Raw genomic sequence first — 576716 nt, forward strand, 5'->3', positions numbered from 1 at the left:
GGAACATTGTGTTGTTTGTGTGTGAGGGCATGGGTGTGAATGTGGGAGACTATGTTATGTGTGTGTGAGTGTGTATGTTTGTGAGTGTGTGAGACTGTTGTGTGTGACTGTGTGACTATGGGAGACTGTTGTGTGTGTGAATGTGCATGTGTGTGGGAGACTGTGTTTTGTGTGTGTGTATGTGTGTGTGTGGGAGATTGTGTTGTGTGTGTGAGTGTGGGAGACTGCTGTGTGTGTGAGTGTGCATATGTTTGTTGAAAACCTGTTGCATGTGTGTAAGAGAGAGATGTGTGTGTGAGTGTGTATGTATGTGTGTGGGAGACATGTGTGGGAGAGAGATTGTGTGTATGTGTGTGAGTTGGGAGATTGTGTTGTGTGTGCGAGAGAAAGTATGTGTATGTGAGGGAGAGACACTGTGTGTGTGTGGGAGAGACTGTGTGTGTGTGTGTGTGTGTGTGTGTGTGAGTATGAGTGTGTGTGGGGGGTGTATGTGTGTGTGTGAGAGACAGTGTGTCAGGGTGTGTGAGTGTGAGGGTCTACCCCCTGAGGGGTCCTCTGCCTGCCGCCTGTAACCTAGGGAGATGCAGTGACTGAGAGTGGAGCCTCCGACCTCCGAGCTCCGCCCGGCCGCTGATCTCAGGCAGTGGGAAGGTGGGGCCAGCGTTTGAGAGCTGACTTGAAGCTGCTGAAGGTGCCTGGGCACAGTGTGGAGCAGATACAGTGTGGAGCAGTCAGCTGGACAGTGTTTCCCCCCTACACACACACACACACACACACACCCCACTGAGTTCTTGCTGGGTGTGCATATGTGAGTGCTTTCAGCTGACATAACCAGGACTCAGTGAGCAAGTGTGTGGACCCTGCGTCTGATCAGCATACTGTGTGTGTGTCTGTGTGTGTGTCTGTGTGTGTGTGTGTGTGTGTGTGTGTGGGGTGGGGGGGGCTCCCACTCTCTTACCCCTCCCTGGGGACCCTGTGCTGACTGGTGATCCTGGTCATGAGCTGGTACTGGGAATGGATGCTGTCCGTGGCAATTCTCGTTGAGCTGATGGGGGCCGAGGGCTCGCAGTTCAAAGCTGCCCGGCTTCATCGCTGGTCTACAGCCAGCCTGGGCTACCTGAAATCCAGCCTGTGCCAGCGGGTATCCTTCCTGTCGGACTCCGAGTGCAAGCGACTGGCAGAGATCCCGCAGACAGCTGTAACGGTCTATGCAGCAGAGCCTCGGGCTGGAGACAAACTGCTGGCCATCCTGCCGGACTCTGGTCTCAGCCTGGGATCTCCTCACGACGCCGTCATCACCCTCGACCCTAGTCCGGATCTCAGCTTTGGCCACCCGGTGACTGTCTTCTACATTGATTTCAACGTGAATGAGCGGAGATGTGGGATCCGGGAGGGACTGTATTTAGGTAAGTACGAAAGCGTTCCTCTCGTGTCCCCGCTGCATCGTTCAATTTCCTTCACTTCGCTGTACTTACTCATCCTTCCTGGACCCAGGGTCTGGAACTCCATCATTAAACCTGCCTCTCCTCCTCCAGGGCACTCATTCAGAAAGAAACCTCTGTATCCAGGCTCATGGATCCAAATGTCACCTTCAGTGGTTTAGTGTTAGTGTTCAGTGAAACACCCTGGGACATGTTTTTAGCACATTGAAGATGCTAGTTGAATGCAAGATGTTGTTGTGCATCAGTCCTGATGGATCAGCCCTGTTCCTATTGACCAGCTGGAGAGTAGAAGTTAACTGATTGCATGGTTGGAGGTTGATCTGGGATAACCAGAGAGGGATTAGAGTGTCCGGGCCACAGGGAGAGGAGAGGGCAGAGATGTTGCAGAAAGAACTGAAAGGCAGAGGAGGAGACAGTCGGATGGAAAAGCCAAAACTAAATCCAGAGAAAACAAAAGTTCTGATGGATTTAAACCCAAAACAAAATAGAAAAGTTAAAATAGTCAGAAACCCAGGCTGTTGTTACATTTTTAATGACATGGACATGTTGTGGTTGGGGGTTTGCTGTAACCAGATTTCTTGTAAAGAATTAGAGGTCAGAGGAAATAAAATGTAAACACCACAGAGGAGAAAGCAGAGTAGGAGAGAACTGGAATGAGAGACTGCGATTGTGTCCAGTGGAAGGAGCTGTGGACTGTTTGGGTTTGTGAGGAAATGTGTCTGATTGCACCTGACTATGCGGGACTGTGCCTGACCGATAGCTTGGGGCTGTGTCTAGATTCAGTGCCTGGTTTTTGCAGGAAGTTTGGTTGGGTATTAGGTTTAGATATGTTTTTGGAACTGGTATATTTTGGCAGTTCGCAGACTTGTAGTTCTTTGCCTATTTTTAGGTGCATTTGTGGATATTTTGTGTTTTTGCATCATTATTTCTGGCTGTTTTATTGTTACATCCTTGTTCCGGTAGTGTATTTGTTGTATATTGTTAGTAATTGCTGCATTTGACATACATTCCTGGGTTAATGTTATCCATTGGCTCTTGTTAAATAGAGTTCATTATAATTTAGATTGCTGATTATATTATTGCTCTATATTTTTGGTTATGTAAATATGTTGCTCGTTAGACAGTATAATTTTGCGCCTGATATTGATGCTTTGATCGAGTTACATGGAATCGAACAGATGCTGAGGACTCAGGTATCATTACCCATCTGTCCTGGGGCATTGACTCTCACTGAGGCACAGTGTCCCACAGGAGCAAACTACTCTCTAAAGGGATAGCCTAACAGCAAGGTAATGTAGTGGTTATATTAATGAACGTGTTACCCAAGGGCCTAGAAAGACATTCTGGGGACAGGAATTCAGATCCCACTGAAGTAATTGGGAAATTTAAATAAACAAATCTGGAATAAAAAATTAGCATCAGTAACGGTAACCATGTAACTGCACTGTCTGAAAAAAATCCCCATCTAGGGAAGGCAAACTGCACCCTTACCTCGTCTAGTTTACACGCGACCCCAGACCTACAGATGACTCTAAACTTTCTGCAAAGGCTAAGGAAGGCACTCAGTTCAAGGGCAGTTAGTGTTGGGCAACAAATGAATGTCCTGTGAATGACGAGGGAAAATTATGAGCTCAGAACTTGAGTGTTAGCTGTCTAACCTACCACATGGGGCACCACAGTTGAACCAGAAGCTGCCCACACACAACATTAGAGCGGCAGCCCCACACAATGTGATTAGAAGGGAATTCCTAGCTGAATTTCTCACTCCATTACTGTGAAATCCTGAGGTCAAATATGAGAATGCAATAAGAAATAAATATTACAGATATTGGAGATCTGAAGGTCTAACAGCATCTGAGGAGACAGAAACAGAATTGATGTTTCAAGTCTGCTCCTTCATCAGGTGAAGTGCACCTCTAAAACAAACTCTGTGAGCCGGCTTTAATTTACCTGGTGACAGAATGCTGCTGTGAAATGCCTTTAGACATTTTACTACTTTATTAAAGCAGTTATATAATAGTTAGTTGTTGTACAAATAGATCAGTATTGCTTTACTCTTGTGCTCCCTGTTCATATTTATGAAATCTAAAACATAATCAACGTTTAAACAGTCCATCTATCTATAAGTGACCCATTTAGTTTGGTTCTGATGACCATAATGAGCACCTGATGGAGGAGCAGCGCTCTGAAGGCTCGTGATTTTAAATAAATTTGTTGGACTGTAAGCTGACATCGTGAGACTTCTGATTTTGTCCAACCCTGTCCAACACCGACACCTCCACATCACGGTTCCAAGTCTTGTATGATTCTTCTTCAGAATCCCATCTGAGTGTCCCAAAGAGTCACTGAAGGTAAGCATGCAGGTGCAGCAGGTGGTAAAGAAGGCAAATGGGATGTTGGCCTTCATTGCGAGAGGTTTCGAGTACAGGAGCAGGGATGTGTTGTTACAGTTATACAGGGCCTTGGTGAGGCCACACCTGGAATATTGTGTGCAGTTTTGGGTATTCAAGAGGCGACTAGAGGTCACCTAAGGTTATGGGGAGAAAGCAGGATTTGCCTGTTGAGTGGACAAGCAGCCATGATCATGAAAAATGGCAGCACAGGCTCGAAGGGCTGAATGGCCTCCTCCTGCTCCTATCTTCTGTGTTTCTATATTGGACTTGACACATAACTCTGTTTCTCTTTGCACAGATGCTGCCGGACCTGCTGAGTTTCTGGAGCTATTTCAGTCTTTATGTGAGAAGGCAGTAACCATTTTAACAGCAGTTTGGTGGAACTCTCAAATAAGTGCAGCTCCATGTTGATTGTGAGTCAGTGCAGTACTGAGGGGCATCAGGAGTGTTGAAGGTACTGTCTTTCAGGTGAGATGTTAAACTGTGGCCCTGGCTGCACTTTCAAGTGAAGGATAGTCCAAAATAGAGGGCACAGGTTTAAGGTGAGAGGGAAAAGATTTAAAAGGGACCTAAGGGGTAGCTTTTTCACACAGAGGGTAGTGTGTGTATGGAATGAGCTGCTAGAGGAAGTGGTGGAGGCTGGTACAGTTACAACATTTAAAAGGCATCTGGATGGGTACATGAATAGGAAGGGTTTAGAAGGAAACAGGCCAAATGCTGGCAAATAGAACTAGATTAATTTGGCCAGAGATAATGGGAACTGCAGATGCTGGAGAATCCAAGATAATAAAGTGTGAAGCTGGATGAACACAGCAGGCCAAGCAGCATCTCAGGAGCACAAAAGCTGACGTTTCGGGCCTAGACCCTTCGTCAGAGAGGGGGATGGGGAGAGGGTTCTGGAATAAATAGGGAGAGAGGGAGAGGCGGACCGAAGATGGAGAGAAAAGAAGATAGGTGGAGAGGAGAGTAAGAGATTACAAGAGAGTTGCAGTGGGAGAGAGATTCCCTGACGTTGGTCCGGAGGGAGGAGGGTAACTTCTTCAGGTTAGGCATCCCTGGAAGAGGCTTTGCAGTGCGGTTAAAATTGTATCAGAGATAATGTGAACTGCAGATGCTGGAGAATCCAAGATAACAAACTGCTTGGCCTGCCATGTTCATCCAGCTTCACACTTCACAAGGTCATACAGATAGTGGATATTGCTTTAAAGGTTCTGTTCATCTGTTTCACAGTGTGCACACAATATGGTCACTGGAACAAAACTAAAGTGACCTCTTAGAGTCATAGAGTCACAGCACAGAAACAGACCCCTTGGTCCAACTCGTCCACAGCGATGAGATTTTCTAAATGAATCCCGTCCTCATTTGCCAGCATGTGGCCCATATCCCTCTAAACCTTTCTATTCATGTACCCATCCAGATGCCTTTTAAATGCTGTAATTGTATCAGACTCTACCACTTCCTCTGGCAGCTCATTCCACACATGCACCACCCACTGTGTGAAAAAGTTGCCCCTTAGGTCCCTTTTAAATCTTACCCCTCTCACCTTAAACCTAAACCCCCTAGTTTTGGACTCCCTGGTCCTGAGGAAAAGACCTTATCTATTCACCCTATCCATGTCCCTCATGATTCCATAAACCCCGATAAAGGTCACCCTTCAGCCTCCAACACTCCAGGGTAAATAGCCCCAGCCTATTCAGCCTGTCCCTATAGCCCAAACCCTCCAGCCCTGGCAACATCCTTGTAAATCTTTTCCTATTAGTAGATGGACTGTTTAAAGATTGGTTACATTTTAGATTTCATAAATATTGACAGGGAGCAAGAGTAAAGCAGTACTGATTAACCTGTACAACAATACATTCATATAATAGCTTTATTGCAGTAAAATAAATGAAGGTGCTTCACAATAGCATTCTGTCATCTGAGAACATGGCAACACATGTGAATTAAAGCCTGCTCAGAAATGTTGTTCTAAAGGAGCATTGTAAAAGTGGAAAGCGAATAGAGAATGGAAGTGTTTAGAGAGAGAATTACAGAGTTTAGAACCCAGCTGGCTAAAGCACAGCAATGGTGGTAGGATTAAGATGGGGGATGTGTATGAACTGGAGAGTTAGAAAAACCTCAGAGGGTTTTAGGCTGGAGATGACAGGGCAGGGAGGAACAAGGCTCTGGGGGGGTTTGGAAGCAAGGATGAGATTTTTAAAACTGAGGTATTGCTAGACCAGAAATCAATGTAGATCAGAGACCACAAGCAGCAATAGAATAAATCAGTAAAGGCCAGAACAAAGGCAAGAAGTATAGAAAGGTAATGTGCAAATGGAAGAAGAAAATTGAATCCAGAAGGCACTTTAATAAGGAAAGTGAATAAATGGGTAAATATTTATAACAGGATAGCGTAAAGGACAGACAATGGGGTGAATGGTCTCCTGTGCTGTGCTTAAGGTGAGCCATGATTAAAGGCCCTTTGATCTGCTCCCCAGGTAACTATGAATGCATGACCCTGGCCCTGAAAAGCCGCTGTGAGAACCTGCTGAAGAGGAGGACCAGTCGTAACGAACATCGCAATGATAAAGATCGAGTCAGGAAGAGGCTAAAAGCCCAGGTGGCCAGGGGCAGCCTGAAAAGGGAGGTGCACAACACTGGCAACGGCTGGCGGAGAGAGGAACGGCTTGTGGGACTGTGTGAGATACACTTTATACCTCTGGTGGTGGGACAGAGGGATGTGCACAAAGAACAGAGACTCCGCTGTGTAGGTTGGTGTCTTCCTTAACTATCACCTCCATCGTTTATAGTGCACAGTATCATGGGCAGCATGGACTTAGGGGCATAGATCTTCCTCTACACTGTCCCCCATCAAACTGTCCCAGGGACAGGGACAGCACGGGGTTAGATACAGAGTAAAGCTCCCTCTACACTGTCCCCCATCAAACTGTCCCAGGGACAGGAACAGCACGGGGTTAGATACAGAGTAAAGCTCTCTCTACACTGTCCCCCATCAAAGTCTCCCAGGACAGGGACAGCACGGGGTTAGATACAGAGTAAAGCTCTCTCTACACTGTCCCCCATCAAAGTCTCCCAGGGACAGGGACAGCACGGGGTTAGATACAGAGTAAAGCTCCCTCTACGCTGTCCCCCATCAAACACTCCCAGGACAGGGACAGCACGGGGTTAAATACAGAGTAAAGCTCTCTCGACACTGTCCCCCATCAAACACTCCCAGCACAGGGACAGCACAGGGTTAGATATAGAGTAAAGCTCCCTCTACACTGTCCCCATCAGACACTTCCAGGACAGGGACAGCACAGGGTTAGATACAGAGTAAAGCTCTCTCTACACTGTCTCCCATCAAACACTCACAGGGACAGGGACAACACAGGGTTAAATACAGAGTAAAGCTCCCTCTACACTGTCCCCATCAAATACTCCCAGGACAGGGACAGCACAGGGTTAGATACAGAGGAACGCCTCCTCTACACAGTCCTGATCAAACATTCCCATGACAGGGACAGCATGGGGTTAGATACAGAGTAAAGCTCCCTCTACACAATCCTGATCAAACATTCCCACGACCGGGACAGCATGGGGTTAGATACAGAGTAAAGCTCCCTCTACACAGTCCTGATCAAACATTCCCATGACAGGGACAGCATGGGGTTAGATATAGAGTAAAGCTCCCTCTACACACTCCTGATCAAACATTCACAGGTCAGGGACAGCATAATATTACATAGAGAGAAATGTTCCTCCTATTTTGAGATGTGCTGTCATGTATATAATGTACTGTCTCGTGACATCTTTTGCATTATCCTATCAATAAAAAGTTTCAGGGCAGTCTCACCAAAGACCCTCAGGCAGCACCTTCCAAACCCACGGCCACTTCCATCCAGAAGGACAAGGGCAGCAGGTACATGGGAACACCACCCCCTGCTGGTTACCCTCCGAGCCACTCACCATCCTGATTATGGAAATATATTGCCTTAAATATTACTGTGCATTATATTTCATATATATGTGTTACATTCTATTTATATTCCTTCAGTGTCGCTGGGTCAAAATCCGGGAGTTCTCTACTTAACAGTCCCTACACCCAAGGACTGCGTTAGTTCAAGAAGGCAGCTCACCACAACCTTGAAAAGGCATGGGCAATGAATGCTGGCCCAAACAGTGAAGCCCACATCCCCTGAATGATTTAAAAAAATAACTTTTAGAGGGTTTGTCTGCTAGGTTAGGACTGAAGTGAGGAAGATCTTCTTCACCCAAAGGGTTGTGAATCTGTGGACCCTTCCCAGTGATTCAGTTGAGGCTTCCTCATTGAATGTTTTGAAAGCTAAGTTAGATAATTTTTTGAACAGTAAAGGAATAAGGGCTATGGTGAGCGGGTGGTTAAGTGGAACTGAGACCGTGAAACGATCAGCCATGATCTTATTGAATGGTGCAGCAGGCTCAGGGGGCCAAAAGGCCTACTCCTGCTCCTTTTTAGAATTAGAATCCCTACAAGTGTGGAAACAGGCCCTTTGGTCCACACCAAACCTAGTGCATCCCACCCAGACCCATTCCCCCTATAACCCACCTAAGTTACACACCCCTGGACACTATGGGCAATTTAGCATGGCCAATCCACCTAGCCTGCACATCTTTGGATTGTGGGGGGTAACTGGAGCACCCAGAGGAAACCCATGCAGACATGGGGAGAATGTGCAAACTCCACACAGAGAGTCACCCGAGGGTGGAATTGAACCCGGGTCCCTGGTGCTGTGAGGCTGCAGTGCAACCCACTGAGCCACCGTGCCGCCCCTGTTTCTTTAGTTCTTATAAGTGCTGAATAGACTGTATCCTCCTTGCATAAAGAGTTTAGAATTTTACAGAATACAAGCATAAGTTGATTGGCATAAGAGCAAAAGGTGGCATGAAAATAATATTTTTACAGTGAGTGTTTAGACCATAAGATACAGAAGCAGAGTTAGGCAATTTGGCTCATTGAGTTTGCTCTACCATTCGATCATTGCTAATATATTTCTCCTGTCTTCTCATTGCGACCTTTGACCCCCTTACAAGTCAAGAACCTTTCTTTCCCTGTCTTAACTACACTCAATAACTTGGCCCCCGCAGTCCTCTGCAGCAATGAGTCCCACAGATTCACCCCCCTCTGGCTGAAGAAATTCCTCCCCATCTCGGTAATAAAGGGTCATCCCTTCACCCTGAGGCTGTGCTCCCAGGTGCTAGTCTCTGCTGTTAGTGGAAATGTCTTCTCCAAGCCCAGGCCTCTCAGTATTCTGTAAGTTTCAATCAGGTAAATGATCTGCAGCAAAATGTAGCTGATCTGATAAGCAAGTTTGCTGATGACACGAAGATCGGTGGAATTACTGATAGTGCCAATGATTGTGAAAGGACACAGGATACAGATAGATTGGTGAGTTGGGCACAGAAATGGCAGATGGAGTTTAATCCAGACAAATGCGAGGTGAAGTATTTTGGAGGATCAAATTTAGGTGTGAGTTATACAGTAAATGGCAGGACCCTTTGGAGCATTAACATACAAATGGATCTGGGCGTGTGGGTCCACAGTTCCCTAAAAGTGGCAACACAGGTTGCCAAGGTGATTAAGAAGGCACACGGCATGGTTGCCTTCGTTGGCGGGGATATGGACTACAAGAGTTGGCCAGCCATGTTGCAGCGATATAAAACCTTGTTGGGCTGCATTTGGAATATTGTGTACAGTTTTGGTCACCACATTATCAGAAGGATGTGGAAGCTTTGGAGAGAGTGCAGGGAAGATTCACCAGGATGTTGCCTGGTCTCAAGGCCATTGGCTATGGGGAAAGGTTAAAATGGCTAGGATTGTTTTCATTGGAAAGATGGCGGCTAAGAGGAGACCTGATAGATGTCTACAGAATTATGAGAGGCATAGACTGGGTGGATCATCAGAGGCTTTTTCCCAGGGTTGAAGTTTCAATTACAAGGGGGCACAGGTTCAAGGCGAGAGGGCAAAAGTTTGAGGGAGGTGAGCAAGGAAAGTTTTTCACACAGAGAGTGGTAGAATCCTGGAATACATTGCCAGAGGAGGTGGTGGAAGCAGGCACATTGGCGATGTTTAAGAGGCATCAGGATGGTTACATGAGTATGGAGGCAATAGAGAGATATGGACTGAATAAGGGAAGAAGGTTTGCTTTTTAGTTTAGTTAGGGCACGATGATTGGCACAGGCTTGGAGGGCTGAAGGGCCTGTTCCTGTGCTGTACTCACATTCTTCAATTCTATACTCCCTCATTCTTCTAAACTCCCTTGAATACAGACCCAGATTCCTCAACCGCTCTAAATATGACAAGTTCTTCAGCCCTGGGATCATTCTTGTAAACCTCCTCTGGACATGCCCAACATCAGAACACCCTTCCTTCGATACAGGACTCAAAACCGCTCACAATATTCCAAATACAGATTAACCACAGCCTTGCATTCCACCCCTTTCAAAATGAATGGTAACATTACATTTGCCTTCCTGGCTGCTCGTTGAACCTGCAAGCTAACCTCAGGAGAAACTTAAACTGGGGACTCCCAAGTCCCTCCAGACTTCTGAAGCCTTTCCCCATTTAGAAAATAGTCTACGCCTCTATTCTTCCAGCTAAAGTGCATAACCTCACACTTTCCCACATTGTATTCCACCTACTAATTTTTTTGCCCACTCTCCTAGCCTGCCCAGAGCCATCTGCAGCCTCTCTGTTCCTCAAACTACCTGTCCCTCCACCTATCTTTGAGATATCTGCAAACTCATCAAAAATACCCTCAGTTCCTTTGTCCATATCGTTAATGTATAATGTTACTTGTTGTGGTTCTAACACTGACTCCTGCAGAAATCCACTAGTCATCAGCTGCCATCCTGAAAAAGTTTCCTTTATCCCCACTTTTTGCCTTCTGCCAGTCAGCCAATCCTCTATCCATGGCAGTACCTTGCCCCTGACACCATGGGCTCTCATCTTATTTAGTGGGCTCCCGTTTAACATTGTCGAAGGCCTTCTGAGAATCCAAATAGATCACATCCATTGGTTCTCCTTTGACTGACTTGCTCATTATCTCTTCAAAGAATTCTTAACAGATTTGTTAAGCATGACCTCCCCTTCTTGAAGCTGTGCTGACTGAGCGCTATTTTACCGTGATCTGGAATGAACTCCCTGAGAATACAGGAAGACCAATTCCATGGAATGTTTGAAAAGGGAATTGGATAAACTTGTGAGGTAAATAAAAATTTAGAGTAACAGAAAAAAGACGAGCCAAACAGCTCCTACAAAGGGCTAGGATAAACCCGATGGGCCATAACAGATTGATAGACACTAAGGGAATTGATGGTGATGTTGAGGTTGAGGAGTTGTACAAGTCATTCCTATTTCTTATAGAAATTGGATGTATGTAAATAGCATTGCATCCAATCCCAATACTTTCCCAATGGGCACGTTCAAGTAAATTGCCTCAGAAATATTTTGGGGGTAGCCAGAATTTGATTCTAGAATGTCAGATTTCATTCTGGGATTAGATCAGTCCCTACACTGATGTCTGATCATATGATATGCTTTGAGGGACCTTTGCCTGGTCCCCCTCTATTAGCCTTGAGCTTGGTTTGAAGGAATTGTCTCCACATTAACACTGCCCTGACTCCTTCCAGAACAGAAGGGCTTTGCTGCCTGCCCTCAGCCTCTCAGCATCAGCAGCCCCAATCCTGCCGTCGCCAACTGTGAGCTAAATAAAAACACACGCCGGTGTCATCGACAACAGCTCTCTTCACAGAAATCCTGTCGAATGTACCAGACCTGTGACCATGGAGTGCTGCTCTCTGGTGAGATTTACACACACGTGTGTGTGTGTGTGTGTGTGAGTGTATGTGTGTGTGTGTACATATGTGTGTGAGTGAGAGACTGTGTGTGTGTGTGTGTGTTTGTGTGAGAGAGACAGTGTATGTGTGTGTGCGCGTGTGCTTGTGTGTGTGTGTACGTATGTGTGTGAGTGAGAGACTGTGTGTGTGTGTGTGTGTGTGTGTGTACGTAAGTGTGTGAGTGAGAGACTGTGTGTGTGTATGTGTGTTTGTGTGAGAGAGACAGTGTATGTGTGTGTGCGCGTGTGTGCTTGTGTGTGTACGTATGTGTGTGAGTGAGAGACTGTGTGTGTGTGTGTGTGTGTGTGTGTACGTATGTGTGTGAGTGAGAGACTGCGTGTGTGTGTGTGTGTGTGTGTATGTGCATGTGTGTTTGTGTGAGAGAGACAGTGTATGTGTGTGTGCTTGTGTGTGTGTGTGTACATATGTATGTGAGTGAGAGACTGTGTGTGTGTGTGTGTGTGTACGTATGTGTGTGTGTGAGAGACTGTATGTGCGTGTGTGAGAGTTTATTTGTGTGTCAGAGTGTGTGGGTGCGTGTGGATGTGTGAGTGAGTGAGAGAGAGAGAATAAGTGAGACAATGAGAGAAAGACAGAGTGTGAGAGGATGAGGGAGGAGTAAGGAGAAAGAGGAGATGACAGTGAAAGTGGAACTCAGAAATGGGAATGGAAAGAGAGAGTCAGAAATGGAAGGAATGGTCAGAGAAGAAGTGAAATTAGATAGACAGAGACATAGGATAGAGAGAGCGTGAGGGAGACATAAGAAAGGGTATATAAAGGCAGGGAGGATAAAGATAGACAAGGAAGAGTGAAGGCAAAGGGCAATTACAAGAACGATGAAGCAATGTGATAATGGTCAGAATAGTTTATTGGTGAAAAGGGCAAGAGGAAAGATGTTGTGAAATTTGAAAGGGTGCAAAAAAGATTGATAAGAATGTTGCCAGGACTGGAGGGTTTGAGTTATAGGGAGAGGCCGAATAGGCTGGGGGCTATTTTCTCTGATGTGTCGGGGGCTGAGGGGTGACCTTACAGAGGTTTATAAAATCATCAGGGGCGTGGTTTTTTTCCCAGGGTGGGCAAGTCCAAAACTAGAGGGCATAAGTTTAAGGTGAGAAGGGAAAGATTTAAAAGGGACCTGAGCAGCAACGTCTTCACACAGTGTGTATGAAATGAACTGCCAGGAGAAGTGGTGGAGGCTGGTACAATGACAACATTTAAAAAGCATCTGGACAGGTACATGAATATGAAGGGTTTAGAGGGATATGGGCAAAATGCTGGCAAATGGGACTAGATTAATTTAGGATGTCCGGTCAGCATGGACAAGTTGGACTGAAGGGTCTATTTCTGTGCTGTACATCAGTATGACTCGATAATGAGCATCAGTTTAACTGTGTGGGAGAATTTCAGGAATACATTTGGTTATTACTTATGGGTTTACCCCCTTAATCCTGCGATTACATTAATTTTCAGGCGGGTGGAAGGAACACCTCACATACCAAAGGCACATTTACAATGTGTTACACTTTTATCGAATGTTGAGGAGGAATGGCTTCCGAACAGAGAATATCAAAACCTTCTTTGCAGGAGACGGACAGATCTCGGGTAAGTACTCGTAAACTAGAGGCAGTACTGGCTGAAATAGCTGTATCCCTGGTAAACAGTCACATCATTGTTATGATTCACTGGGCTAGTGTATGAGAAATCAAATCCACTATTTCTGGAATCGCTGCAAATATGAAGATTTAATGAAAGTACTGAAAATCCCAATTTGCCTCTTGCAAACTGCTACCCAGAATGACAGTATAACTCACCAGATTCTAGTAATAATGAAAAAAAAATCAAAGAAAGAGCTGCGATGCTGGAATTCTGAAATACGAAAACAAAGTGCCGGAGAAACTCAGTGAGATCTGGACTCAAAATGGCAACCAATACTGTCAGAGATAATGGGAACTGCAGATGCTGGAGAATCCAAGATAACAAAGTGTGGAGCTGGATGAACACAGCAGGCCAAGCAGCATCTTAGGAGCACAAAAGCTGACGTTTCGGGCCTAGACCCTTCATCAGAGAGCTGCTGAGTTTCTCCAGCGCTGTTTTTTGTTTGTTTTTTTGATTAAAAAGATGTATTCTTTATTGTAGCACTCAACTTAAACAAGAGCAGCGATTATTCTGTTTATTGTAACTTAAACTTTACCCCTTTAAAACTCCCATACTCAAACACAAAGAGGAAGAAGTTCAAAACACAAACGTTATGAATGGGGGAGCAAAGTATTGTCAAGGCCACACAGTTCTGTATCACCAACCCAAAACACAAAACGTATGGTCCCAGCTCTTCCCCCCCACCCACTGCATCCCAAAACCAGTCCAGCCTGTCTCTGCCTCCCTAACCTGTTCTTCCTCTCACCCATCCCTTCCTCCCACCCCAAGCCGCACCTCCATTTCCTACCTACTAACCTCATCGCACCTCCTTGACCTGTCCGTCTTCTCTGGACTGACCTATCCCCTCCCTATCTCCCCACCTATACTCTCTCCACCTATCTTCTTTACTCTCCATCTTCGGTCCGCCTCCCCCTCTCTCCCTATTTATTCCAGAACCCTCACCCCATCCCCCTCTCTGATGAGGGGTCTAGGCCCGAAACGTCAGCTTTTGTGCTCCTGAGATGCTGCTTGGCCTGCTGTGTTCATCCAGCCTCACATTTTGTTATCTTGGAATTCTCCAGCATCTGCAGTTCCCATTATCTCTGACACAAAACGTATGATTGGTTTTACAAACCTTACAATTCTTCACTGATATCCCAACGTTGCCAATGGTACGGTATTGTGTCTCAATGGTTAGCAGGGCTACCTCACAACACTAGGGACCCGTGTTTGATTTCAGAGATAATGGGAACTGCAGATGCTGGAGAATCCAAGATAACAAAGTGTTTGGCCTGTTGTGTTCATCCAACTTCACACTTTATTATCTTGGATTCTCCAGCATGTGCAGTTCCCATTATCTCTGATACAATTTTAACCTCACTGCGAAGCCTCGTCCAGGGATGCCTAACCTGAAGAAGTTACCCTCCTCCCTCCGGACCAACCTCAGGGAATCTCTCTCCCACTGCAACTCTCTTGTAATCTCTTACTCTCCTCTCCACCTATCTTCTTTTCTCTCCATCTTCGGTCCGCCTCCCCCCTCTCCCTATTTATTCCAGAACCCTCACCCCATCCCCCTCTCTGACGAAGGGTCTAGGCCCGAAACATCAGCTTTTGTGCTCCTGATATGCTGCCGGGTTTGATTTCACCCTGTGTGGAATTAGTACGTTCTCCTTGTATCTGTGTCGGTTTCCTCCGGGTGCTCCAGTTTCCTCCCACAGTCCAAAGATGTGCAGGCTAGGTGGATTAGCCATGCAAAATGCAGGGTTACAGGGTCTATGTGGACTTAATGGGCTGAATGACCCATTTCTACACTGTAGGGATTCTATGATGCGTGCACATAGTGATCAGTCCTTAGTTCATTGGCTACTTAGTTGAACCTGGGTTATGTTTTGTAGGTTTTAGATTATTTCTCCAGTTTTTCAGAAGGTGGTTTTTCTGCTGTTTTGATGGGAAATTGCACAGCAACTTCACAGTGAAAGGGAAGCGGGTGAGATTGTTGTAGCTAACTTCTGGAGGTCTCTTATTTCACTCTCCTCAAAGAACAAAGAACAAATAACAAAGAAAATTACAGCCCAGGAACAGGCCCTTTGGCCCTCCAAGCCAGCACCGATCCATATCCTCTATCTAAACCTGTTGCCTATTTTCCAAGGATCTGTATCCCCCTGCTCCCTGCCCATTCATGTATCTGTCTAGATACATCTTAAATGGCGCTATTGTGTCCTCCTCTACCACCTCCGCTGGCAACATGTTCCAGGCACCCACCACCCTCTGTGTAAAGGACTTTCCACGCATATCTCCCTTAAACTTTTCCCCTCTCTCCTTGAAATTGTGACCCCTAGTAATTGAGTCCCCCACTCTGGGGGAAAAAGCCTCTTGCTATCCACCCTGTCTATACCTCTCATGATTTTGTAGCCCTCAATCAGGTCCCCCCTTGATCTCCGCCATTCTAATGTAAATAATCATAACCTACTCAACCTCTCTTCATAGCTAGCACCCTCCATACCAGACAACATCCTGGTGAACCTCCTCTGTCCCCTCTCCAAAGCATCCACATCCTTTTGTTAATGTGGCAACCAGAACTGTACACAATATCCCAAATGTGACCGAACCAAACTCCTATACGACTGTAACATGACCTGCCAACTCTTGTTCTCAATACCCCGTCCGATGAAGGAAAGCATGCCATATGCCTTCTTGACCACTCTATCGGCCTGCATTGCTACCTTCAGGGTACAATGGACCTGAACACCCAGATCCCTCTGTACATCAATTTTCCCCAAGGCTTTTCCATTTACTGTATAGTTCGCTCTTGAATTTGATCTTCCAAAATGCATCACCTCGCATTTCCCTGGATTGAACTCCATCTGCCATTTCTCCTCCCAACTCTCCAGTCTATCCATATTCTGCAGCATTCTCCGACAGTCCCCTTCACTATCTGCTACTCCACCAATCTTAGTGTCATCTGCATAGAGTCTATGTTAACCAGCAAACTGAAAAATCAGAGGAGTAACTGTGCTGAGTTCTGATCCCACAACAAATCATGGCAGTAAGCCTGGACTTGACGTCCCAAGAAAATAATATTGTTTCATATTTCTCAAAAGTACTAGTGTAGTGATAATGTCGCTGTGGTAGCAATCCAGAGTTCTGAGGACAAGAGAACTCACACCATGGCAGACAGTGAATTCAGTAAGATCTGGAATGAAGAGCTGGCCGAACGGTGATCATGTACACCTTGATGATTATCATAAAAGCCCATTGGTTCACTAATGTCCTTAGGGAAGGAAATCTGCCATCCTTACCTGGTCCAGTCTATATGTGTTTCCAGATGCACAACAATGCAAGTGAACCGTTATGACAATAAAGCAGTAACTGCATCCAATAGCAACAACATAACTAGATTCTCAGTTAATACAGGTGGATTTGGTTAAATATAAACCATTGAGGTGGATTTAACTTGGCAATCGAATCGGATTCCATAATAACTTGTCAAAGGCAATTGGATAAATATTTGAAGGAACATGAGGACAAGAAATTGAGGAAGATAAATCAGAAAAAGATTTCAATTTTTATCACACCCTTCATGACCTCAGGATGTGTTAAATACTTTCTAGCCAATGAGGTTATTCTTCAGTATAGTTACTGTTGTAATAGAGGAAGGGCATCAGTTGGTTTATTCAGAGAAAGATTCCACAAACAACGATGTGATATGATCTGATTTATTGTTGTAGTAATGTTGGTCGAAAGATAAATATTGTTTACTTTCATTGTTTAACATGGAGTGGCTGAGACTCTTGGTAATTTCATTGTTTTCATTCTGTGTAGTGGATGAGGAGACTGAGGACATCTATCCAGCCACAGAGAAGGCGATGATTCGTAGCCACATCTCCTATATCTGCCGTGCCATCAATTGTGCTGATTCTCTGGTTCTATATCTCAACAGCCCCACAAGGAATGATGGGACCATGTTGCTCTGGGATGTCAATAAGAATGGCATTGTATGTATTTAATCAAACGTCGATGCTCGAGTTGCCTGCAACATCATTCAGTATTCAAGTCCCAAACCAGGGAGTGAATTATTGAAACAAATACTCAATGTGCAAAACTGACGGAAAACTACACAGTCAGTGATGCCTTATTTTTACTTTGGATATACCACACAGGACATTCTGGTGTTTATCTTAACTTAAACCTTTTCCTGTCTTTCCCCAACACACTTGCTTAGAATAACAGAATAATCTTAGAATAATCGACTGTCTACAAAGAATAAAGAAAGTTACAGCACAGCAACAGTTCGAGTAGTTCGAGAGGGTTTAAACTAGTATGGCAGGGGGTGGGAATCTGAGCTGTATACCGGAGGTGAGAGTTGATGCAGGTGAGGCAGTAGCAAGAGGTAGACCAGCTAGTGGGAAGGATTTTCCTGGGAAGGAACCAAGGGATCAGTTAAAGTGTGTTTGCTTTAATGCAAGGAGTATCAGGAATAAAAGTGATGAACTTCGAGCATGGATCAGTACCTGGTGCTATGATGTTGTGGCCATAATAGAGACATGGGTTTCTCATGGGCAGGAATGGTTGCTGGATGTTCCAGGGTTTAGAACATTTAAAAAGAATAGGGAGGGGGGAAAAAGAGGAGGGGGTGTAGCACTACTAATCAGAGAGGGTATCACAGCTACAGAAGCTTCCATTGTCGAGGAAGATCTGCCTACTGAGTCAGTATGGGTGGAAATTAGGAACAGCAAGGGAGTAGTCACCTCGTTAGGGGTTTACTACAGGCCCCCCAATAGCAGCAGGGAGATTGAAGAAAGCATAGGTCGACAGATTTTGGAAAAGTGTGGACGTAGTAGGGTTGTTGTAATGGGTGACTTTAACTTTCCTAATATTGATTGGAACCTCCTTCGAACAGAAGATTTGAATGGAGCTGTTTTTGTAAGGTGTGTTCAGGAGGGTTTCCTAACTCAGTACGTTGACAGGCCGACGAGGGGAGAGGCCATTCTAGACTTGGTGCTCGGAAACGAGCCGGGGCAGGTATCAGATCTTGTGGTGGGAGAGCATTTTGGTGATAGTGACCATAACTGCCTCTCATTCTACATAGCTATGGAGAAGGAGAGGATTAGGCAAAATGGGAGGATATTTAATTGGGGAAGAGGAAACTATGACGCGATTAGACATGAGTTAGGAAGCATGGACTGGGAGCAATTGTTCCATGGTAAGGGAACTATAGACATGTGGAGACTGTTTAAGGAACAGTTGTTGCGAGTGATGAGTAAATATGTCCCTCTGAGACAGGCAAGAAGGGGTAAGATAAAGGAACCTTGGATGACGAGAGCGGTGGAGCTTCTTGTGAAAAGGAAGAAGGTAGCTTACATAAGGTGGAGGAAGCTAGGGTCAAGTTCAGCTAGAGAGGATTACAGGCAGGCAAGGAAGGAGCTCAAAAAAGGTCTGAGGAGAGCCAGGAGGGGGCACGAGAAAGGCTTGGCAGAACGGATTAGGGAGAACACAAAGGCATTTTACACTTAAGTGAGGAATAAGAGAATGGTCAAAGAAACAGTAGGGCCGATCAGGGATAGCATAGGGAACTTGTGTGTGGAGTCTGAGGAGGTAGGGGAAGCCCTAAATGAGTTTTTTGCTTCTGTCTTTACGAAAGAAACAAACTTTGTAGTGAATGAAACCTTTGAAGAGCAGGGGTGCATGCTGGAATGGATAGAGATAGAGGAAGCTGATGTGCTGAAAATTTTGTCAAACATTAAGATTGACAAGTCGCCAGGCCCGGACCAGATTTGTCCTCGGCTGCTTTGGGAAGTGAGAAATGCAATTGCTTCGCCACTTGCGAAGATCTTTGCATCCTTGCTCTCCACTGGAGTTGTACCTGAGGACTGGAGAGAGGCAAATGTAATTCCTCTCTTCAAGAAAGGAAATAGGGAAATCCCCGGCAATTACAGACCAGTAAGTCTCACGCCTGTCGTCTGCAAGGTGTTAGAAAGGATTCTGAGGGATAGGATTTATGACCACCTGGAAGAGCATGGCTTGATCAAATGCAGTCAACACGGCTTTGTGAGGGGCAGGTCATGCCTCTCAAACCTTATCGAGTTCTTTGAGGATGTGACTAGGGAAATTGATGAGGGTCGAGCTGTGGATGTGGTGTATATGGACTTCAGTAAGGCATTTGATAAGGTTCCCCATGGTAGGCTCATTCAGAAGGTCAGGAGGAATGGGATACAGGGGAACTTAGCTGCCTGGATACAGAATTGGCTGGCCAACAGAAGGCAGCGAGTGGTAGTAGAGGGAAAATATTCTGCCTGGAAGTCAGTGGTGAGTGGGGTTCCACAGGGCTCTGTCCTTGGGCCTCTACTGTTTGTAATTTTTATTAATGACTTGGATGAGGGGATTGAAGGATGGGTCAGCAAGTTTGCAGACGACACGAAGGTTGGAGGTGTCGTTGACAGTATAGAGGGCTGTTGTAGGCTGCAGCGGGACATTGACAGGATGCAGAGATGGGCTGAGAGGTGGCAGATGGAGTTCAACCTGGATAAATGCGAGGTGATGCATTTTGGAAGGTCGAATTTGAAAGCTGAGTACAGGATTAAGGATAGGATTCTTGGCAGTGTGGAGGAACAGAGGGATCTTGGTGTGCAGATACATAGATCCCTTAAAATGGCCAGCCAAGTGGACAGGGTTGTTAAGAAAGCATATGGTGTTTTAGCTTTCATTAACAGGGGGATTGAGTTTAAGAGTCGTGAGATCTTGTTGCAGCTCTATAAAACTTTGGTTAGACTGCACTTGGAATACTGCGTCCAGTTCTGGTCGCCCTATTATAGGAAAGATGTGGATGCTTTGGAGAGGGTTCAGAGGAGGTTTACCAGGATGCTGCCTGGGCTGGAGGGCTTATCTTATGAAGAGAGGTTGACTGAGCTCGGTCTCTTTTCATTGGAAAAAAGGAGGAGGAGAGGGGACCTAATTGAGGTATACAAGATAATGAGAGGCGTAGATAGAGTTGATGGCCAGAGACTATTTCCCAGGGCAGAAATGGCTAGCATGAGGGGTCATAGTTTTAATCTGGTTGGAGGAAAGTATAGAGGGATGTCAGAGGTGGGTTCTTTACACAGAGAGTTGTGAGAGCATGGAATGCGTTGCCAGCAGCAGTTGTGGAAGCAAGGTCATTGGGGTCATTTAAGAGACTGCTGGACATGCATATGGTCACAGAAATTTGAGGGTGCATACATGAGGATCAATGGCCAGCACAACAGTGCGGGCTGAAGGGCCTGTTCTGTGCTGTACTGTTCTACGTTCTAACAGGTCCTCTGGCCCTTCAAGCCAGATCCTCTATCTAAACCTGTTGCCTATTTTCCAAGGATCTGTATCCCTCCGCTCCCTACCCATTCATGCATCTGTCTAGATACATTTTAAATGACGCTATCATGTCCACCTCTACCACCTCTGGTAGCAACGTGTTCCAGGCACCCACCATCCTCTACATAAAGCACTTTCCACGCATATCTCCCTTAAACCTTTCCCCTCTCACCTTGAAATCGTGACCCCTAGTAATTGAGTCTCCCACTCCAGGAAAAAGCTTCTTGCTATCCACCCTGTCTGTACCTTACATGATTATGCAGACCTCAATCAGGTCCCCCCTCAACCTTCGGCTTTCTAAGGAAAATAATCCTAATCTACTCAACTTCTCTTCATAGCTAACGCCCCCCATACCAGGCAACATCCTGGTGAACCTCCTCTGTACCCTCTCCAAAGCATCGGCATCCTTTTGGTAATGTGGTGACCAGAATTGGACGCAGTGTTCCAAATGTAGTCCAAAGTCCTATAACATGACCTGCCAACTCTTGTACTCACTACCCTGTCTGACGAATGAGAGCATGCCGTATGCCTTCTTGACCACTCTATCAACCTGCGTTACCACCTTCAGGGTACAATGGACCTGAACATTCAGATCTCTCTGTACATCAATTTTCCCCAAGGCTTTTTCATTTACCGCATAGTTCACTCTTGAATTGGATCTTCCAAAATGCATTAGCTCGCATTTGCCTGGATGGAACTCCATCTGCCCTTTCTCCGCCCAACTCTCCAATCTACCTCTATTCTGCTGCATTCTCTGACAGTCCCCTTCACTATCTGCTACTCCACCAATCTTAGTGTCATCTGCAAATTATCTACCTTCCTCTTTAATGCATCCGCATGATTCAAGTAAACAATTTGCTATGGGCATGACTTCCATATTCTCACTCTCTTTTTTAATAGCTGAACCATAGAAAGCATCCTGTCTGGATGCAACAAAATGTGGTTTGGCAACTTGTCTTCCCAAAGCTGCAAGAAACTATAGAGAGTTATGAACACAGCCCAGTTCATCACACAAACCAGCCGTCCATCCACTGACTGCATCTATACTTGCCACTGCGTAAGGAAAGCAACGAACATACTCACAGACCCCTCCCATCCTGGTTATACTCTCTTCATGCAAATAGACTCAAGAACAGCTTCTTCCACACTGTTATAAGACTTGAATGGACCTTTCAAATGTTAAATCTGACCACTCTCTCTCTGTGGCTGTAACACTCAGTTCTGCTAATCTGATGCACTTTGAATGGTAATGATCTGCCTGTATGGCATGCAAAACAACACTTTTCACTGTATCTCAGTGAATGAGACAATAATAAATCAATCAATGTTTCTTCTATAGATAAAGAAATGTTCTCTACATTCCCAGTTTCGTTTCTGGTACTCTGAATAACAACTGCATGTTCCCACTCTCCACTTTCTATCTTGAAACCAGCTAGCAGTCAATTCTTTCCTCTATCTTTGCGTTCTCTGACCTTATTCAACAGTCTATTATTGGTCTGTTCTGGAGAATGCAGATAAATTATGTCTAGTGTATCACCAGTGTCTATTCTTGCTGTAACCTCCTCGAAAGATTCAGTAAGGTTGACCAAGCAAGCTTTCCCTTAGGATTGTAGGCTGACTACTCACCGTTATATTTCACATTTGGAGACAATATGTGAATCTGATCTTCCAGGTGACCAGTCTTGTAGACTTAAAAGATCCCAAGTCCACTATTTTAAACCATGATGTGGAAGTGCCAGTGTTGGACGGGGGTGGACAAAGTCAGAAGTCACATGACACCAGGTTACAGTCCAACAGGTTTATTTAAAATCACAAGTTTTCAGAGCATTACCCCTTTGTCAGGTGAAGCCCTGACTCCTAACTTCACATAATGAAGGGCCAGTGCTCTGAAAGTTTGTGATTTTAAATAAACTTGTTGGACTATGACTTGCTGTTGTGTGATTTCTGACTTTGTCCACTATTTTAAGGACATCAGGAGAGTTTGTTTTCCAGAATCCTGGCCAATACCCATTCCTTGATCCCAACAGGATATCTGGTCATTATCACATCAGTGTGGGTAGGATTTTGCCTTCTGCACAAATAAGCAATTATGTTTTATACCTTAGAATAGCACGCACCTCAAAAAGTACAATAGTGTGTGGGTGTTACTGCATTTAACGACTTGGGTCTTCCACACTGAGCCTCAGTACAGCTGGAGTTCGGATTTGTTGGTGGAATTTAAGGTGGGTCAGTACAGGTATAGCTCAGCTTGTTTCTTACAGTCCCACTTTTGCCAACTGAAAGACACAATGTGCGTAAAACTATTCCTTCTCCCTGTATCATTGCCCAGCCGTAACCCAAGGTAATCACTTCTTGGAATGAAAAGGTTTTGTTTAAGGGGAATTTGTTCTGTGTGAGGGCCACCAAAGGCACTCAAGTGGATGAAAGGACAATCATTAAGTGTTTATTTACCAATCTGAGAGACGAGTGGAGAGAGCTGAACAATGGTCCACCTAATGCATCTTTTCAGGGTCAGGATTAGGTGGATCACAAAAGATAGAAACCACAAGAGTTGAGTTCCAAGAGGCTGGACAGGCCACACTTTCATCTCATCTTAATTCCTGTGTTTTCTTTTTGTCCTGTCAAGTAATCCAGGAAATAGAAGGAAGCTTTTGGCAAATTCATTACAGTCTGGCAATCAGTTCTCATTTTTAAAAAAAAATTCTTAAGATAAATACCATGCCTGGAATGTAATTTATCAGTAATCTCCCTAAGTCATTAACTGTGGGCTGTGCAGGTGCATTACAGGATATTGATTTTCTGCCAGAGACAGCTTAACTTTACAAAGCATTGAGCTGAATCATTTCTACTTGGGGGTGAATGTTTTACTTAATCACCAATGTGCTGCCACTTGCATTATACTGTATTACATGACCTCTACTTAATAGCACATCTTACCAATTATCTTGTTCAGGTCGTCCTGCCTTAGTGACTTTGGAAATGAAAGAAATCCCATTTGGACCTCTCCTCACACCACCTCAGAATGTCTCAAAGCGTTATGCAGAAAATGGAGCATGTTTGATGTTTTGCACAACAAGATCCCACAAACAGTGATGTGATTGACCTATGGAGAGCAATAAGAGTCAAACATGAAGTTGTTGGACTGGAGTCACTTGGACTAGGTAAGGACAGCAGATTTCCTTCCTTAAAGGACAATAGTAAACCAGATGTGGCTTCATGGTCAGTTTAAATCTTTCAAAAACACAGGAAATAGGAGCAGAAATAGGCCATTCGGCCCTTTGAGTTTGCTGTTCTACTCAATAAGTTCATGGCACTGATCCAACTCAGAATGCTATTCCTACCTTCTTCCCACATTCTTTGATCTCTTTAGCCTAAGAACTGTATTTAACTCCATCTTGAAAACATTCAATGCTTTGGCCTCAACCCCTTTCTGTGGCGGAGAATTCCACAGGCTCCCCACTCTGTGGGTGAAGACATTTCTCCCCATTTCAGTCCAAAATGGCCCACCTTGTATCCTGACACTGTGACCCCTGATTCTGGACTCCCTGGTCATTGGGAACAGCTTTCCTGAGTTTGTCCTGTCCAGTCCTGTTGGAATTCTATAGGTTTCTACGAGATCTCCCCCCATTCTTCTAAACTCCAGTAAACCTTGGCTGAGGAAAGGTATCTGCCCAGGACACTAGACAGAGTTCACTTGTTCTCCTTCAAATCAAGTCATAGGCAACATTCTCTCTTGGCTGTGTGCACAGCTGCTCTGATGGTCCAGACATGGTGTTCTGTGTACGATGTTTTGTACATGGTCATCATCGTCAGCCACCAATCATGGCATTGATCTCTGGTTCCAGAGTCACTGCCTTATACAGCTCTCAGGGGCCTGCACAGCCAGGAAGAAAATTAGAGGGAATGCTAGTCCTAGGATCTTTTACACTGGTGTCATAGTTAGGCACCTTTGACCAAGACTGACTGCAATATGAATTCAGTTAAAATGTACAGAAATCACAAAGTGAGAGATTTAAACTGACCATGAAGCTGTTGGATTGTTACTAAACACCCATTTGGTTCATTAATGCCCTTTAGAGAAAGAAATCTGCCCTCTTTACCTGTACTGGTCCACGCATGACTCCAGTCCAGTAACATCATGCGTTAACTGCTCTCCATAGCGAGTCACTCAGTCCTGTCAGGAATTCCCGAGTTATAAGCAATATGTGTGTCAGTCACACACACATCACGAGATTGAATTTTAATGAAAAGTAAAGCATCCAGTCAAACTGTGAAAGTAGTATTTTCTGATCTGTAGGGTTGTGCTACTTCAGTGGTTGAGATGGTATACAGGTAAATGTGCTGGTTTGAATGGTTGAGTGACACTGCGCATTAATTACATTTTCAGGCTGATCAGAAGGAGAAGTATACAGTGGGAGAGTTGTTGATGGATCTGGAAGGGTGTAACGCACACAGGGTATTAATATTCGTTGATCAAAGCTACCCCGGAACACTGGCAAAGAAACTGCTTTCTTCCAAAAAACATCCAAATGTTATTCTGATCAGCAACAGCAGGGGATCGGAGTTCACCTGGGCCTCCTGCTTCACTGAATTCTGGGGAGAACTTCATCCCAACCAATGTCTCATTGATTACCTCTTCAAGGTCAGTTGAAGTTATTTGAGGACGTACGTAGTATCTAAAAGAAATATAAACCCTCGAGCTCTCTGACTTCATTCTGTCTGCTAATTGCCACTGCCCAAAGACTGACCTCTCCAATAGGGTAGGTAGTAAAATCCATCACAGGCTCAGGGCTAAATTTACAAATCTGTGTCATTAGCAGTCTCACAGTAAGTGACACAGAACTGGAGATTTTTTTTACAAACTAGCAGTAAGTATTAAATGCTTCTTCACCGCCGCTCGCACACCCACCCCACCCCACCCCACCTCCACACCGCCCCCCCAACATATTGGACATTCCTTCTATTTGTGCTGCTATGTTATAGCTTGATGGGAGGATAACTATCTCCACTGCACAATATCCTTACAATGAAGGGAAGTGGATACATTGCTTATTGCACTCTATTGGAACACAGCTCCCCTCTTCACAATGGGCAACAGCCTGCTCATTCTCTCTGCCCACACTGGGGAGCAGACCTCTCTCTGTTCCTCAGCGTAGCACACTGCCTCCCCAGGCTTCACTCACTCTACTGGGGAATACTTCCTCGTTCTCTCTCAACGTATCAAGGGCACAAGCACCTCTTGTCTTCTTAACCTTTTCCTATTCTTCAGATTTCATGGTGCACAAGATTGTGGCATCACTAGACAAGGTATAATGTGCTCAATTGACAAGGCTGGTGGGTGGGAACCAGCCACCTCTGATGTCAAGGGCCGCATAGACCTTCTGATGTATTTGTTTCTGATATATTTGAACAGTCAAAACAAACTGGGGGGAAAGTCAGCAAAGGAATTGGACCAAACCCTCAGTTATGTTTGTGAGAATAAAATAGTGAAATGCTGGCACAATAGTTTGTGACTGGGATTAGTGTATCATAGAATCCCTACAATGTGGAAGCCAGCCATTCAGTCACGCTGACCCTCTGAAGAGAAACCCATCCAGTCCCACCCGCCACCCTATAACCCTGCATTTCCCATGGCCAATCCACCTAACCTGCACATCTTTGGACTGTGGGAGGAAACCACAGCACCCAGCTGAAACTCACTCAGGCACAGGGAGAACATGCAAACTCCACGTGGTTGCACAAGAGAGGAATCAAACCTGGATCTCTGACACTGTGAGGCAGCAGTGCTAACCACTGTACCACCATGTCACCCTATCTAAATGGGAGAAGGCATCATAGTACAAGTGATAGGTTTTGTTTTGTTTCACAGGGAACTAGACATCAGTACTCCTATGATAGTCAATCTGCTGTTGAGTTATCATAGACTCATACAGTACAGAAGGTGCCCTTTGGTCCATCGAGTCTGCACTGACAGAAAACTCTAAACCTATACTAGGCCCACTTTCTGGCCTTAAATGTAATTACACTTCACACGCTCATCCAAGTACGTTTTAAAGGGTGTGAAGTTTCTTTCCTCAACTTCCCTCCCAGGTGGTGCATTCCAAATCCCCACCACCCACTGTATGAACAGGTTTTATCTTCAGCTTGGAAAAGGTCTTAATGCTTTGTGACTTTGTTTTTCCCAGAATGTTGCATGGTCTGCCTCTTTGACTCCTGGGGTCGTTGAGTCTACGCCTGGGCTCCTGAACAGCACAATCTACGGAGGACCTTGCTATGACAACCCACCTCTGACTCCAGAAGAGGTTAAGCGGGAGTACATGGGATGTCAAAATCTCCCCACGGCTGTGTGGTACCAGATGATCCAGCGCAAGGATCTCCTGCACTAATTGCTCCCATTCACTTCAACGTAGACTGTTCTCTTACAGGAAATGGAAGCACATCAAAGCGCAGATGTAAACACTACTATCTACTTATATGAGATTTTAAAGCCATCCTTGCTTTAACTACCTCTGCTGGGAGGTAACTGTTCTAAAAGACCAGATTTACTTTCAACAGATTGACCGGCAATTAGGTCCAGCTGTGCAGAATGGTGGCTATTCTGGCCTCTCGTTCATTCCTGATATTCATCATTCCATTATTGGTAGCCATATCTTCCCATCTCTGAAATTCCCTCCATCCTGTGATATCTCCACCTCTCCTCTCTCTTTAAACCACTCCTTAAACCTAGAACTTGAGCTGAGCTTTTGCTCTCCTGACCCAGCGTCATCTCGTTTGGCTTTGTGCCAATTTATCTGATTATGCTCTTGGTGAGTGCTTCGGTACATCTTCATACTGCTTGGCTCATCCTAGCCTCCCCAAAGGCTGACTTCTGAACGAGGGCAGCTTTATATAAATGCAAACAGCATTATAATATAGTTATTTTTAGGTTTAAACAGGAAAAATCCCATTGCTTTCCCCTGATGATTCTGTGCTAGTACAGCCCTCGGTGATATCAGGTTGAACTCCAGCACTGTACTGAATTAGCTGATTACTGGGGAAGGATCGCTACTCCTGACCTCAGTGAGGGAGGACACTAATCATTGTGGATCCTGACTTCTTCCCTGCATTCCACACTGTATACTTCAATGGGCGAAGGCCGAATCAATCTCCACTGTGATGGCTTCTATCGCCCCTCTCTGATGAGGCTTATAGTCAGATTCAAATGGGTACCTTAACAAAAACTCTGAGATCAGGGGACAAACCCTTGAACAAGAATCCTTTTGTCAGTAAGGATCTTTCAATATTCAGGATGTCCCACAGTGTTTCAGCTCTGAGTAACTCCAAAATTAACTTGGCCCAAAAAACACTGCAACACAGCTTTCTGTGTCATATTGCTCACACACTCCCACTTGTCTCCCGGTGATAAATGTGTTGTTCTAATGAGAGCTGTCTGTGCAGTTCTGGTGGAGGGTGTGGGGTGACCAGTCACTGCCTTTTCTGTTCAGGATTTTAAGGATACAGATCATGTGGGATCATCCTAATTGATCTGGTGATAGATTAAGAATGCTGACTGCGCTTCCCACTGCTGATGCTTGGCTCATATTTACATCTCGACCAACTCCCAAAACATTTATCTCATTGCTGTTTTCTATAAAGAGAATACACTTCAAAAGGTCTTCATTCTCTGAAAAATCTTCTAAAATAGTTGGAGGTTGAGAAGGGTCTATCTTGGTAGATACTGATTAAAAACTCCTCAATGCCTATTGGCTGTGGGCATCTCTCCTGTTCAAGACCCGTGTAAGCACTGAGCCACTGCATGGAGTAAAATGCTCTCTCTGCCATTATTGAGCTGTGCTAAGAGGGTGCAAGAATCACAGGTTTAGATTGTAGTGTAGTCTAGTTGCCTGGTTTGAATTTACCTCGCAATCTTCAGATAATCCAGTCAGGTTACACCTGGAACACTGTGTGCAGCCCTGGTTAATATCACAAAACCCAGGGCTTCAAGACATGGGATTGTAACAAAACCGACCGTCAGTGATACAGAAGCATTTTGGTAACACACCCCTCAGCCTCAGAAAATGCCAGAGTGGAGACTTTATAAAACGCGGCAGGATAAAGCAAGTAGGACAGAATTAATTCCCTGATCCACCTTGGTGGGAGGATATACTTTAGAGCAAAGAGGACATATCACCTCGTCATGTCGAGAGTGATCAAAAGCAAGATATAGTCAGCATAGAGCAGCACGGTGGCTCAGTGGTTAGCCCTGCTGCCTCACAGCGCCAGGGACCCGGGTTCGATTCCACCCTCGGGCGACTGTCTGTGTGGAGTTTGCACATTCTCCCCGTGTCTGTGTGGGTTTCCTCCCACAGTCCAAATAATTGCAGGCTAGGTGGATTGGCCATGCTGAATTACACACGGTGTTCAGGGATGTGTAGGTTAGGTGGGTTATAGGGTGATGGGTCTGGATGGGATGCTCCGAGGGTCAGTGTGGACTTGTTAGGCTGAAGGGCCTGTTTCCACACTGTAGGGATTCTATAATTTCAGAGTTGGACACTATACCAGGGAGTGATTAAAAATGGTATTCAGCTAGGATATGACAAAATGCCCCTCTTCATCCAGCACATGATGAAATTGCAATAATTGAATCCACTTCAGATTTAGTAAGAAACTTTAATTACTGATATATTTTTATCACCCATCTCAAGAATATTATGATTGGGAAGAACAAAAACTGTGCATACAAAGCTGTAAATGAACAGTAGCATTTGTGTGTCAGAGACTGTAAATAAATGCAGGATTATGTATGTCTATGATACTGGGCAGGAATCATACACAGGATTTGTTCACAATGCATTCAGATTGTCCTATTTATACTAACTGTAGATGCTATTCAATTGAGTTGTCAGTGTCTGTATATATTTGTAATAAAGTAACTTTTGTATAAAAATAACAGTAATAAGTATAATTTAAAAGTATAATTCTTTGAGGTGGTTCATCTCAGTGACTCCTTAGCTAACGCTCAATAATTAAGTTAGTAAAATGGATTCACTGCTGACTCTATACTGAGAAGCCCAAACACAGATTTGTTGACTATTTAAGATGAACATTACCACTCAGTCCACAAACATGACCCTAAGTTTTCAAATCTTCATCTCACAATGACAGTGGCATCCTGGACTTCCAATGTCTCTCAACACAAGCTTGAAGAATAATGCTTCATTTGCTACAGCCTCACCACTGGAATGAACATCAACAGATTATAAACCACCACTTTCAATTTTTCTTTGAAATTGTGTGACATAGAGTGCATGGGAAGACATTCTTCCCACTTCTAGGGAGTCTGCGATAAGGGAAGCATTCTTAAAATTAGTGTATTCAAAATTTATAGAAAAATAAGGAACCACTATTTCATGCAAAGTTTGCAACTGTCCCTCTCAGTTACTGACTCAATAAATCATTTTAAATAACAACAATGTATTTTTAACACCTTCCAAACCCACGACCACTTCCAACTAGAAGAACAAGAACAGCAGATACATGGGAACACCATCCCCTGCAAGTTCCCCTCTGAGCCACTCACCATCCTGACTTGGAAATATATCACCGTTCCTTCACTGTCACTGGGTCAGAATCCTGGAATTTCCTTCCTATCATCACGGCAGGTTTAATCTTGTTTTAAAATCTGACATTGGTTGCTTTTAGCATTTAAGTAAGATTTACCGTCTGTTGGATTTAAAACCTAAAGTTTTTCAGGGTAAACTAAGGAGAACAATGGGGTGCAGTTAGTCAATTAGGAAGCTATCTAAAACCAGTTCTTGAATAGCAGCAGAGCAGAACTAACTCATCAATATCACAAGCAGTATATATGGAAGCCTGTGTGCAGTTCATCTAGTGTGGAGTGTAGCTGGCACAGAATAGAAGCTTCAGGAGTTTGGTAGTGTTGGACTTTGGAGAAGTATGGAAGAAATATCTCTGCTTTTTCTTTCCAAACCCTTTTGGAATGTACCAATTCAGCTGCTGGGAACCATTGCACATTCCATTTGTAAAACAGATGAAAGTCAAGAATGACAGCATAGGAGTCTGGTAAATTGATTACCTGCTAAATGCTTACATCTAACTTTAGGTTGTAATGGTGCATAAACATATGAAACAGATCTGGAAGTAGGCTAGAAGAAGGTTCTGAGGAAGGGTCACTCGACCCAAATCGTTAACTCTGATTTCTCTCCACAGATTCTGCCAGACCTTTCCAGCAACTTCTGTTATTGTTGTTGTAGAAGTAGGCCATTTGGCCCTTCAAAATTGCCCCACCATTCAATAAGATCATGGCTGATCTGTCTGAGCTTTGAATTCCCATTCCCATCTGTCTTCAATAACATTTGATTCTCTTGCCTAGGAAGAATCTATCCACTTCTGCCTGATGTTGCACCTGCAGGCAGAGTTTCAAACTTGCACAGCCATCCGACGGAAACAATCTCTCCTTGGCTCTTTCCTAAAAGGGTGAACCTTCATTTTAGAACTATTTCAACAACTAACATAGTGAAACTGTGATACGCACTAACCATTAATTTCAAGAGAGGGGAGGGGATGGCCTAGTAGTATTATCGCCGGGCTGTTAATCCAGAGGCCTAGATAATGTTCTGCGGACCCAGGTTCGAATTCCGCTACAGCAGATGGTGGAATTTGAATTCAATAAAATATCTAGAATTAAGAATCTAATGATGACTGTGAATCCATTGTCGATTGTTGGAAAAACCCATCTGGTTCATTAATGTCCTTTAGGGAGGGGAACTGCCATCCTGACCTGGTCTGGCCTACATGTGACTCCAGACCCTCAGAAATGTGGTTGACTCTGAACTGCCCTCTGGGCAATTAGGGATGGACAATAAATACTGCCCTAGACAGTGATGCCCTCATCCTATGAATGAATGCAAGGATTATTGATTTACATTTCACAAATTAGCATACAGACAATGGGAGGAAGGCATTACATCCCTGTCCTTCTGAACTCAAACATGATCCACAGCTCGAACTTTTCTCTCTGGAGAGAAGGAGGAAGAGAGGTGACCTGATCGAGGTGTACAAGGTAATGAGAGGCATGGATAGAGTAGATAGCCAGAGACATTTCCCCAGGGCAGGACTGACTGCCACGAGGGGTCATAGTTTTAAGGTGTTAGGAGGAAGGTATAGAGGAGACGTCAGAGGGAGGTTCTTCACCCAGAGAGTTGTGAGTGCATGCAATACTTTGCCAGTGGTAGTCGTGGAAGCGGAGTCATTAGTGACATTTAAGCGACTGCTGGACATGCACATGGACAGCAGTGAATTGAGGGGAATGTATGTTAGGTTATTTTGTTTTTGGATTAGGATTATTCCACGGCACAACATCGTGGGCCGAAGGGCCAGTACTGTGCTGTACTTTTCTATGTTCTATACCCGTAGCAAGTGTCTAAAACTACAGGAATTGCAACTTAGAGTTATTGAACTGGAGACTTCATTGAAGATATTGTAATGCATCAAGGAGGGGGAGGGATATTTGGACACTTTGATTCAGAAGGTGTCACAGCCCTTAGCACAGGGTAGTCCAATAGCATTTGGAATAAGGATCTGGAGGGTGGGATCACGAGTGGGACAGATAATAGCTCAAAGAACATTGTAGCGAAGGAGTAACAAGTTTGAAGTGCTCATCAGTGTGGTCAACAGCAAGGTCCGCAAACTAGAGAACTGACCAGAGTGCCTTGGCTCAGGACTCATTTCAAGCAGGGTAAGTAAAAAGGAGTTGGAGATGGCATAGTGAGGGGAATGGACAATGTTCTGTTCAGCCACGAGCATGAGTGCAAACAGCTGTGTTGCCCAGCTGGTGACTATATTGAAGATTAGAATCTCAATGGAGAAGTATTAATGAGTCAAATGGGTTACAGTTTGTGGGGCATTGACATTAGTGCTGGAGAAAGTGGAGGCTTCACCTTTAGGGCAGTGTGCAACTAAGCCATACTGGAATCAGCTTCCTACTAAACTGTATTAAGTAGGAAGTAGGAACAAGGGATTATGATAATAAAGTGTGAAGCTGGATGAACACAGCAGGCCAAGCTGCATCTCAGGAGCACAAAAGCTGACGTTTCGGGCCTAGGCCCTTCATCAGATTCGGTTCGTGTAGCAAATCAAGGCAGGTGAGTAACATCATAATACGGGAAATGAAGGTCAAAGAATGGCAGGAAGTGACAGAGAATAACCAAAGAATATACAAACAATCAAGACGATATGTTACAAAGATAATAAAAGTCAAAACAAAAAGCCCCTATCTAAATGACTATAGCATTCATAATAGGACACACTAATTGACACTACAGATTAAAGTAAATACACATGATCTGCCAGCTATAATGTAGGTGTGGCTACAGGATGACAAAGATTGGGTCCTGAATATTGAGGGGTACATGATATCCAAGAAGATAGAAGGTTAGGTCAAGGTGGAGGAGTAGCTGAGTTAATCACGGATGGGGCATTTGTGTAATCAATAGATCCCACCCTGGTTTAGGAGTTCAGGGTGTAAAATTGGGCTGGATGGAGAGCAACAATAGTGGGGAAAGAAGTCATTAGTGGTCACAGTCTTCAGCCTCCCAGCAGTAATCACATGTAGGATAAAGCATATGGGAAGAAATATTGACTGTTTATGATAAAGGGGTGGTAGCAAACATGGTAAACTTTAATGGTAAACTTATATACTGGACAAATCAGATTGGCAATGTTAGCATGGATGAGAAATTCATAATGTTTGAGGGGCCTGGGTTCAAATCCCTTTATGGCAGGTGGTGGAATTTGAATTCAATAAAAAATCTGCAATTAAGAGTCTAACAATGACCATGAACCCATTGTCAATTGTTTGGGAAATACTTAATGCCGTTTAGGGAAGAAAACTACCATCCTTACTTGGTCTGGCTTACATGTGACTCCAGACTCACAGCAACACAGTTTACTTTTAATTGTCTTTAGGATGGGCAATAAATGCTAACTTAGCCAGTGACACCCTCATCCCATGAATGAATAAAAAACACAAATTCAGTCCTATTTTGTTCTCTCTTTAATGGCTCTAGTTACCACAGTGTCATGGTCATATTCCTGCAGTCCCTACTCTTGTCCGCATAACTCATAAGAAACTTGTAACTGTGGGCAATTGCAGGGGTGCTAAGGCTCCTAAATTGCAACCCCGAGTCCTCATACCTACCATACCCTGGTCACACCCTCCTGTCCCTAATCACTGACCAAATTTGAATAGGCCTATTCTGAAAGGATTGACCACCCTATGTGGCAATATCTAGAATAACATGCCCCTTCCCTGAAATGACATAATGTCTGCAGCTTGGACGGCACCTTGGATCTGAGGTTCCTCAAGCTGTAGTTACTCACTATAGAGGTGTTGTCTCTGATTCATCTTGGTATCCAAAATCTTCCACATGTTGCAACAGCAACACATCACCCAACTTCCCATCACTGTCATATCTGATTTAATTTACAAATGAATTACTCTAGATTCCTTGCACTTTTAGTAAAATAACTTAGTGTAATTTTAATAAAAAAAACAGTAACAAACTGAGACAAAACCAGTTATTATTATAAGAGAAGAAAAGCAACAGAGGCTGGAACACAAACTGAAAACGTCTCTACTTTGCAGACTAGAAATATTTACCAGTCCTACTCACCAAATAGTTTCTTTCCCTGCACTCTGGTCACACTGTGGTTCATGATGTCCTTCATGATTCTCACTGCAGTTCAGCCCCCTGATCCCCATCTTTTCTCCTCTCCCACCTTCCTTATTCTGGACATTTTAGCTCTTGAAATAAACTTTAGTTAAAACACCTCTGTCCCCATTGCATCAAATTCCCACTTTGAATCAAATTTCCAGCTTCACTCACGCAGCCTTTACTACACTCAGCTGAAGTGGCTTAGCTCAGTTGCCTGAATAGTGGGTTTGCAATGCAGTCTGATGCCAACAGCTTGAGCTATACTCCTGCACAGTGACACTTACCATGAATGACTGCCTCACTCAACCTCTCCCCTTCCTGAGGCATGGTGACTGTCAGGTTAAACCACCACCAGGTGTCTCTTTAATGAGAGAGTAGCCCCATGATTTGGCAAGATTCCACTTTTTTCAGAAATATAAAATAACATTCCAGTTATTATATAAATTAAGATGTAAAAAAGAGAGACACTTGGTGAAATTACATATATGAGGGTTGTAATACTGAACAAATTTGTGGAGCTACAAGCTATTTATTCATTCATAAAGTCAGGAGGTATGGGATACAGGGTGATTTGACTGTCTGGATTCAGAATTGGTTGGCTGACAGGAGGCAGAGAGTGGTTGTAGATGGTAAGTATTTTGCCTGGAGGTCAGTGCTGAGTGGTGTCCCGCAAGGCTCTGATTAGAGGTATAGATAGAGTGGACAGCCAGAGACTTTTTCCTAGGGTGGAGGTAGCTATTATGAGGGGACATAGCTTTAAAGTGAGTGGAGTTAGATATAGGGGAGACGTCAGAGGTAGGTTCTTCAGAGAGTGGTCGGGCCGTGGAATGCATTTTGTACACCTCTATCAAGTCACCTCTCATCCTTGGTCATCATTAGACACTTAATACCAGATTTTTTAAAATCTGAATTTAAATTCCACCATCTGCCTTGGCAGGATTCAAACCCAGGTAACCAGAACAAAATGTGGACTCCAGCAATAATACCATTAGGCCACTGCCTCCCGCTATGACGCATTGGTTAGTACCTTCATTGAGATTATAAGGGCAGCTGGTTTTCAGGCATTACTCACGGTGCTGCAAAATAATTTCTGAAGCATGGAGGCGCAGATGTAGAAAACAGTCACTACAGGTGTGCAGTGTGATGGAAATAAAGTGGTAAAATTGTTTATTACATTATGTTTTCAAACAATTCAGCCAAAAATTAAATAAATATAACTCAGACAGAACATTCCCAGACACACCAAACAGTTAACCCTGAAAGTGATTTCCCTGAAAAATATGGCTCGTGACTTGATACAGTCAACTGACAGATTTTGATCTTTGTTGTCTGTACAGCTAATTTCTCCTCCATTATTTCACTCAGCTTAAATTCAACACCACAATTGCAACAGTACTTCACCCAAGGGATGATTTCATACGGTTGTTTTCCTTAGAGCAGAGGGGGTCGAGAGGGGACATGATTGAGATGCATAAAATTGTGCTGGGTATAGACAGGAGAGACAGGAAGACACCCTTGCCCTTGTTGTGAGTATCAATGACTGGATGTATATATTTAAGGTGAGGGGCTGAAGGTTTAGAGAAGGTGTGAGGAAACACTTTTTCACCCAGAGAATGGTGAGAATCTGGAACTAACTGCATGTAAGGGTGGTAGAGGCAGAAACCCTCAGAACAATTAAGCAGTAGTTACACGTGCACTTGTGATGCCGAGGCACACAAGGTTATAGGCCGAGTGCTGGACAATGTGATTGGAATAATTAGGTGGATGGTTGTTGCTGCCTAGTGCAATATAATGGGCTGAAAGGCCTTTTCTGTGCTGAAGATCTCCATGACTGAGTGCGATTTCTAAATGAGATGGAGTTGTGTCAAAAATAAATTGCTGTCTCTGAGTAATTCAAAGTATGTGAAGCATTCAGAGATATACCTAGCCTCCCCCAAGTCTTCAAACCTCAGGGATTTTCCAAATTCAGTCTTCTTGCACATTCAATTATTTTAATCACACTATCGTAAACTAATAGATCTTCAACTGAGCCCAAAGTTTTAGATTCTGTCTAAATCTTCTCTTCCTCGCATTAAGACACCTTAAAATACACCTCTGACCTTTCAGACACCTGTTCTAATATTCCTTTGAGCATCTCAGTGTTAAATTAGATCAGATCCTGTGAAACACTTAGGAATATTTTTTAATCACATGCAAAATTGTTTTAAAAGATGCAGTCTGACTGCAGATCTTTCTCTGCTGAGAGGCAGTCTGTCAGAACTAAAGCATATCACTCTGTCCAATGCCAGGAAAACCTCAAAGGTAACTATAATACTATATTTATACTGAAATAAGCAAATACCTCCAACAAAATGGAGTCTTGTCCTCTAAGCTTACAAAACAAAGCCTATGAGAGAGACACTAGTGCTAGGGGATCAGTAACTGAATGATCCAGCGAGAACAGGTATGGCTACTGCAGACATTTGGCTTGGGTGAAAGTACAAAGCAGGTGATGTCTTATGAATATACCCCCTGCTTGATATTCCATTAACTTCAAACAGAAGGAACTATCAGATGGGGAGTGGAACAGGTGGTACTGTTCAACTACAGCTATTGACCCAGCTGTATTTCTGATGGATTCTGTCTCGGTTACTAACAGTTAGTTATTCACATCTGAAATTTTCTCTCCTCTTCTTCCAAAGGCTCTGACTCCTGCTGTGCTGTAAGCTCTGCTGGTACTCAGGCATCTCCTCAGCTAGAAATCTACTCAATTAATATCAGTTCAAAAGTGCAGTCACCATCTGGTCCGCCTCTAAGCACCTGCATCAATGTACTTTCTGTAAAGTGTTAAAGTATGGTAATCAAAAGGCGGAAATGCTGTCAGATATTGACCCCTTTATCTTAACTCAGGAGAAATGAGGTTCTTTTTCATCGTGTACTACCCTGGGTGAGATCAGCTAGATCAGCATGTACCAAGGAAATGATGAACGATTTCCTTGGTCTGTCTAGTTAAAACATAATAGTCAGACACTAAGAGGACGAAAATCAATGGAGACTATAAGGGAGCACAGGTAAAGCTTTGTAAGTGCAATTATGTGGATATGGCGCATCCTTTTCTTCCATCTGTCATTTATAAGCTTTGCTAAATGCTTCAAAAATTTAGCTTCCTTCCCAAATTACAAGCTCACCAAGGCACTTCATCACGATGCAAATTAAAATTCGAGCTGGCGGCTACAAAATCCAACGCAGTTGTTAGTTTAGGAACTCGCCTGTCATTTACTTTTACCCCCTTCAGAAAAACCCTAAAAATGAATCACTGGGATCTTCTTCCCGTCGAAGATGCTTAGAAACTCTTGTAACAATGTAAAACTGATTCCATGTTTCAAATGTAATGTTTTCAATGTGGCACACTGTGCTGACCAAGCATGGTCAATACATTGATGGCCTTATGTTGAGGAATAACAATGGTCAGGGCTCCTAGTCCAATGCAGGTTTGTCTTCAGTTCCCCTTATTGCTGGGCGCCTGCAGTTTCTCAGTGCTCTTGTCTTTGATTTCTGTGTCAGATGCTGAGTCAGTCGACTCGGCTTGCTGCTGTTCCATCCACATCCCGGCATAAACGCCGCCTTTAGCAAGCAACACATCGTGCCTGAAACAAATTAGAAATATATGATCACAAAATTGACTCAGGAATGTTTTTAAAGATATTGGATGCGGGCACTGTTGGCTATGTCAGGATTCACTACACAACCCTAATTGATTTAGAGAAGGTGGTGGTGACCTGCTTCCTTGAGCTACTTCTGTCCTTGTCGTGCAGATGTGCCAAGAGTGCCAACATTGAGTGAGTTCCAGGATTTATGCTCAGCAACAGTAAAGGAATGCCAAGACACACCCAAGTCAGGATGAAGAGCAATTAAAAGGAAACGTGCAAGTGACAGCATTCCCATACTTCTGCCTCTTTTGTCTTTCTAGATGATAGTAGTTATGGGTTTGGAAGGTGTTGTCAAAGGACTGTGAGCGAGTTGCTGCAGTGTGCCTTGTTGATAGTACAGGATCAAGTGTCAGCCATGGTTTGGTGGGAAGCACTCTCACCTCTGAGCAGAAGATCACGGGTTTGAGTCCCATTGCAGAGACAGTAACCAATTCCAAGCAAATGGTTTCAGTGCAGTACTGAGGGAATGCTATATTGTCAGAAAAGGGCAATGAGTTTCCCTTCTTGAGGCTGTGTGTCGGGGGGGGGCGCAGGCACATGGGGTGTCAGATAACATGTCCTCCCTGCCCCACACCTGAGAAAGCACGCCAGATCAAGCATTCATCAACCTCTTAAAAACTGACCTGAGAGCTTCCCAGCCTTGATGGTGATGTCCCAGCTTGCCTGAAGTTGCCAGCCAACAACAAGTAGGCAGTTTCTGGGTTCTGTTAGTGAACACCTACTCTTCAGGAGATCCAACGGTGAGAAGGTAGGACTTTTCCAATTCCTTCTCATGGCATGGAGGTTGAGGGGAGAGGAGAATCAGAAGGTTTGAGGTAAGGGCAAAGATGTGGCTTTCAGACAGTATCCCCTTGCTCCCTATTCTTGCCTCCAAATTGCAGTAAAAGGAGAAACTCCTGCCTCAGCAGATATGCACTATGTTTGCCCACTTGCAAAATCAGCCACTTTCCTTGCCTGTTGAGAAGTCAGGTCATTGGGAAGGTGCTAAGTTGTAGCCCTTAAGTAGTCATTAATTGACCACCTAAGTGTTTTAATTACTGACAAGTCAGGAACTCCCCAGATGGACTTTCTCACCCAGCACTTAATTGGTGAATTGGAGTGAAAAGGTGAATATCTCTCTAGGGTCAATTTGTCAAATTATTTCCCTTCCTCACCATCTCTGGGGACAGGGCAAAAGTATTAGTTAACTTAAGCCCCCATTGGTGTCTCAGGTATGATATAAAAATCTTTACGGCACTATTTCCAACACAGCAGAGGAATTCTCTCTAGTGCTCCTGCCAATATTATATCTCTGAAATACAGCTGATTTGGTCATTACCAATTGCTGTTTGTGAGAGCTAGCTGTGCTGTAATTCACTGTTGCACTCTATTACAACAGTGAGTACACTTTGGAAAATACTTCAATGGCTGTAAGGCAAGAGTCCTCATTCATGGCCCTCCACAATGGATGGAGGGGAGGAAAACTATTATCTAGGGAACTACTTCTGACTGAGCAGCTGTGGTCACCCAATTCTTGTGGGTTTACCATGAAAGTAGGGCTATAAAAACTATTAATTCATGACACAGAAATAAAGAAAAATGCAGACACTGGAAATCTAAAATAAAAAACGGAAAATGCTGGAAATACTCAATGGATCAGGCAGCACCTGGCAAGATTCTGTGTTTCCTATCATCAGAACTCTGACCAGTGTGTTGTAAACTCCTGACAAGTGGGGGATTTAATGGAAACACTCGGGTCCGAAGTCAGCGATAGCCTCAAAAGTGTATTTCGCCGTGGACTTTCTGACCCTGACAATGAAACCATATGGGAACTCTCCTAATGGTAAGAATGTGTTGGGAAATCACTATCTTCCCCACCCTGCCTTTCAGCCTGCTACCCCAAGCTTACCTTTAACAGCCCACAGTTACTTAGCCTGGAATTGGCTGGACCTTTGGGGTGGCACGGTGGCTCTGTGATTAGCCCTGCAGCCTCACAGCACCAGGGGCCCAGCTTCGATTCCAGCCTCGGGCAACTGTCTGTGTGGAGTTTGCACATTCTCCCCGTGTCTGCGTGGGTTTCCTCTGGGTGCTCCGGTTTCCTCCCACAGTCCAAAGATGTGCAGGCTTGGTGGATCGGCCATGCTAAATTTCCCGTGGTGTGCAGGGGTGTGTGGGTTATAGGGGGATGGGTCTGGGTCGGATGTTCCATGGGGCAGTGTGGACTTGTTGGGCCGAAAGGCCTGTCCCCACACTGTAGGGAATCTAAACTAATCTGTGACTTGAAACTGGTGGAGTCCCAAACGCTGTGTCATTTTTAAATTTCAGACTGTGGGGAATACAATCCCCAGCTTCTGAGAAGTGTAACCGGCTTTAAGATCAGGGAAAGAAAGAAGCAATGTCTGAATTAGATTAATCTGTAAATCTCATTCAGCAGACTGAGCTCCTGAGGAGTAGGGGAGATGGTAAAATATAGAATGAATTGCAAAGTGAAAGCAGAGGACTGAAGCGGTATCTATTCTGAGGTTTGGAAGTAAAATGCGTTGTGAAGTTTCAGTCAGTCTGTGAATAGCACTAACCCAAGTGTGAAGTTTACCTTCTGCACTGTGTGCTAAAGTAAACACTGAGCCCATTAACTGTAGCGAGAGCAAGGCTAACAATCTGTCAGATGAAACATGGCCTGGGACAGGAAGAAACTAAATCCTCAATTTCAGGAGTAGGCAGCTCTTTGAAGGAGGCAGGAAATGTAAAGCTCATTAAAACCTCTCAGCAGAGATAAAGAGCTGAAGAATTTCAGGCTGACTGAAAAATTCCATAGCAGTGTCTAAGGGTACAGCCTGTCTCCAAGACATTCAGATTGAGGGAACAGATTCACAATAGTAATGCTGGATTAATCATTTTTGATTTGAGTCGATAAAGGGAGAAAGACAGAACAAGACAAGGACAAATTTAGCTTAGCGGCATTACTGAGAGAACTGGATTTCAGATGTGTGGCTGTCAGGTGCTGCAAGCTTTGCACAAGGAGATAAAGTGAATCTTTAACAAGTATTACTGGAGTATCCTCAGAAAGCCTGCAACTTTGGTTATGCATTTACTGGTACAATTTTGACTTGTTGCCTAAGAAGGCAAACTATGAGCAATAATGAATCAGGGCTTAAATCCTGGTGTCTTCTTCCTGCATCCCTCTCAAAATGTTTGAGGCTGATGCAAGCAACTAGCTGTGTCCCAGAACACTGAGACTGAATGTTAAACTTTACCGTCCAGTGTGAGCATCCCATGAAGAAACTTAACCCCCATTGCTGACCTGTCAGCCACATTGTTTACAACACAAACAGACCCTTGTTTGGGTAAACGGTTAAAATTTAACAGCAGGAGTCAGTCTCAAAATGTTAATGACTTGAACACTCAATCAAGCCACTGGGATAGAATCATCATCAGCAATATTTTGCATTTCTGCAGTATCTTTAACAGAGATTTGGTGCTTCATGAGAGCATTGGCAATCAGAATACTACACTGAACCACATATAGGAACACCAAAGAAGGAGCAGGTTTTAAGGAGTGGCTCAAAAAAGGAGGTGAAAAAAGAAGCGGATAAGTTTAGGAAAGTAATTAGAGCTTCTGACCTTGGCACAGATCACTTAAGGCAAAGTGGCTAATGGAGAAGTGACAGCAGCCTTCATTCTTGTAAGGCTCATCAACTCTGTGTTAAGCACTGCCTGACATGGTTCAGGATCCCCTCTCTGGCAAGGTACTTTCTGCTGCATTTGACATGGAGGATGACAGTGCACTGACATCTTGCACAATTTACTGGCCTCTGTTTTCTCTGGGCCCTTTTCTTGGTCAGCTGAACTTTTTGTTTCTACTCGCCTCTCCTAAGCAGTCAGCCTCTAGAAGTCACAGCCACTAGTGATTGCCTCCAGTTGTCAGAGTCCGCCATCTTCATTGTCGCACCTGCAGAGGCCCTTATAGCGAGGTAGGAAGCCCCAAAAAGCTATGACCTACTTCTGAGGAATGGTCACCGGACCCCAAACGTTAACTCTGTGTTTTCCTTCACAGATGCTGCCAGACCTGTTGAGCTTTTCCAGCAACTTTGTTTTTGCTCCTGATTTACAGCATCCGCAGTTCTTTCGGTTTTTATGACCTAGTTATCAGTTTACTGCTCGGTGGTGCCTGGCTTTACAGGGGGTTATCCATCCCATGAACATACCTGAGCCAGCTGAGATTTTGCTGGTAGAGCAATGAGTGTATGTGGTGGAATTAGCACAGTCCAGGACCTCCGAGTCGGTGACCTCATCCTGCCAAGTGATACTGAGGAAACATCAGGGATAGTAAACATAGAAGCTTTTCAGCTTCACCCCTGCCTAGAATTTGTTCTCTAGATCTCATCACCATGGAGGAGTGAGCTGAAAACACAGAGGCTTGGTAAACTTGTAGTCTGGTGATCTCAGTCAGTTTGCTGCGATCCCACACTCTCTTGCTCATCTTGGACTTACCAGCTGCAGCTTTCGTAGTGCTCGAGTTAGTTTCAGGATCCAGCAGAATATTAGTGATCATGGAGCTTATATTTGTAAAACTATCAATAACCTCCATCATCTCATTGTTAATGCTGATAGATAGTGACATGGCAACAAGACTGTAACATGTATCTTCCTGATGCTGATGGTTAAACCAAACTCTTTACAGGTGTGAGAGTCCATCCATTTGCTGCTTGAAATTTCAATTTGGCACTATCAGTGTCTAGTTTCCACGAGGACTTGGTGCCTATCTTGGGTCTCAAGTGAACAAGACCGATCAGCTTTTCTGGAATGTGGACGTCTTTCGTCAATCACATCAAGGCATATGACCTCAGCAAAAAGAAGAATATGCCAATGGCTGTCAATATCAGAACGCAACCCTATTTGGACCCACTGTGGATCTCAGTTTTGATGTTGTCCTATCATTGCTGTCCTTACCCATCACTTTATCACGGAAACAGGACATCGCATTAAACAGTTTCACTGGTAGCCAATTGTCTCCAGCAGCTTCAAAAGATATGCCTGTACAAACAGTCAAATGACTTGGTGAGATCTGCCAGACTACAGAGATTATATCAATGTAGATCTTTCAGTTCTGAAGCCGCATGTCGATGTGGGCTGGATGTATGACAAAGGGAATGGCACAGGATACAAATCATTAAGACCAAAGTGTCTGTGCTAGTTGTATGAAGGAGCCATCCAAAGAGTTTTACTCCCTCGATCTTTCTTCGTTGTCATGGATTTCTTTTTCTTTTTCAAGTAATTACACAATTCCTCTTAACTTTATTGATTCAAGGGGCGTTAACACCTCTGGCTGGATCAACATTTGTTGCCAGAGATAATGGGAACTGCAGATGCTGGAGAATCCAAGATAATAAAGTGTGAAGCTGGATGAACACAACAAGCCAAGCAGCGTCTCAGGAGCACAAAAGCTGGCGTTTCGGGCCTAGACCCTTCATCAGAGACCTCTCTGATGAAGGGTCTAGGCACGAAATGTCAGCTTTTGTGCTCCTGGGATGCTGCTTGGCCTGCTGTGTTCATCCAGCTTCACACATGGTTAAAAGCCATTGTCCTCTGTGGCATAGTGATGTTTGATAGAGAAAAGTGTCTTCGGTAAATAGGGTGCCTACCTTCCTCTTTCCACTATGTGTCCGTTTTGAAGCACCAGGATCTGATCTGCATTAATCACTGTTGACAACCTGAAGGAAAAAATATGGAAAATATTCAAATGCTTTCCTGGCAACAGAGGCAGGTGATAACTGCACGACTTAAGACCCACTGATCTCATTCTTCCCTGTAAATCCTGCGATACCAACCCACATTGAGTTAGTTATGTACATGACTCATTTTTCAGTAAATGTTCTCAAATCCTTTCAAGTGACTATTAAATAATATTCACTCAAGTTAAAACAATCAGGAAATGCTGAGATTAACTTGCATTCCCATACAATCAAATTCCTGGCAGCAGGACTACAGTAAACAAACTTTATTTACCTTAACTCCAACTCACACAAATCATAAGGTTTTAGGTTCAAATCTTTATCTGCCCTGAATTCCAGCCAGGGCAATGGGCTCAACACTAGGAATGGGTAAGTGACTGGATCATAGAAAGGAAAATCAACAGTGCTGTTCCCAAATGCTTTCCAAATTTTCAAACAACAGTGTAGAGGAACATTCTACTTTCAGAGACGGAGAATAGATGTTTAAATGAGAATACAGTGGTCTGTCTTAACAGAACAAGGGGGGTGGGGGACAAAAAAAATCAACCAAGTAAAGAACTAAGGAAACAAGGGTCCGAAAAATATGTTCCTTCATAGGGAAAATTATAGTGGCACAATCAACTGAGAATATGAAAGGTAATCAAGAAAATCCTTTACTCATTCACAGGATGAGGCTGTCGCTGGCTCGGCAGCATTTATTGCCCATCCCTAATTGCCCAGAGGGCAGTTAAGCATCAATCACACTGCTGCTGGTCTGAAGTCACATGTATCCCAGACCAGGTAAGGATTGCAGTTTCCTTCCCTAAAGGACATTAGTGAACCAGATGGGTTTTTCTGACAATCAACAATGGATTCAAGGTCATCATTAGATTCTTAATTCCAGATATTTATTGAATTCTAATCCGACCGTCTACCGCGGTAAGATTCAAACCCGGATCATCAGAACCTTATCTGGGTCTTTGGATTACAGTCTACTGGTAGTACCGCTAGGCCATCGCGGCCCTGAGTCTTGATGGAGAATTAAGCAAAATAGTCATGAAAGAGATAGAGATATAAATTTTAAGACAGCAGACAATTCTGAACTTAATGCCAAGCATTTCCGAAAGCATATTCATAGCAAAAGGTGATAAAGTAATGAGTGGGGCAACTGAACTCTCCACAAGTGATAAAGTATCAAGTGACCAAAAGATAGGGATACGGTAGGTGGATGGGTCTGGATGGGATGCATTCAGAAGGTTAGTGTGAACTTGATGGGCTGAATGGCCTGTTTCCACACTGTTGCGATTGTATAAAGGTAGCAAGTATAGCAACTGAATTAAAATCAGAAAAAGCTGTAAATATCTGCCGAGGCAGGAAACATCTGTAGGACAGAAAAAGGATGACCACTTCAGCTCAATAACTCTTTAGTGGAATATCAAGTTTTATTTCTGATTTCCAGCATCAAAAGTATTTTGCTGTTACAGTACACTGTCATTTCAGAGAGGTGAATGTGGGCTATATTACCAGCAAGAAAGACAAAATGCTTAGAAACGAGCAGAGGCAGGAAGTACTGAAAGAAACAGGACGTGTTCATGGGTAGGGGAGGAAGTGGAAGAAAGGCAAGGCAGGGAGCTCAGATGGATTACAATGCAGGGAATTTGCATAAGAAAATAACTACCAAAATTGGTCCCATCCTTCCTCCTTTCTAATGATTCAGTGAGGATAGAACAGTCGTGCCTGAGAATTAACAATCCCAAAGATGGACCATCTGGACAAGCCAGGATAAAGGTTAGTGAGCCTAATGTCCTTAAAGCTAAATAATTAGAAAGCATCCTGAAAGATGGTTAATGGTAGAACTGACCCCGCAAAGTTGCTCATAAAGGTAAACAGGTCAATTTCTAGACAGTGTAATTTAAAATTAGAAGTACACGACTGGAACTATTTCATACAAACGGACTGCAGACATGCAGAATCATGAAAAGAAAATAGCATTAAGAGGATCCGAAAGATAACAATTAGTTTCACGAGAAGTAGGGGCCTTTGGGATCTGAAGGTACCCGCAGTGTTGAGCTCCCACTGAGAAGCATTTCTATTTGAGTGCAGCTTGAAGAAGCACTGCAGTGCTGACACGATGATATGTGATAAGGGCCACTGTTGAGAGCATCCAATGTACTTTCGTTAGGAAGTCATTGCATATGCAGTTCAGAAGGAGGCCAAACGGCCTCAGTGCTTTGAAAGACCTACTCACCACTTACCCCACTATCCTGCCCTTTCTCTTTTGAGGTGCAAATATTTTCATTTCCAAGTGGTTACTAAAATGTCTGTGAAAGTTAACACTAAATCAGGCAGTACATTGCAGATTAAAATAACTCATTCCCCATGCAACAGAAAATTTTCCTCTTGTCTGCTCTGGTTCTTGCTGAATATCTTTAATCCACACCTGCTGTTTACTAATCTTTCTGCCACTGGAAGCAGTTCCCATGTACTCTAAAACTCTTCATGATTTTGAACAACTGTATCAAACGTTCAAATAATCTTCTCTGCTGTATGGAGAGCAACACAGAAACACAGCAAAATGTTTGACACAGCAGGAGGTTCTTCAATCCAGCATGTACATCTTTTCCAGTCCCTTGAAGAGAATCATAGAATCCCTACAGTGTGGAAGCAGGCCATTTGGCTCATCGAGTCCGTATCAACCCTCCATCAGTATCCCACCCAGACCCACCCCTCAACCCTGCATTTCCCACGGGTAATCCACTTAGCGTGCACATCCCTGTACACAATGGGCAATTTAGAATGGCCAATCCACTGAACCTACACATCTTTGGACTGTGGGAGGAAGCCCACGCATTCATGGAGTGAATATGCAAACGCCACAAAGACAGAACAGGGCTGAAATTCAGCCCTGATCCCGGTGCTGTGAGGCAGCACAGCAGTGCTGGCCACGGAGCCACCCTTACTGCCCTCATCTCTGGGATCATTCAAGCACGTTGCCTATTCATCCTCTCTAAAAGTTTGAACAACCTTCTTAAAACACAGAGCCCAGAGTTAGACTTTTTAAAAAACTATCTGCAGCCTAACCAGTGAGTAAAGTCTTTATTTATTTCTAGATGAAAATCCCTGGATAACCTATCAAAACTGCTGCATTTCTCCCTTCACCGTCCTTGAACGCTCAGCAAGCCATTCCCTTCCTATTCATGTCTTCATCCAGGTGCATCTTGAATGCCATTAAGGTGTCAGCTACCTCCTCCTCTGGCAATGTGTTCCAGGCCCTCACCACCCTTTATGTGAAAAAACTTGCCCCATACATCTCTTTTAAGCAAGCCCCCCGTCCACCACCTCAACTTGAACCGTGTCACCTAGTAATTGAGCTGTCCACAGTGGGGAAAAAACCTCATACTTTCCATTCTATCCAGGCCATTCATAATCTTATAAACTTCTGTCAGATTGACCCTCTACCTCCTGTGTTACAGTGAAACTAAACCCAGTCTGTCCAAGCTTTCTTCACAGCTAAAATCCCCCATACCAGGCAACACTCTGGTAAACCTTTTCTGTACCCTCTCCAAAGCATCCACGTCATTCTGGTAGTGTGGTGATGAGAATTGTATACAATATTTCAAATATGGCCTAACTAAAGTTGTATAAATGAGTCATGGCGCCAGGGACCCCGGTTCGGTTCCACCCTCGGGTGACTGTGTGGAGTTTGCGCGTCCTCCGTGTCTTTGTGGGTATCCTCCCTGTGTCTTTGTGGGTTTCCTCCCACAGTCCGGAGGTGTGTGGGCTGGCTGAATTGGCCGTGCTGGTTTGCCCATGGTGTTCAGTGTGAATAGATTAGGTGGGTTTTCGGGGATGGCTCTGGGTGGGATGTTCTGGGGATCGGTGTGGACTTGCTGGGCCTGGGGGCCTGTTTCTGCGCTGTAGGGATTCTATGAAGCCAGTTTGCTGTGTCCAAACCACAGTATTGATTGCTCACCTTCCTACTTCAACAATACTGTGATACCCACATGGGCCTTTGAATGTTCATTGTGCAGAATCCCAGAACTAATGATGGTCTAGTTCCCTAATTAGACTTGGACGATGGACAGTCCTGACTGACTCCTGATTACGCTCAAAGATCTAACAATCTAGGAAGCCTCTGTATGCTAGCACTGGGCTTGCAGAATTAATTGTGGCTCACTCTATGGACTATAGCAGGACAGAATGCTTGACTTTGATTGCCTTAAGCAAATAAATATCTGTGCTCAAATGCCAGTGAATGCCTGATTAACTTTAACCAGACCAACTGGTTGGCACCCCAACCTGACAAATGAGGTCTGCTCCTTCTGGGCTTTGAAATACGGTCATTTGGTTGACACACATGCTATGTGTTTGCTGCACATACTGGAAGGGGAGGGCAATGTAGCAATGTACAATACAGCAACATGTTCTCTTGACTGATAAGTGCTGAGAACCATGAAAAGTTGACTGGCTTTGAGCTTGCACTAAAAAGGGAAACAGAAACATGAACTTTTATCATTTGGGTAAGGGGCAAAGCATCCAGGCAAGGCGAGGCAGGGATGCTGTGAGCAACAGGTAGGCATATAAAGTGAGTGTGTGCTAAGAAAGTAGGCAAGCAGTCCTGAGCGGGGTGTTTGTTCCTGCAGTGGCTATGCTAATGCACTCCTGGGTGGTCTGTCATCTTCGACCCTTGTTTATCTGCAGTCATCCAAAACTCTACTCCCCATGTCTTAATCCACAGCAAGTCTGTTCATCTATCATCCCTGCACTCACTAACTTGCCTTAGCAGCAATCAAACAAGATCTGGACTTTAAAGTTCTAATCCTTGCTTTCAAGTCTCTCCGTGTCCTAGCCCTTTCCTAACTTTATGATGTCCATCCAAACCATATCTCAGAGATATCTGAGCTCCCTCAACTTTAGCCTCTTGTATTTCACTAACTTTATGTTCTTAACATTGGTGGTCAAACCTACAGAAGCTTGGGTCCAAGAGCTAGAATCCCCTCCCACTCATCTTTGTGCCCCTCCTTTTCTCCGTTAAGTTATTACTGAGGAACAACATCTTTTACCAAGCTTTTGATTATCTGACCTAATACCTCCTTATGTGGCTTCCAGTATGTACAGCTAACACATAGCATGTGTGTCAACTAAATGACTATTTCAAAGTCGAGATGGAGCAGACCTCAGTCAAGACAGGCTGGAGTGTCAAGTATAGAGCCCAGGATCCATGCAAAACCATTTGATAAGGCAAAGATCTAACCGCCTATAACTGACTTCACTGTTTTGAAGAGAACACTCATTCATTAAAACCTTTTAACTAAATTTACATTCCTCCAACTAAATAAAGCTTACACAACAAACAGTTTAGTCAGGGCACAATCCCTTATTACTGCAGCTGCAATCTATTCATAATCCCATTTCAGTGTCTATAATGACTTGTGCATCCTTCACCAAGTCAGGGGAACAAAATGCAGTACTCCAGACGCAGTCTCAGATTTCGAAAAAGCACCTTAACTCCCCCATGGGAGACCTGCTCTTTCCAAGTCTAATGAGTAAATTTCATATTTTACTTGCCAAGGTTACCACAATTCCACTTCAGCGGAGACAGCTGATGGTTCAAACGGGTAACTGTTTCCATAAAACACATGCACATCTGTGTATATCTGAAATAGGTCCCGTCACCCTTTCCATCCCTGTGAAAATGGTAAGTGCTTTGTCTGGGTCAAAGACTTAAGATTAATGGACAGTTGTCATTTTTTTTGGTGAAAATCTGGGCTCAAGTCTGTTTTGTTTAAGGTGGCTCTTGAAAAATCTGAGTCCAAAAGTTCTGGATAGAGCCTTTGGTTTTCTGAAAGATTTGATTGTAGTCAAAACAAGATTCATGGACTTTTAGAATAGAAATGCAGCACTGTAATCTACAGCTCTGTGACGCACAATGTTGCAAACTGTAAGCAGAGAGCACTATATAACCAAACACAGGAATGCACCTTTGACAAAGCCAATAAAGGAGTGACCCAGTCATTTGACTATGCTTTTTGTTTTGGCTGGGGTGATGGGCAGAATTATTTCTGGCATGCAGGATATTTTTGCCAACCACTTGCTTTGGCTTTCCTCTCTTTTTTAGATGGTTGCTCATAGCATCGGATTTCCTGTTGGGCTCCTCAGTTCCCTTTCTCAGAATCAGACTTCAGGTTAATGTACTTACCGTTGAACTCTTTCAAAGGCATTTAAAGAGTTTACAGCTGAGGTAATTCACACCTTTAGCCTATTAGCAGATTTTCCCAGTGGGAGCAAGTTCCACAACGGGAGAAAAGAGTTTCCCAAGAAGCAGGGATAATGCAATGTCCTCACACAACAAAAAAGCAAACAGAAGTTATCCAGTGAATGACATTTGAAGCAATAGTACTGCCCTAATATTTCCAATGTTGATGCAAAACAATTGGCATCCATGTGTATTTAGTACAGCAATTCTTTACGGCAGTCCCTCAGCACTGAGAAAGCCTTGCTTCATCTCCGGGGCAGGGGTTGATGTTTGAAGTGCTCGGTGGCTTTGTGGACGCTTCTTCTCAAATTTGTAAATTTTAGGCCAAGTGATTGCAATGTGTCAGTGGGCAAATTGCATTTAAGATAATAAAATGTGAGGCTGGATGAACACAGCAGGCCCAGCAGCATCTCAGGAGCACAAAAGCTGACGTTTCGGGCCTAGACCCTTCATCAGAGAGGGGGATGGGGTGAGGGTTCTGGAATAAATAGGGAGCGAGGGGGAGGCGGACTGAAGATGGAGAGAAAAGAAGATAGGTGGAGAGGAGAGTATAGGTGGGGAGGTAAGGAGGGGATAGGTCAGTCCAGGGTAGACGGACAGGTCAAGGAGGTGAGATGAGGTTAGTAGGTAGGAGATGGAGGTGCAGCTTGGGGTGGGAGGAGGGGATGGGTGAGAGGAAGAACAGGTTAGGGAGGCAGAGACAGGTTGGACTGTCTTGGGATGCAGTGGGTGGAGGGGATGAGCTGGGCTGGTTGTGTGATGCAGTGGGGGGAGGGGACAAACTGGGCTGGTTTTGGGATGCGGTGGGGGAAGGGGAGATTTTGAAGCTGGTGAAGTCCACATTGATACCATTGGGCTGCAGGGCTCCCAAGCGGAATATGAGTTGCTGTTCCTGCAACCTTCGGGTGGCATCATTGTGGCACTGCAGGAGGCCCATGATGGACATGTCATCTAAAGAATGGGAGGGGGAGTGGAAATGGTTTGCGACTGGGAGGTGCAGTTGTTTATTGCGAACCGAGCGCAGGTGTTCTGCAAAGCGGTCCCCAAACCTCCGCTTGGTTTCCCCAATGTAGAGGATGCCACACCGGATACAATGGATGCAGTATACCACATTGGCAGATGTGCAGGTGAACCTCTGCTTAATATGGGAAGTCATCTTGGGGCCTGGGATAGGGGTGAGGGAGGAGGTGTGGGGGCAAGTGTAGCATTTCCTGCGGTTGCAGGGGAAGGTGCTGGGTGTGGTGGGGTTGGAGGGCAGTGTGGAGCGAACAAGGGAGTCACGGAGAGAGTGGTCTTTCCGGAAAGCAGACAAGGGTGGCGATGGAAAAAATGTCTTGGTGGTGGGGTCGGATTGTAGATGGCGGAGGTGTCGGAGGATGATGCGTTGTATCCGGAGGCTGGTGGGGTGGTGTGTGAGAACGAGGGGGATCCTCTTTGGGCGGTTGTGGCAGGGGCGGGGTGTGAGGGATGTGTTGCGGGAAATGCGGGAGACGCGGTCAAGGGCATTCTCGACCACTGTGGGGGGAAAGTTGCGATCCTTGAAGAACTTGGACATCTGGGATGTGCGGGAGTGGAATGCCTCATCGTGGGAGCAGATGCGGCGGAGGCAGAGGAATTGGGAATAGGGGATGGAATTTTTGCAGGAGGGTGGGTGGGAGGAGGTATATTCTAGTGCAGGAGGGTGGGTGGGAGGAGGTTTATTCTAGTGCAGGAGGGTGGGTGGGAGGAGGTGTATTCTAGTGCAGGAGGGTGGGTGGGAGGAGGTGTATTCTAGTGCAGGAGGGTGGGTGGGTGGGTGGCACCTCCATCTCCTACCTGCTAACCTGATCCCACCTCCTTGACCTGTCCGTCTTCCCTGGACTGACCTATCTCCTCCCTACCTCCCCACCTATACTCTCTTCTCCACCTATCTTCTTTACTCCATCTTCGGTCCGCCTTCCCCTCTCTCCTTCTTTATTCCAGAACCCTCACCCCATCACCCCCTCTGATGAAGGGTCTAGGCCCGAAACGTCAGCTTTTGTGCTCCTGAGATGCTGCTTGGCCTGCTGTGTTCATCCAGCTCCACACTTTGTTATCTTGGATTCTGTAGCATCTGCAGTTCCCATTATCTCTCACTCATTTAGGGAGTCTTGTTTTTGACATTCTGGCCCACTCATCACAACTGGACATGTGTGACCAATGTCTTGATATTTGGAATGTTGACCTGGAAGAGAACACTTATGTTGGTACACCATATCCTGCCAGTAGGTTTGCAGGATCTTGTGAATGCGGTACTGGTATAACGTTTCAGGGATTGGAGGTGCCTACTGTATATGGTACATACTTCTCATTCACAGTTGTAAACCGTGAGCTTGGTGCTAAGTGTGTGGTCTCAGATTTTGAACACTTAATTCTACAGGACTCTGAAGGTTGTACTGGATTGGTGTCAATGCTGCATTTCATTTTCAACAGTCGCTTGTATCAAGAGGTGCCTCTGGAGATACAAAAAGTGATCCGAGTTGTTCAGGGACTTGCCATATTATAGTACTTCAGTGGGGACTCCACCTGCACTGAAGGCCTTGTTGTTTCTCAGTGGTCAGATGGCTTCTTTGACCTCATGACGAGTTGGAGGTGTGCTGAGATGGCAACAGGTAGAATGGGACGGTGTTGACAGGAGTTGCACCAAAGTCCTGATGAAGGGTGAAAACCTGAACAATCAACTTTCCTACTCCTCTGTGGCTGCCTGGCCTGCCATGTTCCTCCAGATCCATACTGTATTGGCACCAAAGGCTGTATCTTGGTTGAGGAAGTCCTCAAAGTGCCCTCTCCAGTGTTGACTGCCCCTCAGTCTTCAATGAGTGATGCTTGCTTTGTGACGTTTATTACAGTACTCAGACAATAGATGGCATTGATTGTGTTGAGGAAGCAGTGTATGGTGTGGATGTTGGTGAGGTGCTGAGTCTCCTGCACTCTCTCTGCGATACTATCTATTCTTTAGGCCATGGGTTCTTTATTGCACCTTGGCCTTCGGGTGCCTGCAGGCTTGTTTCCTCTTGCTCAAGTTTTGGTGGAACTGCAAATTCAGGAATGCTCTGCGTCTGAGGTCTAGTTTCCTCGTTGAGAGGCTGAGTGTCTCCACACAGGTGTTGACAATGGTGGCTTTTAGGATAGACCAAGCGCTGCAGACACTGTGCAACCCTGGCACAGGGCAGCATGACACAAGAATGGGAGCTGCGTTGCTTGTTTTAACATGGGGTGGTCGTTGCATACCAACAAATACACAGTTCCAGTGGCGTGAAGTACAGGGAAAATCTGAGTTAACTAAAAACTAGGCTCTGCTGTAGGATGAAAGACTAATAATCTTCCACTGACCACTACAACAAGGAGTAGAAGGCAAAGCCAATGGGAGTGGCAACCAGCAGTATCTTGATGATAGAAAGGTATCCCCCAGGCAATTCACCAGCCCAAGTTCTTATGATGCCGGGTTAAGGATCAGTCAAGATGGCAGAGAGTGAGCTGGGGGAGGCTACTCTTATAGCTGGTGGTGACTGTCTCTGGATCCTCCTCTCTCCTGCTTATTTATTTCTGCAACAAAAGATGAGACATACTCTCTGGTCTTAGACAGTCTTTCAGATCTTCGCTGGCTCATTGTCACACAAATCCCACTGACCCATTCTCTGCTCTTAATTCTGTTTATTCCTTTGTTATCTCCAGATCTGACAATAGTATTATTTTCCTGGCCAGCTCACCCATCTTCCATCACGTCCATTTTCATTCAAACAGAACTCTGCTATCAGCATCACAACTTGTCTCAATCTGATCCAGGATGGCCAACTGTTATGAAACAAAACAAGGGTCACCAGGGGAAGGGCATGCTGCTGGCTTTGAGTGGCTGGGTTTTCAACAGTACAAGGGTTGGAAGGGAATTGTCTTTAAACCACAATATCAAGGATGAGATTTGTTTAAAATTTACTAAAATTTACAATTTATCTTGTTGAATTACTACATTATCCTCTGATATGACACGGTGTGGAGCTGGACGAACAGAGCTGACCAAGCAGCATCAGAGGAGCAGGAAAGTTTGACGTTTCGGGTCTGAAATTTCTGAAGAAGGGTCTCGACCTGAAACGTCAAACTTTCCTGCTCCTCTGATGCTGCTTGGCCTGCTATGTTCATCTAGCTTCACACCGTGTCACCTCAGATTCTCCAGCTCAGCAGTTCCTACTATTTCTGTAACTACATCATCCTCTGCTAGTCAACTCAATCAACTGTACTCCAACTTGAATCACTCAAACTCACCCTGGAGATTTTCAACATTAGAATTCAAGATTTAGGACAAAAGGCACAGTTAAAGGACACAGGACAAACTGTCTAAGTAAGGGGCATAGCCTTCAAATACAAGACAATTGGTGAACCTCTTCTGCTCACCCATCATCTTTCTGTTTATTTAATTCACTACAGACCAACAACTGAGTTTAGGATCCGTACATTTCATCTAATCACTGCCAAAGCACATCAATCAGTGTACTAGGAACATGTAAATAAACTTGCTCCCTCACTGGGTGCTGCACAAGAGAACAAACCAGAACGTTCAGCTTGGTCAGCTTGGAATCTATAACAGATGACAGACAGCACACTGGATTTATCTCTGAGCACTAGCTGTAAAATGGAAACAGATTGTAGATAAAGCAACAAACGTCTTCAAAGAAATATAATTGGTGCCCGTCCTCCCACTCTGTGCAGTGAACCCAGCCTAGAGTATCCAGGTCATGACCTCCCAGCATGCCTGATAATTACGCCTGATTCATCGAGGCTCAAACTTGGCCAAGTACAAGCAATTCTGTAGGAGTCCTGACAGAATATCACAAGAACAGGGAGCAAAATATACCAACTCTTTACAGAATCTGATGAGTCTTCATCTGTAACCAGATAGGTAGAGGAAAAGGGGAAACGTGCTACAGTTATTCACAGTGGTTTACTGAATAAGTCAGTGTGTAGCTAAGGCTGGAATCCACTGGAATGAGGAGTGCAGTGAATCAAACATACTGGTTTGTGCTGGGTGCCTTTTCTATCCCAGTGTAGTAACTTTGCTCTTAAATAAGTAGGCAAAGCTGTATTGTCACCGGACTATTAATGACCTGTGAGCATTTGTTCAAATCTTACTGCGGCAGATGGTGAAATTTGAATTAGATTGTGAAATTTGGATTAGATTATTAAATCTGGAATTAAAAGCTAGTGGAATGGCCACCAGGAAATCACTGTCAGCTGTTGTAAAAACCAACCTAGTTCACTTTTGTACTGAGGGAAGGAAATCTGCTGTCTTTACTGGGTCTGGCCTACATGTGACTTCAGATCTATAGCAAGGTGGTTAACTCTCTGCCCTCTGAAATGACCAAGCAAAAACACTCAGTTCAAGGGCATTTAGGGATGAACAACAAGCACTGGCACTTAGGTATCAAGAAAGTATGAAAATAGTACTTTATTAGCTGTAAAATGCAAGTTCTTTCTCTTTTTCTGTGCAGTCACACACAGCAACGGAGACCAACAATGAAACTCTTATTTTCTTTAATTACAATACACTAACTAAAGAAAGTTACTCACTGTCTTTTATGGATAGGCTATACTGAGCAAAACAGAAAGGATTTGCATTTATCCAGCAGCTTAATATCAATCCGTGAGATAGTCCAAAGGATCATATACACTGAATTATTTTTGAATTGCATTCTCTTATTGGACAAACAAAATAACAAGGAAACCATTGTGTTAAAGAATCATAGACTTATACAGTAGATGTGGAACTTTATCCATCACACAGCCACAAATTAAACACTTCTTCAAAGAACTTCAACAGATTCATGGTCCATGACCTATTACTTCCAATCTAGGCTTACTGCTCTTTCTGAAAATAATGTTCTGATGATAATTCAGGGTTACCTCCTCTGTAACTCTTAAGGATGTTCCCCATTATCATTATTAGACTAAATGCTTCCTTAATTTGAAGCTTCATATGTCAAAGTAACATTTGCCATCCTTCAACTGCTATTACATAGCTTCTGTGTGAGCAACAGTTTTGCTTTTCTCCTTTCTTACTTCCTTGAAGAGTTCTAGACCATATTTCATCTGGTCTCAGTGGGTGTAATATCACATATAGAGGCTGTGGGAAATTTTAATATGTGTGGGATTGCCAGAAAGATAAATACAAAAAGAAAGAAATTGAAGGTCATACTGACACAGTTATATTGCGCATTCAATGTGGGAGGAGGTTCACACAGAATATTAACACTGGCACTGACCATCTGGGTTGGATGTCTCGTTCTTTGCAATACTTATGTGGCTCCGAGTAATTTTTTATTTGATAACACTTCGATGAAGCACTGCAAGGCATTTTACTACATTCTAAGTATGATATAAGTGCAAGTTGATGGTCTTGTTCTCCTGAAATCTCTTATTCTCTTAATAGCTCTGTTGAAACCAGTTACCAACTATTTGTTTACACATACTACAAAATAAAGTTTTGATAGCATTCATCAGGATTCAAAAGCCCTATTGCAAGAAATGTAATAGATTGACAAGAAAAAAAAAGAAGGGCAATATTAGAGATTATTTTTATGTATTCTCAGTTCAGAATTTTACAAACCCTTTCCAATCAACAAATTTTGTTTTATTCATTAATGGGACATGGGGCATCAGTGGCTGGGCAGCATTTATTGCCCATCCCTAATTGGGCTGAGGGCAGTTCAGAGTCAACTATATTGCTGTGGGTCACATGCAGGCCAGACCTTTCCTTCCCTAAAGGATATTAGTGAACCAGATGGGTTTTTCTGGCAATCATCATTAGACTCTTAGTTCCAGACATTTACTGAATTCCAATTCCACCATTTGCAGTGGTAGGATCCAAAGCTGGTTTCCCCAGAACATTATGTGGGTCTCTGGATAAACAGTCCAGCAATAATACCACTGGGCCATTGCTTCCTCATCACCCTGTAATAGCAATAAACCTCTGGATAACCTCAGAATCTGGCTGTAGGCTGTTAGAATTTGTGACCTTAAACAGACAAGGCACATGAATCTATTCTGGCAGTGCAGCTCTGCTCTGTTTGACAACATGATACCCACCCTTATTTACAAAAAACAGGATCATGTGGAATTATGACTACTGCTAATGTGATTAAAGGTGTATAATATAATATTACGAATTGAGAAATTGGATTTTAAAAATAAAAGTAGAATAGAATTTGGTTCCAATTCTATGAAATTAATTTTATTTTAAAAGAGGTCAGAAAGTCTTTTGGAACAGTGAAGTAAATATACCATTTCCAAGAAAGCATGTAACTTCAGTTAGATGCCAGCAACATACATGGTGAGGCGATGGCCTAGTGGTATTATCACTGGACTGTTAATCCAGAGATTTGGATAATGTTCTGTGGGCCTGGGTTCGGATCCTGCCACGGCAGATGGTGGAACTGGAATTCAATAAATATCTAATGATGACCATGAGTCCATTGTCGATTGTTGGAAAAACCCATCTGGTTCACTAACGTCCTTTAGGGAAGGAAACTATCATCCTTACCTGTCTGGCCTACATGTGACTCCAGACCCACAGCAATGTGGTTGCTGTTGGGAATGAGATAGGTAAAATTCTGATAGGGATGGGCAATAAATGCTGCCTGGCCAGCAATGCCCTCATCCCATGAATGAATAAAGGAAAAAAAAATACGTCAAGTTAATTGATGAAGCTGATAGAGAAAATACAGCAGGGACAGCTAGAGTTTTAAGATATGTTCAGGATTGGCTTTTAGCTCAGACGAGAGCCTGAGCAGCAGGGTTTTATTTTGTGAAGGCTCTAAGCTGAAAGAGTTTGTGGAGAAGTTTTCAAGCTGTCGGAACTAAAAAGAGGTTTAGGTTATCAGAAGCCACTAGGCCATCAAAGCCAGAAAGAGTCAATTAGATAAGATCTTATGGTCTTAAATTAAACAGTTGAAACAGAAGAAGTAACACTACAATGGAACTGAGTATCTATACCGGATATTGTTCAGCAGCAGGTTGAAATATTATTTAGTTTATCTTAATACCTTTCCAACTTGTAACATATACATTTAGACAAATGTGAGGTGCTGCATTTTGGAAAGGTAAATCAGGCGAAGACTTCTTGTGGAATTCATTGCCACGGATTGCAGTGGAGGCCGGGACGTTAGATGCCTTCAAGGCAGAGATTGACAAATTCTTGATCTCAGAAGGAATCAAGGGTTACGGGGAGAGTGCAGGGAAGTGGAGTTGAAATGCCCATTAGCCATGATTTAAATGGCGGAGTGGACTTGATGGGCCGAATGGCCTTACTTCCACTCCTATGTCTTATGGTCTTAATGGTTAAGTTCCTGGGCAGTGCTACTGAACAAAGATACCTTGGAGTGCAGTTCATAGTTCCTTGAATGTGGAGATGCAGGTGGAATAGGACAGTGAAGAAGGCATCTGGTATGCCCGCATTTATTGGTCGGCATTGAGTATAGGAGTTGGGAGGTCATATTAAAGCTGTACACGACATTTATTAGGCCATTTTTGGAATACTGTGTGCAATTCTTGTCTCCCTGGTCTCGGAAGGATGTTGTGAAGCTTGAAAGGGTTCAGAAAAGATATATAAGGATATTGCTAGAGATGGATGGTTTGAACTACAGGGAGGGGCTGATAGGCTGGGGCTATTTTCCCTGGAGCGTCGGAGGCTGAGAGATGACCTTATAGAGGTTTATAAAACTATGAGGGGCTTGGACAGGGTAAACAGGCAAGGTCTTTTCCCCGGGCTGGTGGAGACCAAAACTAGAGGGGCATAGGTTTAAAGTGAGGGGGGAAAGATTTAAAAGGGACCTAAGGGGCAACGCTTTCACACAGAGGGTGGTGTGCGTATGGAATGAGCTGCCCAAGGAAGTGGTGGAGGCTGGTACAGTTAAAACATTTAAAAGGCATCTGGATGGGTACATGAATAGGAAGGGTTTAGGGTGATATGGGCCAAATGCTGGCAAACAGGACTAGATTTATTTGGGATATCTGGTTGGCACAGATGAGTTGGACCAAAGGGTCTGTTTCCATGCCGTACATCTCTATGATTCTATTTATATTTGTTTATTTCTGCTTTTGTTAAAGAACACTGGAAGCCTTGATTGAATTTGTTCAGTGATTAACCATCAGGGTAACAAACTGCAAAAATTATTCTTATTGTCCATAAAGCCCGGTTTTATTCTGGGATCTGAGGTCTCCAATAATAACATCAACTGGGGTTATAACACTAATTTGGACACTCCTCCTACTGTATTCAACCTTTTCACAACTGATATGTAATCTGTCATCAAATTGACACTGCTAAACATGGATTCACATATCTAGTGTCAGGAAAATATTTAACATTATCAGTCTTCATGACTAAAGTGCAGATTACTTGGCTATTTATTTCATAGCTGCCATGTTTCATTTTGTGATGACTAAGGCTGGTGGAATATACTGTCACTTTCTAATTCCACCTCTATACTGATCATAGCATACATTTAAATGGACTACCCTATTATTGATGTGGCCATTTATATCTTTTTCTACATTACATTAAGACACTAACTGCACAGAAGGAAGTCATCTGTTCTACTGTGTCTACAATGGTCTACACAACCACACTTTGGGTCCACAGTCACAGAGGTTACGGCAACAAAAGCAAAAATTTAAATACTGCTTAAATATTACGAGAGTTTCAAACTCAACCACCCTTTTAGGCTGACGGGCATTTCAACTAAGGGGGTGGCCATGGGCACCCGCATGGGCCCCAGCTATGCCTGCCTCTTTGTAGGTTACGTGGAACAGTCCTTCTTCTGCACCTACACAGGCCCCAAATCCCACCTCTTCCTCCGGTACATTGATGGCTGTATCGGCGCCACCTCTTGCTCCCCAGACGAGCTTGAACAGTTCATCCACTTCACCAACACCTTCCACCCCAACCTTCAGTTCACCTGGGCCATCTCCAGCTCATCCCTCACCTTCCTGGACCTCTCAGTCTCCATCTCAGGCAACCAGCTTGTAACTGATGTCCATTTCAAGCCCACCGACTCCCACAGCTACCTAGAATACAACTCCTCCCACCCACCCTCCTGCAAAAATTCCATCCCCTATTCCCAATTCCTCCGCCTCCGCCGCGCATCTGCTCCCACGATAAGACATTCCACTCCCGCACATCCCAGATGTCCAAGTTCTTCAAGGATCGCAACTTCCCCCCCACAGTGATCCAGAACGCCCTTAACCGCGTCTCCCGCATTTCCTGCAACACATCCCTCACACCCCACCCCCGCCACAACCACCCAAAGAGGATCCTCCTCGTTCTCACACACCACCCCACCAACCTCCGGATACAACGCATCATCCTCCGACACTTCCGCCATTTACAATCCGACCCCACCACCCAAGACATTTTTCCATCCCCACCCTTGTCTGCTTTCCGGAGAGACCACTCCCTCCGTGACTTCCTTGTTCGCTCCACACTGCCCTCCAACCCCACCACACCCGGCACCTTCCCCTGCAACCGCAGGAAATGCTACACTTGCCCCCACACCTCCTCCCTCACCCCTATCCCAGGCCCCAAGATGACATTCCACATTAAGCAGAGGTTCACCTGCACATCTGCCAATGTGGTATACTGCATCCACTGTACCCGGTGTGGCTTCCTCTACATTGGGGAAACCAAGCGGAGGCTTGGGGACCGCTTTGCAGAACACCTGCGCTCGGTTCGCAACAAACAACTGCACCTCCCAGTCGCAAACCATTTCCACTCCCCCTCCCATTCTTTAGATGACATGTCCATCATGGGCCTCCTGCAGTGCCACAATGATGCCACCCGAAGGTTGCAGGAACAGCAACTCATATTCCGCTTGGGAACCCTGCAGCCCAATGGTATCAATGTGGACTTCACCAGCTTCAAAATCTCCCATTCCCCCACCGCATCCCAAAACCAGCCCAGTTCGTCCCCTCCCCCCACTACACCACACAACTAGCCCAGCTCTTCACCTCCACCCACTGTATCCCAAAACCAGTCCAACCTGTCTCTGCCTCCCTAACCTGTTCTTCCTCTCACCCATCCCCTCCTCCCACCCCAAGCCGCACCCCCATCTCCTACCTACTAACCTCATCTCACCTCCTTGACCTGTCCGTCTTCCCTGGACTGACCTATCCCCTCCCTACATCCCCACCTATACTCTCCTCTCCACCTATCTTCTTTTCTCTCCATCTTCGGTCCGCCTCCCCCTCTCTCCCTATTTATTCCAGTTCCCTCCCCCCCATCCCCCTCTCTGATGAAGGGTCTAGGCCCGAAACGTCAGCTTTTGTGCTCCTGAGATGCTGCTTGGCCTGCTGCGTTCATCCAGCCTCACATTTTATTATCTTGGATTCTCCAGCATCTGCAGTTCCCATTATCTCTCCCCACCCTTTTAGGCAGTTAGTTCCATACTCCCGTCATTATTTGAGTGAAATAATTTATCCTCAAGTCTCCTCCGAGCCTCCCACCTCTTGCCTTAAATCTATGCCTCCTGCTTTTTCAGGTCTCTACTAATGCACCTCTCATAAGTTTATTCATTTCTGTAAGACCCTTTCTCAACCTTTGTTTAATGAGAACAACAACAGCTTGTCCAGTCTTTCATCATAGCGCAGACCCTCCAGTCCAGGCAACGTTCTGGTAAATCTCTGCAACCTCTCTAGGTTCAGAAGAAAAGATTTAGAACCCATGTTTTTACGAGATTCATGGGTTTTTACAGTGTAGAAGAGGCCTTTCAGCCCTTTGAGTCTGTACCAACATAACTACCATTAAAAGTGTGCTAATTCCACTTTCCTGCACTTCTCCCATATCCTTGAATGCTGTGATACTTCAAGTGCTCATCCAAATAGCATTCCAGTTTCCCACCACCTGCTGAGTGAAAATTATTTTTCCCGATCCCCTCTGGAACTCACACCACCTACCCTAAAACGATGCCCCCTCATGATTGCCCCCTTAGCCAATGGAAACAGCTGCTCTCTATTCACCCTGTCCACATTCCTCATAATCTTGTACTTCTTAATCATGTCTCCCATCAGTCTTCTCTGCTCGAAAGAAAATAATCCAAAATAATCTAATCTCTCCTTATGGCTCAATTTCTCCATCCCAGGCAACATCCTGGTGAGCTTCCTCTGTGCCCCCTCTAGTGCTATCACATCCTTCCTGTAGTGAGGTGTCTATAATTGCTCACAGTACTCCAGCTGCGGCCTGACCAACATTATGTACAACTCCAACACTATCTCTTTGCTCTCATACGCTATGCCACAAATGATGAAACCAAGTGTCCTATATGCTTTCTTAACAATCTATTCACTTGCTCTGCCGATTTTAGAGATCAGTAAATAATTACCCCAAGATCCCTTTGTTCCTCTAAGCTACCCAGTGTCCTGCCATTCATTAAATATTCCTTCATCTTGTTTCTTCTTCCGAAGTGCATCACCTCACAATTATCAGGGTAAATACCATCTGCCACTGGTCTGCTCATCTGACCAACCCATCGGAACAACAAAGAAAAAGAAAATTACAGCACAGGAACAGGCCCGTCGGCCCTCCAAGCCTGCGCCAATCGAGATCCTCTGTCTAAGCCTGTCATCTATTTTCTAACGGTCTGTGTCCATTTGCTCCCTGCCCATCCATGTACCTGTCCAAATATATCTTAAAAGACGCTAACGTGTCTGTGTCTACCACCTCCACTGGCAACGCATTCCAGGCACCCACCACCCTCTGTGTAAAGAACTTTCCACGCATATCTCCCTTAAAAACTTTCCTCCTCTCACTTTGAACTCATGACCCCGAGTAACTGAGTTCCCCACTCTGGGAGAAAGCTTCCTGCTATCCACCCTCTCTATATCCCTCATGATTTTGTAGACCTTAATCAGGTCCCCCCCTCAATCTCCGTCTTTCTAATGAAAATAATCCTAATCTACTCAACCTCTCTTCATAGCTAGCACCCTCCATACCAGGCAACATCCTGGTGAACCTCCTCTGCACCCTCTCCAAAGTATCCACATCCTTTTGGTAATGTGGCGACCAGAATTGTACACAGCACTCTAAATGCGGCTGAACCGAAGTCTTATACAACTGTAACATGACCTGCGAACTCTTGTACTCAGTACCCCGTCCGATGAAGGAAAGCATGCCATATGCCTTCTTGACCACCCTATCGACCTGCATTGTCACCAGCAGGGAACAATGGGCCTAAACACCCAGATCTCTCTGTGCATCAGTTTTCCCCAGGACTTTTCCATTTACTGCATAATTCGCTCTTGAATTACATCTTCCAAAGTGCATCACCTCACATTTGTCCAGATTGAACTCCACCTGCCATTTATCTGCCCAACTCTCCAGTCTATCTATATTCTGCTGTAATCTCTGACTATCCCTTCACTATCTGCTAATCCACCAAACTTAGTGTCATCTGCAAACTTGCTGATCAGACCACCTACACCTTCCTCCAAATCATTTACATATATCACAAACAACTGTGGTCCCAGCACAGATCCCTGTGGAACACCACTGGTCACAGATCTCCAATTTGAGAAACTCCCTTCTACTACTACCCTCTATCTCCTGTTGCCAAGCCAGTTTTTTATCCATCTGGCTAGCACACCCTGGACCCCATGTGACTTCACTTTCTCCATCAGCCTGCCATGGGGAACCTTATCAAACACCTTACTGGAAGTCCATGTATAACACATCTACAGCTTTTCCCTCATCAATCAACTTTGTCACGTCCTCAAAAGAATTCTATTAAGTTGGTAAGATGTGACCTTCCCTGCACAAAACCATGTTGCCTATCACTGATAAGCCCATTTTCTTCCAAATGGGAATAGATCCTATCCCTCAGTATCATCTCCAGCAGCTTCCCTACCACTGACGTCAGGCTCACCCGTCGATAATCACCTGGATTATCCTTGCTACCCTTCTTAAACAAGGGGACAACATTAGCCATTCTCCAGTCCTCTGGGACCTCACCCGTGTCTAAGGATGCTGCAATATCAAAATATCATTCTGTAACCTATAACCATCTTCTTCCGTATTAACCACCCAACTAATCTTGGTCTGGTTTACAAATCTGCTTATCTGCTGCCCACAAAGTCCTCTCTGTCATTTATGGATGTAACAAACAATAATGGTCCCAGTTCTGATGCTTGTGTTACACTGCCGGACCCTGGCATCCAGTCACTCAAACAGCTTTCTACCACTCCCCTATTTGTCACATTACTAAACCAGTTTCTGATCCATCTCACCAAGTTACCTCAATTCCAAGTGCTTCTCAATCAGTCTCTGATGTGGGACCTTGTCAAAATCTTTGCTAAAATCCATACTACATCAACTGAACTTGTGTCATCCACATATTAGATCACATTTTAAAAAAATAAAAAATAAAATTCCTGGTTTACTTAATTAAAAGCATATTCAACAATGATACAAAGCTGACTAACACAATTTACAACCTGAAAGTATAAATATTGACTTTCAAAGTAACCCCAAAGCACACACGCATATTAAAGAGAAAATAAAGAAACTTTCTCTGAGTAGATTAACTTGTTAAGGAAAATGCTCTGGCCAAAATAGTTGTTAATTCCCAGAGAATAAAATGATAAACCATGAAATGCTCTAGTCTGCTATAAATCTCACGTTCTTGCATTCCTAGATAGTTGTTACTAGACATATGTGGCTGTCCCTCTGAGATTTCTTTGAACATATTCAAGATAGCCAAAGAAAGTCTTCTAGAAGCCTTTAAGGGTGAATAATTGTTTTGGCTTTTCAGCCCTCATCTTGGGTCGTCAAAAAGGATTCTTCAAAAAGGTGGCAAAGTTCTCATCTCTTCACAGGCCACATACTAAGTGATTTCAAAACAATATAATAAGGGGGAAACAGTGGCTCAGTGGTTAACACTGCAGCCTCACAGCACCAGGGATCCGGGTTCAATTCCACCCTCTGGTGACTGTCTGTGTGGAGCTTGCACATTCTTCCCGTGTCTGCGTGGGTTTCCTCTGGGTGCTCCAGTTTCCTCCCACCATCCATAGATGTGCAGGCTAGGTGGATTGGCCATGCTCAATTGCCCATAGTGTTCAGGGAAGTGTAGATTAGCCATGGGAAATGCAGGTTACAAGGAATGGGTGGGGGATGGGTCTGGATGGGATGCTCTTTGCAGGGTCGGTGTGGACTTGTTGGGCCAAAAGGGCCTATTTTCACATTGTAGGGATTCTATGATCAAATAACTACTCTTTTGTAAACCATAAACACAGACATGTGACTTCAGTAGTTGCAAACAATCAGATCAGGACAGTAATTGTCTTCAACTTAAAATGTCCCACTGTGTTCCTTCAGTCCAGGTATCTATTCAGCAACTCAAATGAACAAATTTTAACTATCATTCAGACTGGAGTCCTCAAAAAAAATACCAATAATGGATGAGGCTTCATAACAGTATATGACAACAAAGTCTACTGTATGGAGGACGGTAGCATAGTGATAATGTTATTGTGAGGTTGTAGATTTGCTCGCAGAGCTGGTGTGTTTGATTGCAGACCTTTTGTCACCCTGCACGGTAACATTGTCACTGCGATTCTGGTGAAGCGTTGGTGTTTTGTCCTGCTTGTTACTTATATACCTCAGTTTTCTGGGCTGGTTGACATTACTTCCGCTTCTGTTTTTCAGTGGTTTGTATTCCAGATCCAGTTCAATGTGTTTGTTGATGGAGCTCCAGTTGGAATGCCAGGCCTCCAGGAATTCCTTGACATGTCTGTGTTTGGCTTGTGTTATTATGGAAGTGCTGTCCCAGTCAAATTCATGTCCTTCTTTATTCGTGTGTACTGAAACCGGTGGGAATTAGTCATGTCTATTGGTGACTAGTTGGTGTTCATGTATCCTTACTGTCAGTTTTCTTTCGGTTTGGCTGACGTAATGTTTTCCACGTTCCAGCCAGAACTCCATCAACAAACACATTGAACTAGACCCAATATACAAACCACTAAAAAACAGAACTGCAAGTGATGCCACCCACCCCAGCAATCTGAAGCACATAAATAACAAGTGGGACAGAAACCAACGATTCACCGGGGGTGCACTGATGATACTAGCTAGCAGGGTGACAAAATGTTTGCAACCAAACACACCGACTTGGCGAGCAAATCTACAACCTCATCCACAAGCCGAGTTACAAATCTTCTCAAAAGCTTCAAATTAATGTAGAATAAAAATACTGTCTCAGTCATGATGACTGTGCAATTACTGGATGTTGCTAAAAACAATCTACTTTTTAAAACTTTCTTCAGTGGTGAAAATCGGTTATCCTTACCCAATCCAATCTGTACATGACTCCAAGCCTAAAGCAATGTTGTTGATTCTTAATTTAAGCACCCCTCAGCGGTGACCAATAAATGCTGCCCATTGAACGACATTCTGATAGAAAGGAAAAGCTGAAGGGGGTGCTTGATAGCATAAAATCTGAGAGATTATTCAAGCTAGTTGGGGAATCTAGAATTTGGGGGCACATTCTTAGGATCAGGGCCAATTATTTAGAATTGTGAGGTGGAATCTTGGTCTCTCAGGGAATCAAAGGATATGGGAAGTGGGCAAGAAAGTGGAGCTAAATCTCATTAACTGCCATTATCACACAAACTGCGGAGTGTGCTTGGTGGGGCAATTGATGAACTGCTGCTCCTACTTCTTATGACTATAAAGCACTTTGATTTATTGTAAAAGCTGTATAAATTCAAGTTATTTGAACTGAAGTGATGCAGAAAAATGGGCTTTGAATTACAAGCCAAACTACGCATTTGCAATTCTTGCTGTGATTCTAATTTCCATTTCAACTGAAGCCTGTTAATTGAGACATCCCAGAAGAAATAAAGTGACGTCAATTATAAAATGCTGATAAAGATTCAATTACTCAGGAACCTAAAGCTGCCAAAGGATCACATAACAGGATGGACCCTATCTGTATTCTTATGGACTGCCATTAGCTGCAGAAATTTTGCTAAATAGCATTAAGTTCATCGTGTTGCTAGTTCTATTCTGAAACAGTAACTGAACTGCCCAGAACATCCTGTATAAATCTGGATTCCAATGTCTCCTTTCAGGGAAAAGTCTCCAGTGGAGTTTCATCTAAAGCCCCTACCAAGCCTTTCATTCAAGACAGTGTCATTATCTTTACACTTCCAATTCTTTGCAGCCTTCACTCTTGCTGTACACACGAAACTGCTGAGTGCAGCATGTGGCAGCACAGTGCTCCCACTAGCTGCAGCTGCTGCACTTCAAAAGGTCAATCGATTGAAAACATCTTTGTGCCAAAAATCATTAAAAATGTCTTTTATTATCTTTACTGTTTCACTTGAGCCCAATGGGAAGTGGTCACCAGCCGAACCCACTGCCAGAAGTCTTGTTGTTCCTCCCCAAATGGCATACATGCTCCTCATAAACAGACCCTACCCACATCAGAAACGTTTGGTGGGGGGGGGGGGGGGGGGGGGGGGGGGGGCGGGGAAGGCACTGTTTTTATAGCTCAATAAGGTTGAAGATCAAAGTTGTTGACTGACACACATTTAGTCAGAGATCAAAGAGCAGGATATGTATTTACAATTTGTCATCACACAGCAGGCCAGGGAGGATGCCACGGCAGGTTCCCAAGCCTTTGTTCATACCGCAATTATTTACTGAAAGGAAAATAAAACAGCATTAACCCTTAGAGGATAGCGAACAGCATCCATGTTCACACTACATGCTTAATAAAAGCATGGCACTTAGGGGAACACAGAACCTTCCATCTGTACGCACGCCTGTTTTTATCACCTGACGTTATAGAGTAGTCCAACTCTTGGAGCAGTCATAGACAGGATATGATTTTCTACTTTAACTTAGCTTACATTCTCCTAACTGCAAGTTATCAAGGTAAAGCATCTTTTTTAAAACTGTCCACCAACAGCTGTAATCTCCAAATGATAGGCTCTGTTGTGTGTTCAATGTCTTAGGTTAGCTCTTTTGTGCCATGTTTACAATGGTACTGTGCAGTACCACGTGTGTGCATGAGGTAGGGTTCTACATTAATGCCCGTTAAGGAAGGAAATCAATTGCCCTTACTCCGTCTGGCCTACATTTGACTATACGCTTACAGCAATGTAGCTGACTCTTCACTGCCCTCTGAAATACTCTAATAAACTGCTCAGATTAGAGATGAGAATTAGATATGGGAAACAAATACTTGCATTGCCAGTGACGCCCGTATCCCAGTTCAGAAACATTTAAAACTTCAGCTTAATACAAAATTTCCGTCTAGCAGTTTTACAATAGTGTTTTTAAGATACAGGCAGCAGTTTGTATTTTTTATAAGTGTGATTTGGTCAGGGAGAAGTCTGTAATGTCTGATGTTTGAAACATCTGTAACACACACGGTCAATTACAGCATAAAAGAACCGGCACTATTCATCAATTGCAACCATGTTGATTGGACCAATATGGGGTGTGGCATGACCGAGGCAGGCTGAGACAAACAATTCCATCTGGGTTTAACAGATGGAACATGAAGTCACTGATACAGGATCCGTATTAGAGGCAGAACACAGCCTAGTTTTGCTCCATTATAGAATCCTGAGATTTTCTGGGCTCTGGGATTAGACAGGCATATTGCAATGGTCATAGAATCAGAAAGTTTTACAGCTCACAATAAAGCCCTTCACGTAATCATGACCATGTCACTCATCAAGTCTATTTATTCTCACCTCCTCTACCAAAGGAAAAGTTTATTTCTCTCAACCTATCTACATCCCTCAAATTGCGCACATCATGTCCACCCTCAGCCTTCTCTGATTCAGGGAAAACAACCTCAGTCTATCTACGCTTGCTTCATAGCTGAATTACTCCGGCCCAGGTGCCATCCCTGAATTTTCTTTGCAGCCTTGGTACAGTAAAGTACTTCCTATAGTGTGGTGACCAGAAATACACACGAAACTCGAGCTGTGACCTAACTAACTTATATGGCTTATTATAGCTAACTTATACATCTTTACCTCTCTGCTCTTGTATCTAATGCCTCAGATAATAAGGACAAGTTGCAAGCATTCCATTGGCCAGTTTAACTAGCTTTTCAACTGACTTATTGCCTTCAAGGATCAAGGGATAGTTGCACCAACGTGTTCTGTACTTTCTAAGACTATCATTCATCTCATATATCTCTTGCCTTGTTCATCATCCCAAAATGCATTACCTTATATTTTGCCAGAATAAATTCCAATGGTTACTGCTTCGTCTATCTAACCAGCTGTCAATAATGCCCTGAAGTCTAAAACTTTCCTCCTCGCTATTTATTTCACCATCAATTACCACAATATCTGTGAACTTATTGACCAAACCTCCAGTGTTCTAGATTATTAATATGCACTATAAACACAAATAACCCAGCACCAAACACTGCAATATGGCACTGGAAATAGGCTTCCAGTCACAAAAACAACATTTGACTATGACCTTCTGCCCTCTGCCACGAAGCCAATTTTGGATCCAATTTGCCAAATTGTCCTGCATCCAATGGGTTCTCACCTGCTTGACCAGTTCCTATGTGAGAATTGTCAGAATTCTTACTGAAGGCCATGTAGACTACAAAACTACACTTCCTTCATCTGGACACCTAGTTACCTTTTTGAAAAACTCAAATCAAATCTGCCAGACATAATCACCTCCTGACAAAGTCATGCTGACTATCCATAATAAATCTTTGCCTCTCCAAGTGGAGTTTGATTCTGTCTCAGAATTTTTTTTCCAATGGTTCATCTACTACTAATGTTAGATTCACTGGTCTATTGTTCCCTGATTTATCTCCAGCAGCATTCTTGAACAGTGGTACTACACTAGCTGTCCTGCAAACCTCTGATACTTGTCCTGTGTCCAGTCAGGATTTGAAAATTAATCTCGCAGCCACCACAATCTCCTCCCTTGCCTACCCCAGCAGCCTAGGATACACCTCATCAGGTCTGGTGATATACTCAACCTAATGAAACTGCTAATACTGCCTCCCTCTCAAATGTAATTTGTTCAGGTATATCAAAGTCCCTCTCCCTGATTTCTTTACCTACATTATCCTTCTCTATTGTGAAAAAGATACGATGTACTCAGCTAAAACGTTACCTACATCTTCTGGCTCCATACATAGTTTGCTACTCCAGTCCCTAATCAGCCCTACTCTTTCCCTCTTGCTCCAAATATATTTACGAAATCCTCTCTGATGAAGGGTCTAGGCCTGAAAAGTCAGCTTTTGTGCTCCTGAGATGCTGCTTGGCCTGCTGTGTTCATCCAGCTCCACACTTTGTTATCTTGGATTCTCCAGCATCTGCAGTTCCCATTATCACATATTTACGAAATGTGTTTGGATTTTTCTTTATTTTACCCATCAGTGCTTTTTCATGCTCCACTCTTCACTTTCCAAGTATGTCCCTGCACTTTCAATGTGCCTCCAGGGTTTCTGGTGCTTTGAGCATTTGGTGCGTTCCATTGGCTTCCCTTCTACCCTGTATATTCCTCAACATCCTGAGTTCAATGGACATGTTGGTCCCATCCTTCACTTGTACAGGAACAATTTAATCCTGCACTCTCACTATTTCCTTTTGGAAAGACTCCCAGTGTTCTGCTGTAGAATTTGCTAAATGTAGTTGCTCCAAGTTCACTTTGACCAGATCTTGTCTTGTCATATTAAAATTGCAAACTTTCAGATACTGAAACAATCTGTGCACATGCAGCAAGACCAGAGCAGCATTCAAGTCTGGGCTGCTAAGTGATAGGTAGCATTCAAGCCATGTAAGTGCCAAGCAAAGATCATCTCTAATAAGGCAGAATCTAACATTTAACAGCATTACCATCGTAGAAGCCCCACTATGAATACTTCAGAGTAATTATCATTAACCAGAAAGCAAACTAGACACGCCACAAAGATACTTTGGATACAAGAACAGGTCTAACATTTGAAGGCAGAGGTCAAGAATGATCACGGGCTCACTTCTTGCCTAGAGAAGTGGAGATCCCTTAGGGACAGATAACAAACATTAGCCTGTCACTGGCTTCCACATCTCATTTAAGACATTAAAAAAAAGACTATGTAAGAAATAGAAGCAGTAACTGGCAATTCGGCCCCTCAAATTTGCTCTGCCACTCAATAAGTTCATAGCTGATTTCATTAAGCCTTTAGTTCCAATTTCCTGACATGCCTCTGCCCCTACTATCCCTTGATTCCCTTGTCAATCAAAAATTCATCTAGCTCTACATTTCCTGAGTGTCTACAGCTCGAGTTCTTTCATAACTTATCATTTGAATTAATACACTACAACATCTTGCCTGTTTTCTGACAGATTAAAGAAAATTAAGAGCCTTTCAATGACTAGGAGATAATTCTGCTACTGGTTTTGCAAATCCAACATCTCTCCTCTCTTACCTTGGACAGCTCCACCCTCCGTTCTTTTCAAAGGCATTCCTTTCAAAGGCTTAAATGGTAATTCAGAATAACGTATGTTCACTTAAGGCAAGTTGCACAACATTAGTGTTTAGTTCTAAATTCCAAGCAGCAGAAATCCTGAAGCAGTCTTATTATAACATTACCTGTGAGCCACAACAATCGTGGTCCTGTTGGCGCAGACTTTGGCCAGGGAGGCTTGAATGTTTCTTTCAGTTTGTGTGTCTAAAGCAGATGTAGCCTGTTTAAATGCAGTGAAGATGAATGATTAGAACACTGAAACAGGACAGTGGAAAGATTCACTGGCAGACTGTGAACAAATAGGTTCAGCCAATCCATCAGCAATTGAAAGCATACAGTGTAAAATATTGAGTGAACATTTGAACAGCTATGTTTTTTAAGCTTAGAAGCAACTGGATTCTTCAAACAGATAATAAAAAGCTCTACATTTAGCACAGTAGGTGCTCCCACATATTTCTATCAGTGACTACACTTCAAATGTCAGTCATTGACTGTAAAATGCTTTGGAACATACAGAGATTGGACATACAAGCCATTTTTCTTTGAGGAGATGGAACCAGTTATATTAGTTAGCATTAGGTCAGGAATGGAGGTTGTAAAAGCATCACTAAAACTTAGCAAATTTCAGCTTAAAGCTGGATTCTTTAACCATGTACAGACATGGTTCTGAGAGTTAAGGAAAAAAGCTTGATTATTTCTAGTGAAATGTGGTATCATGTCGATTTCAGACTTGTAATCAATAACTTTAATTTCCATTTCTCAGACTCAATGCAATTTCTGTGATTTCACTCCTTAAGTACCTCATCTAGAAGAACAATCTGAGGAGCCTTCAGGATTGTTCTGGCAATTGCCACTCTCTGCTTCTCTCCTCCACTCAGTTTCAGTCCTCTTTCCCCAACCTGGGTATCGTAACCTGAAGAACATGACATGTTACAAACAGCTAGAGATTATAATCATGCTCAGAATGTTTTTCTTTAATTTGTCCAGCTATAATTATTACACACTTCTACAGCAGGTGGAACTTTAGCCCAGACAATCTTCCTCAGAGGTGCGGACACTATCACTGCACCTTAAGAGCTCCTAAGGGTAAATCAGAATAACTCCAGAGGTTTTTAGGGAACAGGTAATGATCATTGGACTTTATCAGAGGCATGGTAACTGTCTGTACCTCTGGACCAGGAAGCCTGGGTTCAAGTCTCACCTGTTCCAGAGATATTAATAATATCTCTGAACAGGTTGATTTGAAAATATCTCACCTGTTCCAGAAACCCCATTATGTGGAACTGAAATTCAACAAATAAATATGGAATCTCAAGCTGTTCTCAGTGAGGGTGATTGTCATAAATGGTCAGTAAAAACACATCTGGTTCATTAAGGAAATCTGGCATCCTCACTTAGTCTGCTGAACATGTGACTCTAGACTCAGCAATGTGTCTGCCAAATCAAAGTGCCTAGGGCAATTAAAGATGATTAATAAATGCCCTGCTACATCCAATGAAAAAAATTAAAAAGCTATGCATCAGAAATGGTCTTCTTCATGCACAACTTTGTGGACAAAAATACACCCTAATGGGAGAGCTAATTTCCCTCTATTCAGAAATTTTACTTTTCTGCTTATGGGAATGGCGGCAACATAGAATAAGTGTAGGCCTTTTGGCATTTGGAATAATTTGTAAATATCTTTTACACTCCAGGTACGTCCTCGTCACAACTTTTGAAAGACAGTATCAGTTAGCCAAAAGAAAATGGTGTTCTCATTGAATGAAATAATAATTAACGTAAGGTAATTAAAATAATGTACCTGTACCAGCAGGCCAACAACTGCAGAAATATGAAGACATGGAGGGGATCTCCAAACTGACCTAGTAAACTTAGGGTTCCAAAGAATGTGTTTGAAAATCTTTGCTTGCTTCAACAGGTCCTTCTAGAAACTGTGACTGGATACTAAGTGTCTTTGCCACCACCAAACGAACAAGGACAGAATACACAGAACATAGAACATAGAACATTACAGCACAGTACACGCCCTTCGGCCCTCGATGTTGTGCCGACCTGTCATACCGATCTGAAGCTCATCTAACCTACACTATTCCATGTACGTCCATATGCTTATCCAATGACGACTTAAATGTACCTAAAGTTGGCGAATCTACTACCGTTGCAGGCAAAGCGTTCCATTCCGTTACTACTCTGAGTAAAGAAACTACCTCTGACATCTGTCCTATATCTTTCACCCCTCAATTTAAAGCTATGCACCCTCGTGCTCGCCGTCACCATCCTAGGAAAAAGGCTCTCCCTATCCACCCTATCTACCCTCTGATTATTTTATATGTTTCAATTAAGTCACCTCTCAACCTTCTTCTCTCTAATGAAAACAGCCTCAAGTCCCTCAGCCTTTCCTCGTAAGACCTTCCCTCCATACCAGGCAACATCCTAGTAAATCTCCTCTGCACCCTTTCCAAAGCTTCCACATCCTTCTTATAATGCGGTGACCAGAACTGTACACAATACTCCAAGTGCGGCCGCACCAGAGTTTTGTACAGCTTCACCATAACCTCTTGGTTCTGGAACTCGATCCCTCTATTAATAAAAGCTAAAACATTGTATGCCTTCTTAACAGCCCTGTCAACCTGGGTGGCAACTTTCAATGATCTGTGTACCTGGACACCGAGATCTCTCGGCTCATCTACACTACTAAGAATCTTACCATTAGCCCTGTACTTTGCCTTCTGGTTACTCCTACCAAAGTGCATCACCTCACACTTGTCTGCATTAAACTCCATTTGCCACCTCTCAGCCCAGCTCTGCAGCTTATCTATGTCTCTCTGCAACCTACAGCATCCTTCGTCACTATCCACAACACCACCGACCTTAGTGTCGTCTGCAAATTTACTAACCCATACTTCTACGCCCTCATCCAGGTCATTTATAAAAATGACAAACAGCAGTGGACCCAACACCGACCCTTGCGGTACACCACTAGTAACTAGTCTCCAGAATGAACATTTCCCTTCAACTACCACCCTCTGTCTTCTTTCAGCAAGCCAATTTCCGATACAAACTGCTATATCTCCCACAATTCCATTCCTCTGCATTTTGTACAATAGCCTACTGTGGAGAACCTTATTGAAAGCCTTACTGAAATCCACATACACCACATCAACCGGTTTACTCTCATCTAACTGTTTGGTCACCTTCTCAAAGAACTCAATAAGGTTTGTGAGGCACGACCTACCCTTCACAAAACTGTGCTGACTATCCCTAATCAATTTATTCTTTTCTAGATGATTATAAATCCTAGCCCTTATAACCTTTTCCAACAACTGAGGTAAGGCTCACTGGTCGATAATTACCAGGGTTGTCTCTACTCCCCTTCTTGAACAGGGGAACCACATTTGCTACCCTCCAGTTGTCTCGCACTATTCCTGTAGACAATGACGAGTTAAAGATCAATGCCAAAGGCTCAACAATCTCCTCCCTGGCTTCCCAGACGATCCTAGGATAAATCCCATCTGGCCCAGGGGACTTATCGATCTTCACCCTCTGTAGGATTTTTAATACCTCTTCCTTGTGAACCTCAATCCCACCTAGTCTAGTAGCCTGTATCTCAGTATTCTCCTCAACAACATTGTCGTTTTCTAGAGTGAATAGTGTTGAAAAAATATTCATTTAGTGCTTCCCCTATCTCCTCTGATTCCACACACAACTTACCACTACTATCCTTGATTGGCCCTAATCTTACTTTTGACGTTCTTTTATTCCTTAAATACCTATAGAAAGCCTTAGGGTCTACCCTGATCCTATCCGCCAACAACTTCTCATGTCTCCTCCTGGCTCTTCTGAGCTCTCTCTTTAGGTCTTTCCTGGCTACCTCGTAGCCCTCAAGTGCCCTAACTGAGCCTTCATATCTCATTCTAACATAAGCCTTCTTCTTCCTCTTGGCCAGAGATTCCACCTCCTTCATAAACCACGGCTCCCGCACTCTACAGCTTCCTCCCTGCCTGACAGGTATATACTTATCTAGGACACTCATACCTTCAGGGAAAGTAATTATCCGCTCATGAATATCAGCTGCTAGAGAGGCTTCCTCTACGTCCTCGTCACTTGCAGTCACTCTGCCATACCGAATGTTGTTTCTAATGTTGTCATTGAAGAGAACAGTGTCCTGAGGCACTACACCAATATGAGAACGAAGAGAGCTCTGCTTCACCTGGGACGGAAATTTAGAATCTTTTAGAAAAAGCATCAGCACAAGACAGAGTTCAAATCACATCACATAATTTATAAAAACCCCATAAAAACATAAGAACTAGGAGCAGGAATAGGCCATTTGGTTTTCCGAGCCTCTTCCCCCATTCAAAACAATCATGACTGATCTGTATCAGTCCCATCTGTCCATGCTATCCCTACATCTCTTCATTCCAATAATCTCTTGTGCAAACTCAATGCATGGAGTATCCAAAGCTCTCTTTGGTAAAAAGTTCCAAATATCTGAACTAGTCGGTGAAGAATTTCTCCACATCTCAGTCCTAAATGCTACAATCTCATTCTGAGATAGCGATTCCCTGTTCTAGAATGTTTCATCAGAAGAAGTGTCTTCTCAGCACCCAACCTCTTAAGTTCCTTCCATGTTTTAATGAAATTATTCATGTTTCTGAATTTGGAAATATAGTCCACTCAACTTCTCATAAAACAAGCGAGGTATCTGCTGTTCAAAGATTAATTGCACTCCTTCTAAAGCAACCACAGTCTTCCTTAGATGAGGAGACTAAATACATACACAATACTCCAGATGTGGTCTGCAGTAAGATTTCATTGAAATAAGTGGGCAAAGTGACAAACAATACTGGACTTAGTAATTCAGAACCCTAGTCTATTGTTCTGGAGACACAAGTTTGAATTGCACCATGATAGATGGTGAAAACTGAATTCTATAAAACAAGATCTGGAATTAAAAGCCATCCTCATGGTGACTATATACCTACTGTAAATTGTCGGTGAAAACATCTGGTTCACTAATGTTCTTTAGGGTAGGAAACCTGTCAGCCCTACCTAGTCTGGCCTACACGTGACTGCAGACCTACAACAATATGGTTGACTCTTAACTGTCTACTGCACGATTGGGAGCAGTAATAAATGCTCTGTTTTCCTAATATTCTTCTGAAGTTGTTAATTGTACATTCCTACATTATATTCCACAGGCCTTGTTCTTGCCTGCTCACTGAAACAGTCTTTATCCCTCTGCAGACTCTGCAACATCACACATTACACTTGGTCCAAACACTGAATCTTGTAGTGTCACACTAGTTACAACCGCCGTACCAAAAAAAATTCCCTGTTTAGTACTACTGTTTTCTGTTAATCAATCCTCAATCCATTAAATATATTGCTGTAGCACCATTTTATGCTCTAATTGTTTTGCAATAATCTCATTTATAATACATTATTGATGGCTATTTCAAAATCAGAATAGACTAACATTTTAAGATAATAAAATGTGAGGCTGGATGAACATAGCAGGCCAAGCAGCATCTCAGGAGCTCCTGAGATGCTGCTTGGCCTGCTGTGTTCATCCAGCCTCACATTTTATTATCTTGGAATTCGCCAGCATCTGCAGTTCCCATTATCTCTAGACTAACATTTTTTAAGGTTTTTAGAAATTTTCTTTCACAGATGTGGACACTGCTGACTCAACCAGCATTTATTATCAATCCTTAACTGGCCTCAGGAAGGTGGTGGTGAACCACCTTCTCGACTCCACAAGGTGTAAGTACATCCACAACAATATTACTGAGAGGATTTTGACCCAGCGACATGCAGGGGTGACATATTCTAAGTCAGGATGGTGAGTGACTTTGGTGGGAACTTGCAAGTTGTGGCATTACCATGCATTTGTTTTTGCAGCTGGTTCATTAATTTTCACTTATCTAACCTGCCAGTTATAATCTGAAAAAACTCAAAAGTTTTGCCAAATACGATTTCCCTTTCACAAGTCCCTGTTGTTTCTCCCTAATTATACTCCAATTCCCCAAGTGCTGTTACCATGTCCATAATAACAGATCCCAGGACTTTCTCTACAACAGCTGTCATGCCTAATGGCGTACAACCTCACATTTTCTCTAGCTCCTTTCTTCTGAATGCCGGAATTAGGCTTACTAACTTCCAGTCTGTGGACATGGTTGAGGATTCAGGGACTTCTGGAAGATGAAGCCTATGTAGGCCCTTATTTCAACAGAGTTGGCGTGTAAGAGTAGGAAAGTCTTACTGCAACCATACAAGGTACTGAGGAAACAACTTCTGGAGTATTGAGAGCAGTTCTGGTCCCCTTACTGAAGAAAAATATCATTTCATTTGATGCAGTTCAGAGCAAGTTCACTAGGATGATCCCTGGTATGGAGGGATTGTCTAATGAGCAGAGATTGAACAGGTTGGGACTCTACTCACTGGAGATTAAAAGGATGAGAAGTGATCTCATTGAAACACATCGGTTCTTAAGAAGCTTTACAGGTAAATGCCGAGAGGATGTTTTCCTTCATGGGAGAGTCTGGGAAACAGCATATGATGTGGATGAGATGGTAGGAGGCATGGTTAGTAGGTTTGTGGAAGGCACCAAAATTGGTGGTATAGCTGACAGTGAAGAAGGTTATCTAAGATTACAAAGAGATCTTGATCAATTCAGCTGATGGATTAAAGGAATGGCAGATGGTGTTTAATTTGGATAAATGTGAGGTATTGCACTTTGGTAAAACAAATAAGGGCTAGACTTGTACAGTTAATTATAGGGCCTTGGGTAATGTTGTCGAACAGAGAGACGTAGTGGTTCAAGCACACAGTTCTTTGAAAGTTGCATCACAGGTAGACAGGGTGGTGAAGAACGCATTTAGCACACTAGCTTTCATCACTCTGATCATTAAGTATAGGAGTTGGAACATCATGTTTAGGTTATACAGAACACTGATGAGGTCTCTTCTAGAATACTGTCTCCATTTCTGCTCACTCTGCTATAGGAAGGATATTATTAAATTGTACAGGGTTGAGTGATATTACCAAGATATTGATGGGAGTGGAAGGTTGAACTTAGAAGGAAAAGCTGGGACTTTTTTCACTGGAGTGAAGATTGATGGGTGACCTTAATGAGGTTTATAAAATCATGACGAGCATAGATTATGTGGTAGCAAAGGTCTTTTCCATGGGATGGGTGAGTTCAAAGCCAGCAGGCATATTTTCAAGATTAGAGAAGATAAGTACATAAGGAGATTCGTACATAAGGAGCAAGAGGGTAACAAGAGAAAGGGTTTGCCCACTCAAGGACAAAGGAGGAAAGTTATGTGAGGAGTCAGAATAAATGAGTGAGATTCTTACTAAGTACTTTGCAGCAGTATTCACCGAGGAGAGGGACATGACGGATGTTAAGGTTAGGGATAGATGTTTGATTACTCTAGGTCAAGTTGGCATAAGGAGGGAGGAAGTGTTGGGTGTTCTAAAAGGCATTAGGGTGGACAAGTTCCCAGGTCAGGATGGGATCTATCCCAGGTTCCTGAGGGAAGCAAGAGACAGCTGGTGCCTTAACAGATACCTTTGCAGCATCCTTGAGCACGGGTGAGGTTCCGGAGGAGTAGAGAATTGCTAATGTTGTCCTCTTGTTTAAGAAGGGTAGCAAGGATAATCCAGGTAATTATAGACCGGTGAGCCTGACGTCAGTGGTAGGGAACCTGCTGTAGAAAATACTGAGGGATAGGATCTATTTACATTTGGAAGAAGATGGGCTTATTAGTGATAGGCAGCATGGTTTTATGCAGGGAAAGTCATGTTTTACCAACTTGATAGAATTCTTTGAGTAAGTGACAAAATTGATGGATGAGGGAAGGGCTGTGGATGTCATATACATGGAATTCAGTAAGGCATTTGATAAGGTTCCCCAGGGTAGGCTGACAGAGAAAGTGAAGTCACATGGATCCAGGGTGAGGTCCACCTCAGGTGACCTCTCACCCACAGCCTCCAACCTCATTGTTCCCCAACCCTGCACCGAGCGCTTTTATCTCCTTCCCAAAATCCACAAACCTGCCTGCCCTGGTCAACCTATTGTCTCCACCTGCTCCTGCCCCACTGAACTCATCTCCACCTATCTGGACTCCATCTTCTCCCCCTTGGTAAAGGAACTCCCTACCTACATCCATGACACCACCCACACCCTCCACCTCCCCCAGAACTTCCAATTCCCTGGTCCCTAGCACCTCATTTTCACTATGGACGCCTGGTCCCTATACATCTGCATTCCCCATACAGGTGGCCTAAAGGCCCTCTGCTTCTTCCTGTCCTGCAGGCCCGAACAGTCCCCCTCCACCGACACCCTCATCCGCCTAGCCCAACTCGTCCTCAGCCTCAACAACTTCTCTTTCGATTCCTCCCACTTCCTACAGACAAAGGGGGTGGCCATGGGTACCTGCATGGGCCCAAGCTATGCCTGTCTCTTTGCAGGTTACGTGGAACAGTCCCTCTTCAGCAACTACACTGGCCCCAATCCCCACCTCTTCCTCCGTTACAATGATGACCGTATCGGCGGCGCCTCGTGCTCCCAAGAGGAGCTCAAACAGTTCATCCACTTGACCAACACCTTCCACCCCAACCTCAAGTTCACTTGGACCATCTCCAACACATGCCTCACTTTCCTGGACCTCTCTGTCTCCATCTCAGGCAACTACCTAGAAACTGATATCCACTTCAAGCCCACTGACTCCCACAGCTACCCAGAATACACCTTCTCCCACCCACCATCCTGTAAAAATTCCATCCCCTATTCCCAATTCCTTCACCTCCGCCGCATCTGCTCCCAGGACGAGGCATTCCATTCCCATACATCCCAGATGTCCTCGTTCTTCGAGGACAGCAAAACCACCCAGATCCCCCACCCCCGCAGTGGTCGAGAACGCCCTCGACCGTGTCTCCGCATTTCCCACAACTCATCCCTCACACCCTGTCCCCGCAATAACTGCCAAAAGAGAATCCCCCTCATCCTCACGTACCACCCCACCAACCTCTGGATACAATGCATCATCCTCTGACACTTCCGCCATCTACAATCTGACCCCACTACCAAAGACATTTTTCCATCCCCACCTTGTCTGCCTTCCGGAGAGACCACTCTCTCCGGGACCCCCTTGTCCTCTCCACACTCCCCTCCAACCCACCATACCCAGCACTTTCCCCTGCAACTGCAGAAAGTGCTACACTTGCCCCCATACCACCTCCCTCACCCACATCCCAGGCCCCAAGATGACTTTCCATATCAGGCAGATGTTCACCTGCACATCTGGCAATGTGGTATACTGCATCCGCTGTACCCGTTATGGCTCCTCTACATTGGGGAAACCAAGCGGAGGCTTGGGGACCGCTTTGCAGAACACCTCCGCTCGGTTCACAATAAACAACTGCACCTCCCAGTCGCGAACCATCTTAACTCCCCCTCCCATTCCTCAGACGACATGTCCATCATGGGCCTCCTGAAGTGCCACAACGACACCACCCGAAGGTTGCAGGAACAGCAACTCATATTCCGCTTGGGAACCCTGTAGCCCAATGGTATCAATGTGGATTTCACAAGCTTCAAAATCTCCCCTCCCGCCCCTGCATCCCAAAACCAGCCCAGCTCGTCCCCGCCTCCCTAACCTGTTCTTCCTCTCACCTATCCCGTCCTCCCACCGCAAGCCTCACCTCTATTTCCTACCTACTAACCTCATCCCGCACCCCCCTCGACCTGTCTGACCTCCTCGGACTGACCTATCTCCACCTATACTCACCTCTACAGGCTCCATCCCCACCCCTTTAAGTTGTCTGTCTCCTCTCCACCTTTCTTCTCCTCTATCCATCTTTGATCCGCCTTCCCCTCTCTCCCTATTTATTTCAGAACCCTCTCCCCATCCCCCTTTTTTGATGAAGGGTCTAGGCCCAAAACGTCAGCTTTTGTGCTCCTAAGATGCTGCCTGACCTGCTGTGTTCATCCAGCTCCACATTTTGTTATCTTGGAGCCCAGGGTGTACAAGCAAGTTGGATAGAGAACTGGATGGGCAACAGGAGACAGAGAGTTGCAGTGGAGGGCAGTTTCTCAAAAGGGACCAGTGGTGTTCCACAGGGATCCGTGTTGGGACCACTGTTGTTTGTGATATACATAAATGATCTGGAGGAAGGTATAGATGGTCTGATTAGCAAGTTTTCAGATGACACTAAGATTGTGGAGTAACAGGTAGTGAAGGGGACTGTCAGAGAATGCAGCAGAATATAGATAGATTGGAGAGTTGGGCAGAGAAATGGCAGATGGAGTTCAAACTCGGCAAATGTGAGCTGATGCATTCTGGAAGATCAAACTCAAGAGCAAATGGTAAATGGAAAAGCCCTGGGGAAAACTGATGCACAGAGAGATCTGGATGCTCAGATTCATTGCACCCCGAAGGTGACAACGCAGGTCAATAAGGTGGCCAAGAAGGCATATGGCATGCTTTCCTTCATTGGGCGGGGTACTGAGTACAAGAGTTGGCAGGTCATGTAACAGTCGTATAGGAGTTTGGTTCGACCACATTTGGAATACTGTCTACAGTTCTGGTCGCCACATTATCAAAAGGATGTGGATGCTTTGGAGAGGGTGCAGAGGAGGTTCACCAGGATGTTGCCTGGTGTGGAGGGCGCTAGCTATGAAGAAAGGTTGAGTAGATTAGGATTATTTACATTACAAAGACAGAAGTTGAGGAGGGGGACCTGATTGAGGTCTACAAAATAATGAGAGGTACAGACAGGGTGGATAGCAAGAAGCTTTCTCCCAGAGTGGGGGACTCAATTACTAGGGGTCATGAGTTCAAGATGAGAGGAGGAGAGTTTATGGGAGATATGTGTGGAAAGTTCTTTAAGCAGAGGGTGCCTGGAATGCGTTGCCAAGGGAAGTGGTAGAGGTGGGCACGATAGCGTCATTTAAGATATATGTAGACCGATACATGACTGGGCAGGGAGCAGAGGGATACAGATCCTTGGAAAATAGATGACAGGTTTAGATAGAGGATCTGGATTAGCGCAGGCTACGAGGGCCGAAGGGCCTGTTCCTGCGCTGTAATTTTCTTTGTTCTTTGAGAAAGATTTGAAAGGGACCTGAGGAGCAACATTTTCACAGATTGGGTGGTTCATGTGTGGAACGAACTGCTAAAAGAAGTGGTAGAAACAGGTAAAGATACAACATTTAGAAGATCTTTGGATAGGTACATGAATGGGAAAGCTTTAGAGGAACATGGGCCAAATGCAGGCAAGTGGGAGACTTAATCTGCATGGATGAATTGGACCGAAGAGTCTTTCTCCATGCTGCACGACTCTGACTCAGAATAAAGGAACCCCAATATATGACTGAAAATGAGGAGGAATTTCTGATGGGGTTAAGATTCTTTGGAGCTCCTTACCATGGAGCATGGTGGAGAGAGTGTCCTTGTGCACATTTAAGGCTAAGACAGATAGGTTCGTGATCAATAGGGGAGTTAAGGGTTATGAGGCAAGTGCAGGAAAGTGGACGTGAGGAATGTTCGATCAGCCATGATCCTACAGAATGCAGAACTGGTTTGAGGGGCTGAACTGCCTACTCCTGCTCCTGTTTCACATGGTCATGTGCTCATCTACTATCTATGTCATTTAGAGGATGCAAGCCATAAAGTCCAGTAATTTATTGACTTTTAAGTGTTTTATGGTCTCAGCTGATGGTCTTACTGAACACGTCATTAATACCATGGAATGCAACCTGACTGGAAAGATAATTTTAAAAAAAAATTTTCTCGCATGGTCATCATTCAATGAAACATAGTCATACGAAGCTACAGATTTAATTTTAACAACAGTTAAAAAGTCTAATCTGTTTTCCTGACACTATCCACTACTGATTTACATCCAGAGAAATTACACCTCCATTTCAAACATTTAAGTTCGACTGAGCCAATTCCCCACATTCCTTTCCTATGAACAGTGAAGCTTTCTTAAAAGAATCCTCGCAAAACTGAGAGCTCAAACTTTCTAGGTTTTGATAACCAGCAGATGTCTAACCAACATTCCTGGTTTGAAAATTTGACAAACTAGACTATTCTCCTGAGGTAACTGTACTTTCTCTAATCTTGTGTACTCCTTTCTGGGAGACAAACTATATTTCCTTCTGACCCCAGTCAGAACTCCTCCGAACTGCCTCAAACCTTTCTATCTCAATGTTTTCCAAGTCAAAATGTGTCCTTGATTATCCGGAATCAAAAACAAGAGTCTTCAAATTTTTTTAGTCATTCACAGGATGTGGCATCAATGGCCAGACAAGTATGTGTGACCCATCTCTAATCACCCAAAGGACAGCTGAGAGTGAACCATCATTATTGTGGGTCTGAAGTCACATGTAGGCCAGATCAGGTTAGGATGGCAATTTCCTTTCTTGAAGGACATCAGTGAACTAGATGGGTTTTTCTGACAATTAACAATGAATTCATGGTCATCAGACTCTTAATTTCAGATTTCTATTGAACTAACATTTCATCATCTGCCATGGCAGAATTTGAACCTGGGTCTCCACAACATTACCCAAATCTCAGGATTAATAGTTTAGTGATAGTAAAGGAGGCAATGGTCTACATGTGACTCCAGACTCACAATATAGTGGCTGACTCTTAATTGCCCTCTGGACAATGAGGGATGGGCAATGAGTGCTGGCCACCCACATCTGACAGTGATATTAAAAAATAACCCACTAAGCCATGACATTCTTTAAAATATATACTCCCTGTTACAAAGACTAAAGGGAAACTCGGAGGGGTTCCTGCTCTTGTGACACATACTGGATCAGATCACTGTTTCTTGAAGACTGACTGACCCAGTTACTTCTTTAAAAAGGAAACTCTTCACGTAAGCAACCAACTCCAAACGCCACTATTTGAAAATCCAAGCACTAAAAATGATATTAATACAAACACAGACACATTTAATCACAAATCCTATTAATTTCTTCTGTACAACAAAATAAATTAACATCCTGGGGTTACCACTGACTGAAACTCAACTGGACTCATCAAAAAAAAACACAGTGGCTACAAGAAAAGAAGGTAGGAATACTGAATAACTCACATCATGATTTGCCAAATCCTGTCCACCATTTACAAGGTACAAGTCAGGAATGTGCGGGAATACTCCTCCCTTGCCTGGATGGATGCAGCTCCAACGGTATTCAAGAAGTTTAACACAGTCCAGGACAAAGCAGCAATTTGATTGGCACCATATCCACAAGCATTTGCTCCCTCCACCCCCGACACTCAGTAGCAGCAGTGTGTACTATCTACAAGATGCACTGCAGAAATTCACCAAGACTCCTAGACAGCATCTTCCAAACCCACATCCACTTCCACCTGGAAACACAAAGGCAGCAGGAAGATTTTGACAGCACCACTTGCAAGTTTCTCTTCAAGGCATTCATCATTCTTTGAAATATATTGTTACTTCTTCAGTATTACTGGATCAAAATCACAGAAGTACCTCCCTAAGCTAACTTGTGAATTGCAAGCTCCAAATAGAGATCTTTAGTCTCAGAGCCCTTTCAGGTCCACTCTCCTTCACCATCTTTAAAGCACTGTCTACCTTCCAGCAACAGAAGTATGAGGAATGGTAGTTGCAGGATCACAAAGCCAAGGTGCAAGGACAAGGAGGGAATTCCATTGATTAACAGTTGTGTCAAATAGCTGGCTTTAGATTTTAAAATGGAGTGTTTCAGATGACAGAGATGAACAAATTTGGGCCAAAAATCCTATTTCTCCACTGTAAATTTCTTGCAAAATCCTTTGCTGTCTTAAAATAAGTTGAAAAACTAATTAAGATTAGAAATGTGTTTGCATTCGAATTGGTGCCTACAAAGTCCAGAAGAGGTGTGGAGCTGGTTAACATGGAGAAATCACTGGAAAAGTTCAATATGTTTAAAAAATAATTTTCAAAGAAGTGCAGAATCGTTTGCGGGGTCTTTATATCATATAGAGCTTATTGCCAAGTGTACATCAGGTATTTGCAGCTCGTCCTAAATAGCCATTTTGCACCCATCACCAAGATTACCATCAAGGAATCAGAGAATCTGATCAACTCCTCAAAATAGCCCTGCACCCCCTCCAGCTTTTTGCGGCTGTTCATAGCTCTTTGATCATCCCTTTGCAACAAGGATGCTTAAGGCACAGGAAAGGAGCTCTTGGTAATGAGTCACAGGTGAGGGAAGGACATGAAAAGCATGATAATTTAGGGAGTGATTCAGGACAACTATAATACTGGGTTGCAGCTGTCTAGAACAAGAGGGCTTTCTGAAGAAGATTTCCGAACTGGTGCAAGTAAAAAACTTATAAGTTACTTCTCATGCACGTATGTAGATTCTCCCAATTTGCTGAATTTTTAAACTTTCCCAACACCACTAACAACTGTTTGAAATCCAATTTTATAGGACACTCTTCATAATTCTATACATCCCAACCCCATTGTACAGTCAATAGCAATGAGGAAAGATATTGTCACATGTTCGAAAATCCAACAAACTGCAATCTCATAGTGACCAGGTAGTGTGCTCTTGTGTAGTCTAAGGGTCAGATATTGACTAGGAAACCAGGAAGAACTCGCTGCTCCTGTCCAAAGTAGTACTATGGTACATTTTATATTGATCTGAATGGCCTTATTTTAAGGTCTCATCTGAATGATAACAACTCTAACAGTGCAATCCTCCCTCAGTACTGCACTGGGACAGTCAGCCTGGATTTCGTGCTCAAGCCTTTGGACTGGGACTTTAACTTACAAACCAATGGTTCAGCGGCAAACATGCAACCCACTTAGCCAAGGCTGTCACCTTGGGCAGGCACCCGATACATTCTCCAGCCCAGCCCGCTGCAGAAAGGCTGATGGTATAAATCAGGAACAAATACAAAATTGCTGGAGAGGCTCAGCAGGTCTGGCAGCATCTGTGAAGGAAAAAAGCAGAGTTAACGTTTCGGGTCCTCAGAGGAAGGGTCACCGGACCTGAAACGTTACCTCTGCTTTTTTCCTTCACAGATGCTGCCAGACCTGCTGAGCTTCTCCAGTAATTTTGTTTTTGTGCACTATAAAATAGCATCAACAATGGTATAGAATACAACTTAAGATAACCAAGTGGGTTCTTCATGACAACTGTCAATCTCCAGATCTTTTCACTGAATTCAAATCCCACCATTTGCCATGATCCCAGAATATTACCTCGGTCTAGCAATAATATCATTAGGCCATCATCTTCCCTGCTTTATTATTAGCGGCACAGTGTGTAACAGCAGGGAGGTGATGTGCACCTTACGTAAGACACTTGTTAGACCTCAGCAGGAGTACTGTGCATAGCATGGGTACCACATTATAGGACAGATATGAATGCATTGGAGAGAGTACAGATGTGATTTTTAAGAGCAGTTCCAGGAATGAGAAACATCAGTTACGAAATAGATTAAAGAGGTTGGAACTATTTTCCTTGGAAGGAAGAAGGCTGGGAGGAGATCTAGCACAGTTTCTCAAAATCGTGAATGGGCAGGATAAAATAAGACAGGGAAAAACTACTCTTGTTTGCAACAGGAAAAAGAACAAGGTGTAGGTTTAAAGTGATGTGCAAAACAAGCAAGAGTGGTGTGATAAAATTGTTTTTACACAATGAGCAGTTAGGGTAGCACTGCCTGGAAGTACGGTGGAGGCAGGCTCAACAGAAGTTTTTAAGAAAGGCATTAGATAATTCATTTGATAAGAATGATGTGCAGGGATATGGGGAAAAGGCAGGAGACTGGCACAAAAGAATACCGCTGGTGCTAACATAATGGGCTGAAAGGCCTTCCCCTGCATCATAACAATTCTTATCTGACTGCTGGAAAGAATGGGTGTGAATTTTCCTGCACAAGAGCAGACTGCTGATGGGTGTGCAGCTGGTACAGGGTGCACTTCATTTTGGGAAAAACAGACACACTGGATCCAAAAGAATAACAATGGTCAGGTTTAGTTATATGAAAAAACTGTACATGAATATTTAATGAAATGTTAGCAATTCTTACAGATGTAGGCACAGGATGAAGAAGGGATACACTAGCCCAACTCAGTAAAATACATTTAATGTACTGCATAAAAGAATAAAGACTCACTTTAGGATTTGCCTTATTCACTACACTTTGTATGTTTAGGTACCCTCATTGTAAACTACTGTCTTTGTATTTCTCGTGGTCTTCCTCAGCCCACTCCTATCTAATATGGAACTACTTCCTTCTCTAAAACCCTCCCACACTCTCACTTTATGCATCTTATTCCTCCTTTCCACTTTGTACGAGTGCCTATGTCGCTGCATGTTTAGTTTAAACTCTCTCCAACTATGTAAAACAGTCCAAGTTGCAATACCAGAGTCATTTCAATGCCTGTGATTGTACTTTCAATGCAACTCAAATGTTCGCTGCTTACATCTTAACTCACACCAAGTCCTGTTCTATTACCCCTCTAATTGTTGACTTACAGACGCTAGCAGTCTGGTCTGGCAATACCTGCATTCTAAAATTCTCATCATTACGTTTAAATATTTCCTTTTTGTTTATTTTCATGAATGCAGATTCCTAGAGCCAAGACTCATTTTCCGAGTCTAACGTGATTAGTCTGCCACTCAGTCTTCAGAGATGACTGTAACCTGATGTTGCGTGAATTCGGACCTCAGTAAGGTGCAGCATTGTTTATGCCTGTCCACAAGTGCAAAGGGGTTTACAAAAAGGCCCAAGTGCTGGAGGTCAGCTGCACAAAGGCTTGGCTTGAATCCGGCCTCCAGAACTTCATTGCTTTCTCCAAGCATCCAGGAACGGTGTTCCCCTGTCTCTTGCATATCAGCCACTCATTTCACAACTCCAGGTGCCTATCTTTAGCAATATCAGACCTAAGCTCAGGAATTCGCTCCTCTGCACCTCTCTCTATACCTTCAAGCATTGTTAAAGCCTACCATAGTGAAAAGACCAGTCCCTTCCACCTTTGGTGTCATGTTAATTTTATCTGATGATTCTACGGCAAATCACTTTGTGACATTTTATGACATTAAGACGGCTGAGTGGTTAGCATTGCCAACCCACAGTGAGAGGGCCCCAGGTTCGATTCCACCCTCAGATAACTGTCTGTGTGGACTTTGCATGTTCACCCTGTGTCTGCATGGGTTTCCTCCCACAGTCTAAAGATGTGCAGGTTAGATGGATTTGCTACACTAAGTTTCCCCACAGTGTCCAGGGATGTGAAGGCTCGGAAAATTTGCTATGGTAAATATGTGGTAACATGGTTGGGGTGGGTCTGAGTGGGATGCTCTTCAGAGGCTCGGTGCAGACTTGATGGGCTGAAGTGGCCTCTATCTGCACTTTACAGGATTCTATGATTCCATGAAAAGCAATATGTAGAAAATACAAGTTATATATTAGATATTAAGCAGACTAAGCTTCTATTTCATGGAATTCAGAAAAACAGGAGATGACCTAACTGAAGCATATAAATTTTGTACGGGTGATACTGTAGAGGCTGAGAAAATATTTCCCCTGACTGGAGAATATATAACATGGGGTAACAGCCTCAGTAGAAAAGGTTGGTTGTTTAGGAATGAGATAAAAGAAATTTCTCACTTGAGAGTATGTGAATCATTTGAACTTGCAACCTCAGAGATCAGTAGTCATTGAGCATCTTCAAAACAAAGAGGTCAATGGATTTCTTGATACTAAAAGAAATTTTGGAATGTGGGGATAGTGAAGCCAAGGTAGAAGACCAGCCAAAATCTAACTGGATGGTATTGCAGGATAGAGAGGCCGAATGATCTACCCTAGCTTTTATTTCTTACATCACCCAGAACTGAGGGAATAACTCAGGAAACACTGCTTCTTTATCTCAAGGCTTCTGGTCCTATTGCTGCGAGCCTTACTGATAGGGAGTTAGAACTTCCTAAACCGACGTTCAATTTTCCTGAGTATGGCCAGCAACATTGGATATGCAGTAAGGAAACAGTTCGCATTTTTTTTAAAGCGGTTGATATCCAACAGGCATGTGCTCACAAAGTATACTGTTTATAGTAAATATATCTAAATGATGAGGAGATCAGTTGGTTTTGATTTCAATCAGCCAGGTGTGCACTGCCCAAGAAGAACAGATGTTTCTATGTGACGACTACTTTGTAGTTAATGAGATGGAGGAGAGTGGCGCAGATGGAGAGAAGGTTCAAATTTCAGCCTCTTCTGGGAGACAGATTTGCTGAATAGGAGTAATGGGGTTGAGTGGAAGGCGACAGCTCAGCTTATTTCTGACACTACAGGGAGCTGGCAAGTCATTGGTAATTGATAGCTCAGCAGGAAAAGTAACTCAGATCCTATGTGGTCCACTAGAGGATCGAAGTTAAAACAATAGGAGGGAAAATGGAGGGTTCGGGGATTCAGATAATGTTCTGTTTCTAACAGTGCCTCTCTCATTGCAGATTTGAAATAAAAATACTAAATTATAAAAGACCTGCAAATACAGGTCACCGGAAAATACTGTAAATCTCAAACAGGTATGATGGGTTGAATGGTCTCTTCTTGAGCTGCATCATTTTAAAAAGGGGAAAAAAAACAGGTTATGACTTTTTGATCACATGTCTTATCAGACTTAGTGAAGATTCAACTGTGAAATCTCATTATTAGCCTTTTCTCTCCACAAATATTCTCTTTATTAATGATTTAACTACTGAAAAATAAGTTTAAAAAGTATAAGGGAATTCATGAATTAAGCAACAGAGCATCAGCTTAATAAATACTGGCTGGCCTACAGGTGTACATGTTAGGAAGAATGTTAATTTTTGAGAGGTGTACAGGAACTTCAGGTGTGTGGAGAAATTGGAGATGATGGAATTGTTCTCCCCAGAAAACACTAAAGAAAGATTAAGAGTTTTAATAGAACAAGTTAATGAGAAACCGTTTCCACTTGCAAGAAGGTCAGTAACCAAACAACACAGATTTAAAGTGACTGGCAAAATAATCTAAGGGGAGACTATAGCATGGCAGTAAAGTCACTTCACTAGTAATTCAGAAGTACAAATTATTGTTTTGGAATAGGAATGGCATCTGGTGGAATTGAAAGCTAGCCTTGGTGGTCATGAAGCTATCATCGATTGTCATTAAAACCCATCTGTTTCAATAATGTTTCTGATGAAGGCTCTAGGCCCGAAATATCAGCTTTTGTGCTCCTAAGATGCTGCTTGGCCTGCTGTGTTCATCCAGCTCCACACTTTGTTATGTTGGATTCTCCAGCATCTGCAGTTCCCATTATCTCTGTTTCAATAATGTCCTTTAGGGAAGAAAATCTACTGTCCTAACCTGGTCTGACCGACTTGTGACTCCAGATGAACAGCAATGTGGCTGACTCTTAACTGCCCTCTGAACTGGCCTAGCAAGCCATTCAGTTCAAGGGGAATAGGGATGAGCAACAAATAATGGCTCAGCCAATGATGCCCACATTCCCTGAATAAACAATATATGAAAAAAAAGTTGTCAGACATGTGGTGCTGGTGGCTGGGGGAGAGAAAAAAAAAGAGAAAGGGGAGGGTTTCTTTTATGCAGTGAGTTGTTGCGAGTCTAAACGTGTGGCCTAAAAGGGAGATGGGAGCATGTACACAATAACTGTCAAAATAAAGCTTAAATATACTTTACAGGCTAATGGGAAACAGCAGGGGAGTGAGACTTGTTGGGTAGCTCTTTCAAATAGCTGACAGAGGCATTGGTGATGAATTTGGGGTGGCATGGTGGCTCAGTGGTTAGCACTGCAGCCTCACAGCACCAAGGACCCGGGTTCAATTCCAGCCTCGAGCGATAATCTGTGTGGAGTTTGCACATTCTTCCCGCGTCTGCATGGGTTTCCTCCGGGGGCTCTGGTTTCCTCCCACAGTCCAAAAATGTGCAGGCTAGGTGGATTGGCCATTCCAAATTCCCCATAGTATTTCAGGGGTGTGTAGATTATAGGTGGATGGGTCTGGGTGGGGTATATCAAGGGGCAGCGTGGACTCGTTGGGCCGAAGGGCCTGTTTCCACACTGTAGGGAATCTAATCATAACTTAATTTGTGTGATTTTACGAACTGACCTGCTGCATATTTTCAACATTTACAAGGAATTTGTCTCCAGCAGAAAATGGTTTTGTTTAAATAGAACTTAGTATTAAAGAAGCATACAAGGAAATGGAAAATTTCTGAGAATAAACATGGATTGGTGCATGCATGTGCCACATATACATGGCTACATACATTGCACATCTTGCCAACCATCCATATTAGATTTATGTGATACTATAAAATACTTGGAAGCATGATCGCTCTCCATACTTTTGTTATACTGGTTATTTGCCATTTAATTTGGAGATTCTAGTCCAGGTCACATTTATGAAACTGTTCATCAGAGAAAGGGCTCACTGGGAATTCAACTGTCTATCTCCATCTTGTAGAAAGCCCGTAACTAAATGACACAAAGACAGCTCCCACTGTTGACTGCAGTCCGGCTGGCATACAATCATGAAGTCACACAAAAGGAAAGCAATGAGAATGACCCTCCCTACTTGAGCTTCTCCATCTGGTTGGAAAGATCATGTAGACCATGTAGATAACGTCTCGCTGTGGGGTATGTGAAGGCATTTGATAATGAAGAGAACAGGGTGAAAAAATAGTAGACAGATTTAATTACTTGGAACAATTATATCATTTCTGTGGATTCTGATCATTTCAGCAATTAATAATTTCTAAACAGCTTCTTTTACAGATCAAAATATTTTTCTTGGATACGAAGGCCAGCAACAAGATCAGGATTAGAGCTTTGTTGATTCCTACTTCTCCTTCACTGCACTGGTATATGCTTCATCTCTTTCCAATATTCTGCAGCATCCTAATCCATTTGGTGTGGATCATTTCCTTGTTTTATTTTCCAAAGATCTCTTGGTTCTAATAAAATAAAGAACTGTGGATGCTGAAAATCCGATACAAAAATAGAAATTGCTGGTGAAACTCAGCAGGTATGGCAGCATCTATGGGAAGAAAGCAGAGTTAACATTTCACGTCTGATGAAAAATCAACAAACTTGAAACCTTATCTCTGCTTTCTTCCCACAGATCTGGTGGTTGTCTTGCACTGTCTTTGTGCTAAAATATCTTACGATAAAAACTGCTCTCAGTTCTATTAATTGTATTATAAGCTCCTAATAGTTCCTTTTCTATTCTTACAACCTCTAAAGTTAGGAGGCTTCATCCTAACTGATTACTGTCTAGCCTAGCATCACTGTCTACTTAGATACTTCATGACATAGTAGAACAGTGGAATCAATTATGTCAGACATACGGCAACCCCCATCCCCTCTCTCTTCCAAAATTCTTTGATCTCAAGCAATCAATGTGGCTTCAGCCTGAGAGATTTACCTTTGATCTTGTAATGCTTCCTGATCAGCAGCAATCTACTACTTTGAAGCATTAGGCTGGAAAGGTCATGGCATTTTTATGTGCCCCTTGGGCTTTACGAGTAAAGTGGCATTGTTTCAAATTGGCTCAGTTGATAGCCTTCTCACCTCTGAGTCAGTGGATTTCATTCGGCACTCAAGGACTTGAGCACAGAATCTTGCCGGACACTCCAGTTCATGGAGTGCTGCATTGCTGGAGGTGCTTTATTTTGGATGAAACAAGTATGAACGATCCCATGGCTTTATCTCAAAGAAGACCAATGAAGGGTCAAAGACAACAGGACAAACCAGTTTCCCTCGGTACAGAGTTCAAAAATCAGGGTTCGTAGATTCAAGTTAAGTAGCAGATGGATTAGAGGGAATGTGAGGAAAAACATTTTTACGTAGAGGGTGATGGATGTCTGTAATTTGCTGCCTGAGTTGTGGTGGAGACAGAGACCTTAAACTCTTAAAATGTATCTGGATCTGCAGCACAAGGGCTGTAAACTGCGGGGCTATTGGCTGCGTGCAGAAAGATGGGATTAGAAAGGGCATGGGGTGTCTTTAGGTCAGAATGGCGAACCTGAGCCAAATGGCCTCCTTCTGTGCTTTTTCATTCCTACAATTCTATGGAGTTCTCCCTGGGCTTCCTAGTGTCCACTTCTTAATCAACATTGCAAAAACAGATTATCTGGTCATTATCACACTGTTGTCTCTGGGAGCTTGGTAGATGCAATTTGGCTGCTGAGATTTCTACACTATGACAGTAGAGACATTTGAAAAAGTATTCCATTTACAATAAAAGATAGAACATACAGCAATCATGAAAAAGAGATCAAAGAATTGCAGTTGAAGGAAAATTGAACAGGTCTGGCAGTGTCAGTGGAAAGAAAGCAGAGTTAATGCTTCAGGTCCAGTTCTTCATCAAAAGAACCGCACCATGGAAGTTGCTACACAACAGTATGCTATTCTTTCCATCCACTTTTAATTGGTTTGGAGACTGAACGATGTCGAGCTCATGGAGAACTCAAAGTAAATTTTTTTTTAAAAATCACTGGTTACCGACAGTGATTTGCAACAGATCAACAGACAGTTGATGGGGCGGCACGGTGGCTCAGTGGTTAGCACTGCAGCCTCACAGCACCAGGGACCCGGGTTCAATTCCAGCCTCGAGCGACTGTCTGTGTGGAGTTTGCACATTCTCCCCGTGTCTGCGTGGGTTTCCTCCGGGTGCTCTGGTTTCCTCCCACAGTCCAAAAATGTGCAGGCTAGGTGGACTGGCCATGCTAAATTGTCCGTAGTATTCAGGGGTGTGTGGGTTAAAGGGGGATGCGTCTAGGTGGGATATATCAAGGGTCAGTGTGGACGTGTTAGACCGAAGGGCCTGTTTCCATACTGTAGGCAATCTAATCTGAAGGTTAGTAAGAAACTTGACTAGAACTAGGCTTTCCCCAAAGATTGCAAATGCTTTTTACACAGCTGTTTGTTCAATGAACAGCTGGAATTCTACCAGACTTTATGGCCCAGCACTGGGCAGTGGGAAAGCTGACAGAGCAGAATGGGAAGGGAGTAGTAGTGTCTGGTGTCTTCCCACTGCTACTTTTGTCAAGAGAAGGAAACCTAAATGATCATTGCTGATTTGAAGCTCAATTGGTCAAAAAGACGTATAACATACTTTCTTTTATTAGCTAAGGCACAGAATATCAGGGCAAAGAGGTTGGGCTAAAATGGCACAAAATGCTAGGTGGAGGGTAGCTGAACACTATCTAGCTCAGATTCTTAAATACAAAAACGATGTTTAGGAGGTTTCAAAATAATTTAAGGTTGTAAATAAGAACGGAGAATTTTAGTTAAGGAAAGAATAGGTTGGACTTAATTTCTTTGGCACAGAGGATGTCTAGAGGAGATTTAATTGAGGTGTATAAAGCTATAAGGGTCCAGAGAGATTGGATAGGAAACAGACAGGAGTACTAATTTAGGATGAGTTGGGCAGTTTCAAGAGTAATATTTTTATCAGAAGGTGGCATTTGTGCATCTGGAACTCACTGTTTGAAAGGGTGGTAGAGGCAGAACCCCTCACTATATTTAAAAAGCACTCAGGTATGCAATTAAGGTGCTGTAACCTACAAGTGATTTTTTGACTGTTGGACATGAAACAAATAGCTGTCTTTCTGTCATAACCTTTTCAGTCTTTGAGTGTGTGATGTACTCACTTTGGGAATAAACAATGGAAAAAGGGAATGTAACATTTTGAAATATTTATTCAGTTTCTCTTCATTGGATATGGAGTTGCTATTTAGGCCCATTTGTTTTCTTGAATGGAGTTTCTTGCTTGGCCATTTCAGAGGGCCAGTGACACCCATATTCCACGGAAGAATAATAAGCTTATCAGAATTAGAAAAAGGACCATAAAATGTTGTACCATGCTTGTCGATTTGTGCATTTTACAAAACCTATTACTTTTCTTTTTCTTGAGAAATAATCTATAGTTTGGTAGTACATATACTGAGAATTACTATAAAAAGATATACTGCTTAAAGCTTTCGTCTTGCATTCATCAAGGCAGATGGAAGAAAACCAAATTTCAAATTGGACAACAATTGATATTGCTTAACAAAAGGAAGTTAGTTGGTTGACTTATTACAATGGAGGGTATATCAGACAACAGTTATCCTTTAAACTGCTGTTCAAGTGAAAAGCCACAATGCTTGGGCATATTCTGCAGACTACATGTTTGAAAGGTGCTCAGTGCCCCATCAAAAGACCTAGCCGCCTGAAGGAGGGACAGCCACCACCCTGACCTCGCAATCAATCGTCCAATCTCATCATGAGTCAGCTGGCAATCCTGGACTTCTCCCTAGAATCAATGCTGGTAGCTGCCAGCAGTTACACCAGTGCTGGCTGCCAATGGAGAACTGTTGGACTCTATTTGATTGACAGTATTTATTTAGAGAAAGGTTTCATCCCAGTCATCCTTGAAGTCAGGGAAGGGTTCTTGCTGGGAATTTAACTGCACGATTCGACACTTTTTCGCTCTTGAATTACATCTTCCAAAATGCATCACCTCACATTTGCCCGGATTGAACTCCAGCTGCCATTTATCTGCCCTACTCTCCAGTCTATCTATATTCTGCTGTAATCTCTGACAGTCCCCTTCACTATCTGCTACTCCACCAATCTTAGTGTCATCTGAAAACTTGCTGATCAGACCACCTACACCTTCCTCCAAAAATTTTACATATATCACAAACAATAGTGGTCCCAGCACAGATCCCTGTGGAACACCACTGGTCACAGGTCTCCAATTTGCGAAACCCCCTTCCACTACTACTCTCTGTCTCCTGTTGCCAGCCAGTTTTTTATCCATCTAGCTAGCACACCCTGGACTCTAACTGCCAGGCAAGGCTGTTGCTTCAATTGAATACTATACTTTCCTTCACTTTCTTTCTCTAATTTAGCTCTAACTCATGTTAATAACTGTTTACAGCAGTTGATTAAAAGGAAGAGCAGTAATGGTGCTTTCGTCTTTTAACAACTTAAAGACCTTTTTCAAACTGTGCCACTGATTTTTCTATTTGGATTTGAAATTTGTCTGAAACATGCAAATATATTCCTGTTACAACCGACAATATTTTGTTGTGGGGGAGGAAGGGTTATTCTTCCAGCTCTTTCTGCAGATGTTTAATTGTTTGCTTATGTTAGGTTGTGTTTCATTAGCGTTTCATTTTTTTAAAATGTAAAATCTGGGTTTATTTATTAGGACTTGAAAGGCCAGCAGGAATGCGAACTTTAGTTGGTGCTGCGAAATACTAAGCCCTTTCCCCTTTGAAAGGCATTTTTGAACAAAAGGTTTACTATCTGGTGTCTGTTACTGTATCTGTAGACTTTAAAAGGAAACACACAACCACAAACAGTTTTAAATTTCCTAAAGACATCATGGTTTTAGGTTAGTCTGAATGGCGGTGTTTACATCTCTTGCAAAGGCCAGGAAAAATGATTGCACTAATTGGTCAAGTGACTGACATTTACCATTGCAAGCCTGTTCTTTCCCTGAAAACACTTGACTGAACTTTTCAGTTCAGGATGCTGCCTTCAATTAGAGGTTGATGCTGAGACAAGCTCCTCAAGTAAAGCGAATCCTTCTTTTATTAAGTTCCCGTTCCAGTCACTAAGAAGCACAAATGCACAAACCCTTTCCTAACGGATTGGCTCTCCTCTTATTAACCCTCTCGTTTGGGTGTGACAAAGATTTTTGTTTACATACAGCTAATGCGCATTTTAGTTAAAACTAGTTCAAAATTTAAGGATCCAATTACAAGAATTTCAACAGCGAAAGAATGAGGAGTTTTGTTACTAATCCTGAGGAAAAATAATAAAACATATCAAACTTTCCCACTTTTGCTGGATTAGCACACTGGAAATCAGAGAGATACAGACAACGAAGGAGATACCACCTCCCCTTTCTGGAGGTCTGAAAGGTTTTTCACAAGTTTGTTCAGTTCGTCACAAATCAATCATCATCAGGCTGATAAAATGTGAGGCTGGATGAACACAGCAGGCCAAGCAGCATCTCAGGAGCACAAAAGCTGACGTTTCGGGCCTAGACCCTTCATCAGAGAGGGGGATGGGGGGAGGGAACTGGAATAAATAGGGAGAGAGGGGGAGGCGGACCGAAGATGGAGAGTAAAGAAGATAGGTGGAGAAGGTGTGGGTGGGGAGGTAGGGAGGGGATAGGTCAGTCCAGGGAAGACGGACAGGTCAAGCAGGTGGGATGAGGTTAGTAGGTAGCTGGGGGTGCGGCTTGGGGTGGGAGGAAGGGATGGGTGAGAGGAAGAACCGGTTAGGGAGGCAGAGACAGGTTGGACTGGTTTTGGGATGCAGTGGGTGGGGGGGAAGAGCTGGGCTGGTTGTGTAGTGCAGTGGGGGGAGGGGATGAACTGGGCTGGTTTAGGGATGCAGTGGGGGAAGGGGAGATTTTGAAACTGGTGAAGTCCACATTGATACCATATGGCTGCAGGGTTCCCAGGCGGAATATGAGTTGCTGTTCCTGCAACCTTCGGGTGGCATCATTGTGGCAGTGCAGGAGGCCCATGATGGACATGTCATCAAGAGAATGGGAGGGGGAGTGGAAATGGTTTGCGACTGGGAGGTGCAGTTGTTTGTTGCGAACTGAGCGGAGGTGTTCTGCAAAGCGGTCCCCAAGCCTCCGCTTGGTTTCCCCAATGTAGAGAAAGCCGCACCGGGTACAGTGGATGCAGTATACCACATTGGCAGATGTGCAGGTGAACCTCTGCTTAATGTGGAATGTCATCTTGGGGCCTGGGATGGGGGTGAGGGAGGAGGTGTGGGGACAAGTGTAGCATTTCCTGCGGTTGCAGGGGAAGGTGCCGGGTGTGGTGGGGTTGGAGGGCAGTGTGGAGCGAACAAGGGAGTCACGGAGAGAGTGGTCTCTCCGGAAAGCAGACAGGGGTGGGGATGGAAAAATGTCTTGGGTGGTGGGGTCGGATTGTAAATGGCGGAAGTGTCGGAGGATAATGCGTTGTATCCGGAGGTTGGTAAGGTGGTGTGTGAGAACGAGGGGGATCCTCTTGGGGCGGTTGTGGCGGGGGCGGGGTGTGAGGGATGTGTCGCGGGAAATGCGGGAGACGCGGTCAAGGGCGTTCTCAATCACCGTGGGGGGGAAGTTGCGGTCCTTAAAGAACTTGGACATCTGGGATGTGCGGGAGTGGAATGTCTTATCGTGGGAGCAGATGCGGCGGAGGCGGAGGAATTGGGAATAGGGGATGGAATTTTTGCAGGAGGGTGGGTGGGAGGAGGTGTATTCTAGGTAGCTGTGGGAGTCGGTGGGCTTGAAATGGACATCAGTTACAAGCTGGTTGCCTGAGATGGAGACTGAGAGGTCCAGGAAGGTGAGGGATGTGCTGGAGATGGCCCAGGTGAACTGAAGGTTGGGGTGGAAGGTGTTGGTGAAGTGGATGAACTGTTCGAGCTCCTCTGGGGAGCAAGAGGCGGCGCCGATACAGTCATCAATGTACCGGAGGAAGAGGTGGGGTTTGGGGCCTGTGTAGGTGCGGAAGATGGACTGTTCCACGTAACCTACAAAGAGGCAGGCATAGCTGGGGCCCATGCGGGTGCCCATGGCCACCCCCTTAGTCTGTAGGAAGTGGGAGGAGTCAAAAGAGAAGTTGTTGAGTGTGAGGACGAGTTCCGCTAGGCGGATGAGAGTGTCGGTGGAGGGGGCCTGGTCGGGCCTGCGGGACAGGAAGAAGCGGAGGGCCTTGAGGCCATCTCCATGCGGAATGCAGGTGTACAGGGACTGGACGTCCATGGTGAATATGAGGTGTTGGGGGCCAGGGAATTGGAAGTCCTGGAGGAGGAGGAGGGCGTGGGTGGTGTCACGGACATAGGTGGGGAGTTCCTGGACCAAAGGGGAGAAAATGGAGTCCAGATAGGTGGAGATGAGTTCGGTGGGGCAGGAGCAGGCTGAGACGATGGGTCGACCAGGGCCTCACCTTCCTGGACCTCTCAGTCTCCATCTCAGGCAACCAGCTTGTAACTGATGTCCATTTCAAGCCCACCGACTCCCACAGCTACCTAGAATACACCTCCTCCCACCCACCCTCCTGCAAAAATTCCATCCCCTATTCCCAATTCCTCCGCCTCCGCCGCATCTGCTCCCACGATAAGACATTCCACTCCCGCACATCCCAGATGTCCAAGTTCTTTAAGGACCGCAACTTCCCCCCCACGGTGATTGAGAACGCCCTTGACCGCGTCTCCCGCATTTCCCGCGACACATCCCTCACACCCCGCCCCCGCCACAACCGCCCCAAGAGGATCCCCCTCGTTCTCACACACCACCCTACCAACCTCCGGATACAACGCATTATCCTCCGACACTTCCGCCATTTACAATCCGACCCCACCACCCAAGACATTTTTCCATCCCCACCCCTGTCTGCTTTCCGGAGAGACCACTCTCTCCGTGACTCCCTTGTTCGCTCCACACTGCCCTCCAACCCCACCACACCCGGCACCTTCCCCTGCAACCGCAGGAAATGCTACACTTGTCCCCACACCTCCTCCCTCACCCCCATCCCAGGCCCCAAGATGACATTCCACATTAAGCAGAGGTTCACCTGCACATCTGCCAATGTGGTATACTGCATCCACTGTACCCGGTGTGGCTTTCTCTACATTGGGGAAACCAAGCGGAGGCTTGGGGACCGCTTTGCAGAACACCTCCGCTCAGTTCGCAACAAACAACTGCACCTCCCAGTCGCAAACCATTTCCACTCCCCCTCCCATTCTCTTGATGACATGTCCATCATGGGCCTCCTGCACTGCCACAATGATGCCACCCGAAGGTTGCAGGAACAGCAACTCATATTCCGCCTGGGAACCCTGCAGCCATATGGTATCAATGTGGACTTCACCAGTTTCAAAATCTCCCCTTCCCCCACTGCATCCCTAAACCAGCCCAGTTCATCCCCTCCCCCCACTGCACCACACAACCAGCCCAGCTCTTCCCCCCCACCCACTGCATCCCAAAACCAGTCCAACCTGTCTCTGCCTCCCTAACCGGTTCTTCCTCTCACCCATCCCTTCCTCCCACCCCAAGCCGCACCCCCAGCTACCTACTAACCTCATCCCACCTGCTTGACCTGTCCGTCTTCCCTGGACTGACCTATCCCCTCCCTACCTCCCCACCCACACCTTCTCCACCTATCTTCTTTACTCTCCATCTTCGGTCCGCCTCCCCCTCTCTCCCTATTTATTCCAGTTCCCTCCCCCCATCCCCCTCTCTGATGAAGGGTCTAGGCCCGAAACGTCAGCTTTTGTGCTCCTGAGATGCTGCTTGGCCTGCTGTGTTCATCCAGCCTCACATTTTATTATCTTGGAATCTCCAGCATCTGCAGTTCCCATTATCTCATCATCAGGCTGAGACAGTTGATGACCTTTGATGATTACTGTTGACCTCTACAACTGGTCACAATTCCACAAACCAATCAGCAACTTGTTACCAGTCAAGTCTTACTTTATGCACACAACCTGGTGCCTTGCTGTCTTCCATTACATTTACCCACAATGCTCGTGAAACAATAGTGTAAACACAATTTACATTGTTTTTAAAAACTTACTTAAAATCAAAGATACAGCAAAGCCTTGGAGACAGAAAGGACTACAGATGCTAGATGTTAGAGTCGATAAAATGTGGATCTGGAGGAGCACAGAGGGTCAGACAGCATCCGAGGAGCAGGAAAGTCAACATTTTGGGTCTGGACCCTTCATCACTTAAAATGTGAAGGTGAGGGAGCACAGCAGGTTATCAACTACACCAAAGTCTTCCTTATTCCTTTTACCATTCAGTACACAATCAAATATTAAGCCAAATAAAAAAAGATGCAGCCTTTACAAAGCACACACAAACATATGTATGAAGTCTAAAACAGCATAAACATTTAGTACAAACAGACAAAAGAAATTCTTAGACCCTTTGAGATGTTGGGTTTTTACCTAGGACTATGGTTGTTTAATTGATATCTTGCACCCTAAATAATATCAAAATGTGTAGAAATCTTCAAGTTCACAGAATCACTGAATCTCTACAATGGGGAAGCAGGCCATTTGGCCCATCGAGTCTGCATCGACCCTCTCAGTGAATGGATGTTTTACTAATTTGTTTTAACACTGAGCACTGGCTGAGGGGAACAGGGAGAGAGGGTCTTTCAGGTGCAAATTTACTTTTCTTTCCCTCTGCCCAACAGAATTTGTCTGAAGTACATTTCAATTATGGATTCCTATTTCTGGCTCATTGTTCTTCCAAACTGAGTAATCTGCAGGTTACTCCATCGCCAATATGTGAACAGGTTTCAGTTGTTTCGATTTTCTGTTAACTTCAGTTCAAATTGGTTCTTATTTATTGATAGTTCCATGAGCTTGTTCAACTTGTGGTCATGTGATCACTGTAGCCAGTTGATATCAGTGCTTTCCCCTTTTAAAAACCATTTTTGTTCACGGAAGTTCCCAGGTATTTAAAACCAAATGATAGAAGTTGAAAATTGACAGTCTGTATTTTATCACTGTCATAACGTTATATTGACCAGAGAAGGCTATGTTTCAGCAGACGATACTAGAAACATACCATAGAAAGCATATTATCTGACTGCATAACTGCCAAGTAAGGCAAATGCTCTGCCAGGACAGAAAGAAACTACAGAAGGTTGTGTGCACAGCCCACACCATCAAGGAAGCAGCCAGCCTCCCATACATGAACTCCATTTATATAGCTCGCTCCTGTGGAACACTATCAATATCATCGAAGACCCATCCTACCCTGGTAAGGATCTCCTACAACCCCTTCCATCGGGAAGAAGATTCAGAAGCTTAAACACACCCACCAACAGGTTCAAGAACAGCTTCTTCCCTCCCGTTAATAGACTGATGAATGGACTCCCTGACTTAAAACAATGTTGATCTTGTTAGTGTTGATCTTGTTTCGTGCACATCCTGTGCAGTGTAACCTGTAGGACTCACTCTGTCCATCCTCCTTTAGCGGATATCTCAACTAGCTCATACTGGAAAAAGGGAGCTGGTTAGACTGTTCCTGGCTCCCTGGTGACTGCGTACAGATACAAATAGTTTGCTTCTGGTGCTCTATGCCTGGCAACTGTCTTACCCAGCACTGGCTGAATACCAACAAGATGCGATAAAGCCCTTACCTTAGTCACAATTCCTCACTTAAGGGCCTCAATTGGCAGCAGAACAGCAAGGTTATTCACAACGCTTCTCGCCCTCAAAATGTAACTGGGATAGAGGCAGGAAGGTGGCTTGATCTGCCCAATTAAATCCCCTGCCAACAAATTTGCTTGGGGATTAAATGCAGAGATAAAGGAAGATTGGATCAAGCAAGTTGCAGGTACTACCGTAAATTCAGACAATTCAAAGGGTTTCATTTCCTGTCAGCAAATTGCTGGAAGGTTTGCATATTAATAACAGCAAATGCTGTTCACCATTATTTTAGCAGCAAAATGTAGGCTCTCTTTTTCTTCCTCAAGGAGAGCGAGATGGAATCCCTCCCTTATTCATTGTTCAAAACTATAACAACAAACAACAGCCATGCACTAAATTCTGCATTGGTATGGTATCTTTAATCCAGGAAAGACCCAAAGTTGATTCGGAGAGGCACGAAGTGTTACCATTCAACACATCAATATTACAGAATCCCAGAACTGTTATAGTATAGAAGGAGGCATTCAAACTCTTGTGCCTGCACTGTTTCTATTAGCCAGTGCTAGTTCTGTCCCTTTTCCCCATATCCCTGTGCACTATTCAATCCAAATAATTATCCAAAGCCCTTTTCAATGTCTCAATCGAACCTGCCTTCACATTTCCGGGCACTGCATTCCGTATCTTAACTGCTCGCTACGTGAAAATTTGTTTTATCTCTCTGGAAGGATATCATGGCCTTAGAGAGGTGTGGATGATACTTACAAGAATGATGCCAGGGATGAGGTTATTTGGAGGGACTCATGAAGCCACTACTGTTGTTCCTTGAGCAGCAAGATTAAATGGAGCATTAACAGAGAACAAAGTGAGCAATCAGAGACTTACTAGAGGGTTTAATGGTCATAAAAAGAAATTGGCAGTAACTATTCCAAACAGACGGGCGGATAACCAGAGGTTAGAGAAGGAAAGTTAATTGGCAAAATAACCAAAGAATCAGTATCTTAGAGGTCGCCAGCACAAAAAAGGCCCTTCAGCCCATTGAGTTTGCACTTGTCAAAAACGACCACCAAACCATTCTAATCCCATTTTCCAGCACGTGACCCATAGCCTTGTATGCCTTGGCAGGAGTAAATTCTTTATTACGCAATGAGTTACTTTGCTCTAAAGTCCACTAACGGGTGTTTGAAGCAGATTCAGTCATAACCTTTAAATGTAAATGAAATGCCCTTTGAGGAAAATGATGCAAGCTGGTGGGATATAAATTGTCAAGTGAACTGATGTGACCTTTAACAAGTTAGCTGAAGTTTAGTGGATTGAACAGCTTCCTTCTGTGCTATATGATTCTACATTAAAGGAATCACGGATACAGCGTTGCTCAAATAGAATGCCTCAGGATATTTGATGTATCCAGTTTACCAAGGAGTGACATGACCGCCAGCAAGATGCTTTTGCTGGGAGGTGTGGCTTCAGTTAATTAAGTGCATGTTGTAAGGCACAAAAAGTCAGTCCCAATCAAAGAGAAAATGCCTCTGAGGTTTGGAAGCAGATTAAATGGTCCCAACATTAAAAACACAAAGTCACTCCAGTTGCACATGTCGGGGCCTTTTATCCAGAGGCTAAACAAATAAAGGAATTGAATGCAGAGTTCACCAACTTGGATCAGGACTTCCTGTGATTCCAAATGCATAAACATCTGTGGACAGAAACAGATTGGCACATGCATCCACAAGCTGCTGTTTAGTCCTTTTCTGCACATCAAACATTGATGCAGTTTACATTATCATCTACAAGCACACTAAGTAAACAAGAAAATCCCCAGCACATCTTTTCTTCAAGACCCCAACTATCAAATTAACACTTTGATTCCTGCATTCCATCCTGCCACACACACGGCTACTGGCGACTTTTGAGGCTGAACAGACCAAGGTAAATCTCTAAATTTGTTACTTGCATTTGTTTACTTTTGCTAATGTTAGGCAAAGATTTCAAAACATAGAAAATAGGAGTAAATGTAGGCTATTCAGCCCATCATGCCTGGTCTGCCAATCAGTATGATCACAGCTGATCCTCTATCTCAACACCATACTCCTGCTCTATACCCATGCCCCTTGAAGCCTTATATATAAATGCAGGGACAATTACAACATTTAAAAGACCCTTAGATCAGAACACGAATAGGAAAGGTTTGGAGGGATATGGGCCAGGAGGGCTTAATTTCGTTTGGAACTATGTTCGACATGGATTGGTTGGACCACAGAGTCTGTTTCCACGCTGCATAACTCAATGACTATGACACGATTAAACATGTTGAGGTGGGCCAAGCTGGTTTGTTGTTCCACAAATGTTTCGTTATCATGCTGCGTAACATCTTTAGTGCAGCCTCCGTTGAAGTGTCGGTGTGTTTTCCCACCTGGGCTTTCAAACTTTGGAGTCCATTGAGCTGGATTGCCTCGTTTCCATTTTCCTTCGTAGTGGAGTGTATGTGGGGTCGAGTTCTATGTGTTATTAATGGGTTTCTTCATGGAGTGCCAGGCTTCCAGGAATTCCCATGCCTGTCTCTGCTTCGCCTGTCCCAGGATCCTGGTGTTGTCCCAGTCGAAGTGGTGGTTCTCCTTATCCACGTGGATTGAAATGAGTGAGTATTGGTCGTGTTTTTTTGTAGCCAGTCACTGTTCGTGTACTCTTGTTGTTATCTTCCTTCCTGTTTGTCCGATGTTGTGTTTATCGCAGTCTCTGAAGGGGATCTTATAGATGATACTGGTCCTGTCCATCGCAGGGAGTGGTTCTTTAGCTTGGGTGAGCAGTAGTCATACGGTTGATGGGGGCTTGTGAGCCCCTCTGATGCCCAGCGGTCGTAGGAGTCTTGTGGTTAATTCCAATGTTCGGAGGCTGCACTGAGAAGGTTACCCAGCACGGTAACGAAATGTCTGCGGAACAACAAACCAGCTTGGGGAGCCAACCAACCTCAACATCTACAACCCGAGCTACAAATCTACTCCAAAACCTTAGAAACTATTAAACATATTTGGTGAAGCTACACATGAACAGAAGGAAGTTGAGTTTGTGTTGTAGGATTACAGATGATACTGCAATGCAGTGAGCAGATCGAAAAGCTACAGACTTTTGACTGATGCCCACAAAGTTATGCTGTGAGGGGCTACGTGGAGAATGAAGAGTTGAAATTTGTTATTAACTTGGCCATGGCTCAATGGATAGCATTGTCACCATTGAGACAAAAGGTCAGGAGTTCAATTTCCACAGATCTTGAGCACATAATTACAATGCAATACCAAGGGGTAACATTATCTTTCGATAAAATATCAAACTGAGGTCTCTTAGGTTGGTGTCAAAGATGATGTGGAATGTTTAAAAAAAAAGCAAAAGGCATGAAAGATCATTGGAGGATATGCAGGAATGTAGAGTTGAGGTTAAAATCAGATCAGCCACAACCTTATTGAATGGTGGAGCAGGCTCTAAGGGCCAAGTGGCCTGCTCTAGATACTTGCTCATATGTAAGATGGAGACAGTTTTCCATAATTTCCTGGCCATCAACCAATATAACTAAAACAGACTGTCTGGTCACCATCATGGTGCTAGTTGGAGGATCCTGGTATGCACAAATTGACTGGCATACTTCCCTACACTATAACAAAATTATACTTCAAAAGTACTTAGTTGCTTTTTTTGAGTGCGAGCAGCAGCGGAGGCAAGACGGACCCGGAAGACTGCAGCTAAGGTAAAGCAGTTTATTTTTAAAATTACTTACCGATAGCGGGCAGCGGTGTTTTTTTTTTCTCTTTCAGAGAAGGAGCGGGAGCACCAGAGGAAGTGACGAGGACCAGAGGGGCAGCCGGGAAGGAAAGCAGTGACCATATATATCAGCAAGGTGGCTGATATTGAACATAAGTTTGTTATTAATTTGTTATTATTACTTGAAGTAAGCTTTCTGCTTTAGTATTGAGTGGGTGTTCAGATAAGTGGGGTATGGATGCTAGGGCAGTTGCTTGCTCCTCCTGCAGAATGTGGCAGTTGGGAGATGTGGCACACGTCTCCGCTGGCTACATGTGCGGGAAGTGCACCCAGCTACAGCTCCTTGAAAACCGTGTTAGGGAAATGGAGCTGGAGCTGGATGAACTACGGATCATTCGGGAGGCAGAGGGGGTAATTGAGAGGAGTTATCGGGAGTTGGTCACTCCTAAGGCTCAGGATGAGGATAGATGGGTTACAGTTAGGGGGAGGAAAGGGGACAGACAGACAGTGCAGAGATCCCCTGTGGGCATTCCCCTCAGCAATAAGTATACCGTTTTGGATACTGCTGGGGGGATGACCTACCAGAGGAAAGCCATAGTAGTCAGTTCTCTGGCACTGAGCCTGACACTGTGGCAAAGAAGGGAAGGGGGCAGAATAGAAAAGTACTCGTGGTAGGGGACTCGATAGTTAGGGGAATCGACAGGAGATTTTGTGGGCAAGATCGGGATTCCCGGAAGGTATGTTGCCTCCCTGGTGCCAGGGTCCGGGACGTCTCCGATCGGGTGTATAAAGTTCTGAAAGGGGAGGGCGAACAGCCAGAAATCGTGTTACATATTGGCACAAATGATATAGCCAGAAATAGGTTTGAGGATATAAAAAGTGATTTCAGGGAGTTAGGATGGAAGCTGCAGAGCAGGACGAACAGAGTGGTGTTCTCTGGTTTACTACCAGTGCCACGAGATAGCGAGGTGAGGAACAGGGAGTGGGCGCAGCTGAACACGTGGCTACGCAGCTGGTGTAGGAGGGAGGGCTTCAGATATGTTGATAATTGGGATGCCTTCTGGGGAAGGTGGGACCTGTACAAGAAGGACGGGTTGCATCTGAACTGGAAGGGGACCAATGTCCTGGGTGGAAGGTTTGCTCGAGTAGTTCGAGAGGGTTTAAACTAGTATGGCAGGGGGGTGGGAACCTGAGCTGTATACCAGAGGTGAGCGTTGATGCAGGTGAGGCAGTAGCAAGAGGTAGACCAGCTAGTGGGAAGGATTTTCCTGGGAAGGAACCAAGGGATCGGTTAAAGTGTGTTTGCTTTAATGCAAGGAGTATCAGGAATAAAAGTGATGAACTTAGAGCATGGATCAGTACCTGGTGCTATGATGTTGTGGCCATAACAGAGACATGGGTTTCTCATGGGCAGGAATGGTTGCTGGATGTTCCAGGGTTTAGAACATTTAAAAAGAATAGGGATGGGGGAAAAAGAGGAGGGGGTGTAGCACTACTAATCAGAGAGTCACCTCGTTAGGGGTTTACTACAGGCCCCCCAATAGCAGCAGGGAGATTGAAGAAAACATAGGTCGACAGATTTTGGAAAAGTGTGCACGCAGTAGGGTTGTTGTAATGGGTGACTTTAACTTTCCTAATATTGATTGGAACCTCCTTCGAGCAGAAGATTTGAATGGAGCTGTTTTTGTAAGGTGTGTTCAGGAGGGTTTCCTAACGCAGTACGTTGACAGGCCGACGAGGGGAGAGGCCATTCTAGACTTGGTGCTCGGAAACGAGCCGGGGCAGGTATCAGATCTTGTGGTGGGAGAGCATTTTGGTGATAGTGACCAGAACTGCCTCACATTCTACATAGCTATGGAGAAGGAGAGGATGAGGCAGAATGGGAGGATATTTAATTGGGGAAGAGGAAACTATGATGCGATTAGACATGAGTTAGGAAGCATGGACTGGGAGCAGTTGTTCCATGGTAAGGGAACTATAGACATGTGGAGATGGTTTAAGGAACAGTTGTTGGGAGTGATGAGTAAATATGTCCCTCTGAGACAGGCAAGAAGGGGTAAGATTAAGGAACCTTGGATGACGAGGGCGGTGGAGCTTCTAGTGAAAAGGAAGAAGGTAGCTTACATAAGGTGGAGGAAGCTAGGGTCAAGTTCAGCTAGAGAGGATTACATGCAGGCAAGGAAGGAGCTCAAAAATGGTCTGAGGAGAGCCAGGAGGGGGCACGAGAAAGGCTTGGCAGAAGGAATCCGGGAAAACACAAAGGCATTTTACACTTATGTGAGGAATAAGAGAATGGTCAAAGAAAGAGTAGGGCCGATCAGGGATAGCATAGGGAACTTGTGTGTGGAGCCTGAGGAGGTAGGGGAAGCCCTAAATGAGTTTTTTGCTTCTGTCTTTACGAAAGAAACCAACTTTGTAGTGAATGAAACCTTTGAAGAGCAGGTGTGCATGCTGGAATGGATAGAGATAGAGGAAGCTGATGTGCTGAAAATTTTGTCAAACATTAAGATTGTCAAGTCGCCAGGCCCGGATCAGATTTGTCCTCGGCTGCTTTGGGAAGCGAGAAATGCAATTGCTTCGCCACTTGCGAAGATCTTTGCATCCTCGCTCTCCACTGGAGTCGTACCTGAGGACTGGAGAGAGGCAAATGTAATTCCTCTCTTCAAGAAAGGAAATCGGGAAATCCCCGGCAATTATAGACCGGTAAGTCTCACGTCTGTCGTCTGCAAGGTGTTAGAAAGGATTCTGAGGGATAAGATTTATGACCATCTGGAAGAGCATGGCTTGATCAAATACAGTCAACACGGCTTTGTGAGGGGTAGGTCATGCCTTACAAACCTTATCGAGTTTTTTGAGGATGTGACTAGAAAGGTTGATGAGGGTCGAGCTGTGGATGTGGTGTATATGGACTTCAGTAAGGCATTTGACAAGGTTCCCCATGGAAGGCTCATTCAGAAGGTCACGAGGAATGGGATACAGGGGAACTTAGCTGCTTGGATACAGAATTGGCTGGCCAACAGAAGACAGCGAGTGGTAGTAGAAGGAAAATATTCTGCCTGGAAGTCAGTGGTGAGTGGGGTTCCACAGGGCTCTGTCCTTGGGCCTCTACTGTTTGTAATTTTTATTAATGACTTGGACGAGGGAATTGAAGGATGGGTCAGCAAGTTTGCAGACGACACAAAGGTCGGAGGTGTCGTTGACAGTGTAGAGGGCTGTTGTAGGCTGCAGCGGGACATTGACAGGATGCAGAGATGGGCTGAGAGGTGGCAGATGGAGTTCAACCTGGATAAATGCGAGGTGATGCATTTTGGAAGGTCGAATTTGAAAGCTGAGTACAGGATTAAGGATAGGATTCTTGGCAGCGTGGAGGAACAGAGGGATCTTGGTGTGCAGATACATAGATCCCTTAAAATGGCCACCCAAGTGGACAGGGTTGTTAAGAAAGCATATGGTGTTTTGGCTTTCATTAACAGGGGGATTGAGTTTAAGAGTCGTGAGATCTTGTTGCAGCTCTATAAAACTTTGGTTAGACCGCACTTGGAATACTGCGTCCAGTTCTGGGCGCCCTATTATAGGAAAGATGTGGATGCTTTGGAGAGGGTTCAGAGGAGGTTTACCAGGATGCTGCCTGGACTGGAGGGCTTATCTTATGAAGAGAGGTTGACTGAGCTCGGTCTCTTTTCATTGGAGAAAAGGAGGAGGAGAGGGGACCTAATTGAGGTATACAAGATAATGAGAGGCATAGATAGAGTTGATAGCCAGAGACTATTTCCCAGGGCTGAAATGGCTAGCACGAGGGGTCATAGTTTTAAGCTGGTTGGTGGAAAGTATAGAGGGGATGTCAGAGGCAGGTTCTTTACGCAGAGAGTTGTGAGAGCATGGAATGCGTTGCCAGCAGCAGTTGTGGAAGCAAGGTCATTGGGGTCATTTAAGAGACTGCTGGACATGCATATGGTCACAGAAATTTGAGGGTGCATACATGAGGATCAATGGTCGGCACAACATTGTGGGCTGAAGGGCCTGTTCTGTGCTGTACTGTTCTATGTTCTATGTTCTATGGTTATAAAGGGGTTTGGGACATTTGAAGATATTTAAGGTGTTGGAGAAATCTCTTTTTAAGTGGGTCTTGGCCAATATATATAATGTAGACTACTCACAGAAGCATTACTGCAAAATAATTTAACCAAACTGTAGAAGGTGAAAATATCTTTACTTGCAATTTAATAATGATGATGAACCATGAGTACAGTTAAAACCCAAGTACTGGGGAAACTCAGAAGGTCTGGTAATATCGCTGGAGAGGCATGCACAAGTTGATTTTGAGTCCAAATGACTCTTTTTTGGTTCTGAAGGACAGTCATAATGGACCGGAACAATTAACTTTGCTTCTCTCTCAATAGATATACCAGACCTACTGTGTTTTTACAGTACTTTCTTTTTGACTGAAAATAGTTTTTTTTTATCTCCAGCATCTGCTATACTTTGCTTTTACTTGCATGATTACAACTGAGCATGGGTTTAGCAAAATAATATCCCATTCGTTTGCGTAAAGGTATTAAATTAAATAATTACATGTTGATTTCCAATCTCTAACAAACAGTAGGTCAAAAACCAGCCTCAAAGGCAGGTTGGAATGGAGGAAATCTATGGTCCTGGCTGCTGGCTTGTGAACGCGAGGCTCAGGTCTAGTGTTCCCTACACTCTGTCAGTCCATAGGCCAGTGTTGGACTGCGGTGGACAAGGTCAGAAATCACATTACACTGGGTTATAGTCAAACAGGTTTATTTGAAAACTGAAGATTTTGGAGCTTTGCTCCTTCTTCAGGTGTTAGTGATAGAGGTAGTATCTGATATAGAATTTATAAGTAAAACATAAAGAAGTGTCACACCACTGATGAGCTTGTACTAAACAAACCTAAGACGTCGCTAAATCTTCAACCAGTTGCAAGGTTTTCATTTGTAACATGTATATCGAAATTCCTCAATCCCTTCAAGTCATTGTCCTAAGAAAACTAAAGCTTTTATCAGTGTAAAGAAGTAGTGACATTTTAGGTCAGACAATGCATGTTCGGTGTGAGCCCTTGTCTGGAATCAGTTTGTGTTTTGGTTTGGAGTCAGACTGGTTTTATTTCTAAAGTAGGAATTTATAAAGTGTCACATTGTGTGTAAATTGTATATTTTTTTGAACAAAATAGAATATATCTGCAAATACAGATTTACCCCATAGATTCATGCGCGTGTGTCTGTGTCGGAGAGAGTGAGAGTGTATAGCACGTAGTGCGACATGAACTCAAGATCCCAGGTGAGGCTCTCCTCATGGGAACTGAACTTGGGTTTCCAACATATCTGGGGTACAGCGCTAGTCAGAGCTTCTGTGCAGCAAAGAAGTCTTGATCGAACCTGTGCATGGAAATATTGGCATATTGGGGAGCAAATCTGGTCTCCATAATTGTCCCGTGTGTCTGAGTGAGGAACTGGTTGTCAAAGATGATGGCATTGTGGTCGAGGATGAAATGGATGACTTGTAGGAAACCATGACGTTACAACAGATGAATGGACACTGCGTGACAATCGCCAGACAGGAATGTTCCTTCCCAGTGGGGGAGCACTTCAGTGGACAAGGACATTTGGCCTCAGATCCTCGAAGGAAGTCTCCAGCATACACAACACAGGGTCACCGAGCAGAGGCTGACAGCCAATTTCAGTATCCACAGGGACGGGATCTAAGGTTCATGTCTCACTACAAGTGACCTCACCACACTACACACTCTCATAGACACAGTCTCTCACACCCACACACCGTGGTGGAGTGGTGGACAGTGTGGAAGAATGTTGCAGGTTGCAGGGAGACTTGGATAAACTGCAGAATTTGGCCGAAAGGTGGCAAATGGAGTTTAATACAGATAAATGTGAGGTGAGTCACTTTGGGAGGAATAATAGGAAGGCAGAATACCGGGTCAACGGAAAGATTCTTGGGAGTATGGGTGTGCAGAGGGATCTTGGTGTCCATGTGCGTTGATCCCTGAAAGTTGCCACCCGGGTTGATAGTGCTGTTAAGAAGGCTTACATTGTGTTAGGTTTTATCGATAGAGGGATTGAGTTCCGGAGCCGTGACGTCACGCTGCAACTGTACAAAATACTTGTGCGGCCTCATTTGGAATATTGCATACAGTTCTGGTTGCCTCATTACAGGAAGGATGTGGAAACATTGGAAAAGGCAGAGAGGAGATTTACCAGGATGTTGCCTGGTCTGGAACGCAGGCCCTATGAAGAAAAGCTGAGGGACTTGGGTCTGTTCTCATTGGAGCGAAGGAGGCTCAGAGAGGATTTAATGGAGACATACAAGATGATCAGAGGATTAGATAGGGTGGACAGTGAGAGTCTTTTTCCGAGGATGATGACTTCAGGTTGTAGAAGGGGGCATAGCTGCAAATTGAGGGGTGATAGATTTAAGACAGATGTCAGAGGCAGGTTCTTTACTCAGAGTGGTAAGGGCGTGGAACGCCCTGCCTGCCAATGTCGTTAACTCAGACACATGAGGGGCATTTAAACAGTCCTTGGATAAGCATATGGATAATGATGGGAATAGTGTAGGGGGAGGGGCTTAGATTAGTTCTCAGGTCGGCGCAACATCGAGGGCTGAAGGGCCTGTTCTGCACTGTATTGTTCTATGTTCTCTCTCTCTCTCTCTCTCTCTCAACGGTAAACACACACCCTTTCTCTCTCTGCCCCGCGCACACACCCTCTCTCTCTCTCTCCCACACACAAACACCCTCTCTCTCTCTTCCCCCGGCATGCACACACCCTCCCTGTCTCTCTCTCCTCCCGCATGCACACACCCTCTCTCTCACTCTCCCACATGCACACACCCTCAATCTCTCTCTCTCCTGCATGCGCACACCCTTTCTCTCTCTCTCTCTCTCTCCCGCACGCGCACACCCTCGCTCCCCGACACGCGCACACCCTCTCACTCCCACACGCGCACACCCTCTCTCTCTCTCCCGCACGCACACACCCTCTCTCTCCCCCCCCCCGCATACACACCCTCTCTCTTCCCCCCCCACCGCGCACACACCCTCTCTCTTCCCCCCGCCGCGCACACCCTCTCTCTTCCCCCCCCCACCGCGCACACACCCTCTCTCTTCCCCCCCTGCACACACACCCTCTCTCTTCCCCCCGCCGCGCACACACCCTCTCTCTTCCCCCCGCCGCGCACACACCCTCTCTCTTCCCCCCGCCGCGCACACACCCTCTCCCTCTCTCCCCACCCCGCGCACACACACCCTCTCCCTCTCTCCCCACCCCGCGCACACACACCCTCTCCCTCTCTCCCCACCCCGCGCACACACACCCTCTCCCTCTCTCCCCACCCCGCGCACACACACCCTCTCCCTCCCCCACGCGCACACACCCTCTCTCTCTCTCTCGCTCTCCCCCGCGCGCACACACCCTCTCCCTCTCTCTCTCCCCACCCCGCGCACACACACCCTCTCTCTCTCTCTCTCCCCCACGCACACACACCCTCTCCCTCTCTCTCCCCCGCGCACACACACCCTCTCCCTCTCTCTCTCCCCACCCTGCGCACACACACCCTCTCTCTCTCTCTCTCTCCCCACCCTGCGCACACACACCCTCTCTCTCTCCCCCACGCACACACCCTCTCTCTCTCTCTCTCTCTCCCCCCCGCACACACACCCTCTCTCTCTCTCTCTCTCCTGCGCACACGAGCCCTCTCCCTCTTCCCTGTGCACATGAGCCCTCTCTCTCTCTTTCTGTCTCCCCCGTGCACACGTACCCTCCATCTCTCGCGCACACACTCTCTCTCTTCACGCCCTACACACACACACACCTCTCCCTCTGCCCACCCCGTGCACATGCCCCCCCTGCACACAGCCCTCTCTCTCCCCTGCACACACACCCTCTTGCTCTCTCTATCTCTCTTCATTTCTCTTCACCTCCCCCCGTGCACACATACACTCTCTCTCTCTTTCACACTCACACACACACACACAAGCACAAACTCACTCTCTCTCTCCCCCCTTGTCGCACACACACAGAAAACACATGGGGTGAATTTATATTTGCAGATGCATTCTATTTTGTTCAAAAAGCATACAATTTCTAGACCCTAGTGGTGTTTTATAAATTCCCAGTCCCTGTGGTGTTTTATAAATTCCTGCTTTCAAAAGAAAAACAGCCCTACTCCAACCAAAACATAGAATCGAGACTAGGTCTCACACCTAACATACATTGTCTGGCTAAAATGTCACTTCTTTGCACTGATAAACCCTTTCATTCTCAGTTCAGTAGCTTGAAAGGAATTCAGGGATTTGTATAGACCTATTAATCAATTAAAACCTTCTAACTGATAAACGATTTAATACATCCTCATAAGCGATGTGACCCTTTGATCATTTACTTATAAATTCTGTGTCGGATACTACCTTTTTCATTAACAGTTGAAGGAGGAGCAAAGCTCGGAAAGTTGCGTTTTCAAATTAACCTGTTGGACTATAACCTGGTGTCGTGTGACTTCTAATCTGTTGGCCACGTTGGCTCTGTTGATAACACTTAACTAATTCAGACTGCTGTGAGAATCCACCACATCTAGGCCAAGTTCAGGATACAGTAAATAAAGATAAACGTTTCCAATGGCTGAATGGATCATATATTTCAGGTGATACAGAAAAGAACTAGAAATGACACAAAGAAAAATCATTTTACACAATAAAACCCAAAAGAGCTGTGGATGATGTAAATCAGGAACAAAAACAGACGTTGCTGGAAAAGCTCAGCAGGTCTGAAAGCATCTGTGAAGGGTCATCAGAGTTAATGTTTCGGGTCTGGTGACCCTTCCTCGGAGCGTTCTGGATCTGTTCGGGGTTCTGGGCCTGAAACGTTAACTCTAATTTCTCTTCACAGATGCTGCCAGACCTGCTGAGCTTTTCCAGCAACTTCTGTTTTTGTTGCTTTTACACAATAACTGGTCAGGATTTCCTGAAATGATGTTGGCAGCAGATTAGTTGGACTAATTGGACAGCTGTGAAGAACTGATGCTACAGTCCCAGCAGCCAATTACTTTTCCTTTGTGCTGTTCTGAGACTCCATGGACATATATAGTCCAGTGTCGAGACAGTTTGGAGATGCTTTCTTTCAGATTTGCTTCAATAAGCTGCTGAGGAGGCATTGTTCATGTGCAGGAACGAAGAGCAACAGAGGAAAGTTTCACAAAATAACAAGAGATTACAAAGATACAGAATAGACGATTATAAAAATAACAGTATTAATGGATTTGGTTGTCATGGCCAAACAAAGAGATTAGGGATGAACTAAAGGAGCATATGAAAAAAAGCAAGCGGTCAAGATGGGAGAAGGATAACTGACAGCATGAAAAGGGTATTTTAAAAAGTTATGGAAGTAACAGATAAGTATTTTACTAATGCATCGGCAGAAAGAGAACCGTTGAAAGCATGATGCAACACCAATTAAGACCATATGATATAGGAATAATATTGGCCATTCGGCCCATCAAGACTGCTCCACCATTTGAACATTACTGCTATTTCTCAACCCCCTTCTCCTGCTTTCTCCCTGTAAGCTTTGACGCCCACCCTCCTACCATTCAAGAACCTAGGTCTGTCTTAAACACAATGATTTGACTACCACAACCCTCTGCAGCAATGAGTTCCATGGATTAGGCTGAGGAAATTTCCCATCATCTCAGTTCTAAAGGGCTGTCCCTTCACTTGGAGGCTGTGCTATATAGTCCTTGTCTCTCCTATTAATGGAAACATCTTTTCTGCAGTCCACCCTAGCCCATGCCTCTCGGTAGTTTGTAAGCTTTAATGAGACTTCCCCCCGCCCCGTATCCTTCAGAACTTCACAGACCTCAGTCCTCAAATGCTCCTTATACAACAGGCCTTTCATCTCTGCGATCATGCTTGTAAACCTCCTCTGGACCCCCTCCAAAACTACCATATCCTTCCTTAGGTATGGGGCCCAGAAGTGCTCACAATATTCCAAATGCAGTCTGACTAGAGCCTTATAAAGCCCCAGCAGTAAATCTCTGCTCTTGTATTCATGTCCTCTTGAAATGAACGCTAACATTGCATTTGGCTTCCTAACTGCCAACTGAACCTGTATGTTTGTAGAGCAATCAATTTCTCGTTGTTCAAAAATGACATAAGTATTTAAGGTGCATTAATCTTTACAAAAAGATGTACACTGTGGAAGTAGTGAAGTGAATGGATGCAAGATTAGCAAAATCATGAAAGATAATTTTTTTTTTGATAGGTTTAAGAGGAAAGGGACAGATGGGATAAGATTCTAGGATCCTGGAATGGCTGAGGAGGAGCTGCTTAGGCTCCTGTACTTCCATTTGAGTCTATGCTTCATGTGGACATTGATGGACTGGAGAGTGGCCAAAACAGCACCCGTTATTACAAAAGGAGACAGAGTTAATCCAGCTAATTACAACTTAACATCTGTGATTGATAAAATTATAGAGTGTTTAATTAAAAATGAAATTACCACCTGTCTAGTTAAAAGATCAAATAGTTAGACGTAGCCAGCACAGATTTCAAAAGAGATGCCTGTTTTCACTGGATATTATTATTCTGCCAGATAGAAATCTTTGAGGTTGGCAGATGGAGGAAGCCAGCGTATGGGGACTTCATTGAAGTTTGCACACAATATCATACAGGAGATTAGTACAGCAAATTAAGGGGTATAGAATTAGAAGGAAAATTGCAATAAATGTTGAGGTGGGAGGTTGTAATATGATATAGAGTACCATTTGGGTCAAATTTTCCAAAATAGTTGGAAGTGGCAGTTGTGAAGCAAATTTTCCTCAGTAATATTCTTTCAGCCCAATAAAAAATTAGAAAGCACTCCTAGGCCTGGTTCTTGGAGGTGAGTCAAGTGGATCAAACATCAGTAAGAAAACATGTAGGGACGTGCAATAGTTGTGTCACAAGGTTTACATTGGTTACAGAAAAGGGCAAGGAACAATCCAGAGTTAGAATAATTAACTCGGAGAAAGTCAACTTCAATGGGTTGAGAATAGATTTGGCCAAGATCGAGTGAAATTACAGGTTGGCATACAAAACGATTTCTGAACAACAGGCTGCCTTTAGAGACAAGATAGTTCAAACACAGACAAGGTATAATCACAAAGTAGTAAGGCAGGACAAAAATCTCCTGCATCCAGTTTTGGGTGTGACACAACAGGAGAGATGAAAAGGTACTAAACAGAATGTAAAAATGATTCATGAGAATAGTTTCATGAATGAGGAATTTCGGCTGCAGAGATAAATTAGAAAAAGAGTTTTGTTAAAGGCATTTAAAATCACGAGGGCAGTGTAGATTGGGTAAAACTATTCCCATTTCTGGAGACATTGGGAACTAGAGGGGACAGATTTAATATAACTGTCAAAACAATCAATGGTGGCACGAGGAAAACCGTTTTTACAGTGATGCATTAGGATCTGGAATATGCCGCCTGGAAGTGTATTGAAGGCAGTTTCGATCAAGGCATGCAAGACAGAATCTGATTATTGAAATTTGAACCTGGGAGGGCACATGAACCTGCAAAAGAGATGCAGAGACACAGAGAAGATGTAAGCAGAAAGCAGGGTTCAGGGCCTATCCTCACTTGGAAGAGAGAGGAGAGGGCTGACCTGCAAGGAAACATGCAGGGCAAAGTCAGGATATAAACACAGCACAGGGCTCGGAACCAACATTTGGCTGGAGAAAGAGCATAGAGGTACTGTTGCAGCTACAGCTCCAGAATACTGTACTTGGCAAAGAAGGATTGTCGCAACAAAGAATCCAGGGTGAGGGTGTATTTGTAAAGGGCTAGATTCATTGGAACCATCTGCTGAGTAATTTTATTCTCTACATTCCAGTATCCAGTTTAAAGTAAATTGTCTGCTAGTAAGCTTATGGCATGGAAGATTATCTTGGCTGCGTGGAATGCTCTTCCTTTCCTATGTAGGAGGTCATGTGCCTCAACTGGTCTAGATAATCACAGATGTGGGAAGTGTCTCCTTTGTAGCCAAGAGCTACACGGATAACACTGTAGATTAAGAGCAGGCAGGTGAAAAGGGAACAAGCAATCGTTAAACAGTCAAGGAAGATCAAAAGATAGTAGTGCTGGTGAGGGTGATGGTTCATTATAGGAATGTAGTAAGACTCACACAGCGTGGAAACAAACCCTCTGGTCCAAATTGTCCATGCCAACCAGATTTTCCAAGCTATATAGTCCCATTTGTTTGCATCTGGCCCATTTCGCTCTAAACCTTTTGTATTCAAGTACCTATCCAAATGTCTTTTAAATGTTGTAATTGTACCCAACTACACCATTTCCTCTGGCAGTTCATTCCACATACGCACCACCCTCTGTATGCAAGAGTTGTCCTTTAGGTCGTTTTTAAATCTTGTCCCTCTCACCTCAAACCTACGCCTTCTTGTTTTGGACTCCACTACCCTGGGGAAAGGACCGTGGCTATTCACCTTATCTATGCCTCTCATGATTTTATAAACCTCTGTAAGTTCATAAGGTCATCCCTATCTAATCTACCATCCTCTGAGAAAAAGAACAGGAAATGACATCACCAACGTAGGAAATGACATCACCAACCCAAGGAAACCTAACCAGATAAACAGAAAGCCGGACATAACACCAGCGCTTCGTCGGAGGCTCACTGATGATGTTACCTAGAATGGTGACGAAACGTCTGAAAACGAACCTTCCAGCTCAGCGAGCAAACTCACATCCAGTCATCCCTCAACCACCTACACTCCAGTGAAAGAAGTCCCAACCTATCAAATCCTGAGGGACAGAATTTGCATGTATTTGAAAAGCCAAGGACTGATTACAGATACTCAACATGGTTTTGTGTGTGGGAAATTGTGGGTGTCCAACTTGATTGAAGTTGTAATAAAGAAATTTGTTGACGGCAGAGCAGTGGACGTGATCTACATCGACTTTAGTGAGGTGTTCTACAAGGTGCTGCATGGTGGACTGGTTAGCAAGATTAGATCACATGGAATACACGGAGGACCAGCTTGAAGTTAGAAGACAGAAGGTGGTGTGGTGCAGGGTTACTTTATAGGCTGGAGGCCTGTGACCAGTGGTGTGCCGCAACCATCACTGCTGGGTCCGCTGCTTTTCGTCATTTATATATATGATTTATGTGAACATTGGAGATATAGTTAGTAAATTTGCAGATGACACCAAAGTTGGAGGTGTAGTGGACAGCAAAGAAGATTACCTCGAAGTACAAGGGGATCTTGATCAGATGGGCCAATGGGCCAAACAGTGACAGAAAGAGTTTAATTCAGGTAAATGTGAGATGCTGCATTTTGGAAAGGCAAATTAGGGCAGCACTGTACACTTAAGGATAAGGTTCTGGGGAGTGTTGTTGAACAAAGAGACCTTGGAGTGCAGGTTCATAGTTCCTTGAAAGTGGAGTCCCAGATAGACAGGATAGTAATGGCAGCATTTGATACACTTGCCTTCACTGGTCAGTGCACTGAGTATAGGAATTTGGAGGTCGTGTTGCGGCTAAAGAGGACATTGGTTAGGTCTCTTTTGGAATACTGCATGGAATTCTGGTCTCCAAACTATAGGAAGGATGTTGTGTAACTTGAAAGGGTCAGAAAAAATTTACAAGCATGTTGGCAGGATTGGTGGGTTTGATCTAGGGAGAGGCTGAATATGCTGGGCTATTTTCCTTGGAGCATCAGAAGCTGAGAGGTTATCTTATAGACATTTATAAAATCATGACGGGCATAGATAGGGTGGAATAGTCAAGGTCTTTTCCCTAGGGTTGGGGCGAGTCCAAAACTGGGCTGTATAGGGTTAAGGTCAGAGGGTAAATTTAAAAGGGACCTAAGGGGTAACTTTTTCACACAGAGTGCAGTGGACATATGGAATGAACTGTCAGAGGAAGTAGTAGAGACTGGTATAATTACAGCATTTATAAAGGCATCTGGGTGAAGATATGAATGGAAAGGGTTTAGAGTGATCTCGCAAGAAATTAAGGGCTATGGGGAGAGTGCGGGTAAGTGGAGTTGAAATGCCCATCAGCCATGATTAAATGGCAGAGTGGACTCGATGGGCCAAATGGCCTTACTTCCACTCCTGTGTCTTATGGTCAAATGCTGGAAATCAGATTAGACTAATTTACGGATGGCATGGCTGAGTTGGACAGAGCGGTTTGTTTCCATACAGTACAGCTCTGACATTGAACATCTGCTTATCACGCAAACTCTCCATTCCTGGGTAACATCCTTGTGAATCTTTTCCACACCCTTTCCAGTTTAATAACATCCTTCCTATAACAGGGCAACAGAATCGTAAGTAGTATGCCAGAAGTGGTCTCACTAAAATACTGTACAGCTGCAATATGCCATCACAACTCCTGTGCCCAATCCTCTTACCAATGAAGGCAAGCATGCTTGTTCACCACCCTATCTACCTGTGACAGTGCTTTTAGGAAATGCGTACCTGAACCCCGAGGGCTGTATGTTTGACTACACGCCCCAAGACCCTACCGTTAATTGTGCAAGTCCTGCCCTGGTTCATCTACTAAAATGCAGCACCTTGCATTTATCTAAATTAATCTCCATCTGCCACCCCTTAGCCTATTGGCCCAGCTGATCAAGATCCCATTGTACTCTTAAATGACCTTCACTGTCCACTATACCACCAATTTTAGTGTCATCTGCAAACTTGATAACCATGCGTCCTGTATTCTCATCCAAATTGTTTATGTATAAATGACAAACAATAGTAGACTCAGCACCGATCCTTGTGGAGCACTGCTGTTTCCAGGTCTCCAGTCTGAAAAATAACCCTCTATTATCATCCACTGTCTCCTATTGTCAAGCCACTTTTGTATCCAATTGGCTAGCTCTCCCGGGATCCCAAGTGATCAAACCTTACTAACCAGTCTATCATGCAGACCCTTGTTGAAAGCCTTGCGGAAGTCCATGCAGACAACGTCAACAGCTCTGCCCCCAATTATCGTCTAGATTACGTCCTCAAAAATCTCAATCAAGTTAGTGAGACATGATTTCCCACACTCAAAGCCACGTTGCCTATCCCTAATCTCTCTCCAAATGCACGTACATCCTGTATCTCAGAATCTCCTCCACAACTAATCTATCATTTACGACAGGCTCACCGGTCTATAGTTCTCTGGATTTTCCTTGCAGCCTTTCTTAAATAAAGGCACAACATTAGCCACCCTCCAATCTTCCGTCACCTCATCATGGCTGTTGATGATACAAATGTTCCTGCTATGAGCCCCACAATTTCTTCCCTGGCTTCCCACAATATCTCGGGATACACTTGATCACGTCCCAGGGATTTATCCACCTTTATGCATTTTAAGACTTCAGCACTTCCTCTTCTGTGATGTGGACTCCTTTCTATTTATTTCAGAGTTCCCTAGCTTCCATATCTTCCTCCACAGTAAATACTTATGTGAAATATTTGTTGGCTTCTCTCCCATCTGCAGTGGCTCCACACATAGGTGAACTTGTTGATCTATAAAGGTCCCTATTCTCTCCCTAGTTATTCTTGCTCTTAATGTACTAGTAGAACTCCAAACTGCCAAGCTTGTGAAACTACAAGTAGTTCAGGTGCAGAGGTGGGGCAAAAGAAGGGTGAAAGGAAAAACGTTATAGGCAAATTTATAGTTAAAGGATCAGACAGGGTTTCTATGACTGTAGATGCAAGTCCAGAATGTTATGATGCTTCCCTGGTGCCAGCATTTAGGACGTCACAGTGGGGCTTCAGGAGGTTCTTTTGGGGGATAGGGTGTGGATGGAGTGGGTGAAGAAAGGTCACGGTCCACATTGGCACCAAAAACACAGGTAGAAAGGCTGATGAAATCCCATAAGTATAACTTAGAAAGCTAGGTAAGAGACTGAAAAACAGGAGCTCTATGACAGTAATCTGGGAAATACCCCCAATGCCACTTGCTACGGAGTTTAAAAATACAAAGATCAGCAACTGAACAGATGCTCGAAAAAATGGCTTAGGAAAGAGGACATTATTCTTATGGGGTATTGTGACCTGTACCTGGAGCACACATTACACCTTAGCAACTGCAATATTCTTGCAGCAGGATTTGCTAGTGCTGTTGGGGGGGGTTTAAACTAGGTTGTCAGCGGAATAAGAATCTGACAGGGAATTCAGTTAGAATTTTTTTAAACAAAAATGCTGGTTCTCAGAAGTAGAAAAGTTGTAAATGAAAATGGAAAGCAACAGAAACGATTTCTTAAGATCAGCCAGTCAAACCACAGACATGTTAAAAAAGCAAAATTAATAGCATTCTGAATGCATGTAGGATTTGCAAGAAAATTTGTGAACTGATGGCGCGAGTAGATGTAAAAGAGTAGGATTCAATTGTTACTACCAGCTGGTGGCTGCAGACCGACCAAGATTAGGAACCAATACTAAAGAATATTCAACATATGAAGAGTAGGCAACAAAGGATGGACGTAGCTGACAAAAACGGACTTGATTGGTGTATTAACAAGACAGGATCTCGAATCGACAGAACTAGATATAGAATCTGCTGGTTCTCTTCACTCAAGCCGTGACTGTTTGTTTCCTTTTATTATATTTTTCTCTACATTTCTCTCCACCTTTTCCTGCTCCCATATTTCATGCTTGTTATCTTTTCTCTCCAACTTCTATTCTTTCACTCCATCTGTTTCTTTTAGCCTGTTTTTTCTCTGTGATCATTTCACCAAATCCAATCATTTTTCTCACTCCTCACTTCTTTGCCATTCTCACATATTTTCTCTCTATTTTGTTCTCTTACTCTGTTGTGGTAGTTCCCTACTGTGATAATTCTGCTTAAAGCCAACACATAGTTCGCTCCCTGGAGCAGGTGGACAGACACAAGGGCTCACTTAGGACACAGGTGGTTTCATTCTCAATGTTAGAGAACGATCAAAGCTCTTGACATTTCTCTAGAATAAAAGTATCTGCTTTTACCTTGGAGATGTCTTGGTCATCGATTTTAATGCAGCCTCCCTTGACATCATAAAATCGGAACAGCAGTCGGATGATGGTACTTTTCCCTGACCCAGAGGGGCCAACCTCGAGTAAAACATAAATAACGGATTGTTTGGCCAATGAATAATGCTCTGTGCTGAACAAAGTTTCGAGAAAGACATTCAATTACCTGGTTTCTTCTACTTGTGATTTAAAATATTTGTCTCATTAAATGCACACAAATGGCATATGCATTCTTCATCTCATTCACTCAAATGCACTAACTCAAAACAAAACAAACAAGTTTCATCTTGCCCCTTAATAGGAAATGAACTCTGTCAATGAAGGCAATAATAACAGGTCTAGCTGCGGCAGTGAAAGACTGATTTGGAGGGGATCGGGGAAGGCTCAATGCAGTGACTGGACAACTTGGTAGAGAGAAGAGCGCAAGTAGGGTAAAAGGTTTATACGAAGACAGGACAAACTTATAAACTGTTCTGGATGTGAGTTTGCTCGCTGAGCTGGAAGGTTAGTTTTCAGACGTTTCGTCACCATTCTAGATAACATCACCAGTGAGCCTCCGACGAAGCGCTGGTGTTATGTCCTACTTTCTATTTATCTGGTTAGGTTTCCTTGGGTTGGTGATGTCATTTCCTGTGTTGGTGATGTCATTTCCTGTTCTTTTTCTCAGGGGATGGTAGATTGGCTCCAAATCAATGTGTTTGTTGATGGAGTTCCGGTTGGAATGCCATGCTTCTAGGAATTCTCGTGCGTGTCTCTGTTTGGCTTGTCCTAGGATGGATGTGTTATCCCAATCAAAGTGGTGTCCTTCCTCATCTGTATGTAAGGATACGAGTGATAGTGGGTCATGGCGTTTTGTGGCTAGTTGATGTTCATGTATCCTGGTGGCTAGCTTTCTGCCAGTTTGTCCAATGTAGTGTTTGTCACAGTTCTTGCAAGGTATTTTGTAGATGACGTTCGTTTTATTTGTTGTCTGCATAGGGTCTTTTAAGTTCATTAGCTGCTGTTTTAGTGTGTTGGTGGGTTTGTGGGCTACCCTGATGCCAAGAGGTCCGAGTAGTCTGGCAGTCATTATAAACTGTGTGTTAGTGTACAGGAGAATACCTTGGGATCTGTGAGCAGTTCTTGCAAGAATCACTTTTTACATAAATTGATATTTTGGAATGAGAACTCCATCTTACTGTAGGCTTTTGCTTGACGTTCTTTCCTGGGATGCAGCCAATGCCATGGGGCTGCATTCATTGCTCATTCCTTAATAATGTAGTGGGTCTTCTCTTTCAGCCACATCAATAGAAGTGAGAATGATACATTCAATAGGTATTGCCCATGAAAATAAAGATCAGGGTCCTTGAGCTTGATTTGAATTAATCTTTCAATTTATCACTATGGAAGACATACATAATGTTCACAAAATACTTGTAAATCAAGTGGTGAAAGGGACAGAAAAACCTGACCTTATTTAAGGAAAGATGCTATTTCTTTGGAGATAGTTCAGAGAAGGTTCACGGGGATGATGTCTGGAATGAGGGATTGTTTTATGAGCAAAGGCCAAAAAGATTGGGATTTCACTCAGTGGAGTTTAGGAAAATGAAAGATAGTCTCATTTGGACGTACAGGATTTTTAAGGCACTTGGCAGGATAAATGCTGAGAGGATATTTCACCTCATGGGAGAGTCTAGGACCTGAGGACATTGTCTCAGGATAAAGGGGTCCAAGTTTCAGACTCAGATGAGGAGGCATTTCTTCTCTCAGAGGTGCAGTGTCTGTGGAACTTCTTACCACAGAGAGCAGTCAGGGTAGAGTCCTTGTGTATGTTTAAGGCTGAGACAGACAAATTCTTGATCAGTTGGGGAATCAAAAGTTATTGAAACACGAAGTTTTGAGATGCCTAAGCTGCATTATGATAGACAAGTCCCCAGGGCTAGATGTGATCAATCCTAAGTTACTCAAAGAGGCAAGGGAGGAAAATAGCTGGGTCATGGGCAGATATCTTCACATCCTCATTTGACCGCAGGTGAAGTTCCAGAGGACTGGAGATTAGCAAATGTTGCCCTTGTTTAAGAAAGGATGTAGGGATAATCCAGGCAACTATAGGGCAGTAAGCTTGATGTCTGTAGTGGAGAAGGCACTGATGAACATGACATATGAGCATTTGGAGGAAAATGGACTAGTTAGTGGCAGGAAGCATGGTTTTGTCCAGGAAAGTCATGTCTGACCAACCCAACTGAATTTTTTGAAGCAATAATGAGGATAATTGATGAGGGATGGGCTGTGGATGTAGTTTATATGGACTTTAGTAAGGCATTTGATAAAGTCCCACATGGCAGGTTGGTACAAAAATTAAAATCACAAGGGATTCTGGGTGGGCTGGCTAGATGGATAGAAAACTGGCTTTGTCATAGAAGACAGAGGGTAGTGGTGGAAGGATGTTTTTTATAATAGAGACCAGTAACTAGTCGGGTATAACAGGGGTGAGTCTTAGATCCTTTGTTGTTTGTAGTGTATGTAAATGATCAAGAGAAAATGTGGGTGGTCTGATATGCAAGTTTGCTGATGACATGGAGATTGGTGGGGTTGCTGACAGTGCCGATGATTGTGAAAGTATACAACAGGATATAGATAAATTGGAAACTAGATAGATTGGGCAGAGAAATGGCAGTTGGAGTTTAATCCAGACAAATGTGAGGTGATGCGTTTTGGAGGATCAAATTTATGTGTGAATTATGGTGTAAATGCAGAACCCTGAGGAACACTAACATTCAGACAGATCTGGGCGTACAGGTCCACAGTTCCTTCAAAGTGGCAACACAGGTAGTCAAGGTGATTAAGGAGGCATATGGCATGCTTGCCTTCATCGCCTGCAGCATAGACTACAAGTGTTGGCAAACATATTGCAGCTATATAAAACCTTCATTGGGCTGCATTTGAAGTATTGTGTGCAGTTTTGGTTACTACATTACCAGAAGGATGGGGAAGCTTTGGACAGAGTGGAGAAGGTTCACCAGGATGATGCCTGGTCTCTAGGGCATTGACTATGAGGTAGGGTTACAAAGACCAGGACTGTTTTCACTGGAAAGACAGTTGCTGAGAGGAGACCTCATAGAGCTGCACAAAATTATGAGGGGCATAGATAGGGTGGATAGTCAGAGGCTTTTTTCCAGGATTGAAGTTTCAATTACAAGGGGACACAGGTTCAAGGTCAGAGTGGGAAAGTTTCAGAGAGATGTGCAAGGAAAGTTTTTCACACAGCGTGCGTTAGGAGCCTGGAACGCACGACCAGAAGAGGTGGTGAAAGCAACACACTGAAGAAATTTAAGAGGCACCTAGATGGGTACATGAATAGGGAGGGAATAGAGGGATATAGATTAAAAAAAAAAGCAGGTTTGTTTTTACATTAATTAGGGCATTATGGATGGCACAGGCTTGGAGGGGCAAAGGGCCTGTTCCTGTGCTGTACTTTATCATTTGTTCATTTGTTATGGGAAAATCATCATAAAGTGGATATGAGGAATGTCAGATCAGGGATGAGTGGTCAAGCAAGCTAAAGAGGCTAAATGGCGTCCTCCTGCACGTATTTCTTGTGGTCTTAAACAGTACAATCAGCAGGAAGTGCGCTGAAATTACTTTTAGAACAAAAAGCTCACAAATCCCAGAGACCTGATGGATCTTATCCCAGGGTCTGAAAAGAAATGGCCGCAAAGAATAGCTGCATTGCTTTAATTTTCCAGAATTCCCAAAATTCTGGGAAGCTCCCATCAGTTTAGAAAATAGTAAACGTAACACTTCTATTCAAAAGAGGAGGGTGACATTAATCAAGAAATCATAGACCAGTTTGTCAAACATTTGTGAAAGGGAAAATGTTAGAATCTATTGTTAAGGAGGTTATTGCAGACCATTTAGAAAATCTTAAAGAAATAGTTTTGCGAAAAGAAAGTAATAAATGTAGTTCAGCGTTAGAGAGTTCTTTGAAGAATTAACAAGCAGCATCAATAAAAGAGAACAGAAGCAGAATTTGCTGGAAAGTCTCAACAGGTGTGGCAGCCTCCGTGGAGAGGAATCAGAGTTAACATTGCCTGTGCTTGGCCCATATCCGTGTATACAGTACACACTGACACAACTGAGTATTGGTGGTGGAAGGAGTACATGTTTGTGGACATAATGCCAATCAAGCGTGCTGCTTCATCCTGGATCATGTCCAGCCTTTTTTTTAAAAAAGTGTTGTTGCAGCTCCACCCATTCAGTCAAATACAAAGTATTCCATCATACTCCTGATCTGTGCCTCGTACATGATGGACAGGCTTTGGGGAGTCAGGAGGTAAGTTACTTGCCATGGCATTCCTAATCTCTGACCTGCTCTTGTAGTCAGTGTTTGTGTGACAAGTTGAGTTGAGTTTCTGGTCAAAGGTACCCCCGAGGACGTAGGCAGTTGGGGGTAATTCAGTGATGGTCACATCACTGAATGTCAATGGACAGAGGTTAGATTGTTTCTTTTTGGAAATAGTCACTGCCTGGCATTTGCGCAGAATGCACTTTACTTGCCATTTCTCAACCCGAGCCTGGGTATTGTCGCGATCTTGGTGCATTTGAACATGGATTCCTTGACGCTACACTTGGTCAAATCACTTGATGTCAAGTGCTATCACCCTCACCTCACCTCTGGAATTCAACTGTTTTGTGCATGCTTGAACCAAAACTGTAATGTGGTCAGGAGATGAGCGGCCCTGGCAGAACAGAGACTGGGTGTCACTGAGCAGGCGTTACTTGATACCATTATTGATGACACACCTTCCATCACTCTATATATACCCTAAAAGAATCACACAGTGATGGGGCAAGGAAACTGCAATGTTTCTCCTCAGAAAAACAGCCAACATAGTCAAAGACCCCCTACCCTAGTTATATTCTCTTCCACACTCTTCCATCAGGCAGAAGACATAAATTTGAAAACATGTGCTAACAGATTTCAGAACTGCTTCTTCTCCACTGTTATCAGACTTATGAACAGACCTCTCATATATTTATCTTTTGCCGCACCTTCTCTGTAGCTGCAGCACTATATTCTGCAATACAATACTTTTCACCGTATTTCAGTACGAATGACAATAATAAATCAAATCTATTTAAAAGTAGGGTGTTGCTCATTTAAAAACAGAGATAACAAGGTGTAGAGCTGAATGAACACAGCAGGCCAAGGAGCATCAGAGGAGCAGAAAGGCTGACATTTTGGGCCTAGATTCTTCTTCAGAAATGGGGGAGGGGAAGGGACTTCTGGGATGACTAGGGAGAGTGCGGGCAAAGCGGATAGAAGACAGATAGGTGGAGAGGAGACAGACAGGTCAAAGATGCAGGGATGGAGTCAGTAAAGGTGAGTGTAGGTGGGGAGGTATGGAGGAGATAGGTCAGTCCAGGGAGGTCATGGGGGCAGAATGAGGTTAGTAGGTAGGAGATGGGGGGGTGGGTTTGAGGTAGAAGGACTGGATGGGTGGGAGGAAGGACAGGTTAAGGAGGCAGGGATGAGCTGGGCTGGTTTTGGGGCTTGGTAGGGGGAGGGGAGATTTTGAAGCTTGTGAAGTCCACATTGATACCATTGGGCTGCAGAGTTCCCATGTGGAATATGAACTGCTGTTCCTGCAACCTTCGGGTGGCATCATTATGGCACTGCAGGAGGCTCAAGATGGACAGGTCGTCCGAGGAATGGGAGGGGGAGTTGAAGTGGTTCGCGGCTGGGAGGTGCTGTTGTTTAGTGTGAACCGAGTACAGGTGTTCTGCAAAGTGGTCCCCAAGCCTCTGCTTGGTTTCCCCGATGTAGAGGAGGCCATAAGGGGAACAGTGGATGCAGTATACCACATTAGCAGATGTGCAGGTGAACATCTGCTTGATGTGGAAAGTCTTGTTGGGGCCTGAGATGGGGGTGAGGGGGGAGGTATAGGGGCAAGTGTAGCACTTCCTGCAGTTGCAGGCAAGAGTGCCGGGTGTGGTGGGGCTGGAGGGGAGTGTGGAGCAAATAAGGGAGTCATGGAGAGAGTGGTCCCTCCAGAAGGCAGATAAGGGTGGGGAAGGAAATATATCTTTAGTGGTGGGGTCGGATTGCAGATGGCAGAAGTGTCGGAGGATGATGCATCGTATCCGGAGGTTGCTGGGATGGTAGGTGAGGAGGAGGGGGATTCTCCCCCTCCCATTCCTCAGAACGATGCCACCTGAAGGTTGCAGGAACAGCAACTCATATTTCGCTTGGGAACCCTGCAGCCCAATGGCATCAATGTGGATTTTGCAAGTTTCAAAATCTCCCCTCCCCCTACTGCATCCCAAAACCAGCCCAGCTCGTCCCTGCTTCCCTAACCTGTCCTTCCTCTCAGCTATCCCCTCCTTCCACCTCAAGCCACACCCCCCTCTCCTACCTACTAACCTCATCTGGTCCCCTTGACCTGTCTGTCCTCCTTGGCCTGACCTATCGCCTCCCTAACACCCCAACTACAGTCACCTTTACTGGCTCCATCCCTTTCTCTTTGACCCGTCTGTCTCCTCTCCATCTATCTTCTCCTCTATCCATCTTCTATCCACCTCCCCTTCTCTCCCTATTTATCTCAGAACCTCCTTCCCCTCCCCCATTTCTATAGAAAGGTCTAGGCCCGAAACATCAACTTTCTTGCTCCTTTGATGCTGCTTGGCCTGGTGTGTTCATCCAGGTCCACACCTCGTTACCTCAGATTCTCCAGCATCTGCACTTCCTACTATCTCTTAAAACAGAGGTGATATCTTCTTTTCTCAGGTTGTTCACATGTAGAATTCTTTTCCCCAGACAACAGTGGAACCAGCATCAATTTATTTTAATGCTAAGGTAGATAGACTCTTGATTGACAAAGGAGTCAGAAGGATTTAGGTAATAGATGGGAAAATAAAGTTGAGACTACAATCAGTTCAGCTGCAAACATATCAAATGGCAAAATAGTGCCAGGGGACCAAGTATCCTGCTTTTGTTCCTAATTTTTAGTTTCATATGCATCACTACCTGGATATCAGGTCGTCCTCCAGCTACACGAGGACACGACCCTCTACTCAGGTTAGATGAGGGCCTTCCACCTGGGTGAGAAATACGTTCATGACTTTTTGCCAAAATCTGACTTAATTTCACTGAAATGAAGGATATAAATTGAACAACGTTTGATGGCATATTGCTAACATATTGCAATAAACTTACTTACTAGAGCCATTGTGTGTCCAGGTGGAACAGTGAATGATATGCCATGCAAAATTTCCTTGCTGTAAGAGAAAAATATTAAAATACAACCATGATAACTGCAGTAGGAGACCATTTTCAATTGAGAATTACACTGATCAATTTGTCTGAAACTTCTTTGAGCTCCTGGATGAGAACCAAATGGGGTCTTCCTCATAAGCGAGTACTATGTTTGTGAATACCTACTACCCGAATAATGTTCTACAGGTATTCAAAAATCCAAGGAAACCAGTGAGCTTCAGCTCATTGAAACCTTACAGGCTGAAATAGAATACTGGGAAAACCTGTCATATTTAATTTTTAAAGCAATGTTTCTACTTGGCAGTCTATTCATTTTTACCTTTCTACAATGAAGTATTGGCTCAGAAAATTAGTAAGATAAAGTTACTGTCCCTCCCAAATTGTCCCACTCACCAATTACCCATTATTGTTGATCTTGCTGCCTGATTCTCAAATTAAGATTCTTGTATTTAAATCCCTTTAGCCTAGTTAATATATTTAAAGTGGGTACTTGGCATAATCTTCTAGAGTTCAAAGTTGAGACGAAACTAGTAAATGTTGGTTCTCCAGTTGTCATTATTTAGGTCAACTGTAGAAAGTATTTGACAAAGTTCCCTCAATGAAGCCTTTAAAGACCGAAATTTGTGCACATTAGTTACAGTGAAAACTAGCTTTACAGCAGGAAATGGAACATGGAAAGTACTAACTCTCTTACTAACAAGTTCATCTTTGCATCGCAAAGATTCAATCACATAAAACAACGTTTGATTTATTATTATCACATGTACCAAGGTACAGTGAAAAGTTTTGCTTTGCAGGCAGCTCATACTATACAAAGTGCATTAGAGTAATAGAACAAAATGGAACAAGGTAATAGATGTAAGGAAACAGCATTCTAGATGTGTTAAGCACATGTTTGCTTGGATTTAATTTAATGGAATTTAAAACAGGAGACAGTTTTGGTGTGATACTTATGGGTACAAATGGAAAGAATTTACTGAGTACGACAGAATTGGAGAGCAGTACTATGGAGATGGAATGAGTGAAACAGGACCTCGGTGGTGAGCAGGTACTGATCCTGCTGAATGAGGAAATTAGTCAGCAGTAATGCTCGGAGGATAGATTTCTAGACAGTGTGCATGTTGGCTTTCTAGAACAATATGTTGAGGAGGCAACTCAAGGTTGCGTTATTTTGGACTTTTTAAAAATTCATTTAGGTGATGTGGACTTTGCTGGCTGGGTGAGCCTTTATTGGCCATTCTTAATTGCCCTCAAGGTAATGGCGAGCTGCTTTTGTGAATCACAGCAATTACTTACACAGAAGCTTCAGTGTGACTTGGATAAGTAAGTGGACAAATAAATAGTAGATGAAGTAAAAGGTAAAGTCACCACAGACCGTAGGGCTGCTCTGTTATTAGAGTGACATGACTGGTGGTTGTCTAACCTGAGAGTTACCACATCTCAGGTGAGGGGGGAGGCTAAGGAGGAGAGTCTTTCATGGTGCAGGAATTGAGCTCATGTTGTTAGCGTCACTTTGCATTGCAAATCAGTTGTCCAGCCATCTAAGCTAACTGATCCCAGGCAGTTGTTGTGTATAAGTGTGAATTTATCCAAATTGATAGCAGGCAGGCAAATTTTTATCTGAATGACAATAAATTTGGGAAGGGGGTGGTACCGCAAGAGCTGGGAGCCCTCATGCACCAGTTGCTGAAAGTAAGCATGTAGATGCAGCAGGTAGCAAAGAAGGCAAATGATAATGTTGGCCTTCATAGTGAAAAGATTCAACTACAGGAACAGGGATACCTTGCTGCAACTGTACAGGGCACTGGTAAGATCACACCTTGAGTATTATGCGCAGTTTTGGTCTGCTTATCCAAGGAACAATATCCTGGCTATTGAGGGAGTATTGAGGTTGATCAGGCTGATTCCTGGGACAGCAGGACTGTTGTATGGGGAGAGGCTGGATTGGTTAGGACAAGGTTCATTAGGGTTTAGAAGAATGAGCATAGATTTCACAGAGACTTATTAAATTCTAACAAGACTAGACTGGGTAATGCAGGAAATATATTCTCGATGACTGGGCAGTCCAGAACCTGGAGTCACAGTTTCTGGATAAGGCCTTTTAGAACAGATGAGAAGAAATATCTTCATTCAGATAGTGGTAATCTGTGGAATTCTTTGCCATTGAATATGGTTGAGGCCAAAGCATTGAATGTTTTCAAGAAAAATGCAGGTAGCTTTCTTAGGAATAACGAAATCAAAGAATATGGGAACAGGGGATTGAGTTGAATCATCAGCTATAACCATAATGAATGGTGGACCAGGTTTGAAGGGCCTATTCTTGCTGCTGCATTCTATGATTTTATGTTCAGCAGAGCTTCAGTCAAACAAGGGAATGAAGGGTTATGCGAGCAATGCAGAAAATTGGTGCCAAAGTTTCTCAGATCAGCCATCATCTCACTGAGTGACAGAGCAAATTCGATGAGCCCAACGGCCTAATTCTGCTCCTATACCTTTGATCAATTGGCATTGACTACAGAGTCAAGTGATGAATTTCCCACCGCTGAATTCCTAGCCTCTGACTTGCTGTTGTAGCACATGGCATCTGCAGTTTAGCTTCTGGTCAAGGGTAACACCTAAAATGTTGATAACAGCAATTCAGTGATGGCAATGTTACTGAGTGTTAAAGGTAGGGTTAGATGCCATCTTGTTTGAGTTAACCACTTGCCACTTATGTGGCACAAATGTTACTTGCAGCTAGTCAACCCAAGTCTGAATGCTTTACAGATCTTGATACAGTTGAACACAAGCTGTTTCAGGGTCTAAGAAGCCACAATTGCTATTGAATGTTGAATTCATCTGTGAATATTCCCACTTTTGAACCTATGGAGGGAAGGAAATTGATAAAGCAGTGAAGATAGTTGGACTGAGGACACTACCCCAAGGAACTGCTGCTGTGATTTCCTGGGATTGAGGTGAGTGACCTTAAACAACCAAAATCACGTTTCTTGATGCACATTATTTACTTACCCATCAACATAGCTAAAATAAACTTCATCAAACTCCACCTTTCCAACTTTGAAAATAAGATCTGCTGCATTGATGTCATCAGTAATCTGCAAAACATAGAATGATCGTCTTCAGTGTGTTTATTTATACATACAAAGCTATTCTCTCTCTCCCTCCCCCCCCCCCCACTCTCTCTCTCTCTCTCTCTCTCACACTATGCCCTGATGTGGAGGTGTTTCAGGTCTGCACCCTTCTTCAGAAATGGGTGAGGGGAAGGGGATTCTGAAATAAATAGAGATAGAGGGGGAGGTGGATGGAAGGTGGATAAAGGAGCAGATAGGTGGAGAGGAGACAGACAGGTCAAGAAGGCGGGGATGGAGCCAGTAAAGGTGAGCGTAGGTGGAGAGTTAGGACGGGGGTTGGTCAGTTAAGGGAAGACGGCAGGTCAAGGAGGCAGGGATGAGGCTGGTAGGTGGAAGGTGGGAGTGGGGGTTAAGATGGGAGGAGTGGATACATGGGAGAAAGGACGGACAGGTCAGGGAGGCGGGGATGAGCTGGGCTGGTTTTGGGGTGCGGTCGAGGGCGGGGAGATTTTGAAGCTTGTGAAGTCCATATGGATACCACTGGGCTGCAGGGTTCCCAAGCGAAATGAGGTGCTGTTCTGCAACTTTCGGGTGGCATTATTGTGGCAATACAGGGAATATATGTCATCCATGGAAACCCATTTAGAACAGTTGACTCTTCTGTCCTTCTGGGGCAGGGCAGTTCCAGAGCTGGCTTCCTCCATGAGCACACCAACGGATCCAGGGCAATGTTAAATAGAATTGGTGTGCATGGGTCACCCTGTTTATGACCTCCTCCTCATTATTTATTTCTCCAGTCTTAGTTTTGTGTCCTTCGGTCACTATTGTATTGTTTGTATATGTAAGTCTTTGATTAATGTTATGAATTCATCTGGTAGCTTCATTCTGTTCGATGATTTCAAGTGTAGTTTCTGCCCAACTGAGTCAAATGCCTTTCCCAGATCGACAAAGACAACTGCAAGGTCCTTCTTGTCATTTTTTTGCATGCTTACTGATGTTCTCCAGCAGTGCAATATTTTCTTTGCAGCCGCGAGTCATCATTAAGAAACCCGACTACCTAGGGAGTATCTTGACTGTTTCACTCGGCCATCTCACCATGATGTTGGTGAACAGACATAGCAGCATTGGACCAATCGTGATTGGGTGCCAGTTGTCTCCGTCTTTCTGGTGTTATCACGACCGTTTGACCCTTTTTTTAATGACTCTGGTGTAGCATTTGACTTCAACAATAGAGAGAAGAATCGAGGCAGCCTTGTGTCACCCTCATTGTGGATGCTCTCATGCCCTTCAGCCTCATGACATCTGGTTCTGCTGCACTACATGCGTCAATGCCTTTGATGGCCTTGCGGACCTCTTCCTCCTTTATTGGCTTCATCAGTGAACCATCGTCAATTGCTCCGTACACTAAAGTCAGTGGAGTGGTGGACAGTGTGGAAGAATGTTGCAGGTTGCAGGGAGACTTGGATAAACTGCAGAATTGGGCTGGAAGGTGGCAAATGGAGTTTAATATGGATTAAATGTGAAGTGATTCACTTTGGCAGGAATAATAGGAAGGCAGAATACCAGGTCAATGGAAAGATTCTTGGTAGTGTGGCTGTGCAGAGGGATCTTGGTGCCCATGTACATAGATCCCTGAAAGTTGCCACCCAGGTTGATAGTGCTGTTAAGAAGGCTTACGGTGTGTTAGGTTTTATTGGTAGAGGGACTGAGTTCCGGAGCCATGATGTCATGCTGCAACTGTAGAAAATGCTAGTGTGGCCTTGTTTCGAATATTGCGTGCAGTTCTGGTCGCCCCATTACAGGAAGGATGTGGAAGCATTGGAAAAGGTGCAGAGGAGATTTACCAGGATGTTGCCTGGTCTAGAGCGTAGGCCCTATGAAGAAAGGCTGAGGGACTTGGGTCTGTTCTCAGTGGAGAGAAGGAGGCTCAGAGGGGATTTAATAGAGGCATACAAGATGTTCAGAGGATTAAATAGGGTGGACAGTGAGAGCCTTTTTCTGAGGATGATGACTTCAGCTTGTACAAGGGGACATAGCTACAAATTGAGGGGTGATAGATTTAAGACAGATGTCAGAGACAGGTTCTTTACTCAGAGAGTGGTAAGGGCGTGGAACACCCTGCCTGCCAGTGTAGTTAACTCAGCCACATTAGTGGCATTTAAACAGTCCTTGGATAAGCACATGGATAATGATGGGATAGTGTAGGGCAAGGGGCTTAGATTAGTTCACAGGTCGGCACAACATCGAGGGCCGAAAGGTCTGTTCTGTGCTGTATCGTTCTATGTTCTATGTTCTATGTGGCAAATCTGTTAAGGTTCAACTTATTTGTGATCAAACATAATGGGAACTGCAGATGCTGGAGAATCCAAGATAACAAAGTGTGGGGCTGGATGAACACAGCAGGCCAAGCAGCATCTTAGAAGCACAAAAGCTGACGTTTCGGGCCTAGACCCTTCATCAGAAAAGCTTTTTTGATTACGGGTCTAGGCCCGAAACGTCAGCTTTTGTGCTCCTAAGATGCTGCTTGGACTGCTGTGTTCATCCAGCTCCACACTTGGTAATCGAAGGTTCATCTTATTGTTTGGTTTGGAGAGCTTGTCTCTGAAGGTCTCTTCCAGTTCCTCTACAGATAGTGGGCATGAGAGTGCAGTTGGTGCCCCCATAACCTGTTCAGTGAGTTGCTGCCTGAATGTCTGGTGGAGCAGCTGGGTTGCTCTGAACACTGCTTTTCGCTGTACCTATCTCTTTTCCATTTCACTGCTAACCATTTCTTTTCTAAACTTCCTTTTCTCTTTCTTGCCACCAGGAGGCGCTTGTCTCTTTCCTCTGATCATCAGCAGTTCGGGGATACTTTCCATTAGCCTGATCTGCAAAGCCCAACATTCAGGGTCGTCCTCTGCTTCCAGGAATTCCTCTGCTTCAGTCAGCTGGTTATCCACATCCCTATGGATAAGGATGGGAGCCAGCAGTCTGGGGTTCTATCTGGTTGTCAAACTGTTCCCTCGGTGTTACTGACTTCCCCTTCTGGTTTGGTCTCTGGGTGCTGCTCCAAGGGAGCATCGGTTGCTTGCACCTCTGTCTGTGGATTCTGCAGGGTTCTTGTTTACCACAGATCTGCTTTGCAGTTTTTGTTTTAGAGATGCTTGCAATTTCCTTGTTAAATGTGCTTGCAGCCAGCAAATCTCAGTTCGAGCTCCCTGAGGAGTGCGACCTCTTCCTCAGACCATTTGTAGACTCTCCTCTCCAGCTTAGATGTTGTTTCAACCATTTGGAGGTGTATCTCATTTTGCCTGTGCCTCTCATGCTGACCAAGTCTGGATTTTGTTGTAAACTGAAGTTCACATTTGCAGCATTGGAAGGTACCAACTGGGCTTGGTTGCCTCGTCCCCTTATGTTTGCGGTAATGGCAAGAGATCAAGCGGTACTCGCCACTCTTATTGCAGCAGGAATACCTGGTCCTGATCTTATTGATCGGGTGCGCCTTGGTCTTATGTTGGTTAAACAAGCCAATGGAAGAGAGGAGGGTATTGCGTAACCTTGTGAACACTCGAAGAAGGAGCGAGACTCCGAAAGTTTGTGCCACTGCAGCCTGTACACAGTAGCATTTCTACTTCCTCAGGAGGCAAAGGAAATTCAGCATGTCGACAAGGACTCTTACTAATTTTTACAGATACACCATGGAAAGCATCCTATGTGGATGCACCACAACGTGGTTTGGCAACTGGTCTTCCCAAGACCTCACAAAAGCTAGTCATAAACACAGTACGTTGTGTATACAAACCAGTCTATCATGCAAGCCAGCCTTCTATCCGTCGACTCCACCTACACTTCCCACTGCCTTGGGAAAGCAACTAAGATAATCAAAAACTCCTCCCTCCCTAGTTATACTCTCCTCCACCCTCTTCCAGGCTGGAATCGAACCTACGTTCCTGGTGCTGCGGGGCAGCAGCGCTAAGCACTGAGCCACTTTGCCATTCCCATGAAGTCTCATGTCAGCCATGAACTGCAATGGATATGATGACCTGCTTCAGATTTGCTCAGGATCGTGGCAGAACCCTGGATGCTCCAGTTAGTAGAATCACAGAATCCTTACAGTGTGGAAAGAGGCCATTTGGCTCATTGAGTCCTCACTGACCCTCTGAAGAGTATCCTACCCAGACCCAGCTTTACTTTGGAGAAATGGCACACTTGATAACCAAGTGCATAACTTTAGCTGAATATCAGTTGAATGTCACCAAATCAATTGAATGATTTGGATGAAAGTGTAGGTGGTCTGATTATTAAATTTTCAGATTACATGAAAATTGGTGAAGTTGTGTATACTTAGGAAGGTTATCAAAGGTTACAGCAGGATACAGATCAGCTGGAAAGTTGAGCAGAGAGATGGCAGATAGAGTTTAATCTGGGCAAGTAGAAGGTGATGCTTTGGGAGGTCAAATGCAAAAGGAAAGTATTCAGTAAATGACAGAACCCTTAGAAGCACTGACAGACAGAAGGATTTTTGTGGCGTTAAGTCCACAGCTCCTTGGAAGTGGCAATACAAGGTGGTAAAGGCAGCATAATGTATGTTTGCCTTCATCGGTCAGGGCACTGAGTATGAAGGTTGGCAAGTCATGTTGAAACTGTAGAAAATAATTTTAGTCAGGTTACATTTGGAGTACTGCGTGCAGTTCTGATCATCACACCATAAGGAGGATGTGGAGGCTTCGGGGAGGATGTAAAAATGGTTGACCAGGCTGTTACCTAGACTGGAGTGTGTTATGTCTAAGGAGAGGTTCGGCAAACTTGGATTTTTTTTCACTAGAGTATCAGAAGTTGGTGAGGGTTGGGGGGTGGTGGTGGTCAAGCTGATATAAGTATATAAAATTATATGGCTTGGATAGGGTAGATAGTTGGGGTCTTTTTCTCAGGATGGATATGTCAAATATTAGAAGCCATAGGTTTAAAGTGAGAGGGGGGAAGTTTAATAGAGATGTCAGTTTTTTTTTTTACACAGATGGTGGTCATGCCTGGAATCTGCTGAGGTGGTAGCAGCAGGTAACTAAAACAACTTATAAGAGACATTTAGATAGACACATGAACATGCAGGGAATAGAGGGACTCCGATCATGTGTTAGGCAGATTGGATTAGTTAAGAATGGCAACATGGTCAGCACAGACCTGTTGGGCCAAATGGCCTGTTTCCTCTGCTGTGCTGTTCCATGTTCTATCAGAACTAGAAAAGGACAGAGAGAGACCAGAGGATCACAACTGGGCAAAGGCAGATTTTAATACACTGAGGTCTGCTTAAGCTCAGATGCAGTGATAAACATGTGCCAAATCAATGGCAGGGGTACAGAACAAGAGTATGGGAAAGATCAGAATTGGCCAGGGAGGGTGGTGAAGGAGAGAGAGGGTGGTCATATTGCAGACATTTAATTAGAAAATAAACATAAGAAAGCAAAGAGAGAGAGTAAGAAACATTGGCAAATAAAATCAAGACAAATCCACATCTCTTCCATAATTATATGAGCAACTGGATAACTAAAGAAAGAGTAGGGTCTAGTAGAGACTATTGGGCTAATCTGTGTGCAGAAACAAGCACATTGGTATGGTTCTTAAGTAATGAGCAATACTGAATAAAACACTTTTTTTTGAAGCTTTTCATTTTGGCTCACAATTCACAAGAAATATCAATTTGGGGTAAAGAAAAATATGCAAGCTACAGGAGAGGACAACAGTGATTGGTTGGGAAAAGTACTATGGAGAGGTTTTGCGATGGAGAATGCACCAACTAAGGATGATTGGCAGTTAGCTGACTAGTTAAAAACGCGTGCATTGTGTGTACATTTTCCAAATATTTTTGATCTGTCTGCAACACTGATTATAGCATCAGTTATTACATATCCCTAAAACTGTCTACAGGACTGTTAAGTGTCAACCACATTGCAGTGCATGTGGAGGCAAATGTAGTCCAGGCCAGTTCTGAAGAAGGGTCACTGGGCTCGAAACATTAACTCTATTTTCCCTTCACAAATAGTGTGGTTTATTTAGGAATTCTTCTGGTGATATGGTAGTGACCCACCTCTGAGACAGGAGACTCAGGTTGAAATCCCACCTGCCCCAGACATGTGTCAGTCAATATCTGAGCAGGCTGATTAACAAAACTATTACAAATATTGGTTTGCTCCCTTGAATTGGTGGTTTTGAAAACTGTCCTGAGTGCAAGACAAAAAGTTTCAACACATTTTTTTTAGCAACTCATATTCAGTAATACCAAACGACTTTTTCTTTAAAAATTCATTCACAGGATGACAGCCACACTGGCTAGGCAGCATTTATTTCCCATCTCAGGGGGCAGTTCAGAGTCAACCACATTGCTGTGGGTCTGGAGTCACATGTAACCCAGACCAAGTAAGAATGGCAGTTTATTTCCCTGAAGGACATTAGTGAACCAGCTGGGTTTTTCCAACAACTGGCAATGGATTCACAGTCATCATTAGACTCTTAATCCCAGATATTTCTGAATTCAAATTCCACCTGCTTCCGTGGTGGTATTAGAACCAGGTCCCCAGAACATTTGGGTCTCTGGATTAATAGTTCAGTGATAATACGACTAGGCCATTGCGTCCCCTCCACAATGGACCTCCTTTTGCTCTGGCAATTTCTATAATTGTAGCTCCAGCAATCCACACCTTACCTCTTGGTTAGATCTTGAGACTGCCCTTACTAATTTACAGTAATGTATTAATTTGGCGTAAGTATTAACTACAACAATTACAGTTGTAATTAATACTTAGTGTTTGTTTTCAAAAATGAGAGGAATGATACAGAGGTTGTAGCCAGGGAGGAGGAGTGTGAAGTATTTGATAGAATTCATATAATGAAAGAAGAACTGGATGTGAGTTTGCTCGCTGAGCTGGAAGGTTAGTTTTCAGACGTTTCGTCAACATTCTAGGTAACGTCATCAGTGAGCCTCCGATGTAGCGCTGGTGTTATGTCCCGCTTTCTATTTGTCTGTTTAGTAACCTAAACAGACAAATAGAAAGCGGGATACAACACCAGCGCTTCATCAGAGGCTCACTGATGATGTTACCTAGAATGGTGATGAAACGTCTGAAAACTAACCTTCCAGCTCAGCGAGCAAACTCACATTCAGAACCTCAACCTGAGCTACAAATCTTCTCAAAACTCGCTGAAAGAAGAACTGTTAAGACGTTTAAAAGCCTTTGAAAGTGCATAATTCTCCAGGTGCAGACAAAATGTTTCACAAAGAAGTTTAGAATACAAGACAAGAAACAGGGAAGGCTGACGGAAAACCTAACTGAAGTGTAGGGTTGGATACAGTGGACAGGAAAGCTTTACTCCTCTGGTGGAGCAATCCATTACCAAAGACTACTGATTTGGGGTAAAAGGTAGGAGATTTAAAGGAATTTAAGGAGAAATGGTTTCGCCAAGTGATATGGAGCTCACTGCCTAAACTTGGACCTGCACAAAGCTCTCTAACCTACAAGACTACTGGCCAAGAGTTAGAAAGTAGGATCAATCTATCTCGAGCTGGATAGTGACTTGTCGGTCAGTGTGGGCACAATGGGCCTCCTTTTGTCCTGGAAATTTCTATAATTGTACCCCCAACAATCCACACCTTACCTGTTTGCTGGATATTGAGACTGCCCTTACTAATACAGAATAAATGTCTTAGACACCATTTTTCAAGATGCTTTACTGAAGTATGGGACATAATGATGCTCAATTGAAAGGATAACAGGTGACTAAAGACTTGGTGAAACATGCAGGTTTAAGTACAATCTTAAATGTTAGAAGGGAGAATTACAGGCGACAACACTTGAAGGAATTCTGGAGTGAAAGTTTAGGTGGCAGAAAGCAACACCACCACATTAATGAGGTGAAGGGTGCTGCAGATGACAAAGGAGCCAAAACTGAAAAAGTAGAGACTAACTTCCCAAATGTCTAATTTTCCCAGAGCCCCACTTCCCCCACTCCGTCTCCATCTGTCCTTTGTTATTACTGCATCATTTGCTCATATGACAAATTGTTAATGATTTTAAAAAAGAGCAAGCTGCCTACCTCTTGTTCCTCATGGAACAGCTCAAACATATTCTCCATGTCTATGAATGAACTCTGGATCATCCTGGTGGATAGATGATAAAGAAGATTAGACATCTGCAATTAATGCTACAGGGAAACAGCAACATAATGGCACCGTCACTGGGCTAGTGATCCAGACACCTAATGGGGACACAAGTTTGAATCTCACTTTGACAGAAGGTGAAATCTGAATCAATGAAAATCTGGAATTAGAAACTAGCCTAATGGCGACCACTGCCAACTGTCCTTAAAAACTCATCTGGTTTATTAAAGTCCTTTAAGGAAGGAAATCTGCTATACTTACCTGGTCTGGCTTGCCTGTGACTCTAGACCCACAGGAATATGGCTGACTCTTAACTGTCCTCTCAGATTGCATTAGCCAGTCAGTTCAAGTGCAATTAGAAATAGCATTAAATGTTAGCCCAGATGCACAAATGACTCAAATGCTTACCTATGTCTCATGAACTAATTAAAAAATAAATTACAAAACCTCAAAGATCAAGGGAAAAAGAGATATGTAACCTTTGAGAGAAGTTACGGCCACATTCCTGCAAAAACCACTTCTCCAGAAGAGTCAAGGATCACTCGTAACAGTCGCAAAGAGACCACAAGAAACAGGAACAGGAACAGACGGTTCATCCCATCAAGACTTGGAAGAATTCAACACTGACTTCAGACACAATGAAATCTGGATGTGAGTTTGCTCGCTGAGCTGGAAGGTTAGTTTTCAGACGTTTCGTCACCATTCTAGGTAACATCATCAGTGAGCCTCCGACGAAGCACTGATGAGGTTACCTAGAATGGTGACGAAACGTCTGAAAACTAACCTTCCAGCTCAGCGAGCAAACTCACATCCAGAACCTCAACCTGAGCTACAAATCTTCTCAAAACTTGCTAACAATGAAATCTCTTCTACACTAAGTCCAGTCTATTCATATCTTAGGAAGAAGGTCACTTTAACTTCTGTGATTATCTGCATAGTGCCAATTTGCCTCATGAGCAAAACTGAATCACATAAATGAATAAAGTCCCAGGACTGTCCCCTAAGAAAGAAACATTTGCCTTTCTAGCCACAGTAAGGACAACTTTGAAACTACTGGAGTATAATAAAAATACCTCTGGTTCACTAATGATCTTTAAGGAATAAAATCTGTAACCTGCTTTTGTCAGATTCACATATGACTTCTGACTCAATGTGGTTGACTCTTAGTTGCCCTCTTAAATTGCCTAGTAAGCCACTTTGTTTCAACTTCACTATAGTGGTTGGTAAAACTAACTAAAGCAGGTTGGACCATATAACATTGACCTACATGTTGGAAGCAACAAAGTGTTTCCAACCTGCATGATATTGCCAAGTCCTTATTAACAAAGCTCTTATCCTTCATATTGACAATTTGAGACTTGTACCAAAATGATGGTCAGCTGTCCCACAGTCTAGGCAAACAACAGCTGGACGTAATCATACTCATCCAATAAAACTTTATAGCTAATAGCCTAGACACCTCAACAACTTCCCTCAATCTGTCCTGACCCACCTGCAGGAAAGATCCATCAGAGGTGATGAATCAGTTGCACAGAGAAAGGAAACAATTGGCCCGGCAGCATTCCACAGACTTAAAACCCAATGAAATCTCAGGTCATCTTCTCAAACATGAACAAGGAAACCTCATTAGCACTTACAGCTTCATTCTCATTTGATGATTGGTGCTCTTCCAAACTGAATGCCACTTGGAAGAAGCACTAAGTTGCAAGGCCTGTGGTGTACCCCGAATGGGGGACATTGATATCTATTGCCAAGAATGGTTTGGTAGCACCATTACTAATCAGCATCCTGAAGGATACATCTGCCGGACTGGGCTGACAACAAGTAGAGATGGAAAACAAAAGCTTCATCACTGACAAATCCAGGTTAATAGAAAACACGGAACTCATTTCTGTACTTCATAAGAAGCTACTGTTTATTTCAAAGGAATAAGTTTTATGACTGGCAAACAAAATCTAACCCATCATCTTATAATTCTCTAATTTAAACGTTACCCCTTCTTAAACCCTTACACATACATGTAGACAGATATGGACAAAGATGTTATGGGCGGAGGGAAAAAAGGTGCACAGTTTAATTGCACCAGGTCACAGGATGCATTGACTGTCCTGTATTTCGAATCCTTCTGATCTCCGATCCTTTCTGACTGCTTTCAATTCTTCACTGCAGGCACAGGGCAATTAGGACACAAATTGTGCAAGCTCTGTCACCAGTTAGAGGCAATAGCTAACAGGCAAATGGTGAGTGAAAATAGCTGGCTAATTCCAGTTCTTCGGTATTTCTCTTCAAGGAGAGAAAGGATGTTGCCTTTTTAGAGACAACTGTATCAGGCCTGAAATGTTAACTTTGTTTCTGTCTTCACAGATGCTGTAAGACTCAAGTTTCTTCAGCAATTTTTTTAAAAAATTCTGATTTCCAGCATCTGCAGTATTTTGCTTTTGTTTTAGCAATTGTGTGGTGTTTTACTGTGATCTTATTGGTAATGAGGATACCACAACAAGATCTCAGGACTCCAGATTTTCAATTGCATCATTATTGCCACATGTTGTGGCTTGACATATTAATGACAACACAGACACTTCTGTAAAAGCTTAGGACTGAAAGGAACTGAAACATTTGAGGATGTGTCATAATGATACAGGCTCAGCAGGTTGTGGATTCAATCAATGAAGAGATTAAGTGTGTAAGTGAGGCTACTATTATACCGTGTCCTGAAGCAGTATGAGTTACCATCCTTCACGGGGAGATCATCAATTAAAACCCTGCCTGCCTCTTCTGACATTTCAAGTTCATTGCAAAGATCCTAAACTATCTGAAGACGGCAGAAAATTCTCATGTCCTGACCAACATTCCCCAGGTATTCAATGCATGTGCAATGATAATGGGTGTTCAAGGTTTGATAAGGCCATAAGACACAAGGGGAGAAGTAATCCCATCAATTCTACTCCATATTCAATGAGATCATGGCATCTGATAATCTCACTCTCCTGCCATTTCCTTTACTGACTAAAAAAATCTGTCTGATAAAGCATTACAACAAAGTCAAATGGTCACCAGACTCGAAATGTTAACTCTGCTTTCTCTCCACAGATGCTGCCAGGCCTGCTGAGTTTCTCCTGTAATTTTTGTGTTTTTTGGAGGTTGGGGGAGAAATTGGACGAAGGCTGGTTACTGAAAATCATGAGATAACCATGAGGTTTCTCTTTTCCTTAAGGTAGTGACTGCCACTAGGGTATGGGTAAGTTCTACTTCCTCTCTTTAACTTGAGCACTACATCTGCTGATCCTTTTTTCTATAATGGTGCAGACATTCAGTGGTCCAATACTGGCCAGAGACTCCAAGGATAAGAACACAGAACAATACAGCACAAGAACAGGCCCTTCAGCCCACCAACACAGCACTGACACATGATGCCGTTCTAAACTAAACAACTTTAGATTCTACATAATCTGTATCCTTCCATTCCCTGTCCATTCATGTATCTGTCAAGATGCCTCTTCAATGTACTATTGTATCCAAATCCACTACCTCCTCTGGCAGTATATTCCAGGCACTTGCCATCCTCTGTGTATAAAAAAAATCTTGTCTCTCATATTTGCTTTAAATTTATTTTCTTTAACCTTAAATCTATTTCACCTAGGAATTGTCATATCTAACCTGGGGGAAAAAAGACTCTGGTTATCCATGCTTCTCCTTATTTTATAAATATCTATCAGATCGCCCCCTCAACTTTCGATGTTCAAGCGAAAATAAACAAAATTTGTCCGATCTCTCCTCATGGCTAATACCCTCCAATCCAGGCAACATCCTGGTAAACCATGTCCACATCCTCTCCAAAGCTTCCACATCCTTCTGGTAGTGTGGCAAACAGGACTGTACAAAATATTCCAAAGGTAGCCTCACTAAGATTCTATACAAGTTCATAAGATATAGGAGCAGAATTAGGCCATTCAGCCAATTGAAGTCGGCTCTGCCGTATTAACGTGGCTGATATGCTCCTCACCCCCATTTTCCTGCCTTCTCCCCATAACCCTTCAACCCATTTATTAAAAATCTGTTTAACTCCTCCTTAAATTTACTCACTGCCGCAACACCCACGGCATTTTACGGTAGCGAATTCCACAGATTCACAAACCTTTGGGAGAAGTTTCTCCTCAACTGTTTTGAATTTGCTGCCCCTTATCAGAAGACCATGATCCCTCATTCAAGAATGCCCCACAAGAGGCAACATTTGTTCTGCATCTATTTTACCTTTTATCATCTTGAATACCTCAATTTGCTCTCCCCTCAATCTTCTCAATTCCAGACAGTATAAGCCTAAACTGTTCAATCTCTCTTCTACAACAAGCCTCTCATCTTGGAGATCAATCTAGTGAACTTCCTCTGAAATGCCTCAATGCCACTACATCTTTCCTCAAATAAGGGGACCACAACATTGCACAATACTCCAGCTGCCGTCTCACTAATGCCTGTATAGTATAACATGGCTTGCCAATTTTTGTACACTGTGCCATAACTGATGAAGGCAAGCATGCCATACTGTGGATTTGTATATCTAGATCCCTGTGTACAGTGATGTTACTAAGGGTTCTGCCATTTACTATATACTTCCCAACTGCATTAGATTTTCCAAAATGAGCTCACATTTGTCAGTTTAAAATCCATCTGCCATTTCTCCATCCAAGTCTCCAGTCTATTAATATCCTGCTGTATCCTCTGGCAACCTTCGTCACCATGCATAGCTCCCCCAATCTTTCTGCTGTCTGCAAACTTACTAATCAGGCCACTTACATCTCCTCCAAATCATTTATATTTTACAAACAACAGGTGTCCCAGCTCTGATCCCTGCAAAACACCAGTGTTCACAGATTTCCAGTCACAAAATCACCCTTCCACTGCTGCTCCCTGTCTTCTATAAACAAACAAGTTCTGTATCCATCGTACCAGCTCACTGTGGATTCCACCTGGCTTTACCTCTTGTAATAGCCTGCCAAGAGGGACATTACCAAAGGTTTTGCTAAAGTCCATATGGGCAATATCAATCAAGTTTGTAATCATGGCCTTCCCCGGACAAAGCCATGCTGCCTATCATTAATTAGCCTACGTTTTTCCAAATGTGAGTAGATCCTATCCTTAAGGATCTTCTATAATTTCTCTACAACTGATGTAAGGCTCATTGGCCTGTAATTTCCCGGATTTTCATTGTTGCCTTTCTTAAAGCAAGGAACAACATTGGCTACTCTCTAGCGATTAAAGGAAATACAAAAGATTTCATACAAGAATATTTACTTGGAATATTGTGTCCAGTTCTGCCGCCCTATTATAGGAAAGACGTGGAGGCTTTGGAGAGGGTGCAAAGGAAGTTTACCAGGATGCTGCCTGGACTAGAGGGCTTGTCTTACGAGGAGAGGTTGACTGAGCTCGGAATTTTCTCTCTGGAGAGAAGGAGGAAGAGAGGTGACCTGATCGAGGTGTACAAGGTAATGAGAAACATTGATAGAGTTGATAGCCAGAGACTTTTCCCCAGGGCAGGATTGACTGTCACGAGGGGTCATAGTTTTAAGGTGTTAAGAGGAAGGTATAGAGGAGATGTCAGAGGGAGGTTCTTCACCCAGAGAGTTGAGCTATGGAATAGTTTACCCGTGGTAGTCGTGGAAGCGGAGTCATTAGTGACATTTAAGCAACTGCTGGACATGCACATGGACAGCAGTGAACTGAGGGGAATGTAGGTCAGATTATTTTATTTTTGGATTAGGATTATTCCACGGCACAACATCGTGGGCCGAAGGGCCTGTACTGTGCTGTACTTTTCTATGTTCTACGATCCCAACAATTTCTGCACTTGCCTCCCTCAGAATTCTGGGATAGATCCCATCAGGTCTTGGGACTTGTCTAACTTTATGCTTTTCAAAATACCCAACACCTGCTCCTTTTCTGTACTGATATTCCCTAGAACATCAACATAGCCCTCCTGAGACTTACCATCCATCATGTCCTTCTCCTTTAGCAATACTGATGCAAAGTATTCATTTAAGGATCTCACCCACTTCCTCCAACTCCATGCATAAATTCCCTCCTTCGTCCTTGACTGGACCTACCCTTTCCCTAGCTACACTCTTGCTCCTTATCCATGTATAAAATGTTAACTGTGATTTTGTCATTGCTTGACAGAAGGTGATAGCCTAGTGGCCTTATCACTAGACTAGTAATCCAGACCCCAAGGAGTGATTGGGAGCTAGGTTTGAATCTCACCATGACAGACGGTGGAATTTGAATTTAATAGTCTGGAATTAAGAGGCTAATGGTGACGATGAAACGATCGATTGTTGGGAAAAAAAAGCATATGATTCACTGATGTCCTTTAGGGAAGTAATATTCATAACTCCTCAGATACTGAAACAGTCCATGTTCAAATGCAACAAGACCTGGACAGTATCCAGGCTTGGGCTGACAGGTGGCAAGTAATAATTGGGCCACATAATGCCAGGCAATGACCATCTCCAATAAGAGACAAATCTAACCACCACCCTGTGACATTCAATGGTGTTACCATTACTAAATACCAACCTCTCAACATCCTGGAGGTTACCACTGACCAAAACTGAGCTGGACTCACCACATAAATACAGAAACGTGGAATTGAGGGATTTGGAATAAGAACACACAAAGCACTCTAAGAAGGGTTCAGTGAGGGAACACACAGCAGTAAGAAACTATTACACTGAAGGAAATGCAGTTGGTGAAGATTACAGCAAAGGAGGCAAGTAGTAATATCTGAGGTCACCAACCTGTAATATGTCCCAAACCAGCTGAGTGGAGTGTAAAGCTGAATAATATACGTCCCAAATAAGACAAAATCCCCAACCTATGCAGAAAAACAAGAAAATTCAATTAGGGTAGTGAGGACATTAGAGATATTTATAACACTGACACCAGAATGCAAGATGCCACTTACCTGAAGCTTTTTTTCTGTGACAAAGTAAGCACTAAGAAGTGACCCAGCAAGCAACCCAAGGCCAATGATGAAATTCTGTGTTTGGTTCAGAACGGCCAGGCTGGCACTTGTTTTCCATTCTGCTACCTAAATAAAATACCAAGACACCAAGCAGTAACAGATTGAGTTCGATGAACCAATGTGAATGAATGAAATGTATCAATCTAGACATAAGGTCAGTGGCCTGGAACAAGTGCTCTTTCTCTCTTCCAGATGTTGCCCTATCTGTTGAGTATTTCTAGTATTTTCAGTGTTGTATGAATACTGTCAATGCTCTAATTCACAAAACAAATAGTCTGGCACTTGGTTCTGGACATCAAAAAGCTGGTTTTATACCAGAGCACATCAGCACTTGCCCCAGTGTATATACTAGACCCCCCCAAACTCAATTCATGTAGGTATCTCAATCTCCAGTCAGGGTAGGGTTTGATCTCTGGTCCAACAAGTTGTTGCAAATACATACTTATATTACAGAACCATGAGGAAAAATCGGAAGCAATGGTACAGTTTTGACATTTCTTGGATCCAAAAGGTTTCAGTGAGGTTATACCAAGGGAAAATGTCAATAATTTAATGTGTGTTGTAAGCCATTTGTTGCTTACGGAAAAAAAAATCAACTGACTTTGTAGAAAGTAAGCAAAGCTATTTAGGAGGGAGATTATGGCCCTGAATGACTGGAAGGCCTATTCTGACAAGTCGAAGGGAACTTCCCCGTTAATAGTTGTCTTGTAAGCTTTTCTGGATTTAACTTTCAGTGTTACGGATTTAAGTCAGTTAGTAAGGAAGATATCCCAGAAGCTGAAAATCTCTCTCATGGAACTCTTTTCTCAATAAAAGTTCCTGGGAACCTGATAAAGTTTCCAAATACAAGTACCTCTGACTACCTTTTCAAACCTTGAATGCTAGACTGTGACCAATTTCCAAAACCCAGATCCCTCACTTTCCATCAGTCTATGGCTGTCAGCAATTCAATCTTTATTAACAAGAAACCCAGTGGATCATGAGAAGCCACCACATTTTATTCTTTGTTTCCTGAGCCTTGGCCATTTCAGTCGCTGAATCAGCACATTGATACATGTATGCCGCAACTGATGGGGTATTGATTACCAATGTACTTTTGCACCTCTCCCCACCCCATCACACTATAAACAACACTAGCTAATTGATTATACTCAAGACTCGAGTGATATTTGATCTACAAGATAGTCAAGAGTCATGGGAGGATGGATAGGAAAGTGAAGCTAAGGGTCTAAGTAGATCAACCATGACCTTTCAGAATGGCAGAACAAGTTTGATGGACTGAATGGCCTACTCCTTATGTCACTTATGTGACTGGACATCAAGAGTCAACGGACATAACAAGAAAATATGCTTCAAGAAGGTTTGCCTCTGTAAGCATGAATGAATCAAGCAAGGTTTGGTTTGGTTTGGTGCGGTACACTAATGGCAGCACACAGTATGAGCACCACAGAGCGGAACTCCATGCAAGGACTGGCACTGAACCAAGATGCCAAGAGTTGCGTGCATGGTCGTGGAGCTGAACAGAAGACCAAAATAAATCAACAAATACAGGAAATACTTTGCAGGTTGGCATCATCTAGGGAGAAAGAAATAGCATCAACATTTCAGTTCAATGGTCATCAGCAGACATGTTATGACGTTTCTGACTCCAAAGATGATGCCAGACCTGATGGGGGTATATCTAGAAATTCTTGTTTACATTTCAGAGTTTCAGAATTTGCTGTATTTTGCTTTCGAAAAAAAGGTGATGATCTTTTCTGCAGCATTGCCATGAATGGGATGTCCTTCTGGAGCTCTTACCTGATACTTCAGTATGGCATCATTGAAACGGTTCACCTCATAACTCTCAGCATTGTAATACTTTACCTGAAAGCAAAGGAAAAAGGTGTCAGTTTAGTCTGTTGTGGGTATTTTTCTCAGAAAAATGTCTTTGGAACTTTCTTCCTGAAAAAGGTCATGGAAACACAGTGTTTGAATATTTAAGACACAATTAATTGATTCTTGTTAAGTAGGGAGTGAAAGGTTACTGGTGAAAGCCAGGAATATGGAATAGCCAGACCAACTATGATAACAAATCGCAGAGCAGGCTCAGGAGGCCAAGTAGTCTACTTTTGCTCCTAACTGTTTTATTTGTAACACTGAGGAAAGGAAGTGCAGAACAAAAATTTGCTTGGATTTACACCGTGTCTTATCCATAGTTTAGAGGGCCCAACCACTTAAAATAATCAACTATAATTGCACGTGTACGGAAATGTAGATGTAGAAAAAGAATTAATCGACCACTTAAAAGGAATTTGGTGTTGTTTCAGGGACACTATTAACACAGACCTCGAAAAGTGGACTGTCATCTTTACCTGAATCTCCATTCAAAAGCAGCTCCATACTTGAGTACAGAATCAACCCCTTAGAAAAATTTCCACTACCTCAGGATGACCCAAAACATTTTACAGCCAATGAATTTGACAATTCAGTCACTATTGTGATATCATCATAGTTAATTTGTTACAAGTTCCATCAAACAACCAGATACTGATTAGATTATCTGTTTCAGTGGCATTGACTAAATGATGACGAGAACAGCAGAATTCCACTCCTCTTCAAAAATGGTCACCATGAGATCTTTTATGTCAACCCAACTGGACAAAATCCTATCTAAAAGCTTGCACCTCCAAGAGTGCAGTGGTCATACGTGCTCAAATCACTGGAGTAGGAGTGAAACCTTCAGCCTTCTGGCTCAGATTCAAGAGCTACTTGCTGGCCCACAACTTAGAATTATGGAATCGTACAGCACAGAGACAGGCCCTCTGGCCTAACTCGACCATGTCATAGAACATAGAACATTACAGCACAGTACAGGCCCTTTGGCCCTCAATGTTGTGCCGACCTGTCATACCGATCTTAAGCCCATCTAACCTACACTATTCCATGTACGTCCATATGCTTGTCCAATGACGACTTAAACGTATCTAAATTTGGCGAATCTACTACCGTTGCAGGCAAAGCGTTCCATTCCCTTACTACTCTCTGAGTAAAGAAACTACCTCTGACATCTGTCCTATATCTTTCACCCCTCAATTTAAAGCTGTGCCCCCTCGTGCTCGCCATCACCATCCTAGGAAAAAGGCTCTCCCTATCCACCCTATCTAACCATCTGATTATTTTATATGTTTCAATTAAGTCACCTCTCAACCTTCTTCTCTCTAATGAAAACAGCCTCAAGTCCCTCAGCCTTTCCTCGTAAGACCTTCCCTCCTTACCAGGCAACATCCTAGTAAATCTCCTCTGCACCCTTTCCAAAGCTTCCACATCCTTCTTATAATGCGGTGACCAGAACTGTACACAACACTCCAAGTGCAGCCGCACCAGAGTTTTGTACAGCTTCACCATAACCTCTTGGTTCCGGAACTCGATCCCTCTATTAATAAAAGCTAAAACACTGTACGCCTTCTTAACAGCCCTGTCAACCTGGGTGGCAACTTTCAATGATCTGTGTACCTGGACACAGAGATCTCTCTGCTCATCTACACTACTAAGAATCTTACCATTAGCCCAATACTTTGCCTTCCGGTTACTCCTAACAAAGTGCATCACCTCATACTTGTCTGCATTAAACTCCATTTGCCACCTCTCAGCCCAGCTCTGCAGCTTACCTATGTCTCTCTGCAACCTACAGCATCCTTCGTCACTATCCACAACTCCACCGACCTTAGTGTTGTCTGCAAATTTACTAACCCATCCTTCTACGCCCTCATCCAGGTCATTTATAAAAATGACAAACAGCAGTGGACCCAACACCGACCCTTGCAGTACACCACTAGTATCTGGTCTCCAGGATGAACATTTCCCATCAACTACCACCCTCTGTCTTCTTTCAGCCAGCCAACTTCCGATCAGGTTTTCTAAATTAAACTCGTCCCATTTACCTGCATTTGGTCTACGTCCCTCTAAACATTTCCTATCCACACACCTGTTCAAATGTCTTTAAAATGTAGTAATTGTAACCACTTTTACCACTGCCTCTGGCAGCTTGTTCCATTTACACACCACGCTCCGTGTGAAAAAGTTGCTCCTCGAGTCCCTTTTAAATCTTTCCCCTCACCTTAAATCTATGCCCTCTAGTTTTGGACTCCCCTACCCTGGGGAAACTTGAAAACTGCTCTTTAGTTAGTGCTTGGGGAGCTCAAGACCTACCTAAACTAATACAGTAGGCAGAGAGACTCTTAAAGAAGCAACTCATCTGCAAGGATAACAGCTAGACACATGGATGTCGGCAAAGCTTCAGAGTTTATTCAACTGTTGTCCCTTAACAAAAATATAAAAATGAAGAGAATTGATCCTCAGTTCACTTTGCACTGGCCATAGGCTAACAGGCAGAAATGAGTCTTTCCACTTTATCTGATCAGCACGATTCTGTATTCAAATATGCTTTGAAGTTAATTTGATCCCAGCAGCAAAGAAGAAAGTTTCAGAGGAAAGAATCAGGAAGAGGTAGGAAATGTTAAAACCTTTGATGGCCTTCCAGAATGCTGCAAGGCACAGGACTGTAGTTGAGAGCGAAAAGCACGGCTGCATCATCAACGTCTCATTGTGTTCTGTGGCCAACAGAGCAGAAAGTGCAGTCCTGTGATGTTAAACATGTCACTAATTCACTTCCCTCCAGCACCAAAGCAGTAATGAGATCAAAGGTAATTTAGGAAGGCCCTAATTCACTAAAGCCAGCTAGTGACACAAGAAAAGGCAACGTCCATCTGAACTTTTATGCTGAGATAGTTTCATTTGAGCAAAATTATAATAACATGGGAGAACTTTTTAAAAAAGGTCACACGCTCACAGAGATAGTCAATAATTAGACCACCTCAGAGTGCCCAAGAGGAGAAGCTATGGCTCAGTCGGTAGGAGTCTCATGACTCAAACAAGGCCTAAGTGCATTAAAAGAAAATCAGGACTGATATTCCAGTGCAGTTGTGTAAGAACACTGCAATACCCAGAGATGTCGTCTATCATGCGATATTACGCAGAAACCCTATCGGCCTATTCTGGTTAACATAGTGGCAAGGTAGAATTTTGACAAACAGATGCACTCACCGGGTGGTAAACTGAAATTTGGTAAACAAGGCTTTGTTGTGGTTTTATAACTAAAACCATGGCATTACAACCCTGCTTCCAAAATTTCCAGACTAAATGCAATCAATCCTCACCCAATTGTTCAAACCTCACAGTTTAAACAGGGACCCCAGGAGGAGTCAGAACGGATGCATGTTTCAAACGTCAGGACAGAAACCACAACTTCAATGGTAGGGGGCCTCAGTTTGGAAGGTTCCCTCCTCAGTGACCCCCTGTACTCTGCGGCAGCCATGGGGCTCATGCTGTGGCATTCTAAGGGCCCATAAAGCTATTTATCCCAGCAGGTGGGTGAAAGAAACTGACTAATGAAGCATTTAGGTGAAAATAACTAATGAAGTCTGACGCACAATAGCACAGCTTTGCTCAGAGACATGACCAAGGATCAGTAAGCTCAGGAAATGGGAGTGCTATAGCAGATGCCAATCCCCTCACTCTGACTGCCTCAACCACTTTCTCTGGAAGCCCAGTCCATTAACACACCACTCTCTGCGTAAGAAGTTGCCTCCCAGGTCCTTCTTAAATTTTTCTCCTCCCACCTTAAACCTATGTCCTGTAGTTTTCAATTTCTCACCCCTGGGAAAAAGATTATACATATTCATCCTATCTGTGCCCTTCATGATTTTATACATCTCAATAAGACCACCCTGTATGCTCCTACGTTTCAAGGAATAAAGTCCTATCCTGGCCAACCTGGTAACATCCTCGTAAATCTTCTTTGCATACTTTCCAGTAACACATTGGCTCCAAATCAAACTACCATCCTCTGAGAAAAAGAACAGGAAATGACATCACCAACGCAGGAAATGACATCACCAACCCAAGGAAACCTAAACAGATAAACAGAAAGCGGGACATAACACCAGCGCTTCGTCGGAGGCTCACTGATGATGTTACCTAGAATGGTGACAAAACGTCTGAAAACTAACCTTCCAGCTCAGCGAGCAAACTCACATCCACTTTCCAGTTTAAAAAGTCTTTCCTGTAACAGGGTGACCAAAACTGTGCATAATACTTCAAGTGCGGGCTCACCAACAACTTATACAACTGTAACATAACATCCCAACTTCTATACTCAATGCCTTGACCGATGAAGGCCAGTATGCTAAGTGCCTTCTTCGCCACCCTGTCCATCTGTGACACCACTATCAACGAACCATGTATTTGTACTCGTAGGTCCTTCTGTTCCACAACACTCCTCAGGATCTTACCATTTACTGTACAAATCCTACCTTGGTTTGACTTTCTGTATTGAACTGCATTTGCCAATTCTCAGTCCATTTCCTCATCTGATCAAGATCCCTCCGTAATTTTTGATAACCTTCCTCATTATCAACGATACCTCCTAATTTTGTATCATCCACAAACTTACTAAGCATGCCTTGTACATTCACATCTAGATCATTTATGTAAATAACAAATAACAAAAGTCCCAGTACCGACCCCTGTGGCACACCACTAGTTTCTCAGACCAGAAGTCTGTGACAATCTTCAACCATCATCCTCTGCTTCCTGCCATCGAACCAATTTTGAATCCAATTAGCTAGCTCTCCCTGAACCCCATGCAGCCGAGCCTTCATGGCTCACCTCCCATGTGGGAACTTGTCAAAGGCTTTACTAAAGTCCATATAGACAACATCCTCTGCTTTACCCTCATCCATCCTCTTGCTTGCCTCTTCAAAAAACTAAAAGATTGGTCAGACATGACTTCTTGCGCATAAATCCATGCTGACTATCCCTAATCAAACCTTGACTATCCAAATGTTGGTTGATCCTGTCCCCTAATATCCTCTTCAATAACTTACCTATTACCAATGTCAGGCTCATTTGCCAAAGTTCCCTGACTTGACTTTGCTTCCTTTCTTAAAGAATGGAACAACATTAGCACCCTCTAGTCTTGCAGAACTTCACCAGTGGATAAGATGAAGCAAAACTCTCTGCAAGGGTCTCTGCAATTCCTTCCCTAGCCTCCCACAACATCCGAGGGTGGACTTGATCAAGCCCAGGGATTTATCCATCTCAGGACGTTGGATGCCTTCAAGGTAGAGATCGACAAATTCTTGATCTCACAAGGAATCAAGGGCTACGGGGAGAGTGCAGAGAAATGGAGTTGAAATGCCCATCAGCCATGATTTAAATGGCGGAGTGGACTTGATGGGCCGAATGGCCTTACTTCCACTCCTATGTCTTATGGTCTAAATGTGTTCTAAGCCTGTAAACACCTCCTCTCTGGTAATATGTATGCAGTCCAAAACACACCCCACCTGTCTCCCTTACTTCTTTAGCATTCATGACTCTCTCCTCAGTAAACAATGAGGGGAAGAATTCTTTAAAAGTCCCTCCCACCTCCTGTGGTTCTACACACAGATGGCCATGCTGATTCTTAAGGGGACTTATTCTCACCCAAGCCACCCTTTTGCTCTTAATATAGCTATAGAGACTCTTGGGATTATCTTTAGCCTTATCTACCAAAATCTATCTCATACCCTCATTTTGCTCTTCTGATTTCCCTCAAGTGTGCTCCTAACACTTTTTACAGTCATCTCAGGGTTCACTTGAGCCCGATAGCTTAAACCCAATGTATGCCTTCTTCATTTTCCTGACCAGAGCCTCAACTTCCCTCATCAGCCATGGATCCCTAAACCTGTCAGCTTTTCCCTTCGCCCTAACAGGGGCATACTATTCCTGGGCTCTTCATATCACAGTTTTAGAAGGTCCTTGATGACCAGTGTGAGTGATCTAAAGTTCTGTGGACTTGTGAGGATCCAGCCTTTTCAGAAATCTAAATGGCTCTCATTCCAAATGGCTGGCTGATTTTGCAAATTGATAAAAATGCTGTCCCCAGCAAGCATGGTTATCAGTCATCTAGGTAAAAACAAATATGTGCTGCAGATTGCAAAATCCTGCAGATGGCACTAATATGTTCCTAGAAGCAGTTGGAGAAGATGGAAATTCTATGGCCTTGATTGTTACTGAAAATACAGGCTGTGAATACTTAATGGGGAACAGTGCACCATAAATGAACGCGATCCCAATTAAACCAATATGAGCAATTTGCCTGCCTGGCTGCTACTCAGGACAAAACTAATTCACACCATCTTTCATTATTAAAAAGAAAATAACTGCACTGTAACACATTTAATTGTAACAAACAACAGAGTAAAGGATATCTTACAAGCACTTTGCCTTTAAAAGCTATAGACTGCAAGAAGAAAGAACTGCTTTTAAAAACAGGGACTTCCTAGGAATGGCAACATAATTCATAGCAATGAATTAACTTGGTACCTTTTGTGAACTGTTCCTGTGGTTGTGGGTTTCTACAATGTAGAGAAGATCAGTAACTGTTTACAGGGAATTGCTTACAAGGCAAGTTGGTTGGTTTTCAGCTAACTGAACAGGCAGGAACTGTAAACGATCACAGAGGCACACACACAGAAAGAGAAAGGCAGGTGGTGCTGTTCTCCCCAACAGAAGGTGCGTGTTCTCTGCTGGTAAAAAAATGCTAAGTTTAATAAAATTTACCTTACCCTCAACAGTTCCTGTGAAATATGAATTGATAAATCAGAGACTTCTTCCAAGTGAATCAGTTACTCTGTACTTGTTTCAAACCAGTGTAAGTTTCCAGAGAAAGATAACTGAACACCAAGGTCCTGGCCAGCCAAAGAAGAATCATCTCAATGTTGGCAGGATGAGAAAAAGATTACTGAACTGATTTCTTAGTCTCTTCTACTTCTAATAATCCATTTTCCATTTGTTTGTGTGTGTGTGCGTGTGTGTGTCCAACTGAGTTTATAATGGGACTAGAGTTTTAATTCGTTGTATTATATGCAGATGGTTTGTATCAGTCAATTTGTACATTGAGTGAGGGAGAGCAAGGGGCTCTGGATGTCTCTTGCACTTTCAGCTTTGTAACAAACTTCAACTCAACCAGAGAGCTATTGTTAGACAGGATTTCCTTACATCAGATTGTTGGCGTCATTTTACCTCAAACGATCCCCCTCACTGTTTCAAAAAGCAACAATGTCTTGCACAGCTAAAAATGTATACCAATTGATTACTCCCGGTTGCAAAAGTTTCCTGTATTTCAGCTACGTAACACTTCAACTTCCTTTCGGTCTATAATTCCAAAATGGAAAAATGTGGTTCCTTACGAGGGTCATCCAATCTGTGAGGTCAGATGTCTTAATCCATGTGACAGGTAAGCATTGCCTGCCAAGAAAGCCTAAGCCTGTTGAGGTACTGTTACTCAGCCACATCGAGAAAGCGGATCCGTTGTTATGTAATTAGTATGGAGGTCATCACGCCACGCAGCATCTGTGAAGGAAAAAACAGAGTTAACGTCTCAGGTCCGGTGACCCTTCCTCAGAACCTGGAGGAAGGGTCCCCGGAATCGAAATGTTAACTCTGTTTTCTCCTTCACAGGTGCTGCCAGACCTGCTAAGCTTTTCCAACAACTTTGTTTTTGTTCCTGATTTACAGCAACCGCAGTTGTTTCAGTTTTTAATGGAGGGCATCACCTTCTACGAGCTAGAACTTTGTGTTTATCCCTTCTGTGGAACCACAGGTGGCTGGAGATAAAGTATTTGCTATTTCTGCTGGTCCTCCTCAACCCTCAAAAGGTCCATGGTAGCGCTGCATTAGTTGTTTCTATGTTGTTGTGAAGATTGACTGGAAAGTAGTGAAAGCACACTCTCAGAACAACTCTTTCAGTAAAAGCCTTTTACTTGGTAAATGAAGTAGTGGTTTTGGTTTAGTATGTAAACACTTCCCAGCTTATCATTTTCACAGCCCCATCAATCCTGCTGTGCCTTTGGCTTGATGACCCTGTTTCAGACAAACGAAAAAGCCCACACTCCAGGTGGTCGAGCAAGGGTGCAGGGTCAAAACTTGAGATAATTGCAGTGTCACGCAGACATGAATTCCTGGCTGTCCTAAAATGCTGATCAGCTAAATGTGGAAGTTAAGTGGTTCACGTCAGAGCCCGATATCCTTGCAATAGTGCCTGCTTCAAGTGTAACCTCATATGTACCCACGCCTACATCTTCCCTCTTCCAACTGACCACTACTCCATTGAATGTTCCTTCGGTGTCATACATACTGCTATCTCAATTCTGGGGACAGCTTTATCCCTTGTCTCTGAATATAAGTCTCTGCAGTGGTAACACGAACCCAAGCACAAATCCAAGCTGAAATTTCAGTTCAGTACTGAGGGAATGTTGCACTGTTGGATTTGCTGCTTTTCAGAAGAAACCTTTCAGATGGGAGCCACAGATCTCATGGCTTTATTTCGAACAAAAGCAGCTGAGTTCACCCAGTGTCCTGGCCAATACTTATCCTCTTTCATTGCTGAAAACAGATTATCTGGTGATTTGTCGAACAGCTGTTAGTGGAAACTTGCACTGTGCAAAGTTATTATGTTTTCCACATCATAGTAGTCAAACTTCAAATATATTACTTTGTCACTAAAGCACTGTGGGACATGCTGAAATCAAAAATCAGCAGGATTACAAGTTCTTCCTTCTCTTCGTGTAACTCCAGTGAGAGGAGTGAATTAGCCATAACTGGCAAAATAATCTGCTGCCTTTCCCCATGCTCCCTTGTCTTATTAACTGCTTAGCACAACACTCGCTTTCACCCCACATCACACATTCCACTCACCTCTCCCCACACCCCTTCTTTCTCCCCATAATCATCGTTCAGCATCTCCCATTCCCTCTAACAGCTGCCCAATGACAGAGGAGTAATAGCCTCATCAAATGAACATTACCGTCTCGAAGTTGAGCAAAGAATCGACAGCCTTAGACTTTGCTTCATTGTCCCTGGCGTTCATTTCTCTCCTGTACTTAGTTCTCCATTCAGTTATCACAATAGTGATGGCTGCAGGCCAAAGGAAATAGCACCAGTTAGCATAAAACCATGATATATCTTATGCTAGCAACAGCAAGAGCTTCCATTTAAAAATGAACGCGAGCAGTATAGCTCATCGAGTTAGTTACTTTGAGTACAAACACCCCAGCAAGGGACCAAACCGTCAGCAAATTCATATGGTATACTGTTACACTCCTGACAAAGTACAACTAATTGCTTTTTGAAATAAGGGCTTTCCAGGCTGGGCCAGCAGCAGTCTCCATGAAGGTGAATGCACAGTACGGTTTGGGAGGGATTTCCAAGATTTTCACAAAGCAACAGCAAAAGAAGGTGAGAAAGCAAGAACTGCAGATGCTGGAGTCAGAGATAACAAAGTGTGAAGCTGGAAGGACACAGCAGGTCGGGCAGTATCAGCGGAACAGGAAAGTTGATGTTTCGGTTCAGGACCCTTCTTCAGAAATGGGGAGGGGGGAGAGGAAGTCAGAAATAAATAGAGAGGAGGAGAGGGGCTGGGGGAGGTAGGTGGGATGGCGATAGGTGGATGCAAGTAGGGAGAGGTGGGGATTAGTCAGTGGGATGGGTGGGGCGGAAAGGTGGAGAGAAGATGGACAGATTGTGTCAGGTCAAGGAGGCAGGGATGAGAGGGAAGGTTGGTCATGGGAGATTTTGAAACTGGTAAAATCCACATTTAGGCCATTGGGCTGTAGGTTCCCGAGGCGGAATAGGAGGTGCTGTTTCCTGGTGGCATCATTGTGAGACATGAGGAGGCCCAGGGTGGACATGTCACCCAGAGAGTGGGATGGGGAGTTGAAATGTTTTGCAAGCAGAAGGTGTTGTTGTCTGTTGAGTACAGAGTGCAGAGGTTCTACAAAATAGTCTCCAAAGTCTCCACTTGGTCTCACCGATGTAGAGGAGACCGCATCGGGTGCAATGGATGCAGTAGACCAAGTTGACGGATGTGCAGGTGACCCCAGGTCTAATGTCAAAGGTTTATTTTTTGCCTTGAATGGAGGTGAGGGGGGAGGTGTTGAGGCAGATGTTGCACTTCCTACAGTGGTGGGGTTAGCGGGGATCGTGGAGCGACAAGGGAGTCGTGGAGAGAGTGGTCCCTACAAAAGGCAGATTGGGGTGGGGAAGGAAATACCTCTTTGGTTGAGGGGTCAGATTATTAGCAAAAGAAGGTGATATATGTTCAAGGTCTGTGGCTCTGTGAGGGGAACTTGCAAGTAGTCATGTTCCATGTCTCTGCTTCCCTATCCTTCTAAATGGTCATGACCTTGGGTTTGTTTGCTCATGTTCCCAAGAGAATTATTGTGTTCAGTTCTGCATACCAGCTTAGGAAGGATGTCAAAACTTTGGAGAAAGAAAGAACACTTTTACAGGAATGTACCAGGAATCTCAAACTTATTACATGGAGTGACTGAAGAAAGTGAAATTGTTATCCCTGGAGCAGAGAAGGTTAAAGGGAGATTTATGAGAATCACAAGTATATTGATAGAGTCATAAAGATAAGTGGCTTTCAGTGGTAGGAGATTTGTAATCACAGAACATAAGTTCAAGGTCATTGGTACAAGTGCGAGAGATGGCATACAAAATCATCCCATAACAAGCTACCGCAGTCTGGAATTAGCCCGAAGGAGTGATGGACATGGATTAATTTGTAACTTTTTCAAAGAAAATGTACAAGTATTTGAATGAAAAAGAATTATAGGGTGCTAAGATAAGAGTGGGGTAGAATGTAGCCACTAAAGAGCAGAACAGGCAAATCGGCCAAAAATGACTTCCATCACCCCTATCCTCGTGTTCATCATAAAGTTAAACATTTGGGAAGCAGAATTTATAACTCTATTGCCAGGAAGTAGTGCAATTGGATATTCTATGAGTATGCCACTATCACTAGAGCTCCGTTTTATCCTAATAACATAACTCAATCAGAAAATGGAGAGTTGTATCCAGCAATACTCTGGTTTTGAAGCCAGATCATGGAAATGTTAGTTTTTATAACATTTGCTCATCTAAACAACATTGAAGAGGAATGCATGATAAACAAATGGCTAAGAGTCATGCACTAGACTGTACAAAGAGCAAAGAAGCCTCCTACCAGATTGACCACTCTGCTGGAATTGCCAGGAATTACAGCATCAGCCCGTCATCCCCTGTACCTGTCTGGCTAGTATTAGGAGCCTCATTTGCCTACCTGTGGTTCGAGTACCTCTGAGATTCAGAGCATCACCACACTGCGCTGAACCACACAGACACGAGAATTAGGTGTATGAGTCAGCCATTTGGCTCCTCAAATTGTGAGGAGGATATCAGAAGTTTACAAAGATTACTTAACTGAACGGTCAAAGATTGAGCAAATTATGAAACACAATGTGGAGAAGTGGAAAATTATACTTTTTGGCAGTGACACTAAAAATGCATGTTATCTAATTGGTGAATGAGTGCAGAGCTCCAAAGAGCAAGAGGAGTGCCCTGGTGCACGAATTGTGAAATGTTAGTGTGCAAGTACAAACAGGTACTTAGAAAAGCTAGTCGAATCTTTGTGGCTGACATCTGTGAGATTAGTTGTGCATTCAGAAAGGTATGTTTAAAGGAATCTGGCACTGCAGTGGTAGTGTCCCTACTTCTGGGCCAGAAGATTGTGTTCAAGTCCCACCTGCTCCAAGTATGTGTCACGACACATAAGAACATGCTGGTTTTAAGAAAAAATTAAGAAAAGAATCTTTGTTTATTGAAAGACTAATTAAATATAAACTTAGGAGGTTATGCTTCAGTTTTATAGCCATGATATAGAGATGCCAGTGATGGACTGGGGTGGACAACGTCAACAATCAAGTGACACCAGGATTTAGTCCAATAGGTTTATTTGAAAACACAAGCTTTTCTAGTTCAGCTCCTTCCTCGGGTGCAGTGAGAGAGAGAGTACAAGACACAGAATTTATGAGAAGAAAGATTACAGGCCAAAAACTGGCTATCTCTTGTTGAATCTTTACTCAGTTAGGATGGAGACTACTGATTGAAATGCAAAATCCAGCTCCTTTCAAGACATTGTCTCAAGATAATTAAAGGTTTTATCAATGTGAACGAGAGGTGCCATCTCAGGTCAGACAATGCATTTTAGGTGAGAGATCTTGCATAGAATCTGTCTGTGTTTAAAACTGGGATCAGGTTTTTTCTGAGCAGAACAGAATGTGCCTGCAAATATATTAACATCTTGGATGAAATAGTTCATGTGTGTGTCTGCGTATGCATGCGTGTCTTTGCAAGAGAGTGTGTGCGCACATGCATGCTTGGGACTGCAAGTGTGAGTGCGTACGTACGTGAGAGCGGGTGTACATGAGAGTGCGAGTGTGTGTGACAGATAGGCACTGTGTAAGTGCGTGCGTGTGTGTGTGTGTGTGTGTGTGTGTGTGTGTGTGTGTGAGTGAGAGAGAGCACGAGTGTTTGTCTACATGTGCATATGTGGGAGAACATACATTGTGGTGGGATCACCTATAGTGCAACATGAACCCAAGATCATGACTGAGGCCATCCTCATGTGTGTGCAATTTGACTATCAGCCATTGCTCAGTGATTTTGCATTGTTGTGTATCTCGAAGTCCACCTTGGAGGATGCACACATGTGCTTCATATCCCACCATCTATTTATTTCTGAGTCCCCTTCCCCCTCCCCCATTTCTGAAGAAGGGTCCCAACTGGAAATGTCAACGTTCCGGTTCCTCTGATGATGCCTGGCCTGTCTTCCTCCAGCTCCACATTGTATTAACTTTGCATTGGTATTTACCCTAGGAGTAGGATATAGCGGATACTGAGATTTGTTTGGAGCCTACTAACATGCTAGGGCATGCTGAGATCAAGAAAGAAGGGGTGTTGCATCTCCTGAAGAGCATTAAGATGGATAAGTCCCAAGGGACTCAAGGCATCTTCTTCAGATTGCTGAGAGAAGCAAGAGAGGAGATTGCTGGGGCATTGACCAAGATAGCAAGTTTTGAGAAGATGTGTAGCTCAGGTTGAGGTTCTGGATGTGAGTTTGCTCGCTGAGCTGGAAGGTTCATTTTCAGACGTTTCATCACCATACTAGGTAACATCATCAGTGAGCCTCCGACGAAGCGCTGGTGTTATGTCCCGCTTTCTATTTATCCGGTTAGGTTTCCTTGGGTTGGTGATATCATTTCCTGTTCTTTTTCTCAGGGGATGGTAGATTGGCTCCAAATCAATCTACCATCCCCTAAGAAAAAGAACAGGAAATGACATCACCAACGCAGGAAATGACATCACCAACCCAAGGAAACCTAACCAGATAAATAGAAAGCGGGACATAACACCAGTGCTTTGTCAGAGGCTCTCTGTTGATGTTACCTAGAATGGTGACAAAACATCTGGGAACAAACCGGCAAGCTCAGTGAAGTAGCTTACATCTGGAACACAATAAAGACCCACTCTCTTGTGGACCGAGGGGAGGAGGGTGCTGTCTTGGAGGTGCAAGGAGGACGTCGGGTTGGCTGTGCACCCTTGTGACCAGTGGATCTTAATGCTGGCTTCAGCCTAACGCTGGTTCAGGGGAGCAGCCAACCTGCAACGATGGCTGCGGCAAGTGCTCGTGCCCCAGGTCAGGGGTCCGGAACACCATCCGTGTTTCCGTAAAGAAGGTGGATGAAGGTGCACCTGTGGACCGCACCTTCTTCGTGAAGAGGGTCCTGTTGGACTGTTGTGGGTTCGCTGCTGCGGACATTTACTGCCTGCAGGATTTCCCCGGAGGAGGTTTTTACGACGTGACCTTCAGGAGTGCCAAGCTTTGCGAGCGCTTCCTGGAGGTTTAAGGAGAAAGGAGGTGAGGGCCCCCTCTCTGTATTGACCGCTGTCCCGCTGTTTGTGATGCCAGCACAGAGGAGCCGTATGGTGACTGCACACATGTACAACCCGCATGTGCCAGCAGTTGATGTCCTGACCTTCCTCGGAAGGTATGTGAAGGTGGAAGAGGACCTAACTGACATCGTGGACCCCTTTGGCATCTGGACGAGTAAGAGGCAGGTCAAGGTGACGCTGAGGATGGGCACGGACGGGGATGTTGTACACCCACCATCCAGCTTCGCGATCGGCGGGAGCAGGGGCTACCTGACCTATGCAGGGCAACCTAAAGTCTGCCATGCCTGTGGTAGGTCAGGTCACGTGGCGGCCGACTGCAAAGCCACCATCTGCAGGGAGGAGGGACTCCTTGCAAAGGATTGCCCACGAGAGAGAAGCTGCAACCTTTGCGGGGAAGCGGGCCACCTCTATAGGGCATGCCCGCGGCGGGGGACCACCTACGCCCAGGTCGCCGGCAGGGGCAATGCAGGGCCAGCTCCCCCGGAGGAGAGGAAGGCACCGGGGCCCAGCAAGGACCCCACTAATGTGCAGGAGGGCCAGATCGTGCAGGAGGGCCCAGCCCCGCAGGATGGGCCCGAGGCCAGCAAAGCGCCCCTGCAGGCTCTGCTCCCCCTCACCCCCGACAACCTGGAGGCGGCGACAGGCGGCCCAGGGGAGTGGACGATGGTCCGGAAAGTGAGGAGGAAGGTGTGTCGATAGGCCCAGGAACCGCAACCATCAGGCGGGAAGAGGCAGCTACAGGGGGGCTATAAGAGCTCCTCTGACGAGGGGGATTCGGACAGGGCCCACCCGAAGCAGAAGTTAAAGATCTCGGGGGAGAAGGAAAGCAGCACCCCACTTCCAGGTGACGGGAGGCGTCCTGAGGCTCCCTCCGACATCCAGTCAAGTGCCACTGGGGCCCTGGAGGGCCCACCGGAACTTCCAGGCGGGAAGGAGGAAACAGCGCGTCCCCAGCCTGACCCAGAGCCAGACCCTCCTGCCTCCGCACCCCTGACGGGGGGATGCCACCCAGAAGGCAGCACGGACGGTTTCCTGAGCCCGGAGAGCGTCCAGCAGTTCGCCCGGGCAATGGGCATGAAGGGACAGATGGAGGGGCTGGACCTTGGACTTGGGGAGGGTACTGCGGTCACTGCCCACAATGGGGGTACGAGTTGCGAGCATTAATATGCGCAGCATCAAGTCCACCGCAAGATGTGTATCCACGTTGGCCTACCTGACCACCATCAAGGCGGACCTCCTGTTTCTGCAGGAGTGCGGGATACCGCACCTCGGCAGGTACGGGAAATGGTCCGGCGCCTGGACCTGTGGGCCTTCAATCTGGTCGGGGGGTAACGACTGTCGCTCCTCGGGCCTGGCTATTCTGCTGCGGGGGCGCAACTTCACCATCTCTCAAGTTCAGGAGGTGGTGGGGGGGGCGCATCCTAGTGGCTGACATCACCTACAGGAATGCTCCCCTGAGGCTGATCAACGTGTACGCCCCAGCGGTACGGAGTGAGCGGTTGGCCGTCCTGCAGTGGCTTCCACCCCTGCTGGCTACGTCCAGGCCGGTCATCCTAGGCGGAGACTTCAACTGCATCATCGATGCAGATGGAAGATCCGGCGTGGGGACAGCGGGTGGGGGTATTCAACTGGACGTCACGTCCAGATTCCTGATGGGCACGGTGAAGGACGCCAAGCTGCTCGACGTCTTCAGCACCCCTGCAGACGGAGCGCAGCAGAGGTACACCTGGTCGCGGCCAGACGGGTCTATCCGCTCAAGGAAAGACTTCCTGTTTGTGTCACGGACATTCTCGGTCAGGTCCACCGGTGTCGAGCCGGTGTTCTTCTCTGACCACTGCCTCCTGTTGGCCGACTCTCACTTACAGGACGACCAGCCGGCCGGCCAGGGGACGTGGAAGCTCAACACGACTCTGTTGACCCCAGAAAACGTCGAGGAGCTTAAGAGGGAGTACGCCGGTTGGAGAACTGTGAAACCCCTCTCTGAGTCTCCAGGCGACTGGTGGGAGACAGTGAAGGAGAACATCAAGAGGTTCTTTGTTCTCAAGGGTGTTCAGAAGGCAAGAGAGAGGTGGGGAAAGCTGTCGCAACTCCAGAAAAGGGTGCAGAACCTGCTCCTTCTGCAGTTGATGGGGGTCGATGTCACAGAGGACCTCCGCGAGGTGAGGGGCCAGCAAGCCTCGCTCTTCGCCGCGGAGGCCTCCCGGATAATCTTCCGGTCCAGGGTCCACTCCGTGGAGCAGGACGAGACGTGCTCGCGTTTCTTCTTTCAAAAGGTGCACAAAGAGAGCTCTGTGCTTAGCCGGCTGAAGGAGGACGACGGCTCGGTGACGTCGTCTCGGCCCGACGTTTTGAGGATCAGCAGATCCTTCTATGCCAGATTGTACGACACGAAGCCCACGGACAGCACGGCCTCCGAGTCGTTCCTGTCGTCTATCACGGAGGTCTTAGACGACGGCACGAGGGAGTGGCTGGACCGGCCGATATCCCTGGACGAGCTGGCCAGAGCCCTCAAGTCCTTGCAGAGGAATAGGACTCCCGGAAGCGACGGCTTACCAGTCGAGCTGTATTCCGCTCTGTGGGGCCTGGTCGGCCAGGACCTGCTGGAGGTGTACGATAGTGCGCTTCGGGCAGGGGAAATGTGCAAGTCCATGAGGAAGGGCATCATCACCCTCATTTACAAGAGGAAGGGGGAGAGGGAAGAAATTAAGAATTGGCGTCCCATTTCACTATTGAACGTGGACTACAAAATCCTGGCCAAGGTCATTGCCAACCGGGTCAGGTCTGTCCTGGAGTCGGTGATTCACCCTGACCAAACCTGTGTGCCGGGCAGGAAGATCGCTGAGAGCCTCGCGCTCATCAGGGATACGATCGCCTACGTACAGGACAGGCGGGTGGACATTTGCCTCGTCAGCCTGGACCAGGAGAAGGCCTTCGACAGGGTCTCTCATGCTTACATGAGGGACGTCCTCTCCAAATTGGGGTTCGGGGGGGGGGGCATCCGCAATTGGATCCGGCTGCTCTACGCCAACATCGTTAGCGCAGTCTCGATCAACGGGTGGGAATCAGACAGTTTTCCTGTTAGATCTGGAGTGAGGCAGGGCTGCCCGCTCTCTCCTGCCTTGTTCGTGTGCTGTGTGGAGCCCTTCGCCGCCTCCATCAGGAAGGACGTGAGCCTGAAGGGCGTGACTATCCCAGGCAGCGGAGGCCTTCAGGTCAAGACCTCCCTGTACATGGACGATGTCGCCGTCTTCTGCAATCGTCGGTCGGTGAGTAGGCTGTTGGACATCTGCGGCCAGTTTGAACTGGCCTCGGGTGCCAAAGTCAACAGGGGTAAGAGCGAGGTCATGTTCTTCGGGAACTGGGACGACCGCTCCTTCATCCCCTTCACCGTCAGGACAGACTACCTGAAGGTGCTGGGTGTTTGGTTTGGTGGAGCTGGGGCATGCACTAAGACTTGGGAGGAGCGTACCAAAACTGTACACAATAGTCCAAATGCAGCCCAACAAGGGTTTTATGTAGCTGCCACATGGTTTGCCAACTCTTTGTAACTCTATGCCCCGGCCAACGAAGGCAAGTATGCCATATGCCTTCGAAATCACTTTGGCTATCTGCATAGCCACTTTTAGGAACCTGCACACCCAGATCTGTCTGGATGTTAATTTTCCTAAGGGTTCTGCCATTTAGAGTACAATTCACTCCTAAATTTGATCCTCCAAAATACATCACCTTGCATTTATCTGGATTAAACCCCATCTGCCCTGTGATTACACTGATTTGGTGACCGAGATGTTTTTCTCCAGATTTTAGGGCCCAGAGTAAGTAAAGGTGGATTCCACCCGCTCCCGATCTTCAGTATATGTACACCAGGCTTTTCCTAGCTGAAATCAGTCCTGACGAGGACCCAAAACATGAATTCTGCTTTGTCTCCACAGATGCTGCCAGACCTGCTGAGTTTTCCTCAGCAATTTTTTTTCTTTTATTCCTGATTTCCAACATTTACAGTTTTTTTTGTTGATTCTCTTCAGTCTTAAAAATAGAAGGCTAAATCGTGACCTAATTAATGTATTTGAGATTATGACAGGTTTTGACCAAGAGCGCAGAGACAATGCTTCCTCTTGTAGGAAGAGCCAAGTAGAGGCCATCAACATAAGATAGTCACCAAGAAATCCAATTGGGAATTCCACATGAACTTCTTCATTGAGAAAGTATTAAAAATCAGAAATTCACTACCACAGGGAGTGGTTGAAGCAAAACTTCAGAGCAAGTTACACAAGCATATGAAGTGAAGGGAATAGCGGGTTAAATCAGTAGATCAAGATGAGGGAAGATGGGAGGAGGATCAAGTGGAGCATAAATGCCAGCATGGTTTAGTAGAATGGCCTGTTTCTGTGCCACACATCTTATGTAAGTTGAGGAAATACTGATTAAAAAAAAAGTTGCATCTTACTATAGAAGAAAGGCAAATAGGGGAGATATTGCTAAGCTCTGTAAGAGGTTGGCCTGGAGCAGTATTTCAAGTTAAATCAGACAAGGAGAAAAGAGCAGATTAAGCAAAAACAAATTAATTCCTTAATTGGTCATCAGGCAAAGCAGCTGAAGCAAATACTACACTTATACAAAGCAGATTTTGACTGGTCGATGGATAGGAAAGGTTTAGAGGAATATGGGCCAAAAACAGGCAAATGGGACTCGTTCAGTTTAGGAAACCTGATCAGCATAGATGGGTTGGACCAAAGGGCCAGTTTTCATGCTGTATGACTCCATGATTGTAGATGGTGTAATACTCAATTGGACACAAGGGTGTTCATACTGGTGGTGGTTACTAGGTTAAAACAAAAATAAGAAATGAAGTCACAGTGATTCTGATGGTGAGAAAGCACTCAGTTGTGTGTGACAATGCTTCTGGGTAGAAGAAAAAAAAGTGGATGCTGTAACTGTGAACCACAGTCCCCACTGTAGAACGTTTAAGATCAGGTGACTAGCTTCAGTTAGCCATACTTGTGGAAAAGTGATTTCAAGCTGCCTTCCATGTCACAGAGATCGTTCTCCATTAACTGGTGTCGCAATAACTAGAGGTATCAAACCATGGTAAATAAAATCGGTTCCTATGACGTTGGGGAGGGTGGTAAGAATCTTAGCAACAGTGAGTTCTAGTAGCCAAACACAATAGGATTAATCCAATCCAACAGCATCAGGTCCAAGATAATGAGAAAAGTAATGACCATTCAATAAGTTAATTTCATTTGTGTACAGGTAGCAACTTTGGATATTTAGTCAATCACCTTCCTTTGGTCCTGGTTTCTGAGACCACTCCAGACTATCTTAAAACTCAAGGTGCTAAATTAACAACCTAATTGGATACACATTTGGTCATTTTTTAAAAATCTATTAATGTCATAGTCGGTTAACATTAGGAATAAGGCACATGACATATTCGCACCCATTCAGGGAGTGTTTAATTCTAAAACCAAGAGCTGGAAGTGGAAAGTATTTCTTTACTCAGTACTGTCAAGCTTCAACATGGTAAACAACATGAGGGAAATAAAAACAAAATAAATTACTTCAATGGTAGAACATAAGAAGAAGCAGGAATAGGCCTTCAGGCTCATTGATCCTGCTCTGTCATTCAATAAGACCATGGATGATCTTTTCATAGACTCAGCTCCACTTACCCAGCCATTCGCCATAACCCTTGATTCGCCTACTATTCAAAAATCTATCTTTGCTTTAAAAACAAAGTAACCTCAGCTGCTTCACTGGACAGGGAATTCCACAGATTCATAACCCTTTGGCTGAGGAAGTTCCACATCAACTCAGTCCTAAATCTGCTCCTCCTTACTTTGAGGCTATGTTCCCCCTGTTTCTAGTTTCACCTGACAGTGGAAACAACCTCCCTCCTCCATCTTATCTATGCTCTTCATAATTTTATAAGATCCATTGTCATTCTAAATTCCAGGTGAGTACAGTCTGAGTCTACTCAATCTTTCTTCACAAGCCAACCATCTCAACTCCAGAATCAACTTAGTGAACCTCCTCTGCACCGCCTCCACTGCCAGTACATCCTTGCTCAACCAGGAATATAAAAAGATCTTAGCCAATGAAAAAGACTTGAGCACAAGACTTTAAATTTTGGGTGCAATGTAAATTATCAAGAGGCAATCAGATGAACATCCTGTATTCGGATTTAACAGCAGAGGTGTGGATGAATTGAAGCTCAATCAGGACATAATGTTGGCTCCAGAGTGGTCATGTCTAAAGGCAACAAAAGCTACAGGGTTGACTGCAGGGAAGCTGAGGCATAGGTGAAGGCAATGTTGCAGAAGTGGAGGTTTGGTTGGTCAAATTTGTCTCAAACTTAGTTCCCTAGCCACTGGCCCCACGTTCTCCTTGGACATCACCCTTAATTTTGCTGCATGTCTCTAAATTGCACAATTTCACTCAACACCCAAATGCTCACAGACCCACATGGGTGTTGTTGAACAAGAGAAATTTTAAAATTCCTGTTCTTGTTTTTAATTCCCTTTATGGCCTTTCCTCTGTCTTTAATTTCCATCAACCTTACAACCCAACAATATATCACAGCTCCTTCAATGCTACAACCCACTAACATATTACAGCTCCTCCAATATTGCACATCCCTGATTTCCATTGTTCCATCACTAGAGTCTGTGTTGCCAGGCAGACAGGCCTTGATCTCTGACATTCTCTTCCTGAGACATACTACTCCTCTTACCTTCAGATGCGTCTTAAAAGGTCCCATTACACTTTTGGTCATCAAACATTATATTCCTTTATGCAGGTCAGTGCGAGATTCTATTCCATAATGCTACCGTCAAACAACTGGAGGCTTTTCACCATGTTAACAGTGTTGTTGACTTTAGGAAGGTCATATTTGATCTCAAGCTGAGGTTTATTTTAATTCACTCATAGGTTGTGGATGCTGCTGGCTGGCCAACATTCAGTGCCTGTCCCTAGTTAATGTCAAAGGTGGTAATGAACTGCCTTCTTGAACTGTTCAGTCCATGTGCTGTAAATGCACCCAAGGTGCTATTAGGGAGGGAGTTCCAGGATTTTCACCGAGTAACATTGAAGAAATGGCGATATATTTCCAAATCAAGATGGTGAGTGGTTTGGAGGGCAAGTTATAGGTGATGATGTTCATATGATATAGCTGTCCATATCCGAGACTCTCCCACAAGGGGAAACATCTACCCTATCAAATCCCCGAAAAATTTTGTACGTTTCAATAAGCTTCTCATTCTTCTCAACTAGAGTACAAGCCCGACCAACTCAACCTCTCCTCAATAGTCCTTCCATACCCAAGATCAACTTTGTGAACCTTCCCTGGACTGAATTCAATGTTAGCATAAGGGGACCAAAACTGTTCACAGTATTCTGGGTGCAGTCTGACTAGTGCTTTGTTTAGTTTAGCAACTGTTCACCATTTTTATCGTCCACTCACTTTGAAATAAAGGTCAACTGTTCTTTTGCCTTTCACATTACCTCCTGAACTTTGATCATTTTTTTTTGTGGTTTGTACACAAGGACTCTAATTCCTTTGCACTGGAACCTTCTGCAATTTTTCTCCATTTAAATAATAATCAGCTCCTCTATTCTTCCTGCCAATGTGCATAACATCACATTTTCTCGCATTATATTCCATGTGCCAAAGTTTTGCACACCCATTTAAACTATCTACATATCCCTGTTACCTGCGTCATCTTTAGAAACTCACCAAGTGTTTCACATAAGGCAGCATTTCTTTGTCATGATTTTGGCTGACTGCTAACAACAGTCACTCTTACTCTGTATTGTGAGAACCAGGAGGCAGAGATACACAGATCTTCAACTTTTCATGTTTAGCAATTTCTAAGTTCTTGCAGCAACGAGAAAAGGATTAATGCACTCTGAGTTCTCATTTGCTACAATCAACGACGTAGGAAAGTGTCAGTTAACTGCCTTCAAAATGTTTCTTCTGACAATTAGTCCTTTGATAACAGACATTGCAACCACTGCAAAGTGTGGCCGGGCACAACCTCCTCAATTACCTACTGTCAGGAACAAGACACATTCTCTACTTTCAGCTCTTTTGTCAATAGAAAGGTGAAATAGCTCCCTTTCATGTTTCCTGCATCTCAGACATTAAAGACAAACAGCCGACCTTTCAAACAAAGAGAGTGACGTTCGATTACATGGAAAAGCCCTCGAGGTTACGCTTTGCGCTTCATCTGAGCAGACTCTCTACCAAGAACACAGGATTTAATTATCAGCAGAAAGCATTTTTTTTCCGCTCTGGGGACTGCCTGACTGATGCAAGATGAGACCACTTTAAAAGCCAAGAGACTTCATTATGCTGTCGACAAACATTCAGACACAAATCAAATCATCATTACATGACCTTTAATGAGGCAAGAACTCTATTATCATCTACAAACTTTTAAAAGAGGCAGAGCAATCTTCTTGTAGTATCTACACAGTCCTGCCAAACAATCCCAGGGTGGGTGCAACACATGTTGGGCTCGCATAGGGACAAGAATCTGTTTTTGCCCGAAGTGCTTCAATGCCAAACGTGGAAGGAAAGATTTTCCTGTGCTAATCTAATACGTTACATTTCTTACAGCAGATGCCCTGTCTTACTGAGCTAGATTGACAATTGTAGGTTTTGAGCTGCAGCAGATGGCATTAGCTTGGAAAGGCATCGTTAGCCATATAGTCACATTTAACTTAGCCTGTTTCTTACAGTTCAGCACTACATCGACAACCATTTAGATAGTTTTTAACTAAGAATTTATTAACTGGTCAGGACACTTACTTAGATACAGTGCCATACAAACAAAGACAATGAGACCAAACCAGGCATTGAAGTTCGTGGTGAAGTAAACAATGCCAATGATGATATCAGCAATCGTCGGGAAGATGCTGAAAACAATGTAGCTGCAAAATAAAGTTATTTTAATCACTTAATGAAGGACAATTGCATTCAATAAACTTTAAGCTTTTAAACGCAAACTATTCTTACAGCTTTTAAAAATTTGAGGAGGCACTTTATTGAACCTATGCTGTTTTTATAATCACAATTTTAAAAAAAGTTCCTTCATGTTATGAGGGTATTTCTGGCTATAGATTCCAGACTGCCCTCCAGAAGGTGGTGACGAGCTACCTTATTGAATATAACTTAGTGGCTTAATAGGTCATTTACAAATCAACTACATCTCTGTGCTTTCAGATGATGTACCTGAAGCGCAGCATATAGATGAGAAATGGGAGAGGAACAAGGATAGGTTCTTGGGGAACACAATTTGGAAGTGGTTTAGGAGTAGGAAGAGAAAGCATTGCTGGTGATTAGACCATGTGCAACTGCTCTATCAAGATCCCCAAATTTAAAGTGGTGTTTGCAACCTTACGTAGTCTTCCAAGCTGCAGTGAAATCATTCTGTTGAATCTATGCTATACACACTCAATGATTTGAATATACATTCCTTAACAGGGGCACTGAAACTGCACACAAAACTAACCATGGATTAACCAGTGTTTGAATTCAAGTGTCTGGAGGAGTTGGAGATTCCCAATCTCAAGAATTTAATTCTAGGTTCCAGGCTGATATGCTTACAACCAGCATACCCTAAGCCATACACTATGGATTGTCTGGACCTTATAAAACTCTCCCACTCCACAGTAACAATCCTCATTCTATCCACATTCGGGCTGGAATACAGATATTATGGACACGATTTCATGTTGCAGTCCAAAGCATGCCAATCCTACCATTATTTCAAGCTGTTCTTCAATAATAGAGCATGAAGACATCAACAACCAACATCTTGTTATAAATCATCACTACCCTCTTTGTTACTGTACTCTACAATTTGTTTATAAGATCTAAAACACTATTGACATTTTTAAAAATCTTCCTGCACTCAGACCTCAGAAGGCTAAGTATTCTTAGTTTTCATCCCTACTATTATCTACAACCTGCAGTGTCTTTTTATGGAGAGTACATTTTCATTCTTAAATCTTTCTCAAATCAAATTCTCAATTATTCATATTAAAAGGCATCTAACATACGTCATAACACCCACCAGAAATATTGCAAAGTAGGTCACATGTAATGGATTATACTGTGCTGTGATTGTTGAGTGGTGGAATGCACTCATTTTTACAAAACAAGATCTCAGAAACAGCAATGAAGTTATTAACTAGCTAATATATTTTTTGTGGCATTAGCCGTGGAGGGGGAAAAACTTGTTTAGATTCTATGGTTGACGTGGTCTTAATGGACTTTCAAAAGCTGTTTGAAGTAATGCCATACAAAATACTTGCCAGGAAAGTTGGAGCCATGGGATAAAAGGGACGGCAGCAGCATGCATACAAAGCTGATTGAGTAATATAGAAAAAGAATGGTGAAAGTTGTTTTATAGGCTGGAAGGTGACCTATAGCAGTGTCTTCAGGATTTGTGAAGAAAAGTCAGAGTTAACGTTTCAGGTCCAGCAATCTAGAGTTCTGAGGAAAGGTCACTGAACTCGAACCGTTAACTCTGATTTTTCTTCTCAGATGCTGCCAGACCTGCTGAGCTTTTCTAGTAACTTCTGTTTTTGGCCCTCTCTTCCAGCTTAGGAGTACATGAAAGATCCCATGGCATAATATCTAAGAGCAGATGAATTCTTCCAAGAGCCCAGGCAAATATTTATCCCTCAGCCAATTCTTAAAAACAGATTATCAGGTCAGTATCACATTGTTGTTTATGGGAACTTGCTGTGCATAAGTGATTCCTATTTTGCAATGAAGTATGCCATCAACTGGAAAATGCTATGGAGAATTCTGAAGTTGTAAAAGATGCATTTTTTTCCTTCACAGCACTGGAATGTCATCCTAGACTTAGGAAGTGTCATTGTAATAATCGAAGTACAGAAGTACTGAGTATAGAAAAGGATGAGAGTAGGGTGGTCTGAAGTAAAGTTTCAGGGACGCAAGCAAGTTTGTTTGAAGCGTGGCTACTTCAATGCCACGAGCATCCGGAATAAGGTGGGCGAACCTGCAGCATGGGTTAGTACCTGGGGCTTCGATGTTATGGCCATTTCGGAGACATGGATAGAACAGGGACAGGAATGGTTGTTGCAGGTTCCGGGATTTAGATGTTTCAGTAAGAACAGAGAAGATGGTAAAAAGGGGGGAGGTGTGGCATTGTTGGTCAAGGACAGTATTACAGTTGCAGAAAGGATGTGTGGGGACTCGTCAACTGAGGTAGTATGGGCTGAGGTTAGAAACAGGAAAGGAGAGGTCACCCTGTTGGGAGTTTTCTACAGGCCTCCAAATAGTTCCAGAGATGTAGAGGAAAGGATAGCAAAGATGATTCTCGATAGGAGTGAGAGAGACAGGGCAGTTGTCATGGGGGACTTCAACTTTCCAAATATTGACTGGGAACACTATAGTTCGAGTACTCTCGATGGGTCAGTTTTTGTCCAGTGTGTGCAGGAGGGCTTCCTGACACAGCATGTAGATAGGCCAACAAGGGGCGAAGCCACATTAGACTTGGTGCTGGGTAATGAGCCCGGCCAGGTGTTAGATTTGGAAGTAGGTGAGCACTTTGGTGATACTGATCACAATTCTGTTATGTTTACTTTTAGTGATGGAAAGGAACAGGTGTATACCACTGGGCAAGAGTTATAGCTGGGGGAAAGGCAATTACGATCAGATTAGGCAAGATTTAGGGAGCACAGGATGGGGAAGGAAACTGCAGGGGATGGGCACATTACAAATGTGGAGCTTATTCAAGGAAAAGCTCCTATGTGTCCTAGATAAGTATGTACCTGTCAGGCAGGGAAGAAGCTGTAGAGTGCGGGAGCCGTGGTTTACGAAGGAGGTGGAATCTCTGGTCAGGAGGAAGAAGAAGGCTTATGTTAGGATGAGATGTGAAGGATCAGTTAGGGCGCTTGAGGGCTACGAGGTAGCCAGGATAGACCTAAAGAGGGAGCTCAGAAGAACCAGGAGGAGACATGAGAAGTTGTTGGCGGATAGGATCAGGGTAAACCCTAAGGCTTTCTATGGGCATTTAAGGAATAAAAGAATGACGAAAGTAAGATTAGTGCCAATCACGGATAGTAGTGGTAAGTTGTGTGTTGAGTCAGAGGAGATAGGGGAAGCACTAAATGAATATTTTTCAACAGTATTCACTCTAGAAAACAACAATGTTGTCGAGGAGAATACTGAGATACAGGCTACTAGACTAGGTGGGATTGAGGTTCACAAGGAAGAGGTATTAGAAATCCTACAGAGGGTGAAGACAGTTAAGTCCCCTGGGCCAGATGGGATTTATCCTAGGATCCCCTGGGAAGCCAGGGAGGAGATTGCTGAGCCTTTGGCATTGATCTTTAATTCGTCATTGTCTACAGGAATAGTGCCAGGCGACTGGAGGATAGCAAATGTGGTTCCCTTGTTCAAGAAGGGGAGTAGAGACAACCCTGGTAATTATAGACCAGTGAGCCTTACCTCAGTTGTTGGTAAAGTATTGGATAAGGTTATAAGGGATAGGATTTATAATCATCTAGAAAAGAATAAATTGATTAGGGATAGTCAGCACGGTTTTGTGAAGGGAAGGTCGTGCCTCACAAACCTTATTGAGTTCTTTGAGAAGGTGACCAAACAGGTAGATGAGAGTAAACTGGTTGATGTGTTGTATATAGATTTCAGCAAGGTGTTCGATAAGGTTCCCCACAGTAGGCTATTGTACAAGATGCAGAGGAATAGAATTGTGGGAGATATAGCAGTTTGGATCGGAAATTAGCTTGCTGAAAGAAGACAGAGGGTGGTAGTTGATGGGAAATGTTCATCCTGGAGGCCAGTTACTAGTGGTGTACCACAAGGGTCGGTGTTGGGTCCACTGCTGTTTGTCATTTTTATAAATGACCTGGATGAGGGCGTAGAAGGATGGGTTAGTAAATTTGCAGACGACACTAAGGTCGGTGGAGTTGTGGATAGTGACAAAGGATGCTGTAGGTTGCAAAGAGACATAGATAAGCTGCAGATCTGGGCTGAGAGATGGCAAATGGTATTTAATGTAGACAGGTGGGAGGTGGTGCACTTCGGTAGGAGTAACCAGAAGGCTAAGTACTGGGCTAATGGTAAGATTCTTGGTAGTGTAGATGAGCAGCGAGATCTCTGTGTCCTCGTACACAGATCCTTGAAAGTTGCCACCCAGGTTGACAGGCTGTTAAGAAGGCATACAGTGTTTTAGCTTTTATTAATAGAGGGATCGAGTTCCGGAACCAAGAGGTTATGGTGAAGCTGTACAAAACTCTGGTGCGGCTGCACTTGGAGTGTTGTGTACAGTTCTGGTCACCGCATTATAAGAAGGATGTGGAAGCTTTGGAAAGGGTGCAGAGGAGATTTACTAGGATGTTGCCTGGTATGGAGGGAAGGTCTTACGAGGAAAGGCTGAGGGACTTGAGGCTGTTTTCATTAGAGAGAAGAAGGTTGAGAGGTGACTTAATTGAAACATATAAAATAATCAGAGGGTTAGATAGGGTGGATAGGGAGAGCCTTTTTCCTAGGATGGTGACAGCGAGCACGAGGGGGCATAGCTTTAAATTGAGGGGTGAAAGATATAGGACAGATGTCAGAGGTGGTTTCTTTACTCAGAGAGTAGTAACGGAATGGAACGCTTTGCCTGCAACGGTAGTAGATTTGCCAACTTTAGGTACATTTAAGGCGTCATTGGACAAGCATATGGACGTACATGGAATAGCATAGGTTAGATGGGCTTGAGATCGGTATGACAGGTCGGCACAACATCGAGGGCCGAAGGGCCTGTACTGTGCTGTAATGTTCTATGTACAGATGAAAATTATCCTCAGGGGGATACTTAAATGGAACCAAGCAAGCAAAATCCATCAAATGTGTTTGAAAAAAATTGCTGCTCTTATTATCACAAGTACCTCAGCAAGGAGTTGATGCTGCTGGTGCCACGGTCCACACTACGTAGGACTTCCCCAGTCTTTCTCCCCAGGTGCCAGCGAAGTGAAAGGGAATGCAGGTGAGCAAAGAGTCCAGTCTGTACCTGACGGTTAGTGTACTGCTGGACTCTGATCCATATGAAGGAGCGCATGTTGCTTACAAAACCTGAAGTGCCTGAACAGAGAGAAATCATACTGACCTATAAACTCTGTACTTGGTACTGCCTTTACCTTAAAAAACAAAATTACTGGGAAGCTATATATATTAAAGCAATATATTTCTTTACCATCAAAAAACGTTCCAAATTACTTTATAGCCAGTGGAATAATGTGATGTGTAGCTGCTAGTGTGATGTCAGAAATGTAAACCTTGGCACACAATTTAGGCTGACTGTTGCAGTTAGCACTGAAACAGTCCTCCACTGTCAACAGGGGCTGTCTCTGGATGAAGTGCTAAACTGAGAGTGCAACTGCCCCATTATCTTGAAGTTTCTCCTTGCTCCCTGGGCTATTATTCTTCAACTAATATCAATGTGACAGATCACACAGTTATTTCACATTGTTAGTAGGAGCCTTGCTATATGTTTTCTACATTCTAATGGTGAATGCACCTCAAATCAACTTCATTGGCCATAAAGCACTTGGGTTATCCTTTGGTAGTGAAAGAGAGTATAGAGATAGAAATATCTTTATTAAAAACTTCCAAGAGGCTTTGCCCTTCATTCCCCAACTTCACAAAAATCTTTCATCAGAAAATGGAACAGATCATCAAGGTCAGAGGAAAGGGAGTGGGAGTATTACAGTCTTCATTAAGGCGGGTAGGAGAGGAAACAATCAGTTCTTTCATATCTTCTTAGCTTCACTGTAAGAGTTGTTTGACCAGAATGCAAAGTTAACAGCTCTGAATTGTACATCACAACAGTCCATTTCTAGATGAGATCACTATCATGGTTCCCCCTTACTCAAAATAATATCCAGTACCATTTAACCATGGCTGATTTCAGACATGACTAGTATCCTTTCAAACCAGTTATACAAATGGGTGAGATTGGTATCAAACACCACATTCAAAAAGGGAAGCCTGTCATCAGAAAGGGGTCAACTTAATGTCTGCTCCATGTCTGCCTACAAATGCTCAATTACCCTACTGAGTTCAACACTTGGGTAATCAGAAAGGATCGCCCTGCCCTGTCTGCGTCATTGGGAGTCCGACTGATACCAGTTTGCTGCCATACCAATTATGTGGGGCAGTTTAATCTGTTAGTCAATACAGATAGAGTGATGTGGATGAATGCTTTTTTATATTAATTGTGAAGAGGTGAATGCCACTCGTAATACTTGCATTTGTTTCCATCCTTAGCTACGACTGAAAAATTGTAGGCAGCCAGATTGAACTTCTAATGATTCCCTTCAACTAAAGGGGGCATGTTTTCACACAGAGGGTGGTGCTTGTATGGAATGTGCTGATAGAGGAAATGGGGGAGGCTGGTGCAACTAAACATTTAAAAGGCATCTGGATGGGTACCTGAACACGAAGGGTTTAGAGGGATATGGGCCAAATGCTGGCAAATGGAACTAGATTAATTTAGGATATTTGGTCAGCATGGACAACTTGGACTGAAGGGTCTATTTCCATGCTGTATAACTCTATGATTCTGTGAAACTAAAGTCTCAGAGGCCAGACAGGTGACAAGAATGGAATTTCTTTCGGGAAGGACATTAAACAATCACTTAAATTTTTACAACAAACTGAAAGTTGTGTAATCGCATTTACTATGGCAGCTTTTTAATTTTCAGATTTATTTTTTGAACTGACTTCAAACGTGCAAACTGCTGTGATGGGATTGAACTGACTTCAACTGGATTACATAAATACTATCCAACTATATGAAATCAACCAACAACATCAGACATCTACTTCACATGAATCTCTTACCTGCACCACCTCCCTGCAGGAATTTGAGGATTACATAAATACCGACAGTCATTGCCACCGTCTTCCAGGGGGCTCCTCCACTCAGTTCATTCACTGTTCAAGAAAATAAAGAATACATTAGATTGCACTACCTGGACAAAAGCAATGTCAGCATTAGATTTGAAATCTGAGAGAGGTCCATTCTGTAGTCTAATAAAAACAGGTGTTCAATTTTCTCCAACATGCATGACTAGGATATAGTTCTTTCAAAAAAGTACCCAAAAGAACTGCAGATGCTGAAATCAGAAACAAAGCAGAAATTGTGTGAAAAGCTCAGCAGGTCTGGCAGCATCTGTGAGAGAAATCAAATTAATGTTTTGGCTCCAGGGACCCAACTTCAGATCATGAAGGGTAGCTGCGATATAAACTTGCAGTCATAAACTTGTGTGCCTCACTGTTTAAAATACACAATGATCTGCATGTTCTTATTTGTTACAAACCGCCTGTATTGTTTGCAAAACGAAGCCTTTTACTGTAATTAAGTACGTGACAATAAATCAAATCAAATCAAGATAAAGAGATACTTTCACTCAGACTGCCAGAATTTAGCTAAATAGCTAGCCAGAGAACAACAGGATAATGAAAAGGACTCTCACCCCAAATACTGAAATTCAGTCATGGTTGAAAGGAATCAGAACAACAGAATCTCAACCAACTGCAGAACTAGGATTCTTGAAATCAACTATTCAACCAACAACATCAACACTACCAGTACCTTCCATTGCAAAGGCTGCACCATTCAACTATCCCCCCTTTATGAGCAAGTTAGCAACAGATCTGTACATCTATGCTTAAAATTTTATCTTTTTGGACTGACTTCTTATTTTGAGCCCATGTGTTGCATTATTAACTATTTTTCTGTTTAGTAATTGATAAAATCGCCTCTTCGTTATCTCAAGAAAGATTGGTTAGAATGGTTCCTCTTTAAAGCAGTTTATATTGGGTTTCAGAGAAAAACATCCACAAGGGAAGGAATTAGTTTTTAAGATTTATCTTGTTGAGGTGGAGTGCAGCAGCAGTTACAAAAGGATGGGAGGCAGTTAATGTCTCATCATCCAGGAGCTTAATATCTGGAGTATCCCATCTGGAACCATGACTAATTGGGGACCCTCGCCCTGGATCTCGACATAACAATGGTTACTAAGATTCTAGATTTTAGTAAGGCTAACTTTAAGGAGATGGGGCAGAGGAGTGGTCAAATGCGTTATAGGTTAAAATACAGAAAGCATGTTAGAAGATATTCAAAAGCAACTAAGTTTAACAGGCTCAAGAAATAGCAACTTTAACAATCAAATAAGACAGCTATGATCAACAAAGGAGTGAGGGGTAAAACGATACAAAAGTAAAATGAACAATGCGGATGGAAAAGGCCAGGGCAGAAACAAAGAACGGTAAAGAAAGATTTTAAAAATTATGAGTTTTGCAAAACATACAAAAAGAACTTGAGGAATAGGATTATCGTAAGCATATTTTACAACTATATTTTCAAAGAGAAGGGTAATTCAAGTCAAGGTGGCCTCCGTAAAAACATAGGCAGGTAATATTCCAAATGAAAATAAGGAAATTGCAGGCTTGCCTAAATACTCATTTGATGTCAATCTTCAGAATAGCGGAAGACACCTAACATTCCAAGGAAACTCATCACAGCTCAAGGACTGTAACTCACTAAAGTTAACATAAACAAGGAAATAGCACTGTAGAAAACGAATGGCAGCAAAGTGACAAATATCCAGGACAAGATGTTTTCCCAGGACTTTAAAAGGACTTTCCAATTTTTGTGGATGCACCATAAAAAGCATCCTATCCAGATGCTCTTCTTAAGACTACAAGAAACTGGAGTCGATAACACATACCAGTTTGTCACACAAACCAGCCTCCCATCTACTAACTCCATGTCTACTTCCCACTGCCTCAGGAAAGCAACCAGCACAATCAAAGACCCCTCCCATCCTGGTCATACTCTCTTTTACCCTCTTCGGCTGGGCAGAAGATATAAAAGTTTGAACACACATATGAACAGATTCAAGAATAGCTTCTTCCCCATGTTATCAGACAATTGAACAGGCCTCTCAAATGTTAACTCTAATTATTCTCTCTACACCTTCTCAGCACAATATTCTGCACACTGTGTAGCATGCAAAAAAAAAAATTTCCCTGTATCTCAGTGCACGTGACAACAATAAATCAAACTCAAACTCTGGGGAAACTGCAGACTGAACACACTCATGAGTAGGTTCAGGAAGAGCTTCTTTCCGGCTTATCAAACTGTTGAATGGACTATAGCCTCAAATAATGTAATCTGCAGTGTAACCTGCCTGCCTCTAAGTCTCTTGATCTGTACATCCTTTGCTTGTTGTGATCTGCCTGTACCGCTTATAAACAAAGCTTTTCACTGTATTTTGGTACACGACAATAAATCAGATATAGATCATAGAAGCCCTACAGTGTGTAAACAGGCCCTTTGGCCCAACACATCCAGTGACACTCAAAGCAACCCACCCAGACCCATCCCCCTATAACCCACCTAATCTACGCATCCCTGAACACGACAGGCAATTTAGCATGGCCAATCTACCTAGCCTGCAAATCTTTGGATAGTGGGAAGAAACCAGAGCATTCGGAGGAAACCCACACAGACACGGGGAGAACACGCAAACTCCACACAGTCACCCGAGGGTGGAATTGAACCCGGGTTCCTGGCGGTGTGAGGCAGCAGTGCTAACCACTGAATCATCGTGTCGCCCTTCGAGTTTGGAAAGTTATTTCTAAGATATATCAGTTTAGGAATTTCCCCTTTATATCATAAAGCTATTTGAGAAAACTGACAGAAGAAACCAGGAAATTTTAGAACAGATAGTCTAATCTCAGTGGGTCCCTTAATAAAACAAGTCAGGCCACTGTGTTCGAGCACTTAGAGATTAAAGGTCAACATGAATTTATAAATGAGTCCAATGAACTTTTTAAAGAAGTTACTGTACAGTGGTAGGGAGGAAAATGTCTACTAATGTAGCTTTATGGGTTTCCAGAAGGCATTCCACTCGGTTCCAAGGTATTGTTGGTAAAATTGAAATTCATGGAATTGAAAGCAAATTATTGATCTGCTCAGAAGGTTGGTTAGGCAGTGGAATGGTAGAGATCAGAAGTTATATACACACACAAAAATTGGAAGGAAGACACCTGTCCTACAAGGAACTACTCCAGGATTCAACTATACTTGCAAATTAAATCATGTGCAACATAAGTCGGTCCAAATACACCAATGATACACCTTGGCAGCATAGTTAGTAATGCAGACAAAATTGCAAAGTGACACGGATGAAACTGTGACTTGGCAAATGTATTTGAATGTAGACATTATTTTGGACCATAATAAATCAAATTAGATTTGTTTTATATTGCGAAAATCCAGGAAATGTTGTGGTCCAGAGATGCAGGGCTCAAACATTTCCTACTGATTTCTCTTATACTTGCCTCAAACCTATTTAAATTCTAGCTTCTTTCAGTTCCGATGAAAGATTATAGACCTGAAATATGAACTTTGTTTCTCTCTCCACATATTCTACCAGCATTGCTTTTTCTGCTGTATTTTGCTTTGGTTAGATGACAATTTAATCTTAAAGTGCTGTTATTTTGTAATAGTTATCTTAGTGTTTAGGATTCTAGCCAGGAATTCAAAACAATTCATCTTTGTCAGAATCCATTCTCACCTCAATAAATATCAAGAAAGGAACTTCATCTTCCACGCTCCTATTGATGGGACTGCTAAGAATATTAGAATCAGGACCATGCAGTAGCACCCATGAGTTAGTGGAACTATTACACCACCCCCCAAGCCCAAGTTCTGAACCACCATCTGAGCCCCGGCCAGTCCTTAACTTAATTCCACTCTCTGAAGTCACTGCTGCCTTTTCAGTGCAGATGCAGATTGAGAAACAAAATAGCAGAAACACGTCCCATGTCAGTCTCCCATCCTCCGCCATCTCATTTTGGCAATCGTTTACACTGCCATACAAAAGGAGCCTTGTCTCAGCCAGTAAACCGGCTTGGCATTGCTTTTGTTAAAGAAACACTGCCCTTAATCTCAGCTGGTGAGAAAACCGACCTTGCCCCCTCATTCGGCACCCACCCCCAAATAAAAGGTCAATGAACATTTCAAAAGATGGCATTTAACTCTTCCTCTTTAATGTGGCGCCAACACATTTCTCGTCAGGAGGAACTCACAGGCTCTTTTGATATCCTTCGAGACTAGTTCAGGGAACGAGGAAGGGGGGTGGGGGAAGAAAAGAGAGCAAGCAGCAAGGATTTTGTTTAAAAGGCATTTTGACGACTTTGACAAAACAGAAAAAGCAAAGAAAGGGTCAGGCTTCTTTAGTCAGAGCGACTGTTATTTCAAGCAAATGAGAGATCCCACAACCAAAGCATTCAATGTTCCAACAACTGGATGGGGATGTCAATATGATTGGCACTCGTATGAAAAAGCAACAACAAATCATGTTCCAGATCAGCTTTCAGAAAGCTGCTCAAACTAGATTTCACACTGTTAGCAATATCTTCATTCACTTATCTCCTTCAATAAACTTTTAAAGAAATCTGCTAGCTCAATGCAGACCTGATATTTTCATATCTTTGAAGGCCATTAAGTTGGAAGAAAGATGAAAAATTACAAAGGGGTGAGAAGGTGCTATCTGTAACTCTGGACCCTTATAGGTTTAAGTTAGATCCCAAGTAATCTTTCCACATGAACCTTCAAAGAGAGGGCAAGAAAAATAACTCCAGTAAGGTCAGTGTCCCCTCCCTAAGTCACCCTTTATTTGCATGTGCACAGTACATGGACTCTGACCAGCTAGCTCAGAGCACATCCCTAGAGCGAGGAGATTCCTGTTTCTATCTGTCAGCTAGGACTGATTGGCCCTGGTTAACAGCCCTAATAGGGAACTCATACTCAAATGAGATCCACCTCGTCAACCATGTTCCAAACAGTACAAGATTCACTACTTCACAGGAATAACTCCAAATGGGGGACCACACTGCATATGCAAGTCCTGGCACTATAAGTAGGCTACTTGGTCAATCAAATCTGTTCTGACATGAGACGTCATGGCTGAGCTGATAAACCTCAATTCCACTTTTCCACTTTATTCTTCATCCATACAAATTAAAATCTAAATTCTAAAAACTAATTCTAAACATTTGTCTAAACTCCAAGGAGTATGAGACCCAACCTTATTACCCTCTCCATACTCAGGAATAATCTAGTGCAGCTTCCCTGGCCTGCCTCCACTCCCAGTATACCTTTCCTTAGATAAGGGGACCAAAGCAGTTCACAGTGTTTGGAGTGTGGTCTAAATTGTGACTTGTACAGGTTTAGCAAGGATTCCCTACTTTTATACTCCATTCCCCTTGAATAACAGAATTAAGACACAGAAAGCCATTTGGCCCCACGTGCCTGTATCGATTCTATTCCCTTGTGCCAATCTCCTTTCCTTCCCCCATATCCCTGCTCACCATTTCTAGCCACGTAACCAACCAATGTCCTCTTGAATGCCTTAAATGAACCCGCCTTCGCCACATATCCAGGCAGCATATTCCACACCGTAACTACTCACCATGAGAAAAACTGTGTTCTTAAATCATCCTTGATTCTTGTGTATCACTTTACATCAATGCCCTCTTATTTTGGTTGCTTTTACAACTGCAACAAGATCTGGACAATATCCACGATTGCGCTGCCAAGTAGCAAGTAACATACAAATGCCACATCACTTCCAATAGCGACAATCTAATCAGTGCCCTTTGGCATTCGACGATGTTACCATCACTACAAACATCCTTCAGTTACCACTGACTAGGAACTCATCAGGCCTACCCACATAAACAAGTAGCTACAACAGCAAGTCAGAGGCTAGGAATACAGTAGCAAGTAACTCACCTCCTGACTCCCCAAAGCCTATCCATTCAAAAGGCACAAATTAGGAGAGTGACAGACCACTTGCTTTCTGCCTGGATGAGTACAGTTCCAACAACATTCAAGAAGCTTCACACCGACCAGGATAAAGTAGTCCGCTTGACTGGCAACACATCCACAAGCATCCACTCCCTCCACACCCGATGGTCAGTAGCAGCAGCGTCTACTTTCTAGTCGGTGCACTGCATCTAATTCCAGTGATCCTCAATCAGCGCCTTGCAAATCCACAACCATTTCCATCTAGAAAGGCAAGAATAGCAGATACATGGGAACATCATCACCCACAAGTTCCCCCACAAGCCACTCACCATCCTGACTTGGAAACACATTGCTGTTCTTTCACTGTCACTGGGTCAAAATCCCCAAAGGCTTTGTGTCTACCCACAGCACATGGATTGGGGTGGTTCAAGAAGGCAGCTCACCACCACCTTCTAAAGGGCAGCTAGGGTTGGGCAATTAATTATGGCCAGTCAGTGATGCCCACGTCCCAGTGAACCAAAAGGGGAACAACGTCTCTCTATCTACTTTATCCAGCCCCCTATTCCTGATTTTGTACTCCCTACTTAATACGCTCTTTCAATATTCTTCTGACTGAAGTGCATCACCTTACTCTTCAGGAAATAAATGACAACAGGTAACTTGCTGTCGCTATTCCACACTGTCAGAAGTCACTTACCACCAGGTTATAGTCCAACAGGTTTATTTACAATGTCGAGATTTCAGAGTGCCACTCCATCATCAGGTGAAGTCACCGCAGTCCAACACTGGCACCTCCACATCATGTTACTCACAGGACATGGATGCCATCTTTTTGTGATTTATGCATGAGGATTCCCTAATCCCTTTGTTTTGGAGTCTTTCTCAGTTTAAATAATAGAGATTTTCTGTACATCCTGCTAAAGTGTACACCCTTCCAACTTCCCCCTGGCAGGGAGGAAGGTGAGAAGAGGTGTTCATGACAAGCATCATCGAACTCTTACGTGCTTCTGAGAAAGATCACTGCAGTCTGCTCAGTCCAGAACGGAGACTGGATCCACAGGTTTCAGGAAACATGACCCCTTACTAGGTATAACCACATCTCTTAGAAATGTCCCTGACAGCTTCTGGCAAAACAATAATGGAGTGGGCATTTGGGTGTTGATGTAAGTCAAAGATGGTATGTTGCCCAATCACTCAATTTCCACTCTCTAAATATAACCACAGAATCTTTTATGTCCACCTGAACTACAGGAATGGCCAGATGATTCCACCATTTAGGTTCTCCGTGAAGGTCGAAGATCGAATTGCTTCAGTACTCGCTCTCGTCACCATTTCAGAATACAACTCACCAATTGAGCCAAACCTGTTATGTAATTGTTCAGTGACATTTGGCTCCGATTAGTTACACTGCCACTTTCTATCAATTGAGGGAGCAGCTTAACTGCCCCAGGGAAGTTTCAATTTAAAGCATGCAGCTGAATGAAGATATCTTTCAAGACAACAATTGCAGCAGCCTCTTTGTACCTTCCTATTCAGAGGAACTTGACATTTTATTTAAAATATGACATTTCAACTCTAACAGTTGCACCAGACAGGCCTAGCTCCTCTACACCTTTATGGGCAGGTTTCACTCTACTCATATGGGTAAGGACTATTGTGTAGGGAAATTAGTAATTTGGTGTAATACTCTTTCGTAAGAACAAATTAATGTTGTAGTGTCCACAGTATGACACGTATTCCACAGAATGGCCTTCATTAGCATTATCAATGTTTTCTTTCATGCTTACTATTACAGATCTCAAAAAGCACATTACATTCTGAAAGTCCCAGGAAATTACAACTATGGATCAGCCCTGCTCAGTCAGTTTGAGTTTTCTTTAAATTCATTCATTCATGGGAGTGGGCGTCATGGGCTAGCTAGTATATGTTTCCTATCCCAGTCACCCGTGAGAAGGTGATGGTGAGCTGCCTCCTTGAATCAAGTTGTCCATCTTCAGTAGGCAGGGATACTATTCCTTGTCAAAGTGTTGAAGGAGCTGCCCCCATTCAGGCAAGTGGGGAGTATTTCATCATACTCCTGACTAGTACCTTGTAGATGGTGGACATGTTTTGGGGAGGCAGGAGGTGATTACCCAACTCCAGGATTTCCAGCCTCTGACCTGCTCTTGTAGTCATTGTACTTATGTAACTAGTTTAGTTCCATTTCTGATCATTGGTAACCCCCAAGATATTGATAGTAAGGAATTCAGAAATATTAACACCATTGAATGTCATGGGACAATGGTATGATTTTCTCTCTTGTTGGACATGGTAATTGCCTGGTATTTGTGAAACACAAATGACACTTGCTATTTGTCAATCCAAACCTGGATACAAGATGTCTTGCCGTATTTTGACACAAACTTCTTCAGCACCTGAGGAGCTACAAATGATGTTGAACATTGAGCAATCAGCAAACATCCTTACGTCTGTCTTGACATTGGAGGGAAAGCTTTTGATGAGACAGCTGAAGATGGTTGGACCTATGTCCTTATCCTATGAAACAGGGTACTTGTAATACAGTGGTAGTGTCCCTACTTCTGAGCCAGGAGGCCTGGGTTCAAGTCCCACCTGCTCAAGAGGTGTGTGATGACATCTCTGATCAGGTTGATTAGAAAACATCTATCCTAAGGAACATCCATATTTAAAACAGGTAGTCACTTCTATCAACTCAATAGCCATTAACCATATGCATTAACTTCAAGTCCAAACCACCCATTACAGCACTGCAAGTGTTAATTTATTTCAGGCATATATAGATTAGATTAGATTCCCTACAGTGTGGAAACAGGCCCTTCGGCCCAACAAGTCCACACCACCCCTTGCAGCATCCCACCCAGACCCATCCCCTTGTAACCCACCTAATCTACACATCCCTGAACACTATGGGCAATTTAGAATGGCCGATCCACCTAGCCTGCACACGTCTGGACTGTGGGAGGAAACCCACGCAGACACGGGGAGAATGTGCAAACTCCACACAGACAGTCACCTGAGGCTAGAATCGAACCTGGCTCCCTGGCGCTGTGAGGCTGCAGTGCTAACCACTGAGCCACCGTGCCACCTATAGGTATGGTTACACTTCTGCCCACAACTGATATCTGACCAAACTGTGACTGTTGTTCTTTTCTTATGCCTTTTGTTACTCCCAGAACCAAAGTCAAGGAAATTTGCCAAATTAAGGCGAAAGCACTTAAACCTAGTTAAATTGCACTGAATGACAGCAGCAGATACATAGGAACATCACCTCCTGCAAGTCCCCCTCGAAGCCACTCACCACCATGACTTGAAAATATTATCACCATTTTTTAAGTGTCGTTGGGTCAAAATGCTGGAATTCCCTCCCTAACAGCACTGTGGGCCTACCTATGATACAGGGACTACAGCAGTTCAAGAAGACAGCGCATTACCAACTTCTCAAGGTAGCCTGAGAAAGGCAATAAATGGTGGCCCATCCAACAATGCCAACATCCTATGAGTGAATTTTCAAAAAGCAGCCCCTTGGTCTAGACTAATGGATCCATTTTGGTCTTGATAGCTTCAGCAAATTCTGTAGGTTGTACCATCCCAAATGAAGAATGCTTTTTTTTGTACATTCATCGTATACAAGTTCTGTTCAAACATACAAAATATTTAAATTCTACTTTATCATAAGCACATCATAAATAGGAAGTGAATCTGTGCCATAAGTTCTGGGCTAATTCAGAAGTATCATACAAACTTGCAAAAAAATACAAGATGAAATCTTGCCGTTTATACGGACAATATTTTCATGAACCTATGAATGATGGTTTATCATCCGCTCTTTCAATCAGAATGATCTGGCTACAGAAATAATAGCTATTGTGGTCTTTACCAGCAGAATCAACTGGAAGATGCTAAGTCCAAAGTAGATGTGATGCATGTTAAACAATCCAATAATACTATTTAAAACAGGAGGCGGGGACTCTCCCCTGTGATCTATTCAACGTTTAACCATAAAATAATACGAAAAAGCTGTCAAAGATGTAAAATGCTTCGAAATGCCATGGTGTTGTGAAAGATGGTAGTTGTGTCACAATGTATTGTTTTACTTTTATTACTTCAGTGTTGCTTATTCTAGCAATATCCAGGCTCTACAGATCCATAAAATACAAAGGATAAAATTTCACTTCATTTTTTTTGGAAATCTCAGCATGTGGTCGTATGGGGATTAATTTCTGTTGTCGAGGAATAATGACAGTTTCTGGCTAACACATATTTATACTGAAAAGACCAATGTGACTAGCTAACACTGCCCTCTCCTGACTTGAGCTAGTAGTGACACTAGCCAGAATAATGTCCAACAAAATCTGCTCCTAAAGTGACAGAGCAAGGGTGAGTTAATTGCAATTCAAACAGAACTCCACAACAGGCAACCTGGGCCAGTTCATTTTCAATATCAATATAATCCTCCAAGCCTCTCTCCCTCACATTTTCAATTTCATTCTCCCTGGGCTATTCTCCTCAATTACTCCATGGAGGAAGTTCCACACACCATGCACTGAGTTAAAAGGGTTTCTCCTGAATTCCTTGTTACATTTTGTCACAAGCCCAAATAAGACCTTCAAATTTACATTACAATCTGTTTAGTTTATTGTTTTAAAGATGGTGAGCAATATTTGAAATCGCAGATATTTACCTCGACAGCAAAGCCGCAAGATGATATTCTTTTGGGAAAAAAAACAAAAACAGAAGGATACAAGGTTGATTGTGAACGTTCATGGTGTTATTAGAGATTTTGTGCTCTTAAATAGAGAAAACAATTGAGAGAAGGGAGAGTGAAGAAGCTCATAACAAACAGTAGTTTTGCCATTATGAGCAATCTCCAGGCAGTCAGTTCTCTCTCCATCATGTCTTCACAGATGCTGCCAGGCCTGCTGGAGCTTTTCCAGAAACTTCTATTTTTGTTCCAGCAGTCAGGGTTTAGGAGAAATCCTGAGATGGTTACAAGTTAGTGAGGTGATGACTCCTGAAGCAGAAAACAGTGTGGGGTATCAGACAGGAAGACATCCTAAAAGGCTGATAAGACTTCAGTTTAGAGTACCCATGCCGAGTAATAATTAAGCTGAGTTTGCAGCTTGTTTTAATGGTTTCTGGGAGAGACATTAACTGACAAAAATAGCTTTGAGCGAATATGTAACATTTGCTGGAAGGGAAACACATTAGAACTTGTTGCTCAGGTGACAAGGAGACAGCTGATTCTTCAGAGGTTTGATTAAGAGCATTGATGAGATAAAGGGAATGAATCTTTCTTTCTGATTTTGTGTCCCTTCTTGCATATAATAAAATTTGATGCTCTTTTGTTAAAAGTACATTGGTTGCCATTTGGTAGTTTCGTGACCGACCACCATGACAAACAAAAACAGTTGATCACTCGAGACAAGCCAGAATTCAGAATGGAACCTGGCTAGTATTACATTAGCTGGGGTGACAAGAACTCCAGAGATAAAATAATATCTAATACATGCACACAATTTATATATTAACCACACAGCCTTTACTCTAAACAGTCAGAATTAACAAGAGGAAGATATGGGTGAACAGATATATCGTGATGGCAGCTGCAGTCAAGGCAAATCCCAGCCTTGTCAGTTATCCAACCTCCAGTATTAATGAAATTGTGGGTCACCAAAACTCATTAAAAGTTTCACGTTTTTACAGCGGATTCCCATTCTTCACTTTAAGAATTGGATTTTATTGTCACATGTAATCAAGTACAAGGATACTGGAGTACAGTAAAAAAAAGTGTCCAAAGTCACTATTCTCCAGTGCCATCTTAACATACAAAAGGTTCCTAGGTTCAAAATCCTAGGTATAAAGTTGAAAATAAAGAAATCAAGTCAGAAGTTTAATGTCACAGTTCTTCTCAAGTGCTTAGCTGTGGATCTGGGTTCTTCCACCCCGATGCTGAGACCATCACAAGCACGAGGCCTCTGTTGCACTGCTGCTGCAGAACCATGTTGTCATTCTTCAGTGCCATCGTGCCTCCACCGATGACGTTGCAACCACCAGGCCATGCTGAGTCAATCTTGGCAATGCAGCCACCACTGAAGATGCCAGTTCCTCTCCAGAGAAGGTAAGCAAGGTTAAAAGTCAGAGAAAAAAAAACAGCAACAGAATAGAAAAGTCCACACTGGGCTTTGACTTGGGTCTGCGCTGGCTCAATTCATCACCACTGATGCAGTTCGAGGGCAAGAGGCATGTGAAAAGGAAAATGAATAAATGAGAGCAAAACAAAAAAGAAAAGAAACGGACACCTAGTCATGGACTCTCTTGGAAGCCAATCCGTCAGGTATTGCCTCAACAACAGCTCATGTGCTGGTTGTTCAAATGTTTTCCTTTACATTCCACTTGCTTCCTCAGGCCATACTTCTGAACCCATTCAAAGGTTATAATACCAACTCTGTCACGCAGTTAGCTTCACCAAAGTGGTGCTGTCCCAGTTTTCCCAGAGCTCCCATGTTTCTCCGATACATGAAGAAATTACTGCTTGTACCCTTCTTTTGGTCCCACTCTTAGCCGCACTGAACAATGAATGGTTCATTCAAAGCTTCTTCTGAGTCCTAAGCCAACACAGAATCATCAGCTTTCTGCTGGGTCCTCAACCGCTCAAATCCAACTGCCTGGAGATTGTTATTGGCAGCAACTTTTCACAACAGAACCTCTTTATGAAGTAACTCCTCAATCTACTCTTCTCTTAAGGATTTTGACCAGCTTCCTCAATTTTTCCTATTAATTAGCTTGTGTTATTATATGAACATATGTCTAACTCAAACTTCCTGTACATCAGCCGAAGGTCCATAATAAGAGACTCTGCTGTAAGGTAGAGCTTTGTTCCTTGTTCCAGTGGTTCGAAGTAAAAACCACAACCATAGGATGTAATGTAGTATATTGTGACAAGAAGACAGCAGTAGGCAGAGCATTTACTCTGCGTGTTTGAAGATTAGCATCTTAAAAGTCAGTGACTGCAGTTTCAGCGAGAAAAAGAAGGCAACGCTGATATGGGTATAGTTGCTTGGAAGAAGAACTATAGGGAGACTGACTACTGCATCTGTGGTGGCAAGGTAATAATGGGGCCTTGCAGGATGTGTGCAGTAGACCACCTTATGAAAACCAATTATACGTAGATTTGAAACAGGGCGAGAAGAAAATCCTTTAAATCCGACAAGTTTTTAAAGGTAGAAGTCGTGTTTTTCTTCAACATTATGCACAAAACAAAAAAGATATTTTTGTTCTATACCATTCTGCAAGGAAACGCCTCAGGTAGATTTTGATTCTTGATAGCATAAGTCAAGTGCTTGCGTATCAGTAACCCACCTTCCATTCCTTCCAAGTTTTAATCAGGCCTTGGTTCAATATTTCTCCCTAAAGACATCATCTCTGACAGCAGTGCACACCCTCAGTACTACAATGAACAGTTGAAATGAGGTGAAGTGAGAGTGACAGCCCTTGAGGCCATATTTGATCAAGTATCATGGAGCCCTATCAAAACTGCTATCAATGGGTATCGGGGGAAAACTCTCCAGTGGTAGAAGTCATTCCTGACACATAGGAAGATGGTCGAGGTTGAATAAGTCATGTCCTGACTGCCATAAGCCAGTGCACCATCTACAAGGTACAGGTCAGAAATGTGATGGAATACTTCGCACTGACCTGGATGAGTGGACCTCCAACTACACTCAAGAAGCTTGACACCACCCAGGACAAAGCAGCTCACTTGATTGGCACTACATCCACAAGCATCCACTTCCTTCACCACCAACACTCAGTGGTAGCAGTGTGTACTATCTACAAGATGCACCGCATAAATTCACCAAAGATCCTCAGAAAGCACCTTCCAAACCCACAGCCATTTCCATCTAGAAGGACAAGGGCAGTAGATATATGGGAACACCACCATTTCCAAGTTCCCCTCCAAGTGACTCACCAATCTGATTTGGAAATATATCACTGTTCCTTCGATGTCATTGGGTCAAAATCCTGGAATTCCCTCCCTAACGGCATTGTGGGTCAACCCACAGAAAATGGGCTGCAGTGGTTCAAGGAGGCAGCTCACTACCAGTATCTCAAGGGCAAGGAGGGACAGGAATTAAATGCTGGCTAACCAACAATGCCACATCCCACAAATGAATTTTTTAAAATATAACTCCACAGAACAGAGGGTTCAGAGGAGATTTACCAGGATGCTGCCTGGACTGGAGTGCTCATCTTACGAAGAGAGGTTGACTGAGCTCGGACTTTTCTCATTGGAGAAAAGGAGGAGGAGAGGGGACCTAATTGAGGTATACAAGATATTGAGAGGCATAGTTAGAGTTGATAGCCAGAGACTATTTCCCAGGGCAGAAATGGCTAACACGAGGGGTCATAGTTTTAAGCTGGTTGGAAGAAAGTATAGAGGGGATGTCAGAAGCGGGTTCTTTACACAGAGTTGAGAGAGCATGGAATGCGTTGCCAGCAGCAGTTGTGGAAGCAAGGTCATTGGGGACATTTGAGAGACTGCTGGACATGCATATGGTCACAGAAATTTGAGGGTGCATACATGAGGATCAATGGTCGGCACAACATTGTGGGCTGAAGGGCCTGTTCTGTGCTGTACTGTTCTATGTTCTAGAGGCCAGTATTCCTTCACCAAGTCACCCCTCATTTACACACGGAAAGTCCTTGACGCTGATCCAGCTCTGAAAGAATAGGACATCTGACATTACAGTTTATATGGGTCAGCCAGGGCTCCCTAATTGGATCAGATTAACAGCCCCAGTCGGGGAACTCATACTCTATGACGGTCACCAGACTGACCTTGTTATAATCACTACAGGGGCCATCTCAAAAACTTTTGGAAAATCCAAACATAATACATTTATTCCCTTTATCAATTATAAATTCTCCTAAATTGTTTTTAATAGGCCTACATTAATCTAAGCCAAATATTTCATTTATCACATACCTGTAGAAGCTTTTACATTCCATTCTCTTGTGCTTTGTTAGGTTGAATTCATTTTTTCTTATCAGTTTTTTGGCCTTGTCTTGCTGTATTTTAAGAGCTTCTTAAAACATCAAAATTATTTCTATTTCTGGCCATTTAAAGCTTTTTCTTTTAGTCTTGTACAATCCTTAATTTCCTTTGTCGGTCAAGACTGACTGATTTTTTTTTGTGTTTCTTGTAATTATAGATGGTGAACATACACTGGGAACAAAAACAGCAAGTTACTTGCTGCAGAGTTCCCAGCCTCTGACCGGCTTTTGTAGCCTCAGTTTTTATATGGTAGTCTAATTTAACTTATGGTTAATGGTAACCCCAGTGAAAGATTCAACGATGATAATGCCAATGAGTGGCATGGGACATTGGGTGGATTGTATCTTGCTTGAGAAAATCATCGCCTGTCACTAGTATGCTACAAATATACTACTAATCACTAGCCAGCCCATGGCTCAAGGGTGTTCGAGTCTTGCTACACATGGGTACAGGATGCTCTAGTATGGAGGGTCATGAATGGTGCTGAGCATTGTTCAGTACACAGCGAATGTCTGACCCTATGATAGAGGTTGTTGATGAAGCAGCTGAAGATTGTTAGGAAGGGTTCTTGTGGCACAGTGGTAACATCCCTACCTATAAACAAGGAAGCCCAGGTTAAATCCCACCAGCTCCAACAGTGAAACATAGTATGTCTGTACATGTTGATTAAAAATACCTATTCCAAGTGACCTGTGCAATCTTGTTCTGGAGCTGAGATGATTAACTTCCAATAGCCACAAGAATCTTCCTTTGCGACAGATAAGATTCCAACCAGCAAAGAGTTTTCCTCGGAGATAGGAAGAACTAGAGTGAGAGACAACACAACGTGGAGCTGGATGAACACAGCAGGTCAGGCAGCATCCGAGGAGCAGAAAAGTTGATGTTTTGGGTTGGGACCCTTCTTCGGAAATAACCTAACCCAAAAAGTCAACTTTCCCGTTCTTCTGATGCAGCCTGACCTGCTGTGTTCCTCCAGCTCCAAGTGAGTTTTCCTCGAATCCCACTGACTCCAGTTTTGCTAGAGTTTCTTGATACTCAGTCAAATGCTGCCAAGGGCGGTCATCCTTGCCTCACCTCTGGGTTTTCCAGGTTTTTTAACCAAGGCTGCAATGAGACCAGGAGCATCAGTGAGCAGGTTAGTGCTGAGGGAGTGCCACTTGATAGCGCTCTTGATGACATCTTCTATCACTTGACAGATGATAGCTGTGCTGTAGAGGTGCCAGCGTTGGACTGCAGTGGGCAGGGTCAGAAGTCACAGGTTATAGTCAGCTTGTGATTTCAAATAAACATGTTGGACTATAACCTGGTATCATGTGACTTCTGACTTTATTGATGATAAAGAATAGATTGACAGGATGGTAATTGGTTGGGTTGGAGTTGTCCTGCTTTCTGTCACCGAACACGTTTAGGCAATTTTCTACATTGACCGGTAGCTGCCAATACTGTAGCTGTATTGGAACAGCTTAGCGAGGGTGAAGTTAATTCTGGAAAAGATCACTTCAGTACTATTGCCAGAACATTGTCAAGGCCCATGGCTTTTGTAGTATCTAGTATCTTTAGTGTTTCTTGAAATCACTTAGAGTGAAATGATTTGACAAAAGACTAGCATAATTGATGCTATGGAACTCCAGAACAGACCAAGATAGAACTTCCACTTGGCACTTCTCATTTCAGGTGTACAGACACACTTCAGCTTGTCATATGGAGAATATTTCTAACTTCACAGCATATTCCCCACATTCAGTGTAAGCACAGAAGTTATTTTATCAGGGGAGCTCAAGAAACAAAAAAGTTTAAAGGCTTACCAATGTTTCTGTAGTAGATAGGCACAAAAACATTAATGACTCGTTCTGTTGCAAGGAGACACAAGCATAACAGGACCAGCATCTGCAGCAATAAACTTCCTTTCGGCCACATGTACGGCACAAGCAACTGCACCTTTTTACGGAAGTCTTTCCAAGTTGACTGACCGGTGCCATTCTGATTCAAGAGGGGCTAGAAAGAAAAGCAAAATAGGTCAGAGGCTGAGTATCGAAAAAGTTAAAATGAACACTCCAACTTTTGTTCAGACACAAATTTTATAAATAGTAGTTTTAATCTCCTTGTCCATGGAATAATGAGTCCAGGTGAGATGTAATGGTTCACACGATTGTTTCCTGAATGAGATGGCGGTTCTGTAAAAGGAGATATTGGGCAGAAAAAGTGTCTCTTTCCACTAGAGAGTTTAGAAAAGTGAAAGGTAATGATCTGTGCGCTTGTATGGTATGTGCTGAGAGGGTGTGTACTCTGGCTAGCAAGTTGAGGAGTTGGGGGTCATCATTTTGTAGTAAAGGGTAGGCATTTAAACCTGAGAATGAAGCAGGGATTTGTTCATGAACAGACTTGTGAATCTTTGGGATTTTCCACCCTAGACAGTTGTAGATATTCAGTATGTGTATATTCAAAAGCAGAGACAAATTTGCATATTCCACCCAACTAAAAGCAGGTATGTAGTTTCTGAGGGAAGGCCTTAACTGTTCATGTTATTGCAATACAGTCTCAACAAAACTTTACATAACTACAGCAGAATGTTTTTGCTCTTACATGCCAACATCTTTACTCGTTTGAAGATATTCTATTCTTCTCAAACTGGATAATTTCATGTTTAGCCACATTATGCAGCACCTGTAAATCAGGGGTCCCAGCATACATCCTGTGGAACACCACTTCCCAGCTCCTGCCACTCTGAAAATTTACCCTTCACTCCAACTCTCACTTGAAATCCGGTGGCCATGAATTCTTGTACCTTTTAAAAGAAGAAGAAGCCCATTCTAAACTAATCCCATCTGCCCGCTCATGGTCCATATCCCTCTATTCCTCACTTGTTCACACTTGTGTCTTAACGCCTCTTAAAAGTTGCTACCATATCTGCTTCTACCACCTCCCCTGGCAGCGCATTTCAGCTACATACCACTATCTGTGTAAGAAACTTGTCTCGCCTTTTCACTTTCCTTCCGTCACCTTAAGCCTAGTGGTTGACATTTCTACCCTGGGAAAAAGACTTGACTATCCCTCCCTATCCGTGCCTCTCATAATTTTATATACTTCAATCAGGTCACCCCTCAGCCTTCGGCGCTCCATTGAAAACCCCTCCTTATAGGGAATACACTCCAACTCAGGCAATATGACAGGTGATAGCCTAGTGGTATTATCACCGGACTGTTAGTCCAGAGGCCCAGGTAATGTTCTGGCAACACAGGTTCAAATCCTGCCATGGCAGATGATGAAATATGAATTCAAAAACAATCTGGAATTAAGAATATGATGGATGTGAAACCATTGTCAATTGTCAGGAAAAGCCCAGCTGGTTAACTAATGTCCTTTAGGGAGGGAAACTACCTGTTTGGCCTACATGCGACTCCAAACCCACTGCAATGTGGTTGATTCTTAACTGGCCTCTGGGCAATTTGGGATGGGCAATAAATGCTGGCTCAGCCTGCAATGCCCTCATCCCATGAATAAATAAAAAAAAACCTGGTAAACTTCTTTTGCACCGTCTCCAAAGCCTCCACATCATTCCAATGCTGTGGCAACCAGAACTGCACACAACACTCCAAATGCGGCCTAACTAAAAGTTTTATACAACTTCAATGTAACATGCCAACTTTCAAACTCAATGCCTCGACCAATGAAGGCAAGCATGCAGTATGCCTTCTTTACCACCTTTTACACTTGTGTTGCTAGTTTCAGGGAGCTATAGACTTGCACCCTATCCAGATCCCTCTGTATATCAATGCTCTTAAAAGCATGCTCCTGCCACTTACTATACTTTTGACCTCCCAAAATACAGCACATCACACTTGTCTGCATTAAGCTCCACCAGTTATTTCTCTGCCCAATTTTTTAACTGATCTATATCCCACTGTATCCTCTGACAACTTTCCTCACTATCTGCGACTCCACAAATGTATAGAATTTGCAAACTGACTTATTAGACAGCCTACATTTACATCCAAATCATTTAATATCTGGTACAAACAATACAGGTCCTGCTGGTCACAGACCTCCAGTCAGAAAAGCACAATATCCTCTGCATTCCATGAGGAAGTTAATTTTGTAATCAACTTACCAATTCAGCATGGATCCCATGTGGCTTGATAGTCTGAACTGGACTACCATGTGGGACCTTATCAAACGCTTTAGTAAAGTCCATGTAGGCAATTCTCACTGTCCTACCCTCAATCATCTTCAATCACTTACCCAAACAAAAAATCTCAATCAAGTTTGCATAACAAGACCTCCCTTGCATAAAGCCATGCTGATTATCCCTTATTAGTCTAGTCTTTTCCAAACATGACTAAATCTTCTAAGAATGTTCTCCCAATAATTTCCCTACCACTGATGTAAGGCTGACCCGGTACTTAGTTCCTGGATTATCCCTGTTGCCCCTCAGGCACAAAAGGGCCAACAATGGCTATTCTCCTAACTTTGGGGCCTTGCCCGTGGCTAAAGTGGATACAAAAATCTCTGACAAGGCCCCAGCAACCTCTTCCCTTGCCTCCCTCAGTATCCTGGCTTAGATCCCATCAGGCCCTGGGGGCTTATTTACTTTACGATTTTTCAAGGCACCCAATACTTCCTCATTCTTAATACTGGCATGCCCTAGAAACTTAACACAGCACTCCCTAATCTTCCTGTAGCCATATCAAAGTCCTATATACCCTCTTGCTCCTAAAACATGCATAAAATGCCTTGGGATTCTCCTTAATCCAACTTGACAAAGGACATTTCATGGCCCTTTTTAGCCCTCCTAATCCTTGTTTAGGTTCTTTTCTGCTTCCTTTACATTCCTCAAAGCCCTTGTCTGATTTCAGTTTCCTTAACTTTACATATACTTTCTTTTAATTTTTGACGAAACTTTTAGCATCTCATCATCCAGAGCTCCTGAATCTTGCTATATTTATTTTTCAACTTTACCAGAATGTGCTGGTTCTGAACTCTGATCACCTAGCCTTTAAAAGACTCCCAAATACCAGGAATGGAATTATCTTCAAACAGCATGCCCCACAATCTAACTTCTTCAGTTCCTACTTAATACTATTGTAATTAGCCTTCCCCCAATTTAGCACTTTCACCAGTCTTATCCTCATCCATATCCATAATTATTTTAAACTTACAGGATTATGATCACTGTTTCTAAAACGCTCCACTGTTGAAACTTTGATCACCTGGCCAGGCTCATTCCCTAATACAAGGACTACTACAGCCCCTTCTCTAGTTGGTCTATCGACACATTGTTTCAAGAAACCCTCTTGGAAGCATCTAACAAATTCTGTCCCTTGGCACTAAGGGAGTTCATATTGATACTGGGAAAGTTAAAACAATCCTGTTGTTTTAAACTATTTCCATGATTTGCCTACATATGTGTTCCTCTAACTAGCTTTTGGGAGGCCTAGAGAATAACACCATCATAGTTATTGCATTTTCTTATTCCTAACTTCTACCCCTATAGGCTTGCTGGATGAACCCTCCAAGATGTCTTCTCAATGCAGTTGTGATCAGCTCTAAATCAATAATGCAACTCCCCTACCGCCTTTACATCCCTCTCCATCATGTCTGAAACATCTAAACATTGGAACGTTGAGTTGCCAATCCTGTCCTTCCCTCAAACAAGTTCCTGTAATGGCAACAACATTGTAGTCCCATGTACTAATCCAGGTTTGAAATTCATCTACCGTACCAGTAATACTCCTTGCACTGAAATAAATACACTGGAACCACCAGTCCGACTGTGCTCATTAGCCTGGTCCTGTCCATTCTTCCCAAAAGACTTACTTGACTTAACTTCTACCTTCTCCTCAAATCACTGCACATGCTGACTGACTTCTCTGGTTCCTATTCCTCGCCACTCTAGTTTAAACCTTCCTGAGTGGTACTAGTAAACCTCCCTGCGAAGGTACTAGTGGCCCTCTAGTTTTGAGAAATCTGCCTTTCTTGTACAGATCCCTCCTGCCCTGGAAGAGATCCCATCAATCCAGATATCTGAAGCCCTCTCTCTGCATAATCATCCTATTTCCACTCTCACTAGTATGTAGCACAGGGAATAATTCCGAGATGACAACTCCAGAGGTCCTGTTGTTCAATGTCTGACCTAATTCCCTGAAGTCCCTTCGCAGGGCCTTGTCTCTCTTTTGCCTACGTCGCCAGTGCCAATGTAGGCCATGAACTCTAGTTGCTCTCCCTTCCCTTTCAGTTTGTTCTTGACTCTGGGACCAGGGAAGCAACACACCATCCTCGAGTCTCACTTGTGACCACAAATGCCTGTGCCCCATCATTACTGCTCACCTACACTTCGGCCCTCCCTGCTGTATAGCACAGCCAGTCATGGTGCCACTAATCTGGCTGTTGCTGATGCTTTCCCTTGAGAGGCCACCACTCAACAGTATGCAGAATAGTATACCTGTTTGAGAGGGGAATAGCCACAGGGGATTCCAGCACTGCCTGCCCACCCCTCCTGGCAGTCATTCATTTATCTGTCTTAACTTCTGGTGTGGCCACAACCCTAACCATAAAACTTTCTGCCTCCTGTACGTTCCTCACTTGAGACAAATTGCTACTCTAACTGATCCATATGGTCTGACAGAAGCTGTTGGTGGACATGGCTCCTGCAGACTTAGTTGCAAGATATATTTGACTTCTCTTCAATCTCTCACAACTCACAGGAGGAGCATTCCACTTCATTAATAGCATATTTACCTCTCCAGCAGCTTCTGAATTAAAGAAAAGGAAAGGCCTTACCTTGTAAGTAGGACTGATATTGTTGAGGACTAGGTTAAATCTAGCCATATCAAAGTTTTTTGCTTTGTCTTATTCCTCATCTCTTGCAATGTGTGGAATTCCTTTAATGGCAGCCAAACTATAGGTGATCAATCATTCTGTGGCATTTTTGACTGCCAATCTTGGATTCTAAATTGTATCAGAGATAATAGGAACTGCAGATGCTAGAGAATCCAAGATAACAAAGTGTGAAGCTGGATGAACACAGCAGGCGAAGCAGCATCTTTGGAGCAGAAAAGCTGATGTTTTGGGCCTAGGCCCTTCATGGGAAATGGGGGAGGGAGAAAGAGACCCTCTCCCCCATTTCCGATGAGGGGTCTAGACCCGAAGCGTCAGCTTTTTTTGCTCCTAAGATGCTGCTTGGCCTGCTGTGTCCATCCAGCTTCACACTTTGTTATCTTGGATTTCAAATTATCTGGGAAAGATTCATTTTCACCTCACTGAAGTTTGCCCTCCCTCAAAAGAATTATTTTTACTCTAGACTGTTCTTCCAACTTTTCCAGAGCTCACTGAAATTTTAAATGATATGAAGACCACTGTTTCCTAAATATGCCCTGACTAAAATTCATTTGGCAAAAACTAAAAGAACTGCATATGCTGTAAATCAGAAATTACTGGAAAAGTTCAGCAAGTCTGCCAGCATTGGTGGAGAGAAATCAGAATTAGTGTTTTCGGTTAAGTGATCCTTGCTCAGAACTGTTGCTAGATGTTGCTGAGCTTTTCCAGAAATTTCTGTTTTTGTTCCCAATTGATTTGACCCACCTCATTGCTCAGCAGTCCTTTTCTCACCTTTGAACTGATCAAATGCAGAAAATTCTTCCAAATATAATCTAGAAACTCTTGATTTTCCCTGAAATCTACATTACTACTATCCCCTTCTTTCATTAAAAGCTCCCTATTATAATTACTTAGTCATAGAGTCAGAAACGTGCAACACGGAAAAAGACTCTTTGGTCCAGCTCGTCCACGCTGATTAGGCATTCCAATCTGATCTAGTCCCACTGGCCCAGTATCTGGCCCATATCCCTCTAATCTCTTCCTATCCATGTACCCATCCAGGTGCCTTTTAAAATGTTATAACTGTACCAGCCTCCACCACTTCCTCTGGCAGCTCATTCCATACAAGCACCACCTTCTGTGTGAAAAAGTTACACCTCAGGTCCCTTTTAAATCTTTCCCCTCTCACCTTAAACCTATGCCCTCTGGTTTTGGACTCCCTACCCCGGGGAAAAGGCTTTGTCTATTTACCCTATCCATCCTCTTCATGATTTTATAAACCTCTGTAAGGCCTATGTTCACTTTGGTTTCTCTCTTTTAAAATAATTAAAAAAGCCTTTGCTGTCCATTTTCCTATCACTTCAAGTTTACCTTCAAAATTTATTTTCTCAATTCTTTGGTCATCTTTTGATGGTTTTTACAACTTCTAAATCCTTTCGAGAAGCACTAACTTTTGCCACAATGTAGGTTTTTCTTTCTTTCAAACTGATGCCAGCCTCAACTTCCATGCTTAACCATGTGTGGCATATCTCCTTCCTAGATGCCTTCTTTCTCACTGGAATAATGTCTTTGCTGTGTATGTTAACTACTTTCTTAAACATCTGCCGTTATTCCTTACCTGTCTTTGCTGCTATATCCCTTTCCCAGTACACTCCACCAACCTCTGCCATTATTCCTTTGTAATTACTCTTATTTAAATTTCGTAAAGTTGTTTCCAACCCACGTTCCTCCCTCTCAAGCGAATGCTAAATTTTACCATTTTTTGGTCACTGTTTCTGATCTTTTACTCTGACCTCATTTATTAAACCTGCCATATTACATATCACCACATCCAAAATAGCCTGATCCCTGACTGGGCAACACTGTGTTCTAGGAAACTGTCCTGAATATAAGGTGACTTCTTCATCAGTCAATCTGACTTTCCCAAACCACAAGATTCAAGTCACCCATGATTAGTGCACTGCCATTGTAACTTTTCTCATCATCTCCAAGATTTATTCTCTGCCCCACTGTGTAACTCCTCTATAACTGGGATAAGTTTGACCCTATTCTGCTTTGCATAGAATATTGTTGGATGAATGCTATGAGCAAAGTCATTAACATGGTAAGGTGGCAGTAGGGCTTCAGAATGCAGGGCTTGTCCGCTCCCTATACTATCATTTTAATTTATTTTCTTTCATTTTTCCCCTCTCTCTTTTCTCATTTTTTCCTCTTATTTTGTTTGCCTGTTGAAGTGCTCAGTTGCTGCAATAGCATCATCGTAAGTGAGCCCAGCAAGGACTCGAGTGGTCCCAGTGCGGACTTGTGGTAGTGGTGAGTTTGAGGTCCAGGCAGCTTCTGCATCAACAAGGCAGTTCGTGCACTGACTCATAGCTGCTGCGGCAGAGGCAAGTTTGGCTTCCTGGCTGTGTCTGTGCCCAGCTCAGATTCATGGAGGCGGTGGTGGAGGCAAGATTAGGCCCCAGCACAAGACCCAGCAGCATCAGAGACATGGGTCCAAAGTGAACTCACGGTGGCTGGGTCAAGTTTAGAACAGTCTAGTACCCAGCAGCATCGGAAGCGTCTGCATTGGCAAGGTCCAGTGAGGACTCAGTGGTGAGGGTGTCAGTGGAGGCAAGATGGCACCAAAGTCAGAACGCACGCCCGGCCACCAGGCCTTTGACCAGTGGTGGAACACTTAACAGGAAGGACTGTAGAGTTGAACACTCCCTTTATTTTTCTCGTTTTTTTTGTGTTACGATGGCACTAGACTGGCAACACTACACAAGCCCTTCATTGTACTTTGTGACAAAATGCACGTGACAAGAAATAAATCAAACCTATAAGTCAGCAATCTCATTATTTGCATAGGTGTACGCAAAGAAACTTTCATCTTTTGTCATTGCATGAACAAAATAAGTGAAGAAAGGTTTGTACGTTTATAGATAATTGTGACAATTTTACATCCTTAAAGAATTATGTTTAATGTTTTTTAACCAATTAGTCAAGTCAGGTATGCAGGCCTTTGTTGTGTAGGAGGCATTTTCTACCAAAACAAAATGAGAATACCACAGCCACACCTAGTCAGCAACTTCTATGAGAAAGGAATGCACTTGTTAAGTCTTTCCTATTTGCCATCTGATAATAGGCAAACCTGCTGAACAGGGTATTTGGTCATTAGTATGTAAAATCCTGCGCTTTTGAAATGTAGTACCAGCATTCCACGTAAGATCACAAGATATAGAAACAAAAATGGGCCATTCAGCCTAACAAATTAGAGGCACGGATAGGGTAAATAGGTTAGGCCATTTCCCCTGCAGGGAGGTGGGTGAGGTGGGGGGGGGGAAAGAGTCCAAAGTTAGAGGGCATAGTTTAAGGTGACAGGCGAGGGCGGGGGAAAGAGAGATTTAAAAGCCACCCAAACGGCAAGTATTTCACTAGGGAGGGTGGTGTATGTATATGATGAGCTGCCAGAGGAAGTGGTGAAGGCTGGTACAATTACAACACCTAAAAGGCACTCAGACGAGTATATGAATAGGAAGGGTTTAGAGGAATATGAGCTAAATGCTGATATATGGGACTAGATTTATTTAGGATATCCGATCAGCATGGACGAGTTGGACCGAAAGGTCTGTTTCCCTGCTGTACATCTCCACGACTCTGGGTCTGCTGCACCATTCAATGAATCATGGCTGGTCTGATCGTAGAGTTAGAGTCATACAATGTGGAAACAGAGCCTTTGCTCCAACCAGTCCACGCCAAAGAATTCCAAATTAAGCTAGTGCAACCTGCCTGCTCCTGGCACATATCCCTCCAAACCTTTCCTATCCATGTACTTATCCAAATACCTTTCAAACATTGTAATTGTACCCACATCCACCATTTCCTCAGGAAGTTCATTCCACATGCAAAACATCCTCTCTAAAAAGTTTGCCCCTCACGTACTTTTTAAATCTCTCTCCTCTCACCTTAAAAATGCTCCGCCTACTCTTGAAAACCCTTATCTAAGGAAAAGATACCTACCATTATTATCTTCAACTCCACTTTCCTGCCTGTCCCCTTAGCATTCAATTCCCTTACTGATTAAAAATCTCTCACAGTCTTAGGGACTTAACATTAAAGCATTCCACAGGTTTACTTGAAGAAACCGTCCTCATCTGTGTTAAATGCATGATGCCTTATTCTGAAACGACTCTCCTAAAAGGGAAACAACATCTCCACACCTACCCTGTCAAATTCCCTAAGAACCCTTAATGTTTCAATTAGGTTGCCTCTCAATCTTCTATAATAACAAGTATGGGCCCAATCGACTCAACTTCTCCACGTAAGACAGTATCTCCATAAATTGGGATCAATGCCAGTGTATCTTTGCTTACATAAAAGGGGCCCAAAACTGCTTAGTGTTCAAGCTGACTAGGGCCTTTTACAGTTTTAGCAAAACCTTGCTGCATTTATACTCCATCTCTTTGAAATAAAGGCCCCTTGGTGTGAATTTACTATGAAGCTCCCAAATTGGTCGCTTTACTCTGTTCTGCTGTTTTCCAATGTGGAACACTGTACACCAGAAGATTAAACTGAGCTCTCAAAATCAAAAAAAAACTGTTGTAGCACAGGTGGTCAGTCAGGTCAACGTTGGCTGTCCAATATGGGAAGTTTACCCATTGCCTTTCCATTATCCAATTTTAAACAGAAGCTGCAGGCAATTCAGCCCATCAAGTTCTTTCTACCATTCATCACAATCAGAGCCGATCCCCTATCTCAACTGCGTACTCCCACCCTCTTCCCACAACACCCCGACACCTTTAGCCTCTAGAAATATAATTAGTGACTTAGTCTCCACTGACTCTATGGTGAAGAGCTCCAAAGACTTGCTACTCTCAGTGAAGATCTCAGTCAGAAATGGTTAACTGTGTACCTTTACATCATGCCATCCAGTCTGTACAGCCATGTGAAAGAAAAGTTATGTTTTAGTGAGATCCCCTCTCACACTTATAAACTGTGGTTGGTGCACCCGTTGAGCTGGTTCGTTGGTTCGCTGATGTTCCATTAGCCTGCTAGGTAACATCATCAGTGCACCGTCCAATGAAACACTTGTGTTTTCCCGCCTGGTTTTTAAACTCTGGGGTCTGTTGGATTTGACTACCTCACTTCCACTTTTCCTTCGCAGTGGCGTATATATAGTGTCTAGGTGTGTGAGTTCATTGATGGCCTTGGAGGAGAACCAGGCCTCTAGGAATTCCCGTGCTTGTCTCTGTTTGGCTGGTCCTAGGATCCTGATGTTGTCCCAATTGAACTGGTAGTTCTCTTTACTCGTGTGAATGGAGAGGAGTGAATACTGGTCGTGTCTTTTTTGTTGCTAGTTGGTATTCACATACTCTTGTGGCCAATTTTCTTCCTGTCTGTCCAATGCAACGTTTGTTGCAGTCATTGCATGGGGTTTTGTATATTACATTAGTTCTGTTCATAGTGGGTAAGGGGTCTTTGGTTCAACTTAGCAGTTGGTGTAGAGTTGACATGGGTTTGTGTGCTACTCAGATGCCCAATGGTCGTAAGTGTCGTGGTCAGTTCGGATATGTTTTTGATGTATGGTAGCGTGATAAGTGTGTTAGGGCATGCAGCATCTTCCTGCTGTTGTTCGTGCGATAGGCATCGTTGGATCCAGTTGTTCGGGTATCCATTGTCCTTAAATACTTGGCAGAGGTATTCTCCTTTTTGGTGCAATTCTGGGTTACTACAGTGTGTTGTCGCCCGTTTAAATAGAGTTTTCACGCAACTTCTTTTGTGGATGTCAGGGTCGTTGCTGTTGAAAGTCACTACTTGGTTAGTGTGTGTGGCTTTCCTGTGTACCTTGTCAGAAATTCCCCGTTGGCCCTGTGTTCTAGCATGACATCCAGGAATGGGAGCTGTTCATTCTTTTCCTCTTCTCTGGTGAATTTGATGCCAGTGAGTGTTGTTTATTAATTGGCGTGTCTCCTTTAGTTTGAACCGTTTGATGATGAAAGTGTTGTCCATGTATCAGGTCCACAGTTTAGGTTGGATTTGCAGAAGGGCCACGCTTTCAAATCTCTGCATTACCACTTCTGCTATTAGTCTGGAGATAGGTGACCCCATGGGTGTCCCGTCATTCTGTTTGCAGATTTGGGCACTAAAAGGCAAGGTGAGTTGTGAGACATAGGCCCAGAAGTTTGTAAACTCCAATGAATAAAAGGCCCAAATCATTCAATCTCTCCTCATAAGATAAGCCTACTATCTCAGGAATCAATCTACGCAATTTCTCTTCTGTTTCAACTTTATTTACTCAACTCCTGTGCGGAACCTCATCAAAAGCCTTCTGAAAATCCAAATACACTACATCCAGTGATCCCTTAGTTTGTTACTAATGTTAATAGGTTGATCAAACCCTATTTCCCTTCCATAAATCTACGTTGATCGTGCCTCTACAGATCATTTTTTTAAAGAAAAAAAAGTGTCCATTATGACAGCCTTTCTAGGAGGTGAGAAGATAGTCTAGCAACAATACCACTAAGTTATTAATCCAGAAACTCAGCAGATGGTGAAAAATGAAGTTAATTAGAACAGAAGTTGGGAATTAAGAATCTGATGATAACGAAACCATTGTCAGTTATTTTTTAAAAAACCCGTTCGGTTCACTAATGCCCTTTGAAGCAGATGGGGGAAGGAGGGAATGGACTAATGGTATTATCACTAGACTGTTAATCCTGAGACCCAGATAAAGTTGTGGGGACCCAGGTTTGAATCTGGCAGACAGTGGAATTTGAATTCAATAAATTAAGAATCTAATGAAGATTGTGAATCCACTGTCGATTGTCAGGAAAAACCCATCTGGTTCACCAGTGTCCATTAAGGAAGGAAACTGCCATCCCCATCTGGTCTGGCCAATAGATGACTTCAGACCCAGTACAATGTGGTTGACTCTAAACTGCTCTCTGGGCAATTAAGGATGGACAATAAATGCTGCCTGGCCAGCAACACCCTCATCTCGTGTACAAATAAAAGGGAAAAAAACTCCTCCCTTGGCTTGGACTACATGTAACTCCAGACTCTTAATTGCCTTCTAGAGAATTAGGTACGGGCAATAACTGCTTTCTTAGCCAGCAAAGCCCTCATCCTGTGAATGAATATTAGAACAAAACTAAACATCTAAATCCCAGAACATTAAGCTGCCAGTCTTGTCCTTCTTTCAATCAATTCACTGTAATAGTTCCCTGGACTGACCTATCCCCTCCCTACCTCCCCACCTATACTCTCCTCTCCACCTATCTTCTTTTCTCTCCATCTTCAGTCCACCTCCCCCTCTCTCCCTATTTATTCCAGAACCCTCACCCCATCCCCCTCTCTGATGAAGGGTCTAGGCCGAAACGTTAGCTTTTGTGTTCCTGAGATGCTGCTTGGCCTGCTGTGTTCATCCAGCCTCACACTTTATTATCTTGGATTCTCCAGCATCTGCAGTTCCCATTATCTCTGTAATAGGTACAACATGATAATTGTATGTATTAATCCAAGTTTTAAATTCATCTGCCTTATTTGTTAAACTCCTCACATTAAAATAAATACAGCTCAGTTCCACCATGTTCAGGAATCTTCCCCAGTCTATTTTTACTGACCTTAGTCTCAGGTTCCTCCTCAGTCATTTTACTTGCTGATAGACTCTGGCTCCTGCTCCTCTGCCACAGTAGTTTAAACCCTCACAAGTGGCACCTGCAAACGTTCTTGTTACCACACAGCCTGCCATTTCACACCCCCTGTTGTTAGTCACTAACAGTCCCCATTAACGACTACTCACCCTCCCAGCCTGATCGTTAGCAACTCCTCTGTCTGTACAACTATCTTTCTCTCTCTCTTTGGGCTCTATCCTATCATTTACTCCCTACCCCACCCACCTCCCTATTTTCTACATATAAACTGACATTTTCCCAGCCACTATCAGTTCCGAGGAAGGGTCACCGAACCCGAAACATTCACTCTGTTTTCTCCTCCACAGATGTTGCCAGACCTGCTGAGCTTTTCCAGCAACTTTGTTTTTGTTCCTGATTTACAGCATCCACAGTTCTTTTGGTCCTTGCCAGGATACTGGTGCCTCTCCAGCTTGTCTTTCTTGTACAGGTGCCACCTGCCCTGGAAGATATCCCAATGACCCACTACATGAAGTCCTCCCTCCTACACCAACTCTTTAGCCATGTATTCCTAGCCTTATTGACACACAGCACAGGAAGTGATCCTGACGTTATAACCCTAGAGGTCCTGTTTTTCTATTTCCCACCTAACTCCAGGAACTCCCCTTGCAGGACCTCATCTCTTCTTCTGCCCATGTCGTTGGTACCAATAGGTGACAACTTCCAGCTGGTCACCCTCCCCCATCAGAAAATCCTGTGGCTGCTCAGAGTGATCTTGACCCTGGCATCAGGAAGGCAATGCACCATCCTGGAAATGCCTGTGCCCCGGCTATAAAGTATCCTATCACTATTCCATGCCTACACTTCAACCCTAGATAATAGAAATGTGAGGCTGGATGAACACAGCAGGCCCAGCAGCATCTCAGGGGCACAAAAGCTGATGTTTCGGGCCTAGACCCTTCATCAGAGCCAGCTATGGTGCCACTGATCTGGCTGTTGCTGCTTTCCCCTGAGAGGCCACGTCCACCAGCACTATCCAATGCAGTATATGTGTTTGATGGGGGAATGGTCACAAGGGACTCTTGCAATACCTGCACACATTTACTTGTCTACCTGGTATCCATCCAACTTTTCCCTGTCTGTATAGCCCTTACTGGTGGTGTGACCAGCTCACTAAACATTCTATCTACAACATTCTGACTCATGGATCCTCCATAACGAGTCCATTCACAGCTCCAGGCACGCAATGCAGCAAATGTAGGAGCTGAGGCTGAATTACTTGTATACAGAGCAACTATGGAGACTAGTAGTGTGCCTGATTTCCAACACATTGTAGGAGGAGCATTCCATGGGGCTGTTGTCTCCTGCCATTGAGAACCCTATCGGCTAAATCAACGAAGTACATACGAAAGCGAAGTATTCTTTCCACTACAACCTCTTCTCAATTTTCACAACTTTAAAATTACTCCAACCTATCATCTCAGGTCCATTTGCAATGAAACCCATTTGTCACAGTTTTGCCCAATCACTACAGACATGTCTTTGTAATAATATGTTTCCGTCTAGGCTGTTTGTAACGTCAAAAAGTCTATATCGTCAGTGAACTTTGATACGTAGCTTTCAATTGCAGTGTCTCATTATGAGGGCATCACAGTGGCTCAGTAGTTAGCACTGCTGCCTCACAGTGGCAGGGACCTGCATTCAATTCTGCCCCTGGGCAACTGTCTGTGTGGAGTTCGCACATTCCCCTTGTGTCTGCATGGGTTTTCACTAGGTGTTCCGATTTCCTCCCACAGCCCAAAGATGGGCAGGTTAGGTGGATTGACTATTCTAAATTGCCTGTAGTGTCCAGGGGTGTGCGAGTTAGATTGATTAGCCATAGGAAATGCATGGTTACATGGAAAAGGTAGGGGAATGGTTCTGGGTGGGATGGTCTTCAGAGTGGACTTGTTGGGCTAACTGGCCTGTTTCCACACTTTAGGTATACTATTATTTATTAAATGAAGTGAATAGTTCAAGTTGCAACTGTAGGGCACCACTAGTCAAATCTTAACACTAAACCGTCTGCCTCCTTCCAGATTGTTAATTTCCTGTAAATTTAATATACTGCAGTGCAATACCAAGGGTAGGCTCACAGGCATCAAGAACATTCCTTTCAAATGACATTTGAAGCATCCTCAGCTGCTTCGTCAATAAAACTTTCCTCCATCATACGGTCAGAAATGAGGATGTTCACCCTTGTGCAATCAATGTTCAGCACCACTCGCAGCCCACGTTCAAATGCAACAAGATCTGGACAATATCCAGGCTTTAGCTGACACGTGGCAAGTAACATCCCTGCTACACAAACATCTGGTAATGACCATCTCCTGCGAAAGACAATTTGACCACTGCCCCTTCACATTCAAAGGTGTTTTCACTCAAACTCCTATCAACATCACTGGCATTACCATTCACCAGAAACTTGACTGGTCTCACCATAAACACAGTGCAGTTCAGAGCTAGGAATTCTTCAGCGAGTGACTCACCCCCTGACTCCCCAAAGTCTGTCCACCATCTACAAGACACAAGTCAGGAATGTGACGGAATACCACTCACTTGCCTGGAAGAATGCAGCTCCAACAACACTCAAGAAGTTTGACACCACACAGAACAAAGTGCTGACTTGATTGACACCACATCCATAAACATCCACTCCCTCCACCAGCGACATTCATTAGCAGCAGTCTACAAAACGCATTGCAGAGATTCACCAGAGATCCTTAGACAACACATCCAAACCTATGGCCACTTCCTTCTAGAAGGTCAAGGGCAGCAGATACAGGGGAACACTGCAAGCTCCCCTCCTAGCCACTCACCATCTTGACTCAGAAATATAGCGCTATTCCTTCATTCTCACTATGTCAAAATCCTGGAATTCCCTCCCTAAGGGCATTGTGGGTCTACCTACAGCAGGTGGACAGCAGCAGTTCAAGGCGGCAGCATATCACTACTTCTCAAGGGAAACTAAGGACAGGTAATGCAATGATGTCCACAAAAAAAGGCTCTCTCTGCCTCCAAATTAAAAGCTGTAGTGGACTGGCTAGTTTATCGAAAAACATCTGAAGTTATCTTCATCTCTTTTATCCCTTAAAAATGTTCAGATGCTAGTATTTCCAAAACACCAAACAAATCCTTTCAAGTGTACAATGTGTTTTAAGATCCCTTTGTTAGAGGATGAATAACTTTTATATAACCACTTATCTCGAATAGCTCTACGCAATTCATAAGTAAATATTTTACAGTATCAGGTTATATGAACAATCTTTTTTCCCCACAATGGTTCAGTAGTCACACCCTTCCTTGTGGAGGTCACATTTTTAAGACCCATTTCAAATTCTTTGAATTCAAAATCCAGTTGATATTCCACTGCATCACTCCAGCTCAGCAGTGTTTGGAGATAATGCTGTGTCAAAAAGACTAAATTAAAGCCTTGTCTACCCTCTCAGGTGGGCATAAAAGGCCAATGGTACTGTGCAAAGATGATCAAGGAAGTTCTCTTTGGTGGCTTAGCCAATTTCAAATCAACTAACTAATAGATAAACAAGAAAGATTATCTGTAATTACCTCAATGATGGGCAGGTTAGGTGGATTGACTATTCTAAATTGCCTGTAGTATCCAGGAGTGTGCAAGTTAGGTTGATTAGCCATAGGAAATGCATGGTTACATGGAAAAGGTAGGGGAATGGTTCTGGGTGGGATGCTCTTCGGAGTGGACTTATTGGGTCAATTGGCCTGTTTCCAAGTTGTAGGTATTCTATTATTTATTAAATGAAGTGAATAGTTCAAGTTGCAACTGTAGGGCACCACTAGTCAAATCTTAACACGAAACCATCTGCCTCCTTCCAGACTGTTAATTTCCAATAAGTTTAATATACTGCAGTGCAATACCAAGGGTAGGCTCACAGGCATCAAGAATATTCCTTTTGAATGATATTTGAAGCATCCACAGTGGCTCAGTCATTAGCACTGCAGTCTCACAGCGCCAGGGACCTGGGTTCAATTCCCGCCTCAGGCGACTGTCTGTGTGGAGTTTGCATATTCTCCCCATGTCCAGGTGGGTTTCCTCTGGGTGCTCCGGTTTCTTCCCACAGTCCAAAGATGTGCAGGTTAGGTGGATTGGCCATGCTAAATTGTCCATAGTATTCAGGGGTGTGTGGGTTATAGGGGGATGGGTCTGGGTAGGATGCTTCAAGGGGCGGTGTGGACTTGTTGGGCCAAAGGGCCTGTTTCCACACTGTAGGGAATCTAATCTAATCATTGTTTAACAAATAATGGCATCTAATCCAAATATCTTGGGTTTTGGTTCAGTGGTCACACCCTTCCTTGTGAGGTCACATTTTTAAGACCCATTTCAAATTATTTGAATTCAAAGTCCAGTTGATATTCCACTGCAACACTCCAGCTCAGCAGTGTTTGGAGGTAGTCTTTTTGACACAGCATTAAACTAAAGCCCTGTCTACCCTCTCAGGTGGGCATAAAAGACCAATGGCACTGTGCAAAGATGATCAAGGAAGTTCTCTTTGGTGGCTTAGCCAATTTCAAATCAACTAACTAATAGATAAACAAGAAAGATTATCTGTAATTACCTCAATGATGGGCAGGTTAGGTGGATTGACTATTCTAAATTGCCTGTAGTATCCAGGAGTGTGCAAGTTAGGTTGATTAGCCATAGGAAATGCATGGTTACATGGAAAAGGTAGGGGAATGGTTCTGGGTGGGATGCTCTTCGGAGTGGACTTATTGGGTCAATTGGCCTGTTTCCAAGTTGTAGGTATTCTATTATTTATTAAATGAAGTGAATAGTTCAAGTTGCAACTGTAGGGCACCACTAGTCAAATCTTAACACGAAACCATCTGCCTCCTTCCAGACTGTTAATTTCCAATAAGTTTAATATACTGCAGTGCAATACCAAGGGTAGGCTCACAGGCATCAAGAATATTCCTTTTGAATGATATTTGAAGCATCCACAGTGGCTCAGTCATTAGCACTGCAGTCTCACAGCGCCAGGGACCTGGGTTCAATTCCCGCCTCAGGCGACTGTCTGTGTGGAGTTTGCATATTCTCCCCATGTCCAGGTGGGTTTCCTCTGGGTGCTCCGGTTTCTTCCCACAGTCCAAAGATGTGCAGGTTAGGTGGATTGGCCATGCTAAATTGTCCATAGTATTCAGGGGTGTGTGGGTTATAGGGGGATGGGTCTGGGTAGGATGCTTCAAGGGGCGGTGTGGACTTGTTGGGCCAAAGGGCCTGTTTCCACACTGTAGGGAATCTAATCTAATCATTGTTTAACAAATAATGGCATCTAATCCAAATATCTTGGGTTTTGGTTCAGTGGTCACACCCTTCCTTGTGAGGTCACATTTTTAAGACCCATTTCAAATTATTTGAATTCAAAGTCCAGTTGATATTCCACTGCAACACTCCAGCTCAGCAGTGTTTGGAGGTAGTCTTTTTGACACAGCATTAAACTAAAGCCCTGTCTACCCTCTCAGGTGGGCATAAAAGACCAATGGTACTGTGCAAAGATGATCAAGGAAGTTCTCTTTGGTGGCTTAGCCAATTTCAAATCAACTAACTAATAGATAAACAAGAAAGATTATCTGTAATTACCTCAATGATGGGCAGGTTAGGTGGATTGACTATTCTAAATTGCCTGTAGTATCCAGGAGTGTGCAAGTTAGGTTGATTAGCCATAGGAAATGCATGGTTACATGGAAAAGGTAGGGGAATGGTTCTGGGTGGGATGCTCTTCGGAGTGGACTTATTGGGTCAATTGGCCTGTTTCCAAGTTGTAGGTATTCTATTATTTATTAAATGAAGTGAATAGTTCAAGTTGCAACTGTAGGGCACCACTAGTCAAATCTTAACACGAAACCATCTGCCTCCTTCCAGACTGTTAATTTCCAATAAGTTTAATATACTGCAGTGCAATACCAAGGGTAGGCTCACAGGCATCAAGAATATTCCTTTTGAATGATATTTGAAGCATCCACAGTGGCTCAGTCATTAGCACTGCAGTCTCACAGCGCCAGGGACCTGGGTTCAATTCCCGCCTCAGGCGACTGTCTGTGTGGAGTTTGCATATTCTCCCCATGTCCAGGTGGGTTTCCTCTGGGTGCTCCGGTTTCTTCCCACAGTCCAAAGATGTGCAGGTTAGGTGGATTGGCCATGCTAAATTGTCCATAGTATTCAGGGGTGTGTGGGTTATAGGGGGATGGGTCTGGGTAGGATGCTTCAAGGGGCGGTGTGGACTTGTTGGGCCAAAGGGCCTGTTTCCACACTGTAGGGAATCTAATCTAATCATTGTTTAACAAATAATGGCATCTAATCCAAATATCTTGGGTTTTGGTTCAGTGGTCACACCCTTCCTTGTGAGGTCACATTTTTAAGACCCATTTCAAATTATTTGAATTCAAAGTCCAGTTGATATTCCACTGCAACACTCCAGCTCAGCAGTGTTTGGAGGTAGTCTTTTTGACACAGCATTAAACTAAAGCCCTGTCTACCCTCTCAGGTGGGCATAAAAGACCAATGGCACTGTGCAAAGATGATCAAGGAAGTTCTCTTTGGTGACTTAACCAATTTCAAATCAACTAACTAATAGATTAACAAGAAAGACTATCTGTAATTACCTCAATACTGTTTGTGGGGCTTTGCTTTGCTAAAACTACTTGCTGTGATTAGGTCCTGAGGTCACAAAAGGTGCTACATTAATCCAACTTTTTTTTATTACTATACCTGGCTGTATTCAACATCTCGTTCGTCCTCATTAATCATGAGCATATAAGGTCTTCGAGGCAAACCTGGTGCCTTCAGTCCAAGGGCAAAGAGCAGAAATGTACAGATATATCGCACCATCCACAAACTAAAGTGTACCTGTGAGACATAGATAAAATGTCAGCCAATAATCCACAGCAATTAGAAAGTGCAGTTCTGGAAATACAACAGGACTAGCAGCAACTGTGAAAGTATAAGTGAATAACGCAATGACTGAAACATGTGGGATCTTGGAATATGTACAGACAGGCAGACAATCAGGAAGAAATGCTAAACCCTACATAAAACACTAGTGCAGCTGGAGCAGTATGTTCAATCGTGGACACTCCACTTGAGGATTCAGGAGGCTTTGGACAGGGTATTACAATAGATTTACTAGAATGGTTTTAGGGAACAGGAATTACAAGTGTAAGACTGGGGCAGCTGGGTTTATTCTTCTTGGAGCAAAGTAGGCTCAGAGGAGATTAAAATCACCCATGATCACTGATATCCCCTTATCACAAGCATCTCTAATTTTCTGTTCAATGCCATTCTCAACAGCACCACTGTAGTCTGGGGGTCTATATTTGACATCTAGCAATGTTATTTGCCCCCTGGTATTTTCTCAACTCTACCTAAAGACTCCACACTGTCAGAGCTAATGTCCCCAGAACATTACTAGGGCCTCTGGATTAATAGTCTAGTGATAGTACCACTAGACCACTACCTCCCCTCTACTACTTTTTTAGGAAGAGAATCCTTGAACATTTTTAAGCAGGAGGTAGATAAATTCTTGACCAAAAAGTACAAAAAGTTGCTGGAAAAACTCAGCAGGTCTGGCAGCACCTGTGAAGAAAAAAAAATCAGAGTTAACATTTCGGGTCTAGTGACCCTTCTATAAATTCCTGATGAACGTGGGAGTGAAAGGTTATCATGGGCATGTGAGAATGTGAATTTGAGGTTACAATCAGATCAGGCATGATCTTATTCAGTGGCGGAGAGGTCTCAACGGACTGAATAGCTTGCTCCCAATTATGCTTGTTATGTACTAAATTTCGCCCCTTCTGCTGCAAATTGAGTAGTAGCTGAAAGTAGAAGGTACTTTTCCAAAAATTCATGTTGCGGCATATCAGAGACAGGTTTTTAAAAAAATGATGACAGCTGTTGCACGTCACTGACAAATTTCCCTCCAGAAACAAATCTTGCTACTGAGGCTCAAGGCACGGAACAGTGATACAAAATCTTGTGTCTACAGCTAATGAAAGATCACAGGCTATAGATGACAGCATTTTTTCTCTCCATATATACTACCTGAGATGACTATTTTCTGTTTGTACTGCTGATTCTTTTAGTACTTATAGTTACAGTCTAATTGAAAATGCCTCTCAACGCAGCATCTTGTCTGTCAATCAATCCTTCTTTCACAATATTATAATTACCCATAAAACCAACACCACCTCCTCCAAACCAAGAATTCCACCAGACCTTATCCTGGATAACAAAGCGTGAAGCTGGATGAGCACAGCAGGCCAAGCAGCATCTCAGGAGCACAAAAGCTGACGTTTCAGGCCTAGACCCTTCATCAGAGAGCATCTGATGAAGGGTCTAGGCCCGAAACGTCAGCTTTTGTGCTCCTGAGATGCTGCTTGGCTTGTTGTGTTCATCCAGCTTCACACTTTGTTATCTTGCATTCTCCAGCATCTGCAGTTCCCATTATCACAGGTCACTGGTGAGGCTACTTTTGATATTATGTGTACAATTCTGGTTGCTCTGTTATAGGAAGAATATTATTAAACTGGAAAGTGTGCAGAAAAGATTTATGAGGATGATACTGGGACTAGAGGATTTAAATTATAAGGCAGTGTTGGATTGGCTGGGGCCTTTTTTCACTACAGCATAGGAGGTTGAAGAATGACCTTATAGCAGTTTATAAAATCATGAAGGGCATGGCTAGGGAGAACAATCAAGGCCTTTTCCCTTGTGTAGGGGAATTTAAAACTAGAGGGCATTGTTTCAAGGTGACAGGGAAAAGTGCATTCCAAAAGTCCTAAAAAGTCAGAGTAAAATGAGTTTCTCATCTCCCTCCTGGCTGTCTTGCTGACAATCTTGAACGCATGATTCCTAGTTACTAACATACCAACTAGTGGAAACAGAATTTCCTTCTTTACTCAGTCAAAATTTTTCATAATTTTGAACACCTCAATAAAGGTCACCTCTTGATCTTTCTGCTCCAAGGAGAATAAGTCCAATTTCTCCAATTTTCCTTCTAAAATCTCTCATTCCTGGTGTTATTCTAGTAAATCTACTTTAAACTCTCTCCATGGCTTTGATATCCTTCCTTAAATAAGATCCCCAGAACTGAACACAATACTTCAAATCAGAGATAATGGGAACTGCAGATGCTGGAGAATCCTAGATAACAAAGTGTGTAGCTGGATGAGCACAGCAGGCCAAGCAGCATCTCAGGAGCACAAACGCTGACATTTCGGGCCTAGACCCTGGTCCGAAACATCAGCTTTTGTGCTCCTGAGATGCTGCTTGGCCTGCAGTGCTCATCCAGCTACACACTTTGTTATCCACAATACTTCAAATGTCGTCCGACTCACCATTTGTACAGGGGCAGCATCACTTCCTTGCTTTATTATGTTATGCCTCTATTTATAAACCTAAGGATCCTATAAGTTTTCTTAACAACTGTTTCAACTTGCCTGGCCACCTTCAGTGAATCAGTGAACCCAGAAGTCCCTCTACTCCAGCAATCCCCTCATAGTTGTACCATGCAGCCCATAATGTCTCTCCATGTTTCTTCTACAAAAATGCATTACACCGCATTTCTCGACATTGAAATTAATTTACCACGTGTCTGCCCATTTGGCCAAGTTGGCAATTTCTTCTGTTTACTGCCCTTACACAGATAAGTTTGTTTGTCGCAAAAACAGATAGTCACTGGACTCGAAACCTTGCCTCTGAGTTCTCCTCACAGATGCTGCCAGACCTGCTGAGCTCTTCCACCAACTTCTGTTTTCGTTTTTGATTTACAGCGTCTGCAGTTCTCTTGGTTTTTAAGTTTGCTTGATGGTTTGGTGTGTAACACTGGGACAAGTTTTTCTTTTCACAGTGATTAAAAAAGCGCTTAAATATGAAATATAAATAAATTGTCTCCAAACCAGAGCACAAACGACACTGCATTATCACCTCTTACACTGCAAACAAGAAGATGGTGCTGCATGTTTCCAGAGAACTGGAAGATGGAACCGCATTTGACAATGTGAAACTTGTTCACTACTGTATAGTGTGATGTTCACAGGTAGACTTTAAACTTGATACGAAAGATTGGCTATAAACAGAGAACCCATGGGAAGTGCAATTTTGGGTCCCATGCCTCAGGAAGGCTGTACTGGCCCTGGAGCGGGTCCAGAGGAGGTTCACGAGAACGAAAGCCTTATGAGGAATGTTTGAGGACTTTAGGTCCATACTCGATGGAGTTTGGAAGGATGAGGGGTGATCTACTAAAACTTGTAGGATACTGAACGGCCTAAAAGGATTGGATGTTAGGAAGATGTTTCCATTGGCAGGAGAGACTAGGACCTGGGATGCAGCCTTACAGTAAAGGAAAGACCCTTGAGAAAAACTTCTTCAGCCAGAGTGGCGAGTCTATGGAATTCATTGCCATAGAAGGCTGTGGAGGCCAGGTCATTGAGTATATTTAAGGTAGAGATAGATAGGTTCTTAATTGTCAAGGGGATCAAAGGTTACAAGGAGAAAGAGGGAGAACGGAGGTTCAGAAACCTATCAGCCATGACTAAATGGTAGAGCAGACTTGAAGAGCTGAATGGCCTAATTTCTGCTCCTATGTCTTATGTTCTAATATCCTGAAACATCAGACAGAGAAATAAGTTCGGAAACATTCAAACAGCAAACATTATCCATCACAAGCTCTCAATTAGTAGAATTGGTCAGTAGCAGTTAAAGAAATATCTGACCAAAGCAAAACTTCCCTACTTACAGAATATACATTCTCACACTAAGTCAGTGCCCAGTGAAAATGATAGTCTCAGAATCATGCAGCACAGAGGTAGACCATATTGTGTAATATTTCTGTGCTAGTTCTCTGAAGGATCTACATTCTTAGAATCACATAGCATAGAAGAGACCCTTTAGCACATCAAGCCTATACCTACATGTAAACACTCATCCCACTTTTCAACACTTGGCTCACAGCCTTGGACGTTATGACATATCAAGCATTCATCCACATACATTTTAAGAGGTTGCAATGTTTGCCCGTCTCAACTATCCCACTAAGCTGTGCATTTCAGATTTCTGAAACCCTCTGGGTTAAAAGAATTTCTTCAAATCCCCTCTAAACCTTCGTCCTTTCACTTGAAAATTATGCCCCCTTGTTATTCACCCTTCCTATCAACCCTATCCATGCCTCAATCTGATACACCTTTTCTACTTCAAAAAAAAATACCATTAGCAAAGTTAGATTACGTAGGATTCGGAGTGAGCTTGCTAATTGGATACAATATTGGCTTGATGGTGGAGGCAGGTTGCTTTGAGGACTGAAGGTCTACGGCCAGAGGTGTTCTACAACAATCAGTACTGCGTCCTCGTTGGTCTGTCATTTATATAAATGATTTGGATGAGAATACAGGAGGTATGATTGGTAAGTTTGTAGATGACACCAAAATTGGTGGTATAGTGGACAGTGAAGGAGGGTATCTCAGATTACAAGGTGATCTTGATCAACTGGGTCAATGGGCTGAGGAATTGGAGACGGAATTTAATTTGGATAAATATGAGGTTTGCATTTTAGTAATACAAACAAAGACAGGGCTTATATAGTTAGGTGAGATTAGGCAAGAGTTAGGGAGCATAGGATGGAGAAGGAAAGTGCAGGGAATGGGCACATTAGAAATGTGGAGCTTATTCAAGGAAAAGCTCCTGTGTGTCCTCGATAAGTATGTACCTGTCAGGCAGGGAGGAAGCTGTAGAGTGCGGGAGCCATGGTTTGCAAAGGAGGTGGAATCTCTGTTCAAGAGGAAGAAGCAGGCTTACGTTAGGATGAGATGTGAAGGCTCAGTTAGGGCACTTGAGGGCTACGAGGTAGCCAGGCAAGACCTAAAGAGAGAGCTCAGAAGAGCCAGGAGGAGACATGAGACGTTGTTGGCGGATAGGATCAGGGTAAACCCTAAGGCTTTCGATAGGTACTTAAGGAATAAAAGATTGACCAAAGTAAGATTAGGGCCAATCAAGGATAGTAGTGGTAAGTTGTGTGTGGAGTCAGAGGAGAAAGGGGAAGCGCTAAATGAATATTTTTCAACAGTATTCACTCTAGAAAGCGACAATGGTGTCGAGGAGAATAGTGAGATACAGGCTACTAGACTAGGTGGGATTGAGGTTCACAAGGAAGAGGTATTAGAAATCCTTCAGAAGGTGAAGATAGATAAGTCCCCTGGGCCAGGTGGGATTTATCCTCGGATCCTCTGGGAAGCCAGGGAGGAGATTGCCGAGCCTTTGGCATTGATCTTTAACTCGTCATTGTCAAATGGAATAGTGCCAGACGACTGGAGCATAGCAAACGTGGTTCCCCTGTTCAACAAGGGGAGTAGAGACAATCCTGGGAATTATAGACCAGTGAGCCTTACCTCAGTTGTTGGTAAAGTGTTGGAAAAGGTTATAAGGGATAGGATTTATAATCATCTAGAAAAGAATGAATTAATTAGGGATAGTCAGCACGGTTTTGTGAAGGGAAGGTCGTGCCTCACAAACCTTATTGAGTTCTTTGAGAAGGTGACCAAACAGGTAGATGAGAGTAAACCGATTTATGTGGTGTATATGGATTTCAGCAAGGCATTCGATAAGGTTCTCCACAATAGGCTATTGTACAAAATGCGGAGGAATGGAATTGTGGGAGATATAGCAGTTTGGATCAGAAATTGGCTTGCTGAAAGAAGACAGAGGGTGGTAGTTGATGGGAAATGTTCATCCTGGAGACCAGTTACTAGTGGTGTACCACAAGGGTCAGTGTTGGGTCCACTGCTGTTTGTCATTTTTATAAATGACCTGGATGAGGGCGTGGAAGGATGGGTTAGTAAATTTGCAGACGACACTAAGGTCGGTGGAGTTGTGGATAGTGACGAAGGATGCTGTAGGTTGCAGAGAGACATAGATAAGCTGCAGAGCTGGGCTGAGAGGTGGCAAATGGAGTTTAATGCAGACAAGTGTGAGGTGGTGCACTTTGGTAAGAGTAACCGGGACGTAAAGTACAGGGCTAATGGTAAGATTCTTGACAGTGTAGATGAGCAGAGAGATCTCGGTGTCCATGTACACAAATCCTTAAAAGTTGCCACCCAGGTTGACAGGGCTGTTAAGAAGGCATACAGCGTTTTAGCTTTTATGAATAGAGGGATTGAGTTCCGGAACCAAGAGGTTATGGTGAAGCTGTACAAAACTCTGGTGCGGCCGCACTTGGAGTATTGTGTACAGTTCTGGTCACCGCATTATAAGAAGGATGTGGAAGCTTTGGAAAGGGTGCAGAGGAGATTTACTAGGATATTGCCTGGTATGGAGGGAAGGTCTTACGAGGAAAGGCTGAGGCACTTGAGGCTGTTTTCATTAGAGAGAAGAAGGTTGAGAGGTGACTTAATTGAAACATATAAAATAATCAGAGGGTTAGATAGGGTGGATAGGGAGAGCCTTTTTCCTAGGATGGTGACGGCGAGCACGAGGGGGCACAGCTTTGAATTGAGGGGTGAAAGATATAGGACAGATGTCAGAGGTAGTTTCTTTACTCAGAGAGTAGTAAGGGAATGGAACGCTTTGCCTGCAATGGTAGTAGATTCGCCAAATTTAGGTACGTTTAAGCCGGACAAGCATATGGACGTACATGGAATAGTGTAGGTTAGATCGGCTTAAGATCGGTATGACAGGTCGGCACAACATTGAGGGCCGAAGGGCCTGTACTGTGATGTAATGTAATGTTCTATGTAATGCAGGGTCCTGGGCAGCATTGCACAGACCTAGGTGTTCAGGTCAGATACACGTTGAATATAGGAGTTATTACGTCATGTTGAGGTTGTACAGGATGTTGGTGAGGCCTCTTCTGGAGTACTGTGTAAAGCTTTGGTTGCCCTGTTATAGAAAGAATACTATTAAACTGGAGAGGTTTCAGAACAGATTTACCAGGATGTTGCCAAGAATGCAGGGTTTGAAATATAAACATATACCGGAAGGACTGGAACCTTTTTTTGCTGGAAGATAGGAGGCTGAAGAATGGCTTTATTAGTGTTTATAAAATCATGAGGGAGCATCGATAAAGTGAATGACAAGGGTCTTTTCCCTAGACTAGGAGAGTTCAAACCTAGGGAGTATTTTTTAAGGTGAGAGGAGAAAGCTTTAGAAAGGATGATGGATGACATTCTTTAAAAAAAAACAGCGAGTGTGGTTCCAGTGTGGAATGAACTGCTAGGGAAACTGGTGGATGCAGGCACATTTACAATGTCTAATTGACATTCGGATAAGTACATGAATTGGAAGGGTTTGGAGCAGGCAGGTGGTACTAGTTTAGTTTGGGAACACAGTCAGTGTGGAATGGTTGGACCAAAGGGTTTGTTTCCATGCTATATGACTCTATAACCAAAGCGTAACCAGCCTGTCTTCATAGCTAAAATGCTCCATCCCAGGCAACATTCTGGTGAATCTCCTCTGCGCCCCCTCCAGTCCAATCAAATCTTTCTATTGTGAAAAGGTGACCAGAATGGCACAGAGTATACCACAGTCAAAGTGTTGTACAACTCCAACTCTTGTGGTGCAGTAGCTGTGTCCCTACCTGTGAACTAGGAAACCTAGGTTCAAGTCCTACCTACTCCAGAGGAGTGTAATAGTATCTCTATGTCACTAACTATACAAGGAAATGTGGAAAATCTAAATAGTATGAGGGGGCATAGTTTTAAAGTAAGTGGAAGTAGATACTGGGGAGATGTCAGAGGTAGGTTCTTTAGTTAGAGTGGTAGGGGCGTGCAATACATTGCCAGAGAGGGTAGTGGAGTCGGCCTCATTTGGGGCATTTAAGCGGCTATTGGACAGGCATAATGATGATAGTATATGATGGGATGGAGGTTAAATAGACCTTAGGATTAGCATAAAAGTTCAGAACAACATCATGGGCTGAAGGGCCTGTACTGTGCTGTACAGTTCTATATTCTAACCTCCTTGCTCTTATAATCTATGCCATTGGTGATCAAGGCAAGTGCCTGTATGCTTTTTTAATCTTTCTATTAACCGGTCCTGCCATCCTCAAGGATCTGTGAATGAGCACCACAAGATCCCTCTACTCCTCTGAGCTTCCCAGTATCATTGAGTACCTTGCCTGGCACTTTGAAAAAAGTAACATCACCTCAAACCTTTCAGGATTAAAATTCCATTTGCCACTGATCTGCCCATCTGCCCAGCCAGTCTATATATTCCTGTAGATTAAGATCTTCTTTGACCATTAGCTGCTTGGCCAATCTTCATGTCACCCGCAAATTTATCATCTCATCATTTAAACTGCTGCTCTGATGATCTTAATTAATCTAAGTCCCGTTTAACCCAAGGATCACCACGCCCCAGGTGAGGAACAACGTTGAGAAGGAGGGTTCTCACAGTGACCTCAGCTGGTGCAGGAACTGAACCAGGAAGAGCTACACTGTCATAAATTTTGATTTTCAAACATGAGATTAAACTAAAATTTCCCTTCTCAGGTTCACATATAAATATCTCTTGCAATATTTTATAGAACAGCAGGTGCATTCTCCCACACATCTAAGTACATATTTTTCAAGCAACGTCACAGATAAACAGATTATCTTATTACCTGTCAATCATTATTTGTGGAATCTTGCTATATGCAAACTAGTTATTTTTCTTTACTCTTTCCCTTATAATAAGCAATCCGGCTATTAGTTTCCAAACTATACCTCACACCCAGTGATCCAATGTGTTGATTTGGTGTTGCAGTTATCTTCAGGAGAGGTAAAGTTTCACTGTGAGCCAAGACATTAGTAAATGAGTAACCACATGTAATTCTACTATTCCTCAATCATATACTGCAACCACCCCATCCTGATCAATTGGAGCAAAAATTAAAGGTCATTATTAAAAAGCAGCTGCAAGCACTTTAATCACTATTTTTATCCAAATTGAGATAGGATTTATGGTGAGTGTACTGTTATCAAAAGAACAGGTGGTTTTGGATTTACAAGTTCCCAATATTCTCTTCCATTTGAAATTTTCCTTGCCTCAACATCGGAGGCAGCTGTAAACTCGGTAACGGAGACTGTTCACATTGCTTGGTCAGCAACTCACATGACGGACGTATTATACAACCATCGAGGTGGTGAATAAAATAGATCTCGGTCTTTTCTTGTGATCTACATTCTTATTGGATTTATTTTAACATTTGTGCTTCATCAAGCTGAATATGGAAAGTATTCTATTGCTCAACAATTCTTATCACTCAATTGCAACATCCCGTCTCTCCTGAAACCAGTGCATTGGATGGCAATGAAAACAAACCACTCCTACCCGACCCAAACTGGTCAGGCTAATCTACTGTTTTATCCTCCTCGGAGGGCGGGAGCAATGCTGGGTTACCTAGCATAGAAGCTGCTTTGCACTAGTACGAGAGAAAAAAAAAGTATGCAAAATAAGCTCTCTCATTTTGTTTTCTTGTGGCCAAACGGAACAGGGACATTCCTCCACATCCCTTCCCCTACCTCCGCCTTTCATTTCAACTCAAGATTCACCTTCTAAAATGGTTGGCTTGTGCTGCTAACCATTCCTGTGGGTCTCCATCATCAGAATCTTGCTGCCTGATGCTAATGGCTGGGCAGCTACTTTTCATTTTTTTTTTGCTGCAGAATTGGCACGTGGCATATTCATGAGGCTGTTCTAATGAGATCTCACCTGATCTGAAATCATAACCCTACATTCCATTCTTCACAGATGCTGCCTAACCTGTTGACTCTTTACAGTTTCCTTTTTATAAATTCTCTAATGCAGTAGGTGGTGTTCTTCAAATGCAGATATAAATACTTATGAAAGAAAAGCCTATCCTGCACAGACAAACAGTTTGAGCTCAGCCGTTTCACTCTCAATCCACATTTTGCTCCACAACAAATGTTATCATTAGAACCTACCTTGCGATCGGTATTGTCCAGTGACCACCACCATAAAGGACTACTCCACGATATGAAGGTCAGATTCTCAGCTGCAAAGGCCAGAGCCCAGAAGAGTAGCAGAATGGTACTGTGACCACGTGTCCTATCCCGCACCAACACCCTTGTGCGTTCAAGATACAACAGAGCAATAGTACACAACCATCCAATAATAGATAGACATGAGTAGACGATCATGTATCCATACACAATGCCTAAACCAAAGGATTGCCAAAGGATATAGATTCCAAACTGCAGAAGCAGGACCACCGACAGGAACAACTGCAGGAAGAAAAGATGGGAGCGAGGTACATACTTTGGCTCCATCGTTGTGCCATACATATTGTAACAAACATACTGCAAACTGCCAAAAAGGAAAGCAATGCTCAACAGTACTGTTGAAACCAGAGTGAAATAAAAACACGGGAAAATTCCTTGTTGTGTCCATACTTCTGACAAGGAAGCGTTGCCTTCACAGTAACTTTCAAGGATGGCCATTGTATCGGACAACAAGCTGCAAAATAGAAATACAAACTGAATCCATAAAGGGACGCAACAGGAATTATATCAACAAATATAAATAGTTGTGCTTTTAATAGGTACTCAACATACAGGCATTTGGAAACAAAATAGTTTTCTCTTGCCAATGTTATGGAACACAATTCCTCTGCAGTAATATCAACAATTCTGATTTAAAATTCAGGACTTTTAGGCAATAGGATGAGGCCATACACCCACTTCATCCATTTTCCAACATATATTTATATCATGGTTAATCTTCTATCCTGAACTCCCATTCCCTGCTTTCTCCTCACATCCCATGGCTCCCATTGTGTTAGTTCTAAATATACCCAATAACTAACCAAATTCAATCCTCTGGAGTACAGAATTCCACAAATTCACTAGCAACTGAGAGCAGAAATTTCTCATTTGCTGTGATTTGTCTCCTAGGTCCAAATTCTCTTGACAAGGGAAATACTCTCTCCCCAGTGATCCTTTCAGATGACACAAAGCTAGGGAGAGGTTCAGGTCGTGTTGAGGAAGTGGGGAGGCTGCAGAAGGCCTTGGACAATCTAGGAGATTGGGCAAAGAAGTGGCAGATGGAATACAATGTGGGAAAGTGTGAAGTATTGCACTTTGGTAGGAAGAATAGAGGCATTGACTATTTGCTAAATGGGGAAAGGCTTCAGAAATCTGAAGCACAAAGGGATTTGGGAGTCCTAGTTTAGGATTCCCTTAAGGTTAACATGTGGTTCAGTAAGCGGTTAGGGAGGCAAATGCAATATTAGCATTCTTTTCAAGATGGCTAAAACAATGCTGAGGTTGTATTAGGCTTCGGTCAGACTGCTTTTGGAATATTAAGACCAGTTACAGGCCCTGTATCTAAGGAAGAATATACTGGCACTGGAGGGGATTATCCCAGGGATAAAGGGCTTGCCATATGAGGAGTGGTTGAGGACTCTGGATCTGTACTCAATGGAGTTTGAAAGGAAGACGGGGTACTGCATTGAAACTTACCATTTATACAGTAGAAGGCGAGACCAGGACCAGAAGGCACAGGCTCCGAGTGAAGGGTCAACCCTTTAGGTCTGGGATAAGGAGGAATTTCTTCAGCCACAGATCAGTGAATCTACAGAATTTAAGTTACATTTTACCAATTTTATTTTTCCATTCATAAAAATTAAAGCCTAGCAGTGTTGTTGCATTGTTCTTGTTATATATTCCTCCAATTTGTACTCAGTCCAAGGCTATGATGCCTATCAGAAATCCTATAAACTACTTCCATCAACAGTTTTCAGTTTGCTACCTCTTCATTCAGACTGTGAAGCGTCAACATATCAGCAGCAAACACAAAATGAAAAATTGGAAAGGAAAACATTTATTTGAAGAAATCTACCCTTGTGTAATCTGTCTTTGGCAGGACTATAAGCTATAACCGAGATAAGCACTTTCAGACTGTTCTTTCACATCAGGGCAGTGGGTAGCAATGATAAAGAACAGGCGTACTCACAGATAAAGTGGCAGTGAAAAGCAGTAAGCCAGAAAGATCTGGATGATTAGAAATATATTGGATTGAACTGGGAAGCAGAATGCATTTTGCCCCAGTCTGCAATATTTAGTCAAATTTACAGCACACCACTGAACGATCCATGAAGGTCAACAGCTGCTAAGCCCCTTTCTAGCATGTTTGGTGCTTCGGTATGCACACTTGTTGACTATACTACAGAATTGTTACAGCATAGCAGGACATTCATTTTTGTGTTAGTTCAACAAATAAGCATCTCAGAGCCATTTTCCTGCTGCTCTGGACCCTGGACCTGGTTCCTTTTCAAATAATCAACAAATTTCCTTTGAAAGCCTCAAATGAAACTGCCTCAATCAGAGTCAGAGACTTGCATTCCAGACAACAGTCACTTGATGTGAAGAATTTAGGCAGTGGGAGATCTCATAGAAACATAACAAATTCTAACAGAACTAGACCGGGTAAACACAAGGACATTCCCAATGACCAGGGAGTCCAGAACAAGAAACTATAGATTAAGGACACAGGGTAAACTATTTAGGGCTGATTTCTTTGCCCAGAGAGTGGTGAGCCTGTGAAAATCTCTGTCAAAGAAAGTGAATGAGGGCAAAATACTGAACATTTCCAAGAAAAATATAGATACAGTTCTTGGGGCTAAAAGGATTATAGGGCTTGGGGAGTAAGCGGGAATCAGTTACTGAGTTGAATAATCAACTATGATCATATTGAATGGCAGAACAAGCTCAAAGGAACCAAATTCACACTCCTACTCCTATTATCTGTGTTTCTATGTTTCAATAAATGACCGCACCATAAACAATACCCATTGAAAACATGCCTGCAGCATGAATCCACTTAAGCAGAAGCAATTAATGATTCCACTAAACGTGTAGTAAATCTATGGAAGCAAGGAGTTTTTTTGTGGACGTGGTTTCAATTTTGATGTACCTTAGATCCACAAACAGGAAGAGGTATGCGCTGAATTTGAGCTCAACTCCCAGCTATCTCACCACATATCAACACCCACTGAAGATAGAAAAACCTGGAAAGGACACCTTGCTAAATTCTAAGCAACTTGTTCAATTTTTGTATGCACCGCGATTGGGTGACTATGTTGAGAGACCTCTAGATCAATCCAGACGTACACACCAATAAACCCGATACAAGGGACCAGCATTGTTACCATGTGTGATCATATCAACAGAATAGACACCATTCTTTGACTGGTTAAATTTACATCCTTTGGATTTGCCACTCAGCAGGACCTGACAAAAGCAAGCTTAAAACACATTTGTTTGACTGTGCAAGAGGAACAAGCTACCAGATCATATACATGATAGGATTCATCCTCATAGTGGCACTAATTCAGTGTATTATCGACTGCCCAAGACGGATGAAAGTGATGCCCTTTGATACCCTACTTGATCTGAAATTGGGTTCCGCACAACATGAACTGGCCAAATGGTTGGGTGAATTCCTAAAGTTTTGGGCAGGTTTTCCATACAAATGTGAAAGCTTCCTTCACAGTGTACAAATATATCGATAGCAATACAGTGTCCATGTGCTTATTTGACATTACTAGCCCACACACCAGTGTACCATAGAAAGCCGTAGATACCTTTACTGCAGCACTGCTTCACAATGATCTACATTTGTGGCCATTGCATGAATCGGCATCCAGTAAACTTCCCAACTCAGCAGTTTTAAGAACACCACATACGCACAAATAGATAGTGTTACCTCAGATCAGTTAGCTTCAGTTCTAGCAAACAGCCTGTTTGATTCTTTGAGAAATACATCTATCTTCAATGGAAAGACATTGAAACGTCTACAGCTTGTATATTTCATTTGAAATTCTATCTTCTATATGTAAAAGTGCAGCTACAGCTAAGAATTTCCTTATACACCTTAATGGACTGTATCCTACACTCAATCACGTTTGTAATGGAGCAGTCAGATGAGCTGCCTCTCCTTGATGTGCTAGTTGAGAATCACCAAGAGAGTTTGCATCACAAACCTTCTTTCACTGGACAATATACACATGGAATTCCTACAGTTCCAGGCACTATAAGAACAACCTGCTGTCAACCTTGTGAATATCTCCCAAGCCATATGTTCACCATGCATGCTTTATGCTAAATAATCCAGAGTAAAGAATGACACCGCCAAACAACTTGGATTGACAGTCCAACTTGCAACATGGTGCTGTTGCACATACTAGAAGCTACATCAATTAATACACAAGACCCTGCGCTGCTGCTCTGTTTATAGGCAGAAAGAGCATGTAAACACAATGGATCTGTTTCAACTGAACAAAATAGTTGACAGCAATTGTCTGGTTCATTTCAGACGCCTTAAGCAATCTTCTAGGCTGCTTAAGAACTTCAACAAACCGTCAGTGACCTGTCAGCCATTGTTAACTGGATAAGATTTTCCATGGAGAATGCACCAGAATCCACTTGCCACCCAATTAGCACTCTCCTGTCATCTCGTTAAATGTTACATACCCTCTACATTGGTACTTCCTGTGAATTGTCCTGCTTAGCATATGATAAAAGTTTCAGCATTATTTTTTCCACCATGATTTCTGCACCACAGATCTCTTTACAAATTTATATATCTATCACACAAAACTACTTTTTAAAAAATTTGTTCACAGGATATGAGCATTGATGGCTAGTCAGCAGTCCCTAATTGCCCAGGGGGCAGTTAAGAGTTACCCGCATTGACTGTGGGTCTGGAGTCACATGTAGGCCAGACCAGGTAAGGAAGGCAGTTTCCTTCCCTGAAGGACTTTCATGAACCAGATAGGTTTTTCCCAACGATCTGCAACTGATTCATGGTCATCATTACACACCTTAACACCAGAATTCCTGTTAATATTGATTTCAAATCACACCATCTGCCTTTGTGGGATTCAAACCTGGGTCCTGGGTTAACAGAGATAATGAGAACTGCAGATGCTGGAAAATCCAAGATAACAAAGTGTGGGGCTGGATGAACACAGCAGGCCAAGCAGCATCTTAGGAGCACAAAAGCTGACGTTTCGGGCCTAGACCCTTCATCATAAAAGGTTGGGTCGAGGCCCAAAACGTCAGCTTTTGTGCTCCTAAGATGCTGCTTAGCCTGCTATGTTCATCCAGCCCCATACTTTGTTATCCCTGGATTAACAGTTCAGCAATAAAACCACCAGACCATTACCTCCCCATCAGTGGTCTATAAACTGAATAATGTAATTTAGTTGGGCCTTCTTTTGGCTCTTGGCTAGAGTCAAATCAATTGCATCCTTGGCCATTCTAGGACATCCACCTTCCCAAGCACTGCAATGTTCTTCTTGATCAATAGTAGCTTGCTCTCGCACTTCTTCCCTTCCTGCTTTCCTGACCAATTTTTCAATCCAGTATTATTTAAACACCCAATCCTGCCGTGAACTCCACCTACAGGATGATATTGCTGTCTCTACTGATTTGATTGGTCCCAAAGTCAACCATGATTGCAGATTTTTTGCCCAATCTCCTCACGATGCTCTGCAGCCACTCAGTGATATCCTCGATCCTGGCATCAGGAAGGCAACATATCTTCACCGATTTACATTTGTAGTTGCAAAAATGTTTAATCGGTTTCCCTTATTTACCAATTAGCTATCACTACAGTTCTTCTGATCTTCTTTATACCACCCCCGGTAAAATTATATCTCACTTGGTGCTATGTACTTTGTTCTGGCTGCACTCTCAGATGAGCCATCACAGTCATCAGTATTTTGTCAGAAATCACACAATGCCACGTTATTTGAAATCACAAGCTTTCAGAGCTCTGCTCCATCATTACCTGACGAAGGAGCGGCACTCCAAAACACTTGTGATTTCAAATAAACCTGTTGGACTACACCCTGGTGTTGTGTGACTTTTGACTTTGTCTATCCCAGTCCAACACCAGCACCTCCACATCGTCAGTATTTTGAATTGAACATAAAGTGCAGAGCAGGATGCTCTCTGGCAACTTCTGTCCTGCTGCCTGTTCCTTATGGACTGCCTGATGGTCATTCCCTCTTTCTGTACATACTACTGATACAAGTGACTACATCAATAAACATATCGATATCCACACTGTCTCAGGTTCTTGAATGCACCACAGTTATTCTTGCCGCTACTCAAGTTCCAAAGCCCAGAGCTTTAGGTGCTACAATTCACAAACTTCCAGCACATATGGCTTTCCAGGACATGGGAAATGCTCCACATAGCAAAAGACATGCAGGCTCAAAGTTGAGTCAGACATTCTGTTATTAGTTGACCTTGCTACTGCTAAAGAAACCTTTAATAACAAACTTATACAACTATTAACGAATCTTCACCACTACCAATAGATAGCAAAACTGGAATCAATGCGAATTGGGGGTAAACAATTCCAAAGATGTGCAGGTAAGGAGGACTGGCCATGCTGAATTGGCGTAGTGTGCAGGGATGTGCAGATTGGATGGATTAGCCATGGAAAATGCAGGATTATAGAGGGAGGATAGGGACATGGGTCTGGGTGGAATGTTTTTCGGAGGGTCAGTGTTGACTTGATGGGCTGAGTAGCTTGCTTCCCCACTGTCGGGATTTTATGATTCTCCACTGGCTACAGTCAAACGTGGTACATAGGAATATTAACAAAGTGTAGAGCTGGATGAACACAGCAGGCCAAACAGCAAATCTTGGATTCTCCAGCATCTGCAGTTCCCATTAACTCATTGCTGTTGAGTCTGGAGTCACATATAGGCCAGACCAGGTCAGGATGGCAGTTTCCTTCCCTAAAAACCATTAGTGAACCGACTGGAATTTTCCCAACAATCAACAATGCATTCATGGTCATTGTTAGGTTCTTAATCCCAGGTATTTTAATGAATTCAAGTTCCACCATCTGCCATGGTGGGATTCGAACCCAGGCCCTCAGGATGTTATTTGGGTCTCTGGATTAATAGTCCAGCTATAATGCCACTAGGTCATTACCTCCCCTTGTTGGAGAGCAGCCATCTCAGGGGAGCTGGAGGGGAGATCTCAAGAGCAGTGTGTTTGGCCCAACCATCTTCAGCTGCTTCATCAATTACCTTCCTTCCATAAGGTTAAAAGTGGGATGTTCAATGTTGACTGTACAATGTTCAGCAACATTTACAACAACTCATTAGTTACTGAAGCAGTTCATGTTCAAATGCAACAAGATCTGGACAATATCTAGGACTGGACTGACAAGTGGCAAATAACATTTGTGCCACATAAAGGCCAGGCTATCACCATCACCAATAAAAAAAAACCACTGCCCTTGACATTCAATGGTGTTATCATCACTGAATCCCCAACTATCAAAATCCTGGGGGTTACCATTAACCAGAAACTCAACTGGATTCACCACAAACACTGTGGCTACGACAGCAGAACTGCTGCAATTCACTCAATGCTAACTTCCAAAATCCTGCCCATCATCCACAAGGCGCAAGTCAAGAATGTGATTGCATAATCCCCACTTGCCTGGATGGGTGCTGCTTCAACAACATTCAAGAAGCTCGACACCACCCAGGACAACACAGCCCACTTGATTGGCACCATCTACACAAATATAACTCCCTCCATCACTGATGCTCAGTAGCAGCAGTGTGTTCTGTCTACAAGATGCACTGTAAAAATTCACCAAAGATCCTTAACAACACCTTCCAAACAAGTGACCACTTCTATCTAGAAGGACAAGTGCAGCAGATGCAGGTGGCGGTGTTCCCATGTAAGTTCCCCGCCAAGCCACTCATCATTCGGATTTAGAAATATATTATTGTTCCTTCAATGTCACTCAAACAAAATCATGGAATTCCTTCCTGAATGGCATTATGGGTCTACCCCCAGCATATGGGCCTCAGCAGCTCACTACACCTTATCAAAGGCAACTAGCAATGGGAAATAAATGCTGGCCATCTAACAATGCCCACATCTCACAAGTGAATTACAAAAAAATAACAACTGTGCATAAACATGATTAAAACCTTACTTAAAATCACTTCTTTCCTCATATGCACCAAATTCTCACATGAACCAAACTTACTCCTACACAATTCACAATTCACATCTCATATCTTTTTTTTATTCATTCACAGGATGACGGCATTGCTGGCTAGGCCAACATTTATTGGTCATCCCTAGCTGCCCAGAGGGAATAAACCACATTGCTTTGGGTCTGGAGCCACATGTAGGTCAGACCAGGAAAGGATGGCAGTTTCCTTCCCTAAAGGGTATCAGTGAACCAGATGGATTTTTTCGACAATCGGGAATGGATCCATAGTCATCATTAGACACTTAATTTCAGATATTTATTAAATTCAAACTCCACCATCTGCTGTGGCATGTTGAACCCAGGGCCCTAGAACATTACCTGGGTCTCTGGATTAACTGTCCAGCAATAATGCCACTACGCTATTGCCTCCCTTTGATTGTGAGAATACATATTTGATGCTTCACTATTCAAACTGACTCAAAGTACCAAATCTGCAAAGAATGATAACACAGAAATCACGGAGTTCTGCCAGATCTTCTGAAGGGCAATCAAGTTAGTCCCATTACCATATAACTGTACCATACCTGCAATTTGTTTTTTAATCCAATTTTCTTCTACAGAATATTAAAGCAGCATCGATCACCCTTTCACACAGTGTATTCCAACAACTGCAGTAGTTCAACAGTCTCTTTAACAACATCATCTCCAGAGCATTTAGGGATGGCAATAAATACAGCCTAGCCATAAATACCTATATTTCCTTGAACAAGCGAATGGAATAAACTTAACCACTGTATCAAGGTTCTTCCATATGCTGTCTCCGAATCTTTGTCTCCTTTTTGTACAATATCCCAGAAAGCTGCAACCTTTCAGGCAGCACTTTGTACCCAGTTACTTATTGGTGTGAGCATGCACAAACCAAATGTCCTTAATACATTATAATTTCAGTCAACTGGTAATCTAATCCAGGCAATCAGAATTGGAAGTTACAGTTAAGGCAGAATTGGAGTTGTGGATAAGGGATCATACTACAATACTCATCTTTAAGAAGTGTTTTTCCTGAAACCCAAATAATCATTTAAATTGGAAAAAAAAAGCTTCATCTTACCGGATACGATAGATGCTACTGACTCAAGAGATAGATTTCTGCTCAAATAGATGTGGGGCAAGAGTGTGTTGCAGAGTAGAGACATTCACGTGTAGAGTTTCTATCTCCACTGCCAATCTGTACAATTGGCAGACACACAGGTCATTCCTTTATAGAGAGCAACAAAATGGTGAATTCCGCTACGTTAGCTCCTTGAAACCCTCAAATCAGGTACATCAGTCATTTGTAGTCTTATAATAGCATAGGCTTGGCACTGCGGGGAGTAATACCTAACTCAAAGCAAGATGGCTATTGATTTGAAGAACCCAGATAATCTCCATGATATCACAGTCTGTGCTGGCATTCTTTAGGCAAGTGTCCTAATCCAACCATTTTCACTGGATTTAATGATTTTCTCCAAAAAAAGGTATAAGAAGCACGGCGTGGGCAATATTTGGGTTTGTACTGATATGTAGAAAGTAATAGTTCCACCAGCATAGTGCTAAGATAATGACCACGTTGAATAATGTAACTATCTCTATAGATGTAACTATCTAAATAGAAAGCGGGACATAACACCAGCGCTTCGTCGGAGGCTCACTGATGATGTTACCTAGAATGGTGACGAAACGTCTGAAAACTAACCTTCCAGCTCAGCGAGCAAACTCACATCCAGAACCTCAACCTGAGCTACAAATCTTCTCAAAACTCGCTATCTCTGCTTAATATTCAACTGCATTATCATCAACTGTATTACCACACTATCAACATTCCTGGGTTTTATTGATTACAAACAGATCTGGAGCAGCCATATAAACAGATACTAGGAATACCAGAGTGACAAATTCACCTAACTTCTCAAAGACTATAAAGGCACAAATCAGGATTGTAATAGAGATAAAGTGTGGAGCTGGATGAACACAGCAGGCCAAGCAGCATCTTAGGAGCACAAAAGCTGATGTTACGGGCCTAGACCGTTCAGCAGAAAAGGGGAAGGGTTAGGATTGTAATAGAATAAGCTCCACATGCAGTTCTGACAACAAGAAACTGGACACATCCAAGACAAGTAGCTCATTTGACTTGCACCCCTTCACCGCCTTCAATATTTATTCCCTTCACCATTGTAACAGAGGTGTGCCATCCACATGTGATAACTCAAAGCTCCTGAACGGAGTGCTTTCCAAACCTATAACCTCTATCACTGAGAACAAGCAGGATAATACACATAGAAACACCACAACCTGCAAGTGCCCCTTCAACTCTCTTATTCTGATTCAGAAATGCACACTACTTTGAGACTCTACTGGGTTAAAATCTCAGAGCTTCTCTCCTGCACTAAGGGCATCACATGTACAGATTTTAAAAAAACCTCCCAATTGCCCCATTTGTGGGGTTAGTTGAGCTTCCAAGCTTGAACCTCAATAACTTCACACTGACTGTAGAAGTTATCCGATAAGCCAGATATCTAAGCTGAAATGATACAATAAGCTACTACTTCTCTGCAGCTGGCAACAATCACAAAAACATAGTAAGAGAATGGAATGCTTTGCCTGCAACGGTAGTAGATTCGCCAACTTTAGGTACATTTAAGTCGTCATTGTATAAGCATATAGACGTACATGGAACAGTGTAGGTTAGATGGGCTTCAGATCGGTATGACAGGTCAGCACAACATCAAGGGCCGAAGGGCCTGTACTGTGCTGTAATGTTCTATGTTCTATGATCAAATCAGTCAACATGAAATGGCATTACTCTATGTTGCCAGGGCTGGAGGGTTTGATCAATAAAGGAGAGGCTGTACAAATCAGTGTTATTTTCCCTACAGTGTCAGAGGCAGAGGGGTGACCTTATTGAGATTTACAAAATAAGAGGGGCACAGATAGGAGAAATACACAAAGTATTTTCCCATTAGTGGGGGAGTCCAAAAAAGGGCATAGATTTCAGGTGAGAGCAGAAATATTTAAAAGGGATCCAAGGGGTAAATATTTCACGCAGAAAGTGTGGAAGCTGGTACAATTACAATATTTAAAGGCATCCGGATGGGTTGATGTGAAGGGTTTAGAGGGGTATGGGCCAAATGCTGGCGGGGTGGGGGACTATGATTAGTTCTGGATATCTGATCAGCACGGACAGGTTCGACCGCAAGGTCTTTTTCCGTGCTATACATCTCTTCGACTCTGTTGACCTTGAACAAACGCAAAAGGCAATTACGAAACGCATTTTAAAAACCCGGTGAACCGCTTACGTTATGAAACAACCGCATCGCTCGTTCTGAAACGCTGCCCTGTTCAGGGTAACGCCAAGTGCAAAACCCCGGAGAGGTTATACTGCTGTAAAACCTGGCGCATATTCTGTACCGATTGTAACAGCTGAAATGCAAATGGAGACCAAAATGTACGAATTAAAACCACTGAAAGCAATATAACCAGACAAGGACTCCCCTTACCGATTTCCAAGGCTCTGGTCGCTTTACTTTCTCTCTGGCAGGCCAGGGTCCTACCACACACAGTCAAAGGGTGTGCGACTACAAACACTCCAACGTGAATGATTTCAAACAGCCACTGTATTGCCCCCGGATAGGCTACAACTATCACATCCGCCGCTCCACCAATTGGAAAAGAAATTTCATGACCCGCGAATCTCTGCCACTTAGAGGTTTAGTCGATATTGAACACAGCAACGTGAAGGTTACAAGCAACAATTATCATAGAATCCCTACAGTGTGGAATCAGCCCATTCGATCCATCGAGTCCACATCGGCCCTCCTACCCCACCCCGTAACCCCGCATTTTTCCAAGGCTAATCCACCCAGCCTACACATCATTGGACACAATGGACAATTTGGCATAGCCTATCCATTTACCTGCACATCTTTGGAATGTGGGAGAAATTCCACACAAGCACAGGAGAACAATCAAATTTCACACAGTCAGTTGTTCAAGGCTGGGATCAAATCCAAGTCCTTGTCAATGTGAGCCAGCAGTGCCAACCAGTGAGCCACCATGTCACCAGGAAAGTCCATAGCAAACAGGGAACCAATTCATTAGAAAGGCCAGGGATTTCAGACCATTTTGTGCACTGTGCATGGGTCTGTGTGTCGTGTTGTTTCCCTTACAACAGGGGTCCTGCAGCTCCCTCTCTTACCCTTACCTCAATCACTCCAAGTGTGGACACAGCCATTTTCTTCCCCATTACACATTTTTGATTTCCAACATGCTGGAACATGACAGTAAGCACGCCTCCTACAGTGGTTCCCAAATTGCGCCTCTATAAGTCGATAAGCTCCTGAACGTTCACTTCCCATTCCTGGTAGCCCTTCCCTGTATTCCTTTGGCTTCACAATTCCTTCAGTTCATACCCCACCAGTCTACAAGAGTATGCATTTGCTCACCTTTATTCACCCTCCCCCATCCCTGGCATATGAGGTGACCACGCCAATTGCAGTCATATACTGTCTCAGCCCCTAGAAGCCAGGTGCTCTAGATGGTAGATAAACATCCTTCTGCACAAACCCATTCCCATATATGCTTTACTGTATTCCCCCTCACAAATTCAGTTATCCCCATTCACAAATATTAAATACCCTTACCACCCCAACCAGCCTGAAGCTCCCACTCCCAGAAATTAACACGTCAAGTCTCCTTCCTGTAGCAATAGCCTGTTCTCCCACCATGCCCCGCTCTCTCTAGTTTCAGTGGAAAGACATGACAGACTGATCTTGGCCCCACACCCTTAAGTGACCAAACTGATAGCCCAAGAAGAAAAAGATGCAGAACCCTGACTGATGGTTGGACCTGATCCTGACAATTCTGTGTTTCCTGAGCAGAATGCAAATGGAATGGAAACATACCATAATGGTCATGCGAGGTTGGTAAATGTTGGAGGTCATGAGGGTTATCTGCTGCTGAGAATGTGGATTGTCCCTTGAGATGCTGTTTAGTCCTAAGCAACATGGAGATCCTTCAGAATAAGGGGCAACCTGAAGTCACCTGATATCTATTCCAATTTTAATGTTGAAATTTCTTAACATCTAGCTTGTTCAATGGGTGCACCTCCCAGTCGCGAACCATTTAACTCCCCCTCCCATTCCTCAGACGACATGTCCGTCATGGGCCTCCTGCAGTGCCACAATGATGCCACTCGAAAGTTGCAGGAACAGCAACTCATATTCCGCTTGGGAGCCCTGCAGCCCGACGGTATCAATGTGGACTTCACAAGCCTCAAAATCTCCACCCCCCATGCATCCCAAAACCAGCCCAGCTCGTCCCCTACCCCCACTGCATCACAACACCAGCCCAGCTCATCCCTGCCTCCCTAACCTGTTCTTCCTCGCACCTATCCGCTCCTCCCACCTCAAGCCGCACCTCCATTTCCCACCTATCAACCTCATCCTGCTTCCTTGACCTGCCCGTCCTCCCCAGACTGACCTATCCCCTCTCCACCTCCCCACCTATACTCTCCTCTCCACCTATCTTCTCTTCTATCCATCTTCGGTCCGCCTCCCCCCCCTCCCTATTTATTTCAGAACCCTCTCTCCATCCCCCTCTCTGATGAAGGGTCTAGGCCCGAAACATCAGCTTTTGTGCTCCTGAGATGCTGCTTGGCCTGCTGTGTTCATCCAGCTTCACACTTTGTTATCATCAGACATCTTGTTTGATGTTCAAGGCTGGGATCAAATCCAAGTCCTTGTCAATGTGAGCCAGCAGTGCCAACCAGTGAGCCACCATGTCACCTTGTTTGATTCTGCCAAAAATCTCACTGTAGCCTATGTCTCTAAGACACGAATAAGATTCCATCCAATGAAATTACTGTCAATCAGATTCACTTAAATCCGTTGAAGAAGAAAATTTGATATCCTCACGTGAACTTGCCAACGTGCAATGCCAAACTCTTAAATACCTTTTGAAATCTTCAAACATAGCAACTGGTTGTATCCAAACACTACAATCTCTGATAAAAGAATTCAAACTGAATGGATCAGCCAGCATCGAGCAAGCAAATAGAAACAACAGTGGCACAGACAGCCTAGTCAACAATATAATGCTCTCTTGAGTAACTTCTGAGAGCCTTGTAGCAATATTGGGAGTCTCATTCCAGAGACTAATCAAGCAACAGCCAGACATGGTTAAATACCCCATATTTTCCATAATGTTTTGATGATAATGGTTGAATCATAAATTTGGCCAAGATAGAAGGAGTTTTCTTAAAATTAGTATAATGGAATCAACATCTTTTATATTCACCAGAGAAAGCAGGAATTTAACCTCGCATGCACAAGATTGATACTGTGAGGATTAGACGAATGCACCACCTCACCCAGGCTGATCGTACCTGTAGGATTTCTGAGGAAGGATCAGTGGACCGGAAAAGGTAACTCTGAGATCTCTTCACAGAAACTGCCATCCTGCTGAGCTTTCCAGCATCTTCCATTTTTGTTTCTGATTACAACATCCACAGTTCTTTTGGTTTTTATTTATACAGGATTTCAATGCTTGGATAGGAGTAGAATCACTCCAAGTGATGTGTTGGAGGGAAGGCAGAGTCAAAGAGGTCACAGCACTGAAAAAGGCCCTTCAACCCATTGAGTCTATGCTGGTCAAAAATAATCACCGAACTATTCTAATTCCATTTTCCAACATTTGGCTCACAGCCTTGTATGTCTTGGTATCAGAAGTGCACATCTAAACATTATGAGGGTTTCTGCCTCTACCCCCTTACAGGCAAAGAGTTTCAGAAACATCCTCGCATCCTACCTAAACCTCCTGCCCCTTACCCTGGTCACTAATACCTCCATTAAGGTTAAGTTATTTCTTGTCTACCCTATTTATGTCCCTTATATCTCAGTCATGTCTTTATAGATTCCTCTGTTCCAAGGGAAACAACCCCAGACTATATATCTCTTTTCATACTTAAAATTTTCCAGCTCAGGAAATATTCTGGTGAATATCCTTTGCACCCTCTCCAGTGCAGTCACATTCTTTCTATAATGTGCACAACTGCACACAATACCTTATGCCTCAGCTAATGAAGACACATATCACATATGGTTTCATCAACATATTATTTATCTGTACCACAGCCTTAAGGGATCAATGGACATGCACACCAAGGTCTCTTTAATTTTCATGCTTTCCAGGGTCTGGTGGCCATATGTTGCCTATTTTCTTTCCATTTTGTTCTGCCCAAGTGCATCACCTCACATCTCTAATGTCTCTTCTAAAGGTTGACACCCTGATAGGAGAGCGCTTGCTCAGTAATTCACCAGATTGTTAGTTTTGATGTTGTAGTCAAGTTCTGAAGTGGAATTCTAACTTGTATCAGCGATAACGGGAACTGCAGATGCTGTAGAATCCAAGATAATAAAGTGTGAAGCTGGATGAACACAGCAGGCCAAGCAGCATCTCAGGAGCACAAAAGCTGAAGTTTCGGGCCTAGACACTTCATCAGAGAGGGGGATGGGGTGCGGGTTCTGGAATAAATAGGGAGAGAGGGGGAGGCGGACCGAAGATGGAGTGAAAAGAAGATAGGTGGAGAGGAGAGTATAGGTGGGAAAGTAGGGAGGGGATAGGTCAGTCCAGGGAAGACGGACAGGTCAAGGAGGTGGGATGAGGTTAGTAGGTAGGAGATCGAGGTGCGGCTTGGGGTGGGAGGAGGGGATGGGTGAGAGGAAGAACAGGTTAGGGAGGCAGAGACAGGCTGGGCTGGTTTTGGGATGCAGTGGGGGGAGGGGAAGAGCTGGGCTGGTTGTGTGGTGCAGTGGGGGGAGGGGACGAACTGGGCTGGTTTTGGGATGCGGTGGGGGAGGGGGAGATTTTGAAGCTGGTGAAGTCCACATTGATACCATTGGGCTGCAGGGTTCCCCAGCGGAATATGAGTTGCTGTTCCTGCAACCTTCGGGTGGCATCATTGTGACACTGCAGGAGGCCCATGATGGAATGTCAATGTGGACTTCACCAGCTTCAAAATCTCCCGTTCCCCCACCACATCCCAAAACCAGCCCAGTTTGTCCCCTCCCCCCACTGCACCACACAACCAGCCTAGCTCTTCCCCTCACCCCACTGCATCCCAAAACCAGCCCAGCCTGTCTCTGCTTCCCTAACCTGTTCTTCCTCACCCATCCCTTCCTCCCACCCCAAGCTGCACCTCCATTTCCTACCTACTAACCTCATCCCACCTCCTTGACCTGTCCGTCTTCCCTGGACTGACCTATCCCCTCCCTACCTTCCCACCTATACTCTCCTCTCCACCTATTTTCTTTTCTCTCCATCTTCGGTCCGCCTCCCCCCTCTCCCTATTTATTCCAGAACCTGCACCCCATCCCCCTCTCTGATGAAGAGTCTAGGCCCGAAACGTCAGCTTTTGTGCTCCTGAGATGCTGCTTGGCCTGCTGTGTTCATCCAGCTTCACACTTTATTATCTGGAATTCTAACTTGTAGCTTTCTGATTCAGAGACAGATTGCTACCTCATTGCAGTTACACATGCATACAACAGATGTAAGATCAGTGGATTGTTTAGAATCATAAAATCCTTACAGTGTGGAAGCAGGTCATGGGAAATGCACGGTTCCAGGAATATGGAACCGTGCATTTCCCATGGCCAAGCCACCTAACTTGCACATCTTTGGACTGTGGGAGGAAATCGGAGCACCCAGAGGAAACTCATGCAGACACGGGGAGAAATTATGAACTCCACACAGTCGCCTAAGGCTGGAATCAAACCTGGGTCCTTGGCGCAGTGAGGGAGCAGTGCTAACCACTGAGCCTTTGTGTTAGTACATGTAGTCCGGTGGGATTATGAAATAATGGAACAGCACTTCTTTATTCAGTATATTTACTGGCCAATGTGGAAGACCACAGTGCAGGATCTAGTTGTGGGAATGACATAGTTCAAGTAGAGCATGTTTCCTGAGTGAATAATTTAGAAAACTGGTTATGATATCCAGAGTTTTGGAATATTCAGGAGAAGGTTAAAGAAATCTCAATTGTGACAATTCTCAAAAGAAGAGGGTCAATTTGGGTCAAATGAAAATGGATCTGACCAAGGTGGATTGATTCTGTTATCTGTCAATATTTGATGCCAATCGCCATAGGAGACTCTCAAAGCTACAGACTAGATCATTCACATGGGGTAGGTACAGGGTGTGTGTAGAAGGACAGCCAATGCTGGAAATCTCTAGATGAATAAAGATTCAAAGATAAAACTGAAAGAGAAAAAGGAGACAAATGATATTTGTAAATTATCAGCTGAATTTACCTAAATTCAGCCGAATACATAATATAGAGACAAATTAAGAAAGGAAACAAGAGTGGCAAGAGAGTGCATTTGAATAAATAAGTAGTGAAAATAAATCACTTATAATCATATAAATAGCCAAAAGACTTATTAAGAACCAAAGGATATACACTCGTGTTAAAAAAACTTTTAATATCTCAGCCAAGAGAAAGACTATTTTATATGAGAATCCACTAAAGAAGCTATTGTCAGAGTAAGGAAGGTTATTATGCAATTGAATAGAATTTAAAAAATGAGGACTTTAAAAGACTTGAAGCATGTTTGGTGGTGAAATCACAAGGTCCAGATGGGGATGCATCACAGATTGCTGAAGGATGGAAGTGTGGAAATTATAGACCTCTGGCTATAATATTACAAAATCTTCAAATATGAAAATGGTGCTAAGATTGAGAGGATTACAAATACTACACTGGTCAGGACAAATTTCAAAAGTTCACAATTTGAACTACATGCACTGATTGGTTGGTAGTCGACTCTGACTATCTAAGATGTTGCCATAGAGAAAGCAATAGGTTCTCCAAAGTGTGAGAAGTGTAATATCATGGAAAAGTAGGTGAGTGGGTAGTGGGTATTTCTTATGTTTCACTTTTGATTGGCCATGAGGTTTAAATCAAAAGATGATATTGACACAAAAAAAATGTAAAGACACGTACTGAGGATGACAGAAAAAGTCTACAGAGGGATACAGACAGTTCAGGCAAGTGGGCAGAAACTTGGTAGATGGAATATAATGTGGGAAAATGTGCGAATATGCAACTTGGCAGAAGATTTGAGGAGCTGAATATTATTTAAATGAAGGATTTGAGCAAGCATCCAGTTTTAGCCAATAATAATGATAAATGGAACATTTGCCTTCATTTCAAAGGAAATGGAGTTTAAAAGGAGGGAGTTTTGCTGAAACTATACAAGGTTCTAGTCAGGCCACAGCTGAAATACTGGATCTATCCCAGAATACCAAGGGACGTGAGAGAGAAAATTGCTGAGGCCTTGTACTAAATCTTTGTAACTTCTTTAGTCACAGGAAAGGTCTCAGAGGTCAGGAGAACAGCCAATGTTGGTATTTCGTTTAAGAAGGTCAACAGGGATAATCTGGGAAATTACAGGCCAGTGAGCCTTACGTCGGAAATTATTGAAGATTATTCTGGGGACAGGATTTACTCAATTTGGAAAAGTATGAAATGGTTAGCAATAGACAGCATGGCTTTGTGCAGGGAAGGTTATGTCTCACAAATGTGATTGAGATTTTTGAGTAAGTGACAAAGATGATTGATGAGGGTAGGGTGGTGGATGTTGTCTACATGACTTTGGCGAGGCCTTTGACAAGGTTCCTCACGGCAGGGTGATACAGAAGGTGAAGCCACATGGGATCCACTATTAATGTGAATACAGAACTGGTTTGGTCATAGAAAACAGATAGTAGTGGCGGAGGAATGTTTTTCAAGTGTGTTCCACTGGGATCCCTGTTGTTTGTAGTATATTTATATAAATAACTTGGAAAAGAATGAAGGTGGCCAAATTACTAAGTTTGTGGATGTCAGAAGATTGGGGGAGGTATGTGTAGTGAGTTATATTGCCAGATGATACAGCAGGATACTGATAGGTTGCAGACGTGAGCGGAAAAGTGGCAGATGGAATTTAATGCAGACAAATGCAATGCAATGCATTTTGGAAGATCTAATGCAGGGACAAAGTTTTCAGTAAAAAGCAGAACCTTTAGAAGCATCAATATGTAGAGAGATCGAGGTGTACATGTTCACAGTTCCCTGAAAATGGCAACACAAATGAATAAGGTAATCAAGAAGGTATACAGCATGCTTGCCTTCATCAGTCGGGTACAGAGTATAGAAAATTGGCATGTCATGTAGCTGTATAGAACATCAGTTAGACCGTATTTGGAATATTGTGTACAGTTCTGATATGAGGTTATAGACTTGCTCGCTGAGCTGGTGTGTTTGACTGCAGACGTTTCATCACCCTGCTAGGTAACATCGTCAGTGTGTCTCCGGTGAAGCACCGGTGTTCTGTCCCACTTGTTATTGTTCTGCTCTCCACACTATCAGAAGGAGGTGGGGGCTTTGGAGAGGGTACAGAAAACGTTTACCAGGTTTTGACTAGTTTGGAGGCTATTACCTATGAGGATAAATCGGACAAACTCAATTTTTTTTCACTTGAACATTGGAGGCTGATGGCCAACCTGATAGAACTTAACAAAATGATAGGCATGGAGAGAATGGATAGTTGGCGTCTTTTTCACAGGGTAGAAATGTCAATTACTCAGTGACATCGGTTTAAGGTAAAAGGGGGTAAAGTTTAATCAGGAAGTGAGAGGCAATTCTTTACATTGAGGTGTTAAGGAATTCATTGCCAGAGGAGCTGATAGAAGCAGATGAAGAGGCAAAGTGATAGATATATGAATAGGCAGGAAATAGAGGGATATGGATATATAGAGGCAAAAGGCTTTTACATTAGAAAGGTGTCATTGTATTGACAGGGGCTTGCTAGGCTGAAGGGTCTGTTCCTGTGTTGTACTGTCCCTTGTTCCTTTGTTCTTCTCTTAACAGTTTTGGGACCTTTCTCTAAGGAAGGATATACTGGTGTTGGAAGCAGTTCAGAGAAAGCTCATGAGGCTGATATCATGGTTGGGTGGACTACCTTATAAGGTAAGGTTCAACCTGTACTCATTGGAATTTAGAAGAGTGAGAGGCAACTTTATTTAAACATACGAGATTCTTAGGGTCAAAAACAGAAGTTGCTGGAAAAGCTCACCAGGTCTGACAGCATCTGTGAAGAGAAATCAGTTAACATTTCAGGTCCAGTGACCCTTCCTCAGAACTCAATTTCTTCTCTGAGGGTGGTGAATCTGTGGAATTCTTATCATAGAAGGCTGTTGAGGCTTACTTAATTTCTTCTCTGAGGGTGGTGAATCTGTGGAATTCTTATCATAGAAGGCTGTTGAGGCTGTGTCTTCAAGTATGTTCAAGGATGGAATAGACAAATTTTTATTCTGTAAGGGAATCAAGGGTTAGAGGGAAAAGACAGGAAAATGGCGTTGAAGATTATCAGCGACAGGCAGAACAACTTGATAGGCTGAAAGGCGTACCTCTGCACCTATGTCTTATGGTCTCACTATAGTTCATAGATTATAGAATCCCTACAGTGTGGAAACAGTCCCTACGGCCCAACAAGTCCACACCGACCCTCAGAGCATTCCACCCTGACGCATCCCCCTATAAGCCCACCTAATCTACACATCCCTGAACACTCTGGGCAATTTAGCATGGTCAATTCACCTAGCCTGCACATCTTTGGACTGTGGAAGGAAACCAAAGCACCCGGAGGAAACCCACGCAGACATGGGAAGGACGTGCAAACTCCACACAGACAGTCGCCCAAGGGTGGAATCGAACCTGGGTCTCTGGCTCTGTGAGGCAACAGTGCTAACCACTGAGACACCATGCCGCCCCAAAGAGTATGGTTCAAAAATTCACTGTGAAAGTATTTAACATCCAAGAGAATTAGTTAAATAGATTACAGATGAATGGGCAGGTGATGTGTTGCAGTTGTAATATGTACAACCTGCAGGACACTGGTGCAATAAATAGTGACCACACCTGCAGTAAGTACTGGCTGCTCGAGGAATTCCAGCTCAGACTTAACAAGCTGGAATCTGAGTTGCAGATACTGCAACATATCAGGGAGGAGGACAGTCACCGGGACATTGCTGAAAAGATAGTCATACTCTTTAGATTAAATACATCAAATTTGGTCCATGATCAGGAGCAGGGATGTAATTATAACTGAGACAGGTATTGGGATCCACAACTTAGCTTTGGGGGTGCCTTAGCTAGTGTCTTTATTCAGTAGGCGTGAGGTTCTTGTCCATAACGTGGACAAGTGCAGAAAAATGTTGGTTAACGGGTTAAATGGCTTATCCCATTACAAGACTCCCCCTTTTTCACTGGAATATGCCTTTGCTGAGAGCTATGAACTATTTTCTGAAAAGATTACAATTGTTCCTCAAATGTTATTGCTGTGAAATGTTTTTCCAAGTCCATTCCAGTAGCTCTACATTCATTCATTTATAATTACTCTTAGATATGTTAAGCAGAGTTTCTCACTTTCAAACTAAATGCTATCTAAATTCTATCATGTTATGTTCTCTTTATTTTGAAGATCATTTGAAGATTAATTCAAAGATTTTGGCAGCACAGTGACTCAGTGATCAGCACTGCTGCCTCACAATGCCAGGGACTGGGGTTCAATTCCAGCTTTGGGCGACTGTCTGTGTGGAGTTTGCACATTCTCCTTGTGTCTGCATGGGTTTCCTCCTACAGTACAAAGATGTTAAGGTTAGGTGGATTGGCCATGCTAAATTGTCCATAGTGCCCAGTGATGTGTAGGTTAGGTAGGCTAGACATGGGGAATGGATCTGCGTGGGATGCTCAACGGAGGGGCAGTGTGGACTTGTTGGGCTGAATGGCCTGTTTGCACACTGTAGGTGATCAGCTTTTAAACCTTCCACATTACACACTGTGAAATCCAAATAGCCTGATCCCTTGTTGGATACACAACATATTCTTGTAGGAAACTAAAAGAAAACAAAGAGATGCAGATCTGAAATATAAATAGTAAGTTAGCAGGTCTAGCATGATCCATGGAGATAAAGTATTAACATTTCAGGTTCAGGGACCCTTCTTTTGAAATAACTGTAGTTAGGAAAGATGTATGCTGAAGATGGAATGGGGAGAAGTGGAGATGGAGCCAGAAAGAGAGAGACAAAGCAGTTGACAGACAAATTAATGGCTAAAGGTCAGCCAGGAGAATCAATTACTGTTAACGGGGACAATCAGTAGCTGACAATGAGAAATAATAGGAACTGCAGATGCTGGAGAATCTGAGATAACAAGGTGTAGAGCTGGATGAAAACAGCAGGCCAAGCAGTATCTTAGGAGCAGGAAAGCTGAAGTTTCGGGCCTAGATGCTTCATCAGAAGGTTGTCAATGGGCTGGTTGTGGTAGCAGCCCACGTGATGCCAAGGTCCTGGTGTGGGGAAGGATGAAAAAAGGAATTTCTCAGGTGCTAAAGTTATTGATCTCGATATTGAGTCCTTAAAGCTGCAGGGTCACTAAAGCAAAAAATGAGATGGTGTTCTTCCAGAACACCAAGCACTGTGCTGAGCACTACAGTAACCCCTAAAGATATATTCGCTAGGGAACATCTTGGTGTGTTGAAGTGGAAGGCAGTTGGAAGTTCGGGTCATTTTGTGAACAGAACATAAACGGTCTACGAACTAATCACCCGGTTTCATCTCCCTAATGTACTTGAGACCACATTATCTGCAGCGAATACAGAAAACTAAATTCAGTAATGTCTATGTCACATTGATGCTTCGGCTGCAAAGTGTGCTTAGGATCTTGGATAGTGAGAAGGGAGGAAGTAAATGAGGATGTGTTACACCTTCTGTGATTGCGTGGGGAGGCATTGGGAGTCGAGTTCGAGTGGGCCAAAGTATTCCGTAGGCACGGCCTTTGCGGAGGGCTGACGGGGAGGTGAGGCGATGGTAAACCAGTGCCATCAACACACGGCATCAACTGGTAACTCGCATGTAAACGTTTTGAAGATGAACCCGTATTATTAGAATAAACAAGTCCTACCTCTAATCTAATAATACCAGGAAAAAAACACGAGGATTTATTTCACTGAGACCTTTACCCTCAAGACTCGGAGTGCAGAGAAAAGTAGCGCGAACACGCTTCAATCAGGGCGCATGCGCCGAACGAGGAGGCATCCGTGCCCTGAGCGCATGCGCTTGAAGTGGGGGTGCCTGTGACCAACGCACATGCGTCTTATTTGCCGGGAGGGAAAGGGAAGGCCAGCGCATGCGCCTGAATAACAGGTGTGATGCCGGGGTGGAGGGTCATGGTATACGCATGCGCCAGGTTGGGAGCAGGGTGCCGCTGTGAACACGTGCCTTAATAATAAATTAGCTACTGCCGACGCTGGAAACCTGAAATAAAACACATCGGAAAATGCTGGATAAATTCAGCAGGCCTTGGGATTACAGAAGAGCTAGTCTTTCGAGTCCAGTCTTACTCTTCACCACAGTGGCTGCAGAAAGTTTGGGTTTATGTGAGGGGAACGGGCGAGAAGGCTGGGGTTGTGCAGTGGCAAAGTGGAGCTGCTGGGGTGGGGTTGGCACCTGGGTAATGGAGCTCAGGGATGTTGGGGGAGTACGTTAGGTGATTGTGGAGGGGATTGGGGTGCTGTTGAAATTGGGAAAGGTGATGTGGGTGTCGGTGGAGGGACTTTGGGGATGGCTGTTGGAGGGGCTATGTGCATTAAGGTTTGGGCATGGGAGTTGAAGTTTGGGTACAGTTCTTGGGACTGGGGAAGGAGGTGTTGGTATTGAGATTTGGGGCCTAGTGTTAGGATTAGAGAGGGGGTGTGGTTGTTGAGGCTTGGGGGATGGATGTTGGGATTAGAGAAGGGGGTAAGGGTGTTGAGGTCTGGAAGATGGGTATTGGATTGAATAAGGGGGAGAGGGTGTTGAGGCCTGGTGGTTGTGTGTGGGGATTTGGGGAAAGGAGTGTTGGTGCTGAAGTTTGGGGGATGATGTTGGGTTGGGAAGGGGTTATGGGTGTTGAGGTCTTGGGGACAGGTATTTGATTGGACAAGGGAGAATGATATTGAGGTATGGGGGTTGGGAAAGGGGTGTGGGTGTTGATGTCTGGGGGATGACTGTTTGGGATGTGGAGAAGGTGGTGTGGATGTTGAGGTTTTGGAGTCGGTGTGAGGATTTGGATAACGGGGTGTGGCTGTTGAGGTCTGGGGATCGGGTGTGGGGGTTTGGGGAAAGATGTGTGGATGTTGAGTTCTGGGGTGTCTGGTGTGGGGATTTGGGAAAGTGTCTGTGGGTGTTGAGGCCTGGGGTTCAGGTGTTGGAATTTGAGGAAGGGGCTGTGGGTGTTGAGGTGGGGTTCGGGTGTTGGGATTGAGAAGTGGTGTGGGTATTGAGATCTGGGGGTCAGGTGTGGGGATTTGGGGAAGGGGCTGCGCATGTTGAGGTCTGAGGGTCAGGTATTGAATTGAAGGGAGAGTGGTTGTTGAGATCTAAGGGTCGGTGTGGGAATTTGGGAAAGGGGATGTGGATGTTAAGGTTTGGGGTTTGGATGTTGGGATTTGGGGAAGGGGATGTGGGTGTTGAGGTTTCAGGGTTGGGTGTGGGGATTTGGAGAAGGGGTGTGTGTGTGTTTAGGTCTGGAATTTGGATGTTGGGACTTGGGGAAGGGAATGTGGGTGTTGAGAAGGAGGATGTGGGTGTTGAGGTCTGGGGTTTGGATGTTGGGATTTGGGGAAGGGAGTGTGGGTGTTGAGGTCGGGTGTTGGTGAAGGGGGTGTGGGTGTTGAGGAGGAGGATGTGGGTGTTGAGGCCCCTGGGTCGGGTGTTGAGGAACGGGATGTGGGTGTTGAGTTCTGGTGGTCGAGTGCGGAACGCGTTTAGGGAACCTGCATTCAATGTGCGCGCTCGACGAGAAAAGCGCGCGAAAAAGTCGTATTTTCGCGCGCTGATGGTCGCGTGGTTTGTTGCGGCGTATGGAGGGGCGTGTCCTTGGGGGAGGGGCAAAGTTGGTTGTAGCATATTTTGAGATAATAAAATGTGAGGCTGGATGAACACAGCAGGCCAAGCAGCATCTCAGGAGCACAAAAGCTGACGTTTCGGGCCTAGACCCTTCATCAGAGAGGGGGATGGGGAGAGAGAACTGGAATAAATAGGGAGAGAGGGGGAGGCGGACCGAAGATGGAGAGTAAAGAAGATAGGTGGAGAGAGTGTAGGTGGGGAGGTAGGGAGGGGATAGGTCAGTCCAGGGAAGACGGACAGGTCAAGGAGGTGGGATGAGGTTAGTAGGTAGCTGGGGGTGCGGCTTGGGGTGGGAGGAAGGGATGGGTGAGAGGAAGAACCGGTTAGGGAGGCAGAGACAGGTTGGACTGGTTTTGGGATGCAGTGGGTGGGGGGGAAGAGCTGGGCTGGTTGTGTGGTGCAGTGGGGGGAGGGGATGAACTGGGCTGGTTTAGGGATGCAGTAGGGGAATCACCCACTCCAACCTCTCCCCCGCAGAACGGGCAGCCCTCCGCTCCCACCCCAACCTCACCATCAAACCCGCAGACAAGGGTGGCGCAGTGGTAGTATGGCGCACTGACCTCTACATCGCCGAGGCCAGACGCCAACTCTCCGACACCACCTCCTACCGCCTCCTCGATCATGACCCCACACCCGAGCACCAAATCATCATCTCCAACACCATTCACGACCTCATCACCTCAGGGGACCTCCCACCCACAGCCTCCAACCTCATTGTTCCCCAACCCCGCACGGCCTGTTTCTATCTCCTTCCCAAAATCCACAAACCTGCCTGCCCTGGTCGACCCATCGTCTCAGACTGCTCCTGCCCCACCGAACTCATCTCCACCTATCTGGACTCCATTTTCTCCCCTTTGGTCCAGGAACTCCCCACCTATGTCCGTGACACCACCCACGCCCTCCACCTCCTCCAGGACTTCCAATTCCCTGGCCCCCAACACCTCATATTCACCATGGACGTCCAGTCCCTGTACACCTGCATTCCGCATGGAGATGGCCTCAAGGCCCTCCGCTTCTTCCTGTCCCGCAGGCCCGACCAGGCCCCCTCCACCGACACTCTCATCCGCCTAGCTGAACTCGTCCTCACACTCAACAACTTCTCTTCTAACTCCTCCCACTTCCTACAGACTAAGGGGGTGGCCATGGGCACCCGCATGGGCCCCAGCTATGCCTGCCTCTTTGTAGGTTACGTGGAACAGTCCCTCTTCCGCACCTACACAGGCCCCAAACCCCACCTCTTCCTCCGGTACATTGATGACTGTATCGGCGCCGCCTCTTGCTCCCCAGAGGAGCTCGAACAGTTCATCCACTTCACCAACACCTTCCACCCCAACCTTCAGTTCACCTGGGCCATCTCCAGCACATCCCTCACCTTCCTGGACCTCTCAGTCTCCATCTCAGGCAACCAGCTTGTAACTGATGTCCATTTCAAGCCCACCGACTCCCACAGCTACCTAGAATACACCTCCTCCCACCCACCCTCCTGCAAAAATTCCATTCCCAATTCCTCCGCCTCCGCCGCATCTGCTCCCACGATAAGACATTCCACTCCCGCACATCCCAGATGTCCAAGTTCTTTAAGGACCGCAACTTTCCCCCCACGGTGATCGAGAACGCCCTTGACCGCGTCTCCCGCATTTCCCGCGACACATCCCTCACACCCCGCCCCCGCCACAACCGCCCCAAGAGGATCCCCCTCGTTCTCACACACCACCCTACCAACCTCCGGATACAACGCATTATCCTCCGACACTTCCGCCATTTACAATCCGACCCCACCACCCAAGACATTTTTCCATCCCCTCCCCTGTCTGCTTTCCGGAGAGACCACTCTCTCCGTGACTCCCTTGTTCGCTCCACACTGCCCTCCAACCCCACCACACCCGGCACCTTCCCCTGCAAACGCAGGAAATGCTACACTTGTCCCCACACCTCCTCCCTCACCCCCATCCCAGGCCCCAAGATGACATTCCACATTAAGCAGAGGTTCACCTGCACATCTGCCAATGTGGTATACTGCATCCACTGTACCCGGTGCGGCTACCTCTACATTGGGGAAACCAAGCGGAGGCTTGGGGACCGCTTTGCAGAACACCTCCGCTCAGTTCGCAACAAACAACTGCACCTCCCAGTCGCAAACCATTTCCACTCCCCCTCCCATTCTCTAGATGACATGTCCATCATGGGCCTCCTGCACTGCCACAATGATGCCACCCGAAGGTTGCAGGAACAGCAACTCATATTCCGCCTGGGAACCCTGCAGCCATATGGTATCAATGCGGACTTCACCAGTTTCAAAATCTCCCCTTCCCCTACTGCATCCCTAAACCAGCCCAGTTCATCCCCTCCCCCCACTGCACCACACAACCAGCCCAGCTCTTCCCCCCCACCCACTGCATCCCAAAACCAGTCCAACCTGTCTCTGCCTCCCTAACCGGTTCTTCCTCTCACCCATCCCTTCCTCCCACCCCAAGCCGCACCCCCAGCTACCTACTAACCTCATCCCACCTCCTTGACCTGTCCGTCTTCCCTGGACTGACCTATCCCCTCCCTACCTCCCCACCTATACTCTCCTCTCCACCTATCTTCTTTACTCTCCATCTTCGGTCCGCCTCCCCCTCTCTCCCTATTTATTCCAGAACCCTCACCCCATCCCCCTCTCTGATGAAGGGTCTAGGCCTGAAACGTCAGCTTTTGTGCTCCTGAGATGCTGCTGGGCCTGCTGTGTTCATCCAGCCTCACATTTTATTATCTTGGAATCTCCAGCATCTGCAGTTCCCGTTATCTCTGTAGTATATTTTGGATGGGGGCGGCGACGGTTTGGGAGCGGGGCCGTGTAGTGGTGTGGCGGGGGTGGGCCAATGTGGGGTCCGTCTTATGGGTGGGGCAGTATAGGGGCGGGGCCGTGCTGTGGATGACCAGTTTGGGGGCGGGGCCGTGGGGGAGGGGCAGTGTCGGTTGGGCTGCGCTTTGTTTTGCTTTGTTGAATCGCGAGGTTGCCCGATGAGTGTGACCGCGCAAGCGCGAAGCCCGGGTGGTAACGGCTGCCAGGCGGACAAAAGTAAACAGGCGGCGTCGAGGCGGTTTGACCGGAGGCTGAGGCGGCCGCATGTGTGAGGCTTCAAATTGATCCCAGCCCCGCCCTCACACCCCCGAATCCCCCGCTGACTGAACAAAAAAAAACCCCCAGCAAACTGGCGAGGCTTTGAAACTCCGTTCCGCCCTCGTGAGTTAACGGTAACGTGTTGTTTTATATTGGGAGGAAGGACAGCGGATTCTAGCGGCGGGGAGGGAGAGCGAGGACGGCCTCCGCCGCCCCTCGGACCGCGGAGACATGCACTCGAGCTGCCAGAGGCCGGTGGCCAGCTACCCCGACAAAACCGGTGAGCAGGTGGAGAAGGAGTTGCATGATGGCCTTGAGGATGGCAAGGAGCGCTTTAAAGATCTCAATGATCGCTTCGCCAAATACATCAACAACACCATCCTTAGTCTCATGCGCAAAAACAAGGACCTGCTGGCAGAGCTCAAGCTGGCCGAGAAGGAAGAGAACTGCCGCGTCGAAGCCATCTTCCAAAAGGCCAGGTGTGACCTGAAGCTCCGGCTGGAGGAGCAGCAGAAGGAGCTCAACTGTCTCAAAGCAGATAAGGAGAAGTACAAGAAGAGGTCGGTGAGCCCAGCCTAGGAACAGCAAGGTTCTGGAGAGGGGTCTGGTCGGGACAGCGGGTGATGGGTAGCCCAGGTGAATATCCTGGTGCCAATAAAAGTTTCTAACCCAGCAGCCACTGACCCTTCAAAAAGTTAACCCTAACCACTGACCCTTCGCAGCAACTCATTCATAACTACCGACCATTCATGCTATTTCAACTCTCTCTTACACTAACCACTGATCCTTCACCCCCAGCAGAACACTAACACTGAATCTTGTCCCCGATTCAATCCTAACCACGAGGTGTCCACTCAATACGTAACCTGGCTGACATTCGCAGTGTGCTACAGAGGGAGTGTTCGGAGATGTCATCCTCCTGGATGAAGTGGTAAATTGAGGTCTCCTGACAAGAAAAGGGCTATGGGGAGAACGCAGGGAAAGTGGAGTTGAAATGCCCATCAGCCGTGATTTAAATGGCGGAGTGGACTTGATGGGCCGAATGGCCTTACTTCCACTCCTATGTCTTATGGTCTAAAAGTCCTGTGGCACTGTTTCAAAAACAGTTGATGAGTTATATCCTGTGTTCTGGTCATTATTTATGCTTTCATCAGCATCATTTATCTCTAGTTATTGTCATTTTGATGCCTGTGGGAGTTTTGAATGTGTGTATTCGCTGCCATGTTTCCTAAATCACAATAGTGATTATATTTTTTTAAAAATGTTTACTTGCTTGCAAAGTGCATTGATACTACAGTGGCCATGAGTCTTTCTTCAGCTAACCCCAAACCACTGATCTAACTCCTTACCATTGAATCCCAACTTCTAACCTTAGCCATTGACAAAACCTTTTAATCACATTCTCCTAACCTTAACCACAACTCCTAAGCCTATCAGCCATAATTTATCTGTAACTCTTAACCACAGAACTCCCTAATCCTAAAATAGTGATTCATGATCTGAACCTAAATAGTAAATCTTTAAACACAGGTTCAGTAGGAAACACAGAGCTGACAGTAGTGTCAGTAGTGATTGTGACATCGAGAATGATGCAAGTTATTAAAGTAATAATGATTAAAATATACATTTAGTACGGGGCAGCCTTAGTTAAAGATCTGGATTAGATTGTTTGTTCATAGAACTCCACAGCGTAGTAGAGGCCCTCAGTCCATTAATTTGGGGCAAACATATGGAAAAGTGACTATGAGCCCATGCTTCAGATTGAAAATATCTATAATTCACATGTTCTGGAATCGGTGTAATGTGTGAACCCAAAACGATAGTGGTTTAAATCATAACATGGAGAAATTAACATGAACTTTACTCCAAAATAGAACCAGCAACAAAACTAAAGGGTGAAGCATTATAAAGGAGATGTGTAAGGTGAATGTGAGAAATAAATAACATGGAAATGAAGGCAGTTCAAAGAAGAAGGCAGAGGATATTTAAGACACATTAGGAGTTTTGATCTCTTTCAATTTAGGGCTATATGGAGCGGGTGAGAAAATATGAGGGAAATGTGTGACAATCTAAGATAGGTTTGGAGCATAAAACAGAAAACAGTCTGGAATAGAGAGATGGCAGTATTTATTAAAGATACTTCTGCAATAATAGGAAGAAGTCGAGGAGTCTACCCCAAAGCTATCAGTGGCAAGGAGTTCCAAAGACTCTCAAATATCTGAAAGAAGAAATTCCTTCTCATCCCAGCCATTATTGGCACCTCTTTATTTTGAGACTATACCCTCTACTCCCAGCCTCTCCAATGCAGAGAAATATCCTCTCAGCATTTATTCTGTCAAGCCCTTTAAGATTCCTGTATATTTCATTGCCTCTCATTCTTCTAGACACCAGTGAATAGGGTCCCTTCCTGTTTAATTTTGGCTAAAAAGATAATCCCTTCATACAAGGGATCATCCTAGTGTGTCTTCTCAGAACTGTCTCTAATGAAATGATATTTTACCTTTAAATAAGGATACTAAAACTGCTCAATACTTCAGACGTGGTCTCTCCAGGATCCTGTACAGTCGCAGTAAGACTTCCTTAGTCTTATCCTTCAATCCCTCTGAAATAAGGGCCATCATTCCATTTCCTTCCTGATTACTTGCTATACTTGTGTGCTAGCTTTCTGTGTTTGATGCACAAGTGCCCCAAGTCCCTTTGTGTCAGCATTTTTTCTCCATTGAAATACTGTTGTTGTCCCTTCCAAAACAAACAACTTCACATTTTCCCACATTATTTTCCATTTGCTAATATTCAGTCGATCTACTTAACCTATAAATATCTCTGTAAACTCAATGGTATCCCTCTCACAACCTGCCTTTTGACATATTTTCATGTTGTCTGCAAATTTGCCCAAAGTACATTCACTTTCTTTCTCCATGCCATTAACGTATATCGTAAACAGATGTGACCGCAGCACCGATCCCTGTGGAACCCCACTGGTTATGGATCAGTAATCTGAAAACAGCGCTTTATATCCATTTGCTGTTTCTTACCCATGAGCCAATGCTCTGTCCACACCGGTATGCTAACTCCAACACAGCGAGCACTTTATAAAAATTTACTTGTGGGAGTCGCTGGCTATGAGCATTTATTGCCTGCCCCTAGTTGCCGTTGAGAAGGTCATAATAATATGCCTTCTTTGAATAGCTGCAATACACCTGCTCTCAGATGGCCCACACTGCCTGCCCTTAGGAAGGGAATTCCAGGATTTTGACCCAGTGACAGTGAAGACATGGCGACATATTTCCAAGTCAAGACGATGGGTGGCTTGGAGAGCAACTTGCAGGGGGTGGTGTTCCTATGTATCTACTGTCCTTATCCTTCTAGATAGAAGTGGCTGTGGGTTTGTAATCATGTGTGCATGCTTGCCTTCATTGGTCAGACCTTTGAGCATAGGAGTTGGGACGTCATGTTGAGATTTGTACAGGACTTTAGCTAGACCTCTTCTGGAGTATTGTGTGCAGTTATGGTTGTCCTGTTACAGGAGGGAAAAGATTTACCTGGATGTTGCTGGAATGGAGCGTGTGAGATTTAAAAATAGACTGGAAAGGCTGTGATATTTTTCACTGGAGTGTAGGAGGTTGAGGGATGACCTTAGAGGTTTATAGAATCATGCGGGGCAGAGAAAACATCTTTTCCTTAGGATGGGGGAGTTCAAAACTAGAGGGCATATTTTAAAGTTGAGAGGAGAAAGATTTAAAAGTGACCTGGGAGACAATTTTCTTTATACTCAGAAAGTGGTTCATGCCTGGAATGAACTGCCTCAGAAGGTGGTGGGTGCAGGTACAGTTACAGTGTTTAAAAGACATTTGGATTAGTTCATGAATGGGAAAGGTTTAGAAGGATATGGGCCAAGTGCAGGTAGGTGGGACTAGTTTAGCTTGGGAACATGGTCAGCCGGGACTGATACGACTGAAGTGTTTATTTCGATGCTGTATGATTCTATGGCTTTAGTCCTGTTTGGTAGCTTCACCATGTTGACACCTCACTATCACATGTTTATGACTTAAATTTGTGAGTTACTTTGTTGAACCCTTTTCTGGAAGTCCATAGATAATGCGACTGCTGCTTTCCCCCATACACGCTCACTGAGAGTTTCTGTACTAAATTAATCGGACATGATTACCCTTTCGTGGAAACTGCTGAGTCTGCTTGGTCAGATTATGAATTTTCAAATGTTCTGCTATTGCTATCTTGTTTAATTGATTCAAATACTTTTCCAACAACAGATGTTAGACTAATTGTGCCTACAGTTACTCGTGCTTTTGCCTCCCTCCCCTTTTGAATAGAGGTGTCACATTAGTAGTGTTTCAGGTCTCTGGTACTTCTCCAGTATCCAACAATTTTTGGAAAATTACAACCAATGATTCCACTATCTCTTTAGCTACTTCTTTTTGGATCTTAGGATGTAAGCCATCAAGGGCCAGAGGAGTCACTGCATTGAGTATAGGTGTTGAGAGGTCATGTGATGGCTGTACAGGACATTAGTTGGACCACCTTTGGCAGGAAGGATGTTGTGAAACTCGAAAGGGATCAGAAAAGATTTTCAAGAATGTTGCCAGTGTTGGAGTGTTTGAGCTGTCCGGAAAGGCTGAATGAGCTGGAGCTATTTTCCTTGCAGGCTGTGGGATGACCATTTAGAGGTTTATAAAATCATGAGGGGCATGGATAGGGTGAATAGGCAAGGTCTTTTCCCTGGGACGGGGAAGCCCAAAACTAAAGGGCGACACGGTGGCACAGTGGTTAGCACCGCAGCCTCACAGCGCCAGGGACCCGGGTTCGATTCCAGCCTCGGGTAACTGTCTCTGCAAAGTTTGCACGTTCTCCCTGTGTCTGCGTGAGTTTTGTCTGGGTGCTCCAGTTTCCTCCCACAGTCCAAAGATGTGCAGGCTGGGTGGATTGGCCATGCTAAATTGCCCGTAGTGTTCAGGGGTGTGTGTGTTATGGGGGGGTGGGTCTGGGTGGGATGCTTCAAGGGGTGGTGTGGACTTGCTCAGCCAAAGGACCTGTTTCCACACTGTAGGGAATCTATTCTAATCTCAAGGTTAGAGGTTTAAGGTGAGAAGGGAAAAGGTTTAAAATGGACGTAAGGGGCAACTTTTTCACGCAGAGGGTGGTGCATGTAAGGAACGAACTGCCAAGGGAAGTGTTGGAGGCTGGTACAATTACAACATTTAAAAGACATCTGGATGGGTACATGAATAGGAAGGGTTCAGAGGGATATGGCCAAATGCTGGCAAATGACACTAGATTAATTTAGGATATCTGGTCAGCATTGATGAGTTGGACCGAAGGGCCTGTTTTCATGCTGTACAATGCTGTGGCTTGATGACTGATCTGCCTTTAGTCCAACCAGTTTGTTTTGTACTACTTCTTTCTTGATAATGATGGTGTTCAATTCCTCCCCTGTATGCTTTAGCATTACTGGGATGTGCGAAGCATCTTCCACCATAAAGACTGAAACAAAATATCTGTTTAACTCTTCTTCCATTTCCTTGAATTCCAAACCTGTCTCCGCACATTCATTTTCTGCGGGGGCCCATGTCCACTGTGACTTCCTTTTTATAGATTTAAAGAGGCTCTTCTTGTGAGTTTTTATATTCCTTGACAGTTTTCCCTCATAGTTGATTTTCTCTGTCATTATTCTCCTTTAGTCCACCTTTGCTGGATTCGGAATTTACCCCAATCTTGGGACCTATCACTGATGTTGATTTCATTACAGGCTTCTCTTTCAACTTAACAGACTCTCCATGACTTCCTTGGTTAGCCATGGTTGGCTTATCCTTCTTTTAGAGACTTTCCTTCTTATTGGAATTTTTTTTTTCTGAGTCATGAGTTGCCACCTTAATGTCTGCCACTGCCTTCTTACTGCTCCTAAGACGATAAGATACAAGAGCAGAAGTAAGCCATTTAGTCCATTGAGTCTGGTCCGCCTTTCAGTTTTGGCTAATATGTTTCTCAACTCCATTCTCCTTCCTTTTCCCCGTAACCCTTGATCCCGTTACCAATCAAGAACCTATTTATCTCCGTCTGAAATATATTCGATGACATGACCTCGACAGCACCAATGTAGCAATGAATTCCACAGCTTAATCACACAGTGGCTAAAGAAATTCATCCTCACCTCAGTTGTAATGGGTCATCCCTTCACTCTGAAGCTGTGCCTTCGGTTCTAATCTCTCCAACTAGCGGAAACATCTTCTACACATCCACTTTACATACGCCTCTCAGCATTATGTAAATTTCAGTAAAATCGCTCCCACCCATCATACGACAAGCCCTTCATCTGAGATCATTTTGTAAACCTCCTCTGAACCAACTACTCGTAAAGTTCCAAATGCTGTCCAACCAGAGCCTTATACAGTAACAGCGGTACTTCTGTACTCTTGTATTCTAGCCCTCTTGAAATGAATGTGAATGTTGCATTTGCTTTCCTATCTGCTACTGAACCTGTGTGTTAACCTTAAGAGAATCCTGAACCAGGACTTCTAAGCCCCTTTATACCGAAACGTAAGCTTTTGTGCTCCTGAGATGCTGCTTGGCCTGCTGTGTTCATCCAGCTTCACACTTTATTACCTTGGATTCTCCAGCATCTGCAGTTCCCATCATCTCTCCTAAGTCCCTTTGTGGTTCAGATTTCTGAAGTTTTTCCCCATTTAGAATATAGCCTATGCCACAATTCAACCCTACACTTTCCCATGTTGTATTCCACATTGCCCACTTTGTCAGCCTGTCCAAGTCCATCTGCAGCCTCCCTGCTTTCCCAACACTACCTGCCCCCCTTCTATCTTTGCGTCATTTGCAAACCTAGCAACAGTACCCTAATTTTCTTTGTCCAGATTGGTAATATATAATGTGAATAGTTGTGGCCCCCTCACTGATCCCTGCCGAGCTCCACTCGTTACCAGCTACCATCTTATATCCTCTCTTACTGCCTTCTGCAAGAAAGCTAATCATTGTCCATCCCAGTATTTTTTTCCTGACACCCTGGGCTCTTGTCTTATTTACTAGCCTCTATATGGTCTCCTTTGTCTAAATTTATTGCAACATACAAAATTCGTGAAATTTGAAAGGTCTAGGGAATTTGTTTCTCCTGCCCAGATGCAGAGAAGTTGTTTACCGTTTTAGGAGAGTCTAGCCTCAAGGGAGACCTTCACTCGCCTGCTCCAGACTCACCAACATAGAAATCATCCCACTTTAGGCACCATCTCTTCGCTACTGGGCCCATACTTACCCCGCATCCAAGACTCCCTGGTTCCGCTGCCAGCCAGATTCCTGCTGGGCCAAGAGTCCCATTTCAGCTACAGATGTTGCCTGGCTGGCACCGCCATCTTGATGAGGCTGGTGCCACTGTCCCTGGTTGTTGGAGGAGCTTTGCTGCCAATGGTCCCGAACACCAGGAAAATGACCTTGCTGTTGCTGCCACCAGCCCCAAATGACAGGAGAATTCTCTTGTCTGCCACTGGCCACCTGTTAGAACATAACAGCACAGTACAGGCCCTTCAGCCCTCGATGTTGTGCCGACCTGTCATACCGATCTGAAGCCCATCTAACCTACACTATTCCACGTACGTCCATATGCTTATCCATATGTTGCTGGGAGAATGGCCATGCTGCCGCCACCTGCTGTCACTGGGAGGGTGTCCTTGCTGTCATTGCCTCTGATTTGTGGGAGCGTGTCCTCGCTACCGCCTCCTGTTGCCAGGAGAAGCCACATCCACCACTCTATACACAGCCTGCTCTTGCTGCTGCGCCAGTGCTGCCAACCAACCCACCACAGAAAAGAACAGAAAAAGACACAAAGAAAATGAAAATAAAACAAAACAGCGGGAGCAAAAGTGAAATAAAGAAGGGAAGCAGTTCGGCCCTGGCAAAAACTTGCTTGCAGCCCTGTTACTCAACCACCATCTCACGCCTGAAGGATTACAGACACAATGATGTCAGGTTATGCCCTAAATTTAATGAATTCCATCCATAAACTTTTTGCTTCTCTACTTCTCTCTCCTTTATTAAGACATTCCTCGAAAACTACCTTTAATCAAACTTTTAGTTACCTGTGCTCATGTCTTAAGTTATTTGATGTTGACTTTTGTTTGCAAATGCTCCAGTGAAGTGACTTAGGATATTTCATTATTTTAGAAGTGGTATGTAAAGGCAATTGTTGTTGATTGCGGAAAAATATACTCTACTATTTGTGGATTGATTCTGGTTCTGTATAAACAGTTTGACTATGAAAAGCCAATGGTACTAGAGTAGGAAGAACAGCAAAGAAGATAATAGAGAATGGGAACACCTGTGAAAGTAGGACAAAGGCAAGTACTGCACAAGAGGCCTAACTCATAACAGGCAGCGAAGGAGCACCTTAAGCATGCATCATGTATAAAATGATGAAGAAGTCACTGAACTCTTATCATCCACTGCAGCAGCACCTCAACTCTCATGTCAGAACATGGGCAATAACAATATCCTGAGGGTTACTTTATACTAAAACTGAACTTGAAAAGCCATATGAATACATCTCTACATGAGCCAGTTAGAGGCTCGGAATCAAGCAATGGGCAATGTAACTTCTGACCCCCGCCCCTCCCTGAAAGCCTGGCCACAAGGCACAAATCAAGAGTGTAATGTTATGCTCCCTACATGGATGGGTGCAGCCGCAACAACACTCAAAAAACTTGATACCATCCATGACAAAGCAATCTGTGTGATTTGCACCACATCCACACACATTCACTCCCTCCCATTGGAGCAACAGCTTCTATCATCTGCAAGATGCGCAGCAAAAAAAAATTACCAAAGCTCCTTAGGCTGCACTTTGCAAACCTGCGACTATTACCAAGTAGATGGTAAAGGCAACGGGTACATGAAAACACCAAATTGCCTTCAAGCCACTTATTTTCTTGACTTGAAAATATATCACTGTTCCGACAATATTGCTGGGTCAAAATCTCCTAGAACTCTCTTGTTAACAGCGATATGGGTGTACCTACAACAAAGAAACTTGGGGTTGAATAATGCAGGTGACCAACAGCTCAATAGCAATAGGATGGGCAAGAAATGCTGGCTTAGCCAGTGATGCTAATCTCCCCTGAATGAACAAAAAAAGACATTTCTACCTTTGCAGTTGTCTTAGACTCTTATGCTACAGTTCCTTTCAGGTTTTCCTTTCCTTCGTTCACTGGATGAGGGTGTCGCTGACTAGGCCAGCATTTATTACCCATCCCTAATTGCCCAGAGGGTATCAGGGGGCGGTTGTGGTGGGGGCGGGGTGTGAGGGATGTGTTGCAGGAAATGTGGGAGACGCGGTCAAGGGAGTTCTCGACCACTGTGGGGGGAAAGTTGCGGTCCTTGAAGAACTTGGGCATCTGGGACGTATGGGAGTGGAATGCGTCATCGTGGAGCAGATGCGGCGGTGGCGGAGGAATTGCCACAACCGCCCCAAGAGGATCCTTCTTGTTCTCACACACCACCCCACCAACCTCCGGATACAACGCATCATCCTCCGACACTTCCGCCATCTACAATCCGACCCCACCACCCAAGACATTTTTCCATCCCCACCCTTGTCTGCCTTCCAGAGAGACCACTCTCTCCGTGACTCCCTGTTCGCTCCACACTGCCCTCCAACCCCACCACACCCGGCACCTTCCCTTGCAACCGCAGGAAGTGCTACATTTGCCCACACACCTCCTCCCTCACCCCTATCCCAGGCCCCAAGATGACTTTCCATTTTAAGCAGAGGTTCACCTGCACATCTGCCAATGTGTTATACTGTATCCATTGTACCCGGTGTGGCTTCCTCTACATTGGGGAAACCAAGCGGAGGCTTGGGGACCGCTTTGCAGAACACCTCCGCTCGGTTCGCAATAAACAACTGCACCTCCCAGTCGCGAACCATTTCAACTCCCCTTCCCATTCTTTAGATGACATGTCCATCATTGGCCTCCTGCAGTGCCACAATGATGCCATCCGAAGGTTGCAGGAACAGCAACTCATATTCCGCTTGGGAACCCTGCAGCCCAATGGGATCAATGTGGACTTCACCAGCTTCAAAATCTCCCCTTCCCTCACCGCATCCCAAAACCAGCCCAGTTCGTCCCCTCCCCCCACTGCACCACACAACCAGCCCAGCTCTTCCCCTCTACCCACTGCATCCCAAAACCAGTCCACCCTGTCTCTGCCGCCCTGACCTGTTCTTCCTCTCACCTATCCCTTCCTCCCACCCCAAGCCGCACGTCCATCACCTACCTACTAACCTCATCCCACCTCCTTGGCCTGTCCGTCTTCCCTTGACTGACCTATTCCCTCCCTACCTCCCCACCTATACTCTCCTCTCCACCTATCTTCTTTCTCAGGTCATATTATCCTACTTTGTGCAACCACAGAGAGTTCTATCAAGTTCGCATCACTGTCATCCTCCTCTGTGATGAAGGGTCTAGGCCCAAAACGTCAGCTTTTGTGCTCCTGAGACGCTGCTTGGCCTGCTGTGTTCATCCAGCTTCACACTTTATTATCTTGGATTCTCCAGCATCTGCAGTTCCCATTATCTCCTTTATCTGCCCAACTGTTTTTCCCTCTCTTTGGGCTCCATCTCCACCTATTCACCCCCTGTCTGCTGCATAAATAGCAGCCTTTACCTAGATACCATCAGTTATGAAGGAGGGTCACTGGAACCCAAAACATTAACTCTGAATTCTTTCCACAGATGATGCCAGACCTGAGTTCTTCCAGCAATTTCCGTTTTGTTTCTGAATGATTGTATTTAGGACATCCATAATGTGCTTCCCCCAATTTCTTTTAACACCCTCTGATGGAAACTCTTAGGTCCCGGAGATTTGTCACACTTTAATTCCATTAATTTCCTCATTACTGATATCTGATTTGTGTTAATTTTATTCAGCCCCTGTTCCTAATCCACCAGTAATTCCCTCAGGATTTTGGGGAAGCAGTCTTTTTTCCTAATGTAAATTATGAGGCAGTTTTTTTTCATCGGGTCTGTTGATTTCCCATTGTGATTGACAGTGTCGCCTCTTGCAGCCCTTTTTGGGCCAACTTTTACCATGCCCTGCTTTCGTTTTATGTAACTACAAAACAAGTAATGTCTCCAGCATCTGCAGTTCCCATTATCACTAATGTCTCCTTGCATGTTTCTGTCCATAATTTTTAGTAGCTCGTATAAACTGCTTTATGGTGCTTTGCTGGTCTTTGTATCTTTTCTATTCAGCAGTTTTTTTTTTGCATTTTAGTAAGTCCTCTTTAAGCTTTGTGCTGGAACTTTTCTCTCTGGAAGGTATAAACAGGATTTGTATTGAGTTAAATGTTTCTTTAAACATCCTCTACTTGCTCAGTTATTTTAGGCATAAGCAGATTTTCCCAGGTTATTGTGGATGGTCTCTATTTCATCTCACTTCATGTAAACCAAAACCTCCAGTAGCTGATTCGTGCTTTTTGTTTTCAAATGCTACATTGAATTCAATCATGTTATGATAACTATTTGATGAATGTTCATGCACAATTAGGTTACTAATTCAGTTCAACTTATTACCCATTACCAAATCCAATTGCTACAGGAAATTATGCCAGACACATTGTAGAAATTTGCCACCTTTCTGACAGGCCCTTGTCTGTCTCTCCCTCTCCTTGTTAAAGTTAAAATCCCCAATTATCACTGCTGTGGCATTGCTACACATTTGCCTAATTTCTGGGACAAACAGATAAGTACCTGTCTAATCAATTAGAATTTTTATAGGTTTTGTGAGATTGCCCTCATTCTTCCAAACTCCAGTGAATATAGTCCTAACCGATCCAGACTATCTTCATATGTCAGTGCTGCCATCCCAGGAATCAATCTGGTAAACCTTTGTTGCATTCCCTCCATAGCCAGAACATCCTCCCTCAGATATGGAGACCAAAACGGCATATTCACTACTGCAGTGTGGCCTCACCATGGCCCTGAATAATTCCAGCAAGACATCTTATCAGAGTTTTTCGAGGAACCAGAGTGGATAGAGGGGAATCAGTAAATGAGTTGTATTTGGACTTCCAGAAGGCATTTGACAAGGTACCTCACAAAAGCCTTAATCATAAGACAAGAGTCCATATGTTGGAGATAGTAATATAGTGTGGATAGAGAATTGGTTGATGGATGAGAAAGAACTGGTGGAGATAAAGGGAATCCTTTTCAGGTTAGCAACTTGTAATTAGCACGATTCCACGGGGATCAGTGCTAAGACCATATATATATAAAATGACTTGGAGGAAGAAAGTGAATGTACTATCGTTAAGTTTGCGGATAACACAAAAATAAGTGGAAAGGCAAATTGTGAGAGGGATTTTGTATGTTAAATAAGTCAGCAAAAACTTGACAAATGGAATGTAGTGTGGAAAAATGTAACGTTCATTTTGGAAGAGAGAACAAAAGAATACTCTTATTTAAATGGAGAAAAACTGCAGAAAGCTGTAACACAAAGGGACTGGGGGGTATTTGTGCATGACACACCAAGAGCTACCACTCAGGTGCAGCAGATAATCAGGAAGGCTAATGGAATGTTGACCCTTATTTCAATTGGGTTGGAGTATAATAGTTGAGAAGCCTTACTGGAACTGTGCAAGGCACTGGTGAGACCTCATCTCGAGTACTGTGAGCAGTTTTGGTCCCCTTGTCTGAGAAAAGACATTACATTATCGGAGGAAGTTTAGAGAAGGTTCACTTGGATGATATCTGGTGTGGACAGACTGTCATACCAGGGCTAAATAGGTTGGGTCTGTACTCACTGGAGTTCAGAAAAATGAGGGGGGATCTCGTTGAAACATGTAGGATTCTTAAGGGGCTTGACAGGATAAATGCTGAGTTGATGTTCCTGCTCATGATACAGTCTAAGAACAGAGGTCATTGTCTCAGAATAAAGGGATGCCAATTTTAGACTGAGATGAGGAATTTCTTCTCTTCACGAGTTTGAGAGCCTTTAGAACTCCTTGACACAGAGAGCTTGGGGGCAGATTTCTTGTGTATATTTAAGTCTGAGGTGGATTCTTGATCACGAGGGGAATCAAAAATTACATCTGTGCATATAATGGTAGGAGGGCTGTGCTGGCTTGTAATATTAATATAACTTTAAGTAATCATTGCCCCTAAACATCCTATCCATCACTTCCCAGATAGCTGCAAAATTTCTTTCACTGTATTTGTTACTACATAACTTATGTATTTGTATGTATTTAACCTGATTGCTGTACTTCATCAATACATGATTTTGTTTTCAATGTAAGCCACTCTATAATTCAAGGTTAGAACTGTGAATTTGATTCATGAATAAAAAATCAATTACCTGGAATGGACATTTGAACCAATATACTAGACAGACTGATGGTTCAGATATGCCGTCGTCAACAATAGTTTTGTGCGTGCATTGTAGAATTGCGTCCATTACATGAATAATACTGTTCATTTGAACTGGCTGGGTGGGATATTGTTTTTCAGTGTTGTAATCAAGGGTTGGGGGAAAGGGAAAGAAAGTGGTCACAAGGAGTGAAGGATCAGCCATGATCCTATTGAATGACAGACCAGGCTGTACTCCTGTTCCTATTTATGATAGTTTTATGGTATTATTCAGTACTGTAAAAATGATCTATGATTTTTGTTGTAATTGCTGTGACAGGAGCTGTGGAACATGCAAAATGTTTTACTTCTTATTGCAGATTAGAAAAAGAAATTCAACTAAGAAAGGACTCTGAAAAAGATTATGAAGAATTAAGGAAGGCAAGTTCAGTCCTTAAACCAATGGATTTGTTAACAACTTTATGTATGACAATGTGTTCAATAATTTTGTCCTTCATATGTTGACAGTGCTCCATTCGTGGAAAATCACTTGAGATGCTGCGGTATAGGTGATTTGAAATTGTTTATTTGAAATTATGACTGTAATTTTGTATCCCCATATTTTAATTATTGTGACTGAATTACATGTAGAAAAAAATTGCTAATGGATGACTTGGCTTTATTTCAAAATACTTATTTTTTTGCCAGGAGGGGATGTTCTCAGATATAATATTAATATAACTTTAAGTAAGCAGTACCCACAACATCCCATCCATCACTTCCCAGTTAGCTGCTGAATTTATTTCTCTATGTTTGTTGCAACATAATTTACATATATATATGAGTTCATCAATGCATGGTTTTGTTTTCAATGTAAGTCACACTACAGTTCAAACTTTGAACTGTGAATGTGTTCCTTGAAAAAACAGTTGTTTGTAGTGATCATTTGATCCATTGTACTGGACAGATTGAAATGTTACCTGAAACAGACTCTCTTGGGCTTTGAACTATCGCGAAGAGAGTTATTATAGTCTACTCTGTAATTTTAGAGATATGACTGGTGGTGAGTCTAACCTGAAAAGATTACCACACCTCAGGCTAAGGAGGTTGAGAAGGCACAGCCTTCATGATGACCTCACTGGGTAGAGGAATTGAATGCATACTGCTGGTGTCAAGGTGCGTCACAAATCAGCCATCTACCCAATGGGGCAAACCCTTTTCCAAAGCATTTTCTGTCAACCGCTGTAACTAATTCCTCTAGCCCTTTCTGTTTTTGTTTCAGCTTTCCAGCATCTACATTTCTTTGTTAATTTCTTATTCCTGTTACCTTAGGTATGCCTTCATCTTGCCCCTATTCACTGTGTTTTCAAAGCTCTCTGTCCATCCTGTGTTTAGCAACCCAGTATTTCAATTCTTTTCCCTTTTCCAATACTTTGTGTCTCTTGTGTTTGCATCTCTTTCCACCTTATACAAAAATAGTCTGACTGAACTTCTGGGGAGAGTAGTTGTGTGGCAGTGATAATGCCACTCATCTAGTAATCTAGAGCTCCAGGCTAATGCTCCTGAGATGCTGCTGGGCCTGCTGTGTTCATCCAGCTCCACACTTTATTATCTTGGATTCTCCAGCATCTGCAGTTCCCATTAGCTCTAATGTTCCAGGAGCATTGGTTTGAATCCCACCATAGCAATTGAAATTTGAATTCAATAAGTCTGGAATTAAGTTTAGTTTTTTAGATGACCACGAAACTACTGTTGATTGTTGTGAAAACCCATCTGGTTCACTGATGTCTTCTAGGGAAGGAAACTACCACTTTTACAAAGACTCCAGGCCCACATCAATGTGGTCGACTCTTAACTACCCTCAAGATAACAATTATTAGCATAACTAGTGATGCTCCACACCTAGAACTTCAAAGCCAGCAAAGTCATTCTATCAATATTGATAGAATTGGTACCATCAATATTCAATTAGATTGAACTTCAGGCTCCAGCTGATATTCTGTCTAACTAAAAACAGAATACTGTGGATGCTGGAAATCTGAAAAAGAAACAGAAAACTCAACAGGCATTCCAACATTTGTGAGGAGAGAAACAGAACTGAAAGGGGCTAGGAAATGATGTCCTGTATGATTTTGAAAGAGAAGGAAGAGTAAGTGGAACAGAAAGTGAATTGACCCAGAGCAAAAGACAAAAGGGAGTGTTAATGGTGGTAATAGAGAGAGCGTGATATAAAATTCATGCAAATGATAGGTTTGAAGAGGATTCTGCCATGCTGCCAGCAAAGTGTACGAGACTTTAGTTGTGGGGAAAGGGGGTGTGGTGGGAGAGATGTGCTGTTGTAATCAAAATTCAGAACACTGTTCATGTTCTGACTTGTTGAACTCATTGTTGAGTCCTGAATGCGGTCAACTACCTAAGTGAAAAATGAGTTACTGTTCCTCCAATGTGTATTGAGTTTTGCTGAAACATGGCACCATCACTGATAAGAGACAATCTAACCGTCGTCCCCTGACGTTCAACAGTGTTACAATCACTGAAACCCCCACTATCAACATCTTGGGGGTTACCATTGACCAGAAACTCAACTGGACTCACCACATCAAAGTAGTGGTTACAAGAGCAGGCCAGAATCTGGGAATACTGCAGTGAGTAACACATTCTAACTCCTCAAAGCCTGTCCAGCATCTACAAGGCACAAGTCAGGAGTGTGATGGAATACTCCCCACTTGCCTGGATGAGTGCAGCCCCAACAACACCCAAGAAGTTTGATACTATCCAGGACAAAGCAGCCCGCTTGATTGGCGCTACATCCACTCGCTCTACCACCGATGCTCAATATAGCAGTGTGTACTATCTACAAGATACACTGCAGAAATTCACCAAAGATCCTCAGACAGCACCTGCCAAACCCACAACCACTTCCATCTAGAAGGTCAAGAGCAGCAAATATATGGGAACACGACCACCTCCAATTTCCCCTCCAAGTCACTCAACATCCTGACATGGAAATATATCACCGTTCCTTCACTGTCGCTGGGTCAAAATCCTGGAATTCCCTCCCTATTAGCATTGTGGGTCAACCCACAGCAGGAGGAATGCAGCAGTTCAAGAAGGCAACTCACCACTACCTTCTCAAGGTCAACTAGGGATGGGCAAGAAATGCTGGCCAGGCAGCGATGCCCACATCCCACAAAATGAATGAAAAAATCCACACCTCGGACAGAAATGTTAGCGTCAGAGCAAGATGATTTATTAAAATAGCAAGGAACTGAAAGGTTGGAATCATTCTTATGAATAGAGTGGAAGTGTTCAGCAAAGCAGTCACACAGTATGCTGGAAAAGCACAGCAGGTTAGATGGCGCCTGAGGATCAGGAAAGTCAATGTATTGGGCCAAGACCCTTTGTCAGGACCTGGGGGGAATCCAGAAATAAATAGAGGGAGGGGTTTGGTGCTTGGGTAGGTGAGGTCCTTTATTCGTTAATAGGATGAGGCCATCACTGGTTAGGCAGCATTTATTGCCCATCCTTAATTGCCCAGAGGGCAGTTCAGAGTCAACTGCTTTGCTGTGGACGGGAGTCACGTGTAGGCCAGACCAGGTAATGATGGCAGCTGCCTTCCCTAAAGGACATTAGTGAACCAGATGGGTTTTTCTGACAATCAGCAATGGGATTCATGGTCATCATTAGATTCTTAACTCCTGATACTTTATTGAATCAAATTCCACCATCTGCCATAGTGGAATTTGAACCCGGGTTGCCAGAATGTTACTTGGGTCTCTGGATTAACAGTCCAACGTCAATACCATTAGCCCATTACCTAGATGAAAGTAAGTAGATGCAGGTAGGGGTTATTTGATCGGTCATTGGAAAGACTAGAGCAGTTAGATGAGTAGGAAGATAGACAGGTTGGAGGTGGAGATATTTTGAAGCTGGTGAAATCAATATTCAGGCCATTAGGCTGTAAACTCCCAAGGCAAAATATGAGGTGTTGTTCCTCGAGTTTATATTTGGCCTCACTCTGACATCGCAGGAGGTGAAGGATAAACGTGTCACCAGGGGAGTGAGGGGGAGTTAAAGTGCGTGGCAACTGGAAAGTCGGGTTGGTTGGTGCGTGCAGAGCGCAGATGCTCCTCAAATCGGCCCATGAATCTGCGTTTAGTCTGTGCGATATGGAGGAGATCACATTGAGAGCAGTGGATACGGTGGATGAGATTGGATGAAGTGCAGGTGAATCCGCCGGATTTGAAAGAATTACTTGAGGCCTCGGACGGAGATGGAATAGAAGGTGTGAGCACAGGTGTTGCACTTCCTGCGGTTGCAGGGAAAGGTAACGGGTGTGGTGAAGAAGTTGGTCGGGAATGTGGAGCTGACTAAAGAGTTGCGGAGTGAACAATCCCTTTTGGAAAGCGAACAGTGATGGTGAGGGAAATATCTTTTTGGTGGTGCGGTCTGATTGTAGGCGGTGGAAACGTTTGACATTGATGCATTGTATTCGGAAGTTGGTGGGCTGGTATGTGAGGACTAGGGGGATTCTGTCCCTCTTGTTGTGGGTAGAGGGTTTGAGGGCAGAAATGCAGGAAATTCAGGAGATGCGGTTGAGGGCATCCTTAATAACAGAGGAGAGGAAACTACGGTCTCTAAAGTAGACGGATATCTGGAAAGTCCTAGAATATCTCTCCTCCGCCAACGTCCTGACTCCCTCGTCAACTCTACACTTGGTGGGAGGAGGTGGGGGTTGAATCCTAGGCCAAGGAAGAAAGAAATTTTCCTCCATTTTAATTACAACCCCACTTTGTGTTTCAGTCAGTGGAGATGACCTACTTTCTCCTCTTCAAGCCTGTCGGTAACTCCTGTTTTATATCTTAGTCTCACCTTTACCACTGGCAGCACTCATGTCTTATTTTGTTGTGTGCACCTTCACCATCTGTTCTACTTCCCCACTCTCCTCCTTTTTCAACAGAATAGCAACCATTTCTTTTCAACATGAGAAAAACACAAAAAGAATTGCAGTTGCTTTTAATCTGGAACAAAAACAGAAATTGTCTGAGCAACTCAGCAGGCCTGTCAGCATCTATGGAAGGAAAGCAGAGTTAACGTGACTTTCCTTCAGAGCAAAAGAAATATTGTGTCTGTTTCTTTCTCTGCAAATACTATCAGGTGTTTTTGAGTTTCTCCAATATTTTCTGCTTTTATTTGGATATCCTCTGCATGTTTAACAGGTCTAAAGAAACTCAATTCTCAACAAATAAGTCAAAAGCAAGAAACGCAGAGAAACTGCAGTCAGTGCAAGCAGTATCTGGCAGCATCCCAGTGGCAGAAGTGTTTCTGCCTGCACCAAATTCAGATCATTTTTAAATTTAACATATCCTGTCATCACCATTTTTAAACCATGTTTCTTCCTTTGGCACCACATTGTACTACCAAATCACTTTTTGTGCTTTTATCTCATAAACCTTATTCACCACACTTGGAGCATTTAGATTATGTACTGTTACCAGATTCCTTTCCGTCCTTCGTGGTCTGCTGATATGGTCATCTGATATGGTGCTACCTAATTATCCAAAATTGTCAATCCTTTACTACTACTATTTGTTCATTCTCGATCCCCTGTCAAATTAGTTTAGACCATTCTCAGGCACACCTGTATACTTGCTGGGAGCAATTTGGTCATCAAACTTTTGAAATGCAGAACCTCCATTTCGAATTGGTACCACCTGCCCCAGAACAGGTTCCAAGAATCCTGAAATCATTTCCATCAAGCCAAGCATTGATCCATCCTATCTGCTACTCTAGAATTGCAGCATGGTATGTGTTTACTAATTTTGAATTCATACTTTTTACCTTCCTTGCCACCTTCTGAATTTCTTTATACTTCTTTCATAGCGTGTGGGCTTTGTTCACATTTGTTGCTAATCCTTAATTGTGATGAAGGTGATTGTCCGGCAGTGGCCAAAAGAGCTATGGATCTGGAGTCACATGTAGATAGAATAAGGATGACAGTTCCCAAAAAGGGCAATAGTAAAACAAATGGGTTTTTATACGATGGGTTTTTGGACGATGATTATTTATGGTCACCATTACTGAAACTAGCTTTAAATTCCAGATTTATTAATTGAATTAAGAAACAAGAGCAGGTCAGAGACTAGGAATCTGGTAACTCACCTCCTGACTCCCCAAAATCAGTCTACAATAATGGATAAGTGTAGCTGCAACAACCCTGAAGAAATTTGATACCGTCCAGGACAAAGCAGCCTATTTGATCGGCACCCCACAAATAAACATCCACTCTGTTCACCTTGGACACTCAATAGCAATGGTTTGTACCACTTACAAGATATACTACAGAAATTCACCAGTGCTCCTTGAATAGTATCTTACAAATTCGTGACCACTACCACCTAGAAAGGCAGAGCCAGCAAATACATAGGAGCACTTATGTTCCACTCCAAACTACTCGTCATTCTGACTTGTAAGTATTGTGGTTCTTTCACTGTTGCTGGGTCAACGTCCTGGAATTCTTTCCCTAATGCCATTCTGGGTCTAACTCTAGCAACTGAACTGCAGCAGTTCAAGAAGGCAGCGCACCACTACCCATTTGAGGGCACTGTGGGACAGGCAATAAAATTAATGCTGGTCCAGCCAGAGATACTCACATCTCATGAATGAATTTTTAAAAATTCAGATTCCACCAGTTGCCATGGTGGATTTAAACTAGTGTCCCAGACCATTAGCCTGGCCCTCTGGAATTCTGGCCCAATGACCTGAGCACTATGCCAGCATTGCAACTGCGAGAATCTCACTGTAGGTCTTCAATTTAGATAGACATGTGCAGGCAGGAAGTCGAGATATGGACAATGTGCAGGCGGATGGAGTTAGTTTAGATCTGCATTACAGTCTGCATAGGCGTAGAATCCCTCCAGTGTGGAAGTAGGCCATTCGGCCCATCAAGTCAACACCAACCTTCCAAAGAGCATCCCACCCAGAACTATCCTCTCCTTACCCTATCCCTGTAACCTTGCACTTCCCATTGCTAAGATAATGGGAACTGCAGATGCTGGAGAATCCAAGGTAACAAAGTGTGGGGGTGGATGAACATAGCAGGCCAAGCAGCATCTTAGGAGCACAAAAGCTGACGTTTCGGGCCTAGACCCTTCTTCCACTTAGCCAACACTTCCCTGGACACCCCAGACAATTTACCATGTCCAGTCCACCTAACCTGCATATCTTTGGACTGTGGCAGGCAATCATAAAAAGGGAAAATGTACAAACTCCACACTGGCTAGATTTGAACCAAGGTCCCTAGGACTGTAGGGCACTGGTGATAACCATGGAGCCAAGGGGGCTGTTCCTGTGCTGTACTGTTCTAACACCTGCTGTGTCTGTCATTAGTATCATTGTATACTACAAATTCTACCTTTTTCCTTGCTGCAGAATATTCTTCGTTGTTTTTCTGATACCCTTTGCCTGGAAGGCATCACATGAAGCTGATTGTGAGAATGCGTTTCAACCCTTTATATGTAATGTCTTATCAGTGTTACCATAGCAGTAGAGATCAATAACCATTGAAGATGTTCTTTGCTAAAGGAACAAAGCCAATAGACTCCATGGCTGGCATCCTCAGAAGAGGCTTCGCAGTGGGATTAAAATTGTTTCAGAGATAGTAGCAATGCAGATGCTGGAGAATCTGAGGTAACAAGGTGTAGATGAACACAGCAGGCCAAGCAGCATCAGGGGAGCAGGAAGGCTGACGTTTCAAGCCAGGGTCTAGGCCCAAAACGTCAGCTTTCCTGCTCCTCTGATGCTGCTTGGCCTGCTGTGTTCATCCAGCTCTACGCCCTGTTATCTCAGACTCCGTGGCTTACAGCAAAAGTCTTTATTTTTGAAGATTCAAGAGCAAACCAAAACAAATCTTCTTAGTTATTTGCCTACTGTTTATACCAAAAACCATCTTTAATTAAAATGAATTAACATGGTTGATTATAGTCTATAAGTTTGACATTAATTGGCAGTTACTTCTGACACTCATTTTATGAATGGGCTCAGCATCAAACTGAGCCAAAAAGTTTTTCAAGTCTACATTTCCTTTGTGAACAATTTCAGCTTGTCCCATTCAATGTGCTAGCCTAAGCCCTGTCCAAGAGCATGGTCTCCATGAAGAGTGGCATACATCTAGAACCTCTTCAACCTGTTTTGGATGGTATGAATCCACTATTGTTATCTTCACATAGCAAAAAGTGGTGGTGATAATCTAGTGGTAATTAGTAAAACTGGACTATTAATCCAAAAACCCAGGTAATATTCTGGGAACCCAGGTTCAAATCCTGCTACAGCAGCTGATAGAATTTGAATTCAATAAAAATTTGGAATTAAGAGTCTATTGATGACTTGCGAAACCACTGTTGATTGTCAGGAAAAGCTGTCTGGTTGCTAATACTTTAAGGAAGGAAACTGCCATCATTATCTGGCCTGAACTACATGTGACTCCAGACCCACCACTGAACTCAACTCTGGATGGGCAATAAATTCATCAATAACTAAAATTACTGAACAATTACAATTTTAATTATTGGATTTATTTGTTAAATTAAGGAAAGGAAATAATTACAGTAATTATCACCAAAGTGCTAGGAAAACTAATGGGGCTAAAAACTGGTAAATCCCTCAGAACTGATGGATGCATCAAAGGATAATAAAAGAAGCAGCTAGAGAGACATTGGATGCATTGGTAGTAACTTCTAAAAAATGCTTAGATTCTGGAAATTTCTTTAATTTGATCAAGCAAACTAAGTCAGCATGGCTTCATGAAAAGAAAATTATGCGTGACAAATGAACTGGAATTCATTGGGAAGGTAACCAGCAGGATAGATAAAGCCTTTGAGTTATTTATTAAAGGCAACAGCTTATAGTCACTGATGGGAGAAATAGTTGACTTTCTTTAGTTATTTCAGTGTAGAGAGAGCACCTGTTGCGCCAAGTGGAATGAGAGGAGCCGGGTAAGGTCCCCAATGTATATTTCCATCTTTACTGTGGAGAAAGACATGAAAACTTGGGAATTTGAGGAAGTTAGGGGCGTTATCTTGCGGGCAGTTGATGTCACAGTTGAGGAGGTGTTGAAAGTATTAGAATGTATGAAGGTGGATAAATCTCCTGGTCCTGATCAGATATATCCAAGAAACCTGCATGATGCTAAGGAAGAAATTGTGGGGGCCCTGGCTGATATATTTGCATCATCGTTAGCCACCAAGCAAGGCCCTGGAAGACTGGAGGGTAGCGAATCTTGTGCCCTTGTTCAAGAAGGGTTGCGAAGAAAAACCTGGGAATTATAGACCAGTAAGCTTAATATCTGTGATCAGTGATAATGGGAACTGCAAATGCTGGAGAATCCAAGATAACAAAGTGTGAAGCTGGATGAACACAGCAGGCCAAGCAGCATCTCAGGAGCACAAAAGCTGACGTTTTGGGCCTAGACCCTTCATCAGAGAGCATGATGAAGGGTCTAGGCCCGAAACATCAGCTTTTGTGCTCCTGAGATGCTGCTTGGCCTGCTATGTTCATCCAGCTTCACACTTTGTTAGCTTAATATCTGTGGTAGGTAAGTTACTTGAGAAAATTCTGAGGGAGAAGATATACATTCATTTAGAAAATTAGGGTTTGTTTAGGAGTAGTCAGCACTGTTTCATGTGTGGGAGATCATGCCGCACAAATTTGTTAGAGTTCCTTGATGAAGTGACCAGTAAATTTGATGATGGCAGGGCAGTAGACATAATCTGTATGGATTTCAGTAAGGCCTGTAATAAGGTTATACAAGCTAGGACTTTTTTCTTTAGAGCGTTGGAGACTAAGGAGGGGATCTTGTAGAAGTGTATAAGATCGTGAGAGGCATGGCTACAGTGAATGCACTCAGCCTTTTTCCCAGGTATGGGGCATTGAGGACTGGAGGGTATCAGTTTAAGGTAAGAGGGGAAAGAATACATGGGAATCTGAGGGGGCAACTTTTATACACAGAGGGTGCTACACGTATGGAATAAGCTGTCAGCGGAAGTGGTTGAGGCGGGTACATTAACAACGTTTATAATGCATTTGGATGAATATGTGGAAAGGAAAGGTTAAGAGGAATATGGGCCAAGTGCACAGAGGTGGGGTTAGTGTAGATGGCCGTTTTGGTCTGCTTGGACCAATTTGGGTCAAAGGGCCTCTCTCTGTGCCGTAGGATTCTATGATTATGACTTCTGTCCCTTTACCTCCACCATCATGCTGTTTAACTGCCTGGGAGGCAATCAGAGTTAGTGACATGCTGAAGATCACTGGCATTCACAACTATTCAAAATTGCATATGCCAATCAGCAATGTGTTGCTGTTTGAATGTGTTGCTGTTTGAATCTCTGTCTGCACTCGTCAGTGCCATGGTGTCTTATCTCTCCTTCCCCATTATTTACAAACCAAAAGAGCAAATACAGCTCACAATGGGGTTTCAGTAACTTGTTTTGCGAAGTGCATCAAATAATTTCAAAGTCCTTGGTTTTAAAACAGCCTTGACCCATTTTAATCCACAATCAAGGATATTTAAAAACCAAAGTTGCAGTCTCTACAAAAGGAATAAGACAGTTTGGAAATACTTATTATAAACATTTAAAAAAAGAGATTCAACCTTTACTTCCTGGAGTTATCCTCTAAACATACTCAAACCTGGTGAAGATTCTCTCCTTTCTTAATTCTTTAAGTTCTTACTCAACTGATCATATTGCAAATGTTTCCTTTTGGCAACGTTATGCACATCACCGGATATGATTGTCTGCAAGAAACACAGAAACACAAGCCAACTTTTAAACTCTATCTCCACTTTCTCTACTGCTAAATCGGTTTAAGACTTACTTTTAGCTCTCACAGCCTGTAGATTAACAAAATTAAACTGCCCTCTCTCTGAACTGGACAGGCTTGTGCTTCTTCTCAAGACATTGGGCTGACCACAGCTGAAATACTGTGAACAGTTTTGGGCCTCTTATCTAAGGAAAGATGTATGGCCTTAGACGCTGTATAGTGAAGGTTTACTAGGCTGCTACCATGTATGGAAGGATGTGTCTTATGAGGAGATGTTGAGTAAATTGGAGCTGTACGTACTGAAATATAAAAAAGTAACAGTTGACCTTATTGAAACATCTATGATTCTTAAGGGACATGGTAGATGTGGAAAGCTTGTTTCACCCTGCTTGTGGGTGAATCTAGGACCAGAGATCATAATCTCAGAATAATGAGTTGCAGATTTAAGACAGTAATAGAATCATACAGCACAGAAACGGACCCTTAGGACAAGATTTAGACCAGATTTCCCAAACTAAACTAGCCCCATTATTTTGCGTTTGGCCCATATACCTCTAAACCTTTCCTATTCATGTACTGATCCAAATGTCTTTTAAATGTTATAGCTATACCTGTATCTATCACTCCCTCTGGAAGTTCATTCCACATAAGAACCAACATCCATGTGAAAAAGTTGCCCCTCAGGTTCCTTTTAAATTGTTCTCCTCTCACTTTAAAAATATGCTGTCTAGCTTGGAACTCCACTACGCTAGGGATAAGACCTTGGCTGTTCACCTTATCTGTGATTTTATAAACTTCTAACAGATCACCCCGCAACCTCCAATGTGCCAGCGGAAAAAGCCCCAGCCTCCTCTTATAACTCAGACCCTCCAGTCCAGACACATCCTTGTAAATCTCTGAGCCCTCTTCAATTTGATAATAACCTTTCTATAGTAGGGCAAGCAGAACTATACACAGTACTTGGTGTTTGAGTCATGAAATGAGTGACTAGCAACTAACCAAAACAACCAGATGTCCTTGGTTTCAATACACACAGATTAGAAAAGCCACACTTTCAACTGGGACAACACTACTGTCATTGGACAAGCCAAACAGAGGACAGCCAGGGAATTCTTGGAGGTTTGGCATTCATCTGCTGACTCCATTAACAAACACATGGAATTAGACCCAATATACCGACCATTACAATGCACAACCAGAACCAGCACCTACCAGAAGCAACAAAAACCAGACCATATAAATTCGAGACAACAGTGCTTCACAGGAGACTCCACAGCACTGAGGATGTCATCTAGTAAGGGGACAAAAGGTCTGCTATCAAACCTCCTAGCTTGGTGAACACACCAACATCCATGTACACAGTACTCCAAAAGTGGCCTCACCAATGTCCTGTACAACCGCAACATGACACCCCAATTCCTATGCTCAGTGGTCTCAACAATGAAGACAAGTGTGCTAAATGCCTTCTTTACACCCTATCTAACTGTGACTCAACTTTCAAAGAACTATGTACCTGAACCCCTGGGTCTGTTTGTTCGATAACATTACATCGGGCCGTACCATTAACTGTATAAATCCCGCCCTTGTTTGTTTTACCAAAATGCAACATCTTGGATTTATCCAAACTAAACTCCCAATGCAGCTCCGCAGCCCATTGGCACAATTGTTCAAGATGCCTTTGTAATCTTAGATAAGCTTCTTCATTGTCCACTCTATCACCAATTTTGGTGTCATCCGCAAGCTTACTAACTTTGCTTCCTAAATTCTCAACCAAATCTTTTATATAAATGATAAACAACTGTAGATCCATCACCAATCCCTACAGAGCACTGCTGGTCACACTGAGGATAGTGAATGTATAAAATTCTTTACCACAGCGGCAGCTCAGACTATGGCCTTCCATAGATTCAAGGCTGAGATGGATTGGTTTTTTAATCAGGAAAGGAATGAAGGGTAATGGGAAAGGACAGGAAAGTGGAGTTGAACAGACATGATGAGCTGAATGGGCTACTTCTGCTCCTGTGGTCATATGGTCTCTTGCTTGTTGGTGCCTTGGGCATAACTACACTCCCAACAGTTTCCAACATCAGTTTGAAAGTGACATATGCTCTGAAGTCTCATTCACTGCCTGCCCCTTTTCACTTATGCAAATGCTTCCTTCCCCATTTATATTCCTGACTTCACACTGTCTTTATTGTGTCCATCTTCTGAGATGCATAATCTGGGAAACTTTCATATCCCCTAATGTTCCACAGTGTCTCCAGCTGCCCCTCAAGTACAAAACTCTGCTGCTTGAGCTCCAGCAATTGAGAACATCATACACATGTGCTCCTCCAACACAGATGGCCTCCTGAAGTTTCCATAGTGCAGGAATTGCAAACAACAGCTCTCAGCTGCCATCCAACTAATTTCTGTTCCCTCTTTCAGAACCTGGTTCCTGATACTCCTGCACATTGCAAACGTTTGATTTGCAAACTAAGTAAATGCGGTTGATTGGGACTGGAATGCACTGGTGGAGTCAGGTTCAGTTGAGGAATTCAATAGGAATTTGTATGATTATTTAATTCAAAAATTGTGCAAGGATATGGGGAAAGGCAGGAAAATGGGCATTCAGTCATGATGCTCATTTAGAGACCTGGTACAGACATAATTGCTCTATGAGCTCCTTCTGCATGGCAATGCTTCTGTAATTCTGAGCATTTATAGGAACATAGGAATAGGAGTTTGCCATTCAACTTCACACCCTGCTCCACAATTCATTAAGATATTAGCTGATATATAGCTGAGCTCCTTATGCTTGCCTGGCCCACGTCCCTTGATAACCTTGCTCAATAAAAAAATGTCAGATTTAAATGTAATAATTCAATTAGCATTGACTGCCCTTGAGGGTGGCCTGCACTATACTTTGCATGTAGAAGTGCTCTTGCAATATCTGTCCTGAATGGCCTGACCCTAATTCTTACAATATGCCCCCTAATTCTGGTATCTGCCACCAGTGGAAATAGTTCTTTTGATCTATTGTTTGTGGGATGTGGCTGTTGCTGGCTGTTCAGCATTTATTGCCTGTTCCTAGTTGTCATTGAGAAGATAGTGGTGAGCTGCCTTCTTGAACTGCTGTGGTCCACCTGACCCACAATGCCATCGGGGAGGGAATTCCACGATCTTGACCCAGCATCCATGAAGGATGTACTTTGAAGTCAAGATGGTGAGTGGCTTGGAGGGGAACTTGTGGGTAATGGTCTCCCCAAGTTTCTGCTGCTGTTGTCGTTCTAGAGGGAAGTGGTTGTGAGTTTGGAAGGTGCTGTCTGAAGACCTTTGTTGAATTTCTGTAGTGCATCTTGGAGATAATACACACTGCTGCTACTAAGCATCAGTGGTGGACGGAGCGGATGCTGTGGATGTAGTGCAAGTTAAGCATGCTGCTTTGTCCTGGATGGTCTCAAAGTTTGTAGAGTGTTGTCAGAGATGCGCTCCTCTAGGCAACTGGGGTATATTTCATCACACTCCTGGCTTGTGCCTTGCAGATGATGGACATGCCTTAGGGAGTCAGGAGGTGAATTACTTGCTGCAGTATTCCTAGCCTGTGACATGCTCTTGTAGCTACTGTGTTAATGTGGGTGAGTCCAGTTGAGTTTCTGGTTCAGATTCCTCAGCTTTAGTACCTGAATGTAGTGCTATTGTCGGTGAACATCCCCACTTGTGATCTGATGATGCAGGGAAGGTCATTGGTGAGGTAGCTGAAGATGTTTAGGTCTAGGACTCTAGCCTAAGGAGCTCCTGCAGCGATGTCTTAAAGCTGAGACGGCTGACCTCTAACGACCACATCTTCCTATGTGTCAGGTATGACTTCAACCACTGGAGAGTTTTCCCCTTGGTATCCATTAAGTCCATGTTTACTAGGGCTGCTTGATGCCACACTTGATTGAATACAGCCTTGATGTCAGGGAATGTCACTCTCACTTGTAGAATTCGGCTCTTTTGTCCATATTTGAAGGCAGTAATGAGGTCAGGAGCTGAGTGACTCTGGCGAAACCCAAACTGGGCATCACTGAGCAGGTTATTGCTGAGCAGGTGCTGCTTGATAGTATTGTTGATGACATCTTGCAGCAACTCACTGATGATCAAAAATAGACTGATGTGGTGGTAATTAGCCGGGGTAGAGTTGTCCTACTTTTTATGTACAGGACATACCTGGGCAATTTTGCATATTGCCTGGTAGATACTAGTGTTGTAACTGTACTCAAAAAGCTTGGTCAGGAGAGCAGCACGTTCTGGAGCAAAAGCCTTCAGTACTGTTGCTGGAATGTTGTCAGGACCCACAGCCTTTGCAGTATCCAGTGTCTCTAACTGTTTCTTGATATCACATGGAGTAAATCAATTTGGCTGAAAACTGTTATCTGCAGTGCTGGGACCACTGGTGGAGGCTGAGATGGATCATTCACTTGGTATTTCTGGCTGAAGATTGCTGCAAAATCATCAGCCTTATCTTTTCTGCTGATGTGCTCTTCCATCATTGAAGATGGGGATATTTGTGGAGCGTCTTTCTTCAATGAATTGTTTAATTGTCTGCCACCATTCACAACTGGATGTGGCAGAACTGCAGAACTTAGATCTGATCCGTTGGTTGTGAAATCGCTTAGCTCTGTCCATCCCTTACTGCTTATGCTGATTGGTGTACAAGGCAGCCTGGTTGGTAGTGTCACCAGGCTGACACTTCATTTTCAGGCATGCATGGTGCTGCTCCTGGCATGCCCTCCTGCACTCTCCATGGAAGGAGGTTGATCCCCTGGCTTGACGGTAATGGTTAAGTGAGCGATTTGTCAAACCACGAGGCTACAGAATGCACTGGAGTACAATTCTGCTGCTGTTGATGGCCCACTGCACTTCATGGATGCCCAGCCTTGAGGTTCTAGATCTGTTCAAAGTCTGTCCCAATCAGGAACAAAAACAAATTTGCTAGAAAAGCTCAGCAGGTCTAGAAGCATCTGTGAAGGAAAAAACAGAGTAAATGCTTTGGGTCCAGTGACCCTTCCTCAGAACAGACAGTGCTAAATGGGACAGACAATGTCCCAGACGTCATCATTACCACCACCATCGTCTGTCCCATTTAGCATGCTGATAATGCCACATGACACGATGGAGGTTATCCTCAATGTGAAGGCGAGACTTCATCTTCACAAGAACTGTATGGTGGTCACTCTTACTAATACTGTCATGGACAGATGCATCTGCAGCTGACAGATTGGTAAGGATGAAGTCAGCTATGTTTTTCCCTCTTGTTGGTTCCTTCACCACCTGCCGCATACCCAGTCTAGCGGCTAAGTCCTTTAAGACCCGACCGGCTCGGCCAGTAGTATTGCAGCTGAGCCACATTGAAATCCCCCACCCAGAGTACATTTTGTGCCCTTCCCATCCTCAGTGCATCCTCTAAATGTTGTGCAATGTGGAGGAGTACAGGTTTATCAGCCGAGAGAGGACGGTATATGTTAATCAGCAAGATTTTTCCTTGCCCATGTTTAACCTGAAGGCATGAGACTTCATGAGATCTGGACTCAATGTTGAGGACTCCAGGGCAACTCCCTCCCGACCGAATAACACTGTGCCACCACCTCTGTTGCACTGTCCAGCTAATGGGACATTGCATATCTAGGGATGGTAATGGTGGTGTCTGGGACATTGTCTGTATGATATGATTCTGTTATAATGGCTATGTCAGGCTGTCCCTTTAGTAGTCATCAGACAACTCTCCCAATTTTGACACGAGGCCCCAGAGGTTAGTAATGAGGACTTTGCCGGCTCGCCAGGGCTGTTTCTACTGTTGACTTTTCTGGTGCCTAGGTTGACGCCAGGTGATTCATCCAGTTTCATTTCTTTGACAGTTTGTAGTGATTTGGTACAATTGAATAGCTTGCTAGGACATTTCAGACAGCAATTAAGAGTCAATCACATTGCTGTGGGTCTGGAGTCACATGTACATCAGACCAGGTGAGGATGGCAGATCTCCTTCCCTGAAGGTCATTAGTAAACCAGATAGGTTTTCTCGACAATGGTTTCATGGACATCGGTAGATTCTTCTACCATTTGCCATGAGTCAGCCTGGGTCCCCAGAACATTATCTGAATTTCTGGATTAATAGTCTCACGATAATACCTACCCTGCTTTTCCCTGTTAGTATCCTGAAGACCTCGAATAGATCAGCCCTTAACCTCTGAATTCCTGACAATAAAGGCCTAATGTGTATAATCTCTCCTCATAGCTTAACTCCTGAAGTCCAGGTATCACCCTTGTAAACCCTTGTTGAATTCCCTCCATGACCACAATGTGTTTCCTAAAGTGTGATTCTCAGATCTGCTTATGGTACTGTGTAAGGTCTAACTAGGGTTTTGTTTAACTGCAGCGTAATGTTTACATCCCTATATTCCACCCCTTTAAATATGAAGCCCTCCATTCCATTAGCCTTATTGACTATCTTCTGCACCTCTGGCAGGACCTATACAGTTAATGGGAGGGTCCTGGAGAGTGTTGCCAAATAAAGAGACCTAGGGGTGCAGGTGCATAATTCCTTGAAAGTGGAGTTGCAGGTAGACAGAGTCATGAAGAACGTGTTTGGAACGCTTGCCTTCATCGTTCAGAACATTGAGGGTAGGAGTTGGGACTTCATGTTGCGACTTCACAGGACAGTGGTGAGTCCAATTTTGGAATATTGATTGCCCTTCTATAAGAAGGATGTTGTCAAACTTGAGAGAATGCAGAAAAGTTTTTTTTAATTCATTGACAGGATGAGGGTGTCTCTAGCTATGCAGCATTTGTTGTCCATCCTAATTACCAGAGGACAGTTAAGAGTTGCCCACATTGCTGTGGTCTGGAATCACGTGTAGGCCAGACCAGGTAAGGAGGGCAGTTTCTTTCCCTAACAGACACCAGTGAACCAGATGGGTTTTTCCTGACAGTCAACAACAGGTTCATGGCCATCACTAGATACTTAATTCCAGATATTTATTGAATTCAAATTCCACCATCTGCCATGGTGGGATTCAAACCAGGGTCCCCAGAACATTATCTGGGTCTCTGTATTAACAGTCCAGCGATAATAGTACTAGGCCATCACCTCCCTGTGATGAGTGTTTACAAGAATGTTGCAAGGACTTGAGTGTGTCAGTTATAGAAAGAGGCTGAATAGGTTGGGATTTCTTTCCCTGGAGCATTTGTGTCTGAGGGGTGACCTTTGCAATGTTTATAAAATCAGAAGAAGCATGGATAGGGGGAATAGCCGAAGTCTTTTTCCCAGAATGGGATGAGTCCAAAACTGGAGGGCATAGCTTAGAATGAGCGGGGAAAGATTTAAACTTTTTCATGCCGAGGGTGATGAGTGTGTGGAACGAGCTACCAGACGAGGTGGTGAAGGCTGGTGCAGTTACAATATTTAAAAGGCATCTGGATAAATATAAAGGGTTTACAGGGATATGGGCAAAAATCTGGCAAATGGAACTAGTTCAGATTGAGATATCTGTTCGGCGCAGATGGGTTGAACTGAAGTGTCTGTTTGACTCTATGACTGTTCATGGCATTTTAAAGAGCTGAGCACCTAAACCCAAATCCCATTGGACATCCACCGTATTTAACTTTGTGCCTTCTAAAAAAAGCCTGATTTATCCTTCCTCAGCCTGAAATAGGTAACCAGTCTTGCTTATTATAAAATCCATCTGCCACAGTTTTCCCCATTCACCCCTATCAAAATCCTGTTGTAATTTTATGTTGTCATCAACACTGTCTGTAATGCTGCCTAATTTTGTGTCATCAGCAAATTTGACTTCTTATGCCACTATCCAAGTCATTAATGAATATTGTGAATAATTGAGGCTCCAATACAGATAGATCCCTGCTGGACACCATTAATCATGTCCTGCCAGTTTGAAAATCTGAGATAACAAGGTGTGGAATTGGATGAACACAGCAGGCCAAGCAGCATCTTAGGAGCAGGAAGGCTGACGCTTTGGGCCTAGACTGATGAAGGGTCTAGGCCCGAAACGTCACTTTTACGCTCATAAGATGCTGCTTGGCCTGCTATGTTCATCCAGCTATCTCAGATTCCCCAGCATCGGCAGTTCCTACTATCTCTGATACAGTTTGAAAATTTACCTATTATTCCAACACTCTGTTTCCTGCCACTCAACCAGTTTCTTATCCATGCCAGTAATTTGCCCTGAATTCCACAGGCTTCCACCTTAACTAGCAATCTCTCGTGTGGGACTGTTATCACAAGCCTTTTGGAAGTCCATATAAACAACATTAATCAACTTACCTCTGTTCACCACCTTTGTCACATTTTTAAAATACTTTATGATATTTTGTCAGGCATGACCTACCTTTCATGAATCCATGCTAACTCTTCCTGATAACTGAAAATTTTCAAGGCAATCAGTTACCCTATTCTTGATTATACAATCCAACAATTTCCCCACCACAGATGTCAGGTTCCTGGTTTCTCTCTGTAATCCTTTTTAAAGAATGGATGATATAAGAAAATTTTTAATCCAGAGGTACAACTCCTGAATCCAGGAACTCTGAAGGATTATGGTAAGGGCATTGGCAATGTGCTATTCTATCTGCTTAACACGTGGATGGAAACTGTTGGGGCCCAGGAACTTGCTACTTTTCAGTTCCATTAATTTTCTCATTAGTCATGATTTAATTAAAGCTAATTTGTTCCTTAAATCACATACATTTGTGTAAGGAACTGTAATTTTGGCTGCACACTGTTTCAGCTTTTGTTTTGTTAATGGTCCCTCCTCAATATACTCCTTAATAGTCCCACCTTGTTCATTAAACTGGCCCTCTTTGCTCATCCTGTTGATACCTTCTCTTCACATGCTGACCTCCTATTTGACAGGGTCTCACCTATCCTAGAAGAGATTGCAACGATCCAGATATCTGAATCCTCCCTCTGATAACAGCTTTTAGCCACGTGTTCAGTTGCATCTTCTTATTTCTGTCCTCATTGGATCCAAATCTGCAGAGGTATTTTGGACGTGTTGTAGGCTGAAATGAAAAGCAAAGAAGTACACAATAACATAAAGCACACTAACAAAAACAGAAGTTGCTGGAAAAGCTCAGTAGGTCTGGCAGCATCTGTGAAGAGAAATCAGAGTTAACAATTTGGATCCAGTGACTCTTCCTCAGAACTAGTAGGAACTGCAGATGCTGGAGAATCTGAGATAGCAAGGTGTAGAGCTCGATGAACACAGCAGGCCAAACAGTGTCAGAGGACCAGGAAGGCTGATGTTTCGAGCCTAGACTCTTCTTCAGAAACTCAGAAGGGTCTAGGCCCGAAACATCAGCCTTCCTGCTCCTCTGATGCTGCTTGGCCTGCTGTGTTCATCCAGCTCTACTCCTTCCTCAGAACTATTTGTTTTTACGGTGAATGAGCCAGTGGATAAAGTGGAACTGCAGAGTGGTGCAGCCCTGAGCCAGCATTATACGATCCTGTTGGAGAAAGATTTCAAGAAAGTGCACGTGACGCCACATGGCACTGAGTGCGGATCTCAGAATGCAGTGAGAGCAGCTGTCCGTGGAATGTTGAACATCACAGAGATACATGTGATCCTGGGTAGATTCAAAGCACGAGGGATGAAACTTCTGTTGGAATCTGTGTGGGGTGAGTCTGAGCCAGAGGCAGTCACTAAGAATGTGATGTGGCTTTGGCAGATCTGAGGAAGGGTCACTGGGCCTGAAATGTTAACTCTAATTTCTCTGCACCGATGTTGCTGGACTGCTGACCTTTTCCAGCAATTTCTGTTTCTGTTTCTGATTTATGGCATCCATTGTTCTTTCAGTTTTTATAAAGCACACTAACTTTTTTTATCCACACTCAAGACTCATCACATCACCTTGTTGGAGAACCAACTCTGGAAGCTTCTCTCTGTGCACTTGCATATCCTCAGCTTGGCAATACATGGAAACAGCATCCTGCAAAGTTTTATGTTAGAGATTCAGAGGATCTTGAAGGATGTTTGGCTCCAATATTTGCATTATGACCAGCATGTCAGCATATTGAGGCATTGCTGAAACAAACGCCCAACCGTTGGCATAGAGCACCATTGCTCCATTTGAAGTCTATTAACCCTGACAAAAAAAAGTCTGAATGGAGTACTCCAAAGGCAGTCTGATGTCTGAATATAACAGAGTGTGGAGCTGGATGAACACAGCAGGCCAAGCAGCATCTCAGGAGCACAAAAACTGACGTTTCGGGCCTAGACCCTTCATCAGAGAGGGGAATGGGGAGAGGGAACTGGAATAAATGGGAGAGAGGGGGAGGCGGACCGAAGATGGAGAGAAAACAAGATAGGTAGAGAGGAGAGTATAGGTGGGGAGGTAGGCAGGGGATAGGTCAGTCCAGGGAAGATGGACAGGTCAAGGAGGTGGGATGAGGTGGTAGGCAGGAAATGGAGGTGCGGCTTGGGGTGGGAGGAAGGGATGGGTGAGAGGAAGAACAGGTTAGGGAAGCAGAGACAGGCTGGGCTGGTTTTGGAATGCAGTGGGGGGACGGGATGGGCTGGGCTGGTTGTGTGATGCGGTGGGGGGAGGGGAAGAACTGGGCTGGTTTTGGGATGCAGTAGGGGAAGAGGAGATTTTGAAGCTTGTGAGAATGGGAGGGGGAGTAGAAATTGTTCGCGACTGGGAGGTGCAGTTGTTTGTTGCGAACCGAGTGGAGGTGCTCTGCAATGCGGTCCCCAAGCCTCCACTTGGTTTCCCAAATGTAGAGGAAGCCACACCGGGTGCAATAGATACAATATACCACATTGGCAGATGTGCAGGTGAACATCTACTTGATGTGGAAGATTATCCTGGGGCCTGGGATGGGGGTGAGGGAGGAGGTGTGGGGGCAAGTGTAGCACTTCCTGCGGTTGCAGGGGAAGGTGCCGGGTGTGGTGGGGTTGGAGGGGAGTGTGGAGCGGACAAGAGAGTCGCGGAGAGAGTGGTTTCTCCGGAAGGCAGACAAGGGTGGGGATGGAAAAATGCCTTGGGTGGTGGGGTCGGATTGTAGATGGCAGAAGTGTCGGAGGATGATACGTTGTATCCGGAGGTTGGTGGGGTGGTATGTGAGGACGAGGGGGATCCTCTGGGGGCGGTTGTGGTGGGGGCGGGGTGTGAGGGATGTTTTGCAGGAAATGTGGGAGACGCGGTCAAGGGCGTTCTCGACCACTGTGGGGGCAAAGTTGCAGTCCTGGAAGAACGTGGACATCTGGGATGTGCGGGAGTGGAATGCCTCATCCTGGGAGCAGATGCGGCGGAGGAATTGGGAAATGGGGATGGAATTTTTGCAGGAGGGTGGGTGGGAGGAGGTGCATTCTAGGTAGCTGTGGGAGTCAGTGGGCTTGAAATGGACATCAGTTTCTAGCTGGTTACCTGGGATGGAGACTGAGACGTCCAGGAACGAGAGGGATGTGTTGGAGATGGCCCAGGTGAACTTGAGGTTGGGGTGGAAGGTGTTGGTAAAGTGGATGAACTGTTCGAGCTCCTCTGGGGAGCAAGAGGCGGCGCCAATACAGTCATCAATGTAATGGAGGAAGAGGTGAGGTTTGGGGCCTGTGTAGGTGCGGAAGAGGGACTGTTCCACGTAATCTACAAAGAGGCAGGCATAGCTTGGGCCCATGATACATGCTCCTGAGATGCTGCTTGGCCTGCTGTGCTCATCCAGCTCCACACTTTGTTATCTTGGATTCTACAGCATCTGCAGTTCCCATTATCACTGATGTCTGAATATGCCTTCTTTTTGTAATCTCCTTCAACGAACTGCTGCCAAATGTAGTGCTTTATGTTCCATTGGACTCATCTATATAGTCCAAGTTTGGGCTGAGCAGGTCTCCATAATTTTTCCAGACAATGTACCCAGGAGAATTGTTCAGTTTCACTTCAGTTTTGCTGCAGAGAGTGTGCACAGCACAGGAGACAGCCTTATCACCAAATTGAGCACCTCACCTTAAAATTGCCTTGAGTCAGAAGATGCTACGATTAGAAATTACAAGTTGGAGTGGGACAGAAATTATCTTTTATGCTTGTGATGAATTTTTAAAATCCTGTTAAATTATTCTTAGTTTCCCTCATTGAATTTCCTTTGTCACATGAAATAAACTGTGAATTAAATATCTGAAACTTATGTTGTGATATAGTTGTGAAATGGGTGAAGCTTTAAGTTGTTAGATTGATACATACTGTTTGGTTGTTTTCACGAGTCTGTAGTTCTGACAAAGCTTGTGAAGTGGCTTAAGCAGTGCTTGTCTCTGCAATGGTTCTCAAATCATGAAAATAATTATTAATGTATAGTATTAGTTCAGTCACTGTTTCCATATTTGCCCTTTTTAATTGAAAGATAATAATTCTGTAAAATTGAACTTACAGAAAAGTGATGAAACCAATGTTGCAGTAGATAAACTTCAACGTAAGGTTAAAATGATGGAAATACAACTGTCACAACTGGAGGACATACGTGATCAAGTGAGTACGAGAAGAAAAGGGCCTCTGCATGTTGTGTATCTGTAGGGACCAATATTGTGTGGTAGAAAGTGCTCATTCCCCCATAATAATTGAATAAGGATTAGATGAACATTTAATACTTTTTAACATTTTTCTAATGATTTTTCAGCAGGAAAGAGTCATAACTGTTTACATTAAACACAGTACTGGCTAATCATCAGTGTTTCTTTAACTTAAACTGGGATTTTGACTAAGGCTGGGATTTTATGGTCTCACTGTTTTATAACCTTTTTTAAGGACTGCACCTGTAATGTTAGGTTAAAAGGGTACCATTGACCTATTAAAATTACTTTTAACATAAAATATTGAATTAAATGCCCCACTTGTTATCTCAAAATCCTTATCTCTCTGTTTCCCATTGCCAGACCCTCAGTCTCCATGCCTCACTACAAAAGGGCCCTTGCTCATACTGCCATTATGAGAGTTTATAATGCTAATTAAACATTGAAACATGAGCATTTTATTTCAGCCTCAGAATTGGCTGAGATCAGACAGGATTATCGGCTTGACTTCTTTTAATTGCTAAAAAAAATGATTCTGCAAAGGTGTGTTCAGGAGGGTTTCCTAACGCAGTACGTTGACAGGCCGACGAGGGGAGAGGCCATTCTAGACTTGGTGCTCGGAAACGAGCCGGGGCAGGTATCAGATCTTGTGGTGGGAGAGCATTTTGGTGATAGTGACCATAACTGCCTCACATTCTACATAGCTATGGAGAAGGAGAGGATTAGGCAAAATGGGAGGATATTTAATTGGGGAAGAGGAAACTATGATGCGATTAGACACGAGTTAGGAAGCATGGACTGGGAGCAATTGTTCCATGTTAAAGGCGCAATAGACATGTGGAGATGGTTTAAGGAACAGTTGTTGGGAGTGATGAGTAAATATGTCCCTCTGAGACAGGCAAGAAGGGGTAAGATAAAGGAACCTTGGATGACGAGAGCAGTGGAGTTTCTTGTGAAAAGGAAGAAGGTAGCTTACATAAGGTGGAGGAAGCTAGGGTCAAATTCAGCTCGAGGGGATTACATGCAGGCAAGGAAGGAGCTCAAAAATGGTCTGAGGAGAGCCAGGAGGGGGCACGAGAAAGGCTTGGCAGAAGGAATCCGGGAAAACACAAAGGCATTTTACACTTACGTGAGGAATAAGAGAATGATCAAAGAAAGAGTAGGGCCGATCAGGGATAGCATAGGGAACTTGTGTGTGGAGCCTGAGGAGGTAGGGGAAGCCCTAAATGAGTTTTTTGCTTCTGTCTTTACGAAAGAAACCAACTTTGTAGTGAATGAAACCTTTGAAGAGCAGGTGTGCATGCTGGAATGGATAGAGATAGACGAAGCTGATGTGCTGAAAATTTTGTCAAACATTAAGATTGACAAGTCGCCAGGCCCGGACCAGATTTGTCCTCGGCTGCTTTGGGAAGCGAGAAATGCAATTGCTTCGCCACTTGCGAAGATCTTTGCATCCTCGCTCTCCACTGGAGTCGTACCTGAGGACTGGAGAGAGGCAAATGTAATTCCTCTCTTCAAGAAAGGAAATAGGGAAATCCCCGGCAATTATAGACCAGTAAGCCTCACGTCTGTCGTCTGCAAGGTGTTAGAAAGGATTCTGAGGGATAAGATTTATGACCACCTGGAAGAGCATGGCTTGATCAAATACAGTCAACACGGCTTTGTGAAGGGTAGGTCATGCCTTACAAACCTTATCGATTTTTTTGAGGATGTGACTAGAAAAGTTGATGAGGGTCGAGCTGTGGATGTGGTGTATATGAACTTCAGTAAGGCATTTGATAAGGTTCCCCATGGTAGGCTCATTCAGAAGGTCAGGAGGAATGGGATACAGGGGAACTTAGCTGCTTGGATACAGAATTGGCTGGCCAACAGAAGACAGCGAGTGGTAGTAGAAGGAAAATATTCTGCCTGGAAGTCAGTGGTGAGTGGGGTTCCACAGGGCTCTGTCCTTGGGCCTCTACTGTTTGTAATTTTTATTAATGACTTGGATGAGGGGATTGAAGGATGGGTCAGCAAGTTTGCAGACGACACAAAGGTCGGAGGTGTCGTTGACAGTGTAGAGGGCTGTTGTAGGCTGCAGCGGGACATTGACAGGATGCAGAGATGGGCTGAGAGGTGGCAGATGGAGTTCAACCTGGATAAATGCGAGGTGATGCATTTTGGAAGGTCAAATTTGAAAGCTGAGTACAGGATTAAGGATAGGATTCTTGGCAGCGTGGAGGAACAGAGGGATCTTGGTGTGCAGATACATAGATCCCTTAAAATGGCCACCCAAGTGGACAGGGTTGTTAAGAAAGCATATGGTGTTTTGGCTTTCATTAACAGGGGGATTGAGTTTAAGAGTCGTGAGATCTTGTTGCAGCTCTATAAAACTTTGGTTAGACCGCACTTGGAATACTGCGTCCAGTTCTGGGCGCCCTATTATAGGAAAGATGTGGATGCTTTGGAGAGGGTTCAGAGGAGGTTTACCAGGATGCTGCCTGGACTGGAGGGCTTATCTTATGAAGAGAGGTTGACTGAGCTCTGTCTCTTTTCATTGGAGAAAAGGAGGAGGAGAGGGGACCTAATTGAGGTATACAGGATAATGAGAGGCATAGATAGAGTTGATAGCCAGAGACTATTTCCCAGGGCAGAAATGGCTAGCACGAGGGGTCATAGTTTTAAGCTGGTTGGTGGAAAGTATAGAGGGGATGTCAGAGGCAGGTTCTTTACGCAGAGAGTTGTGAGAGCATGGAATGCGTTGCCAGCAGCAGTTGTGGAAGCAAGGTCATTGGGGTCATTTAAGAGACTGCTGGACATGTATATGGTCACAGAAATTTGAGGGTGCATACATGAGGATCAATGGTCGGCACAACATTGTGGGCTGAAGGGCCTGTTCTGTGCTGTACTGTTCTATGTTCTATGTTCTATTAGTGCCACATATAATGCTGGTGTGGATACACTCTGCTGAAATCTTGTTTACAGGACTGATGTCTGCTTTGGAACTTCAGAAGCCACACTGGAGTGGCGAATTCCTGCCAACAGCTAGTTTCATCATTTGTCACTTAAGTTTCCTCCATGTAGTGATTGAATTTGAGGATAGCAAGTGGCTCACTGATTAGCACTACATCCTTACAGCACCAGGGACCCAGGTTTGATTATCGCCTTGGGTGACTATCTATGTAGAGTTTACACATCAGAGAACTCCTGTAGTGAGGCAATGTGGATAGGACACAGGAATAGGAAGGGTGAAATGATAATACTGAGGGTATACTGCAGGCCTCAAGCCAGTTTCAAAATCTCCCCTTCCCCAACTGCATCCCTAAACCAGCCCAGTTTGTCCCCTCCCCCCACTGCACCACACAACCAGCCCAGCTCTTCCCCCCAACCCACTGCATCCCAAAACCAGTCCAACCTATCTCTGCCTCCCTAACCTGTTCTTCCTCTCACCCATCCCTTCCTCCCACCCCAAGCCGCACCCCCATCTACCTACTAACCTCATCCCACCTCCTTGACCTGTCCATCTTCCCTGGACTGACCTATCCCCTCCCTACCTCCCCACCTATACTCTCTCCACCTATCTTCTTTACTCTCCATCTTCGGTCCGTCTCCCCCTCTCTCCCTATTTATTCCAGTTCCCTCTCCCCATCCCCCTCTCTGATGAAGGGTCTAGGCCTGAAACGTCAGCTTTTGTGCTCCTGAGATGCTGCTTGGCCTGCTGTGTTCATCCAGCCTCACATTTTATTATCTTATAAAGCTGTAACATGACATGCTGACTTCTATACTCAATTCCCTGACCAATAATGGGAATCATGCCGTTCGCCTTCTTTACCACCCTATCTACTTGCAAGGCCACTTTCATGGAGCTATGCGCTTGAACCCCAAGATTCATTTGTACACCAATGCTGTTCATGGTCCTGCCAGTAATTGTGTACTTTCCCTTAGCATTTGACCTCCCAAAGTGCAACATTCACTCTTAGCGGATTAAATTCCATCTGCCATTTCTCCACCCATACCTGCACCTGATCTGTATTCCTCTGTATCCTTTGACAACTTTCTACACTACCCACAACTCCACCTATCTTTGTATCACTTGCAAACTTACTAGCCCACCCATCTATTTTTTCATCTAAGTCATTTATATCGGTCACAAACAGCAGAGGTCCTAGATCAGATCCCTGTGGAACACCAGTAGTCACAGACCTCCAGCCTGAAAAGCACTCTTCCACCACTGCCCTCTGTCATCTCCAAGCAAGCCAATGGCAATCTCACTGTGCATCCCATGCATCTTAATCTCTGGATGAGTCTACCTTGAGGGACTTTGTCAAAGGCCTTTCTAAAACCTAGGTAAACAGCAACCACTGCTCTACCCTCATCGATCACTTTTGTCACCTCATCGAAAAGTTCGATCAGTTTCGTAAGACAAGACCTGCATTGTGCAAAGCCATGCTGACAGTCCCTAACTAGGCCATGCTTTTCCAAATATGTGTAAATCCTATCCCTAAGAATTCTCTCCAATAGCTTCCCAACCACTGATGTGAGACTCACTGAGCTGTGCTTTACTGGATTATCCCTATTTCCCTTCTTGAATAGAGAAACAGCATTAGCTACTTGCCAGTCCTGCAAGACCTCTCCAGTGGCTATCGAGGATACAAAGGTTTCAGGCAGGCCCCAGCAATCGCTTCTCTTTCCTCTCTCCAAAACCTGGGGTAAATAACATTGGGCCCTGGGACTTAACCATCTCACTGCTGTTCTAGAGATCCAACACCACTTCTTTCTTGATCTTAAATTGCTTTAGCTGATTAACATGCTCCACACAAACCTCCCTGTCCTCCATATCCTTCTCCTGGGTGAATACTGATGTAAAGTACTCATTTACTTGGAGAGACAATGGCCTAGTGGTATTACCATTGGACTGTTAATCCATAGACCCAGATAACATTCTAGGGACCTGGGTTTGAATCCCACCACGGCACATAGTGGATTTAGAATTCAGCAAATATCTGGAATTGAGAGTCGAATGATGACCGTGAATCCATTGTCGATTGTCGGGAAAACCCATCTGGTTCACTAATGTCTTTTAGGGAAAGAAACTGCCATCCTTACCTCGTCTGGCCTCCATGTGACTTCAGACCCACAGCGATGTGGTTGATGCATAACTGCCCTCTGGGCAATTAGGGATGGCCAGTAAATGCTGGCCTAACTAGCACACCATCATCCCATGAATGAATAAAAAATTAGGAATCCTGGGGTTTGTGGGTTCAAATATCACCATATCTGCAGTGAAATTTTAATTCACTTCATTAAAAATCTGGAACTGGAAGTTAGTTCCAGTGACTATGACCGTGAAACTATCATTGATTGTTGTAATAATCTCTCTGGTTCACTTTAGGGTGGGAAACTGTCTTTGCCTGGTCTGCCTACATGTGACTCCAGACCCACAGCAATGTGGTTGACTCTTAACTGCCCTCTGAGCAATTAGGGATGGGCAATAAATGCTGCCTTGTCAGCAATGCTTTCATCCTGTGAATGAAAATAAAATAAATTTAGGATCTCAGCCATATCCTTGCCTCCAGGCACAAGTTCCCTCCTTAATCCTTGTGGTGGTCCTGCCTTCTCCCTAGTTATCCACTTGTTTTTAATGTATCTATGGAATGCGTTGGGATTCTCTAACTGTACTTGCCAAGGTCATTTCATGGCCCCTCCTTGCCCTTCTAATTTCCGGCTTGAGTACTTTGCTGCTTTCCTTATATTCCTCACAGGCCTTGTCCGATTTTAGCCTCCTAAACTTTACATGTGTTTTTTTTTCTTTTGACTAAATTAACAACCTCCCTCATTATACAAGGGTCGCTTTTCCTTGCCATCCTTGTCCTTCCTCCTTACTGGAACATGGGCCATGAAACGTCATTAGCAAACAGCATTATGGAGAATCCCAAAGCTTCTTATACATACATAAAAAACAAGAGGGTAGCTAGGAAAAGTGTTGGCTCTCTCAAGGATAAAGGAGGGAATCTCTGTGTGGAGCCAGAAGAGATAGGTGAGGTCCTAAAGGATTATTTTGTTTCAGTATTTACCAAAGAGAAGGAATTGCTGGAGGATAAACTCGGGCAAGTGAGCATTGAATTTCTAAGCCAAATTGCTATTAAAAAGGAAGAAGTATTGTGTGTCTTAAGAAGTATTAAGGTAGATAAGTCCCTGGATCCTGATGGGATCTATTTCAGAGTATTGAGGGAGACAAGAAAACAAATTGCTGGCGCACTGACAGATATCTTTGAGTCTAATTTGGCCGCAGGTGACGTGCCAGAGGACTACAGAATAGCCAATGTTGTCCCATTGTTCAAGAAGGGTAACGGGGTAACCTCGGAAATTACAGGCCTGTGAGCGTCACGCTGCTGGTAGGGGAACTGATTGGAAAAGATTCTCTGGGCTAAGATCTATATGCATTTAGAAGCAAATGGATTTATTAGTGATAGACAGCATGGTTTTGTGTGGGGGAGGTCGTGCCTCACTAACTTGATCGAGTTTTTTGAGCAGTTTACAAAGGTGAATGAGGGAAAAGCGGTAAATGTTGTCTACATTGATTTCAGTAAAGTCTTTGACAAGGTCCCTCATGGCAGACTGGTATAAAAAGTGAAGTCACATGGCCTCGGAGTGAGCTGGCAAGATGGATACAGAACTGGCTTAGTCATAGAAGACCGAGGGCAGTGGTGGAAGGATGTTTTTTGGAATGGAGGATTGTGACTAGTTGTGTTCCACAGGATCAGTGCTGGTACCTGTACTGTTTGTGGCGTACATAAATGATTTGGGGAAAAATGTGGCTGGCCTAAATACTAAGTTTGCAGATGGTACAAATGTTGATTGATTTGCGGATAGTGGGGAAGATTGTCAGGGGATACATCGAGACATACGTGAGTTGGAGGCATGGGCAGAAAAATGGCAGATACACTTTAATCCAGACAAATATGAGGTGATGCATTTTAGAGAGTCTAGTAAGGTAGAAATTATACAGTGAATGGCAGAATCCTTAGGATTAATGATATGCAGAGGTATCTGGGTGTGCAGGTCCGCACATTACTGAAGTGGCAGTGCAGGTAGATAAGGTAGTGAAAAAGGCCTGTGGTGTGCTTGCCTTCATTGGAAGGGTCATTGAGTATAACGGTAGACAAGTTATGCTGCAGTTTTATGGAACTTTAGTTAGGCCAACTTGGAATACTGCGTACGGTTCTGGTTACCACACTACCAGAGGGATACGATAGTAGGAACCGCCGATGCTGGAGCCTGAGATAACGAGGTGTAGAGCTGGATGAACACAGCAGGCCAGGCAGCATCAGAAGAGCAAGAAAACTGATATTTCGGGCCTGGACCCAGAAGAAGAGTCCAGCCCCAAACGTCAGCTTTCCTGCCCCTCTGATGCTGCCTGACCAGAAGGATGTGGATACTTTGGAGACGGTACGAAAAGGTTTACCAGGACTTTTTTTTCCCTTTATTCATTCACAGCATGAGGGCTTTACCAGCTAGGGCAGCATTTATTGCCCATTCCTAATTGCCCAGAGGGCAGTTAAGAATCAGCCACATTGCTGTGGGTTTGGTATCATGTCTAGATCAGACCAAGTAAGGATGGTGGTTTCCCTCCCTAAAGGACATTAGTGAACCAGGAGGGTTCTTCTGACAATCAACAATGGATTCACAGTTATCATTGGATGTTAATTCCAGATATTTATTGAATTCAAATTCCACCATCTGCCATGGTGGGATTTGAACCCGTGTCCCCAGAACATTATCTGGATCTCTGGATTAACAGTCCAGCGATAATACCACTAGGCTATCACGTCCTCCTGGTGTGGGTGATTTTAGTTATGAAGAAAGGTTGGATAGACTGCGTTTGTTTTCTTTAGAACACAGGAGGCTGAAGGGTCCCCTGATAGAAGTTGATAAGATTATGGATGGAGTGGAAAGTATGAGGCTTTTTCCCAGGGGTGGGGATCAATTACTAGGGGGCACAGGTTCAAGATATGTGAGGTAGGGAGTTTAACAGAAAAGTGTGAGGCATGTTTTTCACATAAAGGATGGTGAGTGCTTGGAATACACTGCCAGAGGAGGTGGTGGAAGCAGACATAGTAGCAGCATTCATGAAGCACCTGGATGAATACAGTACTTAATTGCCTTGAACTTTTCAAAAGGCTAATTTATAACACTTTGATAACGTTAACTGCATATAGTTTCCTGATTTCAGTCTTTGTTTTTGATCAAAAGATTTATATTCACTATATTTCAATCAATGGAACCTTCTGTAATTCTACTGATGAGGAAAATATTAAGTGACTTTCTTCAGGCTAGAGGTGTTTTCTTTCAGCAGTGAAAAGGGATAGTGGATAGCTCCTTCCCTCTCACGTATCCAATGGATCTAACATCCATAATTTGTTCAGCTACCCAGGAAATATATTTGTTGGGAGGCAAAAGACATTTGTTATCAATAACTGGACACCATATCACAGACTGTCAGCAACTATTGCCAGTTGAAGCTCAGTTCATGTACAGTCTTTGTCTTCAGCTTGTCTGCAACCAGATCTCCTGCACTGCTGGAACAACAGCTGTGTAAACAGCATTTAGTGTAAGATAACTTGATTTTTACAAAAATCCTTCAACCATCCTTAGCTTTTAAAACAATCCTTTTGTTGTTCAGTCCACAAGCAAAAATACAGAAAAACAAAAAGATATGGTCTTTATGTTCTGAATTCAAATTCGACTGAAGTGATTGCCCTTGGATCCTAGTCTACCTTATTAGCGGAAACATATTCTCCACATACATTCTATCCAGGCCTCTCAGTATTCTGTAGTTTCTATGAGATCCTCCCTCATCCTTCTAAATTCCATCAATAAAGACCCAGTGTCCTCAACCATTCCCCATATGACAAGCCCCTTAGATACGGGATCAGAACTGCTTACCATGATACAAATGCAGTCTGACCAGAGCCTTTTGCAGCCTCTGTAGTACGTCCTTGCTCTTGTATTCTAGCCATGTAGAAATAAATGCTGCGTTTGCATTTGCTTTCCTTACTGCCAAGTGAGCCTGCATGTTAACCTTAAGAGGATCCTGAACTAGGACTTTTAAGTCCCTCTGTGCTTCAGATTTCCAAAGCCTTTACCCATTTAGGATATTGTCTACACCTCTATTCTTCCTACCAAAGTGCCTAACCACATACTTTCTCAAATTGTATTCCATCTGCTGCTTCATTGCCCACTCTCCTAGCCTGTCCAGGTCATTCTACAGTCTGCCTGTTTCCTCAATACTGTATGTCTATTTTTGTGTCATCTGTAAACTTAACAACAATGCCCTCAGTTCTTTCACCTGCATTATTAATGCCCCTTACGTCGTAGGCCCTTACCTTATTTAGCAGCTTCCTGTGCAGCACTTTGAGGCCCTTTGGAAATCCAAATTGATTGCGTCCACCAGCTCTCCTTCATCTAATTTGTTTCGTACCTCAAAGTGTTGTAACAGATTTGTCAGCCATGACCCCCACCCTCCTTGCCATGCTGACTCAGCCCTATTTCACCAGACACTTCCAAGTGCTCCATAATCTCTTCTATAATAATGGGTTCTAAAATCTTACAAACCACCAAGGTTAGGCTAACCAGCCTAAAATTTCCTGTCTTCCACTTCCTTCCCTTCTTAAACAGGGATGTTACATTAGTTATTTTCTAGTCCTTTGGCACCCTCCCTGACTCTAGGGGATGTAGTCCATCTGGTCCAAGTAATTTATCCACTTTGAGACCTTTCAGCTGGCCACTACACTCACCTCTGCCCCCTGCTTTCTTTAAAGCGACTGGTTGCCCTGTCCTCCCTAGCATGTTCCTTCTTGCTTTGGATGAATTTCTGCTGTCCTTCATATATTACCTCCAAAACCCAGGCTATTGCTGCTGTAGCATCAACTCTGAGCCCAAGTCCTTCAAGCTGCAGACACTGACTGCAGTTGTGGCTACTGTGGCTTGCACTGGGATTCACCAGCTCCCACACTATGCAAGAACCTGTTTGGCCATTTATAATTTGGTTAAAAACTGTTATTCTTGGGTTGTTCCTAAATTATTTTACTTCTTACTGAATCCACTACTATTCATGGCTAGTCACTAATGTAGGTCCCTTACCAGCTAATCAGCTTCTCTGTGACGTAATTTAATTTTTTTAAAAATGTGAACTCCAAAATGTTCAAAATCCCCAGGTTTAAGTCATACTCACCGCCACTGGTCCTCCATTAGGTAGCCTTCAAAACCCCCGGGTTGGCATCACACTCACTGCCTTTGGTATTACCCTTGCACCACTTAGGTGAGTCTGGACGTATTCTGCGCACTTTGTGTATTGACATCCATTCTAACTAGTCATGACCTGTACACTGCAAGGGAAGACCCTTGACGACGTGAAATGGCATCTGCTTGAACTTAGCACTGAGTGGAAATGGGGCAGCACGGTGGCTCAGTGGTTACATTGCAGCCTCACAACGCCAGGGACCCGGTTTTGATCCCAGCCTCAGGCAACTGTCCGTACAGAGTTTGCACATTTTCCCCATGTCTGTGTGGGTTTCCTCCCACAGTTCAAAGATGTGCGGGCTAGGTGGATTGGCCATGCTAAATTGCCTGTAGTGTTTAGAGGTGTGTGGGTTATAGGGGCATGGGTCTGGGTGGGATGCTTCAAAGGGTGGTGTGGAGTTGTTGGGCCAAAGGGCCTGTTTCCACACTGTAGGGAATCTAATCTAAAAAAAATGGGCCTGTTAAGTTTAGGTTTATCTGAATGATCCCCTGCTTACTGTCACCTGCTATCAAAAATAGGATCTTTCAAAAATGGGGCAGTGCTTGCAAATCATTTTGTTTTATTTAGTTGCTCCCCGTAATATATATTTTAGTTTCCCTGTACACTTGCTGTTTTTCCTTTTCTTCCATTGTGAAAATAGATGCAAAATTTTCATATTATCCATGTGCCATTACTTGTATCTGGCTTTCATGGCCCCAAATTTTTCACTACCACTTTCTCTTAATATATTCAAAGGAACTCTGCTTTTTGCTTTGATTCCATTTGTAGTGATTCAAACATTGATGGAATGGTATACAGTGAGGAAGATAGCCTTAGATTACAGGAGGATATGAACAGGCTGGTCAGATGGGAAAATCAGTGGCAAATAGAATTTCATGAGACCATTAATCAGAAACAGGAAAAAATAAGAAGAATGGTCTCCTTCTGTAACGTAATAATTCTGTGACTGATGAGGCACAGTACGTAAGAAGTTCTGAGTGGTATCTACCACTTAATGTGCAATTTAGACTCAACCACAGTTTGTCTCTTAAATATTTAACCCATATTAATTTTTAGTTAACTGAGAAGAAACATGACTGAGATGTATAAAATTATAAGGGATATAGATAGGGTAGACAAGAAGAAACTTTTCCCCTTGATTAAGGAATCAGTGACCATGAGGCATATTTTAAAGATAAGCAGAAGGCTTTGAGGGGATGTGAAGAAATGTCACTCAGGATGGTGGCAATTTAGAAATCGCCTGTAAGTATGGTAGAGGCAAAAACCATCATTACATTAAGAAGTATTTAAATGTGCGTGTGATGCCAACGCATACAACGCAATGGGCCAAATGCCAGGACATGGGATTGGAATAGTTAGATGATTGTTTGTGAATGGCACTGACGCGATGGGCTATAGGGCTATTTTCTGTACTGTACATCTCTATGACTATTATTTTATAATATGATCTCAGGAGAGAAACTCAAATTATTAACGAAAAGAATAAAGCCAGAAGATTCCACTGTTTAAAACAGAAGGCATTTTATTGCTGAGAGTAAACAGGGTGAACACTATATATATGCAGCGTACACTCCAACATTAAAAATTAACATTGGTTAAACACTTGAGAGGTAAGTTGTGGTTGAGTCTAAACTGTAACTTGGGCATTAAATGGCAGATACCAGTCAGATACTCCTCACGTGCTGCGCTTCATCAGTCACAGAGTTATTACTTTGCAGAAGGAGACCATTCTTCTTATTTTTGCCTGCTTTGATTATTGGTCTCACGAACTGCTACTATGCAGCTTGGACTGATCCGTGTAATTTTATATCTTTTGAAAAGGAACTGTTTTTATCTGAAGACATGGTTTCCACATCTTAGTTTGCTTCTTAACCTTAGAAACTGATAGTCAGTTTCCTTTCGCAGTCTGTCTGTTCTGTATTTCTTTTTGTTTTAGTTAGGCTCTGCCTCAAAATAGATAAATTGAATTCAAATACATAGATTTTCTCGGTAATTCTTTTAAAAATTCGCATGATATCAGTAAATGCTGAAGGCACAGGATACAGTAAAGCCTGTGGAGCCAGAAACCATCTTATGTGTAGTGAAGATTTGTATTTTGTATTACAGTTGGTGCATGTTATGCTGGGACAGCTTCCTTTTAAGAGGTGATTCACATAGCCACTGATGAGTGATCAGCCAGGTGTGCAGGTTTGTGTAGACTTGTCTTGTGCTTCTACAGAGTGCCCTGCAACTGAATAAATCTCCATATTTGACATAAATGATGACTTTGCATGTTCTTTTATTCTACTGGAGCCTAATAATTTCCCAATACGAATAATTGATGGTGAGAATACGAGAGAAGAAAAGAAAACTTTGCTTTTCACTCACTGCGCATTTGAAATTGGACCAGCAGCAGAGGACCGGGTAAGAAAGAAAGAGGGGGGGACGGTCAACAGATTCCTTCCAGAAAGAAAGAAATAAGAAAACTCAAACTTAAATTTGAGGAAATCCGGATGGCCCAGGCAGCAGAGTCCTCCATGGCGGTTTTCGAGATACACAGCAATGCAGAATCACCGAGCAGAAACTGACAGCTAAATCCGTATCCTTGAAGATGGCCTCAACTGTGATCTTGGGATCATGTCGTGCTACATGTAACCCCACTACACTGTTTTGTGTCTGTAACATCTTCCCTACTGTCCTATTTTGACACCATCACCTTGATAACATGCTATGATCTCTCTATTTTAATTTGTTTGTACAGTTTTGGATCACTTGTTACTTTGGTTTGACCCTCAGCATGTGACTGTAATACTTATCATGGTATTCCAGCCATTTGGTTTTTTCTCAGCACGGCCTTAGTTTTAATTTTTTTAAATTATCTCTCTGCCTGAATTAATCAGATTATAGGTCATCCCTTCACTTGCTATTCAGCTGTTGACACTTATTCACACCATCTTACACTTTTGATCACCAACAGAGACTTATTATTCAGACTGTCACCACTCCGCTCACACCATTTGTGCAATCTTTTGATCTCTCTGCCGATAAATTTTGTGCCTGTATGATTTTCTTCACTCCACCTGATGAAGGAGCAACACTTCAAAAGCTTGTGATTTCAAATAAATCTCTCAAACTATAACCTGGTATAATGTGACTTCTGACCCATCATCACAGGACCTTCAGAAGGAGCACACCACCCTGAAGGCAGCACACCATCCCCAGAGCAGCACACTGTCATGAGGATACTGTCCCTGTGGAAGAAACTGTCTTTACGTGCCCCAAGGACAACCATTTATCTGAAGTTCTCAATGTCCCTAAGGTGAATCATGCACCAGAAGTAAGAAAACACCCAGCACGAAACAGATGCCCACCAAATAGACTTTCTTATTAAATAGTGCCTCCTGTTTATTGTATCTAATGGAACTGTATATCACACCCATGGAAAAAGTTTTTCTGCTTCGACATGTATTTCATGCTCGGCAATGAGCCAGGACAGGTGTCAGATCTCGTGGTGGGAGAACACTTTGGCGACAGTGACCACAACAGCCTCACATTTACCATAGTCATGGAAAGGGAAAGGAGCAGTTACCAGGGGAAGATATTTAACTGGGGTAAAGGAAACTATGACGCTATCAGACAGGAGTTGGGAAGTACAGGTTGGGGGCAATTATTCCACAGAAAGGGCACAGCAGACATGTGGAGGCTGTTGAAGGAGCAGTTGTTGCGAGTGATGTATAAATTTGTTCCTCTGAGACAAGTAAGAAGGGGTAAGATTAAGGACCCTTGGATGACGGGTACAGAGGTGCTTCTTGTCAAAAAGAAAAAGGCAGCATACGTAAGGTGGAGGAAGCAAAGGTCTAGCACAGCTTTAGAGGATTCCAGGCTTGCTTGGAAGGAGCTCAAAAGTGGACTGAGGAGGGCCAGGAGGGGGCACGATAAATGCTTGCCAGGAAGGATTAGGGAGAACCCGAAGGCATGTTACTCATACATGAGGAATAAGAGAATGATCAGGGAGAAGGTAGGGCCGATCAGGGATAGCGTAGGGAACTTGTGCGTGGAGTCTGAGCAAATCGGGGAAGCCCTCAATGAGCTTTTTGCTTCAGTTTTCACAAAGGAAGGGGACCTTGTTGTGAATGCGAACTTTGAGGAGCAGGAAAACAGGCTTGAACAGATCGAGATTGAGGAAGTTGATGTGCTGGAAATTTTGGCAAACATTAAGATTGATAAGTCCCCACGGCCAGACCAGATTTATCCTAGGTTGCTCTGGGGAGCGAGAAAGGAGGTTGCTAAGCCGCTGGCAAAGATCTTTGCTTCCTCACTCTCCACGGGAGTCATACCGGAAGATTGGGGGGAGGCAAATGTTGTTCCTTTTTTCAAGAAAGGGAATAGGGAAATCTCTGGAAATTACAGACCAGTCAGTCTTACGTCTGTGGTGAGCAAGGTTTTGGAAAGAATTCTGAGGGATAGGATTTATGACAATTTGGAAAAGCATAGCGTGATTAAAGGGAGTCAGCATGGCTTTGTGAGGGGCAGGTCATGCCTTACAAATCTTATTGAGTCCTTTGAGGAAGTCACGAGACAGGTTGACGAGGGTCGAGCAGTGGATGTGATGTACATGGACTTCAGCAAGGCTTTTGAATAAGGTTCCCCACGGCAGGCTCATTCATAAAGTCAGGAGGTATGGGATACAGGGTGATTTGGCTGTCTGGATTCAGAATTGGTTGGCTGACAGGAGGCAGAGAGTGGTTGTAGATGGTAAGTATTTTGCCTGGAGGTCAGTGCTGAGTGGTGTCCCGCAGGGCTCTGTTCTTGGGCCTCTGCACTTTGTAGTTTTTATGAATGACTTGGATGAGGAGGTTGAGGGGTGAGTTAGTATGTTTGCTGATGACACAAAGGTTGGAGGTGCCGTTGATAGTATCGAGGGCTGTTGCAAGCTTCAGCGAGACATTGACAGAATGCAGAGCTGGGCTGAGAAATGACAGATGGAGTTCAACCTGGATAAATGCGAAGTGATGCATTTTGGAAGGTCGAACTTAAATGCTGAATATAGGATTAAAGGCAGGATTCTTGGCAGTGTGGAGGAACAGCGGGATCTTGGTATTCAAGTGCATAGCTCCCTCAAAGTTGCCACCCAAGTGGATAAGGTTGTTAAGAAAGCATATGGTGTTTTGGGTTTCATTAACAGGGGGATCGAGTTTAAGAGCCGTGAGGTTATGCTGCAGCTCTACAAAACCCTGGTGAGACCACACATGGAATATTGTGTCCAGTTCTGGTCTCCCTATTATAGGAAAGATGCGGAGGCTTTGGAGAGGGTGCAAAGGAGGTTTACCAGGATGCTGCCTGGACTGGAGGGCTTGTCTTACTAGGAGAGGTTGACTGAGCTCGGACTTTTCTCTCTGGAGAGATGGAGGAAGAGAGGTGACCTGATCGAGGTGTATAAGGTAATGAGAGGCATGGATAGAGTCAATAGCCAGAGACTTTTCCCCAGGGCAGGATTGACTGTCATGAGGGGCCATAGTTTTGAGGTGTTAGGAGGAAGGTATAGAGGAGATGTCAGAGGGAGGTTCTTCACCCAGAGAGTTGTGAGCGCATGGAATAGTTTACCAGTGGTAGTTGTGGAAGCGGAGTCATTAGTGACATTTAAGCGACTGCTGGACATGCACATGGACAGCAGTGAATTGAGGGGAATGTAGGTTAGGTTATTTTATTTTTGGATTAGGATTATTCCACGGCACAACATCGTGGGCTGAAGGGCCTGTACTGTGCTCTACTTTTCTGTGTTCTATATATGTTGTATATAAATACTGGGGTTTGTTTGATAAAGGAAATGTTTGAAAGTTAAGAATAAGAGGTGTTATGTATTATAGCTGGTGTGCTGGGACAGTGTCCCATTTCAGAGGTGAGTCATTTGATCACTGGTTTGCAGGTTGTTTATGTAGATTTGTCTTGTGCTTTTGCAGAATGCACAGCAACTGAATAAATTTCCTCACTGAATTGCAGTAAATGAAAACTTTGAATGTTATGTTAGTCTACTGGAGTGTAGTAACTGACCAGTACAGAATAACATGTAGTCCAGAATTAGCCATATCTCTAGCCAAGTTATTTCAGTGAATCTGAAACAGAAACATTGTTTTTCTTGCTGTATAGGAATCAATTCTTCTTTTGGTCCCCAGTTTTTCTTCAAAACATCATGCCATAGCCTCACATTATCCTCACAAGTCCTATCATCCTTTCCATGGGTATCTAAGCTATGTGATGGGCCGGTTGTTCTCTCTCTGGAATCTGTTTGTGTATGTCCCAAGTTCTCTCCAGCATTGCTGTTGTTGACTGCTTTTAAAAATACATTCATGAGAAGTGAGTATCACTGGATTGCCAACATTTATTGCCCATCCTGTATACCCTAGAGAAAGTGGTGGTAAACTGCCTTCTTAAGCCATTGCAGCCCATTTGCTCAAGGAAGACTCATGATGGCATTATGGAGGGAGTTCTCAGATTTTGACTTTCAGACCCTGAAAGAAAAGTGTTTTGTATTCCGAAATCTGGATGGTGGAGTGGCTTGGCGGGGAACTTCCAAGTAGTGGTGTGGGGTATCTGTAGTCTTTCCGGATGGTTGTAGTTGTGGGTTTACATAGGACAGAACACCCACCTGCCTGCACATTAAGAGGCAAGAAAATACCCAAAGGAAACTAACTCCGGCTTTAACATTGGCAGGTTCTGTCTAAGGAGCCTTGGTGAATTTCTGCAGTGCATCTTGTAGATAGCACACATTGCTCCTCAGCGTCAGTGGTGGAGTGACTGAACATTTGTGGAGGTGGTGCCAATCAAGCGGGCTGCTTTGTCCTGGTGCCGAGCTTCTTGAGTGTCGTTGGAGCTGCACTCATTCAGGCAAGTGGGGAGTATTCCATCACACTCCTGACTTGTATTTTGTAGATCGTGGACAAGCTTTTTGGGATTCAAGAGGTGAGTTACTCACTGCAAGATTCCTAGCTTCTGACCTGCTCCTATAGCCACAAAATTTAAATGGCTTGTCCAGTGCAGTTTCTAGTCAGTGGTAACTCCAGGATAAAATCCGAAAGAACTGCAAATGCTACATTATCAGAAACAGAAGTAGAAATTGCTGGAAAAACTCAACAGGTCTAGTAATATCTGTAGAAAGAAATCTGAGTTAATGCTTTGGATCGCGTGCTTCTGAGCGAGGGCACTTGACCCAAAACGTTAACTCTAAGTTCTCCCTGCAGATGCTGCCAGATTTGGTGAGCTTTTCCAGCAATTTGTATTTTTGTAACTCCAAGGATGTTAATTGTGGGAAACAGACGCTTCATTCCAACTTGTCCATACAGACTAGCTATCCTAAATTAATCTAGTCCCATTTGCTAGCATTTGGCCCAAATCCCTCTAAACCTTTCCTGTTCATATACCCATCCAGATGCCTTTTAAATGTTGTAAATGTAACTAGCCTCCACCACTTTTTCTGGCAGTTTGCCCCGTGCACGCACCACATTTTATATGAAAAGGTTGTCCCTTAGATTCGTTGAACTATTTCCCCTCTCACCTTAAACAAATGCCCTCTAGTTTTGAACTCTCCACCCTGTGGAAAAGGCTTTGGCTGTTCATCCTATCCATGCCCCTCATGATTTTATTAATGTCTGGAAGGTCACCTCTCAGCTTCTGACGCTCCAGGGAAAATTAGTATCTTTCTTGTTTGACATGATCATTGCTTAGCAGTTGTGTTGCGAAAATGTTACTTAGCTCAGGTCAGCCCAGGGAAGGGCATAAGTGAGTGGGGGAAGGTTGGTTGGCTAAAGGGGTTTGTGACAGGACAGGAGTGAAACTGAGGCATATAGTACTGCTACATTGTGAGTTGCTGGTGTGGGATAAATGGCTTCACTGAATTTATGGAGTGTTTAGCCAAAATCTACATGAGTACAGAAAGTACCATTTTTACAAGGTAGCTTAGAAAATCAGATTTTCTTATCAGAATGAAGTGTTATTGTATCTTTATAATACATGAACTTTAGTAAAAGCATATCTAATGTTACAGTGCTACGTTATTGACGTTTTTGTTGGCATTATGTTAATTTTCAAAAGTGATAGATATATTTGTTCGTGAGATATGAGCATGTGGCAAAACCAACCTTTGTCCCCCATCTCTAATTGCCGTTGAGATATTAGTAGAGTTAAAACAGGGTCACTGATGAAAATAGTTTTCAGAGCACTGCAACAGTCCTTTGTTTCACTTTACATTTACATAATCCAACAAAGCCATGTTCTTGTTAGTTTGAACTAACTTGTACTGAATGCCAAAATACTGAGGTCCCTTTTAGTGATTTAATGATTTTAATTGATCCACAGTCTTGATAGCAATTGGAGGTAAACAGAGGAAAAACATGGTTCTACCCATTTGAAATGGCCTGAAAACATTTGCATTTCACGACATAAAAAGTGCTATTATTACTTTACGCCTTCTCTCCAGAACACTTTATCTTCAGGCACTGTCACCCATGTCAACCCTCTTCTCTCAGGTTGTGGAGGAGTCAAGTGACAGCACCTGTAGAAATGCATTGCTTTGTTTTTGACTGAATATGTCATAGATGGCTGGAATGACAGCTAGTCTGTACTCTTTAGTGATGGCTGCTGGTTTTCCAGTTGTCATTTTCTCTATGCAGAAAAAGTGTGGTTTTAATGTACCCCCAAATTTGTAGGAGACAAATTTTGCTCTTGTGCTTTCAATTTCCAAGTGAATGAGTTTATATAAAAGGGAAACAGCAGTGGTGTCACCTCTGATTTCTGTGGAACACTACTCCCCATCTTGAGCAGTCTGAGTAGCTGAACCCTGGGTAATATGTCCAGACCTTAAGTAATTCAGGGCAAAGTAGCTGGTGAGGCTAAAGATCGAAAGCCTGATCATGTACCTGCAGACAAGAAAGTGAACGCGAATGTGTGCAGCAAAGCAACCAAAGGCCAGATTGAGTAGTACTAGGAAGAGGGTTAAAAAAAAAGCCTTGTGACTTCAGCACCGAGAAAGTATTCATTAGTGAGTTTAATATTATTAAATTGATAATAGGGAGTTACACAAGTATAAACATGACAGACCACCTCAGTGCTGTTCAGTATGCATCCTAAGCCATGTAACATACATGTCACAAATGCCAGGCAATGACCATCTGCAGTAAGAGACAATCTGACCACCACTCCTTGACATTCAATAGTGTTATCATCACTGATAACCCCAGTATTAACATCCTAGGGGTTACCTTTGACGAGAAACTCAATTTGACTTACCATATAAATATGTTGGCTCCAAGAGCAGATCAGAGGCTCGGAATACTGTGGAGAGTACCTCACCTCCTGACCTCTGTCTGCCAGACATTTGAATCCCGTACAAATCACAAGTCAGGAGTGTAGTGGAATACTCCCCACTTGCCTGGATGGTTGCGGCTCTAACAACACTCAACAAGCTTGATACCATCCAGGACAAAGCAGACTGCTTGATCAGCACCATATCACAATCCACTGCTTGCATCACTGATCCTTAGTAGCAGCGGTGTGTTCTTCCTACAATATGCACTGCAGAAATTCACCAGGAATCCTTAGACAGCGCCTTCCAAATCCACGACAGGCAGACAAGGGTAGCAGATACAAGTGAACACCACCCCGTGCAAGATCCCTTACAAGCCACTCACTATCCTGACTTAGAAATATATTGAGGAGCAGGAAGGCTGATGTTTTGAACAAGGGTCTAGGCCCGAAACGTTAGCTTTCCTGCTCCTCTGATGCTGCTTGGCCTTTTGTGTTCATCCAACTTGTTTTCTTAGATTCTCCAACATCTGCAGTTCCTAGTGTTTTTGGAAATCTGTTGCTGTTCCTTCAATGCCACTGGGTCAAAATCCTGGAATTTTGCTCCTAATGGCATTGTTACATCGAAGACATAGGAGCGGAAATTAGGCCATTCGGCCCATTGAGTCTGCTCTGCCATTCAATCATGGCTGATAAGTTCCTGAACCCCATTCTCCCACTTTCTCCCCATAACCCTTGATCCCATTCATAATTCAGAACCTATCTATTTCAGTCTTAAAATACTCAATGACCTGGCCTCCACAGCCTTCTGTGGCTGTGAAAGCCATAGATGCACCACTGTCTGGCTGAAGAAGTTTCTACTTACCTCCATTCTAAAAGGTCTTCCCTTTACTCTCAGGCTGTGCCCTCAGGTTCTAGTCTGTCCTATTATTGGAAGCATCTTCCCAATGTCCACTCTGTCCAAGCCATTCAGTATTCTGTAAGTTTCAGTTAGATCCCCTCATCCTTTTAAATGCCAATGAGTATAGTCCCAGAAGTCCTGAAACATTCCTCATATGTTAAGCTTTCCATTCCTGGGACCATTCTCATGAATCTATTCTGAACCCGCTCCAGGGCCAGTATGTCCTTCCGGAGACGTGGAGCCCAAAACTGCACACAATTCTCCAAATGTGGTCTGACCAGAGCCTTATAAAGCCTCAGTAGTACATTCATGCTTCTGTATTCAAGTCCTCTCAAAATAAATGCCAGCATTGTATTTGCCTTCCTGACTACTGACTCAACCAGCAAGTTTACCTTGAGAGAATCCTGGACTAGAACGCCAGAGTCTCTTTGCACTTTAGACTTCTGAATTTTCTTCCCATTTAGAAAATAGTCCATGCTGTTCTTCTTCTTACCAAAGTGCATGACCTCACACTTTACCACATTGTACTCCGTCTGCTACTTCTTTGCCCACTCTCCTAATGTGTCCTCAATACTACCTGCCCCTCCACCTATCTTTGTATCATCTGCAAACTCATCCAGAATGCCCATAGTTCCTTTATTAAGATCTTTAATGTATAAAGTGAAAAGTTGTCCCAACACTGACCCTTGTCGAACACCACTTGTCACCAGAAGCCATGCTGAGAAAGATCCTTTTACCCCCACTCTGTTTTCCGCCAGACATCCAATCTTCTATCTCTGCTAGCATGTTCCCTCTAACACCATGGGCCCTTACCTTACTCAGCAGTCTCTTGTGCAGCACCTTGGCAAAAGCCTTCTGGAAGTCCAGCTAGATAACATCTGTTGGCTTTCCTTGGTCTGCCCCTGCTCGTTACTTCCTCAAAGAATTCTAGCAGATTTGTCAGGCATAATCTCCCCTTGATGAAACCATGCTGACTTTGCCCTACGTTACCATACACTTCCAAGTATTCAGAAATCTCATCCTTTACAATGGACCCCAAAATCTTACCGATGACCGAGGTTAGGCTAATCGGCCTGTAATTTTCTGTCTTTTGCCTTACTCCCTTTTCAAACAGGGCTGACACGTTAATGGTTTTCCAGTCCTCTGGGACCCTCCCTGACTCTAGAGATTCCTGAAAGATCACCACTAATGCTTCCACTTTCTCTTCAGCTGGCTCCTTTAGAACTCTGGGGTGTAGTCCATCTGGCCCAGGTGACTTGTCCACTTTCAGGCCAGTCAGTTTTACTAGCACTTTTTCCTTGGTGATGGCCACCATATTCAGCCCTGCCCCCTGACTCTCTTGAATTTTTTGGGAGATTGTTCGTGCCTTCCACATTGTGGGTCTACCTACAGCACATGGTCTGCAACGGTTGAAGAGGGTAGCTGAGCAACACACTGTCAACGGCACCTAGGGACAGGCAATAAATGTTGGCCCAGCCCAAATCCTACCAATGAATAAAAAGACTGTGGAAATCTAATGACAGTTGCCATGCCCTGGAGAATCACAAGTACGGAAAGTGCTACCAAGCGGTGGAGCTTGCACTCTGCATTTTGAAGTTCATGAAGCTCGCATTGTTCCTTGTAGAGAAGAGGAGCTCTCCTTTTTACAGAGTGAGTGGGTATGATCTGATATATATGCTTGCTTTGGTGGTGGAGGCAGATTTAGTCTCTTACAAGAGTGGAGAATGTCATCAGGCAATGGTAAAATGGTTCACTGATGGTATAAGTGGATTGAATTTGAAGATAGTTGGTTGAGTGGCCCAAATTGCAAATGTAGTGCTGTAATCACTCTTTAATTCCATCTGCCTTTAATTGCTGTGTATCTTGTTTTCTAATCAGGGGAGGAATCCTTTTGCTAATTGTTCCCTAATCCCTAATGCTGTGAACTTAGACAAGAGTCTACTGACCCTTAGTATATCTTATAATTATGAAAAGGTTGAACTGTAACACGGTTTGATGAAAATAGTTGGAACTGTTTGCCTTGGAGAAGAAAAAATTGAGAGGGTATATTCAATAAATCAGGCAGCATCTATAGAGAAAAACAGTTTTATTTCATGCTTTCACAGGATATTGATGTCACTAGCTGGGCCACCATTTATTCTATTATAAAGCAGAGGTTGCCCCCCCCTTCTGAAAACTGAATCAAGACACCCAAAGAGGAGCACTTTGCACTGTGATCTATAACGACTGTGAAAAATGCTGTAATCTGCCTTTCAGCAACCTCTTGTAGTTAAATGAAATAAACCCCAACACTCACTTTACAATCAACAAGTAATAAGTTACTTATCTAACAGTGAATAAATTAAGTAAACTATTAACAAACCAAATAAACCCCTTCTAACTACTCATAAATCAAGATTCTAGTAGCATACTGTTCTAATATATACAAGTCCCACTTATATAAAATAAAGTTTTAAAAAGTAGAATTGAGTCTCTCGAAATTACAGCCAGGTTGTGTGTCTTCTGGAATGCTCTATGCCTTCTCTGTCAATTCTTCCGCCAGGAAGGTCTTCTCTGTCAATTCTTTGTCAGCAATATTCACTAATTGTGCCTTGGGTACCTTTGTTCATTCGATGGCGCTTCCTCTAAAACTTAGAGGGGTCTGTGAGAGCCAGCAGTTCTCTGTTGAGAGCTAAGAGTTGTTAACTCTGGAAGGTGGGAGTTAGCTCTCTTGTCTTTGCGCAACTGCCCCTTCTTTTACACCCTTGATGATATATGAACTTCTTATAATAGGATTGGTCTAATGTTGTCAAATCCATCAGATTTAAATTTAATTGTTTTTTGGTGTCTAAGTGCCTGGTTCAAATTGATTGGCTAGATTCAAAATTTGCTGTCTTTGTAAAAACTGCTACTTGGCCTGTAAATGATATGGCCTTTTAATATGATTGTTTCAATTTGGGTGCTGTCTGTGTACTTGCAAACTTTCAAACTGCTGCTGACAGACTTTTTTTTATAACTCTTAAGCATACAAAAAGGTCATCATAGAACACAGAACATTACAGCACAGTACAGGCCCTTCGGCCCTCGATGTTGTGCCGACCTGTCATACCAATCTGAAGCTCATCTAACCTACGCTATTCCATGTACGTCCATATGCTTATCCAGTGACGACTTAAATATACCTAAAGTTGGCGAATCTACTACCGTTGCAGGCAAAGCGTTCCATTCACTTACTACCCTGAGTAAAGAAACCACCTCTGACATCTGTCCTATATTTTTCACCCCTCAAATTTAAAGCTATGCCCCCTTGTGCTCGCCGTCACCATCCTAGGAAAAAGGCTCTCCCTATCCACCCTATCCAACCTTCTGATTATTTTATATGTCTCAATTAAGTCACCTCTCAACCTTCTTCTCTCTAATGAAAATAGCCTCAAGTCCCTCAGCCTTTCCTCGTAAGACCTTCCCTCCATACCAGGCAACATCCTAGTAAATCTCCTCTGCACCCTTTCCAAAGCTTCCACATCCTTCTTATAATGCAGTGACCAGAACTGTACGCAATGCTCCAAGTATGGCCGCACCAGAGTTTTGTACACATCCTTCGTCACTATCCACAACTCCACCGATCTTAGTGTCATCTGCAAATTTACTAACCCATCCTTCTACGCCCTCATCCAGGTCATTTATAAAAATGACAAACAGCAGTGGACCCAACACCGACCCTTGCAGTACACCACTAGTAACTGGTCTCAAGGATGTACATTTCCCATCAACTACCACCCTCTGTCTTCTTTCAGCAAGCCAATTTCAGATCCAAACTGCTATATCTCCCACAATTCCATTCCTCCGCATTTTGTACAATACCCTACTGTGGGGCACCTTATCGAACGCCTCGCTGAAATCCATATACACCACATCATCCAGTTTACTGTCATCTACCTGTTTGGTCACCTTCTCAAAGAACTCAATCAGGTTTGTGAGGCATGATCTTCCCTTCACAAAACTGTGCTGACTATCCCTAATCAATTTATTCTTTTCTAGATGATTATAAATCCTAGCCCTTATAACCTTTTCCAACACTTTACCAACAACTGAGGTAAGGCTCACTGGTCTGTAGTTACCAGGGTTGTCTCTACTCCCCTTCTTGAACAGGGGAACCACATTTGCTATCCTCCAGTCGTCTGGCACTATTCCTGTAGACAATGACGAGTTAAAGATCAATGCCAAAGGCTCGGCAATCTCCTCCCTGGCTTCCCAGAGGATCCGAGGATAAATCCCATCCGGCCCAGGGGACTTATCTATCTTCACCTTCTGAAGGATTTCTAATACCTCTTCCTTGTGAACCTCAATCCCACCTAGTCTAGTAGCCTGTATCTCAGTATTCTCCTCGACAACATTGTTGTTTTCTAGAGTGAATACTGTTGAAAAATATTCATTTAGTGCTTCCCCTATCTCCTCTGACTCCACACACAACTTCCCACTACTATCCTTGATTGGCCCTAATCTTACTTTCGTCATTCCCTTATTCCTTAAATATCCATGGAAAGCCTTAGGGTTTACCCTGATCCTCTCCGCCAACAACTTCTCATGTCTCCTCCCGGCTCTTCTGAGCTCTCTCTTTAGGTCTTTCCTGGCTACCTTGTAGCGCTCAAGCGCCCTAACTGAACCTTCACATCTCATCCTAACATAAGCCTTCTTCTTCCTCTTGACCAGAGATTCCACCTCCTTCGTAAACCACGGCTCCCGCGCTCTACAGCTTCTTCCCTGCCTGACAGGTACATACTTATCTAGGACACACAGGAGCTTTTCCTTGAATAAGCTCCACATTTGTAATGTGCCCATCCCCTGCAGTTTCCTTCCCCATCCTATGCTCCCTAAATCTTGCCTAATCTCATCGTAATTGCCTTTCCCCCAGCTGTAACTCTTGCCCAGTGTTATACACCTATCCCTTTCCATCACTAAAAGTAAACATAACAGAATTGTGATCAGTATCACCAAAGTGCTCACCTACTTCCAAATCTAACACCTGGCCGGGCTCATTACCCAGCACCAAGGCTAATGTGGCTTCGCCCCTTGTTGGCCTATCTACATACTGTGTCAGGAAGCCCTCCTGCACACACTGGACAAAAACTGACCCATCTATAGTACTCGAACTGTAGTGTTCCCAGTCAGTATTTGGAAAGTTGAAGTCCCCAATGACAATACCCTGTCTCTCTCACTCCTATCGAGAATCATCTTTGCTATCCTTTCCTCTACATCTCTGGAACTATTCGGAAGCCTATAGAAAACTCCCAACAGGGTGGCCTCTCCTTTCCTGTTTCTAACCTCAACCCATACTACCTCAGTTGACGAGTCCCCAAACATCCTTTCTGCAACTGTAATACTGTCCTTGACCAACAATGCCACACCTCCCCCCCCACCTTTTACCATCTTCTCTGTTCTTACTGAAACATCTAAATCCCGGAACCTGCAACAACCATTCCTGTCCCTGCTCTATCCATGTCTCCGAAATGGCCACAACATTGAAGTCCCAGGTACCAACCCATGCTGCAAGTTCACTCACCTTATTCCGGACGCACCTGGCATTGAAGTAGACACACTTCAAACCAACGTCTTGCTTGCCGGTGCCATCTTGTGTCCCTGAAACTTTATTTCAGACCACCCTACTCTCAACCTTTTCTATACTCGAACTACAATTTTGGTTCCCATCCCCCTGCTGAATTAGTTTAAACCCACTAGAATAGCCTTAGCAAATTTCCCTCCCCTTTTAAAAGGGACTGCACAATGTTTTCCTCCCTAGAATTTTACAAACACCACATTCTAACTTTCTAACTTCCTGCCTCCCAATCCATAAGTACTCCACCCAACTTCGCCACACCACCCCCTTAAGAAAACATGCACCATCAGTATGAAAAGAAGGCTTCATTTTTTTTCCTTTAGATCTTAACTCCGTTATATCACTAGATCCATAGCTCATTAATCTAGAGCTACATTTCATACTAATTCTATATAAAACATTGAAAACTACCATTTCTATCTTACATCGACATTTTTCTTTCAAACCCATGATAAAGCACCCACAATAATATTTTCATAACCCGCAACATGTACTATCTGTAAATTAAGTGCTTGTAACTTGAGACTCCAATGAAATAATCTAGTGTTCTTGTCTTTACATCTTCCCAGAAATGGTGAAGGACTGTGATCGGCATACACAATAGTCTCTGATGCATCGTTTGCAACGTAAATATTAAAATGTTGGAAGACAGTTACCAAGCTGAATAACAGTTATGGTTGAATACTTTTTCTAGTGAATATTGAGTTATTTTGAAAAATAACCAATTGGCATTTCAGTTTCCCGGTCATCCTCCTGTAACAATACAGCATCAACTCTTACATCACTTGTGACGATGGTGACTTCAAAGTGTTTCAAAAAATTTGGCTTGGCTAAAACTGGCAGTGGTTAACACTGCTTATAAATTCTCAAATGCCTCTTTGGCATTGTTCTGTCCACTGAAATTTTGTGTTTTTTATAACCAAATCCATCAGCAGTGCCATCACGCAACTAACGTTTGGAACAAATTTCCTGTAGAATCCACTCAATCCTAAAAATTGTAGGACTTCCTTCTTCAAGGATGGTCTTGGAAATTCTTCGATGGCCTTCATCTTCATGCTCCTTGGTGTCATCTGTCCATGTCCGATGTTGTGCCACTTCAATGTCACTTCTGGCTTCAGCAATTCTGTTTCTACAAGTTTATGACCAACTTTGCCTTCTGTAGTCTCACAAGGAGCTCTGCGAAATGCTCCATGTGATCTTTCCTCAAATGGCTAAAGTTCCCTGAGTCATCTGTGTAAGTAGCACAATTGGTTAATCCTGCAACAACTCTGTTCATAAGCCTTCGAAAAGTTTCCAAAGGGCATTACTTTAAATTGATGTAGGCCATTTGGGGTTACAAAAGCAGAATCTTCTTTTGCTCTCTCAGACAAAGGTACTTGCCAGTACCACAAAGTAAGTCCAACTTTGTGATGTGAGTGACTTGTCCTACTTTTACCACACAGCCTTTCAGTCTTGGAATTGGGTATGCATCAGATTTGGTCATGGTGTTGATCTTCCGATAATCTGTGCAGAATCATAGAAAAGTACAGTACAGCACAGGCTCTTCGGCCCACGATGTTGTGCCGTGGAATAATCCTAATCCAAAAATAAAATAACCTAAACTACATTCCCGTCAATTCACCGCTGTCCATGTGCATGTCCAGCAGTTGCTTAAATGTCACTAATGACTCCGCTTCCACGACTTCCACTGGCAAAGCATTTCATGTGCTCACAATTCTCTGGGTGAAGAACCTCCCTTTGACGTCTCCTCTATACCTTCCTCCTAACACCTTAGAACTATGACCCCTCTTGGTAGTCAATCCTGCCCTGGGAAAAAGTCTCTGGCTCTCGACTCTATCCATGCCTCTCATAGAACATACATAGAACACAACAGCACAGTACAGGCCCTTCGGCCCTCGATGTTGTGCCGACCTGTCATACCGATCTCAAGCCCATCTAACCTACACTATTCCATGTACGTCCATATGCTTATCATTACCTTGTACACCTCGATCAGGTCACCTCTCTTCCTCCTTCTCTCCAGAGAGAAAAGCCCGAGCTCAGTCAACCTCTCCTCGTAAAACAAGCCCTCCAGTCCAGGCAGCATCCTGGTAAACCTCCTTTGCACCCTCTCCAAAGCCTCCACATCTTTCCTATAATAGGACGACCAGAACTAGACACAATATTCCAAGTAAATTCCAGTGTATTTTTCTTTTAACTCCTCAGTACCCAGGATTTCTTTTGTCTTCCATTACAATGGACATCACTCCCACCTATGACCCTGCTATATCGTTTCCAAGAACAAGCTGTATTCCTGGAAAAGCTAATTTTTCCATTACTCCCACTGCCACTTATCCAGTTTTGATTGGATTTTCTAGCCGTATCTTACACGTGGGGAACACTGATTCACTCTCCATTTATTCTTCTTTACCTTCTCCCCTTGAGCTTCCTAAGTAAATCTTGCTGACAGAGGTGAAGTCTTTGAAGAGATCGGGGACTGTCTTACTATCCAACCGGTGTCTAGGCTGTGCGCTGTCCTGCAGCTCCGCGACTTCACTTGGGATTTCCTTCACTACGTTAACTTATCCCACTGGTTTAACCTCTTTTATTGGACCCTCTTTCCCAGATCCTTTCTTAAACCACCAGCATTGTAACTTTGTAAGTTCCACCTTATTGCAGTGAAAGCATCTGAGGTCTTTCACCGTGTTTCACCCTCTTGGGTTTCTTTTATCACATGTGCTAAACTGTTTCCATTGTGATCTAAGTTTTGTTTTCCTTTGAAGGATCTTCCTCTGTCCCAATTTCTATCCCTCACAGAATGAAATTGCTGACGGAAGCTAGATTTCAACTTAAGCTCTAATGCGTATTCATGCTCCATCTCAGCAGCTCTTCTCACTGTTTAAACTTGCTGCACCTCAAAATGAGTTCTTATCACTTCTGGAAGTGAGTTTTTAAACTCCTCCAGCAGAATAATGCCTCTAAGAGCCTTGTATGTCATTTATATCTTTACTGCTCTCATCCATCTATCAAAGTTGTCCTGGTTAATTCTTTCAGACTTGATATAAGTGGTGTAATCTACCTTTCAGTAACTTCTAGTGGTTAAATGAAATAAACCCCTGATGCTCACTTTACAATCAGCAAGTAACAATTTATTTATCCAACTCTAACAGTGAACAAATTCACTAGACTATTAACAAACCAAATGAATCTCTAACTACTAACTATTCCCAAATAAAACAAGATTCTAACAGTATGCTGTTCCAATAAATACAAGGCCAATTATACAAAAGAAAATTAAAAGAAGAATTGAGTCTCTTGAAATTACAGCCAGGTTACGTGTCTTCCGGAATGCTCTGTGCCTTCTCCATTGATTCATTTGTCAGGAATATTCACTAATTGTGAAATGGGTGCCTTTGTTCTTTCAGTGATGCTTCCTCTAAGACTTAGAGAAGCCTGTGAGAGCCAGCGATTCTCTGTTGAGAGCTGAGGACTGTTATCTCTGACTGGTGGCAGTTAGTTCTCCTGACTTTGCCCAACTGCCCCTTTTATACCCTTGATGACATGTAAATTTCTTACAACAGTATTGTCCTATGATGTCAAAACCTATCAGATTTAAATTTAATTGACTTTTGATATCTAAATGCCTGGTTCAAATTGATACGCTAAATTCAAAAATTTGTTTAAATGTTTCAATTCAGGTGTTCTCTGTGTACTTGCAAACTTTCAAGCTGCTGCTCACAGATATTGTTTTAAAATCTCCAAGCATAGAAAAGGCATGTAATCATTTAAATGGACCACGCAATGCTTCCCCCCCCCCCCCCCGCCGCCAGCACTTTACAAACACCAAGTTCTAACATTCCTGACTCCCAATCCACAAGTACTCTACAGAACTTTGCAACTATTCTCCATTGTCAATTTACCTTGAGAAGATGGAGATTCACTGTAGTACATTTCTGTAGAAGTTTGATTCAAATGATTAGCTTCCAAACTAACAGCCACATCCATCTACAAGGATAAGGGCAGCAGACACCTCGAAACACCAATACCTGCAAGTTCTCCTCCAAGCCACTCACCATCCAGGTTTGGAAATATGTTATTGTTCCTTTAGTGTCACTGGGTCAAATTCGTGGAATTCCCTCCCCAACAACATTGCGGGCCAACTTACAGGACTTGGGAGTGCAGCAGTTCAAGGCAGCAGCTCTGCACCTTCTTAAGGGCAACTAGGGACAGGTGATAAATGTTGGCCAGCCAGAGATACCCACATCGTACAAATGAATTAAATAAAAGTCTATTTCAATGGGCATTAAAGAGTGAACCAAGTTGCCGTGGGTCTGGAATCAAATGTAGGTCAGACAGGTGACCAGGTGGGTTTTTACGACAATCTACAATGTTTTGTGATCAGCATTTCTGAGCTTAGCTGTTAATTCCAGATCTATTAATTGAATTCAAATTCCATTAATTGCTGTGGTGTGATTTGAACCTGTGTTTCAGAGCATTAACCTGGGCCTCTGGATTGCTAGCTAGTAATATTTCCACTGAATTGCCAGAAATCCAGATGGATTTGGAAGTGATTAGGTGAATCCAGAGCTAAGGGTCTCTGAAAATTTAGAGTAATCCTTTTTAGGAGAGAGGTGAGAAAAAGATTTGCTCTCAGAAGTAAAGTAACAACAAAACTGCAAATGCTAAATACAAACAGAAATTGCTGGAGAAGCTCAGCCAGTCTGGCAGCATCTGTGAGGAGAAAAGCAGGGCTAAGGTTTTGAGTCCATTAACCCTTCCCGAGAACCAACAGACGTGCTAAGTTTCTCCGGTAATTTGTGTTTGTATTTTCTCTCACAGGTTGTGCAACTTTGGAACTCTACCTCAAAAGGGAGTGGAAGCAGGGTTGTTGAATATATTTAAGTCAGAGAGATGGATTTTGTTAGGCAAAGAAGTCAAATGTTATCGGGATAAATGAAAATATGAAATTTGAAACAAAAAAAAATCAGCCATAATCTTATTGAATGGTGCAGCCGACTCCTTGCTCTGAATGGAAAGCCTGCTGCTAATTCATATTGTCGTATGATTAGCCTCCTTCTGTACTATAACAGTTATTTGATCCTTTATCTCCTTTTCAATTAACTTGGCTTTGCTCCATGTTTCCCTAAATGAAATTAGATTAGATTAGATTCCCTACAGTGTGGAAACAGGCCCTTCAGCCCAACAAGCCCACACCGCCCCTTGAAGTATCCCACCCAGACCCATCCCCCTATAACCCACAAACCCCTGAACACTGCGGGAAATTTAGCATGGCTGAATCACCTAGCCTGTACATCTTTGGACTGTGGGATGAAACCGGAGCACCTGGAGGAAACCCAAATAATCTACATAAAATTTTGGATAGAGTTAAATCTAGAGAAGCAAAGTTTTATAAGGATGAAATTGTATCTATGGAAGAATAATTGTGAAGTTCTTTGCCACAAAAGTACAATGAAAAGTCATAGGCAGTGAAATTACAATTTTCCAATAGAGATAGACAGCATTTCACTAAATTTACACCATGAAATATTAAAATGAAGGAAATATGGTGAATCCAGAACATGATGTCAAGGTAGGTCAGACCAGTTACAGCAGTGACGTTAACTTAAATTAACGGAAAGTAAATTTAAAACAAATATTAGAAATTTTGAATTCGAAACATGATGTGCTTAAAACAAGTCAAAGCATTAGGTACATTCAAAATGCAACTGATTGTTAGACTGGGTGGATTAAGCTTAAAATTACATAATGTCTTATTGCATTTCAAAAGTCTCAAACTGTTTCACACAAAATAACTAAATGGAATGAGCTATGATGAACCAAGTGGCCTTTTATGGTCCTTGATTTTACAGACGTTTTGACTTACAGGAGCGCATTTACTGGCAGAAGAAAGTAGAGCACATACAGAACCTTGAGCAAGGAGATACAAATAAATGCGAACTAGAACAGGTTCTGAAAGAAATTCATTGTGAATATGAACAGCTCGCTAAAAAGAATAAAGAGGATATGGAGAAATATAAGCAGAAGGTAGGTTTGGAAAATAGTGTCATACTCATTACATTTTAGAAAGTTGTATGACTACACACCAGTTAATGGCTGTCATTTATGAATGAATCAAATATAATTAGCCTCCTGCAATTAGACGTATGGGCAGAATTTTACAGCTCCCTGGCAGGAGTGGTTAAATAAAATTCATACTCCTCTCTGCCCAAACTGTTACAGCTTTACAGGCCCTTTGATAGCCCACCACCCTCACTGTGTTTGAGGTCATTAAGTGCCTAATAATTGATGAAAGGGTTTCAGAATTCAGGGATTGGGAGGGGGGCAGTCTAGCAGATCACACTGCTCAGGCTTGGGTGAGGGGATGAAATGCCTTAATTGTTTCCTTTTAATTACCTTCCATTGTAGAGTGGGTCAACTCTCCTCTGCCTCCCCCAAGGTCTGCCCCTTGGTAACATTGACGCCATACAAGTGCTGTATAATTACCATCTCCAACAAAAGACAACCTAATTGTCAGCTCTTGACCTTCAGTGGTATTTCCATTACTATCTCAGCTTTAAATATATACAAGAAATCCACCTCAACATTTCTGGAGCAGGGAATTCCAAAGACTGAAATTCCTCCTCATCTCAGACTTTATTCTGCAACAATGTTCCCTGGTCCTAGGCCTTTCCATCAGGGGAAACATCTTCTCAGCATTTACCCTGTTAAACTTCTTAAGAATCCACTATGTTTAAATAAGATCATTTCTCATTCCTCTGAACTCCAGCGAATAGAGTCCCAACCGCTTCACCCTTTGCTTGTAAGACATCTATAGCAGGCATCATGACAGAGAGCAAGGAATGCTTGTGGATGAAATTGCATCTGTGACAGTGAAAGCGGAATCATGCTTGACAAGTATGATGGAGCTTTTTGAGGAGGTAACACACTTGACAAGGGTAACCCCGTTGATGTGATGTACGTGGGATTCTAGAAGACATTTGATATAGTGCCACACAACAAACTTATAATAAAACATAGAACAGAACAGTACAGCACAGTACAGGCCCTTCGGCCCACGATGTGCCAAAGTTTTACCCTAAACCCAAGGTCTATCTAACCTTCACCGCTATGTTGAACTATCATCCGTATGCCTATTTAATAGCTGCTTAAATGCCCCTAATGAGGCCGAATCTATTACCCTCTCCGGCAATGCATTCTACGTCCTGACCACTCTCTGAATAAAGAACCAACCTGTGACGTCTCCCCAATATCTACCTCCTTTCACTTTAAAATTATGTCCCATCGTAAAAGCTACCTCCACTGAGGAAAAAGTCTCTTGCTGTCTACTCTATCTATACCTCTGATCATTTTGTACACCTCTATCAAGTCACCTCTCATCCTTCATCATTCTAAGGAGAAAAGCCCTAGCTCTCCCACCCTTGCCTCACAAGACTTTCCCTCCATTCCAGGCACCATCCTCGTAAATCTCCTCTGCACCTTTTCTAACGCATCCACATCTTTCCTGTAATGAGGTGACCAGAACTGGCCGAACCAGGCTTTTGTATAGCTGGAGCATAACTTCACAGCTGTTGAACTCAATCCCTCTATTAATGAAAGCCAACACACCATACACCTTCTTAACAACTCCATCCACCTGGGTGGCAGCTCTCAGGGAACTGTGAACATGAACCCCAAGATCCCTCTGTTCCTCCACACCGCCAAGCATCTTTCCATTAACCCTGTATTCTTCTTTCAAGCTTGCCCTTCCAAAATGAATCACCTCACACTTTTCAGGATTAAACTCCATCTGCCACTTCTCAGCCCAGCTCTGTATTCTATCAATGTCCCTTTGTAACCTAGAACAGCCCTCCTAACTGTCCGTAACATGACTCACCTTTGTATTGTCTGCAAACTTGTTAATCCACCCTTCCACTCCTTCATCCAAATCATTTACAAAAATCACAAAAAGAAGAGGACCCAGAACAAATCCTTGTGGTATACCACTCGTAACTGAACACCATGTTGAATATTTTCTGTCCATTACCACCCTTTGTCTTCTAAGGGTCAGCCAACTCTGAATCCAATCTGCCACATTTCCCCCTATCCCATGCCTCCTTATCTTCTGCATGAGCCTACCATGGGGAACCTTATCAAACGCCTTAATTAAATCCATGTGTACCACATCCACTGCTCCACCTTCATCCATGTGTTTGGTTACCTCCTCAAAGAATTCAGTAAGGTTTGTGAGGCATGATCTACCCCTCACAAATCCATGCTGACTGTCACAAATTAAACTGTGCCTTTCCAAGTGATCATAAATCCTGCCTGCCAGAGCCTTTTCCAATAATTTGCCAACCACTGACGTAAGTCTACCTGGTCTGTAATTTCCGGGCTTGTGCCTGTTCCTTTTTTTGAACAAGGGAATGATGTTTGCCGCTTTCCAATCTTCCGGCATTATACCCGTAGACAACAAGGATGAAAAGATCATTGCCAAAGGCCCTGCGATCTCGTCCCTCGCTTCCTATAGAATTCTTGGATAAATCTCATCAGGCCCATCTATCTTCAACTTCCTCAAAATTCCTAGCACATCTTGTTTACTAGTATCAACGTCCTGTAGCCTTCTTGCCTGCATAAACAACGTCCTCCTCTACAACTAGGTCCCTCTCAGTAGTGTATACCGAAGAAAGTATTCATTAAGGACCTCTCCTATCTCTTTCGGCTCTGTGCACAAATTCCCTTTACAATCCTTGATCGGCCCTCCCCTTTCTCTGGTCACTCTCTTGTTCTGCACATTCGTGTAAGAAGCCTTGGCGGATAGGATCAAGGAAAACTCCAAGGTTTTCTCATGCCCCCTTATATCTCTCCTAAGCCCTTTCTTTAACTGCTTCCTGGCTAACTTGTATCACTCTAGAGCTTTTTCCGTTTCTCTTTGCCTAAACCTCTTAACCAGTCGTTCGACCTCTCTCGAGAACCATGGCTCCCCCACTCGACCACATCTTCTCTGCCTGCTAGGGATAAACATATCAAGCACATGCAGTATACATTCCTTAAACAATTGCCACATGTCTGTGATGGTCTTCCCTGACAGCATCTGTTCCCAATTTATGTTACCCAGTTCTTGCCTAACTGAATTGTAATTACCCTTCCCACAATTATAAACTTTACCCTGCCGCATGTACCTATTCTTATCCATGACTAGTGTGAAAGAAACACAGAGTTACGATCACTACCGCGCCGCCAAAATGCTCACCTACCAACGGGTCTTACACTTGGCCCAGTTAGTTGCCAAGCACTAAATCCGAAGTGGCCTCTCCTCATATTGGTCTATCTACATACTGTGTCAGGAATCCCTCCTGAACACACTCAACAAAATCTGCTCCGTCTCAACTATTACAACTAAAATGTTTCCAATCAGTATTTGCAAAGTTGAATTCACCCATGATTACAATCCTGTGACTTCTGCATCTTTCCAGTATCTACCTCCTAATCCGTTCCTCCACTTCTCTGCAACTATTAGGGGGTCTGTAAAAAACCCCAAAGTGACTGCTCCTTTCTTGTTCCTGACTTCAGCCCAAGCTGACTCTGTAGACATATCATTGTCAAACTGCCTTCCAGTAGCTGTTATACTCTCCCTGACTAGCAATGCCACTCCCACTAGCAATACCACTAGGGGTCAAGACGTAGCAGAATTTGTAAGGTGTGCCCAGGAGGGTTTTCTAGAGCAGTATGTATGTAGTCCAACTTGGGAGGGGGCCATACTGGACCTGGTGCTGGGGAATGAGCCCGGCCAGGTGGTTGAAATTACAGTAGGGGACTACTTTGGAAATAGCGACCACAATTCCGTAAGTTTTACAATACTCGTGGACAAAGATAGGAGTGGTCCTAAAGGAAGAGTACTAAACTGGGGGAAGGCCGACTATACCAAGATTCAGTGGGATCTGAGGAATGTAGTTTGGGAGAAACTGTTTGAAGGTAAATCCACATTTGATATGTGGGAGGCTTTTAAGGAGAGGTTGATTAGCGTACAGGAGAGACATGTTCCTATGAAAATAAGGAAGAGAAATGGCAAGATGAAGGAACCATGGATGACAGGTGAAATTGTGAGACTAGCCAAGAGAAAAAAGGAAGCATACATGAGGTCTAGGTGACTGAAGACAGACGAAGCTTTGCAAGAAAATCGGGAATGTAGAGTGAATCTGAAATGAGGGATTAAGAGGGCTACGAGAGGACATGAGATATTGCTGGCAAACATGGTTAAGGAAAATCCCAAAGCCTTTTATTCATATATAAAGAGCAAGAGGGTAACTAGAGAAAGGATTGGCCCACTAAAGGACAAAGAAGGAAAGTTATGCGCTGAGTCAGAGAAAATGGGTGACATTCTTAACGAGTACTTTGCATCGGTATTCACCAAGGAGAGGGACATGACAGATGTTGAGGTTAGGGATAGATGTTCGCTTACTCTAGGTCAAGTTGACATAAGGAATGAGGAAGTGTTAGGTATCCTAAAAGACATTAAGGTGGACAAGTCCCTAGGTCCGGATGGGATCTATTCCAGGTTGCTGAGGGAAGCGAGAGAGGAAATAGCTGGGGCCTTAACAAATATCTTTGTAGCATCCTTAGACACGCGTGAGGTCCTGGAGGACTGGAGACTTGCTAATGTTGTCCCCTTGTTTAAGAAGGGCAGCAAGGATAATCGAGGTAATTATTGACCAGTGAGCCTGACGTCAGTGGTAGGGAAGCTACTGGAGATGATACTGAGGGATAGGATCTATTCCCATTTGGAAGAAAATGGGCTATCAGTGATAGGCAACATGGTTTTGTGCAGGGAAGGTCATGTCTTAGCAACTTAATAGAATTCTTTGAGGACGTGACAAAGTTGATTGATGAGGGAAAGGCTGTAGATGTCATATACATGGACTTCAGTAAGGCGTTTGATAAGGTTCCCCATGGCAGGCTGATGGAGAAAGTGAAGTCATATGGGGCCCAGGGCGTGCTAGCTAGATGGATACAAACCTGGCTAGGCAACAGGAGACAGCAGGTAGTAGTAGAAGGGGTTTCTCAAATTGGAGACCTGTGACCAGTGGTGTTCCACAGGGCTCTGTGCTGGGACCACTGTTGTTTGTGATATATGTAAATGATCTGGAGGAAGGTGTAGGTGGTCTGATTAGGAAGTTTTCAGATGACACTAAGATTGGTGGATTAACAGGTAGTGAAGGGAACTGTCGGAGAATGCAGCAGAGCATAGATAGATTGGAGAGTTGGGCAGAGAAATGGCAGATGGCATTCAATCCAGGCAAATGTGAGGTGATGCATTTTGGAAGATCAAATTCAAGGGCGAACTATACAGTAAATGGAAAAGTCCTGGGGAAAATTGATGAACAGAGAGATCTGGGTGTTCAGGTCTATTGTTCCCTGAAGGTGACAACGCAGGTCAATAGGGTGGGTCAAGAAGGCATATGGCATGCTTTCCTTCATTGGGCGGGGTGTTGAGTACAAGAGTTGGCAGGTCATGTTGCAGTTGTATAGGACTTTGGTTCAGCCACATTTGGAGCACTGTGTGCAGTTCTGGTCGCCACGTTACCAAAAGGATGTGGATACTTTGGACAGGGTGCAGAGGAGGCTCAGCAGGATGTTGCCTGGTATGAAGGGTGCTAGCTATGAAGAGAGGTTGAGTAGATTATGATTATTTTCATTAGAAAGACGGAGGTTGAGGGGGAACCTGATTGAGGTCTACAAAATCATGAGGGGTATAGACAGGGTGGATAGCAAAAAGCTTTTTCCCCCAGAGTGGGGGACTCAATTACTTGGGGTCATGAGTTCAAAGTGAGAAGAGGAAAGTTCTTCACACAGTCGGTGGTGGGTGCCTGGAACGCGTTGCCAGCGGAGGTGGTAGACGCAGACACGTTAGCCTCTTTTACGATATATTTGGACAGGTACATGGATGGGCAGGGAGCAAATGGACACAGACCGTTAGAAAATAGATGACAGGTTAGACAGAGGATCTTGATCGGCGCAGGCTTGGAGGGCCGAAGGGCCTGTTCCTGTGCTGTAGGTTTCTTTGTTCCCCCACCTCTTTTTTCACCTTCCCCAGAACTTCCAACCATTCCTGTCCCTGAGGTACCCAAGTTTCTGTAATGGCCACAACATCGTAGTTCCAGGTACCGACCTATGCCCTAAGTTCATCCACTTTATTTCTGATGCTTGTAGCATTCAAGTATGCACACCTCAAACCATGTCGGTGTCCGCAAATACCCTCCATCGACCACATGTCTTTATAAACCACCTCACTCCCTGTTGTGTCTGTTGGAAGGCCGAATACCTCATCCTCTGAATTATAAATCCAGTTCCCCACCCCCTGCCAAACAAGTTTAACCCATCCCATACAGCTCTAGCAAACCTCCCTCCCAGGATACTTGTGCCCTTCCGGTTCAGGTGCAACCCATCGTTACTGTACAGGTCCACCTTCCCCAGAATGTGCTCCAAATATCCACATAATGGAAGCCCTCCCTCTTATACTAGCCCTGTGGCCACATGTTTAGCTGCACTCTCTCCCAGTTTCTTACCCCGTTATCACGGGGCACTGATAGTAATCCAGATATAACTACCCTGTTTGTTTTGGACTTCATCTTCCAACCTAACTCCTTGTACTCATTTTTCACATTCTCTGCCCTTTTTCTACCCATGTCATTTGTACCATGACTGCTCACCCTCCCCGTTAAGGATCTCGAAGACACGATCCGAGACATCACGGACCCTGGCACCCGGGAGGCAACATACCATCCTTTTATCTCATTCGCGTCCACAGAACCGCCTATCTGTGCGTCTTACTATCGAATACCCCACTACAGTTGCTCTGCTATTCTCCCCCATTCCCTTCTGTGCCACAGGGCCAGGATCAGTGCCGGAGACCTGTCCGCTATGGCCTTCCCCTGGTAGGGGAAAGGGGATATTATAGGCCATGGAAGAAAAGGGACAGTATCAGTGTGGATACAAAAGTAATTGAGATGCAGTAGACATCAAGAATGGTCCATATTTTGGGCTGAATGAAGGCTTGACATGGAGTTGCCCAGAGAGCATTGCTTTTACTGATAAATATCAATGATCTATATCTTAGGGACATTTTCAAAGTTTGTAGATAACATGAAAAATCAGAAGAATTGTAAATTTTGGGCGGGATATAACCTCTCTATTAAAAAGGGAGCTGAGAGAAATTTGGGAATCATAGACTCGTCAGCCTGACATTGATATTGGGATAAATGCGAGATAGAAAACAAAAACAGAAATTGCTGGAAAATCTGTGCAGATCTGGCAGCATCTGTGGACAGAAATCAGAGTTAATATTTTGGGTCCAGTGACCTTTCTTCAGAACTAATAGACGGGAAGGCTAGTTAGAGTCCATTATAAATGATGTAATAGCAGAACGTTTGGAAAGCAGTGGTGGTATCAGACTGAGTCAGCATGCATTTACAAAAGGCAAATCCTACTTGACAAATCTGCTGGAAGTATTTACTTAATAGAGTTGATGAGGAGGAGTTTGTGAATGTGGCTTATTTGGACTTTCGGAAGCTTTAGACAAAGGCCCCACGTAAGCGATTAATGCTTAAAAGTAAAACATTTCGGATTGGGGTGGTGCAGTGAGACGTTCAGAAAACCGGTTGCCAGACAGGAAAGAAAGGATACAAGACAAAAGGGCAGGCAGTGACTTTGTATTAACAATTTAGATGAGGGATCTAAATGTGATACTTCCAAACATGCAAATGACACAAAACTGGGTGGAATATGCAGTGAGACCTGGATGTACTTGTGTTGCTGAACGTAAGCACACAGGTACAGAAGGTGCAAGAAGGTAAATGGTATGTGGCTTCATCATGAGAGGATTTGAGTTACTGCAATTATCCAAGGCCTTGGTGAGACCACATTGGAATATTGTGCGCAAATTTGGTCTCCTCATCTGAGGAAGGATATTCTTGCTATAGAGGAAGTGCAGCAAAGATTTACAAAACTGATTCCTGGGATGGCAGAACAAACATATGAGGAGCTGTTCTATGCCCAGAATAATCACACAATTTGGATTATAAAAAAAACACACATATCCCTCTTACATTCAGTAAATTTAAATCATACAAGAGCCTACATTCATTTTGACCCTGTCTTATGTTATAAATTCAGCGAGTCAGAACCTAGAGACAAATTTCATTTGATTTTTTTTAATGTAATAATGTGGTCTTTCACTGAAACACAAGTACACAATGCTGCAAATCTGTTATTAGCAATAAAATAGGCATTTAGTTTACAAAAGAAAATAAACCGAGCTATTGCATATAACACAATGTGAAATATTACAAAATGCAATGTAAAAATACAATATTCTGCCTATCCAAAAGCTATTTCAGACGCCAGACAGAATTTGCTTCTCTATCACATCTATACGTTTGACTTAACTGCTACTTTGAATTCAGAGTCTTGAGAGTTTGTTGCCCCTTACTTGACTGTTTACACAACTGTGCTTAAAAATTTGTCAGCTTTGAATAAAAAGTTCAGATATCTAACTAAACGGTTCTGCTCTGGAACTTTCAAACTGAAGTCCTTTCAGTGAGGTTACGTACTCCCTAACTTTTCTGAACTAACTGCTATCTCTATAAGAAATTGTTTCATACATAAACTCCAACCAGGACTTTTGCATTCTTAAACTAAATGTTTTTAAGTTGAGATTTCCCCTAACAAATAAAAACCAATTCTGATTCTTCTAGCTGAAAGTAATTTCATGCTCTTCAATGTGTACTTTATCCACTGATAAAACTCTCCCAACACTAGCAAATTCCCATTAGCACCTCAGGATGTCTCTCGATAATAAACAGTATTAAAATACACATAGATCACACACCTTACATTTACAGCAGTAGCAATTATCATGTCAAATTTCCAAGTTGAATTTACACTTGTAGTAGATTCAGTTTGTAAATTACAAATAAGGAGCGGAAGGGATACAATTGGCACCTTGTATCTACTCTGCTCTTTAATGAGATCGTGGCTGAGAAGTTTGTAGCCTAAATTCCACATCCATCCTATACCTGCTAGCCTTTGATACCTTTCCCTAACAACAATCTACCTCTACCTTAAAATTATTCAATGTTCCTGCCTTATGAGGTGGGGACTCCAAAGTCACACAACCCATCTGAATGAAAAAAATTCTCATATCTGTCCTGAAAGGGCAACCACCCCTAATTTTTAAACAGCACAACTCTCCCACTTTGTGTCTTGTTATAAGGAATGCTTAATGTTGAGACCTCACACTGTAACATGTATTTCTATTGTACTGTATTATATGATATTGTTTTGTGTCTCCTGGCTTACTTATTTCACATTGTAATTCTCCCTTCTACCATAGCCCATCAATGGCCATCCCTTATCTCAAAATCTAAAGTGGGGCTAAAGTGATGATTTTGCTGTCTTCAGCTCTATTTATAAATCAGATAATTAAGTAATAAATGCCCATATCTTGCTAGGCAGTAACAATATCCAATCTGGAATTAAGCCCAAAGGAATTGAGAAACTCTTCACTGCTGGAGTCATTTCTGCTACAGTTGAAGGTAGCTGTGGTTAGCAAAGGCAATTCTCTCAGCCTCAGGAAATCACTGCAAGATTTCCTCAGAGTAGTCCTTTGGAGAGGGTGCAGAGGAGGTTCACCAGGGTGTTGCCTGATATGGAGGGCGCTAGCAATGAAGAAAGGTTGAGTAGATTAGGATTATTTTCATTAGAAAGACAGAGATTGAGGGAGGACCTGAATGAGGTCTGCAAAATCATGAGGAGTATAGGCAAAGTGGATAGCAAGAAGTTTTTTCCTGGAGTGGGGGACTCAATTACTAGGGGTCATGAGTTCAGTGTGAGAGGAGGAAAGTTTATGGGAGATATGTGTGGAAAGTTCTTCATGCAGACCGTGTTGGGTGCCTGGAATGCGTTGCCAGCGGAGGTGGTAGACGCAGACACGATGGTGTCTTTTAAGATGTATTTGGACAGGTACATGGATGGGCAGGGAGCAAAGGGGTACAGACCCTTAGAAAATAGATGACAGGTTTAGACAGAAGATCTCAATTGGCGAGGCTTGGAGGGCCAAAGGGCCTGTTCCTGTGCTGTAATTTTCTTTGTTCAGTATCCTTGGTCCAACTGCTGGTTCGGTTGATTGAATTATTTATTGTCACATGTACCAAAATGCAGTGAAAAGCTTTGTTGTTTTTGCCTATTCATTTGTGGGATGTTGGCGTCACTTGCTGGCCAGTATTACTTGCCCATACGTAGTTGCCCTTGAGAAGGTGGTGGTGAGCTGCCTTTTTGAACTGCTACAGTCCACCTTCTGTGGGTTGATCTACAATGTCATGAGAGAGGGAATTCCAGGATTTTGATTCAGCGACAGTAAAAGAACAGCAATATATTTCCAAGTCAGGGTGGAGAGTGGCTTGGAGGAGAACTTGGAGGTGGTGTTGTTCCCATTTGTCTGATACCCTTGTCCTTCTGGATGGAGATAACACGGTGTGAAGCTGGACGAGCACAGCAGGCCAAGCATCATCAAAGGAGCAGGAACGTTTCAGGTCGGGACCCTTCTTCAGACATGGATTGCAGTATTTCTGAAGAAGGGTCCCAACCCGAAACGTCAAGCTTTCCTACTCCTCTGATGCTGCTTGGCCCGCTGTATTCATCCAACTTCACACTACATTATCTCAGATTCTCCAGCATCAGCAGCTCCTACTATCTCCTAGATGGAAGTGATAGTGCATTTGGAAGGTGCTGTCTGAGTATCTTTGGTGAATTTCTGCGATGCATCTTGTAGATAGTACACACTGCTGCTACCGATTGTCGATGGTAGCAGGAGTGAATGCTTGTGGATGTAGGACCATTCAAGTGGGCTGCTTTGTCCTGGATGGTGTCAAGTTTGAGTGTTATTGAGGCTGCACTCATCCAGGCAAGTGGGGAGTATTCCACCACACTCCTGACTTATACCTTGTAGATGGTGGACAGGCTCTGAGGAGTCAGGAAGAGAGTTACTCACTACTGTATTCCTAGCCTCTGACCTGCTCTTGTAGCCACTGTGTTTATGTGGCTAGTCCAGTTGAGTTTCTGGTCAATGATATTTGCCAGGATGTTGATAGTGGGGAATTCAGTGATAGCAACACCATTTAATATCAAGGGGTGATGGTTAGATTGTCCCTTATTGATGGTCATAGCCTGGAATTTGTGTGGCATGAATGCCACTTTTGACCATATCATGGTGGGAAGGTCATTGATGAAGCAACACTATCCTGAGGAACTCCTGCAGATATGTCCTGGAGCTGAGATGATTGATGTCCACATCTTCTCATGTGTTTATTTGCAGTACAGGCAGATCACAGCAAGCAGAAGTTGTATAGTACAAAAAGACTTAGAGGTATACTATTACGTTGCACGGGGAAGCGCTGACAAGATCAACATTAGCAAGATCACTATTATTTGATGCTACGGGGTTCATTCATCAGCCTGATAACGACTGGGAAGAAGTTGTTCTTGAACCTGCTCATGTGTATGTTCGGGTTTCTGAATCTTATGCTTGATGAAAGAAGTTGCAGGAGATCATTGCTGGGGTGTGATGGGTCTTTGATGATGTTGGCAGCCTTTCTGCAGCAGTGAGCCAAGTAAATGGAATTTATGAATGGAAGGTTGGCTTCCATGATCACTATTTTATTCATTCATGGAATGAGGGCGTTGCTGACCAGACAGCATTAATTGCCCATCCCTAATTGCCCTGAGGGTTTATTTTTTAAACAGTCAACGGCGTTGCTGTGGCTCTGGAGTAACATGTAGGCCAGACCAAGTAAGGATGGCAGTTTCCTTCCCTAAATGACATTAGTGAACCAGATGGGTTTTTCCAACAATCGCCAATGAATTTCATGGTCATCATTAGATTCTTAATTCCAGATATTTTATTAAAATTCCACCATCTGCCGTGGTGAGATTTGAACCTGGGTCCCCAGAACATTATCTAGGTCTCTGGATTAACAGTCCAGCGAAAATACCACTAGGCCAGAGGCTTGAGCTGTGCACCCTACCTTCTGTAGTTTCATACAGCCCTGACAAGAGCAGTTGGCATATGGACAGTACACAGTTCGAAAGTGCATCTGTAGAAGTTGGTGAGGGACCTTTATGGAGATGCCAAATTTCCTGAGCTGTGTGAGGAAGAAGAAACGTTGTGCCTTCTTGACTGCCATATCTACGTGGGAACTCCAGGACACATTGTCAGTCATCATCACTCTGAGAAACTTGATGCTCTTTGACCTCAACCTCAGTTCAGCTGATGTCGATAGGGGTGTGTTCTCCTCCTCTCTTTCTGCAGCCAGTAATCAATTCTTTTGTCTTGCCGTGTGGAGAGGAGATTTTTTTTAAATTGCACCACGTCACCAAGCCCTCTGTCTCCCTTCTGTAGTCTGACTTGTCATTGTTAAATACCTGTTCCACTACAGTGGTGCTGTCAGCAATCTTTTTGTTGGCGTTTGTTCGGAGTTTGGCTACACAGTCTTAGGTATAAAAGGGAATATAGTAGGTGGCTGAGGACACATTCTTGGTGGGGATGGGGTGGCTGGGCAGGCTCCAGTGTTCAGTGTTTTCGTGAAGGAAGTACAGTTACTTCTCTTCACTGATTACTGCCTATGGGTCAAAAACCAGAGGATCCTATTCCAGATGGCAGAGCCGAAACTTAGGTCTCAGAGTTTTGAGATCAGTCTGGAGGGGATAATGGTTTGAAGATGGAACTGTAGTCAACAAACAGGAGTCTGACATAAGTGTCTTTGATGTCCAGATGTTCCAGGGATGAGTGCAAACTAAAGATATGGTCCTTTATGGATCTGTACGCTGTTTAGTAGAGTTAGAATGTTATATGTTTCATTTGGATCTCCTTGCATTCTCCTAAGTTCCAGTCAATATAGACCCAGTCAAAACAATCTTTCCTCATACAACAGTTGTACCATCCCTGGTATCAGCCTAGGGAAAGTTTGGTGAATTCCTTCTATGGCAAGCACATCTTTTTTTTAGATAAGGAGACGAAAACTGTATGCAGTACTCCAGGTATGGTCTCACCGAGACCCTGTATAACTTGCAATACGACATCCCTTCTTCTGAACTCAATTCCTCTCGCAAGGAAAGCCAAGATACCATTTGTCTTCCTAATTGCTTGTTGCACTTGCTGCTTATGGCAAGGCTTGAATGATATTACAGGATTCAAAATGAAGCAGTGCAAGATAGTAGACAAAGACATAGCCCTCCCCAAAGCACCCAAAGCTTTCTGTGCTTTGTTTGAGCAGAATGCCAACAGCATAGTCATGCCTGTCCCAACAGCCCCAGACACATCTGTTCCTGCCGTCACCACTTCTGACATCACATTGGTCTTCCTGGGAGTCAACCCAAGGAAAGCGGCGGAACCCGCACGGTGTCCCTGACTGAACACTCAGATGCTGTGCGGATCAGTTAGCAGAGGTATTCACTGACGTCTTCAACCTCTCCTTCCTACAACCGAAATTCCCATCTACTTCAAGAAAACCCTTCATCATCTCGGGCCACCTGACTTCAACATCATTGCTTCAATGATTTTCCCTTCATCATAAGCTCAGAGTTAGGATGTTCACTGATGAATGCATTGTACTGTTGGTAACATCTCAAATACTGAAGGTGTCCATTTTCTTAATTAAGCCAGGCACAAGTGATACAAATAACTATTTCCAAAAGGAGAATATCTAGCCATCTCACCTCAAGATTCAATAGTATTACCAGTGCTGAGTGTTCCACCAATGTTTTTGGGAGGTGTCACTATTCTGCAGAAACTCAATCAAGGCAGCCACAATAAGTAGCATAAGTCAAAGGCTTGTTATAACTACCTCAAGTTATAGGCTCAGTAGCAGACCAGAGTGATTCCCCTCTTGGCTTTCTAAAGGCACAAGTTTTCCTAAACACAAATTTGAAATATTTTTCAGTATTTGGATGGATACAGCTTCAGTAAGGCTCAAGCAGCTTGATACTATCCAAGATGCATGATCAGAAGAAGTTTCTCCACCAGTTTAAACATTCATCTCATCCACCATCATTGTATAATGGTGGCGATGTGTATGACCTAAAGGTTTCAATACAATAGCACATTCCAAACAAGTTGCTTGTACTACTGAGAAGCAAATAAAAAACTCCAAATTCCTCTCTAAGTCATACAACATCCTAATATGAACAGATTTTAATGTTCTTTCTTTATTGATGGATTAAGATCCTGGAATTTTCTAACAATATTTTCTGCTAACCAGTAATGCATTTAGTAATGAGAGATAGTTAATCAGGCAGGAGCTCTGCTATCTTTCTGCTTGCACCTCAGGTAAGTCTGCAGCAGTGAGGCCTCTGGATGCCGTTCCTTCCTTGCTGCTCAATCAGAAATGTAGACACTAGGAGCAGGATTTGGCTTTTCAGCTCACCCAGCCTGATCCAACATGAAATATGATCATTGCTGATCCTTTGTGCCATCACTATTTTTCAATTTTCTCTCCATTACCTCTTGATGCCTTTACTGCCAAAAATTATCAGTCACTTTCATGAAGTGTTCAGCGACTGCCTGAGCCCATATCCTTTGATAACCTGGCTTAATAAAATTGTCCATTTCAGATTTAAATTTAACAATTAAGTTGGCTTTGACCGCTGTTCGAGGACGAGAGTTCTAAACCTCGACTATTGTTTGCATGTAGAAGTGCTTTGTAACACGTCTCCTAAATATGAAGGCTGATTCTTCGAGAATGCCCCTGCTGTTAGAATCGTCAACTAGTGGAAATAGTTTATATTTGTCTTGTCTTTCCCTGTTACTATCTTGAAAACCTTGATTAGATCAGAGTCAAGGACCAGAATGCTGGCAATTCACATAATTAGGGCTGTGGATAGGGCTTTAAATTAAATAGTGCAAGGGTAAGTTCAGTTGCATAGAAAATTTTGGAAGAAGTTAAAGGTGTTTTATGCCTTGAAGAGAGGTGAGGAGGATGGGGGAGGTATAGGGGCGGGTGTAGCACTTCCTGCGGTTGCAGGGAAAGGTGCCAGGGTTGGGGAGTGTGGAGCAGATGAGGGAGTCACGGAGAGGGCAGTCCCTACGAAAGGCAAATAGGGGTGGGGAGAGAAATATCTGTTTGGTTGTGGAGTTGGAATTTAGGTGGAGGAGAATGATACGTTGGATGTGGAGGTTGGAGGAATGATATGAGGACAAGGGGGATGTGGTCTTTATTTTTTGTTGGAGAGAGGGGATGTGAGGGCAGAAGTGTGGGAAATGCATCTCTCTCACAAAAGAGACTTGACTAGTGGCGATTTAATCGAAGAGTTACCACATCTTAGGCAAGGGAAGAGGTTGAGAAGGAGAGTCCTTCATGGTAACCACAACTGGTGTAGGAATTGAACTGGGAGCAGTTTGTATTGCAAGCCAGCCATCCAGTCAACTGAGCTGTAGCTTCAGTACAACGTGCCAATTGTTTAGAGGGTTTCTAACTCAAAAAAAAAACAGAATTGGGGTTAGGGGGCATTTTCAAGATGGCAACCTGTGGTGTGCCACAGGGATCATTGTTGTGGACACAATTACTTACAATATTTTTTACAATATTTGAGCGAGGAAAGTGCATTTCCTCTTGCTAAGTTTGCAAATGGCACAAAAATAGATGGCACAAAGAGATGGCAGAGGATATAGGCAGGTTAAACAAGTGAGCAGAAATTTCGCAGATGAAATATGATCTGGGGAAATGTGAGGTTATGCAATTTGGCAGAAGAATGTGGTACTGAATATTATTTAATGGATAAAGATTGCAGAAAGCTACAGAACAGAGAGAGTTGGGGGAGTCCTCGTCCATGAGTCACAAAAAACATTAGAATTCAAGTTCAGCAGGCAATAGAGAAAGCAGTTGGAATATTTGTTTTTATTTCAAAGAATGCAGTATAAAGCTAGGGAGTTTTTGATAAAACTATGAGATGCTCATCAGACCGCACCTGAATACTTGTAGTCCCATTATCTAAGGAAAGATATTGTGGCAATGGAGGCAGCCCAGAGCAGGATCATTAAACTCATAACGGGTATGGAGACTGTCTTATGTGGAAATTTGAGTGGGATAAGCTTTTGCTCGTTTGAATTTAGAGGAATGAGAAGACACCAGATAGAAACATACAAGTTTCTTAGGAGACAACAGGATAGATGTGGAAAGGTTATTTCCCCTTTTAACAGAGACTAGAACCAGAAGGCATAACTTCACAGTGAGAGATCATCCATTTAAGACAACAATGAGAAATTTCTTTTTTCAGAGGTCTGAATCTGGGGAGTTCTTTACTGCAGGGAGCTGTTGAGGCGAGGTCATTAAGTATGTTCAAGTTTCAGATAGACAGATGTTTAATCAGTAAAATAATTCAGGGTTATGGGGAACAGACAGGAAAATGAAGTTGAGAATTGTCAAATCATCCATGATCTCATTGAATGATGGAGCAGGTTTGATAGACTGAATTGGCTTACTTTTGCTCCATGTCTTATGGTTTGAGTTAAACACCTTTTAAATTACTTCATGATCTAGCGGAAGGGTGGTGAAATAATGTCAATAGATCTGTCATCCAGAGCTCTGACTAATGTTCCTGGGAGATTATCTCAAATTTGGTCTTGGAGGATAGTGAAGTTTGAATGCAGTAAAATTTATCATTAAAACCTAGCTTAATGTGATTACTTAAAAGAAAAGAACTGCGAATGCTGGAAAACTAAATCAAAAACAGAAATTGCTGGGGAAACTCAGTAGATCTGGCAGCGGAGTTAACATTTTGGGTCCAGTGACTCTTCTGTTCTTAAAGTGCCTGGCACAAACATGGTGGGCCAAAGCACCAGTTTCTGTGCTGTACTATTCTGTATTCTATAAGACATAACTCAGGGATACCTAGGGATAGGCAGTAAGTGTTGGCCTTGCCAGCAATATCTTCAGACATACAAAGAATGAAAAAAAACTCCTCTAAAGTGATATTATTCTTGGCTGTGTATTCATCAATTCAAACACATTTTTTAGTTTTTACTTGTCAGTTGGTTCAAGAAAGCTTCAATTAAATTTTTATAAATTTTGTTGTGTTCAGTGTTGAATGCCTCCTGGCAGTAGAGTTCACCAGTATTTCCCTTTGCTGTCCAATTTCTAATGAATATATTGATTGACAGAGTCATAGCTTGAATCCTTGTGAGCATACAGGATCATTTTGTGTGACATGAATACAGTTATTATAAAATTGTATACTAGTACAGGAAAAGCAGCAAAGAAGTACTCTGTAGGCAGAAACTACTTTCAGATTAGCGAATTCATCCATTCACATCTCTTCTTGGAGTCTTAATGTGTCTCTGGAGAAAAAGAAAGTAATTCCTGTTATTCTTCCCTCATTCTGCAACAAAGAATCTATGTTGTCTTTTTATAAAGATTTCAGGCTCTTAACATGGGAACTTGCATCACAAGATACAAAAATCTCCACTGGGGACAATTGAATAAAAACATTCTATTTCAAAACCAAATCTTAGAACTTCACTGTCTAAAACCAAACACAACATGGAAAAGTAAATGAGTTACCAGCTGAAGGTCAGGTGTCCCATAAGATATTTATTCCATCGTGTAGGTGGAAAGCACTATGAAATGTACTCAATGACTTATCTTAATTTTCCCATTTATATTTAAATGACAATAGAACTATTCTGGATTTTATATCTATTGTCTGTTAACAAAATTGCTACATAAATTAATAAATTTAAGAAATGCATCACCATCCCAACCCATCTCCAATTGAGGCCCTTAAAAGCATTCACTTAAGAGTCTATTGATTAAAAACATAGAAGATAGGAGCAGGATTAAGTTATTCAACCCCTCAAGCCTGTTCCACCATTCAGTATGATGATGGTTCAACATTGAGCTGAATATCCTAAGCCTTCCGTCCCCCCATATCCTTGATCCTTTAGCCGCAAGGTTTCTACCCTCTTATTAGTAAAAAATATTTTGGGCTCAACCATTTTCTGTGGCAGTGAATTCTACTGATTCACTGCTCTGAGTGAGGAAATTTCTCCACAATCAGTCCTTAAAGGTCTACCCATTATCCTTTAACTATGACCACTGTTTCTGGCCTCCCAACCATCCAACTTGCCTTAGTCATGTTAGAAATTTATAGGTTTCTATCCCTCATTCTTCTAAACTCCAATAGATACAGTCCTAACCAAATCAATCTTTCCTCAGTCTTACCATCCCAGGAACCAGTCTCAGAAATCACATAAAACCATGGTTATCGTCCACAGGTTTATTCGGAATTATGGATTTCGGAGTGCTGCTCCTTTGTGAAGTAGAGGGAAGCACACAAGCATAGAATATTTAAGTGGAGAGACAGTGGCAAGATAATTCAAAGCAATTAAGACTCGATGGGCCAAATGGCCCAATGTCTGCTCCTATGTCTTATGATCTTATCTGTTGACACTCTTAATTATCTGGAATTTTCTTACCATTATCTCTCTGCATATATATTCCATGCCTGTGCATGTCCCTCCACTTCACCTGATGAAGAAGCAGCTTTCCAAAAAGGTTGTAACTTCAAATAAATCTGTTAGACTATAAGCATGTGACTTCTGACTTTATCCACCCTAGCCCAAAACCAGCACCTCCACATTATATAGGAATCGATTTGGTAAACCTTCACTGCAGTCCCTGTATAGTAAGTACATCTTTCCTCAGATTAGGACACTAGAACTGCACACAATATTCCAGGTGTGCTCTGACCAAAATCCTGTATAATTGCAGCAAGATATCCTTGTTCCTGATTTAAGTCCTCTCACTAGGAAAGCCAACATACAGTTTGCCTTTTTTATTGCCTGCTGCATCTGCACACTTACTTTCAGTCTACAAAAATACCCAGGTCTTCTGAACATTCCCCTCTCTCAATTTACGACCATTCAAATAGTAATAATATGCCTTCCTGTTTTTGCTATCAAAATGGATAACCACATTTATCCAAATTATATTGCATCTACTGTGCATTTGCCCACTCACTCAGCCTGATAAAAATCACACTGCCATGTCTACATCCTCCATATAGCTCACCCTTTCACTCAGCTTTGTGCTACCTGCAAATTTTGAAATATTGCATTTAGTTCCCTCAAATAAAATCACTAACATATATTATGAATAGTTGGGATCCTAGACCCCTGAACTACCCCATATTCACTGATAATGGGAACTGCAGATGCTGGCGAATTCCAAGATAATAAAATGTGAGGCTGGATGAACACAGCAGGCCAAGCAGCATCTCAGGAGCACAAAAGCTGATGTTTCGGGCCTAGACCCTTCATCAGAGAGGGAGATGGGGAGAGGGAACTGGAATAAATAGGGAGAGAGGGGGAGGCGGACCGAAGATGGAGAGTAAAGAAGATAGGTGGAGAGAGTATAGGTGGGGAGGTAGGGAGGGGATAGATCAGTCCAGGGGAGACGGACAGGTCAAGGAGGTGGGATGAGGTTAGTAGGTAGCTGGGGGTGCGGCTTGGGGTGGGAGGAAGGGATGGGTGAGAGGAAGAACCGGTTAGGGAGGCAGAGACAGGTTGGACTGGTTTTGGGATGCGGTGGGTGGGGGGGAAGAGCTGGGCTGGTTGTGTGGTGCAGTGGGGGGAGGGGACGAACTAGGCTGGCTTAGGGATGCAGTAGGGGAAGGGGAGATTTTGAAACTGGTGAAGTCCACATTGATACCATATGGCTGCAGGGTTCCCAGGCGGAATATGAGTTGCTGTTCCTGCAACCTTCGGGTGGCATCATTGTGGCAGTGCAGGAGGCCCATGATGGACATGTCATCTAGAGAATGGGAGGGGGAGTGGAAATGGTTTGCGACTGGGAGGTGCAGTTGTTTGTTGCGAACTGAGCGGAGGTGTTCTGCAAAGCGGTCCCCAAGCCTCCGCTTGGTTTCCCCAATGTAGAGGAAGCCACACCGGGTACAGTGGATGCAGTATACCACATTGGCAGATGTGCAGGTGAACCTCTGCTTAATGTGGAATGTCATCTTGGGGCCTGGGATAGGGGTGAGGGAGGAGGTGTGGGGACAAGTGTAGCATTTCCTGCGGTTGCAGGGGAAGGTGCCGGGTGTGGTGGGGTTGGAGGGCAGTGTGGAGCGAACAAGGGAGTCACGGAGAGAGTGGTCTCTCCGGAAAGCAGACAGGGGAGGGGATGGAAAAATGTCTTGGGTGGTGGGGTCGGATTGTAAATGGCGGAGGTGTCGGAGGATGATGCGTTGTGTCCGGAGGTTGGTAGGGTGGTGTGTGAGAACGAGGGGGATCCTCTTAGGGCGGTTGTGGCGGGGGCGGGGTGTGAGGGATGTGTTGCGGGAAATACGGGAGACGCGGTCAAGGGCATTCTCGATCACTGTGGGGGGAAAGTTGCGGTCCTTAAAGAACTTGGACATCTGGGATGTGCGGGAGTGGAATGTCTTATCGTGGGAGCAGATGCGGCGGAGGCGGAGGAATTGAGAATAGGGGATGGAATTTTTGCAGGAGGGTGGGTGGGAGGAGGTGTATTCTAGGTAGCTGTGGGAGTCGGTGGGCTTGAAATGGACATGAGTTACAAGCTGGTTGCCTGAGATGGAGACTGGGAGGTCCAGGAAGGTGAGGGATGTGCTGGAGATGGCCCAGGTGAACTGAAGGTTGGGGTGGAAGGTGTTGGTGAAGTGGATGAACTGTTCGAGCTCCTCTGGGGAGCAAGAGGCGGCGCCGATACAGTCATCAATGTACCGGAGGAAGAGGTGGGGTTTGGGGCCTGTGTAGGTGCGGAAGAGGGACTGTTCCACGTAACCTACAAAGCGGCAGGCATAGCTGGGGCCCATGCGGGTGCCCATGGCCACCCCCTTAGTCTGTAGGAAACATTCCATTCCCGCACATCCCAGATGTCCAAGTTCTTTAAGGACCGCAACTTTCCCCCCACAGTGATCGAGAACGCCCTTGACCGCGTCTCCCGTATTTCCCGCAACACATCCCTCACACCCCGCCCCCGCCACAACCGCCCCAAGAGGATCCCCCTCGTTCTCACACACCACCCTACCAACCTCCGGATACAACGCATCATCCTCCGACACCTCCGCCATTTACAATCCGACCCCACCACCCAAGACATTTTTCCATCCCCTCCCCTGTCTGCTTTCCGGAGAGACCACTCTCTCCGTGACTCCCTTGTTCGCTCCACACTGCCCTCCTACCCCACCACAGCCGGCACCTTCCCCTGCAACCGCAGGAAATGCTACACTTGCCCCCACACCTCCTCCCTCACCCCTATCCCAGGCCCCAAGATGACATTCCACATTAAGCAGAGGTTCACCTGCACATCTGCCAATGTGGTATACTGCATCCACTGTACCCGGTGTGGCTCCCTCTACATTGGGGAAACCAAGCGGAGGCTTGGGGACCGCTTTGCAGAACACCTCCGCTCAGTTCGCAACAAACAACTGCACTTCCCAGTCGCAAACCATTTCCACTCCCCCTCCCATTCTCTAGATGACATGTCCATCATGGGCCTCCTGCACTGCCACAATGATGCCACCCGAAGGTTGCAGGAACAGCAACTCATATTCCGCCTGGGAACCCTGCAGCCATATGGTATCAATGTGGACTTCACCAGTTTCAAAATCTCCCCTTCCCCTACTGCATCCCTAAACCAGCCTAGTTCGTCCCCTCCCCCCACTGCACCACACAACCAGCCCAGCTCTTCCCCCCCCCACCCACTGCATCCCAAAACCAGTCCAACCTGTCTCTGCCTCCCTAACCGGTTCTTCCTCTCACCCATCCCTTCCTCCCACCCCAAGCCGCACCTCCATTTCCTACCTACTAACCTCATCCCACCTCCTTGACCTATCCGTCTTCCCTGGACTGACCTATCCCGTCCCTACGTCCCCACCTATACTCTCTCCACCTATCTTCTTTTCTCTCCATCTTCGGTCCGCCTCCCCCTCTCTCCCTATTTATTCTAGAACCCTCACCCCTTCCCCCTCTCTGATGAAGGGTCTAGGCCCGAAACGTCAGCTTTTGTGCTCCTGAGATGCTGCTTGGCCTGCTGTGTTCATCCAGCCTCACATTTTATTACCCCATATTCACTGTCTGGTTTTCATAAAAAGGATCTGTTTATTCCTTCTTAGCTGATTGTCTGCTAGCTAATTTTCTACCATCTCAATACACAACCTCCAATCCCATACACTGAATTGTTACATGTTAGTCTCTTAAGTGGGACTTTGTTGAAAGCCTTTTGAAGGTAGCTCATTCCATACACGCACCACACTCTGCGTGATAAAGGTGCCTCTTAGGTCCCTTTTAAGTTTTTCCACTCTCACCTTAAACCTATGTTTTGGACTGCCCTACCTTGGGAAAAATACTGTAGCTATTCACTCTATCCATGCCCCTCATGTTATAAACCTGTATAAGCTCTGATGCTCCAGGATAAATAGCCCCAGCCTATTCAGCCTCTTCTTGTACCTCAAACCTGGCATCATCGTTGTAAATCTTCTCTGAACCCTTTCAAGTTTAACAGTATCTTTCCTATAGCAGGCAGAGTTGCATGCACTTTTTCCAAAAGTGGCCTAACCAACGTCCTTTACATATGCAACATGAAATCCCAACTCTTATATTCAATGCACTGACCAATAAAGGAAAGCATACCAAATGACTTCTTCATTACACTGTCTCCTTGTGACTTAACTTTCAAGGAATTATGAACCTGCACCCCCCTCAGTCTCTCTTTAGCAACACTCCAAGACCCTACCGTTAAGTGAATAAGTCCTGCCCTGATTCGCCTTTCCAAAATTTTAAGGTGATTGGAGGAAGGTATGGGAGTGCTGTCAGAGGTAGCTTCTTCACACAGAGAATGGTGGGCATGTGAAATGCACTGCCAGTAGTGGTAGTGGAGTCAGATACTTTAGAGATTTTTTAAGCGACCCTTGGCTAGGCACATAGAGGAGAGTAAAATTTGGATATACAAGATAAGTTGATCTTAGTAGGATAATAGGTCAGCACAACATCGTGGGCCAAAGGGCCTGTACTGTGCTGTACTGTTCTATGTTCTGTGTTGTAAAATGCAACACCTGGCATTTAACTAAATTAAACTCTACCTGCCATTCCTCAGCCCATCTGATCAAGGCTGTGTTGTATTCTGAGATAACCTTATTCACTGTTCACTATACCAGTAATTTTGGTGTCATTTACAAACTTACTAACCATTTCTTCTATATCCACATCAAAATCATTTATATAAATGGCAAAAAGCGGTGGACCCTGAACCAATTCTTGTGGCATATCGCAGCTGGTCAGATCTTCAGTTTGAAGAACAACCTTCCACCATCACACTGTCTCCTACTTTCAAGCCAACTTTGTATTCAAATAGCTAGCTCCCCCTGGATTCCATATGATCTAATCTTGTTAACCAGTTTACCATTGGAACATAGTTAAATCCTCACAACATTTCATAGATTTTTCAAGTATGATTTCCCTGTTTTCTAAGTGATCTGCCATAAAATCCATGAGAATGGACTCAAGCATCTTCCTTTCTACTGATGCCAGACTCACTGGTGTATAATTCCAAACATTTCACTTCTAGGCAGGACAGAAAAATGTTTGGTATTCTGTATAGACAGATTGACACATCTGCACAATTGAGGGCTTGGACATAAGGGAGGGACATAAACAGAAGTTGCTGGAAAAGCTCAGTGGGTCTGGCAGCATCTGTGAAGAACCAGAGTTGATGTTTCAGGTCCAGCTACCCCTCCTCAGAACAGGCAGGGGGTTCAGCAGTTCTTGATAGCCAGAACTTCCAATTTCCAATTCTTCACACTTGTCAAGAGCCCACCAGCCACCAATCAATTTCTTTGATTACTGGAAATAGACTTTCACATCATGTCTGGACATGTAATTCTGTCCTGCAATGTCTGCTGCATTCAAGTTTGGTCCAAAAATTAAGATAATGCCCTTTTTCATCGTTTATTATATTACAATTAAAAAATGCCTGCAGTTAAGAACAATTATGTACTTCCAAGCTAATTTTAAAAGATAAGTAAGCCAGCACCCCCATCCCACGAGGAAATAAAATGTTTCTACATACAATGCCTAACTTATTTGTTATATTTACAGTTTGAAGAAGCAAACAACACAGCACTACAAAATGCCAGGAAGGAACTCGAATGCTATCGCAAAGAGGCAAATGAGCTAAAATTAAAAGTAAGTAGACAATTGCTATCTCTGATGAACATCTGTTTTATTGTATTAATGTCAATGCTATACGCACCACCATAGAATGTCTGAATTCACGAATTTTTAACCTGATGAATCATGTTGTCTCCCTTGTGGCCTAATGGAATATCCCACCTCCTGTTCTTTTGTTATTATTTACCAATATGTATGCCTGATCAGCGTCCACTGCAATTCACAGCAGTAGCAATTTTAGCACTGTCAGAAATTTGTGGTTTTATTAACTTAAGAATATTCCAGTGTTTCATGACCCTGATCGGAAGTGTGTACCAGAATTCTTTGGAGGAAATGACAAAGTTGATAAATGAGGGTAGGGCTGTAGATGCCATATACATCGACTTCAGTAAGGCGATTGATAAGGTTCGCCATGGTAGGCTGGTGGAGGAAGTGAAATCGCATGGGGTCCAGGGTGTACTGGCTAGGTGGATAGAGAACTGGCTGGGCAACAGGAGACAGAGTTGTAGTGGGAGTTTCTCAAAATGGAGAACTGTGACCAGTGGTGTTCCACAGGGATCCATAATGGGACCACTGTTGTTTGTGATATATATAAATGATCTGGAGGAAGGTATAGATAGTCTGATTAGGAAGTTTGCAGATGACACTAAGATTGGTGGAGTAACAGGTAGTGAAGGGGACTGTCAGAGAACGCAGCAGAATATAGATAGATTGGAGAGTTGGGCAGAGAAATGGCAGATGGCATTCAATCCAGGCAAATGTGAGGTGATGCATTTTGGAAGACCCAATTCAAGTGCGAACTATGTGGTAAATGGAAAAGTCCGGGGGAAAATTGATACACAGAGAGATCTGGGTGTTCAGATCCATTGTACCCTGAAGGTGGCAACACAGGTGGATAGAGTGGTCAAGAAGGCATACGGCATGCTTTCATTCATCGGATGGGGTATTGAGTACAAGAGTTGGCAGGTCATGTTGCAGTTGTAAAGGACTTTGGTTCGACTACATTTGGAATACTGAGTACAGTTCTGGTCGCCACATTACCAAAAGGATGTGGATGCTTTGGAGAGAATGTAGAGGAGGTTCACCAGGATGTTGCCTGGTATGGAGGGCGCTAGCTATGAAGGGGGGTTGAGTAGATTAGGATTATTTACATCAGAAAGATAGAGGTTTTGGGGAGAACTGATTGAGGTCTATAAAATCATGAGAGGTATAGACAAGGTGGATAGCAAGAAGCTTTTTCCCCCAGAGTGGTGGACTCAGTTACTAGGGGTCATGATTTCAACGTGAGAGGGGAAAAGTTTAAGGGAGACATGCATGGAAAGATCTTTACGCAGAGGGTGGTGGATGCCTGGAATGCATTGCCAGTGGAGGTGGTAGAGGCGGGCATGTTAGCATCATTTAAGATGTATCTAGACAGATACATAAATGGGTAGGGAGCGGAGGGATACAGATCCTTGGAAAATAGGTGACAGGTTTAGATAGAGGATCTGGATCAGCGCAGGCTTGGAGGGTTGAAGGGCCTGTTCCTGTGCTATAATTTTCTTTGTTCTTTGAAGTCATGTCCCACTATTCAATAAGTCATCATAAATGGAAATGAAGGTTGGGTGGGGATGACATAATGCTAACATCAATAAACGATTAATCCAAAAACTCAGCTAATTGTCTGGAGACAGAATAGATGGTAGAATTTGAATTCAATTTTTAAAAATCTGAAATTAAGACTATCAATGACCATAAAACAATTGTCTATTGTTGGGAAAACATTATCTGATTCACTAATGTCCCCAGAGAAGAAAACCTGCCATCATTTTATTGTTCTGGTGTACATGTGACTCCAGACCTGCAGCAATGTGGTTAACTCTCAAATGACTAGCAAGCCACTCACTTGTGTCAATCACTACAAAATCTCAAAAAAGAAATGAGACCAGGCAGACCACCTGACATCAAACTAGGTGCCAGAAAAGACGGTGGCAGAAATGGCCCTGTAAACCCACAAAGTCCTCCTGACTAACATCTGGGGACTAGTCCCAAAATGGGGAGAACTGTCTCAGACTAGTTAAGAAAGAGACTGGTATAGTCATTTAGGGAATGATACCTTACAGAGTATGGTGCAGACACCACCATCACCATCCCCATCCTGGATATAGAAGTAGAAATTGCTGGAAGAGTTCAGCAGGTCTAACAGAATCTTGAGAGAAAATCAAGGCTAACATTACAGGTCAAGTGACCCTTCCTGATAACTGTGTATGTCCTGTCCCACCACTGGAAAATCCAGCACAGTGATACACAGTCGAAAGAAAGTTGTCCTGAGAGAACTCAACATTGACTTCAGACTGCTGAAGTCTCATGGCTTCAAGTTAAACATGATCAGGCAATACTATCCTCCCTCACCTTCTAGGTTAGTCTTCCTCTTTGTTGACCACGCTTGGAAGAAACATTAAGGTTGGAAAGGGTACAAAATGTACACATGGTAGGAGATTTCAGTGTCAACCACCAACAGTGGCTTGGCAGCAGTACTACTGATTAAGCTGATCAAGTCCCAATTGACACTGGGTCTGCAGCAGATGGTGACAGAACCGAGAGAGAAAAACATACTTGACCCCATCCTCCTAACCAATTTGCCAGATAATAAAATGTGAGGCTGGATGAACACAGCAGGCCAAGCAGCATCTCAGGAGCACAAAAGCTGACGTTTCGGGCCTAGACCCTTCATCAGAGAGGGGGATGGGGGGAGGGAACTGGAATAAATAGGGAGAGAGGGGGAGGCGGACCGAAGTTGGAGAGTAAAGAAGATAGGTGGAGAGAGTGTAGGTGGGGAGGTAGGGAGGGGATAGGTCAGTCCAGGGAAGACGGACAGGTCAAGGAGGTGGGATGAGGTTAGTAGGTAGCGGGGGGTGCGGCTTGGGGTGGGAGGAAGGGATGGGTGAGAGGAAGAACCGGTTAGGGAGGCAGAGACAGGTTGGACTGGTTTTGGGATGCAGTGGGTGGGGGGGAAGAGCTGGGCTGGTTGTGTGGTGCAGTGGGGGGAGGGGACGAACTGGGCTGGTAGAGGGATGCAGTAGGGGAAGGGGAGATTTTGAAACTGGTGAAGTCCACATTGATACTATATGGCTGCAGGGTTCCCAGGCGGAATATGAGTTGCTGTTCCTGCAACCTTCGGGTGGCATCATTGTGGCAGTGCAGGAGGCCCATGATGGACATGTCATCAAGAGAATGGGAGGGGGAGTGGAAATGGTTTGCGACTGGGAGGTGCAGTTGTTTTTTGCGAACTGAGCGGAGGTGTTCTGCAAAGCGGTCTCCAAGCCTCCGCTTGGTTTCCCCAATGTAGAGGAAGCCGCACCAGGTACAGTGGATGCAGTATACCACATTGGCAGATGTGCAGGTGAACCTCTACTTGATGTGGAATGTCATCTTGGGGCCTGGGATAGGGGTGAGGGAGGAGGTGTGGGGACAAGTGTAGCATTTCCTGCGGTTGCAGGGGAAGGTGCCGGGTGTGGTGGGGTTGGAGGGCAGTGTGGAGCGAACAAGGGAGTCACGGAGAGAGTGGTCTCTCCGGAAAGCAGACAGGGGAGGGGATGGAAAAATGTCTTGGGTGGTGGGGTCGGATTGTAAATGGCGGAGGTGTCGGAGGATAATGCGTTGTATCCAGAGGTTGGTAGGGTGGTGTGTGAGAACGAGGGGGATCCTCTTGGGGCGGTTGTGGCGGGGACGGGGTGTGAGGGATGTGTCGCGGGAAATGCGGGAGACGCGGTCAAGGGCGTTCTCGATCACCGTCTGGGGAAAGTTGCGGTCCTTAAAGAACTTGGACATCTGGGATGTGCGGGAGTGGAATGTCTTGTCGTGGGAGCAGATGCGGCGGAGGCGGAGGAATTGGGAATAGGGGATGGAATTTTTGCAGGAGGGTGGGCGGGAGGAGGTGTATTCTAGGTAGCTGTGGGAGTCGGTGGGCTTGAAATGGACATCAGTGACAAGCTGGTTGCCTGAGATGGAGACTGAGAAGTCCAGGAAGGTGAGGGATGTGCTGGAGATGGCCCAGGTGAACTGAAGGTTGGGCCATCTCCAGCACATCCCTCACCTTCCTGGACCTCTCAGTCTCCATCTCAGGCAACCAGCTTGTAACTGATGTCCATTTCAAGCCCACCGACTCCCACAGCTACCTAGAATACACCTCCTCCCGCCCACCCTCCTGCAAAAATTCCATCCCCTATTCCCAATTCCTCCGCCTCCGCCGCATCTGCTCCCACGACAAGACATTCCACTCCCGCACATCCCAGATGTCCAAGTTCTTTAAGGACCGCAACTTTCCCCCCACGGTGATCGAGAACGCCCTTGACCGCGTCTCCCGCATTTCCCGCGACACATCCCTCACACCCCGCCCCCGCCACAACCGCCCCAAGAGGATCCCCCTCGTTCTCACACACCACCCTACCAACCTCCGGATACAACGCATTATCCTCCGACACTCTCGCCATTTACAATCCGACCCCACCACCCAAGACATTTTTCCATCCCTCCCCTGTCTGCTTTCCGGAGAGACCACTCTCTCCGTGACTCCCTTGTTCGCTCCACACTGCCCTCCAACCCCACCACACCCGGCACCTTCCCCTGCAACCGCAGGAAATGCTACACTTGTCCCCACACCTCCTCCCTCACTCCCATCCCAGGCCCCAAGATGACATTCCACATTAAGCAGAGGTTCACCTGCACATCTGCCAATGTGGTATACTGCATCCACTGTACCCGGTGCGGCTTCCTCTACATTGGGGAAACCAAGCGGAGACTTGGGGACCGCTTTGCAGAACACCTCCGCTCAGTTCGCAAAAAACAACTGCACCTCCCAGTCGCAAACCATTTCCACTCCCCCTCCCATTCGCTTGATGACATGTCCATCATGGGCCTCCTGCACTGCCACAATGATGCCACCCGAAGGTTGCAGGAACAGCAACTCATATTCCGCCTGGGAACCCTGCAGCCATATGGTATCAATGTGGACTTCACCAGTTTCAAAATCTCCCCTTCCCCTACTGCATCCCTCAACCAGCCCAGTTCGTCCCCTCCCCCCACTGCACCACACAACCAGCCCAGCTCTTCCCTCCCACCCACTGTATCCCAAAACCAGTCCAACCTGTCTCTGCCTCCCTAACCGGTTCTTCCTCTCACCCATCCCTTCCTCCCACCCCAAGCCGCACCCCCCGCTACCTACTAACCTCATCCCACCTCCTTGACCTGTCCGTCTTCCCTGGACTGACCTATCCCCTCCCTACCTCCCCACCTACACTCTCTCCACCTATCTTCTTTACTCTCCAACTTCGGTCCGCCTCCCCCTCTCTCCCTATTTATTCCAGTTCCCTCCCCCCCATCCCCCTCTCTGATGAAGGGTCTAGGCCCGAAACGTCAGCTTTTGTGCTCCTGAGATGCTGCTTGGCCTGCTGTGTTCATCCAGCCTCACATTCTATTATCTTGGAATCTCCAGCATCTGCAGTTCCCATTATCTCTGATACTATTTTAACCCCCTTACCAATTTGCCAGCTGGAAATGCATCTGACCAGCAGGAGTTACCACCGCACAGATCTTTTTGAAGAGAAAGTTCCAACTTTAAATTGCGAATACATTCCTCCAGCATGTTGCCTCTGCTAAATGGGATGGACACAGAACAAATCTAGCAACTGAAGCCTGGGCATCCATGAACCGCTATGGACTATCAACAGCAGTAGAATTGTACTCCAATACATTCTGCACCCTCATGGCTTGGCACCCCCCCCCCCCCCCTCCGACCCCAGCATTACCATCAAGCCAGGGATTCAAACCTCATCCAATGAAAAGTGCAGGAAGGCATGCCTAAAAATGAGGTGTCAACCAAACAGGACGACTTGCATGCCAAACAACATCAGCAAGTGATAAACAGAGCTAAGTGGTTTCACGACCAGCGGATCAGATCTAAGTTCTGCAATTTTCCGCATCTAGTAATGAATGGTGGCGGACAATTAAACAACTTAGTGGGGGAGAAACCTAAAGAACTGCGAATGCTGGAAATCACAAACAAAAACAACCTGCTGGAAAATCTGTTCTTCACAACATCTTTCCTATAGCTGGGAGACCAGAATTGAATGCAGTTTTCCAGAAGTGGTCTAACCAATGTCCTGTACAGCCGCAACATGACCACCCAACTCCTATATTCAGTGCAGTGGTCAATTAAAGCAAATATACCAAACACCTTCATTATCCTGTCTACCCTGTGACTCCACTTTCAAGGAAGAATGAATCTGTACTCCAAGGCCTCTTTGTTCAGCACCATTTCCCAGGACCTTACCAGGAAGTGTATATGTCCTGACCTAATTTGCCTTACCAAAAGGGAGAGCTTCATAGGCCCTATGAAGACAAATCCATTCAACTGTTCTGAGGAAGGGTCACTCAATCTGAAACGTTAACTCTGATTTCTCTCTCTCTACAGATGCTTCCAGAGCTGCTGAGATTTTCCAGCTTTTTGTTTTTGCAACTCACTTAGGGGAGGAGGATCCACAAATATTCGCTCCTCAAACATGGAAAGACCCTACACATGAGTGCAAAAGATAAGACTGAAGCATTCACAGCAGTCTTCAGCCAGAAATACCCAGTGGATGAGCCATCTTAGCCTTCTCCAGTTGTCCCCAGCATCACAGATACCAGTATTCAGCCAATTCAGTTCACTCCACATGATGTCTTGAAGCAGTTGGAGGCACTGGATCCTGCAAAGGCTGTGGACCCTGACAGCATTCCAGCAATGGTACTGGAGACTTGTTCTCCAGAACTTGCCATTCTCCCAACCACACTCTTCCAGTACAGTATCAGCGTTTTTTCTACAATGTGGAAAATTGCCCTGGTACATCCTGTACACAAAAACAGGACAAATCCAACCTGGTCAGTTACCACACTATTAGCCTATACGCAATCATTAAATCAGTCCAAGTTGGCACAGCACAGTTGGTAGGTTTGAGGTCATCTGAGCCCATTTGCTGCAGGCCAGTGTATACTTTTCGTCCTTTCTACTTTTCTTCTTCATCATCTTCGAGGCCAGAGCAGTGGCGACTGGCAGTGGCTGCAGCAGCATGGATTGGGACTCCTGGTGACAGTGGCAGTGCCCGGAGCCAGGACTCTTCGTGGTGATAGGCTGAAGCCTGGACTCATGGCACCAGCAGGCCTGGAGCCTGAATTCTTGGTTGCAGTGGTGCCTGGACTCTCTGCAGTGTTGGTGAGGTTGGTGACAGCCGAGCTGTGGTTTCCTGGGGCATCGACGTCATCTTGCAGATAGCTTCAGAAGTCCTGAAGCTGTGCTTGAGACCCCAGTTTGAATAAAAGAAGAACTGTTATTTCAGCAATTTATTTTATCATTATTGTAACTCAAAATTGTGCCAGATAATGGCAACAGAATACTTCTTGCTGTATCTTCAAGATATATGTGAAAATAAATCATTCATTAAAGTGAAGGAAGGTTTCAGCAGAGCTATCAAGCAATAACTACTCAACTATAACTTGCTTAGTGACATCCAGTTTGGATTCTGCCAGGGCGACTTAGCTGTGATGAGGTCAGGAGCTTCGGTTCTTGCATTGTGACAGATGCATTTCAGTCTACCAGATCTGCTTTGATCAGCAACCACACCCTGCCTGCTCTGCCTCTGAGTCTTACTGGCCCTATTCTCTTGTTCCCTTTCAGTCAGTTCTCCCTTGCACCTCAGGTATTACCACATCTCAAAAATTCCTGGCAGTGATTCTTTTCACCATCCTCATGCTCCTATGTGCATCCTGTTGCCACTCCAACCCGTGCATGCAGTCTGAAAAAAAGTTGGTGCACTTCCTGCAGACGTATTTGCCATTGACACTGAAAGCATTGCGGATCTCCCACGGGCAGTACTTAACCCCACTGACTGACATTTCTACAATCCATTAAGGTAGTTAAGAAAATTCATTAAACACTTACCCTTACTGATCACTACAAACACCCAAAGTGGCTCTTCCCTCAGGATGCTCCTGGTCCTTAAACCAAACAGAGGAACACCAAGGGAAATGTTCAGGGTTAAACTCGCTTGACAACAGCTTTCTCCACCTATCTTCTTTACTCTCCATCTTCGGTCCGCCTCCCCCTCTCTCCATATTTATTCCAGTTCCCTCCCCCCATCCCCCTCTCTGATGAAGGGTCTAGGCCCGAAACGTCAGCTTTTGTGCTCCTGAGATGCTGCTTGGCCTGCTGTGTTCATCCAGCCTCACATTTTATTATCTTGGAATCTCCAGCATCTGCAGTTCCCATTATCTCTGACAACAGCTTCAGCAGCTTCACAAAGCACTTCTAGGGAGCAGTGGCTGCAGTGATGCAAACGTCACCCACATCAACCAAGCACTGTTACCACTGCTGCCCTCTTCCAAGTACTTGCCTTACCTTGAACACAGAGGGTGTCTTGCTGAAGCCCACCTTCTGGAAGCAGTGACTGTACTGATGCAAATATTCCCCATGTTAGCCAATCAGTGCCACCACTCTGCTACCCTCTTCCCAGATGAATCTATTGGAATAACAAAGTGTGGAGCTGGATGAACACAGCAGGCCAAGCAGCATCTTAGGAGCACAAAAGCTGACATTTCGGGCCTAGACCCTTCATCACCCTTTTTTCTGATAAAGGGTCTGATGAAGCCCGTCAGCTTTTGTGCTCCTAAGATGCTGCTTGGCCTGCTGTGTTCATCCAGCTCTACACTTTGTTATCTCGGATTCTCCAGCATGTGCAGTTCCCATTATCTCGAATCTATTGGTATAGTTGTTTCAGACTGATCTAAAGACTTGAGCTAAGTGGTTCAATAAAATTAACCAAGGCGCACCTTTTAAGACAAGAAGACAAATCTTAACTGCTTCATTTCGTGTCATGCTTCCAGGGAGACTCATTTAGTGCTTGGGGTGTGGATGGGGCAGAGTTTGTAAGGAGCATCCAGAAGGGCTTCTTGAAACATTGCGTAGATAGTCCAACTAGGAAAGGGGCCGTACCAGACCAAGTACTGGGGAATGAGCCTGGCCAGGTGGTCGACATCTCAGTAGGGGAGTAGCTCAGGAACAGTAATCACAATACAGTAAGCTTTAAGTTACTGATGGATAAAGGTAAGTGCAGTCATCAGGTGAACATGCTAAACTTGGGGAGGGCTAATTACAACAATATTAGGCAGGAACTGAAAAATATAGATTGAGGCAGATGTTTGACGGCAAATCAACACATGGTAGCTGGGAGGCTTTCCAGTGTAAGTTGATAGGAACTCAGGACCAGCATGTTCCTGTAAGGATGAAGGATAAGTATGGCAAGGTTAGGGAATCTTGGATAATGAAAGATATTGTGAACCTAGTCGAAAAGAAAAAGGAAGCATTTATCAAGGCTGGGAGGCAGGGAAAACAGGAAGCAAGGGTGGAATACAAGGAAAGTGAAAGAAACTTCAGCAGTGATTCAGGAGAGCTAAAAATCGTGGCTAACAGGATTAAGGAAAATCTCAAGGCTTTTATACATATATAAAGAGCAAGAGGGTGGCCAGGGAGAGGGTTGGCCCGCTCAAGGACAGGGAAGGGAATTTATGTGTGGAGCCAGAGGAAATGAGTGAGGTATTAAACGTGTCACTATTCACCATAGATAATAAAATGTGAGGCTGGATGAACACAGCAGGCCCAGCAGCATCTCAGGAGCACAAAAGCTGACGTTTCGGGCCTAGACCTTTTTCTGATGAAGGGTCTAGGCCGGAAACGTCAGCTTTTGTGCTCCTGAGATGCTGCTTGGCCTGCTGTGTTCATCCAGCCTCACATTTTATTATCTTGGAATTCTCCAGCATCTGCAGTTCCCATTATCTCTGATACTATTCACCATAGAGAAGGATTTGGTGGATGATGAATCTGGGGAAGGGCATGTAGACAGTTTGGGCCGTGTTGAGATCAAAAGCGAGGAGCTATTGGGGGTTTTGAAAAACATTAAGGTAGACAAGTACCCAGGGCCTGATGGGATGTACACCAGAATACTGAGAGAGGCAAGGGAGGAAATTGCTGGGACCTTGAGGGAAATCTTTGTATCCTCACTGGCTACAGGGGAGATCCCAGGGGATTGGAGAATAGCCAGTGTGTTCCCTTGTTTAAGAAGAGTGGCAGGGATAATCCAGCTGATTGCAGGCAGGTGAGCATTGTACCAGTTGTAAGGAAATTATTTGAGAGGATTCTTCGAGAAACAATTTACCCCCACTTGGAAATAAGAGGGTGTATTAATGAAAAGCAACATGGTTTTGTGGAGGGAGGCCGTGTTTCACTAACTTGATTGAATTTTTTGAGGAAGTGACAATGAAATTAGGGCAGTGGATGTTGTCTACTTGGACTTCAGAAAGGCTTTTGACAAGGTCTCTCATGGCAGACTGATATAGAAAGTAAAGTCGCACGGGATCAGAGGTGAGCTTGCAAAATGGATAAAAAAACTGGCTCGGTCATAGAAGACAGAGGGTAGCAATGGAAGGGTGCATTTCTGAATGGAGGGCAGTAACTAATGGCATTCCTCAGGGATCAGTGTTGGGACCTTTGCTATTTGTAATATATATATAAGATTTGGAGGAAAATGTAACTGGTTTGATTAGTAAGTTTGCCGATGACACAAAGGTTGGTGGTATCGTTGATAGCGATAAGGACAATCAGAGGATACAACTGGATATAAATCGGTTGGTGACTTGGGCAGAGAAATGGCAGATGGCATTTAATACAGAAAACTGTAAGGTAATGCATTTGGAAGGCCTAATCCAGATGGAAAATATACAGTAAATGGCAGAACCCCTAAGAGTACTGATGGGCAGAGGGATCTGGTTGTACAGGTACACTGGTCACTGAAAGTGGCAACACGGGTGGAGAAGGTAGTCAACAAGGCATACAGCATGCTTGCCTTCATCAACCAGGGCATTGAGTTTAAAAATTGTCGGGTAATGTTGCAGCTTTATAGAACCTTAGTTAGACCGCATTTGGAATACTGCGTTCAATCCTGGTCCCCACACTACCAGAAGGATGTGGTGGCTTTGGAGTGGGTACAGAAAAGATTTACCAGGATGTTGCCTGGAATTGAGACATTTGCTATGAGGAGAGGTTGGAGAAACTTGGGTTGTTCTCAATGGAATGACGGAGGTTGAAGGGTGACCTGACAGAGGTCTGCAAGATTATGAAGAGCATGGACAGAGTAGACTGTCAGAAGCTTTCAGAAGCTACTAGGGGGCGTAGGTTTAAGGTGCTAGGGGCAAGGATCAAAGGCGATGTACGAGGCAAGTTTTTTACACAGAGGGTGGTAGGTGCCTGGAACTCGCAGCCGATGGAGGTACTAGACGCAGATACGATGGTGGCTTTTAAAGGCTGTCTTGACAAATACATGAATAGGATGGGAATAGAGGGAAAGATAATGGGAACTGCAGATGCTGGAGAATCCAAGATAACAAAGTGTGGAGGTGGATGAACACAGCATGCCAAGCAGCATCTCAGGAGCACAAAAGCTCCTGAGATGCTGCTTGGCCTGCTGTGTTCATCCAGCTCCACACTTTGTTATCTGGGAATAGAGGGATATGCTCCCTGGAAGATAGGGGGTTTTAGCTGTGACAGAAGCAATGTCAATGCAGGCTTGGAGGGCCAAAGGGTCATGCCCCTCTACTGGAATTTTCCTAGTTTGAAATATGTTGTGAGACCGTGGAGGAATTTGAATATGGGGATGAGAATTTAAAATTAATACATTGCTTGATCAGGAACGAGTACAGCTCAATGAGCACTGGGGCGACAGGTAAGTACACATTAAACCGCAGTGCTATACCTTTGGACGGCCTGGATTTTATGGAAAGTAGGATGTGGGAGATCAGCCGAGAGTGTGTTCACATCATTGAGTTTAGAGGTAGCTAAGGTAAAAATGAGGATGTTTATTTGATTTAGTTGTTACCTATGATGATAGATTGTTTATTCTTATTCAGATTACTTAGGTTTGCTGTTCCCCCTCTGCTTTGATCATTTGTCATTTCCAAATTTTCTCTCCATTTGTTTTAGGCTCTGTAGCTCTTCCCTCTGCTGTGTTCTATTAAAATGTGACAGTCCTCCCAGTGATTTACTTCAGGTGCATTCTTAACAAAATGTTCCAGTTCTCCTGCAATGTCTGCCTCTTCCTCCAATTCCCATCAATGCTGTATCTCAGCTGCACTCCATTCAAACTTTTCAATTCTCCTGTAATACCTGCAGATCATTTGAGTGGAAATGTTGCTCAAAACACTGAAAAACCACACAATTGACAGGACCTTGGTTCAATATCTTCAACAAGGATAATGGCCTAGTGGTATTATCACTGAACTGTTAATGCAGAGATCCAGGTACTGTTTTGTGGACAGAGATAATGGGAACTGCAGATGCTGGGGAATCCGAGATAACAAAGTGTGGAGCTGAATGAACACAGCTTTTGTGCTCCTAAGATGCTGCTTGGACTGCTGTGTTCATCCAGCTCTTCTGTGGACCTGGGTTCAGATCCTGCCGTGGTAGATGATGAAATTTTGAATTCAGTAGAAGAAAAACTGGTATTAAGTGCCTAATGATGACCATGAATCCATTATGGATTGTCAAAAAAAACTCACCTGGTTCACAACGGATCCTTAAGGGAAGGAAACTGCCATCCTTACCTGGTCTGGCCTACATGTGACTCCAGATCACATAGCAATGTGGTTGCCTCTCATCTGCCCTCTGAGCTAACCAGTGACGTTTGCATGAATAAATAGAATAAAAATTCTTATGATCATGAGGCAGTCCAACAACATTGGACTAGAGTGCCTTGATTTATCGGAATCCTATGGCCCATGTGGGGAGAAAGTATTTTGTTGATATAATTGAAGATAAATATGCTCAACTACCAGCAGTCTTCAGCACTGTCTGTCCTGATGTTTTGGAGATAAATCTGAATTTTTCCACACAACATTTTTCCCAGAAACAAAAACAACACTGAACTTCTGGTTTCTTTTCATCATTGATATTCTGTGTACAAACCCATTTAGTGAAATCAATGTTTTTGCTTTGCCAGTGTAGTTAGTTAGAGGTCACAAACGCATAGTTTTCTAAAATATGTTACACATTTTTTTTATGAAATCTGTTTCTCAAAGGATGAATTAATGAAGAATTCACTGTTAGAAAAGGACAAAGATATATACAAACAGAGAGAATGCACCAAAGTCCTAGAAAAGAGGATTGTACGTCACACGAGTGAATATCAAGAGTTGTTAAACATGAAGACACAGCTTGAGCAAGAGATTGCTGCTTACAAAAACTTACTGGGTCAAGTGGAAAAGAAAGCAAGGTTAGTATTGATTTATCCTAAATCGACTAAAGACATCATTCAAACCTTATTTGTGGCATTTAAAAATTATTTTATTTTCCTTTGAAAACATGAGAGTAAACTGTTTCAATGGTATGAAACAGATATGGAGCCACTGAGACACACAACGCAGAAACAGATCCTTCAGTCCAACTTCTCCATGCCGACCAGGTTTCCCAAACTAAACTAGTCCCACTTGCCTGTGCTTGGCCTATTTCCCTCCAAACCTTTCTTATTCATGTACCTATCCAAATGTCTTTTAAATGTTATAATTCATCCTGCATCCAGCACTTTCTTGGGCAGTCCACGTATGAACCACCCTCTGAATGAAAAAGTTGCCCCATCAGGACCCTTTTTAATTTTTTGCCTCTCACCTTAAAAATGTGCCCACTAGTTTTGAACTTCCCTGCACTAGGGAGAAAGCCTTTGCTATTCACCTTATTTATCCCCGTTATGATTTTATAACTCTCAATAAGGTCACTCCTCAACCTCCTATGCTCCAGTGAAAAATGTCCCAGCCTACCTAACCTGTCCAGATAACTCAAACCCTGCTGTCTCGGCAGCATCCTCGTAAATCCTTTCTGAACCCTCTCCAATTTAATGATATCCTTCCTACAGCAGGCCAACCAGAACTGTACACAGTACCCCAAAAGTGGCCTCACCAATGTCATGTACAAGCTCAACGTGACATCCCAATTCCTATACTCAGTGCTCTGAGCAATGAAGCCAAGTGTGCCAAACACCTAACCACCCTGTCTACCTGTGATGCAATTATCAAAGAACTGTGTACCTGAACCCCTAGATCTGTCTAATCAAAACTATCCATGGCTCTACCATTAACCACTAGGAACATCCTGGAGTTACAGATACGACTGTTCTCCCCACAGTGCTGCCTTAGCCACATTCTCTTTAAAGATTGTGGTTTTCTCCTCCATTCACAACTGAAAGCCCTCCAAATGAATATAGCACATAACTGAGTGGTGGAACCCCTACAGTTACTGACTGGCACCATAGCTGGCACAAAGAAAGATGTGATTGTGGTTGAACTCAAGGATATTACTGCAAGAGTTTCTCAAGGTTACATCCTAGCCCCACCTATCTTCCCTTGTTTCATTTGATATTAAGGATAACTGACACTTAAAGGAAGTAGGGAATATGTGATGGTTACATGTTAAGTAACGGATTATTGGGTGAGATTGACTGTATAAATATCGGGAGCAAGTAATCAGAGTGGTTGGAATTTAGATCATGTGAACTAGAAATAAAGTGCTGTCTGGAAAAGTGTATGACTGAACTCAGTCTAAACATCATTTTTACCTCTGGTATTTAACGTTGATGTAAAAGGATGGTTAGCTGTTTGTAATTGAAGGAATGAGAATAAAGCATTATTCTAACCAAAGAGTATTTTGTAGAAAACTTGAAAATTATGGTTGGATTTAAATCAAAAGTACTGGAGTATGATTACTCACCCCTTACCATTAAATAATCTTCTGATCTGTGGAAGAATAAGAAGGTCGTGTGAACCATTCTACCACTTTACTAAAGAAGAAATAAAGAATGGCCTTGACACTACCGTTATGAGACAACGTCAAGATAGATAACAATTTTTCAGAATTGTAGCTTGATGGCTTTTAAGTTCAGCAGACTGTAAGACTGCAGAAATTCTAGCCAGAAATTACTCAATCTGTGCAGGCATTTATAATACAGTGCAGAAATAATAGACAAAAACAGACTTTTAGTTTTGACCAGAGTAAAGTTTGCAAAAAGACAGAAAGTGCTTGAACACTCCTGGAAAGGAATTCTGTGCTCATCCTTTGCCCGCTGGTCAAAATCAATCATTTTATTACTACGGATATTAAATCTAATGAAATACCTTTGTTATTAAGTAGACCATTGATGAAAAAATGCACAGCCTGAATGGGTGTGGCTAGCACTCAGATCAGGATTTCTGGGCTTTGGTTTTTCAGTCTTATCAAAAGCTGTTGGAATCTCAACAGAATTGGAAGATTCAGTAGATAGCTCCTAGCTGCTACTGAATCTGAATTTTCTTGATTTTTTTTCTTCCTGGATTAGAGAACTGCATATCAGAATCTGTGAGTGAATTTGCCTTTTTGCCAAGGGATTTGTTTATAGGATGTTACTATCTTGGAAAAGTAAATTTGTAATGGTTACTGAATCTCTTATTCAGTTAGTTTTCCAATAACTTAAAAGTTATTCTCAGCTCTTTATTTTGTTTGCATTTTAACTATAGTGTTTAAATAAATTGTTTTTTTTGCTTAACGTTGAGTAGTTTGACTAGCCAAATTGCATCTGGACACAGCCCTTCTCATTTGCTTTTTAAATAAAGAAATGTTATGGTCAAAGCTACCTTCTTAAAATATTTGAGAGGGCCTGGTCTGGCCCATAATATTGTAACAATCAAAATCTCCCTCCCTATGACCCAATATTATCAAGAATTATTGTGATGCATATTCTGTTGAGTGTAATGCTATGCTTAAAAAACAGAAACATTTTACAAGATGAACTCCACCAGTCACAAAATAATCCTCAGTTATATTCATGCATGTTCTTTTTTTTTAGTTTTGTTTTCTAACATTGCTGTTAGTACTGAGCATTTTTGAAATATTAAGTACTAAGCAGTTTTGAAAGAATATTGTCCTACCTCTTCTCGAAAACAACAAAGTAAATTCCAGTTCTGGTGCTTTTATGTACTCATCTAGTACACTTCCACCTGTTGTCAGTTGTTGTGAGCTCCGTTGACTGGACTTTTTGATTGTGATGCAGACTGATGCTGATAGTGTGGATTCAGTCCCTGCATCAGCTAAGGTTACAGTGAAGAACAGTCTTTCTCAACTTCTCCCCTCACCTGAGTTGTGGTGACCCTTGTGTTAAACCACTACTGTCTGTCTTCAATGGGAAAGGAGCCCTATGGTAAATCTTTGATGACTTCACGTCAACAAATGAAGATGGCTGGTGGAGGCTGACTTACGTGATGAAATGTATTCACTTGGATAATTTGTACAATAGTAGAGCATGGAAATAGACCCTTCAGTCCAACTCATCCATGCTGACCAGATATCTTAAATTAATCTAGCCCCATTTGCCAGCATTTGGCCAGTATCCCTCTAAACCCTTCCTATTCATATACCCATGCAGATGCCTTTTAAATGTTGGAATTGTACCAGCCTCCACCTTCTGGGGTCCTGATCCGAAATATCAACTTTCCTGCTCCCCTGATGCTGCCTGGCCTGCCGTGTTCCTCCAGCTGCCCACTCTGTTGTCTCTGACTAGCATCTGCAGTTCTTGCTATCCCTTTTCTGATTTCTGATTCCTTGATAGTTTGCTTGAGTTAGGTATCATACAAGAAGGATAACAGTTTGAAGAATGACAAAAACTAAATCAGGCATTTTAATAATTTCATTAAAATTTAAAACTGATTTCCATTTTATTGTTTTCTAGAGACTATACTTCTCAACCCTCTATAGCTGATAAAGGTACGTACAACTTTAAAGTTGGTTTGATATTAACTCTTGTTGTGTCTTCTATTAACTTTTTTAATGTTTTGTATATTGACCACACGTATCAGAGATTAGCCAGAATGCCTGCTGTGCTTGTGGTGGGTGGGGGAGCTTGCATAGAATAATGTCCCAAAAAAACTGTTTTGCTCAGAATATTTAGAACACTGTCACAGCTGAGGAACGGTCTGAGGAAGGGTCACTGGACCGGAAACTTTAACTCTGTTTTTTCCTTCACAGATGCTGCCAGACCTGCTGAGCTTTTCTAGCAACTTTGTTTTTGTTCCTGATTTACAGCATCCACTGTTCTTTTGGTGTTTATGTAGAACACTGTGTTGACCAGGTTATCACTTCCTTCTTGTGTTGCCTATAATTCAGCTGCAAGTTTAACTTTTATGCTGTGTGCTTTTTGATAAGATTCTTTCAAGATTACGTATCTGGAAAGTCTATGATACTTGTTCATAATTATCCTCCTGATTTTAAAAGCAAATCTGTGATCTTTCTATCAACTGTACCATAACTACCAGTAGAAGCAGACCAATATCTAAAATAGTCTGTGACCTAGCATGTCAAGGCCTGACCTTTCCCAAGAATTTCTGCAAAACTATGTTGGAAGTGTAGCCTTCATTTATCCCCAGTCATGAAACAAGAAGAGACGTGACCAGTGTGGGAACATTCAGACCAGAGCCTTGGCCTGGCAGGCTTTTAGTGGGTTCATATCCCAAAAGAAAGTCTTACTGCTGTGATCATTAATGAAAATGATGTCCACTTTAGGCCTGACCACTTGTCCAAGATTTTCCTCCCAGTCTTTTATAAAAGGGACCTGTGGACAAAAGATTCAAATGTGTTTTAGGCAGGAGGGGAATCAGTTTCAATTTGCAATATGTTCATTATGGTGACCTGTCACTTTGCATTCTAGTATTAAGGGGCATTAAGACATTGGCAAATTTCTGCTCCCTAGGAAGCTTTCTTGATCCTGGTTGACACTATTCTAGCATTATTTCAAATGGAATCAGTTTTAAAGATGTATCTGTCTATCACAACTGACATCTTAGGAAGGTCTTCGTTTGTGAAATAAATACGGAATATCCACAAAAATCCACTGTCCTGCCCTGCTGGATCTCTCATTTTATATGTAAATGAAATACTATTATTATTGTTGACTTACCATTTGATACTGTCTAATATTTTACCGTATTCTTTTAACAGTTGCCAATATTATACTCAGTATACTATTTCGTTTTGAAATTAATCTGTCAAAGACAGTTTGGTTTCACTTCATTATCTGCACTCCTCTGTTGAAGAAACATACAATATCTGTCCACCATACAGCCTTCTTCAGCAAAAAGAAGCTGGAGAAACTCAGCCATTCTTGCAGCCTCTGTGAAGAGAAAGCTGAGTTAACGTTTGGGTCCAATGACCCTTCTTCAGACTCAAGATTCTTCCTGCCTGGAGCCCTTCCCAACCTTCCAATTTAATTCTTGCCAGTGAACTTTTCCAAAATCTGGAACCAATACTAAATTATCTGCAGTGATAATGTATCTGAATTGTTAAAATCTGGTGTACAATTTCCATGTTAGTCACATGATCCAGAATTTTAAGACCATAAGGTTTAGGAGCTAAATTAGGCCATTTAATCATTCAATAAATTTCTGGAACTAAGAATCTAATGATGAGCATAAAACCACTGCCAGTTGTTAAAAAACCAATCTGGTTCACTAACATCGTTTAGGAAAGGAACTCTACCATTCTTACTTGGCCTGGCCTACATGTGACTCCAGACCCACAACAATATGAGTGATTCTCAACTGCCCTCTGAAATGGCCTAAAGCCACTCAGTTGTATTACTACAAAGTCTAAGACAGACCTCCTGGCACTGACCAAGGCATAGGAAAAGACAATGGCATAAACAGCCCTGTAAACCCTGAAAAGTCCTCCTTCCAAACATCTAGTGGCAATTTTTTCCTAAGATTTTGTACCGAGATACCTTTTGTACCTAAATTTCCACGATGACCTGTAATGATGGACATTTTATTTATTTATTTTTCTAATTTATTTCAAAGACTACGTACCTAGATACATTTGTGTACTTAAGGTGGTGCTGTAAGCATTGACTTTGTAAACTTTTCATTGTGCTCATGTGAATACATGTGAGGATAAACAATAATAATTTTAATTCAATGGACTCGTACCAAAACTGGAAGAGCTATCTCACAGATTAGTCAAGCAACAGCCTGACATAGTCAGAGATAATGGGAACTGCACATGCTGGAGAATCCAAGATAATAAAGTATGGAGCTGGATGAACACAGCAGGCCAAGCAGCATCTCAGGAGCACAAAAGCTGATGTTTCAGGTCTAGAGGAGAGGGGGATGGGGAGAGGGCTGTGGAATAAATAGGGAGAAAGGGGGAGGCGGACCGAAGATGGAGAGAAAAGAGGATAGGTGGAGAGGAGAGTATAGGTGGGGAGGTAGGGAGGGGATAGGTCAGTCCAGGGAAGACGGACAGGTCAAGGAGGTGGGATGAGGTCAGTAGGTAGGAAATGGAGGTGCGGCTTGGGGTGGGAGGAAGGGATGGGTGAGAGGAAGAACAGGTTAGGGAGGCAGAAACAGGCTGGGCTGGTTTTGGGATGCAGTGGGTGGAGGGGAAGAGCTGGGCTGGTTGTGTGATGCAGTGGGGGGAGGGGACGAACTGGGCTGGTTTTGGGATGCAGTGGGGGAAGGGGAGATTTTGAAGCTGGTGAAGTCCACATTGATCCCATTGGGCTGCAGGGTTCCCAAGCGGAATATGAGTTGCTGTTCCTGCAACCTTCGAGTGGCATCATTGTGGCACTGCAGGAGGCCAATGATGGACTTGTCATCTAAAGAATGGGAGGGGGAGTTGAAATGGTTTGCGACTGGGAGGTGCAGTTGTTTATTGCGAACCGAGCGGAGGTGTTCTGCAAAGCGGTCCCCAAGCCTCCGCTTGGTTTCCCCAATGTAGAGGAAGCCACACCGGGTACAGTGGATACAGTATACCACATTGGCAGATGTGCAGGTGAACCTCTGCTTAAAATGGAAAGTCCTCCGCAACACATCCCTCACACCCCGCCCCCGCCACAACCGCCCAAAGAGGATCCCCCTCATTCTCACACACCACCCCACCAACCTCCGGATACAACGCATCATCCTCCGACACTCCCGCCATCTACAATCCGACCCCACCACCCAAGACATTTTTCCATCCCCACCCTTGTCTGCTTTCCGGACAGACCACTCTCTCCGTGACTCCCTTGTTCGCTCCACACTGCCCTCCAACCCCACTATACCCGGCACCTTCCCCTGCAACCGCAGGAAGTGCTACACTTGCCCCCACACCTCCTCCCTCACCCCTATCCCAGGCCCCAAGATGACTTTCCATTTTAAGTCGCCATACCTGGTGCCTGGGAGGATTGTTGTGGTTGTTGGAGGTCAGTCATCTCAGCTGCAGGATATCTCTGCAGGAGTTCCTCAGGGTAGTGTCCTGGGCTCAACCACTTTCAGCTGCTTCATCAATGACCTTCCCTTCATCATAAGGTCAGAAGTAGAGATGTCTGCTGATTAATGCATGCATATTCGCAACTCCTCAGGCAATGAAAGCAGTCCATGTTCACATGCAACAAGGTCTGGACAATATCCAGGCTTGGGCTGACAAGTGGCAAGTAACAAATGCCAGGCTATGACCATCACCAATAAGAGACAATCTAATCACTGTCCCTTGACATTCAATGGTGTTAACATCACTGAATCCCCCACTGTCAACACCTTGAGGGTTACCATTGACCTGAAACTCAACTTTGCTCACCACATAAATGCCATGGCTACAAGAGCAGGTCAAAGGTGAGTAACTCACCTCCTAACTCCCCAGAGACTGTACACCATCTACAAGGCACGACTCAAGAGTGTGATAGAATACACCCCACTTGCCTGGATGGGTACAGCTGCAACAACAGCGAAGAAGCTCAACACCATCCAGGACAAAGCAGCTGCTTGATTGGCACCACATCCACAAGCATCCACTGCCTCCACCACTGATGTTCAGTCGCAGCAGTGTTTGCAATCTATAAGATGCACTGCAGAAATTCACCAAAAATCCTTCTATCTAGAAGGATAACGGCAGCAGATCCATGGGAACACCACCACCTACAAGTTCCCCTCTAAGTTACTCACCATCCTGACTTGGAAATATATTGAGTTCCTTCGCTGTCACTGGGTGAAAATCTTGGAATTCCCTCCCAAAGGGCATTGTGAGTCAACTTACAGCACATGGACTGCAACAGTTCAAGAAGGCAGCTTACCACCACCTTCTCAAGGGCAACTCGGGAAGGGCAATAAATGCTGGCCCAGCCAGCAATACCCACAATCCACAAGTGGGTCAATTAAACTGCTATGTCAGGTGAGTACTTAAAAAGTCCAAAAACGATAGGAAGTGAATCATATTAAAGGTTGTCTGTAATCCAATACAAGTAGTATTTCTAAATATAAAAGCATTGATATTTAATGAATAACATGTTAAATGATATTACCTTTTTAGAAGCTGAACCTAGAGACACAACTGAGACATGCATCATGTCTTCTTCTGATGAAGACAAGGAATCCGAGGTGAGTGTTTAAAATTATTGGCACTTGGGTTCACAGTTGCTGAGCTGCATACGTTGTGGGCATCAGGGAGTTAGAGAGTAACCTGGATGCTTTGTTCCAGGACACCGTCACAGCTTTAGTGATTTAGATGGCGTAATTGCATGTAATCAGGAACAGGGATCCAGCACGTTATAATGAAGGAGCCTCAGCTCTTGACTTTGCCCAGTAAGTGCAGGGTACTTGTTAGATCTACAGGTGAGAGTATGGACTGAAGAATGGTTGAGAAAACTTGTCATGGCACCAGTCTGCAGATGCCATTCAAGTTCTGGAAATGAAAATGAATGTAATGAAAGGAGGAGACAGTACAGTAAGGGGGTTATATACTATTCTCTGCAGCCATGAATAGGATGTCCAAAAGTTGCATTACCTGCCCAAAGCCAGGGTTAAGGTCATCATCTGCAGTTGATGAAATTGGAGTTAAAGGGGAAGATGAATTGATGTGCTCTACATAGCAACCAGTGACATTGGTAGAAGTAGGCACAATATTTTGCTCAAAGAGTTTGAGAAGTGGGACTCAAATGAGGAAATCTGAAACAAAAAAAATCTCTGGAGTATTAACCTGAGCCACGTGTCAGAGGAAGCACTTACCAGCATAGAAGGGTCCATGCCATAGGCTCCATTTTTAAACAGACTCTTGAGCTATATAACTGGGGAAGTTTTAATTTCCCAGTGACTTCATTACAATTGTACTACAGGCTTCCCAACAGCTAGCGGGTGATACAGGAACAGATATGTGAACAGATTATGGAAACAACAGGGTTGTTGTGCTGGGTGATTTTAACTTCCCTATATTGACTGGGACTCAGTGCCAGGAGCTTGGGTGAGGGGGTAAATTTGTGATGTGCGCCCAGAATGGCATTTTGAAATATTATGTGAATAATCCAACTGGGAAGGGACAATAGTCGACCTGGTATTGAGGAATGAGCCCAGCCAAGTGATCAAAGTTTCAATGGGGGACTGTCTTGGGAAGAGTGACCATAATTCTGTAAGGTGAAAGTGGGCAGCACGGTGGCTCAGTGGTTAGCACTGCAGCCTCACACCACCAGGGACCCGGGTTCGATTCCAGCCTCGGGCGACTGTCTATGTGAAGTTTGCACATTCTCCCCGTGGCTGCAGAGGTTTTCTCCCACAGTCCAAAGATGTGCAGGTTAGGTGGATCAGCCATGCTAAATTGCCTGTAGTGCTCAGGGGTGTGTGGGTTATAGGGGAATGGGTCTGGGTGGGATGCTTCAAGGGGTGGTATGGACTTGTTGGGCCGAAGGGCCTGTTTCCACGCTGTAGGGAATCTATTCTAATACTCGTGGATAAGGGCAAGAGTTGTTCTCAATGGGAAAGTATTAAATTGGGGTAAGGATGACTACCACAATATTATCCAGGAACTGGAGAATGTAGATTGGAGGCAGCTGTATCAGGATATATCTGGCAGGTGGAAATCTTTTAAAGGCCAATTAATTAGAGTTCAGGACCAGCATGTTGCTGTGAAAATGAAGGATAATGATGACAAGATAAATTGACAACTTAGTCGAAAAAAAGGAGGCATACATAAGATTTAGGAAATTGAAGGTAAACATTGTGCTCAAGGAATGCAAAGATAGGAAAGAGCCGCAAAGAAGGAATTTAGACGGTTAAAATTGCCATGAAATGGCAATGACAATTGGGATTAAGGAAAATCCCAAGGTATTTTATACATACGTAAGAAGCAAGAAGTTAGCTAAGGAAAGGGTAGGTCTATTCATTGACAAAGGAGGAAATTTATGCATGAAGCTGGAAAAAGTAATGAGGTCTTTAACAAATCCTTTACATTAGTATTCACAAAGGAGAAGGATGGTGAATCTTGGGAGTGATATATTAATATTCTCGAGCATGTCAGCATAAAAAAGGTGCTGGATGTCTTAAAAAGCATTAAGATAGACATGTTCCCAGGACCTGATGGGATCAGTTCCAGAGTCTGAGGGAGGCAGGTGAGGAAATTGCTGGGACCTTGTACAAAATCTTTGTATACTCTTGGGAAAAGCCCCAAAGGACAGGAGAATGGCCAACATTGTTCCTGTGTTTAAGAAGGGCAACAGGGATAATACAGGAAATTACAGGCTGGTAAGCCAGACATCAGTGGTAGGGAAATTATGGGAGAAGATTCTTAGGGGTAGAATTAACACACATTTAGAGTCTTAGAGTCACACAGCATGGAAACAGACCTTCAATCAAACTTGTCTGTGGCAACCAGACATCCTGTAAGACCATAAGACATAGGAGTGGAAGTAAGGCCATTTGGCCCATCAAGTCCACTCCACCATTTAAATCATGGCTGATGGGCATTTCAACTCCACTTCCCTGCACTCTGCCCGTAGCCCTTGATTCCTTCTGAGATCAAGAATTTGTCGATCTCTGCCTTGAAGGCATCTAACATCCCGGCCTCCACTGCACTCTGCGGCAATGAATTCCACAAGCCCACCACTCTCTGGCTGAAGAAATGTCGTCTCATTTCAGTTTAAATTTATTCCCTCTAATTTTAAGGCTGTACCCACGGGTCCTAGTCTCCCGGCCTAACGGAAACAACTTCCCAGCGTCCACCCTGTCTAAGCCATACATTATCTTGTAAGTTTCTATTAGATCTCCCCTCAACCTTCTAAACTCTAATGAGTACAATCCCAGGATCCTTAGCCATTCATCATACGTTAAACCTACCATTCCACGGATCATTCGTGTGAATCTCCGCTGGACATGCTCCAGGGCTAGTATGTCCTTCCTGAGGTGTGGGGCCCAAAATTGGACACTGTATTCTAAATGGGGCCTAACTAGAGCTTTATAAAGCCTCAGAAGCACATCGCTGCTTTTATATTCCAACCTTCTTGAGATAAATGACAACATTACATTCGCTTTCTTAATCACGGATTCTACCTGCAAATGAACTTTTAGAGAATCCTGGACCAACACTCCCAGATCCCTTTGTTCTTCTGCTCTACGAATTTTCTTACCGTTTAGAAAATAGCCCATGCCTGTATTCTTTTTTCCAGAGTGCAAAACCTCACATTTGCTCACATTGAATTTCATCAGCCATTTCCTGGACCACTCTCCTAAACTGTCTAAATCTTTCTGCAGCTTCCCCACCTCTTCAGTACTACCTGCCTGTCCACCTATCTTTGTATCATCGGCAAACTTCGCCAGAATGCCCCCAGTCCCTTTATCCAGATCATTAATATATAAGGTGAACAGCTGCGGCCCTAACTCTGAACCCTGCGGGACATCACTCGTCACCAGTTGCCATTCTGAAAAAGAGCCTTTTATCCCAACTCTCTGTCTTCTGTCAGACAGCCAATCGTCAATCCTAGCCAGTAGCTCACCTCGAACACCATGGGCCCTCACCTTGCTCAGCAGCCTCCCGTGAGGCACCGTATCAAAGGCCTTTTAGAAGTCTAGATAGATAACATCTACTGGGTTTCCCTGGTCTAACATACTTGTTACCTCTTCAGAGAATTCTAACGGGTTTTTCAGGCACGACCTCCCCTTACTAAATCCATGCTGACTAGTTCTAATCTGACCCTGTACTTCCTGGATTTCGAAATCTCATCCTTGACAATGGATTCTAGAATTTTACCAACAACCGAAGTTAGGCAAATTGGCCTATAGTTTTCCATCTTTTGCCTTGATCCTTTCTTAAACAAGGGAGTTACAACAGCAATTTTCCAATCATCTGGGACTTTCCCTGACTCCAGTGACTTTTGAAAGATCACGACCAAAGCCTCCGCTATTTCCTCAGCCACCTGCTTCAGAACTCTAGGATGTAGCCCATTGGGCCAGGAGATTTATCAATTTTTAGACCTTTTAACCTTTCTAGCACTTTCTCTTTTGTCATGCCTACCATACTCAACTCCGTCCCCTGACTCTCCCTAATTGTTGGCATACTACTCATGTCTTCCACTGTGAAGACTGACACAAAGTACTTATTAAGTTCTTCAGCTATTTCCTTATCTCCCATCACTAGCCTTCCAGCATCAATTTGGATCAATCCCAATGTGACCTAAACGCACTTGCCAGCATTTGAACCATATCCCTTGTAAACCCTTCCTATTCATATACCTATCCAGATGCATTTTAAGTGTTGTAACTGTAACAACCTCCACACCTTCCTCTGGCAGCTCATTCAATATACGCACTGGCCTCTGCGTGATTAAGTTATCCCTCAGGCCTTTTAAATCTTTCCCTTCTCACCTTAGACCTATGCCCTCTAGCTTTGGACTCTCCTACCCTGGGGAAAAAAAACTTTGGCTGTTCACCATATCCATGCGACTCATGATTTTATAAACCTCTATAAGGTCACCCCTCAGCCTCCAATGCTCCAGCGGAGAAAGCCCCAGCCTAATCAGCCTCTCCTTTTAGCTCAAATCCTCCAGTCCTGGTAACATCCTGATAAATCTTTTCTGTACCCTGTCAAGTTTAACTACATCCTTTGGAAGAATGACCATTTTTGAAAAATATAGGCTTCTCTGCAATAGGCACCATGGCTTTGTGCTGGGAAGGTCGTGCTCCAAAAACAATTGAGCTTTTTGAGAAAGTGACAAAGATGATTTGATGAGGTCAGGACAGTGGATGTTGTCTGTATGGTCCTTAGCAAGGCCTTTGACAAGGTCTGTCATTGCAGCTGATATAAAAGGTGAAGTCACATGGGATCCGGTGAGTGGTAAGATGGATACAGAACTGGCTAGTCATACAAGACAGAGAGCGGTGGTAGAAGGGCTTTTGTGACTGGAGGTCTGTGAGCAGTGATGTTCCACAGGAATTAGTGCTGGGACCCCTGTTGCTTATAATATATCTCAATGATTTGGAGGAGAATTAGGTGCCCTAATTAGTAAGTTTTCAGACATCACAAAGATTGGGGCGACTGTAGCTAATGAGGAGGATTGCCAGAGAATACAGCAGCATGTAGGTGTGCTAGAGACTCAGGCAGAGAAATGGTAGATGGAGTTTAATCCAGACAAATCTAAGGTGCAGCATTTTGAGAGATCTAATGCAGGAGCAATGTATTCAATAAATGGCAGAACCCTTAAAAGCATCAACACACAGAGAGAATTAGGTGTACATGGCTACAGTTCCCTGAAAGTAGCAACATAAGTGGATATGGTAGTCAAGAAGCCTGTAGTATGCTTGCCTTCATCAGTTGGAATATAGAGCATAAAAGTTAGCAAGACTTGTTGCAGCCATATAGAACTTAATTAGGCCACATTTCAAATAATGTGAAGAAAACAAAAGAACTGAGGACACAGGAATTCAGAAACGCTTAAATCAGTTCTGTGGTATAGCGGGATTTGGATGTCCTGGTACATGAATCACAAAATTAGCGTGCAGATTCGGCAAGTCATCAGGAAGAGAAATGGAAGATCATTAATTGAAAAGGCATGGAATATAAAAGTGGGGCAATTTTACTGTAGTTATATAGGCATTGATGAGACTGCATCTGGTGAATTGTGGTCAGTTTTGGTCTCCTTATTTGAAGAAAGATGTAATTGCTGGAGAAGCAGTTTAGAAGAGGTTGACTGGGTGCATTTCTGGGATGAAGGGCTTATAAGACTAGGTCTATACCCATTGAAGTTCAGAACAATGAGAGGTTGTCTTATTGAAATATATAAAGTCTTAAAGAAACTGGATAGTGAGGATACTTGGAGGATGTTTTCAATTGGTGCAGTGACTGAAGATAGGGGACTTGTTCAAAAGAAAAGGCCTCCCTTTTAAAACAGATTTGAAGAGAATTATTTTCTCTGAGGGTTTCAGTATGTGAAATTTTCTCCCCTGTAGGTAGTAGAGGCTGAGTCTTGAATGTATTTGATGCTCTGATAGATTTTTGATCAACAGAAAAGTGGAGATGAGACCAAAATCAGATCAGTGATGATCTTATTAAATGGTGGCACAAGCTCAAAGGGCTAAATTGCCGTGCTGTTCGTAAGTCTGACATTCCCATGTACTGAACCTTGGGATACTTTATTACAGGAAATATCCTGTATAAATGTGAGCTTTGGTAAGGACTGATTTGTAATGAGACTTATAAACCAATTTATTGATAGAATGGAAGGTAGAAGAATTCAGAGAATATGACATTAGGCTTCAGAACCTTACATGGATATAAAGTATCCCAAGGTTCAGTACATGGGAACGTCGGACTTACGAATAGCACGGCAATTTAGCCCTTTGAGCTTGTGCCACCGTTTAATAAGATCATCACTGATCTGATTTTGGTCTCATCTCCACTTTCCTGTTGATCAAAAATGTATCAGAGCATGAAATACATTCAAGACTCAGCCTCTACTACCTTCACATTTCACATACTGAAACCCTCAGAGAAAATAATTCTCTTCAACGAGAGCAGTTGTAGTTCTAGCAAAATAAAGCTTAAGAGGTTGGTATGGAAAGTTTGATTGAACATTTTGCGTAGTGTACGATGTTGAAGCATGACTGAGAAAAACATGTAGGCTAAAAATATTTTGCAGCACTGGACAACGGAGTAAGCTTGGCTTTGGTGCTGAGCTCATTTGATCAGGACTTAGGAGTTGTGCAAATATATGTTGAGAAAATTTACTGAAAGCTCACTGTGGTTGTACATTTTATTTTTATAGTACTGAGGCAGAAAGTTGTAAAGGGCAATGCAGTCCATTAATTATGATTTTAAATGTATTTGAACAAAAGAAATCAATGGAAAGCTTTGCTACGCTTCTCAATTTAGATATAGTTCTCTGGTAGGAATATGCTTTCATAAAATTGTTCACCATTATTCATAACTCCTTTATTCCAACTCTGCTTCAGGAAAATGAAGACTTGTGTGCCCTCGACCAAGATTAACAGAGGACTGCAGAAAATGAATGACAAGCAGACCGGAGTGTCTTCCACAAATTCACAGTTACAATGTATAAAAAGCACTCTAACCTTCAATACATCACCAGTAAACCCACATGTTTCAATCTCAGATTACTTGAATAAATGTGAGTTAATGACCACCAGATCTGTTATCAGACACACTAATTCCAGTTGCTGATTGTCTGAGAAATTCATTTTAATTTACCAGATTAAAGGGGTGAGAGGTTTACATTCAAAATGGCTGGTTTCACTATACAGTGGCAGGGAATCAAACAGATTGAAACAAAAGCAAAGTGCTGGAAAAAGGTGCTGGAGAACAGGGGAAGGGTCACTGGGCCCTGTCCTGAGGAAGGGTCACTGGACCCGAAACGTTAACTCTGCTTTCTCCTTCACAGATGCTGCCAGACCTGCTGAGCTTTTCCAGCAACTTTGTTTTTGTTCCTGATTTACAGCATCCACAGTTCTTCTGGTTTTTATTAAAACAAATTAAAAACCTGGCCTTATTTTATGTTTTTCAATATCCACCCATCTTAGTGTTTTCTAAATTTGGGAAATGTCTTATGGTTTAGGAAAATGGCTAACATATCCTCTCCTTTAAGTTAGGGTTCAGGAATAAAACTTGATAGTAGATGTCAATAGGTTTATCAGTGGCTGGAACATTTTTTATTGATTTTGATTAATCTCTTGAGTGAAAATCATAACTTGTCACAGATCTAACCTGGTATATCATGAAGCTATGAAGGATATATTTCATATATTTTTAAGCAAAAGCCCCACAATTTATGTATAGTACAAAACTGTTGGAAGAAAGGTTGAAGTATTACAGTAGAACAATGTTTTGCTCCATTCATTATTTTGCTGATAATGAAGGAGCACATAGCAGCCGACCTCAGGCCCTCAACAGAATTCAACTTTGGGCTGTCAATCAACTGATCATGGTCATGCTTTTAATTGGAGGTGGTGGTGTAGCGGAAATGTCACTGGACTATAGAGACCCAGATTAACGTTCTGAGACATGGGTTTGCATATGGTGAAATTTGAATTTAATAATATCTGGAATTAAAATTGCGACCAGCGTAACTATTGTCAGTTGTCGTAAAACCCTTCTGGTTTAGTACTGTTCTTTAGGGAATTATATCTTGTCTACAGTTGTGTGACTTCAGACTTTCAACCAAAATGGATACCTCTTAACTGTCCCTCGAAGTGGCCTGGAGAGCCAAACAGGTCACAGGTAACAAATGCCAGTTTTGCCAGCAACACCCATATCTGTACAAAACTGAATGAAAGAAGTAATGACTGCTGACTGCTTCCAGAAAGGGAAGGCTTTTGACATCACGTTTGCTGAGCTTACAACATCAAGAAGCTGCTAAAGGTGAGCCAAATCAATACCATGGCTCCAAGAGTAGTGCTGGTCATTTGCAGCTCACCTCCTGTTCCATTCCAAAGATTCGTAGAGTCATTGAGATATACAGCATGGAAACAGACCTTCAGTCCAATTCATCAATGCCAACCAAATATCCTAAATAAATTCAGTCCCATTTGCCAGCTTTTGGCCCATATCCCTCTAAACCCTTCCTATTAATATAACCTTCCAGTTACCTTTTAAATGTTGTAATTGTACCAGCCTCCAACACTCCCTCTAGCGGCTCATTCCATACACGCAACACCCTCTGTGTGAAAAAATTTCACCTTAGGTCCCTTTTAAATCTTTCCCCTCTCACCTTAAACCTAAGCCCTCTAGCTTTGAACCCCCCCCCCCCCCCCCCCCCCCCGCCCTGGGGAAAAGACCTTGTCTCTCTACCTTATCCATGCCCCTCAGGATTTTATAAACCTCTATAAGGTCATCCCTCGGCTTACAATGCTTGAGGAAAAATAGCCTCAGCCTCTCCCTGCAGCTCAAATCCTCCAACCCTGGCAACATGCTTATAAATCTTTTCTGAACCCTTTCAAGTTTCTCAACATTCTTCGTACAGCAGGGAGACCAGAATTGCATGCAGTATTCCAAATGTGGCCTAAGCAAAGTCCTGTACAGCCATAACATGACCTCTGAATTCCTACACTCAATGCACTGACCAATAAAGTAATAGAATACTCACCACATATATGAATGTTTGCAATGGCAACAACCCAAGAAGTTCAACAGCATCCAGAGTGGTTCATTTGACAATGCCTCAACTATTAAGCTCAGTAATCATCTCCACCACTAAAGCACTGTGTTTGCAATATATATGACCAACAGAATGCACTACGGGAATTCATAAGGGCCTACAGGTTCTCTCTTACCTTTACCCTCTCCTAATAAGAAGGGCAAGAGCAGCAATGTGGCAATGACACCTTCACCACAACCTACCCACAAGTTACACCCGTGCTGATCCTCATATGTGTCACTTTTCCTTCATTATTGGGCATGGAATTTCCAATTCAGCTTCAGTTGGGAAACACCATCACGCAGTGATTCAAGAAAACAACACAGCACTACTTTCTTAAATTGCCTTCTCAGGCAACCAAGGATAGACAGTAAATGTAACCACATCTTGCAGAAAAGAATATAGAGTGCTTTGGACTCTTTGGGTCAGAATGCACAGATATTGTACTGTCTTCATTTTAAAGTCACATTCTGTCATTATTTTGATGCACTTTGATTTTATATTTATAATTAAATTGAAGCATAGAGGTTCAGTTGGTTTTAGCAGTGGAGTTTCTCTACTTGGGAGCTTGGAGAACCTCTAGCTCTGAGAACATAGAACAGTACAGCACAGAACAGGCCCTTCAGCCCACGATGTTGTGCCGACCATTGATCCTCATGTATGCACCCTCAAATTTCTGTGACCATATGCATGTCCAGTAGTCTCTTAAATGTCCCCAATGACCTTGCTTCCACAACTGCTGCTGGCAACGCATTCCATGCTCTCACAACTCTCTGTGTAAAGAACCCGCCTCTGACATCCCCTCTATACTTTCCTCCAACCAGCTTAAAACTATGACCCCCTCATGTTAGCCTTTTCTGCCCTGGGAAATAGTCTCTGGCTATCAACTCTATCTATGCCTCTCATTATCTTGTATACCTCAATTAGGTCCCCTCTCCTCCTCCTTTTCTCCAATGAAAAAAGTCTGAGCTCAGTCAACCTCTCTTCATAAGATACGCCTTCCAGTCCAGGCAGCATCCTGGTAAACCTCCTCTGAACCCTCTCCAAAGCATCCACATCTTTCCTATAATAGGGCGACCAGAACTGGCCGCAGTATTCCAAGTGCGGTCTAACCAAAGTTTTATAGAGCTGCAACTAGATCTCACGACTCTTAAACTCAATCCCCCTGTTAATGAAAGCCAAAACACCATATGCTTTCTTAACAACCCTGTCCACTTGGGTGACCATTTTAAGGGATCTATGTATCTGCACACCAAGATCCCTCTGTTCCTCCACACTACCAAGAATCCTATCCTTAATCCTGTACTCAGCTTTCAAATTCGACCTTCCAAAATGCATCACCTCGCATTTATCCAGGTTGAACTCCATCTGCCACCTCTCAGCCCATCTCTGCATCCTGTCAATGTCCCGCTGCAGCCTACAACAGCCCTCTACACTGTCAACGACACCTCCGACCTTTGTGTCGTCTGCAAACTTGCTGACCCATCCTTCAATCCCCTCATCCAAGTCATTAATAAAAATTACAAACAGTAGAGGCCCAAGGACAGAGCCCTGTGGAACACCACTCAATGGAAGTGGATATCTTTGCAATTATACATAACACAATGGGAACGATTCATACATTGTGCACGCAGGTGTAATTTTTGTTATACTACGAGTTGATCTTAAAAGAGTTGGAAAATGGGAATCAACTAGAAGGAGATAACAAAGTGAAGAGCTGGATGAACACAGCAGGCCAAGCCACATCTTAGGAGCAGAAAAGCTTACGTTTTGGACCTAGACCCTTCATCAGACCCTTCGTCGGCTTTTCTGCTCCTAAGATGCTGCGCGGCCTCATGTGTTCATCCAGCTCTACACCTTGTTATCTCGGATTGTCCAGCATCTGTAGTTCCTATTATCTCATCAAACAGAAGGAGCATTTCCACCAAGCAAGCCAGATTACAAGCAATTAATAGAGCAGAGTGGGAAGAGGTAAGGCTAGCTGACAGATAACCGTGACTTCAAGCAGCATGAAGGGGTGGAAGCAGGGAAATTGAGATCTACATTATCTTCCAATTGATCAAAGGCCCAACTTGTAGTATTCTCTTCCTTGCCACCTATCACCATTCCCACTCTATTTTTCTAACCTTCCATCACTACAATTTTCAAACGTATTTGCTTTCTCCATTTCTAGCATTGTGCACATCGCAGATTTAATTGGTCCACTATGGCAGTCGCTGTGTTTATAAGCTCTAGCATTCCTTTGATAAAGATTTCTCCACCTCTTTTTCCCTCTTTAAAATTTAGCTCTTTCCCCATGTTTACAGTTTACAATTTGCCTGCCAACATAACGGGTTGACAGTGGATACCATATCCTTAACCCTGGAACATCTGGATAACAAAGACACCTACATCAGACTCCTGCTCATTGTCTACAGTTCTGCCTTCAACACCATTATCTGATCTCAAAACTCTGTGACCTTGGTCTCGGCTCTGCCCTCTGCAACTGGATTCTCAGCTTTATAACCCACAGACTGCAATCAGTGAGGATGGGTGACTGCACTTCCTCCGTAACACGCCACACTAGAGCCCGCCCCCTGCAAGGATGTGTCCTCAGCTCCCTACTGTATTTCCTGTACACCCACAACTGTGTTACCAAATTATGACCAAGCACCATCAACAAGTTTGCTGCAACACCACCGTAGTAGGACGGATATCTAACAATGACGAGTCAATTACAGAAGGGAAATAGAGGGCTTGCTGACATGATGCAACGAGAACAACCTCTCTCTCAACATTGGCAGAACTAAAGAACTGAGCATTGACTTAGAATCTACATCAGTGGAACTAAGTTTGAGAGGGTGGGGAGCATCAAGTTCCTTGGAGTGACAATAACCAACAACCTGTCTTGATCTTCCCACATAGATGTGACAGTCAAGAAGGCACAACAACACCTCTTCTTCCTCAGGCGACTCAGGAAACTTGGCCCGTCCATAAGGTCCCTCACCAGCTTCTACAGATGTACGATCGAAAGCTTACTGTCCAGGTGCATAATGGCCTGGTATGGCAATTGCTCTGCCCGCAACCATAAGAAACTACAGAAGGTGGTGTGCACAGTCCAGACTTCATTTACTCAGCTCGCTGCCGCAGAAAAGCTGCCAATATCATCCCAAGCCAGTAATGATCTGCAATGTCGTCCACCAGGCAGAACTTACAGAAGCCTGATCACATGCATAAGCAGGTTCAGGAACAGCTTCCAGCTGCTATTAGACTGATGAATGGACTCTCTAGCATCAACACTGATATTAGAATCCCTACAGTGTGGAAACAGGCCGTTCAGCCCAACAAGTCCACGCCGAAACTCGGAACATCCCAGCCAGACCCATCCCCTTATAATCCACCTAATCTACACCTCCCTGAACGCTACGGGTAATTTTGCATGGCCAATCGACCTAACCTGCACATCTTTGGAGTGTGGGAGGAAACCGGAACACCCGGAGGAAACCCACACAGACACCAGGAGAATGTGCAAACTCCACACAGGCAGTTGCCCAAGGCTGGAATTGAACACGGGTTCCTGGCTCTGTGAGGCAGCAGTGCTAACCACTGAGCCACCGTGCCACCCCCACGGCCCACAGCCTGGGCAAAAAATACCCGAATAGACTCATTTCAGTTTTAAAATGGTGATGTGTAGCAAGGTTTGGACCAGCAAGATACACAAGGTTTGATCAAATCACAAAAAAAGTGACAGACTTGCTCACCAGAGTGGAAGTGATAGGTAGTTTATTCCAGGAGCTTCACACTTCAGTCAACTGATATGTAGTAATTCATTATTCTTGAGTTTCAAAAAGTATATTCTTCGAAACTATTTAAGAAAATTGAGCTTGTTTGATAATCAAAGTAGAAAGATCAGCATACAGCAACTCCCCAGTCTTGAATATATACATATGTTTTGCTGAGCATAAAAACATACCAGACAACAGCTTATCGGACAAACACCATAGACTTAATTGTAAGGTCACTTAGGCCCAAAGCAAAAAATGGCAATCAGCTGTGGATCAGAAAGACCAAAACATGATCTCGCCTAGCACACACCCTGTGCAATGTAATCTGTATGCCTCTACGCTTACTGTGATCTGCTTGTACTACTCATAACCAAAGCTCTTCACTGTACTTCAGTATACTTGACAATAAATCAATTAATCTGATAATTTGAGGCAGGTTTAATAAACTATCTCAGTGTAATAGACGCCCAAGAGAACGCTGGCCAGAACATGGCATAATATAGAATACAGTTTGAGAGGGAGAAAATGTCTGTGCAAACTTAAATCAGAATAATTACAACACTTTTTATTTCATATGGTCTTTTATTTAAAAATTCTCCTGTGCACCACAGTGGAACAGCTGTTTAAATGCACACACCTGGTTATCAGTGATAGAATGGAAATAGAAATAATTGTAAAGTGTAATTGAATCAATCTGCTGCTAAGTATAAGTAGAGGACACATTCAGGCAAGAGTGCACAATGATTCCTAACAGTCACCATTTCTCCTAGTTTTGGTCGCATCTCTTTCTGCTGGTTTGATTTATTTTAATTTTATAGGCCTGTAGGTTTCTTAAGCAGCCGGCTGCCATTGCCGGTTATTGAATAACATGAGATATATACTCATTGATGGAAACATGGATTAAAGTTTTATGTATCAGATCCTACCATCACACAAACCATAAGGTCTGACTTGTTTTTGTAGAATTGCACAAATTTAATTGAAAATATAATTATAAGGACAGTGAAGAAGGCATTTGGTATGCTTACCATTATTGGCCAGTACATTGAGTAGAGAAGTTGGGACATTATGTTGTGACTATACAGGACGTTGGCTAGGCTACTATTGGACTCCTGCATGCAGGTCTGGCCTCCCTGCTGTGGAAAGGATGTCTATATGGTGAGTCCAGTTCAGTTTCTAGTCGATGGTAACTCCCAGAATGTTGATTATGGATGATACAGTAATTGTCAAAGGCTGATGGTTATATTCTCTTATTGGAGATTGTCATTACCTGGCACTTGTGGGTTAGTTGCCACTTGTCAACCCAAACCTGGATTCAGTCCAGAATTGGGTACATAGTGATTCATGTAATGATAGAACATGTGCAACAATTCTAAAAGATGTCAATCCCTTTCAGTGAAGACATTTCTCATTTCAGCCCTTGATTGCGAGACTGTTTCCTTCCCTAAAGGACATAAGTGAACCAGATGGGTTCTTCCAGTAATCAACAATGATTTAATGGTCATCATTAGACTCGTAATTCCAGAGTTTTATTAAGTTCAGCCTTCTCTATATGTCATGCAGGGCTCGAACCTAGGTTCCCAGGACATTACCTGCGTCTCGGGATTATTAGTCCAGCCATAACACCACTAAGCCCTACCTCCTCTTGAATAGGGCCACAGAGCCAAACACTTGAAGGGCAAGTAGGTATAGCCAAAAAATGACAGCTTCTGCTAGCGACATTCAAATCCCATATGAAAATACGAGGTGACGAGTTTTCAGCCAAATAAACTATAATCGCATAACTTAATATGCCCCTCGGCTTGTGCGCTATTGCTAAATCAAATAATTTATTCATTTAAGTGATTTACCACTGTTAAGATATTGTAGCATTTTCAAACCATTTGACATAGATTACAAGAGCATTGTCATCGATAGTGATCATGTCTACCCCTTAGTGGTACATTGAAAAGAGGACTAGCTCCGGATGTGTCACTAATAAGGTGGGCCCTGTTTATTTACTAATACCAAAACAAAATAAAAACGTGGTACACTGGTTGATGTTTTATCAGTCGCAGTGCTCTGATTTCCTGCGGAGAGACAAATTTAAAGCAGCGTCGAATGATTCACAATGTTGTTCACTGCAGTAGCAACCGATTAACTGTCACAGAAAAGGGATATTTCTAGATTTTAAAAAAGTCTATTTCAACTTTAGCTGTATTTTGCAGCCCCTGTGTCTTAATAATTGGTCCATCTTTGTGTTTGACGCGAACTATCAGCGGGTTCCAATTCCGGGAAAGTCAGCTGAGCGGTGCCCTTTGACTCCAATGTAACAAGCTGGCCCGGGTCAGCTGACTGAGCCCGATGGCGGTGCGCAGTGTCTTCCGAGCGGCGCTGTTCCGGGACCGGGTGGTCGTGGTAACCGGCGGAGGGACTGGGATCGGCACCGCTATCGCAGCCGAGCTGCTCGGTTTAGGTGGGGCTTTCGTTCCTCGTTAAAGCGGCGGGAGATGTCACACGTCCTGGGAACTGTTACCTTGAATAAACACTGACACCACCCCAAGGCCTCCTACTGTCCCTCAACTTCTTCATCGCTAACAGCTGCTGTGACATCAATTGCCTCAACCTCCCCCCCGCAGAACGGGCAGCCCTCCACTCCAACCCCAACCTCACCATCAAACCCGCAGACAAGGGTGGCGCAGTGGTAGTATGGCGCACTGACCTCTACATCGCCGAGGCCAGACGCCAACTCTCCAACACCACCTCCTACCACCTCCTCGATCATGACCCCACACCCGAGCACCAAACCATCATCTCCAACACCATCCATGACCTCATCACCTCTAGTGAGCTCCCACCCACAGCCTCCAACCTCATCGTTCTCCAACCCCGCACCACCCACTTCTATCTCCTTCCCAAAATCCACAAACCTGACTGCCCTGGTTGATCCATTGTCTCCACCTGCTCCTGCCCCCTCCCCCAACTCATCTCCACCTATCTGGACTCCATTGTCTCCCCCTTGGTCCAGGAACTCCCTACGTACGTCCGTGACACCACCCACACCCTCCACCTCCTCCAGAACTTTCAACTCCCCGGTCCCCAACACCTCATTTTCACCATGGACGTCCAGTCCCTATACACCTGCATTCCCCATGCAGATGGCCTACAGGCCCTCCGCTTCTTCCTGTCCCGCAGGCCCGACCAGCCCCCTCCACTGACACCCTCATCTGCTTAGCCAAACTCTCACTCGTCCTCACCCTCAACAACTTCTCTTTCGATTCCTCCCACTTCCTACGGACAAAGGGGGTGGCCATGGATACCCACATGGGCCCAAGCTATGCCTGCCTCTTTGTAGGTTACGTGGAACAGTCCCTCTTCCATACCTACACTGGCCCTAAACCCCACCTCTTCCTCCGTTACGTTGACTGTATTGGCGCGCCTCGTGCTCCCACGAGGAGCTCGAACTGTGCATCCACTTCCACCCCAACCTTAAGTTCACCTGGACTATCACAAACACATCCCTCACCTTCCTGGACCTCTCTGTTTCCATCTCTGGCAACCACCAAGAAACCAATATCTATTTCAAGCCCATCAACTCCCACAGCTACCAGAATACACCTCCTCCCACCCACCTTCCTGCAAAGAGCCATCCCCATTCCCAATTCCTTCACCTCCACCGCATCTGCTCCCTAGATGAGGCATTCCACTCCCATATATCTGAGATGTCCTCGTTTTTCAAGGACCCCCCCCCACCCGCCCTCAATGGTCGAGAACGCCCTCAACCTTGTCTCCTGCATTTCCCACAACTGATCCCTCATGGTCCCTCCCCATGATAACAACCAAAACAGATCCCCCTCATCCTCATGTATCACCCCACCGACTTCTGGATAACAACGCTTCATCCTCCGACGCTTCTGTCATCTACACTCCGACCCCACCACGAAAGACATTTTTCCCTCCCCACCCTTGTCTGCTTTCCAGAGGGACCACTCTCTCCGGAACTTCCTTGTCTGCTCCACACTCCCCTCCAGCCCCACCACACCCGCCACTTTTCCCTGCAACCGCAGGAAGTGCCACACCTCCCCCCTCACCCCCATCCCAGGCCCCAAGAAAACTTTCTACATCAAGCAGATGTTCACCTGCACATCTGCCACTGTGGTATACTGCATCTGCTGTACCCATTGTGGCGTTCACTTCATCGGGGAAACCAAGCGGAGGCTTGGGGACCGCTTTGCAGAACACCTCTGCTCAGTTCGCAATAAACAACTAGACTTCCCAGTCACGAACCATTTCAATTCCCCCTCCTATTCCTCAGACGACATGTCCATCTTGGGCCTCCAGCAGTGCCACAACGATGCCACCCGAAGGTTGCAGGAACAGCAACTCATATTCCGCTTGGGAACCCTGCAGCCCAATGGTATCAATGTGGACTTCACAAGCTTCAAAATCTCCCCTCCACCCACTGCATCCCAAAACCAACCCAACTCGTCATCCCCGCCTCCCTAAGCTGTCCTTCCTCCCTCCTAGCCCTTCCTCCCACCCCAAGCCACACCCCCATCTCCTACCTACTAACCTCATCCTGCCCCTTGACCTGTCCCCTCCCTAACTCCCCACCTATACTCACGTTTACAGGCTCCACCCCGCCTCTTTGCCCTGTCTGTCTCCTCTCCACCTATCTTCTCCTTTATCCATCTTCTATCTGCCTCCCCCTGTCTTGCTATTTATTTCAGAACCTCCTTCCCCTCCCACATTTCTGAAGAGGGGTCTAGACCCAAACGTCAGCTTTTCTGCTCCTCTGATGCTGCTTGGCCTGCTGTGTTCATCCAGCTCTACACTTTGTTATCTCAAACACCAAACCTATGTGGTTACACAGCGAGTGACCCTTACCCTGCTGAATAAACACTGACCCTGTGCAGTTACACAGTGAGTGACCCTCACCCTGCTGAATAAACACTGACCCTGTACAGTTACACAGCGAGTGACCCTTACCCTGCTGAATAAACACTGACCCTGTGCAGTTACACAGTGAGTGACCCTTACCCTGTTGAAGAAACACTGACCCTGTACAGTTACACAGTGAGTGACCCTTACCCTGCTGAATAAACACTGACCCTGTGCAGTTACACAGTGAGTGACCCTTACCCTGCTGAATAAACACTGACACTGTGCAGTTACAGTGAGTGACCCTTACCCTGCTGAATAAACACTGACCCTGTGCAGTTACACAGTGAGTGACCCTTACTCTGCTGAATAAACACTGACCCTGTGCAGTTACACAGTGAGTGACCCTTACTCTGCTGAATAAACACTGACCCTGTACAGTTACACAGTGAGTGACCCTTACCCTGCTGAATAAACACTGACCCTGTACAGTTACACAGTGAGTGACCCTTACCCTGCTGAATAAACACTGACACTGTGCAGTTACACAGTGAGTGACCCTCACCCTGCTGAATAAACACTGACCCTGTACAGTTACACAGCGAGTGACCCTTACCCTGTTGAAGAAACACTGACCCTGTACAGTTACACAGTGAGTGACCCTTACCCTGCTGAATAAACACTGACCCTGTGCAGTTACACAGTGAGTGACCCTTACCCTGCTGAATAAACACTGACTCTGTACAGTTACACAGTGAGTGACCCTTACCCTGCTGAATAAACACTGACCCTGTGCAGTTACAGTGAGTGACCCTTACCCTGCTGAATAAACACTGACCCTGTACAGTTACACAGTGAGTGACCCTTACCCTGCTGAATAAACACTGACCCTGTGCAGTTACACAGTGAGTGACCCTTACCCTGCTGAATAAACACTGACCCTGTACGGTTACACAGTGAGTGACCCTTACCCTGCTGAATAAACACTGTCCCAGTACAGTTACACAGTGAGTGACCCTTACCCTGCTGAATAAACACTGACCCTGTGCAGTTACACAGTGAGTGACCCTTACCCTGCTGAATAAACACTGACCCTGTACAGTTACACAGTGAGTGACCCTTACCCTGCTGAATAAACACTGACACTGTGCAGTTACAGTGAGTGACCCTTACCCTGCTGAATAAACACTGACCCTGTACAGTTACACAGTGAGTGACCCTTACCCGATGAATAAACACTGACCCTGTACAGTTACAGTGAGTGAACCTGTATTTATGTCTAATTAGCAAACCTGTGAAATCAGTGGGACAGTAACTGTTCTCAGAGTGGTCTGTGCTTAAATTGTTTATTTGTTGCATTGGGTGTGGAAGTGAAAGACTAAGTTGTAATATTTTTTGAAGCTAAGATCATCTGTTTTGGACCCAGTGCTGATTTTTGTTTTCAAATGACTGAATGTAATGCACTGAAATTGCATATTTCGACTTCGGATTACTTAGCAATTCATTTAATCTCCTCAGAATGTAACGTTGTAATTGCATCCCGGAAAATTGAAAGACTGCGAGAAACTGCAGAACAACTTTCAGCTTCAATTCTTCCATCAAATTCTGCAAAGATCACAGCAATTCAGTGTAACATTCGCAAGGAGGATGAGGTACTGTAGTGGCCTTTTTGTAGCCAGTTCCCTTCCCTCAATTCCTGGAAGTCTTACCTCTGGCCATGGAACACTCCCCCAGGACTTGTCCTGATCTCAGAACTGTACAGCACAAGGGTCCAATTCAGCCTGCAGCACCCTTTTGGAATAACTACTCTTGCTACCACCTGCACTTTGCTCATTGTCCGATAAATTTTTCCCTCCATCAGGAATTTACCCGAGCCCCTTTCAGCTGCTGTTTTAGGTGGCACATTCCAGATCACAACATCTTACTGGTTAAAAATGATCTTCATAAGGATCTCTGTAACCAGACACTTTGCAAATTCCCAGAAATCTGTCTTCTCTGGTTTCTAACACCCTGTCAGTGGAAATAGTAACTTCTCAATTTCTCTGTCCAAACCCCTCACCTTTTTTGAGCACCTTGAGTAAATCTGCCTTGTTGTGATCCCATTAACAGGGTGGAGCTGAATCCTTTCCTTGTCTCATTCCCCCACTCATCCTGACAGATTGTAAATGGAGCTGATACTGAGCATGTATAAAATTGAGCACAGTATCTGAAACAAATCAGATTATTTTCAATTCACTCATGAGGTGTAGGTGTCATTCGCTGAGCTAGCATTCGTTACCCATCCATGGTTGCCCCTTGAGAAGGTATGAGTGAGCTGCCTTCTTGAACCACTATAGTCCATGTGCTGTAGGTTGACCCACAATATCCTTAGGGAGGGAATTCCAGGATTTTGACCCAGCGACAGTGAAGGGACGGCGATATATTTCCAAGTCAGGATGGTGAGGGGCTCGGAGGGGAATCTGCGGTGGGGGTGGGGGGGATATGTTGCTGTGTGTCTGCTACCTTTGCCCTTCTGGATGGAAGTGGTCACGGGTTTGGAAGGTGCTCCCTCCCAGGTCTGCCACCTCTCAGCCACTCTTGGCCCCAGCTGGGGTCCAGTTTTGGGTTTGCCCAGTTTTTGGAAGATTTGGTGACCAGTTAATCGAGTGGGTTTTCAGCTCTTATCAGCTGTTGGTCCTGAGGCAAGTTATATCAGGGGTTCGGATCAATTCCAATAACATTCTTGCCGCACTGGCCTCAATGACTCCACTCAGGCAGTCTGTGTTCATCTCACAGCCACTCTCTTCCACTTTGCAAAATGTTCTCTCCAGAAAATAGTGCAAGACCCTGACAGATGTCTGCTCACTTTTATATTCTGAATTAATATTACAGAAAACAGGTTTTCATAACACCTTTCACTCTGTTTGCTTCAAGAAGTATGTTCCATCCTTTCCACATTCATGGAAGTTCCTCATCCCCGTGTCTGTTCTGGGAAATTTCCTACAAGATGTTCAGCGTGAGGCTCACAACTAGACACAGCCTCCAGCCGGGCCCGAGCCAGAGATTTATCCCTCTTCATAAAACCAGGGATCCAATGGCAGCCAGTGACTAATGGAATTCCACAGGGATCAGTGCTGGGACCACAATAGTTCACGTTATACATTAATAACTAGGATAAAGGAACTGAGTGCACTGTTGCTAAGTTTGCACATGACACAAAGATAGGGGAGTGACAAGTCGTGTTGAGGAAGTGGGGATGCTTCAGGAGGGCTTGGACAATCTAGGTGATTTGGCAAAGAAGTAGCAGATGGAATACAATGTGGGAAAGTGTGAGTTTATGCACTTTAGTAGGAAGAATACAGCCGTAGATTATTCTCTAAATGGGGAAAGCATTCAAAAATTAGAAATACAAGGGAACTTTGGAGTCCTAGTTTAGGATTCACTTAAGGTTAACTTCAGGTTCAGTTGGTAGTTAAGAAGGCAAATGCGATGTGAGCAACATTTCAAGAGGGCGAGAAGACATGAGCAGAGATGTATTGCTGAGGCTGTATATAGCTCTGGTCAGGCCACATTGGGAATATTGGGAGCAGTTTTGACCTCCGTATCTAAGGAACGAGGTGCTGGCCAGAGGAGGTTCCAAGAATGATCTTGGAGATGACGGGCTTGTCATATGAGGAGCAGTTGAGGATTCTGGGTCTGTACTCGATGGAGCTCAGATTGATGAGGAGGGATCACATTGAAATTTACAGAATACTGAGAGGACTGGATAGAGTGGACATGAAGATGTTTCCAAGAGTAGGAGAGACTAGGACCTGAGGGGCATAGCCTCAGAGTGAAAGATCGATCCTTCAGAACGAGGATGAGAAAGAATTTCTTCAACCGACAGAGCAACAGTGCGGCCTCCCCCCCACCCCAGCACTGATCCTCCGACAGTTCACTGAATTCACCATTTCCCAAATCACACTTAAGCAAACAGCTGTGCTGCACCATAGATAGCTGTGTCCTGAAGATATCACACAGCAACACAATCTCTGTTTGCACTCAGCATCAGAAATAGGGAGGGGCGGAGGAGGTGACAGAGATAGGGAGGGGATGGAGGGGGCGGAGGAGGTGACAGAGATAGGGAGGAGGTGACAGAGATAGGGAGGGGGTGTAGGGGGCAGAGGGGGTGACAGAGATAGGGAGAGGGTGTAGAGGCCGGAGGAGGTGACAGAGATAGGGAGGGGGTGGAGGGGGCGACAGAGATAGGGAGGGGGTGTAGGGGCCGGAGGAGGCAACAGAGATAGGGAGGGGATGTAGGGGCCGGAGGAGGTGACAGAGATAGGGAGGGGATGTAGGGGCCGGAGGAGGTGACAGAGATAGGGAGGGGGCGTAGGGGCTGGAGGAGGTGACAGAGATAGGGAGGGGTAAAGGGCTACCAGGATACCAGGGAGTGACTTGGCCAGTGGATGGGGGTGGGAGTGGCAGTATCCTTTTGGAGCTGGTCATTCCTACATTCTCTGATGTCTGTTCAGGTGAGGAACTTGATGAAAGAGACTCTGCAGTTACATGGAAGGATTGATTACCTGGCCAATAACGCAGGAGGTCAGTTCCCTAGCCCCACCGAACACATCACAGCTAAAGGCTGGAATGCAGTGATAGAGACCAACCTGACCGGAACATTCTACTGTTGCAGAGAAGGTAAAAGCTCCAGGGTCCAAGGTGAAGTGAAATGGCACTGAGGAGGGAAGTCGGTGAGTTCCTAAACAGTGGTTTCGAGGGGCGGTCAGGTCTAGGTGTATTGTGTAGGAAGGGCGAGAGAAGGCATGGTGGAGACTGGGGGGTTGTGGATGAGGGAGCAGACTGTATGGAGAGTGGATGTTGCCCAGTGTGTGAGTGTGAAAGTGAGAGAGAGAAGGGTGGGGGGAGTGGGGGTGCGGGGGAGGAGTAGCAGGCTGCCTGTGCTCAAGTGGATGAACCTGTTTGCTGGTACAGAACTCAAACGTTGCTAAAGAGATACAAAGTCAAGCTTTCCATCTTGTAGTCATCAGGGCTGAAATGCAAGAAAACCAGATTCAGAAAGGGAACGATTTACACAATAGGCCCACCATTCAGCCCCATCTTCTCATTGCATTTCAAACCTAATGAGTGTGAAATGAAAAGCTTCACTGTCATGTGTTTTTGTACGTTTGGGTCAGAGAGTGTGAGTACGGGTTTGGGGGAATTGGGGTGAGTGACAGAGAGCGTCATGAGTGATGGTTGAGGGATTGCGGGATACAATTTAGTGGAATGTGGGAATTCGAAAGTAACGGGGAATGAGAAGATCTGAGTGGAGTGGGAATGGGGATTGGCGCTGTCGGGCGGGGAGATTGGGTGGAGGGAGAGTATGGGAAGGTGTACTGTGTGAGGAAGGCTGTGTGTCTGCAGAGGACGCTGAAATTGTGGTGATGTCACTGGGCTTGTATCCACAAGGCCATGGGGAGATGGTTCAAATCCCAACATGACAGATGGTAAAATCAGTGAAAATAAATCCACCTTAATACCTAGTCTGGCCTACACGTGACTCTTAACTGCTCTCTGAAATGACCCAACAAGATAGAGTTGTTTCAAACCAGGATGAAATCTATGTACAAAGGAATGAAATGAATGGCTCATCCATGCACCAGAAACACAACGGCAGAAACAGCCCTGTGGACCCTGCACTGTCCTCCTCACTAACATCTGGGGGTTAGTGCCCACATTGGGGGAGCTGTCTCACCGACTAGTCAAGCAACAGCCTGACACAGTCACACTCACAGAATCATACCTTATAGGCACTGTCCCACACATCAGCATCACCATCCCTGGGTATGTCCTGTCCCACCGGCAGGACAGATCTAGCAGAGGGGGGGCACAGTGGGATACAGTCGGGAGGGAGTTACTCTGGGAGTCCTCAGCATTAATTCCAAAGCCAATGAAGCCTCACGGCTTCAGGTTAAACATGGGCAAGGAAACCTTCTGCTGGTTACCCCACATCGTCCTCCCCCAGCTGATGGATCAGTCTCTCCTCCATGTTGATCAACACTTAGAGGAAGCGCTGACTGAAATCTGGTATGACACAAGTGCTGAAGAAGAGTCAAGACTTAAAACATTAAATCTGTTTCCTGTCCACCAGTGCTGCCAGGCCTGCTGAGTTTCTCCAGCAATGTCTGCTTTTATATCATCTCTTTACCGCCCCATCAGTCTCCTCTCGACCATCAGTAAAGCAATGGAAGGTGTCAGTAACAGCACTATCAAGCAGCACCTGCTCAGCAATAACCTGCTCAGTGACGCCCAGTTTGGGTTCCACCAGGGCCACTCAGCTCCTGATCGCATTACAGCCTTGGTTCACACATGGACAAAAGAGCTGGAATCCAGAGGTGAGAGGAGTACTCAGAGAGTAGTAAGGGAATGGAACGCTTTGCCTGCAACGATAGTAGATTCGCCAACTTTAGGTACATTCAGGGTGTCATTGGACAAGTATATGGACGTACATGGAATAGTGTAGGTTAGAGGGGCTTCAGATCGGTATGACAGGTGGGCACAACATCGAGGGCCAAAGGGCCTGTACTGTGTTGTTATGTTCTATGAGAGAGACAGCCCTTGACATCCAGTACCCCTGGCAAAACTGGAATCACTGGGTATCGGGGGGCAAACTCTCCGGTGGTTGGAGTCATACCTGGCACACAGGAAGATGGTTGTGGGAGGTCAATCATCTCAGCTCCAGGACATCTCTGCAGGAGTTCCTCAGGGTAGTGTCCCAGGCCCAACCATCTTCAGCTGCTTCATCAATGACCTTCCCTCCATCATGAGGTCAGAAGTGGGGATGTTCACCGATGATTGCACATTGTTCAGCTCCGTTCGTGACTCCTCAGATACTGAAGCAGTCCGTGTTCAAATGCAACAAGATCTGGACAATATCCAGGTTTGGGCTGACAAGTGGCAAGTGACATTCATGCCACACAAATGCCAGGCTATGACCATCACCAATAGGAGACAATCTAACCATCGCCCCTTAACATTCAATGGTGTTACCATCACTGAATCCCCCACTATCAACATCCTGGGGGTAATCATAGACAAGAAACTGAAGTGGATTTGACATATAAATACTGTGGCTGCAAAGCAGGTCAGAGGCTGGGAATACTGTGGCAAGTAACTCACCACCAGACTCCCCAAAGCCTGTCCCACCATCTACAAGGCACATGTCAGGAGTGTGATGGAATACTCCCCACTTGCCTGGATGAGTGCAGCCCCAACAACACTCAAGAAGCTCAACACCATCCAGGACAATGCAGCCGCTTGATTGGCACCACATCCACAAACATCCCACTCCCTCCACCACCGAACACTCAGTAGCAGCAGTGTGTACCATCTACAAGACTCACTGCAGTAATTCACCAAAGATCCTCAGGCAGCACCTTCCAAACCCACAGCCACTTCCATCCAGAAGGACAAGGCCAGCAGGTACATGGGAACACCACCCCCTGCAAGTTCCCCTCCAAGCCACTCACCGTCCTGACTGGGAAATATATCGCTGTTCCTTCACTGTCACTGGGTCAGAATCCTGGAATTCCCTCCCTAATAACATAGAACATAGAACATAGAACATAGAACAGTACAGCACAGAACAGGCCCTTCAGCCCACAATGTTGTGCCGACCATTGATCCTCATGGATGCACCCTCAAATTTCTGTGACCATATGCATGTCCAGCAGTCTCTTAAATGACCCCAATGACCTTGCTTCCACAACTGCTGCTGGCAACGCATTCCATGCTCTCACAACTCTCTGCGTAAAGAACCTGCCTCTGACATCCCCTCTATACTTTCCACCAACCAGCTTAAAACTATGACCCCTCGTGCTAGCCATTTCTGCCCTGGGAAATAGTCTCTGGCTATCGACTCTATCTATGCCTCTCATTATCTTGTATACCTCAATTAGGTCCCCTCTCCTCCTCCTTTTCTCCAATGAAAAGAGACCGAGCTCAGTCAACCTCTCTTCATAAGATAAGCCCTCCAGTCCAGGCAGCATCCTGGTAAACCTCCTCTGAACCCTCTCCAAAGCATCCACATCTTTCCTATAATAGGGCGCCCAGAACTGGACGCAGTATTCCAAGTGCGGTCTAACCAAAGTTTTATAGAGCTGCAACAAGATCTCACGACTCTTAAACTCAATCCCCCTGTTAATGAAAGCCAAAACACCATATGCTTTCTTAACAACCCTGTCCACTTGGGTGGCCATTTTAAGGGATCTATGTATCTGCACACCAAGATCCCTCTGTTCCTCCACGCTGCCAAGAATCCTATCCTTAATCCTGTACTCAGTTTTCAAATTCGACCTTCCAAAATGCATCACCTCGCATTTATCCAGGTTGAACTCCATCTGCCACCTCTCAGCCCATCTCTGCATCCTGTCAATGTCCCGCTGCAGCCTACAACAGCCCTCTACACTGTCAACGACACCTCCGACCTTTGTGTCGTCTGCAAACTTGCTGACCCATCCTTCAATTCCCTCGTCCAAGTCATTAATAAAAATTACAAACAGTAGAGGCCCAAGGACAGAGCCCTGTGGAACCCCACTCACCACTGACTTCCAGGCAGAATATTTTCCTTCTACTACCACTCGCTGTCTTCTGTTGGCCAGCCAATTCTGTATCCAAGCAGCTAAGTTCCCCTGTATCCCATTCCTCCTGACCTTCTGAATGAGCCTTCCATGGGGAACCTTATCAAATGCCTTACTGAAGTCCATATACACCACATCCACAGCTTGACCCTCATCAACCTTACTAGTCACATCCTCAAAAAACTCGATAAGGTTTGTAAGGCATGACCTACCCCTCACAAAGCCGTGTTGACTGTATTTGATCAAGCCATGCTCTTCCAGATGGTCATAAATCTTATCCCTCAGAATCCTTTCTAACACCTTGCAGACGACAGACGTGAGACTTACCGGTCTATAATTGCCGGGGATTTCCCTATTTCCTTTCTTGAAGAGAGGAATTACATTTGCCTCTCTCCAGTCCTCAGGTACGACTCCAGTGGAGAGCGAGGATGCAAAGATCTTCGCAAGTGGCGAAGCAATTGCATTTCTCGCTTCCCAAAGCAGCCGAGGACAAATCTGATCCGGGCCTGGCGACTTGTCAATCTTAATGTTTGACAAAATTTTCAGTACATCAGCTTCCTCTATCTCTATCCATTCCAGCATGCACACCTGCTCTTCAAAGGTTTCATTCACTACACAGGTCGTTTCTTTCGTAAAGACAGAAGCAAAAAACTCATTTAGGGCTTCCCCTACCTCCTCAGGCTCCACACACAAGTTCCCTATGCTATCCCTGATCGGCCCTACTCTTTCTTTGACCATTCTCTTATTCCTCACGTAAGTGTAAAATGCCTTTGTGTTTTCCCGGATTCCTTCTGCCAAGCCTTTCTCGTGCCCCCTCCTGGCTCTCCTCAGACCATTTTTGAGCTCCTTCCTTGCCTGCATGTAATCCTCTCTAGCTGAACTTGACCCTAGCTTCCTCCACCTTATGTAAGCTACCTTCTTCCTTTTCACTAGAAGCTCCACCGCTCTCGTCATCCAAGGTTCCTTTATCTTACCCCGTCTTGCCTGTCTCAGAGGGACATATTTACTCATCACTCCCAACAACTGTTCCTTAAACCATCTCCACATGTCTATAGTTCCCTTACCATGGAACAACTGCTCCCAGTCCATGCTTCCTAACTCGTGTCTAATCGCATCATAGTTTCCTCTTCCCCAATTAAATATCCTCCCATTCTGCCTAATCCTCTCCTTCTCCATAGCTATGTAGAATGAGAGAGTGTTATGGTCACTATCACCAAAATGCTCTCCCACCACAAGATCTGATACCTGCCCCGGCTCGTTTCCGAGCACCAAGTCTAGAATGGCCTCTCCCCTCGTCGGCCTGTCAACGTACTGCGTTAGGAAACCCTCCTGAACACACCTTACAAATACAGCTCCATTCAAATCTTCTGCTCGAAGCAGGTTCCAACATTGTGGGTCAACCCACAGCAGGTGAGTTGCAGCAATTCAAGAAGGCAGCTCACCCCCACCATCTCAAGGGGCACCCACGGACAGGCAATAAATGCTGGGCCCAACCAGTGACATGCAAATTGCCAAAATGTTTAAAAACAATGCAGGTAATTGAGTTGGGCAAATGAGGGGAAGGGGCATGTTGGATCCATGGCTGCGCTGTGACTGTTTGTTGAGAGTTTGTGCTTGTTGGGCAGCAATCCATTCTGGAAGTTGGGACGAAGTGAAAAGCAGGAGGACGTGCTGACATCTCTGAGCCAGTTCTCTGTGTGTTTCAGTGTATGCTGCCTGGATGAAGGAGAATGGTGGGACCATTGTAAACATTGTGGCAGATATGTGGAAAGGTTTTCCAGGAATGTCGTAAGTATCTCTGTCATCAGATCGTAGAATCTAGAACCCAAAACAATGGATTAGCAAGGATCTGCCAGTGTGAGATTAGGAGTGTAGTGAGTGTTTGGAATGCGTATCTCAGCATGCCATGTGTTTGGAACAGTGCAATTCACTGCAGCGTGCATTTGGATCGTGCATCTCGGCACGGCGTGCGTTTGGAGCGTGCATCTCGGCATGGCATGCCGTTGGAGCGTGCATCTCGGCACAGCGAGTATCTGAACAGGCTGTTTTAAGTACTGAGGGTTGTGACTTCAGGCTGTGCCAGATTACAATGTCCGAATCCTGGTTGGACTAAAAGGTCATCCAGTGAATTATGAAGGAATTGGATTGACTCTCAGTCAGTGATGATTATTAACTTTCACATTTCCCGTTCGTTCTAAGGCATACGGGAGCAGCACGAGCTGCTGTGGACAATCTTACGAAGAGCCTGGCTATCGAGTGGGCAGCCAGTGGAGTGCGCGTCAATGCTGTAGCTCCCGTTAGTACATTCATCTTCCTCCACATCTACTCTTGTCAGTTTTAATACCATCTTTTCCTGTCGTATAAGTGATTTTCTAATTATAGGGCCATAGAGCTGTATAGTACAGAAATAGACCATTCGGTCCAATTCGTCCATGCCAACTAGATATCCTAAATTAATCTGGTCCCATTTGCCAGTATTTGGCCCATAGCCCTCTTAAACCCTTCCTATCCATGTACTCATCCAGAAGCCTTTTAAATGTTGTAATTGTACCAGCCCCCATCACTTCCTCTGGCAGCTCATTCCATACACACACCACCCTGTATGTGAAAATGTTGCCCCTCTTAAATCTTTCCCTTCTCACCTTAAACCTATGCCCTCTAGTTTTGGACTCCCTTACCCCAAGGAAAGTACCTTATCTATTTACCCTATCCATATTCCTCATGATTTTGTAACATCTATAAGGTCACCCCTCAGCCTCCAATGATCCAGGGAAAATAGCACCAGTCTATTCAGTTTCTCCCTATAGCTCAAACCCTCCAACCCTGGCAACATCCTTGTAAATCTTTGCTGAACCCTTTCAAGTTTCACAACATCCTTCCAATAACAGGGAGACCAGAATTGCACACAGTATTCCAAAAGTGGCCTAAGCAATGTCCTGTACAGCCACAACATGACCTCCCAACTCCTATGCTCAATGCACTGACCAATAAAGGCAAGCATACCAAGTTCATTCTTCAGTATCCTGTCTACCTGCGACTCCGCTTTCAAGAAACTATGAACCTGCACTGCAAAGTCTCTTTGTTTGGCAACATTCCCCAGGACCTTACCATCAAGTATATAACTGCTGCCCTGATGTGCCTTTCTAAAATGCAGCACCCCACATTTCTCTAAATTAAACTCTGGAGAAAAAAGAGAGTTCTGACCCTTAAAAATACACAAGTCGCCTTCACAGAACTGACAACCAAAAAGCCCAGTTACCTCCAATTTATAACCTAATTACCAAATGAAAGGAACATAAACTCTCATCACAATATGTTTATTCACATTCTGGTGTTGATATATATCCTGCATCCCTGTTTGCGTAGCACCAGCTAAGTGCCCATTTTTGAGAAAATTTTGGTATCATGGATGAGTGATCTTGAGGGCCAGGTTAACGGTCGGGGGACACATGTTCAAATCCCACCACAGGTGAGATTTGTATTGAGCTAATAAACCCAGAATATAATGTCAGTCTCAGTAACAGTGACCATCATTGCCACCAAACCAATCCGGCTCACTAATGCCCTTCAGGCAAGGAAATCTGCCATCCTTACCTGGTCCGGCCTACATGTGACTTCAGACCCTGGCCTATCGTTGATGCTCTGAAATAGCCCAGGAAGGGACAATGGGGAAGTGCAACAAATATTGACCTTGCCAGCAAAAGCATCTCCCCATAACTCTGGCTCTCACTTTCTCAATCTCAATTGTCTTTCTCTCTCTGCTGCTTACTGATATCATGCTGTTCCTTGCTGTTGGTCATTCTGACTTTACTGCAACCTGATGTATAACAGAAGGTTTTGCTCCATACTTCACTGAAAGCAGGAACAACTGGAAAGTCAGTCCCTCCAGTCTTTAACCCTGAATTCCTTTTATTACTTAGGGAGTCATTTTCTCAGAAACAGCTGTTGCCAATTACAAGAAGCTGGGACCTGAATTGTTCAAAGGTTACATCCCAAAAATCCCAGCCAAGAGACTTGGTGTCCCAGAAGAGGTAAGGCCCTAATCAAGGGCCAAAGGGCCTGTACCACGCTGTAATGTTCTAATGTCCTAACCCTGTTCCTTTTTCTTTTGGTCTTGTAAAATGGTGAAGTGAACATTAGCTGGAAATATAAAAGCAAGGTTAATGAACAATAAAATGATAGCAGATGAAAGGAACACAAATCTCATATCAGTTATTAATGACATTATGGTGCAGTGGTCACAGGCTTTTATCCACTGGATTTTAATGAGTCAGAGACAACTTTATTGAAATACACAAGATCCTGAGGGTTCTTGACCAGGTGAGGGTGGAGAGAATGTTTCCTTTTATGGGAGGATCTAGAATGAGGGGCCAATGTTTAAAAACCAGGGATTGTCCATTTAAAACAGAGGAGGGAATGTCTATTCTCTCATAGGGTTGAGAGTTTTTGCAAACTCATTTCCTGGAAAAGGTGGTGGAAGTAGACTGAGAGAAGGCAGAGGTAGATCAATTCTTGATCAGTAAGCAGGTGAGAGGTTTTCAGGGATACACAGGAATGTGGATTTGAGGTTACAATCAGATCAGACATGATTCTACAAAATTATACAGCAGGTCTATCCCCAACAGTACTGCACCCCATTTATGCAGTGGCAGACCTGGCCCCACCAGCCCTGTAACCAAGAGTTACACAGTGACAGTTCTGTCCTCACCTGTACGGTGTGTGTAGGTTTATCCTCTCCTCTATTTTGAAATAACTTAGTCATTTTGTATAGGCCCTCAACTTCTAAACAGCAGCAGTTCCAGAAGGTAACTCATCAAGGCCAATGAGAGAAAGGATTAGCTAGTGACACTGACATCCTATGAATTAATTTTAAAAGAAGTTTCTGTCTAGAAAGTTCTAGCCTTTCACCACTTTAAACACTTCTATGTAGGATTATAGCAGACTTTTCCTTGAAATCATTCTGTAATTGTGACTGATCGTCCACTCTATCTATCTCTTCACTATTCCTCATGTTCTTTTCTTTACTCTCTCCTCTCCAACTCCAGGTTTCCTCTGTTGTTTGCTTCCTGCTTTCTCCCGCAGCCTCCTTCATGACTGGGGAGACTGTGAAGGTCGATGCTGGGCAAAGCCTGTACCAGAGCCCATGGGAGGTACCTGGTAAGGACGACACCATCTCACCATTCAAACTGTCCACTCAATCACCCGTCTCCCTCCTGACCCAGTATCACTAGGATGAGCTTGCACTGGCTCTTTCTGTAAGGCAGTATGCCACTCCTTCATGCTGAAGAGAGAATGGCCACAGGCTATTCAACAACAGTGGGCACCACAGTTGAGCCTCAATCTCACCAACTGACTTGTCATCGTTCTGTCAATGCACTGGTGTCAGCGAAGGACTGCCTCACCTCAGTGGGTCAGTCCTTCATGAGTGGTGCTGGTTGCAGTGGGGCAACGATGGGAAGTCAAAGTCATTGTTTGATGTGCTTGGCTCAGGAGGTGGCAGTGTCACTGCTGAGCCAGACGGTTGTGTGCTCCATTGCCAAAATTTGAACCTGTACCCCAGGATGACCCTCACAGCATTATGCGGCACTATCAGTGCTATCCTTCAGGTGCAAACCATTGCCGTGTGGAATGGATATAAAACATTTCAATGTCAGAGAAAAGCTGAGCAGTTAGAGTTTCCTGAGCCAACATTCATCCCTGAACAGATCTTGCTGGGGGATTTCTCTCATTGCTGTTTGCAGGAGACTTGTGCATGACAAGTGACTAACTAGAACCTGATTGGGTATCTTTTGTGGAGTGGGTCAGTTCAGTGCCATTGGCTGGGCAGTTGGTTTGCGATAGAGCAATGCCAACAATGTAGGTTCAATTCCCGCACCAGCTGAGGTTAACATGAAGGACTCTCCTCTTCCTTGAGGTGTGGGGACCCTCAGGTTAAACCCCACCAGTTGTCTCTATTGAGAGAGCAGCCCTCTGGTCTGGTAGGACATTGGTGACTATGTTTACTTGAGCAGTGGGTAGTCATGGGGAAAAGATTCTCATGTTCCAACATCACTTTCTAACTTTCCTCAGAACACGACCGCTGGCCGCCTGCTCCTGAAAGCAGGAACTCCGCCGTTCTGGCTAATTTCCTCGTTGAAAAACTTCCTTCAAAATTGTGAACAATCGCAGGATCGTCTTCTGGATGCACCGTCACCCAGTATTGCCAATTGCTCAGTTGAAATCTGTGCAATTTCCATTGGTCTATGTGAAACAGACTTATAAAGCAATTCTCGCCTAATAAATGTTAAAGGAATAAGACTGAAAAGTTTAAAATATAAGAGGACACAGAACAAACTAATTTTCTATAGTGTGTAGAAGATGGAGGGCTGGATAGTTGTTTGATTATTTAAAAAACTCGAATATTGCTGAAATAAAACATGCTTTGTTAAAGCTTTTCATCTTGCATTCATCAGAATTTTTGCCAAGTCAGGATGGTGAGTGGCTTCAAGGGAAACTCGGAGGTTGTGGTGTTCCCATATGTCTGCTGCCCTTGTCCTTCTAGAATGAAGTGGTCCTGAGTTTGGAAGGTGCTGTCTAAGGAGTCTTGATGAATTTCTGCAGTGCATCTTATAGATGGTACACACTGTAGCCCGTTAGCCTCACTGTCACCCTGTTATAGGAAGGATGTTATTAAATCGGAGAGGGTTCAGAAAAAATTTACTAGGATGTTGCCTGGAGGCTTTAAATAAAAGGGAAAAAACTGGATAGGCTGGGACCTTTCTTACTGGAACATAGAAGGCTCGGGGTGACTTTACGATGATTATAAAATCATGAGGGGTTTAGACAGGGTGAACGGCGGGTGCATTTTCCCTAGGGTGGGGTATTTCAAGACTAGGGGGCATATTTTTAAGGTGAGAGGAGAAAGTTTTTAAAAAGACACGAGCGGCAATTATTTTTGCACAGAGTGGTTCGTGTGTGGAATGAACGTCCTGGGCAAGTTGTGGATGAAGGTACAATTACAACTTTTAAAAGACATTTGGATAAGTTCACGAATAGGAAATGTTTGGATGGATACTGGGCCAAGCACTGTCAGTTGGGACTAGTTTGGTATTACGGTCAGTATGGACTGGTTAGACCGAAGTATTAATTTCCATGCTGTGTGACTCTATAAAATCCTCAGTAGCGAGACTGCAACTAACTGCCCGAGTAATGTCTTCCCCCAGAGGATTGGGAGAATGACACAAAGCAAGATCGATACAGCAAAGAACTTATCAGGAATTGGGAAGGGCACAGAATTCAATGAAGCACCAACATTTAGAAAACGACAATTTAATAATTCAAATGACTCTCCAGCTAATAGCCATTCCCTCAGAAAAATCCCTGAGCAGATATGGCTCACGGTTATGAAACACAGGCCAGTCCATGTATATCCTATTACCCTGCGCAGATGGCTTCCCACACAATGAAGTGGCACCGACTCATTTCCTGAAACGTTTGAAGAGAGGGTGAATGTTCTTGCCAAAACTCTTAGTCCGATGATACTCCAAGTAAACGGTGTCATCAGCCCCTGACATGGAGCTCATTGTACCCATTCGCCGTGAGACCTGAAGGAGAAGGTGACAGGTTAACAGTACAGGCCAGCTCCAAAATAGGAGACATGCTCATAAACAACAGACTGGCATATCCAGTGTGGTGCCGAGGGAGCGCCGCACTGTCCGAGGGTCAGTGCCGAGGGAGCGCCGCACTGTCCGAGGGTCAGTGCCGAGGGAGCGCCGCACTGTCCGAGGGTCAGTGCCGAGGGAGCGCCGCACTGTCGGAGGGTCAGTGCCGAGGGAGCGCCGCACTGTCGGAGGGTCAGTGCTGAGGGAGCGCCGCACTGTCGGAGGGTCAGTGCCGAGGGAGCGCCGCACTGTTGGAGGGACAGCGCTGAGGGAGTGCTGTGCTCTGTCAGTATTGACCTACAAACAGTGCAGCATGTGCCTCTGGCTGATTGTACTGACCCTGTGTACTGGGGGGGACGTCACACTGTGAGGATTTGTTCCTTTATTTTTCCACATAGAATTTCAATGCATGGTGTAGCATGCTTAGTCAATCAGGTTTGATCCTGTGTATGATCCTGGAGATGAAGGATTTGTCATACGAGGAGTGGCTGAGGACTCTGGGTCAGTACACGATGGAGACCAGAAGGATGAAGGGTGGTCTCATTGAAACTAATAGGAGAGACTATGACCTGAAATCACAGCCTCAGAGTGAAGGGACAACCCTTTAGAACTGAGATGAGGAGGTCAGCCTGACAGGGGTGAATCTGTGGAGCTCATTGTTGCACGAGGCTATGGAGGCCAAACCAATAAGACAGATGGATAAGTTCTTGATTGGTAACGGGATCAAGGAGATTGGGGGCGAGAAACATAGCAGCTCCAAGCAAATTGTGGAACAGACTCAATCGGATGAATGGCCTGATTCTGCTCCTACATCTTATGGTTTCCATAATACTTAGCTTACTTTTACCATCCCCTTCTGCAAGGGCACACAACTGCTCGCCGCAACAGGCGCTTTGATTCAGCTTCCAACCTCCCCCTGGCCCTGCCTGCCCCAACTATCCAACTGGAACATACCTGCCCCTTTGACCCAAAGTCTCCGAGCACAACCTCCTCCTCCGCATCAAGGTCCGAGGCTGCTAGAACTTTCTGTAGAAGTTGCTGCTGTTCATCCTTGGTAGCAAAGGCCAGATCCTCCTCCTCCATTCCTGCTAGTTTTGTAATCACCTGGACAGAGAAAGAGAGAGATGGAGAACAGGCACATGGAGGGGAGGGGAGTGGGGGGGGAGGGGAGTGGGGGGGAGTGGGGGGGGGAAGGGGAGGGGGGGGGAAGGGGAGGGGGGGGGAAGGGGAGGGGGGGGGAAGGGGAGGGGGGGGAAGGGGAGGGGGGGGAGTGGGGAGGGGGGGGAGTGGGGAGGGGGGGGAGTGGGGAGGGGGGGGGGAGTGGGGAGGGGGGGGGGAGTGGGGAGTGGGGGGGAGTGGGGGGGGGGGAGTGGGGAGGGGGGGAGTGGGGAGGGGGCGGGGGAAGAGAGCACAGGCACAGAGAGAGGGAGAGACAGAGATACACGCAGAGACAGAGAGATGGACAGAAAGAGAGACAGAGCACAAGCGCAGGGAGAGAGAGGGACGCGCGGAGCGAGAGAGATGGTCAGAGAGAGAGAGAGAGAGATGGAGCACAAACGCAGAGAGAGAGAGACAGAAAGTTCAATCAGACACTTCTCATGCACAGCTTGCCACCATCAAATGAACGAGTGAGGCAACGGGAATGAGCATCAGACCCGTGGGTTGTGATTGGGGGCGAATAGCACTCAGGTAGTGGGGAACAGGTGTTACAATATCCAAGGGATGAATCACTCAGATAGCAAGAACTGCAGATGCTGGAGTCAGAGACAACACAGTGTGGAGCTGGAGGAACACAGCAGGCCAGGTAGCAAACAAGGAGCAGGAAAGTTGACATTTTGGGGTGGGACCCTTCTACAGATTCTTCAGAATTTCTGAAGAAGGGTCCCAACCCGAAAGGTCAACTTTCCTGCTCCTCTGATGCTATCTGCATTCCTCCAGCTCTACACTGTGTTGTCCAAGGGATGAAGATTTTTGCGTTATGCAGATCTCCAGGTCAGAGGGTCTTGTTCCTATCGAGTGTTGATGATAATCCTGAACCTTTTGCACTGATTTTTAAAGCTATTTTCTTAGGTTGAAGTTCACCATGCAGAACCTTTCCAAGGTGGTCTATTCCCCTGTATTATCACAGTCTGTGACCTGGAAACCGATACAGATCACAGTGAGCAATAGCTCTTTTGTGTTTATGAACTCGTGGGAAACAGCATCTTTCCTTCAGTGTCACTGGTCACAATCTTGGAACCCCTTCCCTCCTGGCATTATCGATCTACCTATAGCATATGGACTACAGCGGTTCAAGAAGGCAGCTCACCACCACCTTCTCAACAGCAACTAGGGATGGGCAATAATGACGCCCACATCCCATAAATGAAGCAAGAAAATAATCAGTGACCCCTGATCTTAACCTATGACATCCCATCTTAAGCCTTTAGTATGATGCGGACAAGCTGAGTGAATGGGCAAACACATGGCAGGTGAAGTAGAATGTGGATAAATGTGAGGTGAGGTTACATACTTTAGCAGCAAAACCAGGAACGTAGTTAGTCATCAGGATATGGGGAAAAGCTATCGACTTGGGTAATCAGCCATGGCCATACTGAATGACAGGGGCAAAAGGCCTACTTCTGTTCCTACTTACAGTGCTTCTGAACCTGACCCTTCTCTGATGGAAACTCAGTCGTTTCTCTACTCACCTTAAAACTGTAGCCCTGGTCCACCAGGAACCTCTGTCTCTTTGCAGAGTAGGCCATCTCCTGTGTATCCTGAGACACCAAGGAGTAGAAGAAAGCATTGTACTCCTCGGCCACCATCCCTGTGAGACACCACAACACTCAGAGCAAACTCGTGAGAATCAGGCAGAACGTAACAAATGAGTTTCATAAGCTCTGTGGTTTCTAAACGGATGGGCTAGCTTCAAGCACCTGACTTGCAGCTATATTAGAATCTGTTCTAACTGAAGTTACAAAAATTCAATAAAAATTGAAAGAACTGCGGATGCTGTATAAATCAGAAACAAAAGCAGAAATTGCTGGACAAGCTGAGCAGGTCTGGTGACCAGACCCAAAACGTTAACTCTGATTTCTCTTCACAGATGCTGCCAGACCTGCTGAGCTTGTCCAGAAATTTCTGTTTCTGTTACAAAAATTCAAAGTGCTGGAGAAACACACCCAGTCCAGCAGCATCTTTGGACAGAATAAGAGTTAACACTGAGTCAAATGATTCTACAGACATAGAATAGAACATAGAGCACTACAGCGTAGTACAGGCCCTTCAGCCCTCGATGTTGCGCCGACCTGTGAAACCAAACTGAAGCCCATCTAACCTACACTATTCCATTGTCATCCATATGTTTATCCAAAGACCATTTAAATGCCCTTAAACTTGACGAGTCTACTACTGTTGCAGGCAGGGCATTCCACACCCTTACTACTCTGAGTAAAGAACCTACCTATGACGTGTCCTATATCTATTACCCCTCAATTTAAAGCTCTGTCCCCTCGTGCTAGCCATCTCCATCTGAGGAAAAAGGCTCTCGCTGTCCAAGCTATCTAATTCTCTGATAATCTCATATGTCTCTATTAGGTCACCTCTTAACCTTCTTCTCGCTAACAAAAACAGCCTCAAGTCCCTCAGCCTTTCCTCATAAAACCTTCCCTCCATACCAGGCAACATACTGGTAAATCTCCTCTGCACCCTTTCTAATGCTTCCACATCCTTCTTATAATGCGGTGACCAGAACTGTACACAATACTCCAAGTGCAGCCGCACCAGAGTTTTGTACAGCTGTAACATGACCTCATGGCTCCGAAACTCAGTTCCTCTACCAATAAAACCTAACACACCGTACACCTTCTTAACAACTCTATCAACCTGGGAGGCAACTTTCAGGGGTCTATGCACATGGACACCAAGATCTCTCTGCTCATCCACACTACCAAGAATCTTACCATTAGCCCAGTACTCTGTATTCCTGTTACTCCTTCCAAAGTGAATCACCTCTCACTTTTCTGCATTAAACTCCATTTGCCACCTCTCAGCCCAGCTATGCAGCTTATCTATGTCCCTCTGTAACCTGCAACATCCTTCTGCACTATCCACAACTCCACCAACTTTAGTGTCATCTGCAAATTTACTAATCCATGTCTAGGCCTCATGTCACTGAATGTTAAGTTAACTTGCCAAACTCAGTGTCACAAATGATGTGAAAGCTGCAGTCTTAGAGTAAGCCCATAGAGAGAGTTCAGATGCACACATAACACTTTTTTAGTCCTGGCACATCCAGATGTGAGCTGTGGTGAACAATTCAACAATTCACTGGTGCACGAAGCTCAAAGAATACTCAAACATCAGTGCAAAAGATAAAGTGTGCACATATCTTCAACCACAAGTGCTGAGTGGGTGATCCATCTCAGCCTCCTCCATTGGTCGTCCAGCATAACAGCTACTGCTCTTCAGCCAATACAATTCAATGCAGGTGACATCAAAGAATGGTTGGAGGCACTGGATATCACAAAGGTGATGGGCCTTGACAACATTCCATTAGTCATGCTGAAGATGTGAGCTCCAGAAATAAATGCAGCCCTCATTAAATTGTACCAGTAAAGCTGCAACAGGGGCATCAGTGGCAATCTCTCTGCTGCACAAAACACAGGTCAAATCTCAATGTTGTCAGGGGGTAATGCCACTGGGCTAGTAACCCAGAGTCCCAGACTAATGCTCTTGGGACATGGGATCAAAAGCACCATGGCAGGTGTTGAACTCTGAATAAAAATCTAGAATAAAAATGTTAGCCTCACAGTGATCATGCAAACCATTGTCGATTTGTAAATACCCATTCTGTACACAATTGTCCCTTAGGGAAGGAAGTCTACCATCTATCCTTGCTCCTTAAACAGCATTTCCCAAACCCACGTCCACTTCCATCTAGAAGTTCATGTGCAGAAGATATATGGGAACCAAATGAAACTGCAGATGGTGTGATCAGAAATAAAAACAGAAATTGCTGGTAAAGCTCAGCAGGTCTAACAGCATTTATGGAGAGATATCAGAGTTAACATTCAGGTCGCGTGACCCTTCCTCAGATACATGGGACCACCATCCCCTGCAATTTCCCATCCACCATCCTGACTTGGAAATATATTGCCATTCCTTCAGTGTTGCTGGGTCAAAATCCTGGAACTCCCTCCCTAAGAGTATTGAGAGTTACCTACAGCATACGGACTGGAGCAGGTCAAGAAGGCAGCTCACAACCTCCTTCAGGGATTAGGGACAGATAGTAAATGCTCATCTAGCCAGTGGAGCTTGCTTCTCATTAATGAATTGAAGAAACCCACCCCTGCACACTGGCAAGCAAGCCCCCTCACCCACCTTTCTTTGCCCGCAGGACTCTGCCCAATCGCTGGGCCTCCTGCCGCCTGGATCCTCCATGTGATGATATCTGTATCAACACATTGGCTTCAGGGAGATCGAAAGAGGTGTCGCCGACCTATCAAAGATCAGACTATTAGAGTCACTTCACATTCACCATCTCACCAACAGCATGCTGTTCACCAACACGGGGCACCAGCTACATTTCACACACCCAGCAGCACCCACCCCCAGCAACACACCCATCAGCTCCGAGCAGTAACACCCAGCTTCTTTCCCCATTTACCTTGGAGATAAAGATGGTGTTTATTTTTGGGTTGTGAGTGAAGTTCTGCAGAATCTGCATCCTCTCCCCCTGTGATGTTGGGCCGTAAATGTAAGGTCTGAAATTGAAATATACACAGGGACATGAGTAATACTAAACCTCAGCCCATTACTTCACTTTAGCCCAAAACCACAAATTACCTGAACAGCAGAAAGCACAACTTGCTGGGGATTCTTGCAACAAAGGCAACCTGAAATACCAGCCATGTTTAAAAACCAGCAGAAAGAACCCCATCCAATTTCCACCTTCCCTCAGTGAGAACCCTGCCCAATTTCCACAACTCCCAATGAGAACGCTACACAATTTCAACTCATCGACCACCCCCTCACCAAGTGAGAGCCCTGTATAATTTCCATAGTCTCATCTCCCGCACCCACAACCCCAACACTTTCAACACAACCCTCATACCTCCAGAGGTGGCAAATGGAGTTTAATGCAGACAAGTGTGAGGGGACGCACTTTGGTAGGAGTAACTGGAAGGCAAAGTACAGGGCTAATGGTAAGATTCTTGGTAGTGTAGATGAGCAGAGAGATCTCGGTGTCCATGTACACAGATCCTTGAAAGTTGCCACCCAGGTTGACAGGGCTGATAAGAAGGCATACAGTGTTTTAGCTTTTATTAATAGAGGGATCGAGTTCCGGAACCAAGAGGTTATGCTGCAGCTGTACAAAACTCTGGTGCGGCCGCACTTGGAGTATTGTGTACAGTTCTGGTCACCGCATTATAGGAAGGATGTGGAAGCTTTGGAAAGGGTGCAGAGGAGATTTACTAGGATGTTGCCTGGTATGGAGGGAAGTCTTACGAGAAAAGGCTGAGGGACTTAAGGCTGTTTTCATTAGAGAGAAGGTTGAGAGGTGACAATTGAGACATATAAAATAATCAGAGGGTTAGATAGGGTGGATAGGGAGCGCCTTTTTCCTAGGATGGTGACGGCGAGCACGAGGGGGCATAGCTTTAAATTGAGGGGTGAAAGATATAGGACAGATGTCAGAGGTAGTTTCTTTACTCAGAGAGTAGTAAGGGTATGGAACGCTTTGCCTGCAACGGTAGTAGATTCGCCAACTTTAAGTACATTTAAGTCGTCATTGGACAAGCATATGGACATACATGGAATAGTGTAGGTTAGATGGGCTTCAGATTGGTATGGCAGGTCGGCACAACATCGAGGACCGAAGGGCCTGTACTGTGCTGTAATGTTCTATGTTCTATACCTTACCCATCCTCACTGTCATATCCAAAGGCCATCTCTTAAGCCTTATTAACTCTCTGGTCACAACATTTTAGCAAGATAGATTTCATATTGAGCCAGATTTTTTGAGGCTGTACACAGAGCTCACTCAACCATTAGCGAGTTTTGAGAAGATTGAGAAGATCAAACCAGCGTCTACAGGAAAACAACACATACGGACCAAATACTGAACTACAGGAGCAACCATCCCAAGACCTACAAACGAAGCTGCATTAGAACATTATTTCAACGAGCCACCACACACTGCAGCACAGAGGAACTACGCAGAGCAGAGGAAAATCACCTATACAGCGTATTCAAAAAGAATGGGTACCCAATGAACACAGTCCGCCGATTTCTCAGCAACAAACCCAAACAAACAGACAAAACGGGCTCAGAAACCATAACCACTCTCCCCTACATCCAAGACGTTTCGGAAATGACTGCCAGACTACTCGGACCTCTTGGCATCAGGGTAGCTCACAAACCCACCAACACACTAAAACAGCAGCTAATGAACTTAAAAGACCCTATACAGACAACAAATAAAACGAATGTCATCTACAAAATACCTTGCAAGAACTGTGACAAACACTACATTGGACAAACTGGCAGAAAGCTAGCCACCAGGATACATGAACATCAACTAGCCACAAAACGACATGACCCACTATCACTCGTATCCTTACATACAGATGAGGAAGGACACCACTTTGATTGGGACAACACATCCATCCTAGGACAAGCCAAACAGAGACACGCACGAGAATTCCTAGAAGCATGGCATTCCAACCAGAACGCCATCAACAAACACATTGATTTGGAGCCAACCTACCATCCTCTGAGAAAAAGAACAGGAAATGACATCACCAACATAGGAAATGACATCACCAACCCAAGGAAACCTAAACAGATAAACAGAAAGCAGGACATAACACCAGCGCTTCATTGGAGGCTCACTCATGATGTTACTTAGAATGGTACGAAACGTCTGAAAACTAACCTTCCAGCTCAGCGAGCAAACTCACATCCAGTCACTCAACCATTATTTGGGTATTGAAAATAAAGTCTACTTTGAACAAAGCTTTTCATCTTGCACTCATCAGGATAATTTGAGAGCAGTCTAGTGTGAAACAGGATCAAATTTTATATGATATTAGAAAAAGGTGCTCATTCGTTGGCAAGTTGACTCTGATTGGTACAGGTGTCATACAGAATCTTCCAGTTAGATGATGACTGACAATTAACCACCATGCTTTGTTTAAATTTAAACCAGGCAGCATGACTCAAATTGGTTAAGGCATTGCCCTAAGGAGTGAACCATAGAATGGCTATCTTCTATTTTGTTAACTTGAAACAGAAATAATATGCACATGCCCATTCTGTCTGCCAGAAGTACAGCCTTCTGTATTATTGATATTACTCCCAGCTATTACTTACTTGTTCAGTTTGATTGCATACTCTTTGAGCGCGAATACGTTGTCTGCAAACACTATGATCTTGTCATTCCTCCGCTCATGGAAGCGAATCAAGAACTGACAAGCTCTGAACTTGTTGGGGTTCATCACATAAAGCAGCATCCGTTTCTTTGTTCTAATTGCGACATATTCTCTGTAAAACTCGGGTGACATTGGGCACCAGACCTACACAACACACCAAGTGGACAGAAGAAAAGTCTTGCATTATATAATGACCAGTGACATCTCAAAGCTGTTTACTGGTTTTTCTGAAGTGCGGTCATTGCTGTAATACAGGAGAAGCCTCAGCCAGTGTATGCTGAACAAACTCCCACAGTCTGCATTTTGATAACAACCAGATTTTTTGTTTTTGCAATTTTGATTGAGAGCTAACTTTGAGCAGGGCACTGGACAGAAAATCACCTGCTTTTCTTCAAAACAGTGCCATGGGATGTCACACATCCATAACAGCAGTGAGCTAGGGCCTCAGTTTAACTTCTGATTTGAAGTGGCAAAAAGACAGCACCAAGTCTCGACTTCCAAATACCTCCACCTATAATCAGCAACTGCATACATAGCAGCTTTCCATAAACAGGAAAGAGGAATCTAAAAAGTTTGGAGGGGTGGTAGAAGAGTGCTCAAAGCCATCAGTGCTCATCCTATTGCTTAGACAGTGCAGCCTTGAGCACAGACTGACACAGATTAATGACAGCGGTCGCCCTTCTACAGAATGTTGCTAAACCAGACAGGGTGCAGAATAGATTCATCAGAACGTTGCCAGAACTGGAGGGTTGAGTTATAGGGAGAAGCTGTACAGGTTGGGGCTTTTGCCCCCTGGAGCATCGGAGGCTGAGGGGTGACCTTATGGAGGTCTATAAAATCATGAGGAGCATGGATAGGGTGAATAGTCAAGCTTTTTCTCTAAGGTAGGCAAGTCCAAAATTAGATGGTATAGGTTTAAGAGATAGTAGGAACTGCAGATGCTGGAGAATCTGAGATTACAAGGTGTAGAGCTGGATGAACACAGCAGGCCAAGCAGCATCGGAGGAGCAGGAAGGATGACATTTTAGACCTAGACATTAATTTTCTGAAGGAGGGTCTAGGCCCGAAAAATCAATCTTCCTGCTCCTCTGATGCTGCCTGGCATAGATTTAAGGTGAGAGGGGCAAGATATAAAAAGGACTTGAGGGGTAACATTTTCCACACAGAGGGTGGTGCGTGTATGGAACAAGCTGCCAGATGAAGTGGAGGAGGTACAATTATAACATTTAAAAGGCATCTGGATGAGAATGTGAATAAGATGGGTATACTGAGATATGGGCCAAATGCTGGCAAATGAGACTAGGTCAGATTGCGATGTACAGTTGGAAGTATGTAAGGGTCTATTTCCGTGCTGTATGACTCTATAACCAGCTACTTCACAGACAACGAGCATTTCTATAGTGCCTTGGGTACCCTCAGCACATCCAAAATGCTTTGCAGTCAATGGAATACAATGAAATTGAACACAGAAACAGGAGTAGGCCATTCAGCCCCTTGAGCCTGTTCTGCTATTCAATGAGATCATGGCTGATCTGTGGCCTAACTCCATCTACCTGCCTTTGGCCCATATCCCATAATACTGTTGTTTATCAAAAAATTCTCTCTCTCAGATTTAAACTCAACAACTCAGTCAGCATCCACTGTCATTTGTGGAAGACAGTTCCAAACCTCTTCCAACATTTGCGTGTAGAAGTACTTCCCAACATCTCTCCCAAACACTCTGGCCCTTATTGTCAGACTATGGCCCTAGTTCTAAAATTGCTCATGACTGTCATCATGTAGGAATTGTGTAGCAGCCAATTTACACATAGTTCCCGTAGACAATAGCAATGCTAACTAGATTATCAGCTTGCACATTCTCCAAATATGTCTCATACACTCAGTCAAATTCTCACCCAGTTAGCCTCAATTCACATATGGCCATCATCAGTTGCTTAGTTCCATTTGGCCTCAGGCTTCCCTGCCAAAACCCATTAGATAATGGCACCTGGAGTAGGACCTAAACAAAGAATACAGAAGGTGTGTTACCCACTGAACCCTGACTGGCAATCTCATCACATCCTCAGGGCAAGTTGACACCATCACACTGAAGTGTGGTCATTGTTTTGTTAACAGAAGTGGTGGCTAATCACACCAAGGCTCTGTAAACAGGAAGTGAGCTGTTAATTTACTTTGGTGACAGTGTTGAAAATTTTGGCCCAGGAGATCAGGAGAACTCATTTTCCTTTCATTACTATCTGTCGATCTGACAGTCCTGCACCAGCCCAGAAGAGATTCAATGAACGTGTCTTTCTGCTAGCTTTTTATAATGCTGATCTCAATCCTTTCTCCTGATGGAATCAACTCTGGGTGGGAGGCAGCTCAAATGTGTGAGGTGCCCCTTATTACACTGGCCAAAGAATTAACCTTAAAAGGTTATCAAGGGAGGTGCCACAGTCAGTTCAGCCATAATCTTATTCAATGGCAGAGCAAGCTCAAGGAGTCAAATGGTCTAGTCCTGCTCCTAATTTACAAGCTCCTATGTCTGTCTGTATAAAATTCATGGTCAAACATCAAAGGGAAGGAAACCTTATGTCCTTATTCAGTCTGTACATCTGTGTGACTCCAGTCCCACATCAACACCGTTCAGAGTTTGAACTTCCATCAAATGTTCCCTAGCAAGACATTCAGTTGAATCAAGCAGTCCTTTGCAGCCACACATTCTCAGGGTAACTAGGGGATTGGCAATAAGCTCTGACCTTGCTTGCGATGTCCATCTACATCCTGAGTGTGAATGAAAATAAAGTAGCAACTGGGTGACACTGACTGTGAACATAGTGGAATACAAACTCCAGCTCTCTGTATTATTAGTCCCATAACACAATTATTCCACAACTGAACTGACCTGGATTACACTAAAACAACACCCGGATAACAGTCTGCACATACCTCAGAAAAATTACTTATAGTTTGTTCTCGTGAGGTCATGAGATTCCTGGGATGACGGTTATTTTATGAGGAAAGGTTGAGCAGGTTGGACCTGTACCCCAGTGGAGTTGAGAAGAAAGAAAGGTGATCTTATTGAAACCTATAAAATCCCAAGGGAAACTAGCAGGGTAAAGGTGGAAGGATTCCTTTCTGGGAGAGACAAGAATAACACTAAAATTGGGCCCGTGAAGTCAGAAATGGGTGTATTTATTGTAGGGAACAAGGAAATGGCAGAAGAGTTGAATAGGTACTTTGGATCTGTCTTCACTAGGGAAGACACAAGCAATCTCCCAGATGCAATAGTGGCTGAAGGGCTTAGGGTAATGGATGAACTGAAGGGAATTTATATTAGGCAGGAAATGGTGTTGGAGAGACTGTTAGGTCTGAAGGCTGATAAGTCCCTGGCACCTGATGGTCTGCATCCCAGGGTACTTAAGGAGGTGGCTCTAGAAATCGTGGACGCATTGGTAATTATTTTCCAATGTTCTATAGATTCAGGATCAGTTCCTGGGGATTTGAGGGTAGCTAATGTTGTCCCACTTTTCAAGAAAGGAGGGAGAGAGGAAACAGGAAATTATAGACCAGTTAGCCTGATGTCAGTGGTGGGAAAGATACTAGAGTCAATTATAAAAGATGAAATTACGACTCATTTGGATAGCAGTAACAGGATAGGTCAGAGTCAGCATGGATTTACGAAGGGGAAATTATGCTTGACTAATTTTCTGGAATTTTTTGACGACGTAACTATGAAGATGGACAAGGGAAAGCCAGTGGATGTAGTGTACCTGGACTTTCAGAAAGCCTTTGATAAAGTCCCACATAGGAGATTAGTGAGCAAAATTAGGGCATATGGTATTGGGGGAAAATACTGAGTTGGATTGAAAATTGGCTGGCTGACAGGAAGCCAAGAGTAGTAATATACGGGTCCCTTTCGGAATGGCAGGCGGTGACCAGTGGGGTACCGCAAGGTTCAGTGCGGGGACCGCAGCTGTTTACAATATACGTTAATGATATAGATGAAGGCATTAAAAGTAACATTAGCAAATTTGCTGATGACACAAAGCTGGGTGGCAGGGTGAAATGTGAGGAGGATGTTATGAGAATACAGGGTGACTTGGACAGCCTAGGTGAGCGGGCGGATGCATGGCAGATGCAGTTTAATGTGGATAAATATGAGGTTATCCACTTTGGTGGCAAGAACAGGAAGGCAGATTACTGTCTAAATGGAGTCAAGTTGGTAAAGGGGAAGTACAACGAGATCTAGGCGTTCTTGTACATCAGTCAATGAAAGCACGCATGCAGGTACAGCAGGCAGTGAAGAAAGCTGGCCTTCATAACAAGAGGAATTGAGTATAGGAGCAAAGAGGTCCTTCTGCAGCTGTACAGGGCCCTGGTAAGACCACACCTAGAGTATTGTGTGCAGCTTTGGTCTCCATATTTGAGTAAGGACATTGTTGCTATTGAGGGAGTGCAGCGTAGGTTCACAAGGTCAATTCCCGGAATGGCAGTACTATCAGATGTTGAAAGACTGGAGCGACTGGGCTTGTATACACCTGAGTTTAGAAGGATGAGAGGGGATCTGATTGAGATGTATAAGTTTATTAAGAGATTGGACACTCTGGAGGCAGGGAGCATATTTCCACTGATGCGTGAGTCCAGAAACAGAAGACACAGTTTAAAAATAAGGGGTAGGCCATTTAGAACAGAGTTGAGGAGAAACTTCTTCACCCAGAGAGTGGTGGCTATAGGGAATGCTCTGCCCCAGAAGGCAATGGAGGCCAACTCTCTGGATACTTTCAAGAAAGAGATGGATAGAGCCCTTAAAGATAGTGGAATCAAGGGTTATGGGGATAAGGCAGGAACAGGATACTGATTGTGGATGATCAGCCATGATCATAATGAATGGTGGCGCTGGCTCAAAGGGCCGAATGGCCTACTCCTGCGGCTATTGTTTATTGCCTATTGTCTATTGCCTATTGATGGGACATGGGTTAAAAATAAGGAGTCTCCCATTTTAAGGTTCTCCAGATTATCACTATTTTCTCTCTGAGGATTGTTAGTCTGTGGAATTCTCTTTTCTAAATAGTGGTGGGAGTAGATTATTGAATGGTTTTTTTAAGTCTGAGTTAAGGGGTAGAAAGGAAAGTTCAGGACACAATCTATTCAGCCATAGTCTTATCAAATGGGAAAGCAGGCTCTAGAAGCTCAATGCTCCTGACTTGTATGTTTGCAAATTAGCTCTCCGTAATGAGGGAACAGACCTCAGCATACTTCGCATTGCCAATGTCACTGTATTTTTGGGTGCGACCATCCATAACTTTCTAAGAAGGTTCTTCAGGGGCTTATGTGGTCTAATGTGTGGGATGAGAGCCACTTGCTCGTCTAATAAGAAAAGTCCTGTGAATTAAATTAGATATACTTTATCATGCCTCCTCAGCTATGTGTAAGTTATAAAACTCGGCTCTACATTACAAGGACTGTTGGGAAGATCAGATCTCAGGTCTGTCTCCCACATGCTGCCAAGTCCATATTACTGTATCTCAGTGGGTGGTGTTTACGTATGCAACCCAATATTAACCCTTTCATTTCTATATAAACTGTACTGACTCCTCTAACTGTGTGTGGAAGACTCACCTCAGCACACTGCACTTTTGCAATGTAACCACTGTTCTGCAGCTCCATCCAGTTGGCTTCAAAGAGTTTTGGTCCAATGAGGAAATTCAGGTCGACAATTTTGTCATCTTCCCGGACCAACGTGGCTGTCAGGCCCAGTTTGCAGTGAGCTTGTACAATGGTCAGAACACGACGGAACATTTTTGCTGGAACGAATGAACAATTTGGATCATCTGTATCAACACAGAAGCTGAGTACATATACATCAGTCAGTGAATAAAGCAGCACACTCAGGTTCCTGGTGCTAGAAAGGATCACAATGCCAACTGATCACTGCACAAGGTTAAAATACAGACTAAAGCTTCCCAAACACTGTCCGTAACTAATATTCCCAGGACAGGAATAGCACAGGGTTAGATATAGAATAAAGGTCTCTCCTCATTGACACAGAAAGAAAGAGATATGAGGTCGTGCAAGCAGGAGATCTGTAATATTCCGAGCAGCTGACACGCTTGTTTTAACACAGAGTGGCAGGAGTCTGGAACTCATCACCTGACAGGCCGGTTGTGTCAGAAATTTCTCATAACTTGCAATGCCAAATCCTCCAAGGGCTAGAAAATAGGAATAGCGCAATCAGACATTTGTTGACAGGCACAGACATGATGGACCAAATAGCCTCGTTCTATGTTGTAAACAACAGTCATCTGTCCCCATTATACAAAGCATCCCCAAAGCACTCAATGCTTAAATTTCTGTGCAGCATTCCCACAGAAGAGAGTGAAAACTGCTGCACTCAGTTACTTTGCACTGATCAAAATGCTGCTTTACTGCAGACATCATCCTTTGGCTGTAGCTGCCCTTTGATGGGCTGTGCCCTGTACCACTGTCATTACCTGGAATTGTGTGCACCTCATCAAGCAGCATCAAACCCCATTCCTGACTTTTCATCCACTCCATCACTCGCTCTGCTTCCCAGGACCGTTTTGTCGTGTGCCCCAACATTGAGTACGTGCTGATGGCAATCGAGCAACCAATGGGCTTGTCCTTGGCATCTGAGGTGAAGCGGCAGATTTGGCTATCGTCAATGGTTGACCACATTTTGAACTGAGACTTCCACTGCTCCACAGACACAGCAGAGGTACAGAGGACGAGGCATCTCTTCCTCACCGTGCAGGCTGCTGTCACTCCAACCAGAGACTTGCCAGCGCCTGAGGAGACAAGACAATCCACGTTAATAAATCCAGTGATTCAGAACTATCAGCAGATAAACTACATCATGCAATATTTCATAGCACCTCCGCACATCACAAACCCCGGTAATTGCTGTATTTGCAGAAACTGGTCATGCTGGTATTTATTCTCCACTTGAACACCCTCACATATTACGTCAGGTAACTCAGAACTTTATTGTGGGCATAACAGACAACTTGCAGATTATACACGTGATAGGCCAGAGAACCTCTACTTCACGATGCTTGTTCAGGAATAAATAGTGACCAGGACCTTTGGATTAATAGCCAAAAGCCACAGGGATACTTGGCACATATATGGAATTAACCCAGCCCGACAAAAATGCACTGTCAGAGGGACAGCGCCGAGGGAGCGTCGCGCCGCCAGAGGGACAGCGCCGAGGGAGCGCCGCGCCGCCAGAGGGACAGCGCCGAGGGAGCGCCGCGCCGCCAGAGGGACAGCGCCGAGGGAGCGCCGCGCCGCCAGAGGGACAGCGCCGAGGGAGCGCCGCGCCGCCAGAGGGACAGCGCCGAGGGAGCGCCGCACCACCAGAGGGACAGCAACAAGGGAGCGCCGCACCGCCAGAGGGACAGCGACAAGGGAGCGCCGCACCGCCAGAGGGACAGCGACAAGGGAGCGCCGCACTGCCAGAGGGACAGCACTGAGGGAATGCCGCACTGTCAGAGGGTCAGTACTAGGTCAGTGCCATACTGCTGAAGGTGCCATCATTCATAAAAGAGGTTTGACTGAAGAATTGCCTGTTAGTGACTGAAATTGGGAGGGATTGGGATTTGTACTTGGAAGGATGAAATTAAAATAGAACTTCCTCATGAGACACTCAAATTTTCAAATTGTAAAGCAGGGCTCCTGATTAAAATAGCCAACTGCGATCTATACAGCCAGCAAGACAAGCAGACAGAGAAGGTGACAGTCCGAACAGCGCCTGATACTTACCACAGGGAAGGACAATAACTCCTGACCTGGCACGGCCGTTTCCAAACATCTTTCTTAAGCTCTTCTCCTGATAGGGCCTTAGGACGGCTGTGGGCTTCAGATCAATGTTAACATCTGGGTTGATGGTATCATTCCTGAAGTCGTACTCTGCCAGTAACGGGTATTCCATGTGAATACACCGTTTCTGCAGCTCCTCAATCATTTCCTATGGGAACATTTTGTTTAGAAATAGACTCCTCCAGACTAGAAGACCATGAAAAACAAAGGTGCAAACAAGAGTGGAACGCATTTCACAGTGGGGTGCATCACATTTACAGTCTGGGGTCAGGCTGGCCTAGCCCAGGCCAACAGAAAAGAGATATTTGTAGTGACAAGTTTCACAAGACAGTTTCCATTGGAAACAAGAACATTGGAATTAAATATGGTACAAATGGGCAGGAAGTGCATCCAGAATCAAGTAATTTAAATTTAAATTTAAATTGATACTGAAGCCTTGAGAATAAATCTAATAATCGCTGGTTCAGTCGAATTGCCTGAGCACTGCAGAGCCGAGACCCTCTAACTCAACATGGATACAACAGAACAAAGAATTGCTGATGTTCGAGACCTGGATTAAAAGTAGGAAGTGCTGGAGAAACTCAGCAGGTCTGGCAGCACTGGCATTGGAACTGGAACTAAAACTAAACAGTCATTTCTGACTTGAGACGTCAACTCTGCTTTTCTCTCTATAGATACTGCCAGAGCTGCTGAGTTTCTCCAGTATTGTCTACGCTTGTTTCAAACATAGATGTAAGCCGATCTTCTGGTCACTGCATGTTAGTTGTGATTGGTTACATTGAGATTTACAATACAGAAATAGGCAATTCATATAAACTCCTCTATGCTGCTGATTCTGCCTTGAACAAGCTCCAGTCGCCATTATCTTGCCTCATCCAACCAACGTAAACTTTAAATCCTTTCTCCAGTGTGTTTACCGAGCCTTTCACTGAATGTTATTAATATTGTTCTCCTCAATCAATCCTAAGTTCCACACGTACACCATTCTCCTGAATACCTAGAGGAATTATTAGGTAAACAAAGTTATAAATCATCACCTGCTTCACTTCAAAGGACACTGTCTGCAGTTCCTCCTCCTCCTCCTCCTCTTCCTTATCCATTTGTTCGTAGAAGTCCAATAAGTCTGCGGGAACATCTGTTTTACCGGGTACGGGATCTGTACTCTGTGACGTTGAAGCTGCTCCATTATTCTGCACAGCTTTGGACATCTGTGGAACAGAAGGCTGTTTGCGATTGTTTGGACAGGATCCCACAATTCCAATTCTTGACAAGCCTCAGAGATGCCAAAAAATGACCATTTTAATGGAAAATTTACCAAAGTGTAGATAATTGAGGCAGGCTAAATTCAACATCAGCTGCCAATGCCACATAAGACAGGCCAATATATTCCCAAGTCAGGGTGGTGCTAAGCGCGTTGAGTGCAGCACCCATTCAGGTAAGTGGTAAGTATTCCATCACACTCTTAAGTGGGCGGTATTTGGCCGGGTTAGATTTATCCTGCTTTTTGCATGCAGGCCACATGTGGGCAATTTTCCACATTGTCTGGTAGACACCAGTGTTCTAACTGTACTGGAACAGCTGGAATAAAGAAGAAGCAAGTTCTGGAGCACAAGTCTTCAGTACTATTGCCGGAAGGTTTCAGGGCCCACAGCCTTTGCTCTACCCAGTGCCTTCAACCCTATCTTGGAATTACACACAGTGATTTGAATTGGCTGAAGGCTGGTATCCATGATGCTGAAGATTGCTTCAGCCTTATCGTTTTCAGTGGCATGTTGGTCTCTGCCTTAATTGAGGACGGAGTCTCATTGTGCAGTGAGTAGTTTCACCACTACTTACAATTGGATCTGGCAGGACCAGAGAGCTTAGATCAATCGGTTGTGGGATCACATCACTTGCTGCTAAAGCTGTTCTGCAAACAAGTAGTCCTATTTGACACCTCATCTTCAGGTATGCCTGGTGCTGCTCCTGGCGTGCCCTCCTGCACTCTCCATTGAACCAGGGCTGATCCCCTGGCTTGATGGTAATGGTTGAGTGGGGGATATGCCGGGCCGTGAGGTTACAGACTGTGCTGGAGTACAATTCTGAAATATTGACGGCCTACTGAACCTCATGGATGGCCAATCTTCAGTTGCTAGATCTGTTTTAAGTCTGTCCCATTTAGAATGGCAACAGTACCACACAACATGTTGGAGAGGACCCCTTTGTGAAACACCTACACTCAGTTCACTACAAATAAATGCACCTCCCAGTCGCAAACCATTTCAACTCTGCCTCTCACTCCTTGGATGACATGTCCATCCTGGGCCTCCTGCAGTGCCACAATGATGCCACCTGAAGGTTGCAGGAACAGTAACTCATATTTTTCTTGGAACCCTGCAGCCCAATGGTATCAATGTGGACTTCACAGCTTCAAAATCTCCCCTCCCCAACCACATCCCAAAAGCAGCCCAGCTTGTCCCCGCCTCCCTAACCTGACCTCCCACCTATCCACCCCTTCCACCTCAAGCCCCACTCCCATCTCCTAAGTATAGACCGGTGAGCCTGAGGTTGAGGGGGGACCTGATTGAGATCTACATAATCATGAGAGATATAGACAGAGTGGATAGCAAGGAGCTTTTGTCCCCAGAGTGGGGGACTCAATTACTAGGGGTCATGATTTCAAGATGAGGGGGGAATATTTTAAGGGAGATATGCGTGAAGTTATTTACGCAGAGGGTGGTGGGTGCCTGGAACATGTTGCCAGTATTTGGTCCATATCCCTGAAAACCCTTTTAATTCATATACCCATCCAGATGCCTTTTGGTTGTAATTGTACCAGCCTCCACCCACTTCCTCTGGCACCTCATTCCATACATACACCCTGCATGTAAAAGTTATCCCTTACGCCCCTTTTAAATCTATCCCCTCTCACCCTAAATCTATGCACTCTAGTTTTGGACTCTCCTACCCGGGGAAATGATCTGGGCCATTTACTCTATCCATCTCCCTCATGCCGAGGGATGACATTCATGTACATTAATGATGATGTGTACATTTAATGAGAATGTGTACAGCAATGATCTTGACTTGCATGTCAAAGATATGATCAGTAAGTTCACAGATGACATTAAAATTGTGCTGTAAATAGTAAGAGGAAAGCCTTATTACAGATATCAATGACAAACAGAATTTAATCTGTAGAGTGTGGTGATGTATTTTGGGAGCACTAATAAGGCAAGACTACACAATGATTGGAAGGACCTGATGAAGTACAGAGGATTTGGGGGACTTTGGTGTGTATTCAAGGATCTTTGAAGGCAGATGGGATATTTGTCTTTATTAGCCAAGGCATTGAAAATAACTACAAGGAGTTTATGATGGGGCTGTATAGAACGTTAGTTCTGGAGTGCTGTGTGCAGTTTTGATCACCACACTATCAAGAATGTGATTATGCTCGAGATGGTGCAATAGAGACTCACTATAGTGTTGCCTGGAATGGAGCAGTCCCGCGATGAAGACAGACTGGATAGGCTGGAGCCGTTTTCCTTAAAGCAGAGAAGGCCGAGGGGGACCCGATTGTGGTATATAAAGCTATGAGTGGCAGAGATAGGGACAAAAACATTTCCTCTTAGCAGAAGGTCAATAACTAGGGGAAATGGATTAAATGTAAGGGGCAGAAGGTTTACAGGGGATCCAAGGGTGGAGGGTAAATGCAGCTGACTGCCTGGAAGAGTGGTAGAGGTGGGAATCACCACCATTTCAAAAATATTTACAATACTTACGTAACACCATAAAATAAAAGGCTACAGGCTAAGTACTGGAAAATGGGACTAGAATAGATAGCTGCTTGTTAACTGGCAGAAACATGAGGGTCTCTTTTGGTGCTGTACAATTCCAACCCATTCTGTACTTGTCCTGGGAGTGTTTTACTGGGACAGTGTAGAGAGAGCCTTACACTGTACCTAACCTGTGCTGTCCCTGTCCTGACAATGTTTGATGAAACAATCCAGAGAAATTGCCAAGAGTGCATCGGCAGCAGTATTCCTGATTGACCTGGTCAGGTCCTAAAGGACATTGTGGCTAGTCTGGGCCTTGGGTAGGTGGTGAGGGAAGACAAAAGGGGGAACATGTAGTTGACCTCATCCTTGCCAGTCTGCTGACTGCAGACACAGCAAATGTTTTATTATCCGGAATCTATGGGAGCAGGAGTGCGCCAGTTGACGTTGTCTGTATGCAACCAGAGTCAAAGAGGGATAGAGGGATAAACAAAGAAATTGTTTCGATGGATTTTCTGGGCAATGTGATCTTTGCATGTTCTTCAAATTTCCAATGTTGAATTAATCAAGATCTGGAATCGTCAATAACCTTCACCCAGTATTACAGCATCAAACCAGCAAAGGATATCGACTTACCAACATGGCAGATTTACTGGAGACTGTACCCATAATGAGTTCAGTTTCGTCACCTTCTGCTGTCCTCAGGCGACAGTTCCTTATGACATCATCCTGCAACAACTTCTGGATCACATCGGGATGTGTGCTTTCCACAAAATATCTGTCCATTAAGGAAATCTCAGTCAAACCAAACTATTTTCACACAGACTACTACCTCAAACTGGATAATTTGGTGCAGCACTGTTTTGTTATTGATCCTCATTACAGTGCGGCACAGCCTCAGTATCGACCCTTGACATCAACTCATCTTCTCATACCAATTCAGAAAACTGTACTTTGGTGGAGGCTATTCACCCCATCACCTCCATGCCAGCAACAAACATCTAATTACACTAATGCCTTTTCCACCTCTTACTAGAGCCTTGGGCCGTGGCAATACAAGTTACTATGTAAACACTGTTTCAATGCTGATTCAACCATCTTTCACGGAGTGAGATTCAGACTCCTCGCTGAGAGATCATTCTCAGTTTAAAAAAAAATCCACCTCAACTGTATTACTTAAATCTATATTTCCTGGTTATTCAGTATTCTACTAATGGAAAAAGCATCTTTCTATCCACCCTACCTATGAACTCAGACGGCAGATTTCCTTCCCTAAAGGACATTAGTGTGCCAGATGGGTTTTTACAACAATCGATAGTTTCATGTCCATCATTAAACCCTTAATTAGTTGAGGCCAAACCAGTTTTCACGTAGTTCCAGTATTATATCCCTGCTACTATATTTGATACTTTGGTTTAAATAAAGGCAAGTATTAAAGGACCAGACAGGGTAAATGTAGGAAGGATGTGAGCCTCTGGAATCCTCTGTCACAGAAAGCACTTGAGGCCAAAACAGTGAATGCTTTCAACGATGATTCAGATTTAGTTCTTAGGGCTAAACAGTGCAGGAAGAAAGCAGAAACCAGGTACTGAGTTAGCTGATCAGCTGTGGTTGCTCTGAATAGCAGAACAGCCTGAATGTCAAATAGCATACCCCTGCTCCAATTTTCTGTATTTTTAAGTATCCCGTATCCTGTATCCCTTTTCAGCGCCACCCTTAGGGATATATGGAAATGTACACCAAGATCCCTTTGATCTTCAGCACTTTCCAGAGTCCTACCATTCATTGTGGATCCCTTGCTTTGTCAGTCCACCCAAGCGCATTGGCTCTCACTCTTCTTGTTTGAATTCCTTATTCCACTGCTCTGCCTAACTGAACAGCCACCTGATATCCTCTTGCAATTTAAGGCTATCGTCCTCCCTATTTGCCAACTCACTAATTTCCACCTCATCCGTAAAGGCCTTGATTTTACCCTCTACATGTAAGGCCAAAAGAATAATGCACAAAAGAAGGTGCTGATCCGCAGCACCCATTCAATCCTGAGCTTTCAATAGTGCAGGAGTCCCCCAGCACTGACCCTCTGGCAGCGTGGCGCTCCCTCAGCACTGACCCTCCGACAGCGTGGCGCTCCCTCAGCACTGACCCTCCGGCAGCGTGGCGCTCCCTCAGCACTGACCCTCCAACAGCGCGGCACTCCCTCGGCACTTACCCTCCGACAGCGCGGCACTCCCTCCGCAATGACCCTCCGACAGTGCGGCACTCCCTCCGCAATGAGCCTCCGACAGCATGGCGCACCCTCAGCACTGACCCTGGTTGCTCTCTGATCAGCTAACCCAGGCCCAGTCTAGCCACAATATCCTTTAGGGCCTGACCAGCTCTATCAGGAACACTGCTGCTGATCCACTCTTGGTGGTTGAAATCCCCTACCAAGAGTACGTTTTGCACCCTTGCTAACCTCAGTGCTTCCTGCGAGTGCTGTTCAACATGGATTATCACCAATTAGTATTATTAGTCATAGAGTTGTACAGCACGGAGAGAGACCTTCGGTCCAACTTGTTCATGGCGGCCAGATATCCCAGAAAAATTCAGTCCCTTTTGCCAGCATTTGGCCCATATCCCTGTTAATCCTTGCTACTCATAAACCCATCCAGGTGCCTTTTAAATGTTGTAACTGTACCAGCCTCCACCACTTCCTCTGGCAGCTCATTCCACACACACAGCACCCTGTGTGAATAGCTTACCCTTTAGGTCCCTTTTAAATGTTACCCCTGTCACCTTAAACTTACACTTTCTAGTTTTGGACTCCCGACCTTGGGGAAAAGACCATGGCAATTTACCCTACCAAACCCCTCAGGTTGAGGGACGACAGTAACGTACATTAATGATGACATATCCAAGTCATGAGAATGTGTACAGTAATGATCTTGACATGAATGTCAAAGACACAATCAGTAGGTTCAGAGATGACGGTGCAGCATACACTCAGTACTGACTCTATGACAGTACAGCACTCCCTTAGTACTGACTCTCCAACAGTGCAGTAAAGGTCAGGATATTACTAAAAGAAAAACTTGAGAAAGAATTTATGAGCATATCCTACCTGTTGTGTTTCAGGACCAATTTCACCTTGCCGTAACTAACAGTGCACAGCTGTAGGAACAAACACAACAAAGATAATTCACATTCATCTTTCCACCTGAAAAATTTCATTCCCCTTCCCTGCCAGTTCCCAGGAGGGGGCCCAACCTGGCCTGGATAAGGCAAGTGGTTCTAACGACACATCCGCCCGTTTAACAGTCTGTCAACCACTGAGTCCCTGTTGCAAACTGGTATACACATATTGCGTGTGAGCTAGGCAAGATTTCCTGATACTTTAAATCACTCCATTGCTTTGGTTGAGCTGTGTTAGAGGGATGAGATAAAGACAGATTGTTGTGAAAACACATGTCAAACTGAGGGAGTAATTGTTCCAAAGAAGTCTATTTGGTTCAAAACATTAACTTGGTCTTTTGCTCCACATTTTCTGTTTTCTTTTCAGATTTCAACTTTCTGCTTTTATTGTATCTTGATATTGCTTATCGGATGTACGAAGACCTTCCTGTATGTGTAAAATATACAGTCAGCCCAAGAATATGATGGCATAGTGCTTCTGACATTAGACTCACAGCACCAGAGTCTGAACACTCCAAGTCCCAATATGACAAGCTGGCGAACCGAACGTAGTAAACCTACTGTACAGGCATCAGGTAAATTACCACATAAACCTTGGGCTGTCACACAAACCCAAGTGGCTCACTAATGTCCTCCAGTCGTCACATAGTCTGGTTCACGCTCTCCTACTTCATAACATGAAGTCCGGAGCAACTGACACTGGGTGGCAAATACCCTGCCAAGCCAGTGTTGTGAACTCAGCAACTAGTACTGAATAGACACAAAAACAGAAATTGCTGGGAAATCCCAGCAGGACTGCCAGCACCTGAGGAGAGAATTCCAAGTTAATATTTCGGGTCCAGCGACCCTTCTTCAGAACTATCGATAGTGAAACATTGAAGAAAGGTATCTGAATCCAAAATGTTTACTCTGCTTTCTCTCCACAAATGCTGCCAGACTTGTCGAGTTTTTCCAGCAGTTTCTGTCTCTGATTTCTATTATCTCAGTTCTTTGGTCTTTTTGTTTAGTATTAAACAGATATTCACCTTAATGAACTGTACGATCCCTTCAGGAACTGATGTCTTGCTCAGTTTCTGCAGATACTCGATAATATCACTTGTTTGTAGCCCGACACTGACGGCTGCGTACAAGGAGTATGCTGTCAATTTATACTCATGCGTGTGTGTGGGTCTGCACACTGGCTCAGCAATGGCTACCAAGAAGTCTTGTGCATATTTATAAACCGGAGAGAAGGCTTCAAGGAAAACGTGTCCATCTGGAGCCTAAAGACAAAATTTAAAAAGCACAATTAAAACATCCCATAAATGAGTTAAGAGATAACAATGTGTGGAGCTGGATGTACAAAGCAGGCCAAGCAGCATCTTAGGAGCATAAAAACTGACGTTTTTGGCCGAGGCCCTTGATCTGATGAAGGGTCTAGGCCCGAAACATCAGCTTTTGTGCTCCTGAGATGCTGCTTGGCCTGCTATGTTCATTCAGCTCCACACTTTGTTATCTCAGATTCTGCAGCATCTGCGGTTCCCACTATCTCTGATCATAAATGAGTTAAGCTGTGTATGCAACTGTAACCACTGAACCAGAGGAGGGTTATTCTGTTAACTGTGCCTGCGCTGGTGCTTTGAAAGTAATAGCCACTTAGTCCTCTAGTCCCTGACCCTGTCAATGTCTTCAAGTATTTATCAAACACCGTTTTGAAAGTTTCTATTAAATCAAACTCCACAGCAAAAAAACCTGCTCTACTAAAATGCTGCATTTCACCTCTCCTGCCATTCTTCACTCATTATCTTCAATCTGCGTAGCTCTGGTTATTAATTCTCCTACCAATGGAAACATTTTTCTCTTTACTTATCTGATCAAGACCCTATAAAGACATTTTTTCCTGTAAATTTAACTGGGGACTAGAACGGAAAAAAAATTGTTTTAAAACAAGGACTGCTGCATGTTTCTTTTAAAGCAAGTGACCCCACACTCACTGCAAGCACAGTTTACACAGTCCTGATGAAAGGACCTGACCCAAAATGTTAACTTTCCTGCTCCTCCGATGCTGCCTAACCTGCTGCACTCCTGCAACTCCACACTGTATCAACTGACTTTTAGCATCTGCAGTTCTTGCTATCCTCCTGTTTACACAGCTGTTGCCTCTAGCAGTAGTCGAGGAACGTCCATTTGTTGAAGTCCATATAAACCATATCAACTGCACTGGCCTAATCAATATACTTAGTTACTCTTTCAAACAACTCACTTAGTCAGGTAAGATCACTCTCTAACATCCACACTGACTATTCTTGATCAATTCTTCTTGTTAAAGTATTGATTAATCGTGTCCTTCAGAATTTTTTTCCAATGCTTCCCCTGCCACTCACGTCAAATTAACTGGTCTGTAATTACTTGGCCTATTCCCGCCACAGCAAAAGTGCACACAAGTGGAAATTCAGCTCGCAATGAGAAGCTAGTTGCTCTGTTGACTAGTGACCAGTGATCACAGTGAGTATCCCCTCAGTTGATAAGGTTTACATAGAACAGTACAGCACAGTACAGGCCCTTCGGCCCACGATGTTGTGCCGAACTTTTACCCGAAACCTCAGGTCTATCTAACCTCCACCCTTTCCTTATATTATCATCCATATGCCTATCTAATAGCCCCTTAAATGCCCCGAATGAGGCTGACTCCACTACCCTCTCTGGCAATGCATTCCACGCTCCAACCACTCTCTGAGTAAAGAACCTATCTCTGACGTCACCCCTATATCTACCTCCACTCACTTTAAAACTATGCCCCCTCATAATAGCTACCTCCACCCTAGGAAAAAGTCGCTGGCTGTCTACTCTATCTATACCTCTGATCATTCTGTATACCTCAATCAAGTCATCTCTCATTCTTCGTCATTGTAAAGACAAAAGCCCTAGATCTCTCAACCGTTCCTTGTAAGACCTTCCCTCCATTCCAGGCAACGTCCTGGCAATTTTCCTCTGCACCTTTTCCATCACTTCCACATCTTTCCTGTAATAAGGCAACCAGAACTGGACACAATACTCCAGACGTGGGCGAACCAGGCTTTTGTATAGCTGGAGCATAACTTCATGGCTCCTGAACTCAATCCCTCTATACTTCAGTGAGGCCTTTGACAAATGGGCTTATCTCTACTACTGCTCAAGTCACATCATGTTGCATTTGAACATAAACTGCTTCAGTATCTGGGGAGTCACGAACGGTGCTGAACATTGGGCAGTTTTTTTTTGTTTTACTTATGCATTTTTCGGACGTGGGCTGGCCAGCATGTATTGCCCATCCCGAGTTACCCTTGATAAGTGGCTATTAGATAGGCTTATGGATGATGGTATAAGGTGTGGGTGGTGGTTAGACAGGCCTTAGGATTAGGGTAAAAGTTCAGCACAACATCGTGGGCCAAAGGGTTACTGTGGCGTACTGTTCTAAGTTCTAAGGTGGGGATGTAGAACACAGAACATAGAACAATACAGCGCAGAACAGGCCCTTCGGCCCGCGATGTTGCGCCAACCTGTGAACTAATCTAAGCCCCTCCCCCTACACTACCCTTCTGTACTGCCTTCTTGACCTGCTGCAGTCTACCTGCTTTGGGTTGACTCACAATGCCATTAGGGAGGGAGTTCCAAGATTTTGATCTAGAGACAGTAAAGGAACAACAATAGATTTCCAAGTCAGGATGGTGAGGGGCTTGGAGGGGAACTTGCAGAGGGTGGTGTTCCCATGTATCTGCTGCCCTTGTCCTTCTAGATGGAAGTGGTCGTGAGTTTGGAAGGTGCTGTCTGAGGATCTTTGGTGAATTTCTGCAGTGCATCTTGTAGATGGTACACACTGCTGCTACTGAGTGTTGGTGGTGGAGGGAGTGGGATGTTTGTGGATGTGGTGCCAATCAAGCGGCTGCTTTGTCCTGGATGGTGTCGAGCTTCTTGAGTGTTGTTGGAGCTGCACCCATCCAGGCAAGTGGGGAGTATTCCATCACACTCCTGACTTGTGCCTTGTAGATGGTGGACAAGCTTTGGGGATTCAGGAGGTGGGTTATGTGCTGCAAGATTCATAGCCTCTGAATTGCTTTTTGTAGCCACTGTATTTAGATGGCCACAGCAGATCAGAACTAAGCTCTGCAGTCCTGCTACTACCTTGAAAGGCATGAACAACACATACTTGGGAATGTCATCAGGTTCTCCTCCATTCGCCATTCTGACTTGCAAATATATTGCCGCTCCTTCAGTGTTGCTGGGTCAAAATCCATCCACAACAGCTTTGTGGGGTTACTTAAACCAAATGGACTACTGTGTTTCAAGATGGCAACTTACCACCACCTTCCTAAGGGCAGCTAGGTATCGGGAATAAATGCTGGCCCAGCCAACGATGACCACATCCAATGAATGATAAAAACAAGTACACCACTATCAACATATGACTCTCCTGATTAAAATTCTAAACCCTTGTATACACAGACTAACAAAAGCAAAACACAACTGTTATGGGTAGAGGGAAAAGTACTGGGGAATCCCTGTTCAAAAGCACCAATACACAAGCTTCACTGGGGTGCTTTTTTGCTTCCCAAGATCTCCTGTTCTCTAATGTCTTTTCCAGGTTGTTTCAGATCTTTGCTAAAGACATAGGGAAATGCACATGAATTGTTCAGTTTCACAGTAATTGATTAGAAGCAATAGCTAAGAGATTGCCAAGCAGCAGTATAAGCAGAAATCACAATAATCTCCAGTAATTTAATTTTTACGAGTGCAGCAATTCATTCCAGTCTTTGGTTTTAAAACAAACAAAAATTAACGAAATCAAAAAGATGCAGTCTTCCTGCCTGAACAGATCAGCACTGATCTCACTGAATTCTAAACCTCAAAGGCCATTCGGTCCCTCAAACAAGCTTCACTTTTTGATTTTGGTTTCAATTCCACTTTCCTACCTCTCCCTCAAAGTCCTTGGCTCCTTTGTAGAATAAAAATTCAGCCTTGCTGGAGGAGGTAACCCCAAGATTAAAAACCCACAGAAAATAAAACTCTCATCTCCATCTTAAATGAGAGACCTCTTGTTCTGAACTTGTAGCCCCAATCCTTAACTCCCCCACAAGAGGAAACATCAGAAAGTGGTTCGGAAGACGAATGGAATGTTATATATTACAAGGAGAATAGAACATAAACGTAGGCAAGTGAACTTTATCTGAAGTGCCTCCAATGCAACCATATCCCTTAGATGAGGAAACTAGAACTTCACACGGTAATCTTGCCATATAAATGCTGATCTACTCAGCAATGCCCATATTACATGAATAAATCAAAAGCGCATTCTTACCGACACCATGCACAGATACAGTAAACCTTTCCTACGTTTATGTTCCATTCTCCTGGCAATAAATAACATTTCATTCGCCTTCCTTATCACTTTCTGTACCGACATACAAACGTTATGCGATTCTTGTACCAGGACACCCAGATCCTCCTGCACCAGCAGGTTCTACAATCTCCCTCCATTTAAATAATATAACGCTTGCTATTCATCTGGCCAAAGTTAACATTTTCCCACATTCTACTCGATCTGCCAAGTGTTTGTTTACTTGCTGAAATTACTCATATTCCTTGCAGAGTCTCTGTAACCTCTTCACAATACAACATCCTAACTTGGAAATGTATCGCCATTGCTTCATCGGATTTAGGTCAAAATCCTGGAGCTCCCTACTTATGGGCACTGTGGTTGTTCCTACACCAAATGGACCGTAGAGGCTCAAGGCAGCAACTTCTCAAGGGCAACTGGGGAAAGGAGTAAGTGAAGGCCTAGTCTGTGACAACAACATATCATGCATTAATACAAGACAAAAGTGCTTTCCTACTTATCTTTGTGTCAGCAGCAAATTAGGTTACAATGCGTCCACTTGTGCAAGTCATTACCAAGGATAATAGGCTGGCGTGCCAATCATTATTAAAGACACAAAGTGGTTGGATCCCAGATTGACCGATGCTACATTCCAGGGAAGGTGATAGATGCGGATTTGATAGCAATGTTTAACAGGCATTTAGTTAGACACGTGAACAGAGGGATATGGACCACAAGCAGGCAGACAGAATTCATTTATAATGACGTGATGTTCAGGGCAGACATGGTGGGCAAAACAGCCTGTTCATATACTTTTCTGATGAAGGGTCTAGGTCCGAAACATCAGCTTTTGTGTTTCTAAGATGCTGCTTGGCCTGCTGTGTTGATCCAGCCTCACATTTTGTTATCTCGGATTCTCCAGCATCTGCAGTTCCCATTATCTCAGTTCATATAGTATACTATTCTATGTTCTATTCCACTAGCTGTAGTTTGTCAATTCAAAAATGACGCTTTCAACGCAACACTGCGTCCTGTCAGTTAGTCAATCCTGATACAAACCACTGTGGCTGACTTACCACCCAAAGTGGTCTGGAGGTGTGATCCTCTTTTAGGGTCATCAGTGTCCTGTAATCCTTGGCCCCATACTCATCTTCCTTAACCACAGTCTGCTCCACCTGTTTCCCAGCCGCAGAAGGGACAGCCTCCTGAGATTCGGTATCCATGGAAAGCTCATCCTCATCCTCTTCCTCATTATCATAACGACGCTTCTTGAATTTTTTCTTGTCTGATGGAAAATTTAAAGGTGATTAAAGTGTTTTTAAAGGAAAATGAGTAAAGGTAGGAAAGTAAGTTGAAAGGCATTTACAAAAAGGTCAGTCAAGAGACAGTGATGTGGAAAAACATTTCAGTTGGGATGTAAGGTAGGAAACTGAGGTTAAAAACCAAAACAGCTGCGGGTGCTGTAAATCAAGAACAAAAACAAAGTTGCTGCAAAAGCTCAGCAGGTCAGGGTTAGGGTTAGGGGAAGGGTCACCAGACCCGAAGTGTTAACACTGATTTTTTCCTCACAGATGCTGCCAGACCTCCTGAGCTTTTGCAGCAACTTTGTTTTTGTCGAGGAAGTTGAGGTTGTCTGCTTTAGCAGGAATAACAGAAAAACAGATTATTAATTGAATGAGGAGAGACGAGAGAACACTGTGAAACAGAGAGATCAGGGTGCCCATATGCAAGTGTCACAATAAGTTACAGAGCAAGTAATCAGAATGATTAACTCAAAGACTATAAATTCAAATTCCCCCAGATGAGTCTGACAACTTAAAATGTCGATTTTGCAGAAACGCATCAGGTTTACTGGAAAGAAACTTGTAATACTACCCATTCCAATTTATGTCCAACTGCAATTCTCTTCCCACCACCACCACAGCTGACTGACACTGACTTGGCCCAGAAATGTTGGAGGCCATCACGCAGTTTAAGCAAACCACCACAAAGCAGCTCAGGCACATGATCGATTCACCGATTCACCTCCAGAGGCTAAACTAGGGGCAGGACAAGGCAATCAGCCAGCAACGGCCAACATCCAGACAGCAAACAGAACAGTGAAGATTTCAGTTTGATAACCCAATACAGAAGCTGTTTCCAAAAGTGGAAGCAGGCACCAAGTGCCAATTTTGTCAACAGACTCTCAAATTGCTTATAAAATGACTTCAGTAAGAAAGAAAACTGCCTGCTTGATTGGCACCACATCCACAAGCATCCACTCCCTCCACCACCGACGCTCAGTCGCAGCAGTGTGTACCATCTACAAGATGCACTGCAGAAATTCACCAAAGATCCTCAGACAGCACCTTCCAAACACACCACCACTTCCATCTAGAAGGACAAGGACGGCAGATACATGGGAACACCACCCCCTCGAAGTTCCCCTCCGAGCCATTCACCACCCTGACTTGGAAACATATTGCTGTTCCTGGGTCAGAATCCTGGAACTCCGTCCCTAATGGCATTGTGGGTCTAACTACAGCACATGGAATGCAGGTTTTTGTTTAGATTCCCTACAGTGTGGAAACAGGCCCTTCAGCCCAACAAGTCCACAAAGTCCCCTGAAGCATCCCACCCAGACCCATCCCTCTAAACGCTACGGGCAATTTAGCATGGCCAATCCACCTAACCTGCATATCTTTGGACTGTGGGAAAAACCGGAGCACCCGGAGGAAACCCACGCAGGCACGGGGAGAATGTGCAAACTCCACACAGACAGTCACCAGAGGCTGGAATTGAACCAGAGTCCCCGGTGTTGTGAGGCTGCAGTGCTAACCACCGAGCCACCGTGCTGCCCCAGTTGTTCAAGAGGGCAACTCACCATCTGGGGCACCTCTCCATAAGACCATAAGACATAGGAGTGGAAGTAAGGTGATTCGGCCCATCAAGTCCACTCCGCCATTTAAATCATGGCTGATGGGCATTTCAACTCCACTTCCCTGCACTCTGCCCGTAGCCCTTGATTCCTTCTGAGATCAAGAATTTGTCGATCTCTGCCTTGAAGGCATCTAACGTCTCGGCTTCTACTGCACTCCATGGCAATGAATTTCACAAGCCCACCACTCTCTGGCTGAAGCAATGTCTCCTCATTTCAGTTTTAAATTTACCCCCTCTAATTTTAAGGCTGTGCCCACGGGTCCTAGTCTCCCCGCCTAATGGAAACAACTTCCCAGCATCTACCCTGTCTAAGCCATACATTATCTTGTAAGTTTCTATTAGAACTCGCCTCAACCTTCTAAACTCTAATGAATACAATCCCAGGATCCTTAGCCGTTCATCGTACGTTAAACGTACCATTCCAGGGATCATCCGTGCGAATCTCCGCTGGACACGCTCCAGGGCCAGTATGTCCTTCCTGACGTGTGGGGCCCAAAATTGGACACAGTATTCTAAATGGGGCCGAACTAGAGCTTTATAAAGTCGCAGATGCACATCACTGCTTTTATATTCCAACCCTCTTGAGATAAACAACAACATAACATCACATTACATTCGTTTTCTTAATCATGGACTCTACCTGCAAGTTAACTTTTAGAGAATCTTGGACCAACACTCCCAGATCCCTTTGTACTTCTGCTTTACGAATTTTCTCACCGTTTAGAAAATAGTCCATGCCTGTATTCTTTTTTCCAAAGTGCAAAACCTCACATTTGCATCTCAAGGGGCAACTACTGATGGGCAATTAACTGCTGGCCAGCCAGTAATGCCCACACCCCATGATTTTACAGTACAGAAGACTGTTTGAAACCTCCTAAGGAATCTGCCTCTCCCAAGCAGTGTATTCCAAATCCTAAACAACTGAGTAAAGAAGTTTCTCATCATCTAACTCCCAACTTTCTGGTTGACAAGTTTGAAATTGTGACCCCCTGGTTACTGGCGTACCAATAAGTTGAAACAAAATATGTTTTATTAATCACAGAATGAGGGTGTTCTTAGCCAGGCCAGCATAAATTGCCATTCCCCAATTAGCCAGCAGGCATTTAAGAATCAACCATATACTTTTTCAACTTGACAAAACTGTTCATAATTTTGAACCCCTCCATACAGTCACCTCTTAAATCTTCTCTACTCCAAGAAGAATAAGCCTAATTTCTCATTCTAGCTAAAATCCCACATTGCTGGTATCATTCTAGTAAACTTCATTTAATTCTCTATTGGGTTGTAACATCCTTCCTTAAATAAGGCACCCAGAACTGAACACAATACTCCAGGTGATCCAGAATTTCTCTCCGCAGCTTGAGCAAACTTGCTGTGAGTGAGATAATACAGTATTCCCTGACACTGTACTAGTGACGCCATCACAACTGGATATTAGGGCATCCTGTGGTCATGAAACAGTCCTTCAGTTAAAGTTAACCTATTTTGATGGGACAGCTGTGAAGGATTAGATTAGATTCCCTACAGCGTGGAAACAGGCCCTTCGGCCCAACAAGTCTACACCGCACCTCGAAGCATCCCACCCAGACCCATCCCCCTATAACCCTCACACCCCGAACACTACGGGCAATTTAGCATGGCCAATCCACCTAACCTGCACATCTTTGGATCGTGCACAGGATACCGCGTAGAAACTGCCAATTACCAAACACAACCAGCCTCACAACAATCTGGAACTCGACTGGTTCAGTAAAAGAGAACAGAGGATATCAATATCAAATCTGGTACTGTTCACACACATAAAACAAAGATAGATGCGCACTTATACGGCATTTATCACAACCATTGAAATGTCAGAATACTCTACAGTCAATTAAGGACTTTTTGAAATGACGTTACTGTTGCAATGAAGGAAACATAACCTATAAACAGCAAAAGTACAACAGCTAGACAATCTGTTTTTGCAATGTTGGCTGAGGGATAAATATCAGCTAGCACAACAGGGTGTTGTGTGGGGGGGGTGCGCGTGCGGTGGGGGGGTGGAGGGGGTGTGCGGTGGAGGGGTGGGGGGGTGTGCGGTGGAGGGGTGGGGGGGTGTGCGGTGGGGGGGGTGTGCGGTGGGGGGGGTGTGCGGTGGGGGGGGTGTGCGGTGGGGGGTGTGCGGTGGGGGGGTGGGGGGGGGTGTGCGGTGGGGGGGTGGGGGGGGGTGTGCGGTGGGGGGGTGGGGATGGGGATGGGTGGGGGGGGATGGGGATGGGTGGGGGGGGGGGCGGGGATGGGGATGGGGTGGGTCTGGATGGGGGGGGCGGGGATGGGGATGGGGTGGGTCTGGATGGGGGGGGCGGGGATGGGGATGGGGTGGGTCTGGATGGGGGGGGCGGGGATGGGGATGGGGTGGGTCTGGATGGGGGGGATGGGGTGGGTCTGGATGGGGGGGGCGGGGATGGGGATGGGGTGGGTCTGGATGGGGGGGGCGGGGATGGGGATGGGGTGGGTCTGGATGGGGGGGGCGGGGATGGGGATGGGTGGGGGGGGTGTTGTGTAACCGCGGGCCTTACCTCTCTCCTTCTTGCCCATCGTTCCCCGGTGTCTAGAAGCATGCGCAGATACGGCCGAGCCCAGTGCGCATGTTTGGACCCGGCGCTGGTGTGCCGGTACCGGCGCGCGTGCGCAAAGCGAAAATCCTCTCCACCCAACCATCAGTCACATGATTCCTCCAGCTCAGTGATACCAAGTGATCTGTGGTGCAGAGAGAGAAGGAACTGCAGATCCTGGAGAATCTGAGATAACAAGGTGTAGAGCTGGAGGAACACAGCAGGGTCTTGGCCCGAAGCATCAGCTTTCCTGCTCGGCCTGCTGTCTTCATTCCAGCTCCACACCTTGTTATCTTAGCAGGGAGACAGAATCCTGGTAGTCATGGGCAATACTTGCTCGACAGTTCGCACAAAAAAACGGACAGCCTCATCATTCCCATATTGACGTTTTGCAGCAACCTACCAAGTGGCACATTGACAATCAGGTCTGCTCTATTACCATCGTGGCTGCCCTCTGGCTGTAAAGTGCGTTGGGTAGAGGTGTGGTCATGAAAAGATATTGTAGAACCAAAAGTCTTTTTTAACACATCAGAATTGTAAATGTGAAATAAGGCACTAATAGAACATACAACTGCACGCACTGGATAGGCAGGTACAGTACAGGTAATGTTGCTGATTGGCTTCTATGTGAAGCTGATATCACATACCAACTCAACTATTACAAATAAAAGTCTTGCATCTTTTTTAGGATGTCATAACATCTATTTGACCCTTCATAAATCCTTCATTTCAGCAAGGAGATAATGTAGAAAAAGCACAAAATGCTGGAGTAACTCAGTAGGGCTGGCAGGACATGCGAAGAGAGAAACAGTTATTGTTTCACATCTGGTATGACTTCTTAATTGGAAACTGTTGGAAAATGTTTTATTTTTAAAACTTCTGAATTTCTCCAACATCAGTCAGAAGCTTCCATTGTCGAGGAAGATCTGCCTACTGAGTCAGTATGGGTGGAAATTAGGAACAGCAAGGGAGTAGTCACCTCGTTAGGGGTTTACTACAGGCCCCCCAATAGCAGCAGGGAGATTGTAGAAAGCATAGGTCGACAGATTTTGGAAAAGTGAGGACGCAGTAGGGTTGTTGTAATGGGTGACTTTAACTTTCCTAATATTGATTGGAACCTCCTTCGAGCAGAAGATTTGAATGGAGCTGTTTTTGTAAGGTGTGTTCAGGAGGGTTTCCTAACTCAGTACGTTGACAGGCCGACGAGGGGAGAGGCCATTCTAGACTTGGTGCTCGGAAACGAGCCGGGGCAGGTATCAGATCTTGTGGTGGGAGAGCATTTTGGTGATAGTGACCATAACACACTCTCATTCTACATAGCTATGGAGAAGGAGAGGATTAGGCAGAATGGGAGGATATTTAATTGGGGAAGAGGAAACTATGATGCGATTAGACACGAGTTAGGAAGCATGGACTGGGAGCAGTTGTTCCATGGTAAGGGAACTATAGACATGTGGAGATGGTTTAAGGAACAGTTGTTGGGAGTGATGAGTAAATATGTCCCTCTGAGACAGGCAAGACGGGGTAAGATAAAGGAACCTTGGATGACGAGAGCGGTGGAGCTTCTAGTGAAAAGGAAGAAGGTAGCTTACATAAGGTGGAGGAAGCTAGGGTCAAGTTCAGCTAGAGAGGATTACATGCAGGCAAGGAAGGAGCTCAAAAATGGTCTGAGGAGAGCCAGGAGGGGGCACGAGAAAGGCTTGGCAGAAGGAATCCGGGAAAACACAAAGGCATTTTACACTTACGTGAGGAATAAGAGAATGGTCAAAGAAAGAGTAGGGCCGATCAGGGATAGCATAGGGAACTTGTGTGTGGAGCCTGAGGAGGTAGGGGAAGCCCTAAATGAGTTTTTTGCTTCTGTCTTTACGAAAGAAACGACCTGTGTAGTGAATGAAACCTTTGAAGAGCAGGTGTGCATGCTGGAATGGATAGAGATAGAGGAAGCTGATGTACTGAAAATTTTGTCAAACATTAAGATTGACAAGTCGCCAGGCCCGGATCAGATTTGTCCTCGGCTGCTTTGGGAAGCGAGAAATGCAATTGCTTCGCCACTTGCGAAGATCTTTGCATCCTCGCTCTCCACTGGAGTCGTACCTGAGGACTGGAGAGAGGCAAATGTAATTCCTCTCTTCAAGAAAGGAAATAGGGAAATCCCCGGCAATTATAGACCGGTAAGTCTCACGTCTGTCGTCTGCAAGGTGTTAGAAAGGATTCTGAGGGATAAGATTTATGACCATCTGGAAGAGCATGGCTTGATCAAATACAGTCAACACGGCTTTGTGAGGGGTAGGTCATGCCTTACAAACCTTATCGAGTTTTTTGAGGATGTGACTAGTAAGGTTGATGAGGGTCAAGCTGTGGATGTGGTGTATATGGACTTCAGTAAGGCATTTGATAAGGTTCCCCATGGAAGGCTCATTCAGAAGGTCAGGAGGAATGGGATACAGGGGAACTTAGCTGCTTGGATACAGAATTGGCTGGCCAACAGAAGACAGCGAGTGGTAGTAGAAGGAAAATATTCTGCCTGGAAGTCAGTGGTGAGTGGGGTTCCACAGGGCTCTGTCCTTGGGCCTCTACTGTTTGTAATTTTTATTAATGACTTGGACGAGGGAATTGAAGGATGGGTCAGCAAGTTTGCAGACGACACAAAGGTCGGAGGTGTCGTTGACAGTGTAGAGGGCTGTTGTAGGCTGCAGCGGGACATTGACAGGATGCAGAGATGGGCTGAGAGGTGGCAGATGGAGTTCAACCTGGATAAATGCGAGGTGATGCATTTTGGAAGGTCGAATTTGAAAGCTGAGTACAGGATTAAGGATAGGATTCTTGGCAGCGTGGAGGAACAGAGGGATCTTGGTGTGCAGATACATAGATCCCTTAAAATGGCCACCCAAGTGGACAGGGTTGTTAAGAAAGCATATGGTGTTTTGGCTTTCATTAACAGGGGGATTGAGTTTAAGAGTCGTGAGATCTTGTTGCAGCTCTATAAAACTTTGGTTAGACCGCACTTGGAATACTGCATCCAGTTCTGGGCGCCCTATTATAGGAAAGATGTGGATGCTTTGGAGAGGGTTCAGAGGAGGTTTACCAGGATGCTGCCTGGACTGGAGGGCTTATCTTATGAAGAGAGGTTGACTGAGCTCGGTCTCTTTTCATTGGAGAAAAGGAGGAGGAGAGGGGACCTAATTGAGGTATACAAGATAATGAGAGGCATAGATAGAGTCGATAGCCAGAGACTATTTCCCAGGGCAGAAATGGCTAGCACGAGGGGTCATAGTTTTAAGCTGGTTGGTGGAAAGTATAGAGGGGATGTAAGAGGCAGGTTCTTTACGCAGAGAGTTGTGAGAGCATGGAATGCGTTGCCAGCAGCAGTTGTGGAAGCAAGGTCATTGGGGTCATTTAAGAGACTGCTGGACATGCATATGGTCACAGAAATTTGAGGGTGCATCCATGAGGATCAATGGTCGGCACAACATTGTGGGCTGAAGGGCCTGTTCTGTGCTGTACTGTTCTATGTTCTATGTTCTATGTTATCTGTTGTCCAGTGCTTTTATTCATGGTTATACTGCACTTGCCTAAGACATTGATTAACCTCAGCTAGTGTATTAGGACATTGGTGAACCTGATGGGTTTTTCCTGACAACTGGCAATGGTTTCCTGATTATCATTAGACTATTTTTTATTCCATCCTCCATGGCGCAATTTGAATGTGAGTACCCAGAACAGTACCTGGTGCTCTCTAGGGCCGAACGTCAGCTTTTGTGCTCCTGAGATGCTGCTTGGCCTGCTGTGTTCATCCAGCTTCACACTTTGTTATCTTACTCCAGGTTATTAGTCTAGCGATAATATCACTAGGCCATTGCCTTTCTTGGACTAATTGGCCTAGCGTTATTATTGCTCCCCACTTACCATGCTGAACTGTTGTTATTCCCACGTTTCAAACTAAAGTTTACTCCCTGCTTCACCTGCACAAACCTGGAGGTGTTAGTAGATGGGATGGTCATGAAAAGGGCAGTTCTTCCCCTTGAGGCTCATCACAGGATTCCAGGAGACCAAACCCAGGCAGCCTGGGGCAGCAGAACATTCTTCCAGATTTGAGCACAAGGACATAAGTAGGTAGATATTAAAGGCTTTTGAATATAATTTTCATTTACTAAGAAGTTAATCAATGTGACTAACAAATAGAACTGTACTTTGTTACATTGGTCATTTAAAATCCAAGATTATGAATTGACAAGCCCAAGTTCAGCAGTAGTAATGAAACTGTACCCAAATGGATTAGGAAATGCTCTTTAAAGCAAATTTATAAACGTACGTGTTCTTAAAAATATTGCCCAACGACTATATTTAAGCAGAAAGTTGAGGAAACAGAAACTACATTTCCCCAGGGCACGATCGACTGCCACGAGGGGTCGTAGTTTTAAGGTGTTAGGAGGAAGGTATAGAGGAGATGTCAGAGGGAGGTTCTTCACCCAGAGAGTTGTGAGCGCATGGAATAGTTTACCAGTGGTAGTCGTGGAAGCGGAGTCATTAGTGACATTTAAGCGACTGCTGGACATGCACATGGACAGCAGTGAATTGAGAATTTAGGTTAGGTTATTTTATTTTTGGATTAGGATTATTCCACGGCACAACATCGTGGGCCGAAGGGCCTGTAATGTGCTGTACTTTTCTATGTTCTAAAATGAGTTTTGGGCATTAAGCAGAAAGAGTGGAGTCGAGGAGTGGAGCGAGTAAGCCATGTCCCGCAGCAGACCAGAGCGAGCAGGCCGTGCCCCGTAACGGAACAAGCACATGACTCGATGAGCCGAATGGCCTTACTTCCACTCCAATGTCTTATGCCGAATCCCGCAGAGCGAACAGGTGATTCCCAGGAGTTGTGGTAGAGTGAGCCCTTGACTGAGAGCGGCCCGCGGAAGCAGCGTAGCCTAGTGCTCTGGGACCTGCAGGAGCGGACTGGAACTTATCACTCTGGAATTTTTCACTGTTTCAAACTAATCTATATTCTTTTCTTTACTCTGTAACAACACTTTATTTTTACACAATAAGATTTATAGCTAGGTACTGATACCTAAGATTGTGCCTTTAAAAGCAGCCGTTGTAGAAACTTTTCACTGTACCCCTGTACTGGAATGCATGACAATAAAGACTATTCTGTTCTATCCTATCTAGCCCAAGGTTCCAGTATTGTGTTAAATGGCCAAGCAAACAGGAAACACAATTTGAGAAGAACATTCGTTGTGTGTTGCAGCCTGGACACATTTTTTTATTTTAGTTTGGCAAAGTTGCTGTAGCAAACTTGACAGGGATTCCAAAAGCCCAACAGACAGGCAACGAATCTACACTTCAGAAAGTGAAAGTGGGTACTGCAGGCACGATTCTTGAAATTTACATGGAATTCCAATATTCGGTTTTCATTAAGGAGGGATCTGCTTGAGGGTAAATACAAATATATTAATTAGTAGCAGGATGTGGCCAACTGATCCTGCTCCCTATTTAATAGCATCATGACCCATCTGGTTATTCTACATTCCCAACTATCCACTTATTAATAATATATCCACCTTCGTCTTACAAAGATTCTGCTTCCATCACCTTTTAAGGAAGAGAATTCAAAATTTCCCTTAGAGAAATAAATTTGCTTCATCTCGGTTTTAAATGGGCAAACCCTTATTTTTGTGACCCCCAGCTCTGATTTCTCCCCAGCATCGTTTCCACATCACTTCTGTTAAAACACATCAGAATCTTGTGTTTCACTCAAGTCACTTCTTACTCTTCTAAACACTGGTAAATACAGGACTAGCCTGCCCAGGACTGTCCTCACAAGACAACCAACCATTCTAAGTATTAGTCTGATAAACCTTTTCTTTAATTGCTTCCAGTGCACTTAGATCTTTTCTTAAATGAGGAGGCCAATACCACATAACAAAGTGTGAAGCTGGATGAACACAGCAGGCCAAGCAGCATCTCCTGAGATGACCTGCTGTGTTCATCCAGCTTCACGCTTTGTTATCTCGGATTCTTCAGCATCTGCAGTTCCCATTATCTCAGGCCAATACCACACATGGCTTTCTCAATGTAGTCTCACCAGTGCCAAAAACAACAGAAGCATAACTTCCCTATTTTGGTATTTGATTCCTCTCTCACCAAACCAACATTTTATTACCTAATTACTAGTACCTGCATAGTTGCCTGCAGTCTTCTGACTTCTCACTTTTGGCAATTTATATACTCCGATTCCTAGATTCCTCTACAATCTCTCACTATTTAGATAGCATGCTTTTTGTTCTGTCTGCCAAAATGGCCAATTTAACATTGTCCCACATTATACTCTGCTTGTCACATTTTGCTCACTCACTTAACATCTTGATATCCCTTTGTAATTTGCTCACATTCTTTTCACATCCTTATTTGTCTTTGTTTCATCAGCAAACTTCACAACTGTATTTTCAGTCAGACACGGGTATTAAGGCTGAGGGAACAAAGGTGGATCGATGAGGTTCAGGTAGAGATCAAGTTGAAGGCTCACAATGCTGAGGCCTCCTGCTGTACCCTTTTGCTGTCAACCAGAATGGGAGGTTGGTGCCATCAACAGATAAAAGCTCAGGTATAAATGACTTAACTGAGATCAAAGGCACAGAAATGTGAAATAAATAGTTTTATTAATGCTCTGCAAAGTGCTAAATACCGTGGACTCTCCTTGACCCTGTCAGGGTTCCAGTTTGGAGCAGTAGCCTGCACACTTTGACCAACAGCACGGACTAACATGAAAGGCAATCTCCTGTGTACTAGTCCCACTGAACTCATGCAGAATCAGATTGCAACGAGAATGCGTACCACCAATATACAGATTTCATAGAAACAAGATTATTGGTAACAAACCAAATATAAACATGGCTTTCTTTTACAATAGGTACAAAGAACCAATAAAAGCAGTGAAAGTAAATACATTGGGAATCATTACAAATAAAACAGTTTATACACCTGTACAATTAAGAAAAGTAATACAGTCATAATCTTGAGCCAGCAGAAAAGTCTGGCCGTACAATGTATATGGAGTTTAAACAGAGTAGCATTTGACAGCTGATCATACAGTGCATTCAATACCACCCTGTATCTGGTCCATCTCATCTATCCTACCGTATTGTCAATGGAAAAGGATTTGGAAGAGCATAATTTCTAGTTCCAAGTTCATGACGCAAAACCTGTTTCAACGCTAAATATTAAAAATCGATGAGATTACTGTAAGCAAGGACCTCATTCTAAACGAGTCTCAAATTCCTCTCTCCGCTAATTTAACGGAGGCGTTTATGCTTAACAGCCATTAATCTTTGCATGTGGAGATCACTCAGTAATTTCAAAACACATTCACTCACATTTATGTATTTATAAATTGTTCTGTTGCATTGATTAATGATCTCCAGATTGGATATGTTCTCTCACTCTCTCCTTGTGCCAGATTCACATTGTGCCTCCAACTGGGGCTGGGTTCTAACCTCTTACTCTCAGCCACAAAGAAAGTTGCCATTTTCTAATGCGTTTTAAAATTTAAATGTTTAATTTAAACATAATGTGGGGGAGGGGGAAAGAGAACCAGTGGTGAAGGAAGCATTCAACAGGCATGCCCGATAAGGAGAGTGAAACCTGGTGACTGAAATACTAAGCAGAGGAAATCCTCTGCCCACAACACATCTCAATCACATCTGAGTCAACGAGCACCCTGTCATCCCCCACATACTCAGACAGTACAATCTTTAAGGCCAATGGGTCAGACACAATGTGAATTTCTGTACCTTTTACTACAGAGGTAGAAACAAATCAAAATGATTTGAACTTGCCATCCTATAAAACAGAGCTTCAAATTATTTTAAAATGTTCTGAGGATCAAATGTTAACTCTGATTTCTCTCCACAGATGCAGCCAGACCTGCTGAGCTTTTCCAACAATTTCTGTTTTTATTTTAAAACGTAGCTTTACAAGTAACTGATGGCGCTGAAGGGTTTCCTAACAGCAGAATTATACAAAACCCTGTTAAGCTAATTGCAAGTTTCACTGAGCTTTGTCATCTAGACAGCAAATCACGATACCCAGTAACAACCTCGCCATTACCAATTACACAGTCACGACGGCATCACTTAGAGAGACACAGAGATCGATGAAATATCAATAAATAGAAATGTGACAGACCAAACAGCAAGGGAACAACCGACATGTCACATTGTGTGGGGATGTAGGAATGATGTAGATGACAGTGAGTGTGTAGCCCATTACATAGCTGCTCAATTGCCCTCCCTGCTATCTTCAAGGAAGGAGGCATGATGTATAATGGGTGATCAGTCTGGCATTCCACCCCTCAAACACGCTGGTGCCCTTCACTTGTAGGGAACTGAAATTTATCCCATGGTCAGCTCTCTTGAAATCAATGATATCATTGGCACAAATTACATATATTAAAAAAGAAATGAGCAGCACATTTGTCCATCATCTTACAGCATGTGAGAATTGGCACAAATGTTTACATAACACCCGGTTCTAAGGCTGAATCACTAATCACTGGATAAGACAGTCAGGGACTGACCCCCACATACAATCTCACAGCTCAGGGTGTTAGTGGCAGGCACCTGAAGCCACATTTCCTTCAATACACACCCTACATACACTGGAAGAAGGCAGCAATATCTGTGAATATGCTGCATCCACTGCTGGATAACTACTGAGCCATTATGGTCTTTTCCAAGGAACACCGGTTACTGCTAATGCTAACCCAAAAGCAACAATCAGCGTCAAATCCTATTCAACACTAAGTACGCTGACTTACCCAAGGACTCAAGGGGGTGTTGGGGGGGTGTGGGGGGAGGAGGTGTTGCTGAGCAAAAAGCTCACTGCTGTAGCCCAGCAATTCATGAATCTGCATCTGTAGCTGGTCCTCTCCCCATAGCTCCATATGGCTGCAAACTATACCATTAAACAGATGACAAAAAGCAAAATACTGCGGATGCTGGAGATCTGAAAACAAAGTACTGGAGAAACTCAGCAAGGCTGGCAGCATCAGCACGGGAACTGAAGAGTCATAGCAGACTTGAAAAGGTTAACTCTGTTTCTCTCTCTACAGATACTTTAAAGACCAACCTTATTTTTTTCCAAGCATTTTGTTTTTATTTAAATAGGTGAGCTAGTCAGCGTCACGCCTTTCTCTGTAGGAGCTTGATATGCATAAATCAGCTGCTGCTTTTCTTGCAGAAATGACTTACTTTTAAAAATACTTAAAGGGTTGTGAGGAGCTTTGGGACATTCCAAGGTAGTGACAACTGATAGCAAAAGGAATGAAATATCAGAGTCCAGTTTCGCTATTAGATACACGTAAGTATCAGGAAAACATACCTATAACTCCTCATATTAACCATCTTCATTTACAGCACAAGGGATATAAAATTTCCCTAATGTGATTTTTAAAAATTCACGTGGGATATTGGCATCACTGGCTAAGGCAGCATTTAATGCCAGTTCCTAATCTGACGAGAGGGCAATTAAGAGTCACCCACATTGCTCTGGAGTCACATGTAAGCCAGATCAGGTAAGGACAGCAGATTTTCTTCCTGATAGGAAACTGGCGAACATGATGGGTTTTTACACCATCTGACAGAGTTTACATGGTCAACATTACTCTAGTTTTTTTTAAACAAACCATCATTTTATTGAATTCAAATTTCACCATCTGCCATGAAGGGATTCATACCCATGTGCCGAGAATATTAGTCTGGAGTTCTCAATCACTAGTCCAGTGACATTACCATTACACCATTCACTCCCTTTAATGTGAGCAGAATGTACATGATCAAATAACCAATATGAAAAGCAAATTACACCTGCCCTCAAGGAGCTGTGTGTTTCAATATGAGTGTACCCTTAACAACATTTAGTACCTTTAAACGTTGGTTACCACCAACAAATGGGCAAAAAGACAAGAATCATTTTAAAACCCCTTGATTTTCATAAATAAACTCTTCAGAGACCAAATGTATATGACACAGTATCCACATATGGCTGTAAATCTCTTGAACCTGTGTGAAATCCAGCCTGGTCGAATGACATGACAGTGAGTTCTTGCGGCACAATGGAAAGTCCCTATTTCTGGGTCAGAAGGTCCATATCCAAGTCCCACCTGCCCCAGATGCATGTCACAATGTGTTTGAACAGGTAGATTAGAAAATATCTGACATGACAATTGACGATTTTAACTGCATTACTAATAGGCAAGGCTCAATGTATAAAGCTGCCCTATCATTCACTACCAGGAATCAAAGAGCATCAGGGTGGTACAAAAGGAAGATATTTGTCTGGATTGGATGTTGGATGATGGCTACAACGTAGAAGAGAGTTTTATTTTCAAGCTAATTCTGTGCAGACCCTGTCTTGGGAGTGTTTAATGGGACAGTGTAGATGATGTTTTATGTTCAGTTCAAAAGAGTAGAGAGAGGTCTACTCTGTACCTCACCTTGCACTGTCCCTGTACTAGGAATGTTTGATGGGACTAGTATCGAGGGAACTTGACTTTCTGTTTACTTTCAGTTTAACAGTGTAGAGATAGCTTTACTCTATTTAACTCTGTGCTGTGCCTGTCCTGGGAGTGTTTATACTGACATTTGGTAGCTGAAACAAAAGTATTCTACTCTCCAGTGCTGATATCCCTCACCTTTACAAAAATAAAGATACTAAAAAGTAACTTTTGATTAATTTCAGACTGGGTTTTGATTGCAATTATTGTAACGAAGCAGTTTGAGCACTAAGGTCCAATCATTACATGAAGAGTGGTCATGTCTTAAAAAGATTCCCCTTTGTAGGAGGGGTCAACTACCAGCAGACAGAGATTTAAGTTAAAGAGCAGAAGGTTTAGAAGTGAATGAAGGAAGAATGTTTTACAAAAAAAAATCTTAACCACAATGGATGCTGGAAGTCCAAAACAAAAATAGAAATTGATGGAAAAGCACAGCAAGTCTACCAGCTTCTCGGGAGAGAAATTCCAGTTAGCGTTTCAGGTGCAGTGACCCTTTCTCTGAACACAGAAGGATGTTTTTCACCCAAAAGGTAGTAGGTATTCGGGATTCAATGCCTGAAAAGGCAGGTAGAGGCAAGAACCATAAAATCATTTAAGAAACATTTAAGCAAACATTTGAAATGCCATAGCGTACGAGGCTACAGGCCAGGCAGTGGAAAATGACACTAGAGTAGACTGGTGATTGATGACTGGTGCATTCAGGTCAAAGGGCCACTTTTCACATTATAAACTTCTCTTTTCAACAAACTAAATGATCTTTTCTTTTCAAACGGGAGGTAAAAAGCATGTGTTTACATTATTCAGGGGTATAACCACATCCAACAAGTCCCTAATTATCCTTGGGAAGGTGTTTGAGGTCCACCTTCTTAAATTACTGCGGTTTGTCTGGTGTTCACGTGCCCATATCATTAAATCAGTGGAGGTTAACATGCTAATGGAATGTTAACCTTTATCATATGAAGATTTATGTACAGGCTGAAGTCTTGTTTCAATTGTAACGGAGCTTGGTTAGACTGTAGAAGGATTACTGTGTGCAGTTTTGGTCTCCCTTATCTCGGGAAAGAAAGTAGCTGCCGTAGAGGGAATACAGTGAAGGTTCACCAAACTTGTTCCTGGAATAGCAGGACACAATTCTAGGAAGAGAGACTGGGTAAACTATGCCTATAATCTCTAGAGTTTTGGACCGAAAGGGAAGATGCGTGTAAGGTACTTCCCCTGTTTGGAGAATCTACAGCCATGGGCTCAATTTAAGAAGGAAGGGAATGCCACTTAGTCTGAGATGAGGAGAGAATTTTGAACTCAGAGGGTTGTGAACCTTTGGAATTGTCTACAACAGAAAGCTGTTGAAGCTCAAGGCAGAGGTTGATAAATTTATGATTGCATTGGTGCATAAGGTTTTGGGGATGGGGTGGGTAAATGGCATTGAAGTGTTTGATCAGCCATGACTGCATTGAATGGTGGGCAGGCTCAATGGACTGAATGATCCCTTCTCAGACTCTATGTTTTGTTGTTATTTTTGTTTGAACCTGAAGTTTAGTAACATTAGGGCTTTATCATAAAGTTAGTGTACAATTGCAAATGGAATGAATGGAAGTAATAGTCACTGAGTTATGGTTTGGGTTTCATTTCAACAGGCAGTCATCTTGCAAAGAATGTCCATAATCAGAGAATTTCACCAGCTTTGTAATCGTGAACAAAGAACGCCTTGTTCACTGCTCAGCCTATAGACACACTCCAGCTTCAATTGGTAAATTTGTTTTACTAACTAACCAAGGTAAACCATAGTTGTAATGGGTAACATCCTTGTTATTTATTAACAAGGGGCCTTTAAAAATCAGTCAAACCTTTACAAACAATCTGACATTAACTAGATCATGATTAACCTCATGATGACAACATACCCCGAGACTGGTAATTACCCTTGGGAAGTGTTATCACTGTCAAGCATCAATCAGCAAAAGGAAAGCTCTGACTTGAGGAGGGGACCAGAGAATCTTCAAAGATGCTGGAGAAATTAAAATGCCACAGGAGATTTCAACCAATTGTGGGTCGTTATTACCAAGCCCAGTAGGAGGATCAGGTAAATATCAGCTTTATACACCGTCCAATTACTCTCCACTGAGCTCTGGTGTAAAGGTGAGCAGGTTTTAAAACAGCGCTGTAGCTGATCCCATCAACCAAAAATAAAAACCAAAAAAAAAACTGCAGATGTTGTATATCAATGAGGAAGGGTCACTGGACCCAAATGTTAACTCTGATTTTTCTTCACAGATGCTGCCAGACCTGTTGAGCTTTTCCATGAATATTCCTGTTGTGCAGCTTCAGTTAAACTTCACCCCAGCTGGTCAAAGGCTGAGAATATCAGTAGCAAGGGCTAGTATATCAGTGAAGCACTACGACCCTGTGGTAGACACATCATAAACTTCTCAAATTATGTTGGCCAATCAAAGCCATATTTTAGGTTGGCAGAGAATGAGGGAGATAAGACAAGAAATAATACTTTACATCATGATAGCTAACTAAGTACTAGGCAAGGATTAACACTTGGCAATAGGTACCAGGAATCACTTTCCTCTTTTAACAAATTACATACAGCACATTTTGTTCAGGGAACACGATTAAGAGCCATCCTGATTGTTAGTACCCAAGTGAAGCTATTCGACTCTCTCCTCAGACAGACCTGTCCTGGTGGGGTTTAGGAACTGTTCAACAGTCTATCATATGGTCACAGGATCGCTCACCTCATTTGGTTTAGAATAGATGCTGACCATATTTTGGCAAACTGACTGGATTAAACAGGCGTTGGGGAAAAGAAAATCCCATTGAAATATTAACCTGCTTTTCCTCTTTAAGCTACTGGTTGACTGCTGTACTTAATGAATTAAACTTGTTTACATTCACTATTTGGCCACCTACAATGATCAATTATCCTCCATGTTTGTGAGACACTTGGTTAGACAAGGGAGAACAACTAACATCTCTATGTGCCTCTGTAGTACCTTTTATGTTATAATGCTTTGTGCTGCTCTGCACTAATAAGACCAGAGGTAAATTTCCTGCCCGTACATCGAGATCAGACTCATGTATTTGGCAAATCTTCCACATTCTTGGAAAATAGTCCCACCTTCACATCCAAACAAACAGGTCCTCAAAAGGAGTGGAAAGGAAGCACAGGGGAAGAGAAAAGTGAACGTGAAGTGTTAGAGGTATTGTATCAGCTGTGTGTCGTCGCTCCGCCTTCCCCATGACGCTGTTCAACACAGCAGCTTATTCTGGGACGTAACTCGGTTCTTTAGAAAGGCCGTGGCATTTGAACCAGGTTGCCAAATCAAAAGACATAATCAAGAATCTGCATTTATATAGCACCTTTATGCATCCCAAGGTGCATCCAGGAGTGACCATCAAGTAAAATTTGATATGTAGCCACCCATGGAGATATTGAAATAGGGTCTAAATGGACTACTTTAAAGAATGGGAGAGGGGGGAATTTGGAGAGGATTGGGAAGAAAATTCCAGAGCTTGGGGCCCAGGCATCCAAAGGTGAGTGGAGCAATGTAAACTTGGGAGAGGACAACAATCCAGGATTAGAGGAGTGCAGAGATCTGAGAGGACTGCCGGAACTAACAGACTGGGGTCTGAGGGGACATGGAAAAATGCAGCACAGTTTGGTTTAAAGAGGCAGAAAGGGAATCTTTGATGCAAAGGATGGACTAGATTCCAATCATGGGATTACCACATTGTGAGTAGCTCATCAAATATTCTTCCTGATTTGTTCAACCTCCACATAATGATGCATTAAACTAGAAAATGAGAGATGGCTAACCCAAGATGTAAAACCAATCCTGGAGCACTGAATTACTGAACTCACGTAAAATGAACGCTGTCAAAATTAGAAGAACTCTGTTTTGTAGAAGTGCACAAATTGCAGAAAGCAGCTGCAGAGGGTAAAGTGTCAGTTACACTAACTTCAAAATATTGGCCCAAGACACAATTTTGATCAAAATTAAGTAAGGCTATGTCCCAGAGAGTCAGCTCTGCTCAGCGATGGGACTTTTTATAAATTAGCCTCAGGACATGGGTGGAACTGGCTCAGTGATCCCGAGCTGTCCTGAAGCACTTGTGGGCCTTCTGAAACCACCACAGTCCTTGTGCTGATGATGGTGCCAGCAATGGGACTGTAGCAACCAGCAGATAACACAGGCAGCCTGGCAGGAGTATTGTAACAGCCATGGATCAGGAACTTTCTCCCAAGAGGTGGGCTGATTCATTACCAAAAAACAAAAACGAAGTACCTAGATTTCAAAATGGCCTTGATTCCATCCAAAAAGCAATATGAAAGATCTGTAAACATTAATCAAATGATACCTACAAAAAGTGGAAGTGTAATTTGGTGGCTAATGTTTCAGCACCGTTTATTCCTGAGATTAATTAAGCTCGGATAACGCCTTAAACATGAAGTACTTGGAAGTTCTGGGCCACCCTACGAGCCATGGTTGGGAGTATAATGTCCTGGAGTGCAGGTCCAAGCTGAGGGCATCAGCATGAGCTTCATGTGAAATCACAGCCCACAGAGTGGCACCCATTTTGGCCTAAGACAGTGCTGCAGAGATTGACACATTGCTTGGACACAGACATCCTTGATATGTGCTACTCAGACAAATATCTATTTTTGTCCAGGTGCCCATTCAAAAGGATCCAACAGCAAACACACATAGGCCTCAGAGTGAAGGCCAATAACACATTCAACAGGTATAAAGGTGGCCGTGGAGACTGTTAACTAACTGCAGAGGGAAAAAAAACTGACAAACATTTCGAGGGCAGGTCCCAAGTGTGAGAAATGAGGGAGAAACGCCAGGTACTTTTTAAGACCAAACTCTGAAAACAGTGACATTCCCATTGTCAGTCTGGACCACTGACTATACTGGCTTATGTGGAAGTTGAAGGAGGAAGAACTGATGGCTAATCTGGGTTACACAGCCCAACTGTAACTTTGCCCTATGAATTCAAAGTTCTCTGCAGTGATAGAATACTAAGAGCAGTCCTGCTGGGTTTCTTGGCTTTAGGTTATATGAAAACACCCTGGTAGACATTCTGCAACAGGCGACCATTGCTGAAATTATTTGCATAACAGTCTATTTTATATACTGCAGGTTCGACACACTTAGAGAGGCTCAGTCTCTGCTACTTACAAATGGCAAATAAATTCATACTTCTAATGGGGAGTAGGACCTGATACACTACATTAGACGATGAATAATCAGGAATGGGTTATGTAATAAAGTGCTTTACCTTGAAGAACATCAGAGTACTGTGTGAATACACTGTAAAAAACCTTCTGATCATTCCCTTTATGAGAATGCAAAAAAGTCTCATTATAAATACAAATTTAAGTATAAATTACAACCTAGGAAACACCTAGAATCACCAAAATTATACATTGAAAAAGTGCAATCAGATAGAAAATAAATGCATCAGATGTTGAGGTTAGTTGCTAGTGATAGTGCACAAAAGTGTGGCGCAACAGTTCCTCTGCTGACGGCCTCTGCTTTGCCTCCACAAATATCTTTTTCAAAAAGTCCCGACTGTGGTCTGACACATGAGGTGGCAGCTGAGGATTCGTCGGCTGAGTGGCGATCTTGAAGATGGCTGCCATGGCTTCAAACTCAGCCCAAGGGGGCTTTTCAGTGAGCATCTCCACAACTGTGCAACCAACACTCCTGCAAATGTGAAGAGGCAAAAACAAAGCCAAAACTCATACTGCTGGTTCTCTGAGCAGAAATCCCAAACACCTCAAATAAACATAACGAACAACGATTCACAGAAAAAGGAGTCTCAGGTTAAAAAGCCCAGGTTGAGAGAGATGGTATTTCTCTCCCAAGTTACTGAGGAGAGCTGTAGTAGTGGGGTGGTGGCTGGGGTCATGATGGTGGTGAGGAGTGGTGAGATGTTTGAGGCTCGGACGTTTATTTTCAATGGATTTGCTGGACACTAGGAAGGTAGCAGTCAAATGAGAAACAAGCTAATATGGTGGCTATAATCAAAAAGAGATCAGAGAACACAATCAAGCACAGACCAATTAATCCTACTTATTATAAATTTGCACTTCTATAAGACGTATTTGCATAAAACATGTCTTCAATGCTGTAGGAATCTTGGGATCTATTTAAACAACAGGTGTGGGCAGATTGATGGAGGCTGCAATTTCACCCATGTCAAATGCAAAGTGTAAGACACATGATAGCAACACACTGTTGCAAGTCAGAGTCAGTGGTGGGGGGATTGAATGTTGTGGATGTGGTACCAATAAGGCAGGCTGCTTTGTCCTTAATGGTGTTGAGCTTCTCAAGTATTGTTGGAGCTGCACCCATTCGTGCAAGCAGGGAGTATTCTATCACACTTCTGGCTCGTGTCTTGTGACCTGTGGAAAATGACTTTGTGGAGTCACGTAGTAAGTTACTCATGCAGTATTCCTAGACCCTGCCCTGGTCTTGTAGCCATAGTATTTATATGGCGAGTCCAGTTCAGTTTCTGATCAATGGTAACCCCAAGATGTTGGCAGGTGGAAATTCTGAGATGTCACTGCTGCTGAATGTCAAAGAGCAATGATTAGATTCTTTCTTGTTGACGACAGTAACTACCTGGCATTTGTGTGGTGCGAATGTTACTTGCCATTTGTCAGCCCAAACCTGGATATTGTCCAGGTCTTGCTATATTTGTACACGGACTGCTTCAGTACGAGCGGTCGCAATTGGTGCTGAACAGTGTGCAATCATTAGCGAACATCCTACTTCTGACCTTATGATGGCGGGAAGGTCATTGATGAAGCAGCTGAAGATGGTTGGGCCTAGGACACTACCCTGAGGAACTCCTACAGACATGTCCACTCTGAGGTTTAGTACGATTGGTCTCATTCATCAAACTTGAATTCCGGTCTTGTCAACTTACCAGATATCTGCTTTTCTGCCATAACCTTCACCACTGATCACTTCTGGACTCATCCAGTACGGTGTGCCAGTGACCGATTTCATGCCTGTCCCTGACAGACAGATAGTCTGTAACCTTCTACTGGCGCCAAAATCTCCCAATTTAACATTACCAGCAGAATCCCGTAAAATATTTGCTCCTTTAAGACAAAATACACAATTTTAGTCTGAGATAGTAAAAACTACTGATGCTGGAGTCACAGATAACACAGTGTGGAGCTGGAGGAACGCAGTAGGCCAGGCAGTATCAGAGGAACAGGAAAAGCTAACATTTCAGGTTGGGACCCTTCTGCAGAAAAGAAAATGAAAAAAATTCTTTTCTGAAGAAGGATCCTGACCTGAAACATCAGCTTTCCTGCTCCTCTGATGCTGCCTGGCCTGCTTTGTTCCTCCAGCTCCACACTGTGTACACTACTTTGCTATTTCCAATACCTAACAGTGCCCACAACAATCACAGAAAGATGCCCACATCCAGCAAAAAGTATCAACTGCTGTAATTTAATAGTAAAATGATGTAAAATCACAAAGTATGCTGATGCAGAGTGCTCGCCCTGTACGTAACACATTTCAAATTCTCCAGAATTACAGACGGGGTTTGCTCCATCACTACCAAAAGTGTGATGATGCGATTCCAGATGCAATGAATCGCAATGAACACAAGGAGCTACTAAATGGAATTGCCTGCATTTGGCAGTATCACCCTTGTGCAGGGTGGGAAAATCACACACACCAGCACTCCTGGGTGAGTCTAGAACAAAATTAAACTTATTTCACCATAGGAGAGGTCAGGCAGGATCAATCCAGAGCAAACATTTACTGTTGCTTCCACCCAAACATCTCCAGGTCTCCAATGTGACTTGGTTCCATGATCATCAGATTACCGGGATACTGTTTGGCGACCCTCAGGTTAAACCACTATGAGTTGTCTCTCTCTCTGATGAAACAGCAGCCGATGGGTTAGGAAGGCAAATGCAACTTTGGCATTTATTTTAACAGGACCCGAATAGAAAAGTAGGGGTGTACTTCTGAGGCTCTATCAGGATCTGATCAGGTCACATTTGAAATATTGCGCGCAGTTTTGGGCCCCATTTCTCAGAAAGGATGTACTGGCCCTGGAGCGGAATTAGAGGAAGTTCACGAAAGTGGTCACAGGGCTGAAAAGTTTAACATACAAGGGGCGTTTGAGAACTCTGGGTCTATACTCAATTGAGTTTAGAAGAATGAGGGGGGATCCAATTGAAACTTACAGAATACTGACTGGCCTAGGCAGAGTGGATAATGGGAAGACGTTTCCATTGGCGAGAGAGACGAAGACCTGAGGGCACAGCCTTAGAATATAGGGAAGACCTTCAGAACAGAGATAAGGAGAATCTTCTTCAGCCAGAGTGGTGAATCTATGGAATTCACTGTCACAGAAGGCTGTGGAGGCCAGGTCATTGAGTACATTTAAGATGGAGATAGATAGGTTCTTGATTGTCAAGGAGATCAAAGGTTACAGGGAGAGAGCAGGAAAATGGGGTTGAGAAGCTTATCAGCCATGATTGAATAGCGGAACAGACTTGAAGGGCTGAATGGCCTAAAAACTGTTCCTATGTCTTATGATTTTCTGGGACAATGGCAACTTTACTTTTCCACTTATTGGGACATTGACAATGTGTCCATTCGTCATGTGTAAATTTTGAAAGAGGAGGATCCTTGGCTGTTGCACTCCCATGTGCAACATATCATCTGGGGGACTGTGAGGACCGCAGACGCTGGAAGCCAGAGTCAATAAATGCGGAGCTGGAAAAGTACAGCAGGCCAGACAGCATCTGAGGAGCAGGAAAGTCAATGTTTCAGGCCAAAACCCTTCGTCAGGACCCTACTCCTCAGATGCTGTCTGACCGGCTGCACTTTTCCAGCTCCACATTTATTCACTCTGACTATGTCACAGTCAAGGCCAATTCTTTTCTCGCCCATTACAAGAATCCCAGCAAAACATTTTGTGCAGCAAATTGTTGTGATCTGGAAGAGTAATTTTCGAAAGCAATTGAATAAATGTAAGAAAGGAAAGAGAAAGGGAGCAAGACTAATTTGATATCTCCTTTGAAGAGCTGGCACAGACACAGTGGGCTAAATGGCCTCCTTCTTCAATGGGTCTTCAAGACATCAGCAGCTATGCCCAGGTAAGAATGGCAGAGATTGAACATGCTATTCCAGACCTTACAATGTTTATGTTGCACTAGGCAATGCCATTGGTTATCAGGACAGATACCTGTACTACACTGAAGATTTAATTAAATGTGTTCCTAAGTTCCCATTCTGAACTCATGCAAAACTTTATCCTAATTTGCACCCAGGCCAATTTACTCATCTCTATGCTTATTGATCTACACCGTCTCCCAGTCAAGTTACTTAATTTTAAACTCCTCAGCTTGGTTCTTATACTCCCTCCTATGACCTTGTCCCTTCTTTTCTCTGCAACATCTGTCAGTCCTACAACACTCAGATTTCTGCAATCCTTTTATGTACCGCCCCCTCAAATCCTTCACCCCCATGATTGGAAGCCATACAAGCTGCAGGGCCTGTACTGCGCTGTAATGTTATATGTTCTGTTGCCTGACTCCAAGCTTTGAAATTCCCTCCTTAAACCTCTCCACCTTTCTTGCCTCTAAGAGATTCCTAAACATTTACCACTTATATAAGCTTTTGGGGATCAGTCCTAATCTTGCCTTCCTGTTTCAGTATTTGACTTCGTTGATAGTATTCCTGTAAAACGCCTTGGAATACTTGGTTAACATAAAAAGCACTGCATAAATGCAAGCTGATGTTTTAAGAGAGCAAAGGAGCACAGACATACTGAGCAGATGGGATTAACCCCCAAGTAATAGCATATGCTTATTGGTAACAGAAAAAAAATCTTCTATTTGTCTCCAACATAAGCAGGAGAACCAGAGTGCAGGAAAATAGATTGAACAATGTTTGAAATATTATTAGCAAAAATATGAAGTTAGGACAGAGATCAAAGACTGAAATAAAGGGAAATCAGACTGAAACAAAGATTCATCTGAAGCGATAAAAAGGCGACAAACACTCAGCCAGGATTTATTGGGAGTAACAAAGTTAATGCTTCAGATTGATCATGGTTTTACACAGATGTTGCTGACCTTTCGAGTGGTTTCCAGCAATAACTGTTTTTTCTCTCAGATTTTCAGTCTTTGTAATATTTTGCTTTTATCTAATGAAGTTCCTCTGAACAACTGAGTATTGTTATTACAGCGAGATTAAGGTTTGTTTCTGTATCACAGTATACAGCCCAGGGAGCTGCAAGTTTCCTTTACTCTTGCAGTACGTTGGCTCAGCTGACCACATGCATTACTTCAGTTCATAACTTTCCGTCAGCACTCACCTTTTATATCTCTGTGCACAATCATGTTACTGTGCAGGTAAGAAACACCTTCCAGGATCTGACGAGTGTACCTGCGAGTCACGTTCTCTGTAAGAGCACCATAGGCCTTCAGCTGGTCTTTTATTGAACCCTACAGAAAAATATTGTAATCTAATCACTTGTAAATTCCCTCCAGATACTGCTTTCATAGATTAATTAAACAGCAGTGTAGCGGTAATATCATATGTCTGACAATCAGATGAATGTTCTGGGGACATGGGTTCAGATCCCACCATGGTAGGTGGTAGAATTTAAATTCAATGAATAAATCTGGAATTGAAAGCTATTTTCTGTGAATGGTGACTGTTAAACCCAAATGGTTCAGTAATCTTTCTTTAGGGAAGGAAACCTACAGCCCTCATCTGGTCTGGCCTACATGTGACTCCAGAACCACTGCAATGCAGTTGACTCTCAAGTGTCTGCTTCAATGGCTGAGTGATTATTTCAGCACAGCAGTGATTCAGGATGACCAACAAATACTGATGCTGCCAGCAACAAAATACATGCCATAAAGTCATAAACAGATAACTTGTTTTAGAGCTACCACTTCAAAGTCTCATGAATATTCAAATTTTTGGACTGGAAAATTATGTTTGTAGCTGTGATATCCCTTTACAAGTTAGCAAGGTCCAACTGAAATACTGGGCAGACTAACTGCATGATAGGGGTTTTTATTTTTGCAAAAAGAGTGAACCCTTTCTACCTGAGATTTATAGGTTTAACAGTGGGTGATATCTTTTATAATAAGAGCCTTTTTTTGATGTAATGTTATTTTACCTTGAGTTACCTCCAGCATATATGTTAGAAAGCAGCACCTGAACAAGACACCAAGTTCCTTTATTCAACATCTCGTTAAAACAAAAAATAATTTTACTGTTTTCTCCTCCTTTAAAACTTGCAAAGAATCAAAAATATTTTATTTACAACAAGTCCAGTGTGCCGTTTTTGACGCTCATTTTCCATTTAGCCTCACTAATCGATTATTCATGGTCTCCATACATTATACTTATCAGTACGTTGCAAGTCCTGATGTCAACTTGCCAGGCACCAAGAACGACTGTACATGCACTCTCAGCCCCAATCAGAAGCACCGGGAACAAAGCTTCCGACAGTAAACATTTATTTTCCCAGGGAAATCTGCAAAACTTGAGTGGTCTCTGTACTTGCATTTATCAGCAATTTACAATAGTGCAAAACTGCTTCTCCATCTTTATTTCTAGTGTCTAATAATTTAGTGACCTGTGTGGAGATACATTTATTGACGGTAATGGATGAAGTCAATCCAAAATTTGCAGCCTGGATCTGTTACTAGCTTTTGAAATGAATCATCCAGGGCCGTGGCTTTGCAAAACCTTGGAAAAATATACGAGTCACTAAGCATTTTGCAGTAAGACAGAATTCTGACAGATGCAGATCCTGAAAATATACATTGTTTAGAAAAGAATGATGAATCACAGCCCACCATTAACAATGATAGTCAAATGCCTGCAAAGAACCAAGTAAATTTAATGAGAACAAGAATGTTTTTGTTTTAATTCAATTTAATTTTGTTTTGTTCAAGAGACAAGGGCATCGCTGGCTGGGGCAGCATTTATTGACCGTCCTAGTTGTCCTTTGAGAAGGTGGTGGTGAGTTGCCTTCTTGAATCGCTGTAGTCCATAATGCCCTTAGGGAGGAAATTTCAGGATTTTGACCCAGCAACAATGAAAGAACAGTGATACATTTCCCATGGTACACTAATGGGGTCACCAGGACTCAGGACTCATTGCAGAAGCAGTCATGTAAAGACTAGAACACACCACCCTCACCTACATTCAACCAAAACTGTGGATTAGTACTTAGACAACACATTTGTCATTATTAAACGCAACAAATTAGAAGAGACCCACCAGCTCATCAACAGTGTATTTGGAGGGATTAAATTCACAAGGTAAGAAGAAAACAAAAATTACCTTCTGTTTCTGGATGTTAAGCGTTGAGCATATGACTATTGGTGAGTTCCAAACCTCAATATACAGAAAAGCAACCCAAAAGGATCAAATCCTCAGGTTCCACAGCAACCACCCCAATGTCCAAAAACAAAGCTGCATTAAGGACACTATTTAAATGGCCCAGGACACACTGTAACAGTCCAGACCTAAGCCAGGAACAGGAAGAACACTTATACAAGATCCTCGCTTTAAAATGGATATCCTTGCAATTTCATCTGCAGATGCCTACTAAACAGGCAACAACAGGAGGACCCAGTACACCATAACACACTGGCCACACTGCCCTACATCAAGAACATACTGGAACTGACAAGACTCCTAGGACCACTAGGAATCATGGTGGCCCACAAGCCCACAGCCACTCTACCACAAACACAAGGATTAAAAACCCCATTTCCCACGACATGCAGAATGAATGTGGTTTACAAAATACTGTGCAACGACTGCCGTAAACATTATGTCAGACAGACAGGAAGGAAACTGGCCATCAGAATACACGAACATCAACTGGCACAACAAACTCTCCTTTATATCGGTACATTCAGACAATGAAGGCTATCGGTTTAACTGGGACAAGGTAATCGCACTAGTCCAAGCCAAACATAGACACGGACGGGAATTCCTAGAGGCATGGTTCCCCACCCGTAATGCAATCTATAAACATATAGAATTGGACCCCATATACAAACCCACACAGATCAAAACCGGAAATGTCACTACTCACCATAACAGACCGGACAGTATAAATTCCAAGAGTAACATGGCTTCATTGGAGGCTCTACTGATGTCGTCACCTAGCATGGTGACGAAACGTCTGAACGAGAACAAGCCAGTTCAGCGAGCAAGTCAACAACCTCATCCATAACCCAAGCTACAGAACTCTAGATACACTTCCGAGTCAGCGTGGTGAGTGGCTTGGAGGGGAACTTGCAGGGGGTGGGGGTTCCATGTATCTGCTGCCCTTGTCTTTCTAGATGGGTTGTGGTTTGGAGGGTGTTGTCTGAGGATTCCTGGTGAACATCTGCAGTGCAACTTGTGGATAGTACACACTGCCATTACAGAGTGTCAGCTATGGAGGCGGATGCAGTGTTAATAAAACTGTAGTATCATTGATTGCATCTACAAATGTGTGCTGTCCCAATGAGTGGTGATAACAAATGCGGCCTTTTTGCGAACATGAAATCTTACTGTACATTTCCTGAACACTTCAGAACCATAATTTTTGATCAGGCTAGTGTCTTTGAAAGACACATCCTACCTTCAACATTTCCCTTTGAGAAATTCTGCTTTTCCAAGTATTGTCAAGAAGTCTTGGCCCACCAGTTCAAGTAGTCATTAACTGATTGTCCTGTAGTTTTCAAGCCATGTGCCAAATAATAGAATTAGGGAAGACACACTATGACAATGAATATCCACTATTTTGTTTAAGCTTACCCCCGGCATATACTCCATAAAGATAGAAAGAGTTCTCTCTTGAGGGTCTCTCAAACAGCCATAATACTGGACAATCCTTTCATGGTGCAGATTCTTTAATAACTGGATCTCACATTCAAGAGCATTCACCTCCTGAAAAAAAGGAAAAATCAGACGGCTGGAAAATACAATGTGTGCAATACACAGCAAGGCTTTTAATATGAATACATAATCATAATCATAATCAAAAGGCCACGAAAGATAGGGTCTCCCATCTCAGTGCAATTTCTCCTCTAGTGATACATGCCCCACGTTTCCCATCCCATTAGTATGTCTCCTCCCATCAACACACACTCCTACAATCAAATCCAGCCCCACAAACACCCCTCCCATCAGCACAGCCCTCCACACCTCAACTTCTGCCAAAGTGGCCCCCATGTCTCACCCTCCAACGATACAGACCCCACACACCTCTCCCTCCATCAATGTGGCACACCTTCACCCAACGTCCTAACACTCCGTCAACACTGCTCCCCAACTCTCCCCTTCCATGAACACTGCTCCCCAACTCTCCCACTGATCCATTACCACTTGCACTGTCTCACGCAGCCACCCAGTAGTAGTGCTCACGCCTCTTCAACATGCAATAGTCTCACCTTGCTGGTCTCAGGGCTGTCTGGGTCGAACTGAACTTGTTTCACTGCCAGTTCTCTTGCTGTGTCAGCGTCATAGCACAAATAGACCCTGCCAAATGCCCCTTGGCCCAGCAGCTTGCCCAGTCTCCAATTTGTCGGCGCCCTTGGAGCTACAAAACATGAAGCCAATTTTAGAAAATGAGAAAGGAGAAATGTGAATTTTCCACCCTCATGTGCCTGAGTAGTCTAAGTTCTTGCAGAGCCAAACACATGACAAAAATGCAGCCACTTTGGCTGATCTTTGAGTTGCCCTGTTGAGTATCTCTGCCATGACAATATACACACAAGACTCTCCTGACTGCACATTGAGTAAGGGGATTATCTAATGTTCCTTCCAAAATATATTTGGTCACGGCAAGTGGCATTGCTGATAACTGAGACATTTATTATTTATTTCCAATTGTCCTCGTGAAGACAGTTGAACTGCTGCAGTCCCTGTTGCTTATGTATAGCTACACTGCCAAAGGGTAGTGAATTCAGGCTTTAGTCCTGTGACAACAAATAAATGGTGAGATAGATCACCATTGACTTGGAAGTAAAAATAACAGCTGATCTGGCATAAGCCGTTTTAGGACTAAGGCTCTCCAGTGAAGCTGATAATTACCGCAAATATACGGTTTGAACAGACTGGAATTCATGCTTCTAATCACAACCTATGTTCATACAAAGACAAAATCAGGAGCCGGAATAGGTCATTTGGTCCCTCAAACCTGTTTCACCTGTCAGTAAGATCACAGCTGATCTGTTTGTGGTTAGAATTCTACACCGATGCCAATAGATTCAGATTCTTTCACATCTACATCGATAAAGATAGTTGTTAGGCAGGCTGTCAGACTAACTACCTCATTCAGAACATTCCATGACCCTACCTCCAATGCTTTCTTAATCAGATTTCCAAAATCACAACCCACTGACAGAAAAGACTTCTGAACTCTGGCAGAAAAGGGCAATCCCTCATTTTGGACTTGCTTATAAGAAAAATCATCTTTACCACATCCACCTTGTGAAGACGCTTCGGGGTCTTATACACTTTAACCAAGTCACCCCTCACTCTTCTAAATTCCAGTGAAACAAGCCCAGACTGTCTGAGCTTTCCTCACAAAAAAAACCAGTGAAGCAAACCTCCTCTGAACAACCACCATTTATATTTGTTCCTAAATAATGAGACAAAAAACTGCACACCATATTCGAGATGGATAGGAAAGGTTGAGAGATGTGAGCCAAATGCAGGGAAATGGAATTAGTTCAGTTTAGAAAACCGGGTCGGGATGGACAAGTTGGGCCAAAGGGCCTGTTTCTGTGCTGTGTGACTCAAATGATCTCAACATTAATTTGTATAACTGAAGTATGAAAGCCTCAGTTTAATGTTCATACCTCTCATAATAAAGGATAACATCCCATTAGCTTTCCTAGTTACCTGTTGTACCTATCTACTCATTTCTGTGATTTATGAACTAGATCCCCCTGTACATTGGAATTCTGCAGTCATTTTCTGTTTAAGTAATACTGCTTCTTGCTGCTCCTTCCAGAGAGAACAACTTGGCATTTTCCTGCCCTGTACTCCATCTGCAAAATTTTTGCCCAGTCATTCAACCCATCAAAATCCATCTGCAACTTCATGTCCTCCACACAACATACTTTTCTAACTTTGCTTGTGTCACTTGCATATTTAAATAGGATGCCAACAAAGTCATTAAAGCAGATTGTAAGAAATTCAGATGTAGTGCAATCCGGCAACAATGAATCAGTAGCCTATTTCCATCGTTATTGCAACAGGGGTTGGTGCTTGCCTCTCTATTAGCAGCTTCACATGACTCTTACAACTCTTTGGGAAAAGTGGAGAAATGTTAATTCAAATCACCTGCAGAACCAAAGCTGGAGATCTTTCGAACACCAGTCTGTTGCCTCCTTAACGAGTTCAATGGAGCAACGGTTACATGGCTGGATCAGTAATCCAGCAGAGACAGGTTCAAGTCTCACCACATCAGCTACAGAATTTAAGCTTGTTGGGTCTATCACGAAAAATGTTTCATAGCCAATGAAATAATTTTGAAGGCCTTCAGTGCACAGTAAAGATGTGTATAACACGTTAACATTAAATCTAGCACCAAGCACTGCTTAGCAGTATGATCAAGAGCAGAGATGAAGCTTGATACACACCCAATTGTTCAGTGTCAGTGTTAGAGTGCAGTGCCATAATCCGCAAAACTTCATGGGCCCCAGCTTGAAGTCTGGAATCACAACAAGCCTCACCTCATGGGGCATTCTACACCACCATCCCCAACCCGGCCACCAAGCATGCGTTGAACCTTACAACGGCTGGGGGGGCTGATGTCCATGACGGACAGTGTTGGGTTGTCGATGTCACTTCCCCTTCTTCTCATCCTGCTGTCCTCATACTCCGGGGTGAAAATACTGCTCCCGCTGCTGGTGCTCAGGGAATGCTCTGTGGGACTGAAGTTGACGGGTGAGCGGAAAGTATTTCCGTGAGTTCTTCTTGCCCTGGGGAACGTTTTACGACCTGCAGAGAGGGGCGAACACAAAAGCCCTGATATTAAGTATGGTGCAAACAGTCCGCTCCAGCAAGGCAGAACTGTATTGCAAGTTGTGTTTTCCAGAAACTGATGGCAGGGTATATGTTGTGGAGTAGACACTACTGGTTCAGCCTGACAGCACCAAAGATACTGTCTGCAATGACTCTCAGGTAAGTAGCTGGAATTACACAGATTCAGGTGCATAGATTCAGGAGACAGCACAAATTGCAAATATGGGGAAAGGAGAAGTAACATTAGACAAATGAAAAACCAAAGAGCTGTGGATACTGGAAATCATGAACAAAACCAGAAATTGCCAGGAAAATTCTGCAGGTCTGATAGGAGAGAAAGCGGAGTTAATTTTTCGTGTCCAGTGACCCTTCTTCCAAAATGACACATCTGTAAGATTAGGGCCAAAGCTATAAAGCTGAGGACTGGACACCTTGAGGTCAAGAGATAATGGGAACTGCAGATGCTGGAGAATTCCAAGACAATAAAATGTGAGGCTGGATGAACACAGCAGGCCAAGCAGCATCTCAAGAGCACAAAAGCTGACGTTTCGGGCCTAGACCCTTCATCAGAGAGGGGGATGGGGAGAGGGAACTGGAATAAATAGGGAGAGAGGGGGAGGCGGACCGAAGATGGAGAGTAAAGAAGATAGGTGGAGAGAGTGTAGGTGGGGAGGTAGGGAGGGGATAGGTCAGTCCAGGGAAGACGGACAGGTCAAGGAGGTGGGATGAGGTTAGTAGGTAGCTGGGGGTGCGGCTTGGGGTGGGAGGAAGGGATGGGTGAGAGGAAGAACCGGTTAGGGAGGCAGAGACAGGTTGGACTGGTTTTGGGATGCAGTGGGTGGGGGGGGAAGAGCTGGGCTGGTTGTGTGGTGCAGTGGGGGGAGGGGACGAACTGGGCTGGTTTAGGGATGCAGTAGGAGAAGGGGAGATTTTGAAACTGGTGAAGTCCACATTGATACCATATGGCTGCAGGGTTCCCAGGCGGAATATGAGTTGCTGTTCCTGCAACCTTCGGGTGGCATCATTGTGGCACTGCAGGAGGCCCATGATGGACATGTCCTCTAGAGAATGGGAGGGGGAGTGGAAATGGTTTGCGACTGGGAGGTGCAGTTGTTTGTTGCGGACTGAGCGGAGGTGTTCTGCAAAGCGGTCCCCAAGCCTCCGCTTGGTTTCCCCAATGTAGAGGAAGCCGCACCGGGTACAGTGGATGCAGTATACCACATTGGCAGATGTGCAGGTGAACCTCTGCTTAATGTGGAATGTCATCTTGCGGCCTGGGATGGGGGTGAGGGAGGAGGTGTGGGGACAAGTGTAGCATTTCCTGCGGTTGCAGGGGAAGGTGCCGGGTGTGGTGGGGTTGGAGGGCAGTGTGGAGCGAACAAGGGAGTCACGGAGAGAGTGGTCTCTCCGGAAAGCTGACAGGGGAGGGGATGGAAAAATGTCTTGGGTGGTGGGGTCGGATTGTAAATGGCGGAAGTGTCGGAGGATAATGCGTTGTATCCGGAGGTTGGTAGGGTGGTGTGTGAGAACGAGGGGGATCCTCTTGGGGCGGTTGTGGCGGGGGCGGGGTGTGAGGGATGTGTTGCGGGAAATACGGGAGACGCGGTCAAGGGCGTTCTCGATCACTGTGGGGGGAAAGTTGCGGTCCTTGAAGAACTTGGACATCTGGGATGTGCGGGAGTGGAATGTCTTATCGTGGGAGCAGATGCGGCGGAGGCGGAGGAATTGGGAATAGGGGATGGAATTTTTGCAGGAGGGTGGGTGGGAGGAGGTGTATTCCAGGTTGCTGTGGGAGTCGGTGGGCTTGAAATGGACATCAGTTACAAGCTGGTTGCCTGAGATGGAGACTGAGAGGTCCAGGAAGGTGAGGGATGTGCTGGAGATGGCCCAGATGAACTGAAGGTTGGGGTGGAAGGTGTTGGTGAAGTGGTGGGTGTTGGTGAGGATCCCCCTCGTTCTCACACACCACCCTACCAACCTCCGGATACAACGCATCATCCTCCGACACTTCCGCCATTTACAATCCGACCCCACCATCCAAGACATTTTTCCATCCCCTCCCCTGTCAGCTTTCCGGAGAGACCACTCTCTCCGTGACTCCCTTGTTCGCTCCACACTGCCCTCCAACCCCACCACACCCGGCACCTTCCCCTGCAACCGCAGGAAATGCTACACTTGTCCCCACACCTCCTCCCTCACCCCCATCCCAGGCCCCAAGATGACATTCCACATTAAGCAGAGGTTCACCTGCACATCTGCCAATGTGGTATACTGCATCCACTGTACCCGGTGCGGCTTCCTCTACATTGGGGAAACCAAGCGGAGGCTTGGGGACCGCTTTGCAGAACACCTCCGCTCAGTCCGCAACAAACAACTGCACCTCCCAGTCGCAAACCATTTCCACTCCCCCTCCCATTCTCTAGAGGACATGTCCATCATGGGCCACCTGCAGTGCCACAATGATGCCACCCGAAGGTTGCAGGAACAGCAACTCATATTCCGCCTGGGAACCCTGCAGCCATATGGTATCAATGTGGACTTCACCAGTTTCAAAATCTCCCCTTCCCCTACTGCATCCCTAAACCAGCCCAGTTCGTCCCCTCCCCCCACTGCACCACACAACCAGCCCAGCTCTTCCCCCCCACCCACTGCATCCCAAAACCAGTCCAACCTGTCTCTGCCTCCCTAACCAGTTCTTCCTCTCACCCATCCCTTCCTCCCACCCCAAGCCGCACCCCCAGCTACCTACTAACCTCATCCCACCTCCTTGACCTGTCCGTCTTCCCTGGACTGACCTATCCCCTCCCTACCTCCCCACCTACACTCTCTCCACCTATCTTCTTTACTCTCCATCTTCGGTCCGCCTCCCCCTCTCTCCCTATTTATTCCAGTTCCCTCTCCTCATCCCCCTCTCTGATGAAGGGTCTAGGCCCGAAACGTCAGCTTTTGTGCTCCTGAGATGCTGCTTGGCCTGCTGTGTTCATCCAGCCTCACATTTTATTACCTTGAGGTCAACCTTGCTTTAAAAGCAACAACACTGATCTGAGAGGGATCAATGGTGATAATGGGTGCCTTTAACGATGAATGTCCCAAAGGCACATTCAGAGAAATTTGAAAAAGAAACTCATGCACTGCTAATGTGCAGAAGGTCAACCATCATCTCAAAGAGATAGGCAGACCAGTTCCCCCTTCCAATACTCAGTGTATACATCCATATTTTCAAATTTAAATATTTGTTAAGAGGCTTGAAAATGCAGTGACCACCAAAAGCAAGTTGTGGGTAAATCTGAATTGCTGTCACAGCAGAATGAGTAAACAAAGTAGACTATGAATCCGGAATTGTGCGTGTGCAACAAGTAGACCTAGGGTTCAGTCCAAGGATTAAGGAGGGTTAGATAGAGTGTTTTGGAAATAGCTGGCCAGCCTATCCCCAGAATTGGAAACAAATGTTGAATAAGGGGAGCGAGGAGTCAGAGATAGACCAGGTGAAGGTGAGAACAGGGTGGAACTAAGAGGCAAAATAGATAAACTTTTCCGATTCCGGACGAGAGATGGAAGCAATGCCAATGCTATCATCAATGAACTGGAGGAGGAGTTGTGGAGATGGACCAGAGTAGGACTGGAACTGGAAATGTTCCACATATCCCACAAAGAGACAGGCATAACTGGAGCCCATGTGAGTACCTATAGCCATGCCTTTGATCTGAAAAAAGTGAGGGGAGTTTAAGGAGAATTTGTTCAAAGTGAGGACAAGATCTGCCAGGCGGAGGAGGGAGGTGGAGGATGGGGATGGTTCAGGCTTTTTTCCCCCCCCCACGAAGAAGTGGGAAGCCCTGAGACCACCCGGTAAGGAATGGACATAGAAAGGGAGTGCACATACATGAAAAAGAGGCAGCAGCTGGAGCCCGCAAACTGGACGTTCTGAAACTGAAGTCAAGCCTCAGAAGAATCTCAGATCAAAGTGGGAAGAGACTGGATAAGGGGAGAAGAGAAAAAAAATTGAGTCATGGTAGGGCTTTACCCATTCCTTCGTCTGAGCAACTGGTTTTCTCTCTCTCTGGGCTCCATCTCCATCTATTATCCACTCCTCCTCCTCCTGTTCCTCACCCCATCTTCAGCAAATACACCAAAATTTTCCTAGCTAAAATCAGTTCTGAAGAAGGGTCATTGGACATGAAACATTAACTCTGCTTTCTCTCCACAGATGCTGCCAGACCTGTTGAGTTTTCCAGCAATTTTAGCTTTTGCGTTAGAAGTAGAGCTGCTGCTTCAGATTGCTAGTCAGTGATTCCATGTTGGAGACTGCATGCTGGGAACACGAATGGATCCAGCAATGATGCCACGCACAATGGTAGAAAATGCAAGAAACACTGGTTGGGCCAGAACTATAAGAATGACTCGCCCGAGATACTGGGAAGATTGCAGCTTATAGCAACAGACACCAGCGGAGATCAATTCCTGCTGGGGAGGGGAAAAGAATTGGCAATGAGAAATACGACAACACAGAACCAAGATAAAACACACACATCCAGTAACAAACAACAAGCAAGCAACTAATGCGTTAAATGCTCAATCCAGAATCAGACAAAACGGGCAACTGGTGTTTAACAACAGCAATCAAGGGGCTCTAAACCCAACCCAATACTACTCAGTAGGAGAATGGACCAATGCTCACCGTCACTGTAGTCATGGTGATGGTAGGAGATGTGATATCTTCGTGGATATGTCCCACCTTTCCCAATTTTATCAAACGTTGGAATATCACAATCTGCAAGGAGAAACATTGGTCTGATTTTATTCCGAAATCAAAACATTGAACTTTGCAGCACAGAAGCAGACATGCAGTCAACCAGGGTCCTGCACGATTATCTTCATGTTTCACACCATCTCACCAGACAGCATGTTCTTCATTTTAATTCACACTCGTGTTTACTTAATCTCCCCTTAATTACATCTATACTGTTCTTAACCACACCATGTATGTATTAAGTTTCTCCTGAAAATAATTCAGAAGTTGCTTTAGAAACTCAGCAGGTCTGGCAGCATCTGTGGACAGAAAATAGAGTCAGGTACTGGCTCCCAACCGCTAACTTGGCTTTCTCTCCACAGATGCTGCCAGACCTGCTGAGTTTCTAAAGCAATTTCTGTTTTGTTTTATATCTCCAACACCCACAGTTCTTTGTTCTTAAGTTTTTCCTGAACTCTTTTTTAGAAATATTCTCATCTATGTTACATTAATGGGTTCCAGATTTGGAAAATTCCACAAAGACATCTGCTCCACCTCTACACTATAAATCCCTTTCCTAATCTTACAGGCCATCTCACCATTCAACTTTCTGCATTCTACAGAAAAGGGTATTAGCCTGCTCAAACTTTCCTAGTTTTTGAACAAAAATCATGTATGGGTTGTGGGTTGTGCCAGCATTTGTTGTCAGAACCTTAGTGAGCTGGAGACAGTGGTGGTGAGCTGCCTTCTTAAGCCAATGCAGTCCATATGCTGTCGGGTGACCCACAATGCTGTTGGGAGGGAGTTCCAGGATTTTGACCAAGAAACAGTGATATATTTCCAACTCAGGATGGTGAGTGGCTTGGAGACGAACCTGTAGGTGGTCATGTTCCCATGTACCTACTGTCCATGAAGAACTGGGAATGGTACTGAACATTGTGCGACCATCGGTGAACATCCCCACTTCTGACCTTATGATGGAGGGAAGGTCATTGATGAAGCAGCTGAAGATGGTTGGGCCTAGGGCACTACCCTGAGAAATGCCTGCAGAGATGTCCTGGAGCTGAGGGGGTTGGCCATTAAGAATGAGAAATATTTACTTTTACGATAGAAAGGACTCCCATCAGTGGAAAGTTATCCACCCAAGTCTCACTGATTCCAGATGCTTCATGATGCTACATTTGGTCAAGTGCTGTATTATAGAAACAAAAAAAGGGACAACAGCAGGCCATTCAGCCCCTTGAACCTACTCCACCATTCAGTATGATCAGGGCTGATTTAATCCTTAGACCTATATCGAATACCTACTTGAAAACATTCAATGTTTCAGCCTCAACCACTTTCTGTGGCAGAGAATTCCACAAGCTCCCCACTCTCAGGGATAAGACATTTCTCCTCATCTTAGTCTTACATGGCCTACCCAGTTTCCTTAGACTGTAGACACCACCACCCCACCAACCCGGTTCTGGATGCTCCAGTCATCGGGTACACCCTTCCTGCCTTTACTGTCTAGTCCTGTTAGAATTTTAATAGGTTTCCATGAAATATTGTCTCATTCTTCTAAACACGAATGAATATACAGCTGTACTAAATGATCCAGTATCATTTTAGTTATATGGAAATCAGAATTACATACAGTATGTATTCTAAAAATGCAATTTTTGGATAAGCATATGGACGTACATGGAATAGTGTAGGTTAGATGGGCTTCAGATCGGTATGACAGGTCGGCACAACATCGAGGGCTGAAGGGCCTGTACTGTGCTGTAATGTTCTAAATCTACAACAAAGCCAACCAACCTCAGGCCTACAGGATGAGGAATTATACTGAATTCAAAAATGACAATCTATAAAATCTTAACCCATGGCAAGGGGTAGACAGCATTCCAAAACTAGCCTTAAAACAGCAGCTAATGAACTTACAAGACCCTATACAGACAACAAACAAAACGAACGTCATCTACAAAATACCTTGCAAGAACTGTGACAAACACTTTATCGGACAAACTGGCAGAAAGCTAGCCACCAGGATACATGAACATCAACTAGCCATAAAACGACATGACCCACTATCACTCGCATCCTTACATACACATGAGGAAGGACACCACTTTGATTGGGACAGCACATCCATCCTAGGACAAGCCAAACAGAGGCACGCACGAGAATTCCTAGAAGCATGGCATTCCAATCGGAACGCCATCAACAAACACATTGATTGGAGCCAATCTACCATGCCCTGAGAAAAAGAACAGGAAACGACATCACCAATGCAGGAAATTACATCACCAACCCAAGGAAACCTAACCAGATAAATAGAAAGCGGGACATAACACCAGCGCTTCATTGGAGGCTCACTGATGATGTTACCTAGAATGGTGAAAAAACATGTGGGAGCAAACCAGCTTACATCTGGAACAAAATAAAGACCCACTCTTCTGTGGACCGAGAGGGGGAGAGCGCTGTGTTGGAGGTGGAAGGAAGACATCGGGTTGGCTGTGCACCCTTGCAACCGGTGGATCTTAATGCTGGCTTCGGCCTAACGCTAGTTCAGGGGAGCAGCCAACCTGCAATGATGGCTGCGGCAAGTGCTTGTGCCCCAGGTCAGGGGGTCCGGAACACCATCCGTGTTTCCGTGAAGAAGGTGGATGAAGGTGCACCTGTGGACCGCACCTTCTTCGTGAAGAGGGTCCTGTTGGACTGTTGCGGGTTCGCTGCTGCGGACATTTACTGCCTGCAGGATTTCCCCGGAGGAGGTTTTTACTATGTAACCTTCAGGAGTGCCAAGCTTTGTGAGCGCTTCCTGGAGGTTTTCAAGGAGAAAGGAGGTGAGGGCCCCCTCTCTGTATTGACCGCTGTCCCGCTGTTCATGATGCCAGCGCAGAGGAGCCGTATGGTGACTGTACACATGTACAACCCGCATGCGCCAGCAGTTGATGTCCTGACCTTCCTTGGAAGGTACGTGAAGGTGGAAGGGGACCTAACCGACATCATGGAACCCTTTGGGATCTGGACCAGTAAGAGGCAGGTCAAGGCGACGCTGAGGATGGGCGCGGACGGGAACGTCGTACACCCACCGTCCAGCTTCGCGATCAGCGGGAGCAAGGGTTACCTGACCTACGCAGGGCAACCTAAAGTCTGCCATGCCTGTGGTAGGTCAGGCCACGTGGCGGCCGACTGCAAAGCCACCATCTGCAGGGAGGAGGGACACCTTGCAAAGGATTGCCCACAAGAAAAAAGCTGCAACCTTTGCGGGGAAGCGGGCCACCTCTATAGGGCATGCCTGCGGCGGGGGACCACCTACGCCCACGTCACCGGCAGGGGCAATGCGGGGCCAGCCCCCCCGGAGGAGAGGAAGGCACCAGGGCCCAGCAAGGACCCCACTAATGTGCAGGAGGGCCAGATCGTGCAGGAGGGCCCAGCCACGCAGGATGGGCCCGAGGTCAGCAAAGCGCCCCTCCAGGCTCCGCTCCCCCCCAACAACGCGGACTCGATGGAGGCGGTGACAGGCAACCCAGGGGAGTGGACGACGGTCCGGAAAGCGAGGAGGAAGGCGCGTAGGCGGGCCCAGGAACCGCAACCATCAGGCGGGAAGAGGCAGCTACAGGGGGGCTATAAGAGCTCCTCTGACAAGGGAGATTCAGAGAGGGCCTTCTCAAAGCAGAAGCTAAAGATCTCAAGGGAGAAGGAAAGCAGCACCACGCTTCCAGGTGACGGGAGGCGTCCTGAGGCTCCCTCCGACACCCAGTCACGTGCCACTGGGGCCCTGGAGGGCCCCCTGGAACTTCCAGGTGGGAAGGAGGAAACAGCGCGTCCCCAGCCTGACCCAGAGCCGGACTCTCCTGCCTCCGTACCCCCGGTGGGGGGATGCCACCCGGAAGGCAACACGGATGGTTTCCTGAGCCCAGAGAGCGTCCAGCAGTTAGCCCGGGCAATGGGCATGAAGGGACAGATGGAGGGGCTGGACCTTGGACTTGGGGAGGGTACTGCGGTCACTGCCCACAATGGGGGTACGAGTTGCGAGCATTAATGTGCGCAGCGTCAAGTCCACCGCAAGATGTGTGTCCACGTTGGCCTACCTGACCACCGTCAAGGCGGACCTCCTGTTTCTGGAGGAGTGCGGGATACCGCACCTCAGCAGGTACGGGAAATGGTCCGGCGCCTGGACCTGTGGGCCTTCGATCTCGTCGGGGGGTAACGACTGTCGCTACTCGGGCCTGGCTATTCTGCTGCGGGGGCGCAACTTCACCATCTCGGAAGTCGGGGAGGGAATCCGCAATTGGATCTGGCTGCTCTAAACAAACATCGTTAGCGCAGTCTCGATCAATGGGTGGGAATCGGACAGTTTTCCCATCAGATCTGGAGTCAGGCAGGGCTGCCCGCTCTCTCCTGCCTTGTTCGTGTGCTGTGTGGAGCCCTTCGCCGCATCCCAGGCAGCGGAGGCCTTCAGGTCAAGCCCTCCCTGTACATGGACGACGTTGCCGTCTTCTGCACCGATCGTCGGTCGGTGAGTAGGCTGTTGGACATCTGCAGCCAGTTTGAACTGGCCTCGGGTGCCAAAGTCAATAGGGGTAAGAGCGAGGTCGTGTTCTTCGGGAACTGGGATGACCGCTCCTTCATCCCCTTCACCGTCAGGACAGACTACCTGAAGGTGCTGGGTGTTTGGTTTGGTGGAGCTGGGGCGTGCACTAAGACTTGGGAGGAGCGTATCACCAAACTGAAGCAGAAGCTGGGCAGGTGGACGCTCCGGTCCCTCTCCATCGCGGGTAAGAACCTGGCTGTCAGGTGCGAGGGGCTTTCGGTACCGTTGTATGTGGCGCAGGCCTGGCCTATTACCTGGACCTGCGTCGCTGTGGTCACCCGGGCCATCTTCCACTTCATTTGGGGGTCGAGGATGGACCGGGTCCGCAGGGACACCATGTACAAAGATCTGGGAAATGGGGGAAAGGGCGTACCGAACGCCACCCTCACCCTGACGGCTACCTTTGTGTGCGGCTGCATCAAGCTGTGCGTAGATCCTCAGTACGCAAACACCAAGTGTCACTACTTACTGAGGTTCTACCTGTCCCCGGTGTTGCGAAGGATGGGCCTGGCCTCGTTGCCACGGAACGCTCCGAGTAGTTGGACCGTTCCGTACCACCTGTCATTCGTGGAGAAATTTTTGAAAGGAAACACCTTTGACCACAAGGCCGTCAGGCAGTGGTCAGCATGTAGTATCCTCGAGGCCCTTCGGGAAAAGGAGAGGGTGGATCCCGTCGTGTGGTTCCCCACGCAGACTGCCAAAGTCATTTGGTAGAATGCCTCATCGCCAGAACTTTCAAACAAGCACAAGGACATTGCTTGGCTGGCGGTGAGATCCTTTATGCATGCCCGGAATCTCTCCGCCACCGCACGCTGCCCTCGAGGCGGCTGCGTGGGGGGATGAGACTGTCGATCACCTCCTTCTGGAATGTGCCTATGCGCAGGAGGTCTGGAGGGGGATGCAGTGGTATTTGTCGAGGTTCATCCCGAGCAGCTCCGTGGCACGGGACTCCGTGCTCTATGGGCTGTTTCCCGGGACGCACGCCGAGACCAACATCAACTGTGCCTGGAGGACCATCAATGCGGTGAAAAACGCTCTTTGGTCTGCCCACAACTTGCTGGTCTGCCAGCTGAAAGAACTGACCCCGACCGAGTGTTGCAGACTGGCGCACTCAAAAGATCCAGGACTACGTGCTGAGGGACGCGCTAAAGTTTGGAGCAGCTGCCGCCAAGGCGCGGTGGTGAAAGACCACGGTATGAAACCCCTCGTCCAGAATAGAAAAAAGGGCCCTATCTGGTAACTGGGCCCAGCTGGCGCCTTCCCCAACTGGTCAGGGGGCCAACTGGGACTGTGTGGGGTGACGACTGCCGGGGTATTTTCTTTGCTTTTTTTTTTCTTCTTCTTTGTTTGTTTGTTTTTTTTCCTTTAGTTGGTCTATGTACCCCCGGCTAACCCGGAGTGGCTTGCATGACTGGGTAGGTGTATAAATGTTTTATTTTTGTACGTCTTATGAATAAACTATATTTTTCAAATAAAAAGAAGTGACGAAACGTCTGAAAACTAACCTTCCAGCTCAGCGAGCAAACTCACATCCAGAACTAGCCTTACATATACATGAGCCAAACAACATCTTTTTAGCAGAATAACTTAGGCCAACAGCAACGTAGTAGTAACACAACTGGACCAGCAATCCGGTTAATGCACTGGGGACACAGAAACTGGAAATCAAATTCAATTAATAAAATGTGAAGTTAACTGTCATCTCAGTGATGGCGACGATGAAGCTATCTTTGATTGCCGTAAAAAGCCATCTGACTCACCGGTGTACTTTAGGGAGGGAAATTTGCTGTCCTTACCTGCTCTGGCCTACATGACTCCTGACCCACTGCAATGTGGTTGGCTCTTGTTAGACCATTTCAGAGGGCAGCCAAGTCACTCATTTCAAGGATCATTAGGTATGAAAAGCAGCTGCTCGTCTTGCCAGTCACACCCATATCCCATGAAAAATAAATAAAAAACAAACCTAAAGGGAATTCATGGAAGTATTAATAAAGCAAAAAGAGACACTAACCAACCTGAAGCGATATTTGGATAGATGTGTCACTGTTCAAACATAAGGTGTCACTCAGTTAAGGCGGAAATGAGGAAAAAAAAAACTTTGCTTATGGAGAGTATGAATCTTAGGAACTCTCTTCCTCAAAAGTTGGCAGAGTGTCCTTGGCTATTTGTAAGGCAGAGGTAAATAAATTCTTGATAAGCAAAAGGGTGAAGAGTTATCAGGAACAGACATGCACATACAGTAATCAGATTCAGCTGTGAGCTTACTGAATGGCAGAACAGGATCGAGAGGTGTACAGAAGAAATACCAAACCTTCTGACCCAGGCAGCTGAAGGTTCAAAGCTCACCTGAATAATCTTGATGATTATCTGGATAGCTCTGTGCCCTGGGCATCCAAGATTTAGGATAGCTATCACTGCAAAGTAAAATAAAGCGTTAGATCGATGATGTCCAGTGAATAAAGTGTGGACTTTATATCACTAAAACTATCATACAGTTAAATATCAACAATATTTTAAAAATGAATGTTTTGTAATACTTTTGGCATACTTGCCAATTCATCTTAAACAAAAGTTCAAAAAGATGCAACAGATGCAGCCTGACAGCACTTGATGAATGGTGCCTGGGCCAAGTATCTAATCTCCACACAGCAAACCAAGTTGAGAGTCCACAGACAAGTCCCAGTGAGCCCTCTTGCATTCTCCATTGTCACTGGTTCAGCAACAAGAATATTAGCTCATCTCTCTCCCCTTTAACCCAGTAACACTTCACAATGCTCCAACTATGATCACAATGATGAATAACTCATCATAGGCTAAAGACCAAATCAAACAATTCATGTCCCATTATCATGGCAACAGGAGTCTGCTGAGATCACTGATGCTAACCACTACAGGCCAACGCACAGCTCCTGCACAGGCTGATCTACATCCAAACTGAGATTAAAACATTTAATTGTTGAGAAAGGTGAAGGCTGAATGCCTCCAGTACAACTTCCACTTGAGGACAAGAGGAGATAAGTCATAAAATAAAAATGCCATTTTCCTTTGAGGAACCCTAAACCATCAGTACGGGAACTCTTACAGCCTCACAATTATAAATAAACTCACCATGGTGAAGGTGCAATAGAGTTTTCATTTCAGGTCCTGTTACTCCAAGTGATGGATACAATAGGAGTTTTTAATGTCTTTAAGATAAACACATGAACATGCAAGTAATGGAGGGAGACAGACTAAGGGTAGGCAGAAGAGATTAGTTTAATTTAGCATCATGTTCTGCATAACATTGTGGGCTGAAGGGCCTATTCCTGTGTTGCGCAGTTCCATAAGCTTTGTTGTTTCTAGAATATTACCAAACACAAATTTGTGTTTGTATTTCCTATATTACGACAGTAACCACACTGCTAAAGAATCTAGATGGCTGCAAAGTGCTTTGTGATGTCAGATTTTGTAAAAAGCACCACATAAATGCAAGTTAGCTTTATTTTTCTCTGTGCTCATGCTTTGTCATAAAACATACATTGCCCCTCATACATTGGGAGCATGGAGCAATTGTGTACAGTTCTGGTTACCACACTACCAGAAGGATGTGGATGCTTTGGAGAAGATACAGAAAAGGTCTACCAGAATGTTGCCCAATATGGTGGATTTTGGGTTGTTTTCACTGGAATACAGGAGAATGAGGAGCAATTTGATAGAAGTTCATAAGATTGTGAATGGCATGGATACAGTGGAAAGTATGAGCCTGTTTTGCAGAGTGGAGGGGTCAATTACTAAAAGACACAGGTGCAGGTGGGGTTGGGGAGTTTAAAAGAGATGTGCGAGGCAAGTTTTTCACACAAAGGGTGGCGGGTGCCTGGAATACACCGTCAAAGATGTGGAAGCATTGGAAAAGGTGCAGAGGTGATTTACTGAAGTGTTGCCTGGAATGGAGACAAGGTCTTGCGAAGAAAGGCTGAGAGCGCTAGGGCTTTTCACTTTACAATGATGAAGGATGAGAGATGACTTGATAGAGGTGTACAAAATGATCAGAGGTGTACTTAGAGCAGACAGCCAGAGACTTTCCCCTCGGGTGGAGGTAGCTATTATGAGGTGATATAGTTGTAAAGGGAGTGGAGGTAGATATAGGGGAGATGTCTGAGGTAGGTTCTTTACTCAGAGCGCGGTCGGGGTGTGGAATGCATTGCACGAGAGGGTAGTGGTGTCGGCCTCATTAGGGGCATTTAATCGGCTATTAGATAGGCATATGGATGACAGTGTAAGGCAGGGGTGGAGGTTAGATAGACCTTAGATTTAAGGCAAAAGTTTGGCACGTCGTGGGCCAAAGGGCCTGTACTGTGCTGTACTGTTCAATGTTCTAAAGGTCGGGGAGGAAGCAGATACAATTGCAGCTTTCAAGAAGCACTTGGATGAATATATGAATAGAAAGGGAATAGAGGGACACGGATCCTGTAAGTGAAGACAGTTTTAATATGGAAGGGCAAAATGTGTCAGCACAGGTTTAGAGGGTCTGTTCCTGCACTATACTGTTATTTGTTCAATCAGATCAGCCATGATCTTACTGAGTCATTTTTTTTCTGCTCCTAACTCCAAAGTTTGTAAGTATTCCTGGCAAGTCTTCAAACATGAGCCTGCTCTGTTCTCCCTCTACATCCGCAACGCTTCCAAGAGTCTGGCTAAGAAAGCAACTAGTTATTTTTCTGAAAGACGTTTAAGAATGTGTAAAATATGATGTGGAGTTGCATCTTTTTTCAAGAATGAAGTCAACATCATTGCAATAACTACATTTGTACATCACTTGTAACAGAGTCCAATTTACCAAGTTACTTTACGTGAGTGATTATCAGGATTTGATGAGAGGCAGGATAACTTTACCTGTCTAACGGACTGTCCAGAGATGGACAACTCCCTGATGCTGAATTCTCAGGGCTGCTCATCGACAGTGGGTCCAACATCTATCAAGCAAACAATTACAAGTCAAACAAGATACCTTTGCTTGAAAAAATTCAACAACTGAAATGAGAAAACTAAAAAGGTAAGAAACACTTGCAGCAAGGAAGAAATGAGTTTGCAATGTGAGGCATCACTATTCAGGCATGGAGAACTCTGTTAATAGGTGATGGACAAATACACCAGGTGGCCCAAATCTCAAACTAATACAGATGAGAATAACTTCATCATACCTGAAGAATCTTCGGAACAGAATTCAGCTAGTTGAACCAGTGGCATCACTTTCTCCTCTGTGGCAGCTTTATCTTTTTAATTTTAACCATCTATCCTTTGCCACATCCTGTAAAATCCTCACTTTGCAATCAAAATTGCTCATAAGAACTAGGAGCCTGCCCCACCATTTAATAAGATCATGACTGATCTTTGAGACTCAGCTCCACTTATCTGCCCGCACACCATAACCCTTAATTCCTTTACTGTTCAAGAATTTATCTAGCCTTGCCTTAAACACATTCAGCGAGGTAGCTTGAGCCACTTCACTGGGCAGGGAATTCCACAGATTCACAACCCTTTGGGTGAAGGAGTTCCTCCTGATCTCAGTCCTGTATCTGCTTCCCTTTAATTTGAGGCTATGCCCCTTAGTCCTAGTTTCATCTGCTAGTGGAAACAACCTCCCTACCTCCACCTTATCTATTCCCTTCATAATCTTAAACGTTTCTATAAGATCTGCCCTCACTCTTCTGAATTCCAATGAGTATAATCCCAGTAAACTCAGTCTCTCCTCATAAGCCAACGCTCTCAACACTGGAATCAACTGAGTGAATCTCCTCTGCACCCCGTCCAGTGCTAGTATATCTTTTCAGAAGTAAGGAGACCAAAACTGCACACAGTACTCCAGGTGTAGCCTCACCAGGACCCAAGACAGCTGCAGCATAGCCTCCCTGCTTTTAAACTCCATCCCTCTAGAAACGACAGACAAAATTCCATTTGCCTTTTTAATTGCCTGCTGCACCTGCAATCCTACTTTTCGCAATTCATGTACAAGGACACCCAAGTCCCTCTGCACAGCAGCGTGCTGCAATTTTTACCATTTAAAACATAGTCCATTTTGCAGTTATTCCTACCAAAATGGATGACCTCACACTTATCAACATTGTACTCCATCTGCCAGACCTTTGCCCACTCGCTTAGGCTATCTATATCCCTCTGCAGACTTTGTGTCTTCTGCACACTTCGTTCTACAACTCATCTTTGTGTTATCTGCAGATTTTGATACACCACACTTAGTCCCCAACTCCAAATCATCTATGTATATTGTAAACAATTGCAGTCCCAACGTTGATCCCAGAGGCTCACCACTAACCACTGACCGCCAACCAGAAAAACACCCATTTACCCCTACTCTTTGCTTTCTATTAGCCAACCGATCCTCTGTCCTTGCCAATACATTACCTGTAATACCGTGCAACTTTATCTTATGTAGCAGCCTGAGGTGTGGCACCTTGTCAAATGCCTTCTGGAAATCCAGATACACTACAATTACAGGTTCCCCATAGTCCACCATGCAAGTAATGTCCTCAAAGAATTCCACCAAATTAATTAAACATGACCTACCCTTCATGAACCCATGCTGGGTGTTCCCAATGGAACAATTTATATCCAGATGTCTTGCTGTTTCTTCCTTGATGACAGATTGAAACATTTTCCCCACTACTGAAGTTAAGCTAACTGGCCGATAGTTACCTGCTTTTTGTCTATTTCCTTTTTTAAACAGTGGCGTCACATTGGCTGTTTTCCAATCTGCAGGAACCACCCCAGAGTCCAGTGAATTTTGGTACATAATTACTAGTGCATTTGCTATTTCCCCCATCACCTCTTCTAGTACCCTGGGATGCATTTCATCAGGGCCAGGAGACTTGTCTACCGTTAGCCCCATTAGCTTGCCCAGACTGCCTCCTTGTTCTTGCACTCGCCATACTCTGACAATACCGTGTGTGAAACAGTTTCATCTGGGTTTACTTTTAACCAGGTTGGATTTTAAGATTCTATTTCTATTCTGAATTTACTTGGCCAAGGGAAAATTTGTCACCTGTTTACCTTGTGAACTATTTTCATTCTTTTTCAAGTGTCTCTGTTGGATCTTCCCTCAGTCTGCAAAGAATTGCATCCAAATGTAAGCAGTCTCTTATCAAACTAAATCCCCTTCATCCGACGAATTGCAAATATACATATATGGGGAGGCCCTTCCCTTATCACAGACAGTGAGCTGGTGTATTTCTATCATTAGATAAAGCACACAGATAGAGGGATCCTTACTTGGTCCATGCTTTCGGGAATGAATTCGCCTTCACTGTTGATGCTAGTATAGGATCCATTTCGTGCCACCTGCTGCTGCCCATCTGGAATGTACCCAGGTGGCGGTGAGCTCCGATCGGGTGTATGCGAAACTGAGCAAAATGCAGAGGATTCGCAGTTAACAAACCAATCCCACAAAACAAAGCATGATCCTGACAATTCCCAGTTATCAACCATAGTGTGAAACATTAAAGTCAAAGACAAAGGAAGCATCTGTTTCAAAGAGAGGTGATGGAAACGTGATGGGGGACAGAGATTTACTGTAAAGACTGCACCTCCATGAGACCATCTGCCAAGGAAACAGTAGGAATTCCAACCTGTCCCTGGAAGAACAAAAGCTGCATACTTTCCAAATTAAACAATAACTAACTTCATGAGGGTTGGGCTTGGGACTGAAATAGAATCTATCAAATCTTAACATATCAGGATCCAATTAACCTCAGGATGAATAGAGAGTATGGTGGTGAGATTGTGGCAGTCTAATAGAAAACTTTTGATTCAAACAATGTTTCTGATTCTGGGTGGAAACACTTAAAGTCTTCCTCAGCAGTTGAATTTATCTTAATTGCAGGAAAATGTTATTCATTCATGGGATGTGGACATCATTGGAAAGTTCAGCATTCATTGCCAATCTTGAAATGCCTTTGAGAAGGTGGTGGTGAGCAGCCTTCTTGAACTGCAGTTAGAGCCACAACGTTCTTAGGGAGAGAATTCCAGGATATTGACCTAGAGACACTGAAGGAACAGCAATATATTTCCAAGTCAGGGCAGCGAGTAGTTTGGAGGGGAACTAGCAAGGAGTGGTCTTCCCATGCACCTGCTGCCTTCTATAAGACAATGGTAATGAGTTTAGAAGGTGATTTCTCAGCAGCCTTGCAAAATTTCAGCAATGCATTTTGTAGATGGTACACACTGCTGCTTCTAAGCACTGGTGGTGGTGAAGGGAGTGAATGATTGTGATGTGTTGCCAGTCAAACAGGCTGCTTTGCCCTGCATGATGCCAAGCTTCCTGAGTGTTGCTGGAGTTGCACCCATCTGGGCAAATGGGGACTGTCCCATCACACTCCTTATTTGTGCCTTGCAGATGGAGGACAGGCTTTGGGGAATCAGAAGGTGAATAACACACTGTAGTATTCTGAGCCACTGATCTGCTCTTGTAGGCCTGTGTTTATATGGCAAACCCAGTTCAGTTCCTGGTCAATGATATCCTGCAGGATGTTGATGCCAACGGATTCCATGATGGCTATGTTTGGAGATGGTTATTACCTGGCATTTACGTGGCGTGAATATTATTTGCTATTTTTTAGCCCAAGCTTTGATGTTATCCAGGTATTTCTGTACTTGGACATGAACGGTTTCAGGATCTACAGAGTCACATGATGCAGAACATCATTCAGTTCTCAGCGAACATCCCCACTTCTGATCTCATGTCAGAAAGATGGTCATTGATGAAGCAACTCAGAAATCCTGAAGTTGGGCTGACTGACCTTCAACAACCATTTCCCTGTAGGTTACGTATGTGGAGAAGTGATGGTATAGTGGTATTATTGCTAGACTATTAATCCAGAGACTCAGCTAATTTCATTCCATCACTCATTCTAACTGATCTGCCCCGATTGCACGCCTTGCTCTCAGATCCAACCCTAACTTTGTAACTCTCTTGCAAGATAGTACCGGAGCATGGCAACTCTTCGCATTTTGTCACCTTACACCAATTATAATTGTTCTATCTTTTTAAGTCTGAATTTTAAGACTGTCAGAATTACTTTTGCTCTGCACCTTCTTGTAGCTGTAACACTATATTCTGTATTCTGTTCTGTTACTGTGATGTACTTGTGTTAGGTATGATTTTCACAAATTGCATGTCAAACAATATTTTTCACTGTATTTCAGTACATGTGACAATAATAAAACCAAATCAAATCTCGCCTGCTGACAAGGGTGATGCTATGTACCAGCTCTTGGATACTTCCACCTCGACCGTAACACCACTATGGAACACCAACTATTGCATCCACAATGGTCACAATAAATTTCATATCACCTGTTGATCAGTCTGCCACTGCTTCTAAGCTTATAGTTCCCCAATCCTTCACAGCCTGCTTCTGTCTCCTTCCGAAGTTGACAGGGCTTGACAGGGCCCTCAGCTCCGGCCGACCTATCTCCTGCACTTCAACCCTCACTCCATCTTCCTTCCCACAACAGCAGTAGAGACCCTGCATCCTCACCAACCAGCCCACCAGAGTCCACAATCAAAGAATCAGTAGCTGCCATCTCCATCACTTTTAGCAGGATGACACCACCAGACACATACACTCCTCCTTTCATGTGTCAGCCTTCTGCAGGGACCACTCCCTTTGGGACGCCCTGATCCACTCCTCCTCCACTCTCAACACCTCCCCAGAGCCCCACAATAAATTCCCATGCAATCACAGAGGGTGGCAAATATGTCATTTACTTCCTCCCTCCACAGTAGCCAAGACCTTGACACACCATCCAGGTGAAGCAGCGATTTACCTGCACCTCACTTAATCTAGACGGTTGTACTTGCTGCTCACAACGTGATCTGCTCTATATTGAGGAAACAAAATGCAGACTGGGCAACCACTTCACAGAATATCTAAATGCTGTGTGCAAAAATGATCCAGAGCTTCCTGTTGTCTGCCATTTCAAAACACCAAGTATCCTACCCGATATCTCTGTCTCAGGCTTGCTGCAGTGCTCCCAGTGAAGCTCAAAGCAAACTGGAATAGCAGCATCTCATTTTCTGTTTGGGGACCCTGCAACTTCCTGGACTCAATACAGAGTTCAACAACCTTAGGGCCAAGCACCTTCTCCTATGTCCTTAACCCAATCCCCATATACCAGGCCTTATCATCACATGGACTTCTATCACAAACAAGTCATTGTCATCCACTAATGGTCATTCGCAAAGGCTGCCCTTTACCCATGCCTTTGTCTGCTCAACTGTCTTTCTCTCTCTCTCTCTGGGCTTCACTCCACCTATTGTCTACTCCTTCCTCTTTCCCCAGCTGCTGATTATATACCAGCCTTTTCCTAGCTACAATCAGTTCTGAAGAAGGGTCACTGAACCCGAAATATAAACTCTGTTTCCTCTTCACAGGTGCTGCCAGATCTGCTGAGTTTGTCCAGCAATTTGTTTTTATTTTTGATTTCCAGCACCTGCTGTTCTTTGGCTTTTTTTATACTCTGCTGTGTTTTGGGGTCTCTGATGAAGGGTCTAGGCCCGAAACGTCAGCTTTTGTGCTCCTGAGATGCTGCTTGGCCTGCTGTGTTCATCCAGCTTCACACTTTATTATCTTGGATTCTCCAGCATCTGCAGTTCCCATTATCTCTGATACAATTTTAACCTCACTGCGAAGCCTCTTCCAGGCCTAAGCTGAAGAAGTTACCCTCCTCCCTCCGGAGTAACCTCAGGGAACGTCTCTCCCACTGCAACTCTCTTGTAATCTCTTCAACCTTGAAACTGCTCGACCATGTCCTGAAGCAAACCAGGTACCACAGTCACATCACCTTCCTCAGCACCTGCCTACGGAACCGGAATATCCCCATTGGACTACAGTCTACATTCAAGCCTTCCAAATTTGGCCTCAACCGTGACCACCTCTACACCCAGAAAATTCAGACCCTTCAGAAGCGTTTCTCCCTGCGAGTCCTGAAACAGACACTCGCAGCCATGCGCTGGCATCTTCAGGCACTGCAATCCAACCTGCCCCAGCTCAGAGCCTCCCTCTCCCAGACCGACAAAGGATCTCTCCTGTTTTTTATCCTCCGCAGGATCCACAGACTGAACACCCAGCTCTACTCAGCTTTACTGGACACCAAATTGCTCTCTGATGAAGGGTCTAGGCCAAAACGTCAGCTTTTGTGCTCCTGAGATGCTGCTTGGTCTGCTGTGTTCATCCAGCTTCACACTTTATTATCTCGTGTTTTGGGGATGTAGGTTCAAATCGTGTCATGGCAAGTGGTGGAATTTGAATTCAATAAAGAATTTAGAATTAGGGATCCAATGTTGACAAAACCATTGCCAATTGTTCAGAAAACCCATCTGATTCACGAAAGTCCTCTAAAAAAGAAAATCTGCTGTCCTATCTAGTCTGGCCTACATGTGACTCCAGACCTACAGCAACGTGACTGACTCTTCACTGCCCTTGGGACAATAAATGCTGGCTTAGCCAGAGATGCCCACATCCCATGAGTGAAGAAAATGAAAGTATGACTTTGCCAAATTCCCACCGATTCCAGTTTTGCTAAGGCTCCTGATGCCACACTCAGTTGAATGTCACGTTTTTGTCAAGGGCTGTCCCTCTCACCTCACCTCAGGAATTCAGCTCTTTTTATTCGCACCAAGGCTGCAATGAGGGTGGGAACAGAGCTCCCTGGTGGAACCCAAACTGGGTGTCAGCGAGCAGGTATTTCCTAAGTAAATACTTAAATCTAAACCTTAGAATATCATTGAGCACTTTAAGAACTGTAGACATTGTTGTGCAAAAATGAAAATAGAGAATAGGGCATCAGAAATCCAGAATTCTTCAGCAAGGGTATCATGGGATCTAAAACTAAGATTGGGTTAGGATTGCAAAATGATACAAGCAGGATACACAAAGGCTGAGACACGACCAATTCTCACAGATCTCAATTCACACAGACAAAGGAGGACTCAAATTCAACTGGGACAACACATCCATAATAGCGCAAGCCAGAGAATTCCTGGAGTCCTAGCATTCCAACTGGAACTTGATCAACAAACACATTGAACTGGGCCCAATATACAAGCCACTGAAAAACAAAACCGGAATTGACGCCAACCACCCCAGAAAAGCGAGACATATAAATAACAAGTGGGACAGAACACCAATGCTTCACCTGAGGAGCAGTGACAATGTTACCTAGCAGGGTGATGAAACATCTGCAACCAAACAGAGCGGCTTGGTGAGTAAGTCTACAACCTCACCCACAACCCAAGCTTTAAGTCTTCCTAAAAACTTTATACAGCATGCTTGCCTTCATCGATCGGGGCACAAAGCATAAAAATTGGCAAGTCACATTGCTGCTGTATGGGTCTTTAGTTTGGCCACACTTGGAATAGTGCACATAGTTCTGGCTGTCACACTAACAGAAGGATGTGGAAGCGTTGAAGGGAGTAGAGAAACAGTTTACCAGGATGTTGCCTGAGGCTATTAGCTTTGAGGAGAGATTGGAAAAACTTGGTTTGTTTTCAGTTGAACGTAAGAGGCTGAGGGGGATTTCTTGCCCCCAGAACATTAGCCTGGGTTTCTGAGTCACCACTCCAGCAACATTACCATAAAATTAATCTGTTCAGTAAATATTAGAATTGAATACAAAAAGGTAAAGGAGGCAGAAAAGTGAATAGAGATAGGAAATAGGATTTGGCTTTGGCCAGGGATTTTGCACCAGTCCAGCTATGATGGACTGAATCACTTCCTGAGCTGGGTTCTTACAAACTAGAGCTTACCTATCAACGACAGCTTGTTTTTCCTCTCCACACCTACAAAGACTGAGCCATTGTCCAAATCATCCAGCGTTTGTAATGCCTCCACATTGCTGAGGTTTGTTACCTAGGCAACAGAGAAAATCCAAGTTAAAAATATAGACAATCAAAATATTAAAAATAATCAGAGGTATTTTGTACGAAGGAGGCACCCCAGGCAACACAGTCACTTAACATCGCCAACACGATCTGTCTAGATCCAACAATTTTGCCAAACAACCAAATCATGGTTTGAATGTACGAATAATGCACTCAAGGTTACATGTCAGTCCAAAGGAATGGGATATGTTCCATTTCAGAGTTTTGGAGGAGACAGAAGCACAAATCCTGAGACAGGACTGCACTTCACCTCTGTGGACCAACTAGGCTGTCCAACAGTGAAAATGAGAAACAACAGCTTTACTGAGATTTTACCAAAATTACTTCACACCAGGTGGAAGCTCATTTCACACAGGACATTTAGTCAAGGGAGACTCTCAACACTTGCATACTTCCACCCGGTATCACAGCCCTGATCTAAACAGCGCACAGTAAAGTTCAGTCTATTTTCAGAGTTTCAGCCAGCACACAATCAAACTAATGTGCTTCTGTTATTATGAGTTATGCTGAGCAAGATTAAGAATTCTTGTAGATTCAAGGCATTATGGATTTTTCAAATATTCATACAGTGCAGAAAAGGCCCTTGGTTCACTGAGATTACCACCAGTGGTGCGCTAATCCCAATTTCCTGCATTCGTCCCATATCTTTGAATGCTATGATATTTGAAATGCTCCTCCAACTATTTTGTTAAAGGTTGTAAGGTTTCCGGCCTTCACCACCTTCACAGGCTCTGCATTCCCACCATCTGCTGTGTGAAAAAGAATTTTCCCCAAATCCCCTCTGAATTTCCTGCCTCTTATCTGAAAACTATGCCCCCATGTGAATGACCCCTCAACCAAGGGGAACAGTTGCTTTCTATTCACACTGAGCATCTCTTCAATCTTATGTACATCAATCTTTGTATCCTCGTTGGCCACAGGTGAGGTTCCAGAGTACTGGAGAATAGCTAATATTGTCCTACTGTTTACGAAGGGTAGCAGGGATAACCCTGAAAATTACAAGCCTGCCAGTCTCACGGTGCCAGTAGGGAAATTATTGGAAAAGATTCTCAGGGACAAGATCTACACACATTTAGAAGTGATAGGCAGCATGGTTTTGTCGGGGGAGCTTGTGTCTCAGACGACAAGGTGATTGATGAGGATAAAGCAGTGGATGTTGCCTTCATGGACTTCAGTAAAGCCTTTGACAATGTCCCTCAGGGCAGACTGGTATAAAAGGCGAAGTCACATGGTTATCAGGAATGAGCTGGCAGGATGGATACAGAACTGGTTTAGTCGTAGAAGACAAAGAGTAGTGGCAGAAGGATGTTTTTCAGAATGGGAGGTTGTGACTAGTGGTGTTCCACAGGGATCGGTGCAAGGACTGCTGCTGTTTCGACTGACATAAATGATTTGGAGAAAAATGTAGTTGGTCTAATTAGTTTGGTCATGAATGATACAAAGATTGGTGAAGTTGTGGAAAGTGAGGAGGATTGTCAGAGGATATAGATCAGTTAGAGGCAGGAGCAGAAAAATGGCAGATGGAGTTTAATCCGAACAAATGTGAGGTGATGTATTCTGTACAGGTGGAAATTATACAGTGAATGGCAGAATCCTTTGGAGTACTGATATGCAGAGGTGTCTAGGTGTGCAGGTTCAGAGATTGCTGAAGGTAGCAATGCAGATAGATAAGGCAGTAAAAAAGGCCGATGGCACGCTTGCCATCATTGGATGGGTCATTGAGTATAGAGTAGACAAGTTATGCTGCAGCTTTATCAAACTTTAGTTAGGCCAAACTTGGAATATTGCGTACATCTCTGGTTACCACACTACCAGAATGAAGTGGATGCTTCACACAGAGTACAGGAAAGATCTACCAGGATGTTGCCTGGTATGGGGGATTTTAGCTATGAAAAAGATTGGATAGACTGGGTTTGTTTTCACTGGAACGCAGGAGATTGAGGGGTGACCTAATAGAAATTTAAAAGATTGTGAATGGCGTGGATAGAGTGGAAAGTATGAAGCTTTTCCCCCCAGGGTGGAGGGGGTCAATTACTAGGTGACACAGGTTCAAGGTACGAGGGGGTAAATTTAAAACAGATGTATGAGGCACGTCTTTCAGAAAAAGAGTGAGGAGTGCCTGGGATGCGTTGCCAGAGAACGTGGTGGAAGCAGACAATAGCAGCATTGACGAAGCACTTGGATGAATAAGAACGGAATAGGGGGATACGAATCCTTTAAGTGAAATCACTTTCACTATGGAAGGGTAAAATGTGTCGATGCAGGCTCGGAGAGCCGAAGGGCCTGTTCCTGTGCTGTAGTATTCTCTACTGTCTGTTTTTATTCTTTTATCACCTGTCACAGAGCAGGTTTCTGTCCTCGCATACCTCACAGCCACAGACAGCAACCAAGGCCAAAGAATAGTATCTAATCCAATGATCTCTTCCTGCACGGTTGTACTACATCTGAGCTGCAGCAAGCTCACTACCGAGACCAAAATTTCTATTCTGAAGCACAGGAGCAAGAGTAGGCAACTTGGTCCCTCGAGCATGCTGTGCCTTTCTAGATCATGGATGGACACTGGCCTCAATGCCATTTTTCACACTATCCCCATATCTAGAACATTCAATCTCTGTCTTGAGTCCACACAGTGAACAAGCTTCCATACCCCTTTGGGTTAAAATGCCAAACATTCACCACCATCTGTGTAAAGACATTCCTCATAATCTCCGTTCGAACTGGCCTGCCCAATTCTGTGACTGCCCTCCTGGTTTGAGGCAGACCAGACAGCAGAATCACTCTTTCTACATCAATTAGATCACCTCTCATTTATGAAACTCAAAAGAATGCTGGGCTAGTCTCGTAAATCTCACTGCATAGGAAATTCCCTCCACGCCAGGAATTCATTTGTTGAACTGCTATTGAATTCTCTCAACGACCAAGTATTATCATCTCAGCCGATGTTCATGGCAGAAATGTCACATCCTAGAGTGAAACCTGGCTTGATAGGCCATTATTTTATTTCTGCAATTTGTTTACCATGGCACTTAGTCACCGTACATTTTGGCAAGAGGCTATTAATGAGCTTTTAAGAGCAGAACAAAGTTTATAGTATACAAAAGGGAAAGAAAAAATATTTTACACCGTACAAGAACAATTTAAAAGTCGTATATCATGTATCAAATTGAAAGATTCAACCCTTTTATTCCCAATGACAAGGTGACAGATACTCAAACTGTGGCATTGCTGCCTCACAGTGCCACAAATTCCGGTTCAATTCGACCCTCCGGTGACTGTGTGGAGTTTGCACATTCTCCCCATATGTCTGCATGGGTTTCCTCCGGGTGCTCCAGTTTCCTCCCACAGTCCGAAGATGCGCAGGCTAAGTGTGATTTCTTCCTACAGTCCAAAAATGGCCATGCTAAATTGCCCATACAGTGTTCAGAGATGTGTAAATTAGGTGGCTATAGAGGGATAGGCCTGGGTGGGATGTCCAAGGGTCAGTGTGAACTTGTTGGGCCGAAGAGTCTGTTTCCACACTGTAGGAATTCTATGATCTAAGTGAACAGTCACCCTGATACCGTTTTAAAGGATCTTGTTCAGTGGTCATGGCTGTAATTAAGATTTTTTTCCATAAACTTATATTGTCAGTCAATGTTTTTCTACATCTCTTCCTCAGATTTTTAAAATCACTCATACAGCTCACTTACTTCTTAACGTCAGTTCATTCAACTTGTCTTCTACAACATTCTGTTTCTGGTGTTTTTCTTATTTGCTTTAAATCACTTAAAATTTCTTTTCTTCTGTGACTAATTTGGAGACTGCAAAACTACATTGCCCCTGTTATAGAGAGAGTAGGAACTGCAGATGCTAGAGAATCTGAGATAGCAAGGTATAGAGCTGGATGAACACAGCAGGCTAAGCAGCATCAGAGGAGCAAGAAAACTGACATTTCGGGCCTCGGCCCTTCTTCTTCAGCTCTACACCTTGCCCCTGTTACAGGCCTTTTTCCGTCTCAATGACCTACTTCTCTCTCTGAAAGAAACCTGTACGTGCTTCGACTTTCTGGATGGTTCTGCCTTTCTAAATAACTTGTTTTGATCTTTATCCAAAACCGACACCTCCACATTATGGCTCCAATGACACAAAGAGACAAAGTCAGAAATCACACAACACCAGGTTATAGTCCAACAGATTTATTTCAAATCATAAGCATTCAGAGTGCTGCTCCTTAGTCAGATGAGGTTCAACTTTTTTTCTCTTTTATTCTTGTTTCTAAGTACTGAACATTAACCTAACTGGTTTTTAAAATGCCTTTTAAATACATCGAAACAGATTTCCAGACAATCTGCAAACATTGTCAGAGCTCAAAGTGAAACTAAAACTATATCTTCTCTTCGCAACACACAGTGCAGAAGTACAAATCATGTTTAAAGTCATACATGGTTATCTTTAGAAGCCAAGATTGCAAATAATTAAATAACATCTGCTGAACATTTGTCACACAACTCTATACTTGGTTAGGTAGGGTAATCAAAATGGCACACAATACTCCAGGTGTACTCTCACCAAGGTTTCAAATAAGTTTACATAAATGACTTGCATGAAGGAAGCAACAGAACGGTTGCTAAATTTGCTGATGACACAGAAATAGGAAAGCAAGTTGTGAAGGGAACATAAAGATGCTAAAGAAGGACACAGAGGGTAAATGCGTGGACAAAGGAGTATATTGTAGTAAAAACCGAACATGCCCATTTAGATAACACAATTCTTTTGTATTCTTCCTATCCAAATAATGACAGTTTGCAGAGTTGAGAGATCTGGGTGTCCTCATGCATGATTCACAGAACGTTAGTATGCGGATGCAGAGAGTAATTAGGAAAATTAGTTGTATGTTATTGTTCAATGTAAGAGGAACTGAATATAAAAGCAGAGAGGCTATGGTGAAACTGTGAAGGGCATCTAAGAGGCCACATCTGGAATACAATGCCCAGTATTGTTTCTTCATTTAAGGAAGAATGCGATTATACTGGAAATAGTTCACAAAGCTTACTGGACCAAAAGCTGTAATAGGGTTATCACCTCACTGAGAAAGGTTAAATAGGTGACTTATATCCAGTGGGGTATAGCGGAGTGAGCGGACTTGATTAAAATAAACCAGATGCTGAAGGGTCTTGATATGGGGCATTTGGAAAGGATGACTCTTCTTACAAATGAATCTTAAACTGAAGGTCACCATTTAAAAATCAGGGTTGCTCACTTCAGAGAGATGACTAGAATTTATTTTCCTTCAGAGGGTCTGGAATCTTTGGAGCTCTTTCTCAAAAGGTGACAAAAGTAGAACATTTGAATCTTTTTATTGCAGAGGTGGATAGATTCTTAAGTAAGGGTGAAAGATGGGAATGTGGAATAATGAGATCAGCCACCAGCTTTGTGAATGATACACCAAGTTCAAGAGGCTGAGTGATCTGTTCTTGGTCATAACTTCAATGTACATAAGTTCATTTGAGCCAAAACATTTTCAGTCTTTTCTAAGATAATAAAATGTGAGGCTGGATGAACACAGCAGGCCAAGCAGCATCTCAGGAGCACAAAAGCTGACGTTTCGGGCCTAGACCCTTCATCAGAGAGGGGGATGGGGAGAGGGAACTGGAATAAATAGGGAGAGAGGGGGAGGCGGACCGAAGATGGAGACTAAAGAAGATAGGTGGAGAGAGTATAGGTGGGGAGGTAGGGACGGGATAGGTCAGTCCAGGGAAGACGGACAGGTCAAGGAGGTGGGATGAGGTTAGTAGGTAGATGGGGGTGCAGCTTGGGGTGGGAGGAAGGGAGGGGTGAGAGGAAGAACCGGTTAGGGAAGCAGAGACAGGTTGGACTGGTTTTGGGCTGCAGTGGGTGGGGGGGGAGAAGAGCGGGGCTGGTTGTGTGGTGCAGTGGGGGGAGGGGACGAACTGGGCTGGTTTAGGGATGCAGTAGGGGAAGGGGAGATTTTGAAACTGGTGAAGTCCACATTGATACCATTAGGCTGCAGGGTTCCCAGGCGGAATATGAGTTGCTGTTCCTGCAACCTTCGGGTGGCATCATTGTGGCACTGCAGGAGGCCCATGATGGACATGTCATCTAAAGAATGGGAGGGGGAGTGGAAATGGTTTGCGACTGGGAGGTGCAGTTGTTTGTTGCGAACTGAGCGGAGGTGTTCTGCAAAGCGGTCCCCAAGCCTCCGCTTGGTTTCCCCAATGTAGAGGAAGCCACACCGGGTACAGTGGATGCAGTATACCACATTGGCAGATGTGCAGGTGAACCTCTGCTTAATGTGGAATGTCATCTTGGGGCCTGGGATGGGGGTGAGGGAGGAGGTGTGGGGACAAGTGTAGCATTTCCTGCGGTTGCAGGGGAAAGTGCCGGGTGTGGTGGGGTTGGAGGGCAGTGTGGAGCGAACAAGGGAGTCATGGAGAGAGTGGTCTCTCCGGAAAGCAGACAGGGGTGGGGATGGAAAAATGTCTTGGGTGGTGGGGTCAGATTGTAAATGGTGAAAGCGTCGGAGGATGATGCGTTGTATCCGGAGGTTGGTAGGGTGGTGTGTGAGAACGAGGGGGATCCTCTTAGGGCGTTGTGGCGGGGGCGGGGTGTGAGGGATGTGTTGCGGGAAATACGGGAGACGCGGTCCAGGGCGTTCTCGATCACTGTGGGGGGAAAGTTGCGGCTCTTAAAGAACTTGGACATCTGGGATGTGCGGGAGTGGAATGTCTTCTCGTGGGAGCAGATGTGGCAGAGGCGGAGGAATTGGGAATAGGGGATGGAATTTTTGCAGGAGGGTGGGTGGGAGGAGGTGTATTCTAGGTAGCTGTGGGAGTCGGTGGGCTTGAAATGGACATCAGTTACAAGCTGGTTGCCTGAGATGGAGACTGAGAGGTCCAGGAAGGTGAGGGATGTGCTGGAGATGGCCCAGGTGAACTGAAGGTTGGGGTGGAAGGTGTTGGTGAAGTGGATGAACTGTTCGAGCTCCTCTGGGGAGCAAGAGGCGGCGCCGATACAGTCATCAATGTACCGGAGGAAGAGGTGGGGTTTGGGGCCTGTGTAGGTGCGGAAGAGGGACTGTTCCACGTAACCTACAAAGAGGCAGGCATAGCTGGGGCCCATGCGGGTGCCCATGGCCACCCCCTTAGTCTGTAGGAAGTGGGAGGAGTTAAAAGAGAAGTTGTTGAGGGTGAGGACGAATTCAGCTAGGCGGATGAGGGTGTCGGTGGAGGGGGACTGGTCGGGCCTGCGGGGCAGGAAGAAGCGGAGGGCCTTGAGGCCATCTGCATGCGGAATGCAGGTGTATAGGGACTGGACGTCCATGGTGAATATGAGGTGTTGGGGGCCAGGGAATTGGAAGTCCTGGAGGAGGTGGAGGGCGTGGGTGGTGTCACGGACGTAGGTGGGGAGTTCCTGGACCAAAGGGGAGAAAATGGAGTCCAGATCGGTGGAGATGAGTTCGGTGGGGCACGAGCAGGCTGAGACGATGGGTCGACCAGGGCAGGCAGGTTTGTGGATTTTGGGAAGGAGATAGAAACGGACCGTGTGGGGTTAACGCCCTTGACCGCGTCTCCCGTATTTCCCGCTACACATCCCTCACACCCCGCCCCCGCCACAACCGCCCTAAGAGGATCCCCCTCATTCTCACACACCACCCTACCAACCTCCGGATACAACGCATCATCCTCCGACACTTCCGCCATTTACAATCCGGCCCCACCACCCAAGACATTTTTCCATCCCCACCCTTATCTGCTTTCCGGAGAGACCACTCTCTCCGTGACTCCCTTGTTCGCTCCACACTGCCCTCCAACCCCACCACACGCGGCACCTTCCCCTGCAACCGCTGGAAATGCTACACTTGCCCCCACACCTCCTCCCTCACCCCTATCCCAGGCCCCAAGATGACGTTCCACATTAAGCAGAGGTTCACCTGCACATCTGCCAATGTGGTATACTGCATCCACTGTACCCGGTGCGGCTTCCTCTACATTGGGGAAACGACGCGGAGGCTTGGAGACCGCTTTGCAGAACACCTCCGCTCAGCTCGCAACAAACAACTGCACCTCCCAGTCGCAAACCATTTCCACTCCCCCTCCCATTCTCGAGATGACATATCCATCATGGGCCTCCTGCACTGCCACAATGATGCCACCCGAAGGTTGCAGGAACAGCAACTCATATTCCGCCTGGGAACCCTGCAGCCTAATGGTATCAACGTGGACTTCACCAGTTTCAAAATCTCCCCTTCCCCTACTGCATCCCTAAACCAGCCCAGTTCATCCCCTCCCCCCACTGCACCACACAACCAGCCCTAACCGGTTCTTCCTCTCACCCATCCCTTCCTCGCACCCCAAGCCGCACCCCCATCTACCTACTAACCTCATCCCACCTCCTTGACCTGTCCGTCTTCCCTGGACTGACCTATCCCGTCCCTACCTCCCCACCTATACTCTCTCCACCTATCTTCTTTAGTCTCCATCTTCGGTCCGCCTCCCCCTCTCTCCCTATTTATTCCAGTTCCCTCTCCCCATCCCCCTCTCTGATGAAGTTCAAGGCCCGAAACGTCAGCTTTTGTGCTCCTGAGATGCTGCTTGGCCTGCTGTGTTCATCCAGCCTCACATTTTATTATCTTGGAATTCTCCAGCATCTGCAGTTCCCATTATCTCTTCAGTCTTTTCTAATTGCTTGCTGTACCTGCAAGCTAGTTCTCGGTGACTTAGAAACAAGGACATCCAGATACCTTCTGGACTTCAACATTTTATGCCCTTGCAGCTCAAATACCAATGGTATTTATTTCATTTAGCTCTGCAGTGTGAGATTCTCTCTGGTTTTGCCACTCCTTCCACCTTTCCATGTATTGCTTCCTGTTGTGCATTCATTAACATGATGCCTTTTAATTTGCCACTTCCCCAATCTCTGAATTTGCCAGATTTGCTACTACATTCCCTATCCTGTCCTGGAGTTCTCATTTCCTGCACTCTGGATTATGCCTGTGCGCAAATTTGAAATAGGGGTCTCTTAACAACTGTAAATAATGTAACTTTTTAGCCTTTCTCTTTCCTGCATCTAAGGTCTGTACCAAGGTAGTTTGTATCCAAGATAGTGCCATATGGGGCAACACAGTAAACCTTTCACTGTACTGCTGTATTTCCATACTTGAGTACATGTGACAATGAAAGATATTCTATACTGCTATGCTCCTACCACTGTTTTGCAGTTCAAGGGCCCCAGTTGAGTCCCTACTATACTATACATACAAAACCCTTTGAATGATCATGTTCTCTTCCTCAGAGGGTTCTGGAAGCTCAGTTATTATGTATGCTGAAGACTGACAGCAATAGATTTCTAGATATTAAAAATATCAAGAGATAGCGCAGGATTGGTGGCTCAGTGATTAGCACTGCTACCTCACAGCGCCAGGGACCCGTGTTCAATTCCACCCTTTGGCAACTGTGTGTGCAGTCTGCACATTCTCCCTGCAGTCCAAAGATGTGCTGGTTAGGTGGATTGGCAGATTGGCCATGCTAAATTACCCAGTGTTCAGGGATGTGTAGCTTAGGTGGGTTAAAGGAGGATGGGTCTGAGTTGGATGCTCAGAGGGTCGGTGTGGATTTATTGGGCCGAAAGCCCTGTTTCCACACTGTAGGGATTCTATGAGTCTATGAAATGGAATTGAAGTCGGAAATTAACCATGATCTCACTGAATGGCAGAGCAAGCTCAAAGGGTTTAATGATACCCTGCTGTTCCTCTTTCTCTGTTCTTACCAATGCCTGTCAAGTTTTCCTGACTCTTTCTCAACACTTTGGTTTGCCTTTTCAATCCGCTATGGAAGTTTAACTTTATAGTTTGCTGGCACTATAAATATATTGCAATAGGACTAAGCTCTTATCACACGGTGATTTAGATAGGATACTAACTGCATTCTACAGTCTCAACAACAACTGCTCGACTCTACTTCCTGCCTTCACTCAAAAATAATGTGTTTCACCATCATTCTATAAATTTGCTTTGTGGATAGTAGGAAACAACAAAATTCAACTCCATGAAATCATAAGATGTTTACAGCATAAAATAAGGCCAGTTGGCCTATTGTGTCCAGAGCAGATCTCAGACAGCAGCTCAGCTAGTCTTAGACCTCCACCTTTCCCAGATGGCCCACTGAATTCTCATCATTCCAAGAGACCTGAATTTTGGCAACACAGGGGTGCTACATTCAAAACAGAGAAATTATGTATTGCCAGAAGGCGCAACCATCTTTGTGTAGATCTTTCCTAATCAACAAGTTCGGAGAGGTTATTACACACCATTGGAACAAGTGGGACTTGAAGTCAGGCCTCCTAGATCAGAAGGAGGGACATTACCACTGCATCACCACATTCACATATTGTCCTTTGCCCAAACATTTTCATTGACCTTCCCCTCTATCACATGGTCAGAAGTGGGATGATTATTGATGACTGAACAAAATTCAGCACCAGTTGTGATTCCTTAGATATTGAAGTAGTGCATTCCTGAATGCAAGATCCAGACAATATCCAGGCTTGGGCTGAAGTGGCAAGTAACATCTGTGCTGCACAAATGCCAGGCAATGGCCACCTCCAAAAACAGAGAATCTAACCATCACCAACTAACATTCACATCGTCTCCATCTTGGAATCCTCCAAAATCAGAAACAAGGGGTTTAAATTGAGCAGAAACTGAACTAGACTAGCCATATAAACACTTTGGATACAAGAGCAGATCAGGGGCTAGGAATCTTGTAGTGAGTAACTCACTTACTGGCTCACCACAGCCTGCCCACCATCTACAAAGCACAAGACATGAGAGTGATGGAATACTCCCCACTTGCTTGGATTAATGCTGCTCCAAAAACTCTCAAGAAGCATGATACCAACCAGAACAAAACAGCCTATTTGACAGGCACACATCCACACACAGTCAGGTTCTCTGCCGGTGGCAACAGCATCAACAAAATGTACTGCAAAAATTCACAAAGGCTCCTCAGACAGCACCTTCCAAATCATGACCACATGTGTCTAGACTGACAAGGGCAGCAGATACATGGGAACACGACTCCCTCCAAGTTCCCTAACTAGCAACTCACCATCCTGACCTGGAGATATAATCGTCATTTCCTCACTGTCATGGTCAAAATCCTGCAACTCCACCTCTCATGGCATTGTGGATTATATACACCAAATGGACTGCAATGGTTCAAGAAGGCAGCTTACCATCACCCTCTCAAGGGCATTCAGGGATGGGCAATAAATGTTGGCCCAGCCAACAACAACCACATCCCGTGAATGAATTTTAAAAAAAAGACAGACATTCATATAAAGGACATGGCTGCAATTATTAATAGGTGCTCATATTCTCAGAATATTCCTAAAGCTCTTCAAAACAAAGTAACTGACTCTCGGTGTCTGAAGTGTAATTATTGCTAATAGAATGTCAGAATCAATTTATAAAGATCTGTATGTATGTTTATGGTAGAGATAATCAGTGAAAATGGAAGTGAGTTAACTGGTATTGATTTTGGTTTGTAGACACAGAACATTATAAAGATTAACATAGTCACGAGTGAGGTGAACATATTCCCAAGAGAACAGTCCTGTATACATCAGGCTATTATATGTTCAAGCTTCAGGGGCCAACGCGTGCAATCACAGAAGCTTGCCGAATATCACAAGGCCAGTCAGCTCATCATACCTGTGATGGAAATTTGAAAAGCTTATCCTATTAGTCTCTCTCTTTTTCTTCATCCATAGCACTGAGAATATTTTTCTTGCAAGTGTTTATTCAATTCCCTTATGAAGTTATAGAATCCACTTCAATCCCCTTTTCAGACAGCATTTTACATGTACTTTTACTCACTATGTAAAAGAAAAGCATTATCCTCATCTCAGTGGCACAGCTCGAACTGTTATAATCACAGTTGATGGCAATACTGGACAACAGAATATAAAAAATTAAGAAAAATAAAAATTATAGCCATATCATACGATGACAAAAAGCAACATCTCATTACAGACATCAGGAAAAAACACTCATCTCTTTTAAGCCAGCAATATTCTTACAGACATTCAGATCTCAGAGAAGAGTCACACCTATCTCCACTCTCAGCGGGCATGATAGAAAATCAATTACAATTAGCACACATCTGTTCATTCAGTGTATACTATTTTCTTCAGTTGGTGTTGCTGCCTGAGATCTTAAAATAAACTGTTAACTCAGCTCACTGTTACTTAACACGAGTTTCCTAAACTCTCATCTTCAACAGCCTTACAAAATGTTTTCCAGTCTGACACCCCCATAGCCTCCCGACCTCTGAAATTCAGGACTTCTCTCCAGCCCTCAATGTTATAGCCTCTCTCTGTCTCTCTCTCTCACACACACATTCAAATCTGCAAACACCTTGACAATTCTCTCTCCAGGCTCCTTGCTGATCATTTAGCTAAAACCACATAAACTTATAATAAATACTAGTATGAACCTGACATTCAAAATGATTTTCTGACCTTTTTTTAAAGAAAGCAAAGTAGGTCAGACGTTTACAGAACCTAAAACCTAAAATACATGAATCAAGAAAAGTAGGCATTTTGGCCCCAGGCACCTGCTCTGTCATTTAATAAGATAATGTCTTATTGGATTATGGACTCTACCTTCATGGTGACCCCCCAATACCCTTAGACTATCTTCTCAGTTAAGAATTTATCAAGCTCAGCTTTAATAATATTTAAGGATACAGCCTCCACCATACTTTGGCAAAGAAAATTACACAGGTTAACGACTACTGAGAGAAAAAGCAGCTCATCTCTGGCTTAAATGGGGCACTCCTTAACTCTCTAGGTCTCTATCTCCACAAGGAGAGACATCCTTTCACTGTCCACCCTGCCAAGTCATCTCAGAATCCCATCTATTACAACAAGATCACCTCTCACTCTTCTAAACTTTAATAAATGCCAACCTAATCTGCCTATACGTTCCTCATGAGGCAATCCTTTCAGCCCAGGAATCAGTCAAGTGAACCTTGTCTGCAGGACTTCTAATGCCATCATATCCTTCCTTCAATATGGACAAAATTAAATACAGATGTGGTCTCACCAACACCTCAATGCTAACACATTCAAAAATGCCTCTACTTTTAGGAGTAGCTTATTCTTGCAACAATCATCAGAATCTGACATAACCTCTAAATCACTTGTCCTTCCAGCAAACCAACATTTTATGACTCACGTACAGTGTAATTTTCAGTAACACTTCCTGACTGCGAATGACACTGCACATGAGTCATAAAATGTTAGTTTAACACAGTCAGGAGTGTGTTACTGAAAATCACACCGTAAAGTGAAAAGACTTTGTGAAGAACTGTTAAAACTGGAATTTTGTTCCTTAGGACATCTTTAGCAGAGGAATAAACTTAAAACATTTTATACTTTGTTTTATTTGTCAAATGTTGATTTTGCTGACAAGGCTAACAACTATTATCCAACCATAACTGCCCTGGAGGTGGTGGTGATCAACTGCCTTCTTGATCCACTACAGTCACTGTGGTGTAGGGACACACTGAACACTCTGAGAGGAGTTCCAGGATTTTCCACCAATGAAACAGTGTTATATTTCCAAGTCAGGATGGTGAGTAACTTGGAGGGGATCTGTTAGGTGGTGATATTCCCATGTATCTACCATCTTTGTTCTAGATGTCATAGGGCACAGATTTGCAAAGTGCTGCTGAAGCAGTTTTGGGAGTTACTGCAGTGTATCTTGTAGATGGTGCACACTGTTGCTGCTGAGCATCAGTGGGCCAGAAAACAACGTTGAAGGTTGTTGATGTGGTGCCAATCAAATGACTTTTGATCCAGATGATGTCGAGCTTCTTGGGTGCTGATGGAGCTGCACTCATTGGCGCAAGTGGTGAGCAATCCATCATACTCCTACAAGTGCCTTGTCAATGGCGAACATACAATAACTCTGTACTTTAAATGCCTAAATTCCTGCATTGGCAAATGTAATATTTTTCACACCTACTCAAAGTTGCTGATGCAGATATTTAAACTTCTGACTTTCTAACATCCTTCGTCATTGTCTACAGGAATAGTGCCAGATGACTGGAGGATAGCAAATGTGGTTCCCCTGTTCAAGAAGGGGAGTAGAGACAACCCTGGTAATTATAGACCAGTGAGCCTTACCTCAGTTGTTGGTAAAGTGTTGGAAAAGGTTATAAGGGATAGGATTTATAATCATCTAGAAAAGAATAAATTGATTAGGGATAGTCAGCACGGTTTTGTGAAGGGAAGGTCGTGCCTCACAAACCTTATTGAGTTCTTTGAGAAGGTGACCAAACAGGTAGATGAGAGTAATCCGGTTGATGTGGTGTATATGGATTTCAGCAAGGCGTTCGATAAGGTTCCCCACAGTAGGCTATTGTACAAAATGCGGAGGAGTGGAATTGTGGGAGATATAGCAGTTTGGATCAGAAATTGGCTTGCTGAAAGAAGACAGAGGGTGGTAGTTGATGGGAAATGTTCATCCTGGAGACCAGTTACTAGTGGTGTACCGCAAGGGTCGGTGTTAGGTCCACTGCTGTTTGTTATTTTTATAAATGACCTGGATGAGGGCGTAGAAGGATGGGTTAGTAAATTTGCAGACGACACTAAGGTCGGTGGAGTTGTGGATAGTGACGAAGGATGCTATAGGTTACAAAGAGACATAGATAAGCTGCAGAGCTGGGCTGAGAGGTGGCAAATGGAGTTTAATGCAGACAAGTGTGAGGTGATGCACTTTGGTAGGAGTAACCGGAAGGCAAAGTACTGGGCTAATGGGAAGATTCCTGGTCGGGTAGATGAGCAGAGAGATCTTGGCGTCCATGTACACAGATCATTGAAAGTTGCCACCCAGGTTGACAGGGCTGTTAAAAAGGCATACAGTGTTTTAGCTTTTATTAATACAGTGATCGAGTTCCGGAACCAAGAGGTTATGGTGAAGCTGTACAAAACTCTGGTGCGGCCGCACTTGGAGTATTGTGTACAGTTCTGGTCACCGCATTATAAGAAGAATGTGGAAGCTTTGGAAAGGGTGCAGAGAAGATTTACTAGGATGTTGCCTGGCATGGAGGGAAGGTCTTATGAGGAAAGGCTGAGGGACTTCAGGCTGTTTTCATTTGAGAGAAGAAGGTTGAGAGGTGACTTAATTGAAACATATAAAATAATCAGAGGGTTAGATACGGTGGATAAGGAGAGCCTTTTTCCTAGGATGGTGATGGCGAGCACGAGGGGGCATAGCTTTAAATTGAGGGGTGAAAGATATGGGACAGATGTCAGAGGTAGTTTCTTTACTCAGAGTAGTAAGGGAATGGAACGCTTTGCCTGCAATGGTAGTAGATTCGCCAACTTTAGGTACATTTAAGTCGTCATTGGATAAGCATATGGACGTACATGGAATAGCGTAGGTTAGACGCGCTTGAGATCGCTATGACAGTGTGGCACAACATCGAGGGCCGAATGGCCTGTACTGTGCTGTAATGTTCTATGTTCTATGATATTTGGCAATAGCTTCACAAAGCCAGTGAAAACATGTCCATTAGTTCCAATCAATTGCTCTTTCTCTAATGATTTCTAAAATATTCTTTTTGAAATACAGTACTTTTGGCAATAGTTATAGTTATATAATAATAGTTGTACATTCTACTTCAAGCATTTTTTTAAAATGTTTGCACTTCTTTCGAATTTCCAACCTTTCCCTTTTTCCTTATTTGGCTTAGACAATGACTAATGAGGATACGTTGTTCATGGTTATATTATCTGAACTACAATTTTGAATACATCTGTTATCACGTCTATTGTAGCAAATAATCAGTTGTCTGTCACTTCCACAAACAATTGGGATGAGAATATAGGAGACATGGTTACTGATGTTGCAGATGACACCAAATAGTGGGCAGGGAAGGTTATCTAAGATTACAACGGGATTTTGATCAGCTGGGCAAAAGGCTGAGGAGTGGCAGATGGAGTTTAACTAGGATAAATGCGATGTTGCATTTCGGTAAGGGAAACCAGGGCAGGGCTTACATAGTTAATCGTAGGGCATAGCTCCTTGAAAGTGGACTCACAGGTAGACAGGCTGGTGTTTGGCACACTTGCTATCACTGAGTATAGGAGTTGGGCCATCATGTTGTGGTTATACAGGACACTGGTGAGGCTGCTTGTGGAGTATTGTGCACAATTCTCGTCACCCTGCTAAAGGAAGGATATTATTAAAATTGGAAAGGGTACAGAAAAGGTTTACAAGGATGCTCCCGGTTTGAGTTATAAGGAGAGGCTGGATAGGCTGGGACTGTTTCTCCTGGAGCATAGGAGGTTGAGGGGTGCCCTAAGGCGGCTTATAAAACCCTGAGGGACATAGATAAGGTGAATAGCAAAAGGTCTTTCCCCTAGGGTGGGGAATTCAAAGCTAGACGACATAGTTTTAAGGTGAGAGGGAAAAGGTTTAAAAGGGATCTCGGCCAACTTTTCCACACACAGGATGGTGTGTAAATCGAATTCTGAGGAAGTGGTCACTGGAAGTGCCTGAGGAAGTGGTAGATACAGATATAGTTGCAACATTTAAAAGATATCTGAACAGGTACATGGATAGAAGTGTAGATGAACATGGGTCGAAAGCAGGCAAATGGGACTAGTTTAATTTTGGAAACCTTTATGTGCAGCATGGATGTGTTGGACCAAAGGGTCAGTTTCATTGATGTATGACTCTGATTCTATAAATAACTCAAAATAACTTTGACATGTACACAAAAACATTACATTCTACAGTATTGCAGAACTGGCCAGGGTCCATCTAGTGGCAGAAGATGGTTGGTGCAGCTACACTCTCAGGACTACCTGCACTGACCAACCTTGGGCATTAAATGAAACCTCAGATAATAAAGTGTGAGGCTGGATGAACACAGCAGGCCAAGCAGCATCTCAGGAGCACAAAAGCTGACGTTTCGGGCCTAGACCCTTCATCAGAGCTCAGAGAATGAAGTCTCAGGCCTCAGTTTGAATGCTTGAAAGTAGCGCGCACCCAATGGCAGAACCAGTAGTGAAGGGAAGGCAAGACCATGGCTAAAGGTATTAGGTGAGACCCAGGCAAAACAACACCGGGAGAACGAGGCCTGACAAAAAGAGCAAGGTTTAGGGGAGAAGATGAGACCGGGAAGTAAAGCCGCGGCAAGGTGAGGCCAGATAGAACAGCTCAGATCGCAAGGACAAAAGGGAGGCAAGGCCCCTAGCCCACAGCCACAATTCTGCACCTACTCAGTTGGACTACAGCGATTGAAGGAGGCAGATGAACAACTACAGATGGGCAATAAATTATTACACATCCAGGAAGCCCACATGCCATAAATGAACATAAAGTACAAAAGCAAGAGTACCTCTGGGATGATAGCACTGGACGCTGACTTGCAACGATGACAGACAGCAACAACGCACATAAAGATATGAAAAGGAAACATTAAATTGAAAATGATAACAAAACAAACAGGTCCAAACGATGAACAGAATAACACTGGGGGGGGGGGGAAGAGAGAGAGAGAGAGAGAGAGAGAGAGAGAGAGAGAGAGAGGGCTTCCTGTACTCGGACACCCAAATCCCTGTTTCTCAAAGTTCTTCAATCTTCTTCCATTGCAATAACATGCTGTTTTTCTATTTTTCCTTCCAAAGTGGACACATTCACAAATTCCCCAAATTATCTGCCATCTTTTTGCCTGCTCAATGAACTTAGTTTTACCCATTTGCACAATCTGCATGCCCACTTCACAACCGATTATCTGACACATCTATGCATCCTCAACAAACTGAACAAATATATTTTGACACTTTGTCACTGTGGAGAATAAATAGTTGTGGCCTGAACACTGATCCCTGTGGCACTCCACTAGGTACAACTTGCCAAACTGAAACTGACCCATTTATGCTTACTCTGTGCTTCCTATTAGCCAATCAATCCTCTGTCTGTACTAATAATGTTATCCCAGACAACAAGAGCTCCTACTTATTGTAGTAACCTTTGATACAGTACCTTGCCAAATGCCTCTCAGAAATCTAGTGCTCCATATCCACAGGTTCCCTCTCATTGAGGGCCTGTACTGTTCTATGAAACTGCAAAATACTTCAAAGAATTCCAATGGGTTAGTCAAACATAATTTCCTTTTCACAAAACCATGCTGACTCTACCTGATTGCATTTAGAGTTTCTAACAGATGTGCTATAACATATAACATTTTCCACATGGCAGATGTCAGACTAATTGCCTGTAATCTCCTGCTTTCTGCTCCCTGCTTTATTGAATAAAGGAGTAATAACTAGTTACTTACCAATCTGATTTGACATTTCTAGAACATAAGGAAATGTGGAAGCCTATTTTCAATTATTTTTGGGATGTTATTTGAATCCTTTACAGTGAGGACTGACACAAAATAGCTACTCCATGTACTTCCCAATAATTACCCAGAAACTCCTTCTATCTCAAGGATCAACACTCACTTTAGTTGTTCGTTTTCTTTTCTAATATCTGTAGTCACACAGTCATACAGCACAGAAATAGACCCTTCAGTCCAACTCATCTGTGCCAACCAAATATACTGGTTCACTAACATCCTTTAGGAAAGGAAACTTTCCTTACCTGGTCTGGTCTGGTCTGGCCTACATGTGCTAGCCTAGCCAGTGATGCCCTCATCCCGTGAATGAATTAAAAAACACTAAGAGATCTCTAATGATCTGTCTTCGCTTTCCTGTCTTTCTGAAATGCGATGTGTCTGTAAATACTCAATTCCCAACCTTAGCAGTTACAGGTGCATAAGATGGCAATAGATCATGCACAGTTATTTTCACCCGAGTTGACAATTCATTCATTTTGTTACCAATGTTGTGTACATTCAGGCACATAACATTCAATTCCACCTTTTCACCATTCTTGTGATCTCTGGCCTTATCATCCAGCACACTGTTAATTTTGTCTGCTCCATCTCCTCCTGCAACTCTGATAATCAGCACCCTTAATTACAACCACACTGCCTCGTCTTGTCCTCTCCCTTCCCATTGTTTCTCAAACGATCCCTTGCCCTGGAGCATTCTTGCCTTTAAATCAGGACTGAGGAAGTACTACACCTAACTATACCTCCACTCACCCACCCTCCTGCAAGAATGCAATCCCTTACTTACAATTCCTCCACCTCCGTCGCATCCACTCCCAAACATCCCAGATGTCCTCCTACTTCAAGGACAACTTCCCATCTCCGTTGATTCACAATGCCATCAACCACATCTCTCGCATTTACCACACTTCTGCCTTCAAACCTCTTCCCCCAACAAAAATAAGGACAGAGTCCAAGATAACGAAATGTGAGGCTGGATGAACACAGCAGGCCCAGCAGCATCTCAGGAGCACAAAAGCTGACGTTTCGGGCCTAGACCCTTCATCCTCTCTGATGAAGGGTCTAGATCCGGAACGTCAGCTTTTGTGCTCCCGAGATGCTGCTGGGCCTGCTGTGTTCATCCAGCCTCACATTTCGTTATCTTGGATTCTCCAGCATCTGCAGTTCCCGTTATCACTAAGGACAGAGTCCGCCTGGTCCTCACATGAAACTTCATTAACCTTTGCATCTAGCCCATCAGCCTGCACTACTTCCGCCCTCTGCAATCCAACATCCACCAGCAAAGCGAGATTTGCCTCCCCACTCCGTTCTGCCTTTTGTAGGGACTGCTCACTCCACAACTCCCTTGTCCGCTCCACACTCCCTGTCTACCTCAACACATCCGATACCTTTCCCTGCAACCACAGGAAGTGCTACACCTGCCCCTACACCCCCACCCCCACCCCCACCCCCTCACCTCTCTACAAGACCCCAGACAACCTTTGCAAATCTGACAGGGATCCACCTGTACATCCTCCAAGCTGGTCTACTGTATCCATCGTTCCCGATGTGGTCTGCTCTACATCAAGTGAGACCAAGCGCAGATTCGGTGACCAATTTGCAGAGCATCTGCACACTGTACACTATAATCAACACCACATACTGGGTGCCAGCCATTTTAACACTCCCTCCCACTGCCTTGGTGACTCATCTATCCATTCTTGGCCTCCTCCAGTGTCACAATGACACCACATGCCAAGTGCAGGAACAACAGCTTATATTCCACCTCAGAGTTTACAGTCCGATGGCCTCAACAAAGCATTCACCAGTTTCAAAAATCTCTCAACCCTCCTGGCCTTATCCCACATTCAAACCTCCCTCTTATCCCCACCTCCTTGACCTGACACAACCTGGCCATTTTCTTCCCTGCCCATCCATCCCACCCACCCCACTGACAAATTCCCACCATCCCCTACCTCCATCCAACTATCACCACCCCACCTACCTTTCTCCAGCTCCACTCTGCCCATTTATTTCCAAGCTCCCTTCTCCCTCCCCAGTCCTGAAGGGTGTAAACCCTTTCCTGCTCCTCGGATGCTGCCTGACCTGTGTGCCTCCAGCTCCACACTGTATCGACTAAGGAAGTACTACTTTGTCAGAGATGCCAACTTCCGGAGAAAATGACTAAAACTGATGACCTGCTCATAACTCATTTTTGTGACATCTTGCTGTGCATAAATTAGCTGCGGCATTTCCTACAAAAGTGATTATACTTCAAAATTATTTTGGCCATGATTGTAATACTGGTGTTCAAAACAACACAAAAACTATGTACAAAGAGAAAGTGCTTGCCATGGCAGTAATCAGAGGGCCGAAGATTTAAGATAATTGGTTAACAAACCACAAGGGATTGTTAGCGTCTGAAACAAGGTGAATCAGCCTAAAAGGCTGGTGGAAGCAGACAGCAACTTCCAGAAGGGAATTGGGTAAACAACTAAAATAGTGACTACCTTATGGCTAAGGGGAAAGAGCAGGTGCAGTGGAACCAATTGGTGAGCTCTTGCAAAGAGCCAGCACAGACAAGACAAGCCAACTGGCTTCTTCCTGTGCTACATCTATGAACAGTCATGTTGACTTTGATAGAATGTCCCAAGTGGATATGTTAACAGAAGCACTGTTGCAAAAATCTGGTTTTGAAATTCAACATACTTCTGTGAACAAATTCGGCTCACTAAACCAGGCACAATGCCAAACTTGCTTGTAAAGGTACCTTGGGAATCTTATGCCTCAGCCTTTATCACCTCCTTCTCTGCAGCAACGATGTCTCACCTGCACCAAGGCTTCTTTTTAAGCTGTCTGCACAGAGAAGCCATGAGGGACTCAACTGCAGGTTGTGTAAACAAGAGCTCCTTCATGTCTCCCATTTTCCAGAGGAGAATTTGTTTGCTCTCTCAGATGCATATAAAAAGATCCCATGACACTACTTTAAGGATGAGCAGGGGAGATCTGGCATTCTGGCCGATAAGTACTCCTTAACCAACATCACAAATTACAGACACCATGATTTACCACATTGCTGTTTGTGGTAGTGTGCTGTGTAAAGTTGGCTATTATATACCTTACATAACAGTTATCACACTTCCAGATTACCAAGTTGACTGCAAAGGTCTTTGGGGTGCTCCAAGGTTGTGGAGGTGCTGTACAAATTCAGCGCAACCGCTGCACAATTAGTCCGTGTTCCACTCTCATTATACTTGCTACCCACTCTCTCCCATATACACACTATCCCCAGTTCCACAGCTGATTATAACTCTGAAAACGCTGGATGTGACCAGCAAGATGTAGTAGCATATGTGGGGAAAGGAAGAGTTAACATTTTATAGACATGTCCTTTTATCAGAATGGACAGACTGACAATATCCCACAGTATTTTATTTTGTGTTCTATACCTGGTTGTTTGATTGAAGCACCAACAAAATCTTTAGGCTCTTCATATGCACACTGCGATCCAGGAGTTCAATGGCTTTATCCAGATCATCCTGTGTGGTCAGAGGGATCACTAACTGCAGAACAGATGACAAAGAATCAGCAAGTGATTCCCTAACGCCCAATCCTCACATCAATGAACAGATTCTTCAAAAAAAATTTTTTTTAAATTCATTCATGGAATGAGGGAGTCTCTGGCCAGGCAGCATTTATTGCCCATCCCTAATTGCCCAGAGGGCAGTTCAGAGTCAACCAAATTGCCGTGGGTCTGGAGTCACATGTAGGCCAGACCAGGTAAGGATGGCAGTTTCCTTCCCTAAAGGGCATTAGTGAACCAGGTGGATTTTTCCAACAATCAATTCATGATCATCATTAGATTCTTAATTTCAGATATTTATTGGATTCAAATTTCACTATCTGCCCAGGCGGGATTCGAACCTGGGTCCCCAGAACGTTATCTGGGTCTCTGGATTAACAGTCCAGAGATAATATTATAAGGCCACCCCCTCCCCAATGCCCTCAAAATATGATGGCATTGCCCAAGAAAAGCTTGAGGTTATTCTGCGAAGTGTTTCCACATCTCCTAATGGCACAGTTACAATTGCACATTTCACCTTTGTTACTTAGGCCAAGGAGCTATTTTCCTTAAGTGCTGAACAGTGAGCACCAGCAGGCAATTAAACTGTGAGATTCACATCACAGCCTTATCTTGTCCTCTGGTGTCTGTACTGAACAACAGTCTCTAAATACATTAAAGAATAAGAACATACCCACTCTGCTCACCTCCACCTTTCCTGCCCAACTCTTCTTGCACTTCACATCCTTAAACCCAGGAGAAGACAGGACAATTGTATAACACCGTCAATACCTAGCCAATGTCCACATCCTATGAATGTGGAAAGGGGGGAAAAATGGTTTAGCTATTTTTTTGGGTTGACAATCCATTCTTACAATTTGGGACTGTCAATAAATGTGGGCCTTGCTAGCGATGCCCACATCCCTTCGAAGTCCATAAAATGTAGAGTAGGCCATTTGGCCCATCATGTCTTCTCCACCATTCAATGAGATCATGTTTGATCTGATGATTTTCAACGCCACAGCTCTTGCCCCTTTCCCAGCACTGAACTCTGCAACACTCCATTAGTTACAGGATACCATCCTGAAAATGCGACCTTGATCCCAATTCCGTCTTCTATTAGTTTCCCAATTCTCCAGCCATGCTAATATATGACCTCTGACACCATGGATTCTTATCTTATTAAAGTTTTAAGTAGCCTAATAAATGGTACCTTAACAAACAATAAAAGTAAAAACAAATCTCTTTGAAAGTTAGCTCTGTCTACACTAAATTCCAGTCCAAAGCAATAACTAATAAAGTGAAGCAAAACCTCTCAATGAGGAAGCAGGCAACAAAACAAATAGGCTGGTATGGTGAATAGCGTATTTGCATGGTGCCACCTAGGCTGAAGGATGAAGCTATTAGACAAACAGCTCAATGCTTGGTTGCAGGATAAACAAGATATCAGGTTGAATGGTTGGAGAAGAGATATCAATTCATGAAAGATTATATCATTGTGGTACAAAGTAAAGTGAGATCATGCCTGGAATTTTGTGCAAAATTCTGACACTAAATCCTGGAAAGCATATATTTCCAATTACAGATTTATTACACTGGTTGCACATTAACAAAGACAGGGAGGTGATGCCTAGTGGTATTATCAGTGGACTGTTAATTCAGTGACCCAGCCAATGTTCTGATGGACCTGGATTCAAATCCTGCCACAACAGGTGGTAGAATTTGAATTCAATAAAAATCTGAAATTAAGAGTCTAATGGTGATGACGAATCCACTGCCGATTGTTGTAAAAACCTATTGTTTCATTAATGTCCTTCAGGAAAGAAAACTGGCATTCTTACCTGGTCTCACCTACATGTGACTCCAGACCTACATCAATGTGGTTGATTATTAACTGTTCTGTGGGCAATTAGGGATGAGCAATAAATGCTGACCTAGCCAATGTCCACATCCCATTAATGAACTAAGGGGGGAGAAATGGTTTCACTATTTTTTGGGTTGATAATTGTAAATGCAGGCAGTGAAACTTTTTGGGAAAACGCCAGCTAACAACCTTGGCATCAAAATTACACATGAAGTTCTAAAGCACTCGTGAACCGCTGAATAAAATACCAAAAAACTGTAATATACTCTAATAACAGAGTGCCTCTGTTTTAAAAGGACCTGCCAAAGGAAATCAGTCAGGATCAGTTGATATTTCAACGAGAATATACCGGTTAAATATGTCTACGGACTGAACCAAGGTGAATGTGATATCAAATTATTTCTGAAATGATCAGGAAGTGTGTAAAATATTAGATTGCTTTCGAAAAACAGAAACAAAAAGCCATTACTCTTTAGAGGTAACAGACTTGCTGACAAAGTTTCCACAGTCCTTTAAGGACTCAAGAGCTTTCTGGCAAGGAGATCAACCATACATCAACTTTAGCCAAATCTGACAGTATCACAATGAATACTTTACAACACAGGAAGCCACTGAATCGAAGTAGCTTTCCAAGTGGATAAATAAGTGGTTGAATCAGAGGCTAACATGAGTTAGGTGCTAAGAGAACAGCACAAACACGAATAGGTGACTGCACCAGAACAGGAGGGAGCTTTTCGGCATCCCTGAGCCTCTTACACGGGAACCAAAAGAACATCACCCAAAACTCCTTGAGCCTACTATGCAGGAAAACCGAACTACATTCAGTCCCTTTCCTAAGCTTCTCAAGCAAAGGGTTGTGAATTTGTGGAATTCCCTGCCCAGTTATGTAGTTAAGGCTTTCTTATTGAACGCTTTTGAAGCAAAGATACATAATTCCTTTACTGTTGAAAAAATTAAGGGTTGTAGTGTGAGGGTGGGTAAGTAGAGCTTAGACCATGAAAAGATCAGCCATGAACTTTCTGAATGGTGGAGTTGGCTCGAAGGGCCAGATGGCCTTCTCCAGCTCCTGGTTCTTATGTTTGTATGTTCAAGCCTGTTGTGTAGGATAAGCATTTTAAACATTTCAATTAGATGATGCCTCAACCTGCTAATATGTCCACCGCATCTCACCTGAAACTCTCATCCATGTCCTTATTAACTAGCAATTTAAATATTCCAATGCAGCCATATTTGATATTCCATCTTGCAATCTTCACATACTTATACTAATCCCTTCTGCCTGCCCATGGTCCACATCCTCGATTCCTTGCATATGCTTATCTAAAAGCCCCTTAAATTCCCCTATCGTATCTGCGTCCACCACTATCCAGGCAGTGCGTTCCAACTTCTACCACGCTGTGTTTAAAAATAACTTGCCCCCCACATCTTCTTAGAACCTTCCCCCCCTCTCACCATAAATGCATAATCCCTAGTTTTAGGCATTTTAACTCTCAGAAAAAGATCCTGACCGCCAACCCTCAAGGATCAGTGCTGGGTCCACTGCTTTTTGTCATTTCTCTAAATGATTTGTATGTGAACATAGGAGGTATTGTTAGTAAGTTGCAGGTAACACTAAAATTGGAGGTGGAGTGGACAGCCAAGAAGGTTATCTCAGAGTACATCTCACATGGGCCAATGGGCAGTGAATGGAGTTTAATTTAGACAAGTATGAGATGCTGCATTTTGGAAAGATAAATCAGGGCAGTATTTATACATTTAATGGTAAGGCCCTGGGGAGTATTGCTGAACAAAGAGACCTTGGAGTGCAGGTTCATTGTTCCTTGGAAGTGGAGTCCCAGTTAGACAGGATAGCGAAGGCAGCATTTGGTATGCTTGCCTTTATTGGACGATGCAGTGAGTTTAGGATTTAGGAGGTCATGTTGCAGCTGCATATAAGACACTGGTTCGACCACTTTTGGGATATTGTATGCAATTCTGATCTCCCTCCTATAGCAAAGATGTTAAAAAACTTAAAAGGGTACATAAAAGATTTACAAGGATGTTGCCAGGGTTGGAGGGTTTGAGCTACAGGGAGAGGGTCAACAGACTGGGGAAATTTTCTCCCAAGCATCGAAGGCTAAGGGGAGGGCCTTATAGAGGTTTATAAAATCATGAGGGGCATGGATAGGGTAAACAGGTGAGGTCTTTTCCCCAGGATATGGGAGTCCAAAACTAGAGGGCATGGGTTTAAGGTGAGAGGGCAAAGATATGAAAGGGACCTACAGGGCAACTTTTTCATGTAAAGGATGGTGTGTGTATGGTATGAGCTGCCAGAGGAAGTGGGGGAGGCTGGTACAAGTACAATATTTAAAAAAGTCTCTGGGCTGAATGCTGGAAAATGGGTCTAGATTTATACAGGATACCTGAATGGCATGGATGAATTGGACCAAAGAGTCTGTTTTCCTGCTGTTTATCTCTTTGACTCTACAACCTATCTACACACTTGATAATTTTATAGACTTTATCAAATCTCCCTTCAGCCTCCACCACTCCAGTGGGAAAAAAAGCTGAGTTCTTCTAGCAGAGATAATGGGAACTGCAGATGCTGGAGAATTCCAAGATAATAAAATGTGAGGCTGGATGAACACAGCAGGCCAAGCAGCATCTCAGGAGCACAAAAGCTGACGTTTCGGGCCTAGACCCTTCATCAGAGAGGGGGATGGGGAGAGGGAACTGGAATAAATAGGGAGAGAGGGGGAGGCGGACCGAAGATGGAGACTAAAGAAGATAGGTGGAGAGAGTATAGGTGGGGAGGTAGGGAGGGGATAGGTCAGTCCAGGGAAGACGGACAGGTCAAGGAGGTGGGATGCAGTTAGTAGGTAGATGGGGGTGCGGCTTGGGGTGGGAGGAAGGGATGGGTGAGAGGAAGAACCGGTTAGGGAGGCAGAGGCAGGTTGGACTGGTTTTGGGATGCAGTGGGTGGGGGGGGGGGGAAGAGCTGGGCTGGTTGTGTGGTGCAGTCGGGGGAGGGGACGAACTGGGCTGGTTTAGGGATGCAGTAGGGGAAGAGGAGATTTTGAAACTGGTGAAGTCCACATTGATACCATTAGGCTGCAGGGTTCCCAGGCGGAATATGAGTTGCTGTTCCTGCAACCTTCGGGTGGCATCATTGTGGCACTGCAGGAGGCCCATGATGGACATGTCATCAAGAGAATGGGAGGGGGAGTGGAAATGGTTTGCGACTGGGAGGTGCAGTTGTTTGTTGCGAACTGAGCGGAGGTGTTCTGCAAAGCGGTCTCCAAGCCTCCGCTTGGTTTCCCCAATGTAGAGGAAGCCACACTGGGCACAGTGGATGCAGTATACCACATTGGCAGATGTGCAGGTGAACCTCTGCTTAATGTGGAATGTCATCTTGAAGCCTGGGATAGGGGTGAGGGAGGAGGTGTGGGGGCATGTGTGGCATTTCCTGCGGTTGCAGGGGAAGGTGCCGGGTGTGGTGGGGTTGGAGGGCAGTGTGGAGCGAACAAGGGAGTCACGGAGAGAGTGGTCTCTCCGGAAAGCAGACAGGGGTGGGGATGGAAAAATGTCTTGGGTGGTGGGGTCGGATTGTAGATGGCGGAAGTGTCGGAGGATGATGCGTTGTATCCGGAGGTTGGTAGGGTGGTGTGTGAGAAAGAGGGGGATCCTCTTAGGGCGGTTGTGGCGGGGGCGGGGTGTGAGGGATGTGTTGCGGGAAATACGGGAGACGCGGTCAAGGGCGTTCTCGATCACTGTGGGGGGAAAGTTGCGGTCCTTGAAGAACTTGGACATCTGGGATGTGCGGGAGTGGAATGTCTTATCGTGGGAGCAGATGCGGCGGAGGCGGAGGAATTGGGAATAGGGGATGGAATTTTTGCAGGAGGGCGGGTGGGAGGAGGTGTATTCTAGGTAGCTGTGGGAGTCGGTGGGCTTGAAATGGACATCAGTTACAAGCTGGTTGCCTGAGATGGAGACTGAGAGGTCCAGGAAGGTGAGGGAGGTGCTGCAGATGCCCCAGGTGAACTGAAGGTTGGGGTGGAAGGTGTTGGTGAAGTGGGTGAACTGTTCGAGCTCCTCTGGGGAGCAAGAGGCGGCGCCGATACAGCCATCAATGTACCAGAGGAAGAGGTGGGGTTTGGGGCCTGTGTAGGTGCGGAAGAGGGACTGTTCCACGCAACCTACAAAGAGGCAGGCATAGCTGGGGCCCATGGCCACCCACTTAGTCTGTAGGAAGTGGGAGGAGTCAAAAGAGAAGTTGTTAAGGGTGAGGACGAGTTCAGCTAGGCGGATGAGAGTGTCGGTGGAGGGGGACTGGTCGGGCCTGCGGGACAGGAAGAAGCGGAGGGCCTTGAGGCCATCTGCATGCGGAACGCACTTGACCGCGTCTCCCGTATTTCCTGCAACACATCCCTCACACCCCGCCCCCGCCACAACCGCCCCAAGAGGATCCCCCTCATTCTCACACACCACCCTACCAACCTCCGGATACAACGCATCATCCTCCGACACTTCCGCCATTTACAATCCGACCCCACCACCCAAGACATTTTTCCATCCCCACCCCTGTCTGCTTTCCAGAGAGACCACTCTCTCCGTGACTCCCTTGTTCGCTCCACACTGCCCTCCAACCCCACCACACCCGGCACCTTCCCCTGCAACCGCAGGAAATGCTACACTTGCCCCCACACCTCCTCCCTCACCCCCATCCCAGGCCCCAAGATGACATTCCACATTAAGCAGAGGTTCACCTACACATCTGCCAATGTGGTATACTGCATCCATTGTACCCGGTGTGGCTTCCTCTACATTGGGGAAACCAAGCGGAGGCTTGGAGACCGCTTTGCAGAACACCTCCGCTCAGTTCGCAACAAACAACTGCACCTCCCAGTCGCAAACCATTTCCACTCCCCCTCCCATTCTCTAGATGACATGTCCATCATGGGCCTCCTGCACTGCCACAATGATGTCACCCGAAGGTTGCAGGAACAGCAACTCATATTCCGCCTGGGAACCCTGCAGCCTAATGGTATCAATGTGGACTTCACCAGTTTCAAAATCTCCCCTTCTCCTACTGCATCCCTAAACCAGCCCAGTTCGTCCCCTCCCTCCACTGCACCACACAACCAGCCCAGCTCTTCCCCCCCCCCACCCACTGCATCCCAAAACCAGTCCAACCTGTCTCTGCCTCCCTAACCGGTTCTTCCTCTCACCCATCCCTTCCTCCCACCCCAAGCCACACCCCCATCTACCTACTAACCTCATCCCACCTCCTTGACCTGTCCGTCTTCCCTGGACTGACCTATCCCCTCCCTGCCTCCCCACCTATACTCTCTCCACCTATCTTCTTTAGTCTCCATCTTCGGTCCGCCTCCCCCTCTCTCCCTATTTATTCCAGTTCCCTCTCCCCATCCCCCTCTCTGATGAAGGGTCTAGGCCCGAAACGTCAGCTTTTGTGCTCCTGAGATGCTGCTTGGCCTGCTGTGTTCACCCAGCCTCACATTTTATCTTTGAGTTCTTCTAGCCTCTCCTTATAGCTCATACCCTCTAATTCTGGTCAACCTCTTCTACGCCCTGTCCAAAGTCTCCACATCCTTCCTGTAATGTAGCAACCAGAACTGAACACAGTACTCTAAGTATGGCCTAAGCAAAGTCTTAAAAAGCTGCAACACAACATCCTAACTCTTGTGCTCAATTCCCCGACCAAAAGAGGCACGCTTGCCCTACGACTTCATTTTAAACTATCCTATATATATATATGAGGCCACTTTCAGGGAGCTGTGGGCTTAAACCACTCTAGGCATCAATGCTGTTCAGGGTCCTGCCACTAAGTGTATACTTTTCTTTAACATTTGATCTCCCAAAGTCCAGGACCTCACACTTACCTGCATTAAACTCCATCTGCTATTTCTCTGCCCATATCAGCTTCTAACTATATCCCGCAACTCAACCAATCCCTGCACTGGCTGCAAACTTAATAGCCCATAGGAGGCATGTAAATTTGGAGAATGCACCAAAATTGGTGGTATGGTGCACAGTGAAGTAGGTAATCTAAGAGCATAACAGGACCTCAATCAACGGGCTAGTGGAGTTTAATTCAGATAAATGCATTTTGGTAAATCAAACCAGGGCAAGACTGAAACAGTTAATGGTAAGGCCCCAGGGAGTGCTATCGAACAGAGACACCTACGGCACAAAGTTCCTTGAAAGTGGCGTCTCAAGTAGACAGTGCGGTGAAGGCAGCATCTAGCATATTTACCTTTGTTAGTCAGAGCACTTGGTACAGGAATTGGGGCTTCATGTCATAGCTGTACAAAAAAGTAAGGTGACATTTTGAGTACTGCGTACAACCCTGGTCAGCCTGCTACAGGAAGGATGTTATTAAAATGGAAAAGGCGCAAAAAAGATTTACAAGGATGTTACAGAGACTGGAGGGTGTGAGTTATAATAAGAGGCTGGACAGGTTGGGGCTTGTTTCTTTGGAGCATAGGAGGCTTGAGTGACCTTTAGAGATTTATAAAATCATAAAGGGCATCGACATCCAAGGACTTTTCCCCAGGGTAGGGGAGTCCAAAACTACAGGGCATAAGTTTAAGGCGAGAGGGGAAAGATTTAAAAGGGACTTGAGGGGCAACTTGTTCATCTCAGGTGGTGTGCATATGGAATGAGCTGTCAGAGGAAGTGGTAAAGGCAGGTACAGTTACAACATTTAAAAGATATTTGGACAGGTGGATGGGTAGGAAAGGTTTACAGGGATATAGGCTAAATGCAGGCATGGACAAGTTGGGCTGAAGGGCCCGTTTCTGCGGTGTATGCCTCAATGACTGAGTGAATAAATGATTTTACTGGCATGTGTATTTTATGCTAAGAAATACAGTAAAATACACTCGGACATTAATGAACCAGGTGGGTGTATAGAAGTTGCTGATGGTCTCTGCAATGGTGATCATAAAACTGTTTCAATTCCATATTGTTTAGAAATTTAATCGAAGTTAAATTCCATCAGCTTTTTCTCCTGAGAACGACCCTGACACCTCCATCTCCCTCCAATGAAGTATCTATTCTATGTTAAGAGTTCTGTAAAAGTGTATGCTGTTGAGATGTTGCATTTTGGAAAGGCAAATCAGGGCAGGACTTATGCATTTAATGTTAACGTCCTGGGGAGTGTTGCCAAATAAACAGACCTTGGAGTGCAGGTTCATAGTTCCTTGAAACCAGAGCTGCAGGTAGATAGGACAGCGAAGGTAGTGTTTGGTATGTTTGCCTTTATCGGTCAGTGCATTGAGTATAGGAGTTGTGAGGGAATGTTGCGACTATACAGGACATTGGTTAGGCCACTTTTGAAACATTGTTCCTATAGCAGGGTGACTAACATTGTGCGCAATTCTGTGAAACTTGAAAAGACTCAAAAGATTTACAAGGATGTTGTGAGGGTTTGAGCTATAGGGAGAAGCTGAATAGGCTGTTTTCCTTGGAGCATGAAAGGCTGAGAGGTTACCTTACAGATGTTTGAAAAAATCATAAGGGATATGGATACAGTAAACAGACAAGGTCTTTTCCCTGGGGTTGGGGGCGGGGGGGTGCAAAAACCAGAAGGCATAGGTTTAAGGTGAGAGTGGAAAAATATAAAATGGACCTCTAAGGAGCAACTTTTTCAAGCAAAGGATGGCGAATGAATGGAATGAACTGCCAGAGAAAGCAGTAGTTGCTGGTACAATTACAAAATTTAAAAGGCATCTGATGGGTACATGAATAGAAAGGGTTACAGGGACATGAGCCAAATGTTGCGGGGAGGACTAGAAATATCCAGGATATCTGGTCGGCATTGACAAGTTGGACCAAAGGGTCTGTTTCTGTGCTGCACATCTCTATGAATCGATAACTCCATGCATCAATAGTTGTGTGAAACAATTACTTTTGCACCCAGGAGTCAGGCAGAGCTGCATATCCAACTTTCACAGCTCGTACAAACCTGCAACACTAATTTGGATATCAGACATTATTTTGGAGACAACAAGCATCATACCGATATTAAAATCAGATTTCATTAGCTAATGTCTGCAATCTTACAGCATCACATCTTACAGTTTTTAATTATGCAACACAGATATCAAAACTAGGCATGTTACAACAGCAGCAATAGCAACTTGCACTCACATCGTGTATTTTAAATGGTTAAAATGTCCCAGGGCCTAGCCAGGAGACATTGCCGTTGAAATAAACTAACCATTGCTGAAATAGTCATCTTGATCTTTTCACAGCAGCAAAGGGTTTCCACATTGATTTTTCATGCACCATCTTGACTGTTTTAATTTCCAGCTTCCATCTTTCTGTACCCAAATGTCACTCACTTCCCGAACCACCAATTAGGGAAAGAAAGAAAAAAAAAGGCTATACCTCATTATTGGTGTAGTGCAGGCTCATCGGCTGACCAAAGGCAACCTTGGCTTTAGTGGCAATATCTTCAAGGAGGACTGGCCTGGGAAACTGAAGGATTCTGTACGGGGAGTGGAGAGAGAGAGAGAGACGAGGGGAGAGAGAGAGAGACGAGGGGAGAGAGAGAGAGACGAGGGGAGAGAGAGAGAGACGAGGGGAGAGAGAGAGAGACGAGGGGAGAGAGAGAGAGAGACGAGGGGAGAGAGAGAGAGACGAGGGGAGAGAGAGAGACGAGGGGAGAGAGAGAGAGACGAGGGGAGAGAGAGAGAGACGAGGGGAGAGAGAGAGAGACGAGGGGAGAGAGAGAGAGAGACGAGGGGAGAGAGAGAGAGACGAGGGGAGAGAGAGAGACGAGGGGAGAGAGAGAGAGACGAGGGGAGAGAGAGAGAGACGAGGGGAGAGAGAGAGAGAGACGAGGGGGGAGAGAGAGAGAGAGACGAGGGGAGAGAGAGAGAGAGACGAGGGGAGAGAGAGAGAGAGAGACGAGGGGGGAGAGAGAGAGAGAGACGAGGGGAGAGAGAGAGAGAGACGAGGGGAGAGAGAGAGAGAGACGAGGGGAGAGAGAGAGAGAGACGAGGGGAGAGAGAGAGAGAGACGAGGGGAGAGAGAGAGACGAGGGGAGAGAGAGAGACGAGGGGAGAGAGAGAGACGAGGGGAGAGAGAGAGACGAGGGGAGAGAGAGAGACGAGGGGAGAGAGAGAGACGAGGGGAGAGAGAGAGACGAGGGGAGAGAGAGAGACGAGGGGAGAGAGAGAGACGAGGGGAGAGAGAGAGACGAGGGGAGAGAGAGACGAGGGGAGAGACGAGAAGGGAAGAGGAGAGAGAGAGAGAGAGAGAGAGAGAGATAGTGAGTTTCTGTCTCCAGTAGCACTCCTGGGACAACTGAACCATCAGAGCAGCTAGAGAGCTGCAGACTGCAGCACTCCTCATACTTCACAACTGTGCCAACAAGTGGATTTAATTAACTCCAAATCCCAAAGAGGTTTTTATCTTCAAAGTCAGTAGTTTGTTTGCTTTCCAGAAGTGATCAGGACCTTCAAACAGAAAATGCTTTAAAAGTATTCGTGATAATGGGAACTGCAGATGCTGGAGAATCCAAGATAATAAAATGTGAGGCTGGATGAACACAGCAGGCCCAGCAGCATCTCAGGAGCACAAAAGCTGACGTTTCGGGCCTAGACCCTTCATCAGAGAGGGGGATGGGGTGAGGGTTCTGGAATAAATAGGGAGACAGGGGGAGGCGGACCAAAGATGTTGAGAAGATAGGTGGAGAGGAGAGTATAGGTGGGGAGGTAGGGAGGGGATAGGTCAGTCCAGGGAAGACGGACAGGTCAAGGAGGTGGGATGAGGTTATTAGGTAGGAGATGGAGGTGTGGCTTGGGGTGGGAGGAAGGGATGGGTGAGAGGAAGCATAGGTTAGGGAGGCAGAGACAGGTTGGACTGGTTTTGGGATGCAGTGGGTGGGGGGGAAGAGCTGGGCTGGCTGTGAGGTGCAGTGGGGGGAGGGGACGAACTGGGCTGGTTTTCGGATGCAGTGGGGGAAGTGGAGTCCATCCACTCCCCCTCCCATTCTTTAGATGACATGTCCATCATGGGCCTCCTGCAGTGCCACAATGATGCCACCCGAAGGTTGCAGGAACAGCAACTCATATTCCGCTTGGGAACCCTGCAGCCCAATGGTATCAATGTGGACTTCACCAGCTTCAAAATCTCCCCTTCCCCCACCGCATTCCAAAACCAGCCCAGTTCGTCCTCTCCCCACCACGGCACCACACAACCAGCCCAGCCCTTCCCCTCCACCCACTGCATCCCAAGACCAGTCCAACCTGTCTCTGCCTCCCTAACCTGTTCTTCCTCTCACCCATCCCTTCCTCCCACCCCAAGCCGCACCTCCATCTCCTACCTACTAACCTCATCCCACCTCCTTGACGTGTCCGTCTTCCCTGGACTGACCTATCCTCTCCCTACCTCCCCACCTATACTCTCCTCTCCACCTATCTTCTTTTCTCTCCATCTTTAGTCCGCCTCCCCCTCTCTCCCTATTTATTCCAGAACCCTCACCCCATCCCCCTGTCTGATGAAGGGTCTAGGCCCAAAACATCAGCTTTTGTGCTCCTGAGATGCTGCTGGGCCTGCTGTGTTCATCCAGCCTCACATTTTATTGTGCTTTAAAAGTAATTAGCTTTAAGAGAATTCCAGGTTCCTGTTGGCTCATCCAGAAGATCTGATGGAGCAATCTAAATGTTAATTCAAACTTTCATTTTATGCTCATCAAGAGGAGAGATGTTGGTGTGGTGAAATGGAATACTTTCCAACATCAATTAGGAGAATTCTGACTGTGAAAATGGCACATCAAATAGCAGCCTTCTGTTCCACTAGTCCAAACTGAACATGTTCTGACACCAGTCAGACTCCATCACAGTTTAAGTAGTTCATTACAGCAACAGCCAACTTCTATTTTGCCAACTTCTATTTTACAAATACATTCAGCTCATACTCCCCATAGAAAAATCGACATTACCAACATCTCAGGTTTTTCCTTCTGCAACAAAGGTTCGTTAGGTTGACTCCTGGGACAGGTCTGTCCACAGAGGAGACTGTGTGATGGGCTTGTATTCTCAGAGTTTTATAAAAATAACAAGTGATCTCATTGGGATGTAAAAAATATTTGAAAGCTTGATGTTAAGAGGCTGCTTTCTCAGACTGGGGAATCTAGAATACAGGGTCATTTTTTTTCAGGATAAGTGGCCAGTCATTTACAACTGATGAACTGAAAGTTTCTTCACCTAGGGAACATAGGAAATAACGTAGGAAATGTAGGAGATCACCCCTCATTTGTCTCAACTATAGAGAATTTAGGCCCAAACTCCTCAAACTGCCATTCAGAGGCTAATCCTACCATCCCAGGAATTAACCCAGTGGATTCTGGCTGTACTACTTTTATGGAAAACATAACCTTTTTCAAGTAAGGCAATGAAAACTGTACCCAGTACCGCAGGTGTGATCTCACCAAGGTTGAATAAAATTGAAGCAAGATATTATATCTGTAGTCATACCCTCTTGCAATAAAGGCCAACCTACACTTCACATCCCAAATTGCTTGCGCACCTGTATGTTAGACAGACTTATGAACAAGAACACCTGGGCACATTTGGACATGAACACACTGCAACTTCACACCACGTAAGAAATGCTGCCATTTCTGTTTCTTCCCCAAAGTGGATAACTTCCCTTTTTCTTCTATTACATTCTTTGTACCATACTCTTAGAATTCACTTCGAGGTTTGTGGATCTTTAGAACTTTTCTATCCCAGAAAACTAGGATTAGACAGTTACTGAACATATTCAAGAATGCATCAACAGATTTTTAGTCTCTAAGAAAATTATGGGAATTGCAAAGTCAGGTTATATACAAACTGCATGAGGGAGAAGACTGTTTAATAACACCACAAGATTGTGGCTGATCTAAGTGCAACTTCAAATCCAGATTCCCACCCACCCCTGATAACCTGTTATCTCCTTGCTTAACAAGGATCTACGTATCACTAACTTGAAAATAACCAAAAACTTTGCTTCCAACAGTTTATCAGGAAGAGTGTTCCAAATTGTATTTGGAACCACTCCTTCCACTACCAACGCTCAGAGCACAAGTGTATACTATGTACCAGATACATGGCAGAAATTCACCAAAGATCCTCAGACAGCACCTTCCAAACCCATGACTACTTCCATCTAGAACAAAAAGAGCAGCAGACATGTGGGGACACCACCCCCTCCAAGTTCCCCTCCAAGTCACTCACCGTCCTGGCTTGGAAGTATATTGCCACTCCTTCGCTGTCACTGGGTCAAAATCCTGGAATTCTCTCCTTTATAGCATCGTGGTTCAACCTACAGCAGGAGGACTGCAGCAGTTCAAGAAGGCAGCTCACCACCACCTTTTCAAGGGCAACTAGTGATGGGAAAGAAATGCTGGCCAGCCAGCAATACACACATCCCACAAATGAATAGGAAAACAAATAATCTCATAAGCAGCGGAGAAACAATTTTACTCATCCTGGAATTAAATGGACTATCCCTATTTTTTAAACAGTGACCCTTAAATCTTGATGCTCCCAAAAAATGAAACATTCTCTCCAAATGTAACTTGCCATGTCCCCTTACGATCTCATATGTTTCAATCAAGTCACCTCTTTATCTAAACTCCAGTTGAGACTGTCCACCCTTTCCTTATAGGGCAATGTATTAATCTAGTAAACCTTTTTTTTAAAAACTGCTTCCAACAATTTTACATCCTTCTTTAAGTAAGGAGCCCAGTACAATGCAGAATACTCCAGGTGCAGTCTTTTCTGTGCCCTGTATAATTGAATCATTACCCCCTCACTTGCGCATTCAATTCTCCTCACAATAAATTATAACATTCTAATGGTTTTCCTTATTACTTGATGTGCATGAGAATTCCCAGGTCCCTCTGCACCCAAGTCCTCTCAATTTCTCACCATTTAGATAAAATGCTTTCGCTTTCATTCTGCCAAATGGACAATCTACATTATACCTTTTTGGCCACATCTTTTCTCAGTCACTTAACCTAGCTTTTTTTTGTGATGTCCTCTTCACAATTCACTTTCCTAACACTCTTTAGGTCACCGAAGTTCAAACAAAAGGCCAGCTTCCACCTTATTGAATGGCAGAGCAAAATTCAGAGTTTCCTATATTATTAACCTGGATCTGGTTCCTCCACTTGCCTTTCACCCAACCACTACTTTCTCTTTGGAATATTTCCCTGTCTTAATGTTGCAATTTCCTGTTGCTTGAATTTTTTCTTTATTTCTCATTCATTCCCTCCACCCATCTGCGCTTGATGCCCCACAAACTACCTTTGTTCAACTAAGGCTCTCTATCCCTTGATTTCTAGCTCATGATCTCTGCCAACTTCTGGAATCCACAATGTGGAGATGTTCGTGTTCGACAGGGGTGGACAAAATCAGAAGCCACACGACACCAGGTTATACTCCCAACAGGTTTGTTTGAAATTGCAAGTTTTCTCAGTCCTGCTCCTTCATCAGGTGAAGTGGAGGGAAATGCTCAGACACAGAATATATACGCGGATATGTGTGTATATTTTATGCTGTGTGCTTCTCTCCATTTCACCTGACAAAGGAGCAGCACTCCGACAGCTTTTGATTTCAATAAATCTGATGGGATATAACCTGGTGTCGTGTGACTTCTGACTTTGCCCACTTCTTGAAAATTTGTCTGTGCAGTTTGTGCTCTTCTCTTCCCAATATCTGACATCTCAGTGGCCACTGAATGTTTATCATAGCCAACACAGTGAAACCAAATGAGATTATCAAAACTATGGTAAAATAAAGAGCTGGATCACATCTGTTCTAACTTAGTTAAGGAGGACAAAAACTGCACATAGTATCCCAGTTTTAGACTCATCAAAACCCCATATAACTGCAGCAAGACTACCTTATTGCTATACGTCAGGAAAGAATGGTTGGGGGGGGGAGGGGGGGGAGGGAGAGTGCATAGAACAACGGCACAATAAAAGAAATAGAGAGACAGATACGAGTGGAAATATAGAAAAATATTCTGAACATATGTAGACATACATATTCAGGTAATGTACAGAGTACTTGAAATCACAAGGAAACAAAAATCTGATAGACAGTGACTCAAGGATCAGTTACTGACAAAAACAAAAATGGCAAGGATCAGGCAGATGCCATGTATTCCCTGGAGGATGTGCACGTTTTTGGTTGGGCCAGCATTTAATGCCCATCTATGATTGCTGTCGAGAAGGTGATACTGAGCTGTCTTCTTGAACTATTTCAAGCTATATGCTGTAGAGATATCCATAACGTTGTTGGGAAGAGTTCTAGGATTTTAACCCAGCAGCAGTGAAGGAATGACAATTTATTTCCAAGTCAGGCTATTGTGTGGCTTCAGAGGAATTTGCAGATGGTGTTGAGCATCTGCAGCTCTTGTCCTTCTAGATAGTAGGGGTTGTGCATTTGGAAGGTGCTATCCAATGAGCCTTGGTGAGTTTCTGCAGTGCATCTTGTAGATGGCATATACTGCTGCTACAATGCGTTGATGGTGGAGGGAGTGAATGCTTGTGTGCTTGCTGCCAATAAGCAGGCTGCTTTGGCCTGGATGGATAAGCTTCTCAAATGTTGTTGGAGCTTCCTGACTTGTGTCTTGTAGCTGTTGAACTTGCTTTGGAATCACAAGGTAAGTTTCCAATTGAAGGATTCCTCGCCTCTGACCTGCTCTTGTAGGTACAGTATTTTTTATGGCTGGGTCCAAGTGAATTTTGACCAAGGGTAATACCCAAGATGCTCATAGTGGGGGATTCAGTGATGATAATGCTGTTAAATGTCAAGGAGCAAAGATTAGAAATGGTCAATGCCCAGCACTTGCGCGGCACAAATGACTGTTGACTCTTATCACCCCAAAGCTGAATATCGTCCAAATCTTGCCGCATTTGAACATGGACTACTTCGGTATCTGAGAAGTCATTATTGAGCAATCATTGGTGAACATCCCCACTTCTGACCTTATTATGGAGAGAAGGACAATGATGATGCAGCTGATAAGGGGTGAGCTAGGATGTTTCCACGAGGAACTTCTGCAGCGGTGTCCTGGAACTGGGATGGCCGACCTCCAACAATCACCTGTGTGCCAGATCTGACTCCAACCAGTCGAGAGTTAGCACCCCATCATCACCCGCACCCGCACCCATACCGATTCCCATTGATTCTGGTTTTGCTAGGGCTCTGCCAACTTGGTCAAATGCAGCCTTCATGTCAAGGGCTGTCACTCTCACCTCACATCTGAATTCAGCTCTTTTGGCCATGTGTGAACCAAGGCTGTAATGAGTTCTGGGAGTGCTGGTCCAGGACTCGCAGGTAGAGTCCGTGATTAAGAAAGCAAATGTAATGTTGTCGTTTATCTCAAGAGGGTTGGAATATAAAAGCAGCGATGTGCTTCTGAGGCTGTATAAGGCTCTAGTTAGGCCCCATTTAGAATACAGTGTCCAATTTTGGGCCCCACACCTCAGGAAGGACATACTAGCCCTGGAGCGTGTCCAGCGGAGATTCACACGGATGATCCCTGGAATGGTAAGTTTAACGTATGATGATACTCATTAGAGTTTAGAAGGTTGAGGGGAGATCTAACAGAAACTTACAAGATAATGTATGGCTTAAAAGGGGTGGACGCTAGGAAGTTATTTCCATTAGGCGGGGAGACCCGGACCCGTGGGCACAGCCTTAAAATTGGAGGGGGTAAGTTTAAAACGGAAATAAGATGACATTACTTCAGCCAGAGAGTGGTGGGCTTGTTGAATTCATTGCCACGTAGTGCAGTGGAGGACGGGACGTTGAATACCTTCAAGGCAGAGATCGACAAATTCTTGATCTCAGAAGGAATCAAGGGCTACGGGGAGAGTGCAGGGAAGTGGAGTTGAAATGCCCATCAGCTATGATTTAAATGGCAGAGTGGTCTCGATGGGCCGAATGGCCTTACTTCCACTGCTATGTCGAAATGTGTGGCTCGTTCTATAGCACAATTTTTCAGTAATAGTGTTGGAATGTCATAGCAGTATGCAGTCTTTGCAGTGTGTTGTGTCTCAAAACACTTACTGATTTAAAAAAAAATTCACAGGATATGGGCATCGCTGGCTAGGTCGGCATTTACTGCCTATCCCCCAAGTGTCAACCACATTGCTATGGATCTGGAATCACATGTAGGCCAAATGAATAAGGACAGCAGATTTCCATCCCTAAAGGACATTAGTGAGTTTGATGGATTTTTACATGATCATTAGGCAAGCATTTTATTCCAGATTATTACTGAATTCAAATTTCATCATCTATCAAACTAGGATTCAAATCCTTTTCCCCAGAACAAGAATTTGGAGTTCTGGATTACCGGCATTGTCAGTATCACTATGCCAGCACCTCCCCCTAACAGTCACCTTGAAATCATATGAGTCAACTGAATTAGGTGAAAACTGGCATCCATGATGTTGCGGGCCTTTGGAGGAGGCTGAGGTGGATTATCCACTCAATAATTTTTGCTGAACATTTGTACAAATGCCCTAGCCTTATTTTTTGCACTATGCGCTATGTTCCCTCATAGATAGAGTTGGGGATAATAGTGCAGCCTCTTCCTTCTGTGAGTAGTATAATTGCCCACTAGCATTCACAATAGGGTACTGCAGAACTGCAGAGCTTAGTTCTGATCTGTCTGTTGCAGAATCAATGAGCCCCGTCTATCAGTTGCTGCTTCTTGTTGCTCAGATGCAAGTAGTCCTGTTTTGTAGCTTCACTAGGTTGACACCTCATTTTTTAGGTCTGCCTGGTCCTTATGGTCGAGTACAACTCCTATTAATAGAAGAGAATAAAATATGATGCCTCACCTTTTCTCACCACGGTATTCAAACTTGACTCGAATATCATTCTGGAATTGAACAAATTCAGGAAATTAACTATTTCTACGCAAGCAAATAAGCCTTGTCAGAAATTATTTATTCATGGAATTTGGTTGTCACTGGCTGAGCCAAGATTTATTAGCCACCCCCAATTGCCACGAGGGCAGTTGAGAACTAACCAGTGGGTCTGACGTCACATGTAGGCCAGACCAGGTAAGGATGGCTAAGTTCCTTTCTAAACAGACATTCTTGAACAAGATGGGTTTTTACTACAGTCAGAAGTGGCTATGCGTTTGTCATCAGACTATCTTTTAATTTCACATTTTATTGAATTCAAGAGCTGACTACTCCTGTAACCTGTAACAGACCTGTAGCTGTATGAAGTGAATCAGTAGAGGGTGACAGACAACCAGATCAGAAAAGCGTGTGACAAATGTCTTTTAAAATTCTAACGGGACTAGACGGGCAGATCTAACAGGGCAGATGCATCTGTCACCATCTGTCATGATGGGATTCAAGCCCACGTCTCCAGAACATAATTCAGGATTACTAGTTGGGTGCCATTATTACAACACCACTGCCTCTCCATGAGCATTATAAATAAGGGAAAGGGAAAAACAAAGACTCTAGCCAATAACCCAAAGCCTTTTCCACACGTCAACCTCCAACAAATACCAACCCACTCATTTTGTCCTTCAATCCCTTGCTTACTAAAAGGACATCTAGATTACACTTTGAACTAACTGTCATCATGCACTACAATAGCATTTTGAATCAAACAGCCTCTTACACTGGAGGTTCTAGCCTTCGAATTTATTCGGAGAGTTGTTTTGTACTCTGCAACATTACATTATTCTACAACAGACATATCCTACCCACACCCACTTGGCTGTGCCAGTGTTTAAGTCCCACAAGAACAACTGCTCACTTTCTCACCTCACTCATCAACATATCTTACCTTTCCTTTCTCCCTAGTGTTTTTATCCAACTACTTGCTGTTTTATGTTTTCACCTCAACTAGCCCATGAAATATTAAGTTCTCTATCCTAGTTACACTAAGTAAGGAGGTTTCTCCGGAATTCCCTATTAGATTTATGATTATTTCAGTTTTTGAACTCCTACATGTGGAAATGTTAAAGTGAAGAGCTGACTATTCCTGTAACCTGTAACAGACCTGTAGCTGTATGACGTGAATCAGCAGAGGGTGTCAGACAACCAGATCAGAAAAGCGTGTGACAAATGTCTTTTAAAATTCTAACAGGACTAGACGGGCAGATCTAACAGGGCAGATGCAGGGAGGATGTTCCCGATGGTGGGTGTGTCCACAATCAGGGGTCACAGTCTGAGGATTGGAGGTAGAGCAATTAGGATGGAGATGAGGAGACATTTCTCCACCCAAAGAGTGGTTAGCCTGTGGAATTCATTACCACAGGAAGTAGTTGATGCCAAAACATTGAATGTATTCAAGAGGCAGCTGGATATAGCACTTGGGGCGAATGGGATCAAAGGTTATGGGGAGAAAGCAGGATTAGGCTATTGAGTTGGACAATCAGACATGAACATGATGAATGGCAGAGCAGGCTTGAAGGGCCAACGGCCTCCTCTGCTTCTATCTTCTATGTATGGTTTCTACGTTCTTTGGTTTACACCATAAGACCACCACACAAACAATAAAAACCGAGTAGGCCTTTCTGCCTCTCAAGCTTGTTCCACCATTCAAGAGGATCATAATTGATCTGACATTCCCCATGTTCACTTTCCTGCCCTTTCTCCATGACTTGATTCTTGACACTACATGTACCTGATTACTGGACATGGTGGTCTTCGGTTTCCCTGCATCAGTCAATGGCAGGAGAGGTCGGCTAGCCATGTGGAGCACAGCTAGATCTTGCATGATGGAGTTAAGAGCTTGCTGCTCATCTATAAAAACAAATCAGATTTCAAAATAGTGAAAATCACCTCAAGAGTACAGTCACACCACGCATCTCGGACTTCTCTTGAAGTGTGAAGTCTTCCTGGATAAACTTATTAATGTCAATTAAAAAATGACAGCTTCTTCTTTTAAACCTTTTTGACAATACAAACATGCATTGCGATCACTGCTGCATGCCTCATCTATGCATTAAAATGAGTTTATTACGCCATTGACAGTCGACAGCGAATCCGAGTTTCTTAACGGTAATTGCGTCAATGCCCAGAGGTGCTTGTCTATTCCTGTTTTAAACATGGATATACCCAATAACACGATTGCTCATTCAAGACAGATGGGTAAGATGTGTGTGCAAAAATACCAAAGCACTGCGAATGCTGGAAAAACTCAGGAGGTCTGGCAGCGTCTGTGGACAGAAAGCTGAGTTTACATTTCGGGTTCAGTGACCCTTCTTCAGAGCTAACTGTAGTGAGGAAAAGATTGGTATATATGCTAGAGAGTGTGAGGACAGGGGCAAAAAGAGTAAACGATAGGTAGAGATGAAGCCCAGAGAAAGAGAAAACAGTTGGACAGATAAAGGAATGACAAGGGTCATCCGAGAAGAATTAACAGCTGCTAATGGGGACTGTTAGCGTCTGATAATGGATTGTTTGTGGTAGCAGTTCATGTGGTGACAAGGCCTGGAGTGCAGGGGTTGGTGTGAGGACGTGGCAGAAGGTGCTCAGGCTCAAAAGATTACTGACCCTGAGAAAGGATCACTCCAAAACATTAATTGATTTCTCTTCACAGATGCTGCCAGACCTGATGATCTGTTCCAGCAATTTCATTTTATTGGCTTCCAATTTAGAGCAACCACAGTTCTTTCAGTTTCCAGAAGTTATTGAACTCGATATTCAGTCCAGAAGGTTGCAGAGTTTCCAAGTGGAAAATGAGACGATGTTCTTCACGAGCTTAGCTTGTGCTAAGCTTCACTGGAGCACTGCAGCAAGCCGGAGACAGAACCGTTGGCCAGAGAACATGGTGGTGTGATGAAATGGCACACTACTGGAAGCTTAGGTTTATTTTTGTGGCCAGACATGTGTGTTCTGCACAGCGGTTGCCCAGTCTACGCTGTCTCCCCAGTGTAGAGCAGACTACAGTTGACTGGACTGAATGGAAGTCAAGGTAAATCACTTCTTCACTGGAAAGTGTGCTTGGGGTCTTGGAATGTGGGCTCCTCTCCAGCTGCACTCCATATCCACTCACCCCCTTCTCTAGCATATCTACCAACCTTTTCCTCGCTACAATCAGTTTTGAAGAAGGGTCACTGGACTTGAAACGTTAACTCTGCTTTCTTTCCACACATGTTGCCAGACCTACCGAGTTTTTCCAGGAATTTCTGAAGATGAGTGCACAGTATCCGCAGGTCCACAATCTGGCCACAAGGCAATGCTGCATGTTAATCAGATTCTTCATCGTGGGTGCAAATCACCACCATCTCAAATTTCTCACTGACAAGGCAAGTTACTTTTCTTATCTTACACTATCCCAAGGCACTAACTCCAACATGGTTTTACCAAATCAACTTTAGTATTCCTCCTCTACAAAGAAAATTCATCCCCACCTTAACAAGAAGCAAATCATGGCAAGCGCCTGACTCACCCATGTTGGCAGCAAGATGGCCAAATGGACTTTTAACGGACAGGTGATTCTCCCATCAATAGGCTGAGTTTTACCTAAAACATAAAATGCAAAAAAAATTGCTGTTTTAGTTTTACATTTACCAATATCAATAAGCATCCCAGCCAGCTCTCCCCACCCCTCTTACATCTAATTTAACCCATTCTCAATCTGTATGGTCAACTAACAGAGGGAACTTTCACTCCATCAAACTGAACTAAGGTCCAAGAGGTGAAAGACTAGCCTCTACCCTCATCCGTCACTAAACTCTTCAGGACTTGGTTATTTCAACTGTCAGAGTGGGTGTGGTATTGAGGTGTCTTAAAATAGTGGAATTGATTTGCCCAGCACTAATCAAGTCAGACCGTTTCCAAAAACAGTATCCACATTTTTCTAAAATCGTTCACAGGATGTAGACATCATAGCCAATCAAACATTTGTTGACTTCCCCAAGTGCCCTTGAAGTGAGTGGCTCACTAAGACTCAGTTCAGAGGACACTGCTGTGCATGAGTAGTTGTAGCAGACGAGTCCAGATAAAAGATGGAAGATCCCTTGCTGAAAGACATTAGTGAACAACTGGGTGTGGTTTCTTGGTCACCATTCCTGAGATTAGTTTTTGAAACCAGATTTCTTTTTTAAATTATTGAATTTAAATTCCATCATCTCCCTTGATGGGATTCGAACCTGTGACACCACAGCATTAAAGTAGACCCCTGAGTTACCATCCCAGTGTCATTACTAAGCACACTGTTACCACCCCGACCTCCCAATATCACTGCTATTTTTCCAGGATGCACAGCATCCAAGTGGTCCCCATGCTCAGCACAATGGAGCATCTGGGAAATAAGGTCTCATTTTGCCCGAGTAGAACAGCTTGTGCATCACTTCATAGAAAATGAGAGCAGAAGTAGGCTATTCAGCCTTCTGAGCCTACTCCACCATTCAATTTTTTCACAGCTGATCATCTAATACATTATTCTATTCCTGCCTTCTCCCTGTACATTGAGATCCTTTTAGTCCCAAGAATTACATCTAGCTCCCATTTAAAAATATTCAGTGTTTGGGCCTCAACCACTTTCTGGGGTAGTTCCACAAGCTCACCACTGTCTGAGTGAAGACATTTCTCTTCATGAGAACTTACAAACAGTGAACAAGTGTAGATCACTAGGGTCTTCAAGCTTGCTTCTCCACTGAGTAAGATCATGGCTAATCTGATTTTAACCTCAACTCTATATTCTTGCAAAACCCCAAAGATCTTTCATCCCTCTCTGTAATCAAGAAGCTATCACCACTCTTATAAATATTCAAAACTCTGCATCCACAGAATTTTGAGGAAAAGAATTTGAAACAATCAACCCTCAGAAAAACTGGTTCATCATCTCTATTCTGAATAGATACCCCTTCTAAACTATGCAAGCGGGCCAACATGCCAAGGAATGGCAGATGGAGTTTAATTCAGACGCATGCGAGATGTTGCATTTTGGTATGGCAAACCAGGGCAGAACTTACACAATTAATGATAGGGCCTTGGGGAGTGCTGCCACACAGAGAGAGACCAAGGCGTGCAAGTAAATAGCTCTTTCAAAGTGGCACCACAGGTAGACAGGGTGATGAAGGCAGCGTTTGGCACATCTGCCTTCATCGGTCGGAAACCTGAATAGGGGGTTGGGACGCCATGTTACAACTGTACAAGACATTGGCGAGGCCATATTTTGAGTCCTGCGTATAATTCTGGTCACCCTGCTATAGAAAGGATGTCATTAAACCGGAAACAAACCAAAACTGATTTAAAAGAGACTGGAAGGTTTGAGTTATAAGGAGAGGCTGTATTTTTTTTTTCCACGTGTGGGACATTGGCATCGCTGCCTGGCTAGCATTTATTGACCTTCAGTAGTTGCTTATGAAAAGATGGGGTGGAGTGCTGCCACTGCAGTCCACCAGCTGTGGGTTGACCCACAATGCCATTAGGGAAGTAATTCCAGGATTTTCACCCAGCAAGTGGTGGAATGATGATATATTTCCGGATGGTGAGCGACTTGGAAGGGAAATTGTAGATGGTGGTGTTCCCATATATCTGCTGTCCTTGTCCTTCTAGACGAATGAGTTTGAATGGATGAATGATTAATTGTCATTAGCATTTTACAGTGAAAAGCTTCAATTGTCGCCACAATCCGAGGCTATTTTGAATTATCTGATTGATTTGATTTGATTTATTTATTGTCACGTGTATCGAAGAACAGTGAAAAGTTTTGTTTGCGACCAGTACAGACAGATTATACTAAGCAAGGGCACAGTGATCATTGGGTGAAAAGAAAACTTAGAGGCATACAGGTTACATCACACAGGGTGTGTGCTAGGAAAGATCAACATTCTTTGAAGTTAGCGAGTCCATTCATCAGTCTAATAACAGCTGGGAAGAAGCTGTTTCCGAACATGCTGGTGTGTGTTCAAGCTTCTGTACCTTCTGCCTGACGGAAGAGACTGTAATAAAGCATTAACAGGGTGGGAGGAGTCTATGATAATGTTAGCGGCCTTTCTGCAATAGTGAGCCATTTAAACCGAGTCCAAGGATGAAACAGATAACAAGGTGCAGAGCAGGATGAACACAGCAGGCCAAGCAGCATCTTAGGAGCAGGAAAGCTGACGTTTCGGGCCTAGACTCTTCATTAGAAATGGGGGAGGGGAAGAGGGCTCTGAAATAAATAGGGAGAGACGGGGAGGCGGATCGAAGGTGGGTCAAGGAGAAAATAGGTGGAGAGGAGACAGAAAAGTTAGAAAGGCAGGGGTGGAGTGAGTAAAGGTGAGTGTAGGTGGAGAGGCAGGGAGGGGATAGGTCGGTCTGGGGAGGACAGACAGGTCAAGGGGGCGGGATGAGGTTGGTAGGTAAGAGATGGGGGTGCGGCTTGAGGTGGGAGGAGAGGATAGGTGAGAGGAAGAACAGGCTGGGCTGGTTTTGGGATGCAGTGGAGGGGGGGGGGGAGAGGGGAGATTTTGAAGCTTGTGAAATCCACATTGATGCCATTGGGCTGCAGGGTTCCCAAGTGGAATATGAGTCGCTGCTCCTGCAACCTTCGGGTGGCATCATTGTGGCACTGCAGGAGGCCCAGGATGGACATGTCGTCTGAAGAATGGGAGGAGGAATTGAAATGGTTCGTGACTGGGAGGTGTAGTTGTTCAGTGCGAACCAAGTGTAAGTGTTCTGCAAAGCGGTCCCCAAGCCTCCGCTTGGTTTCCCCGATGTCGAGGAGGCCACAACGGGTACAGCGGATGCAGTATACCATATTGGCAGATGTGCCAGTGAACGTTTACTTGATGTGGAAATTCTTATTGGGGCCTGGGATGGGGGTGAGGGAGGGAATGTGGAGGCAAGTGTAGCACTTCCTGTGGTTGCAGGGGAAAAGTGCCAGGTGTGGTGAGGTTGAGGGGAGTGTGGAGCAGACAAGGGAGTCACACAGAGAGTAGTCCCTCTGGAAAGCAGACAAGGGTGGGGAGGGAAAAATGTCTTTGGTGGTGGGGTTGGGTTGCAGATGGTGGATATGTCGGAGGATGATGCGTTGGATCCGGGAGGTTGGTGGGGTGGTACGTGAGGACGAGGGGGATTTTTTTTTGGTTGTTATCGCGGGGTGAGAGTGAGAGTTGCGGGAAATGCGGGAGACGCAATCGAGGGCATTCTCGACCACTGTGGTGGGGGGATGTTGCGGTTTTTGAAAAACGACAACATCTGAGATGTACGGGAGTGGAATGCCTCATCCTGGGAGCAGATGCGACGGAGGCGAAGGAATTGGGAATAGGGGATGGTATTTACGGAGGAAGGTGGGTGGGAGGAGGTATATTCTAGGTAGCTGTGGGAGTCGGTGGGCTTGAAATGGATATCGGTTTCTAGGTGGTTGCCCGAGCTGGAGACAGAGGTCCAGGAAGGTGAGGGAGGTATTAGTGATAGTGCACGTGAACTTAAGGTTGGGGTGGAAGGTGTTGGTGAAGTGGATGAACTGTTTGAGCTCTTCATGGGAACATGAGGCAGCACCGATACAGTCATCAATGTAACGGAGGAAGAGGTGGGGTTTAGGGTCAGTGTAGGTACTGAAGAGGGATTGCTCCATGTAACCTGCAAAGAGGCAGGCATAGCTTGGGCCCCATGTGCGTACCCATGGCCACCCCCTTTGTCTGTAGGAAGTGGGAGGAATCGAAAGAGAAGTTGTTGAAGGTGAGGATGAGTTTGGCTCCCATGGATGGAAGGTTTGGCTTCTGTGATGTTTGTATGCACAGCGTCAGACTTTCCGTAGTTCCTTACGGTCCTGGGCAGAGCAGTTGCCGTACCAGGCCGTTATGCATCCAGATTGCTTCCAACGGTGCATCTGTAAAAGTCGGTGAGAGTCCTTATGGACACACCAAATTTTCTGAGCTGCCTGAGGAAGCAGCAGCATTGTTGTGCCTTCTTAACCATCCCAGCTACATGAGAACTCCAGGCCAGGTTATCGGTTATTGTCACTCCTAGGAACTAGATTTGGGTGGGTGGGTGGGTGGGGGTGTGTGGTGTGATGGTGGCTGTTCTTACCCTTTCTTCCTGACGTTAAATGATCAGTTTTCCAATTTGCTGAAGTTGAGAAAGAGGTTGTTCTCATTACACCATGTCATGAAGCCCTCTATCTCCTTTCTGCTCAGACTTGTTGCTGGTGGATATGTGTCCTACCATGGTGGTGTCATCAGCAAACTTGTAGATAGCGGTCATTCAGAATTTAACAACATAGTCATGGGTGCACAGGGAGTACAGCTGAGGGTGGGGGGAGGAGGGGATCCAGTGTTCAGTGTTGGCATGGAGGATGTGTTGTTATCTATCTTCACTGACTGCGGTCGAGAGGTCAGCAAGTCAAAGATCCAGTTGCAGACGACTAAGTCTTAGAGTTTTGAAGTTAGTCTGGAGGGGATAATGGTGTTGAAGGTGGAGCTGGACCTGTTACGTCGGTAAACAATCTGTAGGGGATCGAAGCAGGCTGACAGACTGGAGTCGATGTGGGCCATGAGCAGCCTCTCGAAGAATTTCATGATTATTGAGGTCACAGCCACTGGACAGTAGTCACAAAGGCACATTTCACGTGCTTTCTTAGGTACTGGGAGAGTGGTGGTCGTCTTAAAGCGGGTGGGGACTTTGGCTTGTCGGAGGGAGAGGGCGAAGGTGTCAGCGAATACCTCGTCAGCTGGTCCACCCAGGATCTAAGTACACGGACAGAGACTCTGCCTGGGCCCCTCACTTTCCTCGGGTTTACACTCAGCAAGACTGATCTGACATCTGCAGCAGTGATTGGAGGAACAGATGAATGTGGGGCTTTGGGACAGATGACATGTGTCGTTGGCATTCTGCTTGAACCAAGCATTGAAAGCACTGAGTGCATCAGGGAGTGTGTTTCAGAATAAGAGTAAAAAAGAGATAGACTTTCAGCTATATTCACTCCGCCACCTCCACCATGAGTCATAAGCTGGCTCACCAGCGCCACGACACCTGTGTTGCCATTCCTTCTTCATTGCCTCGCTGCCACCTGTGCTGGACCCACCGTCGTAGGAGTTGCTACTCTTTAGGTGCCATCTCTTTGTCACGGGGCCCATCTCGCCAATGGCAGAATTCCACGCTGAGCTCATTCTCGCCCTTTGACCAAGAGTCCCAGGCTCCACTGTCACCTTGCTGATAACCACGAGTCCCCACTGGCACCACTGTAACTCCTGCCTCGCCAATACCAGAAGTCTCCGCTTTGGGCATGCTCCGACCAGGAGTCCCTGGCTCCACTGACAGACCAGGTCTCATCAGCACCAAGAGTATCACTGGTCTGCCCTCCTTTGTGATGTCACCTTGTCAGCACTAACTTTGTGAAGAGTCCACTGCCGCTGTCGATTGCTTTGGAGGAGCTTTGCAGTTCGCCCCAAACTCCAGGAGGGACATCCTTGCAGCTGTTACTGCCACCACCAATTGCCAAGAGAGTCAACCATTGCTGTCTTGAACTGCTGGGAGGCTGCCACTACTCTGCATATGGTCCACTCTCACTGATGCACTGAGGCCACAGCTAGCACACCAAAGAAACCAAAAGAAAATAAATGAAAAAAGAGAGGGAGAATTAAAGAGAAAGCAGATGACAGTGGATAAATCCTGGGCTAGAGCGTGCACTAAGCCCTGCTACTCCACTGCCATCTTGGAACCTCGAAGATGGAAGTGGTCGTGGGTTTGGAAGGTGCTGTCTGAGGATCTTTGGTGAATTTCTGCAGTGCATCTTGTAGATAGTACACACTGCTGCTACTGAGCATTGGTGCTGGAGGGAGTGGATACTTGTGGATGTAGTGCCAATCAAGCAGCTGTTTTGTCCTGGATGGTATCGAGCTTCTTGAGTATTGTTGTGGCTGCACCCAACCAGGCAATGGGGACTATTCTAGCTAACTGTGCATTGGAGAAGGTGGACAGGCTTTGTGGAATTAGGAGATGAGTTACTTGCCACAGTATTCCTAGCCTTTGTCCTGCTCTTGCAGCCACTGTGTTTATGTGGTGAGTCCCAGTTGAGTTTCTGGTCAATGACAACTGATGTTGATAGCGGGAGATTCAGTGATGGTGATACTACTGAATATCATGGGGCAGTGGATAGATTGTCTCTTACTGGTGATGGTCATTGTCTGGCATTTGTGTGGCACACATGTTACTTGCCACTCGTCAGCCCAAGCCTGGATATTGTTTAGATCCAATTATAATCAAACATAAACTGTTTGAGTAGCTGAGGAGTCGATGAATGATGCGAAACATTGTTAGAACATAGAACATAGAACAGTACAGCACAGAACAGGCCCTTCAGCCCACAATGTTGTGCCGACCATTGATCCTCATGTATGCACCCTCAAATTTCTGTGACCATATACATGTCCAGCAGTCTCTTAAATGACCCCAATGACCTTGCTTCCACAACTGCTGCTGGCAACGCATTCCATGCTCTCACAACTCTCTGCGTAAAGAACCTGCCTCTGACATCCCCTTCGCTGATGTTTGCACATCCCTATTCCTGACTGTATGATGGAGGAAAGGTCATTGATGAAGCAGCTGAAGATGGTTGGGCTGAGGATACTACCCTGAGGAACTCCTGTAGAGGGGTCCTGGAGCTGAGATTGCTGACCTCCAACAACCATCACCATCTTATGTGTCAGGTATGACTCCAACCAGTGGATGGTTTATCCCCCGATTCCCATTTATTCCAGTTTTGCTAAGGCTCCTTGATGCCAACTTGATCAAATGTAGCCTTAAAGTTAGCAGCTGTCACTCACATCTCATCTCTGGAATTCAGCTCTTATGTCCATGCTTGAACCAAGATTGTAACAACATCAGGAGGTAAATGGTCCTGGCAGAACCCAAACTGGACATCACTGAACAGGTTACTCTCACTTTACCTGTGGAATTTAGTACAGAAGGCCATCCGCCAGCTTAAGAACAACAAGGCTGATGGAACAGGTGGTATCCCCGCTGAAGCACTGAAATGCAAAGGCAAAGAGCTCCTACTGCAGCTACATGCCTTTTTTTGCCTTATCCAGAAGGAGGGGAGCATTCAGGGAGAACTACACGATGCCACAATTGTGAGCATTTTAAAACAAAAGGGAACAAGTCCGAATGTGTTAACTATAGGAGAATCTTCTTGCAAAAAAGAGTAGGTCATCCACAACTTCTCCTCCCTGTGGCTGAGTAACTCCTCCTGGACTCGCAATGTCATTTTGGGCCAAGGAGAGGCACAATGGACATGATTCTCACTGCACAAAAGCTGTAGGAAACATGCAGAACTTATCCCCCGGTACATGGCCTTCTTTGACCTTTGACACTAATTTGCTCCTTCATTGTGCCCCTTCGAGGAAAACCGACCCTCAAGAAGTTTTGCTCTTTCCCCAAGAGGAATCTTCCCCAGCGCTATACACTCCTCTATCCTCACTTCACTTCCCCTCAACTACAGCATAAATGCTGCTCCCTCCACACTTCAGCTCTGACGAAGAGTCATCTACACTCAAAACGTAAGCTCGCTCTCTCTCCATGGATGCTGCCTGGCTTGTTGTGATCTCCAGCATTTGTTGTTTTCAGTCTTTGACACCATCAATTGGGAAGCACTATGGAGCATCTTTCTCCATCCTGGTTGTATCATGAAGTTTATTTCAATCTTTCACCTGTTCCACGACCACATGGAAGTTATGGTAAAGACAAATTGCTCCCCCACCAACCCATTCCCCGTTCAGACCAGTGTCCAACAGGGCTGAGCCATCACCCCAATGCTGTTCACGATCTACCTTGCTGCTATGCTTCACCTCACCACATTCTGAACAATGTAAACAAGCTTCCCACATCTAGCCTGTCCAGTCCCATTAGGATTTTATATGCGATTCTCTATGAGATTCCTCGTCATTCTTCTAAACATGAGAGCACAGGTCTCACCCTGAACATCTGCAAGACAAAGGTCTTCCACCAACCCTGCCCGGCTCCGTGGAGCAAATCTCCAATCATCGAGGTCGATCGGGAGGCCTTGGAGAACATGACCACTTCCAACGCCTTGGGAATGTCCTTTCAGCCAAAGCAGCTATTGATGAGCAGATCCAGCATCACGTTTGGTTGCCTGAGGAAAAGGGTGTTTGGGGACAACAACATCAGAGCCAACACGAAGATCATGGGTTACAGAGCTGTGCCAGTTCCTGCCCACTTATATAGTCTCTGATATGGACTGTGTACGGCAGACACCTCAAGGCGCTGGAGCAGTACCATCAATGCTGCCGGCGGAAGATCCTGCAAACACGCTGCACCAACTTTAGTATCCTCAAACAGGCCAACATCCGCAGAATTGAGGTCCTGACCACCTTGATCAGCCACAATGGGCTGGGCATGTCATCCACATGTCCAACACAAGACTCTGAGCAGGCGCTCTACTCCCAGTTCTGAAATGGCAGGCATGCCCCAGGTGAACAGAGGAAGCACTTTAGTGATACCCTCAAGACCTCACTGGTGAAGTGCAGCATTCCCACAGATACCAGGGAATCACTGGCCTAGGAACATCCATAGTGCAGGAGCAGCATCTGGGAAGGCACCTACCACCTCAAGACTTGCTGTCAGGAAAAAACACAGAAGCCAGCTGAAAACAGCCCACTGCAACAACGCCTGACCCACCCCTTCCCACAACCACTTTCTGCCCCAACTATAATTTAAACTGTGGTAGCTGCATCAATCTGTACAGCTACCTAGAGACTCACCTTGAGAGTGAAATAGACTCATCTTTGTCTGCGAGGGACCACAAATAATGATGATGAGTCTTGATATCCTGGGACATCCACTTTGTAAAGACCCAGGGTTCCACTGACCTTGGCCCACGAATCTACTCAACTGCTCCAGTTCAAATTGGAAGGTTTTTGTATTGCTGGAGGTAATCGTCTTCCTGTTCAGAGCTCAGCTATTCTCCCACAAAAATAATTGAGACAAATGCCAGAAGCAAAACTGGGATCATACATTTTTGTAACTGAGAGATTTAAGTGAAATAAGTTTGATGATGTACAAGACATTATTCATCTAAAAGGCAGACTCTAAGGCACCAAAAGTTCACCATGTTTATTTTAATTTTTCTCACTCCAGCAACTGTTGTCCTCTCTGAAGTAAGGATAAGCTCATAGTCATTAAATTGCTTCCATCTGCGTTGGCATTTCGGTTACATTGGTATAGAAAATAATACATAATTCACAGTTATTATCCTAAACTAGGCTTATATAATTTGTTAACGTTCATTTATCAGCCTATTCGTATCAAATGTGAACTATAAAATTGGATAAGTACTTGAAACTAAGAAATTTGCAGGGCTACGGGTAAACAGTGCAAGGCAGAATGGAATTAATTAGAGAAATCTTTCAAAAAGTCAGCAGAGACATGTTGTACTGAACGGATCCTCCTGTTCTGGATGTAAGTTTGCTCGCTGAGCTGGAAGGTTCGTCTTCAGACATTTCGTCACCATTCTAGGTAACATCACCAGTGAGCCTCCGGTGAAGCGCTGGTGTTATGTCCTGCTTTCTATTTATATGTTTAGGTTTCCTTGGGTGGGTGATGTCATTTCCTGGGTTGGTGATATCATTTCCTATGTTGGTGATGTCATTTCCTGTTCTTTTTCTCAGAGGATGGTAGATTGGCTCCAAATCAATGTGTTCGTTGATGGAGTTCCGGTTGGAATGCCATGCTTCTAGGAATCCTCCAGGGTCCTCCTGTATGTGCCATGACTCAATGATGTAGCACGGTCGAAATCGAGCCATCTTGGTGCCATCACAAAAGCTAAAGATATTTTCAACTAAGTACAGGTAGGTCTGCTATAATGCGTGTTTCGTTAGCACAAATTGGCTGTAATATGATTAACAAATAGTGGATGCTGTTTGGGTAACGCAAACTTTATGATGTGTGGGGATAGTGATTTTCTACAGTAATTTCCCTCCAACACGATTTTCTAGTGTGATTTTCAACAGCATGAGGTCACTCAAGAACGTAACTATCATGTTATAGGAGAGCTACTTGTACACAAAATTCCTTAACTTCTGATTTTGTGACCCTGATTAATAGACAGCACAGACCAGGTTTCTGTGTTTAAGAAGAATTACTACCTATTACAAATAATTGTATTCTAGCTACAGATAAAGCATTATAAACCAATGCGACATAACAGTACTTGTTAAAACTCTAATGCCCTTATGAACCATCCCTTATATATACACAGGCAGGAAAAAAAAACACATGGATAGAAGAGAATAACTGCAAAGACAGGTCAGTACTCTTTGTCCACAAATTCTGTTGTGATAATTCTTACTAATCCAAATGTTTCTTTTTGGCTTTCCTCATTGAACACATTCACTGGTTTGCAAAAAGCACAGGATGATTGGTGCACCTGGAAATATCTGATTTATCAATTAAAACACACAGCTACAACTGAAGGAAGGTTAACTGCTTTCATGGCTTGAAGCAAGATTTATCTGCAAAGAACACAGAGACCGCTCCTGAATAGTAGCAATCCAATCCCTCCTCTGTAAGTTGTCCCCCTTTCTAAGCTGTTCAGTTACCTGACATAATCACATGGCTGCTGGCAAGCAGAAGGGTTTTGTCAACAACTGGTCACCAATCCACAGTCCCATCAACTTCTGTGGGGCCTCAGCTGCATCTATACATAAGCCCTTGGGTCCTGTTCATTTACAATCATTTCAATTACTGCTTGTTCACACAGTTATTTACAGTGCTTACCATGAGAGCTAGGTTACTTGTTGTTAAAATCATGCAGCCATCCTTTCAAAGTTCTAGTTTTAAAATAGTTCTCTTTCATTTCAGTCCACAATTTTAAAAGCACAAAAATAAAAAGACAGGAGCCTTGTATCTAACTCTGTGACTCTATCAATGATCGTCAAAACAGTTCCAAAGACTCCTCATTTTGAAGATGAATGCTGAACCCTTCAAAATACCAGCCTGCACCTGGGTTAGTTTAAATAACTGTTAACTTCAATTGGATCTGCCAAACATATAGGCTACACGAGGATATGACAATGTGAATTTTCTGAAGTGAAAGGACAAGGTAACAAAACCATTTAAAAACACACACATGGGACCTTGGTTTTATTGATAGAGACCTTGTGTACCAAAACCAAGTTATGTCACACTTGGAAAAATAACAGGTTTAAACCCCAGCTGGTGTACTGTGGGCACTGCTGTCCATCACACTTTAGGAAGGAAGAAAGGAGAATTACTTGACCTGTTCCAAAGACAAAGAAGTCCAGTTATGAGCAGAGGCTGGCCATGCTCTTTGTAGAATTGAATTGAATCATTTCCCCAGCTATGTACAATTCTACCAGCACTGGACACCCTGAAGAAGTAGTTTCATTAGGAATTCAGTGGAGTATAAATGGTGATTCTGAAAATTTTCACACTTCAGCCACTCAAACTGTGCAAAACAATCGACAGTGCAAATACATAGATCCCAACCTTGCTAACTGGAGCTGCACCCATTTTTTTGATGAGCATGAAGCACCAGCTTTAGTATCTTATGCTAATCACAGATAGTAAGTTCAGAAACATGTCACACATGAAAATATTTTGGCTTAAACACAACCATTTTGGTGCTGACATTCTTGATAAGTAAAACTACCACCTCCACTCTCTGATGAAGGGTCTAGGCCCGAAACGTCAGCTTTTGTGCTCCTGAGATGCTGCTTGGCCTGCTGTGTTCATCCAGCCTCACATTTTATTATCTTGGAATCTCCAGCATCTGCAGTTCCCATTATCTCTCACCAATTAACAAAACCAAGTTTGTCTCTTTTTGTGCAATTTCCACTGGAGTCCCCAAGGATTAAACATAGTCCTTTCTCATTTTCTTCCTTTCAAACAGAATCCACCTCGGCATTCTGCACAACATCAATGTTATTCATTCCCTTCTTTGCTGGTGACCATGCTTTCAGTTGTCTAGCCCTGAAGCTTATGGATTCCCTGTTCAAATCGCTACTCCTTTCTTCTTTAACACACTTAGATCCGACCTCATATCTTTGATCATCTGACATAATACCTTCATTGTGATTTAATGTTAAATTCTGCCTCATCAAATCCCTTGAGACAGTTTACTATTATCAAATCATTGAATAAATGCAAGCTGTTTTCATTTTCGAGCAAAATATTGCTGATATTAGAAACCTCAAATAAAGACAAAAGTGCACGAAATAACCAGACTGGGCAGCACATCAATCTGAACGACTGTGTTACTCTCTTCACAGATGTTACCTGAATTGCTATGCATCTCCAGAATTTTCTGTCAGCAGAATAAGAATTTGAATTAGAATTATTGTCACATGTACTCACATGAGTACAGTCAAAAGTTTACAAGTTGCCATTTACAGCGCCGTCTTAGGTACCAAAGTACAGATTCTCAATACAAATTCTTAGGGGGAAAAATAGAAAAACAGAATTAAAAAGTCCAGCAATAAATCAGCAAAATAAAGAAATTAGACTTCAGAACGGGTTCATCTGTACTAACTGCTGCTACTTTGCTTCAAGATAAAATTACTAATTGACTTGCAAAACTGTAAGAGGAGATAAAAAATAGGCAAAAAATGAACAAGCTCAACTTACAAATGACTTCACAGGATGAAAACAGTGCCAACACGTTTATCCCTTTAAAGAATCTTGTTCATGAGCATAATGTGGACTGAGAACTCCTCAATATCAAGACAGGCATAAGACAACAGGGATCTCTGGTATAGACAAAGCCTACCAAGCTGCTTTTCTCCAAGCCGCTTCTCCATACTCATGACTTCTCCCATGGGGCACATTAACTCAACAAAAAAACAATTTTATACTTCATGTAGACAGATTTCTGCCAGCACCTAGCGCTTAGAAAGATCTAGTGGCCTGCAGATACTGCCTTGCATCATTAAAAAAAAATCGGTCTCGAAAACTCAGAGCATTTTGCAACTGCAAGCTTCGCATAAAATCTGCACTTTAAAACCAGAGGGAATTCATGATGCAGTTTGAACATGTATCAACTCCTCCTCCATCCCCAGGAAACAGGCTGGATTTGAGAACACCAGAGACAATTTTATGCATTACTTAAACCACAGACAGACACACACACACACACACAGACACACACACAGACACACACACAGACACACACACAGACACACACACAGACACACACAGTAGAGAAGCCAGAATAGTCTCTTCATTTTTAACACACAATCAAAATTTAAATAAGCTTTTGACAAGGTCAGTCTTTAAAAGTGGATGAAGCAGTTGGCACTGGTGAGCATTATGTAGTGTATCAATTTTTTTGTGTCTTGATATTTCTGAAGCGCTGCATTTGTGGCTAACACCACCACAAGGTGGAGCAACATGCAATCATGCTTAAAATTGGAACGCTTTTTATGGTTTGATGCACAAACAATGACAATACTTTCCAACGTAAGAGGGAACCTAGTCAATAAAAAGAAATAATTGTTCATTCCTGATAGGATTTGTAAAGAAACTATGTTCTGAATCAGTTACAGTGTCTGTTTACTAATAATAATGACATCCAACTTGTATTAAAAACTGCAGGTATACAAAATACAGTCTCAACAAATGTCAGAATATTAAACAAAGGTATGCGTGGCCAAGTACTAATCTCTGATATACTGTAACTTCTGCTTTACATGCAAAATGTCTGTCAAACCTCTTGTTCCCATGACTTGTTCTAACTGTTGCAGGTGCATCTGCGCATGCTCACCTGGATCATGGTGTCCACTTTTAATGGTAGAACCACAGGCCCACAATGGTAATACACATTTTGCTTCTATAAACCAATGTATTGTTAAACATCCATTTATGATCGGACAATAAAGTCTCTAGGGAACATAGCACTGAAGCCCAAATGTGTGAATGGTGCCACCTACGAGTTCAAGCGAGCAGATGTATGGCAACACTACCACCTAAAAGAAAAACAAAGTGCTGGAGAAACATACTAGATTTGGCAGCACGTAGTGACAGAAAGAGAAAGAGTCAACGCTTCAAGTTCAAAATGACTCTGCTTCGAAACAAAGGGGGTTGTAAAAGGTTATGGTTTTATGCTGTAAGAAAAAGTGGGGTGGGAGAAGCATGTCGAAAAAGTTGGCAAAGGTGCCCCAGTGCAGAAAGTAAAGGAAGTGCCAATGATAATAAAGAAATGATATAGAAAAAGAGTAGGTGTTAATAGCAGAAAGTGATTCAGTAGAATGACAGCAAACTCATGCAAACAAGACATAAAGTGCCCGAGGCTGGATTTGAAATGTAGGGTACAGCTCATTGTCTGAAGTTGCTGAAGACACTGTCAAGTCCTTAAAGCTGTAAACTGTTTAAGTGGAACATGGTTCTGTTTTTCCAACTTACAATGGGCTTCAATGGAACACTGTAGAAGGCTTAGGGCAGAAACATTAGTGTGAGAACAAATGGTATAGTAAAGTCACAAGTGACTGGAAGGTCAGGGTCATTTTTGTTAAAAGTGTGGATGCGGAAGCCAAAGTTAACAAAGGGCACTTAGAGTAAGAGGCCGGGGAAATAATAAACAGGAACCAGGAAATAGCAGATGAGTTGAATATACACTTGCATCTTTCTTTGCTGCAGAAGACATGAACAGCATTCCACAATTACTAAATAGTCAAGGGGCAAAAGGAGTAGAGGAAATAAATACAGCCATCACTGGAGAAAAAACACAAGGGAAGCTAATAGGGATAAACTTCAACAAGTCCATCTGGACACAATGGGATGCATCATTGTTATGGTCAGCAATCCCTTGCTAACAAGTTTAATTGGCCATTTAAAAACTTTTCTGTCACTGTTCATGGGTTTCTGTGGGTTCCTGGGTGGCTGATGAGCCTTATTCTAGAGCTGCACCTCTGACTACACATTTGGCAGGGGTTACCAGGAGGCAGAATTGGCCCTCAGCTTTCAGATCGTTAATATTGCTTTCTCCAGTTCCTTTTCCATATCTCCTCTTGCTGAAGAGTAATTTCATACCAGAAGTTGCTGTGTGAGGTATGCTGTATATTGCAAGTCAGTTTTGTTCTAATGAGGGTCTCTCCAGCATTGACATCTATATTGCATTTCTTGACGGAAAACTTCAGGGAGTCTTTGAAATGTTTCCTTTGTCATCATCTCATTTGAGTGTCTTCCGTGAGCTGGGCAAAGAATACTTGCTTTGGCAGTTGGTGCTTAGGATGCGTGAGTTCAGAAAAAGATATACTAAGATATTGCCAGGACTGAAGGATTTGAGTTATAAGGAGAGGCTGGATAGGCTGGGACTTATTTTACTGGAGTGTAGAAGATGACCTTACGGAAGTTTTATAAAATCATGGGGGGCACAGATAAGGTGAATGGTAAAGACATTTTCCCTAGAATGTTCAAAAACTTGGGGGCATATTTTTAAAGAGAGAGGAGAAACATTTAAAAGGGATCTGAGGAGCAACTTTTCCTGCGGAGGGTGGTTCGTATGTGAAACGAACTGCCTGACGAGGTGGTAGATGCACATACAATTACGACAGCCATATGGATAAGAAAGCTTAGAAGGATAGGGGTCAAATGCAGGAAAGTGGGAAACTTGGTGGCATGGACATGTTGGGCCCAAGGGTCTGTTTGCATGCTGTATGACTCTATGAACATCGGAATCCTGTTGTACATCAGCAATCACATGGCCCTAGACAGAAATAAATTCAGTTCAGTGGCAAGGGAATCTTGACAATTCCAGATTTTCCTCTTGTTGCAGCCTCTGTTCACCATCGCAGTTGTTGATTATCACACAAATATCTTCTGCCTGGATCACTGAGAACTTATTTTGAATGACATTTTTTCTAGTTCCTCCTGTCCCACCTTACTGTCATGGCTAACCCTGCCAGGAGTTGAGAACTCTTGATGGCATTACACTCAGGATCAACTGAACACTCTTCAATACAGCAAGGTGGCAGCCATGCTAGAATATTGAAAGAATTACCTAGAAACAGTAGACAGACTGGTAGCAATCTTCCTAGAATTCTTACAATTTGAAGAAGTCCTTGAGGATTGCAAACTGCCAATGCAACACCTTTATTTAAAAAGGTAAGGAGACAAAAATAAAACCAGATGATTGTTGGTCAGTTTGATTAAAATCCGCTTTCAGGAAGATGTTAGTGACTATTATAAAGCATATAATAGCAAAGCATTTAGAAAAACATAGACAATAATCCATGGGCTTGGAAGTACTATATTGGCATAGATCGAGGATTGCACTCCTAAAAGAAGAGTAAAGGGGAGTTTTCAGGAATGGCAACCTAAGACTAATGGGAGCGCCACAGGGACAATGCAAGGGCCACAAATATTAACAATATACATTGATGACTTGGTTAAGGGATGTGCATTTTTTCTAGCCAATTGGCGAATGACAAAAATAGGTGGGAAGGCAAGTAGTGAGGATGACAAAGTCTGCAGAGGCAAAGAGACAAGTTCAGTAAGTGGGGGGGAAAACTTGGAGGTGGGGTACAGATGGAATATCATGTGGGAAAATGTGAGGCTGTGGGCTTTGGCATGGAGTATAGTAGGAAGTGAATACTATTTAAATATTTATGGAGAAAGACGACAACACGGGGATTTCGGAGTACTCATGCATAATTCACAAAAGGCTATCATACTAATTACACAGGTAAAAGGGAAGGGAAATGGAATACTGGCCTTTATTTTGAAGGGAATGGAAAATAAAAATAAACAAACAATCCTTCTCAAATCTATACAAGGCACTAACAAGACTACTGTTTTGATCCCCTTATCTAAGCACAGATATGTTGGCATTAGAAGTAGTCCAGAGAAGGTTCACAAGGTTGATACCAGGTTTAGAGAGACCACCTTATGAGGAGAGGTTATATAGGTTGGTGGCACTTACTCAGTGGAGTTTAGAAGAATGAGAGGTGACCTTATAAGTTACAAGGTTCTTTGGGGATTTGATAATTTAGATGCGGTGAGGTTGTCTTTCATTGTGGGAGAGTCCAGGCCCAGAGGGCACAATCTCAGAAGTGGTCACCCTTTTAAGACAGAAGTGAAGAATGAACTTCTTCCCTCAGAGGCTAGTATATTTATGAAATTGTTTACCACAGAGAGCTGTTGAGACTTAGAACATAGAACATAGAACAGTACAGCACAGAACAGGCCCTTCAGCCCACAATGTTGTGCCGACCATTGATCCTCATGTATGCACCCTCAAATTTCTGTGACCATATGCATGTCCAGCAGTCTCTTAAATGACCCCAATGCCCTTGCTTCCACAGCTGCTGCTGGCAACGCATTCCATGCTCTCACAACTCTCTGTGTAAAGAACCCGCCTCTGACATTCCCTCTATACTTTCCTCCAACCAGCTTAAAGCTATGACCCCTCGTGTTAGCCATTTCTGCCCTGGGAAATAGTCTCAGGCTATCAACTCTATCTACGCCTCTCATTATCTTGTATATCTCAATTAGGTCCCCTCTCCTCCTCCTTTTCTCCAATGAAAAGAGACCGAGCTCATTCAACCTCTCTTCATAAGATAAGCCCTCCAGTCCAGGCAGCATCCTGGTAAACCTCCTCTGAACCCTCTCCAAAGCATCCATATCTTTCCTATAATAGGGCAACCAGAACTGGACGCAGTATTCCAAGTGCGGTCTAACCAAAGTTTTATAGAGCTGCAACAAGATCTCACGACTCTTAAACTCAATCCCCCTGTTAATGAAAGCCAAAACACCATATGCTTTCTTAACAACCCTGTCCACTTGGGTGGCCATTTTAAGGGATCTATGTATCTGCACACCAAGATCCCTCTGTTCCTCCACTCTGCCAAGAATCCTATCCTTAATCCTGTACTCAGCTTTCAAATTTGACCTTCCAAAATGCATCACCTCGCATTTATCCAGGTTGAACTCCATCTGCCACCTCTCAGCCCATCTCTGCATCCTGTCAATGTCCTGCTGCAGCCTACAACAGCCCTCTATACTGTCAAAGACACCTCCAACCTTTGTGTCGTCTGCAAACTTGCTGACCCATCCTTCAATCCCCTCATCCAAGTCATTAATAAAAATTACAAACAGTAGAGGCCATAGGTTTCTATAATTGTGGTTTCCTAAACTCCATGTTTAAACCTACAAAGGCTGTTAACATAACACTGCATTCTGTCTGGAATTGGTCATTAAGTATATTCAAGACTGAGATAGACAGATTTTTAATCAGTAAGGGAGTTAAGAGTTTATGGGGCAAAGGCAGGGAAGTGGAATTATGCATTATCAGATTAGCCATGATTTCAGTGGATGTCACAGCAGACTCAATAGACTGAGTGGTCTGTTTCTCATAGAATCACAGAATCTCCACAAAGTGGAAACAGGCCATTCGGACCAACAAGTTCATACCAACTCTCAGAGCATCCCACCCTGACCCATCCCCCTATAACCGACCTAATCTACACATCCCTGTACACTACGGGCAGTTTAACACGGCCAATCCACCTAGCCTGCACATGTCTGAACTATGGAAGGAAACCCACACAGACACGGGGAGAACACAAACTCCACATACACAGTTGCCCAAGGGTGGAATTGATCCAGAGTCCCTGGTGCTGTGAGATAGCAGTGCTAACCACTAAGCCACTGTGCTGCCCCAGGCAAGCATACCAAATGCCGTCTTCGCTATCCTGTCTAACTGTGTCTCAATCTTTCAAGGAGAATGAACATGCACTCCAAGATCACTTTGCTCAGCAACACTCCCCAAAACCTTACCATCAAGTGTATAAGTCCTGCCCTGATTTGCCTTTCCAAAATGCAGCACCTCACATTTATCTATATTAAATTCCATCTGCCACTCTTCGGCCCATTGGCCCATCTGCTCAAGATCCCGTTGTACACTGAGGTATCCTTCTTTGCTATACACTACACCTCCAATTTCTGCACACTTACTAACCATACCACTTATATTCACATCCAAATCATTTATATAAATGATGAACTGCAGTGGTGCCAGCACTGATCTTCATGGCACTTCACTTGTCACAAGGGTCCAGTCTGAAAAACAATCCTCCAGCATGTAGCAAATTCTTTAGCACGGTGCATATTGAAAGTACAAGTAGCAGGAAGTTTATGTTTATGGGTTTATGGTAAATCGCTTATAACTCAAGGTGTCGTTCATGAAGTCAACCATTAGTTAGTGACATTCAACTGCGACACATCAAGTTTCTGACGTACTGTTAAATCAAACTATATTGCAAGTATATCCTTTGTACTTTTTGTGTTTTACGCAAAGGTTTTCAAAGTGAGTTATGGCACCTGATATTTCCTGAAGATAACCATCAGATAATGAGGTCGTTTTGGAAAAACGAATCTCACACCATTCATCCGCATGAGGTCTGAGGCAGTGCAGACCAGTTATATTGTTCAACAATGCATATTACATCAAAATCACAGGAGCAACAAATGTTCAAAAATATCTACCTGTCTGCTTTTTATAGAAGATAATCTGAAATTCAAAATTTGTCATTTATAAATAATTGTGGATTTTTTTGCCCTGTCGCACAAGATGCACAAAATTAATAACGAATAGTGAAGACAAGTTTTACATCTAACCCAGCTTCAGATGAACACAATGACACCACCTGCAGCATTTTTGCTGATACTGTGGAGCAAGTTGTGTCTCTCTGATGAAGGGTCTAGGCCCGAAACGTCAGCTTTTGTGCTCCTGAGATGCTGCTTGGCCTGCTGTGTTCATCCAGCCTCACATTTTATTATCTTGGAATTCTCCAGCATCTGCAGTTCCCATTATCTCTGTGTCTCATCCTGTCAGATTGTACTTACTCTGCTCCTAAGTCTTATGGCCCAATGGCATTATATCATTATCACACAGATTTTCGCCAGTTATTTCCATGAGATGAGGTGGGATGTTCCATCTATGAGGGGAAATGTTGATAGGCCAGTTGTGATTTTACTGCCTCCTGCTCAGACTAACTGCTCATCGATCATTCTCTTATTTGATTGTTACTGGCACAGCTCAGTAAATATTCAAGCGTCATAAGGCACTGAAAATCCAAACATTTCACATCACTGTAATTGCAGCAGCCTCAGGTGCTGGTGCTTCATTCACCTAGCTAGTTGCCAGATCTTTCCTCATTACTGGTTGATTTTCTCAGCAGTCATGAACAAGGGAACTTACAATGTCTGGGGAATTGCAAAGCACAGATTCCAGCCTGATGGTTGGCATGGACACTGCACTTTGAATAAACATTCCACACAAGTCGAAAAATGATGCAGACTGCCAATAACACAACAAACATGGTAATCAATTTGTGCACATCAAGCTTTCAAAAACAGTCAAGTGATAATGAGCGGATACTTTTCAGAAAACCAAAAGAATAGGAAGGATATTATAAAATTGGAAAGGACACAGAAAAGATTAACAACAATGTCACCAGGTCTGGATAGGCCTGGGACATTTTCCCTGGAGTTCTATGGGCTGAGGCTTGACTTTATTGAGGTTTATAAAAGCATGAGGGGCATAGATAGGGTGAAAAGCAAAAGTCTTTTTCCCAGGGGAGTCCAAAACTAGAGGGCACAGGTTTAAAGAGAGAGGGACAAGAATTAAAAGGGACCTGAAGGGCAACTTTTTCCACACAGTGTGTGGTGTGTGTATATCGAATGAACTGCCAGAGGAAGTGGTAGTTGCAGATATAATTATAACAATTAAAAGACATTTGGACAGGTACATAGATAGGAAAGGTTCAGATGGATATGGGCCAAAGGCAAGGAAACCTGGTCGGCATGGACAAGTTGGACCAATAGACTGAAGCGTGTGTTGCCATGCTGTATGACTCTGATTCTGTTTGGCTTGGAACAGAGGGATACAGCTGTTAATTAGTTAATTTTAGTGGGATGGAAGGGTTTTAGCCCAGATTAACTATCATCACTCCACCCCAATTAATCAAACAGCAGAGTAGGAGCAGAGGGACATCATTCTCAAATCTGCATTTTAATTAAGCAGGTATATCAAAGACTGGAGTAATATCAGAAAACAGGAATTTTGAGAGACAGGCAATGACTCCTCCATTTCTTGTGGCTAGTAAAATATGTAGGAAATGTCATATCCAAATGTGACTCTATGTCAAATTCCTCTTGAGACTATCCAACTACCTCTTGATTCCATCAGCTCCTGTGCTTCCCTGGCATGTCAGTCCATACAATCGCCTTTCAGGAAATTTGAGACAGTGGTAGTGCTCCTATCTCTGAGCCAGGAGGTTTAGGTTCAATCCCACCTGCTCTAAATATTTCATAATATTTTCCAATCAATCTGATAAGAGAGATGTACAATCACCTTCTAAATCTAAAGGTCATTTCAATCCTACATTTACAGCTGTGTCCTCCTATTCCGAAATCTGAGGCTACATTGCACAGAATGATTTTAACCTTAAATGCAAAAGAAGAGGGGCTGAAGCAGTTCTAGCACTTCTCCCTCATGGTAGGCTGGTAGAAAGGTACCAAAACAGGGTGAAGTCACATGGTATCAGGGTGAGCTGGCAAGATGAACACAGAACTAGCTTAGTCATAGGAGGCAGAGGGTAGTGGTGAAAGGATGCTTTTCAGAATGGAGGGCTGTGACTAGTGGCGACCATAGGGTTCAATGCTAGGACCTATGCTGTTTGTGATCTAAATAGCGATTTGGAGGAAAACGCAGCAGTCTAATTAGTTAGTTTGTGGACGATAACAAGATTGGTGGAGTTACAGATAGTGAGGAGGACTGCCACTGGATACAACAGGATGTCAATCAGTTGGGGCCATGGGCAGAAAAACAGCAATGAGTTATGCTGCAATTCATATAACTTTAGTTAGGCCACAATTGAAAATTTGCATATAGCTCTGGCCACCACACTACCAAAAGGATTTGGATGCTTTGGAGAGGGTGCAGAAAAGGTTTACCAGGATGTTCAGAGATAGCAAGCACTGCGGATACTGGAGTCAGAGATAACTGTGTGGAGCTGGAGGAACACAGCAGGCCAAGCAGCATCTTAGGAGCACAAAAGCTGACGTTTCAGGCCGAGACCCTTCATCAGAAAAGGTTTTCTGATGAAGGGTCTAGGCCCGAAACGTCAGCTTTTGTGCTCCTGAGATGCTGCTTGGCCTGCTGTGTTCATCCAGCTCCACACTTTGTTATCTCGGATTCTCCAGCATCCGCAGCTCCCATTATCTCTGGGAAAGAAGATGGACAGATTGTGTCAAATCATGGAGGTGTGGATGACACGGGGACTTCGACAGGGGACGAGGCCAGGCGATGGGGAGATTTTAAAACTGGTGAATTCCACGTTTATGCCACTGGGCAGTAGGCTCCCAAGGTGGTATATGAGGTGTTGCTCCTCCAGTTTGCGGGTGGTATCATTGAGACACTGGAGGCAGCCCAGGATGGACCTGTCACCCAGAGACTGGGAGGCGGAGTTAAAATGGTATCAGGATGTTGCCTGATTTGAGGGGATTTTAACTATGAAGAAAGGTTGGATCGGCAGGATTTGTTTTCACTAGGACACAGGAGGTTGAGGGGCAACCTAATAGAAGTTTAAAGGATTGTGATTGGCAGGAACAGGGTACTGGTTTAGATGATCAACCTTGATCATTACAGATGGAACAGCAGGCTTGGAGGACCAAACAGCCTGCACCAGGTCCTAATTTCTCTTTAACAGTCACAAGGGCCAATCAGACGAATAGCATATAATTTATTTAGGGGGAATCTAGGTAAGCGTGGGGCAGGACTTAAGGTCTATTCTCAGGCTAGACGAAGCAAGGTGGTAAGAAGTTTGTGAGAGGACCAGCACGAATTAATTGGGCCTAATGGAAACTATTTCCTGAATTATAAAATTCTAAGGACCTTAACAACTTGATCATTTGTAAGTGATAATGGGAACTGCAGATGCTGGAGAATCCAAGATAATAAAATGTGAGGCTGGATGAACACAGCAGGCCCAGCAGTTGGGTTCCTGAGATGCTACTGGGCCTGCTGTGTTCATCCAGCCTCACATTTTATGATCATTTGTAAGCCTTCCTCTTCTCCCGTCTAAAGTCTACCATTCCATAGTCTCCCTTTTGATTCGGCTATCAACTTATTGTCCTCACTGTGACCTGTCTGAACGGGAGCTAAAGTTAGATTTAGTTAAAATAACAAATAAAGATAGAAAGATAATATAGAATGGATTGTTTGGACATTATTAATATCGAGGGAATATGGGCTCAAGTTATTGGTTACGGTTTAGAATCAGGCCTGATTGGGTGAGCTGCCATGGGCAAAAAGGACAGCAACACTGCAGTTGCTAGTAATTGCATTCTTATTAATATATTGAACGGATTAGAAATATTAACAAGACAATAAAGTCAAAGGACTAAAAGCTTTTAAAAGGACTCCAGGAAAAGGAGAAGCTGCTCCACTTCGAAAGGTGCCCCATCCCATGCAGAGAGGGGTGTACAGGCCAGAGATCCTCCTCATGGCTCTGCTCTGGACCTGGCCAAAGATCCAGGCAGCCATGATGTGGTAATTGTGCCTGACTGTCCTCCCCTCCTTTGCAATTACGACCACATTTGGGTATCTGTCAAGAGGGAGCATGCAGTGTTCACTGGCACAGTAGTGGACTTTAGAACGTAAAACATTACAGCACAAATGGGCCCTTCAGTCCACGATGTTATGCCAAATTAAATAATGCCTTCTGCCTGCCCATGGTCCATATTCCTCCATTCCTTGTTTATTCGTGGACTTATCTAAAAGCCCCTTAAATGCCCCTATTGTATCTGCCTCCACCTTGGCAGTACATTCCAGGTATTTACCACTCTCCATGCAAAAAGCTTGCCATTCACATCTCCTTTGAAGGCGATTACCTAGTATTATCACTGGACTGTTAATCTAGGGACCTAGATAACATTGTGGAGACATGAGTTCAAAACCCTTCATGGCAGATGGAATTTGAATTCAATAAAATATGTGTAATTAAGAGTCTAATGAAGATTATGAATCCATTGTCAATTGTCAGGAAATTCCCACCTGATTCACTAATGTCTTTTAGGGAAGGAAACTACCATCTTTACCTGTCTGGCCTACATGTGACTCCAGACCCATAGCAATGTAGGTTGACTCTGAACTGCCCTCTGAGCAACTAGGGATGGGCAATAAATGCTGCCTGGCCAGTAACACGCTGACCTGCTAATGAATAAAGAAAAAAAGCTTTCCCCCTCTTACCTTAAATGCATGCGCTCCAATATTACATGTTTGTACTCTAGGAAAAAGACTCTGCCTGTCAACCCGATATATGCCTCTCAACTTCATAAACTTCTATCAGGTCTCCCCTCAGCCTCCACTGTTCCAGGGGAAACAACCTTAGTTTGTTCAGCCTCTCCTTATAGCTCATACCCTCTAATCCAGATGGCATCCTGGTAAACCTCTTCTGCACCCTCCCCCAAGCCTCCATATCGTTCCTGTAATGTGGCAACCAAAACTGAATGCAATATTCTAAATGCTGCCTAAAGCAAAGCTTTATAAAGCTGCAACATCACTTCTTGACTCTTGTACTCAATTCCCCAAACGATAAAGGCATGCATGCCATATGCCTTCTTTACCACCCTATCTACTTGCATGGGCACTTTCAGACAGCTATGGATTCGGACCCCAAGATCCCTCTGTATGTCAGTGCTCTCAAGGGTCCTGCCATTAACTGTGTACTTGCCCTTAAGATGTGATCTCCCAAGAGCAACGCCTTGTCCAGATTGAACTCCATATGCTATTTCCTCCCCCCATACCAGCAACTGATGTATATCCTGCTGTATCCCTTGACAACCTTCTACACTATCCACAATTTCACTGATCTTTGTGTTGTGCATGTTAGAATGCATCATCACCACGAATAATGTTATCACGATTAAGTAAGTTCACTTCATCAGAACTATACAGATTACTGGAAGTGTATTGTGCCAAAAGAAAAGGAGATGGATAATATCAAGCAATTATAAGTCACAGTATTTTGTGCTGCTGTACGAACATTTAGAATAACATGGGCTTAGAAACACTTGGGCTATGCAGGGTCAGCCGCTCGGTTTTGTTCGAAGCAAGTTGAGGTTGACAAACATACAGGAAGTTTTGACAATACCACAATATATGTTTGCAGTTATGTAATAGATATGTGGAAATGTTTAAGGAGTCATTGCAAAAAAATGCCAGTGCAAGACTTGTCATGAAAATGAAAGTACATTAAAGGGAGAATAAGGCAAATGGATAAAGATGCCCAGGGTAAAAGTCTTCTTCAGGAAACGGACTATTGTACATGATAATGTCTTCAATTGGCAAGCTTGGCAAATCATGAGGGAAAAATATAGATCAGAGACAGTTTAGCACATGGACTAAATATGACTGATAAAGTTAAATACAGTAAGGAATGAACCGATAAATTGAGAATAATAGTGAAAGGTAATAAACCCTAAACATTTTGATCCAGTGTGTTACATGGCTTTACCAAAGAGCTAAATAGAATAGCATCAAGGAGAAAACCTGATCAAAACTGAGCATGAGATGTTGTGACTGTCAGCAACAGCAAAATTATAAACAATCACAATCTGCTACTTCATGGTCCAATATAGCACCCACTCTACCATTCTAATCAAACCAGGAAATTAACCGTGGTTCAAAGAAGAGTTCAGGCAGGAAAGAAGATACTTCACAGAGCTGTTATGGTGCAAAAGCAGGCCATTTACCCATTGTGTCTGCTGTGGCCCTTTAAACATTCTGACTTAGTCACAGAGATGTACAGAAGTGGAAACAGACCCCTCGGTCCAACACATCCATGCTGACCAGAAATCCTAAATTAATCTAGTCCCATTTGCCAGCATTTGGTCCATATTGCTCTAAACCCTTCATTCATGTAGACATCAGTTGCCTTTTTGGTGGTTGTAGTTTTTGAAGGTCAATCATCCCAGTCGCAGGAAGTCATTGCAAGAGCTCATCAGGGGAGTGTCCTATGCTCAATCACTATCTACTGCTTCATCAATGACCATTCCCCATGAGGTGGTCAGAAGTGGGCATATTCAGCGTTGCTTGCAGTTTTCAGGACCACTCAACTCCAGAGATATTAAGGGGAGGTGATGGTGGAGTGGTATTATCAGTGGATTGTTGACGCAGGTTAAAACCTCATCATGGCAGGTGGTGGGCTTTGAATTCAATAGATTAAAAACCAGAATTAAAGGTGGAGTTTGGAACAGAAAATAAAGACAGCAAGTTAAATAAACAAAGCAAGCAACTGCACCGCAGGGAACAAGGAAACATCGATGAATTCAATGCATGAGGCCTGACAGCTGGGAAGATGAAATCAGGACAAGGATAAGAACATGGGATGTCATAGCTGTTACAGAAACATGGCTAAGGGAGGGAAAGGAGTGGCAGCTCAATCTCCCAGGTATAGGTGTTATAGGAAAGATAGAAGGGGAGGCAAGGGTGGAGGGGTAATATCGAGGGAATATGGGTTCAAGTTATTGGTTACGGTGGAGGGGCAGTGGCATTTTTGATTCAGGACTACAGCACAGCAGCACTTAGACAGTTTATTCCTTTTGGGGGTGGGGTGGGGGGCAGTTTCCAGTGAAGCTATATGGGTGGAACTGAGAAATAAGATGGGGGTGATAACTTTGATGAGATTATACCATCAGATTGATTGGTTGATTTTTTGTTGTCACATGTATTGAGATATACTGAAGTGTTTTGCACACTGCCCAGACAGATCGTACCATACAAAGTGCAGAATAGTGCAGAGAGCAAGATCAGAACTAACATTTGAGAGGTCCATTCTAAAGTCTGGTAACAGTGGGATAAACAACATTCTTGAATCAATTCATATGTGTATTCAAACTTTTACATCTTCTCCCCAATGGAAGAGGATGAAGAAGAGTACAACCAAGGCAGGAGAGGTCTTTGAGTATGTTGGTTGCTTTTTTGAAGCAACAAGTACAGATGGAGTCAATTGATGGAAAGCTGGTTTGTGTGATGGACTGGGCTGTGTTTATGACTCTGTAGTTTCTCTCAGTCTTTGGAAAAGCAGTTGCCATACCACAGTGCGAGGAGTCCAGATAGGATGCTTTCTACGGTGCAGCTCTAAAAATTGGTAAGAGTCTTGGTGGACATGCCGAATTTCCTGAGCTTCCTGAGGAAGTAGAGACATTGTTGTGCTCTCTTGACTGTTGCTTTGATGTGGGTAGAACAGGACAGAGTGTGGGTGACCATCACTCCTAGGAACCTGATGTTCTTGACCATCTCCACCTCAGCACCATTGATGCATGTCCTCCACTCCACTTCCCTTCCTGAATTCAATGAACAGCTCCTTCATTTTGCTGACAATGGAGAGACTGTCGTCTTTACACCCTGCTGCTATGCACTTAATCTCCGTCCTGTGTTCTGTCTCATCATTATTTGAGATCCAACCTACAACGGCAGGGTAGTCAGTAAACCTGTAAAAGGAGTTAGGGTCAAATTGACTACATAGTGGTGAGTATATATTGAGTTTGATAGGGGTCCGAAGGCACAGCCGTGCAGGGCATCGGTAATGAGCATTATGACGGAGAAGGTGTTGTCACCTATTCTTACTGATTGCAGTCTATGGATCAGGAAGTTCAGGATCCAGTTATGGGGTGGCAGGGGTGGGAGGTGGAGCCCAGACCTAGGTCTCAGAGTTTAGAGACAAGTTTGCTTGGAATTCGGGTTTTAAAGGCGGAACTGTAAGTAGACATCTGACGTAGATATCTTTATTATCCAGATGTTCCAGGAATGAGCACTGAGCGAGGGAAACGGCATCTGTTATGGAGCTGTTGCACCAGTAGGCGGACTGCAAAGGATCAAGGCAACTTGGCAAGGTGGACTTGATGTCAGCCATGACTAACCTCTCAAAACAACTCATAATAATGGAGGTCAGAGACACTGGTTGGTGGTCATTGAGACACGCTGCATGATTTTTCTTCAGCTCTGGAATGATGGCCATCTTCCTGAAGCAGGTGGGACTTCAGATTGTAGTAAGGATAAGTTAAAGACATTTACAAATACACCTTCCAGCTGGTCCACATAGTGAGTGCACAGCCAAGGAATCTTTCTAGGCCAGTTGTTTCCCCTGGGTTCACACTCAAAAAGGCTGATCTAATGTCCACTTCAGTGACCATGGATACAGGTGCATCCAAAGCTTCTGAAACAGGTGACATCGTGAGTTTTGAGAAGATTTGTAGCTCAGGTTGAGGTTCAGGGTCTGAGTTTGCTCGCTGAGCCGGAAGGTTAGTTTTCAGACGTTTCGTCACCATTCTAGGTAACATCATCAGTGAGCCTCCGACGAAGCGCTGGTGTTATGTCCTGCTTTCTGTTTATCTGTTTAAGTTTCCTTGGGTTGGTGATGTCATTTCCTACGTTGGTGATGTCATTTCCTGTTCTTTTTCTCAGAGGATGGTAGATTTGCTCCAAATCAATGTGTTTGTTGATGGAGTTCCGGTTGGAATGCCATGCTTCTAGGAATTCTCGTGCGTGTCTGTTTGGCTTGTCCTAGGATGAATGTGTTGTCCCAATCAAAGTGGTGTCCTTACTCATCTGTATGTAAGGATACGAGTGATAGTGGGTCATGTCGTTTTGTGGCTAGTTGATGTTCATGTATCCTGGTGGCTAGCTTCCTGCCAGTTTGTCCAATGCAGTGTTTGTCACAGTTCTTGCAAGGTATTTTGTAGATGACGTTCGTTTTGCTTATTGTCTGTATAGGGTCTTTTAAGTTCATTAGTTGCTGTTTTAGTGTGTTGGTGGGTTTGTGGGTTTGTGGGCTACCCTGATGCCAAGAGGTCCGAGTAGTCTGGCAGTCATTTCGGAAATGTCTTTGATGTATGGGAGAGTGGTTATGGTTTCTGGGCCCGTTTTGTCTGTTTGTTTGGGTTTGTTGCTGATCCGAAATGACGTCTGAAAGCTAACCTTCCAGCTCAGCGAGCAAACTCACATCCAGGTGACATCGTTTTACAGACTCTCTGTTCAGACTGAGCATGGAAGGTATTGAGCTCATCAGGTCAGGAAACACCATTGTCTGTGATTTTGTTCGACTTGGCCTCACAGCCTGTCATGTGTAAGCCCTACCACACATGATGGGTGCCCATGTAGTTAGTCTGGGTCCGAAGCTTAATTTGGTATTGCCTATTGGTCTGTCCAAAGGCGTTACAAGGTCATAGCTGGGTTTCAATTTATACGTCAAGGTTATCTGACTTGAATGCCTTAGACCTGGACTTCAGTAGCAGTTCATGATGGTTTTTGTTTGGGGAATATTCAGAATAACTTGTTTGGCACACAGTTTTCTACTCACTCACTCATGAAATCTGTGATGGCAACGGCATACTCGTTTAGGTTGGCCACTCAGTTCTTGAACATTTTTTTTCCTTTATTTATTTATAGGATGAGGATGTCGCTGTCTAGGTAGCATTTATTGCCCATCCCTAATTGCCCAAAAGGCAGTTAAGAGTCAACCAGATTGCTGTGGGTCTGGAGTCACATGTAAGCCAGATCAGGTAAGGATGGCAGTTTCTTTCCCTCAAGGACATTAGTGATCCAGGTGGGTTGTTCGGGCAATCAACAATGAATTCACGGTCATCACTGATTCTTAATTCAAGATATTTATGGAATTCAAATTCCACAATCCGCGGTGGTGGGATTCAAATCCAGGTTCCCAGAATGTTGTCTAGGTGTCTGAATTAGCAGTCCGGTGATAATACCACTAGGCCATCGCCTTCCTCATAATGGTCTACCTACTCTAAGCAATCCCATACAAGCCCTTCCGTTGCTTCAGACCGACACTTTCTGTACTGGGTCCTAGCTTCAATTTCTGCTTTAGGCTGGGGAGGAGGACCACAGTGTTGTGCTGTGATTTTTTAAAATATGGACGGGGGATGGATCAGTAGGCATCTTTGATGATTGCATAGCAATGATCAAAAATGTTTGGACTTCTGGTGGGATTGGAGACAAGTTGATAGTAGCAAGTTCTTGAGGTTGGCCTGGTTGAAATCACCAGCTACGATGAACAAGGCCATGGGGTAGTCTGTTCGAAGACTGTTTGTAGCGCTGTACATTTTGCCAAGTGCACTTTGTATGGGGCAGGGTGTCAGATACTGAAGGTGAACTTGTGCAGCATGTCATAGGGGCAGTACTTTACTCTAAGATATTCTAAGTCTTGGGAGCAGTAACTCGCCAGATCCACCATGTCTAAGCGCCAGAGCCCCTAGTTGTCAGCAGGAATTCGTGGAGCAAATTTGTAGGGAGATTGCAGATAGATGTAAGAATAACAGGGTTGTAATAGTAGGGGAACTTAACTTTCCAAACATAGACTGGGACTGCTATCATGTAAAGGGCTTAGATGGGGAGGAATTTATTGAGTGCATTCAAGAAAACTCTCTCAATCAATATGTACATGATCCTACTAGAGAAGGAGCAAAACTCAGCCTTCCCTTGGGAAATAAGGCAGGGCAAGTGACCAAGGTCTTAACGAGGGAGCACTTTGGGACCAGTGTCCATAATTCTATTAGTTTTAAAATAATGACAGAAAAGGTAGGCCTGGTCAACAAATTAAAGTTCTAGACTGGTGCAAGGCCAATTTGATGGTATTAGGCAGGAACTTTCAGAAGTTGACTGGAGGAGGCTGTTCACAGGCAAGTGGGAGGCTGTCAAAATCAAGCACGTTCCTGTTAATGTGAAGGGCACAGCTGGCACAAATAGAGAACGCAGGATGACTAGAGATATTGTCAAGAAAAAGACAGAGATATGTGTGTCAGGTAGAGACAGTTGCAGATTCAAGCGAATCCTTAAGGAGTATAGAGGGTGTCAGAGTACACTTGAGAGCAATCAGGAGGGCAAAAAGAGGACATTAGATATCTTTGACCGACAAGGTGAAAGGGATCCAGAGATTCTACAGGTATATTTAGGGCAGAAGAGTAACTAGATAGAGAATACGGACCCTTAAAGATCAACAAAGCCATTTTTGTGTGGAATCACAGGAGATGGGTAAGATCGTAAACGAGTATTTTGCATCAGGATTTACTGTGGAGAAAGACAGGGAAGCTAGGGAACCTGGGGAAATAATGATGTCTTGAAAAGAGTTCACATTACAGAAGTGGAGGTGCTGGAGATTTTAAAATACTTAAATATAGATAAATCCCGAGACCTGTTCAAGTGTATCCCAGGACACTGTGAAGCTAGGGAAGAACTTGCAGGACTCCTGACAGAGATATTCGCATCATCAACAGACACAGTGAGGTGCTGGAAGACTGGAGGGTGGCTATTGTTGTGCCATTATTGAAGAAAGAAGGCTACAAGAAAAAAAAAGGAACTAAAGACTAGTGATCCTCATGTCAGTGGTGGCTAAGTTGTTGGAGGGGATTCCGAGGGACAGAATTACATGCATTTAGAAAGGCAAGGACTGACTAGGCATAGTCAGCATGGCTTTGTGCGTGGGAAATCTTGTCTTTCAAATTGAATTGAGTTTTGGCGAGTTTTGAGAAGATTTGTAGCTCAGGTTGAGGTTCTGGATGTGAGTTTGCTCGCTGAGCTGGAAGGTTAGTTTTCAGACGTTTCGTCACCATTCTAGGTAACATCATCAGTGAGCCTCAGACGAAGCGCTGGTGTTATGTCCTACTTTCTATTTATCTGGTTAGGTTTCCTTGGGTTGGTGATGTCATTTCCTGTTCTTTTTCTCAGGGGATGGTAGATTGGATCCAAGTCAATGTGTTTGTTGATGGAGTTCCGGTTGGAATGCCATGCTTCTAGGAATTCTCGTGCATGTCTCTGTTTGGCTTGTCCTAGGATGGACGTGTTGTCCCAATCAAAGGACAAGCCAAACAGAGACATGCATGAGAATTCCTAGAAGCATGGCATTCCAACCGGAACTCCATCAACAAACACATTGACTTGGATCCAATCTACCATCCCCTGGGAAAAAGAACAGGAAATGACATCACCAACCCAAGGAAACCTAACCAGATAAATAGAAAGCAGGACATAACACCAGCGCTTCGTCAGAGGCTCATTGACGACGTTATCTAGAATGGTGACGAACCGTCTGAAAACTAACCTTCCAGCTCAGCGAGCAAACTCACATCCTGAATTGAGTTTTTTTTGAAGAGGTGATAAAGAAGATTGACGAAGGCAGAGCAGTAGACACTGTCAACATGGACTTTAGCAAGGCCTTCAACAAGGATCCATATTGGAGACTGGTTAGTTAAATTAAATTATATTGGATCCAGGAGAGCTATCTAGATAAAAAATTGGGTTGTTGGCAGAAGACAGAGGGTAGTGGTCAAGGTGTGTTGTTTAGATTGTATGCCTGCGATCAGTGGTGTGCCACAAAGTTCAGTGCCAGGTCCACAGTTATTCATTAAATATATAAATGATTTGGGTAAGAGTATAGGAGGCTCACAGTTAATAAGTGGCAGATGACACCAAAATTAACAGTGAACAGTGAAGAAGGTTATCTAAGAGCGCAACAGGATATTGATCAACTGGGCTAGTGGGCCAAGGAATGGCAGATGGAGTTTAATGGTGATAAGTGTGAGGTGTTGCATTTTGGTATGACAAACCAGGGCAGGACTTAGAGTTAATGGTGGGCCCCTGGGGAGTGTTGTCCAGAGAGATGTAGGGATGCAGGTACATAGTTCCTTGAAAGTGGTGTCAAAGAAGCATGTTTGATTGATATCCATAAGACCATAAGACATAGAAGCAGAAATTAGGCCATTTGGCCCAACAGGTCTACTCCGCCATTCAATCATGGCTGATAAGTTTCTCAACCCCATCGTCCCCGTAACCCTTGAACTCCTTGATAATCAAGAACCTATCTATCTCAGTCTTAAATGTACTCAATGCCCTGGCCTCCACAACCTTCTGTGGCAGTGAATTCCATAGATACACCACTCTCTGGCTAAAGAAGTTTCCCCTTATCTCCATTCTAAAAAGTCAACCCTTTCGTCTAAGGCTCTGCCCTCAGGTCCTAGTCTCTCCCACCAATGGAAGCATCTTCCCAACATCTACTCTGTCCAGGCGATCCCATCTACCACATCCAACATTTCCTCCCTTAACTACCAGCACACAAGTGGTAGCCACGTATACCACTTACAGATGCATCATTGTACCTCACCAAGTTCCTTCATCTGAACCTGTGACCTCGAGCATCTAGCAAGACAAAGGCAGCATGGGAACACGGCTAGCTGTAAGTTCCCTCCAAACTTCACCATCCCGACTTTGAACAATGCCATCATTACATCAGCGTTGCTGGGTCAAAGTCCTGGAAAACCCTCCCTAACGGCCCTGTGGGCGCCTCTCCATCCCAAGGACTGCAACAGTTCATGAAGGCAGCACAGAGCCACCAAGTCCCAAACAATTGGAGAAGAACAATAATTGCTGGCCTAGCCAGTGCTACCCATATCCCATGAGCAAATATGCAAAGAAGGTTCAGTACTGAAGCTAAGACAGTCACTTAAAACCTTTCATGAGGTGTTGCACGTAAATCAGTTCAATTAGCTTCGCAAAAGTATAGGAAGCAAGGATTTCCAAAGTTACAGCTGCCACTCAACTTCAGGTAAAAATACTAAAAACCATTCACTGGTGACCAACTAGAACCATCTGTATCTCAACAGATACAATGTGTGTGTCCCTTGGTACTGTTGGAAATGCTGTTCATGCACATTCTATTGGATTTAAGATAAATCAAACTTTAGAGTCAGCATACAAATAATGATGGATAAAATAAACCCTGGCCCATTCAATCCATCCCATACAACTGTGATACCTTGTACAGCACAATACCTACATTCCCCATCCTATCCAAAAGCATACAATTTCTTGGGAGAAGAAAGAAAAACAGATTAATGTGAAAGCAACCACCATTAGAGTTCTATGGTTAATTGTTAAAACTACAGCCTCAATCCTTTTGTGAAAGTTAATTTAAAAAGGGAATCAGAGTGTGTTTCAAGAGGATTGGCAGAGTATGATAGTGGATTTCCATCTGGAAAAATCTCAAATATGCATTTCACATGCATGAAAACAGCCAAAGAGGAAAGGTAAGACTTACAGGCATCAACAATTTGATCACTTTTAGGTTTGATAAGACTTAAGACATTTTTTCAGCAGCTGGGACGCATAATGTATCTCAGATTTTAACTGTACGAGAAACTCTAGCTAAATGGAGTCCGGACCACTAAACAGCTAACTATAGGCCTGTTAATTTAATTTGTCATTGGGTGAACGCTAGAGCCTATGATAAAGGATGCACTGACAAAACATTTAAAATTACATAACTTAGATAAGCACAGTAACACAGCTTCATGAAGAAAAATCATGCCTGACAAATTTATTAGCGTTCTTTGAGGGAATACCAAGCAGGATAAAGGGGAACCAGATGTAATATATTTGGATTTCGAAAAGGCACTTAATCATATACCACATGGACTACTTAAGAACCCCTGCAGTTGACAGTACTATATTCACATGAATAGAGGATGGACTAACAAGAAAAATGTTGGGATAAGAAGAGGGCATCATTCTCAGGATAGCAACCTTTAACTAGTGGAGTAGCACAGGGAACAGTGCAGGGTTCACAATATTTACAATGAAATACGTATTCACAACTTGAACATGGGGTGTATATGTACTGTTGCTCCATTGCTAAATTTTCAGATTACTCAAAAATCGGCAGAAAGGCAAATGATGAGGATGACCCAAAGAAGGATAAAGACAGACATAACCTTGGCAGATGGATTACGTGGGAAAATGTGAGGTTAGGCACTTTGGCAGAAAGAACAGAGGAGATGAATATTATCTAAAAGGAGGAAAGAAATCAGAGTGGATCTCTCCTTTTTGAGAGAACTAATAGTTCAGCAGAAAAGGGAGACATGAACCCGTTGAATGCTGGGAGTGACTGTGTGCTATTTCCTGTGAAAGCACACTATAAAATATATATGTTGTATGGTGTAGATAAGTTTCACCTGTTTTGCAGTTTAGTTTAGTAACTGCCAAAGCAATTTTCAGCCGATACTGACTTTAGTTTATTACAGTAAAAGTCTTGAAAATTTAAATTAAGATTGGTCGATGGGAATCCAAACATGATTCAAAAAGTTATCAGTCTCGACTGGACTCGTACTTAGCCCCTAATTGCAGTCACACTTTTAAAAATAAGGAAGTATCAATATTCCACCATTCTTATATTGGGACTGTGCTGCTATGTAACTCCATCCACGTCCTTCTCAACTCTTCCTCTCATTTTTATTTCTGAATATTTATCAATTCCATTTTCAAGGATATTCTGTTTTCTGCACATGTTTTGACAGGTACTAACTATTCACTGAGATAAAACCCTATTCCCTTATTTTAATAAGTGATCTGACCTTGTTATTAATATTAATACAGCAAACACTGTTTTAGCCAGCACCCTTGGTAAGCCATCAAAAGCTACATACCTCAAATACCATGAAGTTACTGTATTATTCTGACCAATTATTGTAGTTTTTAATGTATTTAATCCAGACTAAATATAAATATACTTATCGTTCAAATAGCCACATGAAATATCAATTGTCAATTCAATTTTGAGTCAATTTTGCCTAAAATACCACAATCTACAGTGATGTCCAAGTAGTTGAGGGCATGAGTGAAAAGGCTCTGCCAGTAAATTTTATTTAAGGCCAATATGCATTATTATTTTAGTAATTTATGTGTAATAAGTATCCAAGTGATGTGTACATCCCCTGCATTCAGTTTCTACTATTTACTGCACGTGTCTAACATCAATTATGTGGACTTCTGGAGTATCCAAAATATTCTGATCAACCATCCTAGTCCCATAGGTGTCAGTTAATAAAACATTTGCTTAGTTCACTAACAAAGAAACATATTCGTGAAATAAAACTGGGCCGAAGGGAACGTTGTCTTTGTCAAAACAAAATTGGCCATAAACCGGAACAGAAAATATTCACAGAATCTGAAGATCCAAGGAGTGAATCAAAAGAGTGCTCTTTTAAACAGCCAGTATAGGAATGGTCTCCTCCTGTGCTGCAAGATCTCGCTAAAGCTTCTAATAATTTTGAAAAAGCACAGATATCAAGTACAGTCTTAAGGTAGCTAGCAAAGACTCTGTGCAGTTTCAATAAAAGAAACAGCAGTATTTCTACTGCCCAACAAGACAAAGTAGACTCAGAACTTAAACTGTTTCCTCTCCACAAATGCTGCCAGGTCTGCTCGGTTTCTCCAGTATTTTCTGTGTTTGTTTCAGATTTCCAGTATTTTCTTTTATACAAAACAAGTGATCACTGATACCAAGATAACAAAGTGTGGGGCTGGATGAATACAGCAGGCCAAGCAGCATCTTAGGAGCGCAAAAACTTGGTCTGCTGTGTTCATCCAGCCCCACACTTTGCTGTCGCGGATTCTCCAGCATCTGCAGCTCCCATTATCTCAGATCACTGATACCAGTAAGTTTTGAGTGAAACTTGCCCCAATGGAAAAGCTCCCTCCTTCTTCCCCAATTCTAGGACCAATGCCCTATGAACCCCACCACCCACACCAAGCTTTGAAGCAAGTGTTCAACCTGACACAGATGTGCAAGTGGATCAAATAGCACTCAAGATTTTTGACACTATTTTACCTTTGACCTCAAATTTTCAAAGCAGAATATCACTCCTGGTTCTACTCCATTTACATGTCTCATTGCTGTGGAAAGGCTAACAACATCATCAAAGATCCATCCCACCCCAATAATGCTCCCCATTAGGCAGAAGATATAGAAGCTTGAACACACGTACCAACAGCTTCAAGAACAGCTTCTTCTCTGCCATTACTAGACTGGTGAATGGACTCTCTAGCTTCAAGTATGCTGATCTTGCCTACTGCACATCCTGTGTGGCTTATCCTGTATGCCTTACTCTGCCCAAGTATTTTTTTTAAACCATCAGATCTGTATATACTTGCTTACTATGATCTGCCTGTACTGGTCACAAACAAAGCTTTTCACTGTACTTAGGTACATGTGACAAAAAAATCAAATCAGCTTTGGTTATTAGTCTGAAGTAAATGATTAGACGCTTTGTCTCCCACTCCAAGTTCACCTCCAGCCAAGAGGAAGTAAGTGTCTTCAATCATTAATGCCATTAAGCAGGCAACTCAACTTTGCTAAACATAGTCTCTCGCCCCGTGAATGTACCGTCCTCTATCAGTAACACATTTCTTTTGACTCCTGATTTGATCAGCCCTCTTTCCAAGGTGATATGGTTCATTTGTTCAAAATTGGCTAAGAAGCTATCCCTGAGAAGGACTGCACTCAACACCTCACTTGCACGTCATGTGCACCCTTTTGCCCTTGAGGAAATTTGTACCACTTCCCAACCCGTGGGCTGTGTCAGTTTGTTGGATCAAAATGGCTAGATAACACTCACGCTCCCCCATGCTGTACAATGCCTACACCCAGCTCTCCAACAAATTTATGTGGCTCTCGATGGAGACGCTTCCTCGAGAAGCAGTTATCCAGAACCACACTACTGGCCACAAGTGCTCACATGCTACAGTTGTGGTAAATCACCTGCACCACCATCAATACATAATCTTTTATGTAATATAAACATGATCTCAGTTCATACTTTTAGCTCATCACTTGATCTCATTGGAGTTGGACATAATTCAAACTAACTAATTGCATAATTGTGACACAAATCATGACAAGTATTTGAAAAAGTGTCCATTCTGCTCAGCACCGAATTCAGCAAATCTATTTGAATTTGGCTTACAATCACACTCCGGTTACTACATGTCTGTTCGTGGATGAGACACCATCAGATCAGTCCAATGATTGGTTAAACGTAAACAACTGGTAAAAGGAATTTTGCATGTGCAGTACACAGATACAGCACAGAAATCAAATCAGAGTCTACAGGCTGCTTCCAAACTGCCAGACAATTAGTGTGTGGCTCGTACAAAAACCAATTTCATAACCTCCATTTCATCGGGCAGGTCAGACACAAATATATATAAAACAGCCAGTACACATTTTCGAAAATGAACATCACAGCTACTGAAGTAGCCCCTGCCGCAACCCACAGGGCGGTCTTTCATCTTACAGCACGGATATCAGGGATTGAATCAGAAACGTACTTCCGTGTGTGTGTGTGTGTGTGTGTGTGTGTGTGTGTGTGTGTGTGTGTGTGTGTGTGTGTGTGTGTGTGGAGGGGGGGGGGAGAGGAAGAGACATGGTCTTCACCACCCTATATGTTAGCCTTGTAAGTAGTATTACTTCAACCGTAGCACACAGTTCAAAAAATACACTCACGAGACACAATCCAAGTTTAGAAATTCAAAATATGCTTACATTATTCAGCCAGAGCTGCACAGTTCATAGGTCCATGATACCATTTCACACATCCAGCTTTCCTCCTTACTGCAGCCCTGCTGGCAACAAAAACATTGTACAAGCTACTGTGTAAACAAATCTGTAGCATGGAATACTGCCTTGCTGTTACTGGTCTTATCAGATGCCTTCTATAAACCGCTTAACAGAAATTTATCTTGCAGATTTACAGAGTGTATTTATTCAGCAAGCACCACTGTTGAAGTTAAGCATATAGCCTGTGACACATTCACACTCCCTTCACTTTGCCCAGTATTGTGTACAAACATTTGAAGGGCGACAGTGGTGAGTGGTAATACCACCGGACACCTAGTATTCGTCCACATTAAACTCTTTCTGTCATTCCTCGGCTCATTGGCCCCAACGATCAAGATCTCTTTGAAAACTTAGATAACATTTCTTCACTGTTCATTATACAACCGACTTCGGTGTCATACAGTCATACAGCACAGAGACAGGCCCTTTAATCTGTGCCACCAGGCCAAGAATTCAGGAGCCAAGGTAATGCTCTGGAGACACAAGCTCAAATTCCATCATGACAGCTGGTGGAATTTACATTCAACTAATAAATCTGGAGTACAAAGCTACTATCACTAACTGTGATCATAACAACTATCATTAATTGTTACAAAAACCTATCCTGTTCACTAATGTCATTTCATAAATCTGCTGTCTTTACCTATAATCAACAAACTTAGCAAACATAACTTCGATCTCTTCAACCACGTCATTGATATAAACTATAAAAGGTTGGGGCCCCAACTCTAAACACTGCAGAACAATTTGTTCCATTCTGCCAACCAAAATTCCATTTATGCTTACACTGTTTCCTGTGAGCCAGCCAATCTTCTATCCATGCCACCATACTAAGCTTACACCACGAACTTTTATTCTCTGCAATAACATTTGATGCGATACTTTTACAAAAGCATTCTGAAAATCTGAGGACAGTCCATCCACTTGTTTCCCTTTTATCTACAAGGTGTGCCATTTCTTTGAAGAATTCCAATGAACTGGTTAAACATGATTTCCCTTTCACAAAGTCATGTTCACTCTTTCTGACGAGTGTGCCTAGCTGTAATGTCTTTAATAATAGCTTCTAACATCTTTGCTATGGTAAGTGTTGAGCTAACTGGTCTGTAGTTTCTCACTGTCTTTCTCCCTTCCCTGATGAAGCAAAGGATTCACATTCACTACTTTGCAATCTAATGGAACGTTGGTGAACGTAGGGAATTTTGGAAACTAAGCCAATGCATTGGCTATCTCACTAGTCCCTTCTTTAAGGCGCAACAATGAACGCCTCCAGGACTTTACAGTTTATCAGAACACAGCTCCGACAATTTACTCAGTACCACTTCCCTGGTGATTGCATTTTTCTTGAGTTCCTCCCTTCCTTCCATTTCTGGAACATTGTGTATCCTCTATTAAAAGAAAATGCCAAATAACCATTCAATTCTTCTGTGATCTCAGTTTCCATTACTCTATTAATTTCCCAGGCCCACTTTCCATTGCAACAACGTTAATATTTTTTCTTTCGATATTTAAAATAAGTTAAGTATTACTACCTGTTTTATATTTCTAGCTAGCTTTATCTCATTAGCTTAACTTTTGCTTAATTGTTTTAAACTTATTCTTTGCTTTTCTAAAAATTCTTTCCGATCTTCTGATCTGCCTTTACATAACTATATGCTTTTCTTTAAGTTCAATAAAGTCGTACAGTCACGTGGCAATGGAAAGAGACCCTTTGACCCAACTCGTCCATGGCAACCAGGTTTCCTAAACTGAACTATTTGCCTATGTTTGGCCCACATCCCCTTAAATCTTTCCTAACCACGTATCTATCCAAATGCCTTTTAAATGTTGTGGTTGTACCCACTTCTATCACTTCCTTGGCAGGACATTTCCATATGCACATTATTGACTGTGTGAATACATTGTTTCCACCCCCCCACCCCAGCCCTTTTCAAATTTTCCCCCTTTCACTTTAAACCTATGCTCACTACTTTGGATTCCCATACCTTGCAGAAAAGACCTTGGCTATTCACCATATCTATGCCCGTTATGAATTTATAAACCTATATATGGTGAGGCTTAGGCCACAGCATCCAATGCTCCAGGGAAGAAAAAGTCCCAACCTATCCAGCCTCTCTCTATAGCTCAAACCCTTCAGTCTCTGTCGAGTTAACGTCCTTGTAAACCTTTTTTGCACCCTTTCTAGTTTAATGATATCCTTCCTATAGCAGAGTGACTAAGATTATATGCAGCATTACCAATGTCTTGAACAGCCATAACGTGATGTTCCAATTTCTGTATTCAATGCCCTGACCGATGAAGGCAAGTGTGACAAATGCCTTCTTCACCATCCTGTCTTTCCAAGATCTCACTTTCAATGAATTAAGTACTTACACTCTTATTGTCTCTGTTTGACAACACCACCAGGGCCCTACCATTAACTGTGCAAGTCCTGCCCTGGTTTGTCCTATCAAAATGCAACACCTCACATTTACCTGCATTAAACTCTATCTGCCATTCCTCGGTACATTGGCTGAGTTGATCAAGATCCTGTTATACTCCTAGATAACCTTCTTCACTGTAAATTCTACAATGAATTTTGGTGTTATCCCCAAACTTACTAACAATGCCTCCTATAATCTCATCCAAATTGTTTAAATAAATGATAAACAAACAATCAGTAGACTCAGCATCAATCCTTGTGGTACACCGCAGGTCGAAGGCCTCCAGACAAACAACACTACCACCACACTCTCGTACCATCAAGCCAATATTTTATCCAATTGGCTAGCTCTTCCCGAATTCCTGCGATCTATCCTTATTAACCAGTCTATCATGCAGAACCTCGCCGATGGCCGTAACATTTTTATGCTCCCCACAGAAAACGGGTCCTCTCCCTCGAATTTTTCACTCTCAGTGGAATACATCCATTTTATATATAGTTCAACCTTTAGGCCAAGAGGCAATGATATTTTTCAAAACATATCATTGTGGGGAAGTTAGCTAAGCAGAGGGAAGTGTTTCAATGAAGTACTTCAATGACTCGAAATAAAATAGTCACCCAATCAGGGCGGGATGCATTCCGGGGCCACAAGACAAAACAGAATAGATTGTCACATCATCTCAGTGAAACGTATAAACTTCTGACAGGGTTAGACAGACTGGATTCAGGGATGAAGACCTCCCTGGCCAGAGAATCCAGAAAAAGGAGCCTTGGTTCCAGGATATACAGTAAGCCTTTTTGAATGGGGATGAGAGAAATGTCAGAGGGTAGTGATCCTGAATAGATATCAATCTTGATGCTAAAGTGGTCAAGGTGATTGGAGGGAGAGAAAATATGGTGTTCAGAGACAGCCATGATTGTGGTGAAAACAGAACAGGATCATTGGGCCAAACAACCAAATCTGCAGCTATTTTCTATCGAGTTTTGACAAGATTTGCAGCTCAGGTTGAGGTTCTGGATGTGAGTTTGCTCGCTGAGCTGGAAGGTTCGTTTTCAGACGTTTCATCTGTTTAGGCAGATAAATAGAAAGCGGGACATAACACCAGCACTTCACCGGAGGCTCACTGATGATGCTACCCAGAATGGTGACGAAACATCTGAAAACGAACCTTCCAGCTCAGCGAGCAAACTCACATCCACTATTTTCCATGTTTCTATTCCGCTTGGAAACATATGCAGTACCAGCAATAAAACAGTGATTTAACATAGATTTGTTAAAAGCAGGTTCTATCTGACAAACTGTACTGGTTCTTTGAGGAAGTAACACAGGAAGAAGCAGTTGCTTATGTCCATACGGACTTTCTAAAGGTAATTGATAAATTATTAAATAAATCTGTTTGGCAAAATTTAAGCTGAAGCAATTAAAAGGATGGCGGTAGTATGATTTCAGAAGCTGCTAAAAGACAAAACACAGTATATTACCCAACAGGACACAATTTCAAAATTCCTGCATGATGTAAAACTGAGAAATATTGTGAATATTTAGAGGTGGAAAAGCAACAGCCTTCAGGAGAAGATAGAGGACTCGGTGAAATTTAATGCAGAAAAATTTGAAGCTTCACGCTTGGGGCAGAAAGAATACAGAGGCACAATTTAAATTCAATGGTACAAATTGAAACAAAATTTGGGGACTGAGATTACAGGTGTATGTACGGAAATCATGGATGGCAACAGAATATAGTGCTTCTTAGCTTTGTGCACAATACAAAAGGATGACAAACATTCTTAAGTTGACAGGGCCTGTACAATTCTGCAGATCACTCTGAAGGAAATGTACCAGTTTTGGTGAGCTGAGGTGGTGATTCACCAGAATGATCTAAAAAATTAAGGAATCTAGTGAATATGGAGCTTCTGAAGAAACTGAAATTGTCCTGTCGGAGCAGAAAATAGTAAAGGGGTGGGGGTGGGGGGGGGGGGTCTAGTGTTAAGCATAATGTAGGGGTGCCAGTGCTAGACTGGGGTGGACAAAGTCAAAAATCACATGACACCAGGTTATTTGAAATCACAGGCTTACATGAGAACACACAAATTTTATAGGCAGAGAGATGAAGGACAAAGAGATAAAAGGATCATACAACTGGTGAGTGGAGTGAATAAACCCAAAATGGCTGGCTGACTGCCTCCTGTTGAATCTTTACTTTTACTCATTCATACATTCCTGCATTCTAGAAAGCGCAGAAACAAGATATCGGGAACTTTGTTAGAAAGGAAACGCAAGTTTCAATTGATTAAGATGCAAATTCCAGAATCTGTTTCAAATCATTACCGCAAGGTATGTAGATTGTGCCTGTACTCCTTGGAATTTAGAAGAATAAGAAGAGACCTTCAAGAAACACACAATTTGTAGTTAGAGTCAATCAACGTGGCATCTTTCTGCTTTCGGAATAAAACTAGCTTGATTTCAGGTTAAAACTCAGACAGATTCTGGACAAGGCTTCACACCTAGAATTAAGTGTCTAACCTCAGATGTCACCTTTTGTATATTCCTATCAGTCTGCCCGTTTGAAGATTGGAAAGTTAGGCAGACACTGATGAAACCTTTAATTTTCTGGGGGCAGTGGCTTGAAACAGATTCTGGAATTTGCATCTTAAATCAATCAAAACTTGCACCTCCTTTCTTCATACCCTGCTTCTGCAATTTCCAGAATGCAGGAATGTATGAAAGATTAAAGATTCAACAGGAGGCAGTCAGCCAGCCATTCTAGGTTTGTTCACTTCACTCACACCAGTTGTATGATCCTTTGATCTCTCTGCCTATTAACTTGGGGTCTATGTGCTCTCCTCTCACTGCAACTAATGAAGGGGCTGCGTTCCGAGAGTTTGAGATTTCAAATAAACCTGTCGGACTATAACCTGGTGTCTTGTAATGTAATGCAGCTTTGATGGTGCAGACACTAAGCAACTATTGTCATGTAGGAGAGTGACTAATCAGAGAGGAGGGATTGAAGAGAACTAGCAAAGAATCAGACCCAAGATTAGAAAAGTCTGACCAGAAATGTGCCGCTGAAAAGAACAATGAAATACGTGCAACCCCCAATTCTGAGATTATGCCCTCTGGTCCTAAAATCTTCCTCGACAGGATCCATCCTGTCAAGTCTCCTGAGAATCTTCTATGTTTCAATAAGGTCTCTTCTTACTCTTCTAAATTCCAATGAGTACAGGCACAATCTACTCAAATTTTCTTCATAAGATAGTTCCTATAACTAATATCAATCCAGTGAACCATCTCTAGATTGTCTCCATTCCCAGTAGATCATTCCTCAGATAAGGGGCCCATAACTGTTCAGAGTACTCCAGCTGTGGTTTGACAATGACTCAAGTTTTAGCAAAACCTCCCTAATTTTATACTCCATTCCCTTTGAAATAAAGGCCCTCACTCCTGGATAAGTTAAAATTATAACATCCCAGTGTTACACAA

General features: G+C 44.1%; 6 protein-coding genes and 1 long non-coding RNA gene across 20 annotated transcripts in view; 4 read left to right on the forward strand and 3 right to left on the reverse strand.

Moving 5' to 3' along the window:
- Positions 1-704: 704 nt before the first annotated feature.
- Positions 705-29579, forward strand: si:ch211-67e16.11 (uncharacterized). Its single transcript, XM_048534996.2, has 7 exons — positions 705-1406; positions 6313-6585; positions 11486-11656; positions 13163-13294; positions 17150-17322; positions 25059-25313; positions 26857-29579. The coding sequence occupies exons 1-7, from the start codon at positions 998-1000 to the stop codon at positions 27055-27057; spliced, it is 1614 nt and encodes a 537-aa protein (XP_048390953.1). The 5' UTR covers positions 705-997; the 3' UTR covers positions 27058-29579.
- Positions 29264-250420, reverse strand: LOC125454335 (ATP-binding cassette sub-family B member 6-like). Of its 7 annotated transcripts, XM_048534995.2 has the most exons (22): positions 238776-239016; positions 228723-228834; positions 227655-227718; positions 227187-227486; positions 216985-217122; positions 197586-197775; positions 180725-180817; positions 178771-178963; positions 173651-173772; positions 159869-159978; positions 150781-150846; positions 148921-149046; positions 148754-148830; positions 141902-141965; positions 133773-133858; positions 130708-130765; positions 123485-123589; positions 75554-75728; positions 72319-72431; positions 71644-71738; positions 43697-43765; positions 29265-38012 (listed from the first exon to the last, which is right to left on the reverse strand). In XM_048534995.2, exons 3-22 carry the CDS (start codon positions 227700-227702, stop codon positions 37865-37867), a joined length of 2376 nt encoding a protein of 791 aa, XP_048390952.1. In that variant the 5' UTR covers positions 227703-227718; positions 228723-228834; positions 238776-239016; the 3' UTR covers positions 29265-37864. The 7 variants fall into 7 exon arrangements, with proteins under 7 accessions (XP_048390951.1, XP_048390952.1, XP_048390949.1 ...); XM_048534992.2 differs by lacking the exon at positions 238776-239016 and adding an exon at positions 250335-250420 and having other exon boundaries at positions 29266-38012; positions 227187-227718; XM_048534991.2 differs by lacking the exon at positions 238776-239016 and adding an exon at positions 250277-250386 and having other exon boundaries at positions 29266-38012; positions 227187-227718.
- On the forward strand, positions 158221-180724 carry LOC125454339 (uncharacterized). The gene is made up of 3 exons (XR_007247967.1): positions 158221-158299; positions 175449-175559; positions 180586-180724. It is a non-coding gene; the product is annotated as an uncharacterized LOC125454339 (long non-coding RNA).
- A 4793-nt stretch (positions 250421-255213) lies between the features above and the next one.
- Positions 255214-376800, forward strand: LOC125454338 (desmin-like). Of its 3 annotated transcripts, XM_048535000.2 has the most exons (9): positions 255214-255924; positions 269105-269165; positions 291942-292037; positions 323996-324154; positions 348270-348356; positions 361479-361672; positions 365150-365184; positions 369757-369824; positions 376656-376800. In XM_048535000.2, exons 1-9 carry the CDS (start codon positions 255596-255598, stop codon positions 376689-376691), a joined length of 1065 nt encoding a protein of 354 aa, XP_048390957.2. In that variant the 5' UTR covers positions 255214-255595; the 3' UTR covers positions 376692-376800. The 3 variants fall into 3 exon arrangements, with proteins under 3 accessions (XP_048390957.2, XP_048390959.2, XP_048390958.2); XM_048535002.2 differs by lacking the exon at positions 323996-324154; XM_048535001.2 differs by lacking the exon at positions 291942-292037.
- An 8142-nt stretch (positions 376801-384942) lies between these two features.
- pecr (peroxisomal trans-2-enoyl-CoA reductase) lies at positions 384943-402512 on the forward strand. Of its 2 annotated transcripts, XM_048533806.2 has the most exons (8): positions 384943-385072; positions 388996-389129; positions 391971-392136; positions 397784-397865; positions 398277-398373; positions 399998-400108; positions 401123-401234; positions 402147-402346. In XM_048533806.2, the coding sequence occupies exons 1-8, from the start codon at positions 384961-384963 to the stop codon at positions 402233-402235; spliced, it is 903 nt and encodes a 300-aa protein (XP_048389763.1). In that variant the 5' UTR covers positions 384943-384960; the 3' UTR covers positions 402236-402346. The 2 variants fall into 2 exon arrangements, with proteins under 2 accessions (XP_048389763.1, XP_048389764.1); XM_048533807.2 differs by lacking the exons at positions 399998-400108; positions 401123-401234 and having other exon boundaries at positions 402147-402512.
- Positions 402513-403384: 872 nt separating this feature from the next.
- Positions 403385-437810, reverse strand: ercc3 (excision repair cross-complementation group 3). Of its 2 annotated transcripts, XM_059647591.1 has the most exons (15): positions 437691-437810; positions 433290-433498; positions 427907-428143; positions 426811-426860; positions 424347-424488; positions 420993-421163; positions 419899-420103; positions 418608-418922; positions 417736-417920; positions 412076-412278; positions 409368-409464; positions 409082-409199; positions 406408-406526; positions 404672-404821; positions 403385-403660 (listed from the first exon to the last, which is right to left on the reverse strand). In XM_059647591.1, the coding sequence occupies exons 1-15, from the start codon at positions 437707-437709 to the stop codon at positions 403535-403537; spliced, it is 2346 nt and encodes a 781-aa protein (XP_059503574.1). In that variant the 5' UTR covers positions 437710-437810; the 3' UTR covers positions 403385-403534. The 2 variants fall into 2 exon arrangements, 1 of the variants encoding a protein (XP_059503574.1); XR_009445970.1 differs by lacking the exons at positions 403385-403660; positions 404672-404821 and adding an exon at positions 411471-411540 and having other exon boundaries at positions 406413-406526.
- Positions 437811-451009: 13199 nt separating this feature from the next.
- map3k2 (mitogen-activated protein kinase kinase kinase 2) overlaps positions 451010-576716 on the reverse strand; it is a 128005-nt gene continuing 2298 nt past the window's right edge. The window contains exons 2-18 of one of the 4 annotated variants that reach the window (XM_059647592.1): positions 570745-570821; positions 531837-531910; positions 530067-530185; positions 528254-528294; positions 519787-519886; positions 509419-509532; positions 487440-487542; positions 481904-482034; positions 479513-479592; positions 476987-477054; positions 470008-470100; positions 465102-465308; positions 462749-462897; positions 462114-462245; positions 458650-458779; positions 455224-455401; positions 451010-453995 (exon numbers count right to left, since the gene is read on the reverse strand). In XM_059647592.1, coding sequence (XP_059503575.1) covers positions 453770-453995; positions 455224-455401; positions 458650-458779; positions 462114-462245; positions 462749-462897; positions 465102-465308; positions 470008-470100; positions 476987-477054; positions 479513-479592; positions 481904-482034; positions 487440-487542; positions 509419-509532; positions 519787-519886; positions 528254-528294; positions 530067-530185; positions 531837-531840 — 1875 coding nt within the window. In that variant the 5' untranslated portion in view covers positions 531841-531910; positions 570745-570821 and the 3' untranslated portion in view covers positions 451010-453769. Of the gene's footprint in view, positions 453996-455223; positions 455402-458649; positions 458780-462113; positions 462246-462748; positions 462898-465101; positions 465309-470007; positions 470101-476986; positions 477055-479512; positions 479593-481903; positions 482035-487439; positions 487543-509418; positions 509533-519786; positions 519887-528253; positions 528295-530066; positions 530186-531836; positions 531911-540292; positions 540364-570744; positions 570825-576716 lie in introns of those variants that run through there. The other 3 variants (XM_059647593.1, XM_059647595.1, XM_059647594.1) reach the window with 3 other exon arrangements.

The sequence above is a fragment of the Stegostoma tigrinum genome, chromosome 7, assembly GCF_030684315.1.
Source record: "Stegostoma tigrinum isolate sSteTig4 chromosome 7, sSteTig4.hap1, whole genome shotgun sequence".
In the NCBI taxonomy this organism is placed as follows: domain Eukaryota; kingdom Metazoa; phylum Chordata; class Chondrichthyes; order Orectolobiformes; family Stegostomatidae; genus Stegostoma; species Stegostoma tigrinum.

What these genes read in the sequence shown, in the direction of transcription:
- si:ch211-67e16.11 (XM_048534996.2), top strand. Translation starts at nt 998, where the DNA reads ATGAGCTGGTACTGGGAATGGATGCTGTCCGTGGCAATTCTCGTTGAG. An exon ending in CCATGGAGTGCTGCTCTCTG is followed by an intron (nt 11,657 to 13,162) that starts GTGAGATTTACA and finishes ATTAATTTTCAG; the next exon opens with GCGGGTGGAAGGAACACCTC. An exon ending in ATGTCAATAAGAATGGCATT is followed by an intron (nt 17,323 to 25,058) that starts GTATGTATTTAA and finishes TTACATTTTCAG; the next exon opens with GCTGATCAGAAGGAGAAGTA.
- LOC125454335 (XM_048534992.2), bottom strand. Translation starts at nt 227,702, where the DNA reads ATGGCCATCCTTGAAAGTTACTGTGAAGGCAACGCTTCCTTGTCAGAA. An exon ending in AGCATCAACTCCTTGCTGAG is followed by an intron (nt 173,773 to 178,770) that starts GTACTTGTGATA and finishes TTTATTTTGCAG; the next exon opens with CTACATTGTTTTCAGCATCT. An exon ending in TTGTATGGCACTGTATCTAA is followed by an intron (nt 159,979 to 173,650) that starts GTAAGTGTCCTG and finishes TTTGGCCTGCAG; the next exon opens with CCATCACTATTGTGATAACT.
- LOC125454338 (XM_048535000.2), top strand. Translation starts at nt 255,596, where the DNA reads ATGCACTCGAGCTGCCAGAGGCCGGTGGCCAGCTACCCCGACAAAACC. An exon ending in TGGAGGACATACGTGATCAA is followed by an intron (nt 292,038 to 323,995) that starts GTGAGTACGAGA and finishes TTTGACTTACAG; the next exon opens with GAGCGCATTTACTGGCAGAA. An exon ending in CAAATGAGCTAAAATTAAAA is followed by an intron (nt 348,357 to 361,478) that starts GTAAGTAGACAA and finishes TGTTTCTCAAAG; the next exon opens with GATGAATTAATGAAGAATTC.
- pecr (XM_048533806.2), top strand. Translation starts at nt 384,961, where the DNA reads ATGGCGGTGCGCAGTGTCTTCCGAGCGGCGCTGTTCCGGGACCGGGTG. An exon ending in GACTTGGTGTCCCAGAAGAG is followed by an intron (nt 400,109 to 401,122) that starts GTAAGGCCCTAA and finishes CTCCAACTCCAG; the next exon opens with GTTTCCTCTGTTGTTTGCTT. An exon ending in GAGCCCATGGGAGGTACCTG is followed by an intron (nt 401,235 to 402,146) that starts GTAAGGACGACA and finishes AACTTTCCTCAG; the next exon opens with AACACGACCGCTGGCCGCCT.
- ercc3 (XM_059647591.1), bottom strand. An exon ending in AGTTATTGTCCTTCCCTGTG is followed by an intron (nt 418,923 to 419,898) that starts GTAAGTATCAGG and finishes TTGTCTCCTCAG; the next exon opens with GCGCTGGCAAGTCTCTGGTT. An exon ending in TGAGGTGCACACAATTCCAG is followed by an intron (nt 417,921 to 418,607) that starts GTAATGACAGTG and finishes CATTCGTTCCAG; the next exon opens with CAAAAATGTTCCGTCGTGTT.